Source organism: Cervus canadensis, chromosome 6 (assembly GCF_019320065.1).
Source record: "Cervus canadensis isolate Bull #8, Minnesota chromosome 6, ASM1932006v1, whole genome shotgun sequence".
Lineage (NCBI taxonomy): Eukaryota > Metazoa > Chordata > Mammalia > Artiodactyla > Cervidae > Cervus > Cervus canadensis.
The window spans coordinates 69936034-70442554 of NC_057391.1; the positions used below are offsets into that span (position 1 = coordinate 69936034).

The following is a 506521-nucleotide window of genomic DNA, read 5'->3' on the forward strand; positions in this document are numbered from 1 at the left end:
TTCTAGAACTAAGACCCACAAAAGATGTCCTCTTCATTATAGGGGGATGGATTGCAAAAGTAGGAAGTCAAGAAACACCTGGAGTAACAGGCAAATTTGGCCTTGGAGTACAGAATGAAGCAGGGCAAAGGCTAATAGAGTTTTGCCAAGAGAACGCACTGGTCATAGCAAACAAACACCCTCTTCCAACAACACAAGAGAAGACTCTACACATGGACATCACCAGATGGTCGACACCAAAATCAGATTGATCATATTCTTTGCAGTCAAAGATGGAGAAGCTCTATACAGTCAGCAAAAACAAGACCAGGAGCAGACTGTGGCTCAGATCATGAACTCCTTATTGCCAAATTCAGACTTAAATTGAAGAAAGTAGGGAAAACCACTATACCGTTCAAGGATGACATAAATCAAATCTCTTATGAATGTCAAATAGATTCAAGAAATTAGATCTGATAGAGTGCCTGAAGAATTATGGACAGAGGTTCATGACATTGTGCAGGAGACAGGGAGAAAGATCATCTCCAAGAAAAAGAAATGCAAAAAGGCTAAGTGGTTGTCTGAGGAGGCCTTACACATACCTGTGAAAAGAAGAGACGTGAAAGGCAAAAGAAAAAAGGAAAGACATACCCATTTGAATGTAAAGTTCCAAAAATAGCAAGGAGAGATAAGAAAGCCTTCCTCAGTGATCAATGCAAAGAAATAGAGGAAAACAATAGAATGGGAAAGACTAGAGATCTCTTCAAGAAAATTACAGATACCAAGGGAACATTTCATGCAAAGATGGGCTCAATAAAGGACAGAAATGGTAGGGACTTAACAGAAGCAGAAGATATTAAGAAGAGGTGGCAAGAATACAAAAAAGAACTATACAAAAAAGGTCTTCATGACCCAATAATCACAATTGTATGATCACTCACCTAGAGCCAGATATCCTGGAATGTGAAGTCAAATGGGCCTTAGGAAGCATCACTATGAGCAAAGCTACTGGAGGTGATGTAATTCCAGTTGAGCTATTTCAAATCCTAAAAGATAATGCTGTGAAAGTGCTGCACCCAATATGCCAGCAAATTTGGAAAACTCAGCAGTAGCCACACGACTGGAAAAGGTTAGTTTTCATTCCAATCCCAAAGAAAGGAAATGCCAAAGAATACTCAAACTACCACACAATTGCATTCATCTCACATGCTAGTAAAATCATGCTAAAAATTTTCCAAGCCAGGCTTCAACAGTACATGAACCATGAACTTCCAGATGATCAAGCTGGATTTAGAAGAGGCAGAGGAACTAGAGATCAAATTGCCAACATTCATTGGATCATTGAAAAAGCAAGAGAGTTCCAGAAAAACATCTACTTCTGCTTTATTTCCTACACAAATGCCTTTGTGTGGATAATGACAAAATGAAAAATTCTGAAAGAGATGGGAATACTAGAGCACCTGACTTGCCTCCTGAGAAATCTGTATGCAGGTCAGGAAGCAACAGTTAGAACTAGACATAGAACAACAGACAAGTTCCAAATAGGGAAAGGAGTACGTTAATGCTGCATATTGTCACCCTGCTTATTTAACTTATATGCAGAGTACATCATGAGAAACGCTGGGCTGGAAGAAGCACAAGCTGGAATCAAGATTGCTGGGAGAAATATCAATAACCTCAGATATGGAGATGACACCACCCTTATGGCAGAAAGCAAAGAAGAACTAAAGAGCCTCCTGATGAAAGTGAAAGACGAGAGTGAAAAAGTGGCTTATAACTCAACATTCAGAAAACTAAGATCATGGCATCCAGTCCCATCACTTTATGGCAAATAGATGGGGAAACAGTGGAAACAGTGATAGACTTTATTATTTGGGGCTCCAAACTCAATGCAGATGGTGACTGCAGCCATGAAATTAAAAGATGCTTGCTCTTTGGAAGAAAAGTTATGACGAACCTAGACAAGATATTAAAAAGCAGAGACACTACTTTGCCAACAAAGGTCCATCTAGTCAAGGCTATGCTTTTTCCTGTAGTCATGTATGGATGTGAGAGTTGGACTATAAAGAAAGCTGAGCACCAAAGAATTGATGCTTTTGAACTGTGGTGTTGGAGAAGACTCTTGAGAGTCCCTTGGACTACAAGGAGATCCAACCAGTCCATCCTAAAGAAATCTGTCCTGAATATTCATTGGAGGGACTGATGCTGAAACTGAAACTCCAATACTTTGGCCACCTGATGCGAAGAACTGACTCATTTGAAAAGACCCTGATACTGGGAAAGATTGAAGGTGGGAGGAGAAGCGGACGACAGAGGATGAGATGGTTGGATGGCATCACCAACTTGATGGACATGATTTTGAGTAAGCTCTGGGAGTTTGTGATGGACAGGGAGGCCCGGTGTGGTGCAGTCCATGGGGTCTCAAAGATTAGGACATGACTGAGTGACTGAATTGAACTGAATGAATAGTGTGGAAAGAGAACATTGATAGATTATCATCCATATGTTATTGACAATAAAGATTTAACAACCATCAAGCATATGAAAAACTTCACAAGATTATTATATCTCAATTTGTAAACAATACCCTTGGTTTCTTCTAAAAGGTGATATAGCAAAAAAAAAAAAAAAAGGAAAAAAAAGCAACAACAAACAAACAAAAGCAAAAGTAAGACCTCTGCATGTACATCTAGGTTCTCTCAGATTATCCTGGAAAGCCTTTTAAAAAGCTGTAAGAATAATACACCCTCCTTTGAGAATACAAATTCTCAAAGGAGAAATGTTCACCTCTCTCCCACACACAGAGGCAAACCAATCTCAAAAAGGTTTCTCTTGGGAGTTCCCTGGTGGTCCAGTGGCTAAGACTTTGTCCTCCTAATGCAGGGGATCCAGCTCAGATCCCTGGTCTGGGAACTAGATCCAGCTTGCCACAACTAAGACCTGGCGCAGCCAAATAAGTAAAAGTAAATATTAAAAATCATCAACACAATGGACATTAATTTGAGCAAACTCTAGGAGACAGTGAAAGACAGGGAAGCTTGACCCTGGCATGCTGCAGTCTGTGGGATTGCAAAGAGTCAGACACTACTTAGCGACTGGACAGAAAATTATTTTTAAAAAATTATACCTTTGGCAGAAACCAACACCGTTCTATAAAGCAATTTAGTCCATGGAATTCTCCAGGACACAGTATTGGAGTGGGTAGCCTTTCCCTTCTCCAGGGCTTCTTCCCAAACTAGAGATCAAACTCAGGTCTTCTGCATTGCAGGCAGATCTTTTACCAACCACAAGGGAAGCCTAAGAATACTGGAGTCAGTAGCTTTTCCCTTTTTCAGGGGATATTCCCGACTCAGGGATTGAACCAGGGTCTCCTGCATTGCAGGTGGATTCGTTACCAACTGAGCTATCAAGGAAGCCCTAGAAAGCAATTATCCTTCAATTAAAAAATAAATTTAAAAAATTAGATTCCTAAAATTAAAAAAGAAAATTAAGTTCTCTCTTCTGCTGTCAATTTTGACTACTTAAATTTATTCCTTTCCTTTCCTTAAGTACCAACTATTTTTAAACAAGTAGGATAAGTGTGCTTCCACTTTTTCATTATCTTCTTATTCTTAACCCCTCAAAGTCTGGGATCTGCCATTACCCCTCTACTGAATCTGCTATCTAAATGATTCTACTTTCCAAATATATTGGCATTTTCTGTCTTCTTTCTCTAGGAAGGTTATGAGCCTAGGAACTAAGTTTCCCTCTGCTTATAGACTCTAGGCCATTGGTCTCCTCTGTTGTCCTTCCTCTGTCTTCTTTGCTAGCCTCTATCTTCTCAAATGCTGCAAGCACTAAACAATCAAGAAATAATAATGATTTTCATTATAATAATGACTAACACAAATTACCACCACCCGACGACTGATATTCAAAAATTATATCTTTATAACAACACAGTGAGGCAGGTACTATTTTCATGTGCATGCCGAATCTGTCACAACGAGATTGATTCACCTATCCTTGGTGACAATATGAGTAACTGGCCACGGAGGATTTAAATTCAGAGTTTGACTTTGGTTTATAAACATCGGTAAACCTGGTCTGGATGATCATTTCCAGAACCTTTCCTGACACTCTCATCCAATTCCTGCTTACTTCTCATTGGTACACTTCTGTTAGGGTAAGTGTATATTTACTTTGTGTGAAAAAAGTGAAGGTGTTAGTTGCTCAGTCGTGTCCATATCTTTGCGACCCCATGGACTATAGCCAGTCAGGCTCCTCTGATCATGGAATTCTCCAGGCAAGAATACTGGAGTGGGTAGCCATTCCCTTCGTCAGGGATAGTTACTTTATTTGCCTCCATTCCTTATTGTCTCTAATACACTTTACATACTATAGTGAAATTATTGTCCTAGGATATAACTTTAATCATGTCACTCTCTTGCTTGTACCTTCAATAGCTCACCATTTTCTTAATGAATTCAGAACACATTTGTCATTTAGTAATGCATGTAGGACCTACTTTATTCCAGCCTCCCTAAGCTTTATGTCTTCATCTCTAATACACGGTGTAGTAAAGCCATCCTCCACCCCCCAAATTAATGCCATTATTTCACACATCCATAACTTTGTTTATGCTATACATTTTATTTTCACCTCTCCCTCAGTGCCACCCGTCAACATAATAGCCATTGGAATTCTATTATATTCTAATCCATCCATCAAATTACAGTGTCACTTCTCTTTTCCTTGAGTTCCAAACCTTTATAGATCCTTTATAGCACTTACCATATCATTCTTTAAGCAACGGTTATTTTACCCATCATCCCATTAAAAGTGGTGGGTGTATCTTACTATTACAGCCCTAGCAGCATAAAGCTTAGCCTTTCATAAATAGTAGATTTTGAAAAAAATATCTCTGCACAAACTCATTAAATGAATTAGCTATGTGACTTCGTACACAGAGGAAAAAGATGGTTTACCAAGAACTTTCCTAATTGAAGCATTCAGTCATTTCACAAGTTACTTTGGAATATTAAGTGTAAAGTAGCATCATAAACATTTTACTAGGACTTTGATTTGGAAATCATCTCCCAAAATCCTTTCTGCTGTTTCTATTTCACCAAGTGACCCAGTATATTTGGCCAACCATATTATCACCCTGCTAAAACTCAAAATGTCCCAGTCATTCTTACACCTAAGTAGGGTCTGTAACTAAGTCTTGGCCAATGAATGTAATCAGAAGTGTTGTGTAGTATTTTCAGGAAGTCTCCTTAAAAGTTTGAGGCCCATGTCTTCTTTCTTCTTTCCCCTATATCTACTGCTTGGAACACAGATGGAATGGGCTCTAGGAGCCACCTTTGATAGTGAGAATTAAAGTCCCCCCCTTGAAATGATGAACCTGAAAACTAAAAGGAGTATGAGTTCCAGAAGGCTCTACAATAGTCATACTAGCCCTATTTTGGATAAAATAAAACAAAATGCCTATAGGTGAAAAAAACTAACCTAAGACTGCAGCCTACTAAGAGATAGAGCTAGGGCTAGAATCCAGTGAGGCTTACCCCAGAGACAGCATTCTTAGCCATTGAGCTTTGCAGTCTCAAGTTCTAGCTGCAATAGACTGTATACTATAGATAATACTATAATTAATAAGCTAGAATGATCATAAAATGAACACTTTCAGAATATTAGTATTTTTATCAAGATAGAATGGGGACATATCTGGAATTAGAAAAAACACTCTTAAAGTAATATGAATAAGGAAAAATATGGCACTAAATTTTGGGCCCAGTTCATTGGAAGGACTGATGCTGAAGCTGAAACTCCAATACTTTGGCCATCTCATGCAAAGAGTTGACTCATTGAAAAAGACCCTGATGCTGGGAGGGGTTGCGGGCAGAAGGAGAAGGGGACAACAGAGGATGAGATGGCTGGATGGCATGGCCAACTTGATGGACATGAGTTTGAGTAAACTCCAGGAGTTGGTGATGGACAGGGAGGCCTTGCGTGCTGCGATTCATGGGGTCACAAAGAGTCGGACACGACTGAGCAACTGAACTGAACTGAAGCTGCTGTAATAGTCATATGCTCGGTTCAATGATAATTTGTAAACTTTCAAGAAATTTAAATATTAAAGAAATGCTTTTAAAGAGCACAAAATATTGATTTTTCACCTCTTAACAAACATGCCAAGATACAACTTTATGTGTTGATTATTTGAAAATGATTATCTGTTAATGCATATGGGCTTCCTTGCTGGCTCAGTAGGCAAAGAATCCACTTGCAGTGAGGGAGCCCTGGGTTCAGTCCCTGGGTTGGGAAGACCCTCTGGAGGAGGGCATAGCAACCCATTCCAGTATTCTTGCCTGGAAAATCCCAAGGATAGCAGAGCCTGGCAGGCTACAGTACATGGGGTCACAAAGAGTTGGACACAACTGAGCGACTAAGCACATCTATTAATGCATAGCTAAAGAACACTAAATAGGAGTACACATTTGAAATTAACACAAAGAAAGAGTTCCCATCTTGAAGTTATTTGCAAAAGAGAAACAGGATAACCTGAGAGGTTTTTTTTTTACATTAATGAGATTTTCAAGTAAGATAAAAAATATGTCCAGTGTAGATTACCACCACATACTTCAGTATTTTCATGTTCGACCTATACTTTCAACTATATTATTCTTATTACTACTCATCAAAATTTACCTCTACAAGAAATAGAATACAGCTTCAGTCCTTTCATGTATTAGATGTTGTCATGTCTTATTCATTATAAATTACCTTTCAATCTAACAGCATTTAAACTGAGAAAAATTTGGAGCCTTTTAAACTCATTTTCTCAAGAGAAAAACACTTTATAGTAAAATGACCTTTTTTTGAAAAGGGAAGAAGTATCACATTTAAAAAATTTTCAAGGATATGACTGTGATAAAGCAGATGGCTTTTATCCAGATGTAATATCTAAGACTCACCTGTGTTCATTGTATCAAACCCTTTTTTGTATAATTCTAACTATAGAAGCTGAAAATGGTCTCGTAAAACTTGTTGTCATGACAACAAAATCTTCTAAGAAATGATGCAAGTCTGAATGTGAAGGAAGTATTCATGACATGATTTAATAGAAAAGATGCTTCAACGACCCACTGCAATCCCATTATTCAGCTTGTCTATTGTTTGCTTTTGTTTTTTAACATTTAACAAAATTTACACCCTACCTAGCCTTTACTAAATATGCTAAAAGTAGGAGTTATTTTCAGCTTTCTTCTACCAATGGTTACTTATGGTAAGAAATGGGTATTAAAATTTATCAATCTTTATATGTTATTCAGAAATATTTTTCTTGGTCACTTGGTTTGGTTTGAAAAAGCTCTTCAAACATCCTTTAATAGATTTCTTTATAACAGGAAATTTGATAACTCTGAGCAAGAAGAATTTATAAGGAGTTATGAATTTATTATTTAACAAAGCTGGGAATATAAAAAGTGAAAAATAAAAATAAATTTTAAAAGAAAAGCATAGTTGTTTTTGTCTTACACACACACACACACAAAACCTTCAAAACCAGTGCCAAAAAGAAAACTTGCTACTTCACTTTTAAAAAATCTTAGAATCTAGGCTCTTAAATGGGAATAAATTCTAATAAGCTTCAAAATGTAAAATATGGGTGATATCGTTGTGAGGTAAAAAAGTAAGAAAAAACAACTATGAAAAGCTTTGGTTTGTAGCCTTCATATCCTATGGGTCATGTTACTTTCTATCATTTGTTCTGGCATTTGGCGTCTTTCCCACTGCAAATGTAAAGCACTTCTCTAGTCCCTTCCTCCTCTTACATCAAGAATCTAAAAACAAGAGTTTGATAACCTAGATGTTAACCTTTGTTCTTGCCAAGTTAAACTTCTCGTTGCTTCCTGAAGAAGGTCTTAGCCACCGTTGTTTTTTGTTTTTTATTTAATCTCTCATCAACTGTTTTAGCCAGTGTAATAAGGCAAGAAAACAAATAAATGGTGGACTGATCAATAAAAAGAAGTAAAACTGTCTCAACTTGTAGATTCTGTGTCTACATAGGAAATCCCAAGGACATTATAAAAATACTCCCAGAACTAATGAGTAAGTTCAGCAAGGTCACAGAATACAAGATAAACATACAAAAATAAATTATATTACTGTACAATGGGAGCAAGCTTGTAGAAACCAAATTAAGAATACAACACCACCTACAAACACTCACACACAAATATTTACATGAAAACTTGTACAGGACTTGTATCCTAAAAACTAAAAAATGGTAAAGATATTCAAAATATCTCTAAAAAAATTGAGAAATGCTCTATAGTCACAGATTGGGAGATTAAAAATAGTGAAGATATTAATTCTCCCCAAATTTATATACAGGTTTAATGCAATTTCTATCAAATCTCAATGAAATTTTCTATAGATATAGACAAAATTATTCTATAATTTATACGGAAGACAAAGAAACTAAAATAGTTGAAAGTAATTTTGAAGAGAGAGAATTAACTGGGAGGAAATACTTTATGTAATTTTAGTTCTTATTCTATAGCTCCAAAAAGCAAGATCATGCAGTCCTGGTAGAGTAGCAGACACACAAATAAACAGAACAGATTAGTAAGGCCAGATGATTGTTTACAAAGGTGAAAATACAATTCAACAGAAGAATAAACTTTTTCACAAATGGTTCTAAAATAATTGAGCATCTGTAAACAAAAAAGGCATGAATCTTACACCTTTTACAAACACTAACTCTAAAACAGACCATAGATTGGTGTGAAACATAAAAATCTAAAACTTTCAGAAGACAGCATAGAAGAAAATGTCCCAGACATCATGAAGAATTCTTAGGCATAGTTTGAAAAGCACTATCTATTAAAAACAATCTACAAATTGAAGTTAATTACAGTTAAATACTGTAATTATTATAGTTATTATTACAGTTAAATACTGTCAATTATTGTAATTGACTTTACCAAGAGACTCTGTTAAAAGGATGAAAAGATATGCTATAGACTGTGAGAAAGTATTTGCAAACCACACATCCAACAAAAGATGCATATTTAGAACACATAAAAAATTCAATTTAAAAAAATAGCAGATACATGAAGAGACACTTTCCTGAAAAGGAAATACCAATGGCAAATAAGCACATGAAAAGTTCAACATCACTAGCCATTAGGGAAATGCAATGTAAAGCCACCATAAGAAATCATTATATACCTATTAGAGCAACTCAAGTGAAAAAATACAAGCTGGAATCAAGATTACTGGGATAAATATCAGTGACCTCAGATATGCAGATGACACCACCCTAATGGCAGAAAGTGAAGAGGAGCTAAAGAGCCTCTTGATGAAGGTGAAAGAGGCAAGTGAAAAAGCTGGCTTAAAACTCAACATTCAAAAAACGAAGATCATGGCATGTGGTCCTATCACTTCATGGCAAATAGATGGGAAAATAATGGAAACAGTGACAAACTTTCTTTTCTTGGGCTCCAAAATTACTGCAGATGATGACTAGAGCCATGAAATTAAAAGATGCTTGCTTCTTGAAAGAAAAGCTATGACAAACCTAGACAGCATATTAAAAAGCAGAGACATTACTTTGCCAACAAGGTCCATATAGCCAAAGCTATGGTTTTATCAGCAGTCATGTATGGATGTGAGAGTTGGACCATAACGAAGGCTGAGCACCAAAGAATTGATGTTTTTCAACTGTGGAGTTGGAAAGACTCTTGAGAGTCCCTTGGACTACAAGGAAATTAAACCAGTCAATCCTAAAGGAAATCAATCTTGAATATTCATTGGAAGGACTGATGCTGAAGCTGAAGCTTCAATACTTTAGCCACCTGATGTGAAGTTGATTCATTGAAAAAGACCCTGATGTTGGGAAAGATTGAGGGCAGGAGGTGAAGGGGACAACAGAGGATGAGATGGTTGAATGGCATCATCAACTCAATGGACCTGAGTTTGAGCAAACTCTGAGTGATGGTGAAGGACAGGGAAGCCTGGCTGGCATGCTGCAGTCCATGGGGTCACAAATTGAGCGATCACAAAAACAAGTGAAAAATAGTGACAGTGCCAAATACTGGCAAGAATGTCGAGACACTGGGTCTTTCATGCACTGCTGGTAGGAACATAAAGTGGTACAGTCTCTCCAGAAACACTTGGGCAGTTTCTTAAAATACGATAAAATGAAACATTTGTCTGAAATGAATTATTTTCTGCTAAGCCAGTAAACATGACTTAGTAACGAACACCACCAAAATACCATGTCACAGCTATGTCACAGTCATCAGGGATTCTAGCCTTCCACATGCAAATTTCTGAGCCCAGGTTGTCATCTAGCAGTCATCAGCCACTTCCTAGGCTCCTGAGCTGAAGAGCTCAGGGAGGCAAGAAAATGCAAGAGACAGTCATCTGCCACATACACCACCCCTTAAGGTAAATGATGAATTAATGATGCTGTTGCTCAGTCACTCAGATATGTCTGACTCTTTGTGACCCCATGGACTGTAGCCAAATTAAGGCTGAGAACAATCAAAAAGCACAATTTGGCCCCAGATAGCTGAGATGCATATGAAAAAGATGATTTCCAGATAGCTGAGATGAATATGAAAAAGGTGATTTCAGTAAGCCTGGATGCTTGAATCTCCCCGTACATAAAAGATTGCTAATCATTTAATGAAAGAGATCTGGTTTTCCTTAATTAAAAGTAATCTTTTAATATTCAGATTACCTGCCTCTTGCAGAAAACTTCTAGGTAGCCTTGCTCCTCCCTTCCCCACCTCCTCAGAAACAGTTCTCTCAGGGTCACCTGAGATGCTGTCTCCCGAGCTTGAAGTCCTCACGATTCCCACCAAATAAACCTACTCTCAACTTTTAGGCACGTGTATTTTTTCCAATCAACAATACTAAACATACACTTACCACATGACCCAATAATTTGCATTCTGAGACATTTATCTCAGACAAATGAAACTAATGTTCTCAAGAAAGCCTCTACACAATTGATCACCGCAGCATTGTTTGCAATAGGCTAAAAATGGAAACAATGAAAATGACCCTAAATGGTGAAACAAACATGATGCACTCATATTGTGGAACGCTCTGCCAAAGTTAAAAGGAGTCAACTATTAATACACACAATGAATTGGTTGGACCTCAAGGTTATATGCTAAATGAAAATGTCAGTCTCATAAGATCTCATACTGTGTAAGTTTACTCACAAAATATTTGGAAATGATAATATTATAAAGGTAGAGAACAAATTAGTGGTTGCCAGGGTTGGAGATGAAAATGAGATGGGAGAGTGGAGGTTGTGACTAATAGGCAATAGAACAAGACAGATCTTTGTGGAGGTGTTACAGCAGGCAGATAGCTAGGTAGGAGCAGAGAAACGTGGTCAGGGGCCAGATGGCAGGAAATCAGACATCTTGTTAACAGCAGGGTTCCATAGGCAGACAAAGCAAAGCGAGAAGCTTCAGACTGACAGGAAACCACACATTCTGGGTGATAAGAGTTCATTGTTGTTCAGTAGCTCAGCCCTGTCTGACTCTTTGCGACCCCATGGACTGTAGTACGCCATGCTTCCCTGTCCTTCACCATCTTCCAGAGCTTGCTCAAGCTCATGTCCATTGAGTCAGTTATGCCATCCAACCATCTCATCCTCTGTTGGCCCCTTCTCCTCCTGCCTTTAATCTTTCCCAGGATCAGGATCTTTTCCAGTGAGTCCTCTCTTCACATCAGGTGGCCAATATGAAAAGGCAAAAGGATAAGGGTCCAGGTAGCAGACAAAGAAAGGGAAAGAAAGGCAGGAATCTCCTGCATCCAGATGTAACCCTTTGCTCATTGTACTCTCATTACATAGAAGATTAGCCTTACAGATAAGAAGCACTCATGCACCATCGCTGTGACACCTGATCTTAGCTAAATAAGGACAAAAAGCTCTTCTTCCCTGGGCAAAATGGAGCTGGGATGAAAATCAGGGAAAATAACCCCCAAACTTCACCTTCCCCAGTGAATATTCTGCCCTTTCATTTGTGTGTCCCTTGTAACTGGCTTGCCAAAGTAACCCAGGGCAGCAGCATCACTTCATCTAACTGCCTGCTCTCCCTCTGAGAGTATATCCTTGCTTAAATAAACTTTTACTTTCTTAACCTCTCTGCTTCATCTCCGAGTTCTTTCAAGACAAGAAAAAACCTGAAATTCACCAGGAACAGTGGTAGAACAGTTCTGTGTTTTAATTGCCGTTGTGGTTACCCCACCATACTACTCACGCGGGAAAAGACTTAGAACTATAAACACACACTGTGCCAATGTCAAATTCCTAGTACAAGTGGGTACACAGGACCTCTCCAAACTACCTGACGGCTGCTCATGAATCTGTAAGTATTTCAAAATTATAAATTTAATTAAAAATGTCAGTACTGGATACTAGCCTTCAGAGATGGCCCATATTCTGCCTGTGGAGTGTGTTTCTCACTAAAGAATTCCACTTCTTACCTATCTGTTCATTTCTGAATTGTTTCACGAAGAATCAAGAACTTTAAATCCACCAGCAGCATATTGGCAAATCCAGCCAGGAGAATTGGGTAAGTCTCAGGCTCTCGCTTTCCCTGTGCTTGGGGGGTATTTTCTGTACTTCCCATCACTACCCTCCTACTCTCTCCCTTACCTCACACTTGCTTTCCACTCTAATCTCATGCTTTACTCTGCTGAAAATGGGGCAAAAGAACTATGCCAAGTATTATCCAAACTTGCCTCTAGGTCTTCCATTATTTACTATTACATACGTTCAGGGCATGTCAGGGAAAGTTTCCAGCCGTCCTCACAGGCAGCTAGGGACACAACCCATAGGCTCTTTGCCCTCTGGGTTTGCCTTACCCACATTACATTAACTGTTAGTAAGTCAATTGTGTAAAAATATGAAATACAGCCTTACTTAGAGTTTGTGTCAGGATTATAGTGGTTGTGATCCCTTTGGGAGCTCCCTCACAGAGTAGGTGGTCTGTGCGTGTACCCCCAGGTATTAGGAGATGGGGGATGGTCCTACACCACGTGGTTGGGATGTCTGGGACTCATGGCTGTAAGATTATCATTCACCACCCACATCCTGGTGTTTGTCTGGCCCCCTCCAGGGTTCACCCTGACCCCACCCCTATCCCATCCTGTTAGGGCAGAGCAGGATGCATTTCACAAACCATCTCCCTTAATGGCCAGTGACTGTTTTCCAGAACTTACCACCTTTGTAGAGAAAAAAGCTGGAACTTAAATAGGTCCTAGAACCATGAAGATGCCTTTACCAGGGAAACATATCTACAGAATCTATAGAAAAGCCTTCAGGAAGGCCAGTCATCCTTGGTACTATGGATGCTAGGATAAGACACAGGTCCCAGGACATAGAGACCAACAGGACTGCCATAGGAGTGTAGCTTACTCCCACTGTGGATAAAGTGAACAGGATTAGATAGACGGGGATGCCTGGATCCAGTCCTGATTTAGAGAGTCCCCATGGGACCTCCAAGGAGAAGGAAATGGCAGCCCACTCCAGTATCCTTGCCTGGGAAATCCCATGCTCGATCCCTGGGTTGGGAGGATCCCCTGGAGAAGGAAGTGGCAACCCACTCCAGTATTCTTGCCTGGAGAATTCTGATAGAGGAGCCTGGCGGGCTACAGTGCATGGAGCCGCAAAGAGTCGGACACGACTGAGCGACTTTCACTTCACTTCACTTCATGGGACCTCCAAATGCAAATGCTCCTTTCTGGTATAGGAACATCCTCTCCCTGAAGAAACAATGGGGAACCTCTTCCATTCCCAAGGAGTCACTCCTCAGGCGAATTTTGAGTTATCAGGACAAGTTTCCTCCAGACTTTTTTAAATGAAAAGGCTCATTTTCTTTTGTAATAAAGCTGAATCCCAGTATAAACTTGAAGACAATGAGGCCTGGTAAGAAAACGGAAGTCTCAACTACAATACCATTCTACAGTTAGACATCTTTTGCAAAGGGCAGGGAAAATGGACAGAAGTTCCTTACGTACAGGCTTTTATGGCCCTAAGAGAAAACCCAGAGCTATGAAAGTCCTATGTTAGGGAACTTTGCCAGCTGGGACCCATTTAGGCTACACAGAAGCCCTCTCAAGTGGCAGCCCTAGAAGAACAGGAGCCCCAGACAGAAGACCCAGGCTCCACACTCTTCTACCCTCTTCAGCCTCTCCCCTACCATACAAGCCTCTTTACCCTTCTGTACTCAAAAATGCAAGCAGTCTCTTTGCCCCCATCAGGAATTAGTAGATGGGCCTCAGAGAATTATCAGAGTCCATACCCCTTTTTCCTTGCCTGGCCTTAAGCAATGTCACACCACTTAGACAGATTCTCAGAGGACTCTTAACTGGTTCACCAAAGAATTTGAGGCCGAAAGTTTGCCATGGCACTCTAAACTCCTCTCAGCCTTTTTATTGATACAGTCTTCAGTGTTTTTAACAATAGAGACCAGGCTGAGGATAAAAAGAATGAACAGCCTGACTTAAGGAAGAGATGATGGCAAGCCAGGCTTTTGACAACTGTCCTGACAAGACCTAACCCACCTCTGAAAAGTGAAAGTGAAGTCGCTCAATCATGTCCAGCTCTTTGCAACACCATGGACTGCAGCCTACCACGCTCCTCCAACCATGGGATTTTCCAGGCAAGAGGACTGGAGTGGGGTGCCATTGCCTTCTCCAACCCACCTCTTGGTCATATCAAAAGTACTCCCAGAAGACCTCTCCCAGGAAAAAGAGAAAATTTCAGTTTGGGGTGTCTTGAACACTAGAGTAAGGAATGCTCAGGAAATAGGTCCCAGTCTATGACCAAACACCGTGCTCAGCCTGAAACAATATGGGCCACTGACAGAGGGGAGGCCCCCAGGTCTAAAGGGAACAAGGAAATTCCCCCACGCCAGTCACGGCAGTGACTGACGGGACCTGGAACTTCCTAAGGCTCACAAGAAGACAGTCATCATCACAAGGGAGAAACCACAGATGAGGTGACCATTGATGTGACAGTCTTTTGTCATTTATATTTTTGTACTCTGATGCCGTTACAAAAAGTGCTTCTTTTATTAAGGAGATTCATAGGAAGGTTAAGGAAACAGTTACAACAGTTCCACATCAAGATGACGGCTATGCAAGGATTCCAGCTGATACCAACTTAAAACAAGGAGCTGTCCTGCCCCTGGGCCCACAGATCGGGCATCCAGAGATTTTAACTCCCTGACAGGCAGGGTCAATGGCCCTTCTCAGCCTTGAAGCAGTTATAGGAGATGAACCATGGACCTTCTGCTTCTCATAAAAATATGGGAGTAAAATCTTTGAAGGGAACAAGAAACAAGAGGCAATGGGGCAGGGCACAACCTTTAAAAAAATGACAGAGCCATAGGACATGACAAAACTGGTTAGAAGCAACATGGCAGACAAGTCAACCTCTAATAGACCTTGAGCCTGATCATACACTCATTGTAATACATTAGCATGGTAAATGACACACCCACCAGCACCTTGACAGTTCTGAGGCTAATCATAAAATGCCAAAAAGTGGGCAGTGGCCCAATTCCTGGAAATCTCCACCCCTTCTCTGAAATAATTGGAATAAGCCTCCTACTCATTGGGCTTTCCTGGTGGCTCAGATGGTAAAGAATCTGTCTGCAATGCAGGAGACCTGGGTTTGATTCCTGGGTCAGGAAGATCCCCTGGAGTAGGGAATGGCAACCCACTCCAGTATTCTTGCCTGAAGAATCCCATGGACTGACAAAGAATCAGACATGACTGACTGACTAATACACACTTATTAGCCTATGAAATGACTCACCCTGTAAAAATTAACCACGCCATATTTTGAGGCTCTCTTGCCTTCTGAGATGGCCCACACTGTCTGTAGAAAGTGTTTCTCTCTAAATAAATCCACTTCTAATCTATCGCTTTGTCTCCAAATTTTTTCATGACAAAGCAGGAACACTAAATTCACTGGCAACAAGAAGAGAAATTGAAATACAAATAAGAAGAGTGTTCACTTAAAAGTTCATAAAGCTCAGTATGTCATTTTAATTCAATTTGGAAAGATTTTGGAACATTTCAATAAAGTAAATAAGAGAGCCATAGATTCCCAATACTGCCCACGTGAAGGTGACATTCATTTGTCATCTTTAAATACATTTATTCAAGAACTGAGAGAAATTTCAGGGAAAAAGTCACTGAAAAAAGAAAACTAATGAAATAAATGAAAATTATTCTGACATCAAAGATAGAACTATTACCAAAAAATGTTTTATCCTATCAAAAGAAGTAATTTAGTAAGTGGAAGAGTTAACTTTCCAAAAGAATAATAATGAATAGATTCTGGGATTGTTTAATAATCCAGTCAGTGAAGAGGAGTTAAACTTATGACTGTGTTACAGAAAGACTTACATTCCTCACTGACAAACTGACACCTATGAGGATAATATACAACTCATAATACACCTCTATAAAAGGACATGGATGACCAACTGATTAATCAATCAATGATTATTTCTCAATTCAAAGAGTGTTTAAGATTAGTCACTGCTGAAAAAAACCCAATAGGCCCTGGAGTCTTTAAATCATATACGAAAGAAATCTTGTTGGAAGTTTCCCCCAAATTGACAACAACTGCAAACATTTACATAACATTTCCAATAATGAGTCGTGAAACTGGAAAATTTTTAAACTATCAATAAGAATAAAACATTGAACAAACATGCTACAAATAAGACTGACTTGTCTCCTCTCTGCAGAGCTATTATTAAATTGGTGACATTTGGAGAAGTAATCTAAGTAGATTTTTTTGAATATGTAGCTCAAAAAAGGTAACAAAAGATATTTTAGTCATACATCTAATAAAATATAATTTTTCTGGACTTTCTGATATTTATGGTATTGGTCAGCATCTTTAAGCTTTGAATTTTATGATTTCTTTTCTCATGCTAAGTAAATTATGACTTTCAAATCTCAAAAAAAAATAGTGCTGGAATGTATTGTTAAGAATTTAATGTGGAGTTTGAATTGAAAAAAGTGTCACTAGCCTTTTTAGCAAGGCAGTACTAAATGATGGTGAATTTTATTCCCTCACTGACAATAAAGATGGGGAGGTATCTTCTGCAAAACTTGTGAATATCTAGAATAGTATAACACCCAAATCTGAAAATAAAATAGTACATCTTTGTATCTATAGGACACGCATTTTAATCTAATTTCTATCCAATAAAATAATCTGGTTTCTATAAACTTCAAATCTTAACTCATAATAGACTCTGGGAGAAACTTAGGTAATACGGTAAATTAATACATCTATGCTCAGAAAGGGCTTCCTCGGTAGCTCAGAAGGTAAAGCTTCTGCCTGCAATGCGGGACACCTGGGTTCAATCCCTGGGTTGGGGAGATGCCCTGGAGAAAGAAATGGCAACCCACTCCAGTACTCTTGCCTGGAAAATTTCATGGATGAAGGAGCCTAGTAGGCTACAGTCCATAGGATAGCAAAGGGTCGAACACGACTCAGGCGACTTCACTCACTACTATGCTCAGAAAACTTAGCATGATAGGTCTGGAAGACGGTATAGGTTATTCTAACAACTTTCAGCTCCCTTGAACTGGGGCAGGGCTCACTCTTTGAGCATTATGTACACCTCTGGGACTCAGGAGTAGTGCCTTCTGGCCATCTGCTTTTTAGTTCACAGCTCTATATGCCTCAGAGTGAAAACTAGGGTAGATCTTATCACTGACATTCCCATTTGGAGTTTCAGAGTGATTCTTCCCACAACCATCATTTTCTCTGTTTCCTTTCCTCTTCCTTCCACCTGTGCTAAGTCTTTTGACATTTGTTTATCTCTGTGCCTCCTATGGGGCTTCCCAGGTGGCTCAGTGATAAAGAATCTGCCTGCAATGGTTTGATCCTTGAGTCGGGAAAATCCCCTGGAGAAGAGAATGGCAACCCACTCCAATACTCTTGCCAGGATAATTCCATGGACAGAAGAGAATGGGGTCACAAAGAGTTGGACATGACTGAATGACTAACACTTGTGCCTCCTATACCAATCCTAAACTCATTTGAAAGCAAGTTCTTTCTCTCTGATTTACCTCTGTAACTCTCCATTTCTAGGCACAGAAGTTCTATATAGTAAAAATCTAATGCACGTTTGTAAAATAAAATACCTCTTCAAAATTAAAGGAAAATTAAAATGGCAGAGTTATGCATCAGTAATTCCATATATTCTATAATGTTGTTAGCATTTTATCAGAACATATAACTTTTGTTTCTTCATTTTAATTGTATTGCACTGAAAGGAATAAATTTAAAGAAAACTGAAAACATTGAAGCTGAAGACAGTCTCTCTCGGAGGGAGCCAGTGAGGTATTTAGATAGTCCCTCAACATTTCAGTGTTAACATTTGACAGTGTTAAGGTAACATTCAGTGCTTATTTAGTCAACAAATAACTATTGAATATATTCTAGATGCATGGCCACTTTCCAGGTTCTGAGCTAAAAATGGTGTCCAGGAGATGTGGTCTTAGTCCTCACAGAATCAGGTCACAGTATCAGTCCAATGGAAATGGGATTTATTTTTATAAATTAGTGGAAGCCTAGTTTGAACTTATAAGCTATACTAAATATACTTCAGGACAAATACATTTAGAAGCAGCACAGTCTGAGGTCCCAGGATTGTGAAACAGTTTTCAATAGGCATCTTCTTTCAAAGTTTCACTGTTGCTTGAGACGTGGCAGAGAAAACTGAGCCAAAACACTTGGTTTGGAGCAATACTGAATTCTAACTGTGAGCAAGTCTGTTCTGCTCAGCATATTCCAAGTCCTTTCTCATTAGGTTATTCTGGAAGAACAGATCAAGGCTAACAAGTCAAAAGAAAAATGTCTTTTCTTCATAAATTTCCAAGAATGAGTTTGCAATACAAACCAACATGGGTGGATTGGTATGTTCTATACCCCTACATTTCCTAAGCTTGAGAACTAAAGTAAGATTTTTCTAAAGAGAATATCAGTATGTAACATTGTTATATAGCCAAGTCTACTTGATTTCAGAGCAAGAAGAATCTTTTTCAACTAAAAAAAAAAAAACAAAACACACACCAGCAAAAACTGCAGGCTGCTAAAGAATCTAGTGGATAAAACAAACTAGATGACTCTTCTACCAAATAAAGACTTTAACAAAGAAATTTTTGGACAATGGACATGTTTTAGATCTGAATTGTGGAGATGACTAGACAACTATAGAAATTTACTAAAAGTCATAGAATTGTACACTTATAATAATAAGTGAATTTTCTTCTGTTTAAATTACACTTCCATGGAGGGAGAGCAAATTAGCCAAGATGGCATGTACAGGCTCTCTCACCCCATGCTTTGTAAATGATTGTGTAACAGCTGAGAGCATTGACAGCACTGTGCACGTTGTCATGAGGTACTCACTCGGTCACGAGTCACTTCGTGCTGCAGGGATACACGAGCTCCACCCAAAAAGTGGCGGCATTTACTGCTGTGTCACACTTGTGTCCGTTGGGTCAGCAGCCAGAGGAGAGAATATAGTGTGTCTACTGCTATGGCTGCTGCTTCAGCTAGGAGGCAATACTGTGATGGCTGCTACGCCAGCCAGGAGAGAAATTGTGTGTGTAGGTTATGCTACGGCTGCTCTGTCAGCCAGGAGAGAATAAACACGTCTGCAGTTCCTATGGATCCTTAAGTCTCCTTCCAGCCTCTTAGGTCGCATCTTGCCTCCCCTGGGTTCAATGAACAGTGCACATAGTGAGATACAGCAAGACAATTGGTGTCATGAACAGGATGAAGAGCGATACAACTTCAAAAGAGTTGTTTGTAAAGAGACAATAAACCTTCTCCAAAGAAAGCTTCTCCAATAGATCTTCACCTGGTAATGAATCTCTAATAGCAGAAAAAATTCACTTGTGCAACTTTGTATACTTCGGATACAAAGAAAGGCATATTTGCTGGAGATAATAAATGTTTCTAGGAATCATGATATTCAAAAAGAAATGAGAATGAGGCTATTTGCTAAGATTATGTGTTGTCTTCCAAACTTCTTCCACTCACATGAATGTGACATATGCATGTGCTCATGTAGAAGCCATCACATTTACTCTGAAGTTGTAATAACAGTAACAGAAACATGAACTTATGCAGGGCTCTCAATGTGTTTTCTCATTGACAGGCACAGGCAAGTTCACATCTCTGCCTCTAAGCCCAGACTTTCCTTCCAAAATCATTTCATGAGTTCATCAGAGCTATTACAACTTAGAAGGCAAAGAAGAAGGCGAGGAAGGGAAGAAATCCCAACAAAATTAAGCCAGGTTGCATTTCTTTAAATTGTTCATAATGAGCCCAGAAAATATATTATTGTCAACATTTATTCTCCCGCAATTTAAGCTATAATGTACTGGATACTGTTTTTTTTTTAAAAGGCTAATTTGTAATTTGAGAGATACTTCAAATAATCATTTAATTGTTCAGTGAGTTCTTCTAAAAATGAAAGTTAGGAATTCAAATATTTTTCCATCCACAAATTTCAAGTGAAAGAAGCATATATAAATATATGAAAAAACTTAAATGAAAAAGATAGAAATGTTCTGTAAAAGATATTTGAGCTGAAATTTACAGAATTAGACTGAGATCTGCCATTGTATAATGACAGAATATAGAATGAATTCTGGTTTGTTCAGACAGGTAGGAAGAGATTTTGGGGTATAGAGACTATATACAGACTAAAACGGTTTAAAATTTTTGATGGGTTATACCATAGCCCCCAGTCTTTATTGTGTTTTGGACATTATGGGGCTGTTTTGTGGGTCAAAGCAGTCACAATTATATTCTAGTTTTTTGGTTTGTTTGTTTGTTCTTTTTGTAATTTGAAAAGAGCAAGCAATACACCCTATGGTCATGGTCTAAATAAAAAGTTTCTCAATGAGATCAATTATAATGTGAGTGGGTGTGTTTTTGGAGTGGGAGTGGGTCTTTCGAATATGCAACAATTCTACACCACCAGCCTATGCATGCTTACATGCATAGTTGCTTCAGCCGTACCCAACTCTTTGTGACCCCATGGACTATATGCTCCTCTGTTCATGGGATTCTCCGGGCAAGAATACTGGAGTTGGTTTCCATATCCTCCTCCAAGGGATCTTCCTGACCCATGGATCAAACCCACATCTCTTATGTCTCCTGAATTGGCAGGAGTGTTCTTTACCACTAGTGCCACCCGGGAAGCCTGGGTGCCCTAGGTGCCCTATAATTCAACTCAATTTCAGCACTATCCACCCAGAGACAGCATCAGATTCCACTGGTTAAGGGCACAGTCCCTCAAGTCTGCCTCCACTTCAGCTGCCAATTGCAGGTCCACAATGTAACTTGTGCTTCTGACTGACCAGGTATAAATAAAGCAGAAGTTACCATGACCACCTCCTTGAGTTTAATCTGTTAGAGAGGCTCACAGAACTCAGTGAAACATTTTACTTGCTAGATTTCTGGCTAATTACAAAAAGCTATTAACTCTGGATCAGCCACATGGAAGCAGAGGGCAAGTTATGTAGAAAGAGCATGAAGCTTCTGTACTCTTTCCAGGCATGCCACTCTCCTCAAATCTCTACAGGTACACCAAGCTGCACTCTGAACCTAAACCTTCTGGGTTCAGGTAATACTGGTCTCATTACCTGGGCAGAACTGATTAAACTTTGGCCATTGGTGATTGAATTCAATTTCCAACTCACTCCCCTCCTCAGAAGTCACTGGGTTGGGACTAAAAGATTCCAACCCTCTAATCACATCATTGGTTCCTCTGGCAAACAGAACCCATCTTAAATGCTATCTGAAAGTCACCTCTTTAACAAAAGACATCTCCATCCCTCTTCTCATGTAGGGAATTCTAAGAGTTTTAGGACCTCTGTTCCAAAAACAGGGACAAGGACCAAATATACATTTTTTTCTTATAAATTGCAGTATCACAACTCAAGCTCATAATTATGGATATATTAGGATGGGTAATTTGTTATTATGGCAAGCTATTCTATACGATGCAGAATGCATTGAAGCCTTCTTGTTCTCTATCCAGTAAACACCCATAGCATTTCTGCCCCAACTAGACAACCAAAATGTCGCAGAAACTGACAAATTTCCCCTGGGAGCAAAATTATCCATAGCTAAAAACTAAAGGTCTAAATAATCAGTCCAAATTCTTTAGTCAAGATTGCATATGAATTTGGAAAAAATATAATGTCTCTCTCCAACAAATTATCCAGATAAACTATAAATTTGTTGATACCTAAACAATGCTGAGTGAGTATCTTGGAAAGTTTAGACATTTGCAAGAAGGAAAGTATCATTAGTTATGTTTTATTACATCAGCAAATGGCAGCATCAAGGATAGTGAGTGAGGTAAATGGATCTGTTCTAAACTTTCAAACTACATAAAAAGAGACTGATTTTTACTACATGGCTGATCCCCATTATGCTAAATAAATTGCCTTTATTATGAAATGTTAACAAAGAGTCAAAAGGCAAAATCCAGAATCTATACCCAATCAAATTTTATCACCACATTTGACTACAAAGCCCCACTGTATATAGAGATTGTCACTTAATTAATTAAAATGAGAGGAGATATAATGTGCTTATTTTTGAAGAGCAGTGTTTGTTGATAGACATTAAAATTCTCTTCAGTAAACTGAATTAACACTCTGTTCTAACCACAACCTTTTTGCTTTGTTGGTTATGGAAGAACCCACCATTCCAAATGGTGCAAGATGGTTAAACACACAACACCCAACATTGGAAAGGTGAAATAGCAGTTAGAGTCACATATACTCACAGTCTGGGGGAGAACGAAACTCTGTTCCATGAAGGGCTGCACTGGGGTTGCATTTGAGAGCAGAACAAGCAAGGGCTGTGAGGGGAAGGCTTTGTAATAACAAGAGGGTGGGAGCGGCCCTTGGTTCCCATCTAAGGATGTGATTGGCTTGTTTGAAAAACTCATGGGCTGGCAGGGAAGTGAAATCTGCTTAGTTGAGGACTGAGAGGAACACAGCTGTTCTGGCTGATAGAGAATTAGCCAGGTGGGGAGCTTTTCATGCTAAATGGGGCTGTTCATGCACCTACGGCAAGAACAGGGAACTCATGGTTACCTCTGACAGGTGGAAGTGATGTATGATGCCTTGCTCATCCTGAATGCAAAGAGAAAACCATGTGATAGGTATATTTTTCCTGTGTGAGTTAGCTATGTTAAACCTTTTCAAACTGAAGTGAATCTAAAAATAATAGATCTGTGATATTTCCAGCATCCTTTTAAGACCTGCACTGTGTCCAAAGCATACTTGAGCACTGAGGGAAGCTATAGAGGAAGAAGAAAACACAGATTTTTTTTTTCTTTAAATAGCTTCAGGTCTACATCCTCAGATAATTTTGCGTTGATCTCAATGCTCCTGTGGGGCTTTTCCACACAGATTACTGTGCAAAGGAGAAACCAAGGTGATGCCATGGACTGCAGTATTTCACACCTGTGCACACACAGCCCACATGTGATGGTGAACCCTTACACTGTCTTATGCCCTAGAAACAACAAAAGGTCAAACCCTGAAATCTGGGCATGTGTGTGCGCTCAGTAGCGCCTTACTGGTTTTCAACCCCATGGACTATAGCCTGCCAGGCTCCATTGTCCATGGAATTTTCCAGGCAAAAATACTAGAGTGGGTTACCATTTCTTACTCCAGGGGTTCTTCCCAACTCAGGGATTAAACCCACGTCTTCTGTATCTCCCACATTGGCAGGCAGATTCTTTACCATGGAGCCACCTGGGAAGCTTGAAATTCTGAGATCAGATGATAACTTCCTGTGAGAACCATGAAACACTAAAGAGTCCCCCCCCGAGTAACACTAACATTTATTTTATGCCTTCAAGTGCTTATGTAAAAACCAGGTATCTAATGCAAATCTGAGAAACACTTTGAGGCAAATATAAACTTGGTGTCAGAGCTCTGGCTTTGAAAACTTTCTCTGATACTTTCCAGCGTATGAGCTTAGAAAAGTCTCCTAGTCACCTAGAACCTGTGGTCTTGAGTCTGTAATGGGGTCACTTAGGGCATTACATATGAAAGTAATTAGGACTCTATGGAAAAAATGATAGAAAATTCTATTTATCTATCCATCCATCCATCTATATACAGCATACAAAAGAGTAAGAATCTTGGTTTTACAAAAAAAATCAATTCGAGTAAAACAGTAAAAATAGGGGCAAAAGCACAAAAGATGCAGTTCTGTATAAGCTGCAGATACCCTGTCAGGGCATGGAAGGGAGGCTTATAAAGGAGGATATAGTTGTTGGTATTGAATTTTGGTCCCTGTGTCATGTTCAGTATAAGCACTAAATTGCCACACTCACTTGTAGGTAAAGAAGTTGGATGAGAGTCCTAAACTAACTCAACATCTAGGGGCCTCTCTACTACTTTACCTTCAACTTTGGGAATTTATCTTACAGCTCTGAATCATACATCAGAAAGGATGCTGAAACAGTACTTAACGTCCAGTTGGTGTAACAGAGATTTCATAAGATACTTTCGTTGAAAGTAAAAATGTTGAATGGTACTGTTTCTTGAGAATTTCAAATTACTTAAATTAGGGTTATTATACAGCCCATAAGTTAATGAGGTTTTTAAAAAACATATTTTATTTCCTGAAGTGGGAGGTAGGACAGGAGAGCGTGTGTGGGGTATGTGTTTGCCTTTATGGTCGATAGGGAAGTAATAGCACTCTAGCGGCTAGCCATGCTTGAACAAACTTTGATCTTGTCTGATTTTCTCTATAAAGAAGGTTAGAAAATCTGGAACATCAGTAGAAATTGGGTGTCATGTGTGTTACTGATATTAATGACTCCTCAAATAAATTATAGAATCTACCCTTGAGTACTTGGAAAATTAATAGTAAATATAAAGAACCTCAAGTTTTGTATCAGCTTCCCAGGTGGTGCAGTGGTAAAGAATTCATCTGCCAATGCAAGAGATTCAAGAGAAACGGGCTCGATCCCTGGTCGGGAAGATCCCCTGGAGTAGGAACTGGCAACCCACTCCAGTATTCTTACCTGGAAAATTCCATGGACAAAAGAACCTGGTGGGTTGTAGTCCATGGAGTTGCAAAGAGTCGAACTCAACTGAACACACACACACACACAAAGTTTTGTATAACCCATTAACCTTTTCGAAGTACTTTCACTTATTATCTCATTTGATCATGCCTACCTACTCCAGGCTGCACAAAAAATAAAGTACCGACTCATAGAGGAGAGGAATTTTTATTAGTTGGAGGCTAATTACTTTACAATATTGTAGTGGGTTTTGTCATACATTGACATGAATCAGCCATGGATTTACAGAAGTGTCTTATGTACTGCTGGTGCGCTGAAAAGCAGCTCTCCTCCTTGCACGCCATCCTGCCAGACCCTGTCATTAAGAAGGTTTAATGGTGATTGTCGGATATCTTGCTTTAGTCCTCCCTTTTTTTTTTCCTGAGGCAGGCAGGGAGTCCCAAGGACATCAGCTCAAGGTCACCTGCAGAGTGTTTCTTCTCCTCCCCCTGCTTAGAGCCCAGTGGAAAACTACAGGGAACAGCAGGTCGTGCATATGGGCAGCAGTGAAAGAAACAGGATTCTAAAAATCTGCTCTCTTCTCTCTTTGCCCAGATTGTTCAGAGCGAGAGGAATGGTGAAGAGGGTAGAAATTTAAAGAAGGTATGAGAAAAGAGATGAGATGGTTAGATAGCATTACTGACTCGATGGGCCTGAGTTTGAGCAAGCGCCCGGAGACAGTGAAGGACAGGAAAGCTTGCTGAGCAGCAGTCCATGGGGTCTCAAAGAGTTAGACGAGACTTAGCCACTGAACGACAACAACATGAGAAAGCTGACATTCTTCCTTTTCTCTAAACCTAGGAATCATTCTTGGCACTCCCGCCAATCAGTAAATTAAATAGCTCAAAAGTCATTAGCATAAGCATTTCAACAGAATCTTGCTGTGGGTGTTAGAACAGAACATTCACAGCTCTGGAAGACAGCCAACCCTAAAGTCCTACCTCAGGTGTAGCTGTATTTGATCAATATGGTCATCATATCATACACAGAAGCAATGTTTGTTGATGGGTTCAATGATTCCAGGTGACAAGATGCCAGCATGCCTCTACCAGCCACTGACCATATTGAACACTTTCATTTATAAACTGTTATATAGACATATACTTTCCCTTTCTATTGAAACAGTCCCAGTGAGCTTTAAGAATCAAGGAAGATACCCTCCCTATACACACACATATACATACATACACACATTTAAAGACTTAAGTTTGGGTACCAGGAGAGAGTAGAATCAGGCACGATGGAAAGTGATGTTTGATGCACCCACATGGACTGCGGGAGACAAAAGGTCCAGAAGTTCTAGCTTTTGCTCCTCACACAATGATCTGGGTTGCTCAGCAACCAGCCAAGTTTTTGCATCTTCTTGAACTCTTTCCCAACTTACATCATTAGCCAAACACAACAAACTTGATTTATTTAGTTCTGACTCTAAAATTCGTAGGAATAAAGAGAGTATTATGATTGTAGGACATTAATAATAATATCAGAGGGAGAGTACATTACATCATTTGTGAGATACCATTTTAAGAAAATTGAAATAAAGAACACACAGCTTTAAGTAAATAGCACAGTCAGACAATTGTTATTTCAACAACACTCAGAGATGAGACTAGCAATGTTTTTAGTAGCATTAGCTGAAATGTGTGTGTGGGAGACAGAGTAAACAAGTGTTCATTGTGGAAAATGAACACAGCCATGTGATATAGTGAAAGCAAAATACCTGAATTTCAATCCCAACTCCTATGTAATCACAATAACTATACATATAACTTTAGAGAATCACTTACCCTCTCCAATTATTGGTATCTTCCATTTCTTGAAGTGAGTGTGGTACAGATTCATTTCCAACGTCCATTCCAGCTGTAAAATGTCAGTTCTGGTTTGCTCACATTGGGCACATTTTTATTTAATCCAGTTAAATTATGCTTGTTTACCTAGATTAAGCAAAATGGATATGACTTGCTTTCAACAATGTTATAGAAAGCAAAACCTTCCTTGCTGGTTGGTAATAGAAACGTGCTAATATAAGATGGAGAATCTAAAGGTTCATATAAGCTTTGTTCTTCGCCACACACACTCAGGAGAAAATGTCTCATGGGAGAGAAATTTATGTCTCATCCTCCTCTTTAATCTTATATAAATCCATAATATGTTTTATCACATTTTGAAAAGATGTCTTTCTCTATTAAGGTATTACCACCAAACCTGCATGGAGAGACTGTAATATGTTGCTGACAGTGTGTGTGTAAGGAAAGAGGGAAAAAAAGGGGAAGGAGTGGAGGAAGCATTAATTACTGATATTTTGAGCAGAAAGTATGCAACAACTTTGATGTTCATTTAGTTTCGTGCAATCATTGTATCCTTGGCTTCCATATGAGAGCTGACTCCTCTAGAACCTCTGCCCTCTATAAATATACCCTAATGTATCCATACCAAAGAGAAAGCTTTATTTACTTCTCTCTCAATCAAAATGTTACATTTCAGAGAAAAGAAATAGATATCAACAACTATTCAGTGATGTCATTAATGTTGTAAGTGAACAATACAAAAAATAGAGGAAACAATAGAATGGGAAAGACTAGAGATCTCTTCAAGAAAATTAAAGATATCAAGAGAACATTACATACAAGGATGGGCATGATAAAGGACAGAAATGGTAAGGAACAGAAGCAGAAGAGATTAAGAAGTCACAAGAATACACAGAAGAACTATACAAAAAAGATCTTAATGCCCAGATACCCAGGATGGTGTGGTCACTCACCTACAGCCAGACATCCTGGAGTGTGAAATCAGGTGGGCCTTAGGAAGCAGAGTGGAGGAGATGGAATTCCCACTGAGCTATTTAAAATCACAAAAGATGATGCTGTTAAAGTGATGCACTCAATATGCCAGCAAATTTGGAAAACTCAGCAGTGGCCACAGGACTGGAAAAGGTCAGTTTTCATTCCAATCCCAAAGAAGGGCAATGCCAAAGAATGTTCAAACTACCATGCAATTGCACTCATTTCACACACTAGCAAGGTAACGCTTCAAAGCTTTCAAACTAGGCTTCAGCAGTATGTGAACTGAGAACTTCCAGATGTACAAGCTAGGTTCAGCAAAGGCAGAGGAACCAGAAATAAAATTGCCAACATTCATTGGATTATAGAGAAAGCAAGTGAATTCCAGGAAAACATCTATTTCTGCTTCACTGACTATGCTAAGGCTGTGTAGGTCACAACAGACTGTGGGAAATTCTTAAAGAGATGGAAATAACAGACCAGCTTACCTGTCTCCTGAGAAACTTGTATGCAGGTCAAGAAGCAACATTTAGAACCAGATATGGAATGACTTGTTCAAAATTGGGAAAGGAGTATGCCAAGTCTGTATATTGTCACCCTGCTCATTTAACATATATGCATATTTTAGCTGTTGTTCAGTTGCCAAGTAGTGTCCAACTCTTTGCAAGCCCATGGACTACAGCACGTCAGACTTCTCTGTTTCTCGCCATCTCCTGGAGTTTGCCCAAGTTCATGTCCATTGAATTGGTGATGCAATCCAACAATCTCATCCTCTGTCACCCTCTTATCCTTCTGCTTTCAAACTTTCTCAGCTTCAGGGTCTTTTCCAGTGAGTCAGCTCTTTGCATCCAGTGGCCAAAGTACTGGAGCTTCAGATTCAGCATCAGTCCTTCCAAAGAGTATTGAGGTTTGATTTCCTTTAAGATTGATTGGTTTGATCTCCTTGAATCCCAAAGGACTCTTAGGAGTCTTCTCCAGCACCACAGATCCAAAGCACCAATTCCTTTTTTTTTTCCATTTATTTTTATTCGTTGGAGGCTAATTACTTTACAATATTGTAGTGGTTTTTGCCATACATTGACATGAATCAGCCATGGATTTACATGTGTTCCCCATCCTGATCCCACCTCCCTCTCCATCCCATCCCTCTGGGTCTTCCCAGTGCACCAGCCCTAAGCACCCATCTCATGCATCCAACCTGGGCTGGTGATCTGTTTCACCCTTGATAGTATACTTGTTTCAATTCTGTTCTCTCTGAACATCCCACCCTCGCCTTCTCCCACAGAGTCTAAAAGTCTGTTCTGTACATCTGTGTCTCTTTTTCTGTTTTGCATATGGGGTTATTGTTACCGTCTTTTTAAATTTCATATATATGCCTTAGTATACTGTATTGGTCTTTATCTTTCTGGCTTACTTCACTCTGTATAATGGGCTCCAGTTTCATCCATCTCATTAGAACTGATTCAAATGAATTCTTTTTAATGGCTGAGTAATATTTCATGGTGTATATGTACCACAGCTTCCTTATCCATTCATCTGCTGATAGGCATCTAAGTTGCTTCCATGTCCTGGCTGTTATAAACAGTGCTGCGATGAACACTGGGGTACACGTGTCTCTTTCAGATCTGGTTTCCTCAGTGTGTATGCCCAGAAGTGGGATTGCTGGGTCATATGGCAGTTCTATTTCCAGTTTTTTAAGGAATCTCCACACTGTTTTCCATAGTGGCTGTACTAGTTTGCATTCCCACCAAGAGTGCAAGAGGGTTCCCTTTTCTCCACACCCTCTCCAGCATTTATTGCTTGTAGACATTTGGATAGCAGCCATGCTGACTGGCGTGTAATGGTACCTCATTGAGGTTTTGATTTGCTTTTCTCTGATAATGAGTAATGTTGAGCATCTTTTCATGTGTTTGTTAGCCATTTGTATGTCTTCTTAGGAGAAATGTCTGTTTAGATCTTTGGCCCATTTTTTGATTGGGTCATTTATTTTTCTGGAATTGAGCTGCAGGTGTTGCTTGTATATTTTTGAGATTAATCCTTTGTCTGTTTCTTCATTTGCTATTATTTTCTCCCAATCTGAGGGCTGTCTTTTCACCTTGCTTATAGTTTCCTTTGTTGTGCAAAAGCTTTTAAGTTTCATTAGGTCCCATTTGTTTATTTTTGCTTTTATTTCCAATATTCTGGGAGGTGGGTCATAAGGGATCCTGCGTGAAAGCATCAATTCTTTGGTGCTCTGCTTTCTTTATTGTCCAGCTCTCACATCCGTACATGACTATCGGAAAGACCGTAGCCTCGACTATAGGATCCTTTGTCTGCAAAGTGATGCCCTTGCTTTTAACACACTCTAGATTTGTCATAGCTTTCCTGCCAAGAAGCAAATTGTCTTTTAATTTCATGGCTGCAGTCCCCATCCACAGTGATTTTAGAGACCAAGAAGAGGAAATCAGTCTCTACTTCCACCTTTTTGCCTTCTATTTGCCATGAAATGATAGGACTGGATGCCATGATCTTGGTATTTTTTAATATTTAATTTTAAGCTGGCTTTTTCAATCTCCTTCACCCTCATAAAAAGGCTCTTTAGTTTCTCTTCACTTTGTGCCAGTAGAGTGGTATCATCTACATGTCTGAGGCTGTTGACATTTCTCCCAGCAATCTTGATTCCAGCTTGTAACTCATTCAGCCTGGCCTTTCTCATGAGGTGCTCTGCATATAAGTTAAATAAACAGGGTGACAACACATCATGTGACATGCCAGACTTGATGAATCACAAGCTGGAATCAAGATTGCTGGAGGAAATATCAACAAACTCGTATGTGTATATATGCGTTCTAATGGCAGAAAGTGAAGAGGAACTAAAGAGCCTCTTGATAAAGGTGAAAGAGGAGAGTGAAAAAGCTGGCTTTAAATTCAACACTCAAAAAAATAAAGATCATGGCATCTGGTCCCATCACTTCACGACAAATAGATGGGTAAACAATAGAAACAGTGACAGATTTTATTTTCTGGGCTCCAAAATCACTGTGAATGGTGGCTGCAACCATGAAATTAAAAGATGTTTGCTTCTTGAGAGGAAAGCTATCACAGGCCTAGACAAGGTATTAAGCAGCAGAGACATCACTTTGCCAACAAAGGTCTGTACAGTCAAAGCCATGGTTTTGCCGGTAGTTATGTGTGGGCATGAGAGCTGGAGCATAAAGAGTTCTGAGCACCGAAGAACTGATGCTTTCAAATTGCTGTGCCAGAGAAGATTCTTAAGAAGCCTTGGATTGTAAGGAAATCAAACCAGTCAACCCTAACAGAAATCAACTCTGAATATTCATTGGAAGGACTGATGCTGAAACTGAGGCTCCAATACTTTGGCCATCTGATGCAAACAGCTGACTCATAGGAAAAGATCCTGATGCTGGGAAAGATATAAGGCAAAAGGAGAAGAGGGCAGCAGAGAATGAGATGGTTAGATAGCATCACCAACTCAATGGACATGAGTTTGAGCAAACTCTAGGAGACAGTGGAGGACAGGGAAGCCTGGGGTGCTGCAGTTCGTGGGGTCACAAAGAGTCAGAGACAACTTAACAACTGAACAACAACATTCAGTGACATTCAAAAATGCACCTCTTATACTGGATTTCTTCAATTAGAAAAAAAAATGTTGTATTCTCAAATAACAATCTTTATTATATATTCAACCCTTACCTTTTGATGCTTCAAGGACTAGTGGCAGAACCATTTATGAATGTTTCCAAAAAATAAAAGTACTCTATTTTTCTGTGTATTATACATTCTACCCTTATGCTTCATAGACTGGGATAAACCTATAATGTTAGGGAAATAATAACATTTTATATATTGATAGAATGAAGAAATATTAAGAAATCTCTTAAAAATAAAATTTTCTCCAAAATTCGATCTAGATTTTATTTTCTATCTTTCATAAAACAGATACATCTTCTAATTCAAACACACTTACCACTGGGGTTTAAAAGTCAATTTCAGATATGACTTTAATTTTATTACTTCTCTCATCACTACAGTTTATCGGAGGAAAGGTATTATAGAAGTTTAAAATAACATTTTAAGCTAATATATTAATATCAAAAGATTTTTCTTTGAACCCACTGCTTCATATGTTTGTAATGTGAAACTTTTCATTTACTAAACTAAATTCAAGACAATAGTTTTCAACAAAGACTCAACTCAAACAAGTTCCATAAAATGCACATTTTATTCTGTATCATGAAAAAATATTCACATTTAAATAAAGTGGGAAAAAATGAAAGTTAATCCTCCCTGATGAAATACAGTTTATTGTGCTGAAACCCAGAATTCTTTTGGGTTAGAAACTTCCACCTGCCAATTCGCTTTTTAAAAATGATTTTTTCTTGAGAACAAATCTTAAGTAACGTGATAATCACCACAAACTTCCCAGAAATAATTAAATTTTGATCACAAGCGTTCAAAACATTTTCACACATTCTCTCAGCAATCAGTTATAAGTCAATATAGTACATACAAAATTTCTGTATTACACACTGCAATACCTTTAAGTAGAAAAAATGATCTATTAAACATGAATTAAATTTTGAACAGAACAAACTAGTACTGCTTAGCATAGGTATTAAAAACATCACAAGAAGTTTTTCCATTATTTCCTTGGCCAATACATAAATTAGTTGTTTTCAGTGAATTAACCTTTATAGATACAGACATTTTTAATACCCCAAATTCCCATCAGTATGGTTGCAGTGGCAAAAACATTTACAAATTTGCAAAAGTGAATTTCCATAGTAACATTAGTGTTTTAGTCAGGAATCTGAAGTATAATATACAAAACACTGCAACTAATGTAAACAAAGTCACTAGAGCATAGAATAGAAAGAAATCTATAGTCTCTGATATATCATAAATATGCACATTTTACTTTGTTTTGTCTGAGTACCAAGCACTTCTAGGGATCATTGCTTTTCCCATAAACTACAATGGACATTTTGGGTAGAAATAGATCTAAATTGGCTTCCAATTTCAGTGCAGTAACAATCACATTGCTCTGAACATCAAATTCATGTTCTAGCTCACTTTAACTGTGAATAGAATCTAAGGAGGAAGATGATTGCTCAGTGGAAGATGGCAGTGCTGCCAATAAGACGGGTGGGAACAAGACATCAAGACATTTTTACCCTTTTGCAAAAGAACACTGAGAATCATAACATGAAAACATTTCTGAAGAGATCAAAAACCAATCTTTGCCACTATTTTTTAAATATGGAATATTTTAAATAATCTTAATTTTAAATGAAAGCACAGTGAGTTTTTTTTAATAAACTGGCCATGCATGACTATGATATATTGTTATTAAATACCCAGGTCTATCAAAATGTCTTTGACATGAAATTCAAAATGAATCTTGATCATGATTTTGCATAGTTTGCTAGCTGTTCTTCCTTTTTACTCTATTGTGGTCTCATCGGGAATCTTTCCCATCATACTTTGGTTGGAAAAAGTTGAAGAACAAATGAGGGATTCATGATACAAACATCTCTGTGACCTACAGTAATCTTTATGTTGCCCTAATCACAAAGTCCAGTTTCCCAGTAGAGAGTCTGACTGTGGAAGGAAGAGGTTAAATTTCATGTCATCGAAGAGGATTTAGCAGAGGAAGATAAATTATTTGGTAGTGAATGACTTAATTTGGTTACTATGAATACACAATATGGTTTATTTAGGCATCAGTGTAGATAGATATTTTCAGCTTGATTGGGCTAGTCATTCAACAGTCAGTACATATGCATGAGTGAGAGAGTGATTAGATCCTCTTGGTTTTACTCCATGAAGATAGAACCCAACCAGCTAGGTACTTATGGGCCTCGGCTTCTCAGTAAGAGCTAGAGGTTCTAAATGCAATTGATGGGGGAGCACTCATTTATATATGTATTAAAACTATAGCACTTGACAAACTTTCACATTGCTTCCTGTGTTTCATTAAAGGTTCAACGATGTTTTTTGACAACATATAATCTATAAATAAATAAACATCTAAAAGCATCACACAGAGGAAAACACATTAAGAAGAAGTAACTGTTATTCCCTCTCCTCTTTTTTATTTTCCTCAGTTATAACTCTGGCCCAGTTGCACTTTTAGGTCAACTATTCCTTGAACAAATATATTTAGATGTAGCACAAGTCATGACCTTATTTCTATAGTAAAACAGTGATAATGTAAAAGCCAGGGATGAAAGTGAGCCAACTATAAAAGCTTTATGCAGTGTCATCGGGGTCCTCTCCAGTTGTTATGAAAAAGGTAGACTGATCTTTTCTATGGTTACCTCTCACTGTATTATCATCAAAGTGAAAACAAAATGGTTTGGGCTGAGGGTCCCAGAGTATAATGTAATACCTTACTTTTCCTCCTATACCAAAACATTAGCTTAAAAAAATTTCAAAGGATAGAATAAATAAATCACACTAAGAAAATTAACTTTTTCATTAGAGAAAACTATTTAAACTCTCTGAAGTAAATATACATACAAAAAGTTAATTAAATTTGGAAATAATACAAATTGCTATTCTAAGCTGAAATAGTTCATTTGGATAATGCATTTAGTAGTGGTTTGGCCAAGAAGCCAACAGTGGTATAATTAAAAGAAGAAAAGATCTGCATAATCTACTTAGAGCTCAGTGGGTCAAAATAAATTTTAAAAATAAAATATTTCTATAGTCTCATTCAAACACCAATAATAAAAAGAGAGATTATAGACAAAAAAAAATCTGAATATTTCTTGTTTTTCTTGAATATCATGCATTACCTCTTTATGTTAAAATAAAGTTGGAAAAGGAAATATTAATACTAGTGACCACAACTTGCTTCTTACTTATAACCACATTTGTCAACTTACCTCTACTGATACCTGTCAATTGTTGGGAGAAATAAAGGAAAAGTTCACTATTAGGATGAGGCACTCTGTGCTTGCAACAGTTATGACTTCAATCTCTGTCCTTTATTCTAATCTACTATGGAAAATTTTAAAACTACACTTATATCATAGAGTAAGTTTTAAAAATTATTTTAATTTTAGGAAACTTGTACATGTCTTGAAATATTTGAAATTTGTGATTGGACTAGATAGCCCTTGAAATGACAGTAGTTTGTAAAATAAAGTTTTCTTTCCAGGGTCTGCCTGCCTGTGTTAAAATCTCAAAAGCTATGCTATCCTGACAAGCTTCCTCATCCACTCTCCAACCATATATACATGATGATTAATGAAAGATTCAGACTTAGCTACCACTTCTCATTGAGAAGGCTGCACATATTTACACAGAGCAGTCAATAAAAGTAATGTAAAGCAATGTATACCATTAAAACTAAGGGAAGTCAAAAAAAAAAAAAAGAAAGAAAGAAAAAAATTCTACGTAAACTCACTAAAGTTGATCTGATTGTACCTGTATGCTTTGCCAAAGACCACACTTACATCTCCATGCACTAAACTGCAATCTCCATTACATTCTTTGTAGATTTGTTCCAAATGTGAAAATGCAAATCCTGATTTGGACTCCTGTGAAATCATGCAGTCTGGCATGACTATCCTACTTAAAACCTTACTCTGTTTTTCTTCTGACCCTGTAGTCCCCCATGTATCACTTCTTGGTATGTTTTCTCAGATCAAGGTGAGAAGAATTTTCCTATAATGTCAAATTAATATATATCAACCCTCTAAAAAATAATAAATGTCATGCCATACTTGGAAGAGTCTTTATTACTGAAGCTGCTAACATTTAGGAAGTACCAGTTTACACTGAGAGCAAGCTGATTGAAACCATTTATTCACATATGCAAATACATATGTAGTAAGGCTGTGAGTTGGAATGCCACAGACCCATCACAGTAGATAAAAATATGTTACTGACCACTTAGCAAATAACTCATAAGGCTTACAATGCATAGCAAAAAGTCATGGTCAGTGATGATCTATCTATCTATCCCCTTAAACCTTCTCTAATACTCCTTGAAAGTTTCAGACATTTGTAACTATTCTTCCTTTAACTTGAGATATGTGTGCCTGTTTTCAAAATAACACCTAATTCCTAATTTTTAATAGCAATTTTAAAATTCTGATTTGATGGAAAGATTAGAAAATCCAATAGAGATCTAAATACCTCTTATAGTACATTAAAACTTCCCCTTTATTGCTACATGCTTTTGCTATTTTCTTTGCTCAAAGGGTCATAGCAAATGTAGTACAGCAGGTTTGAGTGTCTCTCTTAGCTTTCAAGACTGTCTTTGCAGAATGAACAATCATTAAGAAAATGAATCTCATTTTTGAAAATAAATTTTTACATACTATAAGTGGCTTCTTTGAGTTATCGATATCACTAATTATAAACTACAACTGTTTAAAATTAAAACACTCTCATTAGGATAAAACATGAGTAATTCTCTAATGTAATTCAAATGGTTTTCCTTTTTTAAACCTGTTCTTTTTCCAGTTCAAGATACACATTGAAACACTGATTGGTCATTGGAAAGGATTCTTTCATAGTTAAAATTTTTGGTGAAAGAGCATCTACCTATGTGGAGCCACTATTTTGAGTAAATCATGATTACTTTCATACAAAAGGTTGAAGATGAAATATACCTTGAATACTCAATTTGTTTTACATTTTCTCACAAAATTGAGAATTTCTGCTGAGCTATATGATTAAATAGAATAAGAAAAATCATAATATTTATATGTGACTTTTTCTCTTATTTCTCTCTTCTTTTCTAAAAGTTCTTCATTCTTCTCATGTTTGATTAGTAGCTCTATATCCCCAGATAATTTTCAAATCTTATGTTCACATGTCAGTGACCAATAATTATTTAGCCACTTATGTCTTTCTCCACCACCCTCTGACCAGAGAAGTCTTCTCTAAAACCTAGAATATTTAGAAAATGCATCTTGGCTGGTTTTCTATGAAAGAAAAAACAAAACAAAATGATAATTTGTCTTTAATGTTATTTTCATCAGAGAGGAAGATGATTTTCCACTGACCTAACATCATCTTGATATAAGAAGAGGACAGTTCTTATCTTATTAATTACTGATTGGGAAACTGAAGCCCAGATACACTAAAAAACAGCTAACTTGCCCATAGTTACTGTGATTATGACAAAGACACAGATTCAGAATCCAAGACAGAGCTCAGATATTCATCCTAGGATTGAATCCTAGTTTTCCAAAAAGTTGTTCTTTCTTCTCTCCCTTTCCATCTAGACCACAAGAGAAATACTCTTATATGTAACAAAGTATGAAACACAACATTCATGTGATTATAAATATTCATATTTTAAAGTTATCCATGTATGGTATGTACACTCTAGACAAATTTTTCTGATTACCTACATGAAATTTTGGAAAGGAGACATAAAATAACTTAAAAGATAAAAATTTTACAAGATAGTGGAATTTATTAGGGACATGACAAATAATTTCACTAGTGTCAGCCACTGCACACTTCATAAACAATCATTGCTCTGAAGACTAATTTAAAAATAAAGCTTTCTAAAAGAATTTAGTTATTTAAAGCAGAACAAGTGAACCAAATCTCCTTAAAGTTAAGGACAGAAAACTGAGATTTTCATTTAGGCTCCAATAAGATTAGCTTTCAAAATGCATTTTAGTTAGCAGTCATAATTAATATTCCTATTAAAGTGCTGGGTACTCTGGGAATATATATTTGTTCTTAGGAACAATTTAAAACTCCAAACTTTCTAAATCTCCTGCTGTGATCTACATGTTTGTTTTTTAAACTGAACACTTCGGACATTTGTGTTGCTGTTGGTATTCAGTTGGTGAGTCATGTCCAACTCTTTGCGACCCCATAGATCAGAGCCAGAGAATTAGAAAGGATATTTGTACTGCTATACTTAATGTAAGATGAAGCCTGTGTCACAACAAAAAAATTTCCATTTTAACAATGAAGTCTGTGTCTCTATTCAACATCTATGCCCAGACCATTCTAAAGACTGCTTATGTCAACGTGGTACATGAACTGCTTTGAAATTGTCATCTGCCTTTTGTGTTCCTATTTGCCTTTATCATAAGCTCCTCTACTAGATCAATGTAGTGCAATAATATCCTAATATAGACTGATAAAACTTATCATCCTGATATGCAGCTCACATTTTTTTTTGTTTGACTTCTGCTATCACATTGCAACCACCTGTCCAGGGTACAGCATCTGATCTTATACATTATCATAGAAGAATATTGAAGATGTGTAAGTTGCTTTGGAAAATGTTCCAATTTTAAATACATATCTATTTACTCCTATTATTACATTGTTCAGAAAGATAATAATAAAAAAAAAATTTATTCTGGATGCACCAAGAGCATCTATACAGCTTAAGAATAAAACATGCAGTCCTCTGGTCCCCCAAAAGAGAACCTACTGTCTATGTGCTGGTTGAGGCAACACAGAACATGATTGTGTCATTATTGGACATATTAAAGTAAGCGCTCACCCTTTACTCAAGTCTGAGTAAGTTTGACTGGAAAGAGTTGTGGATTCTGGGAACCTATAAGATTACTCTATATACAATGTTTGCTGAACACATGCATTCCTGCTGAAAACAGCAGAGCATATTCAGCACCACATAATGTCATGCACACAGGAACAGGGGTGGCTGGAAAAGAATATTGTGATAACCGCACCATAAATAAGCAACTGACACTCTTCCTTCCTTTGCACTAAAGTAGTTCCAAGCCATATGTTTCTTTTCCCAATACATGAACATCAGTATTGTAGGTCAATTAGATGAAGTCAATGTTAGAACACAGTAAATGTTAGCAATACTAATAAGCAAAGGTATGGATTGCCAACTACAAGCCACTCTGATGTTTCAGAGTTACTCATACTTTTACACCAACCATTATTTCTGAAGCATGTGGCTAAAGTTAAACTAACCATTTCTGTACTCAGATTATTTTTTACCACTCACTGTTGAAAGCTTAGGCAAGCTTGTCTCAGATATGGTTATTTAGAAAATACCCTGAATTTCAATAAATATCAGAGGTCAAGGAAAAGTACCATCCTCATCATGAAAGCAGTGGAGTCCCACTTTCAACGTTGATTTCTTACACCATGATTACTTCATTGTCCTGTGCCTATGGTAGGTAGTTATTGTAGCATAGCATGATGACGTGCTACCCTGAAAACTTCCATTATGAGTAATGGAAGTTGTGGGCACAAAAATAGGAAAATGAAACCCATGGCACATAACATCTGTCCTGAAATTCCTAGATTAAAGAGGCACATCTTGTGGACATGTGAAGAAGCTCTAATAGAAATTCTAAAATATCAACTGTTTTTACAAATCACTTTGCTTTATACTTCTCCAGGCAGATGGTCGTAACTTGTCCTTTAGTTGTGTTGTTTTTGTTTGGGGATCCTGGGAGATAGTTTAAAAAGCTCATAAAAATGGGTACAATACATCAAAATATCTATTTTGATTTTGCTGTCACCTCGTGTATGTTAATATATATGTACAGATGGTCCAATAATATACAAATTACTGTTACATATTTTCAACTCAATGCAAACAATAACTGTCCTGCTTCCACTATTAAATGTCATTCATGCACCAATTTAAAAGTATGCCTCTCTGATCAACTTTATAAAATAAACTTTAGTCAAAAGAAATAAACTTTTCTAAGTTCTTACAAATGAATGTGCATTTTATTCTCAATACATAGCATTTGAGAGTCTAGCTATACACGATCTTCTGTTACTTTTTTTTAGTTGATAATAGGCACTTTCTAAGAAGAGGATTTGTGGCCCAAAAGACTCTGAAATTTGGTCTTTAGTACCCTCCTTTCATAAGCAGATCTGCCTGAGCCATAGTAGTCTATTGTATCAACTCAGAAGAAGTCCAGCAGTAGAACTGTGTGCAAAAAAAGCTTTAGAAAATTGTAACTAGAATAATATTATAGAAAAGCAGTTTTCTGAGTTGAGCAACTTAACATCTACTTTTTAGTGTTTTGTCTTTTTTTCTAACCACATTTCATGTAGTACCTCTACAAACAGTAAGAATCAGGTGTGAACAATTCTGTACCTGTGTTTCATTCTTTCTAAGTCACAAATATGCTACAAACCTTATATTTTTATATTCTTTTTTATTTTACATCATTCTAGTTAAATTTTGTATATGTTTGCTTGGTTTTCTTTTGCTAAGAAACTTTCAAGTTCATCTTTGAGCAAGTTTAAAAAAAAAAACAAATTCAGAACATTCATCACCTTTGGAAAATCAGCATCTCTAATGTAAATTGTTAAAAGACCCTTTTACCCTGTGGTGCAGTATTCCTATAATAATATACACTATATTAATAATTCAGTATTTATGGGGTTGAAAAACATGAGCTTATAAGATGGTGGCTGTTATCCAAGATGAAGGGAGTAGGGATATCCTTACATAAGAGTTAATGATTACTATCTAAGTAAACGTTAAACAAGGAGAAGTACAGTTGAGCAAAAATGCAATTCATGCACAAACCCCAGAGTATAAGTTCCATATCCCATGTCGATGTCTGACTGAGGCAACAAAACAGTTATTTCAATGGAGCAAACACTGCCTGTTGTGGAAAATAACCTAACACTATGTTACAGAAAAATATCCTATGGAATGAGACCATAAAATGGCACTAATAGTTTAAAAGGTTGAATGATTCCTTGGCATTAATTATAATTTTAACTTAACAGAAGAGTGAGGAAATGACAGATCAGTATACTCAGCCTGAGATCAAATTTGTCATGGCAACATTGGCAGGTTGGACCCTGATTCTTCAACTATTACACTGTCTTGGTTAACAAAAATCATACTTTTTAAAATTACAGAATAGAGATTATAAATAAATGTAAATTGTGCATGCAGTCAACTGCATAATATACAAGCAATATCTACGTTTTTAATAATTATCTTCTTTGGCAGGCCAGAATCCAGCTGGACATGCAATATTTACACATCAAAATCCATATTGTGTTCATCATATTGAAAGCAAGTGAAAATATATATATATATATGTATATACTGTATATACACACATATGTATATAGATGTATATACTGTTTTTAATATATTAACAAATATATACGTACATATATATTAAAAGTGGATTTCATCTTTGTCAGATTCAGGTGACTCGGGCCTTGAAACACTAAAAATATCCTGACAGGGTATCTGAGGAGGTACTTGGAGAGGCATTTGGGATTTTGGAGAAGAGACTGGGGGTGCGCTTTTCTCTGAGAGTATTTTTAAGATTTCTGCCACCTGCTTCTCCAGGGCAGTCATTCTGCAGCTCAGCAGCTGAATGTCCTCTTTGAGTTCGTGTTTGACTTCCTGCAGTGTGGTCTGTAAGGCCTGCTCGGGGATGGGATAGAAGGGGTGTTTGGCATCAGCCTGGATGGGACTGTGCTCTAATGGACTTCGTGCCTCCCCAGCCTTATCCAAACGAAGGTCACTTTTTGTAATCCCACTGTCACAGGAATCCGTTTTCCTTAATGGGTTTTTGGTGACACTGTTCTCTGAATCACTGCCCTTGGGGTCCTCGGACAGTAGCCCCATCGACTCAGCTTTAGTGACGTTATTCCAGTCTTCCTTCTTCTCCTCATGGGCTCCCATGTTATTCTTGAGTCGCAGCCACCCTTTGCCATTTCCATTCTTCATCCTTACGGGGCTGTTGACTTTGAGGCATTTGGGGTCGGCGCCGCCACCGGGCTTGAGCTCCATGGCGTCGCGGTTGTTTTGCTTGAGGGACTCGGCGGTTTTCACGTAGGCCAGGGACGTCTGAATGGGTGTGATCTGTGACACGGTGACCACACTGGTGCCGGTGATGGGCGCGCCATTCTGTAAGGAGCGGCTTTCTACCTGCAGCTGGTTCCGCTCGGGGTCACTCTGCGTTGACCCCTGATTCCGCAGCTCCTTCTGCTGCTTGAATTTCTGGAAGAGCTTTCTTACCGGATGGTCCACGGGGATGCTGAGGGTGACCTCGTTCTTCTGCCTGAGGCGCTCCTCCTCTTCTTTCTTCACATCACTGATTTTGCGGAAAATGATCTGTGGAGGGGCAGAAAGATTAAAAACTTGACTATAAAAGCAGATGACTTTATACTTGTGTGACAAGATACCCGGTATATTCTGTTTTCCAAAGGAAACTAGTGAAGATAGGGCAAGCAAGACCACTTCTGAAGGGAGAAACAGTCCAGTGGCAGTTAACAGGTACAATACACTTGAAATCAGACATAGAAACACTGACTAAGCTTGCTCAGCTCATTTTGTCCCACTTCCTTGCATATCAGAGGGGGAATGTAGTAAAGAGACAACTAAATAGAGCTATTTGCTTTCTTGTTCACATTCCCATTTCACAGAAAATATACAAATACATAAATATAAACATCTATTAATATGTTAGTATATATGTATATATGTATACATGCATGTGCAAGAAAACATATTTCTCTTTGCAATAGATCACTATTTTCTGTAAGTTTTTCTTTTTTCTTTTTGATCATATTAATATGATTCAAACCCATTCTTAATGTCAAATAATAAGCGTTCTAAGCTATAAAAATACTGAAAAGTTAGGCAGTCTACCAATATAGCACTGTGAGTTGGGTGGAAGGAGGGATTAAATTTATTTATGTGGCTCTGAGGCCAGAACAAGGATTTATATATAGAAGCTTCGGGAAGGTAAATACCAGGTCAGTATGCAAACTTCATTTCAATCTACTACACATTAACTGATTACACTGCCTCAAAAACTCATGAAACTCACACCACTGAAATATTTGAATAGAAATAAGAATGTTGTCCATGTAATACTTTCACTGAGTAGGAGGATGGACTCTTCAAATTCCAATATTTTAAAAATTCAAATGTAAAGTTACATACATAGTACATGCAGGATTAGATGAGCACTCACAAATAAGTAAGCATAGATTTTATTAAAAGTATGTTTTGAAAATAATATTGTGAAGAAGTTACAACCCCATCAAGAAAAATAGAAAAGACTGACTATGTAAGAAATTATTACCACTTATATTATCAGAGTCAGAGGTGAATTTGGAAAGTGCGAGATTTTTTACTCAGTCTTCTAAAGAACAAAATAACTACAGATGAGGGTTATAAGGAATATTCATAAGGGAGTTATATTAATGTGCTTTCAGAATCAGATAATTTTATGATGTTAGCAAAATTACTTGCCTCCATCACCCTCTCTTATTAAGTTGTTGGTTGTATTAGAAATACATGTGAAGTATATAGTCTCTCCCATGTAATAGACTCTCAGAATATGTTGATTATCTCCCTTGAACTCTCATAAAACACTTTCTGTTTGATACCATTTTCATCACCTCTGTCTCCGTATAGGCATTGATCTTATGCTAGAACCAATACTAGTGATGATGACTGTAAACAGAGAAGTCAGGGAGAGGCAATTCTCCCTATAAAAGCACATTTTCTAAATTGATATTGATGCACTAAATATAGCTTATCAAGAAGTAATAATTTATATTTTAAAATAAATATTCTCTAAATTCAGTTACTGTCTATAAAGACCAGCATATTTTCCCTTCTCTACTAGTACATGAAATGGATATTTTTGACAAATGTAATTCTAATCTCTTTAGTCTGACATCAAAGCTCCAGCAGTTTAATAAGAAGTCTCTCAAAGGGTTGACATGTTTCTCATGCTTCCTAGGTAAACAAGGCTTGTGCTAAACTTCAAGATATTAACACTTTTTGAGACCAGACAAATCCAAACATGGAAATGAAGATACTCTATTCCTGGATCATTCCCTTTCATTGTAATTGCAGTTACTTTGATTCCATGCACTGACATAAAGGGATTAATGTAAATGGTAGGTCACATCCTTCTTCCACTGGACTCCAGCCTTGTTTGTTTTTAAATGTAGTTACTTAGCCTTGGAAAGACATATCTGAGATTACCCTTCACATTTAGGGGGTGGGGAAATGCATCTATGTCAAATGAACAGTGGAGGAGGGCTAGTGCTTGGCGCACAGGGATGTCAGATAAAATACAAGACATCCATGCAATATTTAGGACACACTAAAAAATCATACATTATTTATCTGAATGGGATAAATTTATACTGCCATGTGAGGTTCACAGATGAAAGATTTGGGATTCCTGGAGACTGAGAATCTGTGGGCATCTTAACCCATACCTTTGTGCTTTAAATTTTCAATACAATGGCTAATAATTGCTTATAATTATTGAGTGCTTACCAAATTTGGGATGCTTTGTGATTTAAGGATGTAATATGCCCAAGTAAAACATCAGTTAAAAAAAAAAAAGCCTTCTTTCTCCAGTTTCCTTTACCAGCCAGGCCCTCCCCATCAGCCAAAAGCCAACAAAGGCCTTTGACACTGCTCCCACCAAGTGGAGAACAAAGACTCCTAATGCCATGCTACTGAGCACAAGGTGAGTTCTGTGACAGGGCAGGCTGCCACTCTGCAACCAGGGACAAATGAGATAGAACTGGGTTGGCATATTTTGTCACCAAGAAGATGTAAAAGGAAATGAGAAAAAGAAAGAATGAGGTTTTCTATATGAAAAACAGAATCCAAAGAATTCATACCTGGATTTCATCAACTATTTAGCATAAACAGACTTGTAAGTCAGAGGTCACTTAAAAAAAAAAAAGTTTAAATTGAATGGAGTTTGCTGAATGAGACTAAATTTATTTATTTTGACTGTAGAACAGAAATTATGACTTATTCAAAAATACTTATAAAAATACTTATCAAAAATACTTATAAAAAAAGAGGTCACTTCTACAGGTGTATTAGCTCATTTAACTGTCACTACTCCTCTATGAGATAGGTCCTATTGTTGTCATGTTACAGAAAAGTAGACTGAAGCACAAAAAGTTTAAATGGTTTGCAGTAGGTCACACAGCTAGTAAATGGCCAGGAGTCAGATTCATGGAGTCAGATTCCAAACAGTTAACCATTACAGTCTAATGCAGTTCTTCAGGATAACTTTGATATCACCTCCTCTACCTGTACCCAGACAGGTGAATGGATGAAGTAGGGAGTGATACAGCAGTTTAACACCCAAAAGGTAACCCTTCACAGAGCATTTGTCATGATGAACCATCCTTCGAAGTGGTGAAATGAATAAACAACTAAAGCTCTGTGCATGTTGAATAAGTAGAGTTGACAAACACTTGCCGAGTAGAATCAAGTTCAAATTTTTGACCCACAGATCAATCTTTAAAGAACTTGAGAAAGAATCCTTGAACTGTAAGAATAGAATAACATCCATTAAGAATGTATTTTCTAGCTGATGACAAAGCAAAACTTTCCTAATGCAAGGTATGAGAATATAGGCCCTGAAATTAAAAAAAAAATTACAGAGGTGTCACAACCAGTTGGCCCATGTCTTACATGCAAAGCCTGATAGACTTTGCTATGACTTATAAAAAATATGTTATATAACAAATAAGAAAATAAAGTCACCATATTTCTAAAACATTAAATGTAGTAACATTAAATATAATAAATGCTTATAGTTTGAACATAATTTTATGACTCTAAACCCCAGCTTTGAATAACAACATGTTTTTATTATGAAGAAGATATTTCATTATAAAAACTAGGATGGAAATTATTCTACATTACCATTACAAGCATGAACATTCTGATATAAATTATCTGAGTCCATGCTAAATCTTTCCTTCTAAAGAAGTGCTTCTTACCTCCAACGTTTTAATCACGTAGAATAAAATGGTTTAAATTCATAAGGAAGAGAAAGATTGATAATTTTTAGTTAGTTAAACCTTCAAAACAGTGTGTTTTTATTTTAGATTAAAATAGTCTGCAGGCTACTTTTTGGCATTGAAAGAGTCTTCAAACAATAAGAGTTTTCATTATCCAGTTGATTCTTACATTGGCAATGTGTCATACAGAAAGTAATAATTCTATTATATTTATAATATAATAATATAGGAATATAATAATTCCTATAATTCAATAATTCAATACATAATCTATATACATTAATTCTGCCAAATGTTAACATGGAAATTATGATTATTTTTCCTTAGGAAACAAAGATTAAAAAACAAAATCCCCCAAAACATTATTTTAAAAAATAATGAAAGGATCTGAGTAAAGTTCAGAGGAGATCAACTTATATAAGAATTAAATCATGTAAAGAAAAAACTTGGATTAAAATAAATCAGCTTTTAAAAATGAAAATTTGCTCTTTTCTTTAGTGTTAATAACCTACAACCTCTTGCACTTGATATGTCCTGTGTCTCTCTTTTGCTGAATGGCAAGTCAAATTGCTAATAAACACTAAAAAATTTAGGACAAAATTAGAAAAGAAAAATCACAAATCAGACTATGATTAGAGCCACACATTTATTGGTAGACTGCACAATAGCCTGTGCTATTTCTATGAGTAAAGGGGTTTATTTCATTTAAGCTTTTCTTCTCCTTGCTTCATTACGTTCTGTGGAGCCCATGATGGAAGGTTTAATTTATTTGAATGATAAAAGCTTCTTAAACTTGACAGGGAACATGGCCAACTGAGCTTTCCATTTCAAAAGTAGGACATCTGATAATAAAAGGGATATCAAAATTGAATAATTTGAATGTGTACTGAACTTTGAAATCCAATAAAGGCAAGGGGGAAAAAAAGGGTTAGAATCATTTATTTAATGACATGGATTTAGTATTATGTAATTTGGAGGATAGAGGTATACTCTCTGAAATGGCTCATCACTTCCCAGATCTGTGAATCTACAAAATTGACTAGGAATTTATAGCTACTTATACAATCAAACACCAGCTCCAGATTATCTGACTCTCTTTAAGGACCTAGTTGGTTTGGTGCTTTGGTTCCTTTTACTGTTTCTATAAACTTAGTCACTAATTTTAACTCTAGTCTTTCCAACCATTCCAACCTGAACTAATACTACAAAGAAGTACTTATCAATCACTACTGTGTATATACCAGATGCTATAAACTTCTTTTAACAAAGGCCGGGGTGACAGAGCTGTGGCGGGTGACCATGTGTGACTGAAGGATAACAATGATACACCATACTCGGATTTGAAATACAACTGCCTTGCTTCATTCAACCATCCACAGGCTCTTCCAGGGCAAGGAATGTGCTATAGATCTAGTTCAGCCCCTTAGGTCCTAAATGAGCTTCGAGGAATTAATTAATTAAGTGATTAATACAAAGAAAAAGGAAGGAAGGGAGGTGAGTAGAAAGGAAAAAGTAAGGAAATGAGAGAAAAAGAAAATTGTTTGATTTTGTTAATGTGTTGGGAAATGCCTAATGCGAATATGTGTGGTTGCTGCTGCTGCTAAGTCACTTCAGTCGTGTCCGACTCTGTGCGACCCCATAGACGGCAGCCCACCAGGCTGCCCAGTCCCTGGGATTCTCCAGGCAAGAACACTAGAGTGGGTTGCCATTTCCTTCTCCAATGTGTGAAAGTGAAGTCGCTCAATCGTATCTGACTTTTAGCGACCCCATGGACTGCAGCCTACTCCATCCGTGGAGTAGGCTCCTCCATCCATGGGATTTTCCAGGCAACAGCACTGGAGTGGGGTGCCATAGCCTTCTCCATAAGATGCAAATGCAGGACATTCTAGACTTAACTGATATAATTACACATTTCTATTAGTAAAGTTTTTTCATTAAAAAAACATAAAAGAAGGAAGCCAAAGTCTTCAAAGCCAAGAATATAGCTAGTCCAAGGTAAAGCTGGCAAAGTTTAGATTCAGTCTCAAAGATTGCAATAATCCATGATTTGTCTTCCCTGTCTCAATTTCTACCTTTATTTCCCTTTATTCCATTCTTTTCTATCATATATCAAATATGATCGTGTCCCACACACAAAAATCAGAGTAAAATCAAAGCTCTTTAATGCAGTCAGCAAGCCTACAGTGGTTTAGTTCACCTTCCTTTCCAGCTTCTGTTTTCCTTCACTCTCACTTGACCTTCACACACCAGCTACTGAGTCACTTTGAGATCTAGACTCTAACACTGCACATAGTGTTCTCTCTCCCCCTCACCTGCTGGGGAGCTCCTACTTATCCTTTAATCCTCAGCTCACTCTGCTCTTCTTTATGAGGCAGGACCAGCTAAACAATGTGCTTTTTTATTTTTTTTTTCAGTTGCTCAGTCATATCCAACTCTGTGACCCCATCGACTGTAACCCAACAGGCTCCTCTGTCCATGGGGATCCTCCAGGCAAGAATACTGGAGTGGGTTTCCATGCCCTCCTCCAGGGGATCAACTCAGGGATTGAACCCAGGTCTCCTGCATTACAGGCAGATTCTTCACCATCTGAGCCACCAGGGAAGCCCGGCTATACAATATGCAGGGCCAAATACAACATAAAAATTCAGGGCCTCTAATATCATACTTAATGGTAAAATACTGAAAGCTCTTTCAAGAGTTCAGGAAAGAGACAGGTACGTACCATCTTGCCACTCCTATTTATCACTGTGCTGAAGCTAACTGTCAGGGAGATTGTTAAGAAAATGAAATAAAAGACATCCAGAATGAAAAAGAAGAAAAAGAATTAAAACCATCTCTATTTGGAGATGACATGACTAGGTACACAGAAAATCCTAGGAATCCATGTACAACTGTGCATGCATGCACACACACACAAACACACAGACAAAAAAACTAGTAGAGCTAATAAAGGACTTCAGCAAGAATGTAGGATACAAAATCGAAAAAAAAGTTGTATTTCTATGCTAGTAATGAATGATCTAAAAATAAAACTAAGAAAATAATGTCAGAAGACAGCATCAAAGAAAATAGAATATTTAGGAAAAATTTTAACAAAAGAAACACAGGACTTATACACAAAAACTATAAAACATTGCTCAAATAAATTAAAGCCCCAAATTGATAGATATTCATATTTATGAATTGAAAGGCTAAATATTGTTAGCATGACAATATCCCCCAAATTCATCTGTAGATTTAATTCCTAAATGAATTAGGAACTAAAATAAAAACTTTATTTTTCAGGAACTGACAAGCTGACCCTAAAATATAGGTGGAAATGCGAGGGACCCAGAATATCTAAAATTATCAAAATATAAGAATGTAGTTGGAGGATTCATACTTCCCAGCTTAAAAACTTATTCCAAATCTTTAGTAATCAAGACAATGTGGTACTGGCATAAGGACAGACATATACATCAATGGAATAGAACTAAGAGTTTAAAAATAAACCTATGCATTTATGGTCAATTGCTTTTTGACAAGAATGCCCAGAGGATTCAATTAGGAAAGATTAACCTTTTCAACAAATGGTGCTGGAGCAACTGCATGTTCACAAAAAAGAAAAAATATATAGATGTATATAGATACAGATGCCAGCCTCATACCATATAGAAAATTCAACTCAAAAATGTATCAAAGACTTAAATGTAAGAGCTAAAACTCTAAAATTCCTAGAAAGAACCCAAGACATAAATCTTAGTGGCCTTGAATTAGGCAAAGCTTTCTTAGACACCTAAATCTCAAGCTACTAAAAATATTAAATAAATAATTTGGACTTCACTAAAATTCAAAACTTAATCATAAAAAAGAATGAAATAATACCATTTGCAGCAATATGGACGAACCTAGAGATTATCATGCGAAGTAATTCAGAGAGAAAGATGAATATAATAACACTTATATATGAAATCTCAAAAAGCTTTTACAAATGAACTTATATACAAAAGAGAAATAGGCCAATAGAAATAGAGAACAAACTTATGCTTACCAGAGGAAAAACAGTAAGGGGGAGGGATCAATTAATAATGTAAGTCACTTTGCTTTACACTTGAAACTAATACAACATTGTGAATCAACTATACTTCAATAAAAATATATAAAAATAGTCAAAGAATTAGAAAAGATATTCACCTAAGGATGATATACAAATTATCAATTGGCACATGAAAAGGTGCTCAGCATCATTAGTCATTAGGGAAATGCAAGCCAAAACCACAATTTCACATCCTCTAGGATGGCTATAATAAAAAGATAACAAGTATTATTAATAGCAGAAAATACCAAGTGTTGGGAGGATGTAGAGTAACTGGAACCCTCATACACTGCTGGTGCAAATATAAAAATGCCTCTGTGGAAAACAGCTTGTCAGTTTCTCAAAAATTTAACTTAGAGTAGCCATACAACCCAGCAATTCCACTAGTAGGTATATATCCAAGAAAAATAAAAATGTAGTGATGCAAAAACTTGTACATGAATGTTCATAGTGGCATTATTCATGATAGCCAAAAAGTAGAAACAACTCAAATATCTAATAATGAGTGAATCAGCAAACAAAATGTGGTATACTCATATAAAAAATATTACCTAGCCATAAAAGGGAACAAAGTACTGATCCGTGTGACATCTTGAAAATATTACCCTAAGTGCAACAAGCCTGATACAAAGTGTCATGCATTGTATGATTTCACTTATATAAAATGTTTAGAATAGGCAAATAGAAATGATAGTAATGGAGGTAGTAAAAAAAAAAGAAAAGAAATGGAGGTAGTGACAAGTGGTCAAATTCTGAATTTATTTTGCCTGTAAGACTAATGGAGTTTGCAGATACACTGGATAAACAATCTTAGGAAAAAAAAAAATTCAAAGTCTCTCTTTAGGCTACACAAAAGTATAAATAGCAGTACCATTTTCTGATGATGAAACTTGATATGGTATCCTATAAACTAGAAAGACAAGCTATCTGTCCCCCTAGACACACACACACACACACACAGAGATGCATGCATATGTACATACATGCATATATAAACATGTGCACAATGTATCAAAGTGGAACAAAAGCAGTATAACTGACTTAACACTCCCATTAAAAGCTGTAGGGAATCACAGCTGAGAGGCTCAGCCATCACTGGTCCACTGCAATGATGAGATCTGCCAGGCAGGCACTGTGATGGCCCTCTGCCCTGGTAGTGGGGTAAAGTCCTTTATTAGTTTCTCAGTCTGCTCTGTGGGATAAGCTCTATCATCCACTGTTCTCTGTGGCTCATGATTCCATTTCCTTGGATGCTCATTTTTGTCCATTTCCCTCTATGGTTCAAACCTATTATTGGGGTTGGAAAATTTATCCTATCTCAAGACTGTAGAGCTTCCTCAGCTTCTTCCTACCTGCAGTTAGGGGCCTGAGGTTTGGTTTTGAGCCCACATTAAAAAAAAAATGATTTTTTAAGACCAAGTTTAAGATTGAAGGCAGAAGGAGAAGGGGATGACAGAGGATGAGATGGTTAGATGGCACCACCGACTCAATGGACATGAGTTTGGGTTAACTCCAGGAGTTGGTGATGGACAGGGAGGCCTGGAGTGCTGTGGTTCATGGGGTCGCAAAAAATCGGACATGACTGAGCGACTGAACTGAACTGAACTGATGGTTTCTTTGGCCATATGATTATCTTAAAAAAAATTAACTTCTGATCTGTTTATAGTTGATTCCATATTCCTGCAACCTCACAAAAAGTTATTTCCTAGATATAGTTCTCAAGTCTGGTTTAATCCTTTACTTTCTTGGTACCATGTCTCTGTTACTCTCAGTCTCTGCCTCTGTCTCTTTCTCCATGATGGAAACTACATTGAAAGCATCATGTTTGATGGGATGCCACATCTCTGTTATCTGATCTTTGTCATGTGAAAGTCACTCAGCCGTGTCTGATTCTTTGCAACCACATGGACTATACAGTCCAAGGAATTCTCCAGGCCAGAATACTGGAGTGGGTGGCCATTTCCTTTCTCCAGGGGATCTTCCCAATCCAGGTACCGAACCCAGGTCTCCTACATTACAGGCGGATTCCTTATCAGTTGAGCTACCAGGGAAGCCATAAAACTGTCTAAATAGACTTATTTTGTACCAAAAAGTCATTTTTGTACAAAAACTTTTCTGTCTTATTTTTACATTTCATGTTCTAAATCCTTTCCCTATCTGCTTACAGGCCAGCCAATTCTTATCTGTGATCACCTCTTTCTTCTCATGCCTTGCTAAATGTAACCAGTCACAACCCCCACTCACTACTAGTATTCTGCTTTCCAAACTTTTCCAAAAGAACTAGTGCATTGGAACACAATTACAGGTGTCCACTATACCACATGTTTCGTCCCTGGAAAATATTGGTTTCCATCTTTTCATGTCTCAAATATCAATTTCCTTACTTATTTCTACTCCTGTTAAGTTACTGCTTCATATTTTATAATTAATGGTGGCAGAGTCTCACTCTTGGTATCAACTTAAGCTGATACCCAACAGTATTGCAACTTATTTCCAGGAACACAAATATGAGAATATGTTTAACACAGTGGACCATATGACTTAATAAAGCTGGTAAATTTTTATGTTATGTTTTCTCCAACAATTAAGAATTCAAATAACATCTAAAAATAGAATCATAAACTTTTTGAAAAACTACCTTCAATTCAAAAAAGTCCTCTTGCACCAAAAAAATATAAATTCATCAATAAATAGACATGAAATTAAGACTATTTCCATAACTACTGGTCAAGACAAACTAAAACACTGATTATTAACCAAGAAGGAAAATAAATTACATAAGACAAGAACAATGAAGAGGTAATAATTAAACAAATATTCACATAGTTTTACTGGCAACAGATATATGGGAGATTCAAATTTGAATTCAACATCACAGTTTCAAGCATACTGAACAGAAAATTGTCATTTACATACTTGAAAGAAAAAGAAAGTGAAGTCGCCCAGTCGTGTCCGACTCTTTGACAGCCCATGGCCATGGGATTCTCCAGGCAAGAATACTGGAGTGGGTTGCCATTTCCTTCTCCAGAGGATCTTCCTGACACAGGGATAGAACCCAGGTCTCCCGCACTGCAGGTAGACCCTTTACTGTCTGAGCCACCGGGGGCTCTATACTTGATATATAGATAAAAACAAAAATGAAATTAATTTTGGGGAACAAGTCATAAAAAGGAAATAATTGTTAAGGCAGTGCTAAACAAAAATTAGCTAAAATTTATTTTCCCAGAATCTGAACACAATATACATATACTATTAAAAAAAGGATACTTCTTAAAGAGTTATAATTTTCAACTGCAACTATTTGTAAGCATTTAGACATTTAGAAGAAGATTCAGAAGAATAAAGTTATTTTACTTTTAAGTTCTTATAGAATTTTTAGCACACTCAGGTTTAAAGGAACAAAATTGATAAAAAAAAGAAATCACCATTACATGTTGCTTGCTATACAATGTAAGAATAAAGCCACTAGTATTTGCTTAAATCCATAAATGGACCATTAGATCACAATGTTTTTGATAACATAGTTATTCTGATCATGGTAGCAATTGTGTCCACATGTCTTTATCTTGGAATCGCTGCAATAAAAAAACAGATTGGGGGAATTGTACTATTTCCCATGGATTATTTGCTCATCTAAATTGAACAATAATCCATTTTATAGACTAAAACACTGAGGCTTATAGATATTTTAAAATCTTCCCCAAGCCTACACAACTAACGAGAGACAAAACTAGGTTTCTAACCTGATTCTGTTGAACTCAGAAACTAGAGTTCTCTGATTTAAGAATGTCTGATCTAAATTTAGGAGAGATCCAAAAGATCTAAAGGATCAAAGGCCTAGGGGGGAGGAAATTAAATGATAAATGAGGTTAAATCACTTTAGTAATAGCATACACCAAAGTCATGACTGGGCTGAAAGTTTAACACACAGAGGGAGATACAGACATATGAATATGTAATAGGACTCTTCAGTATGCAAGTAGAAAATAACACTGCTTAACATTTGTCAAATGTGATACATTTTATAACACACTTTAGCATATGTTGCCTCATCCCCCTTCTCCAAACTCTACAAGTCAGGCAGGGCAATTATTATTATCCCTACTTGACAGATGAAGGTCAGAGAAGTTACATGACTTGCCTGAATTCATTTAGCTAGCAAATGGCCAAGCTGGGACTGAAATATATTTTCTACTGCCAACTCCAGTGTTCCTTTCACTATTCCATGCTGACACTCCTAATGCTATGTATAATTTTGTTTTATAGTTTACAATGTACTTTCAGCTATATTACTCTACTAGATCTCATTTGATACTATTTCTTTGTCCCCAGAAACACATCTAATATGTGGCTTTAGCATTTGCCTTGTAAGATAATTGCTGTGCCTCAGGAAGAACCATTATTGAAGTAAGGCAGTTAACAATACCTTAAAAAATATTTTCTCAATGAAAGAAAATTTCTACAGTTTTGTCTGAAAAACCAACTCTAGTATATTTAAATATGTGTTAATTTTTGCCTTGATGCTAAAAGAATGTTTCAGCTTTTAGTTACTATGACACATAAATTCTTTGCTGCTAGGAAATATAGATTGATAGGTAAATAATTATCTCTTGAAGTATTATCTTCTAGAAAGATGTAGCAATGTATATCTAGTCTAGATGCTATCTTACTGTTTCAGTCTTTTACATTTGGAATCAAATTTACATAAAATAATTCTTGAATATTTCTTTATTTTGTGGAATTGGACAGCTGAAACTCAAGAGGAATCAAGTGAATGGGCACTTGGATGGATAGCCAACCGTTTAGTTAGATTCAGAACTAAGTCCACTCTCTTGTTTGTAGTTTAAAATGATGCATCAATTTTTTTTTTTTTAAAGATGTCTCTGAGAGTCAGGAGATTAGGGTTTGGATACTATCTCCGACTACCTGTATAAAGTTGACCAAGCCACTCAGTCTTTCTACACATCAGTTCAGTTCAGTTCAGTCGTTCAGTCATGTCTGACTCTTTGCGACCCCATGAATCACAGCACGCCAGGCCTCCCTGTCCATCACTAACTCCCAGAGTTCACTCAAACTCATGTCCATTGAGTCGGTGATGCCATCCAGCCATCTCATCCTCTGTCATCCCCTTCTCTTCCTGCCCCCAATCCCTCCCAGCATCAGGGTCTTTTCCAATAAGTCAACTCTTCACATGAGGTGGCCAAAGTATTGGAGTTTCAGCTTCAGCGTTAGTCCTTCCAATGAACACCCAGGACTAAACATCAGATGTACTTAAATATCTATTTATACAGGTAACTAATTCTCTATTTTATCAGGCTGATTTAGCTATTCTATATCAAACAAACATAAATTGCTTATGTTGAATCTAATGAGTGGTATAAATATAGCATATGTTGACCCAGTTGAATTCAAAATGGTGTCTGTAAGTATTTGTTGATTGCAAAATAACCAAGTTCTTGTGTAGAAATCACTCCTCTTTCATTCACCACTTGGATTATTGAACTTTCCATAAAAGCTAAATTAATTGTGCAAGTAATTTTGCCCTGCCTCTTTGGACCATCTCTATTCCATTTGAATAGCTATATGATACTTTCAATATTTTACATTCTAGTAAAAGGCTGGTAGAAACAGAATTGGTGATAAGTGCCCCCTTCCAACTTAAAAAACCTTTTGCAAGTGACTTGATGTTTAGAGGATCCAGTGGAAAGAACAATGATGGGTCATTTGGAGACTGACGTTCTAGTGCTAGCCAGGGATCTAATTAGCTATGTGACCTTGTGTACAAGTCCCATAATCTTTTTGTGACTTTAGGTTCTTTACTTAAATACTTATCCCTTGGGCTTCCCTGATGGCTCAGCTTGTAGAGAATCCACCTGCAATGAGGGAGAACTGGAATCCATCCCTGGGCTGGGAAGATCCCCTGGAGAAGGGAAAGGCAACCCACTCCAGTATTCTGACCTGGAGAATCGCATGGACTGTGTCATCCATGGTGTCACAAAGAGTCGGACACGACTATCGGCTTTCACTTCACTTATGACAAGGCTGGATTTAGGTCTTTTCAGCTTTAACTATCTTCAGATACATGAAATAAGACAGACAATCTACTTTACTCTCTTTAAATTATTCCTAACATAACTTCTTGCTAGAAGATTGCACCCTTGCCACATTTTCCAAGTGTCAAAATTCTTTTCATCAAACCCTGGCTCTGCTGAGGCTCCTATGACCCTCAGTAACAATTACAGAGCCAGGATACATACATGTGCTGCTTTTATTTTTGTTTTGATTCCGTTTCCTCCACAGGCAACTGCTCACATGCTGTGCTGAGATAAGATGAAAGTTTGCTGCTAATTACCAAGGTTGTGCTTCTAAAGAGTGTGGGCCAGTAATTGAATTGCAGTGTCTAGATTTGGGTAATAGCTAATAACTTTGTTCCCACAGTGCTAAACTGTAATTAGTTATTCTAGTCAAAGACGAGTGAGAAGCTCTGTGGCTGTTTCCTTAGTGCTGCAGTTGTCAGGAGTTGGAAACTACAGTTTTAAAAAGAACAGAGCTGTGGATTGACTGAGTGATTGAGATGTGTCAGTTCAGTTTCCCACCAACATGCATGTGCATACACACACTGCAGAGTCAACAGAGGCTCCTGGAAGTAAAGTTTGAGCTCTCATCATTGTAAGGTCTGGTTAAAAGGATCTAGGCTCTGGGGCACAAATTTTGAAAAACTATATGTGAGTATTAGATGGCATTAGAATATATGATAACCTAACCTGAAGCTTCCAATAATAATATATTCATATATTGGTACCAAATTGCCATTCATTAATTAAAACATATATCTGTGATTTATTCTATTTGGACATATGTTTACAAATATGCTTACAGTCAAGATAGATCTGCCAGTATCATTTTCTATTTATTCTTAGCTATTATTATTATTAGCTATTATTTATTGTTAGCTAGTTGTGTTACCCTTATGTGGAAGGGCATCATATTCCATACATTACTGTGATTGGAAGTATTGTCTCCTAACAACACAGGTAAAATAATATGTAACTTAAGAAGAATCTTTGCCCTGTTTTCTTAGAAAGCACGAACTATAGCTTATCTGAGACTTCAGAGAATTTTGGATCTGAATGAAAGATAATCTCTGAGGAGTAAGCTATTTATTTTTAGTTGAGAATCAATGGGATAAAAGGGAGAAGTATGAGAGATCATAGTTGATTGAGGACATAATCAGGGAAGGAGAGGGAGTATGAGACTTTATGTTTTTGAGGGTCAGCTGGGTTCTGGGAAAATTTTGCATAGAGAATATAAACATAAATGACAAATAAATGCAGAGACAGACCATGTGTATGAATTGGAACACTGACTATTGTTAAAATGGAAGAAGCTCTCCCCTAATTGATTCATAGATTTATTATAATGCAAATCAAAATCCTAGCAGGATCTTTTGAAGATTAACAAGGTAATTTTATAATTTATATGGATATGTAAAATGTATACAATAGCCAAATCACAACTAATTGATAGGAAAAATACTAGAAGACACACTGCCTATATTTTCCTATTAAAACTGATAGTAATTAAGATACTGTGGTATAGCATATGTCTTCTCAGGCTGCCACAACAGAATATTATAGACTGGGTGACTTATCAGTTCAGTTCAGTTCAGTCGCTCAGTCAGTCAAGTCTCTTTGTGACCCCATGGACTGCAGCATGCCAGGCCTCGCTGTCCATTGCCAACTCCCAGAGTTTACTCAAACTCATGTCTGTTGAGTCAGTGATGCCGTCCAACCATCTCGTCCTCTGTCGTCCCCTTCTCCTCCTGCCTTTAATCTTTCCCAGCATCAGGGTCTTTTCAAATGAGTCAGTTCTTTGCATCAGTGGCCAAAGTATTGGAGTTGCAACTTCAACATTAGTCCTTCCAAAGAACACCCAGGACTGATTTCCTTTAGCATGGACTGGTTGGCTCTCCTTGCAGTCCAAGGGACTCTCAAGAGTCTTCTCCAACACCATAGTTTAAAAGCATCAATTCTTTGGTGCTCAGCTTTCTTTATAGTCCAACTCTCACATCCATACATGACTACTGGACAAACTATAGTCTTGACTAGATGGACCTTTGTTGGCAAAGTAATGTCTCTGCTTTTTAATATGCTGTCTAGGTTGGTCATAACTTTTCTTCCAAAGAGCAAGCGTCTTTTAATTTCATGGCTGCGTGAATTTCATGGGTGACTTATAAACACTGGAAATTTATTTCTCACAGTTCTAGAGGTTGGGAAATCCAAGATCAAGATATTGGTAGATTTGGTATCTGGTGAGGCCCACTTCCTGGTTTATATACGTGTGTGTTTAGTCACTCAGTCATGTCCAAATCTTTGAGACCCCATGGACTATAGCCCACAAGGCTCCTCTATCCGTGGGATTCTCCAGGCAAGAACACTGGAGTGAGTAGCCATTCCCTTCTCCAGGGGATCTTCCTGACCCAGGGATAGAACCCAGGTATCCTGCATTGTAGGTAGCTTCTTTACCCTCTGAGCCACCAGGGAAGCCCTGGCTCATCTTTCATTGAAAGGCAAGGGGAGTTCTCTGGGGCCTCTTTAATAAGGATTCTAACGCCATTTATGGCTCTACCAAATGACTTACTCACTTTCCAAAGGCCTCTCTTCCAAATACCATCACATTAGGGAGTAAGTTTCAAGACATGAATTTTGAGGGAACATAATTATTCACTCTATAGTAGCACATGAATAGACAAACAAATGAACAGAATAGACTGTTCAGAAATAGACACATACATATTTGTACACTAAATTATGATTAAAGTAATAGTATAGTAAATAGGGGGAAATAATCTTTTCAATACAGGTATATGATAAATGGAATACCTGAAATACCTTGCCCTTTATCTCACATTATAACACAAAAATAAACTTGAGATAGATTGCAGATCCAAATAAGGAGAACCATACCCATAAAGCTCTTAAAGGAAAATATAGGAGAAAATCTTCAGTACCTTGAGATAAGAAAAGATCTCTTAAACAGCAAGCAGAAAGTGGGAATCAAAAGAGGGGAAAAGAATAAATGAAACTAACTACATTAAAATTAAAGATTTTTGTTCTTTTAGAGACACCATGAAGGGAATCAAAAGACAGAGTGAAATTCAATACCTATACCCTATAGAGGACTCACACGCAACGTTTATGAAGAATTGTTATAAATCATTAAGAATAAAGACAGATAACCCCAATAGAAAAATGAACATTTTACCAAAAAAAGCTATATATAAATTGCTATTAATTATATGGAACAGTACTCATCTTAAATAAGAATCAAGGTAGGGTGAAATTTAAAACCACAATGTGTTTCCCTTGCACACTCAGCAGAATAGCTCAAATGAGAAAGAAAATAAAAAATATTGGTGAGGATGTAGAAAAATTGCATGCTCATAAACAGCTGGTGGGTGTACAAATTCATGCAAACACTTGTAAAATTTGTTTGATGAGTATCTACTAAAGCTAAAGATAAACATATTCTAAGAAATTTCACTTCTAGGTGTATATCTCCTCTCAAAAAATTTATACAAATGTAAATAAAGAGGCATACACAAGATGTCTGTAGCAATATAGTTTATAATAATCCCAACTGGAAACCCAAATGTCCATCGAGAGTAGAACAGACAAGTTGAAGTATATTTATTTAGTAGAAAACTACAGTGGGTATTAGTGAACAACTATAGGGAACATGAATGATTCCAACAAAACAATATTGAATGAAAGAAGCCAGATACAAATGGGTACGAAATATGTATTTCTATTTGTATAACTCTAAAAATCAAAGAGGTGGAACTAATCAAAGTTTTAAAAGTCAGAAGTCAGAACAGTAGTTAACTCTTGACCACAATCTGCCTGCAATGCAGGTGACTTGAGTTTGATCCCTGGATTGAGAAGATCCCCTGGAGAAAGGAATAGCAACTGAGTCCAGTATTCTTGCCTGGGGAATTCCATGGACAGGGAAGTCTGGCGGGGTACAGTCACACAGTGTTATGCTGAGCGACTAACACTTGAGATTTAATTTGAAATGTTACAACCATGAACACCTTAAAAAGGATAATAATAGATTGCTATGAACAATTACATGCCAATAACAAGGACAATCTAAAAGAAATGGAAAAATTCTTTAAAAGGTAAAATCTCCTAAGACTGATCCAGGAAGAAAAAGGAAATATGAATAGACCAAGTACCAGTACTAAAATTGAATCAGTAATTTAAAAAGTCCCAACAAGCAAAAGTCCAGGACCAGACAGTTTCATAGGTAAGTTCTATCAAATATTTAGAGAAGAGTTAACACTTATCCTTCTGAAATTGTTCCACAAAAAATTTACAGAGGTAGTAACACTTCTGAACTCATTCTATGAGGCCAGCATCATCCTGATACCAAAACCAGACACAGATATCACAAAAAGGAAGAAAATTACAAGTCAATATCACCAATTAACATAGATGTAAAAATCCTCAAGAAAATATTAGGAAACTGAATCCAACAATATATTAAAAGGATTGTACCCCATGAACATGTGTGATTTATCCCAGGAGTGCAAGGATTTTTCAATATATGCAAATAGTCAATGTAATACACCACATTAACAAAATGAAGAATAAAAACTATATGATCATCTCAATAGAGGCAAATAAAGTTAAAATTAAGTCGCTCAGTCATGTCCGACTCTTTGCGACCCCATGGACTGTAGCCCACCAGGCTCCTCCATCCATGGGATTCTCCAAGCAAGAATACTGGAGTGGGTTGATAAAGCTGTTGATAAAATTCAACATAGGTTTATAATTAAAAACTCTCCAGAAAATAGGCATAGAAGGAGCATACCTCAACATAATAAAGGCCATATAACAAACTAATAGTCAACATCATACTCAATAGTGAAAAGTTGAATGCATTTTCTCTAAGATCAGCAATAAGACAAAGATGTCCATGTTCATCACTTTTATTCAACATAATTTTGGAAGTCCTAGCCACAGCAATCAGAAAAGAAAAAGAAACAAAAGTAATATAAACTGGAAGGGAAGAAGTAAAACTGTCACTGTTTGCAGATGACATGATGCTATATATAGAAAATCCTAAAGATGCTACCAGAAAACTACTAGAGCTCATCAATGAATCTGGTAAAGTTTAAAGATACAAAATTAATATACAGAAACCTGGTGCATTTCTATATATTAACATCAAACTATCAAGAAAAGAAATTAAGGAAATGATTCCATTTACCATTGCATCCACAAGAATAAAATACCTAGGAAAAAAACTATCTAAGAATGTAATACCTGTACTCAGAAACCTGTAAGACACTGATGAAAGAAACTGAAGATGACACAAACTGATGAAAGGATATAATATATTATTGCATCAGAAGCCCTCTTATTGTTAAAATGACAATATTACCAAAGACAATCAATAGATTCAGTGATATCCCTATCAAAATACCAATGGCATTTTTCACAGATGGAACTAGAACAAATAATTTTAAAAACTGTATGGAAACACAAAAGATCCTGAATGGCCAAAGCAATCTTAAGAAAGAACAAAGCTGGAGGAATCAAGCTCCCCGACTTCAGACTCAACTACAAAACTTCAGTCATCAAAAAAGTATGGTACTAGCACAAAAACAGAGACATAGATCAATGGAGCAGAATCGAGAGCCCAGAAATAAACCCACACACTTATTGTCAATTAATATATGACAAATGAAACAAGAATAAATAATGGAGAAAAAACAGTCTCCTTAATAAATGGTGCTGGAAAAACTGGATAGCTACGTGTAAAAGAATAACGTTAGAATAGTCTGTAACATGGTACACAAAAATAAACTCAAAATGAATTAAAAACCTAAATGGATTAAGACTGACACTATAAAATTCCTAGAGGAAAACATAGGCAGAACACTTTTGGATATAAATTGTAGCAATATATTTTGGCTCTGTCTTTGAAAGAAAAAGAAACAAAGGCAAAAATAAATAAATGGAACCTAATTAAACTAAAAACTTTTCCCCAGCAAATAAAACCATGAACAAAAAAATGTATAACCAACTAAATGGGAGGAGATATTTGCAAATAATATGACCAGTACATACAAGTCAATAGAAAAAGATTAAAAACAGGCAGAAAACTTGAGTAGATATTTTTGCAAATATGGCATGCAACAGGCATCAGGCACATGAAAAGATGTTCAATATCACTAATTATCAGAGAAATACAAATCAGTACAACAATGAAATATCACCTCACACCTGTCAGAAGGACTGTCATTAAAAAGACTACAAATATAAATATTGGAGAGGATGTGAAAAAGGGGGACCTTTTTTATATTGTTGGTAGGAATGCAAATTGGTGCATCCAGTGGAAAAAAGGATAGAATTTATTTTCTTGGGCTCCAAATTCACTTCAGATGGTGACTGCAACCATGAAATTAAAAGACAGTTGCTCCTTGGAAGAAAAGCTATGTCAAACCTAGATAGCATATTAAAAAGCAGAGACATTACTTTGCTGACAGAGGCCCATATAGTCAAAGCTATAGTTTTTCCACTAGTCGTGTATGGATATGAGAGTTGAACAATAAAGAAGACTGAGTGTCAAAGGACTGATGCTTTCAAACTGTAGTACTGAAGAAGAACCATGGACAGCAAGGAGATCAAACCAGTCAATTCTAAAGGGCATGATAGGTTTGTAGGAGCTGAGAATAAAATGATGATTAAAATAAGCTTGTTTAGGTTGGATCTGGGGAGGAAGGAATAACTAAGGATATTTAATTTTGTGAAGTCACTAATGTTGCCTTGGATGTGGACAGGGAGAGCTTCCTAAACTTTTGAGCAGGATCTTTAATCATGAGTAGAATGGAAGGAATTGTAGGCAGAGAGACTCATCTGGTAGAACATGCAGAAGACTAAGATCATGGTGCATAAAAAGAAACTTAGTCAAACTTTGACTTGGAGTCAAAGTTTCTTGGGACTAAAAGATGGAACATTAATCTAAAAATGTAATTTAAATTTACTTTTAAAATTTTTCATTCTTTTTCAGAAGACTGTGAGTTCTATAGGGCTTCTCTGATAGCTCAGTTGGTAAAGAATCTGCCTGCAATGCAAGAGACCTCCGTTCAATTCCTGGGTTGGAAAGATCCACTGGAGACGTGATTTCCATGAGAATAGTCATCATTTCTACCTTTTCTCCAAATCACATGACCTCCACATTCTCCTGGTTCACTTCCTAGTCACTGGCCTTAGTTTCCTTATCTGGATCCTCATCTTCTTCCTGATTTCTAAATGTCAGAGTGCCTGAGGGTCCACCATTTTAAATAACAGCCATACCCCAAAGAATAACCAAAAAATTTCTGTAGTCATAGTCTAAACTTCAAGCTTTCATATTCACATATCATCTAAAATGAATATATTTTAGATAGAGAAGTTCCTATTAACAATTATTCCAAGATAAGAAGCATAAATCAGGACTGTCCTGGGCAAAGTAGAACATATGGACACCACATATATACAGCTACTGACTCAACATCTGCCCTTAGATAGTCAATAGACACCTCAACGTGGCTCAAAACAAATTCTTCATATTCAAATGTGAGAAAGAGGACTGCACACTGTTCAGAGATCCCAGACATTGAACTGGATACAGTGCTTAGATGAGACTTGCTATTGTCTACTCTGTTCTGTAAGACATACAGTCAATATCCATTGCAGATTACTAATTTATCACTAAACATTTTTTCCCCCCTTGCACAAGGCTGGATGACATTTTCTTGTCTCACTTAGAAGTTGCCACATAACAGCTCTAGCTAAAGAAACATGTTCAGAAATTATGTTGTGTCATGTCCATCCCTAATCTAGAATAATTTCCATACAGGATTCACTCTTGTCAGTTGGGAGTGAAAGGCCAGTGCATCTAGGATATGATGGAGTAAAAAGATGGAAAATTCTGGGTCTCTGAATCACTCTATTGAAGACTACACACTAAACATTTTCTTTGGATTTTTATATAAACAACAATCAAAATTTTATTAAAATACTGAAATTTGGGGATTATTGATATTTTGGTGCTAGAATTTCCTTTACAAAGAAACTAATAGACTTTCTGTGAATTTTCAATTTGATTTAAACATTGTCATATAAATATTTTGTTGAAGTCAAAGAGTATGTTAAAATAATCTACAGTTTGCATGCAAAGCAGAATGCAAGAATGCAATTTATCCCAGGAATTTCCTTTTATATTTTGAAATAAAAAATGATCTTTCTGGACTTACTGGACTACATCAAGGACAAGAAATATATGGGTCAAGTATTATCTTCTGATCCTTATTATTAAGAAGCCCAAATAAAATAGCTGATAGGCTATAGCTATTTAACTTCAAGCATTGCTTTAGAATTAATGATTCCTGTTGATAAGATTATATTACCTCCTTTGATGGTTATGGGGAAAATGAGTTGCAAGAGAGCAAAATAAATAACTTTACAGCAAAAATGTTCACTGTGAATCAAGTGCTACAATCATTGGCATAGTAATCAATTTATCTGACACATCACTCCTCTTTATTTTCCTTTGGTTACTCTTCACTATGTGGAAAGAAATCTCTCCAAGTTATTTCACTTTGTTTAATATTAACAGAATTAAGAAACCTCTTTCCATATCTAATCAAGAACAACACATGGAAAGTTTATTTGTTAAATGAATCAGGAAACATAATAGACTCCCAGAAATCTTTATTTTTACTAGGAAGACACTATATACAATTAAAATCTGTCTTTACTGATAGGCAGATTTCATCCCTGACACAAGAACAAATATTTAAAGTTGGTAGAATAAAACTACAAAGGCACAATATCAAACTATGTTATTTAATCATATTCCAAACAATAAGTATAGATTTAGGATGTGTGTAGCTGAAGCATGTGCCACTCTTTTCTAACAATACCATTTTTCCATTGATTTTACTGGCAAAAATTAATGATTTAGAAATTTTGAAATTGTAACAACTGATCATTTTAAAATACTAATCATATTAATTGTTGTGGTTTGTTCACTAAGTTGCGTCCCACTCTTTGCGACCCCATAGACTGTAGCATGCCAGGTTTCTCAGTCCCTTACTATTTCCCAGAGATTACTCAAACTCATGTCCATTGAGTCAGTGATGCCATCCAACCATCTCATCCTCTGTCACTTCCTTCTCCTCCTGCTCTCAATCATTCCTAGCTTCAGAGTCTTCTCCAATGATTCTGTTCTTGGAGGCCAGAGTATTGGAGCCTCCGATTCAGCATCAGTGCTTGCAATGAATATTCAGGGTTGAAATCCTTTATGATTGACTGGTTTTGTCCTAGGGACTCTAAAGAGTCTTCTCCAGCACCACAGTTTGAAAGCTTCAATTCTTTGGTCCTCAGCCTTTTTTATAGTCCAGCTCTCACATCCATACATGATTACTAGAAAAACAATAGTTTTGACTAGATGGACCTTTGTCAGCACAGTGATGTCTCCGCTTTCTGATACATTGTCTATGTTTTTCATAGCTGTTCTTCCAAGGAGCAAGCGTCTTTTAATTTCATGGCTGCAGTCACCATCTGCAGTGATTTTAGAGTCCAAGAAAGTAAAATCTGTCTTACTGTTTCCACTTTTTACCCCCCTATTTGTTGTGAAGAAATGGGACCAAATGCCATGATCTTAGTTTTTTGAATGTTGAGTTTTAAGCCAGTTTTTTCACTCTCCCCTTTCATCTGCTTCAAGGGGCTCTTTAGTTCCTCTTTGCTTTCTGCCATTAGAGTGGTATCATCTGTGTATCTGAGGTTGTTGATATTTCTCCCAGCAAACTTGATTCCAGCTTGTGATTAATCCAGTCTGGTATTTTGCATGATGTACTCTGCATAAAAGTTAAATAAGTAGGGTGACAATATACAACCTGGACGTACTCCTTTTCCAATTTGGAACCAGTATGTTGTTCTATGTCCAGTTCTAACTGTTGTGTCTTGACCTGCATACAGGTTTCTCAGGAGGTAGGTAAGATGGTCTGGTATTCCCATCTCTTTAAGAATTTTCCACAATTTGTTGTGATACACAGTCAACGGCTTTAGCATAGTCAGTAAAGTAGAAGTAGATGTTTTTCTGGAATTTCCTTGCCTTTTCTATGATCCAACAGATGTTGGCAATTTAATCTCTGGTTCCTCTGCCTTTTCTAAGTCTAGCTTGTACATCTGGAAGTTCTCAGTTCAGGTACTGCTGAAGCCTAACTTGAAGGATTTTAAGCATTACCTTCTTAGCATGTGAAATGAGTGCAACTGTATGGTAGTTTGAATATTCTTTGGCATTGCCCTTCTTTGGGGTTGTAATGAAAATTGGCCATTTCCTGTCCTGTAGCCACTGCTGAGTTTTCCAAATTTGCTGGCATACTGAGTGGTTAAAAGATGCTTGCTCCTTGGAAGAAAAGCTATAACTAACCTGAAAGTGTAAGTCACTCAGTCATGTCCGACACTTTGCGACCTCATAGACTTTACAGTCCATGAAATTCTCCAGGCAAGAATACTGGAGTGGGTAGCCTATCCATTCTCCAGCAGATCTTCCCAACCCAGGAATTGAACCAGGGTCTCCTGCATTGCCGGCAGATTCTTTACCAACTGAGTTATTAGGGAAGCCCATAACCAACCTAGACAGCATATTAAAAAGCTGAGACATTACTCTGCTAACAAAGGTCTGTCTAGTCAGAGCTATAATTTTTCTAGTAGTCATGCATATATGTGAGAGTTGCACCTTAAATAAAGCTGAACCCTGAAAAATTGATGTTTTTGAACTGTGGTGTTGGACAAGACTCTTGAGAGTCCCTTGGAATGCAAGGAGATCCAATCAGTCCATCCTAAAGGAAATCAGTCCTGAATCTTCATTGGAAGGGCTGATGCTGAAGCTCCAATACTTTGGCCAGCTTATGCGAAAAACTGACTCATTTGAAAGGACCCTGATGCTGGGAAAGATTGAAGGCAGAAGAAGGGGAAAACAGAGGATGAGATGGTTGGATGTCCATGGGGTCACAAAGAGTCAGACACGACTGAGCAACTGAACAGAACTGAGTGCAGCACTTAACATCATCTTTTAGGATTTGAAATAGCTCAACTGGAATTCCATCACCTCCACTAGCTTTGATTGTAGTGATGCTTCCTAAGGCCCACTTGACTTCACACTCCAGGGTGTCTGGCTCTAGGTGAGTGACCACACCATCGTGGTTGTCTGGGTCAACAAGAGGGCAGACAGTAGAAGAAAGAACCACAACCCCATAGCCTCCAGAATAAAAACCACAATCACAGAAAACTAACCAAAATGATCATATGAATCACAGTCTTGTGTAACTGAATGAAGCTATGACCAATGCTGTATAGGCCTACTCAACATGGACAGGTCATGGTGGAGAGTTCCTACAAAACGTGGTCTACAAGAGAAGGGAATGGCAAACCAGTCCAGTATTCTTGCCTCAAGAACCCTATGAACAGTATGAAAATGCACAAAGATAGGACACCAAAGATGAGCCCCTCAGGTTAATAGGTGTCCAATATGCTCCTGGGGAAGAGCAGAGAAATAGCTCCAGAAAGGATGTAGAGGTTGGGTCAAATCAGAAATGACATTCAATCATATTGACATATTGACAGGAAAAAGAAAAGAAAATACTACAATAATTCAATGTAGTTCTCTATTTTGAGATAGAATATTAATTTGTTAGCTATAAGCTGCATGGAATTAGCAAATACCATTCATGGTTTCCACAGGCAATGTAGAGATATAAATATTATACAGTTGTTTACTAAAATTGAACCTACAGTATATTTATAAGCCCTATGTGACACTTGCTTTAACCTTCAGAAAAAAATGTGTTGCACTGAGAATGAAAATGATAGTCATGATACTGGTAGATATTTTATCTAAAGTTTATGAAATAGTTCCAAGAATGCCACCATTAGCATGGATTTAAATATACATGTTGCCAATATACTTTTAAAATAGCACCCAAAAGAAGATGGAGAAAATAAAATTATTAGAGTTGTGTGAGATGGATATTGAGGGACTATCACCAATGGCCTCATTTCCTTTGGTCTTACTCTGCTACCAAACTAATGTGATAAAACCTGTATCCTGAAGCATCCCTTTAACTGGCCTTGCATTACATAGTCAGGCTGTTGTACATACACCATAATGAGAACAATCCCTCAGTCACACATATAGGGCACATGTGAGAGCTCAGGATCTCCAATATTAACCAGGCTTTCAGTGGGCACATGAGGTCTTGATCACTTCCTGCTTCTGCTCCCCACAGTGTCTGTTTAAAAGATATATAGTTCTCCTCCAATCCACCCAGGTATTCTACCCTCAAGAGACGTGGGTTTGATCCCTGGGTCAGAAAGATCCTCTAGAGAAGGGCACAGCAATCCCCTCTTGTATTCTTGCCTGGAAAATCCCAAGGACAGAAGAGACTGGCAAGGTCCAGTTCACAAGGTCGCAAAGAATTGGACACAACTGAAGTGACTTTACATGCACGTATGCTCAGCAGATGATCATAACCTCTCTATGGAGAATTCCTTCAACTTCTTACCTCTCCCCTTTACTACCTATAGATTCAGTACAACTCTGCTTCTTCCTCTCTTTCTTGCAAAACTGAGAATGAGATGTTCTTCCTTCTTTTTAAAGACTCCCCTTCACTTTGACTCTTTATCACCTAAATTCTCCAAGACTTGTCTCTATCATTTATCCTTAAATATTCCAATAGAATGAACTTTTTTTCTACTGAGTTTTTAACCTCAGCTTTTAGCTCTCTGCATGCTGGTAAAGTGGGAAAACACTTAATAAAACTCAACCCCTCCCTTGGACTCTGTAGCCACTCTAATATTGTATCTTCTTACTGTTCTACTCAAACTAATCTTGTACTGAATATATTCCATGTGTCCCTCAAGATCCACTCCTCACCCTTCTTGACCTTGCTCTGTACATTGTATGTTGGCCTGTATGATGAGGTATCAATGGAACTACTTTTTGCCTTGCTTCCAGTTAGGTTTGGCCAATGGGAAGCACTACAAGGAAGAGTTTGAGGAAGTAAGGAGACTGAGGATTGGGCTTTCTTATCCCAGCTCCTCCTGGAATGTCTCCACGATCTGGCTTAATTCCTTATTTAAATGTCACAGATTCTATCAGGCAACTTTCTTGACACAAGCTGTCTCTCTCTCTCTCTCTTTTTCTCCTTATCCCTCTCTTCCTCCTTTCTCCTACCTCATTTAGGTCAAAAGATAGTAACTGTGTGCTGTAACTTCTCCATGGGTAGCAGTATTCTTTATGTGGAGAAACCATAAGGGCTACCCACATTTTGTATGTAAACCTTTTATTTACCTCATCTCAAATTATCCAATAAGAGTCTGTGATTTTTCTCCTTCTAGGTTCCAGTTGATATAATTTCCTTGAAAGAACAGTTTATATCAATACTACTTGTTATTGTTGTTGTTCAGTTGCTCAGTCATGTCTGATTCTTTGCAACCCTATGAACTGCAGCATGCCCAGCTTCCCTTGTCCTTCACTATATCCCAGAGTTTGCTCAAACTCATGCCCATAGAGTCAATGATGCTATCTCATCCTCTGTTGCCCCCTTCTCCTTTTGCCTTCAATCCTTCCCAGCATCAGGGTCTTTTCTAATGAGTCAGTTCTTTGCATCAGATGGCCAAAGTATTGGAGCTTCAGCATCAGTCCTTCCAATGAATATTCATGGTTGATTTCCTTGAGGATTGACTGGTTCGATCCCCTTGCAGTCCAAGGAACTCTCAAGAGTCTTCTCCAACACCACATTTCAAAAGCATCAATTCTTTGGTGCTAAACCTTTTTTATGGTCCAACTCTCATATCCATACATGACTACTGTAAAAATCATAGCTTTGACTATCTGGACCTTTGTTGGCAAAATGATGTCTCTGCTTTTTAATACACTGTCTAGGTTTGTCATAACATTTTGTCCAAGGAGCAAGGGTCTTTTAATTTCATGGCTTCAGTCATCATCTGCAGTGATTTTGGAGTACAAGAAAATAAAGTCTGTCACTCTTTCCATTGCTTCCCCATCTGTTTGTCATGAAGTGATGGGAATGGATGCCATTATCTTAGTTTTTTGAATGTTGAGTTTTAAACCAGTTTTTCTACTCTCCTCTTTTACCTTCATCAAGGGACTTTTGATATACTACTCACACACACACACATCCTATTCAGTTATCAACCTATGCAACTTAGCTTTTGTCCCATCATCCCTACATCGAATGTATTTTCTTTCTCTCTGATCATTATTACTGGCCTCCACATAGACAAATCCAGTGGTCATCCTTTCAGTCATATTTTACTTGACATTTTTTCTACATTTTATACTGTTGACCACTTCATTCTTCTAGGAAATTAACTTCCTTATACTTAGACCCATCAAACACTTTTTGCTATCCCTCTATTATCTCAATCCTGGGTTCCTCCTCCTATTATCCCTTCCAACATCAGTGTTCCTCATGGTTCAGTTCTTGACCTAGTTTCCTTTTAACATTATATGATTTTCCTAAGTTAAGCCCTTCACTCTCAAGACATTAAGCATTTCCAACACAGTCCAAATTCAGCCATTCACTTAGACACAAGTATCTATACATTCTAATGACACTTTATGTGCAGCATTGCCAATACTACAATCACTGTCTTTACACTACATGCCTCAGAACTTCTCTTTTCCTCAAGGCTAATGGATCCGTTCATTCAACCAGAAGTCTGAGTCATCCTAGTCTCCTCTCTCTTCCCCACTCCTCACCATATCAGCTTCCTCACGATTCACTAAAAATTACTGTTATGCTTCTACCAGAGAGAAATTCTGGAGTGAAACATCTGACCATGCCACTCCATAATATAGGACCCTTAAATGACTATAGCTTGAGCTCTTTCAAGGCAAACAAGTGTTTTCTTCCAAGTTAAACCTTGTATCATCAGTCTCAGCAATTGGAATTATCACGCCTTGTGCTTTCTGTGTTATTAATACCAAACTGCTTATAGTTCCCAGTTCAACCTATTATTTTATGCCTCCATGTCTTTTTTTTTTAACTTTAATTGGAGGCTAATTACTTTGCAATATTGTGGTGGTTTTGCCAAATATTCATATGAATCAGCCATGGGTGTACATGTGTTCCCCATCCTGACCCTCCCTCCTACCTCCCTCCCCATCCCATCTCTCAGGGTCATCCCAATGCACCAGCCCTGAGCACCCTGCCTCATGCATTGAACCTGGACTGGTGATCTATTTCACATATGTTAATATACATGTTTCAATGCTATTCTCTCAAATCATCCCACCCTCACCTTCTCCCACAGAGTCCAACAGTCTGTTCTTTACATCTGTGTCTCTTTTGCTGTCTCGCATATAAGGTCATCATTACCATCTTTCTAAATTCCATATATATGCGTTAATATACTGCATTGGTGTTTTTCTTTCTGACTTACTTCGCTCTGTATAATAGGCTCCGGTTTCATCCACCTCATTAGAACTGATTCAAATGAATTTTTTTAATAGTTGAGTAATGTTCCATTGTATATATGTACCACAGATTTCTTATCCATTCATCTGCTGATGGACGTCTAGGTTGCTTCCATGTCCTAGCTATTGTAAACAGTGTTGCGATGGACATTGGGGTACACGTGTCTCTTTCAATTCTGGTTTCCTCGGTGTGTGTGCCCAGCAGTGGGATTGCTGGGTCATATGGCAGTTCTATTTGCAGCTTTCTAAGGAATCTGCACACTGTTCTCTATAGTGGCTGTACTAGTTTGCATCCCCACCAACAGTATAAGAGGGTTCCTTTTTCTCTGCACCCTCTCCAGCATTTATTGTTTGTAGACTTTTTGATAGCAGCCATTCTGACGGGTGTGAGATGGTACCTCATTGTGGTTTTGATTTGCATTTCTCTTATAATAAGTGATGTTGAGCATCTATTCATGTGTTTTGTTAGCCATTTGTATGTCTTCTTTGGAGAAATGTCTGTTTAGTTCTTTGGCCTATTTTTTTATTGTGTCGCTTATTTTTCTGGAATTGAGCTGCAGGAGCTGCTTGTATATTTTGAGATTAATTCTTCGTCAGTTGCTTCACTTGCCATTATTTTCTCCCATTCTGAAAGCTGTCTTTTCACCTTTCTTATAGTTTCCTTCATTGTGCAAAAGCCTTTAAGTTTAATTAGGTCCCATTTGTTTATTTTTGCTTTTACTTCCATTACTCTGGGAGGTGGGTTATAGAGGATACTGCTGTGATTTATGTCAGAGTGTTTTGCCTGTGTTTTCCTCTAGGAGTTTTATGGTTTCTGGTCTTACATTTAGATCTTTAATCCATTTTGAGTTTATTTTTGTGTATGGTGTTTAAAGTGTTCTAGTTTCATTCCTTTACAAGTGGTTGACCAGTTTTCCCAGCACCACTTGTTAAAGAGATTGTCTTTTTTCCATTGTATATTCTTGCCTCCTCTGTCAAAGATAAGGTGTCCATGGGTACATGGATTTATCTCTGGGCTTTCTATTTTGTTCCAGTGATCTATGTTTCTGTCTTTGTGCCAGTACCATACTGTCTTGATGACTGTTGCTATGTAGGATAGCCTGAAATCAGGTAGGTTGATTCCTTCAGTTCGATTCTTCTTTCTCAAAATTGCTTTGGCTATTCAAGGTTTTTTGTAATTCCATACAAATTGTGAAATTATTTGTTCTAATTCTTTGAAAATTACCATTGGTAGCTTGATAGGGATTGCATTGAACCTATAGATTGCTTTGGGTAGTATACTCACTTTCACTATATTGATTCTTCTGATCTATGAACACGGTATATTTCTCCATCTATTTGTGTTATCTTTTATTTCCTTCATCAGGGTTTTATAGTTTTCTATATATATATATACAGGTCTTTTGTTTCTTTAGGTAGATTTATTCTAAGTATTTTATTCTTTTCGTTGCAATGGTGAATGGAATTGTTTCCTTAATTTCTCTGTTTTCTCATTGTTAGTGTATAGGAATGCAAGGGATTTCTGTGTGTTAATTCTATATTCTGCAACTTTACTATATTCATTGATTAGCTCTAGTAATTTTCTGGTGGAATCTTTAGGGTTTTCTCTATAGAGGATCATTTCCTCTGCAAACAGTGAGAGTTTTACTTCTTCTTTTCCAATCTGGATTCCTTTTATTTCTTTTTCTGCTCTGATTGCTGTGGTCAAAACTTCCAGTGCACCCCAATGTTCATCGCAGCACTGTTTATAATAGCCAGGACATGGAAGCAACCTAGATGCCCATCAGCAGATGAATGGATAAGGAAGCTGTGGTACATATACACCATGGAATATTACTCAGCCGTTAAAAAGAATTCATTTGAATCAGTCCTAATGAGATGGATGAAACTGGAGCCCATTATAAGAGTGAAGTAAGCCAGAAAGATAAAGATCATTACAGCATACTAACACATATATATGGAATTTAGAAAGATGGTAATGATAACCCTATACGCAAAACAGAAAAAGAGACACGGATGTACAGAACAGACTTTTGGACTCGGTGGGAGAAGGTGAGGGTGGGATGTTTCAAAAGAACAGCATGTATACTATCTATGGTGAAACAGATCACCAGCCCAGGTGGGATGCATGAGACAAGTGCTCGGGCCTGGTGCACTGGGAAGACCCAGAGGAATCGGGTGGAGAGGGAGGTGGGAGGGGGGATCGGGATGGGGAATACGTGTAAATCTATGGCTGATTCATATCAATGTATGACAAAACCCACTGAAATGTTGTGAAGTAATTAGCCTCCAACTAATTTTAAAAAAAAATTTCTTTTTTAAATTTAAAAAAAAAAAAAACACTTCCAAAACTATTTTGAATAGTTGTGATGAGAGTGGGCATCCTTGTCTTGTTCCTGACTTTAGGGGAAATGTTTTCAATTTTTCACCATTGAGGATAATGTTTGCTGTGGATTTATCATATATGGCTTTTATTATGTTGAGGTAAGTTCCTTCTATGCCTACTTTCTGGAGGGTTTTTATCATAAATGGATGTTGAATTTTGTCAAAGGCTTTCTCTGCATCTATTGAGATAATCATATGGTTTTTATCTTTTAATTTGTTAATGTGGTATATCACATTGATTGATTTGCAAATATTGAAGAATCCTTGCATCCCTGGGATAAAGCCCACTTGGTCATGATGTATAATCTTTTTAATATGTTGTTGGATTCTGTTTGCTAGAATTTTGTTAAGGATTTTTGCCTCTATGTTCATCAGTGATATTGGCCTGTAGTTTTCTTTTCTTGTGGCATCTTTGTTTGGTTTTGGTATTAGGGTGATAGTGGCCTCATAGAATGAGTTTGGAAGTTGATCTTCCTCTGCAATTTTCTGGAAGAGTTTGAGTAGGATAGGTGTTAGCTCTTCTCTAAATTTTTGGTAGAATTCAGTTGTGAAGCCATCTGGTCCTGGGCTTTTGTTTGTTGGAAGATTTCTGATTACAGTTTCAATTTCTGTGCTTATGATGGGTCTGTTAAGATTTTCTATTTCTTCCTGGTTCAGTTTTGGAAAGTTATACTTTTCTAAGAATTTGTCCATTTCTTCCAAGTTCTTTATTGGCATATAGTTGCTAAGAGTAGTCTCTTATGATCCTTTGTATTTCTGTGTTGTCTGTTGTGATTTCTCCATTTTCATTTCTAATTTTGTTGATTTGATTCTTCTCCCTTTGTTTCTTGATGAGTCTGGCTAATGGTTTCTCTATTTTATTTATTCTCTCAAAGAACCAGCTTTTAGCTTTGTTGTTTTTTGCTATAGTCTCTTTTGTTTCTTTTGCATTTACTTCTGCCCTAATTTTTGTGATTTCTTTCCTTCTACTAACCCTGGGGTTCTTCATTTCTCCTTTCCTAGTTGCTTTAGGTGCAGAGTTGGGTTATTTATTTGATTTCTCTCCTGTTTCTTGAGGTAGGTTTGTATTGCTATGAACCTTCCCCTTAGCACTGCTTTTACTGAATCCCATGGGTTTTGAGTTGTTGTGTTTTCATTTTCATTCATTTCTATGCATATTTGGATTTATTTTTTATTTCTTCTGTGATTTTTTGGTTATTCAGAAGTGTGTTGTTTAGCCTCCATATGTTTGTATTTTTCATAGTTTTTTTTTTTTTTCTTGTAGTTGACATCTAATCTTACCACATTGTGATCAGAAAAGATGCTTGAGATGATTTCAATTTTTTTGAATTTACCAAGGCTAGATTTATGGCCCAGGATGTGATCTATCCTGGAGAAATTTCCATGTGCACTTGAGAAAAAGGTGAAATTCATTATTTTAGGGTGAAATATCCTATATACATCAATTAGGTCTAATGGTCCATTGTATCATTTAATGTTTGTGTTTCTTTGCTAATTTTCTGTTTAGTTGACCTATCCATAGGTGTGGGTGGGGTATTAAAGTCTCCCACTATTATTGTGTTACTGTTAATTTCCCCTTTCATATTCATTAGCATTTGCCTTACATATTGTGATGCTCCTATGTTGGGTGCATATATATTTATAATTATTATATCTTGGACTTGGGTGGCTATTTCCTTCCCCATTTTAGGTAATTTTTCAACTATTATCTCCTCAAGTATTTTCTCATGGCCTTTCTTTTTGTCTTCTTCTTCTGGGACTCCTATGATTTGAATGTTGGGGCATTTGACATTGTCCCAGAGGTCTCTGAGGTTGTTCTCATTTAATTTTTTTTCTTTTTTCCTCTCTGCTTCATTTATTTCCACCATTCTATCTTCCACCTCACTTATCCTATCTTCTGCCTCAGTTATTCTACTATTAGTTCCCTCCAAAGTGCTTTTGATCTCAGCTATTGTACTATTCATTATTGATTGATTCTTTTTTTTCCATTTATTTTTATTAGTTGGAGGTTAATTACTTTACAATATTGTAGTGGTTTTTGCTATACATTGACATGAATCAGCCATGGATTTACATGTGTCCCCCATCCTGATCCTCCCTCCCACCTCCCTCCCCATCCCATCCCTCTGGGTCTTCCCAGTGCACCAGCCCTCAGCACTTGTCTCATGCATCCAACCTGGGCTGGTGATCTGTTTCTCACTTGATAATATACATGTTTCAATGCTATTCTCTCAGATCATCCATCCATTCTTTTTTATTTCTTCTATGTCCTTGTTAAACTTTTCTTTCATCTTCTCAATCCTTGTCTCCAGACTATTTATCTTTAACTCCATTTTGTTTTCAAAATTTTGGATCATTTTTACTGTCATTATTCTGAATTCATTTTCAGTTAGACTCCCTATCCCCTCCCCTTTTGTTTGGTTTGGTGGGCTTTTATCATGTTCCTTTACCTGCCAAATATTTCTCTGCATTTTCATCTTGTTTAGGTTGTTGTGTTTGGGGAGGCCTTTCTGTGTGCGAGAAGTTTGTGGTTCCTTTTTTTTGTGGAGGATCCTCCCTGTGGGTGGGGTTGGATGAGTGGCTTGTTAAGGTTTCCTGGTTAGGTGAGCTTGCATTGGTGTTCTGGTGGGTGGAGCTGGATCTCTTCTCTCTGGAGTGCAATGAAGCATCCAGTAGTGAGTTTTGAGGTGTCTATGGGTTTGGTGTGACTTTTGGCCACCTGTATTTTTGTACTTGGGGTTATGTTCCTACTTTTTTGGAGAATTAGCTCTGAAACGTTGGTTCTTGGGTGCCTCCACATCATTTGAAATCTGTTACTCTTGCCCAAAATGCTCTTGATCATGTTATTTGATTGTGTTCTTAGTGTTCTGGCCTTGGCACTGTTTTTTTTTTTTTTTTTTCTTTCAAGAAACCCCTCCTCCAGCAAATATTTACGCAGCCTCTCATCTGCTGGTAACTGCCTTTCCCACTGTCCTTCTGCTGTCTACAGCTGGGCTCCTATAATACTCATAAAATCTCTCAGAGAATGTAAAATAGTATACCAAAATTATGTGTTAGTATCTCTCTCTACCTTATTAAACCTGAAGTGTTCTAAGCCAGGGACATGACTTGGTCATCTTTAAACACTGAATAGCACACTTACTTAAATTAAACAAATATTTAACAGAAGTTTTTCATAAATTAAGAGTCAGTTCAGCTCAGTCACTCAGTTGTGTCTGACTTTTAGCAACCCCATGAACTGCATAACGCCAGGCTTCCCCTGTCCATCAACAGCTCCCGGAGCCTACTCAAACTCATGCCCATTGCATCAGTTATGCCATCAAATCATCTCATTCTCTGTCATCCCCTTCTCTTCCCACCTTCAATCTTTCCCAGCATCAGGGTCTTTTCCAATGAGTCGCTTCTTAACATCAGGTGGCAAAAGTATTGGCGTTTCAACTTCAACATCAGTCTTTTCAATGAATATTCAGGATTGATTTTCTTTAGGATAGACTGGTTGGATGTCCTTGTAGTCCAAGGGACTCTCAGAAGTCTTCAACACCACAGTTCAAAACCATCAATTCCTCGGTGTTCAGCTTTCTTTAATAGTCCAACTCACATGTCCATACATGACTACTGGAAAAACCATAGCCTTGACTAGATGGACCTTTGTTGGTAAAGTAACGTCTCTGCTTTTTAATATGATGTCTAGGTTGGTCATAGCTTTTCTTCCAAGGAGTGAGCATCTTTTAATTTCATGGCTGCAGTTACCATCTGCAGTGATTTTGGAGCCCAAGAAAATAAAGTCTCTCACTGTTTCCATCGTTCCCCAACTATTCGCCATGAAGTGATGGGACTGGATGCCATGATTTTCATTCTCTGAATGTTCAGTTTTAAGCCAACTTTTTCACTCTCTTCTTTCACTTTCATCAAGAGGCTCTTTAGTTCTTCTTCATTTTCTGCCATAAGGGTGGTGTCATCTGCATATCAGATATTATTGACATTTCTCCTGGCAATCTTCATTTCAGCATGTGCTTCATCCAGCCTGACATTTTGCATGATATACTCTGTCATTAAGGATGACAATATACATCCTTGATGTACTCCTTTCCCAATTTGGTACCAGTCTGTTTTTCCATGCCCAGTTCTAACTGTTGCTTCTTGACCTGCATAGAGATTTCTCAAGAGGCAGGTCAGGTGGTCTGGTATTCCCATCACTTTAAGAATTTTCCAGTTTGTTGCGATTCACACAGTCAAAGGCTTTGGTGTAATCAATAAAGCAGAAGTAGATGTTTTTCTGGAACGATCCAACAGATGTTGGCAGTTTGATCTCTGATTCATCTGCCTTTTCTAAATCCAGCTTGAACATCTGGAAGTTCACAGTTCATGTACTGTTGAAGCCTGGCTTGGAGAATTTTGAGCATTCCTTTACTAGCATGTGAGATGAGTGCAATTGTGCTGTAGTTTGAACATTCTTTGGCATTGCTTTTCTTGGGGATTGGAATGAAAACTGACCTTGTCCAGTTCTGTGGCCACTGCTGAGTTTTCCACATTTGCTGGCATTTTGAGTGCAGCCATTTCACAGCCTCATCTTTTAGGATTTGAAATAGCCCAACTGGAATTCCATCACTTCCACTAGCTTCATTCATAGTGATAAGGCTCACTTGACTTCACATTTCAGGATGTCTGGCCCTAGCTGAGTGATCATACCATCATGATTATCTGGGACATGAAGATATTTTTTATATAGTTCTTCTGTGTATTCTTGCCAGCTTTTCTTAATATCTTCTGCTTCTGTTAGGTCCATACTATTTCTGTCCTTTATTGAGCCTATTTTTGCATGAAATGTTCCCGTGGTATCTCTAATTTTCTTGAAGAGATCTCTAGTCTTTCCCATTCTATTGTTTTCCTCTATTTCTTTGCATTGATCGCTGAGGAAGGCTTTCTTATCTCTTATTGCTATTCTTTGGAACTCTGCATTCAAATGGGTATATCTTCCCTTTTCTCCTTTGCCTTTAGCTTCTCTTCTTTTCTCAGCTGTTTGTAAGACCTCCTCAGACAACCGTTTTGCCTTTTTGCATTTCTTTTTCTTGGGGATGGTCTTGATCCCTGCCTCCTGTACAATGGCAGGAACCTCCATCTATAGTTCTTCAGGCACTCTGTCTATCAGATCTAATCCCTTGAATCTATTTCTCACTTCCACTGTATAATCATAAGGGATTTGATTCAGGTCATACTTGAATGGTCTAGTGGTTTACCCTACTTTCTTCAATTTAAGTCTGAATTTGGCAATAAGGAGTTCATGATCTGAGCCAGTCTGAGCCACAGTCAGCAACCAGTCTTGTTTGTGCTGACTGTATAAAACTTCTCTATCTTTGACTGCAAAGAATATAATCAATTTGATTTTGGTGTTGACCATCTGGTGATTTCCATGTGTAGAGTGTTCTCTTGTGTTGTTGGAAGAGGGTGTTTGCTATGACCAGTGTGTTCTCTTGGCAAAACTCTGTTAGCCTCTGAACTGCTTCATTTTGTACTCCAAAGCCAAATTTGCCTGTTACTCCAAATAGCTCTTGACTTCCTACTTTTCCATTCCAGACCCTTATAATGAAAAGGACATCTTTTTTAAGTGTTAGTTCTAGAAGATCCTATAGATCTTATCTTCACAGAACCCTTCAACGTCACCTTCTTCAGCATTACTGGTCAGGGCATAGACTTGGATTACTGTGATACCAAATAGTTTACCTTGGAAACAAGCAGAGGTCATTCTGTTGTTTTTGAGATTGCACCCAAGTAGTGCATTTTGGACTCTTTTGTTGACTATGATGGCTACTCCATTTCTTCTAAGGGATTCTTGACCACAGTAGTAGATATAATGGTCATCTGAGTTCAATTCACCCATTCCAGTCCATTTTTGTTCACTGATTCCTAAAATGTCAGTGTTCACTCTTGCCATCTCCTGTTTGACCACTTCCAACTTACCTTGATTCAGGGACCTAACATTCCAGGTTCTTATGCAATATTATTCTTTACAGAAATATTAAGAGTGCTGGCTGATGTGCTCAGTTGCTGCTGGACTGTAGCCCGCCAGTTTCCTCTGTCCATGGAATTTTCTAGGCAAGAATACTGTAATTATTAGTAATTGCAAGCTTCTTATTACTACTTAACATCAGTGTCACTACTTAGAAAATGAATATGGAAACATTTTGGATATTGAAACATTTTGGATAGCCATGAAAAACCTCTTTTCTGATACATTATAGGAATGTTTTTCAAAGTCATGAATTGATATATTGTATGCAGTAGCCATATACCAGTATAAGGTTCTACATAATGTATTCACTTGAAATTAAGACAAGTGCAACCAAGTACTTGGTGCAGATCAGGCTGGATTTTTACATCTCAAGACCAAGGAAGGTGTCATGTCAAAACGTGTGAGAGCTGATATAGTCACTATACCTGAGACCCTGTTAGAGACATTGCAGGAAACAAAGCTTAATGATGTTCAGTTTGGAAAGTGGGAGGACAACTCTGTAGCACGCAGACTTTTAGGTTCAACAGGGAGAGTTGATGTCAATTTTGATGACATAAAGAGGTAACAAGAAAGCTGGAGCTGCAGCTGCAGTTAGGAAGTCCCTTGGGTGGCCTCAGGAATGGTAGTTATCCCAGTTACAGAGCAAAGCAAGCAGTGGAACACAGTGAGGCAAGCCAACTTAGGACCATGTGAGCTACCTAGAGACCCCTTGAACTGAAGAGAGGTATTTGATGTCTGATGTTCCTCAGACGCTTTCCTCTTGCATCACCTAAAGAAATATGTATTCATATATACTTTTGAAATATATATCTAAAATAATTGAAAATATCTATTTCAATTAGTCAGTAAATATTGATGCTTACTATTTCCATTAATACCAATACTGTTCTGGTCTAAGCCACTATTACAGGCTCAATTGTGTCCCTCAGAAAAGATCTATTGAAGCTTTAACCTCTAGTACTTCAGAATGTGGCTTCATTTGGAAATAGTCTTTACAGAGGTAATCAAGTTAAAATGAAGTCTTTAGGATTAACCCTAAACCAATATGACTGGTTTTCTCATAAAAAGAGGAAACTCAGAGACAGACATACACAGTGGAAAGATCTGATGACACAGGAAGAAGACCACCACATGACTGAAGTGATATACCTACAAGCCAAGGAATGCCAAGGATTCAACAGAAGCTAAAAAAGGCAAGCAAGCATTCTCCCCTAGAGGCATCGGACAGAGTATAGCTCTGCTGACACCTTGATTTCAGACTTGGGGACTCCAGAACTGTGAGACAATAAATTTTTGTTCTAAGGCGCCCAGATTTTGGTGCTTTTTGAAGGCATCTTTAGCAAACTAATGCAGCCCCAACACTTGAGTAGGTGCAATAGCCTCCTCACTGGTCTCTCATTTTGCAGTTCTACATCTTCCTGTTTCTCTACCCCATAACATATTCTTAGTGTATAAGATGGAAGCAAGAGTCACTCTTTCAAGTATGTATGTCATCATGCCATACTAGCCTTCTACTCCAAATTCTCCCATGGTTTCCCATCTTATTCAGAGTAGAAAACAAAGCCCTTGTAGTAGCTCCTAGACTCTGTACCTTTTGATCTTATCTCTCACTAGCCTCTCTTTTGCTTGTCACAGTTCAGCCTCATTGGCCTCCTTTTTGTCCCTCAGACATGCTAAGGAAACTCCTACTTTAGCCCTCTGCACTTGCTATTTCCTCTGCATAAAGCCCCTCGATATCATAAGACACTCTTCATCTTTTTTAGGTCTTGCCTCAAGAGTCACTTTTTCACAAGGTCTAATTATCCTATGTACAGTTGCAACCCTCTGAAAATGCACCAACCCCCTTCCCTGCTTCATTTTCCTCCACATTATTTATTACTATCTAATATATTATATATTTCCTTTATTGAATTTGCTGTTTTTCCAACCTGAATTTAATCTTAAAAATGACTTGATATTTGTTTTTTTGTTCACTGATGTACACTGAGCACTTAGAACATACAGCACCTGGCACAATGTATGAGGTGTACCTGTTGAGTGAATAAATAGATTTCTAATTCCTTAGAGGTAGCATAAAGTAGAATGATACTGACTGCCACAGGAGTTAGAATTCCTGGGTTCTATACCCCATGGTATACCCCATCGCTTACTGAGGGTAAGTGGACTGGTGTGGGTCATCTCTGACTGTTTATTCATCTGTGAAAATGAGAATAAAATCCACTCTATCCATTTCACAGTGTTGTTTTGAGGATCAACGTGGATGATACATATAAAAGTCCATATGTAATTTATACCATGCTATGTAAATATGAGCTATTAATAAAATAAATCTATTCAGAGTTTTATAGAGTGAAAGTGATTCTCTATATTAAGAGGTAAGTAATAAAAAATGACATTCTTAATTGTGGAGAAGTCAGACTTCCTGAAAATAAGTTCTAAAAAAGAAAAAAATAAAATAAATCCCTGCCAAGCATGACTTAAAGATTTTTTAAAGTGGGAGCTGAGAAATTCAATATTCATTATTATTAACAACTACTACTTACTAAGAGTTATTGAACAGAAGAACCCAGGACATTTACACTTTCTTGAAACCTGAAGAATTCATTGTGAGTGAATGAGATTCAGCACTATTGCCTGAAAGCGTATCACTCCATAAAAAAAGGGAAGAGAAAACACCTTAAAATATCATACTGTGATTTCTTTAATTTACCTTGCCCACTATGATTTACATATGCTAATATATTCCTGCCAAGTAAGTATTCTATAGATAATGTATAGTGCTCCTCTTCCTATCAAATCCTAAAATAGCACTTAGGATATCTGGTATAAACTTAACATTCACTTCGCAGTTAAACAGAAATCACTTCTTAAGTATCTATTGAGGGTCAGGCAGTGACTGATGGAGGGAGCAATGATGAATAAAACATAGCCTCACTCTTATGGCAGTTTGCAATCTACTTAGGAATATACAGCCATATAAACCTCAGTACAAATCAAACTCTAAAAGGCCTTTAATAGAAGGAACTCTCTCATACACACATACAAAGCACATTATGAAAAATGGAAAGTGACTGAAGGGTTCTAAAAGAGATTTTAGAGATGGTACTATTTTAGCTGAGTCTTAAAGGACTTAACAGAAAGAGAAGTAGGGAGGATGTAGGGCATGCCAGGCAGTGGGAGTAGCCTGATCAGGAGAAGTACCAACTTCAGGAAGAATTTAGACAGACTTGTGGTAACTTCGACTGTAAGTAGATTTTAATAGTAATGTGGATATTTAGAGGTCATCCTTGATCTGTGGAAATTAATAATAGCAGCAGTAAACTTTCTGTCCAGTACAAATTATAGTATGGTTCCAGAGTCAAAGGCTGTGGTATTATAGCATGTCTTATTAACTAAACTGAAAGAAGTGTTCAATCTCTTGTGAGGTCATGTGCTTCTTTGTGAATCTAATAAGGCTTATAAAACATCCCTCAAGAATATATATTGCCCAAGACATGAAACATTTAAAATTTTATTTCAAAAATTTAATAGATTTCTTTGAAGTTTGATTTGAACAAAGGTTTAGAAACTTTAGTCCAAATGGCATGGCTCTTTGAGGAATTTTTGTTTCCTTTTTTATGTCAGTGTAAATTTAAGAGTTCTTAGAGGGGGAGTTCTGAGGCAGTGCTAAGGTAACACATCATTTGAAAAACAAAAGCTTATGCATCAACATGCTGGACATCTAAGATATTGTTAGCGTGCTAAGTCGCTCCAGTCATGTCAGACTCTTTGAGACCCCATGTACTGTAGCGTGCCAGGCTCCTCTGTTCATGAGGATTCTCCAGGCAAGGATACTGATATGGGTTGTCATATTCTTCTCTAGGGGATCTTCCAGACCTGGGATCAAACCCAAGTCTCCTGCATTGGCAGGTGGGTTCTTTACTGCTAGCACCACCTGGAAAGCCCAAGATATTGTTTACTAAATATCAATATTTACCATCTTAACAGAGAAAACTGTTAAGGAGAATAGGGAGTTCTGTGACCCATTGAAACTATAAATCCCAAGGGCCGCCAACTTCAATCATGGTACCATTGTGCAGACTGAAATATTATGAGAAAGTTCTGCATGAACATTTTAAGTGGACGAAGATTTATGTTCCTATAGACTCAGGGCATGGGATTTGAGTGTTACTGTTTGTTATATAAACCTGCAAGAAGTTTGAAGAATTGAAGGGAAAGTTTGCTGCATAGCTCAAGGATTGCCAATAGCACATTATCTTTGATTTACAATAGCATTTAATGGTGTTTTATAGATAGGCCATAAACATAAAATATAATCAAATGGGAACCTTTTAGCAAAGTAAGATGGTGTTTTTGGTGGTGTGGGATGGGAATGTTTTAAAATCTGAATCAGCACTGCTAAAAATCCTTTCTCTGACAAAGAGACCATATAAATAGCTAAGCTGCTTTCCATTCCTAAAATCACACATTTAAATAAGTCTGGTTAACAAGCAGAAGAAAGAAAATCAAGTAGGAGTCAGTTTGTAACAGAATCATTACGTGGACTAAGACATCAATGCATGTCTTTAAAACCAAAATGTGGTCACAGTATACAGCAGGTATGTATATGGGCATTTGTGAGGATATATTTGACTACAGAAAGACACATTTCTTTTCATTCCTCACATTTTTCTATTGTTCAACCTTTCTGTGTGTATATGTGTGTGTATTTGTCTTATCTGATCTTATAAATGCAATTATAATAATGACCATCATATCTCTTGCCTAGGTGTTCAGACAGAGGTAGCCTCATTCCATCTACTTTTTCATCTATTGCTCTCCTCTTGTTCATCAGTTCCCTACCCTATGTTTCTCTCCTGCTGATTTTTCCAACATTACACCCAAAATTTCTCCTTGCTTTCATCTCGTTCTGAAAAGTCTTACTATTCTGTGAAGCTAGTTCAAAGAATGTGACTTTTAAGAGATATAATCCCCAAAAGAAAACATTCCTATGCTCTAACCTCATCTGGTTTTCTTCTTCTGTTTATTTTAGTAAGCTCATCTTGCTATTTTGACAAGCTATACATAAATGATATTTAGTAGTGTGGTAGAAATGAAGTTTAGTCAACTCTATATTCACAGCTGATTGTTCAGTGTCAAGAAATAATTTTTGGATAAATCTTAGTAAGAATGAAATTAATATCCACCAACATATAAAGCATTCTCCCTGTCTCTTTAGAGCAATACTGACTGATGAGCTCTATGCAGGAACTTAAAACAAAGAACTCATGGGAAACCTTTAATAGTCTTATTTCTGGCTTCCATTACTTACTTAACTAGATTTAATCTGCTAGTTTCTAGACATGCCTTATTTTTAAGTAGAAGTCACTTAAACATATGCCTTGATTTCACTGTGTGTTAAAAAAAAAGGAAAATGCTTATAAATATAAAAGACATCCTTCTCACATTTTAAGGGCAAGCATTATAATCTTAAATTCTGTAGATCACTATGTGAAGAAGACTTATAATGGAATGGTCCCAGCAAAACAAGTATACTTTCAGATGAAGTGGCTTGGAACCCTTCTTCAGAACTTTTCTAAGGTACTTAATGCTTCAAATGTAGGGAAAAAAAGACTATATTATATTTTCAGATGAGAGGATGATTGATAATACAAGGACCTGTTCTGTCAGTAGATTAAGATGGGAGAAAAGCATTAAGGATAGCGCATGATACTGCAGATAGAATGATCTTCTAACTCTGTACCACAGATTGCCTGTAGATAGTGAACTACTAGCATAGTAGCATACTATAGCTCATTCTTTTAACGAACTGAACATGCCAAACCAACTTTCAGTTAAAATTGATTGAGTTATCCAGATTTTAGATTATAAAAACTCTGTCATCTCTTCCAATATCTTGTAGAACCTCTGAGTCCCCTCTCCCCCACCCAATAATAATACAAGGCTTGGAGAGAAGAATTCATCCACATAAGTGATATTTGGAACTTACTTAGAATGACTTTTTAAAATGTATTACCAGAGAGAGAGAAATGGAATATGATAAAGAAACTTTTGGCTAATAGAAGTTAGTATTATTTTCTAAAAATTCTATTATCTATCTAATCTTCTTCCCTGGCAATACACAGCAATAGAGTTTCATTCTCTGCTTTTATTTTAAAAACATCCTCTACATTTGTGTTCCAGCAATAAAAGAATAGAATTAGTGTTTTAAATGAGAAGTATTACAGATTGTTAATTCTACAAAAATTATCTGTGATTTATTTTTAGCTATAAGAAAAGACCACCAGACTCAAAGTGAGACCCTGGTGCTTAATTCCATCTCTGCTGCTTATCAGGGTTACACTCTTTGGTCTTTACTTCTGTGGATCTCAGTTTTCTGAATTATACAATGGAACCACAATATCTTCCTCAAAGGCCTGGCAGGATTAAATGTAATCACATCTGTAAACGAGTGGCATGAAAAGCATACAAAATATTTAGAAACTTTAGCTTAGCTAATATCACAAAAAGAGAGTATGAGGTACCCTATAATATGTGATTCAACTTACTTTTTTACAGCAAAGTTATTTTATTTTATTATTTTATTTTTTAATTTTTCTTGCCACACAGTGTAACTAAGTGGTTATCTTAGTTTCCCAATCAGGAATGGAACCTGTACCCACTGCAGTAGATATGCAGAGTCTTAACCACTAGACCGCCAGGGAAGTCCCTCAACTTATTTTAGATTTCTGAAAGATCTTCAAATTTTTGTAGGTTTTATTATCAGACTTAAAAATAAGCTAACACAATTATATTTTAATATGTAAAAATACTAAATAAAGTGAATGTGTGTGTCTGTGTGTGTGTGTGTGTCTGTGTGTGTGTGTGTGTATGTGTATGCTCAGCTGATCAGTCATGTCTGGCTCTTTGTGGTCCCATAGTTTATAGCCCAACAGGCTCCTCTGTCCATGGAATTTTCTCGGCAAGAATACTGGAGTGTGTTGCCATTTCCTACTCCAGAGGATCTTCCTGACCCAGGGATCAAACTTGCTTCTCCTGTGTCTCCTGCATTGGCAGATGGATTCTTAACCTCTGGCTCCACCTGGGAAGCCCAAATAAAGTGAATAAAATAATTTAATTACATTGTAATAATAATCCAAAACAGAAAATCTTAAAAGATTTTATGGACTGAGTCTAAGTCCAAAAGGGGAGATACTCTTGCACAACAAACACCTAATTTTATAGATGAGTGGGAAGGGCCAGAAATTCTTAAAAAATTAAGGAAGAAATAACTATACTCTTCTCCCTTAGCTTTCTGAGAAAGCTGATTTTTTTTAGATACTCATTTTAGTGAATTAAAAGATCTAGTCTGGTTTCCACAAAACAACCAACGAGATTGCAAACACTTGAAGCTCAAAAGTGGTATTTCTCAAAGTGTTTTCTAAGAAGCATCCAATTTATAGTCATTTAGGGTAGATTCCTGGGTCCTACTTCAGATGACCTAAATCAAAATCTTTTAGGACAGGCCCCAAGGAATCTAAATTTTAGCCAATATCCCCCAAGTGATTCTTATGCACGGTTTTAAAATCACTGACCTAAAACATGGTTTTCAACACTGGCTTCACATTATAATCACTTAGGGAACATAAAAAATAAAATTAAAAGAAAAAGATATCTATGCATTGTTCCAAACCAATTTAAATTGGAATCTCTAGGGGTGAGGCCCAGCATCACACTTTTATTCAAAGCTCCCAGAATGATGGTGATTCTGAGTGCAGCCTGAGTGGAACTCCACTGCGTTAAAGCACTCCAAGATCCCAGCTTCCTCTGTCAATGCAAGAGTCAGAAATCTGCAGCAAAAGACAAACTTGCCTTTACACACAAACCTCCAACTTGGCCTCACTGCTAAGGCCAGGATCGTCCTTTACCACCCAAATGTATCTTGCCTACATTTATTTCAGAGGAGTAAATATTTGGATTTTTTCCACTGGACTCCATCTCCAACTTGGTTAATTAAATTAAATTAACCAAGTCAGTTCCCAGAATAAAACTGATGCTCAAAAGAGGTTTTTTACTTCATTATTATTTTTCATTCCCTTCAACTTTTTGTCACACAGTAGTCATTCAGCATTTATTTATTGATCCACATATTTGTGGATCTCTGTCTTCGTCTGTTTGGGCTGTTGTAACAAAAATAACATAAACCAAATGGCTTATATAGTTCTCACAGTTCTGGGGGCTTGAGGGGTGCAATGTGGAGATGCTAGCAGCTTCTGTGTCTAGTAAGGACCTCTTCTCTGTTTCATAGTCTCTTCTCTCTATGCCTTCACATGGTGGAATGGGGTGAGGGAGTTTCTTGTGTCTCTTATTGTTATTTTATTTTTTATTTTTTATTTTATTTTTTATTTTTTTTTTATTTTTGTTAATAAAATATTTTTGTTCAATTAGTTAATTAAACATTTATTATTTGCAACACTCTATTTTGCCTTACCAAGTTTGTGTTTGTTTTTCTTTTTTTAATTTTTTAACTGGAGTATAATTGTTTCACACCACTGTGCTAGTTTCTGCTGTACAATAATGTGAATGAACTCTATGTCCACATCTATCCCCCACTCTTGAGCCTCCTGGCATCCCCCCATCCCACCCCTCCAGATCTTCACAGGACACTGAGTTGAGCTGCCTGTGCTATCCAGCAGCTTCCCACTAACTGTCTGTTTTACATATGGTAGTGTACATATGTCAGCATTACTCTCTAAGGCCCCTTTATAAGGGAAATAATCCCATTCACATGGAACGCAGCCTTGTCTAATTCAGTGAAACCAAGAACTATGCCGTGTAGGGCCACGCAAGATGGATGGGTCATGGTGGAGAGTTCTGACAAAAACGTGGTCTACTGGAGAAGGGAATGGCAAACCACTTCAGCATTCTTGCCTTGAGAACCACATAAACAGTATGAAAAGGCAAAAAGATAGGATACTGAAAGATGAACTCCCCAGGTCGACAGGTGCCCAATATGCTACAGAAGAAGAGATGAGACACAGCTCCAGAAGGAATGAAGAGGCTGAGTCAAAGCAGAAACAACATCCAGTTGTAGATGTGTCTGGTGGTGAAAGTAAAGTCTGATGCTATAAAGAACAATGTTGCACAGGAAACTGGAATGTTAGGTCCATGAATCAAGGTAAATTGGAAGTGGTCAAATAGGAGATGGCAAGAGTCAACACTGATATTTTAGGAATCAGTGAACTAAAATGGATTGGAATAGGTGAATTTAATTCAGATGACTGTTATATCTACTACTGTGGGCAAGAATCCCTTAGAAGAAATGGAGTAGCCCTCATAGTCAACAAGAGTCTGTAAATGCAATACTTGGGTGCAGTCTCAAAAATGACAGAATGATCTATGTTAGTTTCCAAGGCAAACCATTCAATATCACAGTAATCCAAGTTTATGCCCCACTAATGCCAAAGAAGCTGAAGTTGGCTGGTTCCATGAAGACCTACAATACCTTCTAGAACTAACACCCAAAAAAGATGTCCTTTTCATCATAGAGGACTGGAATGCAAAAGTAGGAAGTCAAGAGATATTTGGAGTAACAGGCAAATTTGGCCTTGGAGTACAAAATGAAGCAGGGCAAAGGCTAGCAGAGTTTTGCCAAGAGAACGCACTGGTCCTAGCAAACACCCTCTTTCAACAACACAAGAGAAGACTCTACACATGGACATCACCAGATGGTCAATACCAAAATCAGATTGATTATATTCTTTGCAACCAGAGATGGAGAAGCTCTATACAGTCAGCATAGGGAACCTACTATATAGCATACGGAACTCTTCTCAATACTCTGTAATGGTCTATATGGGAAAAGAGTCTAGAAAACAGTGGATACACACACACACACACACACACACACACACACACATATAAATAACTGATTCACTTTTCTGTACAACAGAAACTAACATAATATTTTAAATCAACTACAATGATACAAATTCTTTGTAAGAAACAAATTCTTTAAAAATAATCAAGTCCAAAGGCTAAAAATCAAGTTTAAAAACTGCTATCCCACTACAAAGCTACAGTCATAAAGACAGTATGGTACTGGCACAAAGACAGAAGTATAGATCAGTGGGACAAAATAAAAAGCCCGGAGATAAATCCATGCACCTGTGGACACCTTATCTTTGACAAAGGTGGCAAAAATATACAATGGAGAAAAGACAATCTCTTTAACAAGTGGTGCTGGGAAAACTGGTCAACCACCTGTAAATGAAACTAGAACACTTTATAACACCATAAACAAAAATAAGCTCAAAATGGATTAAAGATCTAAAGGTAAGATCAGAAACTATAAAACTCTTAGAGTAAAACATAGACAAAACACTCTTTGACATAAATCACAGCAGTATCCTCTATAACCCACCTCCCAGAGTAATGGAAATAAAAATAAACAAGTGGGACCTAATTAAACTTAAAAGATTTTTCACAACAAAGGAAACTAAAAGCAAGGTGAAAATTCAGTCTTCAGAATGGGAGAAAATAATAATAAACGAAGCAACTGACAAAGAATTAATCTCTAAAATATACAAGAAGCTCATGCAGCTCAATATCAGAAAAATAAATGTCCCAAATAAAAAAATGGGCCAAAGAACTAGACAGGCATTTCTCCAAAGAAGATATACAGGTGGCTAACAAACACATGAAAAGATGCTCAACATCACTCATTATCAGAGAAATGCAAATCAAAACCACAATTAAATATCATCTTACTCCAGATAGAATGCTGCCATCAAAAAGTCTACAAACAATAAATGTTGGAGAGAGTATGGAGAAAAGGGAACCCTCTTACACTGTTGGTGGGAATGCAAATTGGTACAATCACTATGGAGAATGAACGATGTGAAGATTCCTTAAAAAACTGGAAATAGAACTGCCATAAGACTCAGCAATCCCACTGCTGGGCATACACACCGAGGAAACCAGAATTGAAACAAACATGTGTACCCCAATGTTCTTTGCAGCACTGTTTACAATATCTAGAACATGGAAGCAATCTAGATGTCCACCAGCAGATGAATGGATAAGGAAGTTGTGGTACATATTCACAATGGAATATTACTGAGCTATAAAAAGGAACACATTTGAGTCAGTTCTAATGAGGTGGATGAAAAACTGGAGCCTATGATATAGAGTGAAGTAAGCCAGAAAAAGAAACACCAATACAGTATATTAACACATATATATGGAATTTAGAAAGATGGTAATGATGACCCTATATGCAAGACAGCAAAAGAGACAGAGATGTAAAGAACAGACTTTTGGACTATGTAGGAGAAGACAAGGATGGGACGATATGAGAGAATAGCATTGAAACATGTATATTATCATATGTAAAATAGATGACCAGTGCAAGTTCAGTGCACGAAGCAGGGCACTAAAGCTGGTGTTCTGGGACAACCCAGAAGGATGAGGTGGGAAGGGAGATGGGAGGGGGTTTCAGGATGGTGAGACACATGTATACCCATGGCTGATTCATGTCGACATGTGGCAAAAACTACCACAATATTGTAAAGTAATTAACCTCCAGTTAAAATAAATAAATAGATTTTAAAAACCTGCTATCCAAATGTTTACCTCTATATTAACTTTATTTCGTATGAGCTTTGAATTCTTCTAATCTCAAGGAACTAAAGAGAAAAGTAAGAATCTTAAGGGTTTCATTAGTTAAAAAAACAATCTTGCTTTATTAAATATTAATTTACCCTTGTATAGCTATTGATTTTTTAAAACCCTTTTTGCTCTACCTCACTTAACTTCTCCTAATAATTCCCTGGGTTCTGTAGAACATATTCATATAAGGGAAAAATTAGTAGACTCTCTGAAGATGGGTTTTTGTTCCAGAACTGTTATTTCTCCATTTAATATTGAGAGGTCTTAGTAAGTCATGTTGCTTTTATTTTTTCTTTTTATGTTTTCTGTTTTATTAAATGGAGATATGATCCCTAAAGGATACATAAAATATTGCATTTTAAATAGATTCCTAAACTTCAAGAGCTACAAATGTGTCAGATATTATAACTATTTCAATTTTAAAGATGACCAGATTGAGGCACAACATGTCAAGAGGCCACTCAATATAAAAAGTAAATAAGAAATGTTACCTTGGCTTAAATATAGATTCTCTCATTCTTAGTCAATATATTTTTTTTCATATTACCACAAATACTCTCAGAACATGGCCAAATGGACTTTTTGACATCAAACCAAGTAAAAAAATAAATCTATGTCTATTTATATCTATCTATATCTACATATAGATATAAAGAGAGAGAATCAGAATTTTTGGAAAAAAAAAACTAGTAAAATATCACAGCTTTCAGAATGCCTAATTTAAAATCTAATTTTGAATCTAAAAGACTCTTAGGTGCAGTGAACGGAGAAGGAAGGAAGCTGAGATAAGTAACCAGGAAGAATGTAAAGGGTATGTCCTTCCAAGGACATATTAATATCAACAGACTTACACAATTTAGTCTTCTCCTCTACGTTTTGTTTTGACGTGGAGTTTAGCAGAGAGTTCTTTACCACTTGCTTTCCTATAAGACACTTATATTACACAAATTGACAGCAAGAGTGAAAGTCAAATCATCAGACTTTTAATGTACAAAACTGATCTTGCATGGCAAACCAATTCAGTAGCTGGTTACTCAGTTTGTCTATGTAGATCACAGCTCATAATGTAGAAAGTCTTAAAGAATCACTCACCCCCCACCTTAAGGCCTGTGTTGTTTGAGACGGAGCAGCAGTCATGTTACTTGTCAAGAATAACAAGCTGTCCTCACGCTATGAGTGGTTGTCATTCCAGACAAGGTAACTTTAACCTAAAATCAGTATTGAGTCTGACTTTCCAACAAAAGCAGTATTTCCTCAGAATATCTAACATCATAGGGAATGTTCTAAAGCACCAAGTTGATCAACTCTCTAAACAAATCTATATGATATATAGTTTAAAATGGGCTTCCCAGGTGGCACTAGTGGTAAAGAATCTGCCTGCCAATGGAGGAGATACAGGAGGTGTGGATTCAGTCCCTAGGTTGGAGTAGATCCCCCGGTTGAAGATTCCCTGGAGTATGAAGTGGGAACCCACTCCAGTATTCTTGCCTGGGAAATTCCATGACAGAGGCGCCTGACAGGCTATAGTCCATAGGCCACAAAGAGTTGGACACAACTGAGCGACAGAGCACACAGCACATATAGCTTAAAAGTTTCGGAGAACCAATCACATGTATTTTATCCATCTTTATTTAAGCAATCATTGGAAGAGGGTCTTTGGTTAGAGCCAGTGGCCAGAGAGATATTTATTGAGGATTGGCCAGGGGGCAGGCATTAATCACAGAAGCCCAAAACAAGACAGACAGACTGGATACTAGCCAGTGCCCTGCTTCTCACATGGACCACATGTCCTAGTGTAGACATAAAGTGCCAGAAATCTCTGGGGAGGAAATACTGCACACTTGAACCATCCACAATTCCCTTACAAACCAGCCATTTTCCTGGTTACCCTTAGTGTCAGAAGAGTCTTCATTCAGAATCTAAAGACTTCATCTTCTCCCTCTCTTTTCAATAGGGAACAAGGGATCACAAATGCTGGTCACAACCCTGGGTAGGCAGTTGCCACTTTAGCAATGGCTTTCCAACCATGCTGGGCATGTGAATCACTTGGAGTGAATCTTCTTGATTCAGGGCTAATGTACTAGAAAGTTCACTTGCTGCTGCTGCTGCTGCTAAGTCACTTCAGTCGTGTCCAACTCTGTGCAACCCCATAGACAGCAGCCCATCAGGCTCCCCCGTCCCTGGGATTCTCCAGGCAAGAACACTGGAGTGAGTTGCCATTTCCTTCTCCAATGCATGAAAGTGAAAAGTGAAAGTGAAGACATTCAGTCGTGTCCGACTGTTAGTGACCTCATGGACTGCAGCCTACCAGGCTCCTCCGTCCAAGGGATTTTCCAGGCAAGAGTACTGGAGTGGGGTGCCATTGCCTTCTCCAAGAAAGTCCACTTGATAAAGCTCTAAAGCCACAACCTCCAATCTGCTTTATCAGTAATAATAGCCATATTTTGATCTCTCAATTGATTGCAAATATGAATTAGACAAAGGTCTTTATATCTTAGATCCTTCAGACCTCTACAACACTCCAAAAGATGCTATGGTCAAAAGAACAGTGGGTGTTTCTAAGCTCCAAAAAGCTACATGGAGAATAAACCTTGGGGAGTAAGGGTAGAGGCAAAACTAGAAGTTTTAGAAGGTGGTAGGGAGATATGAATGCATTAAAGGGAAAAATTATAATTTTTTATACAACTTGTCTCTACTGCAGGTTTTTATGACATAAGCTCCTCTTCAAACAATTCTTAAAAAAAATCTAACCTCTTTAAACTTTTCTTAGAGATATTATTATGTTAGGGGAATGTAAATCCATGTACATGATAACTATGTTCAATCCTCTGGCAAATAGGATACACTCCAAATATTGATTCACTCATTTGTCAAACATTATTTGAACAACACAGTATAAAATACTAGTAGATGCTATGATTACACTATTCACAACCTTTGACCTCAAGTAGTTTACAATTCTGTGAGAACAATGGACTAAATGTAAGAAGTATAATAAGTGTACTAAGTACTAAGCTCGAGAAGTTACTTCTTTAAGTTACTTCTTTAAGTTCTTGAAGTTAAAGAAGTTAACTTCTTTAAGTTATGCTTTGATGCAAAAGCATCTCATGCCCAGATGACACAAATACCACCCAGGGTATAAATGAAGTTCACTTCAGTGGCCCAGTCTGCCACGGATCCTAGAGAGAGAACTTCCCTGAGCTGTATTTTTGACTGGGGACTTTCTCTAATTCATGAGTTGCTCTTTTTAAATGACAGTTCTCTCATCCTGCATTTCTTTTAATTAATAACCCTGTGGGATGTTTTTCATTAAAAATGAATTTTACCTTTACTATGAAATGTCAAACATGAATAAAATGAGCAACTTTTTCTTGCAGAGAATATTAAAAAAAAGAAAGATATTAATTCACCTTTACTTTGACAAATTTGACTGGTGGAATGAGCTTGTTAAAGCGATATATCTCATTCTTCCCACACCAGAGGTCTCTCTATTATGTTTTTCACAAGCAGATTAATGGATGCAAATAATTTTTTTTAATTAAGTCCTTCAAAGATGCCAGAATGTTAAGGGCAGTTGAAGCTAAAATTCTTATGAAGCAAAATGAAGTTGACTCTTACTTCTGAAAGTGCAATTCAAATTTAGCTCGAGGTTCTAAATAAGAGTAGACTTAGGTCTTGATTTATAAAACTATGAGGTTAATACTAAGCACAGATTAGAAAAGTTCTTTTCTATTTTTCCCAGTGCTTCCCGAGTGTTTCCCATTAAGTGAAACACATTTATGTAATAACTATTTCTATATCCACAGGGTCATAGTTAATAGGACAGTATTTCAATAGATTGCAGAGTGCTCGGACAATCAAATTTTATAGATAAAATTCAGCATGAGTTTAGAACCGTTAGCTAAAGTACACATTTTAGATCAAGTTAAATTGGTAATACTAATCTTCACACACACAGCAAAACAGAGCGTGGAAGTGTGTTCATTAACCTACATTGGAGAAATGCAATCCATGGGCTAAAAGTGCCAGGAACTATGCTTGGCATCACAACCCCTGCCTGTTCTCTTAATGTGTATCATTAGCAAAATCATTTCCTCAAAGGTTAGGGACCACAGCTGAAATTTTAACCCTAACAGAGGTTATGCATGCTGAATATGTGAAGTTGAGAAAAGGCAGAGCTACATATTGTTTAGTGCTAACAGAAGAAAGTAGGTATTTCTTTTGAGAAAAGCCAACATTATTCTGGGCAAGCATGAAAGTGCTTATTTCCACAATTCTCAGCTTATTCCATTGCTGCATGTGAAATTCATCACCAGTACATATTATATTTGGCTTTAAGAGGGGGATTCTACTTTCTAAAGAGATCAGATCTTGGTGTCTTTCTAACATTGCTCTTACTTTCATATCACCAGTAACTTACAGATTCCAGTAATACTGAGACTAAACATTGACCTTTTCTTCCCATTAGAATTTTGAGAGGGTCTTGCATACCAGCCTGGCACAGACACATGAAATGCATCCCCATCAATACCACTAATCTCCACTAAGACTCCCACGGGATAGTCTCTATGCATTTAACACTCGACAAAAACCCTATGAGGAGGGTACAAGACTCTAAGACCCATGAGGACAGGAAACTATTCATTTTATTCACTCCTAATATTCTTGATTTACAAAAGTATCTGGCACTTAAGAGGCACCTCTTGCATATTTATTTACTATTATCTCATTTCATAGATGTACGAACTGAGATATACTAAGTAGATTCATGTGCCCAAGATCACACTTTTGAACCCAAAGCTGTCTCTCAAGTTCTCACAAAGACAGATCCTGGAACATTCTCTATGAAAGAGCATAGATGTCCCTTGACTATGGGTATAAACAAAACTGTTTTTAGTTCTGAATCGGGTGGAACTGTGGTCCACTTTTCTAGCCTGAGTTCTTTAGGAAAGAAGGAGCCACATGTTTGGGACATATTTTTCCTTTTTCTCCTTTCACCAAAACAACACCTAAAGATTCATCTTAAATTCAGCACCTACTACTGGCAAAGAAAGAATTCAGGTACCTCTTGGAGAGTCCCCAATATTACCATTTTCCCTTAATATTTTTGTACAGATTTTAACCAGTTAAAATATATCTGCTCAGAGTTACCCAATGGCAAGTCTACATTTTTTATCTTTAATTTCCCAAGGAATATTTTTAATTTCTCAAAAATGTAATCTTTGCAAATTCCTATTAAAGATGTATTCAAAATGATCCCAGTAGTTATCAGAATTTTAAAAAATACGAATTTGGATATCACTTTTCCTGCTACTTTACTCTCAGTACTTACTCCCCTATGGGCATTGGGCTCTGCTGCCAGAAAGGGAAGCAGCACACAGTGCTTCAAAGTAATAAACTCTGCAATAGCACTCCTCATTCGATCAGCGAATGTCAGGGGAGTGCTGGAGCACAAAGAACAGTCGGATGTAGGGATAATAGACATTTCTCTGTTTTCAAGAGCTTGACAGTCAATGTATGGGGACACGGCATCTGTTCAGTACATAGAGCCCTCCAAAATAGCATACAGTAAACACTGAATAAATGACACAGTGGTGGGTGGTACAGAAGTAAAGAGCTGGAGTAGGTGGGGAGGCCCATGGAGAAGGTGGGGGCAAAGCTGACCCTTGAGGAGGGAGCGGAAGTCAGAGGATAGGTGATTGATTGCTTTTATAAAATAGCAATTCAAGTGGCACATATCTTTTTCCTTGTAATATATTCTTTTCCCAAGCTCTCCTGTATGTGTCTAAATCTTGATGATTCCATTGTCCCATATTCTAAAGATGTGATCTCAGATTTTTAGTTTTGAGAAAAAAGTCTTTTATAATTCAATAAAGGAATACTTTTGCCCTTGCTCTGTATTTAAAAGAACTACATTTTTGCTGTATGAATTGTTATAATTTGCCTTTATCATAATCCCGGTCATTCTTTTTTTTTTTTTTTTTTTTTTTTTTGGCTACATAGTGTGGCATGCAGAACTTCTCTAGGGATTGAACCTAAACCCACTGTAGTGGAAGCATGAAGTCTTAACCACTGGACCACCAGGGAAGTCCACTCTGGTCATTTATTTTAGCTTGATTTTATTTTGGTGGTATTAACTGCATTTCTGATATCCTTTAATCAAAATTAATCAGCTGCATCTTTGACAAAGTAGAACACATCTGAGTGTTGAATACTTTTACTGTCTGAAATCTACACAAAAGTATCAGTTTTCTAATTTGGACATATTTTTCCAAAGAGAATTTGGACAAAATGAGAAAATGCCTGAATGATTTAGAGCTTTGCGGCAACAATTATGAATTGATTTCTAGTATTTGGATATTTGACCATGAAAAATGCAGAGGTGCCTTTGCTTCCAGAAAAACAGTGATGTGTTTGTTTTATAGAGTTCAAGAGCTGGAGATCCAAATCTCTAATATCTTATTATATAAAGTCAGCCTACCCTTCAAGCATCAGATACACTTTTGTATAATTGCATTTGTTGCAAGTCTTTTCTGTTAACAGACTTGCTCTGATTGATGTTTTGCATTTTTAAAGTCATCTCCCTCTGCATTGTTTGAGCTTCATTACTGTTGCCAACCTCCATAGAATTTCTGGTTCATAATTAAAACATCCATCTAAAAGGAGTATGCCAAGTAGAATGGCCTAGGAATGTAAAACAGAGATTTTTCAGTTTGGCAAAACTACCAAATTCAAATCTACTTTCATAGTTTTCTCACCAGAGCAAAGGTCCACATTAAGTCCCCTTTTTGCAAGCTCTTTGGAAAAGTCAGCTACATTAGAATGAAGACGATGAGGCCTTGTCAGGCGGTTTTCTTTGCTCTCACTCCATACCCATTCCAAAGAGCCTACAGATAAAGTCCTCCTCGTGTGTGATTTCAGTAACAAGCCACTCGGTGACTGCCAGGTGTGAAAATGTTGCTATTAGCAAACCAGCAGTCAGCCTCATTTTATGGGGTCATAAATCCAGCAGGCTGAATCTGATGTTTCCTGCTCGCTTTTTGCTCGCATGACAGACCCTTCCCCATGTAATAGCATGGCCTACAATGGCTAAGTAGGTCATTCCACATGCTGGTGTCTGAAATTCCAAGCATTAGGAAACACTATTTTCTTACTTAGAAGGAGCACAACGCATCTTCTCATCACAGTAAACTACTTTCAAAGGACCTGTGTTACATATCACCCATTTAATGTGCTGGAATTATGATGCAGTCCACAACCATACCCAAGGTAGTTGCTAAGGCATCTGCTGAAGGAGGGAAGCAAATTCCTGGAAAAGGTCCAATGCCCCACACCACCTCTGTTTGCAGCCTGCAGGGAAAACTGAGCGCATTTTACATGCAGATTTAGCAGTTACATTTTTTACTCTGCAGTTTCCTCCATTCCATACTGTGAGCTTCCTAAGGGACAGCACCTCTGCTGAACTTCTACAGATGACATCACTCCCTAAAGGATAAAACTGTGGACAGAGAACGAACCTCTGTAAAATTAAATGCCAGCTTCTCAAAATGCTGGATGAATTAAGTATAACCTGATTCAGAAAGAAGAGGCAGAAAATGAAGGATTTTTTCCAGGAGAACCTAGCCTCTTCGGGTCATCTGAGTGTCTCTGGCTATTTAGTAGAACGACTTGATTTGATTCCTTTGGGAAAAGATAACTTGATTGGAATGTCAAAATCTGTAACATGAACCTCCGAGCTGGGGAAAAAAATGGACATTCCAGGACGGCAGATTCTATTTTGGTCAAAACAATCAACTGTTAAGAAGTAAATCTAACCACAGAGCAGCTCCCTATTTTCTCATTTGCAAAATGTATGCAATGCTTTAAAATTCTTCTTTGTTTTATAAAAATTGTAATGCTTTATTATAATGTTTGTTTTACTTTATTGGAAAAAGTCTGAATTCACAATAAACATCTTGAAACTCCTCTTTGAATAAGCAGACCCTTCTCAAAATATGCCCTGCATTAAACTGTTACAAACCTACTTCTCAAAATCAGTGTGAAAGGCTTTTGAACACATGACTTTTAAGCTATTTCCTCAGTTACTTCAGAGAACAGAAAAGGCTGAGTCAATAGATTTTACTTGAAAAGTGAAGGAAAAAAATCCCTACAATAAAAGCTATATCATCAAGTTCAGGTGTTGTCTTGGGGATTGAGGAGGAAGGAATTCCCACAAAAGAACTCTGCCTAAAAATTCATTAAAATGCAGATCCATAAATAGATCCAGATTTGGTATTTACATTCAACCACATACATTGACATACATTGACTTCTTTTTCCATAAGAGAGAAAGAAAAAGAAAATACAATAGGAGAAATTGCATGCATACCAAATTTAAATCAATACCAAAAGGCATTAGGGAATAAGAAATGTGTGTATTTCAGCCTTAATACTAATAACAATCTTTGCTTTTACATTCAAAAGGAGTATTTTTCTTTAAATGAAGATGGCATGATATAGCACCGGGTTTTCTGTGGTCCCTTGTCAAATATTAATTTCTAAGAATTAAGAATGGTAGACATATTGGAAATGAACAATCTGGCATCCAGTTACGATGCTCCTAGAAAGGCACTACTGTAAGGCAGAATTCAGCTCTAAAATAAAACATATGATTGTTTCAAGTGATTGCTGGCAACTTTCAGAATTCCCAAGAAAAACAACTTATAAAATATCCACCTTCCTTTATTATGTTAGTTAAATACTCCTCTCTACAAGTTTGTTCATTTTGTTCTTGTTTACTACTAAAATACATGCTTTCTTGCAATCAGAATAAATTCCAGTGTTGAGAAAAGTGGTCCAAGGACAGCATACTGGCAAGTATATTGGTAAATTATTCAATCTAGCCCCCACTCTGAAACTTGGGAAACTCTGTCCTTAGCTAATGCTTTGGAGGCATTATTGAAGAGCAATGGATCTGTGAACCTATGTCCTGGTAACTAAATGTGGGGAAAGTTTCTTTTCTGTCTGGAAGCAGACCAACATAGAGCTCTAAATAGAAGCAGCTTAAAGGCTCAGAGGACTGCATAATTAGGTTTCTGCTTCATCTAAATGCACATGACAAACTTCTGGAATTGCTGAAAGTCCGCTCCTTTTTACCAACATCAGTGAAATGAGAGCCAGTTTGGAGTTGGGAAACCAAGGCTGGGGCCTCAGGACAGCTATCAGCTCTGTGGCCCCAAGCGAGTCATCTCATCTCTCTTTGTTCACTTCCCTATAGTGTTGATTTGAAGCTAAAATGAGATAATGCCTGTGGTGTGCAAACTACATCAGTTCAGAGGTGAAAGTTCTACAAACCATAGCATGTAAGCAGAGCAATTGCCAGCAGGGCCAGTAGTTCACAGTGAATTTGCAATTCTGATATTCAATTGAGGTCATGAGAGTTATAACAACACTCTGCTCAGATTCAAGTGTGGTGTGCAGATTCTTCAAAGGAAACTGCAAAATAAAAAAAATGTTTGCTCTTCGAAGTTATTTAGAATGAGATTAAGGGACTGTCCTGGTAAACATAGCCCCTGGCATCAGGTGATCTTAATTCATTCAACAGTGATGTTAAAATTGCTTTACTATCCTGAGAACACTAGCATTATACAGAATCTACAGACATAAATGGTTAGAAACTGCAGCTGGAAGTTAACTGTAATTGTGATTTAACACTAATTAGTAATGGTCATTTTCATTTTCATAATCCTATTTCATAAGGTTCTCTGCCAAAGTTGTCAAGGGTATCATTTGTTTCTCAGAATGACCGAGATTATTCTGTGCTGGGCAGCATGACTGATTCATATTTCACTCCTTCAATTAGCAAGCAGTACAGGTACTATTCTGGTCACTGGCAATAAAGAGATTACAGAAAATATCTTCTTTAGGAAGCTCATTTTTCTGTTGAAAAAACAAAAATGTAGATAGGAAACCAAAATATCACAATCAATGCTGTGAGAGAGTAAACATGGGTATTATATAGAATACTTCAGAGTTTTATATATCTTTTGCTTCAACTGTGGACAATGTTTTCCCAACGTCTTTTTCATGGGATTAAGAAATATGGATTTGTGAAATGAATGTGCTCCCATATTTTATCTAGCTGATATGGGCAGGAGGGGGGCAAAGAAGGTAGTGAAGCTGGAATTCCCATTATCACATTTCTAAACTATTTCTTCAAAGATCCCAGTCTAGACTATTAAAATACCTGTGGGCTACAACACATGTACACCAATAAAACACTTTAGACTTGTTTGATATCCAATTTCAGAATGTTTTCCACCCACAAAAGGTAACTGCTGTAGAGATGCTTCATTGCTCACAGAAAAAAAAGGCATTCTGTGCCACTGAATTTCCCATTTTAAGAATGCGGTCTGGAGAGAAACACCGTTACTTAGTTCTGAGCCTATGATAATGCAAGAGCGAGTCTAAACTATTTCTTATCACTGACACATTAAAATACAGAATTGGTACTATGCTTATCCATGAAATTGCCAGTTGGCTTCAACTGCCCTCTACTTAAAAACAATGCCATCTGTGGAGGACTCTGGCTTTATGGGATGAAAAGAACACTACAGGGACCTCTATTTCTGTTTTTCCAATTGAGAATTTGTGTTGATCATTCTTGGAAATTTTTCTAAATTTAAATGAGAATCCTTTCTCATATTCCTGTATTCCAAGTGCAAGAACATTTATCAAGTATTGATAATTATGCACTTCCCAGGAAAAAAAACAAACAAACCAATGCTGAATATTGATACTGCTCAACATCCCCAGTAATACATATCTATTTCAGCTGTAACTTTTGATTTTAGAGCATTTTTAAAAATTACTCCTTCACATTTAATTTAAAAAAATAGGATTATTATGGACTGAATTTTTCTTACCTGCCTTCCCAATTCACATATTGAAATCCTAACACCTAATGTGACTATACTTAAAGGTGGGACCTCTAAGGAAGCAATGAAGGGTAAAAGAGGTCATAAGAGTAGGCTGCTGCTCCAGGGAATTTTCTTTCTTCTTTTTTGACTGTGGTAAAAGTTATACAGTATAAAATATACTATTTTAACCATATTTAACTGTACAGTTCAGTGGGACTAAGTACATTCACATTATTGTGGAACTCTTCCCAGCATTAGTCTCCTGAATTTTTCCCCTTCCTAAACTAGAACTCTGTCTCCATTAAACACTAACTCCCCACTCACCCTTTCTATCACCCTTCCCCTTTCCCCATCAACCCCTGGCATCTAAAAATGTACTTTCTAACTCTATGAATCTGACTATACTAGGTATCTCATATAAATGAAGTCAAACAATATTTTCTACTTCATATATCATGCATATATACACTGTATAAAGTGGAAGTTGCTTGGTCATGTCCAACTCTTTGCAACCCCATGGACTATACAGTCCATGGAATTCTCAAGGCCCGAATACTGGAGTGGGTAGCCTTTCCCTTCTCCAGAGGAATCTTCCTAAGCCAGGGATTGAACCCAGATCTCCCATATTGCAGGCAGATTCTTTACCAGCTAAGCCACCAGGGAAGCCCATACACAATACATAACAGGATATATACATCAATCCCAATTTCCCATTCCATCCCACCACCCACATCTCCGCTTGGTATCCATATGTTGTTTTCTATGTCTGTGTCTATAATTTTTATAAAAAGAGACATCAGAGAGTCCACTGTCTCTTTCCCCACACTCGAACACAGAGTAATGGCTGGCCATGTGAGAACACAGCAAGAGGGGAGCCATCTGTGACCCAAGAGAGTTCCCACCAGACACCAACCCTGCCAGCACCTCGATCTTGGACTTCTAGCCTCCAGATCCTGTGAGAAAATAAATTTCTGTTTAACCACCCAGTCTGTGTTATTTTGTTATGGCTTTATGAGCAGACTAATACAAGGGTTAAAAAAATATCATTGAGGTGTTTCAGGTTACCCTGTCTTGAACTAAAGGATACAGAAATGTATGGTAAAAAGCAGTATCAACCAGAAGCAAGAGGAGTCCCTGAGACAACACGGAGGCATTTCTTTGCAACTACAACTAAAAGGCAAGCATCTGTTTGGCATCGTTTTTTATCAATGTCCAATGGGCTCCCCTCCATGAACAAGCCTCCAAGGGTCCTCTCTCTAATTCCCCCAGCAATGAGTTATGACAACACCTGTGAAGTGTCGCCACCAGGGATGGTCATTATGGACTCAGTGCCCAAGGATTTTACTGGAGTTTAGCCAATAGGTATCCTCTGTCTGGCACATACTAAAATTCCACAATTCTTGAAGGAAAGCAGATGTCCAGCATGAACCATATTGTTTGAACAAACAGGAGGCATAGTGAGCTACTCTTATTAGTCAAAGTATTAGAAACCATCTTGAAATTCAAGTTCTAAAATGCCAGCCAAGGGCCCACTTTAGAAGCAGGACTTTCAAAGTCTAGCAGTCATGCCTGCTGCATTAACTCTATACACAAACAGTAAACATCAGTGTATAATAGGCAGAATGAGCAGAAGTATGATGGTTACTTTTAAAGTCTGATTAGAATTCTTTAAAATTTAGATATCACCTTCACTGGTTTTGCTGTGTGCCTTCTGGGCCTGTAACTGAGTGCTGGTCCTCAAATTAACAAAAGCATTTAGTCATTCCAGGAAATGGTATCTTAGATTGGTAAAGGAAATAATCTATGAATAAAGTCAGAAAGTGTGACAACCTTCCTCTGCTGCTTTCCTATGCCTTTTCCGATTATGTTTAAATTTATTGGAAACTATAGAACTGCCTTATTATTATTGAAAACTATATACCAATCAGTCCTTTTGCTCAACTTAGTCCAGTTTCTCACTCTCTTATTTGGTGGGGCGGGGGTGGGGGGGCAGCTGGAGTGGGGGTGCTGTCTCCAGAAGTCTGGTAAAGCCTGTGAAATAGGCCTCATTCCAGAAGAGTTGCTTTAAATGCACAAAATAAAATACATAGTGTTGCAAAGGAAATATATTGAAATTCAATTATCAAAATATTAAAAGCAATTTACAAGACTGTAATCTATGTGCTTTGTTATTAACACAATAACACATCTAGCAGCAGGTCTAATAACTATCATAATTATGAAGCACTGATTAGTATAAACATTTCAGGATGTCTTCAACAAAAATAATATGCTATGAGAAACATAATCTCTTTTGGTACCACTAATAAAACTGTAGTTTGGTATCAACCTTCATAATTGAAAGAAAAGCTAAATTTCACTTAGAAAATAATAATGTAATAATTTTTCTCATCCAAATTTATAACATCCAGGTAAAAATTTCAGGCTTCTAGTATCATAAGATCAGAGGTTCACGAAATCATTCCATTCAGTTCACAAATTGTTGACCAAGAGCAGGTAGACCTGTTTTGTTTGACTGGGATTCCAAGGCAAATACAATCAGAGTAAGTAGCAGCTTCCCCTTCCACATCCGGTATGAGTTCTCTGGTCTTCACAGATACATAGTCTTAACTCAGGTGTGTTGTCTACCTGACTCCTATAGCCACCACTTTTTTTTTTTGTTTTGTTTGTTTGGATTTTGTTTTTGTGTGCATCCACCTCTTATATATGGCATTTTCCATTTCATGATAACACTCTACGTGGGTGGCACTTAATAGAGATTTTGTTTTCTAATAAAGGGGAGAATTCTATTTGCATACCTTCTGCCATTCCCATCTAACTTGCAGGCTTCCACTCAGCTATTGACACACTAAGGCCTATCAGAAGCCACCTGTATTTGTAAATAAATTTTCACTGAAACACAACTAACCTCATTTATTTACATACTATCTTTGGCTGCTATGGACTGTATTGGGTCCTCCTAAAATTAACATGGTGAAGTGCCAATCCCCCCAATATGATGATATTTGAAGAGTTTCAGGGAGATAATTAGGATTAGATGAGGCCATGAGGGTCCTCATGATAAAATTTAGTGCCTTTATAATTGGGCTTCCAGGTAGCTCAGATAGTAAAGAATCTGCCTGCAATGCAGGAGACCTGGGTTCAATCCCTGGATCAAGAAGATCCCCTGGAGAAGGGAACGGCTACCCACTCAATATTCTTGCCTGGAAAATCCCCTGGACAGAGAAGCCTGGGGGGCTTCTCTGTCCATGGCAAAGAGTTGGACACCACTGAGTGACTGACACTTTTACTTTCACAAGAAGAGATACTAGAGAAATTGCTTCCAAACTCTCTGTCTACCACATGAGGGCACAGCAAGAATCAGATGTCACCAAACCAGAAATAAGAGTCCTTATTGGGGAACTGAATTGACCAGCACCTTGATCTTGGAGTTAACCTCCAGAACTGTGAGAAATAAATTCCCATTGGTGAAACCACCCAATCTATGGTGTTTTGGAATGGCAACCCAAGTTAAGACAGCTAATATCATGCTACAGTAGGAGGGCTGAGTAGTTGAGACAGGAACTATATGGCCCTCAAATATCTTGTCCTTGCCAGAAAAGTTTGCCAACTCCTCCTCTAGTTTTTGGATGAAAATATTAGTTACAATTCTGGAAATTTTATGTTGAGGGACCTAACGATGGTTAGTGGGAGCTATATTTGCATAACAAGCATCTTGTTTCTCTTTAATGGAGATGGAAACAAGCAGCTAACATGCTATCACATTCCTCCTACTGCAGCCACCGAGAACTACACACTATAAAAAACTCCCCACTGAGACACCTTAAGTGCTTATGTGGCCAGAGCTGTAAATCTATGAAGGCTGAAAATCTGGGTCCCAAATATGCTTCCCCAACTTAGTAGGAGCACACTCTTAATTAATGGTTATGATAGCTAGAAGACATCAATGATATGCTAAGGACATAGACTTGACTCTCTAATTCGCAGTGAATATTCACTTCAAGAATGCTTAAAATAGTAGCAATAAGAACAAAATATTTTTTGTTAATAGTTCAATGGGGAAACTATTAGTGGAAGTGTGTCTGTGGGATATTGTTGTGGGGGAAAAAGTCAGCTATTTGAAAAAGCAACATAGTATAAACTAAAGAATATGGGCTTTAGAACAGGCAGAGATGGATTCAAGTCTAGGCTGTGACCCATAATTTATGTGGCATCAAGCTATCTCACTCTCAGAACTTCAACCTCCTCATCAATGAAATGAAGATTATACTGCCTCATTTGCAGGTTGTCAATATTTAATTCGATTAATTATATGTAAAATATGTTGAAGTACATGGATATAAAGTAGACTTTCAAAATGGTAGCTCTTCTCATGAATCACAGGAAGATATTGTCTCAGTTTCTCTTATTTATGAAAATACTTTTATCTGAGAACAAAGTGACATTGATGAGAAATATACCTGAACCGACATTCAAGTTATTGACACCGTTCATCAATTACAGAAGGGCAGGAAATATTTTTTAAAAACAAGCAAACAAAAAACCTGGCACACATTTTAACAAGGAACAGGTTGTTAAGGGAAGAAGTCATTTGATTTAACTCACACACGGGCACCTACAGAGGGAGGTGCACAATTCCTGGGTCCCATTGAAAAACAGCACAAGTTTTCTGCTCTACTTCTATGCCTGTCAGAGATAGACATGCTGCTACACACACTTGGCTCTCATAACCAATGTGTGTGTGTGTGTGCCCACACATGTGTGATATGCATGTGCTCAGATGTTTGAAAGAGAAAAAAAGATCATAGAGCTTTGTGATGAACACATTTGGAAGAACCAAAGTTTATTTTGTCTTTATTATCCCTCTTTGAGGGATGCAATCATTTGCACTGCAAGTATATCAGTTGGTTATTTAATATTAATCCCTCCCATGTGTTTTGAAGGGAAAACAACTGCCCTTTTTTCCCACAAGAATATTATAAACATCAGATGAGATAATGTATAAACAACAATACTTAGAGGAGGACAGTGACAAATAATATCTGCCCTGAGGACTCTGAGGACAGATCCAGGTTGTGGTAAGTTTGTAGTATGTGGGAAGATTCTAAAACTGGCAAAAATGTATATTGGGAAGATTAATAAGATATGAGTTTCAAATATCTACCAGGCAGCCTTGTAGAAGAGGAATTTGTCACTGGAAAAGTTAGAGCACAGAGTGAAGAGACATATATTTCTGTGTAATAATAGACAGGACTCCAATCTCCCTAATGCAGGAGCAGGTGTTCTGTTTAGTTCATATTTGGCACCAGTCTTCCAGGTTTATCATTACCTTAAATCTCAATTACTTGTACAAAGAGATGTTTCACATATTTGCATTTCACATAACATTCACACTCGCCTGTCAGCTCCTTGAGCATAAAGACTGTGTTATTTAGGCCTCATGCTCTCTGTAGCTCTTTACATTTTATCTTTCAGGTTGTGGAAGCTCAATAACTATTTGTTAACAAAATGTAAACTGAAACTGCTTTTCAAATATAAATCAAGTGTTGTGATACTAGTACGAATATGACTCCTGCAGTCTTATCCTCTCTTAGAACCCTGAGTAGAGAATTATATTGATTTGCTTATGCTCATTTCTATGTTGATGCAGTATAGATGTTAATTTGCCACTTGGATTGATTTTTTTTTTCCTCTATGTTAACTAGCAGGAAGGTTCTATTTAAGGGGTTGGTGGAAGGGAAGGCTTATTATTTCAAAATGCTTCACTGCAGACAGGCAATCATCTTAGATGAAATTCCTTAAGTGCAGTTATCCAAACGTCTATTTCATTCTTGGCAATAAAATAGCCCTCACAAGTGTCCAATGACCTATAAATCAGAGCTAGAAGAATTCTTCATGCAAATTAAATTTGTGCCACACTCATCAATAAAAAAGAAAACTGCAAGAAGATTAAATTTGCAGCAGCCACACAAAGTAAGGGATTCCTGTATCTATTTGTAGGATATGTCAGTATGGCTTTTTATTTTTTGAGATAGTGTGCTTTGAAAGAATTAATGGGGAGTGAGCTTTATAAATTTATTATTAAATGAGAGGGAGGGTGTAAAGAGAGGAATATAAAGTAGGCAACCAATTTGATTAAACTTAGAAGCTTTAAAAGACCCACATAATAAAGTAAGAGACACTGATATTAATTTTACAGCAGTATTATAAACCCCAAGAATTAACTAATTATGTTAATTATAGCACAGTTTGTTTCTCTTCAGGTCCATTTTTCACTTTACATTTAAATAATAGATTTTCAAACCTTTATCCAACTATTCAGGTTTTTATCACTCCTTTAAAAAGTAAGCAAAATAAAAAGAAAGTGGGAAAATTATATCACTTTACATTGATGGGAATGTACTATACCACTCTTTAACTAATAGAATCACTATACCACTATACGACTCTTTAACTAATAGAATATAATGTATTAACCCTCTAGAGGCTAGTAAGTGGAAATGGATCCAGACAACTTACCCGTTTTCTTAGATTGCAAGTAAGAGTGAGATTCCTTGAGAATGAGTTTGCAAAAGCTGTGTAAAAGTCCAGGACTTTAAGCAAGGCTTCTCGCTTGATGATGTGGAGGTCACAGTATGTCAGTGCTCGGACATTGGCACACGCGTGAGCAAGGGTAGTTTCCTTCCAGAAGATGTCTCCAAACACATCCCCTTTCCCTGGAAAATAGTTAAGATACATACATTCAAGTATCTACACTAGTTTTTTTATCCTAGTCATGTTCTTTTTTCTAATTCAGTTTCATATGTTACTGATCATCTAACATAATTTAAAGTCTAAGTATGCAACACCACATATATACATATAACAATGTACAACACTTTCATATAATATGTAAAGTAACATCATCCTAAATTCAGTCTTTGATGGAAATCTAGAATGGCATGAATAAATGAAATCCCACAGAGAAGCCAAGAACCTCATTTTAAGAAATAGTTTCATTACCTTCTGCCACCTTAACTTTTCCCATTCTGCCTAAAAGGAGCAAAGGTGACTTCTTAGTTTCATCTTTTCTTCTGCTCCTTCTGGTAGAAATGACAGTAAAATGCAATATGCAAGAACCTCCTGTTATAGCTTTATAAATCTGGAACTGACTCGACATATATTAAACATAAATTATTCAGCACCTAGGTCTTGTGCTGCAGGCAAACAAAAGCTCACCAAGACTGATTCTCCAAGGATGCCTTTCCCTCTTCACAGAGCTAAACATCATGCACAGCTTCAGAGCCGCTGGAGAAAGCTCCAGTTCACAATTACGGAGCCAAAGAAACTAAGCTGGCTAAAACACAGAGGCCCAGATTCGCTATGCCATAAACAGTTCCTTCAAGAGTGCTGTACTGTAGTCAAATGTGGATGTTAAAATAATAGAACACAGAAATCAACTATTTACTTCAGAGCAACACCCACTGGTGACCTGAAATTAACAGTTCACCATCCTGAGTCAAGAGTACTTAGCTGTCCAAACACAGGGAAATGAGGAAGCTTCAGAGTAAGTGCTAAAAGCTTTCACTGCTGAGGCAGTTCCATTGTGCCCCAGTCTTGTGAAGGGCCATCAACTGTGTTCTACATTCTTCTGCAGGAAAGAGAAGGTTTTTAAGTGGAAAAGATGGGGACTATATCCAGGAGGGGAAAAATTTTTTTTTCTACAGTCCCTCTTCCAAAGATTTATTCTTTATGTACTGTGTGGATCACAATAAACTGTGGAAAATTCTTAAAGAGATGGGAATACCAGACCACCTGACCTGCCTCCTGAGAAATCTGTATGCAAGTCAGGAAGCAACAGTTAGAGCTGGAAATGGAACAACAGACTGGTTCCAAATAGGAAAAGGAGTATGTCAAGGCTGTATATTGTCACCCTGCTTATTTAACTTACATGCAGAGTACATCATGAGAAACGCTGGGCTGGATGAAGCACAAGCTGGAATCAAGATTGCCAGGAGAAATATCAATAACCTCAGATATGCAGATGACACCACCTTTATGGCAGAAAGTGAAGAAGAATTAAAGAGTCGCTTGATGAAAGTGAAAGAGGAGAGTGAAAATGTTGGCTTAAAGCTCAACATTCAGAAAACTAAGATCATGGCATCCAGTCCCATCACTGCATGGCAAATAGATGGGGAAACAGTGGAAACAGTGGCTGACTTAACTTTTCTGGGCTTGAAAATCACTGCAGATGGTGATTGCAGCCATGAAATTAAAAGATACTTACTCCTTGGAAGGAAAGTTATGACCAACCTAGATAGCATAGTAAAAAGCAGAGACATTACTTTGCCAACAAATGTCCGTCTAGTCAGGGCTATGGTTTTTCCAGTGGTCAGGTGTGGATGTAAGAGTTGGACTATAAAGAAAGCTGAGCACTGAAGAATTGATGCTTTCGCACTTTGGTGTTGGGGAAGACTCTTGAGAGTCCCTTGGACTGCAAGGAGATCCAACCAGTCCATCCTAAAGGAGATCAGTCCTGGGTGTTCATTGGAAGGACTGCTGTTGAAGCTGAAACTCCAATACTTTGGCTACCTGATGCAAAGAGCTTACTCATTGGAAAAGACCCTGATGCTGGGAAAGATTGGGGGCAGGAGGAGAAGGGGACGACAGTGGATGAGATGGCTAGATGGCATCACCGACTCGATGCACATGGGTTTGGGTGGACTCTGGGAGTTGGTGATGGACAGGGAGGCCTGGCATGCTGCAGTTCATGGGGTCACAAAGAGTCGGACACGACCGAGCAACTGAACTTAACTGAACTCTAACCACAGAGATGAGTGAAGATTAAAGTGAAGATTAAAACGCTCTTATCATGAAGATTAAAGTCAGAACTGTCAAGAACTAAAGAAGAAGAAAGATCCCTTATAACACTTCAGGAGTCAGACCAACAGAGAGAGAAGATAGCACGCAACCAGAGAAAATGAGAGAAAAAGAGAGAGAGAGAGAACAAGGGAGACAGAAAGAGAGGTTGAGGTTAAGTGAGATTATAGATTCTTTGCCCACTCCACACAGGAAGTTTGGAAATCCTTATAGAACCAAGAGCCACTCTGGAGTGGAGAGAGAAAACACATATATCACTGAGGAGGTGGTTAAAACCACTATGTGATCAAATGATCATCATAAAATAACCCTAATAGATATTTAATAAATATTGAGCAATGAGATTGCTTCCAGATTCTCCCAACATCACTTTTTAGTTAGTGATGATGACCTTTTAAGCTGCTGATGAACAGCTTAACTGTATGACAATCATATATTTGTTCAAGGAAGGATGATCGGGGACCTGAGAGCCAAATAAGGTGTCTGGGGTGATACAGCATCAAAGCAATCCAAGGAGACTTTAACCATAGACATTTCAAAGATAAACTCTACCTCCCCTTAACACAGATGAATTTTAGAGCTCCATTTTCTTTAAACTAGCAATTCCAATTATAGGTATTTATTCCAATTGCATTATCTGAAGGAGCGAGTTCACTGAAGTGATATTTATAATTGCCAGAAGGGTAGAAACAAGATAAATGTGAGTAAAAATAAATAAATAACTGATGGAATATTATGCAGTCACTAAATGTCATAATTTTTTTTAAGTGACAGCGAATTTGCCTCACCACAGGAGTCCGGGTGTCAATCTCATAAAAATGACAGAGAAAGGTTCATATTATGTGAAATAATAAAAGCAGAATATTAAATCATATATATATATATAGTATTATCTCATTTTAGGCACCCTTTTCTTCCCAGAAACACACGCAAAGCAAATGTATCAAATAGTAGGTTTTCTTGTAACAGGATAATTGTTGTTGTTCAGTTTCAAAGTCCTGTCCCACTCTTTGTGACCCCACGAACTGCAGCACGCCAGGCTTCCCTGGCCTTTACTATTTCCCTAAGTTTACTCAGACTAATGTCCACTGAGTCAGTGATGCCATCCAACAATCTCATTCTCTGTGGCTCCCTACTCATTTTACCCTCCATCTTTTCTAGCATCAGGAAAAGAGTTGGCTCTTCACATCAAGATAATGGATCAGTTTTACTACATCTTTTAATTTACATGTGCTATTTTTTAACCAGAAGAAATCAACTATGATATTATTATAGTCCCCAGTGTTATGGAAATAACAGGACTTTTAAAGGGCTGCTTTGAGCCACTATTATGATTCCTTTCCCCCTATTGTCATTGCTACTCTTTCTATACTGGGTTTTACATTGAAGAGAGACAAATCATTACATTTCTTCCTGAATCATTTCTGAAAGCTTTTCTCAAGTTATCACTTATAATACAAGCTCTGACCTATTTATAAATGCTCATTACTTTTCAACTATTCAATTTTCATGTATAGCAACAACAATAATTATTAGTGTCTGACTCAGTAATTTTGCTTCTGGGACTCAATTGAAAGATTTAAAACAAATGCATATAATATTCGCTGGAGTGCTATTAATTATAACCTCAGATTGGCAAAAGTAAATGAATAAAAATATCCAAAGACAACAGAAATCTATAGCAATGTATATATTAATTCATGAGAATTAAAACTAGTTTCAGAAATTCTGGGCAAAAATGTAGATCTCATAATGTTAAGTAAAAAATAAAGATACAATTATGGTTGCAGTATAGTAAAGTACACAAAAATGAAACTGAAACCCTAATAGAATTTTCTATTAAAAGTCTATCTCTTGACACTTCTCCAAAGAAGACATACAGATGGCCAGTAAACACATGAAAAGATCTCAACATTACTCATTATTAGAGAAATGTAAATCAAAACTACAGTGAGGTACACATTACGCCAGTCATAATGGCCATCATCAAAAAATCTACAAACAATAAATTCTAAAGAAAATGTGGAGGAAAGGGCACCCTCTTGCACTGTTGCTGCTGCTGCTAAGTCGCTTCAGTCATTTCCGACCCCGTGTGATCCCACAGACGGCAGCCCACCTGGCTCCCCCATCCCTGGGATTCTCCAGGCAAAAACACTGGAGTGGGTTGCCATTTCCTTCTCCAATGTGTTAGTGGAATGTAAATTAATAAAACCACTATGGAGAACAGATGGAGATTCCTCAAAAAACTAGGACTAAAACTACCGTATGACCCAGGCATCCCACTGCTGAGATATATGCTGGACATATATGCTGAGAAAAACAGCAATTCAAAAAGGCATATGTACCACCATGTTCAATGCAGCACTACTTACAATAACCAGGACATAGAAACAACCCAGATGTCTATCAACAGATGAATAAATAAATGAAGTGTGGTACATATATACAATGGAATATTCCTCAGCCATAAAAAGGAACAAATTTTAGTCAGTTGTAGTGAGATGGATGAACCCAGAGCCTGTTATACAGAGTGAAGTAAGACAGAAAGAGAAAGATAAGTAGAATATATTAAAGCATATATATGGAATCTAGAAAAATAGTACTCATGAAACTATTTGCAGGGAAGAAGGAATAGAGAAACAGATATAGAGGGCAGACTTGTGGACACAGAGGGGGAAGGAAAGGGTGGAATGAATTGAGAAAGTAGCATTGACATATATATCCTACCACGTGTAAAAATAGATAGCTAGTAGGAAGCCGCTATATAACAGAGGGAGCCCAGCCTGGCATTCTGTGATGACCTAGACGGGAGGAATGGGGTGGAGTGGGAGGGAGGCTCAAGAGAGAGGAGATATAAATATATAGTTATGACTGATTCATGATGGTATACAGCAGAAAACAGCACAACATTGTAAAGCAATTATTTTCCAATAAAACATCTACTATTCCTTAATTTCTTAAAGAAGAACAATCTTGATGGACACAAAATTATCATGTTTTATTATTCTATGTTAATCTATATGGTATATTATAGGTTACTATTAATTTATCAATTGATAATAAATTGTGTTAAAAATCAAAAGGGACATAAGACAAAAGAAAATGCACATAACTATTACAGAAATTGGCTTCAAGTGATGTGTTTATTGTTTTCCTTCTCTCTACTTTTTGTTTTCTAAATTTTTTCTAATGAATTTTTTATTTAAAAATAACAAATATTTTCACAGATGTTTTTCCTTATACTTTTTAGTGGGACTGAATTAATAAAGTAGGTACACAGATCTGCAGAACAGTAAATATTCATCAATAATAAGTGTATCATCAATAGATAAAAGATAGTCAATATATACATAAATTTCCCCTTGCCAATACAGATCATTTTAAGTTGTGGAGGCATTCAAATGTCTGTTATATGTTTTATTTTACCTAAACTTATGAAATTAAAATTCTCACCATATTTCTATCAAAATTTTAAACTTTAAATTATTTATATTTTTTAGTATCATGGGGAAATAAAAAGTCTATGGGGCTGAAAAGTAACATGGGAAGTTAACTGACGCAACCAAAGTAAAATTAGTCTCTGCTCCTCTCCCTAAAAAATGTCCAGAGAAGCATAGCAAAATTAACAAACATGGATTATCCTGCTCCAAACATGAGAACTCATGTTACATATAAGCAATACTGATTGTTTTATAATATAGAATTTCCATTAGGATACACAATATATCAATCAGACATTAATCAAACTATTTTTCTTTATCCAGTTTTCCATATCACCTAATAGTCACTCAATTCACAGCTTTTAAAGCACTTGTGGGAAGATGGTTGTCATATAACTCAACTAATAAACTTACAACCTGACTAATGTTCCTCAGGAAATATTATGCACATTTACACTGAGCAACTTGCAGGAATCTCAACAGTGAAGACACAGGTTTATGTATGGACTGTCTAATAGAAAAGCGCCCCCTTTTTTTTTTTTATCACAAAAGGCTTTGTACACTTTTAGAACTGGGAAATCCTGTTCATCCTCTTAACTATACAATGTTTGATGTTAGTTTTTAGGTCAGCTCCCACTGGGTGCAAATAGTTTCATCTATAAACATTTTAGAGTTTGAGAAAACTAACCTTCCCCCAAAGTACTAAAATTAGTAGAAAAGCTCACACTCTACATGAAAGTTGTTGTTTGGTCTATTTATATTTTCTCAGTTCTTTGCATCAAGTCTTATGAAGCATTTCACTTCCAAACCACAGGAAACCGGATTGTAAAATAGAAAAAAATGTTAACAATTCATACAGCAGAAAACTGGAAAATTTAAGACAAAATAGAGACAAATAGTTACAACATAATTAAAGGAGTAATACAGATCGTAGTATGTCAGTCCCCTGAGGTGCTGATTTTACAGTGTTTTTATTTTAATGTGAAACACATCATTTGATGAGTTAATGATATAGATAAAATGAATTCATAAAAATTATCTCAGTTATTCATCAATGAGTACAGTGATCCACTATAGCCAATGAATTCCTAAAAATAGAGTGCTTGAGGCTTACTTAGGTAGTTTTCTGTGACTATATGTGATACAGTGATAGCTCTATTTAACAATTCTTCTATAGAATGGACTTAATTCACCTATTTACTTTTATTTGTCGGCCCTTCACTATAACAGATTGTTGTAGTCGGCTCATAAACTTTATTGTGAATTCATATACACAAAAATTCATTTATAATTTAACAAAGCTAAGAGTTGTTAAATTGTGTGATTTTAAATTGACTTTGACTTTATAAACAGCAAATGTCAGAAAGTAATATTTTGAAGGAAAAGAACATGATGAGCACTAAAACTTAGGTGTGTTAGAATAGAGTTTTTTAAACATTTAGAACTGATGCCTGCCAGTCTTTAGTGATTGATCTTCAAAATCATCTTGTTGAAAAATTATAACAGATGCAAATCTGACACCTTGAGAGAAACAAATAATTCTTATCTACCGAAAAAATTACTGATTTAGCTTATGAAATTTTATTGACATGCACAAAGAATAAGCCAAATAGTTCTCATTAAGTGGATGTATAATAACAGAAAGTATTCTGATGAATAAGTGAAGGACAATGGTGGCTACCTTTATAGAGGTAGAAGATGTGGTAATAAGCAGGCTGATAATCCTGAATTTGGCGTTATTAGTATTAAGAACAAATTGGTTATATACAGAAATCTGAACATGTGTCCAAATCAAGGAAGTTAGTATCATATTATTTTTAAAAAGTCTAAGAAAGAGACTAAATTAAAAAGTAGTTAAATCTTAAAATTCTATTTTCTCTTTCAAAGAAAGCATTCAGAGTTGAAGCTTATTATAATTTCATACTATAACTAAGTCTTATAACTTTTGCATCTGTCAAATGGGAGAAATGAAGGCTGTCCACTTCACCCCATTCAATGAATGCATCCATCCTAACCCTAACTCCATCACTACACTTAAGCTAGAACATGTGTTTTATACTGTGGGGGAAAAGACATGCAGAAAATAGAAATCCTGCTCTCAAGAATTTTTAAGTGTATAATACAAGAGACATGTCCAAAAAATATAGGAAAAGATAAGTACTGTAGGATCAGGAATGGCAAAGTACATAAGTGAAAATGTTTATTTTGAATTCAAGGGAATTTTGTTTAGACCGCACAAGTAAAATAGTGTTTGAGTTGAATCACAGTGGAGTCTTTGAGAGAAGAGCAGTATTTCTTGTGAAAGAGCAACATGAACATGATCTGCCCAGGGCATGATGAGCAGTGTTACCCCAATACTGGAAACCTATGGGATATAGAGAGAAGGCCACGTCTAGAGGGAAAAAAGAGCATCCAAGAGGGAAAAACTTTAGCACTGTGCAACAGTCTGCTTCATCCTGTTTCAAAGAGAGAACCACCAGAAGTGTTTCAAGTAAAGACAGTCATGGCCTATTCAGTGCTTTAGTACCAGAACTAGTGATGGTATGAAGAGTGTCAAAGGAGGTACTGTTACATCACTGTGAGACAACTGTATGATATTTCAGAGATTACAGATACATGACTTCACCTTGCCTCACAATCACCTCATCACAAGTTAAGACAGTGACAAGATTAAAGAGGGGAGAAAGATATAAAGGATATGATAGTAGAAAACAAATGCTCTATGATTTGTCTATTGATTCAAGTGAGATCGAGGGAGTGACATATTTTAAATACTCTAGGAAGAAATATGAACCAAGAATTCCATACCCAGCAAAACTGATTTTCAAGAATAAAGGATGAAAACTATATCACTAATATAAAGGAACTTAGGGATTTTGCTCCCATGGATTTTTCCCAAGATTAGTGAATATCCTTTAGACAACTAAACTACCTAGAGAGACACTGATACAGAATAGTGGTAGCCCTAACTATATAGTTACTTGCAGAATTAAGACTAAATGAAGGTTAAAGGGAAAGGGTACAGTATGCTATGCTATAGGCTCTGAAAATATAGAGCTAGTACAGCTGCTAAAAATAATGGGTAGAGAAGAATGGGAAAACAAGCGTATGCAAAAATCTTTATATGTATTTTCAGTAATTATACTGGTGGTAATGGTATTAGTATTGTTATTCTGAGGTTGCTATATTTGTAATGTCACATAAAGCAACTGAGCATTTATGCAATACTTTAATTCGATCATCCCCAGCATTCTCAATATGGAAGAAGTAGTTGAAGATGTAATATAGAAGTGAATAAATAAAGTCCTAGCATACTGAATTTTATTTAAATATAATCTGTATTAACTCATCAGAAATTTTATTTCTATCTATCTATATCTATATATATGTATATATATATGTAGGTGTATATACCTATATGTATACAGAGAAACAGACACACAAATGTCTTTCTCATTTTATTTATTAAATGGACCAAGAAACCCTGACTGATTCAGTAGCTGTGAATATCTGTAGGACCAAAACTGTGAACTAAATTTCACAAAAATGAATTCAAGCTTCTTGGAGAAATGCTTAATGACTGATTTCAGGTGTGAGGCAGAATTATACAAGATGAGGATCTGCTCTTAGCAATGAAGTCATCAAAGACTACTGTATCAAAAAGACATAGGAGCCAACTTGAAGGGGCTCTAACTGGCAAAGACAGGAAATTGGCACTTCAATAGTGGTCAAAATTGTAATGCACTAAAATCCATCATTTGTTTAAATTCATTAGTCCATAAAGATATTTTTAAGGAACTATCTAGGTACCCTTAAAGGACAAGAAACCAACTGGCTATCTTAAAAGTTGGTAAATAATGGGAAAGTATTAAGTATATGTGCAATCACTCCTATGTGAACTGTATGCTGCTGCTGCTGCTGCTGCTAAGTCGCTTCAGTCTTGTCTGACTCTGCCATAGACGGCGGCCCACCAGGCTCCTCTGTCCCTGGGATTCTCCAGGCAAGAATACTGGAGTGGTTTGCCATTTCCTTCTCCTGTGCATACTGGGTAACCAAATACTAGTTGAGAGGTAACTATCTATAAAAGCATTCCAATCAAAAACAAAAATATAAACTAGAATACTTTCCTTTTGCAACTCCCAATGAATTAATGGAGCTAGGCAGTGAGTATTGACAGTTGCTAACAAAACAAAAATACAGCTAGAGACAAAAATATGTGTCATCTGATGAAAGAACACAGACCCACTTATAGTCTTGCAAAGGGATTGAACCTGAGTCTGACCAGGCCTCTGGATCCAGCTGCCAGTTGACAGGAAATAGAGAGGATGGAGAAACCTGCTAAATGACAGTCAGGATGCAATCAGCAGAGTCCAGACTGTGGTAACTCTCCAGGACAACGGGCTCAGGGTCTTCAGGAAATAATTATAAAGAAAAGAAAGGGGTAAAGGAGGAACTTGGAGCTTTAAATGATAGATCAAATTCAGAAACAGGTGAACTAAACTTGGTGTTTAGAGTGGACCACAAGGTGTAACTTCTCCTAGGTGGATGGAGATTGTAAAAGGTCTTTCACTTGACCTGTGAAACGGTTACAGGATCCTTGAACTAAAGAGATTCATTTGGTTATATGTTTATATTGTTGTACTTTATGGACCTGTTTTTTAGTTTGCAAATTAAAAAATTCTAGTAGTTTTGATGTGCACCTACTCACTAACACCTCCACCTCCATATACCAAAAAGAAGACTGACTTCTCAATGGCATTCACAGAGCAAGTCAACCAACACCTACAATTTACTAGCTTTGATCTTCCTAGTGACAAAACAAAACCAACTTATTAAACTTGTAATTAGTTAAACTTTCAATTTCTTAAAGACAAAAGCACACTTGATACTTTTTGAAAACATATGAAATAATGGGCTGGATTAAGGGAAGGCAGAGTAGAGAAGGATAGTGGGAGCAAGACACTGGTATGTAGGTAGGTATAAGAAATCTAGAAAAATAAAGATGAAGCTTTCTATACATGGATGCCATGACTTCAGGAAAACAGAAGAGCAATGGGAAAAGCAAGACAAGTCTTCCAACTCTATCCAGAAATTGTTAGGACTTATGGGAAGAGTGGAGGATTAAGCATAGGAACTGAGACAAGTCACAAGACCAGTACGAACTCAAGGAGTGGAAAAATAGACTCCATGTCTTCATGGAAGAAACTGAAAAGATTTGTAGCCATTCTTGCAATCGTGATGCATCCTCCACATTAATACCTACCAACTAGATGGACTCTGAAGTTTTCCAATACCCACATGAAAGACAGAATTTAATATCCTCATCTTATGTTCTGAGGGCTCATGTCAGTTCTCCCCAGACCTAAACACCTTTATGGGGTGAACTAGTCACTTGGACGAGGGCCGTATTTGTAGGCATTTAGTAGCTGATTAACCATCTTACACCTGGGTTTAAAAAAAAGTGTAAAGTGAAGTTGCTCAGTCGTGTCTGACTCTGCGACCCCATGGGCTGTAGCCTACCAGGCTCCTCCGTCCATGGGATTCTCCAGGCAAGAGTACTAGAGTGGGTTGCCATTTCCTTCTTCAGGGGATCTTCCTGACCCAGGGATAGAATCCGGCTCTCCTGCATTGCAGGCAGATGCTTTACCCTCTGAGCCACCAGAGAAGCCCTTTACACTTTACTTTTTATGGTACATTTTTTAAGATATGATTTTTTTTTATTGAAGAATAGTTGATTTACAATTTTGTGTTAATTACTGTCATGGTACTTAACAGTGTTGTTAGAAGAAAAGCTTTTTTTTGGCTGTGTGGCATGTGGGATCTTAGTTCCTCAACAATGGCCCCTGAATGGATGAGCAGAGTCTTTACCACTGGACCCTGAGAGAAGTCCCAGAAAAAAATATTTTTAGTAAAAGGAAACAAGTGGTAAAGTTAATATTCAGCACTCTAATTTCTGTCAAGATTAAACCAAAATTTCAAAATTCTATTTTAAAATTCCTGGTAAAGAAAGCATCACATTTGAAATGTGATGGTTAAGAGAATGGACATTGAGTCAGACAAATGTGGGTTCAAATCCTATACCCACTATTTATTTTCTAGGTGGGACCTAAGGTAACTCACTGATACTGCAGAGCCTTGGCTTCTTTATTTGCAAGATGAATTCCCTAGGGCTCAGATGGTAAAGAATCTGCCTGCAATGCAAGAGATGTCCTTGGTATGATACCTGGGTCAGGAAGATTCCCTGGTAAAGGGAATGACAACCCACACCCAGTATTCTTCCCTGGAGAATTCCATGGACAGAAATGCCTGGTGGGCTACCGTCTATGGGGTCACAAAGAATCAGACACAACTGAACAACTAACAAGATGACTATACTAAGCACTTTTTTCACAGATAAATTAGAGAATTTGATGTAATAATATGTATAAGATAGTGAGCATTTAACAACTATTAGTATTTAAACCAATCTTTCAAAGGAATCTAGGGGTCTAGACTGTATTTCCCAAAAATACACTTTAAAAGTTGTGATGCTGCTAAGTCACTTCAGTCGTGTCCAACTCTGTGCGACCCCATAGATGGCAGCCCACCAGGCTCCCCCGTCCCTGGGATTCTCCAGGCAAGAATACTGGAGTGGGTTGCCATTTCCTTCTCCATAAAAGTTGTGATAGGAAACCTTAAAATCCAAACATATGTAGGTATTTAAATTTTACTTAAGCATGGGCATGGGCATGCTCAATTACTAACTAGAGATAAGATGTTTCTTTCTATAAGTCCCTTTTAACTCTAAAGCATTGATATTCCAATAAAAAATTCTAATTTGTAGATCTATCCATTCCAGTTGATGGTTAAAGCAATGCCAATTTCAGGAATTAAAGCCAAATTCCCTTCCATAGAAAAAAAATTTTCTACCATGGCAAACAACCACAGTGTAAATTCAATTCTTTCTTGATACTGGGAGTTGCTAATGGAGAACAAGGAAATAGTGTTTTATTAAAGAGTTTTTAGTGGTCTGAGATATTTCGCATTTATCCCTTCTTATTCTCCATGTTCAAATTGCCCAACCAACAGTAGGAAAGTGTCGTCTCAGTTTGTACTAGATCTATGCTAAAGCTAGGATCTTAGAGAAACGTATTTTACAAAAACCAAGTAGATGAAAGAGAAATAGAGCGTAGTCAGTATCTAAGACAAAACAAAGAAAATGGCAACAGAATACAACACAAGAACTAAAACATCTGTAAAAACAACTTAATGGCAAAACAAAGTGCTAAATAATTTGGCTCATTGAACCTTTACTGAGAACCTATTAGAGGTCCTTACCACAGATGACAGAGAGACAAAAATGAATAAGACCTTTCAAGTACTCACAACACAGTAGAAGAATAAACAAGTAAAAGACAGAGGAAGAACCCTAAATAGGCATGTAATGGAAGCCCAGAATAGAGGTACTTAATCCAGACCAGGGCAAAAAGGGAGAGGGTAAAAGAAGATGAAGAAGCAAGAGACAGACAAAAAGAGGAGAAAAGATGTTTTAAACACAGAAGCAGTGTACACAATAGTTTGCTAGGAAGAGAGAACTTGGTGCTCAAAAAGCTTTCTGTAATTCAATATGGTGAAAAGAGAGTAGGAATAGGGAATGGCACAAATCAGGCTGGAAAGCAGGGCATAGACCAAAACCTAAAAGGCCTCACAGTCCAGGCTAAAAGTCATGTTTTTATCCTGAAGGGGCTAAAAAGCCAATCCTAACAAAGAGACTAAAAAGATATTTTATATTTTAGAAAAATTATCATGATGGCAACATAACATAGAATTGGAGGTTGAAGTTGACAACAAATAGCAAGTAGATAGGCCTTTCAGATGGTAGCCATGACCCAGAACCAAAATTTTAAGAGCAGTGGTCATAAGAAAGGACATTCAGTTCAGTTCAGTCAGTCATGTGCGAATCCGCAATCCCATGGACTGTAGCACGCCAGGCTTCCCTGTTAATCACCAACTACCAGAGCTGAATCAAACTCACATCCATCAAGTCAGTGATGCCATACAACCATCTCATCCTCTGACGTCCCCTATTCCTCCTGCATTCAGTCTTTCCAAGCATCAGGGTCTTTTCAAATGAGTCAGTTCTTCATACCAGGTGGCCAAAGTATTGGGGCTTCAGTTTCTTTTTTTTTTTTTTTCCCATTTATTTTTATTAGTTGGAGGCTAATTACTTTACAATATTGTAGTAGTTTTTGCCATACATTGACATGAATCAGCCATGGATTTACATGTGTTCCCCTTCCCAATCCCCCCTCCTGCCTCCCTCTCCATCCCATCCCTCAGGGCTTCAGTTTCAACATCAGTCTTTCCAATTAATATTCAGGACTGATTTCATTTAAGATTGACTGCTTTGAATTTGCAGTCCAAGGGACCCTCAAGAGTCTTCTCCAAACACCACAGTTCAAAAGCATCAAATCTTCGGTGACAGCTTTATTTACAGTCCAACACTCACATCCATACATGACTACTTGAAAAACCATAGCTTTCACTAGATGGACATTTGTTGGCAAAGTAATGTCTCTGCTCTCTAATATGCTGTCGAGGTTGGTCATAGCTTTTCTTCCAAGGAGCAGTATAGTTCAGTTCAGTCACTCAGTCATGTCCAACTCTTTGCGACCCCATGGACTACAGAATGCCAGGCCTCCCTGTCCAACACCAACTCCCAAAGTTGACTCAAATTCACGTCCATTGAGTCAGTGATGCCATCTAACGATCACATCCTCTGTCGTCCTCTTCTTCTCCCACCTTCAGTCTTTCCCAGCATCAGGGTCTTTTCAAATGAGTCACCTCTTTGCATCAGGTGGCCAAAGTATTAGAGTTTCAGCTTCAACATCAGTCCTTCCAATGAACACTCAGGACTGATGTCTTTTAGCAGGGACTGTTTGGATCTCATTGCAGTCCAAGGGACTCTCAAGAGTCTTTTCCAACACCACAGTTCAAAAGCATCAACTCTTTCTTAGTCCAACTCTCACATCCATACATGACTACTGGAAAAACCATAGCCTTGACTAGATGGACCTTTGTTGGCAAAGTAATGTCTCTGCTTTTTAATATGCTGTCTAGGTTGGTCATAACTTATCTTCCAAGAACTAAGCGTCTTTTAATTTCATGGCTGCAGTCACCATCTGCAGTGATTTTGGAGTCCAAAAAATAAAGGCTGCCACTGTTTCCATGTTTCTCCAACTATTTGCCATGAAGTGATGGGACTGGATGCCATGATCTTTGTTTTCTGAATGTTCAGTTTTAAGCCAATTTTTTCACTCTCCTCTTTCACTTTCATAAGAAACTCTTTAGTTCTTCTTCACTTTCTGCCATAAGGGTGGTGTCATCTGCATATTTGAGGTTATTGATATTTCTCCCAGCAATCTTGATTCCAGCTTGTGCTTCACCCAGCTCAGCATTTCTCATGGTGTACTCTGCATATAAGTTAAATAAGCATGGTGACAATATACAGCCGTGAAGTATTCCTTTTCTTATTTGGAACCAGTCTGTTGTTCCATGTCCAGTTCTAACTGTTGCTTCCTGATCTGCATACAGATTTCTCAGGAGGCAGGTCAGGTGGTCTGGTATTCCCATCTCTTCCAGAATTTTCCACAGTTTGTTGTGATCCACACAGTCAAAGGCTTTGGCATAGTCAATAAAGCAGAAATAGATGTTTTTCTGGAACTCTCATGCTATTTTTTGATGATCCAGAGTATGTTGGCAATTTGATCTCTGGTTCCTCGGCCTTTTCTAAAACCAGCTTGTACATCTGAAATTAATGGGTCACGTATTGTTAAAGTCTGGCTTAGAGAATTTTGAGCATTCCTTTACTAGCACATGAGATGAGTGCAATTGTGTGTTAGTTTGAGCATTCTTTGGCATTGCAATGACAACTGACCTTTTCCAGTCTTATGGCCACTGCTGAGTTTTCCAAATTTGTTGACACATTGAGTGCAGCATGTTCACAGCATCATCTTTCAGGATTTGAAATAGCTCAACTGGAATTCCTTCACCTCCACTAGCTTATTCATAGTAATGCTTCCTAAGGCCCACTTGGCTTCACATTCCAGGATGTCTGGCTCTAGGTGAATGATCACACCACTGTGATTATCTGGGTCATGAAGATCTTTTTTGTATAATTCTTCTGTGTATGCTTGCCACCTCTTCTTAATATCTTCTGCTTCTGTTAGGTCCCTACCATTTCTGTCCTTTATTGAGCCTATCTTTGCATGAAATGTTCCCTTGGTATCTGTAATTTTCTTGAAGAGATCTCTGGTCTTTCCCATTCTATTGTTTTCCTCTATTTCTTTGCATTGATCGCTGAGGAAGGCTTTCTTGTCTCTCTTTGCTATTCTTTGGAACTCTGCATTCAAATGGATATATCTTTTCTTTTCTCCTTTGCTTTTTGCTTCCCTTCTTTTTCATAGTATTTGTAAGCCTCCTCAGACAGCCATTTTGCTTTTTTGCATTTCTTTTTCTTGGGGATGGTCTTGATCCCAGTCTCCTGTACAATGTCACAAGCCTCCATCCATAGTTCATCAGACATTCTGTCTATCAGATCTAGCCCCTTAAATCTATTTCTCACTTCCAAGGTATAATCATTAGGGATTTAATTTAGGTCATACTTGAATGGTCCAGTGGTTTTCTATCATTTCTTCAATTTAAGTCTGAATTTGGCAATAAGGAGTTCATGATCTGAGCCACAGTCAGTTCCCAGTCTTCTTTTTGCTGACTGTATAGAGCTTCTCCATCGTTGGCTGCAACAAATATAATCAATCTGATTTCGGTGTTGACTATCTGGTGATGTCCATATGTAGAGTCTTCTCTCGTGTTGTTGGAAGAGGGTGTTTGCTGTCACCAGTGCGTTCTCTTGGAAAACCTCTATTAGCCTTTGACCTGCTTCATTCTGTACTCCAAGGCCAAATTTGCCTGTTACTCCAGGTATTTCTTGACTTCTTACTTTTGTGTTCCAGTCCCCTATAATGAAAAGGACATCTTTTTTGGGTGTTAGTTCTAGAAGGTCTTGTAGGTCTTCATAGAATCATTCAACTTCGGCTTCTTCAGCATTACTGGTCAGGGCATAGACTTGGATTACCGTGATATTGAATGGTTTGCCTTGGGAAGGAACAGAGATCATTCTGTTGTTTTTGAGATTGCATCCAAGTACTGCATTTACAGACTCTTTTGTTGACTATGATGGCTACTCCATTTCTTCTAAGGGATTCTTGCCCACTGTAGTAGATATAGTGGTCATCTGAGTTAAATTCACCCATTCCAGTCCATTTTAATTCACTGATTCCTAAAATGTCAATGTTCACTCTTGCCATCTCCTGTTTGACCACTTCCAATTTGCCTTGATTCATGGACCTAACATTCCAGGGTCCTATGCAATATTGCTCTTTACAGCACCAGACCTTGCTTCCATCACCAGTCACATCCACACCTGGGTGTTGTTTTTGCTTTGGCTCCATGTCTTCATTCTCTCTGGAGTTATTTCTCCACTGATCTCCAGTAGCATATTGGGCACTTACCAATCTGGGAAGTTCATCTTTCAGTGTCCTATCTTTTTGATTTTTCGTACTGTTCATGGGGTTCTCAAGGGAAGAATACTGAAGTGGTGTGCCATTCCTTTCTCCAGTGGACCTCATTTTTCAAAACTCTCCACCATGACCCATCTAGCTTGAGGGGCCCTCCAAAGAAAGGACATTAAGTATAGGTTAAAGAGACACCAAGAAAATAGAATGAACAAGATCAGTTTTGAAGGATAGTAGGGAGAGGGTGTGAAGTTAAGTCTAAACTTTGTGTTGTTGTTTAGTCACTAACTCGTGTCCAACTCTTTGTGACCCCATGGACTGTAGCCCACCAGGTTCCTCTGTTCATGGGATTTCTTAGGCAAGAATACTGGAGTGAGTTGCCATTTCCTTCTCCTATATATCAACCAACCCAGAGATCAAACCCAGGTATCCAGCACTGGCAGGAGGACTTTTTTCCTTTCTTTTTCTTTTTTATTTTACTACTGAGGCAGCAGGGAACCCCCTAAGTCTAAATTGCCAGTTAATAAAGACTATATTTTACCCTAAAATCTACATACTGTGGAACTCTAAAGTGTATAATTTAAGCCATAGACAAGTAATGTTTTACTCACTACTTAGGAAGTTTACAAGAAGACAGGCATGAGTTTTTTAAAGCAAATAACTGGTATACTTTCATAAAAATGTCTAAATTAACTAAGTTCATCATTATCACAATATGTATAGCAAACTTATCTGGTTCATAGTATAGCATCTCAAAACAGAGAAATGTGGATACAAAAGAAAATAATTTTGTGGAGCTTGGGAAAAGCCCTTTAAAGAATTTAAGTGTGAAACACTTGACTTTCAACAAAAAGTATATGGGAAGAAATTTTAGCCACAAGACTAAAGTAACATTTTCACAGATTCTCAAAATAAAAGAATATTATTTATTCACATGTCAGATTTCTTTTGGGGGGGGGGCGATAAAAATAAGAAGCAGATATTAAGCTCTTATGCTTTTTTTGAGTAAAATTTTCAAATTTTTTGAAGAATATATGTTTTCTTTGATAATAGACAAGTGTTTATAAGAGATGAACTGATTCTAAATAACAATTCTAATTAAAATGGAATCTTTACCCAAGTAATAGAAATTACACTTTTCATATTACTGTGTTGTATTGTGTTGTGTTGTGTGTGTGTGCTCAGTCTTGCCCAACTCTCTGCAGACTCCATGGACTATAGACCACCAGGCTCCTAAGTCCATGGAGTTTTCCAGGCAAGGATACTTCAGTCAGGTTGCCATTTACTACTCCAGGGGATCTTCCTCACCCAGGGATTGAACTTGTGTCTCCTGTATTGGAGGCAGATTCTTTATCACTGTGCTACCTGGGAAGCCATTTTATATTATTAAGTTCATTTAATTCGGTCTCTTTCTTCTTCTCTTATGCCTTCTTCCTTCAACTTAAAAACAACATCTAAGCTTCTGTTCAAACTCTACATAAATAAGCATGGTTCTCTTGGGAACTTAAAGTTACATTTAACAGACTTAGACATAGATTGCCTTAGATTAATAACTCTAACCATATGATTTTAGTAATCAGTGAAAAGAGAAAAGTCAAAATATGAATGCAGCAAATCAACTATTTTAGAAGACAGGTCTAAAGTTAGTGGGGAAATGCCATTTGTATAGTCTCTGTAAGGTACAGTATACTTTGTCAGACACTTAAAAGTAATCTGGTTATTTTAGGCATACCAACAAATCTGTTCACATTAAGTAATTATAGGGTAAAAACTAAAATGCAAGAAGATATTAAAGCACATACAATATTATGTATGCATCATGAACTTAATTTGGAATTCTTTGTGTTTTATAAAAAGCGGGAAGGTCAAAAGAAAAAAAAGTGGAGGTGTAAGAACTGAAAGAACTTCAATTTAGAAAAAGACATGAACTGCAATTATCTTCATGTGCCCTATTTAGAAAACATCTTGAAGCCATCTCTCCATGTTAAAAGAGAAGGTATTTATTGACTATATTTTTATCTTTCCACGAATTAGTTCTGCCTCAGAACTTATTCATTAAACACCTTAACACTTTTGACACATTAAAGAATTATGGAGCTACCAAGAGACGGTTGAGAGGCAAAGATCCAACAGAATGAACTGCACCTGGTTTTTGGATTCAGAGATTTTAATTAATTTTAAAATGACCTCACCTCTACTTTTCAACTGGCAAATAAATCAGCATAAGAGAGAGCAAGGCCTACTTATTTCTCCTATCAGATCAACTTAGACAAATTCTCATTTTTCTGAGGTATATGCAGATGGGGGAGGGGATGCAGTTTCTGTCTGACCCTCAACAAGGGTTGTGATGAAAAATAAAAGAAATCAATGTTAAAAGTCACAATTGAGCTGACGATAAAATAGTTACAAATATCTGTGTACCAAATAACACAGTAATAAACATTATAAATAGCAAACTACAGTAAATACAAAGAGACATAGATACAACACATTAATAATAAAATAACATGTCACGCTCAGTTCCAGGATAGATGAAGAGGAAAAAAAATAAGTAAAGATACAGAAAACCTAATTAACTTACTCAATAAGGTTGAAAATCTTGATATATGCCAAACTTCCTGTGCTGATAACTCTTGCAACTTTTCATTAAGTTTGCATATTTCAAAATTAGACTACCAAAAAATTAGAAATAAGAAAAAATAGGATTATAAAAAGAATGAACAGTCAGCATAGTGTCAGAAGTAATGTGGATGAGTTACTCCTTTTCCCTCTCCCTCCCCTAAAACATTGTTAAACATCTCAAGTGTTAAACAAAAAACAAAAATCCTTTCTAATTATAAAATAAAGTATTGTTGGCTTAGAAAAGTCTGAAAACATGCATCCCCAGTGGAAACCACACTGAGGTTGAAGTCACACAACAAAGCTGGTGAGACAATCTGCAAGTCAAGAAGCTGGTTCATTAAGAAAGACCCTTCTGGCAGGTTCCAGGCCCCTTAGATGAAGCACAGGTGGCAACAGACACAGGCTTCAGCAGGCTCATAGGTGGAACCTATAAGCCATGTGAGCACAAGAGCATGTGTCTGGACCATGGCAGACACACTCCTTGGGGCGTGTGGTGCAAGCATCTCTCACATGTGACATCACACACCGTCTCCTGCAGAAAGTCACTATGAGTCCACACTCCGACGCCACAGTCTCCTCAGACTGCCTTCCTATAAAGCCAGATTGGTAGAAGGTGCAACACCAAGGCAGAGTTCTCAAAGCTTTTCTCCACAACTATCTTGTCACTGATGATCCAAATCACAGACACCATGAGGATGTGACTTTGGCCAGCACTAGGGTACCTAGGTGACCCTTTGAGCCTCTCCAGCATCACACCTTCCCACACCCCTTCCCCCGCACTTATTTCTTCCTTGGAAGATCACTTTCAGGGCAATTTTTGTTTTTAAACATAAACATTTTGATTGCCTTTTGGCTGAGCTAATCTTTGTTAGAGACCCACAGAATAAAGGAAAGAAAGATTGCCAGAGAGGTATACATGTAACTTAATTCATTAAACCAAGAGATGAAAAATCTCTGAAATATCCATATTTTTGAGAAGGATAAACAAAAAGCATTCATTCAAAGAAATAAAATATGACAAATATATGATGAAACTGGACCAATACCCAGAGGCCCTGTGTTCATTTTTACTGTGTCATTGGGCAAAACTAGCTACCATTTTATTTTAAAATGAAAAGAAAATGCATTTTGTCTGTTTCACTGAGCAAATGATTCTAGCTTAGCAGACCTAGCCCAGAGGCACTGCACTCAGGGCTTTCTCAATCCATCTTTTTAGAAAAGAAGCTAGCAAGGTGAAGCTGTGATGAAGAAAATGGGGCAAAACAAATGACAATGAATGCACAGTCTAGGAAATTTATCACAACAGTACTCATTGTAATATATTTGATGTCTGCTATCCCACTTACCATTGACATGAACATGTAGGAAAAAATATACCTGTTTTGGGCTTGTGTTTTATCATCTTCTTTAAGCAAACAAGAATTGTTGTAGTGTGTATATGCTACATTTTACCACGAAGGATTGTTCTGGTGAAAAGTACACTTTTTATGACGTATTATATAACTCCTTTATGCTCCAGGAAACAAAGCAGACCACACACTATGCAACATTAAACACACCCAGAGTACTGATTCTAAGAGCTGCATGCATTTTTCTAACCAAACAAAAAAATAAATAAAAATAAAAATAGCTTCTAAAAGAAGTTTATGCATAAATGTAATATTATTTCTCAACAGTTAAAGAAAGTTTTACAAACAATAGTATTCAGTCATTTGCATACTTGAACTATTTTTTGTAACGCTTACAAATTTATTGAACCTGTTTTCTTAGGAAGAGTCATTGTTTCTCCATTCTCAATTCTGTCTTTTTCAGGTAGTCGTGCTTTTTGAACCAATCCTTCATTTTGGGGGCTGGATTTTGCTTTTGCAGTTTCTAAAATAAACCAGTCAATCTTTTACTTATGAGAATAAGTAGCATTCAAGCTATGGTAGGTTGACCTCAGTAGCTAAAAAATCCAATAGTTTAAAAATTGAGCTCATTTTTCATGAGACAGAAGCCATGAAAAACGTGATCAAAAGAAAGTCAACATCCTACAATTCTGACTTATTTTATTTGAAAAAACACAAGAAATGATTCTCCTCTGGCCTCATTATTGCTTCCTTTTTTATCTATGTGGACTTCATGCTGCAGATATTTGAGCAGATGATCTAAAATATCATTTAGCAATTTTTTACCAAGGTAAAATGTAAAATGGATTACACTGTCCCCAAACATGCAATTTTTAAATTTTTTTTCACTCACATGTACTGTCACTGCCTTTTTTTCATTAGTACAACTATATCAGGTCTCTGAATTTTAGAATAAATTTATTACTAGCCGAATAATTTTTCTCACTCATAAATACAGATGGGTAGAACCAGCTTTAAAAACCTAAGCTTACTTGCATTGTGATCATTTCAATATAACAGGTCAAATTCATCTACCTCCTCATCACTTTCCACTCATTACTTAGGTCCACTGTGAGCAAGCAGAAAGATTTGGGGAAAGGTGATCTGTACTCAAGTACTAATTCTCAGGTAACTAGCTGATGGTTCAGCCACTAAACTGGTTGACTGTTGTTGGATATATAAAGCCTCAGTTTATACATCTCTAAAGGGAAGTGTTGATCTGCAAAGGTTCTGTTGTCCCTCTGAGACAAATACTGTAGGTTACTAACCTGACAATCATTTCACAAGCCATTTTCATGCTTACCAACATGGAAGTTCAGTCACTCTAGGCTGTGATCACCTCTCCTCTAAAAGGCATTGTCGTATTGTTGCCAAAAAAGTTTAATCAAACCCTCATGCAGCCCATTAAGCTATGACCAATACTAATGTTCTTTGCTGAATTGGCATTACTAGTAGTCACTGAGATTCATCATCTCATTAGTGACCCAATTTCCAAAGTCACCCAACAATAGAAATTTCTCAGGAAAACCTGAGAAGTAAAACCTCTGAAACTGTTGCATGTTTGCTACTACATTAGGAAAGTGCACAGTACCTAAAATAGCCACCACCTCATCATCCTGGATGACTTCCAAGGATCCTGACACCACAAAGCAGAGGGCATCCACACTTTCTCCAGCATGGTAAATGAGGTCCCCAGGAGCACAGTGAATAGTTTGGAATTCTACTGCCAAGGCTCGCAGACACCCATCGCTGGCCAATCGAAAAGCAGGATGTTCATTAAAAACCTTCCGGTTTAGATGAACACAGATATCAGCTCTCATGTCCTTGGGACAGATGGAGAGGACCTGAAGAAAGTGAGAGATGAATAAGTAAGAAGAAAAAAGAGAGAAAGACTATTTCCAACAAAAAGGAATCTGACAAATACTTATTGACTACGGCACAGTCTGAAAAATGCTGTATTGAGGAAAAAGGTAACGAGACACAGCTCTACTCTGAAAGATCTAATAGTCCAGTGAGATGGGCTGATGAGCATATGGGCTATTACAACACAGCACCATGTAGGGAATCTCTGAGTGGGTATGGATCACATCATGGAGAGAAGACAGTCTTAAGACAGCTGGGAAGAGTCTCAGAAAAGAATGTATTATAATGTCATCCAAAAAAATAAATAAATAAAATAGGTCATTAACATTCATTTCAGTCTAGTTGCTACTTTATAATTTTTTTCATAACTATCTCAAAATTCAGGATAATGGACCTTACTATACATTGGAGAGGATTCATATTACCCAATTACAAGACAACAAAATCAACAAAAGCATCATTGCAATATGTCATGCAACTTGACGTGGCTGATAACAACTCCACTCTCCATATGTTTTCTTCACTCTGAAATATTTTTATTTTACTAATAAATTTATGTTCAGGGAGTTAAAGGGTATTCACAAGCCTTCTGTAAGGCTTAAAAAACTGGCATTGTCCACACTGACAGAGGTGGGCACTGCAGGCTGCATGGTAGCCCTTGTTCATTCAGGTCTTTGACTCCTAAAGACTGCTGAGAGCAACAGCAGAATTCAAGCTCCGAGCACCATTTAGAAGGGGTGATAACCAGCCCAGGTTGGATGCATGAGACAAGTGCTCAGGCCTGGGGCACTGGGAACACTCAGAGGGATCGGGTAGAGAGGGAGGTGGGAGGGGGGATCGGGATGGGGAATACATGTAAATCCATGGCTGATTCATGTCAGTGTATGGCAAAACCACTACAATATTGTAAAGTAATTAGCCTCCAACTAATAAAAATAAATGAAAAAAATAATAATAAAATAATAACAAGAAAAAAAAAGAAGGGGTGATAAATGGCAGAAACATGCTTAAAGAGACGGAGTTATAGAAATTTTATCCCCTGTAGCTTTCAGACAAGGCAATTAAAGACCCAGATTAAAATGGACATATAATCACATTATCGTCAGAGCATCATTGAGCAAGATATGATTATAGAAGTCAGGACAGTCCCTGTGAAAGGTGTATGTGCAAACTCAGAATCCTCCCCTGACTCCCTTGGTAAACTCTTCCTTATAATCAGAAATGTTTTTCTTTGATAGAATTTGAATCCCTTGAGCTGAAGTCTAAGTTGATTTGTCCTCATTAAATTATACCAAATAATGTTTTCATATGAAATAGTGTTCTTTCCTATGCTAACTGCATTTTAACCTTTAAAAAATGACCTAAGGCCTGGAATATTCCTTTCACTTGGAGCTCACTATCCATGAAAAGCAGGTTGCTTCTGTGTGTAGAAGATGAGCCACCATAAATGTAAAGACCCTTTATTAAATTATACTTTCAATATCCATCCCCTTAACCTTTCCTAATACTGTGATACCACGTCACATCAATTCAGGATCTTTGCGGATTTTTTTCTTATTCTTCTGAATTCCTACATGCAATAGTGATCAGCTCTCCTATCTTTCTGAAAGAGTTCATCTTTGAGAAAAGGAACATCTAACAGAACTATAGAAGCAGTTGGCACTTTCCACATCAGTTAGTTTCCATAACAATACAATGTTTTCTTTACTATATTAACTTTCAGTGACTCCTTAAAATATTAGTCTTTCAGTGGGCACTTACTGAGCTTCTACCGTGAGGCATTTCACTGCATTAAATTTCTGGTACTAGAAGGGTAATAGGCTGTCTTTGCTTTGGCGGAGCTAACGATGAAGTAGGGGGAGGTAGGAGGTAAAAAGACAATTATAACATGGTGAGAAAAGTATGATAGGGGAATGGCCTTGGTGACATGGAAGAGTGCCTAGAGGTATCATGAAAGATCAGCCTCAGGAGGTCATAGGTCTGGTTACAGATCTACCACCTACCTTTGTAACCTAAGGCAACGTATTTATTACTCTGAATCTCATCTGTGAAATGGGATGATAGTGTTTATTTCATAGGTTCATTGTAGGAATTAAATGAAAGGATTTGAGTTTAGCCCAGTTTAGTCTTGCACATGGTAAATGTTAAAGAAAGGCTAGGCTTTGTTTTCCCTACCAAACATTTGAGTATTCCAACAAAATGTAATGCTTTTTTAGCTCTCTTTAAAAGCCGTTTGCTTTTTTTTTCATTCTCCACTCCTGCCTGAATTCTGTTTCTTGACTTTGATGAAGTTCTAGGCAGAATTAAGAAAGTATTTCTGCATGAGCCTGAATATATTTCAAGTTTTAGCTAATGTTAATATTTTCCTCAAGTTGAAAATAGAATTGGTGCTAGGGGAGCAAAAACCATAAAAGCAATTTTAAAATATATACATACATGTATAAATATTATACTGAATGGCTTAATGGTCAAACAGATCAATCTATTTCTATTTTTGTTACCTTACAGAATTTTCATTGTTTTAGATTCATTTTGGTAAGAGTCATTTTACATCCTTTTAATTGTTTCTTTCAAGATTCATGCTGAAAATGAAATCTCCCAGTATTAGCAATATTCTCCATTTAGTAGCATATCAAAAAAGGACTTTTATTACATTTTAAGTGCATCTTTCTTTTCTTCACTTTCCTTAAGACATTGACTTTTTTATTATTTTGATTCACAGTATATACTAAAGTCCAAATGTCATAAAGTGACAAATTAAAACTAAGTGTTAAATAGACCAAAGTCACACCTACAGACAAGCTCCACCCCAATCCCTTATATATAGCATGTGCTCTATCACGGTGTGTCTGTCACCGAAATATGAGCATAATCTTATTTTTTTTCTGTAAATGAAAGCCTTAATAAGAATCTTTGTGCTAATGCTTGTGCTCAGTCATGTCCAACTCTCTGTGATCCCATGGACTGTAGCCCACCAGGCTCCTCTATCCATGGAATTTTCCAGGCAGGAATACTGGAGGGGTTGCCACTTCCTCCTCTAGGGGATCTTCCCGACATAGGGATTGAACCCTCATCTCTTGTGTCTCCTGCATTAGCAAGCAGATTCTTTACAACTACACCACCTGGGAAGCTAATAAACGACTTGCCTGAATGCGTGTGTGCTAAGTCACTGCAGTGGTGCCCAATTCTTTGCGACTCTAAAGACAGTAGCCCGCCAGGCTCCTCTGTCCATGGGATTCTCCATGCAAGAATACTGGAGTGGGTTATCACACCCACCTCCGGTGATCTTCCTGATTCAGGGATTGAAACTGCCTCTCTCATGTCTCCTGCATTGGCAGGCGGTTCCTTACCACTATTGCCAACTGGAAAGCCCAATAAATGTCTTATGCAAGGCAAAATTTAATTTTAAGTTATAAAATAAAACTTTCAAGATAACTGTCACACCTGGTCCATTATTCCCAATTTCAATGTACTCTGCTTTGAATGTCATATCCAATCTCTTGTCAGATAGCTCCCAACTGGGTATCTTATCAGTTCACTTCAGTCACTCAGTCATGTCCAACTCTGTGACCCTATGGAATGCAGCACAGTGGCTTCCCTGTCCATCACCAACTCCCAGAGCTTGCTCAAACACATGTCCATTGAGTCGGTGACGTCAACCAAACATCTCATCCTCTGTAGTCCCTTTCTCTTCCTGCCTTCAATCTTTCCCAGCATCAAAGTCTTTTCCAAGGAGCCACTTCTTTGCAGCAGGTGGCCAAAGTATTGGAGCTTCAGCTTCATCATCAGTCTTTCCAATGAATATTCAGGACTGAATTCCTTTACGATTGACTGGTTGGATCTCCTTGCAGCCCAAGGGACTCTCAAGAGACTTCTCCAACACCACAGTTCAGAAGTGTCAATTTTTCGGTGTTCAGCTTTCTTTATGTGAGAGGTTCAACTGTCACATCTCAACACTCACATCCACACATTACTACTGGAAAAACCATAGCTTTGACTATACAGACCTTTGATGATAAAATAATGTCTATGCTTTTTAATATGCTGTCTAGGTTGGTCATAGCTTTTCTTCCAAGGAGCAAATGTCTTTTAATTTCATGGCTGCAGTCAACATCTGCAGTGCTTTTGGAGCTGTCAAAAATAAAATCTGTCACTATTACCATTGTTTTCCAATCTATTTGCCATGAAGTGATGGGACTGGATCACAACAAACTGTGGAAAATTCTTAAAGAGATGGGAATAGCAGACCACCTGGCCTGCCTCCTGAGGATCTATATGTAGGTCAAGAAGTAACAGTTAGAACTGGACATGAAACAACAGACTGGTTTCCAAATCAGGAAAGGAGTACATCAAGGCTGTATATGTCACCCTGCTTATTTAACTTATATGCAGAGTACATCATGAGAAATGTTGGACTGGATGAAGCACAAGCTAGAATCAAGATTGCTGGAAGAAATATCAATAACCTCATATAGGCAGATGACACCACACTTACAGCAGAAAGTGAAGAGTTAAAGAGTATTTGATGAAAGTGAAACAGCAGAGTAAAAAAGTTGGCTTAAAACTCAAAATTCAGAAAACTAAGATTATGGCATTGGGTCCCAACAGTTCATAGCAAATAGATGGGGAAACAATGGAAACAGTGGCAGACTATTTCTGGGGGGCTCCAAAATCACTGCAGATGGTGACTGCAGCCATGAAATTAAAAGATGCTGGCTCCTTAGAAGAAAAGTTATAACCAACCTAGACAGCATATTAAAAAGCAGACACATTACTTTTTCAACAAAGGTCCATCTAGTCAAAGCTATAGTTTTTCCAGTAGTCATATATGGATGCGAGAGTTGGACTATAAAGAAAGCTGAGCACAGAATTGATGCTTTTGAACTGTGGTGTTGGAAAAGACTCTTTAGAGTCCCTTAGACAGAAAGGAGATACAACCAGTCCATCCTAGAGGAAATCAGTCCTGAATATTCACAGGAAAGACTGATGCTGAAGCTGAAATTCCAATACTTTGGCCACCTGATGCAAAGAACTGATTCATTGGAAAAGACACTGATGCTGGGAAAGATTGAAGGCAGGAGGAGCAGGGGACAACAGAGGATGAGATAGTTGGATGGCACCACTGACTCAATGGACATGAGTTTGAGTAAGCTCCAGGAGTTGGTGATGGACAGGGAAACCTGGCGTGCTGCAGTCCCTGGAGTTGCATAGAGTTGAACATGACTGAGTGACTGAACTGAACTGATGGGACTGGATGCCATGATCTTAGTTTTTGAAAGTTGAGTTTTAAGCCAGCTTTTTCACTCTCCTCTTTCATTTTTAAGAAGCTCTTTTGTTCCTCTTCACTTTTTTCCATAAGGGTGGTGTCATCTGCATATCTGAGTTTATTGATATTTCTCCTGGCAATCTTGATTCTAGCTTTTGCTTCATCCAGCCTAGCATTTCACATGATGTACTCTAATAGTCATAAACAAGTGAAGCTACATTTCAGTAGATGATATCTAATTAGTAGTGACTTCTTTTGTTTGACTCCAGGGTTGGTTTTTTTATCCCCTCTTCATGTCCTGCTGCTGCTGCTAAGTTGATTCAGTCATGTCCAACTCTGTGCAACCCCATAGATTGCAGCCCACAAGGCTCCTCTGTCCACAGGATTCTCTAGGCAAGAATACTGGAGTGGGTTGCCATTTTCTTCTCTGTCTTCATGTCCAGTAATAATAAATCAAAGTGTATTCCTAATTAAGACAGTAAGCTTTGTCTTTGGAAGAGCTCTGGCTATGTATACGGAATCATTTTTAGAATTCTGCAAGTTCAGTTCAGTTCAGTCACTGAGTCATGTCCAACTCTTTGCAACCCCTTGGACTGCAGCATGCCAGGTTTCCCTGTCTATCACCAGCTCCAGAGCTTGCTCAAACTCATGTCCATAGAGTCGGTGATGCCATCCAACCATCTCATCCTCTGTTGTACCCTCTCCTCCTGCCTTCAATCTTTCCCAGCATCAGGGTCTTTTTAAATGTGTCATTTCTTTGCATCAGGTGGCCAAAGTACTGGAGCTTCAGCTTCATCATCAGTCTCTTCAATGAATATTTAGGACTGATTTACTTTAGGGTTGACATATTAGGATTGATATATATAAGGAATCATTTTTAGAATTCTGCAAACCAAGTATGAAAAAAGAGAAAGTATGCCATGGTCTGAAAAAAGATAACATTTTTGAGTATTTATGATACCAGTTTCATTAAACCCAAGATCAAGAGGTATCTTAACAGACAACCCTCAGACTCCAAAGAGCTAATCTCAACACTGAGACTCATATGAGTTTTACTCATAGTAAAACACAAATATCTCACTTTCTTAAAAATCTAAAGACTTGCTTCCCCACAAGATACAGCTCAGGTCCTAAGCAATCATACAAGGCTCTTTATAATGGGAACCTCTTCCAGCCACATCTCTTACTATCTTCCTTTAACCTTGCACCCAAGTCACACATTTCTTGCCTGTCTAAAGTTGGACTTGCCTTGTGGCTCAGCTGGTAAAGAATCATCCTGCAATGCAGAAGACCTGGGTTCAATCCCTGGGTTGGGAAGATCCCCTGGAAAAGCAAAAGGCTACCCACTGCAGTATTCTGGCCTGGAGTCACAGTGTCGGACACGACTGAGTGATTTTCACTTTCATTTTCAAAGTTGCCATGCTCACTTGTGGTTGTTTGCCTTTGTACAAGCTGTTCCTTTGACTGGCATACCCCATCATCTGCCTCTCTGCCTTGTCACCTCCAATCCATCCACCAAAACACATGTCATCCCTTGCTGTTTCACAAATACAATTTACACACAGCTCTATCATAGATTTTAAAATCATATAGAAGGGGAAAATGAGAGTAAGAGGTGTTGTGATCTGCATTTTTAAATAATAGCACAATAGTAACATTAAATTATCACAGAATTGAAAAGACTTAATCCTAAAGCTTTTAAACTTTTATTTACAGCAGTAGAATTATCCTTTACATTTTTAATGCAATCTTACCTTATGTCTACCTGATATATAAAGCAGATACATGTGGCATTATGCTGGCTGAAAATCTGATAGAAAAGCTGACTCCAGGCAGGGCTCCAGAGGACACATTCATTCATTTAACTCAAAGCATAAGCTCTGGTTATATACTAGCCACATGCAGGCTACTATGCAGGCCCTCCAGATCTGTGAGATAAAACTCTCATGGTGCCTATCTTCCTGGAGCTTCCAGTCAGGAACAGTTTGAAAAATCACTGTTTCTAGTCCAGTGCCCCATTTTACAGAAAGGTATCTGATATGCTCAAGGCCTCTCAATAAATTAGCAAAGCCTAAAACTTTTGAGTTCCAGCTCTTAAGCCAATGCTCCCAAGTAAAGCTCAACCAGGATTAAAATGCAACATCTGGCACTTTCTGATGTTCTCTGGTTCTTAGTGTATTACAGAAGTAAAACTGCTGATTTCTGAAAATCAAAGTCCGATTAATCAAACTAGTTTATTAGGAAATCAGTAATGCCACCACCACCATCACTGAACAGCCTCAGTTTCTTTGCAAATTTGTTTCCGATTCTCACTAAACATTTTATTTTAACTCCATTTGTATTGCATACAAAGTGTGTTGGTAAAGACATGAAGATTCACTGACAAATTATTAGTTTATCTTATTACCATTTGCCAAAGGGAAGGCATCTTATTCCATACATAAGTTTTAGCATATGTATTGGAAATATCTGAACTAGATATTAGTATGAAAGTGAAAGTGTTAGTCACTCAGTTGTGTCCCTGTCTGACTCTGCAACACCATGGACCGTAGCCCACAAGTCTCCTCTATCCATGGAATTCTCCAGGTAAGAATACTGGAGCTGGTAGTTATTTTCTTCTCCAGGAGATCTTCCTGACCCAGGTATTGAACCCAATCTCCTGCTTTCTGGCACATTCTTTACCATCTGAGGCACCAGGAGGTCCAGATTATATCATAAAGAGAAAATTTGATAAATGTCATTCAGGTAGGTCCCCTCCCCCAACAATTTCATCCTTTGTGGTATTGGTGTTTAGAAGAAGCTTAGAAGAGAGACCTAAATACTTTCACTAGAAACCAAGAAGTTAAATCAAGATTCTCTGAGGAAATGATTGACTAGAGTCAAAGGAAGAAGGTTGGTTCTCTCTAATACATTCTGTGAATATACTTTAAAATGTATTTTAATACTGATCATACAAAACATGGGAAGTCAAAAAACTATAAAGAACACAGAATTTCTTCATTATTTATACATATTTATGCACATACAGGGGCTTCCATGGTGGCTCAGATGGTAAAGAATCTGCCTGCAATGCAGATCCATGTGGAACTAGTTGAAAAGAATTCACCTGCCAATGTAGGAGATATTCCATCCCTGGGCTAGAAGATGCCCTGGAAGAGGACATGGCAACACACTCCAATATTCTTGCCTGGAGAACCCCAAGGACAGACAAGCCTGGTGGGCTGCAGCCTATGCGGTCACAAAGAGTTGGACACAACAGAGTACACATATACACATGTAGAATATTTTTATAAAACCTGAGTCTCTAAAGTTTTATTTCAGGCTATAATCACTCAGCGTCATATTATAATCACTTCCCACGCCATGAAATACTGATTCCAAAACATAATTTGAATCACTGCAAAATAATTCCTAATATAATTATAACACAATTCACTTAACCATTATATTATAATTGGATGTTGAGATTTTTAGTTTTCCCTTTCATAAATCAAGTCATAACAAATACCCTGTACCTTTTTCTTTTCTAGTCATCAACACTTTATATCAGATTGTCTTAAGGACAGCAATTTTAGAAGTAAAATTACTGAGCAAAGTATAAAAACATTTTTAAGGCTCTTGCCAAATTGTTTCCCAGAAAATTAGTACCAAATTACACTTTGACTGGTAATATATGATTGTATCTTACAGGATTTTAGAATCTGTCTCTAAAATCTCTTACTTGCATTTGAAAGAGAAACAAATGGCAATTTCATCTGAAACAAAAGAACTGTAAAGTTATTGAGACAGGGGCTGGAGAGCTTTAGTTTTAGTGGAGGTATCTCCTACCACTGCTCCTGAATTCAGTGACCACAGATGGACCGCTTCCAATTCATCTTCAACAAATTTTTAATGTGAAAATGGGGATAATAAGTACAATTGCATTTTAAGTGCCTGAAGGTAGTGAACTAAACAAGGCTCCCTCTTGACGTCTCTTAACTTCTTTAAAATATTTTACTGTTTATCTATAAAATCTTATATCTAAGATTTTAAATCTTATTTTAAATCTTATCTTATCTTAAATCTAAATCAGTAATAATATAGTGCTAGTTATTTTTAATAATAGTTGATTACTGAAAATGATCTCCCAGTTTTCTCTTTTAAAACAATGGAATAAATACATTGATGACATTTTGATTGGCATTAAAGTCGTCATTCACATTCTTCAAAATTCCTTCTACCTTTGTTGCAATTAAGTTATGCCCTGCTAATTAATCTCTGTTCACCAGTCCAACTTAATTAGTATTAAGTTAGTGAAAATTAGTTCAAAATGTCAAGCAAATGACATTTGCACTTAAAACATTTTTACAATCCTTCCTGGGAATGAAAAGCTCAAGACTACCAACAAGTGAAGCAGTGGTCTCTACAGGGATTCAATTCTCATTCACTTTATGGGAATAAAAGAAAGCTCACCTTATTTTATTTATTTATTTTTTTACTTTTTGAGTATAGCCAAGCAGCCATGTGGACCAAAGGAGAGCAGCTGACTGGATGTTAGTCTGCCAATTGCTGGGGTATCAAAACCCCTACAGAATTAACTCAGATAAATGTAATAAAATAAAACCAAAGTAAATTAATTTCCATTATTTAAAAGTAAAAGGACATTTTTAGCAACGGAGACTGCTATAACCTTTGAATTATTATAGGTTAAAATGCATAGGTTTCAATTTACAGATAAATTTTCTGTGACGAGACTTCACATACAAAAGTGAGACATAAGGTTTTTGTTTAAAATATACAGAAAAACACTCCCACCAAGCTTTTCCTGGTCTTCGTTTTCCAGCAAAATGAGCAGTGAAAAAAAAAACAAATAGCAATTGTTATCAATTTTTAACTAGTGAAAGCTACTGTTTGGGACTATTAACTTTCCAAATGTAGGGCTCTGACAAAATTTAGAGTTTCTATTGTTCTCTATCTCATCTCTGTACTTTTACATGTGCATAGGAAAAGGAGTACGTCAAAGCTATATGTTGTCACCCTACTTATCTAACTTCTATGCAGAGTACATAATGAGAAACCCTGGGCTAGAGGAAGCACAAGCTGGAATCAAGATTGCCAGGAGAAATATCAATAACCTCAGATGTGCAGATGACACCACCCTTATGGCAGAAAGTGAAGAAGAACTAAAGAGCCTCTTAATGAAAGTGAAAGAGGAAACTGAAAAAGCTGGCTTAAAGCTCAATATTCAGGAAACTAAGATCATGGCATCCAGTCTCATCACTCCATGGCAAATAGAAGGGGAAACAGTGGAAACACTGGCTGACTTTATTTTTATGGGCTCCAAAATCCCTGCAGATGGCAATTGCAGCCATGAAATGAAAAGATGCTTACTCCTTGGAAAGTTATAACCAACCTAGACAGCATATTAAAAAGCAGAGACATTACTTCGTCAACAAATGTCCGTCTAGTCAAGGTTATGGTTTTTCCAGTAGTCATGTATGGATGTGAGAGTTGGACTATAATCAAAGCTGAGCACTGAAGAACTGATGCTTTTGAACTGTGGTTTTGGAGAAGACTCTTGAGAGTCCCTTGGACTGCAAGGAGATCAAACCAGTCCATCCTAAAAGAGATCAGTCCAGGGTGTTCATTAGAAGGACTGATGTTGAAGCTGAAACTCCAATACTTTGGCTACCTGATGCAAAGAGCTGACTCATTTTAAAAGACCCTGATGTTGGGAAAGATTCAAGGCAGGAGGAGAAGGGGATGACAGAGAATGAGATGGTTGGATGACATCACCAACTCAATGAACATGAGTTTGGGTAGGCTCTGGAAGTTGGTGATGGACAGGGAGGCCTGGCGTGCTGCTGTTCATGGGGTTGCAAGGAGTCGGACATGACTGAGTGACTGAACTGAGCTGAACTGAATATAACTAAATAAGAATACTTTTCCACATGTGAAAATATTTTCTAAAATTAGATTTTAGAAGTAATTTGATTAATTATCCAGTGACTAGAAACAATCTGGCCATGATCTTTTTAAAAGTCACCCATGACAAATGATGTTCTTGGTGTCTTTAAAAGAAGGAGTTCCTCTCATATGTTGTGGATGGAAATGAATTACCTGATTATATTGACAAAACTGAATATATATATATATATATGTGTGTGTGTGTGTATATATATATAAAATCAGTCACTAAGTTGTGTCCAACTCTCTGTGACACCATGGACTGTAGCCTGCCAGGTTCCTCTATCATTGGAATTGTCCAGGCAAGAGTACTGGAGTGAGTTGCCATTTCCTACTCCAGGGGATCTTCCCAACCCAGGGATCTAACCCTCATCTCCTGCATTGATAAGGAGATTCTTTACCACTGTGCCACACACACACACACACACACACACACACACACATATATATATACTTTACTCAAGGATTGCAAGATCAGACCAATCAATCCTAAAGAAAATCAACCCTGAATATTCATTGGAATGACTGATACTGAAACTGAAACTCCAAAATTTTGGCCATCTAATGTGAAGAGCCAACTTATCGCAAAGAAGTGGGTGGCGGAGGATGAGATCATTAAGTAGCATCACTGACTCAACAGACATGAATTTGAGCAAACTCGGGAGATAGCGAAGGTCAGGGAAGACTGGAGTGCTACACTCCATGGGGTTGCAAAGAGTCGGACATGACTTTGCAACTCAATAATAACAGTCCATCCTAAAAGAGATCAGTCCAGAGTGTTCATTGGAAGGACTGATGTTGAAGCTGAAACTCCAATACTTTGGCCACCTGATGCAAAGAGCTGACTCATTTGAAAAGACCCTGATGCTGGGAAAGATTGAAGGCAGGAGGAGAAGGGATGACAGAGGATGAGATGGTTGGATGGCATCACGGACTCAATGGATATGAGTGTGGGTAGGTTCCAGGAGTTGGTAATGGACAGGGAGGCCTGGAGTGCTGTGGTCAATGGGGTCACAGAGTCAGACATGACTGAGCAACTGAACTGAATGACAAAAGTACTTCATTCACTAATTTTACTTCTAAAAATGCTGTCCTTAGAAAATCTAATATAGGTAGAGGGTATTTGACATGGCTTTATATATACTTATGGTGACAATTATTTCTAGAATGAAACATTATTTTATAACTCTAACACTTAGATATATAATAAATAGCAATGTATGAATGTGTAAAATGACTCAGTACTATAAAACCAGAAATGTTTCAAAGAACACCAAGCTTTTCCACTCACTCTCCCAATATGCTGACATTTATCAGACTAGACACAGATCAGTATGTTCTTAGTAAATAAAGCCTGCTTTGTTATTATTTATAGTTGAAATGGGATAGCAATACCAGACAGAGCTTCCTTATAATTATACCCTTCACTATTAGTAACATGTCTCAGGTATTTAGCTCTCTGGGACCACTAGAACAAACAAAAAATGTATAGTTACTTGAATATTTACATGCTCAAGTATTCCTCTTAAATTTTCTATGGCAGTATTTCATGCATAAGTAAGCTATAAGAAAAAACATACAGACTATATTAAAAGCAATTTTTAAAAACTTATATAATAAATACTATTTTAAAAGTTAAGAAAATGAAATATAAGCTTAGATTGAAAGAAGATATTTGTCACACAGGTATCTTTCAAAGGAGACATATCCAAGATAAAATGAAAAACTTCTTCAAATCAATAGGAAATAGGCAGAGAACCTAATTTACAAAAAAAGAAAGAAAGAAACTTACGAGTTGGGCAACTACAATAGAGATTACCTAAACAATGTGATTTTTAAAGGTTTTCAAAATCATTAAATATGAGGAAATGCAAATTAAAGCCACAATTAGATGTCAATACACACACACACAGACTACAATGGCTTAAATGTAAAAGGCTGCCAATATACCAAGAATATACCAAGAACATGGAGAACATATGGAGCAACTGGTCTATCAGGTATTCTAGTGGGAATGTCAAATAATATCACTTTCAAGACTCTTTGACAACTTCTTAATAAAACCAAACTCCTACCAATACTACAACTCATCAATTTAATTCCTATGAATATACACTACAGAAGTCTGTAAATATGTTCACTAAAAGAAATTTCATAGTATGTTTATATATAACAGCCCCAACTTAGAACCAACCCTCATCTCCATCAGCCATAGAATGAAGATGGCACCTTTGATATATCCATATAATTAAATACTACATATATACTGTATGATTCCACTTATATGAAGTTTAGCATCAAAATAGTGGTTACAACAAACAACTCAAACGTCCATCAATGGATAAATGAATAATCAAAATGTAGTAAATTCATGCAAGAGAATATTATTTACTCATTAAAAAGAAAGTAAGTACTGATACATATTGTAACATGGATAAAATTGGAAGACATGCTAAATGAAATAAACCAGTCACAAAAGGCCACATATTATATGAATATGATTCCACTTATAAGAAATGTCCAGAATTAGCAAATCCATAGAGACAGAGAGTAGATTAGTCCTTTCCAAGGGCTTGGGGGAGGGGATAATAGAAAGTTATCGCTAAAGGGGCTGAAGTTTATTTTCCAGGTGATGAAAATGTTCTGGAGGGTGGTGATGGGTACACAGCATTGTTAATCTACTAAAAGTTGTACATTTTTAAATGGTGAATTTTATATGTGAATTATATCTCAATTTTTAAAGCTGATTACTTTGGAGTGGGGAAAGTGAAATATGCACATGAAAGTGAAAGTGTTAGTCCCTCAGTTGTGTCCGACATTTGCAACCATATGGACTGTAGCTCCCCAGGCTCAGTCCATGAAATTCTCCAGGGAAAACTACTAGAATGGGTAAACATTCCTTTTACCTGGGCGTGGCATGGGATGAGACTTTCTGAGTGATAAAAATGTTTTTATCTTGATCTAAGTAGCAGTTATATGGTATATACATATATAAAACATATTGATCTCTATGCCTATGATTTGTATGCATTATGTGTGTGTATGTATGGGTGTGTCAGACAAAACACTATATGGAAAATAATTACTGTCACCAGTTTGTAACCACTAAAAATATTAGCATTAGACAAATTTGGATAGAATTAAGTTGTACCACATATGAGATAGAACAGGAGACACGACTAATTTCATTAAATAATTACATAGTATTGGTATAGAGTGTCTTTTATATGTTAGACGTATAGGAGATGGCATTAATAGTTACAGTTTCTGCATGCAAGTTGCTTGCCTATCTCACCAGAAAAGTAAGACACACTCACTACTCAGTCAAAGTTACAGGGAAAGGTAAGCAATTTGCAAAAAATGAAGCCAGCTTTAGAGGAAATAATTGGCAGCAGCTCAGAGGAGGGTATAATTAAGGAATGTTTGAGGGAAAGTGAGCTGGTCCATGAAGGCCAAACCAAAGTGAGACTTGGCTATTTTACAATTAATCAATCTTATGAGTGTGAAACCTCTTTTTCACTTTACATAATTGAAACAACTTTTCTTAAATTATTGGTACAACATAATGAATTTTTTTTTAGAACATAATGAATTTCTATCACTAAATGTAATGTCTACCGTCTTAAGTTTGTATCAATGCTATTCTTAAGACCTGAAAACAGAATAGTAAATACTGCTAGTTATTTGTCTACTTAATAGTATATATGTTGTCATGGTGACTAAACTGTTACAATGTTTTAGGACCAAAAATAAACTGTTCTTACTTACTTTTTTTTCTTACTTACTTTTTTTTCTTACTTACTTTTCTTACTAAATGAGTGCATTTAGTAGCACAGGGGAAATACATGTTTTTTTGTAAGTTTAAGAAATTCTGTCAAAACTCATTAGTATTCTGCAATATTCCAGAAACCAAATTATCATCTCTTTGATATAGCATGTTATATTGACACTATTAAAAGGATTTCGGGGAAATTAACCCAAAATTAATTTTGATTTATGTGTTTATTACTTACATCGATATTTGTCACCAATGTCTTCATTGCTGAGAAACCAGACATGTCAGTAATCAAACTTGCAATTTTCATCATCCAGAAAACAGCCATGAATACAAGAGTAAGTAAAACTGCCCATGAAAAGAAGACTTTCAAGCATATGATATATGACTCAGAGGTCGCTTGATTCTTTTTTTTAACCATATATTGAATTCAACCATTCTTTTTTTTTAACCATTCAATATGGAATGTTTATTGAACACTATTATTTTTGTACATTATGATTTAATTTTCATAGGCACCCCATGAAGTAGGTACCACTATTGTTCATCTCCACTTCACAGATGATTTCACTTGATTGTTCAAGGAACTCTACCAGAGTCCCAGATCTTGCAAACATGATCAAATTTGACAAATCAAAGATAGCAAATTATTAGAAATTTTGCAGGCAGTGCATGCTGACTGTGAGGAAAAGCAATAGACGAGAGCTGAGAGCCAAAGAAATAGTCAAGAAACTAAAACATAATGATGAACAGGTGGAGATGAAAACTTAAATCATAGTATCATCTATAATCTATAAAATAGCAAATCTGTCAAAATATGGACAGGATCTATATTCTGAAAATTACGAGATGTTGATGAAGAAAATCAAAGAACATCTAAAGTAGTGGAGAGATATGCAATATTAGTGAATTAGAGGACTCAACATATTAATAGTAATGAATTGGGTAATTCACCCCAAATTTAGCTATAAGTTTAATGCAATTCCTATCAAAATTCCAGCAAAGTTTCTTGGTAGACATAGACAAGCTTATTCTTAAATGTAAACAGAAAAGTGTAATATCTAGAATAGCTAAGAGCATTGAAAAAGGAACAAGGTAGTAGGAATCACTCTATCCAGTGTTATGGCATATTCTATCACAGCAATGAAGACAGCATGATACTGGCAAATATAGTCTTTTCAACAAATGGTGCTGGAAAAATTGGACATACATTGGGGAAAAAAGCCAACTTCAACCTAAATGTTACATCTTACACAAAACTTAACTCAAATGCATCATGGACTTAAATATAAAATGCAAGACTATAAAACTTGAAGAGACTGAAAAAACAAACTACGAACTGGAAAAAAAAAATACTTGCACATATCCAACAAGAGACAAATATCAAAAATATATAAAAAGTACCAAAACTCAATGTTTAAAAAAAATCCATTTAGAAGAAAGACATGAAAGATGTTTTACTAAAGAGACTATACAGATAAAACCTAAGCACATGAAAGTATGTTCACCATGATTAGCCATTATGAAAATAGAAATGAAACCCACAATGTAGTATCATTGTACACCTAATATAAGAAACATGATGACCCCAAATGATGAGAAGATGCAAAGAAACTAGTTTGTCCATATAATGCTGGTGAGTATACAAAATTGTATATCTACTCTGGCAGTTTCATACAAAACTAAACATGTGCTTAACATATGACCTAACAATTACACTCTAGGCATTTATCCCAGAAAAATGAAAATTAATGTCCACACAAAAACCTGCCCACAAACGTTTATAGTTCTATTTGTAATAACTCCAAATGGAAACAATGTAAATTTTCTTCAGTGAGCAAACAGTTGAACAAACTGTAGTAAATCTATGCCATAGCATCCATTCAGTAATAAAAAGGAACACAACTAGCAATACATGCAAGAATTTAGATAGATCTCAAGGGAATTATGCATAATGAAAGAAGCTAACCTTATAAATTTACATGGTTCTATGTATACAGCATTCTTGAAATGACAATATTAAAGTGCTAGAAAACAGATTAGTGGTTGCCAGGATTTAGGAAGGTGCAGGGGACGGAGGTGACTGTGGAAGTGAAGTGATCCCAGTGATGGAACTGCCCTGTACCTTGACTGTGGCGGTGGTTGCATGAATTTATGCTTGTGATAAAATTGTTTGTTGTAGAACCAATCACACATACACACACTCACACACACACTTACACAAAATTAGTGTGTGTAAACTGGTGAAATTTCAATAAAGTTGATGATTCATATCAACGTCAACTTCCTATTTATATGGTAAACTGGGTGAAAGATAGATTCTCTCTGTTATTTCTTACAACTGCATGTGATCTACAATTATCTCAAAATAAATTTTTTTAAATAAAGTTACGAGTTTTGTATTAACAAAAACTAAAAGCTTTTTTCTCTCCCTTTCCAGGAAGGGACAACTATCCCTTCAAACAACCATTGTCTCTAGAACATCAGCTAATAACAGAGTATTGCATTTGGTGACATTAATACACTTTTATTAAGCATTACTTTTCATGAAGCCAAAAATACTTGAGAATGCCCCTCAGTAGGAGAACTGTCTGTATGCTCTGGATTTACATGAGCCAGCTTGGCTGGAAGATTAGCTTAATCTCATCAGAGACAACTACAGTTTGTCCCTCTGCCCCAGGGTAAACTCAATGCCAAACCTCTGACCTGAGCCATTAGTCTCCAGCACAAAGCCAAAAGCTTTAGCCAAAAGACACTTTGCTCTGGGAAATCAAGCTGTAATTCTGTAATTTATAACAGAGCTCTCTATAATATATTCCAGTTTCACCTTCTTAAATGCCAAGACCCTTCAAAATTGTACTGAAAACTCTCATTTAGACAAAGAATTTATTTGGTATTTAGTGATGTTTTATATCTGAACAAAATCTTTATGCAATTATTTTATTTTCATTTAGTGAATCCTTTAATGATATTAGCTTAGAAAATTGTAACTAATCTAATAAACTGAGAAAGCAGTATCAAAGAAGTAAAGGGAATAACTCCTTCCCTAAATTCACAATTCTATCAGTTTGCTATTTCATTTGCTCATTGGTTGATGGTCACCTATGAATTCTAGAATGAATGATTTGTCTTTCAGATATAGACAAAAATACATATATAGCCACTACCTTCAGAAGGTTCTAATTTTCTGATTAGGATAGTTTAGCAACAACAGTAACTAAAACTAATATATTTTATCAATGAAACATGAGTAAAATTCTGGGAAAGTCCAAAGACCTGAGTGACTCAGAAGTTATCTTACCCTGAATAGTCAGCAGCCTTCAGCCTATTTTTGAAATCGCAGTATCTAGTGAGTAGGAAACAAAATATCCCTCTTCTAAGGTTCAAATATAGCTTTGCGGGGATTTCAATATTGTTTTCTTAGATTCAATTGGTTTGCACTTTGAAAGAAATAGAAAATGACACCACTATTTTAATCCTTATGAAAATGATACAAAGCAGATCTTATTATTTCCATCTTAGAAAGTTGATCATAAATTCACGGTCTGGGTGACTTAAAGCCTCTTTGTTCTTTCTGTAACATAGCATTTTCTTATATCTGTTGGTTATTCGTATGTCTTTTATGGAGAAATGTCTGTTCATGACTTTTGTTTGTTTTTTAATTGGGTTATTTAGTTTTCTCACTACTAAGTTTTGTGAGTTCCTTATATATTTTGAATATTAATCTCTCATCAGATATAGGGTTTGTAAATATTTTTCGCCCATTCTATAAGTTGTCTTTTCACCGGTTATTTTCTTCCTTTGCTGTGCAGAGCCTTTTTAGTTTGGTATAGTCCCATTTACTATGTTTGGTTTTGTTGCCTGTGCTATTGTTTATATCCAAAAAAATCACTGCAAAGATTTAAACATAAGACCCGAAACTTTAAATTTCTTGGAAGAAAACCCAGGGGAAAGCTTCTTGACCTTGGTCTTAGCAATTTCTTAATTCATTTTGAGTTGATTTTTGTGCATGGTATCAGGTAAGAACCTGATTTCATTATTTCGCATGCAAATGTCCAATTTTCCAAACACCAATTATTGAAAAGACTACCCTTTCCTGGTGGCTCAGATGGTAAACCATCTGCCTACAATGCGGGAGACCCAGGTTCAATCCCTGGGTTGGGAAGATCCTCTGGAGAGGGAAATGGCAACCCACTCCTATATTCTTGCCTGGAAAATCCCATGGATGGATGGAGGAGCATGGTAGGCTATAGTCCACAGGGTCACAAAGAGTCGGACACGACTGAGCAACTTCACTATCACTACCCTTTCCTCATTGTGAATTTTTTTAATATAAGTTCATTTATTTTAATTGGAGGCTAATTACTTTACACTATTGTGTTGGTTTTGCCATACACTGACATGAATCCGCCACGGGTGTACATGTGTTCCCCATCCTGAACCCCCCTTCCACCTCCCTCCCCATCTCATCCCTCTGGGTCATCCAAGTGCACCAGCCCTGAGCACCCTGTCTCATGCATTGAACGTGGACTGGTGATTTGTTTCACATATGATAATATACATGTTTCAATGCAATGTTTCAATGTTCAATGTCATTCTCCCAAATCATCCCACCCTCACCCTCTCCCACAGAGTCCAAAAGACTGTTGTATACATCTGTGTCTCTTATGCTGTCTCGCATACAGGGTTATCATTACCATCTTTCTAAATTCCATATATATGCATTATTATACTGTATTGGTGTTTTTCTTTCTGGCTTACTTCACTCTGTATAATAGACTCCAGTTTCATCTACCTCATTAGAACTGATTCAAATGTATTCTTTTTAATGGCTCCATTGTGAATTTTTGGCACCCTTATGAAAGATCAGTTGACTATCTATGTGCCAGTTTAATTCTGGGCTCTGTATTCTGTTCATTGGTCTATATGTCTGTCTTTATGCTTGCACCACATATTCTAACGACTGCATATTTTTAAATTATTTTGTTATCAGTTAAGTGTGATGTCTCCAGTTTTGTTCTTTCTCAAAATTGCTTTGGCTATTTGAAGTCCTTTGTGGTTCCATAATGAAACTGGATAAACAAGGTCAAACTGAACTTTGTTTTCCTATTAAGCCCAATAACATTTATGGTCTTGCCTTTCCCACTTATGTATTAATATGTTGGTCCATCTCTGTCATATATAATGCCTCCTCATATGTTTGGGACTATTTTTTAGATTTATTAACTTGTGCCACTGTGGCGCTAGTGGTAAAGAACCCACCTGCCAATGCAGCAGACAAAGAGAAATGGGTTCGATTCCTGAGTTGGAAAATACCCCTGGAGTAGGAAATGCAACCCACTCCAATATTCTTGCCAGGAGAATCTCCATGGACAGAGGACCTGGCCAGACACAACTGAAGTGACTTAGTATGTACACACACCATTACCATATGTTAATTTGATCATCCCTATGCCAAAATCGCACTCTTAATTACTATACATTACTGCTCCTCACTTCTATGATGCATGTCTCCACTACTCTAATAAATCTGCTTCTATTATATCAAGTTCACCAATATGTTCTATGTTGAAAAATTCAAGCAGAATTTTTCACATTTCATTTACATTTCTGGAGATTTCAAGATAGTTCATTTTCTGACTTCCATGAAATCAAATATTTCTGCTTTTGATCTGATATCATCAACCACTTTTCAATATTCTTTCAGGCCCTTTCTCATCTATTTCACCTAAATGTAGGAGCTTCTCAAAGCTTGATTTTATTCTCTTTTCTCTTTCCTAGCTACAGTGTCATTTTGAGTTATCACAGCAAAGTGCTTATGGCATTTTATATATTAACGACTTCCAAATTTATATGTCCTATAAACATCAGAATTATACCTATTGATAAAATAAGTATTTACTGATCATATAACATGTACCAATCACTAGTCTAGGTGGTAATTATTTAGCAATGAACAAAAGACACAAAACCCCTTGCCGGTGTGAAATGTTTATTCTAATAGTGACACAACAAATAAAGAAATGAACTATATGTATAGTACTTAAGGTTGTGATAAGTTCTGTGAAGAAAATTAAATAATAGAAGGTACCTAAAGACTCTAAGGTTAGAGATGCTGCAATTTTAAATAGGATAGAAATCTGCAATTCGACTAGAGATGTAGTAATCTTAAGCAGAGGTCAGCCAACTAAGACCTGAGGGCCAAATGTGGAAGGCCACCTGTGTTTGAATGGCCAGTGAGCTAAGAATGGGTTTTACATTTTTAAGTGATTAGTGAAAAAAAAAGAGGAAAGTTATGTTTTATGACATGTAAAAATATATGAAATTCAAATTAATGTGACTATAAACAAGATTTTAATGGGAAACAGCAATGTTCATTATTTACATTTTGTCTGTGGCTCTTTTCATGCTACAGTTGCAAAGCTTAGTAGTTGAGACAGAGACCACTTGGCCCACAAACTCTAAACTTTGCACTTTCCTGTCCTTTCCATAAAAACTTTGCTGATTCCTATCTTAATCAATACACCCTATTGTTTGCAAACAAAAAGGTTTGCATAACAAAGTCCTCTTTGGGTCTAATGGCAGCAGAAAGTATTTTAGAGTTTAGGCAAATATGTTTTCTTCCTTTAATAGACATTATTTCTCTTTTCTAATTCAGCTTCCCAGAAAAACAAAATCTCAATAAGAGCAAGTTTAACAAAAATTAGATTTCAGGTGGTTGGACACCTTTATTGTGTTTAATCCTTTCCTTGTAAATGTATGTGGAAGTGTTTATGCATGCCTTACATTGTCTTGTTTTATATTTGTTTTAATTTTATGAGAAGTTTAATTTTGTGTGAAAATGTATGCATATATGAACAAACAAGGATACATTTGATACACTATTTTAAAAGGTTACCCTTAAGATTATAGTAACAAAACTGCCTTACCCTACTATGGAATTTGGAATTAAGGGGTTAAACAAGTACAAGTACGTGTCCAAATTCATGAGGAGGTATATGCTCCTGGCAATGAAAATATTTTCTCAATTTATATAATATATAATATACACTATAAAGAAAATATGTAGTATCATTTGAAAGACTTTTCTCACATTTCTGTTTAAATAATTGTGCAGGAATTATTTATCTGGAAAATACATTTCTGTGAAATAACTCATGCTTTCACACTGACATTTTTATGTATCATTGCCAATAGTGAACAAAAGTATATTAAGATTAAGTGATATCAGGATACATGTTTTCTTAGTTAGAAAGTAAATGTCATATAATTAAGACTTGGGGTTTTCTATCAGCTCTTCTGAATCTTCTATAATATACTTTAAAACTAAGCTATCAAAAAGGAAAACTTAGACTGGGTTTTTTTTCATTTGCTTTTTTATTTTGGTTTTTGTTTTTGAATATCTTGTTGTCTTACTTTTGAACCTTTTACAATAGCCCTCAAAATGTCAGATAAATGAAATTCTTCCTCTGTGAATTTGTAGGAAGATTTTACTACAAGAACTTTCTTAAAACCAATTAAAGATAAATCTATTATCAAATATACTAGCTCTAGTACTCCACTAAATTTTGATTACAGAATCAGGTCTTTTTTATTAAGTGTTATACATAAGTAACAAGTCCGATGATAGTACCACGACTAATATATTCATTCTGTACTTTCTTATTGTGGTACTGTATGTTTCTTAGCTAAAATAAGACCTTATGGCTTTCTGAAATCTGTTCATTAAAACATTAAGTTTTTGTTTGTTTTTTTCAATTATTTTTATTAGTTGGAGGCTAATTACTTCGCAACATTGCAGTGGGTTTTGTCATACATTGATATGAATCAGCCATGGAGTTACATGTATTCCCAATCCCGATCCCCCCTCCCACCTCCCTCTCCACCCGATTCCTCTGGGTCTTCCCAGTGCATCAGGCCGGAGCACTTGTCTCATGCATCCCACCTGGGCTGGTGATCTGTTTCACCATAGATAATATACATGCTGTTCTCTCGAAACATCCCACCCTCGCCTTCTCCCACAGAGTCCAAAAGTCTGTTCTGTACATCTGTGTCTCTTTTTCTGTTTTGCATATAGGGTTATCATTACCATCTTTCTAAATTCCATATATATGTGTTAGTATGCTGTAATGATCTTTATCTTTCTGGCTTACTTCACTCTGTATAACGGGCTCCAGTTTCATCCATCTCATTAGAACTGATTCAAATGAATTCTTTTTAATGGCTGAGTAATATTCCATGGTGTACATGTACCACAGCTTCCTTATCCATTCATCTGCTGATGGGCATCTAGGTTGCTTCCATGTCCTGGCTATTATAAACAGTGCTGCGATGAACATTGGGGTGCACGTGTCTCTTTCAGATCTGGTTTCCTCAGTGTGTATGCCCAGAAGTGGGATTGCTGGGTCATATGGCAGTTCTATTTCCAGTTTTTTAAGAAATCTCCACACTGTTCTCCATAGCGGCTGTACTAGTTTGCATTCCCACCAACAGTGTAAGAGGGTTCCCTTTTCTCCACACCCTCTCCAGCATTTATTGCTTGTAGACTTTTGGATAGCAGCCATCCTGACTGGTGTGTAATGGTACCTCATTGTAGTTTTGATTTGCAAAACATTAAGTTTTTAAGGGAACTGAAGCTCTTAAAGGAATTTAAGAAAATAAAATTTGCATGTTTTTTTTCAAAATGTACATACTAAATATCTGCACAAATGAAAGCAGTTTTTCTTAACCCCAGTACAAACAAGAATACAAGATCTCTTGTTTCAGTATTGAAAACCCTGCTGCCGCTTTTTAGTTGCTAAGTTGTGTTTGGATCTCTGTGACCCAATGGACTGTAGCCCACCAGGCTCCTCTATCCATGGCACTTCCCAGGCAAGAATATTGGAGAAGGCGCCATTTCCTTCTCCAGAGGATCTTCCTGACCCAGAGACTGAACCTGTGTTTCAGTATTAATCTAACACTCATCCCATTTTAAGCAGCATAAGCTCACTAAAATTCCAATTTTCATTGTTCTTTGCTGTAGTTTTACCAATTCAGTCTAATAAAATTACATATCTCCTATTGATAATTAAAAACAACACTGGTCACAATAATGCTATTAGTTTGCTTCAGGGTATTTACAAGGTAGTAGCTGAAAATCACCTCATTATAACACGTATATATGTGGCTCAGAGGGTAAAGAACCCAACTTGAAGGCAGGAGACCTGGGTTGGAAAGATTACTGGGTTGGGAAGATTCCCCTGGAGAAGGGCATGGCAACCCACACAGTATTCTTGCCTGAAGAATCCCCATGGACAGAGGTGCCTGGTGGGGTTGCAAAGAGTTGGACACGACTGAGCAACTACGCACAGCACAGCACAACATGTACATAAGAATTCAGCTAAATCACAGAGCACAGTAGATTTAGGAGTAGCACATTCACTCACCATTCTCAATGCAAGCAGAATCAGCCTTCTCTATGTTAAGAAAGAATACCAAAGATTTTTTTTTTTTAATTTCTTCTTTTACACTGAATGCTAACACTTCAAAATTATTTAGATTTTTATTAGGGATTAGAAAATATTAATAATTCACACAATTATTTTTCTGCCTCCCCCACTAGTCCATAGGTTTTGTAAGGCAGAGACCTTACCTATCTTGTTCAGTTTCATCTCCAGGGCCTGGTATAGTGTCTGGAACACAAATTTAGATTGAGTGGTGCAGGGCAAAGAGCATGAAATTTGGAATTAGAACCCTAAGAAACAGAATCAAATTCTGACTCGCCATTATATTCATAAATGTGTGTTCTGTTACCCTTCAATTCTTAGTCTATACATTCTTCCAGGTTCTCCAGACCTGGGAGCCAAGTGCCACTTGTGTAATTATAAAAGATTGTCAGTAGGTCAAAGAGAGTGAAATTGACTTGATCAGTCTGCTAGACTTGGAGTCCTGTAGGATATGCACTCTCCCACTCACCACTGAAATTCCAGAGAGTAGAACAATGTCTTTATTATAAATAGAGGTTTAATCAACAGTTATTATTAAATACTGGAGCAGGAAACAAATCTTTAATGTATTGATAAATACCAACCTACACATCAATATGTTTCTAAATATTTATGCATTCTTAACTAAACTTCTCAGAATTTCACCTCCATTTAAAAAGAATTTTCCATTTTCCCTCTAACCACACAATATTTTATTACAGTTAATAAGCCATTATTAAATCAAAATCCCTCTAACAGAGCATTTAAATGATAATGAAGTGTTACCATGAACAGTAAAGAGGATTTTGAGTTTGAGGTTTTAGTTTCATTTGCTTCCTTCCTTACCATATGGAAGGATGGTTCTCAATGGTCTTGAGAATGGCTAAATAAATAACTTACTTCTAATCATACTGTGATTTATTGAAGTATATCAACCATTTAAAAATGCTAAAATTATGCAACCATTGATTTAACTACTTTTCAAGGTACTCTGAAGTCAAGTAATAACTGTCAGATTAAATGGGCATGGTTCTCTTGAAGGTTCTTGCATTTAAATTGTGCCATTAAACAAGAGGGATCTTAATGGAAACAATGGGTATAACTGAGTGACTAGGCTGGCTTGTTTCTCCTCTTAGAGTAACTGTTTTTTCCCTCAGAAAACTGCTTTTGCTTTCCATTAATTTCAATTTTGCTTTCCATTAATTTCTCATTTATTGTCAAGCTAAAGTTAGATACAAGGATTACAATATTAAACTATTAACTGAGACCCTATTTTCTGATTTTTCCTGATAAAAAGAAACTACTGATATTTCTCAAAAAATCTTTCCAAAATTTAATTTTGGAAATGGAAAGATCATTAAGCATAATACCCTTTAAGTGTATCCATGTTGTTGCAAATATGTGGAATCTAAAAAAATAAAACCAGTGAATATAACATAAAAGAAACAAACCCACAGATGTAGAGAGCAAACTAGTGGTTACCAGTGGGAAGATGGAAGAGGGGAAGAGGAAAGACAGGGGAAAAGGATTAAGAGGCACAAACTACTATGTATAAAATAATAAAAATATACTACTTTGTATAAAATAAATAAGCTACAAGCATGTATTATATGGCACAGGGAATATAGCCAATATTTAAAATATTATAAATAGAGTATAACCTTTAAAAACTGTGAATCACTAGGTTGTACATCTAAAACTTATACTGAACTTTTACAAATATACCTAAATTTAAAAACAATTTAAAGATCATGAAAGAATATATATTCTGAGACCAAATGTGTTTAAGTGATTGGTCATTCGCTGGAAAATGCAACTTGACTGGAAGGCCAGCTGACTAGAACTCAAGTCTCCTTACTGCTGATCTAGCATTTTGTTCCTCATACTCACCTACACTACCTCCAGTTTGCACCCAAACTACAGAATTTTTATCTTCACATTGGCTTCTAAGAGTGGAACCTCTAACTCTGCAGTAGAAGACCCATTTCCTGTATCTTTAATTGCTTCTCATGAGCTCACCATATCTCATCTGACAACCTGTACAAGTTTTCAGATGGCCTCTGTGGTATGTTTTAACTCTGAGATTATGACAATGCAACTCCAATAAAAAGCTAAGGGGATTTATCTGTGGAAGATGATAAGTAGAAAGGATAGGGAAACACTGCTTGGAAATGTAAACATGTGAAAAAATAGGAACAGATAAGATGTGATAAGGAGATCCTTGTCTACTAGATAACAATATGCAACAAGGGATACAGTGGCTAAAAGCATAGCATCTGTAATACCGATCTGGTCCAAATCCAAGTTTCAACATGTGTGATCTAAAGCACAGCTGCTAAAGAAACTGCCTGCATGCAGGAGACCTGGGTTCGATCCCTGGGTTGGGAAGATTCCCCTGGAGAAGGGAAGGACTATCCAGTATTCTGGCCTGGAGAATTCCATGGGCTGTGTAGTCCATGGGGTTGCAAAGAGTCGGACACGACTGAGTGACTTTCGCTTTCACTTTCAAAGCAGTCATTTACTCTCTTACAGCATAGTTTCCATATTAATAAATGAGAATGATTATGGTATTTACGTGTTGGAAAGAATAAAAATTCACATAATAAAACTGTCTATTAAATTCATGAAGATTAAAAGAAGATCAATGCCTGCTCTTAACAATGCTATTCTGAAAAAGGACACACATAAACTTATGTTGGTTACAGCTCATTTGATCTTTTAGAAGAAATAAACAATAAAAATAATATAAACTTTAAAATGTGCGTACCCTTTGACTGACAAGCTCCATTCTCAGTGTTTACCTTAATATAATTCTTAGCCATCTTAAATATCCAATACTAGAATATTCTTAAAATATGACATATTCTTTAAACAGACTACAAATGGGTAGGTGGCGTATAAGTGAAGTGAAAGTCGCTCAGTCGTGCCTGACTTTTTGCGACCACATGGACTATACAGTCCGTGGAATTCTCCGGGCCAGAAAATTGGAGTGGGTAGACTTTACCTTCTCCACGGGATCTTCCCAACCCAGGTTTCAAACCCAGGTCTCCAACCCAGGTCTCCCACACTGCAGATGGATTCTCTACCAGCTGAGACACAAGGGAAGCTCCAGAATACTGGAATGGGTAGCATATAACATAAAGCGTTTCACAAAATCACACAGAATAAATGTGGCAAGCTATATTCCTGTGAATGATAGGATTATGGGTGATTTATAATAGTTTATCCAGGTGTCAGTGATGGACAGGGAGGCCTGGCCAGCTGCGGTTCATGGGGTCGCAAAGTGTCAGACATGACTGAGCGACTGAACTGAACTGATTCTTTCTCTAGCTCTCATTTCTTATTTTATATAACAGTCATGCATCACTATTAAACATTTGGGGAAAAATGGTTAGAAAAATATTTTTCTTCTAACATTTATTCATTCATGGTAGAAATGATGATAACAGAATGTTTAACGTCTACTCTGGTCATGAATGTATTCTCTAATATTTGTCTACAAAAGCAGCAGGCCTATTTATAAGCAAATATATGCTAATTAATTTAATCAGGATTGGGAAACCAAGGGAGTCAATATGTTCCCATATGCATTGTTACTGCTTTTAGAATAAGATTTATAGTCAATATGAATGTTCAGTTCAAACTATTTGATAGCACATATAATGTACAATCTAGGTGAAGTTAATTATTGATTTGAGTAATTAATGGACTAACTAGATCTTTGCTTTTTCTTCTCTTTTTCCCCCATTTTCTGACCAATCAATTGAAGATAAGCGCAAAGCTAATTTGAGTTTCATTATAAAATTCATGAAGTTTCCTTTTGTAACAAACTTTTATGTCCAAATTTTATTTCTTTCTCTATTGCCTTCTTTAAACCACATCTTCCAATCCAAAGTAGATTTACTCTCTCTCCTTTTATTTTTAAATATTCCATAGCTCCCTGTATTGTATTTCGAGTCCTCACAATTTGGAATCACACACTTATCTCTGTGGTTATTTAAGCCTTTCCTCTCACAATAAACTCAGAGCAACACAAAAGCAGAAACTATGTTTATTTACTACTCCATAGCAATTACAATATCCTACAAAACTATGTTTTCTTTTTCTTTCTTTTTATCAACTTGATTTACAATATCATATTTGTTCCAGGTGTGTAACATAGTGATTCAAAATTTTTATAGATTATACTCAATTTAAAGTTATTATAAAATACTGACTATATTCCCTGTGCTCTATAATACATCCTTGTAGGTTATTTATTTTATGCATAGTAGTTTATACCTCTTAATCTTCTATCGCTATGTTTCCCCTCCAGTCTTCCCTCTCCCCACCAGTAAAAGTAGTTTTCTCTCTATGAGTCTGTTTGTTATATTCATTTGCTTTATTTTTTAGGTTGCATATATAAAGCGAAAACATACAGTACTTGTCTCTTTCTGTCTGACTTACTTCACTAAGTGCAATATCCTCCAGGTACCCCCATGTTGCTGCAAATGGTAAAATTTCAATCTTTTTATGGCTGAGTAGTATTCCATTGTGTGTGTGTGTGTGTGTGTCTGTGGCATGTCATCTTCATTCATTCACATGTTGATGAACATTTAGATTACTTCCATACCTTGGCTGTAGTAAGTAGTGCTGCTATAAACACTGAGGCACATGTATCTTTACAAATTAAGTGTATTTCTTTTCTTTGGATATGTACCCTGGAGAACAATTGCTAAATCATATATTAATAGCAGTTCTATGTTTAGTTTGCTGAGGAACCTCCATACTGTTTTTTATAGTGTCTGTATCAGTTTACATTCCCACCAACAGTCTATTAGGGTTCACTTTTCTCTACAACCTTGCCAACTTCTGTTATTTCTGGTCTTTTTGATAACAGCCATTCTGATGGGTATGAGGTGATATCTCATTGCTGTTTTGATTTGCATTTCTCTAATGATTAGCATTTTTGCATGTGCCTGCTGGTCACCTATACATCTTCTCTGGAAAATGTATATTCAGATCTTCATATACTTTTTAATAAAGTTGTTTTATATTTTTATATTAAACTGTATAGGCTATTAATATATTTTGGGTATATAAATATATATAACAAACATATATATTTGGGTATATATGATATATAACAGTCATATCATTTGCAAATACTTTCTTCCATTCAGTAGATTATTTTTTCACTTTGTTGATGTTTTCCTTTTGTATGTAAAGTTTTTCAGGTTTAATTAGGCCCCATTTGTTAATATTTGCTTGTTTAATTTGCCTTAGGAGACAGATCCAATAAGAATATCGCTACTACCTATATCAAAGAGTTTTCTGCCTATGTTTTATTCTAGGAGTTTTATGGTTTCCAGTCTTATAGATCTTTAAACCGTTTTGAGTACTTTTTAATATGGTGTCAGGAAATGTTCTAATTTCATTCTTTTACATGTGACTGACCAGTTTCCCCAGCATCACTTACTGAAGGCTGCCTTTTCCCCATTATATATTATTTTTAAGCTTTTTACTGCTTAAGAGTTCACTTTATTTTTGTTGGAATATAATTACTTCACAATGCTACATTGGTTTCTGGTGTACAATATTGTGAATTGGATACACATATATATATATATACACACACACACACATATATATATATATATCCTCTTCCTCTTGTGCCTCCCTCCCACCCCCCAACTCCACCCCTCTAGATCATCCACTGTGTGTTCTTGCCTCCTTTGTTGTAGGTTAACCTATTATAGAGGTGTGGGTTTATTTCTAAGCTCTCTATTCCATTCCACTGATTTACGTGTCTGTTTTTGTGCCAGTACAATACTATTTGGATCACTGTAGCTGTCGTATAGTCTGAATTCAAGGAGTGTGATACTTCCAGCTCTGTTTTCCTTTCTCAAGATGGTTTTGTCTACTGGGTCTTCTGCATTTCCATACAAATTTTTGAGATTATTTAGTCTAGTTCTGTGAAAAAAAAAAAAAAACCCTTGGTATTTTGATAGGAACTGCATTGAATCTGTATATTGCTTTGGATGGTATGGTCATATTAGCAACATTAATTCTTTCAATTCATGAACATGGTATGTTTGAGTCATCTTCATTTTCTTTCATCAGTATCTTAAAATTTTCCAAGTACAAATCTTTCATCTCCTTAGTTAGATTTATTCCTAGGTATTTTGTCCTTTTTGATAGGATTGCTTTCTTATTTTCTCTTTCTGATAGTTTGTTGTTGTTGTTCAGTCACCCAGTCATGTCCAACTCTTTGTGACCCCGTGGACTGCAGCATGCCAAGCTTCCCTGTTCTTCACCATTTTCCAAAGATTGCTCAAATTCATTGACCCTGAGTCAGGGATGCCATCCAACCATCTCATCCTCTGTCGTCCACTTCTCCTCCCACCTTCAATCTTTCCCAGCATCAGGGTCTTTTCCAATGAGTCAGTTCTTTGCATCAGGTGGCCAAAGTATTAGAGCTTCAGCTTCAGCTTTAGCATCAGTCCGTCCAGTGAATATTCAGGGCCGATTTCCTTTAGGATTGACTGGTTTGATGACCTTGTTGTCCAAGTTTGTTGTTAGTGAATAGAAATGTAACAGATATTTGTATATCAATTTTGTATTCTGCAACTTTACCAAATTCATTGATGAGGTATAGTAATTTTTTGCAGGTATCTTTAGGATTTTATATATAGTATCATGTCATCTGCAAATAGTGACAATTTTACCTCTTTTCCGATTTGTATTCCTATAATTTCTTTTTCTTGCCTGGTGACCTTGGCCAGAATCTCCAATAGTATATTGAATAAAAGTGGAAAAAGTGAGCACCCTTGTCTTATTCCTGATTTTAGTGTAAATGTTTTCAGCTTTTTACCATTCAGTATGATGTTAGCTGTGGGCTTATCATAATGGCCCTTAATATGTGAGGTGTTCCTTCTGTACCAACTTTTTGGAGTTTTTTCATAAATGGATGTTGAATTTTGTTGAATTCACAAGCTCTTCCTACACCTATAGAGATTATCATCATATGACTTTTTATTCTTTAATTTTTTAATGTGAGAGATCACATTGTTTGATCTGTGAATGCTGAACCATCCTGGCATCTATAGGATAAATCCCACTTGACTGTGGTATATGATCCTTTTTATATATTGTTGAATTTGGTTTAGGGTTGAATTTGATTCATAGGATGAATTCATTGAATTCATTCATAGAATGAATCTGAAAGCATTCCATCCTCTGCAAATTTCTGAAATAGTTTGAGAAGGATAGATTAACACCTGAACATTCTCTAAATATTTGGTAGAATTGAGCAGTGAAGTCATTTAGTCCTGGAATTTTGTTTGCTGGGAATTCTTTTATTACTGATTGTTTCATTACTGGAAATTTGCCTGTTCATATATTCTAGTTCCTCCTGGTTCAGTCTTGGAAGATTGTACGTTTATAGGAAATTGTCCATTTCCTCTAAGGTGTCCACTTTATTGGCATATAAGTATTTGTAGTAACCTCATATGATCCTTTACATTTCTGTGATGCTGGGTGTAACTTCCTTTTCATTACTGACTTTATTGACTCAGGCCCTCTTTCTTTGTTTCTTGCTATGACTGGCTAAAGGTTTATCAGTTTTGCTTATCTTTTCAAAAAATCAGCTTTTCGTTTACTAAAAAATATTTTTTCAGTCTAATTTTTCCTGCTCTAATCTTTATGACTTCTTTTCTTCTACTAACTTTGGAGTTTGTTTTTTCTTCTTTTACCAGTATAAGGTTAGGTTGTTTATTTAATATTTTTCTTGTCTCCTGAAGTAGGCTTGTATTGCTATATACTTCCCCCTTACCACTGCTTTTCCTGTATCCCATAGACTTTAGATTGCTGTGTACTCATTTAATTTGTCTCAGGGTATTTTTTTTTATTTCTTCTTTGAATTCTACATGATTCACTTCTTTAGTAGCATATTGTTTAGACTTCCTGTGTTTGTGTATTTTTTGCAATTTTATCTTATAGTTGATTTCTAGTCTCAAAGTATTATGGTCAGGAAAGATGCTTGAAGTGATTTCAATCCTCTTAAACTTACTGAAAGTTTTGTGAACTATCATATTATCCATCTTGGAGAATGTAAAATCATGTTTCCCTTTGATGCAGATGTAAATTTTAAAAGATAGCCATTTTCCTTTTCGTAAATTCTACCATAGCATCAATGCTTCCTTAATTGATGTCTTCTATGTCTTGGAGATAGACCAGCAGAAATTAGGGAACCAAAAACTTCCACAAGGAAGTTTGAGATATAAATAAATAAGAAAGTATGTTAATATAGGAAAAGAAGAGAATGTTAAAATGTCTCAAAACAGATCAGTACCCAAAAGAAGTAAAATTTAGAGAAAGATGCTAAATTGCACAGCAATACGTCTCGCTCCTTAACTTCCAGGAACATGTGCAGAGGAGGGAATGAAGCAGCATCTCAGGCAATTGTCAGTGAACAACTACAGGAATTTCTTTCTTAAATAACAAATATTCATTTTCTTGTAATGTATTTACTCTATTTGCTCCACCCTCTTGCTGCCTTCTGCTGTGCCAGACAGGGATGATCATGGTTATCCAGCACTACTAATAAAGAAGCTAAAAGTAGCTTTTCATACTTCATAAACTATGAATGATCAAAATAAAAGCTATCAGCCTGAGCCAAAAAATAGGCATTTTTTAAGCCATTATCATAAAAACCAGGAAAGAGATGGGAAAGTGAATGAAGTATAGAAAATCACATGTCCTGAAATAAAAATAAAAAATAAAACAGGTATCCTGGAGTGTGAGGTCAAGTGGGTCTTAGGAAGCATCACAAAGCAAGCAGAGGTGGTGGAATTCCAACTGAGTTATTTCAAATCCTAAAAGATCATGCTGTTAAAGTTCTGCACTCAAAATTCTTAAAGAGATGGGAATATCAGACAACCTTACCTGCCTCCTGAGAAACCTGTATATAGGTCAAGAAGCAACAGTTAGAACCAGACATGGAAATATGGACTGGTTCCAAACTGGAAAAGGAATACATCAAGGCTGTATATTGTCACTCTGCTTATTTAACTTATATGCAGAGCACATCATATAAAATGCTGAGCTGGATGAAACATAAGCTGGAATCAAGATTGCTGAGAGAAATGTCAATAACATCAGATATGCACATGACATCACTCTAATTGCAGACAGCAAAGAGGAAGTAAAGAGCCCCTTGATGAAGGTGAAAGTGGAAAGTCAAAAGCCTGGCTTAAAATTCAGAAAATTAAGATCATGGAATCCGGTCCCATCACTTCATGGCAAATAGATGGGGGAATGATGGAAACAGTGACAGACTATTTTCTTGGGCTCCAAAAGCACTGTGGATAGTGACTACAGCCATGAAATTAAAAGACATTTGCTCCTTGGAAGAAAAGGTCTGACAAACCTAGACAGTATATTGGAAAGACTACTTTTTCGACAAAGGTCAATACAGTCAAAGCTATGGTTTTTCCAGTAGTAATGTATGGATGTGAGAGTTGGACCATAAAGAAGGCTAAAGAATTGATGCTTTTGAACTGTGGTGTTGGAGAAGACTCTTGTGAGTCCCTTGAAATTCAATAAGATCAACCCAGTCCATCCTAAAGGAAATCAACCCTGAATATTCATTGGAAGGACTGATGCTGAAGCTGAAGCTCCAGTACTTTGGCCACCTGATGCAAAGAGCCAACTCGGTAGAAAAGACCCTGTTGCTAGGAAAGATTGAAGGCAAGAGGAGAAGGGGATGACAGAGGATGAGATGGTTGGATGGCATCCTCAACTCAGCTGACATGAATTTGAGCAAGCTCAGTGAATGGTGAAAGACAGGGCAGCCTGGCATGCTGCAGTCCATGGTGTTGCAAATAGCTGGACATGACTGAGCGATTGAACAACAACAGTATCAACAACAGAAATAACAGGAGTGGAAGCTTTTTTTTAAGCTTATTTTATAAAATCCAGCCATTTAAACAATCCTACCTTTATCTAATAGACTGCAAAAATTGTGGGAAACAGTATAATATCATTCATGAAGTAAGTATTTTGATGGCCATTTCTACAGATTTGTTGTAGTAAGTTTAGAGCGTTTAAAAACAGAGCAATCAAGGTGGCTTAGTACAAAATAATAACTTGTTTACAAACACCTACTCATACTGTAACACCACCTACAGCATCCATGGATTCATTCATCATTTAATTTTTTTCACCAAAGTCCAAAATATATTTATTTTCATTAATGGTGTATGTACATAAAAATATTTTATTCATTCAAATTGTCCTCCAACTGAGGTTCTATTTTCATCTATATTTAAAGACAACAGTATGCAGTGAATAACAAGCAAAGACTGCAATTAAAAATGGTGCCATGTATAACCTAATTCTTATAATTTATGATTGGTAAAGGAAGAAATCAAAAGTAACCACAATAAATAAAATTATTTGATATCGTGTATTATTGCTTATCTTATGCAAGCCCTATGTGCACACTTTTCATACTCTAACCAACTAAGTGATGGTAATGTCCATTGTGGATGTGAGTTTCATAAAAGCATCGAAAGCAATTCTCACATCAAGATAAATCCAGGCTACTGAGCAAGTCATCAGTGGTCTTACATGAACAACTCCTCACTCCTGGACTACAGCTATCAAATGATTCCTTAGTCCCTTCCTCAGAGGCTATGACAAGAATGTTGAGAAAATGAAATACAAACTAGCCCACTCTAATGCATTAAGGTAATTTCAACATGATACATAAAAAGTGCACTAAATATTATTCTTAGGGAATGATTTGAGCCACTCTGGTTTTAACCTGTTATACAATGTCTCCCTACCCTTCCTGGAGGAAAATAATACTGCCTACTACTTGACACACACAAAATTTACTACTAATTATATTAGCTAACAATAAAATAAAGCTGGCATTGGAGTACTCTTAAAATATTTCAAAAGCCATGACACATCAAACATAACTTGATGTTTCAAATTACTATCACAGAAAATATTACCTAAAATTCCTATCCACTTACAATGTTTCTAATAAACTCTTGAATGTTATTTTGTTTAACTTCTGATTCATGAAAGGAAAAATATAATTGAGGTTTTAGATAAAGTCTACCTTTTCAGATAATGCCTTCAGGTCAGCTAGAAAAGTGTGAATGCTTACCCTGTAATTTTTCAAAAAGTAACAACTGAGAAGCACATGCACGTATGACAATAATTAAGTTTCCTTGCCATGTTAAGGTATAGATAGAAAAGTCACAGTTTTCAGATATTTGGAGCATGTTACTTTCACACAACAGGCTGAAGTATAGTTTCCTAAAATAACAGACTACCCAAAGTCTCTTCTGCTCAACAAGCTGTTTATTTAAAAACCACAGGAAAAAAATGCTAGCTGTCCCATGGGCTTGGCCTGTCTTAGCCCCATCAGAGATTCTGAATTCTCAAGATTATGTTTAGGATGGTGTTTGTTATGCCACATTGGAAAAGCCAGTTAGTTTCATGTGTAAAACTACAGCCATAGATGTACTAATAAAAATTATTGAGAAATAATTATTGAATCATTATTGTATTTTATTATATAATATTCAATAAAGGATCTCTTGAATATATGTTTTTTAATTGTAAAATGGTTATGATATTTAATGGTACTCTAAATCATTCAGATACAATTAGCATGTAGTTTTAGGGTCAGGACCTCAAAATTCACTTTGCACTATGTTCTGTCTATATCCTTTACTGGCAGGGAGTTAATTTCTGCCTGATGCAGACAGAGCACTGCATCTTTAAATAGTTCAAATATCTCAGGTTACCCATCATACCTCTTTCCAAAATCTTTAATTATCCAAACTAAGTATTCATATTTCTTTCAACTATTCATCTTATAACAAGATTCCCAGAAATTTATGTTATCATGATTATCTCTCATAAGGGTACTGTCATTTGATAATATTTCTTTAAAATATTCAGCTAAACATAATATTTTGCCTATGATATGAATGGCATGGACTATATTGGGATGATTATTACCTCCCTTGACCCAAATGCAAAAGTCCTATTAATTCATGTTAAGATCAATTCAGTTTTGTTTAACTATCTTCACATGTGTATGCTTATATGGCATCTTCAACCACACGAGGCTCTTCTTAGAAAGTTAGTGCCTTCACTTGGGTTCAGCTATGCCTTGCTATAGAAACTTCTTGAAGTATTTAAATAAATTAAATTTTGAACCAAGATAATGACACCATGAATAAATAAGAATGTCATCCCTGTTTTTCACATTTAGGAGTACAAAGAAATATTTAGACAGGCTTTTCTAAATTGAAAAACACATATATATAAGTAAACAAATTAAAAGAAAGTTAGGACTATGAAGAAAGCTGAGCGCCGAAGAATTGATGCTTTTGAACTGTGAGGTTGGAGAAGACTCTTGAGAGTCCCTTGGACTGCAAGGAGATCCAACCAGTCCATCCTAAAGGAGGTCAGTCCTGGGTGTTCATTAGAAGGACTGATGCTGAAGCTGAAACTCCAATACTTTGGCCACCTCATGCGAAGAGTTGACTCATTGGAAAAGACACTGATGCTGGGAGGGATTGGGGGCAGGAGGAGAAGGGGACGACAGAGGATGAGATGGCTGGATGGCATCACTGACTCAATGGACATGAGTTTGGGTAAACTCCGGGAGTTGGTGATGGATAGGGAGGCCTGGTGTGCTGCGATTCATGGGGTCGCAAAGAGTTGGACATGACTGAGCAACTGAACTGAACTGAATTTGTAGAAAAAAAATATATATTGCCTACTATATTTGGAAGAAGTAAAGTGCTTCTGTGATAGGTATGCTTTTAAAATAATCCAAGATTTTAACATATTCAAAATCAATTTCTTTATATTCTAAAGGCATAAATCTGCCTGAATGTTTTGCATAATTCTGCCAGAACTTTTCATATAATGGGATCTGCTTACTGATACTTCATGCTTATTACAAAACACGTGAAACAAGAAATGAAGACCAAAGAACTTTTTTCTTATTAAGATTTTTCAAAGAATATATTAGAAAAAATGTGTTAAGACAGTGGAAAATAAAAAATGGTAAGGTTTTAAACTTTATTCTACAAAACAAGCAGAAAATAAATCCAGTATTATGAGAAATATGTGGTCCCAACATAATACAAGTTATATATTTTTTCATATAGTCCTAAAGCTGAAAATAAACTCTCTAGGCATTTAGATCGTTTAAATCATTTCTCAGAAAAGTTACCTCAAACTGTCGGATAGACTTTTTTTAGGTTTAACTATCATCATTTCTATTTCCCCCCTATGATTTGCTCTTTCCCTTTTAAATCCTCTCATTCCACCCATTTCTCTTGTCTTTTAAGTGCACAGAATGTTACCAAGTAGCAAAGCCCAGAGGATGGATTTTGGTTATTGAATTTTAAAAGAAACTGAAGCAATTATAGTAATTAGTAGTCAATAAAATACTTTCAACCAAATAAAATTAATCTAGATACTGTTCTATATTTTTAAATTTCCTAAGGCAACCTTTCATGATAAAAATGCTACAACTTCACATCAGTACTGATCTTAATGCCACAACTTGTGTTAGAGAAAGCATTATTCACAAAAGACAAGTTAAGACTGAATTAAATCACAAGTGATTAATTTGCTTGTGGGTTTAAAGCTGAATTCAAAAAAAAAAATCTATAAACCAAAATATGTGGAAGTGGTAGAATGAAATCTCAGTAATTGGGGTGAAGGTTTTCTCTAATTAGCTGCAATGCATCATTAAATTCTACAGTACCAGCAGCTTAAAAATAATATAGCTGTTTTAAAACCAACAAGAGAAGCATTAGAACAAAGATTTTGTTTTACACATTATTTTTGTCCCAGAAAATAATACTGAAGTGGGTAGTAGCCATCCCCTTCTCCAGGGGATATCCTGACCCAGGGATCAAACCTGGGTCTCTGCATTGCAGACAGATTTTTTTAAGATCTGAGCCACCAGAGAAGCCCAGTATCAAACAGCATAACTCTTAAAAACCAGATGTTGTTTACTAAAGCTATCTTCAAGTAAATCCATATTTCTAAGATTATTTCTACAACTATAAGATTTTTGTGATTACTGTCATCAAACTTTCATTTTCTTTTATCTATCTTAACAGACTCAAGCAATGTCATTCCTATTATCAAAAGTAAAGATGAATTATATAACAGATAGATACATGGATGGATAAATGGATGGATGGATGGATTAGATAAATAAGATGAAAAGAGATACAACAGAGAAACAGAAAATATAGAAAGCTTGGTTGCTGTTCTGAAAATAATTTATAAAGGGACAGGGGAGGATGCACAGATCAATCACTTGGCTACAAAATAACTCACATAGGACAAAAGAGAGTGACTTTAACAAAGTAATAGGAATGGAGGTGGTGAGAAAGCACATCCATGATTTTGTTTTATCCAACAGCTAATTCATGTAAATATTTTTACTTATTTCTTTAAAAATATTTTCATGTGAATAAAAATTTTATTTCAATTTTAATATTAACTTCATCTTTTTTCCCTAACACTCCATTTTCCATGAATATTCTACCAATCAGAAGTACATTTCTGTGACCACAAATAGTGAATAGCAAACAACCAAAACAATGTCCATACTAAGAACTACATTGTGGATGCCCTTCCATGCACACCCAATGCCAGTGTATTATACCCTAACTGTATCAGGAAGCAGACAGGTAAGTAGGTACTCGAGGGGAGGCTTGCGAGAATCTGTTGATTCCATTATTGAACTAACCCAGCATCTGGGAATTCAGAGAAAGAGAAAGGAACTCAAAGATCAGATCTGTACCAGATCTGTGGCATAGGCTCTGGGTTTATGTAAAGAGCTATCATTCCAACATTTTACTGGTGTTTTCTGTCAGCAACCATAAGACCCCACTGAATTTTCTGGAAAGAAAAGCTTCTGACCAAGATACTGATTGACAAGGTAAATGGTTGCCTCTGAGAGCAGTTTCACTGAGTGTGGACCTCAAAGAATATTCTGCATTTGGCAATTTAAACACTGATTCTCACATGCACCTCTGAGGAAGATTCTTTTCCTTCTTTGGATTCCCTCACTAATATCCTTATATCGGTTCATGCACACATTAATCAAATTCCACAGATGTGCAATCTATCCTTTTCCCCTCTGTGGTCACATATTTCACATTAAGGGACCATTTAATTGCATCTTGTAAACTGTGGGGAAATGAGCAAATCTCACCTGCTTTCATAATTCTTCCACACAGCTATCCTCCAGAATCTCACTTGCACTCTCTGCAGGCTTCCCTTCTTCAACTCTTACTTTTCAAGTCCATTCCCTTCAACTCCCCTCAGCCGTTCTGCCCCTAACAACACCTGTTCTGGCTTAAAACTTCCTATTTGCTTCATGAAATTCCCCTAACTAAACATCTACTTTGTTCGTTGGTTCTTTCACCATGACAGTGACAGAAATACTACGTCAACCTCCTATGATTAAAAACACAAAATTTGTGGGAAATGGCAAGGAAGATTATATGCTGGTTTGTTGTTGTTCAGTTACTCAGTCATGTCCAACTCTTTGCAACCCCATGGACTGCAGCATGCCAGGCCTCTCTGTCCTTCACCGTCTCCTGGAGCTTACTCAAATTCATGTCCATTGAGTTGGTGATGCCATTCAACCATCTCATCCTCTGTCATCCCCTTCTCCTCCTGCCTTCAATCTTTCCCAGCATCAGGGTCTTTTCTAATGAGTCAGTTCTTTGCATCAGCTGGCCAAAGTACTGGAGCTTCAGCTTCAGCATCAGTCCTTCCAATGACCATTCGGAACTAATCTCCTTTAGGATGGACTGGTTGGATCTCCTTGCAGTTCAAGGGACTCACAAGAGTCTTCTCCAGCACCACAGTTCAAAAGCATCAATTCTTTGGCACTCAGCCTTCTTTATGGTCCAACTTTCACATTCATACATGGCTACTGGGAAAACTATAGCTTTGACTATATGGACTTCTGTTGGCCAAGTTATGCGCTGATTACCATATGTCAAAAATGTGCTGATTACCAAATGTACTGATTACCATAGGGCAAAAATCAGTAGCTAAAAATAAAGCCTTCATCAATGCTTATAAAGTGAAATATCTCAAGATCAGTTTTCTCTAAAATTCTTATATGCAAGCCCTACTTGTCATTCTCTACATTAGATGTGAATCAGCTGGGTATAGGATGTGAGGACTTTTTAATTTGACTTTATTTATCATGAGAGAAATTTGATTTCTTCTTTCACCCTGGTATAAGTTAGATGGGAAAAATTTAGAGATTCCATGAAAAGACAAGAAAGAAATTAGGACTGTCAGGTGGATTACAGAGGTGGTATTCATTTCATAAGTTTTGTAAGGAAATGGGGAAAACAAAGAATTTTAAGTTGCATTATAAAACATAGAAGAGAGAGAAGAGGAATTTAAGTAGAGGATAAAATAGAAGACATATAATCTTTTAGTTATAAGCAAGGACGTTTCCAAATTTTAAGTCGGCAAAGTATGAAAAGAGAAATCAGGAATAAAATCTAGCAGGAGAAATGACAACACTGCTAGCATTTTTGAGGAATTTGGAAAATTATTGAGTGGTAATGAGAGTGTTTTAGGCAAATGAAGTAATTAGTTGTTTTCAGGAACCACAATCCCTAAATTAAGTGTGATGACTACTGCTACTAATTGATGATTAATGGTTGACCGCTTTCTATCTTCTAAGTGCTAAATAATATGATTGATTGATATTTGCTTGTGAAATACAGAATAACAATAATATACAAGTAATACATAAGTGACAAAGTTACATGCATCTGAAAATCCTATTGAAACATAAAATAAGTAACAAAATGGTTATAATAATCCATACCTTTTCTGTGTCAATGCCTTTTGACATGGACCATGTCGAGACAATATAATCCATGACTCGTTCACTAAGGCCTTTGGGGACCTGATACAGTTTCAGAAAGTCCCGTACATTATTCAGCATCTCATGGTATCGGTTGGTGTTGGCATACATTTGCTGGAAAATTGTGGTAACATTTCCAAAAATAGTTGCATAAAGAAGAGCTGAAAGAGAAGAAATGATGAAAATAAAACAAATATCCCAAGTGAAAATAAATGATATGAATACTGGCCAGATCAATAAATTATCTGACAGAGATACCTTAACAAACTTTTCAGGATTATGCATGATAACCCCCTGAGAAGAGTGTCTAGAATTTGGTGTTCACTCAGTAAATCTTATCTTGATATGATAAACATGATTTTATGAGTGACCACCAGCTAGTCAATTTAGTAAAACATGATGGTGATTGATAGATTTCATGAAGAATTAGATGATCCAAGTTTATGATTTGCCTCTTAGCCTTATCACTAAAATTATCCTCCAGCCCTGTCTTCCTGAATGAAGCTTAATCAATTTAAAATTTTGAGGAATTGACGATTCATTTTAGAAATATATGCTCATTCTCATTGCATGCTTCTTCCAGCTTTTGGAATATTTTCCTGCTTATCAATATTTTTGACAGAATATCAAAAATATAGGATGAAAAGACAAATCAAGGTGTTTCATTTCTAGAAGATTCTAGGAAGAAACAGGATTGGAATTAACAGCTAAAATAAAACTTTGGGAGTGCCTATAATTTACACTTATTAAATTTATGTCAGAAATCCAGTACTGTAAGGATTTTTCTACTTCATTATTTTAATTAAGAATAAAGTAACTTGTAACCTGCAAACCACTGTTATCTATCTATAAGAGCTAAAGAAAAGTATAAGGTGTTTTAATGCCCCTGATTGCTACTTCCTCCATCAACCAATAATTTACCAACTCCTCTTTCTCCAGATTTATCAGGTTACTAATGTTGACCTGATCTTGAAAAAACTTTTAAAAGCAGATGAGTTCAGAGCCAAATCAACACATCTTCAATCACACACCACTTCTAACCTATCCTGTCCTTTTAGTTTTATCCCTTAACAGTAAGCTCTTTTGAAAAGAAGGCAGTATTTTATTCCCTTTAATATTCAGTAAAACTATGTTTAATAACCATACTCATTCCAAAAGCATTTCACAAACAGGTAGAATATCAGACAATGATCACTTCCATTCTTATTCCTCTAAGCATTTGAAAAAATAATTCCTCTGAACAAAAAGTACAAACTGTTTCATTTCACAGTTTCATCAATCAAATCCCACTTGATGGAAAGAGTATAACATCAAACCAGTGAGGCAACTTAAGATCCTCAATCTATTTTCAGAAAATCACTTGTTTTCTTTAAGAACAGTGGCTCTTTGAGCATAACAAATTAAAATTGCACAATAGGAAGTTATGATTTTACAAGCAGTTACTCAGATTCTTTTTAAATCACTTTTTAGGGGTTTTTTTGTTTGTTTGTTTTTATGGGAGTTTTTGCTATTATTTTGGGATGTTGGTGTCAGCACAGAACAATTTTTAAGATAGACAATATTTTGTTAAATCTAAGTAGGAAGACTATAATGCTGACACTTCTCAACAAGATCTTTAAATTGTTGAATATTTATATTTACAAACAACAAAAAAGTAGAGGTAATCACAGACTTAAAACTCTATTCCTCATTGTTGGTATTAAGAAAGACAAGAGCAGAAATAATGTGAACAAACTAATGGTAGAAGAATCATATAACAAATATGGAATTTTGAATTTCCAAGAAGGTGACATGAAGAGAGTTTATGTTTTTAAAATAATGAGCTTTTCACAGGTTAATTAAATAATGCTACAGTCATGCTTTTTAATAGCCCCCAGCTACTTTAAGATGTCAATGAATATTACAGAACTATTATCTTGACACGTTCAACTTGTTTGGCTCCCTAAGATGCTTGTAATACGCTATATTTGCCAAAGTGTCTTACCACTGCCTTTTAGTTAAACAAATTACTACACATTTCATCTTTTGGGGTACATTAAATATGCATACATTCTAGTCATATGAATAGCTTAAGCACTGAAATATGAATAAAACTGTCAATGTATTTGCAGTTTTCAACATTAATAAATGAAGGATATAATCAGCATCCCATTAAGCTGGATATATTACAAAAATATCTTCTGCCTCTAGCTTTCATGTGAGTGTGGTGTCCTACACTGAGTAAGCCTAATCAAGGTCATAAATTAAGGTAAGACATTCAACTATATACATATAATTATGTGTATACATATATGTATATGTAATATATGTAATTTATATGTATAAATATGCATGCATATTTGTACATACGTATTTGTAATATGTGTAATACATATATGTGTATACATACATAATACATACATAATTATGTATATAATTTTTACTTTGAAATGTTATAAAAATTAGCAGAAAGCTCACATATACCCACATGTAGCTCTTTCAGTTATGACATCCTACAGAGACATTACTTTGCCAACAAAGGTCCATCTAATCAAGGCTATGGTTTTTCCAGTGGTCATGTATGAATGTATGGTCATGTATGGAATATAAAGAAAGCTGAGCGAAGAATTGATGCTTTTGAACTGTGGTGTTGGAGAAGACTCTTGAAGTCCCTTGGACTGCAAGGAGATCCAACCAGTCCATCCTAAAGGAGATCAGTCCTGAGTGCTCACTGGAGGGACTGATATTGAAGCTGAAACTCCAATACTTTGGCCACCTCATGTGGAGAATTGACTCATTGGAAAAGACCCTGATGCTGGGAAAGATTGAGGGCAGGAGCAGAAGGGGACAACAGATGAGATGGTTGGATGGCATCACCAACTCAATGGACATGGGTTTGGGTGGACTCTGGGAGTTGGTGATGGACAGGGGGGCCTGGTGTGCTGTGGTTCATGGGGTCACAAAGAGTCAGACACGACTGAGCAACTGAACTGAACTGAACAGAACTATAAGAATCTGCCTGCCAATGCAGGAGATGTAAGAGATGCAAGTTCAGTCCCTGGGTCGAGAAGATCACCTGGAGGAGGAAATAGCAACCCACTCAATATTCTTGCCTGGAGAATCCCATGAACAGAATTGGAGGGCTACAGTCCATGGGGTCACAAAGAGTCGGACATGACTTAGTGACTGAACAACAAAAACAAATAGACATTATATTTAACTAGTATTTTACATGCAGTCATTTTTGAGGTATACAACTTTATATAAGTTCTATCATCTGTACAAATCTATGTAATATATGTATATTTTTAAAAAGAGAAATCAGTTCTTCTTTAAAAATATTTTCAACATTTAGGACTAGTGCACATTTTATAAAATATGGTGACAGCAAGTATGACATTCCATGGCAAGCAACAATACTGCTTCCCACCACAGTTTGTGTTCACAGGATAAATGAGTACATCCTTAAGGAAAGTGACCCTGGAACATGACACCCGACAAAGAAAGAAATCGATCTCAATAGAAACTAGCTCTATACTGCTAACTCCCAAAGTAATAACCTCTCTCTTGAATTACAGATATACAGATATTCTTGAATGTCTAATGCCATTCAAATCTAATGTGTTCAAAAGAGAATTCATTTAACACTACCTTCTCTTCAACAACCAAGTGCATATTTCATCTCATTAAATTGCAAAGCCATACCTATTTGCTCAGACTAAAGCTACAGAGTCTTTCTTCAATTCACTCCTTGATTCATCTAATCTACTCCATTATCAATTCCTATTGGCTCTACCTTCAAAATAGAGCCTCAATTCAACTTTTTCTCACCACCTCTACCAGCATCCTTGTCTCCTTTAAGACATGCTTTCCCACTGACTAGCGATGTGTCTTTGGACCAGTTCCTAGAGCTCTCGAGAATTCTATTTCCTGTCTTACAGCTTTACAGTTACTCTAGACTCTTTACAAAGGAGTTGTGCTAAGTAAGATAACTCATATAAAATAGTTTTAAGAGTCCAATAGGGAGTAAGCATCCATCAAATGTTATGTATATATCATCATCATCTTCATGGAAATAGCTTCCAAACAATTGACTTTCACTCAGCAGAAAAAACAAACCCTTCCTTCAGCATCAGTCTCCACCCTGTATTACGTCTTTGTTCCTAAACTTATTCATCACTACTTTAATTTATATGACATATTTATCTGTTGATATCTACCTTCCCAATTAGAAATGCAAAATCCGTAAGTACTAGCCTGGCCTTGTCCTTTCTCTTTTGCTCACTGCTGTATTTCCAGAACAAAGATCAGTTCCTGAAACATTATAGGTATTTAAATACTTTCTTTCAGTGAGCTGACACACCAAAAACCTAGGAAACATTTTCTTCAGAAACATTCTTTTTTTCAAGTCAAAGTTTCACTACTGGTGACACAAAAACATAGAAGTACACATTATTAATGCACATGAGAGAATAAAATGTTGAGAAGCTAAGGTGATACATGTCCTGGCCATATTAAGATAGTTAAATGCATTGGGAAGGCCTATTGTCATTCATCAAGCACGAATGCTCTTGCTTGGCCTGGCAAGGTTTGTAGGGAACTATTATATAATTTTACACTTTGAATGGGATGCCACAGAGGTAATTTTCCTACTTTACTACTAATAATTTGATTGACCAGTTAAAATTTGTTAAGCCTCTTTTTATATGCTCTCCTGTAGCCTTTTAAGCTTAAGTCAATTTAAGACAAGCCAGTTTTACTAGCTTATCATATTTAAGTGCCTCCCTCGTGGCTCAGCTGGTAAAGAATCTGCCTACAATATGGAAGACCTGGGTTCGATCCCTGGATTGGGAAAATCCCCTGGAGGAGGGAAAGGCTCCCACTCCAGTATTCTGGCCTGGAGAATTCCATGGACTGTATAGTCCATGAGGTGGCAAAGAGCTGGACGTGAATGAGTAATTTTCACGTCATATTTAAAGACTTGGTAATTCTGACATATATACTGGTAAATGTCTTATCTAAAACGTCTTATAGTTTCCTTATTCACCACAAGGGGATTATTTTAAAGAGAATTATGTTAGATTTAAGATGGCTACAATTCTCTGACATTCCTTCAATAGACAGCCAGGGTCTTTTTTCCTTTCCCCTGAAATTAGGCATACTCTATTAACTATTTTACTAACAGACTATGGTAACTATAATCACATGCTGATATCTGGGCCCATACCTTAAGAAACTAGAAAAAAAAAAAAAGAAACTAGAAATTTCTAATTACTCACTACTAAAATGCCTTCTAAAATAACTAGAATATAGTTTCTGTGTTGTGAGAGAGCCTGAATATTCTTCTGGAAAGGCCCACATGGAGAGAAATCAAGGTCCCTGGCCAAGAGTTTTGGCTGAACTCCCAGCTAAACACTGGCCTTAGGCTGAACAATTTAAAACAGGGATATAAGAAGACATTTCTGATAACACTTAAGGCAGGGTGGATGGTTCAACCATCACTTCCCCTTCTATTTATATTCATAATTAATAATGATAGTTAAGACAGGAAGGAAAATGTCCTATCAATCTATGATTCCATATGCAACACATAGCTTGACAACATCAGCTTACTAGCCACATATCTGGCTGAGCCAACTAAAAAGTGAATTTTTCAGACCCACTCAAGCAAACCCAGTGATAAGATATGTGCCAGAAATAAGTCATGACTTCCTAGCCTTGCACAAATTATAGATTCATGAGTGAAATAAATGGCTATTCTGGTTTTGAGCCACTAATTTTGATTAGTTATGCAACTCTAATATTCTAATAAACAGTTTTATTAATAGTTGATTCTCAACTTATTAGTAAACCTGAGAGAGGAGAGTAGCAAGTTCCTTATGATACACTTCAGTCTAGTAGCATATTTAGGAAAAAGAAATTTTAATATATTTTATTGAATATATTTTAATATTCAAAAACATTCATTATTTTTATAATATAAACATTGAAGTCATGAATTAATGTTTTCAAAAAGAAAAAAGCTTAAATGATTTAATAATATCATATAACTTAATCCCAGATTCCATTCATGCATTGTTTAATTCCATGGATATTTATTGAACATCTATTATATGCCTCCACAACAATAGTCACTAAGGATAAAACATAATCTCTGTTCTCAAGTAGTACTCACTACTTCCAAAGGAGAAGTATTAATCTTTAATTCTCCAAAATCATATCCTTTGAAAGAAAACTAATGATCATCATATCCTTTTCATAGTTTACAAAAATTTACAAACGAACTTATACTGATACCAAGTATATAAATTAAGTATAGTTTATTTCTCAGGGTTAAACAACCAGCAGAGTCAAACAATCTGTATTGAGCTAATTAATTGTAACTTTACCTACACTCTTATAAATTGCACAGAATAACAGATCAGATGATGATATCCAGTTCTCTGAATAAATTATGTTCTCAGTCACTTCATTTTGTTTGCTCCTTAGGTCACGCTGCAGCCATTCACCTTCTTATGAACAATTTATATTTTTTAGACTTTTTGTGCGCATTCATGTTGACATCAAACATTTATTTTTCCTAGTTATCTTTCTTTTACAAATCTTGGCAAGTAATCATTAGCCTTAGACTATGTGGTTTAAAATACTTATGTGAGAATGCATTTCTGGTAAGCATTAAAGCCACATAAGTGGTTCAACCATCATTTCCATTCCTATTTCTATTTACTAAAGTCTACCTTTAACAAATGAAATTTAAGACATGGAAGGAAAATGTTCCACCAAAATATGATTGTATATGTATCACATAGCCTGTTAAAACACTTGAAATCACTCCAAGTGGCTGAACAAAGTGAAGCTGATCATCCGGCTCCAATTTCGAAGTTTTATTCTCCTTCCAGTTGTCTCATGATGGCTTCAGGTTTCCCTGGATGCTGTTTTGCAATGACCCATAAAAGGAAGCACCCTCCAGGCATCAGTTATGAACCAGATGTTTTCTCTTTCCCAGTATTCACTTAATCCATGTCCCTTTCACCTAGTACCTGAACCGTGCCAACTATCTTGCTAGAAATTAATTTCATTAATTACTTGATGTTAAGTACTAAATATTGAAAACTGTTTGATACACTATCTCTCTTAGGGATGTTGGCATTTTGAAGGAGGAATTCCAGGTAATACAATGAATTGACTGAATCATCATTAGAATCAATGTTCAACTAGTAAGATAAGTTGACACAGAGAAGAAAACATTTGTTAACTTTATCAAATTATAGCAAGATATTGGAAAGATTTCAATAGCTTTCAGCGGATACCATGATCATCATGAAAACTGACTACATCAAACTAGTTTCAATAATTACACATGTGCACGCTAAGTTGCTTCAGTTGTGTCTGACTCTTTGCAACCCCATGGACTGTAGCCCTCCAGGCTCCTCTGTCCATGGAATTCTCCAGGCAAGAATGTGGGAATGGGTTGCCTTCCTTTCCTCCAGGTATCTTCTCAACCCAGGGATCAAACCAGTGTCTCTTACATCTCCTGTGCTGGCAGGCAGTTTCTTTATCACTAGAGCCACCTGAGAAGCCTGCAATAATTATACGGCAATGCTTACTATTTTTATTGAAGTGTAACTAATTTACATAATACTCTCAGATATGCAGGCTTCCCTGATATCTCAGTTGGTAAAGAATCCACCTGTAATGCAGGAGACCCTGGTTCAATTCCTGGGTCAGGGAGATCCACTGGAAAATGGATAGGCTACCCACTCAAGTATTCTTGGACTTCCCTTATGACTCAGCTGGTAAAGAATCCGCCTGCAATGCAGGAGACCTGGGTTCAATTCCTGGATTAGGAAGATTTTTCTGGAGAAGGGAAAGGCTACCCACTCCAGTATTCTGGCCTGGAGAATTCCGTGAACTATATAGTCCATGGAGATGCAAAGACTCAGACATGACTGAGCAACTTTCACTGCTCACTACAATGTGAGCTATTTATATATTTTGGATATTAACTCCTTTCCAGCCATATCATCTGTAAATATTTTCTCCCATTGAGTGTGTTGTTGTTTCATTTTGTCAATGGTTTCTTTAGCTGTGTAAAAGCTTTTAAGGTTAATTAGGGTCCATTTGTTTAGCTTTGCTTTTGTTTTCTTTACTTTAGGGGACAGATCCAAAAAAAAATATTATGTCCAAAAGTATTCTGCCTGTTTTCTTCTAGGAGTTTTGTGGTTTCTAGTCTTACATTTAGGTCTTTAGTCCATTTTGAATTTATTTTTGAATATAGCATGAAGAAATGTTCTTATCTCATTCTTTTAACTGTCATGTTTTCCTGGCACCACCTCCTGAAGAGTCTTTTCTGCATTGTATATACTTGCCTTCTTTGTCTAAGATTAATTGACCTTATGTGTGTGGGTTAATTTCTAAGCTTTCTATTTATTCTATTGATCTATGTGTCTGTTTTGTGGCAGAATCATACTGTCTTGATTATTATATCTTTGTAACACAGTCTGGAAACAAAGAATCTATATTACAGGGAAGCTGTAATATAGTTTGAAAACAGTCTGATACTTATAGCTCTGTCCTTGTTTCTCAATATAGCTTTGACAATTAAGAATCTTCTGTGGTTCCATATTAATTTTAGGACTATTCATTCTAATTCTGCGAAATCTGTAGATTGCTTTGGGTAGAATGATCATTTTAACAATATTAATTCTTCCAATCCAAGAGAATGGGCTATCTTTAAATTTACTTCTGTCATCTTCAGTTTCTTCCATTAAGTCTTTTGTTGTTTTCGGAGTTCAGTTCTTTCACCACCTTGGTTAATTTTATTCCTAGTTATTTTACTCTTTTTGATAGAATCTTAAATAGGATAATTTTCTCTTTCTTATAGGTCATTATTGGTATGTAAAAAGATAGCAGACTTCTGCATATTAATCCCATGTCCTGCAACTTGACTGAATTCATTTATTAGTTATATTTTCAGGATCAATGATCTAAATGTAAGATGAGAAACTATAAAACTCTTAGAGGAAAACATAGGCAGAACACTCTCTGACATAAATCACAGCAAGATCCTCTATGAAAAACTGTCAGAGTAATGGAAATAAAAACAAAAATAAACAAATTGGACAAAATTAAACTTAAAAGTTTTACACACTGAAGGAAACCATAAGCAAGGTAAAAAGACAGCCTTCAGAATGGGAAAAAGTAATAGTAAATGAAACAACTGACAAAGTATTAATCTCCAAAATATACAAGCAGCTCAATACCAGAAAAATGAACAACCCAATCAAAAAGAGGGCCAAAGAACTAAACAGACCATTCTCCAAAGAAGACATACAGATGACTAATAAACACGTGAAAAGATGCTCAATATCACTCATTATTCAGTTCAGTTCGATTCAGTCACTCAGTTGTGTCCACTCTTTGTGACCCCATGAACAGCAGCACACCAGGCCTCCCTGTCCATCACTAACTCCCAGAGTCCACCCAAACCCATGATCATTGAGTAAGTGATGCCATCCAACCATATCATCCTCTACTGTCCCCTTCTACTCCTGCCCTCAATCTTTCCCAGCATCAGGGTCTTTTCCAATGAGTCAGCTCTTTGCATCAGGTGGCCAAAGTACTGGAGTTTCAACTTCAACATCAGTCCTTCCAGTGAACACCCAGGACTGATCTCCTCTAGGATGGACTGGTTGGATCTCCTTGCAGTTCAAAGGACTCTTAAGAGTCTTCTCCAACACCACAGTTCAAAAGCATCAATTTTCCAGTGCTCAGCTTTTATCACAGTCCAACTCTCACATCCATACATGACCACTGGAAAAACCATAGCCTTGACTAGATGGACCTTTGTTGGCAAAGTAATGTCTATGCTTTTTAATATGCTGTCTAGGGTGGTCATAACTTTCCTTCCAAAGAGTAAGTGTCTTTTAATTTCATGGCTGCAATCACCATCTGCAATGATTCTGGAGCCCAAAATAATAGTCTGACACTGTTTCCACTGTTTCCCCATCTATTTCCCATGAAGTGACGGGACCAGAAGCCATGATCTTGGTTTTCTGAATGTTGAGCTTAAGCCAACTTTTTCACTCCCCTCTTTCACTTTCATCAAGAGGCTTTTTAGTTCATCTTCACTTTCTGCCTTAAGGGTGGTGTCATCTGCATATCTGAGGTTATTGATATTTCTCTGGGCAATCTTGATTCCAGCTTGTGCTTCATCCAGCCCAGCATTTCTCATGATGTACTCTGCATATAAGTTAAATAAGCAGAGTGACAATATACAGCCTTGACATATATTTGGAACATATATTTTCCTATTTGGAACCAGTCTGTTGTTCCATGTCCAGTTCTAACTGTTGCTTCTTGACCTGCATACAGATTTCTCAAGAGGCAGGTCAGGTGGTCGGGTATTCCCATCTCTTTCAGAATTTTCCAGTTTATTGTAATCCACACAAAGGCTCTGGCATAGTCAATAAAGCAGAAATAGATGTTGTTTTGGAACTCTCTTGCTTTTTCGATGATCCAGCGGATGTTGGCAATTTGACCTCTGGTTTCTCTGCCTTTTCCAACAGCAGCTTGAACATCTGGAAGTTCACAGGTCAGCTTCTCCAAGCTGAAGCCTGGCTCAGAGAATTTGGGGCATTATTTTACTAGCGTGTGAGATGAGTGCAATTGTGTGGTAGTTTAGCATTCTTTGGCATTGCCTTTCTTTGGGACTGGAATGAAAACTGACCTTTTCCAGTCTTGTGGCCACTTCTGAGCTTTCCAAATTTGCTGACATATTGAGTGCAGCACTTTCACAGCATCATCTTTCAGGATGTGAAATAGCTCCACTGGAATTCCATCACCTCCACTAGCTTTGTTCGTAGTGATGCTTTCTAAGGCCCACTTGACTTCATATTCTAGGATCTCTGGCTCTAGGTGAGTGTGAATGATCACACCATCGTGATTATCTAGGTCACAAAGATCTTTTTTTTTTTTTTACAGTTCTGTGTATTCTTGCCATCTCCTCTTAATATCTTCTGCTTTTGTTAAGTCCATACCATTTCTATCCTTTATTGAGTCCATCTTTGCATGAAATTTTCCCTTGATATCTCTCATTTTCTTGATGGGATCTCTAGTCTGTCCCATTAATTGTTTTCCTCTATTTGTTTGCATTGATCACTCAGGAAGGCTTTCTTATCTCCCCTTTCTATTCTTTGGAACTCTGCATTCAAATGGGTATATCTTTCCTTTTCTCCTTTGCTTTTCACTTCTCTTCTTTTCACAGCTATTTCTAAGGCCTCCTCAGACAGTCATTTTGCCTTTTTGCATTTCTTTTTCTTGGGGATGATCTTGATTTCTGTCTCCTGTACAATGTCACAAACATCTGTCCATAGTTCATCAGGCACTCTGTCTATAAGATCTAGTCCCATAAATTTATTTCTCACTTCCACTGTATAGTCATAAGGGCTTTGATTTAGGTCATACCTCAATTAGGTCATACTTTGATTTAGGTCTAGTGGTTTTCTCCACTTTCTTCATTTTCAGTCTGAATTTGGCAATAAGGAGTTCACGATCTGAGCCATAGTCACCTCCCGGTTTTGTTTTTGCTGACTGTATAGACCTTCTCCATCTTTTGCTGCAAAGAATATAATCAATCTGATTTCAGTGTAGACCATCTGGTGATGTCCATGTGTAGAGTCTTCTCTTGTGTTGTTGGAAGAGGGTGTTTGCTATGACCAGTGCATTCTCTTGGCAAAACTGTTAGCCTTTGCCCTGCTTCATTCTGTACTCCAAGGCCAAATTTGCCTGTTACTCCAGGTGTTTCTTGACTTCCTACTTTTGCATTCCAGTCCCCTATAATGCAAAGGACATCTTTTGGGAGTGTTAGTTCTAGAAGGTCTTGTAGGTCTTCTTAGAACCAGTCAACTTCAGCTTCTTCAGCATTACTGGCTGGGGCAGCAGCTGCCACAGCACAGGAGCAACTGAGAGGAGCTACCCCACGTCCAAGGTCAGGAGCAGAGGCTGTGCTTCACTGGAGCAGACGTGAAGAGATACCCCACATCCAAGGTAAGAGAAACCCGAGTAGGATGGTAAGTGCTGACAGAGGGCATCAGAGGGCAGACAAACTGAAACCACAATCACAGACAACTAGCTAATCTGATCACAGGACCACAGCCTTGTCTAACTCAGTGAAACTAAGCCATGCCGTGTGGGGCCAACCAAGACGGACGGGTCATGGTGGAGAGGTCTGACAGAATGTGGTCCACTGGAGAAGGGAATGGCAAACCACTTCAGTATTCTTGCCTTGAGAACCCCATGAACAGTATGAAAGGCAAAAAGATAAGACAAGGAAAGATGAACTCCCCAGGTGGGTAGGTGCCCAATATGCTACTGGAGATGAGTGGAGAAATAACTTCAGAAAGAATGAAGGGATGCAGCCAAAGCAAAAACAACACCCAGTTGTGGATGTGACTGGTGATAGAAGCAAGGTTCGATGCTGTAAAGAGCAATATTGCATAGGAACCTGGAATGCTAGGTCCATGGATCAAAGCAAATTGGAAGTGCTCAAACAGGAGATGGCAAGAGTGAACATCAACATTCTAGGAATCAGCGAACTAAGATAGACTGGAATGGGTGAATTTAACTCAGATGACCATTATATCTACTATTGTGGGCAGGAATCCCTTAGAAGAAATGGAGTAGCCATCATAGTCAACAAAAGAGTCTGAAATGCAGTACTTGGATGCAACCTCAAAAACGACAGAATGATCTCTGTTCGTTTCAAAGGCAAACCATTCAATATCACAGTAATCACTAATTATTAGAGGAATGCAAATAAAAAAACCACAATGAGGTATCATCTCATGCTTGTCAGAATGGCCATCATCAAAAAGTCTACAAACAATAAATTCTGGAGAGGGTGTGGAGAATAGGGAACCCTCTTACACTGTTGGTGCGAATGCAAACTGGTACAACCACTATGGAGAACAGTGTGGAGCTACCTTAAGAAACTGGGAATAGAACTGCCATATGACCCAGAAATCCCACCACTGAGGAAAAACCCTGAGGAAACCAGAATTGAAAGAGACACATGTCCTCCAATGTTCATTGCAGCACTGTTTACAATAGCTAGAACATGGACGCAATCTGGATGTCCACCGGCAGACAAATGGATTAGGAAGTTGTAGTACATACACACAATGGAATATTATTCAGTTATATAAAGGAACGCATTTGAGTCAATTCTAATGAGGTGGATGAAATTGGAGCCCACCATACAGAGTGAAGTAAGTCAGAAAGAGGAACACAAATACTGTATATTAACACATATATAAGGAATTTTACGGAGAAGGCAATGGCACCCCACTCCAGTATTCTTGTCTGGAAAATCCCATGGACAGAGGAGCCTGGTAGGCTGTAGTCCATGGGGTCGCTAAGAGTCGGACACGACCGAGGGACTTCACTTTCACTTTTCATGTATTGGAGAAGGAAATGGCAACCCATTCCAGTATTCTTGCCTGGAGAATCCCAGGGACAGGGGAGCCTGGTGGGCTGCCATCTATGGGGTCGCACAGAATCGGACATGACTGAAGTGACTTAGCAGCAGCAGCAAGGAATTTTCAAAGATGGTAATGACAATCCTATATGCAAGGCAGCGAAAGAGGCACAGATGTAAAGAACAGACTTTTGGACTATGTAGGAGAAGGCAAGGATAGGACAATATGTGAGAATAATATTGAAACATGTGTATTACCATATGTAAAATAGATGACCAGTGCAAGTTCAATGTATGAAGCAGGGCATCCAAAGTCAGTGCTCTGGGACAACCCAGAGGGATGGGGTGGGGAGAGAGGTGTGATAGGAGTTCAGAATGGGGGGACACATGTGTACCTGTGGCTGATTCAAGGTGATATATTGCAAAAACTATCACAATATCATAAAGTAATTATCCTCCAATTAAAATAAATTATTTTTTTAAAGTGGGTTACTGACAAAGGCAGTCAACTAACATGAAAATATTAAAACAGCTAGTCTACACTCTGTACCTTATGGTGAAATGGTAAAATTAGTTTGTGTCTCTACAGAAGACATTAAATTGTATCAGTCAGTTTAGTCACTCAGTCATGTCTTACTCTTTGCGACCCCGTGGACTGCAGCATTCCAGGCTTCCCTGTCCATCACCAACTCCCAGGGCTTACTCAAACTCATGTCCATCGAGTCGGTGATGCCATCCAACCATCTCATTCTCTGCCATCCCCTGCTCCTCCTGTCTTCAATCTTTCCAAGGATCAGGGTCTTTTCACATGAGTCAGCTCTTTGAATCAGGTGGCCAAAGTATTGGAGTTTCAGCTTCAACATCAGTCTTTCCAGTGAATATTCAGGACTGATTTCCTTTAGGATTGACTGGTTGGATCTCCTTGCAGTTCAAGGGACTCTCAAGAGTCTTCTGCAACACCATAGTTCAAAGGCATCAATTCTTTGGCACTCATCTTTCTTTATAGTTCAACTCTCACATCCATACATGACCACTGGAAAAACCATAGCTTCGACTAGATGGACCTTTGTTGACAAAGTAATGTCTCTGCTTTTTAATACGCTGTCTAGGTTGGTCATAACTTCTCTTCCAAGGAGCAAGCATTTTTTAGTTTCATGGCTGCAGTCACAATCTGCAGTGATTTTGGAGCCCAAGAAGATAAAGTCTGACACTGTTTCCACTGTTTCCCCATTTATTTGCCATGACCTGTTGAGACCCAATGCCATGATCTTAGTTTTCTGAATGCTGAGTTTTAAGCAAACTTTTTCACTCTCCTATTTCACTTTCATCAAGAGATCACTTTCTGCCATAAGGGTGGTATCATCTGCACATCTGAGGTTATTGATATTTCTCCCAGCAATCTTGATTCCAGCTTGTGCTTCCTCTAGCCCAGCATTTCTCATGATGTACTATGCATATAAGTTAAATAAGCAGGGTGACAATATACAGCCTTGACAAACCTCTTCCCCGATTTGGAACTAGTCTGTTGTTCCATGTCCTGATCTAACTGTTGCTTCTTGACCTGCATACAGATTTCTCAGGAGGCAGGTCAGGTGATCTGGCATTCCCAGCTCTTGCAGAATTTTCCACAGTTTGTTGTGATCCACACAGTTAAAGGCTTTGGTGTAGTCAATAAAGCAGTAGTCAGAAGTCTTCTGGAACTCTCTTGCTTTTTCAAAAATCCAGCGGATGTTGGCAATTTGATCTCTGGTTCTGCCTTTTCTAAATCCAGCTTGAACATCTGGAAGTTCATGGTTCACTTACTGTTGATTCCTGGCTTGGAGAATTTTGAGCATTCCTTTGCTAGTGTGTGAGATGAGTGCAATTGTGCAGTAGTTTGAACAGTCTGTCCAAATTTAAATTCATTTAAATTGTATGCACATTGTCAAAATTTCTAAAAAGTTGTTTTAGCTATTTTATAATTATATTTATGTCTTTTTGGTATTAGCCAATAATTAGATTATGCATTAACATTCAAGTACACATTTATTAAGTGCTTACTGTGTGTAAATGCAATACTAAGCCCTGTGAAAGATATGAGAAATGCAGTTTTATATATATAATTTTATTTTTTGACTAATACTTAAAGCAGTTTAGTTGCAAAAGTCTATGCTCAAGAATGATTATGAATTTTCTCATATTTCTTAAAAATCTTCCAAACAGTGTATCAGAAATCTGACAAAATATCACAATAAGAGGCTTGATCATTTAATAATAATAGAGTTGGCAAAATGTCCTGAAGGGTCAATAAGGTCAAAACTAAACAGGTAACTTACTTGTTACTGAAACTATTCTACATTAAAATCTTAGGTCAGCCTCATCATCGCTGACTTAACATTGCCCTTAACAACTTTCATTATTCTTTTCCCTTTAAGTAATGTTTATCTCCTTCACATTTAGTACACATTGATTCTTATCTTCTCCCTTATCTTAACTGTCTATAGAATTAATCAATCAAACCAACACTTTTTTGAGAGTGAAAGAGGGCAATCTTATTAGTTATGCTGGGACAACAAGGGTAAGGAGAGGTATCCCAGGTAAACCAGACACATCATGGGTGACTCCATGTTTATTCCAATTCCTTTCTCTATGGCCCCTTCCCTTACTACAAGAGACAAGGTCTGTGAGCTTGTAATAATCCCTTGCATCACAGCTCACTCTATGAAATTCTGTTCATTCATGGGATCTCAACTAACATCTGAACTCATATGTCTTCCCTGATTACATGCCGTATCATCTCATGACTTTAATGGCCTACACAATCACTTTATTTGGATAACTGTATCTATCAAACTGCCTGATGCAATGCCTAAAAGGAATCATGCCATTTCCTCCTAGCCTAGAATACTACTCTTCCCCAAACTGCTCTTTACATTCATTGGAATGGGCATGAAGCATAAAACCAAGGCTCTAGAAGCTAAAACCACTATGCTGCTTTTTTTGCTGAGACTGTATACAGAACTAATATAACTGGCCATGGGAGTTTAAAATGAACAGTGAAATTTTCTTTAATATGAGTGATATCAAAACAATATTTTCTAGAGAAGGAATGATGACTTGGTCAAGGTATAAGGAATTAGATTTGACATGCAGTCCAAAATTTGCAAAATTTATTCTTTGGAACACTATAATTCCCTGTGATGGTGACAGATGTTTGTCTTTAAAAAAAAGTTTCTGGATCAATAAGTTTTATATTAGTTCTCCCTCCTAGAATCCCAATTCACATTAGCATATCACAATGCATATTAGCATATCAAAAGCTTCAAGAAGCCTTGCAGTAAAGACACCATTCTTCATACTTGTTTGTTCTTAGAACCCTTTTTCTTCATTAAAAACCTTGTAACATTTTGCAGATCTCCATGCAAACCATTTCACAATCATTGCAGTAGATAGGAAGAAGCAGATGCAGGCATTGGAGCACAGGAGAAACTGTTGCCACAACCCCAGGATGCTAATGCATGCCAGCAACTGAGGAAGCCATTTTAGCAAATCTAAAAACTGGTGTGCTACATCAACCCATGTCACAGGTTGATGGAGAGAAGGAACTAGTCATGAAAGGTAATACCAATCTGTAGGAAAAGCAAGAGTAGAAGTGCCAGCTGATGAAGTCAAACTCGAAATTGGTCAAAAAATAACCTAGGCAAATGGCAGACAGCAAGGTGAAGAAGAGTATGTGTGAGCAGACTGGGCTCCTTACTTTCTCTAGCCAAAGCTTGTTGAAGTTCTAGGCATAGACTTCCTGAAGTGCCCTGTCACTATGCTATGTGAGTCTTAAAGTGGCATTCCTTAATTGACTCTTGAGTCAATGTTTGATGAATAATGGATAAAAGGCAGAAAAAAGGCACATTTTTTATCATTTTAGACAAGCTTACTAGAGTGGGAAAAGATTACAACAGGCAAACAAGCTACCAGCTTGGATACCATCTCTGTGAAGCGAAAATGATGAGGATTTGGAAGATAAACAAAAAGACACGAAGAAGATTCAGCAATGCAGAGCAACCGAACTTAAGTCAGTGGACTCTGACACAGTTATGCTCTTACAGTCTTGGAGAACCTGAGAAGGACTGGCCATAACTTGACACTAATCAGTCTGTTTTTTCCTTTATGTTGATCTGTATCTTCTAAGTTCATTTTTTTTTTCTTTTTGTAAATCACTTCTGCTGTATATCTTTAGCATCTCCACGTAAGTGTAAATTGATTAGGCATAAGAAAACATATTTTCCATGAATTGAACATTTCCCAGGAGAATCTTGTACACTGATTGGAGCAACAAATTAACTGATGTTAAGCAAGCACTATAAGCATGTATTTTATATATGATAGGGTACTTCCCTAACTTTTTTTAATGATAATATCTCATCCTATATTTAGACAGGATTGGATCTCTTAGTGAGTAATCACCAAGAGATTATAATGTGTAAGACAGTCATATCATCATCAAATTCAAAGAACAAATTCATGTAATAATATATAAAAACATGAAAAAATCCATCAGCTGGAAACTTAAAAAGCAGAATGCATTACTTCACTTATGATTCCTGGGAACTATCATTCCTAGAAACTCTGAGCATTCTATCTACAGAAACTTTGTAACCTCTGTCTTTATATTAGGAGCTGGCTAAAGAGTAACAGTTAACTGCTTATAATGAATGGAGTCAACACAAACCTGTTAGGTCTATAAAAATAACATTGATTTAAAACATTTCAAAGGTTTTAATTCTAGATACTATAAAATTATCTTCATCTTTCTAATTTTCAAGATGGTATAGCCCATGAAACACTGTGTATCCATAAAACAGTGCATGATACATTACTAAACTTCTCTATCTCCCACATGACTAGGTTTCATTTTTTTCTAATAACACTAGGTATGAAACGTTCACTTTTTCAATAAATCATTACTGCCAAAGTCTGACATGTATGGAATAAAGCCATACCAAGTTCATTTTATTGGGCACTTCACTGTGGCAGAAATGTCAGCTATAATAAACATGTGATGAAAAAGATTTTCAGGGTTCCCATCAGGTAGTACATAACCTGACAGTAGGTTAAAACTGAACATTTACATGAAAAGATTGGGTGAATGAGGCTGACAGCTGTCATTAACAATCTGAAGAAGAAATATGCTACCTAAGATTCCCTGGCTTTCACAGTTTACATGTGCTTTCACAATCCCATTTAATCCTTCTAACAAATATGGGCCTGGGCCTTACTCCCCCCATTTACAGATAAGAAATCTGCCTCTTCTCCCCACCCATACTACCACTGCTGTGGTTAAGCACTTATCACCTCTCAGCCCCCTGACTGACAGCCTTGCCAAAGATCATGTTCCAGTTGTAAGAACTGGATGATATTAAGCTTTTCTAGGGGAGAAAAGAATCTGAAAATACAGTTGCTTAACAATAACCAATTTTTACCTGCAGTTCACAACTACAGGGTGGATGTGGATCACAGAGTTCTCTGTGTTGTAACCAGCTTAAAGGCCTATAATGTGGCTCTTTCTGAATGAAATGGATGCCTTTTGTAATTAAGTCATTAGGCAAATTTGTAGAATTTATCTGATAATAAAAATTATAAACAAATCAGAGATTCAAGCACATATTGTATGCTATACAGCCTTGGGCCCTTGATAATGAGTTGTCCAACTGGTTAAATCACAGACTGTATATTTGGGGAGGATGGTTGTCTAATGTCCTGATATTTTGAATTTCATTAACTATTGTTTGGAGGCACTTAAAAAAGTGAACACTAATATTTTCTTTTCTGAGATTTAGAGTAGAAGAAAATACTACAATTTTGTACCTATTTATCATAAATCCAAAAATCCTACTCAATATTTTCTCCCAGTTAAAAGGATCAGGTGGCAGGGTATAGAAGTAATTGGAGATGAGAACAGCCCTTAGACTTTGCAAAGCACATGAGTGATTGTCACTGGTCTGCTTCTGACAGATGCAAAGTGATTTTTCTCTCTGTGGATGTCAACTGACAGCTCACCTCCAAGGGTTGATATATTTCGAGCTTTCTATTTTTAATTTTAAACCCAGAATTCTAACATAAGAGGATATTTTAAGGGGCTAACACCTACTAACTCTTAAGCAAACAGGAAACCTGAAACTCCTAAGGCTAATGATGAAAACAATTTATACCAATATTCTAATTTTTCCATTCCTAAGTCATGTCTGACTGTTTGCAACACTGTGGAATGCAGCACACCAGGCTTCCCTGTCCTTCAGTATCTCCTAGAGCTTGCTCAAATTCATGTCCATTGAGTCGGTGATGCCATCCAACCATCTCGTCCTCTCTTGCCCTCTTCTCCTTCTGCCTTCAATTTTTTCCAGCATCAGTGTCTTTTCCAAGAAGTCAGCTCTTTACATCACGTGATCAAAGTATTGGAGCTTCAGCTTCAGCATCAGTTCTCCCAAAGAATATTCAGGGTTGATTTCCTTTAGGATTGACTGGTTTGATATCCTTGCAGTTCAACAGACTCTCAAGAGTCTTCTCCAACACCACAGTTCAAAAGCATCAATTCTTTGGCTGGCACTCATTGTTCTTTATGGTTCAACTCTCTCATTCCTACATGACTACTGGAAAAACCATAATTAAACTAAAAATATCCTTCCATAGAAGAAGGAGCAGAGTACAGACTAAAGCTTATCTCCTATACTCCATTTCTGAAGACATGAAGTTTTTTTTCTGGAGACTCTGCTTGTGTGTTTGTTACCACAGAAGACCTGAACTTCACAAAGTAGTTCATAATAAAAATTTATAAAAGTGTTGTGTATAAATGTGCTTCTTTCATTTTAAATGGCTGGTAAGATTAAGAGTATGGAATTTTTGAATCAGGTGAATATGGGTACAAGTCCCAAAATTACTACAGACTAGTTTCTAATCTTGTTAAATTTATTTAATTTTTCTAAACTGTTTCCTCAGTTAAAAAATAACAATAATAATAATATGGCCTTGCCTTTTCTATATGGTTTGGGGAGGGAATTGAATGACATGATGTGTATAAAATGGTCTGTACAGAGGTTGCCACATACAAACACTCAAGAAAAGTGAGCTATAGTTCTAAAATAAGAAACAGTAATTTTTTTTAAATATTTACTTATTTTAACTGGAGGATAATTACTTTACAATATTGAGATGATTTTTGCCATACATCTACATGAATCAGCCACAGATGTGTATGTGTACCCCCATCCCGAACCCTCCTCTCTCCTCTCACCTCCCTCCCCACCCTATCCCTCTGGGTTGTGCCAGAGGACTAGTTTTGGGTGCCCTGTTTCATGCATCAAACTTGCACTGCTCATCTATTTTACATATGGTAATGTACATGAGTCAATGCTATTCTCAAATCATCCCACCCTCGCATTCTCCCACTGAGTCCAAAAGTCAGCTCTTTGTATGTTGTTAAATGAGAAAATTGAAATCTGACATTAATATCATATAGACATACATAAAGATTTTGGAAGCCAGAAAAACACTTCTTAAGCATTTTCATGACAAGAACTTGAGTGCAGGTGATCAGCAAAATCCCAAATTCTAAGATTTTCTTGCTATGTGAAATGCATTTTGGATTTTTTATGTATTAGTCTTAAATAGTAACCTATTGTTTTAAAAATCCTATAAAGCAAATAAACAAGATGGCAAGGTATCAAGTCTGCTTTTAAGAGTATTGCCTGATGAAAAGCTAATAAGGCTAATTTAGACTAGAAAGATTTATTTTCTGTAATTCTTCTTGTTTCCCATTAAGTTCATCTCTGAACAAGTTGAAATTATGGTAGATATGTTTTAGGGAAAATTAAATGATTTCCTAAAAATGAAACCTGAACTTCTTCCAACCATTATAAAGTAATTGATAACAGACATATCATCTCATTGTAAATAATGAGAGAACAAAAATAAACGAAACACATGAAACAACTGATTTAAAATTTAGGAAGGAAAAGGACATAACTATTACACTGAGGGACAGGGAGTAATAAGATGAGCCAAACAACTACCTTGAATATGTTTATGGAGACAAAAATTGGGTGGAGGAGAGTGAAGAGAAAATGGATTTCAAGTTGATGAGAGGGATCAAGCTGAGCATGAGACTGAGATCAGAATTTAGGGAAGACTAAGCTAACTAAGAGGTGGTAAGAATATACAGAAGAATCGTACAAAAAAGATCTTCACGACCAAGATAATCATGATGGTGTGATCACTCACCTAGAGCCAGACATCCTGGAATGTGAAGTCAGTGGGCCGTAGGAAGCTTCACTATGAACAAAGCTAGTGGAGGTGATGGAATTCCAGTGGAACTTTTTCAAATCCTGACAGATGATGCTGTGAACATGCTGCACTCAATATGCCAGCAAATTTGGAAAACTCAGCAGTGGCCACAAGACTGGAAAAGGTCAGTTTTCATTCCAATCCCAAAGAAAGGCAATCCCAAAAAATGTTCAAACTACCACACAATTGCACGCATCTCACACGCTAGTAAAGTAATGCTCAAAGTTCTCCAAGCCAGGAATCAGCAACACATGAACTATGAACTTCTGGATGTTCAAGCTGGTTTTAGAAAAGGCAGAAGAACCAGAGATCAAATTGCCAACATCTGCTGGATCATTGAAAAACCAAGAGAGTTCCAGAAAAACATCTACTTCTGCTTCATTGACTATGCCAATGCCTTTGTGTGGATCACAATATACTGTGGAAAATTCTGAAAGACATGGGAATACCAGACCACCTGACCTGCCTCTTGAGAAATTTGTATGCAGGTCAAGAAGCAACAGTTATAACTGGACATGGAACAACAGACTGGTTCCAAATAGGAAAAGGAGTATGTCAAGGCTGTATATTGTCACTCTGCTTATTTAACTTATATGCAGAGTACATCATGAGAAATGCTGGGCTGGAAGAAGCACAAGCTGGAATCAAGATTGCCCAGAGAAATATCAATAACCTCAGATATGCAGATGACACCACCCTTAAGGCAGAAAGTGAAGAAGAACTAAAAAGCCTCTTGATGAAAGTGAAAGAGGAGAGTGAAAAAGTTGGCTTAAAGCTCAACATTCAGAAAACTAAGATCATGGTATCCGGTCCCATCACTGCATGGGAAATAGATACGGGAACAATGGAAACAGTGGCAGACTTAATTTTAGGGGGCTCCAAGGTCACTGCAGATGGTGACTGCAGCCATGAAATTTAAAGATGCTTACTCCTTGGAAGGAAAGTTATGACCAACCTAGATAGCATATTAAAAAGCAGAGACATTACTTTGCCAACAAAGGTCCATCTAGTCAAGGCTATGGTTTTTCCAGTACTCATGTATGGATGTGAGAATTGGACTGTGAAGAAAGCTGAGCACCGAAGAATTGATGCTTTTGAACTATGATGTTGGAGAAGACTCTTGAAAGTCCCTTGGACTGCAAGGGGGTCCAACCAGTCCATCCTAAAGGAGAGCAGTCCTGGGTGTTCATTAGAAGGACTGATGCTGAAGCTGAAACTCCAATACTTTGGCCACCTCATGTGGAGAGTTGACTCATTGGAAAAGACCCTGATGCTAGGAGGGATTGGGGGCAGGAGGAGAAGGGGACGACAGTGAATGAGATGGCTGGATGACATCACAAACTCGATGAACATGACTTTGGGTAAATTCCGGGAGTTGGTGATGGACAGAGAGGCCTGGCGTGCTGCGATTCTTGGGGTTGCAAAGAGTCAGACACGACTGAGCGACTGAACTGAACTGAACTGAAGCTAACTAAGATTTTTGTGATTAAATATGAGAAATGAATATGCAAAACAAAGGAAAAAGCTCCAGAAATATACATATACCCCCACCTTGAGTTTTTGTCTGAATATTATACTGTGTATGGACAAAGAAAAACTCCTAGAGATCAAGTAAAAATAGCTGTTGAATATGTAAGCTGAACCCAGATATCATAAAAAGCTATCACTGAATTACTTCCAAACAGCCAGAATGAAGAGACTTTATTGAATATATAGAACACTCACTAGAGAGCGCGGAAGAGTCATGCCTTGGGAGTAGGGTTAGACTAGTAAAAGAATAAAGGATATTTCATTGTTGTTGTTGTTCAGTCACTCAGTTGTGTCCGACTCTTTGCGACCCCATGGACTGCAGCATGCCAGGCCTCTCTGTCCCTCACCATCTCCCAGAGTTTGCCCAAGGTTCATGTTCATTGCATCGGTGATGCCATACAGCCATCTCATCCTCTGATGCCCTTTCCTCCTTCTGCCCTTGATCTTTCCCAGCATCAGGAACTTTTCCAATGAGTCATCTGTTCACATCAAATGACCAAAATACTGGAGCTTCAGCTTCAGAATCAGTCCTTCCAGTGAATATTTAGGGTTGATATCCACTAAGATTGACTGGTTTGATCTCCTTGCTGTCCAAGGGACTTTCAGGAGTCTTTTCTAGTGCTTCAGTTCAAAGGCATCAATTCTTTGGCATTCTGCTTTCTTTACAGCCCAGGTCTCACAACCACTGGGTTCTTATCATGAAAAAGCTCCGAGTACGTGAGCACTGGGAGGACCATAGCCTTCACTATATGGACCTTTGTCAGCAGAGTGATGTCTCTGCTCTTCAACACACTGTCTAGGTTTGTCATCACTTCCCTGTCAAGAAGCAATCATCTTCTGATTTCATGACTGCAGTCACTGTCTACAGTGATTTTGGAGCCCAAAAAGAGGAAATCTGACATTACTTTGACCTTTCCCCCTTCTGTTTGCCATGCAGTAATGGGACTGGATAACAATAGAATGGGAAAGACTAGAGATCTCTTCAGGAAAATCAGAGATACCAAGGGAACATTTCATGCAAACATAGGCTCAAAATAGGACAGAAATGGTATGGACCTATCAGAAGCAGAAGATATTAAGAAGAGGTGGCAAGAACACACAGAAGAACTATACAAAAAAAAAAGATCTTCATGACCCAGATAATCACAATGGTGTGATCACTCACCTAGAACCAAACATCCTAGAATGTGAAGTCAAGTGGGCCTTAGGAAGCATCACTAAAAACTAGTGGAGGTGAGCTATTTCACATCCTGAAAGATGATGCTGTGAAAGTGCTGCACTCAATATGCCAGCAAATTTGGAAAACTCAGCAGTGGCCACAGACTGGAAAAGGTCTGTTTTCATTCCAATCCCAAAGAAAGGCAATGCCAAAGAATGCTCAAACTACGGCACAATTGCACTCAGCTCACACGCTAGTAAAGTAATGCTCAAAATTCTCCAAGCCAGGCTTCAGCAATACATGACCCGTGAACTTCCAGATGCCCAAGCTGGTTTAAGAAAAGGCAGAGGAACCAGTGGTCAAATTGCCAACATCCGCTGGATAATCGGAAAAGTAAGAGAATTCCAGAAAAACATCGATTTCTGCTTTATTGACTACGCCAAAGCCTTTGACTGTGTGGATCACAAAAAATTTTGGAAAATTCTTCAAGAGATGGGAATACCAGGCCACCTGACCTGCCTCTTGAGAAATCTGTATGCAGGCCAGGAAGCAACAGTTAGAACTGGACTTGGAACAACAGACTGGTTCCAAATAGGAAAAGGAGTACATCAAGGCTGTATATTGTCACTCTGCTTATTTAACTTATATGCAGAGTACATCATGAGAAACGCTGGGCTGGAAGAAGCACAAGCTGGAATCAAGATTGCCCGGTGAAATATCAATAACCTCAGATATGCAGATGACGCCACCCTTAAGGCAGAAAGTGAAGAACTAAAAAGCCTCTTGATGAAAGTTAAAGAGGAGAGTGAAAAGGTTGCCTTAAAGCTCAACATTCAGAAAACTAAGATCATGGCATCCGGTCCCATCACTGCATGGCAAATAGATACGGGAACAATGGAAACAGTGGCAGACTTAATTTTAGGGGGCTCCAAGTCACTGCAGATGGTGATTGCAGCCATAAAATTAAAAGACGCTTGCTCTTTGGAAGAAAAGTTATGACCAACCTAGACAGCATATTAAAAAGCAGAGACATTACTTTGCCAACAAAGGTCAGTCTGGTCAGGGCTATGGTTTTTCCAGTAGTCATGTATGGTTGTGGGAGTTGGACTATAAAGGCTGAGCACTGAAGAATTGATGCTTTTGAACTATGATGTTGGAAAAGATTCTTGAGCATCCCTTGCACTGCAAGGGGATCCAACCAGTCCATCCTAAAGGAAATCAGTCCTTAATATTCATTGGAAGGACTGATGTTGAAGCTGAAACTCCAATATTGGCCACCTGATTCAAAGAACTAACTCATTTGAAAAGATCCTGATGCTGGGAATGATTTAAGGCAGGAGGAGCAGGGGACGACAGAGGATGAGATGGTTAGATGGCATCACCAACTCGATAGACATGAGTTTGGGTAAACTCCGGGAGTTGGTGATGGACAGGGAGGCCTGGCATGCTGTGATTCATGGGGTCGCGAAGAGTCAGACACAACTGAGTGACTGAACTGAACTGAACACAGTCAAAGACTTTAGTGTAGTTGATGAAACAGAGATAGTTGTTTTTCTGAAATTCCCTTGCTTTTTCTATAATCCAACAAATGTCGGCAATTTGATCTCTCATTCCTCTTCCTTTTTAAAGCCAGCTTGGACATCTGCAAGTTCTTAGTTCAGACAATGCTGACGCCTAGCATGCAAGATTTTAAGCATGACCTTACTAGCATGGGAGATGAGTGCATTCGTCCAATGGTTAGCACATTCTTTGGTACTACCCTTCTTGAGAATTGGAATGAGTATTTACCTTTTCTAGTCCTATGGCCACTGCTGGGTCTTCCAGATATGCTGACATAATGAATGGGAAACCCTGTTGACATCCTCCTATAGGAATGTGAATAGTTCTGCTAGAATTTCAGCACATTCACTAGCTCTATCAACAGCAGTGCTTATTAAGGCCCACTTGACTTAGGGCTTCCCTGATAGCTCGGTTGGTAAAGAATATGCCTGCAATGCAGGAGACCCTGATTTGATTCCTGGGTCGGGGAGATCTCCTGGAGAAGGGATAGGCTACCCACTCCAATGTTCTTGGGCTTCTCTTGTGGCTCAGCTGGTAAAGAATCTACCTGCAATGCAGGAGACCTGGGTTCGATCCCTGAGTTGGGAAGATATTCTGGAGAAGGCAAAGGCTACCCACTCCAGTAGTCTGGCCTAGAGAATTCCATGGACAGTCCATGGGGTCCCAAAGAGTCAGAAACAGACTGAGCAACTTTCACTTTCACACTCACTTTACTTCCCATCCCAGAATGTCTGGCTCTGGGAGATTAACCAAACCATTGTAATAATCTGGTTCATAAAGATCTTTTTTATTCATTCTTTCATGTATTCCTTCCATCTCTTCTTGATCTCTTCAGCATCTCTGAGGTCTCTACCATTTTTATCCTATATCACACCCATCATTGGGTGGAAATCTCCCTTGATGTTTCCAATTTTCCTGAAAAGATCTCTAGTCTTTCTGCTGTTGTTGTTTTCTTCTATTATTAAACGCTGTTCGTTGAAGAAAGCCTTGTCTCTTCTAGCTATTCTTTGAAACTCTGCATTTAATTGGTTGTATCTTAGCCTCTCTCCCTTGCTTTTCACTTCTCTTCTTTCTTCCACTATTCAGAAAGCCTCCTCAGATAACCACTTCGCTTTCTTGCTTTTCTTTTTCTTTGGGATGGTTTTGCTCACCACCTCTGGTACAATGTTATGGACCTCTGTCCATAGTTTTTTGGGCACACTGTTATCTAGATCTAGTCCTTTGACTCTATTCTTTACCTCTACTGCAAATTCATACAGGATTTAATTTAAGTCATACCTGACTGGCCTAGTGTTTTTTTTCCAGTTTTCTTTAGTTTAAGCCTGAATTTTGTTATAAGAAGCTGATGATATGAGCCAGTTTCAGGTCTTGTTTTTGCTGAATGTATACAATTCTTGGGCTACAAAGAATGTAATCGATTTGATTTCAGTATTGATCATTTGATGATGTCCATGTGTAAAGTCATCTCTCATGTTGTTGAAAAAGAGTATTTGCTATGACTAGTGCATTCTCTTGGCAGAATTCAGTTAGCCTTTGCCCAGCTTCATTTTGTTCTCCAAGGCCAAATTTTGGTTTTACTCCAGGTATATCTTGACTTCCTACTTTGCATTCCAATTCCCGATGATGAATACAACATCTTTTTTTAGGCACTAGTTCTAGGAGGTCTCCTTGGTCTTCATAGAACTGAACAACTTCAGCTTCTTTGGCATCAGTGGTATGGGCATAGACTTGGAGTACTGTGATGTTAAATGACTTGCCTTGGAAACAAACTGCGATCATACTGTCATTTTTGAGGTGGCCCCCAAGTACTATATTTCAGACTCTTTTTGCTGATTATGAGGGCTACTCCATTTCTTCTATGGGATTCTTGCCCACAAAATGGTGGCAGTAGTAGAAGTATGGTCATCTGAAATAAATTCACCCATTCCCATTCATTTTAGTTCACTGATTCCTAGGATGTCGATGTTTACTCTTAGCATCTCCTGCTTGACACATCCAATTTTCCTTGATTCATGGACATAACATTCCAGGTTCCCATACAGTACTATTCTTTGCAGCATCAGATTTTACTTCTATCAGCGGGCACATCAACAACTGAGTGTTGTATGCACTTTGGCCCAGCCACTTCATTCATTCTGGGGCTATTGATAATTCTCCTCTGCTCTTCCCCAGTGCTATGTTGGAAACCTTCAGACCTGGGGGAATTCATCTTTTGGTGTCATATCTTTTTGGCCCTTTATGCAATTCATGAGGTTCTCATGGCAAGTATACTGGGATGGCTTGCCATTCCCTCATCCAGTGGATCATGTTTTGTCAGAACTTTCTGATATGACCTGTCCATCTTGGGTGTCCCTGAATGGCACGGCTTATAGCTTCAATGAGGTAATGCAAGCCCCTTCATAACAACAAGGCAGTGATCCATGAAGGGGAGTCTGTTAGACTCATCTAAAAGAACTGGCCTTCCAGTGCAGGGAACACGGGTTTGATCCCTAGATCAGGAAGATCCCCAGGAGAAAGAAATGTCAGCCCCATTCCAATATCCTTGCCTGGGAAATCCCATAGAGAGAGGAGCCTGGTGGTTTGTAGTTCATACAGTTGCAAAAGGGTTGGACATGATTTAGCAACTAAACGACAATAAAGCCTTTAAAACAAGCCTTGAAAGAATCAAAATTATCTTCAAATTATCAAGCCATGTATAAAAACAATATTCAAACACTTCAAGTGAAGGCAATAAAATCTAATCAATAACACAAAACTGATAATGCTCAACATTTGTTCAAAAATTACTAGATACATGAAGAACAAAACATGATGTACAGACAGAAAAAAAATAGTCAATATAAATAGATTAAAAGAGATGATATAACTAGCATACAATAACTTTAAATGACTTTTATAAATATGCTTACGGATTTAAATAAAAATATGAACATAAAGTGGAGAGAAAGGGAAGGTATAAAAACAACCAGACAGAACTTCTAGAGAGAAATATACAAAATCTAGAATAAAAAATGTACTGGATAGGGTTTATAGCTGATTAAATACTTTCACAAGAAAGAAACAGTAAGCTCGAAGACATAGCAATAGAAATTATCCAAACTGAAGAATGAGTGAAAAGACTTAAACTCATCAACAGAAAGTTAATAACCCATGAGACATGGCAAATCTTTTTACATGCATTACTTAGAGTCCTGGGAAGACAATGAAGATAGCAAAATATATTTAAGGAAAGGGAGATGAAATGCTCCCAAATTTAATGAAAATTCAAAAGACATAGATTGAAAAAGTACAATAATCCTCATGCAGGATAAAATATCCCCTGATGGAGGGCATGGCAACCCAGTCCAGTATTCTTGCCTGGACAATCCCCATGGACAGAGGAACCTGGTGGGCTACAGTCCATGGCATCGCAAAGAGTCAGACATGACTAAGCAACTAAGCACACGACTCAAGATAAAATACAAAAAAAAAAGTACACCATAATCAAATTGTAAAACCATTGGTAAAAGAAAACTCTGTCAACATATAATTTTATATCCCATGAAAATATTCTTGAAAAATAAAGACAAAAATATCTTCACAAAAATAAAAATTGGGAATATCATCACTAGAAAACTTGCACAACAAGAAATATTAAAGAAAGTTTTCTAGGCAGAAGGAAAATAACTCCAGATGAAAAATCAGACCTATATAAAAGAATGAAGAACACTGGAAAGAATAAATGTATGGATAAGTATAAAAGACATTTTCACATTTTTAAATTCATTTAATGGAAAGTGACTATTTAAAATAAAACAATAATACATTATAGAGTTCACAACATATTTAAAAGTAACGTATGTTATAGCCATAGCAAAAGAATAGTGATAGAATTTAAATTTGAATTTTAAAGTGATAGAATTTGAACATCTTACATTATATGTAAAGGAGCCTTCCCAGATGGCACAATCATAAAGAACCTTCCTGCCAGTGCAGGAGAGAGAAGAGATGTGGGTTCAATCCCAGGGTCAAGAAGATACCCTAGAGTAGGAACTACCAACTTAACTCCAGTATTCTTGCCTGGAAAATTCCATGTACAGAGGAGCCTGACGGCCTACAGTCCATGAGGGAGGATGCAAAGAGTCAGACACAATTGAGCAACTGAACACGTGCATGTGCGCACGCACACACACACACACACACACACACACACACACACAATATGTAAAGTGATAAAGCATCATGTGAAGGTAAAATATGATGATAAATTAAAGTTACATATTGTAAACCATAGAAGAATCATTAAAAATTAGAACAAAGAGGTTTAGCTAATTAACCAACAGAAGCAATAAAATTGAATGTGTAAAAATCCTCACTAAATATCAAGACAAAGGGGAGAAAAAAAGAAAAACAATAAAAACAAATAGCAAAATAGTACATATAAACCCAACCATAGTGACAACACATTAAAAGAGGATATTCTAAGCATTCCAATTAAAAAGCAGAGAAAGTCACATTAAATAAATATGCAAGACCAAACTATAAGAAGTACACTTTTAATATAAAGACACAACTTGACCCTTTAAAATGGCCAAAAATCCAGTAAACATAAGAAAGCTAAGTGGGATAAATTTATCAAAGGATGCTTCAGTACAAGATATACTAACAGAGGAATACTTTATGATAATGAACTCATTACTTCATTAAGAATACACAAAAATTTTAAATGTGTATGCATCTAGAAAAGAGTCTCAACATAAATAAAGTAAAAACTATAAGAATTAAGCTTGGAAAGAGTCAACATTCCAAATAGAGATTTTAATTCTCCTCTCTCAGGAATTCATTGAGCAAGTATGAGAAAATCAATTTTAAAAATGTAAAAGCGAACACTACTATCAAGCAACTTGACCTAACTAACTATAAAACATTACTCCAAACAATGTCACAATATACAAAATTTTCAGGTGTATATGAAATATTCACCTGGCTAGACCATACACCATACGATGAAACTAATCATGACTGACACAAACTAACACACTGCCATGAAAACAGAAAATTTGAATAGCATATTGAAGATACAACATTTGAAATTAAAGGTCTTCCCACAAATAAGACTCTACCCAGATGGCTTTTCTAGGGAATTTCTCAAATATTTAAGGAAAAGATGTTTGGAATCTTAAGCAAGGTTTTTTTCAGAAAATAGATTCTTAAAAAATAATTCTTGACTTATTTGATGAAGGTAGCATTACCCTGACACTGAAACTAGTCAAATGTGCTAGAATACTAATATTACAGAACTGGAGAAGGAAATGGCAACCCACACCAGTATTTTTGCCTGAAAAATCCAATGGACAGAGGAGCCTGGTAGGCCACAATTCTTGGGGTTGCAAACAATTGGACACAACTTTGTGACTGATCAAGCATACACTACAGAATACTACAAACCAATAACTCTCGTAAAGGTTAATACAAAAGTACTTAATAAAATAATTGCAAATTTAATTCAGCAATATTTTTAAAAGATAAGTATCACAACCAAGTGTGATTTATCCTAGGAAGGCAATGTTGATATAACATTTGGAAAATTAATTAACCTAATTCACCATAATAACAGACTAAAGCAGCAAAATCATACAACCATCTCAATAGATTCCAAGAAAGCACTTTATAAAATTTAATACCCATTAATGATGAAAATTCTCAGAAAAGTAGAATGTGGTGGGAATATCTTCAAAGGGATAGAAGTAATTTACAAAAACATTGGTGATATATTTAATATTAAAAGATTTAAGATCTTCCTCTAAGATGGGAAGTAAAGCATATTGACTCTCAACACTTGTATTTTATATTATGTTGAAATCTTAACCAGTGGAATAAGGCAGGAAAAAGAACAGACACAGTAGTTGGAAAGGTGAAGAACAACTGATTTTCAAATAACATGATCATACAAATAGAAAATCTCAAGAAATCTATCAAAAGCTATTAGAACAAAAATTTGTGAATATAGTCATGTGCAAGACACAAAAAGAATAAACAAAAATCTAATTTTATTTCTATATACTACCAATAAATAACACAAAAATTAAATTTGTAAAGCAATAATACTTTAAAATCAAAATCAAATAGTGTAAAACACTTAAAAATAAGTTTAAATATACTCACTGAACAATAAAATTCTACAAACATAGTATATATTACATACTATATAGTGATCTTTATCAAGATAATATTGTATTGCCATATGGGTAAGATATATAGATTAATGGAACAAAATAGGGTCCAGAAAGTTAATTTATATTTGTTCAGGTAATTAAACAGAGAAAAGACAGTAGTCCACAGTAAACAGAGGTGGAAAAATAGCATTTTCACACAAAAGAAAAAAAAAATTTTAACTCATTCCATACATCATGTATTTTTTAAAATTCAAAGTATAATCATAGACTTAAAGGTAAAACTAGAGCTACAAAATTACTAAAAGTAAACATCAGGCAAAATCTTATTGACATTAAGGTTAAGAAAGTATTTCTACAGAACACCAAAAGCACTAAATATTTTCAAAATTGATAAGCTGCACTTCTTACAAATTAAAACCTTCTGCACTCCAAAGTATTTTGATTAGAAAATAAAAATTCACATTACAAACAGGGAGAAAATGTTTCCAATACATATATACAAGTATATGTGGATATATGTATATCCAAAATGTACAAAGAACATGTTTTAAACCAGTATCTTAACTTAAAATGGCCAAAAAGTTCAAAGCCCCTTTGTACTAGTTTGCTATGGTGCCCATAAGAAAGTACCAAAAACTGAATGACTTAAAAATAAGCAGAAATTTATTTTCTCACAAGTCTGGAAGCTAGAATTCTGAGATCAAGGTATTAGCAGTCCTCTCTCCTTGGTCTACACATCATGTATCCCTGTGTCTTCACATGATCTTCCTTCTGTGCATGTCTCTGTTCAAATTTTCTATTCTTACAAGGATATAAGTCATAAGAATTAGAGCCTACCATAATTACCTTATTTTAACTTAATTACCTCCTTAAAGAATCTATATTCAAATAAGGTAACATTCTGAGGTATTAAACACTTCAACTTATGAATTTTGGGGGCACAATTTAGCCTATAAAACTTTCATTAAAAATATATATCTATAGTAATGAATAATAATCATGATCCCTGATTTCAAGCTATATTACAAAACTATAATGACTAAAACAGAATGGTATTGGTATTAAAGCAGACATAGAGCAATGGGAATAGAAGTGAGCCTGAGAAATAAACTCATGCATATATGGTCAGTTAATTTGACAAAGTACCCAAGAAGATAAAATGAGGAAAAGACAGTCTTTTCAATAAACTGTGTTGGGAAAACTAGATGGTCACATGTAAAAGGATGAATCTTCAACACTATTTTAGACCATATGCAAAAATGAGCTTGAAATGGATTAAAGGCTTGAATGTAAGACCTGAAACCATAAAACACCTAGGAAAAAACACAGTTGGTAAGCCCCTTGACATAGATCTTAGCAATGATTTTTTTTATTCTGACACCAAAAGAGAGAATAAATAAGTGGGACTATACGAAACTAAAAAGCTTATGCACATCAAAGGAAACCCTCAGCAAAATGAAAAGGCAACACACTAAATGGGACAAAATATTTGTACATCAATCTGATAAGGGACTAATACCCCAAATATATGAAGACCCCATACAACTCAATAGTAAAAAGCAAACAATTTTTTTAAATGGGCAAAAGATCTGAACAGACATTGTTCCAAAGAAGAAATATGGATGGCCCACAGGTACATGTAAAAAATTGCTCAACATCAGTAATCATCAGGGAAATACAAATTAAACCACAATGAAATATCACCTCACACCTTTTAGAATGGGTATTATCAAAAAGACAGTAAATTACAAGTGTTGGTGGGGACATGGAGAAAAGGGAAACCTGTGCACTATTAGTGAGAGTGCAAAATGGCTCAGTCATGTAGAAAACAGTATGAAGGTTCCTCAAAAAATTAAAAATAGAACTACCATATGATCAGTAAATTTATTCCTAAATATTCACCCAAAGAAAAGAAAAACATTAACTTGAAAAGTTGTATGCACCCCCATGTTCATTGCAGCATTGTTAAAAGAGCCAAGACATGGAAATAACCTAAGTGCCTATCAATGGATGAACTGATAAGAAAATATGGTATGTGTATACAATGGAATATTATTCAATCATAAGAAAGAATCAAATCTTGCCATTTATGACAACATGAATGGACTGGAGGACATTTTGCTAAGAAAATAGGTCACACAGAGAAAGACAAATAACATGTGATCTCTCTTATATGTGGAATCTAAGAAAATAAACAAAAAAAAACAAGTTCATAAAGAGAACAGACTGGTAGTTGCTAGAGATGGGGGTGGGGGGTTAGAATAAATGGGTGAACTGAAACTAAAAGAATGATTAATAAAAACAAAACTAATTCTCAAAACCATTAATAGCTAGGCCAATATAAATTAATCACAATGAGATATTACTACACACCCACCAGAATGGGTAAAATTATAAAGACTAATTACACAACATGTTGAAAAGGACATAAAACAACGAAAACTCTCATACATAGCCAATGGAAATGCAAAGTGGTACAACTACTGGGGAAAAAAGTTTGGCAGTATCATATTTACCATACAACCAGCAACACCATGTAATCCATATGATTAAGCTCTAATATTTTAATCTATAGGTAGTATCAAATCACGTACATGTCATCTGTCCCTAGCAATACCCCCAGAGTCTAGAACAGTGTGTGGCATACAGTGAATATAGACAAAATATTTACTAAATAAATGAAAGCATTTCTTTAACAAGTTCATTATTATTGAACATTTAGTTTATTTTCAGTGTAAAGGTAAACTTTTACCTTCAATCACATTTCTGGTAACTTAAGCACATTTTAAGTTCCTTGAAGTTTCTTAATACTATCCAGGAAACTTGTAGCAATTTATATTCCCATCTCTACTGTGATACAGATGTCTCATTCTGCTCTCTATCCAGTATCAGGCATTAAAATTTATTGCAACTTCACCAATTTGATTTGGAATTTACATTCTATTTTCATACGGTTAATTATCAGAGCATAAAAAATCTTTTCAGAATGTAAAAAACTAGAAAGCAGAATCTGGTTTTCAATGCTGGTATAATGAGAAACTGTTTGATCTCATTCGGCACACATGTTAGGATACGCTCGCATTCTAAAATCAAAAGGAGATTCTCACTCCAAAAAAAAAAAAAATTAGTACTAACTATGGTCCAGAACTACATGCAATTGCAAGGTTTTGGCTGATACTAAAACAATGATGTATAGATGTTCTGGGGGACAAGGGCAAAAGATAAAAGAAACGGTTGTAGGCAGACAGAAAAGAGAAGATTCTGAAGAATTTCATTACATTAGTGGCAATTTTATCACTGTGCACAACTTTCATTTATTACCTCTTTTTTTAAATAAGAAACAGCCATTACAGATCTGGTGTACTATTTGTCCATTTTAAAATATCTGAGAAAGCTAGATCTATTTTTAGGAAAAGATGGAAAATAAGTTCTGGATATGTTTTTTGCCAAGTTGAACTTGGAACTAACAAAGGTTCCGCATACAGATCCAGCCAGCCACTGATATATGGCTCAGTCCTCCCTTTAATTGACATGGAGTGGCAAAAATTGCTACAAACTGCAGTAGCTCAGTTTGGTAAAGAATCTGCGTGTAATGTAGGAGACCCAGGTTCAATCCCTGGGTCAGGAAGATCCCCTGGAGAAGGAAAAGGCAACCCACTCCAGTACTGTACTCTCGCCTGGAGAATTTCCTGGACAGAGGAGCCTAGTGGGCTACAGTCCATGGAATCGCAAAGTCATATGTGACTGTGCGACTATGTTCAATTCAGTTCAGCAGGCACTTTATAAGAGCTGAGTTTAATGAACTTTGTCACCTTTTTATTGAAACAAAACTGCTTTACAATGTTGTGTTAGTTTCTGCTGTAGAGGATTGTGAATCGGCAATATGTAAATGCATATCCCCACACTCTTAAGCCTACTCTCATTCTGTCCCTCCTGGTCATCACAGAGCACCAAGCTGAGCTCCCTGTGTGAATTATACAGAGCGAACTAAATCAGAAAGAGAAAACCAAATATCATATACTACACTGTATATATGGATTAAGAAAAATGGTACTGATGAATCGACTGCAGGGCAGGGACAGAGGTGCAGAAATGGATGTTTTTCTGGAACCCTCTTGCTTTTTCGATGATCCAGCAGATGTTGGCAATTTGATCTCTGGTTCTTCTGCCTTTTCTAAAACCAGCTTGAACATCTGGAAGTTCACGGTTCACGTATTGCTGAAGCCTGGCTTGGAGAATTTTGAGCATTACTTTACTAGCGTGAGAGATGAGTGCAATTGTGCAGTAGTTTGAGCATTCTTTGGCCTTGCCGTTTTTTGGGATTGGAATGAAAACTGACCTTTTCCAGTCCTGTGGCCACTGCTGAGTTTTCCAGATTTGCTGGCATACTGAGTGCAGCACTTTCACAGCATCATCTTTCAGGATTCGAAATAGCTCAACTGGAATTCCATCACCTCCACTACCTTTGTAGTGATGCTTCCTAAGGCCCGCTGACTTCACATTCCAGGATGTCTGGCTCTAGGTGAGTGATCACACCATCATGATTATCTGGGTCATGATGATCCTTTTTGTACAGTTCTTCTGTGTATTCTTGCCACCTCTTCTTAATATCTTCTGCTTTTGTTAGGTCCATACCATTTCTGTCCCTTATTGAGCCCATCTTTGCATGAAATGTTCCCTTGGTATCTGTAATTTTCTTGAAGAGATCTCTGGTCTTTCCCATTCTATTGTTTTCATCTATTTCTTTGCTCACTGAGGAAGGCTTTCTTATCTCCCCTTGCTATTTTTTGGAACTCTGCATTCAAATGGGGATATCTTTCCTTTTCTCCTTTGCTTTTCACTTCTCTTCTTTTCACAGCTATTTCTAAGGCCTTCTCAGACAGCCATTTTCCTTTTTTGCATTTCTTTTTCTTGGGGATAGTCTTGATCCCTGTCTCCTGTACAATGTCACGTCCATAGTTCTTCAGGCACTCTGTCTATCAGATCTAGTCCCTTCCATCTATTTCTCACTTCCACTGTATAATCAGAAGGGATTTGATTTAGGTCATACCTGAATGGTCTAGTGGTTTTCCCCACTTTCTTCAATTTAAGTCTGAATTTGGCCAAAATCACCGCAGATGGTGACTGCAGTCATGAAATTAAAAGATGCTTCCTCCTTGGAAGGAAAGTTATGACCAACCTAGACAGCATATTAAAAAACAGAGACATTACTTTGTCAACAAAGGTCCATCTGGTCAAGGCTATGGTTTTTCCAGTAGTCATGTATGGATGTGAGAGTTGGACTATAAAGAAAGCTGAGCACCGAAGAATTGATGCTTTTGAACTGTGGTGTTGGAGAAGACTCTTGAGAGTTCCTTGGACTGTAAGGAGATCCAACCAGTCCATCCTAAAGGAAATCAGTCTTGGGTGTTCATTGGAAGGACTGCTGTTGAAGCTGAAACTCCAGTATTTTGGCCACCTGATGTGAAGAGCTGACTCATTTGAAAAGACCCTGATTGGGAAAGACTGAAGGCAGGAGGAGAAAGGGATGACAGAGGATGAGATGGTTAGATGGTATCACTGACTCAATGGACATGAGCTTGGGTGGGCTCCGGGAGTTGGTGATGGACAGGGAGGCCTGGTGTGCTGCAGTTCATGGGATTGCAAAGAGTCGGACACAACTGAGCTACTGAACTGAATTGAACTGAACTTAACAGAGGTGTAGATGTAGAGAATGGACTTGTGGACACAGTGGGGGGAGGAGAGGGGGGTGAACTGAAAAAGTAACATTGACATATGTAAATTTGTCACTTTTCAACAGTCAAATTGACACTGCATAGAAATACCATTAAGGCATCATAAAAATTCATATGCATTAGGGGATATTTGTGTTGCCTAATGGGTTTCCACCTGATGTGAAGAACTGACTCATTTGAAAATACCCTGATGCTGGAAAAGATTGAAGGTGGGAGGAGAAGGGGACAACAGAGGATGAGATGGTTGGATGGCATCACCAACTCAATGGACATGAGTTTGAGTAAACTCTGAGAGTTGGTGTGGCCAGGGAGGCCTGGCGTGCTATAGTGAATGGGGTCGCAAAGCACTGGACACAACTAAGTGACTGAACTGAACTGAATGGGTTTCCCAGGTGGTCAGTGGTAAAGAATACACCTGCCAATATAGGAGATGCAAGAGATGTGAGTTTGATCCCTGGGTCAGGAAGATACCCCAGAGGAGGAAATGACAGCCCACTCCAATATGCTTGCCTGAAAAATCCCATGAACATAGGAATCTGGTGGGCTACACTCCATAGGGTCTCAAAGAACTGGACACAACTGAGCATGCACAAATATAAGATGTCCTAACAGAGCACATTTTTCTACCCATATTTGGCAGTACAGGTGATCAGTGCTACACTGACATGGTGCTTAGCTTCCAAGAGCTTATATTCTAAAATAAGCAATAGTGAGGTACACAAGAACAAAAGAAACAAATACATATCACTTGTCTAAAGATGTCCATGGAAGATTACATTAGTTCCACTGTTGATAAATTCTCATGACAAGATGGTCTCACTTCTGAAATCTCTGAAATGCCTTGTGCTGTAATAAATGGAAATAGCTCATTATCACTGTATATATTGCTAGTAATAGTGCCATTTAAGAAGCACTTTGTATCATAATACTCTGTGAAGTTGATATAAATACCCATATTTTACAGATCTAGATGAAGAAGAAGGATATTCACTAGATTAAATAACTTCTCAAAGTTACATTGTTAGCGAGCCCTGAAGGCTGAGTTAAAATTAATTTCAGGCTACTTTCAAAATCCTGCCTCCTGATCAGATATATTCTTCTAAAATAACTCTGATGGTTCACTATATTTTTACCACCCTCAGAAACCTTTTATTTTAGACATTTAAGCATCTTTTAAGGACCTTCTGGAATCCACTGAAAACTCTTCAATCTCATTTTCCAGCCTAGTCAGCTTGGGAGGACCAGACGTTAAAAGTCTTTTTCAGGAAAATAATCATTGCTTCTAAGGGGGGGTGAATGTGAGTTACAGAATCAGTATTGAGCTTCATGCTGTTATTTCTGTGTTCCACGACATGCAGCACCACGTGACTTCAGTCAGGTCTCATAAGCAATGTACTCATTTTAGTTCCATTCAGTCATTTAGTCATATTCGACTCTGAGACCACGTGGACTGCAGCACTCCAGGCTTCGCTGTCCATCACCAACTCCAGGAGCTTGCTCAAACTCATGTCCATCGAGTCAGTGATGTCATCCAGCCATCCCATCCTCTGTCGTCCCCTTCTCCTCCCACCTTCAATCTTTCGCAGCATCAGTGTCTTTTCAAATGAGTCAGCTCTTCACTCATTTGAGTAAGTAATGTCTCTGCTTTTTAATATGCTGTCTAGGTTGGTCCTTTTCTTCCAAGGAGCAAGCATCTTTTAATTTCATGACTGCAGTCACCATCTGCAGTGATTTTGGAGCACAAGAAAATAGTCTCTCACTGTTTCCATTGTTTCCCCATCTATTTGCCATGAAGTGATGGGACTGGATGCCATGATCTTAGTTTTTTTAATGTTGAGTTTTAAGCCAGGTTTTTCACTCTCCTCTTTCACTATCATCAAGAGGCTCTTTAGTTCTTCACTTTCTGCCTTAAGGGTGGTGTCATATGCATGTCTGAGGTTATTGATTTTTCCCCCGGCAATCTTGATTCCAGCTTGTGCTTCATCCAGCCCAGTGTTTCTCATGATGTTCTCTGCATAGAAGTTAAATAAGCAGGGTGACAATATACAGCCTTGACGTCTCCTTTCTGAATTGGAACCAGTTGGTTGTTCCATGTCTGGTTCTAACTGTTGCTTCTTGACCTGCATATAGATCTCTCTGGAGGCAGGTAAGGTGGTTTGGTGTTACCATCTCTAAGAGTTTCCTGCAGTTTATTGTGATCCAACAACAAGCAATGTGCTACACACTCAGCAATCATGCTTCATATGTAACACTAATAACTTGACAGTGTTGACAATATAGCCCTAGACTATAGAGCAGGGCCGCATGCCTTTGTGGTTGTAACTTATAGTGTAATATGTGCCCTGGAGTAACAGTGCCACTGTTCTCACTCACACAACAGTCACTTCAAAGCTGAGTTTGGAATATTCATTTTTTGCCTTTTCTTTCTTCATGAAGCTCAATAAATCTGTTTTACTATTATAATACAAGCTGAACATGCTTCTTGGGTGGATTTTAACTGAGTGGCATTTCAGGCTTCAGGATTGGACACAGATGCAAATTTACAACCAATCAAGGCTTTTATTAATAAAACATGCAACTTCAGCCTCGTATTGGTCAAATGAATTAATATTCAGGAAACTAAGCTAAAGAAAAAATTTAAGGACTTTCTGGACAATAAGAGTTTGTAGCTTTCCATTACTTCCTTTCTACTATTTGGCCTGAGAAATTTTTCTAATGTGCCAAAAATTTTATCAATAGTTTACAGTGATAAGCTTCTGCAGTTAGGTTTTAAGTCTCTGACATCAGATTAGCCTGAAATTACACTGAAGAATCACAGTGGGAACTGTTTAATGAGTTAATTAGTACTCACTCTTCCAATAGAGCTGCACTCATTAATCTGGGAGATAAACAGCAGATGCTTGCTTTCTGCTCTCTGAAGTACGGTTCTTCTCCAACATCCTTTGGTCCATATAACTCTTTGATCCAATCAGGACAACTTTGTGAGTAAGAATTAGATGTATCTCCAAGTTCAATAGAAACAAATTACCGAGGCAATATCTAGGAAAATTTAGCTGCCCAGTTTAGAACACTAGTAAATGAGTTAGTTCCCTAGGTATTCCATGAAATGTAATTATTTCACCTGAAAAAAACAGAAGTTTTTCTCAGTATGGAGTATCATCATTAACTAGAGACTGATTCTAAGTTCAGGACAGTGATAACTCTGCTGCTTCATGTTAAAATAAAAAAACAACTGAAGACAGCCTTGAAACATTCCCCGATCTGACAAAACCAGTCAAATAAGCAAAGCTGAATTTACCTTATTTTGCAAGCTTAACATAGCCTGGGTCATTTCTTGCTTATACTTCTGGAAATCATAAGCTAACCTAAACTGCTTCCCAAAGTTGATAAGAAGTAACCACAAAAAAATTTCCCATCATTTAAGAAAACTCTGGTATTATAACCAATCACTGTGAAGAATTAAACAATGACTGCTTTCTTACTTTATAAACTGTTTTATAACTGTATACCCCTAGCCTCCTTCCATGTTTTGGTTTGAGTGTTCCTGGTTTGCAAGCTGTCCTTTTGGTTTATGCAGAATAAATTTTCACTAATTACTATTTGGTAAATTCATTGGTTTTACCTCTGTTATTTTTAAACTTTTGACATTTTATGGCATCAGAATTGAGATCTAAAGAAGACTCTCAATGACTCTTGAGCAGTGAGCTAACAGGTCCTGATATCCACAGGGCTCCCTGAGTTCACAGCTTTCTCAGTGACTCCAGAATTTGAGAGTAAGTCTCTTGGATGTGAGCTCTCTGCTCTCATTTTGTTTTGAATTCTTAGACTATATTACACACACCTGTATTTTGTTTCTTGGTAAGTCATCCTAATCTGTTCAAAAAGGGAGAAAATATGTGATTCCCTGTGTTTTGGAACTACTGATGGGGGAAAAAAAAAAAAACAACGCCCCTCACAGTTAGACGTTTTAGAAAATCTAAAGACAAAAAAAGGTACCACCTGGTCTATGGGCAAGGCTCTTGTGCCTTTGGTGAAACAAGTGAACTTTCAGGAACTGCTGCTTTGGAACTTTTATCTTAGGTAAATCCACCTTAAAGAGCACCCTTAAAAGAGAGGATTCCAAACTTCTCAGAGCTTTCCTAATGGCACAATCATAAAGAACCTGACTGCCAATGTAGGGAACCTGAAATACATGAGTTCAATCCCAGGGTTCAGAAGATCCCCTGGAGAAGGAACTGGCAACTCATTCCAGTATTCTTGCCCAGAAAATTCCATGGACAGAGGAGCCCAGTAGACAACAGTCCATGGGATCTCAAAGAGTCGGACACAAATGAGCACGTACATGTAGAAGCTTCTAAAAGACAAAATGACACCAAAAACAGCTCAGTATGCAAATAAAAATCTTTACTGAAAAATTCTGGCTGGCTGAGCAGGTAAAATTAACTTTAGTGCATCTGCAAGAAATATAACTTAGATCCAGGTATAATTTGAGTTTTATACCTACGACATGGCTAGAATTTTTAAAACAAAAGCTACAGGACTCCTGATTGCATCTACATGTCTATTTATGTATGTCTATGTCCATGTTTTAGATATGTGATATTGTTCTACCTTCAGATGATGGTGTCAAAATTTATTTCTAAAGAGCTCCATTTAATTGGCTTAAAGAAAAAATTTTATATAAATTTGGTATTCCTAAAACTCTCAGAAATACAGAAAATAACACAAATGTCTTTCAAGTTCACATGATCTGGGGTAATTTTTCATGAATGAAAACTAGTTTGTTTTTTGGCTTAATGAAAGCAGGCATTCCCTCAAATTTGCTCACTACAAAAATAAGATGATAGCTGTTTAATCTCTGATCCAAGCATAATTGTTAAAAACAAGTAACTTACATAAGTGGAAATAAGATAAAAGTTTATATTAAGTTAAACTAAATAATATATATTCATTGAACATCGAAATAATTTCAAATAAGATAAAATACTGAAACATTAATTAGTCATGATAAATTTATCCACCTTTGGCTTCTTAATTTTTATAGAGAGATGAGGATATCTGAGTCTATTAATACATAAGTCTTTTGTTACATTAAAAAAATTACACTATAAAAACATGTCTTTGAAAAATGTTTTTATAATTACATATTTAGAATTTGCTAATCTAATACAGGAGGATAATGATTATTCAAAATTTCCCCCTTCCTTGTTTTCACTGGAAAGAAAAGATTACAAATGTTAAAATTCATAGTCAATATGCAAAAATAAAAGTACTAGATATACTAAGGGTGAAAAAAATGCATTATATAAAAAGTAGGAAAGAAAAATAGAATGTGTTATTTTGATAAGAAAAGGTATGAAGGACAAGGATTTGGGGTTTATTTGTTTCTTTGTCTTTGGTAAGGCAAAATAGAAAATAATTTTGTCCTAAATTAAAATAAGTATTCTAGAATAAGAAAGGAAAAAGAATAAACCTAAATGAATATAGAAAGTGACAGAAGGTTTGTGGAGTAGGAATCTTGAGAAATAAAATCTTATGTGTGGTCAAGCTAAAAAGTGAAATGAATTTAAATTAAAAAAGAGAAATATAGGAAGGGGTGGTATAGGGGTATGCAATTACAAGACAAACTAATTCTGTAAAACAAAAGAGTCCAAAATGCAGTACTTGGATGCAGTCTCAAAAATGACAGAATGATCTCTGTTCATTTCCAAGGCAAACCATTCAATATCACATAATCCAACTCTATACCCAACCAGTAATGCTGAAGAAGCTGAAGTTGAACAGTTCTATGAAGACCTACAAGACCTTTTGGAACTAACACACAAAAAAGATTTCCTTTTCATTATAGGAGACTGGAATGAAAAGTAGGAAGTCAAGAAACACCTGGAGTAACAGGCAAATTTGGCCTTGAAGTACAGAATGAAGCAGGGCAAAGGCTAATAGAGTTAGCCTGAAACTAACTAATAGTCTAGTTAGAGAACACACTAGCCATAGCAAATACCCACTTCCAAAAACACAAGAGAAGACTCTACACATGGACATCACCAGATGGCCAACACCAAAATCAGATAGATTATATTCTTTGCAGCCAAAGATGGAGAAGGTCCATACAGTCAGCAAAAACAAGACCAGGAGGTGACTGTGGCTCAGATCATGAACTCCTTATTGCCAAATTCAGACTTAAACTGATGAAAGTAGGGAAAACCAGTAGACCATTCAAGTATGACCTGAGTCAAATCCCTTATGATTAAACAGTGGAAGAGAGAAACAGATTGAAGGGACTAGATCAGACAGAGTGCCTGATGAACTATGGATGGAGGTTCGTGACATTGTACAGGAGACAGGGATCAAGACTATCCCCAAGAAAAAGAAATGCAAAAAAGGAAAATGGCTGTCTGAGGACACCTTACAAGTAGCTTTGAAAACAAGAAAAGTGAAAAGCAAAGGAGAAAAGGAAAGATGTACCCGTTCGAAGGCAGAGTTCCAAAGAATAGCAAGGAGAGATAAGAAAGTCTTCCTCAGTGATCAGTGCAAAGAAATAGAGGAAAACAATAGAATGGGAAAGACCAGAGATCTCTTCAAGAAAATTACAGATACCAAGGGAACATTTCATGCAAAGATGGGCTCAATAAAGGGCAGAAATGGTATGGACCTAACAAAAGCAGAAGATATTAAGAAGAGATGGCAAGAATACACAAAAGAACTGTACAAAAAAGATCATCACGACCCAGATAATCATGATGGTGTGATCACTCACCTAGAGCCAGACATCCTGGAATGTGAAGTCAGCGGGCCTTAGGAAGCATCACTACGAACAAAGGTAGTGGAGGTGATGGAATTCCAGTTGAGCTATTTCAAATCCTAAAAGATGATGCTATGAAAGTGCTGCACGCACTATGCCAGCAAATCTGGAAAACTCAGCAGTGGCCTCAGGACAGGAAAAGCTTAGTTTTCATTCCAATCCCTAAGAAAGGCAATGTTAAGAATGCTCAAACTACTGCACAATTGCACTCATCTCACACACTAGCAAAGTAATGCTCAAAATTCTCCAAGCCAGGCTTCAGCAATACGTGAACCATGAACTTCCAGATGTACAAGCTGGTTTTAGATAAGGCAGAAGAACCAGAGATCAAATTGCCAACATCCGCTGGATCACTGAAAAAGCAAGAGAGTTCCAGAAAAACATTTCTGCTTTATTGACTATGCCAAAGCTTTTGACTGTGTGGATCACAAAAAACTGTGGAAAATTCTTAAAGAGATGGGAATACCAGGCCACTTGACCTGTCTCTTGAGAAACCTGTGTGCAGGTCAAGAAGCAACAGTTAGAACTGGACATGGAACAACAGACTGGTTCCAAATAGGGAAAGGAGTACGTCAAGGCTGTATATTGTCACCATGCTTATTTAACTTATATGCAAAGTACATCATGAAAAACACTGGGCTGGATGAAGCACAAGCTGGAATCAAGATTGCCGGGAAATATACCAGTAACCTCAGATATGCAGATGACACCACCCTTAAGGGAGAACGTGAAGAACTAAAGGGCTTCTTGATGAAAGTAAAAGAGGAGAGTGAAAAAGTTGCCTTAAAGCTCAACATTCAGAAAACTAAGACCATGGCATCCAGTCCCATCACTTCATGGCAAATAGATGGGGAAACAGTGGAAACAGTGGAAAACTTTGTTTTGGGGGGGCTCCAAAATCACCACAGATGGTGACTGCAGCCATGAAATTAAAAGACGCTTTACTCCTTAGAAGGAAAGTTATGACCAACCTAGACAGTATATTAAAAAGCAGAGATAATTACTTTGCCAACAAAGGTCTATCTGGTCAAGGCTATGGTTTTCCAGTAGTCATGCATGAATGTGGACTATAAGGAAACCTGAGCACCAAAAAATTGATGCTTTTGAACTATGGTGTTGGAGAAGACTCTTGAGAGTCCCTTGGACTGCAAGGAGGTCCGACCAGTCCATTCTAAAGGAAATCAGTCCTGAATACTCATTGGAAGGACTGATGTTGAAGCTTGAAACTCCAATACTTTGGCCACCTGATGAGAAGAACTGACTTATTTGAAAAGACCCTGATGCTGGGAAAGATTGAGGGTGGGAGGAGAAGGTGACGACAGAGGATGAGATGGCTAGATGGCATCACCAATTCGATGGACATGAGTTTGAGTAAACTCGGGAGTTGGTGATAGACAGGGAGGCCTGGCGTGCTACAATCCATGGGGTTGCAAAGAGTCGGACACAACTGAGCGACTGAACTGAATTGAACTCTGTAAAAAATAAATATGTAACAAAGATATATTGTATAGTATAGGGAAATATAGCCATTGTTTTTAATAACTTTAAATTAACTAAAAAGTACAAAAATATTGAATCACTGTGTTGTATACCTGGAACTAATATAATATTGTAAATGAGCTATATTGAATTTTATTTTTTTTCTTTTTTTTTTTTTTTATTAGTTGGAGGCTAATTACTTCACAACATTTCAGTGGGTTTTGTCATACGTTGATATGAATCAGCCATAGATTTACACGTATTCCCCATCCCGATCCCCCCTCTATTGAATTTTAAAAAGTTTTAATATTAAAAGTATGCTGGAGCAAACTAGAATTTTATTTTCTCTGTTATATCCCAGATATTTTTAATTATTGATCTGCTTTTAATAAGAAACTGTAAACAAGAGCTTTCTTCACCTTTAATGTAATCTGCCTAGGAAACAGAAAATTCTGTATATCATGGAAAAAATTTCCTACGCTTCACCTTGTCTATGTCAGGCCTTTGGGTACTTAGGGAAAAAATGGTGTTTTCAATATTAAGAGAACTAAGGTTTTTTTTCAGAACTATGTAACCTTTTTTTTCTTTTTTTTTTTTTTAATTGAAGGATAATGGCTTTACAGAATTTTGTTGTTTTCTGTCAAACCTCAAAATGAATCAGCCATAGGTATACATATATCCCCTCCTTTTTGAACCTCCCTTCTGTCACCCTCCCCATCCCACCCCTCTAAATTGATACAGAGCCCCTGTTTGAGTTTCCTGAGCCATACAGCAAATTCCCGTTGGCTATCTATTTTACATATGGTAATGTAAGTTTCCATGTTACTCTTTCCATACATCTCACCCTCTCCTCCTCTCTCCCCGTGTCCATAAATCTATTCTCTATGTCTGTTTCTCCATCGCTGCCCTATAAATAAATTCAGAAATTACATGAAACACTTAGAATCTGAGATGTTCTAATGTCATATCATAATTCCATCTTAAAATTTAAACTTTATCTTGAAGTATTCTTATATCACAAAAGTAACCAAATGTCCTTGATAATTGCATTATCATGAACTCTTACTAGATCTTTAACCATGGCTAGTCTTAGGTCTGTTGACACTCACAGTTATTGTTTTCTTTTGAAGCATTTGCAAAAGTATCCCTACAAAAATGCTTCATCTTCAAAGAGATCCATAGAGAAAGAGTCTTTAATGGAAAACTGATTCATAAAGCCACTAACCCAAGGTCAAGGAAAATAAGAATTAATTACATAAGACTAAATGAACATATAAAGATGATTATAATTTTTGTGACTTCATTTAAAACATTGCTAGTTAATTTAATGTTTTATTTTCCAGATTTAAGTAACCTCTTTTTCTCTGGTCTTTTAAGTTTTCTATAGCTTACAACAATTTGGTAAAGTATGTCTTTGCAACAAAGATTGAAACACTTATCTTTCTTCTTTACCTGACACTTCTAGAATTCTGAAACTTATTAAATATTCTTATTGTTCATGACAATATAGATATCTACAAGAATTCAATAAGAATCTATTCTCTTATTAAAAAAACTCAATTGGACAAGTCCTCAATGACTTTCTTAGCCTAAAGGGATGCTGAAGGTGTAATCTGAGCTTCCCTATTACCAAGCAATTTTAAAGAGCCAAAATTGACTTTATAGAGTCAATTAAAACTTCTTGTATATTACCAAAACTTTGAAATGTCATATGTGAGAACATGCATAGAATTACTGTTCTGACTCCACTTAGGTATATAATCAAGTCAGTTCAATAAAATGAAGCTTATTTCATAAACAAATCAGTTTCATTACAAGTATTATTTGATTAAAATGGAATTAATATCAAAAAGTGTGTTTTAATAAAAACCTATAGTGTATCCATTATCAAATTCTAATCCTGTCTTTGAGGTTTTATCTACTTGGAAACTTCACAAAAACAAAAACACAACAGGTTACATATGGACAAACTTTATCCCTGTTGCTCTATGGGCCACTCAAATAAACTCTGTAGAACACCTGATGATATCATCAAAGACATTCAAACTGCAAACCAGAAAAATTCATCAGACAGAAACTGTCATCTTTATTCCACCATCTAGAGATGCTTCGAACTTCAATCCAGAAACTTTTTAAACTAACTTCTCTCCAAACTCAGAAGCTAAATTTATAATTTGTTCAAACTACCAAGCTTTGTTTTTCTTTTGTTACCATAGAAACACCTCTCATTAAATTATCTGATTGCTCACATCATACAGAAGCCTGATTAAGGTGGAAGCTTATCTGCATCACCACCTCCTGAAATAAAGTATCTTCACATTCATCCTGTTCTAAGTAATCATGAGTACATGTAACTGCCAATACATCAGGCTGTGCCATGTAAATAACTTTAAGGAATTATAACCCATTTAAGTTATTTAATTGGTTAAATCTTGGCTCCCGGGAATTTCTGCTCCAGGAAATATTTTGATTCTTGGCTATTGTTCTCCTTTTACTCATCATATTAACCTTTTTAGTGTGTTGTATTTGCTCAAAGGTTTAAAAGCTTGTCTCCAGCCACTCACATGCGAAATGGTATCTATTACAATCAGACAACTGGATCAAATCAACAAAAAACACATAAATGATGAAGACAGTGACTAGACAGCCCTCTGGCCTAATGACTCAACCTAATGGAAAAAACAACTATGTGATTCTTGGCCCTGACTACATCCACAGTGGTAACTGAGAGGAAGGCTACACTGGCTGGTCTTACTCTCAGCCTCCTGAGAGAATAACCAAAAGAGGGCGGGATTTTTAAAATCACCAATAGAGACCAGACTTGAATGACTCCCTAAGCAGACAAAACCAGTTTAATCAAACAAGCAAAGCTTAATTTAGCTTTTTTTTGTTTTTGCGAGACTAACTTAGCCTTGCTTATGCCTTGGGAAATCATAAGTAAACAGTTTCCCAAGGTTGATATGAGGTGACCACTAGCCAATTCCCTATCATTTAAGACAATTCTAATATTATAACCAATCACTGGAATAATAAACAGTGACTACTTTCTTATATAAGCTGCTTGATAACCATATATCCCCAAACCTCCTACATTTTGGTTTGAGTGCCCCCAGTTTGCAAATTGTCTCTTTGGTATGTGTACAATATTATGAATAAAATAATAAAACAAAATAAAAGTTTACTAATTACTACTTCAGTAATTCCCTGACTTTACTTTTGCTATTTCTGAGCTTTTGACAAACTTGTGTGTGCATACTGAGTTGCTCAGTTGTGTCTGACTCTTTGTGACCCCACGGACTGTAGCCCACCAGGTTCCTCTATCCATGGGATCTTCCAGCTAAGAATACTGAAGTGAGTTGCCATTTCCTTCCCCAGGGGATCTTCTTGACCCAGGGATCGAACCCATATCTCCTGCTTGGTAGGCGAACTATTTACCACTGAGCCACCAGGGAAGGTCTTTGACATACGGAATGTAAATTTTAAAACATCAAAATTCTAGGATACTTTGAGATGCCTGCTTCATTAAGGTCAGACTTGTAAATGGTATATTCAAAGAGAAAAACTGAGATTGAGATAAGCTAATGAAATGTACTTGTAGGTACATAAAAACTCTATTAAATACACAAGAAAGCTATTAATCACACTAATTGCATTCGTCGACTGGAATGACGGAGGGAAACATTAACATTTCATTTTACACCCTGCTGTTCTTTTTCTACCATAGATACGTATTACAGCAATAATAATTACAACAACTTAAAAATGGGTGTAAAGAGCAAATTTGGTGGAGTAAGCGCTAAGAATCTTTAAGCCATGGAAGATAATGTCCTTTGCTCCCAAGTTAGAATATCTGGATATATACATAGTCATCTGCCTTCTCTTACCCAGACACAGACATTTAACAAGTTTTATCCCAAGAGAATCTACCTGATAACCACAGTCCTTTTTGCCACTTGGAGAGTCACCAATACTGAAGAAAGGGCATTTTATAAAGTTCTGTTTTAGAATTAAAAATATTTTTTCTAATTGAAATTATAATAAAACTGGACAAGAGCTCACAAAATCCCATTTAACTTGTAATATACCTATAACACTAATAACATTCAGAATGTGTTATATTTATACACTTAAAAATCTGATTTCCCTGGGTCTGTAATTTGTATTCCAAACAACTGACTTAGAAATGAAAATTATTACTCTAGGCTTGCCATTCACACAGCTTTAAGGTACAAATATGCAAAGAATATAAATATGCCATGAATATGCCAGATGTTTCTAAAAACACAAATGACAAACACAAAAGAATAGAAAACTAGATCATAAGCTAGTAAGTGAAAAATATCGATGATATAAACATTAAAATTCTGTTTGAATTGTTAGTACAAGTTCACAGTCCATAAAAGGTTTATCTGAATTCTATAACACACAATTATATCAATTCCAGTATGAAGTGAATAAATTTTGAAACAAACTATATGTTTTTATAAAAAGCATTGAAAAAGATACATAATCAATTTATGAATTATTTGTACAGCTTAGTAGGGTGCCAGTATACAAAAAAAAAAAACAAAGATGATCTCAAATCCTTAAAAAATCAAGTATTGTACTTTAATGAATAAAAATGCAAAGACTAGATCTTGAAGAATGAAGTGGATGATGATAGTAATTATATTTCCATGTTTGACCTTAATGCTTAGGAAAAGATTCTTGAAATGCCACCGACTAAATATATATAATACATAAAATCAAGCAATCCACAACTGAAACTAATACCTACCCATAGGGTACTAGACAAATCAGGTCATCCCCATGCACTTTAACTTCATGTTTTTCCCTTGGATGACATGCTGTCTAAAGTTCTTTTAAGTTCAAAGACAATTATGTTAGTTATAATTATTATTATATCCCATATTTCAAGAATATAGTAAGCATATAATGTTACAGGAGACTATATAAGGGGAAAGTATTTTCCCAGACTGTGATGAAAAGATAAAGATTTATAACTAAGAATATCAGTTTCTATCATTGGCCAGGCTCACAAATAATAATTTAAAAATCATAGTTAAAATACTTCTGACAGGAGACAATGACAAAATTACATGGCCTGTGCTTTAGGGAGTGTTAGATTCCAGGGGAAGTAGCAAGTAGTTAAACAAGTTCAAAATATTATGGGTATAAAGTTTGTTGACAAAATGGTGAAGATCACTGTCAAAGTATCCCTTTGTGTTTCAGAGTTGTCATTTATCATCACAGAGTAGAAGGGAGAAATAATTAAATACAAAGTTAGATGGAGAATATATATATATAGTATTTTTATACAAATAAATAAAATGTTGACGTTTCAAAGAAAGACTGTTAGAAGAAAAGGGAAAATGAAGCCCTAAATCCCACAGCACTTCTCTAATGTAATAATTTCTGCTTTGGATTCTGTGCTGCCAACACTTGTCTGTTTGCAGATAAACATCTCACAATTATTAGTCATGTTTGCTCAAGCTGAACATTTCTCTCCTTGAAAATTGAGCACCTGCAGAGAGAACACACACACACACACACACATACACACACACATACACACACACACATACACACACACACACACAGAGATACACAGACACATACACACACACAGACACACACACAGACACACACAGAGACACACAGACACACACACACATACACACACACACACACACACAAGAATATCTCTCTTCTGAACATCCTTAGGCTGAACAACTTAAGTACAGACATGCCAAGACATCTCTAATTATAAGCTGGTTTCCTGTGGAACCCATCAACCCAAAAGATAACATCCAAGCATGAAGCAATTTCATCAAAAACTATGCTTGTTGCATGTAAAATCTGTGCTTTCATTTTTGTATTATGTCACGTGGTCTGCATGAAAAACTAACAAAAAATAAAACAGGATCCTGCTGGATACAGGGTTTTAAGAACATGATCACATGTTATCCTTCATGGTTGTGCTGCACAAAAGCTGTGGCACAGCAAGGCTTCCTGTGGCTTTAACTGGGAGTGGAGTGAGAGTATGTTTGGAAACTCACAATGACTATAATACCAGTTGAAATTTTTAAAAGAATAGTTGGCCATTTGCTCCATGAAATTCTTCAAACTGTCAAACTTGAGTTGAACCTTGAAAGAAACTGATCATGAGCTCTTTGCAAAACTGACTTCTTCAATCATGCTTTTCAGGAAAAAATATGGTTCCTCTCAACATGAGCATTAAGATAATATACACACCTGGTTGAAAATGTATTTGCCTGCAAACACTTGGCTAATGGAATAGGCTTGTGAAGTTTATGGAGCATCTTGAAAAAATATAAAATGGGTAAATTACTACATCTTTGCATTAAAAAAAAAATGTGAGGACTTAAGGCCAGAACTGGAAGTGAGGGACAGGGAAGCCTGCCGTGCAGAGGTTCATGGGGTCACAGAGTCAGACACGACGGAGCAACTGAACTGAATTGAACGCCAGAACAGCTAAGACTGTTAGATGAGACTACTCAATAACAGAACGTTTAGATATGAGTAGAACTGGTATGGTATGGACCTAACAGAAGCAGAAGATATTAAGAAAAGGTAGCAAGAATACACAGAAGAACCATGCAAAAAAGATCATCAAACCAGATAACCATGATTGTGTGATCACTCACCTGCAGCAAGATATCTTGGAATGCAAAGTCAAGTGGGCCTTAAGAAGCATCACTACGAACAAAGCTAGTGGAGGTGATCGAATTCCAGTTGAGCTATTTCAAATCCTTAAAGATAATTCTGTGAAAGTGCTGCACTCGATATGCCAGCAAATCTGGAAAACTCACCAGTGGCCTCAGCACTGAAAAAATTCAGCTTTCATTCCAATCCCTAAGAAAGGCAGTGCCAAAGAATGTTCAAACTACCGCAAAACTGCACTCATATCACACGCTAACAAAGTAATGCTCAAAATTTTCCAAGCCAGGCTTCAGCAGTGCATGAACTGTGAACTTCCAGATGTTCAAACTGGATTTAGAAAAGGCAGAAAAACCAGAGATCAAATTGCCAACATCCTCTGGATCATCGAAAAAGCTAGTTCCAGAAAAACATCTACCTCTGCTTTATTGACTACGCCAAAGCCTTTGACTGTGTGAATCACAAAAAAACTGTGGAAAATTCTTCAAGAGATGGGAATACCAGACCACCTGACCTGCCTCCTGAGAATCTGTATGCAGGTCAAGAAGCAACAGTTAGAACTGGACATGGAACAACAGACTTGTTCCAAATAGGAAAAGGAGTATGTCAAGGCTGTATGTTGTTACTGTGCTTATTTAATTTATATGCAGAGTACATCATGAGAAATGCTGAGCTGGATGAAGCACAAGCTGGAATCAAGATTTATGAGCTGGATGAAGCACAAGCTGGAATCAAGATTTCTGGGAGAAATATCAATAACCACAGATGTGCAGATGACACCACTCTTACGGCAGAAAGCAAAGAAGAACCAGAGAGCCTCTTGATGAAAGTGAAAGAGGAGAGTGAAAAAGTTGGCTTAAAACTCAGCTTTCAGAAAATTAAGACCATGGCATCCGGTACCACCACTTCATGACAAATAGATGGGGAAATAATAGGAACAGTAAGATATTGTATTTTGGGGGAAATACAAAAAACAACAATACAAAAAACACTGCAGATGGTGACTGGAGCCATGAAATTAAAAGACGCTTACTCCTTGGAAGAAAAGTTATGACCAACCTAGTCAGCATATTAAAAATCAGAGACATTATTTCGCCAACAAAGGCCCATCTAGTCAAAGCTATGATTTTTCCAGTAGTCATGCATGGATGTGAGAGTTGGACTGTAAAGAAAGCTGAGCACTGAAGGATTGATGCTTTTGAACTATGGTGTTGGAGAAGACTCTTGAGAGTCCCTTGGACTGCAAGGACATCCAACCAGTAAATCATACAGGAAATCAGTCCTGAATATTCACTGGAAGGAATGATACTGAAGATGAAACTCCAATACTTTGGCCACCTGATGCAAGGAACCAACTCACTGGAAAAGACCCTGATGGTTACAAAGATTGAAGACAGGAGGAGCAGGGGACAACAGAGAATAAGATGGTTGGATGGCGTCACTGACACGATGGATAACGAGTTTGAATAGACTCTGGGAGTTGGTGATGAACAGGGAAGCCTGGCGTGCTGCAGTCCATGGGGTACAAAGAGTTAGACACAACTGAGTGACTGAACTGAACTGAACTGAGAACTGGTAGTGTGAAGATATAGGAAGCTATACTTCTCAGGGGGTTAAAATAATACTTCTAAACCTAAGAAAATGCCACATTTGTCTTACCTAATCCTCCATCTCTGACAATAACAGAAAGGGCATTCTAAAGAAGAATACATAATTAGTCCCTTTGCTCCTATTTCTCCTGATATAAATTGTTATTATGCTATCTTAGTCAAATGAGATGGCTATTTTACTATTATCATTGAAGAAATTGGACAAAATATGGTTCTAATCATTTCCACATACTACACCTGGACTCCAAGTAGACTTCCGAACGATACTACTTGGCTTGTGTGGTCTTTCTGGCAACAGCAGGAAAGGAGTGCAAGCCAACTCGGTTCTCAATTGAGGCAAGAGCAACATAGCAGTATTTAGAGAGTCTGGTGCTACTACACTGTAGTTACAAATAAGGACTGCCCAAGACTTCAAGTCAGGGCTGTATGGCCCACACAATTCAATGTTAGGATTTTAAAGTTCTGTGATGAATATTTCCAAATGTAAGAAGGCAAAACAGAGTATGAGAAAAAAGCAAGACAAAATTGCCTCTTATCAATGCTTCAGAAATCATCTGGATATATTAAAATAAAAAAAAGAACTGTAGAAGTAAGCTTTCAACCTAAAGCTTGGTACTGAAGACATCAGATAAAACAACGCTGAGCATGATAGAAGGTTTGAAGATCCTAGAAGGGAATTGACTTCATTAAAACAGAAAAAGCCTTGGAACTGGGGTCAGAACCACTGTATTCTACCATCAGCTTTGCCTTTGAGGGTCCAGCATAAAACTCTTGGAAGTCCAATGTTTTTTTTCTTTAATTGTGGTCAAATATATAGCCTCATCACTTTCTAGGACCCAATTCTTCCTCTTTAAAATAGGAAGTTGCAGGTGAGATGGCTTTTAGTCTCACTTATCTATGAAATTTTATTAAACCTTTCTACTAATTTTAATGCATGTGCTTCTAAGAGCATTTTACATTTCCTTTACCTAAGAATGATGAAAATTGTTGGCATGAACATTCTCAAGCTAGAGTCTGAGGTTCTGCAGATGATCTTGAATCTTCTGTATTTTACTCAATGCATTGTGTTTTGTCTTACCAAGAGCACAAACCCTCTGCTGTGAAAAAAAGAAGAAAACCTTGGATTTTACTCTCTAATCCCATTTAGCTAAAACTACAAAGACTCAAAAGCCATGTACATGTTGTAGAAAGATGTGCTTATAACACTGCAGATTATTTCAGAAGCTTTCTATGAAAGGAAAATTTAAGCAGAAATTATGAGAACATATATTACCTTTTGGACTATAACCAATGAGTGAGATTTATTTTATTTCAAAGCTTTGCTATGTCACCCTTGGCAGGAAAATCATTCAACCTATTTGGGTCTCAGATGTATGCTTTGTGTGAAATTTGAATTACACCTAACCTGCCTGTAGGCAGGCATCTAAAATAGATGATTTCTTAAGGTGGCTTTCAGCTTTAATATCTATATTTCTGTGGTTTTAAGTTAGAAAATAATTTGATATACATTCCTATAATTCTCCTCAGAGAACTACATTAAATTGTCAGTGGCAGAAATAGAGCCACTAGATATTAGAAGCAAGTGTCAGTGTACATCTTGACCTACACAACAATATTATTACTTGTAGACTTTCTAAGGTTGCAGAACTCCTGTCGCCTATCCACATAATCCATTTGGATCTGTGTCCTTGTTTGCAATATTTACTTTTCATGCCACAGAAAAAAATCACTGACCCCAACCAAATACACAGTATACAAAAATAAGTCCACTTATCTAAGAATTTCCTTAAATTGCTCTTTGATAAAGCCAAAGAACTTAAACTGATCACATGGACCAGGACCACAGCCTTGTCTAACTCAAGGAAACTATGAGCCATGCCCTGTAGGGGCACCCAAGACAGATGGGTTATGGTGGAGAGTTCTAACAAAACATGGTCCACTGGAGAACGGAATGGCAAACCACTTCAGTACTCTTGCCTTGAGAAACCCATGAACAGTATGAAAAGGCAAAAAGATAGGACACTGAAAGATGAACACCCCAAGTCAGTAGGTGCCCAGTATGCTACTGGAGATCAATGAAGAAATAATTCCAGAAAGAATGAAGAGACGGAGCCAAAGCAAAAACAACACCCAGTCGTGTATGTGACTGGTGATGGAAGAAAATTCTGATGCTGTAAAGAGCAGTATTGCATAGGAACCTGTTATGGTTAGTTCCATGAATCAAGGCAAAGTGGAAGTGGTCAAACAGGAGATGGCAAGAATGAACATTGACATTTTAGGAATCAGTGAACTAAAATGGACTGGAATGGGTGAATTTAACTCAGATGACCATTATATCTACTACTGTGGGCAGGAATCCCTTACAAGAAAATGGAGTAGCCATTACAGTCAACAAAAGAGTCCAAAATGCAGTACTTGGATGCAATCTCAAAAATGACAGAATGATCTCTATTCATTTCCAAGGCAAACCATTCAATATCACGGTAATCCAAGTCTATGCCCTGACAGTAATGCTGAAGAAGCTGAAGTTGAACAGTTCTATGAAGACCTACAAGACCTTCTAGAACTAGCACACAAAAAAGATGTCCTTTCCATTATAGGAAACTGAAATGCAAAAGTAGGAAGTCAAGAGCTAACCGAGTTACAAGGTAAATTTGGCCTTGGAGTACAAAACAAAGTAGGGCAAAGGCTAACATAGTTTTGACAACAGAATGCACTGGTCATAGCAAACACCCTCTTCCAACAACACAAGAGAAGACTCTACACATGGACATCACCAGATGATCAACACCGACATCAGATTGATTATATTCTTCGAAGACAAAGATAGAGAAGCACTATACAGTCAGTGAAAACAAGACTGGGAGCTGACGTGGCTCAAATCATGAACTCCTTATTGCCAAATTCAGACTTAAATTGAAGAAAGTGGGGAAAACCACTAGACCATTCAGGTATGACCTAAATCAGATGCCTTATGATTATACAGTGGAAGTGAGAAATAGATTTAAGGGACTAGATCTGATAGACAGAGTGCAGAAGAACTACAGACAGAGGTTGTGACATTGTACCTGAGGCAGGGATCAAGACCATCCCTGAGAAAAAGAAATGCAAAAAGGCAAGATGGCTGTCTGAGGAGCCTTACAAATAGCTGAGAAAAGAAGAGAAGCTAAAGGCAAAGGAGAAAAAGGAAAAGTTATACCCATTTGAATGCAGACCTTCAAAGAATATAAGGAGAGATAAGAAAGTCTTCCTTGGTGATCAATGCAAAGAAAAGAGGAAAATAATAGAATGGGAAAGACTAGAGATCTCTTCAAGAAAATTAGAGATACCAAGGGAACATTTCATGCAAAGATGGGCTTGATAAAAGGCAGAAATGGTATGGACCTAACAGAAGCAGAGATGTTAAGAAGAGGTGGCAAGAACATGCAGAAGAACTATATAAAAAGATCTTCATGACCCAGATAATCATGATGGCGTGATCACTCATCTAGAGCCAGACATCCTGAAATGTAGAGTCAAGTGGGCCTTAGGAAGCATCACTATGAACAGAGCTAGCAGAGGTGATGGAATTCCAGTTGAGCTATTTCAAATCTTAAAAGATGATGCTGTGAAAGTGTTGCACTCAATATGCCAGCAAATTTGGAAGACTCAGCAGTGACTATAGGACTGGAAAAGGTCAGTTTTCATTCCAATCCCCAAAATTGTTCAAACTACAGCACAACTGCTCTCATCTCACATGCTAGCAAAGTAATGCTCAAAATTGTCCAAGCCAGGCTTCAACAGTATGTGAACCATGAACTTCCAGATGTTCAAGATGGACTTAGGAAAGGCAGAGGAACCGGAGATCAAATTGCCAACATCTGCTGGATCATAAAAAATGCAAGAGAATTCAGGAAAACATCTACTTTTGCTTTATTAACAGAAAGGTCAAAGCCTTTGCCTGTGTGGATGACAACAAACTGTGGAAAATTCTGAAAGAGATGGGAATACCAGGCCACCTGACCTGCCTCCTGAGAATCTGTATGCAGGTCAAGAAGCAACATTTAGAACTGGACATGGAACAATAAACTTGTTCCAAAGAGGGAAAGGACTACGTCAAAGCTGTATATTGTCACCATGATTATTTAGCTTACATGCAGAGTACATCATGTGAAATGCCAGGCTGGATGAAGCACAAGCTGAAATCAAGATTGCTGGGAGAAAAATCAATAACCTCAGATATGCAGATGACACCACCCTTATGGCAGAAAGCAAAGAACTAAAGAGCCTCTTGAGGGAAGTGAAAAAGTTGGCTTAAAACTCAGCATTCAGAAAACTAAGACCATGGCATCCAGTCCCATCACTTCATGGAAAATAGATGGGAAAACAATGGAAAGAGTGACAGACTTTATTTTAGGGGGCTCCAAAACCACTGCAGATGCTGACTGCAGCCATGAAATTAAAAGATGCTTGCTCCTTGGAAGAAAAGTTATGATCATCCTAGACAGCATATTAAAAAGCACAGACATTACTTTACCAACAAAGGTCCATCAAGTTAAAGCTATGGTTTTTCCAGTAGTCACGTAGGAATGTGAGAGTTAGACCATAAAGAAAGCTGAGCACCGAAGAATTGATGCTTTTGAACTGTGATATTGGAGAAGACTCTTGAGAGTCCCTTGGACTGCAAGGAGATCCAACCAGTCCATCCTAAAGGAAATCAGTCCTGAATATTCATTGGAAGGACTGATACTGAAGCTGAAACTCCAATACTTTGGCCACCTGATGCAAAGAACTGACTCATTGGAAAAGACCCTAATGCTGGGAAAGATTGAAGGCAGGAAGAGAAGGGGATGACAGAGGATGAGATGTTGAATCAAATCACCGACCTGACTGACATGAGTTTGAGTATGCCCTGGGAGTTGGTGACGGACAGGGAATCGTGGTATGCTGCAGTCCATGAGGTCTCAAAGAGTTGGACACAACCAAGTGACTGAACTAGACTGAACTGAACTGAACTGAAGAACTTCTTAGTCATTAAAACATTTAATTTGGGAGAGGCCAGAGTCTCTTGGAGCCACTAATTTATCCTCAGGTCCCAGTTTCAACAGTCTAATGGGTGACAACACCTTCCATATTAACATCTTTGGTTATATCATGCAGTGTATGGCCATGGCCTAGAAGTTGGCTAGTAGATGTACATAAGCTGTAGGAAAGAGGGGATTTTGTTCAAGTTCCTCTATTACCCCATAGATAACGCAAGTTCAGTACCTGATGTAAAAGATCACTCATGGCAATGCAAAGGTGAGAGAATCGAGGAAAACAAAATTATAGAGACAAAAGAAAGTAAATTTAAATCAATGTGTACTTATTAATTGAAAGTTTTTCCCCTGCCAAGCACTAACATAGACACTGAAGACATAGTATTGAACTAAATAGAGAAATACCCTCCCCTTGTGGAGCTTTCATTCTAGCAGAACATCACACGCGGATCCAGTCAGGGAAGACAGAGATTGCACCAAGGAAACTCAATCACAGGGGAACAGTGTATCAAGAATAGTACAACCGAGTAACAGGAAGTAAAGAGAGGCAAGAACCAAGAGTCAGATACCCAGAATCCGGGGGAGAGATGATACAGTAGTCTAGAGAGCAGCCCATGATCACAGTAACTGACAGGGCAGGGCTGGGTTTTTATGCAGGCGCAGTTCCCATTGCTCTGAGTCTTGAGAATCAAATCTTCACAAGGTGAGAAGCCAGGACAGATTCTGACATTCAGATTACTTCCATACCACAATGTTTTGGATATGAGACAAAATTGGTTCATTAAGTACCAAATTCTGCACAGTAACAATTCTGTGTGGTAATAAATTATCCTGCATAGTTCTTGGTATTTGGGGCTTCCCAGGTGATGCTAGTGGTAAAGAACCCACCTGCCAATGCAGGAGAAATAAGAGATATGGGTTCGATCCCTGGGTCGGAAAGATCCCCTCGAGGAAGGCATGCAACCCACTCCAGTGTTCTTGCCTGGAGAATCCCATGGACAGAGGAGCCTGGCGAGGTACAGTCCATACGGTCGCAAAGAGTCAGACACAACTGAAGCAACTTTGCATGCATATGTGCCTATGTGTTTTAGTTGGGTATATAACTACATAGGAGATAAGCTAGTTATCCACAAGTATTGAAGATAGTTGTTCAAAAAGGCATTAAAAGGTTAAGTGGAAAACCTAGAAGCTGAAGGTTATAAAAATGTCATGGATTAAATGGGCTTCAAATCATCAAGCCAACATGAGTTACCAAAACTTGAAACTAAACATTATGCCCCTAATTCCATAACCCTGTACTCAGAAACACACACACAAACACACACACCACAAAACATGCATGCATACAGAATCTAAGTATCAAACAGAAGGAATCTGTATCTTAGGAGGTGTGGGAGTGGGAAAGGAAGCACTCAGATCCGTAAGTAATAAATGTGCTCATCAACTTAGGGGTATAAGTCATTTTATTGTCCTCTTGCGTGTTTGCAAATGCATTTGTATTCAAATATCTCATAAATTTCCTCCATATCAAGTAGCGACAACACTAAATCAACCTCAGTTTCTTATTCCAGCAAATTTTTCTATCTTTACTTTTATCAGTATATTTAAACTGAATGCTCAAACCACACTCTTCAGAATACCTAAAAGTCAACATTACTAATGATTTCCTCTATATCATAACAAAAGCTGTCTAACATTGGTTAACATCCAGCCAACTCTAGAAAATTTTTGTCTATTTGCTAAATTATAAGCCAAAAGTTCATTGTAAGTCATTTTCCACTCTTAAGCCTCTGCACAGAACAGTTTCTTCCACCTAATGGCCTTAACTAAATGGATCCACCTTTGATTTTCATTAAATGTGCTGAAATTAAACTCACCAAGGCTCAATAAACTTTTCAGATATTTCAAAAGATAACTCCTCAATTTAATTTCTTTAATTCTGAATGAATGCATTCTCCTCATCTTCTACAGCTAGGAATCTATAGATGACCAAGCCTATAATCTACTCTAATTGGTAACTGAGAAACGGAGCAAAATACCTTAAATTCATAATAATGGAAGGAAACTTGACTTCATATAGTTTTAGACTCAGTTTTAGACTCAGTTAACAAAATTACAAATAACATGTAATTCCCATGTGTTCAGTTAATTCTTAAATAAGCCTTTTAATCTTTGGAAATGTGAGACGACAAGGTTCTTTCCTACTTTCTATTTGGGATATTTTAGAGTGCTAATGTTAATTATAAATGTCATTTGATGTTTTATTTACTTCAGTCTCCTAGGAAATTATACAATGATTCTGATAACCTAGCACCCACAAATTTAATCCTTGTGTTACCAGTACAGATGAAGGAACTCATTAGTCAACATTAGCTCATTCAACATAATGATGTGAATAAAGCAAATCATTTTTTTTGAGTCAGGATGGAAGCAAAGAACAAATTGAAATGCACCACTTATGGAACTTATGCTACAAAGAGATGTCTTATAAAGATCCATCAGCATTACTAAAGAATACCTCTGTGTAGCATACATGAATAGCCTACATCAAGTTCTTTCTATGAATTCCTGTAGCAGGTGTAACCCTTACTCCATTTGGGTAAAGACTTAATTCACTCTCCTAGTAGGGAAAAAGATGATGAAGGGTGTGGGCACAGAAAGAAGAAATTGCTTTCACATCACAAGTTATGCCAGTAGGAAGAAATGGTAGAAACATCTGCTGTGTATTCAATCCAACAGTCCATAGGTATATCCAGAAACAGGGAACCTACAACAACAATCTCAAGGATGTTGCTCTCCCTGATGGCAATTCTCTGGAACTATGAGGGGAAGGGCAGAAGTCACGGTCGTTAGTGGCAGCAAGCACATCCTTCTTTTTCACTTGAAATGTCAATAGGTTACTGCAATTATAAACTATGAATCAACCAGAATTACATTCTGTTTTGACTGCAAAGGGCCTCTACAGCAATACAATGAAACAGTTTGATTTACTTTTGCCAGCAAATAGTAGATAACTGACATAAATTTTCACAGGTAAGGAGAGCTCAAAATAGAGGCCTACTCGTGGTAAAGTTACTTCAATTCTTCATCTTGCATTGCCAATGAATATTGGGCATTGTGAGGGAATCTTCCTTCTACCTCCCTCTTACTATGGGGAGTATCCCTAAAGGAAAAATAAAAAGTAGACTGATCCATATGTTTCAAAAATCTTTCTGAGGTATATTCAGAGTTCAATTTTATGATCAATATAGTATATGTTGCACAGTCATCAACAGAATTTACACAAAAAACTTCTTTCTTGACTTAAAGACTATGAAATGAATTCCTTTTTCTTTTATAGGCATTTTGATCAGAATTCAAAGATTTTTTTTGTTTCAAACAAAGATCTTCATGAGTTCTTAAGAAGCCCTCTTTTAATCCATTTCAGTCCCAGTAACTTTGGGCTTCCCTGGGGCTCAGCTGTAAAATATCCACCTAACAATGGAGGAGACGCAGATTCATTCCCTGGATTGGGATGATTCTCAGGAGAAGGAAATGGCAACCCATTCCAGTGTTCTTGCCTGGGAAATGCCACGGACAAAGGAGCTGGCAGGCTACAGTCCATGGGGCCACAAAGAATCAGACATGACTTAGCAACTAAACAACAACGAAACAGCAACAAATAACATCAATGAAAGATTTAAAATTTGTTTAAGATCATATCTAGATAATATCACATGGTCATGTATGAGGAATACATGTAAAAAGCACCTTGCCTCTCTTTAGAAAAAAAAAATTAACAATTGTTGAAACTACTAATGGCATCACCGACTCAATAGACATGAGTCCATCTGCAAACTCTGGGAGATGGTGAAGGGTGGGGAAGCCTGGCATGCTGCAGTCAGTGGGGTCTCAAAGAGTCAGACACAACTTAGCAACTCAACAACAACAACTAATTCTAAATTACTCTGCAGCAACTGAATAAGGGGACAAAAGTCACTTTGAGGCAGTGGTTAGAACTGACAAATTTTGATCACTAACTTGCTATGTGGTGGTGGTACCCTGTCCCCCACTAACAACAGGTGTTTTAAATTCTACTTACACTTTACTGACATCAAAAGCAAATTGAAAATGACTAAAGACAATGAATGAGTCTTCTGAGCAAGCAGTCTGAGAAATAAATAGCAATAACTCCTGATTAGCATGACTTTTAGCCAGAGGTTATAAATAATGAGTAACAGATGTCTGATCTGGAGTCCTTTATTACATTATCTTAAGTGAAATTCAGGTTTATTTTTAAGCTATTCTTGAATCAGATATTGTAAGGCAAGAAAAGTATTTCTATTAGTGGGAAAGAAATGTTTTTCTAGATGAACCAAATAGAAAAGATAAGGCTAAAAAATTAACAAGGGTGTTTATCACATAATGAAGAAAAAGGCTTTTTATCTGAAAGATACTAGAATATTAAAAAAAAAAAGAACATTATGGATAAGAAGAAAACAGATGTACATTTATCTTGGGTCTATCATGGCTTTGATGCAGAAGGAGGCCAAGGAATAAAATGTTATCACTGTCTCATCTACAGCATGGGAACATTAAGAGAACTCATAGAGGTCAATAACTTGAAAGAAAAGAATATAGAAGAATATAGTTCGGAAGAAGAACAGAAAATGAAAAAATGGAACTATATGAGTTTTACTGCTTTTCACATAGTCACAAAATGCAACAATATTTTGTGCATTCCTCATTGTTTCTTTTTATCTCTATTTCTACCCAATACTTTGGATACCAACTTGACCTGGTAACTGAAACATCCAGTTGAATCAGTCCCATGGAAATGGAGCATTAAAAACCAATACTAACCATAGCAGAAAAAAAAAATCTCTAAATGTTTTAACTTGAATGTGAAATTTCTCAGTTAATGAAAACTCATGAGTATAATTGGAAGTTAAGTCAATTAGCCAGTAAATTATTAACTACCTACTAAGTACATGGCATTGTCTCAAGCACTGTGAATTAATAAAAAATAAAGTCAGATACCTGGTCTTAAGGAACAAAGGATATATTAGAGACACATAATGGAGAATATAATCTATCATATAATAAAATAAAGATTAAATTCTAAGGTTACATTTTAGAAATAAGAGAAAAAATAGTCACATTATGCATATTTTAGTGACTATGATACCTAATTTCTGGCATTAAAAAATAGATGGAAATAAAAAACTAGAATAATAGTAAAAATCTCAGAAGGGAATGAGTGAAGTTGATTTTAAATCCCTTACATTGCACTGAAAGAAGGTAAAGATACTCATTAACAGTATACTTTGTTACACATTACACATACACATTAAGATATCTAGAGAAATCACTACAAAAATAGACATGGAAATTATAACTGCCAAAATAATACACAGGGAAAAACTCAATCCAAAAGAAAACAGAAAAGAAGGAAAAGAAATGGAAAAATCAAAAATTGAAAACTCAAAGTAAGATTATAGATATAAATTTTATACAATATTGGTAATTAAAACTAATGCAAGTAAACAAAAATCTTTGATTAAAAGCCAGATTGTTGAAGTGAACTTTTTAAAAATACAACATGAATTGTTTATAAAAGATTCAAAAGAGTGTAAGAACATTGAAAGGTTGAACATTAAAGGCTAAATTTATGTGCCAGATAAAGCATAATTGAAATAATTATGGTATTAATAACAGATAAAGTAGTCATTCATCTAAATATCATTGTTAGAGATAAATGCAAATACTGCTAGAGATCTAATTATTTAAAATTATTGATAGAGATATAAATTATTGCTAGACATACAATGAATACATAATAGACATGAGATGCATAATAGTGATATGTAGAGCAACTACATATTAATCAAAATTTCCATCACCTAGGAAGACATAATTTTAAATGGTATGCACCTTGTAACATAACTTCAAAATATAGAAAGCAAATTGCCAATATACAAAGAGGTTTTGAAAAATTTACAGAGATAATTGGAGTTATTAAAACAGCTGATTTACCAAACAACTGATTTATCAAGAAGATAAAAAAAATCAGTAAAGATATTGAAAAACACAATTCGAAAACCACAAAAACTGGAGAACTTCATTCTTCTCAAACATAAAGATGTTTGACAAAATTGACTATATCAAGGTCATAAACAAGTCTTGACGAATTTCAAAAACACTAACACAATGCAGAATATATTTCTTACTGAAAGCACAAATAAGCAGCCAATACCAAAAATAAAATACTCATGAGTTTGGAAATGTTAAAATAGGCTTTTACATAACCTATTGGTCAAAGAAGAAAGAAGACATCAAAATAGAAATTAGAAAATACTTAGAGCTGAGCACTATCTCATATATAAGGCATGTACATATAAGGCAGGTACATATAAGGCATGTACATATAAGGCATGTACATATCATGTATGTAATCCACATTTTTCATATTTTAATATTTCAGAAATCAAAATGTATCTTATAATCAATGATGACTTTCAGTTTTACTTGAGATGACATAATTGCATTAACTGCATTTAACTGCTATTCCTGGTGACTTAACAAGAAAATTGTACCCTCCATATTTCAGTGTACACAATGTTTAGAACCATTTGAGGAAGAAATAAAAATCCCATTTGTTGACCAAAAATGATCCAGTGACATACTTATGGGAAGATCAAAAAAGCACCAGCATCAAAACTCGTATTTTGGAAGAAAATTCCAGGGAAAATAATAAAAGCTCTTGATAGCACAGAGGATGACATAATGCAAGCAAAAATAAGAGTCCATGATTCTGAATCAACAAATGATTCAGAAGAGCTGTATCTGGATGTGAAGAAGTTTATTAAATATCTTAACCAATTTAGTTTTACATTTTATTTCATATGTAGGGAAGCTTATGTTTTAAAATATTTAAAGACTCTTTCAACAAGTATAAATAAAAATTAGAAATTATGAAAAGCCATTATGTTATCATTGTATTTTTCCAAGTGTTATATAAAATAATGCTTATAACAGGTAATGAACATGGTACCACATATGAAAATTATAAGATAAAGCTAAGAGAACATAAGTATTGAATACTTACAACACAGAAATGAAAAGCTGAAAATGAGCTCAGTATCCAAATGAAGAAGTTTAAAAAAATAAAATGAAATTTAATAAATGAAACAGCTAAGTGCAAAAACTAACAAAGATGAAAACAAAAATTGGATGAAGACAATAAACAAACCAAAAGTTGGTTCTTTGGAAAAAAAAAGAATAAAAATACCTAACATCCTAGTGTCAAAGGAAAAAAAGAAATGAATAAAAATAAAATTAAAAATAAACATAAATGATGATACAGCAGATATTAACAACTTTTTGTCAGGGTTGAAAACTGTATGATAGTAAATTTAAAAATTTATTACAAAATGTAATTTAGCGGAACTTAATATAGCAAAGGGCTTCCCTGATAACTCAGTTCGTAAAGAATCTGCCTGCAATGCAGGAGACCCCGGTTAAATTCCTGGATTGAGAAGATCCACTGGAGAAGGGACAGGCTACCCACTCCAGTATTCTTGGGCTTCCCTTGTGGCTCAGCTGGTAAAGAATCTGCCTGCAATGCGGTAGACCTGAGTTCGATCTCTGGGTTGGGAAGATCCCCTGGAGAAGGCAAAGGCTACCCACTCCAGTATTCTGGCCTGGAGAATTCCATGGACTGTATAGTCCTGGGGTTGCAAAAAGTCAGACACGACTGAGCGACTTTCACTTTCACTTTCAATATAGCAAAGCAGCTCAAAAAAAGAAAATTTTCTTTGATACTATAAATATTATAAATGGTACTATAAATCTAGAAAAAACTGAATTAGAATTAATATCAGAACAAAAAATATCAACGAATATAGATGGTTTTTCAGAAACATTCTATGAAACATTCAAGAAACAGATTAAGTCAGTCGAACATTCAGAAAACTAAAATCATGGCAACCAATCCCATCACTTCATGGTAAATAGATGTGGACAAAGTGGAAACAGTGACATATTTTATTTTCTTGGGCTCCAAAATCACTGTGGACGGTGACTACAGCCATGAAATTAAAAAACTCTTGCTCCTTGGAAGAAAAGCTATGACCAACCTAGATAGCATATTAAAAAGCAGAGACATTACTTTGCCAACAAAGGTCCATCTAGTCAAAGCTATGGTTTTTCCAGTAGTCATGTATGGATGTGACAGTTGGACTATGAAGAAAGCTGAGCACTGAAGAATTGATGCTTTTGAACTGTGGTGTTGGAGAAGACTCTTGAGAGTCCCTTGGACTGCAAGGAAATCCAACCAGTCCATCCTAAAGGAAATCAGTCCTGGGTGTTCATTGGAAGGACTGATGCTGAAGCTGAAGCGCCAGTACTTTGGCCACCTGATGCAAAGAGCTGAGTCATTAGAAAAGAACCTGATGCTGGGAAAGATTGAAGGCAGGAGAAGAAGGGGATGACAGAGGATGAGATGACTGGATGGCATCACCGACTCGATGGACATGAGTTTGAGCAGACTCTGGGAGATAGTGAAGGAGAGGGAAGCCTGGCAGTGCTGCAGTTTATGGGGTCACAAAGAGTCAGACAAAACTTAGTGACTGAACATCAACAACTGTCTATCATTAGCTCCTTCAGAATCTGCAAAAGTTAGGAAAAGTCCTAGTCTTTTCTGAGGCTAGTTTCCTTTAATACAAAAATTAGACACAGGACTTCCCAGGAGGTCCAGTGTTTAAGACTCTACGCTCCAAATGTAGGGGGCCTGGGTTATCCCTGGTCAGGGAAGTAGATTCTACATGCCACTTAAAAGATCCTGCGTGCCACAACTAAGACCCAGCAGAGCCAAATAAAAATAAATATTTTTTAAAGTTAGACAAAAGCAGTACGTAAAAAAAAAACTACTGCCACTCTCACTTTTGAATATAAATGCAAAATTCTCAATAAAGTATTAGCAAAAATAACTCCATAATCTATTAAAAAGTTATGCATCTATATGATAATTATGCATAATAACTAAACAAGTTCATTCTGAAAACACAATATTGAATCATCATTATAAATAGTATTGCTCAAATTCACTATGTTAACAGATTAAAAGAGAAAAAATAATCCTCTTAATAAATACAGATAATGGTTTGATAATATTTGACTATTTGTTACAAGATTATAAGCAGACTAGAGTAAAAGGACCCCTCTTTAACATGACAAAGGTTATTTTAAAAACCCTAGAGCAAAAATAATATTTGATGGTAAAATAGAGAAATATTTCTTTTGGAAGCAAGAACAAGATAGAATATTCACTCTCAATACTGAACTACAGATTCTAGCTGGTTCCAATAAGAAGAGAAAATGAAGTGTTAGGATTTTAAAGAAAAATTATGCTGTATTTAATAACATACAAATCACAAAAGAATATTCAGACAAATATTTAGAAATGATAAAAGTTTGTCATTATAATTGGCTATAAGTTTAATTAAAAAAGATTTAGGGCTTTCGTATTCAATATCTATAAATGGTTGAAGGACACAATTTTAAAGAATACTATTAGAATTTATTAATTCAAGAAGTATTTATAAAGTGACCATTATGTATCATACACTAGTTCATGTACTGGAGTTTTGTAATTAAAAGACAAAAAGTTCTGTCTTTCTGAAGCTCACAAACTAAGTAAATAAGTTAACTATAATATATCATATATTTTATACATGAGTTTTTTTTTAACTTAAAAAGTTTTTATTGAAACAAAGTTGACATATGTTATTCAGGTGTCCTATATAATGACTTTATATTTGCATACATTATGAAATGATCACCACCATAAGTCTAGTAACCATCTGTCCCCATACAAAGTTATAATAATATTATTGACCATGTTCTTTATGCCGTATATTTTATCCTCAAGACTTGTTTATTATGTAACTGGAGGTTTGTACCTCTTAATCCCCTTCAGGGTGGGCCTAATTTATAATAAACACTCAAATCAGTATGACCTGGAAGAAAGTAGTATTCTGTTTTTAGGTAATTGGGTAATTATGCCTGTTCAATACACTTAGGTTTTGGAAAAACCTGGATATGAATTCTGACCTTCACCACCTATATATGTAATATAACTTTGGGAACATTTTCTGAGTTTTCAGTCTCAGTTTTTTAAATGTAAAATGAAAATAATAGCATTTACATTTCAGAATTTCAGAATTAAGTAAGATAGTATAAACAACCTAGCACAGTGTTTGGTACATGGTAGAGTATAAACAGTAGTCACCGTTATTCTCAAAGGTTAGATTCAAATGTGTATGACGAGTGCCAGAAAACGTAATTTGTTTAGACTTTCAGAAAGCATTTATCAGGGCTTGGCAGTAAAACCTATCAAAAGATAGTTGGCATGTGGTAGGGAAGATGTGGGGTGCTTTTTTTTTTTATTGTAGTGGTTTTTGGCATACATTGACATGAATCAGTCATGGATCTACATGTGTTCCCCATCCGGATCCCCCCTCCCGCCTCCCTCTCCATCCCATCCCTCTGGGTCTTCCCAGTGCACCAGCCCTGAGCACTTGTAGAAATAAACAACAATAGACAGGTAAAACTTTTATGGAAAAAATTATAAACACATGGAAAGATAAGCCATGCTCAATATCATGAGATGCCAGTTGTCTACCAATTTATCTACAGTTTCAATGTATCAAATTTATTAATCAAATCTGTTAAATCTTTTTAGATATTGCTGTGGGGGGAGGAGTATAAATTTGCTTGGTGTTTCTAAAACTTATGGAAAGAGAAAAATACCAAGAAAGGTCATAACACTCTGACAATAAGCAGTACCAGATTGGAAGATCTGCCGTACTTAAGGCTAATATGAATCATAAATCTCTAATACTAAAGACAACAAGTAAGTATTGGAGAGGCAGCATAGTGTAGAGAGCCAGACTGCTTGTGCTGGAACCTGGGGTCTGCTACTTTTTGGATGTGACCTTGGATAAGTTAACTTAACCTTTGTACTATGACTGCTAATAAAATGAGGATATTAAGGGTACCTTCCTTATAAAAATTGTATGTTAGCTTAGAACAGTGTCTGGCATGTGGTAAACATATATACATATTTGATACTGTGGTTTATAACACTAAATTATATGGAAAGATAGATGACTCCCAACAATGCCATGCATATATGAAAGCCTGATATATGAAACAAGTAGTACTACAGATGGCTGGGGGAGTGGGAGGTGAACAACTCAGTAAATGGTGCTGGAATCATTGACTAGCCACATGAAGTAAAGTGAAAAGAAGTTTCCTAATAAAAATAAGTTGCAGACTTGTCTAGAATTTAAGCAAAAGTAGAAACAATTTTAGATATGCAGAAGGAAACATAGGAGAATATTTCTATGACCTCAAAAAGATGGCAAAAGCATAAACCATGAACAACTGACTTAACCACACTAAATGAAGATCTATTCATAAGAAGATATCACAATGAAAATGAAAAGATATCTGACATACTGTGAGAAGATTTGCAATACATATACAGGTAAACAATAAAGGATATATTCAGAATATGGAAAGAACGCTTATGAACCAATTAAAAAGACAGGTCAATGAAAATGAACAGAAGACTTGAAGAGATCCATTATAGTAGGAGACATATGAAATGATTCTTCTCTTTTAAACAATTCTTATTAATAGTCAGAGAAATGTAATCTGAAAATGCAACTATTTCATTCCCAGCAATTTGGTGGTAATGGAGTAAAATTTCACATCATGTTATAAAATTGACCAAGTGCATGGCAATTCGACTCACAGGTGTATAAATATTTAGTGCACATGTGCACTGAGAGATGTGTGCAAAAATGTTTATATAAGCATTGTTTATACAAAAAATAGAACTACAGATAATCATGATATCTACCACACGCACTGGTTAAGAAAAGAATTGCAGCAGTCTAACAATGGAATACTTTAGCAGTGGGAAATGTCACATATCAAGATGACGAATCTAAAACACATAGTGTTGAGGCAAATCATCAAGTCATACATGGTGCAGGAATCCATTTACACTAAATGCAAAAAAAAAAAAAACAGGCAAGACTAAAGAATACATTGTATGTGGACATTCTTGCTATGAAAACAAAACCAGGATAGTGGTTTCTAGGGCAGAGGGAGTCTGAAGGATTGGTAGAGTTTTCTTTTTTTTTCTTTAAGCTACATGCTAAGTACATTTACTGCTTTGATACCCTATATATATATTTAATAAATACTCTTTAGATGTATGATGCATCACACAACAAAAAATCTTAATAAAGTACTTATAATCTCTTCCCTCATCCAAATCCATAACACTTGTTAAAAGTATGTATAAACATATGTGTACTTTATAATCCATATACAATTTTTAAATTTTACTGTGGTAAGAATATTTAATATGAGGTCTCCCCTTAATAGCTTCTTAAGTGTACAACACAATTATCGTCATCTGTAGGCACAACATTGCACAGCAGATTTGTAATACTTACTCATTTTGCATAACTGAATCTTGCTAATCAGTGGGTATGAGGTTTCACAATCACTTTATGACTTGCATATTTATCTCCTCATTCTTGGAAACTATGACTTAATTACCTCTCTAAAACCAGCCTAGGTTGGGTCTGATAGAAGCAGTATAGTCTATTTTTTAAGAAAGAGTCCAACTCTGTAGTCAGAGAAACATGGCTTAAATCCTAGCTCTACCACTAGTTAGCAGTAGGACTTAACACAAATCACTTAATTTTTCTTTGCTACAATTTTCTAATCTGAAAAAGGTGTGGATAATAATATCTATTTCATAAAACTGTTATAAATGCATTTATGAAAATTATATGATTTTTCATAAGTTATGAAAATTAAAAACTGTCAGTCTCATTATTAGGCCATAATAAATAGTTGAGCAGAATACTATAGTCCTTCAGTTAATGTTTTACAAGTGGAAAAAAAAGAGCTCCCTTCTTCCTCTTCACTCCACCCTATGTTCCTGTCAAAAGATGGAATCCTCAAACCACCACCATCACCACTGCACACACACACACACACACACACACATATACTTCTATACTACCAATTCTCAATCCATTATTGGTTTCCATTTAGCTAAATTCTCATTCTCATCCTGAGAATATGTCAAATGTTTAATATAATGTTTAATGTTTAATATATAAAGTTCCTCCCAGAGAGATAAGGAATGGGAATCAACTGAGTCTGTTCCTGAATAAATAAGGAGGAACTTTTTTCTGAGGTTAAAGGGAAAGATGGGCTGGAAATGCAGACAGTTAAAATGAATATAGAAATAGTTTAGATATCATCAATTTTATTACTTTGATCTCTAGACCTCAGTCTCATTGACAACACATTATGGTCCCCTTCAATTCTAACACTCTACTAGCCCATGAAGAACTCTGAGTCCCTGTGGACACAGAAAAAATCATCTAGAAGTGACAGGGAAAGTGCCAGGGTTTCAGTGATAAACAAATAAAAGATGGTTTCACAATGACAAAGATGAAACTAGACTGCATCTTCATATGGCCTGAGGAAATAGCTAGAAAAATAATAAATGTGTAGATGGATGGATGATTGGTCCCATTCTTAGGGCTGTCAAGTTATATAAAATGCATGATTACTACTGCTATTTTAATAGTTTAATATTAAAAAGTTTATCAGACTGTATATATTAAAAAGTTCACTATACTGTAAATCATGTTTGTTTACTTTTCAGAAAATATTGTGAGGTGACCACAGTCTTTTTTTCTTGAATGAAAAATATCATTCTTACACCAGTTTCTTAAGGAATTGTAACTTTCATGTGCAATTAAGAGAGTAGGGTTTTCCAATGTGTCAGAATGGTGGCATTCCTATAAAAATACCTTAAGAGGACACCCTGATGAATTTGTTACAGATGCAACTCCCTCAGAAACGCACACCATCTTCATTAATAATGTTCGAAAAAGTAATTGTTTCCACATTGCATATAAATAATTTTAGTCTAAGCAATCTCTATATATCAAGAATGAGATTATCAGAATTTTTTCTCTTAATCACTATACATGTTTTTCCTTCACTGGCAAGAACCTGTTATTCCACACTGTGAAGGTTCTCCACCACATTGAATTCAAGCACATTCTCCCACTTTTATGCTACTGTTATAGAAGGAAAAGAGGAGGAAACCTAGTTAGCAGTTGCCTATTTAATTACAATGGAGAGAGTGTTATGTTTGATTTCTCCCATCCAACCACAGAGATCCTCTCATCTTTAGCAAAATCCCACCCACACACTAATCCACGCAGGTCCCCCATAGTCCTCAAAGGTTTCCTCATAAACTACACCTTCTCTGATCTAGAGAACTTGTCATGCTCACACACACAAGCACATATACACACATACACACTCTACAGAAATTTAGCCCTCATCAAAGGTAGAAAAACAGTTTTCTTTTAGACATGTTTATCATTTCTTATATTTTTATACATTTATCATCTTAGTCATTATAATAATCATCTTAAACTGAGGCTTAAGTGGTAATCTCTAGCCTAGACTTTGACAAAGGTCCTGAATTCCAACTTGGGATGTATTTCTCAGCTCATTTTGCCCCAAACAACAAGCCAAATTGAGGTCTTACATCTGAAATTTGATTAGGCTTGACTTCTGTTAACCCACCGGTGATAATTGTCAGTTCACATGTTCAAATTCTGCTTTTGAGATAAAGGAAGCTTAAAAGGAAATGAAGGGCTTCCCAGGTGGCTCAGTGGTAAAGAATCTGCCTGCCAATGCAGGAGACATGGGTTCTATTCCTGGCCTGGGAACATCCCACATGCCTAGGAGCAAGTGAGCTCATTCACCACAACTACTGAGCCTGTGCTCTGGAGCTCAGAAGCTGCAACTATTCAAGGCTGCAAGCGCTGAGCGCCTGGGCTCCGCAACAAGAGAAGCCACCACAATGACGAGCCCGTGTACAACAATGGCAAGCCCGTGCAGCACAGCGAGAGAGTAGCCCTCACTCTCCACAACCAGAGAAAAACCCGCTCAGCCACGAAGACCCAGCACAGCCAAAAAATTAAAAATTTTAAAAAAGGAAATGAAACAGAGAGTACAATCTAAAGGACATTCATTATAAAATTCATAATTTACCCACCACTGATCTAGATGCACTTCTGAGTGTCAGTTTATTTCTTTAGAGTGTTCACAAAATCAAAGCGATTAAGGAGTCATTGAAAAATCACCAAGCCAGTTACCTGGGTTCAGATGGAATTGAACCCATACTAGACTAAGAAAATATCTCCTTCTAATGAACTCCAAATAAATAACCACAACTTCCCTCCTTATCTCCAAATCTCAAAACCTCACCAGTTCATCAGATCCTTTGAATGACAATCAAGACTCTTTGTTTCAAATGAAAAGGAAAACACTTGGCAACATTTGCATTATAACCTTAATACCAAAAATTGTTAGTGAATATAGAAAATAATGAGTCACAGGGAAAAGGCTGTAGGAGGCTGGAATCATGCATGTCTGCCCTGAAAACCACCATCATTCTGGATTTGATTTCATAGGGACTATAAGATGAAAGTTTGGACTTTTTCCATCTTATTTTCCCCTTTCTTGCTAAGATCTCTTTTCCTTTTTCTCTTTAACTTTAGGAGAAAACAAAATGACAGATGTAAGATACAAGTCCTGGACTTTCCCAACAAAGAGGAAGCCATGAACTCATGAAGTTGCCAAAAGTTAGAAAATTACTCTGCTAAATGTGTTCAGCTGCTGTGAAAACTGCTATTTCCTTTCCTGCTCTCCAGTAAATGAACCACCGTTCTGTTCCGTGAACCAACTGTTAGTGGAGGGGAGTGAAAAAACCAGCCTTCCAGGGTGAGCCAAGGGGGTTTAGTTCTCTTCCGGCTTTGATCACTCTCTCTTGCTATATCAAAAGGACCTGCAGAGTGCTTTTAATGGGGCTTTCAATTGCACGATGAAAGAGAAACATGTTCAGTAACAGTTGTCGAAATTGGGTCGAGACAGAGGCTGGAATAAGACCCACTTCACCTCCATCTGCCACCCACCCAGAACGTAACAGTATGGCCTCCTACCCACCACTCTGCCTCTTCCATGTTTGGAAATTTGCTTCCTTACTCAAAAGGTAACACACTTACTATAAAACTTTTTAAGTGAAAACTCCTTTCATGGGCAATGACCACATTTTTATTCATCCTCATAATTTTTTTTTCTTTTTCAAATTATTTTAGTATCTAGACTATATCCACTTGTTCACTGTCTCACTCATTTACTGAGAGTCTAATAGGTGTCAGATACTAGGCTTCAATTAGAAAACAGTGAGCCAGAACTTGCACATTTCCTAAGTTTAGAGGTGTTTACAGTCTATCTACTGTGGAATATTAAATTAAAAAGTCACAAATAGGACCTCTGTATGCAGATGTGTGTCACACAGAGACTCCTACATATACTCAGTGCTGTGAATATATGAAAGGCGGAGCTAGCCTTGTCCAGAGGTCAAAGAAGACTTCCCTAATGAAACACTGATCGAGCTGAGAGGTAGAGAAAACACCAAAGTTCATTCTGTAACAAAACCACTTTCCTCTCTTTTATACAAATCCATATATTTCAGTTGGATCAACACTGTTCACAGTTTCCACTAAAAATGAGAATAATCCATCTTCCCTTTAAAAGAAAAAGGTTGAATACTGAAAATATAAAACCCATTTATCTCTCTGTTAAACAATAAACAGAACTCAGTCAGGCTTTTACCCTTTGCTTTCCCATTGAAACTGTGAAATCCATAAAGAAAAATTGAATAGACCACCCTTCACATGTAAAAGTCATGTTCCTCATGCACCCCAAGTAGGATACAAATTAGAGAGTCTGTTTTCTTTTTCCTTTAATAACAAAGCATTTGTTCTTGTCTCATCTTCTGGTGACATCTTTATTCTTTATCATTCCAATTTCCCTATGAAAGTACATATGTAAAAATACTGCACTGGATAGAAGAAGGGATCCAAAGCCAGCCCATGCCAAAGCATTCTCAGACACTTTATCTAAAATGTCTCAAAAACAGAAGTTGTATCCTTCACTGAAAAATTTACAACACTCTCTCAATTCTTCCTGGATTCTTTGTTCAAATACACTTTGCATCTTCAAGCCCCAGTGTATTTTCTTAACATTACAATCTCAACCTCTTCCTGCTATTCTAACTACAACTTTCCACATGTAGGAAGCCTCTCATGGTCTTTTCTAGAGTTAGTTTAATTCTTTATTTAGCTCCGTTGCCCTGATTTTTGTTTAGCACAACTTATTCAGCATATTGGCTCAGATGCAGACTCTCAGAAAAACTGGACAGATTAATCAGGCTTGGTGACAAAGATCCTGTTTCTCAACTGTATGTAAACATAAAATATGGCCTGTCATACCTGGAGTGTTTCAGGAGTAATTACAGGGAAGCAACATAGATCTTGTCCATTACTCCGCCTTGTTTATGAGGCCTGTCACTCTATCAGAGAAGAAAATGAAAGAAGTCTACCATGATTTGTCTTCACAGTGCCACGCTGTTTCCTAGTTTATCATACATTCATATTCTCTCCCACAGAATGGTCTTATTGATAATTTCATGCAAGCCTTGAAGTAGAGGGCAACTGCCAAGGTTAGTATGTAACAAGGGGCCTGGAATTCGAGGAGATCAGTGTCTGGGACAAGCAGCAAAGTAGCCTCAATCCAGGAATGCCTACAGAATGTAGAATCTGGGAATTGATAGCTGAACAAGGAGTCTAAGTAACAAGTATTACAAATTAAAAGTAAGCCAAATCTCAATACTAAGTTACATCTCTTTGTCATGTCATGTTTATTCATATGTTTTCTGTAATATAGGAAGCAGTTCTCAAGCTCCAGTGAGCTGTCTGCTGGAGTGGCAAGTGATAGGTCCAAAGCAGAGCAGCATCTGGACCTTACTCTGGACACCTCCCCTATGTAGCAGCATCATAAAAACTCAAGAGATCATCTGATGGTCAGTGCCCTCCTGTGGCTAGATCCACATAAGAGCGTTGTGCAAGGCAGAGTCATCTACCGCAACACTGTCTTCAAAATATTGGGGATACATTCCCAGACATCCCAAGGGTATACCCTTGATCAATACATCAACAAAGTCATCTTTAAATGATTATCAAACATACTTATGTGTGCAGACTAAACAAACTCTTGGGAGTGATAGTGTCTACATGTTTACAACTCGGTATCATATTTACAACTTAGTATCATATTAGTAAAAGTATCATATTTTATTTTATTTAACCTAAAAAGAAATCAATACTTATTAAACACTGAATATGTGGTGATACAAACTTATTTGTCATTCTTCAACTCATTTCATCTTTACAAGACTGCTATGATGTCCATTTTACAGGTCAGGAAACTAAAGCTCATTTGAGTTGACTACTTTTTTAGTAGTCAGGGAAGCAGAGATGAGCAGACATATGACAGACAAGTCTGATTTCCAAACACCTGCCTGCCTCCTATTCACAAGTCTATTTCCTATTCACACAAAAAGTGCCTCCTGAATTGCTGGTCAAGATGGCAGCCTTAGAACACGCCGTGGTCTCTCCTTCCTACCCCAAATTCCTATTACAAAATAGCCTGTTGTAACTTAGATGAGGAAACCTAAGCAAACCCCATATTCAGGGAAACTTTCAGGAATCCATCCAAGATAGGAAACAGCATCTAAACAAAGAAAGAAATGAAACCAGAACATCCAGAGGAATGGACTAGAACTCAACAGTGGTAAATAAGGAGAGATTGCTAATAATAGCTGCAACCATTTGAAATAACTGCAACAGTTTGAAACAAACTCTAGATAATGTCAACATGGTGGTTGACAGGGGATAGGGAAGGAGAGGAGAAAATTAAAAGAATACTATAGGTCTTTTCTTGGGCAAGGTAGAGAAACATAATCAATTCTGAGCTCTGCTAAATATATATGCATATATATTTATATAAATACATGTATATCAATTTATATGTATATATATAAGTCCCTTCAGTCATGTCCGACTCTTTGCAACCCTGTGGACTACAGCCCACCAGGCTCCTCTGTCCATGAGATTCTCCAGGCAAGATTACTGGAGTGGGTTGCTGTTTCCTCTCGCAGGGAATCTTCTTGACCCAGAGATCAAATCGACATCTCTTGCATCTCCTGCATTGGCAGTCAGGTTCTTTACCGTTAGTGCCACCTGGCACTATATATATAAACATATGGCTTCCCAGGTGGCTCAGATGGCAAAGAATCTGCCTGCAATGCAGGAGACTGGGGTTTGATCCCTGGGTTGGGGAGATATTCTAGAGAAGGAAATGGATACCCACTCCTCTACGCATGCCTAAAGAATCCCAAGTACAAAAGAGCGTGGCAGGCTATAGTCCACATAGTTACCCCAGGCAGACACAGCTAAGCAACTAACACTTGAACTTAAATTTGAAAGAAAATATATATTTTTTTTCTAAAAAATAATTGCTGTTGTTGTTTAGTTTCTAAGTTGTATCGGACTCTGCAACTCCATGGACTGTAGCCTTCAAGGCTCCTCTGTTTATGGGATTTTCCAGGCAAGAATACTGGAGTGGGTTCCCATTTCCTACTTCAAGGGATATTCCTGACCCAAGGATCAAACCTGCATTTCCTACATTAGTAGGAATTAGTAGCAGATTCTTTACTGCTGAACCACCAGGGAAGCTGCATACTTAAATATATTATATGTTAAAAATAAATGCATACTTAGTAGGGCTCTAAATTGGTTATATGTCATAAATAAAACTATATTTTTATAAGTCAAATATTTGTGTTTTAAATATATAATTATATATAAATCATATATATTGGAAATATATTTCAAAATATAGAATTTACATTTTAAATATTATATAGTTTATTATTTTTATATTATATATTATTACATATCAATGTATTTCAACAAATTTATTTTAAAAAGAAACCAAATATGTGCATTAAAATTTTAGAATGCCAATCAGATAAACTTTCAAATAATGAAAGGGGACATAAATTTTAAAAACAACTACAACAGCAAACACAACAAGACAGTCAATTCAGCAAAAGGCTGGAAAAAATGTGGGGAAAGAGTGAGAAACATGAGAAACATAAAACAATTCCAATTTTGCATAATTCAAACTAAACAGAACTATATTAAACATAATTTTAAACTACAAGTTTTCATCAATGTTGTTAAATGGAAATACACCTAAAGCAAAATTTCACACAAGTGTAGAAATTAGAAGGGAAAAATAATATACTTAAAAAGTTAATAAAAATCAGGATGCTTGCAATGGTAAAAAAGAAGCAGAGGAAGAGGGAAGAGGGAGGGGAATCTAGCAATATGAAAAGCAGGAAGAACAGAAACCAAAGGGAGTATTTAGAATTAATAAAAGAAACAATCAACAACAAAGAAACATGAAGAAGCAAGCAACATAATATTTTTATAAATGCAATAAAATTAAGAGAAACTGATAAATCTAAACATATATTGGGATTTCAATATACCTCTCTAACAAATCAACATCTTTAAACAGGATTTAGAATATTTGATTAGTATTAATAAGTTATATATATATTTATATATATATATACACACACAACAGAGGATACGCATCATTTTCAAACATACAAGAACCAGCCTCAAAAGCTATTAGAATACATCATACTCCAAAAGAACTTATTTCATAATAGTCACAATCAATAGACAGAATGAAAGAAAATTGCAACTAAAAGAAACATCAAAACGCAAAGCAAAAATTTTGACTTGGAGATAAAGTAATTTAAAATAACTCATGCATTAAGAAATAAATTTAAAGACAAATTGACAATAGAGAATTTAACAATAATGAGAGCATTATATATCAAAACCAGTGGTGTATATCCAAAGAGATTCTCCAAGGAATTTTTCAGAATTAGATATGCTTAAAAGAAAATAAAAATACAAACAAAAAGATGTACATTTTCAATTAAAGATAAAAACAAAGTAAACTCAAAGGAAATACAAAGGTAAAAGTTTAATTAAATCAAGAATAAAATTATCAACTAATTGAAAGAAGTTGCTTTCAAATAAACAGAGAGATGGCAAATAAGCATATAAAAAGTTGTTCAAATTCATTAGTCACCAGCAAAACAAACATTGAAACCAATATATCATCACACACCTATCAGAATGGATAAAATAAGAAAGAGTTAAAGCATCAGAGGCTGGAGAGGGGAAGCTGCCTCATTCATGCAGGGCTAATGGAAAGTTAAAATGGTACCAGTTCAAAGGACAGTCTGGCAGTTTCTTATAAAACTACACACACGATTATCACAAGACCAAACAATTGCACTCTTGAGCATTTATCCCAGAGAAAGGAAAATGTATATTCACACAAAAACTTGTCAACAAAAGCTCATGGCAATTTCATTCATAATAGCCAGGTATCTATATATTCCATGGAATATCATCCAGGAGTAAAAAGAGACACTTTATTGAAAGGCACAACAATTTTGATGAATCTTTGGGAAATGATGCTGAGTGAAAAAAATATTTCGAAATAAAAATTCTTAGGAAAGGAAAAAAGATTAGTGAGTGCTAGGGATAAAAACATCTACTTCTGCTTCATTGACTACCCTGAAGCCTTTACAATGTGGATCATGACAAACTGTGGAAAACTCTTAAAGAGATGAGAATACCAGACCACCTCACCTAACTCCAGAGAAACCTGTATGCAGGTCAAGAAGCAACAGTTAGAACTGGACATAGAACAATGGGCTGGTTCAAAAGAAAGCATCAATTCTTCAGCACTGTTTTCTTTATGGTCCAACTCTCACATCCATACATGACGACTGGAAAAACCATAGTTTTGTCTAGACGGACCTTCGTCAGCAAAGTAATATCTCTGCTTTTTAATAGGCTGTCTAGGTTGATCATAACTTTTCTTCCAAGGAGCAAGCATCTTTTAATTTCAAGGCTGCAGCCCACCTGCAGTGATTTTGGAGCCCAAGAAAAGAAAGTCTGTCATGATTTCCATTGTTTTGCCATCTATTTACCATGAAGAGATGGGACCAGATGCCATGATCTGGGTTTTCTGAATGTTTTGTTTCAAGCCAGTCTTTTCACTCTCCTCTTTCACTTTCATCAAGAGGCTCTTTAGTTCCTCTTCACTTTCGGTCGTAAGAGTGGTGTCATCTGCTTATCTGAGGTTATTGATATTTCTTCTGGCAATCTTGATTCCAGCAGTGCTTCATCCAGCCTGGCATTTCACATGATATACTCTGCATATAAATTAAATAAGCAGGGTGACAATATACAGCCTTGACATACTCCTTTCCCAATTTGGAACTAGTTCATTATTTCATGTTCAGTTCTAACTGTTGCTTCTTGACCTGCATACAGATTTCTCAGAAGGTGGGAAAGGTGGTCTGCTATTCCCACCTATTGAAGAATTTTCCACAGTTTTTTGTGATCCACACAGTCAAAGGCTTTGGCATAGTCAATAAAGCAGAAGAGATGTTTTTCTGGAGCTCTCTTGCTTTTTTGATGATCCACTGGTTGTTGGCAATTTGATCTCTGGTTCCTCTGCCTTTTCTAAATCCAGCTTGAATATCTGGAAGTTCACGGTTCACATACCATTGAAGCCTAACTTGGAGAATTTTGAGCATTAATTTACTAGCATGTGAGATGAGTGCAATTGTGCGGGAGTTTGAACATTCACTGGCATTGCCCTTCCTCAGGATTAGAATGAAAACTGACCTTTTCCAGTCCTGTGGCCACTGCTGAGTTTTCCAAATTTGCTGACATATTGAGTGCAGCACTTTCACAGCATCATCTTTTAAGATTTGAAATAGCTCAGCTGGAATGCCATCAGCTCTACTAGCTTTGTTCATAGGAATGCTTCCTAAGGCCCACTTGACTTCCCTTCCAGAATGTCTGGCTCTAGGTGAGTGATCCTACCATTGTGGTTATCTGGGTCATAAAGGTCTTTTTTGTATAGTTCTTCTGTGTATTCTTGCCACCTCTTCTTCATATCTTCTGCTTCTGCTTCTGTCCTTTATTGTGCCCATCTTTGCATGAAATGTTCCCTTTGTATCTCTAATTTTCTTGAAAAGATCTCTAGACTTTCCCATTCTATTGTTTTCCTCTATTTCTTTCCATTGATCACTGAGGAAGGCTTTCTTATCTCTCCTTGATATTCTCTGGAACTCTGCATTCAAATGAGTATATCTTTCCTTTTCTCCTTTTCCTTTCATTTCTTTTCTCAGCTATTTGTAAGGCCTCCTCAGACAACCATTTGCCTTTTCCATTTATTTTTCTTGGGGATGGTCTTTATCACTGCCTCCTGTACAATGTCACAACCCCCATCCATAGTTCTTCAGGCATTCTGTCTATCAAATCTAATCCCTTGAATCTATTTGTCATTTCCATTGTATAATTATAAGGGATTTGATTTAGGTCATACCTGAATGGTCTAGTGGTTTTCCCTACTTTCTTCATTTACATCTGAATTTAGCTATAAGGAGTTTATAATCTGAGCCACAGTCAGCTCCCAGTCTTGTTTTTGCTGACTGTATAAAGCTTCTCCATCTTCAGCTGCGAAGAATATAATCAATCTGATTTCCTCCAAACTTTGTCCCATGCCATGTGCCTTTGCTCTTTTCTTTTTATAAATTTTTTACTGGAGTATTGCTGATTTACAATGCTGTGTTAGTTTCTACTATACAACAAAGTGAATCTGATACATGTGCATGCATGAGTGCATACTAAGTCATTTCAGTCATGTCTGACTCTTCACAAGTTTATGGACTACAGCCTACCAGGTTCCTTGGTCCATGGGATCTCCAGGCAAGAAAACTGGAATGATTGCCTTTTCCTCCTGCAGGGTTTCTTCCCGACCCAGGAATCCAACCCACATCTCCTCAGGCTCCTGCACTGCAGGGGGATTCTTTACCGCTGAGCCACCAGGGAAGCCCATACATGTACCTACATCTTCTCTTTTCTTGGATTATTTTCCCATATAGGCCATTACAGAGTATTGAGTAGAGTTGCTTGTGCTCTACAGTAGGTCCTTATTATCATATTGAGTGAAGGAAGTCAGAGAAAGACAAGTATCATATGATATCGTTTATATGTGGAACCCTAAAAAAGGGTACAAATGAATTTATCTACAAAATAGAAATAGAGTTCCAGATATAGGAAATAAACTTATGGTTACCAGAAGGTGAGGGCAGATAAGTCGGAAGATTGGGATTGACGCATACACAGTACGATATACCTTTGCTCTTTGTTGGCTGTGCTGTGCACCCTTTGCTGAAGTAAATCTTAGCCACATGAACAACTAAATACTGAATCCTGTGAGTCCCAGCAAATCACCAAACTTGGGGTTGGTCTTGGAGACCCCACACATCTCTCCACTACCTCAAAAAAGACGAAAGTCCAAGTGACTTTTTGAGCATGCTTCACCAAAACTGTAGTTAGAAAACTCATTGCATCCAAACCTCTCCCAAACATGTAAAAAGCTGCCCTATGTATTTTAAAAGGCTAATATAATCAGGCAATTTACTACATTAACAGGTCACAAACACACATACACCCATACACAAACCCATAAGAGGTTCAAAATATATGTTGAAAAGTTTTAGTTAAAAAAAAAAAAAAGTCTTACCAAATTATAAACAGGAAAAAAATCCCCCGACTTCATTAAAGAAATCATAGTAAACATGATTGGAGCAGGAAATAGCAACCCAATCCAGTATTCTTGCCTGGAAAATCCCACGGACAGAGGATCCTGGTGGACTAGAGTCCATGGGGTCATAGTCAAACACGACTTAGCATCTAAACCAAACATGATGTTTTATTGTGAAATTAGAAGCATTTCATTAAAATTAGAGAAAGGAAAAAATGTTCAGTTTCATAGATACTGCCAAGTATTTTATTCAGCATCATAGAAATGTAATAAGACAAGGAAAAATAAATAAAACATATAGTTAGGATGGGCCTTCCCTATAGCTCAGATGGTAGAGAATCTGCCTACAATGCAGGAGACCTAGGTTCAGTCCCTGGATCAGGAAGATCCCCTGGAGAAGGAAATGGCAGCCCATTCCAGTATTCTTGCCTGGAGAATTCCATGGACAGAGGAATCTGGTGGGCTACAGTCCATAGAGTCGCAAAGAGCTGGACATGACTGGGGGACTAACACACACACATAGTTAGGATGGAAGAGACAGTCACTAGGCAGGATTGTCACTTTATAGAAAATTAAGTGAAATCAACTGTTAAAATACAAGGACTAAATTCAGTAATGTGACAGGATATAAAATCAACATACCAGAATCAGAAATTCTCTGATACATCCACAATTACCAATTAGGTAATTTTAGAAAGACCATAAAAAAGATATTCAGAGCAAGACTGTAAAATACCTTGAATAAACTTAACAAGCAGTATTCAAGATCCTCATGGTGACAACTGCAAATGTTTCTCCATCTCTATTCTAACCACACTGGACTCAGTACTGTTTTTCCAGTACAGAGTACAGTCGTATCAGGCCTCTTACCTCACAGCTTTGCATCTTTTGTTCTGGAAAGCAGCTCTTTCTAAAAATATACACATGGCTCACTTACTCTCCTAATTCAGGTCTATTGCTTTATTAGTGAAAATTTCCCTAACTCAACAGGGTATACACACATGTACACACACAAACACATTTCTATGGTTCTTTCTCCTTATACCCTACTTTATTTTTCTTCTGAGTGCCTATCACAATGAAACATACTATATATATATTTGAATCTTATTTGTTGTTTCCTCTCTTCTTCCATTACATTAAGCTATTTAGAAGTAGGGGTGTTTTATATCCCTAATACCTATAACAGTACCCTAAAAGTAGTATGTGTCCAAAAAATATTGTGTGAAGGACATATAATACCTGAATTAATTGAGATATACCATGGAAGGGATGGTTGGTGCATGGAAGGGAAGTGTTGATGCTATAAATATATTAATTATTCCAATTTAACCTATAAGTTTATTGTAATCTTAATCAAGAGTCAAATAGAATGTTTCTATGGAACTTGACAAGATAATTCTGAAATGCATATAAAAGAGACAATGCTCAGGAATAGCCAAAACTTGGTGGTTCAGAAACTGATATCTTGATCAATAAAATAGAAGATAAATAAGTGGGACCATTATCTGTGAAAATTTTGTATGTAAGAGGAATCAGTATTTCAGGTTAGTGGGCAAAGGCTTTTAAATACTTTTTAAAAATTCAGGAAATATAAAGTGCTTTACATACTCCTCTGTTTATTTCACAATATATACCTATTTCAATTCATCACATTATACACCTTAAATTTACACAACATTATATGTCAACAATATCTCAGTGAAGGTAGGGAGAAAAATATACTGAAAAAATATATATGACTAAAGATTATTCATACCTAAGCCTGCCTACCTCTTAGCGCTGTGAGAATCAAATGAAATGGTACTTGTAAAAGAATAATAAAGTATATTAAGATAACTTTCATATAATAACAGCTTGTAAATTAAGTATTAAGAATTATTTTATAATTTTATAATAATAATTGAAAACTGAGTGATGGCAACAATCAAATCTTATCTTTTTAAGTCCTTAGAATGTTTGTTGAATTACATCAGAATCTAGTCCTCTATTTTCTTACCTTGGTCTATTATCTTTTAGTTTCTCTTATATATTGATTTATTTCAATAATTAGCTAGAAAAGCAATCTTCCATGCACAAGTACAGCACAATCAAATCTTGTATTTACCACTCATATAAAGCCATTTTGAGTGTGAAATTAAGAGGGACTAGAAAGCTTCAGCTGTTTTTTGTTTTGTTTTGTTTTTTAGACAAAGAAGCAAGGTATGTTTCCCTTTAAGTTTCATGGTTTGGTACACCTATCTACTTAAATCTAATCCCCTGCTGGGATTATAAATTGCTACAGAGAGCAAAAATGGTTAAGTTTTTCTTCCCTCAAACTGTGGAGAATTACCTAACAAATATACTTATATTTTTTTAATAACATCTATTCGAAAAATGACTTCTAAATTGATACTTAGTTAAAAATTTCTTTCCAAGGGGTAAAAATGTAAGTGAGGAGGGATTACAGCAGTTATTTGTCAAGACAAATGAAGCCACAGGATAAATCAAATGCATCTTTGTGGCTTAGGATATAAAATAAGCCATGAATGATCAATGGTGACATAAATCAAGGACAGACCGCATGTTAAAATAAATCTGAAACTTCTATATATGGCACGGACTGGTGGGCAACTGATTCAATAGGTTCAGCAACGGTTTGTCTCATTTACAGAGACTCTCTAAATTCAATTTATATAACCACCTAGAAAATTACGGTACTCAGGAGAAGTTAAAGAGCACGAACACTATAAAATCTAAGGCAAAATGGTTTTTAATGCATACTGGAAAAAGCTTTGGTTTCTTAATGATTCATAATCATCACCTAAAATAACTTAGTTTGTCAAAGAATTTTATTCATCTTTCAAGTAACCGTAGAGCAGTAACACTTCCCTAAGGCTAAAAAAAATTTACTCTTGGCTTTCCTTTTATGTTAAGCTCCTGGAGTCATAGAGAGAGAAGCAACAATTTTAGCCTCAAACCTCCCCAACTAAAATCCCTCACCCTTGTATAAAAATTAGGCATTAATTCTCACTTCATCCTCACATCTGACCAAAAAACACATTCACAGAAATTCTGGTAATGGAAATAAACAGAGTGAAAATGGATGGATTTTTAGGAGTAGATGAACACTAATTTATTTTCTTAAAATAGAAAAATATATTAGGAGTTATTATAAAAATTAAATTTTCTAATGATGTATAAAGAGCTCTCAGATGTTAACCATATTCCTTCTCCAAAAAATAGAAATCATTAATCACCATCTCAATCGAGTTACTCATTGTGAGTCATCATTTATGTTGACCTAATGTGGTTTGGGAGAGTCTCACTCATGATTATATTTTCTGGAGGCCCCCAAGCCACTCTTTTAAATTGGAAGGGATACAATGAGGGGAAAGAAGTAAAGAATGGCATAGGGATCTGTATCACCATGAAACTCCTAGCTATGAGTTATCCAGAACTTCATGAACAAGTTAAATAAAACTAGCCTCTAACAGAGACACAGTTGAAAACAGAACATTAGAATCAGGATTTTATAGGAAACCTAATTTTAACAGGGTGGTTACAAGGTAGCTTTATAAGTGACTAGAATTATTTGTTTTCTGGGAATTTTTCATTTCAAGAAAAGGAAATAATCTCATTTCTCTCTTCTTACATTTATATGTAATCTTTGTTGTTGTTTAGTTACTAATCCTGTCCAACTCTTTTGCAACCCCATGGACTATAACCTGCCAGGCTCCTCTGTCCATGGGATTTCCCAGGCAAAAATACTAGCTTGGGATGCCATTTCCTTCTCCAGGGGAATCTTCTCAACCCAGGGATCTAACCCAAGTCTCCTGAATTGGCAGGTGTATTATTTATCACTGAGCCACCAGGGAAGCCCTACATATAATCTACATGTACATAAAACATGTTATGTGTCCATTTACACATATTACATGTACATGTTTCTTTGAAGATATGTAAGGGACATGCAGAGTATCAGTGGGGAAAAAAGTAGTAGAATGCCCAACCTTTGGCAATGAAAACTAGAGACTTGGTTTAGATCATGTTACTGGGATGATAAAACAGTTTGGGGTAAAGTCCTAACCTCTTTTTTGTCACGAGGACTAAATAACGAAATTCAGACCAATTTGCATGCTCTGTCTACATTCTATCTGTGCCTTAATTTACATCTTAAATACCACTGATTCCACAAAACCAGTTCAATGCCTACCTCAGATCATGGGCTTCTGCTGCAGTAATATCATTAAAGAGTGCCTGTTATTCGTCAGACACAGTGTGGGGCAGATCACATATATGTAGTTTTCCTTCATCCCACTTACACTGCTATAGTCACATTGGCTTCCTCGTCATTATTCCTCAGACATCAAAACAGCAGCCACAATCCCACCAAAGGGCTTTCCATCTGCTATTGCTTCCATCTCGAAGGTGCTCTCACAAGAAATGCACAGGTAACCTCATCACCTTCACACCTTTCCTTGAACATCACCATTTTAGTGAACATACCTGAAGCTGTCCCTGCCCCCACACTCCCAAACACCCAGGTTCTGCTCTACTTATCCTTTTTCTGCCTAGTAATGATTATCTGCTTGTTGGTGCTCAGTCGCCCAGTCATGTCTGACTCTTTGCAACACCATGGACTGTAGCACACCAGGCCTCCCTGTCTCTTACCACCCTATCTCCCAAAGTTTGCCCAAGTTCATATCAATTGCATGGCCATCCAGCCATCTCATCTTCTGACGCCCTCTTCTTCTGCCCTCAATTCTTTCCAGCATCAGGGACTTTTCCAATGAGTCAGCTATTAGCATCGGGTGAACAAAATACTGGAGTTTCAGTGTTAGCATCAGTCCTTCTAACTAGTATTCAGGATTGAATTCCTTTAAAATGGATTGGTTTGATCTCCTTGCTGTCCAAGGGACTTTCAGGAGTCTTCTCCAGCACTGCAGTTCAAAGGCATCAAATCTTTGGGGCTCTGCCTTCTTTACAGTCCTGCTCTCACAACTGTATGTGACCTCTGGAAGACCAGAGCCATGACTTATATGGACCTTTGTTGACAGAGTATTGTCTCTGTTTTCCAACACACTGTCTAGATTTGTCATTGCTTTCCTGTCAAGAAGCAATCGTCTTCTAATTTCATGGCTGCATTCACCATCCACAGTAATTTTAGAGCCCTAGAAGAGGAAATCTGTCACTATGTCTACCTTTTCCCCTTATATGTGCCATGAAGTTATGGGGCTTGATGCCATAATCTTAGTTTTTTTAATACTTAGTTTTAAGCCAGGCATTTTACTCTCCTCCTTTGCACTCACTGAGAGCCTCTTTAGTTCCTCTTCTCTTTCTGCCATTAGAGTGCTATCATCCACATATCTGAGGTTGTTGATGTTTCTCCTGCCTATCTTGATTCCAGCTTGTGACTCATCCAGCCTGGCATTTAGTATACTATCAATTCCCTTAATTACTGTGTCCATTATTTATTGCCTGTCTTCCCCCTTTAGAATGTAGGCTCCATGAGAGTAGGAATCTTTGTTTAGCTCACTCTTATAATCCAAAAGCCCACAACAGTATCTGATACATGTGTGTGTGTGTGCTAAGTCACTTCAGTCATGTCCAATTCTTTGTGATCCTATGGACCATAATCCCCAGGCTCTTCTGTCCATAGGATTCTCTAGCAAGAATATTGGAGTGGGTTGCCATGCTCTCCTGCAGGTGGTCTTCCCAACCCAGGGATAACACCCATGTCTCTTCTACTACCAGCACCTATGTGACAATAAAATGGAAAACTTAGAAGAAATGGACAAATTATTAGAAAAGTATTATTTTCCAAAACTGAACCAGAAAGAAATAGAAAATCTTAACAGACCCATCACAAGCACAGAAATCAAAAGTGTAATCAAAAATCTTCCAACAAACAAAAACCAAGGACCAGATGGCTTCACAGGTGAATTCTACCAAAAATTCAGAGAAGAGATAACACCTATCCTACTCTTCCAGAAAATTGCAGAGGAAGGTAAACTTCCAAACTCATTCTATGAGGCCACCATCACCCTAATGCCAAAACCAGAAAAAGATACCACAAAAAAAGAAAACTACAGGCCAATATCACTGATGAACATAGATGCAAAAATCCTTAACAAAATTCTAGCAAACAGAATCCAACAACATATTAAAAAGATCATACATCATGACCAAGTGGGCTTTATCCCAGGGATGCAAGGATTCTTCAATATTGACAAATCTATCAATGTGACACACCACATTAACAAATTGAAAGATAAAAAACATATTATTATCTCAACAGATGCAGAGAAAGCCTTTGACAAAATTAAGCATCCATTTAAGATAAAAACCCTTCAGAAAGCAGGCACAGAAGGAACATACCTCAACACAATAAAAGCCATATATGATAAACCCACAGCAAACATTATCCTCAATGCTGAAAAATTGAAAGCATTTCCTCTAAAGTCAGGAACAAGACAAGGAGGCCCACTCTCATCACTACTATTCAACATAGTTTTGGAAGTTTTAACCACAGCAATCAGAGAAGAAAAAGAAATAAAAGGAATCCAGATTGGAAAAGAAGTAAAACTCTCACTGTTTGCAAATGACATGATCCTCTACATAGAAAACCCTAAAGACACCACCAGAAAATTACTAGAGCTAATCAATGAATATTGTAAAGTTGTGGGATATAAAATTCATACACAAAAATCCCGTGCATTCCTATACACTAACAATGAGAAAAAAGAAAGAGAAATTAAGGAAACAATTCCATTCACCATTGAGATGAAAAGAATAAAATACTTAGGAATAAATCTACCTAAAGAAACAAAAGACCTTTATATAGAAAACTATAAAATACTGATGAAAGAAATCAAAGATGACACAAACAGATGAAGAAATATACCATATTCATGGATCGGAAGAATCAATATAGTGAAAATGAGTATACTATCCAAAGTAATCTGTAGATTCAATGCACTCCCTATCAAGCTACCAACTGTATTTTTCACAGAACTAGAACAAATAATTTCAAAATTTGTATGGAAATACACAAAACCTAGAATAGCCAAAGCAACCTTGAGAAAGAAGAATGGAACTGGAGGAATCAACCTGCCTGACTTCAGGCTATACTACAAAGTTACAGTCATTAAGACAGTATGGTACCAGCACAAAGACAGAAACATATATCTATGGAACAAAATAAAAAGCCCAGAGATAAATCCATGCACCTATGGACACCTTATCTTTGACAAAGGAGGCAAGAATATACAATGGAGAAAAGATAATCTCTTTAACAAGGGGTGCTGGGAAAACTGATCAACCACCTATAAAAGAATGAAACTAGAACACTTTCCATAAACAAAAATAAACTCAAAATGGATTAAACATCTAAATGTAAGACCAGAAACTATAAAATTCCTAGAGGAAAACAAGCAAAACACTCTCTGACATAAATCACAGCAGTATCCTCTATGACCCACCTCCCAGAGTAATGGAAATGAAAGCAAAAACAAACTAATGGGACCTAATTAAACTTAAACGCTTTTACACAGCAAAGGAAACTATAAGTAAGGTGAAAAGACAGCCTTCAGAATGGGAGAAAATAATAGCAAATGAAGCAACTGACAAAGAATTAATCTCTAAAATATACAAGCAGTTCATGCAGCTCAATACCAGAAAAATAAACAACCCAATCAAAAAATGGGCAAAAGAACTAAACAGACATTTCTCCAAAGAGGACATACAGATGGCTAACAAACACATGAAAAGATGCTCAATATCAATCATCATAAGAGAATTGCAAATCAAAACCACAATGAGGTACGATCTCATACTGGCCAGAATGGCTGCTATCAAAAAGTCTACAAGCAATAACTGCTGGAAAGGGTGTGGAGAAAGGGGAACCCTTTTACACTGTTGGTGGGAATGCAGCCACTAGTACAGCCACTATGGAGAACAGTGTGCAGATTCCTTAAAAAACTGGAAATAGAACTGCCATATGACCCAGTAATCCCACTGCTAGGCATACACACCCAGGAAACCAGAATTGAAAGAGACACATGTACCCCAATATTCATCACAGCACTGTTTACAATAGCTAGGACATGGAGGCAACCTAGATGTCCCATCAGCAGACAAATGGATAAGAAAGTTGTGGTATATATACACAATGGAATATTACTCAGCTATTAAAAATAACACATTTGAATCAGTTTTAATGAGGTGGATGAAACTGGAGCCTATAATACAGAGTGAAGTAAGCCAGAAAGAAAAACATCAATACAGTATATTAATGCATATATATGGAATTTAGAAAGATGGTAATAATGACCCTATATGCGAGACAGCAAAAGAGACACATATAAAGAACAGACTTTTGGACTCTGTGCGAGAAGGCGAAGGTGGGATGATTTGAGAGAATAGCACTGAAACTTGTATATTATCATATGTGAAATAGATCACCAGTCCAAGTTCGATGCATGAAACAGGGCACTCAAAGTTGGTGCACTGGGGCAACTCTGAGGGATGGGATGGGGAGGGAGATGGGAGGGGGTTTCAGGATGGGGGACACATGTACACCCATGGTTGATTCATGTGAATGTATGGCAAAAACCACTACAATATTGTAAAGTAATTAGCTTCCAATTAAAATAAATAAATTAATTTTTAAAAATCTCTTTTATCTCCTGCATTGGCAGGCAGATTCTTTATCACTAGCACCATCTGAAAATTAGTGTGCAATAAATACTTGGTTAATGAACAAATGAACATGTCTCTGACCCTCACAATGACCCACAAGATAGGTGTCACATTTAATTTAAGATGAGGAACAAACCTCATAAAGACCAATAAGTGATCCAAGGTGACACAACCAGGAAGTACAGAATTATTACTGCATTATTATTACTTACATTATTACACCTGCTACTTTGACCTCAAATATAACATCAGTTCTACACATACCTCATCATTTTCCCCAGGAGTATGGTGTCTGGTGTTCATTAAGTGCTCAGTAAACATAGCAGAGAAAGGAAGAAGAAGGGACAGGTCAAAATCCCTATCCATTATCAGCAGTTCTGATTTTCAAAAAGTAAGCTATGAATGGGAACAATATTGCAAATTAATAGTCAATTTTCCAAGACCACCATCCTTAAGAAAGTCAAGTAGAAGAATAACCCATCTGTCATAATAAGAGCAGCCTACATATTACAAGCTACCTTAATTCTTCTTTTTTTTTTTGAGATGTTTTCACTTTATTGATTTTTTTTTTAATTTTTTATTAGTTGGAGGCTAATTACTTCACAACATTTCAGTGGGTTTTGTCATACATTTATATGAATCAGCCATAGATTACAGTTTAAATTTGATAATCTAGAAATAAATGACATGTTTTTAACCTGACCTTTCTTGATTTGTGTCATTTTTCAGCTTCAGTACAAAGTATGATTCCACTGGGAAAAAAAATCTATTAGAAATTATCATGGAACTAGTTGCTTTGATATTTTCTTTATGTACCCTTCTCTAACTTTTTAAGGAATCCCCTGTCACTGTATTAATATGATGTTTCTAAAAATAGTAGTGTTTATTTGTAGAAGTACACACATGGCCCTCATAATCTGGCGGTCATATGCAATACTGCCATGTGAGATGCTACAAAGAGTGAATACTTTGATAAAATACTTATGAGAATATTCAAACTTTAAATGTGCACATCTTGCCATTTGAGCAGTGAAAAAAGACAGGAAGTGAATTCTTAAGGAAAAATCATCAGGGAAATTCCCACTAGATATTGGATTTTATATTCTTTGAGAACAGGTTCTTTGTCTTATTAACCTTTGAATTTTCAGAGCTGAGTCAGTTCCTGGCACAGAACAAACATTTAAGAAATGTTTATGGAATCAGATCAGTATACCGCAGGTCTCAACCAGAGATCTCCTTGCTTCAATTAAGCAGTATACGAAGAATAACAATTGTTTTATCTAATTGACTCTCTAACTTTGTAACTGGCCAAAATTCTTGAGAGGTGCCCACCAATTATTTGGGTATAACTAGTTGTGCTTTTGTAATTTTTCTGCATTGAATTAATGTCATCAACCCACTATATAAATATGCATATTCTTCTAACTCTCTCCCTATTTCTTGACAGTGGGGACTATATGTTCTGGTGTACACTTCATTTAATAGAATATTTAAGGCTTGTAAAGTTCCAGAACTACTGTCATTTAAAGAAATCTAAAGAAGAAACACCAAAGCAAAATATGGAACTCTTGGGGGTATAGGCTTTTATTCTTTCCCAGTAGACTTTTTAAGGGTTACAAATCCCATAAAAATTTACACATGATAATTAAACAAGTGTAAAGAAAGCTGAGCACTGAAGAATTGATGCTTTTAAACTGTGGTGTTGGAGAAGACTCTTGAGAGTCCCTTGAACTGCAAGGAGATCAAACCAGTCAATCCTAAAGAAATCAATCTTGAATATTCAAGACTGATGGCTGAAACTACAATACTTAGGCCACCTGATGCAAAGAGCTGACTCATTAGAAAAGACCCTGATGCTGGGAAAGATTAAAGGCAGGAAGAGAAGGGGCAACAGAGGATGAAATTGTTGGATGGCATTACTGACTGGATGGACATGAGTTTGAGCAAGCTCCGGGAGTTGGTGATGGACAGGGAGGCCTGGTGTGCTGCAGTCCATGGGGTCGCAAAGAGTCGGACATGACTGAGAGACTGAACTGAACTGATTTAAACAAGTGAAGGCAGTAAAAGTAAACATGGAATTATCTCATAATCTCCTAAGTTTCCAAGAGTCATGTACTATTGTATCTATATCCCAGTGTTAGAAACATAGCAGGTCCTCAACTGATGTTGAAGTGAAAGTATATGTAAATGGGGAAAATATTATCTCAAAAGTCATTTTCTAAAGGTTAGCTATTTATGAAAGTACCACCATTTTGGTAACAATCATACCTAATTGTAGTACTAAATCTTTCTTTATTGAACACTTATTTGATGTCAGGTGCTATGAAAGCATTTTATGTACTTTATCTCATTTAATCTTAAATTGCAACTTCAATAACCGAAAAGCATTATAATGCCCACTTGACAAATGAGGAAATTGTGGTTTAGAAACAAGCAACTTGCCCAAAGTCATTCTTGGCCCAAAGCCAGGTTTTTATTCCAAGTGTGGCTGATGTATACATTCTCTGGAGTGATCAACTGATTGGGGGATCACTACTGAAAGGAAGACATAGCTAAAAAGAAGGTCAGTACATTTCTTAAGCACCCAAATTCTTTAATGCTATTTTTTAAAATATGTCAAAAAATAGACTTCTTCTTAAGGTTACAGTTTTATTATATTAGAAAGAACAACCCTGATGTGAGAAGTAATTAACTTCAGGGGAAAGCCCCTGGTTCAATGAAGCCTTTTTATCAGAACACTGAAACAATTAAGTTTGTTGTACCACTGAGGTGCCTTTTCTGTTTTTCTGATGAGAAAAAAACTCTTTCCCTGTTGCTATATAAACTCTGGATTCTGTTCTGAAAACCTCCAGGCCAGAAAACACAACTAATGGGATTTGAGAACACAGAGATGCTCTGGAACTGAAAGGTTTGATTAGATAGGTGAGAAGCACAACTCAACGGAAGCTCACACCAATATGTTCACAAGGCGGTACAGGTGCAAACACATGCTGAGCCTCAGAAAACAGCTTCTCGTCCTTTCAGGCTCTCACTCCCAACAAGTGACTGACAATTCAGCTGAAAGAGAAGAGGTCCAGATGAAGGTAAAAATAACAGAGCTCACATTGTACAGGGAGGCAATTTTCTATCCACTTAATCACTGAGCAGGATCCTGAAAGACTGAGAAGCAGTTCATATGGGAGGTAATGCGGTTCATTTTCTAGAAATCTGAGAAATTGGGTTTTGAGGATTCATACCAATAAAATAGGAATACAGACTAGCATAAAAACTGGAGCCTACCCTATAGTTTAAAATATGTTTAACTACCAGGAAGGAAGTTATATTTTGTTAAGCTATAATCAGCACAAGATCTGCTTTACTCCTATTATATGGTTTTACATTGTCATATAACTTCTTTTGTTCTGCATTAAATGTCCTAACATTTTTGATGAGACTGAGCTCTGTTCATCTCATTGCAAGAACAGAAACTATTCACTTACTAAATGGCAACCCACTCCAGTGTTCTTGCCTGAAGAATCCCAGGGACGGCAGAGCCTGGTGGGCTGCCGTCTATGGAGTCACATAGAGTCGGACACGACTGAAGTGACTTAGCAGCAGCCGCAGCAGCCTATTTAAATGTATTTTGGGGGGACAAAAGGGCAAAAAAAAATGTTTACTTTTTGCATTGCCTTAAATACAGTGCTTGCTGAAAATATCAGTGCATTCATACATGTACTGATAGTTAATGATGTACTATCAACTGAAATCTATACACCTCTTAAATAGTAAATTTTGATCTGAAGACTGAAAATGTTCTGTGAATGAGAAAATTATCTGCAGCAAAATCCAGTATAATACCAGGGATAAAACCTTTTCTAATTGTACATGTAAAATCCTGCTTAATACTTGCTCTGACTATTTACTGGAAATGAGATGAGGGAAGAGTTTGCTCAATATGCCTGCCTGAAAATGGACCAAGTATTCCACGTGGGGCTCTCTTATTGACCCATTTTTACAAATTCACTTAACTACTTGGACATCATCCTCTTAATTCTTAAAATCCAAAGCATACCCCACATTATTCTTAATCTTAACATTCCTATGGCTCTTTTCTTTTAATGTCTAATTGCTTTTCCACTGAAATTCCTTTCAAATGACTCAAATGGAATCCGATTACTAGAAGAAGCATCATATTAACAGTCAAGGATTCAATTCCTAATCTTTCTATCAAAAGAGGGAAATATTTTTCAGCTGGAGGCTGGCCATTTAACCTTTTTATTCCTCTGCTTTCTTATCTGTGTAAGAGGGCATAGTGAAGGGCCATGGCTGAGAGTATGGCTTTGGCATCAGACTAATAGACATTCTACTGCTTACCAGATGTGTGATTTGAGGTAAGTAATTTATCCCCTTCTTCTGATTTCCCTCATTTGAGAAATGTTAAAAGTAACATTATATTAGGAACTGGAATAAATGAGAAAGTGTTTGTGAAAGCCTAGTAAACTTAAAAGAGATTGACTAATAAATGAGTTACATAGCTTGGTTTTGTGTCCTATTAGAGGAAGTCATTTCTAAGTGTTGGGGTAAAGGAGGTTTTATTAAGAATGCCTAAAAATCCAGAAAAATCCATTAAAAACTTGTTTGAGTGCAAAAAATTTTTTTAAATTTTAATGCAAATAATAAATAGACAAATCATAAACTATAAAATGAGGCTAAAGAAGTGACTCCCAAACTGTAAAAAAATTATTTGTAACACTGAATAAACAGATATCTTTCATATATAAAAGAATTAGTAAAAAAGAAACTACACATGAACAAAAACAATGGATAGATGACATTAGTAGGTACATAACTTGCAAAATACACACATATACAGGTATAAATGATCAATAAGCATAATGCATATATTCAAACCTACTCATCATGAAGGATGGGATGGGGAGGGAGTGGGGAGGGGGTTCAGAATGGGAAACACATGTAAATCCATGGCTGATTCATATCAATGTATGGCAAAAACCACTACAATATTGTAAAGTAATTAGCCTCCAACTAACATAAATAAATGAAAAAAATAAAATTAAAAAAAAAAGAAATAAAAACAAAATTTTTTCAACTCTCAAACAGGCAAAGTTATTTTAAAACTGACAAAATCAACATTGAAAAGAAGCAAAAGAAATGAGACTACTCAAAGTATATTGGTAAATTGTTAAGTTGTTACAGCCTTTCTGGTTTGGCACTATATAGCCAAATAAAAATAAGAAGGCCCTTTGTGCCAGCAATCCCACTTCCAGGAATTTGCTTCCAAAAAAGCAATTGTCCACATACCAAAAGATTTGTGGAAATCATGTTTATTATAATATTGTTTATAATGTATATATTGGAAGTGATTGTTCTTCAAAATGGGACTGCTTAAATATATTATGTTAAAGCCATATAAGGTGAAAGTCGCTCAGTCGTGTCCGACTCTTTGCCAGCCCATGGACTATACAGTCCATGAAATTCTCCAGGCCAGAATACTGAGGTGGGTAGCCTTTCCCTCCTCCAGGAGATCTTCCCAACCCAGGGATTAAATTCAGGTCTCTCGCACTGCAGGCAGATTGTTTACCAGCTGAGCCACAAGGGAAACCCAAATAAAGCAGTACGATATAACCATTATAAAACATGGTATATACTTATTGTCATGGCCACAGAAAAGACATCCCTAATACATTGTGAGCATAGGAATAGGTTACAGAACAATATGTATAGTTTTGTGTTACTTAATAAAAAGCTATACGTACTTCCCTGGTGATTCAGACAGTAAAGCTTCTGCCTGAAATGTGGGAGACCCAGGTTCAATCCCTGAGTCGGGAAGATCCCCTGGAGAAGGATATGGCAACGCACTCCAGTACTCTTGCCTGGAAAATTCTATGGACTGAGGAGCCTGGTAAGCTACAGTCCATGAGGTCCCAAAGAGTCAGATGTTCACTTTCACTTCACTTTCACATGTACAATGGAGAAATTTCAGAAAGTGTATTCACCCAAATACGTCTATGGTTTTTCCAGTGGTCATGTATAGATGTGAGAGTAGGACTGTGAAAAAAGCTGAGCACCAAAGAATTGATGCTTTTGAACTGTGGTCTTGGAGAAGACTCTTGAGAGTCCCTTGGACTGCAAGGAGATCCAACAAGTCCATCCTAAAGGACATCAGTCCTGGGTGTTCATTGGAAGGACTGATGCTGAAGCTGAAACTCCAGTACTTTGGTGAAGAGTTGACTCACTGGAAAAGTCCCTGATGCTGGGAGGGTTTGGGGGCAGGAGGAGAAGGGGACGACAGAGGATGAGATGGCTGGATGGCATCACCGACTCGATGGACATGAGTTTGAGTAAACTCAGGGAGTTGGTGATGGACAGGGAGACCTGGCGTGCTGGGATTCATGGGGTCGCAAAGAGTCAGACACGACTGAGCGACTGAACTGAACTGAACTGAGTGGAACTTCAGGTGATTATGATCTCTCATTTACATTTTCTGTATGGTTTCAATTTTCTTCAAAAGTGTGCATTACTTTTATATTCAGAACAAAATGAAATTATTTTCATCTTATTAGCAAACAAATATTACAGCTAATTCCCTAGAAATGATGTTTTAATAACAACATAACTGCTCTAGGTTTTCTTTTTTTTTTTTTTTCCTGTAAGCTTTATAAGGTTAGAAAAGCATCCTGGGATCCACAGGGATGAAAAAAAAAGAAAAACATAAAAGGAAATTACAGTATTGCTGAGATGATTAAACTGAAAGCATCTTGCATTCTAGACTAGAGTGAAACTTAACCAAGTTCCATAACTTATGAGTTGGGTGGCTTTCAACAAGTGACTCAATCTGTCTGTGCTCAATTTCTCTCCTCTGTGAAACATGGGCAATAATATCACTTAACTCAGAAGATTATTATGGGGATGAAATGAGTCAAATTATGTAAAGCACTTAGATTCATACTTGACATCCTAAAAAAAATTGTCAGCTATTCACTGTAAAATGAGATCCTCTAAAGAATCATTCTTCCCTGTCATGGAAGTACATGAAATATTTACTGTTGTTATCATCTACCTGCTCACAATGCGTCACCCACAGACACTGTGAGAGGATGAATCATTTTCTCTGTCTCAGAATACCAAAGGTCAAACAGTCTTTTGAACGTGATTAAATTTACGTATAATATCACCAAACCAAAGGTAGAAAGAGAGGTCAATGAAGGCTTAGGAAGGCAGACCAGACAGCCAAGGTCCCAGGGTATCTGAGGGTGTCCAGTCTTGGCAAGATGATATCAGTTACTCTGACAAATCAATAAAGTCCTATAAAAAAAAAAATCTGTTACTAATACCTTGCATTTACACAGTGCATGACAGTTTTCAGGGAGCTTGCCCATCTCCATAATGGGTTGGCAGTGTTTCTGATCACTGTGCCAGTCCAACGTGGAAATGGAGACTGACGCTTGACCAGCACTTTAGGACACCATTTCCCACTGGGGCAAATGGTACAGTAGAGCTGGAGGTCTAGGAACAATGGTGGAGAAAAATGTGGAAGAAGAGGCAGATGATTGGAAGCGGAGCCAGGATACTCCTCTGTGTGAGTAGCAGCAATAGGGCAGGACACCCCAGATAATATTTTACATCAACTCTGGAACTCCTCTAGTGAAATCTGGAATGCTTACTCTGAGTGCAATGAAGAAAATGAGAAAAACTGAGCCTCTCAAGCTAAAGCGGGGTTGGAGGGGTGGGGTTTAATTTGTTCATCCATTTATTCTGATGTACAGACATTCTAAGTGTCGGATTACAATGAGATGCAAAAGCCTCATGGGTTATACAGTGTGGTGCCCTGCCAGCTCACCTCTCTTACCCCTCTTCCAGTTCCAGGGTGACCCTAAGAAATCTTCAACCCTCCAGTGCAATTTAAAAACCACTGGACTCAGTGTTGTTATAGCTTTTTTAAAAATTCCTCACAATAAATTTATTTAGGTTATTTTGTTAAGAAATAAAAATTACAGTCTTGAAAATAAAATTCACTAAACATGAAATCTAAAGCACCAATAAATTATTCAAAGCTATTAATTTCTGAAAAATAATTTCTCTTCCCTTTCCCTCATTAACAATTTATAATCATTTATCTCATTAGGGAACTCAGTTCTGAATGTATATCATAAGAAGAAAAATGCTGTCTGAAAATTTAAAAAACATAAATATATTAGCAAGACTCCCCTAAAACGGAGGTCATGTATTCATTTATAAACTTGTGAACATTCTCATTACATAAAAGAAATCCTGCAAACTACAAAAGAGCTTTCTGTTTCAATAAAGCAATTAGATACATTAACTGTTCAGTGTTATCACTTAAAAGCAGCACAATTAATTTGTCATTCTATTAATGCCTGTATGCTTTTGTGTGGCTCTCTTTTAGATATTTCAAGGTGCTTTCCCAAACATTTATTTTATTTTTATCCTTTGTTGCAGAGCTGAAAAACACATTTCATAGCAGACTGGAGAGGTTGACATTAGTTTAGAAACAACAAAAAAAAAAAATGGTCAAATGTGGCTCAGCATGTTCCATAATTAAACACGTTTGCAAGGACACAGGGCTCTGTTTTCACTTTCTTGCTACAAAAAACTCCTTATTAATCCAAAGCAAATCAAAAATAGAATCTTAAAAACCTATCACTTCTCTGAATAAATGGAAGATAAATTAAGCTTGTTCTTTGAAACACAGGAAAGTATGATTTGTGTTTCATGACTTTGTGGATAGAATCTCAAAATCCTAACGAATATGTCATGTCTGAAAGACCATTAGTAAAAAGAAAATGGCTGTGTCTTATACCCAGAAATTGAATGTGGTGGAGAAAGGTTTAGAGACAACTCCATCTGTTCTGATCAAGTTTTGTGTCATCAATATCCCAAGAAATCTCCATGAAGACACATGATTTTTTATGACTACAAATAACTCTCTAAAGCACACACACCATCTGGGGAAAGAATTGCGCCACAGAACCACACGGAAACAGTTCTATACACATCTCACTGGCTGTTCCTGAGGTCTCCAGTGAATCAGGACCCACTTCCCTCTCAGTATCCACTAGGCTGGTTGTGACCTGATTTCAGGATGGGCAAGCACTGATTCTTCCACCTCTCAGCCTTCTGGGCTCAGATGTGATATATAAAATACATCTTGATTTGCCTCATTTTGATAGGAACAGACACACAGGGGCTGGATTTTGAGTATATTGAGAAAATCAACAATAATTTTTGTGCTTAAAAATTTATAACAAAACATGCTCATGATGCATTATTTCGTCTGACCTCATAACAACTCTATGACATACATAGGGCTATATGATTATATCTATAAGCAGACATTTTTTCTGGTTTATTCCAAGAGATAATGATGTAGAGGACATATATTCTGGGTTCCACCTTACATGAGTGCATTCAGATATCTAAATTTTATTTCTTCCATATTCAACTTTATGAGGCAGTTTTTCTTGAATATATCTGAGGTCTGGAGAGCAGGAAAATGACTTTACCTCATTCTGTATCCTTGGGCCTAGATATCTATATCTATAGCTATCTCTATTAGATAGATAGATGGGCTTCGCAGGTAGTGCTAGTGGTAAAGTACCCGCCTGCCAATGCAGGAGACATAAAAGATGTGGGTTTGACCCCTGAGTCAGGAAGATCCCCTGGAGGAGAGCATGGCAACTCACTCCAGTAGTCTTGCCTGGAGAATCCCATGGACAGAGGAGGCTGGCAGGTTACAGTCTATAGGGTTGCAGAGTCAGACATGACTGAAGCAACTTAGGATGCATGCTAATAGATAGATAAAAAGATAGCCAGGCAAAGACATAAGAAATTAAGGCACTGGGGCATACAAATTTGTATTAAATAGTAGATATACATAAATATGAAATTTCTTACATAAGTGTTTGATTAATAGTCAAATGAAGACCTAGAAATTCTTTCTTTTCAGTTAAGCAAAGTATAACGAGAAGAAAAAAGACATATACTAACATAATAAAGATGGGCTGAAACTGGGTCTCTGAACCACACATTTTTTTGTTAACTGGAATTTACACCTAGCACCAATAAGAGAGAGAATACCGTATAAATTACTCTGTGTTTAACTAAAAAACATATGTTTCCCTATCCCACTTCAAGACTAATTAAGGCACAAATTCATTTTAAATTGAAAATAAACCACAAAAGGTTTAAAACAAATTAATGTATGACATTAAACCATATGGCTTTCTTTTGTGTAACTGTAGTTTGCATATTTAACTATTCATCTAAATGTTTCCTCTTCTTTGAAAATTCTCCACAAGTATACTGTTTGTTTCTCCCTTGAGTACCATAACGAATTATGGTACTTCAACATTATATTTGGTGTCAGCCTACAATATATATTTATGCATAATAAGATACATAATGTTACATAGGATATGCATATGTGTGTGTGTGTGTGTTCAGTTCACATCTAACTCTTTGTGACCCCATGGACTGTAGCCCACCAGGCTCTCTGTCCCATGGGATTTTCCATGCAAGAATACAAGAGTGGGGTGCCATTCCTTCTCCAGGGGAATCTTCCCAACCCAGGAATCAAACCTGGGTCTCCCAGATAGCAGACAGATTCGTTACCGTCTGAGCCACTAGGGAAGCTTAGACATTATATATTCATTCTGCATTTCACAGGTAGAAGATAAAGAATTAACCAACCTCTCCATTGCCCCTGGTATCTACCTGGTATCTTTAAACCATAAATTCCCAGTGAGTAGCCATTCTCTTTTGTGCCTATATTACAGAGATGGTCCGTAGCCTGTATCACATAACCACAATGCAGCTTATAATCAACTCTTGTAGACATAATTCTGGAATCTGAAGTTAGATTTCCAATTACGGATTTCCAGAGACTGCATATAATAGTTTAATGTCTTAGTGTTTTCTGAAAAACTATTAAAGAAGAAAGAAATGCCCATATTAAGAAAAATAAAATCTGGAAGAATTACAGAAAAGACCTCACAGGTACTGGCTTTTTTGTTGTTGCTAATACATAAACCAGAGGAACAGATAAAAACAGATTTGCCATTTCAGATTGCAAAGGCTTTAAAAATTACAAAGACTACATATTGATCAAGAACAGATGAATGTTTCATAAATCCTGGAATACCATACAGTAAACATTTCAAAATGCTTCAGGCAGAAAATATTGCAAGTGATTAGTACAGAAGGAAAATAAGAGGGCAAGAGGAAAGAAAAGTATGCAAGGGGAGCAAGAAAGATAGGCTTGCATCAGCAACTCAACCTTTAATTTTAGGAAATTAAAGTATTTCAGTGCAAAGGAGCCTGACAAGCTAGAACTGCACCTTTGTAGCTGCTCTGATAAATGTATGAAACTTTTAGAGGTTCTTTAGCACAAAGTACTATGTTGGATGGAGTTAAAGGAGCCGCCAGTATTTCAAAGCCTAAATGGGGAGTTATTGCTATGCAGACAGTTAACTAGATTGTTAACTAGATTTTTAGGAGATCTAAAGTCCCCAAAGAACTAATGTTTGAAAAAAATGCCAAAAATAAGTAGTAGCAAAAAAAAAAAAACAGAGTCCCACTATCTTAGTCTATCTGGGTTGCCATAACCATTACCACAGACTGGGTATCTCAAACAACAAAAACTTATTTTCTCATAGTTCTGGAGGCTGGTAGTAAGGCTCCAGCATGGGGTTCTGATGAGAGTTTTCTTCCTGGCTTCCAACAGGTCACCTTCTTGCTGTGTCCTCACACAGGGGAGAGAAGCCCTATTGTCCCTTTTTCTTCTTATAAGGGCACCAGTTCCATCAGATCAGGGCTTCGTGCTATGACTTCATTTAACCTCATTTAACCTTAATCATCTCTGTAAGGGCCTTATCTCCAGTACAGTCACATGGAGGTGAGGGCTTCCACATATGTATTTCGGGGAGAAACAATTCTGTCCACAGTGCCTGCTTCTTGGGCTGAAAGATCAGGTCCCACTACCTTTCTAACCTCACCCTACACCATTCCCTCCATTCTCTATTCCAGAAATTCTGGCCACTTGATTTACAATGAGGATACAACCTTTTCATAACATCTTTAAGGCTTCACCAGTAACCATGATGATTTTTATTAGTAAACCTCCTCTTGATGTAAATTTCTCTGTGTTAAAGTTCTATCAGACAACAGAAAAGCTCCATATATCACAATAGGAAAACATTTCATTTTTACTACTGCTCCACTGGTAAGCCTGTACTCTATAAACCTATTTAGGATTTCAGACTCAAGCTCAAGACTTTAAAGGTAGCGCTTGTATAACAATGTTCACAAGATAGAGCTTCACAGGAAGCCCAGTGAGTTTCACGGCAAAGTGGCTTTCATCAAAGGCACATATGTTCCCATCCAACACTGACTGCCTCAGTGAAGTATTCCAGCTGACAGCATTTCAGAGCAAACACAAACTGAGAAACACCTATAATAGGTTTCTCAAAAAATCCAAACATCACTGTGCTAAATTCACTATAGTCTATTTCATGCTATTTATTAAAGGCTGATAGGAGAGGAATTTAGCCCTGATTGACTTAAATTTAGCCCCTCATACTAAGGGTGGTTTTTCCTTTCACCTTTTATTGCTGACCACATCTAGTCCTAAGAATGTAAAAGAATCCTGACATTAAGAAATTGAATATATTTTGGTCTGGCTTCATTCATCACACTGGTAAATTCGATGCCTCCCTTTAACGCTAATGTATAAACCTACATGAAAAGGTTAGACTCCATCCACCTAACTCAATCTAGCTAATGACAAAGTGTTTAATCATTTTTACAGTGTCATTCTATATATTTAAGGGATTGGGAAAAGATATTCTGCTGGAGATGGGCTTGAAGACTGATGTGGTGCAACAGAAAGCTTGGCACCAATGCATGCAGAGGAAAAGAATGCAAAAGAGAATGACTGAGTAGAGACTGTCAACATCACAGGAACGCCAAAGATCAGGGACCATACGGCATAGCTGAGAAGTCAAGCAAACATTGAAGTGGACTTGCAGGTTAAATAAACAGATATTATATCAATGGACTTCTGATGGGTTTAGTAAGGATGTGGTATTCCTTACTAAGTAGGGAATTCCCTACTTAGTTGATTGAGACAAATGGCAAATACTAGTGCAAAATTTTAGATCAAGGGCTGTACAAATCTGGATAATAAACAGAGGAAACAGAAATAAGAACCAGTATAACTGACAGAAGCATGCAAAAAGACAGAAAGGCCCAGCCAATATGGTCAAAATGATTCTTTACATTTATATGCCTCTGCTGCTTCACAAAATTCCACAAAATAACAGTAAATAGATTTTTTAACCATGATCCTACAAGGACAAAGGAAATAGGAGAAAACAGCAAAGAAAACTTTTTAAAGCTGGAAGAACAAGTATTAACTGACTTAGCAGTTAGTTATGATTGAGGATGAGGAACTCGTGAGATTGTGTGTGCCTGTGTATACACACGCACATTCACGCACACACAGCATTTTTGTCCCTCAAATTCTTTGTTCTTCCTAATGGCCCCTCTGCTGTCCTCCCACTGAAAGGGTAGCAGTCACTTTTCAAAGGAAGTGCAAAGACAGCTAAGAACAAAGAAAACAGCATGGCTTTGAGTTTCAAATTAGACATTTTTTAAGCCCATAGCCAAAACAGTAATCTTGAAAGCATAGATTTTCTTGGCGAGTGCCAGGCCCCTGAGATAACAAATAGCTTTTTTTGTTGTTATTCTTATTGCACTTTGTTTTTAAGGTTAAACCTTAGTTCTTTTCCAGAAAACATGGGGTCAGAGGAAGGAGCAGTGAAACACAGGTGGGCAGAACAGAAAGAAATATAGGTGAAAAAAGAAACCTAAAATAGGTAAAAAGGGAAAACTGAAAACAACAGAGAAGTGCATCCTTCTCCCATCCAGAATTCTGGGACTTGCCAGACACATAGAGACAGGAGCAACCACAGGACAGACGCAACCTTAAAGGGTACTTTCAAGGGTAGAAAAGAGTCGGGGTGGCAGGAGTAGGGAGGTCACCAACTTTGTGAGCTCTGTTACAGAAAACTGAATCAGCCACATATATTCATGTATCTATGTTTCAATATCTGTTTAAACCCACCACTAAAAACTCAGGTCTGGAGAACCAGTGCAGTTTTGCTTTGCTCTGAATTTACAACTTTTCACATATGGAGTATCAAAATCCATTCATTTCTGAAGAATTTATTGAGCACCTACTATGTTCCTATTATGCCAGGGATACAGAGTTGAATTAGACAGACAAGATTCCAATCTTCTTGGCTGCCATTTTAGTTGGAGAAACAAGCAATAAGTATAAAAAGAAGGAAAGAGTATAACTACAGACCACAATAAAGGGATAATGAGATATAAATAGAGGACAGGGATACTTTAGACAGGCTTTGGAAGAAAGTTCTCATGGCAGGAAACCAGAGAAAAGGGGCGTGAATCATCAATCCTTGATTATTTTCCCAACTTAAAGCTAGGAAGAAAAAAATGTCCTTCTCGAAGAGTCTTCACTCTTGGCATCATCACTTTAGCTCCTTTCCATGCCTGCCTGCCAAACAGTACCCCATGTTCCAAATGTTTTCTTCACCCTCCTCTGAAATCTCGGCATCTCTTTTCTCTTCATTGTGACAGTGAACTACTTTGAAATTCAGTCTGAGCTGACATGGTGATAGAGGCTAGACTTACACCTTTCAGAGAACAAAATGGCAGTTTCACAGGGGCCTTCTGCAGGGAAGGACATGCAAAGAAAAGATCATCAGGCGAAACAATCAGGAATAGATCTTAAAGTTGGCTGACTCCCTTAAATCACTCCTTGTAAGGAGACACTGCTCAGTCTATCAGGAGAGCTGCCTTTGATCTTTCAATAAATTGTTGCCAGTATCACGGTGTTCAATATTTAAGAGACAGACAGAGTACAACGATCCAACAAAGCAAACAGAGGAGAAATACCCAGAGCAGTGGGAGGGTACCAGGGAGAAATAAACATCAAAGAAGCTGTGAAAGATGACATTAGTAGAGACATTTAAACCAGAGCAGAGAAACCGTTCCATAGAAACAACCTTGCACATCCCATTTCCTATACTTGTGACCTTGACCAATCTGCCACCATTTTAAGAAGGCTGCAAAATAAACCAGAATATTCTTTCTGTTGAAAGGATAGATAAATGAACTTTTACCTAGTGACCATGTCACCTGACCAATCGATGAAGTAGAAATCTAGCTTTATATCATCTTGTACCAATGAATATATCTAAAAAAACAACTTACTTCATCTTCCTCTTTCTCCTGAGAAAAAACCCTGATCCCCTCTCCTTTGATCAGAAGACTGTTTGGGTTTCTACCTATATCTGTATACGCTCAACTGTGATTCCTTGATCCCAAATAAACATTTTGCCTCTTGAACTGGATTCTTGTTTTTCAGGTTGACAAAACCAAGGAAGGTGCTGCTATATGGGTGAAAAGGTGTTTGTGAAATTTAGCAAATGTATTTTGAGAAGTGGTACAGAAGTCCACAGTCAATAGGTAGAAAGTGGAGTTACAAAAGTAAAGACATATGCTTTAGGAAGCCTGCTTAAGGGTAGAACTGATAGATTGTCAATAGTTAAAGAGAGTGCAAAGTCAAGTGTTTTATTTACATATGTATATTTTTTTAGAATTGAAAAGACATGAGCATGTTTATAGGGTGATGAGAAAGAGCCAGTAGAAAGCTAGATGGACAACACAGAAAAAAGAAGGGAAAAAAACTCTGGAGGAAAGAAAACACCAAGAGACAGAGTAAATCTATGTCTACATCCTAGACCACTTCACAGAACCCTAGGTTCATACTGAATACAGGCAATTGCCCACTAGACATGACAAATGCCCATGCACAATTTAGCTTCATAGTTGCTAACACCAAAAGGCTAAAAGTAAATCCTGACCTTCACTTTCTCTCAAACCCTCACATTTTGTTGGTACTAACCAATTGTCCAGAATCTAACCAATTCCAACTACCACGACCATCTTCTCTCACCTTAACTATTAACCTGTCTGCCTGCTTCCATCCTTGACCCTTACAGTCCATTTTCCATGAAGCAGCCAAATTTATCTTTATGAATTATAAGACAAATCATGCCATTCTTTGGCCCCAAACTTTCAAAAGTATTGCCATCTAAGTCAGAAGAAAAGCCACTACATTGGCCTATAACTTAACTGTCTGTGTGTTTTACTCACCTCATCTCACCCCTCCCCCTCCTGTAGCCTGCCTTTGTCAGAAAGGGGTCAGGAATGAAAATAATGTACGTCTGCTATAATTGTCCTTTCTTTTTCAAAGAAATAAAAGGAGGGCCAGCTGCTGAGATGAAAAACACTGGTCATAGGTTTAAAGAAGTGGGAAGAAAACATATTGCAAGTTGCATAAGAATAGCTACTCCGCAAACATGAGCAGGAGATGACCAGAAATAAGTAAAGATTCCTAAGGTTGTGAACCGTGCATTTTAGTGGTGCCTATTCACAGGGATATGTGGTTTATTTCAGCCAGTACTCAGCAATCTTGGAACAGGAGCAAAAGAGACAGACAGATCCAGGTTGGGAATTATTTAGGGATAAAGGAATCTACAGTGTCTGTGTGTGTAATAGCGGGGGAGATGCAGGGAAGTGACGTTATTCTCCAGACTGGCCTCCTCTGGGAAAAGAGTTGGGGAAACTCACCTACTACGAAGGTCTTTTGAAGCCTTTTGTAAGGAATCTGACAAACACATAAGCAGCTTAATATGAGAAAAGTTCCTGAGATTAGCTTCCACCCCAAAGTCTCATTGAAAGAGTTAACACTAGATCTGTCTCCTTTCCTAAAGTCTAACCAGAGGCATGAGTTTAAGCTTCCTTCCTTTAACTCATTTTAAACCTGTAAGGTTCCCAATTTAGACTTCCACAGATTAAGACTTTTGGGGGTTGTTAAACATAAATTCAACTTGAAAGAAGATAGGATCTAAAAGGGTAGTTCCAGAGCTAGCTTCAAAGAGAATTTTTTAAATTCTAGCAGTTGAACTCCAAGGGAGGCCTACCTCAGTCATCACAATTTTTGTAAAAATTAACAATAGCAACAACAAATACAGAGGTAAGAAGCAGCCACTTGGGAACTAATTGGATTAGAAAGTGTCCCAAAGAAAAGTCTCTTGGAGCATTCCAAAGCAATACTTAAATCCATGCATAAAGGTCTTTGACAAACATAGTCAGTATTTAAAAAGCAAAAACATTCCTTTCCCAACAAAGGTCTGTAGTCAAGGTTATGGTCTTTAGAGTAACCATGTATGGTTGTGAGAGCTGGACCATAAAGAAGGCAGGGCACCAAAGAATTGATGCTTTTGAACTGTGATGATGGAAAAGGCTCTTGAGAGACCATCCCCAAGAAAAAGAAAAGCAAAAAGGCAAACAGTTGTCTGAGGAGGCCTTACAAATAGCTGAGAAAAGAGAAGGAAAAAAGGAAAGATATACCCATCTGAATGCAGAGTTCCAAAGAATACCAAGGAGAGATAAGAAAGCCTTCCTCAGTGATCAATGCAAAGAAATAGAGGAAAACAATAGAATGGGAAAGACTAGACATCTCCTCAAGAAAATTAGAGATACAAAGGGAATGTTTCATGCAAAGATGGGAACAATAAAGGACAGAAACAGTATGGGCCTAACAGAAGCAGACAACATTAAGAAGAAGTGGCAAGAATACATAGGAGAACTATACAAAAAAGATCTTCTGACCCAGATAACCATGATGGTATGATCACTCACCTAGAGCCAGACATCCTGGAGTGTGAAGTCAAGAGGACCTTATGAAGCATCACTATGAACAAAGGTAGTGGAAGTGATGGAATTCCAGTTGAGCTATTTCAAATCCTAAAGATGATGCTGTGAAAGTGCTACACTCAATATGCCAGCAAATATGGAAAACTCAGCAGTGGCCACAGGACTGGAAAAGGTCAGTTTTCATTCCAATCCCAAAGAAAGGTAATGCCAAAGAATGCTCAAACTACCACACAATTGCACTTATCTCACATGCTAGCAAAGGAATGCTCAAAATTCTCCAAGCCAGGCTTCAACAGTATGTGAACTGTGAACTTCCAGATGTCCAAGCTGGATTAAGAAAATGCAGAGGAACCAGAGTTCAAAATGCCAACATTAGTTGGATCATAGAAAAAGCAAGAGAGTTCCAGAAAAACATCTACTTTTACTTTATTGACTACACCAAATCCTTTGACTGTGTGGATCACAACAAACTGTGGAAAATTCTGAAAGAGCTGGGAATACCAGACCATCTGACCTGCCTCCTGAGAAATCTGTATACAGGACAAGAAGCAACAGTTAGAACTGATCATGGAACAACAGACTGGTTGCAAATTGGGAAGGAGTACATCAAGGCTGTATATCATCACCATGCTTATTTAACTTATATGCAGAGCAAATTATTCAAAATGACAGGCTGGTTGAAGCACAAGCTGGAATCAAGATTGCTGGGAGAAAAATCAATAACCTCAGATATGCAAATGACACCATATGTGAAGAGAAACTAAAAGCAAAGAGGAACTAAAGAGCCTCTTGATAAAAGTGAGAGAGGAAAGTGAAAAAGCTGGCTTAAAACTCAGCATTCAAAAACCTAAGATCATGGCATCTGGTCCCATTACTTCATGGCAAATAGATGGGGAAACAATGGAAACAGTGACAGACTTTATTTTCTTGGAGTCCAAAATCACTGCAGATGGTGACTTCAGCCATGAAATTAAAAGACACTTGCTCTTTGGAAGAAAAGCTATGACAAACCTAGACAGAGTATTAAAAGCAGACACATTACTTTGCCAACAAAGGTCCATCTAGTCAAAGATACGGTTTTTCCAGTAGTCACATATGGATGTGAGAGTTGGACCATAATGAAATCTGAACACCAAAGAACTGATGCTTTTGAACTGTGGTGTTGAAGAAGATCTTTGAGAGTCCCTTGGACTTCAAGGAGATCAAAGCAATCAATCGTAAAGGAAATTAGGCTTGAATATTCATTAGAAGGACCATTGCTGAAGCTGAAGCTGAAGCTCCAGTACTTTGGCCACCTGATACAAAGAACTGACTTATTGGAAAAGACCCTGAAGTTGGGAAAAATTAAAGGCAGGAGGAGAAGGGGACACCAGAGGATGAGATGGTTGGATGGCATCACCGACTCAATGGACATGAGTTTGAGCATGCTCTGGGTGTTTGTGATGGACAGAGAAGCCTGGCATGCTGCAGTCCATGGGGTCAACAAAGATTTGGACACCACTGAGCAACTGAACTGAACTAAACTGGATAGCAAGAAGATCAAACCAGTCAGTCTTAAATGAAATCAACCCTGAATACTCATTGGAAGCACTGATGCTGAAGCTGAAGCTCCAAAGCTTTGGCCACCTGATGTGACAATCAACTCATTGGAAAAGACCCTGATGCTGGGAAAGATTGAAGGCAGAAGGATAAGAGGGCAACAGGATGAGATGGTTGGATGGCATCACCGATGCAATGGACATGAATTTGGGCAAACTCCAGGAGATAGTGAAGGACAGGGAAGTCTGGCATGCTGCAGTCCATGGGGTGGCAAAGATTCAGACGTGACTTGGTGACTGAACAACAACAAAGGTCTTTGGAATGATTTTTATCTTAACATGTTCTAAATATAGCCATCTATGGATTTGTTAATCTTTCTATATATAGGGGAAAAAATCTAACTATTTTATCTCCATCAAAATTTAAATCATATGTACAATGATCCTTGATACTACATATGTAAGGATCATTAAGTCCTCAATGTTTTTCTATAGCAGAGCACCACTTTCCCTTTAAAGCAACAACCTGCCCCAAGCAATATATACAATCATGGAAATCAAAACTAAATTTATTTAAAGGTCCCAAAGCACCTTGTAGTCATCAGTAAATAAAAATCTCCCTTGACTGGGAAAGGGGAGAACAGCTCCAGAGGGAAGGGATATGACTGATTTGAGTTGTTGTACGGCAGAAACCAACACGACATTGTAAAACAAATATCCTCCAATTAAAAATAAAATAAAATTCTCCCCTGACTAAAATATCTGTTCTTAGAAAGCAGACTTTCATTAAAAATTTCTCTCAAAATCAAGTTTTTGTTTTCTACTTTGTAACATGAAAGGAAATCCCATGCATATATAAACACCAAATAATCTAGTAGAAATATATTTTATTGAACTTGAAAGTGGAATCCAAAGCCACACTTCTAAATTTTACCACTTCTAACCTAGTGGACATTTCTAACAAATGACCTGCAAATCCCTCACACTCAGCATGTCCAAAAACCAACTGCCCTCTTGTCCCAGTATTACCTGCCCCTTCTTTCCCACCTTAGAAAGAGCTTTGTCATTCACTCATTGGAATTAGCCAGAAATCTACAAGTCCTTTTGAACTCTTCCTTCTACTCTCTCACTCATTCATTGATTCAACAAAACAACTTAAATGTTTCAGGAACTTTACATCAGTTCAGTTCAGTGGCTCAGTCCTGTCTGACTCTGCCACGCCATGGACTGCAGCATGCCAGGAATTTTACATACAATCTCTTATTTAGCATTTCAAATGAGTCTGTATGTAGGGCCTATTATCTCCATTTTATAGATGACAGTTTAGATAATTAATGCAAATTCTTAATAAGAAATAAAAAATGAACCTAGATTTGTCTGATTCCAAAGTTCAAGGTCTTTTCATAAGCCAAACTGTCTATGCTAGACCATGGGCAACTAAGGGCCATGTGCCAAGTCTGGCCATCTATATCTGTTTAAAGTTTTATTAGAACATGGCATGCTCATTTGTTTGTGTTCTTTCTATGGCTGCTTTAACACCACAACAGCGGAGATGAGTAGTTGCAAAAGAGACATTATAGCCTGTGAAGCCTAAGACAATTATCTGGCCCTTTATAGAAAAGAAGATTTTGCCAGTTCTAAGCTGTATCATCCATCGTAATCTCTACCAACTCAGTTTATGCCTTCCTGGATTACTCCAAGAGCACCCTAACCAGTTTCTTTGCCCACAGCCTCCATCTCCTTCAATCTATCTTGCACACTAAAGAATAAAATCCTTATTTAGCTCATAACCATTAGCAAAAATGACAAAATCCTTCTAAAACTATACAAGGCCTTTGGCATCTTGGTACCTTTCTTCCCCACCTTCCTCCTGCTTTCTACTCAAGCTAAAGTGAAATACTCAGAGAACAGCAGAAAGGTCAAGTCAGTTCATTCCTGTTTTTTCACATAAGTTCCCTTTCCCTGAAAAGTACCTTAGTCTTGCACATTTACCTACTTGTTTTTGCATCCTAAGCTCAAGAGTCAATTCCTCCTAGAAACCTTCCTGGATTCCTCAGACTGAACTAGGTGAACTTTTTTTATTAATTTTTTTTCAACATATGTTCAATGAGCACATCTACCAACTAGGGCTTCCCTATTGACTCAAACAATAAAGAATCTGACTGCAGTGCAGGAGACCTGGATGCAATACCTGGGATGGGAAGATCCTCTGGAGAAAGGAATTGCTATCCACCCCAGTACTCTTGCCTGGAGAATTCCAAGGACAGAGGAGCCTGGTCAGCTATGGTACATAGTGTTGCAAAGAGTCAGACACAACTGAGCAACAAATACTTTCACTTTCATCAACTAGGCACAATACTTTGTACTAAACACATGACAAATAGGACAGTTTTCAAACAGTTTTCAATCTACTGGACTGTACATCTGAAACTACTAAACCATAAAAAAGATGCCCATAACCCTGAACTTTGGGCTCCACGAAATATGTTTCTTCATGGGATACTAAAGCTCATTAAAGAAAAGGGAAGAAAAAAGTCTTTTTTACAAGCAAGGGTAAAGCAGATACAAAGAACTGACCCAGTTTCCAAAATAAACATTAAGCTTAAAGCTCTCTCCATCTGGCTAAACTAAAACCAGAAATGAAAATCAGCATGTCCACACTCTATGTCCTAACTACAACACAACAGTAAAGAAAAAATTTAACATATAACTTATTATTATATCGGTGTCACCTAAAGTCTCATGTTAAGATTTGTAAACAAATTTTTTAATCTTTTGGAGAAGTGTAACAACTCTTAACCCTTTTAGAAGGTTAACAACTTTTAACCCTGACTAGATATCTATTCAGACCAAATATCCCTCAGAACCCCCATTGGGCATTCTCCCTGGGCCCATTTCTTTACCCTGAGGGAAACGTCTCTCAGTCTTCCAAGCTGCCTACATTCTATAGGGTAAAACGCTGTTCTTTCCAAAAGCTTAATTTCTTTTCTCCATAATATTCCTTGGCAGTCTTCCCTCTCAACTCTTTACTGAATATATTCTGTACAAGACATATCTTACTCTCTGTAAAAAGAAAGTATGCACTGTATATGCAAAGTCCTAAACTTTTAAGTGACACCTCTTCTTTTTCCATATTAACCTCATCTCCAATAACCAGTCCAATTCTAAGAACAGGATCATAACCATACTAACCGAACCTCAGATAAATCGAACGTTAGTATTGAAAAGGACCTTAAAAGTTATTTATTTCAATTTCTGCAATTTACACTTGAAAAAATTAAAATCCAAAGAGATCCAAAGCCATCCAAGGTCACACAGACCTTTGCTCCAGCTTATTCTATTAATATATTTTCACAATCTCTGAGTCTCACCATCTTGCATTTATTTCTGTTTCCTATGGAGCGGGGTAAGTGCAGCGCCACACTCTCAGATTGGCTTTTATCTGAACTCCACTGAGGGTGCTAAATGAGTCCATGTACTAGAGAATATGTGTGGCATCTGTCTCCTCTGCGTGATGTTGAGTGACCAGTGTGTAACTAAGTGCTCACTGGTGACTCTTAACTACCTTCATGGAGATCTGAATTTCCTGTTATAGATATCCCACTGGCAGATGGTCCTGCTATCCTTCTAAAAGTGTTAAACCATTTGCCTGATGCATTATAAACCATACCAGTCAATTATAGAAAGTTCTTAGACTGTTGGAGCTATCATCAATTACAGACCATTTACAAATTACAGTGGCATTGTTATGACTGGGTTTCCTCTCTCCCAATTAAACCCAGGCCGTTTTCACATTTGTAGTTTTTGTTTTCCTTTGTTTTACTTTTAAAGACTTACTTTGCATGGCATCCTACCAGGACAGATTCTGATCATTATAGACCCCATGAGTCAGGCTGCTTCAATTGGCAACTAAGCAGGCAACAATGGAAAAAGTGAAAACTGTTTTTACATAAAATAAATACTCAAGCATTTATAGTTCTTCGAAATAGGCTGTTAACATGTTTATTAACATGTAAAACATTTTATAATATATTAAAACAAAACAAAGCAAATGAAAACAAATTTTTGGTTGAACATAATTTATGGCAAAAAGTTATCTAAAACATTCTTATTTTGTGTTTCTTTTTGATCACTCACCTAGAGCCAGACATCCTGGAATGTGAAGTCAAGTGGGCCTTAGAAAGCATCACTACGAACAAAGCTAGTGGGTGTGATGGAATTCCAGTTGAGCTATTTCAAATCCTGAAACATGACGCTGTGAAAGTGCTGTACTCAATATGCCAGCAAATTTGGAAAACTCAGCAGTGGCCACAGGACTGGAAAAGGTCCATTTTCATTCCAATCCCTAAGAAAAGCAATCCCAAAGAATGCTCAAACTACCACACAATTGCACTCATCTCACATGCTAGTAAAGTAATGCTCAAAATTCTCCAAGCCAGGCTTCAGCAATACATGAACCGTGAACTTCCAGATGTTCAAGCTGGTTTTAGAAAAGGCAGAGGAACCAGAGATCAAATTGCCAATATCTGCTGGATCATCGAAAAAGCAAGAGAGTTCCAAAAAAACATCTATTTCTGCTTTACTGACTACGCCAACGCCTTCGACTGTGTGGATCACAATAAACTGTGGAAAATTCTGAAGGAGATGGGAATACCAGACCACCTGACCTGCCTCTTGAGAAACCTGTATGCAGGTCAGGAAGCAACAGTTAGAACCGGACATGGAACAACAGACCGGTTCCAAACAGGAAAAAGAGTATGTCAAAGCTGTATGTTGTCACCCTGCTTATTTAACTTATATGCAGAGTACATCATGAGAAACGCTGGGCTGGAAGAAGCACAAGCTGGAATTAAGGTTGCCGGGAGAAATATCAATAACCTCAGATATGCAGATGACACCACCCTTATGGCAGAAAGTGAAGAGGAACTAAAAAGCCTCTTGATGAAAGTGAAAGAGGAGAGTGAAAAAGTTGCCTTAAAGCTCAACATTCAGAAAACTAAGATCATGGCATCTGGTCCCATCACTGCATGGGAAATAGATGGGGAGACAGTGGAAACAGTGTCAGACTTTATTTTTTTGCGCTCTAAAATCACTGCAGATGGTGACTGCAGCCATGAAATTAAAAGATGCTTACTCTTTGGAAGGAAAGTTATGACCAACCTAGATAGCATATTAAAAAGCAGAGACATTACTTTGCCAACAAAGGTCCGTCTAGTCAAGGCTATGGTTTTTTCAGTGGTCATGTATGGATGTGAGAGTTGAACTGTGAAGAAAGCTGAGCACCGAAGAATTGATGCTTTTGAACTGTGGTGTTGGAGAAGACTCTTGAGAGTCCCTTGGACTGCAAGGATATCAAAACTGTTAATCTTAAAAGAAATCAGTCCTGAATATTCATTGGAAGGACTGATGCTGAAGCTGAAACTCCAATACTTTGGCCACCTCATGCGAAGAGTTGACTCATTGGAAAAGACCCTGATGCTTGGAGGGATTGGGGGTAGGAGGAGAAGGGGATGACAGAGGATGAGATGGCTGGATGGCATCACTGACTCAATGGGCATGAGTTTGAGTAAACTCTGGGAATTTGTGATGGACAGGGAGGCCTGGCGTGCTGCGATTCATGGGGTCGCAAAGAGTCGGACACGACTGAGCAACTGAACTGAACTGAATGAAAAACACAAGTGTATAGTTTTTTACAATGGTTGTAATAAGCTAAAACACAATTTATGTGATTATTTAGTAATGAAGCAAGAGCTAAGCAATTGTTTTCTTGATACATCTGTCAGGGGAGTGTGTAATTTCCTTGGTTCTGTCTCGCCACAGCAAAAATTTGAAGCGACAGACAGACCAGTGTTACAGCTCCGTGTTATAGCTCAGTTTTATTTGGCAAGCAAAGGAAAATACATCCTTGAGGCCTGTGGGTGGGCTGACCCAAAAGACGCAAAGAGAAGAGAAGCTCTGGCTCAATTTTGGCTCCTCTTTTCATGTTTTTATCCTCCCCCTGAGCCTGCCCTATGTAAATTAGGATGCCAAGAGGGCTGTTTGTTTTACCTGAGGTCCTTACTATGGTCCTCAGACCTTCCTTTGTTCTATTTTCACGGGCTTTTCCCTTCTTTGTCTTTTAGCCACAGCCATTTTGGAGTCCTTTTTTCTATTCTAACTACCTAACACATCTTTAAAAGAGGATCCATAAAAATATTAGGCAAAAAGGATAATTATATCAGAAAATTCTATAACTCATATTTCTTTGTTTTATAGCAATCAAAACAAGTCATTAGCATACGAAGGTGTTTTCTGAATAGAAAAGCAAAATTAGTCTGCTAATCTTCAGAAAAAGAAAGTTAATAGGGGCTCAATAATAAGATTATGTGAATGAAATGGAATAGAAAGCATTTAAGGAAGGCATCATTAAGTATTTACTGAGCAAATTGGCAGAGATTACCCACATCTTGATCTAAAAAAGAAAAGGTATGCTATTCTTCACAACTACTGCAGAACTAAACTTTGAAAATGCTCTTTTCCACAAAAGCCCTTTAGTGGTGATTAGTGAATATTAGCAGAGTAGTTAGGTTCGTTCATGATTAGACAGAGGAATGAGGAGGAGCTGACCATCATGGGGTAGTAATGGCTGCTACCAGAACCAAGGGGTACACTCAAGGCAGACAGCATAGCCGAAAAGATAAACCTGAGAAAAAGAACAAATGGTAGTAGACCTATGTAAGAAACAACCCTTCCAGATCTGGAATCTGAGCAGGAGCAAAGGTAAGAACACTAGATTTAAGCCTAAGAAATCCCTAGGTAGCAGAAAAGAGAAATACCCTGGGACACTGCTGACACAGAAGGTATCAAGAGGAAACAGAAGGTGCCTGGGGTTGAAGGGAGGCCATGGTCATAAACTATGATATCAACAAGGAGAATCTTGAGACTGTGGTCCAGGACAGAGTTCACAAAATTCAGCATCAAGGCGAAAGAACTGAGGAGTCTGAGAAGACAGGCCATTAGAGAAAGAAGAAGGTTCAGAAAGGTTCTAGGAACTGGAATTGCTGCCATTTAAATTTTTAAACTTTGCTGGAAGGCACAAAAGTTTCAGGTGGCTTTCTCCAGAAAAAAAGAATCTATCATTTACAAGTAGTGATTACTTTCTCAACAGAAAATAGGCAGTTGGTATCTCCATCAACCTTCTGAAAAACATCTTTGTCAGTTATTGAGTTATAACGTTACAAGTGGTACTTCTCAAGCAGCCAGCACAGATTGACTGGAATCCTAGCACAACTTAAAGCACAAACCTGTTTTTTATCTCCTTCTTCCCTTCCTCCCCTTGTCCATCACACACACACACACACACACACACACACACACACACACACACACACACGCATACAATCTCTGGATAAGTCTGAGGCTGATAACACTTCTTAGGTTCTAAAAACACTTCCTAGGTTTGTTTTCCTCTGTTTTCCTTGGTGCTGTCACAGGAAAATAATTATATTGGAAAAAACTTATGCTAAGAACACAAACAGCTGCAACAGCCAAATTTGGATTTGGCTGATATTTTGTACACGTGTGTCTAATAAGATTTGGAATTGTGGGAAGTTACTGTAACACTTCATGGCGCTTAACAGTTTTCAATCATCTTCTTGGGTTGTTTCAAAGGAAGCATGCCATGAAATTACCAAAGACCCAAGGACTAAGAAGGAAATTAAAAGGCATCTCCTTGGAACACTCTGGCTACAGAAGATGGATTTTTTTTCAGAGGCACAAAAAGAAAACCAAGCTCAAAAGATATCAGAAATTGGTTTATTCAGGTTTGAAAGGAGATACAGCAGAAACTCAAGAAGGAAAAGAATCCACTTTTTGCCCAGATCTTCATCTTGAAATTAAGACAGGAACTGAAGAGGAGACAGGAGAAAGAAATGTTGACACAGCAATATAATTGGCTATACATGAATTAGGGAAGAAGGAGGCCAACAGTGAACTAAATGAAGTTTTGAAAACTCAACTGAATCTATGTGAAAATTTCTAGAGATGCTAGTTTCAGAAGGTAGTTGGTAGAAAACAAAAACTACGGTGGGAGAAATGGTTCTTGGTGATTCTACTGCCTCACCTCTCAGAACTTATTATCAGGCCACATGAGAAACTTAAGGCTGGGACAACCCATGGACAGAAGAGCCTGGCAGGCTACAGTCCATGAGGTCATGAAAGAATCGGACAGGACTTAACTAAAAAACAAGAGCAGCAATCCAGCTGAAGTAGCTGCCGCCCCACCACGGGCCCACAATGCAGGTGAGCTCAGCAGGCTTTCACAAAGGAGTCATGGCTAAAATTCAGTGCGCATTCTTCTGGCATGTGGGTTCATCAGCGATCCAAATGGGGTGGATTCAAGGACTGGAGGTTTTCATTATGATCATCAGGGACATCTTCAACTTCATTCATCATACAAACAAATTTTGATTGGGCACAGCATTAAGAACTGTTTAGAAGTTGAGTATATAGAGAGTATATGATGTTGAAGCTGAAACTCCAATACTTTGGCCACCTGATGCGAAGAGCTGACTCATTTGAAAAGACCCTGATGCTGGCAAAGATTGAGACAGGAGGAGAAGGGGACCGCGGAGGATGAGATGGTTGGATGGCATCACCAACTTGATGGACATGAGTTTGGGTAAACTCTGGGAGTTGGTGATGGACAGAGAGGCCTGGCGTGCTGCGGTTCATGGGGTCACAGAGTCAGACACGACTGAGTGACTGAAGTGAACTGATATAGAGACCAAAAAAAAAAAAAAACAAAGGCCATACTGTCATGGAGTTTACATTTTGAAGAAAAGGAAAACAGAGTAAACATGGTTTCAGGCCTTGTAGATACAATAAAGAATAGATTAAAGGGAAGAGAATAAGAGTGATTGGCATGGCAGTGGGTAGCACTGAGAAGAATTTCTGGAGAGATGGTTTGAATGGCGACCTGCCTGAATTGGGGCATAAGTCAGGGGAGGGGGTTATAAGCAGTGGGGGAAGCAGTACAGGAGCCTGAGACAGTACTGTTTTCTGACGTGTACAGCAATACGGTTGGCATGGTTTGAGTAGGACAAGCAAGAGTGGGAATGGTAAAAAGTGAGGTGAGAGAAGCAGGTGAGGGCCAGACGATTAAAGCTTTGATTGAAGGGGTGGGGGATCAGGATTTTATTTTACATGCATTGTAAAACACTGGAAGACTCTGAACACAGGAACAATATGTTCTTACTTTCTGAGTTGAGATTATGAATCAAGGGTAAAAATAGGAGCAACATATAGGAGATTACTAGTTGATCTTGGATGGTAAGCTACAGAAGTGGGGAGAAATAATCAAATATACTTTGATGGTAAAGTCAACAAGACTTGTTATGAATAGATGTAATACATAAGAAAAACAGGAATCTAAGATGATTCCCAGGTTTGGGGTCTGAGAAACAAGGTGAATAATAGTGTCCTTCAGCTGTATATAGATTTTATTTTTCTGTTATTGTCTTGTTGAAAAATTAAACTACGTTAATATGTCCACTCTGATAAATAGTTTGACAAGTTATTTTTTAAAAACAGAACACTACTTGTCTAAGAAATCTCTTTTCTGGATTTTTACCCCAGAGAACTGAAAAGTTATGTCCAAACAAAAAACTATACACAAACAAGGTATGCTATTCTCCACAACTGCTTCAGAACTAAACTTTGAAAATGTTCTTTTTCACAAAAGCCCTTTAGCAATGAATTTAGTGAATTTGTTTATTATAATAACCAAAAACTGGAAATTATCAAAATGCCCTTCAATGGATGAATGATTAAGCAGCAATATATCCAAACCATGAAATACTGCTCAGGAATAAGAAGGAACAAACTATTAATACATTCAACCACTTAGATGGATTTCGAGAGACTTATGCTGAGTGGAAAAGACCAATTTCAGAAAACCACATTTTGCATGATTCCACTTATGTAACATTTTCAAAATCACAAAATTATATAGATAAAGAACAGATCAGCAGTTGCCAGGGTTAGGGAGGCTTGGGGGAAGGGGTGAGTGTGACATGAAGGAGATCTTTGAGGTAACAGAAAAATTTTGTGTTTTGATATCAGTGGTGGTTACAGGAATCCACAAATGTGATAATACAACACAGAGCTATCCACACACTGTATCACAGCCAATGTTGATGTTGTACTAGAGCCCTATAAGATATAACTATTGTAGGAAACTAAGGGAAGAGCACAAAAGTCCTCACTATTCTATCTTTTTTTTTGGGGGGGGGGAGTTAAATTTCTTTTTCTTTTTTTTCCCCATTTATTTTTATAAGTTGGAGGCTAATTACTTTACAATATTGTGGTGGTTTTTGCCATACATTGACATGAATCAGCCATGGGTTTACATGTATTCCCCATCCTGACTCCCCCTCCCACCTCCCTCCCCACCCCATCCCTCTGGGTCTTCCCAGTGCACCAGCCCCAAGCACTTGTCTCATGCATCCAACCTGGGCTGGTGATCTGTTTCACCCTTGATAATATATATGTTTCGATGCTGTTCTCTCAAAACATCCCATCCTCGCCTTTTCCCACAGAGTCCAAAAGTCTGTTCTGTACATCTGTGTCTCTTTTTCTGTTTTGCATATAGGGTTATTGTTACCATCTTTCTAAATTCCATATATATGCGTTAGTATATCTGGTCTTTATCTTTCTGGCTTACTTCACTCTGTATAATGGGCTCCAGTTTCACCCATCTCATTAGAACTGATTCAAATGTATTCTTTTTAATGGCTGAGTAATATTCCATGGTGTATATGTACCACAGCTTCCTTATCCATTCATCTGCTGATGGGCATCTAGGTTGCTTCCATGTCCTGGCTATTATAAACAGTGCTTCAGTGAACACTGGGGTGCATGTGTCTCTTTCAGATCTGGTTTCCTTGGTGTGTATGCCCAGAAGGGGTAGGGAGGTGGGAAGGAGGCTCTAACAGAAACAAACACAACATTGTAAAGAAATTTAACTAAAACAAAAAAAGAAAACTGGAGTTAAATTTCTTTACAATGTTGTGTTTGTTTCTGTTATACAAAAAGAACCAGCCGTACGTATACACACATCCCCTCCCTCTTGAGCCTCCTTCCCACCTCCCGACCCCCACATCCCATTCCTCTAGGTTATCACAGAGCACCAAACCGAGCTCCCTGATCTATACAGCAGGTTCCCACCATCTACCTACGTAACACACACAGTGTATAAATGTCACTCTTACTCTCCCAATTTGTCTTATCCTTCCCTTCCACTAGACGATCTTTGCAAATTTCAGTGAATCTATAATTACTTCAAAATGAATTCTTTTTCTACTTAACCATGCTCAAGTATAAGGCAAAATGCATTATATAAATATTAAAAAGTAGTATAATAATAAATACTACATCTGACAAAATGTTGTCTTCTGAATTTATAAAGCACCTCTTCTGCCAATACATCTTATCACTTTCGGTATGTAGGCAGCAGTTCAATTAAGAGATCATCAAGATCTCTTGTGAGAACATTTTCCTCCTAAAAGCCTGTGGAGCAAACATCCCTTGGAACTGACACTCTACCTCTCATACTTTTAAGCAGCAAAGAGAACCTGTGTGTTCTTGTTTCTGTACCCAATTAAAAGAGTATGGAAAACAAAACACTGTTAACATCAGTGTCCAATAACTTGCAGACATTCTGAACTCTGCAAATTACCTTGTTTAGACCCAATATACTGACCTTTCACAAATCAACTGACATTCCTAGACTCTAACATTTTTCCCATTCAGTTCAGTTCAGTTCAGTTGCTCAGTCGTGTCCGACTCTTTACAACCCCATGAACTGCAGCACGCCAGGCCTCCCTGTTCATCACCCATTAATGTCAAAATATAAAATTGTATAACATGGAATCTCAAAAAGGATGGCTTAGACCAAAAACAATTAACATGACCCAGAGGCTACATAGTAACACTAATCATAACTTCAGTCCTGAAGGTCTCAGAACTAGGCTTGGATAAATCATCCAAGTCAATGCGACACATGGTGTATATGGTGGTGAAGTCCCCCTCAAAATCTCCTTTTTCAACAGCTTCTTTTGTATATATTTCCTTAACGTTTTGATCTCCTGTATTGTCCAATCTCAGTCTGATGGTGGTGATAGAATACCTGGTCCTTCACTCCTGTAGAGAAGCATCCTACTCCCAAGAACATCATCAAGTCATTTAGTACTCAGGTCTGCATGCCTCATCCTAGACACATTCATCATTGCCGAATGCACTGACAATTACTAATCCTTTCATTCTCTCATATTGGCATATATTCCACCTAGAATTCTGTAATGAAGACTAGATTTATAAACACTTTTATTAGTCTAAACTGTACAAACCTACATAAGACTATTAACTAAAACATTTTCTAAATAGGCTATCTCACATCACATCCTGTCTACTTTTCAGAATTTAAAGCACTGCCAACAAAACCTATGGAACATGCCAGACACTGTTTTTCTTGATGTTGCTCTTCCTTTAGAAATAGCTATGCTGGGTACAATGCTATAAACAGAATTAAATCAAAGAGATACCATTCTGATTTTTTTATCACTCCATTCATACTGTTTTTCAGGTGCTAATACATCCTAAAGAGTAAAATATATATCAGTTTGCATTTCTCTTTTCTAAGGCTGAATAAAAATTAAAGCAAGGTAAATGAAATGGATTGAATATCCTTCTGAAGACAAAGTAGTTTCATTTTACTTCTATCCAAGATTGGAGCTGGAGAGCTGCCAACAATAATACTTAAAAAAAGAAAAGATACTTACAGCCAACCATCATCATGGCCACTGAAAACATCTTCTCCACATCTGTGGTAGGAGCTATGTTTCCAAATCCTATGGTTGTAAGGCTTGTCATGGTAAAGTAGAGAGAGGATACATACAGGGAATCCTTGCTGGGTCCTCCTTCCCACATCCCTGCACTGGTGTTGTACCGATATGGAGTCCCAATGCTCAAGGCCAGCTGGTAGAGCCAACTGTCTATTTGGATGGTGTTCGTGACTTCGTCGATGACCTCGTAGTCCCCAATGCTGTACCATATGCAGGCCAGCCAGTGAGCAACTAGTCCAAACACACAAACCAGGAGCACAAGGACGGCGGCTCCATACTCCAGGTAGTGGTCCAGTTTCCTGGCAACACGGCCCAGTCTCAAGAGACGCACCACTTTTAAAGAACTGAAGAGACTGCTGATTCCCTGAATCAAAGAAAGGAAATGATACAACGCTTTCAGAAAAGCAAAGGCTGGTGAAAACAAAACAATGGCTCACCTTAATGAACTCAAGCACAATTTATATACTAAGAACATACACATACATAATACAGCTCTGACTTTAAGCCAACAAAAAGGTTTAAATGATAAAGAAAGTTTTTACATGCAGATTCCTTCCCACCAGGAAATAAGATATTTGTGAATTATTAGATTTACAAAAAACTTTCATTAGGTAAGACCCAGTTTATTTTCATAAGGGGAGTATAAATAGCACAGAGAAAAACCAAAGAAGAAAATAGCTCAGATGCAATACACAGAGTATAGAAATAGGGTGATAAATTCAGATCTTTCATTTCTTCTCCTTGTAAAATGTTTCCTCTACTCTAAAAGATTTTATTTTATTTCTTACTTTATAAATGCTACGAACAGCAAAACTTCTGAAAAATGGAATCCTAGTTTTACTGTCAAGAAACAGGAAATATTTCTGCGTATATTAGGAGAATGAGCAAATGTCACTGATGCTTCCACCACCTCCTGCCAGTTATGAAAATCACTACATTTGTAGAGCTGTGAAAAAGTGAAGAGTTGAACCTAGAATGGGATACCTATGAAATCCTATCATCCTCTAGCAATAATCATAGAAAAGAACACTATAAGGGAATAGCAGCAAGAAGATTCATATTTTGTTGAGAAGCTCAAAATACCAAATAGAGAATTATCCAAATGGAAACACAGCATAGACTTTTTTCAGTCCATGAAGTTCCCAAAGTTACTTCTTTTGCAAAGCATGCAATAAGCCACTCAGAGAGGTTAATGTCATTCCTGGTGCAGAAGAGGAAGACAAAACAGTGACCCAGGACCCTCTCATCTGATCATCACCTCAGTTCTCACAGAGTCCATGACTTCCTTAGGCTAATTCTGTCTCCCAGAGGGGAGACAAGGAATCTAACATAACCTGAAAGTGAAGTAAAAGCATCAGCTATTCAGTTGTGTCCAACCCTTTGTGACTCCATGGACTGTAGCCCACCAGGCTCCTCTGTCCCTGGAATTCTCCAGGCAATAACACTGGAATGGGTAGCCATTCCCTTCTCCAGAGGATCTTCCCAACCCAGGGATCAAACCCAGGTCTTCTAAATTGCAGGTAGATTCTTTACCTAATCTGAGCTTAATTCTGACCAATATAGAACAACTTGGTAAAGCAGAACAGATGAAATATTAATAAGACTCTAATTATGGCACTGTATAGTTACAGTGAAAAAGGTTAAGAATGCATTTTATTATACTCTATATGATGGTATATGTTTGAAATTTTGCAAAAGAAAAATGTGAAATAGATTGAGTGAAAACAAAGAGAAGTACAAACAGGAGACCTAGCAGAAGCAAAAGAGGAACAGGAGTATCCTGTCTCAGTTTTCTGTCTCAAGCTCAATATCCTTAGGCCTGGCTCTATTTAGATTCCTACTCTCAAAGGCTGTGGCATATACACAGCCTTAAATCAATTCTTATTTCACTTGAACATTTGGGGGAGGGGAGATATTGAACTTCAAACAGTTCGAGAGGATAGCATTAATAAAATTCAGATAATGAATGGCATCATTCAGTGATATGAGATGTTGAGAGGCAAGAAGATTCAAGAGAGTCTGGAAGCTCTCAAAACAAAGGAACTATGTAATCATGAACAAGAAGACCAAAATAAGTATTTATCAAGCATTTCTATATGTCAGGCTATGAGTTGGGCCCTGGGGACATTTAGACAAATATGCCTTGCTTCTGCTCTAAAGAAACCTATAGTCAAAATGCATGAACTTAAACAGGGTTAAATTAAAAAATAAACACAGTGCTGTAAATGTTTTCTTCCACTTGGCTCCAATTTTTTAAAGAACCGTGGTACTTCTATTTAAATACTACAGAGAAAACTTATTTCTACCATAATTTTTTTTTCTAAAAACAAAGGAAAAAGACACAGAAACTTTATCCCCAAATCAAACTAAAAAATAGTCACAACCTTCAGCTAGACTGTAAAGAATCAGGACCTACCAGAATTAGGGCCAAATGAGGGAAGAACATACTCTCTTGACCTCTGATGCAGGCAGATCTCTACAAGAGGAGGTGATCCACCCTGAGGACCACCTGCTCTAGACTCCAAACAATCAAAAGGCACCATTTTCTGTAACATGTTCAATATCATTTCAATATTACAAAATACTTGGTAAGAATTGTAAAGAGTTCTATGATACCACTTCCTCCTAGATCTTAGTCAGCTCCCCACTGACATCTCTTGCAAAATCATTTTCTGGAGCTAGCTTTATCCCTGTTTCTATTATGCATTAGGATTCTCAATACAATTACCCTCAACCTCTCCGGGTTGATTTACTGCCTATCCATCTTTCAACTGACTTCAATACATGAAGGATTCACAGCACAAAACTTAGCACAAAACTCTTTCCCTAAGTTCCCGATACAGAAGCCAAATGCCTGCTGCACATTTCCATTTAGGTATTCCATAGGTGTTCAACAGGTAAACGTCCCAAAGGGAATCTCGTTTTCCCTGAATCAGTTCTTCATCTGCTTCTCTTGTGAACAATATCACTATGAACCCCACCCCCTTTCCTGCCACACTCAGACAGTTATCAAGCTTTGAGGATCTCAGCATTCAAACTTCTCAAAATAAATCTCAATAAATCTGTCAAAAAATGTCCCTTCTTTCCCATTCCCAAGGTCATGTCTTGGTTATGGCTTCATAGTGTTCCTCCCTGTGTGACAGAAAAAGGCTCTCCATCAGTCACCCCAACTCCATTCTCACTGCTTTTACTTATCTGATCACCCTGGAGAGGCTAGCCTGGTATTGTTTTATATTACATATATATATATATATATATGTATGTATATGTATGTATATATGCATATATATATATATATATATACACAAAATCATGTCCCTCTCTGACCTAAAATCTTTGGTGTTAGCTCATTACATAAAGGATTAAGAGTTTACTCCTTACTCCTTACTGTGACATGAGAAGTTCTTCAGGACCTTGCATCTGTCTATCTGGTCAGCATCTCCGCCAGCAATTCCTCCCCATGCTATCTCGGCTCACGCCATGCTCAGCTATGTATAGCTCCCAGAGTGCCCGTGCTCTTCATGCCACACTATAAGTTGTTCTCTCTGCTTAAAGCACCCTTCCCTCCCACTGTCTTGATAGCCAGGGCCTTACTTAGAGTTTATGACAAAGACTCTCTCCTCCATATGCATTTCTCTGACATGTTCCTCCCCAACCTATCATCTACATGGTCATACCCACTGTGAAAGTCAGGTATTCTTCCTTTGTGTTATTATATATTCTTTGCTCATCTATATTACAATAATTATCACAATAGTACTTTATTACAAGGCTCCGTTTGTGTGACAACATGTCAGGAAATGCTAAATCACTTGAAGGACATACCTAGTATCAATTACAAAGCTTGTTGTTGATGTTATTCAGCTGCTCAGTCGTGTCCGACTATTTGTGACCCCATGGACTACAGCACACCAGGCTTCCCTGCCCTTCACCATCTTCTGGAGTTTGCTCAAACTAATGTCCATTGAGTTGGTGATGCCATCCAACCATCTCAACCTCTGTTGTCCCCTTTTCCTTCCTGCCCTCAATCTTTCCCAGCATCAGGGTCTTTTCCAATGAGTCAGCTCTTTGCATCAGGTGGCCAAAGTATTGGAACTTCAGCTTCAGCATCAGTCCTTCCAATGAATATTCAGGACTGATTTCCTTTATGATTGACTGATTTGATCTCCTTGCATTCCAAGGAATTCTCAAGAGTCTTCTCTAACACCACAGTTCAAAAGCGTCAGTTCTTAGGTACTCAGGCTTCATTATGGTCCAACTCTTACATCTGTACACACCAACAGGAAAAACCATAGCTTTGACTGTATGGACCTTGGTCAGCAAAGTAATGTCTCTGCTTTTTAATACACTGTCTAGATTTTTCATAGCTTTTCTTCCAAGGAGCAAGCATCTTTTAATTTCATGGCTGTAGTCACCGTCCACAGTGATTTTGGAGCCCAAGAAAATAAAGTCTTTTCTATTTATTTCTAAAATAAAGTGTTTCTATTGTTTCCCCATCTATATTGCATGAAGTGATGGGACCGGATGCCATGATCTTTTTTGAATGTTGAGTTTTAAGCCAGCTTTTTCACTCTCTTCTTTTGCTTTCAAGAGGCTCTTTAGTTCCTTTCACTTTCTGCCCTAAGAGTGGTATCATCTGCATATCTGAGGTTACTGATATTTCTCCTGGAAATCTTGATCCCAGCTTGTGATTCAGTCAGCCTGACATTTCACATGATGTACTCTGCATATAAGTAAAATAAGCAGGAAGACAATCTACAGCCTTGAAACATTCCTTTCCCAATTTTGAACCATGTTGTTCCACGTCCAGTTCTAAGTTTTGCTTTTTGACCTGCATGCAGGTTTCTCAGGAGGCAGGTAAGGTGGTCAGTTTACACAGTTTATTCCCATTTTTTTTCATTTATTTTTATTAGTTGGAGGCTAATTACTTTACAGTATTGAAGTGGGTTTTGTCATACATTGACATGAATCAGCCATGGATTTACATGTATTCCCCATCCCGATCCCCCCTCCCACCTCCCTCTCTACCCGATCCCTCTGGGTCTTCCCAGTGCACCAGCTCCGAGCACTTGTCTCATGCATCCAACCTGGGCTGGTGATCTGTTTCACCATGGATAGTATACATGTTTTGATGCTGTTCTCTCAAAACATCCCACCCTTGCCTTCTCCCACAGAGTCCAAAAGTCTGTTCTGTACATCTGTGTCTCTTTTTCTGTTTTGCATATAGGGTTATCATTACCATCTTTCTAAATTCCATATATATGTGTTAGTATACTGTAATGGCCTTTATCTTTCTGGCTTACTTCACTCTGTATAATGGGCTCCAGTTTCATCCATCTCATTAGAACTGATTCAAATGAATTCTTTTTAATGGCTGAGTAATTCCCATTTTTAAGAATATTCCACAGTTTGCCATGATCCACACAGTCAAAGCCTTTAGCATAGTCAATGAGGCAGAAGTAGATGTTTTTCTGGAATCTCTTGCTTTTTCTATGATCCAATGTATTTTGGCAATTTGGTCTCTGGTTCCTCTGCCTTTTTTTAATTAAACCCAGCTTGTACATCTGGAAGTTGTTGGTTCATGTACTGTTGAAGCCTAGCTTGGAGGATTTTGAGCATGACCTTGCTAGCATGTGAAATGAGTGCAATTGTGCATTAGTGCATTAGTTTGAACACTCTTTTGCATGGTCTTTCTTTGGTTTTGGACTGAAAACTGACCTTTTCCAGTCCTGTGGCCACTGCTGAATTTTCCAAATTTGTTAACATATTGTATTCCAAAGCTTGACTTACAGTAATATATTAAGAAATCAATATATCCAGTAATGTATGAAAAACTTTTTTACAACACAAGTATTTGTGAGTGTAATGAATTGAACGTGTCATGGGGCAGGGAGGTAGCATAGTTAACAATCCTATATGATAGGTATCACTACTAAAACATAGCCTAGAAAAATTAAGTACAATAATTTGGCTAAGTTTATGCAGCTAGTAAGAGGAGGAGCCAGGATTCAAATATAGACAGTCTCATCCACACTCCTTGCTCCTAACCACTTCACTATCTGACCTCATTCTAAACCTCACTATATCTAGAGCATAATATATTATTTAACTAATCATATTAGTACCCAAGGTATTGGCTTAAACACAAGCATCCTCTAGAAGACTGAATCAAGAAGATTAAATAGCTTGCTTCCCTCTTATTCCCCTCCAGGCACAGCAGTGACCCCCTTACGGGTCTGTGAAGGCCCTAGAGCCCTGGAGAATCTACAGTTCTCTAACATGGACCAACTCACTTCATCCTCACAATATCAGGACTCCTATCTCCACTGTTCATAGGAGGACACTGAAGCTCAGATAGGTTAAACAACCTGTCAAAAGTCACACAGCTAGCAAGGAATGGAAGCATCACTCAGACCTAGTCCTTCAGATTCTACATGCATTTCCCACAATAGCCAATGGCAGCAGTCTTCCTGTCCTCAACCACAATAATCATTGCAATAATAATCTTCCTAGAAGAGAATATCAAGTGTATCCTCCAGGGGCTCATCATAGACATTAAACACAATCTCTTCTACTGGCCTTCAAGGTCTACAAGCCCATCTCTAATCTGCTGGGTCATTTCCAACCATGATTTTGCTGAACAATAATGTTCCAGTCAAACCAAACTTTTTGCTCTCAAAAACAACCCCAAAATTTCACCTTTTAATTTGTCCACAATAGCCCTTTCATCTACTTATGAAACCAGAAACTGTTATTCAAAATAAGTAATATAGAAAAAAGGAAGTTTGCTTTATTTAGAAAGTTTTTTTTTCCAACTATATCATTCTCCATTGTTTTGTATCCAAAAAAAAATTTACTGAAATCACTATAATCAAAATTCAAAGTTAAATGACTTTCTTTTAAAACTTGACAAAATACTTAAAACTTGAAACAATCCAAATGTCCATCTCTGGTAGAATTGATTTTAAAAATCATTGCATGTTCACTCGACAAAATACTATCCAGAAATAAACATGAACAAACTATAATTATATGAAATAACAAGAATAAATCTAAGAAGTGTCATATTGAACAAGAGTATATACTGCATGATTCCATTTATAAAAGTTTAAAAACAAATGGAACTACTCTTAGGGATTAGAAGTCATTAGAAGTCAAAGTGGCTTTCTTTCTTTGGGGAGGGATTGTGACTATGTAAGGCCTGAATGGGCTCTGTCAATATTCTGTTTCCTAATATGGCATTACTAGGAATTACTAGATGTGTTTGCTTTGTGAAAATCCCTCAAACTCTACTTATGATTGTAAGATTGATGGAATTTTTAACGTATAGTGTATTTATATAGCAGGAAAAAAGTGTTAAGAAAAATCCATTAGTCACTGTTGTGTTGTTAAGGTTAACATTTCACCACAGTACATAATCTGGATTAATGATTTCTTCTGCATCATATGATTTGGAGAGAGGGGAAGAGGAGTCACATTCAACTCAATCCAAAATAAGATTTTACTTATTTTATAACTCACCCTCATAAACTTCAGATTGGGTCTCAAATTATACTTAATCCCCTGTCGGGAATTTTAATTTAATCCATGTGGTAATACTGGATACCTTGATTGTCCAAAATAAAAATTACTTCCTTCTGTACTACCACCTATTTATAACAAGCTCTTGATTCTGTACTTTCCACCAGTTTTGTCTGCTCATTCATTTTCTGCTTAATTTCACTGCACGCTTTCCAATTTTTTCTGTGCCTTCATCTGTACTCCAGTGGCATTCTGCCTCTATCCCAATCTCTGAGCTCTTAGCTCACAAATCCCTGGGGTTCCACTGGTGGAAGAGAATATCAAACACATCAAATGCATAATAGAACACAGCGGGGCTAATGGAGAACTTTCCATCATCTGCCTTCCCTTCTAGCCAATTTCCCTACTTGACAAGCCCCTTAAGCCATGAGAGCACAAAGAACAATATCCTGGAGATATCTCGGTGTTATTTACTCTTCAAGGTATTTTTGTGGATTCCCACATTAAAAGTACATGGGGTGTCATCAGCATAAAAATAATGCCTTGCAATGATAAATCCATTTAAAATACAAATCAATTCTCTCATCTGAGTCAAGGATAATAGATAACTCAGCTAGTATTCTTTCCTACCTTCTTCCCCCACTGCTTCATAAACAGAAAAGGAGTGATCAAAGAACTTGTCCAAGGACATATGACAATTAAGTGGGGGTGAGAGAACAGGAATACAGACATAATATTCAGTTGCTCAGTTTTCCACCTACATCTAACATTCTCTCACATAGGATGTGTAGTAGATTGTTTAAAAAAAAGCAGCTGCAGTCATTTCCTTCCCTGTATCTATACCCTTTCACCACATTGCTTTGCAACCTCTCCCAACAAAAGATAGACTCTATTTCCACATCTTGACTTGAGTCTAGACTGGCTTTATGATTTACTTTGGCCAGTAGAATGTAGTGTAAGTGACATTTGTGCCAGTTCCAAGCCTAGACCTCAAGAAGCATAACCTCTAATCATGGTCTTAGAACCTATGGTCATTCTAAGTTGTCATATGAAGAATGGCAACTAGGTTTGAGGAGGATGAGAGGTCATAAGAACAGTCCTCTGAGTTATCCATATGAGCCATCCCAGATCAGCTAGTAACCAGCCATCCCAGCAATCTACCATGGATGCATGGATGAACGTAGTTGAAATAAGCCAAACCTAGCCAAAGCCAGCAGAATCACTCAGAACACAGACAAACGAGTTAAATAAATGGTGATAGAATTATCCATAAAGTTTTGGAGTAGTTGGTCATGCAGGGAAAAAAAGCTAACTGATACAAATGTGAGGAAAGCATATGTATTTGTGAGCACATTATTTCATACTTGTTTGACATAAAATGGAAGCAAAATAAATACATACTTGGCATCTGATCCCATCACTTCATGGCAAATAGATGGGGAAACAGTGAAAACAGTGACAGATTTTATTTGGCGGGGGGGGCTCCAAAATCACTGCAGATGGTGACTGGAGCCATGAAATTCAAAGACACTTGCTCATTGGAAGAAAAGTTATGACCAACATAGACAGCATATTAAAAAGCAGAGACATTACTTTGCCAACAAAGGTCCATCTAGTCAAAGCTATGGTCTTTCCAGTAGTTATGTGTGGATGTGAGAGTTGGACCATAAAGAAAGTTGAGCGCTGAAGAATTGATGCTTTTGAACTGTGGTGTTGGAGAAGACTCTTGATAGTCCCTTGGACTGCAAGGAAATCCAACCAGTCCAGCCTAAAGGAAATCAGTCCTGAATATTCATTGGAAGGACTGATGCTGAAGCTGAAACTCCAGTACTTTGGCCACCCGATGCGAAGAGCTAACTCATTGGGAAAAGACCCTGATGCTGGGAAAGACTGAAGGTGGGAGGAGAAGGGGATGATAGAGGATAAGATGGTTGGATGGCATCACCAACTCAATGGACGTGAGGTTGAGTAAAGTCCAGGAGTTGGTGATGGACAGGGAGGCCTGGTGTGCTGCAGTCCATGGGGTTGCAGAGTCAGACACGACTGAGTGACTGAACTGATAAAGAAGTTTCATTTTAACAAGACAGTCTCCCAAATAGGTAAGATATGAATGTATAAAATAAACTTTAATATACAATTGGTAGATATTAGTTTACCTTCTGTGTTGGGACATATGTCACTATCTTGCTTTGCAAGAATTTATCATGATTGGTCAACAGAAAAATAATAGAATTCTATATCACCAAAACTACCATTTAATGGAAAAATCTGTAATCACTTTTTAAAATCCAGATGCATATCAGGATTATCTTGGATTTTTTTTGAAAAATACAAAGCTCGGGTATTACTTTTTTTCTCCAAAGTTCCAGATATGTTTCTAATGAGCAGCCATGTTTAAAAACAACTGGACTATATGATGATCTTCTACCTTTACCTAGCTTGTTTCACTTTTTCTATTTCACATTCAATGCTCCTATTTCATTTAGTTTATATTTTCCAACTGCTCCATCTCTTTTTTTTATGTTATTTTGCAAGGCTTTATCAAGCATAATAGAAAAGCTTTCATATACATATATATAAATATTATGTATACTATACATATTTTAGAAAACTTATGAATTTTTGCCTCACTAGAAAACTTATGACATTTTGATTCTACTTGTTTGACTTAGCATGAATAGAATGTTAGATTTCTAATTTAAACAATAGATATGCAACAAGCAACAAAGTTTTACTGTATAGCACATGGAGTTATAGTCAATATTTTATAATAACCTATAATGAAAAATAATCTGAAAAATAACATATGTGTATACGTATAACTGAATCTCCTTGCCATGCACTTGAAATCTGTAAGTCAACTTTACTTCAATAAAATATATATATTAAGAAAAAAATGATATAGGGCAGAAATCACTGCTTATGAGTGGAAGAACACCAGGCATTTTTCCACAGGATCTGACTTCAGAGCAGTCTTTATTGCAGTCCTCAGAGCTATGTTCCTTGTGAACTTCCCACCAGGGGACAAATAAGAAGTGAGCAAATAAGACTTAACTGGCCAGTATTGAATCCATCTTACTCTAAAAACCTTAAGAACTGAAATTGTCTAGCCCCGTACTTTGCTTGGACACAGAGAATTGAAACCATAACTAGCCATCTATATTGACATGACTTAGTACTATTCGTGTCTTCCTTAGCATGATCTTATTCTTCAGGACTTCTGCCCAGGCAAATAGTTTGATTATGCAATATAGGAACTACCCAAAGACCCATTAACTCTTCAGTGGAAAGCATCGACAGTTTAAGCCCTAAGATTCTTTGAACTTTTCGCCTCAAAATCATCACCTTACTGTTTCCACCAATGCTGGACTATGGTATCATGATTCTTAAACCTTACCCAATTCTAACAAAGCCTACTCTCCTAAACCTTTCCCAATTTGAAAGATCCACCTTAAATCAAATTTCCAGTTCCCAATAAATTCTCTCATTTTCTGAGAAGATACTATCAAATGTCTGAGACACTACCAAATCTTTGCAACATAGTGTTCTCCCATCAAATGGTAAGCAATAAACTCAACTCAGCTTTGTCTTATCAATGAATTGTGTTTGTAGTTCTAGCTTTTGATGCTTCATGCCCTACCTAACTTAATACCTATAATGACAATACAAGTATAACTTTCATAGTTCCACAAGAGATAGGCTCAGAATTGTATCAGTCAGGGAAGCCTTAAGCTATGGTGTCCTTGTCAAGTTATTAATAGCTCATTAAAAGTTCTTTACAGTTCAGATGAAATTTATCCATCAGAGATCATTTTTAAATATAAGTAATATTGCCTAGAAACACAGATAGCATATTTCCTTCATCAGAGGAAGAATGGAAGACAGCTGACCAAAGGTAAAGCTGTCATGCAGGAGAAATGGTTTTTTAACCCTTTATCCACAATGTGTAATAAACAAATTTCTTAAGGATAAAAAATTCTGATATAAAATAACCATGTTCCCTGTGAGGCAGCATGTGTTATCTCTGAAAGCAGAGATAAAATCATAGTATAAAATAAAGTAATAAGAAGATTAAATGGAGTAGGAATGGAGGTTTAGAACTTCCTTCAAAGAAGAATGAGGAAATGATGAATTCTCAACATAGTGATAATTATTATACAAATAGTAAAGAGCAATTTCTAAGCAAGTATCCATGGTTAATTAAGGCAAAATTTTTAAGAGTTATAGTATACATATTGTAATATATTTCACCCTTCTTTGCCTTTATTTCTTTTATATATTTATTTTTTTCTTCTTTTGCAACAGCATCTCTTCTTTATTTTTTTTTATTTTTTATTTTTTTTTTTCATTTATTTCCATTAGTTGGAGGCTAATTACTCTACAATACTGCAGTGGGTTTCGTCATACATTGACACGAATCAGCCATGGATTTACATGTGTTCCCCATCCCGATCCCCCCTCCCACCTCCTCTCTACCCGATCCCTCTGGGTCTTCCCAGTGCACCAGGCCCGAGCACTTGTCTCATGCAACCAGCCTGGGCTGGTGATCTGTTTCACCATAGATAATATACATGTTTCGATGCTGTTCTCTCGAAACATCCCACCCTCGCCTTCTCCCACAGAGTCCAAAAGTCTATTCTGTACATCTGTGTCTCTTTTTCTGTTTTGCATATAGGGTTATCATTACCACCTTTCTAAATCCCATATATATGTGTCAGTATGCTGTAATGTTCTTTATATCAGAATAATTTCCTAATGCTTAACAATAGGAAGCATTTACCATGAATGAAGATCAGTACACATAAAAATTTCTATTTATGTAAGCAACAAAATCAAACAAAGGAATCTCACTGCTGTCCTCTTCGCTTATAACTTCCTATCCTCCCAAAGCTAATTTACTTAGTTAAACAGATTGTTTTGTCTCTGTAGAAAATTAATGCAAAAGAATATATTCCTGGAACATCACCAGCTTTTTCAAATTTAAGAAGGATATCTATCTTTAAACCTTCTTATTACCCAAACTTGATAACATTCTGTGCCACCAATCCCCACTTGGAAGAGAATTTAAAAGTTCAACCTACTGCCCCTCTGCTCCAATTTGAAATCTGTGGCTGATTCTCATCCATTTCCCAAATCCTTTCCCCATCTCCTCTTTCACACTGACTTCTCTTTTATTCACACTTTTGAATAGTTTGTGAGAAAGTTTTACTCTCAAGCTAGAAGGTAGGTACATTTGAGTTCAGTGACTAAGGCTTGTACATCTTTGTAGTCACTTGTCCACAATGCTTTGTACTCATAGTGGGAGATTCCAGCTTGGGGATCTAAACCCTTTGGTAACACCTAAACATGTATTGAAAGTTGGTAGGGTAGGACATCTGACTGGAAGATTATTTACATGAAAATTCATGAAAAGAAACTTATGAAAGGAAAGTTGAGCAGAGCAGACAAAGGATAATGCTAGATTTTCTGAGTGGAGGATTTGGAGTCACAGATAAAGTTGTGTCACAAAGATTGCCTTTGTCCCTGTCTTTTTTGTTACTAATAAGAAATGATTTATGCCTCATTCACTTCAATAGAAATACATATAGTGTGACAATTATGTTCCAGGAACTGAAAATCCAAGATATTAGGAAGATAGAGGCTTTGCATTGAAGAGCATAAGGTCTATTGTTGATTCTACCACAAATGAGCACAGGGCCTAACCCCAGTTTTCTAAAGATCTTTGTTGTATTTGACCTCTTAACTTGAAGTAAAATTGAAGCATAAAAAATAGGGTCACCCATAAACCTTACCCTGAGCATACAGATGAAAGATGAGTGTTAGTAAACCACTAATTCAATCCTCAATAAAAATATAAATGTTTTTATTGTTATCAGAAGCTCTAGGATTATTAGTGGGCTTTCTTAAGTAAAGACTTGATAGGTAACTAGGACTTAAAATTGCAGCTAAAATTTTAAAGCAAGCTACTAAGAAACTAAAAAAAAAAAAAACTTAAATGGAGAAAGTCCCATGGAGAAGGTAAAAATCCTCCCAGAAATAATATATTACATCACAGACAATACATGTAATACAATATAGCACATCCAGAAACATCTTACACTTTGCAGTTAAGTAACTTTATCAGAGATAAAGAGAAAAGCTATATAAATGATAAAGGAATAAATTCTCCAAGAAGGTATAACAATTCTTATATGCATGAACCTAACAAAAACTAATAGAACTTCAAGTACAAATGAGATTAATCCACTACTATCTTTACAGACTTCAACATCCCTCTGTCAGAGACGGTCAGATCTAACAGGCAGGAAACCAGTAAGGACAGAGCAGAAGGCAATGGCACCATCAATCAACAGTCTATTATTGACATCTTTGACTACTTTATACAGTAATGGCAAAAAAATAACCTCATGTGAAACATTTACCAATATAGGCCATATCCTGGGTTATAAAACACACCTTAACAAATTTAAGACAATAGAAATCATACAACAGCTGCTTTTGGATCACAGTGAAATTAAACTAGAAATCAATAACAAATATAACTAGAAAAAAACAAAAATATGTAGAAATTAAACAACACATTTATAAATAAAACATGGATCAGAGAAGAAATCTCAATTAAATGAAACTGAAAATACAACTTACCAAAATTTGTGGGATGTAGCAAAGCAGTACTCAGAGGAAAATTTACAATTTAGAATGCACATATTAAAAAGTAATAAAGAAGTAAAATCAATAACCTAAATTTCTAAGCTTAGCAAACTAGAATAAGAAAAGCAAATGAAATCCAAAGTAATAAGAAGAAAAAAACATATTAAAATTAGAGCAAAAATCCATGACATTGAAAACAGGAAGTCAGTAGAGAAGATCAACAAAATTTTAAAAGCTTTTTCTTTGAAAGCATCAATAAAATTGTAAAACCTCTAGCCACACTAGCCAAGAAAAAAAGAGGACATAATTACTAACATGAGAAATGAAAAAGAGGACACCACTACAGATGCTATAGACAATTACAGTATAACAATAGCAACAATAATAACTACAACAATAATAGAACAATATGAACAACTCTGTGCCCATAAATTTGATAATCAAAATAAAATGGATCAATTCCTTGAAAGACACAGTCTACCAAAACTCAAATATACACACAAAAATAATTATTTGAAGGGAACTATATCTATTAAACAAATTGAGTCAATAATTAATAATCTTCCAAAACACAAAGCACCAGAGCCAGATTAACTCATGAGTGAAGTCTACCAAATATTTAAGTAAAAAACTTTACCAATTCTCTACAGTCTCTTCCAGAAAAGAAGCGGAAACAATACTTTCTAACCCAGTTTTGAGGCCAGCTTTACTCAAATACCAATACTCAAATACACAAACACAGTATGAGAAAAGAACACTACAAATGAATATCTCTAATACATAGATGTAGAAATCTCACCAAAACACTAGCAAATCAAATCCAACAATATATAGAAATAATCATACAGTATGGCCAAGTAAGATTTATCCTAGGTATGCATGGCTGGTTCAACAATCAAAAATCAATTAATGTAATCCATAACATCACAGACTAAAGAAGAAAAAGTTATATGTTTACATCAACAGATGCAGAAAAGGCATCTGACAAAATGCAGCACTTATTTATAATAAAAAAGTCTCAAAAAACTAGCTACAGAGAAGAATTTCTCAACTTGAAAAAGAACATCTACAAAACCCTACAGATTATTTCATGTCGTAAAAAAAAAAAAAAGGAAATAACAGGTATACAGATTAGGAAGGGAAAAAAATATCTTTCTTTAGAGATGACATAATAGTCGGACACAGAAAATCCAAACAAACTGACCTGGGGGTGGTGAGAGGGAGGAGGAGTCTGGAACTAATCAGCAATTAAAGGAAGTTTGCAGGATATATAGTCAATATACAAAAGGCAATCACTTTCCTATATACCAACAATGAACAAGTGGAATTTAAAATTAAAAACACGATACCATTTATATTAGCATAAAAAACTTAGGTATAAATCTAACAAAATATGTACATGCTGTGTACTAGGAAACCTATGAAACTGATGAAAGAAATCAAAGAACTCAATAAATGGAGCAATAGGCCTTATTTATGGACAGAAACATTCGATATTGTGAAGATGTAAGTTATTCTAGACTTGATCTAAAGCTACAATGTAATCTCAATCATAATTCCATTAAGTTGTTTTGTATATATCAATAAACTGATTGTAAAGATTATATGGAGGGATAAAAATTGTGCAAAATAGCCAACATAATATTTGAAGGAGAACAAAGTCAGAGGATAGACATTCAACTTCAATACTTGCTATAAAGCTGCAGTAACCAAGACAGTGTGGTACTGGTGGGAAAAAAATAAACAAATGGATCAATGGTACAGAATAGAGAGCCTAGAAACAGAACCCCATAAATAGAGTCAACTCAACTTTGACAAAGGAGCAGAGGAAATACAATAAAGAAAAGACAAGCTTTCAACAAATCTTGATCGAACACATGGACATCAAATGGAAAAAAAAAAATGAATCTAGTCACAGACCTTATACCCTTCAAAAAATAAAATAAAACAGATCATAGACATAAACATAAAACATAAACTGTAAAGCTCTAAGAAGATAACATGGGAGAAAACCTAGGTGACCTTGAGTAATCATTTTTCAGATATACCACCAAAGGTACAATCCATGAAAGAAATAAAAAACTGGAATTCACTAAAATTAAAAATGTTGCTCTGTGAAAGATACTGTCAAAAGAATAAGACAAGCCACAGACTAGAGGAAAATATTTGCAAAAGACATGTGCAAATAATAAAGGAGCATTACCCAAAATATGCAAAGAACTCTTAAAACTCAACAATAGTAAAATTAACAACCCCATTAAAAATGAGCAAAAGATCTCAACAGACACCTGACAAAAGAAGATACTCAGATGGCAAATAAGCATATGAAAATATGTTCATATATCACTGTGCGTGCATGCTAAGTCACTGCAGTCATGTCTGACTCTTTGTGACCCCATGGACCATAGCCCAAGCAGACTCCTCTGCCCATGGGATTCTCCAGGCAAGCATACTGGAATGGGTTGCCATGCCCTCCTCCAGGGGATCTTCCTGACTCAGGGATCGAATCCACGTCTCTTACATCTCCTGCTCTGGCAGACAGGTTCTTTACCACTAGCACCAACTGAGAAGTCCCCTCATCTATCATTAGAAATTTGCAAATTAAAACAAGATATCACAAGTCCTAGAATGGCTAAAATCAAAAACATTAATAATGCCAAAGACTGGTGAGAATGTGAGTCAATAGGAACTGTCATTCATTGTTGGTGGAAACGCAAAATGGTGAAAACCACTTTGGAAGATAGTTTGGCAATTTATAACAAAACTAAACATATTTTTACCACATGATCCAGCAACCATGCTGTTTGATATTCACCCAAATGAGTTGATAACTTACCCAAAAGGTTTTGCCTACACAAAAACCTAAACTCAAACATTTATAGCAGCTTTATTCATAATTACCCAAATTTGGGAGCAACCAAAATATCCTTCAGTAGTAGGTGAATGGAAAAATAAACTTGATATGTCCAGATAATGGAATATTATTCAGCACTCAAATTAGCTATCAGCCATGAAAAAAACATGGAAGAACCTTCATTTCAGTTCAGTTCAGTCGCTCAGTCGTGTCTGACTCTTTGCGACCCCATGAATCGCAGCACGCCAGGCATCCCTGTCCATTACCAACTCCCAGAGTTTACCCAAACTCATGTCCATCGAGTCGGTGATGCCATCCAGCCATCTCATCCTCTGTCGTCCCCTTCTCCTCCTGCCCCCAATCCCTCCCAGCATCAGGGTCTTTTCCAATGAGTCAACTCTTCGCATGAGGTGGCCAAAGTATTGGAGTTTCAGCTTCAGCATCAGTCCTTCCCAATGAACACCCAGGACTGATGTCCTTTAGGATGGACTGGTTGGATCTCCTTGCAGTCCAACCTTAAATGTATGCATATTATTAAGTGAGAAGTCAATCTGAAAAGGCTTTCTACTGTAGATTCCAACTATATGACATTCTGGAAAATGCAAAGTTATAGAGATAGTAAAAGGATCAGTGGTTGCTAGAGGTTAGGAAGGAAGAAGGATGAAGAGGCAGAGCACAGAGTTTTAGGACAGTGACACTACTCTGTATGATACTACACTATGCCCCTATGCATTTGTCAAAATCCATAAAATGCAGAACACCATGAGTGAACCCTACTGTAAACTATGGACTTTGAACAACATGATGTGTCAATGTAGTTTCATTCTGGTGGGGGGTGTTGATAACAGGGGAGGTTATGCGTGTGTGGGGGCAACCTCTGTTATGGGAAGTCTCTGCAGCTCTTTTCAATTTTGCTGTGAACCTAAAATGGCTCTTTAAAACAGTCTTATTATCATACTAATAAGAAAAATCAATAATTATAAGGTGACTTGGCAATGTTTCTATGGATTTAATAAGATTCAAACTAGTAAAACTAAAAACAAATACTATGAAATCCTCTCCTATACCACTCAAACATGATTTTCAATTATCTAAAGGTATTAATGAAAAAGTAATGGTGATCAAATTATATTAAATAGCAATTTCCAATATATCCTTAATGGAGGGTCTGAAATTTCTCAAAAGTGACAAAATAAATATATGAATACAATTAGCTTTGATATCCAATTTTTTGCTTTGATGTCTAGATAAGAGATAAAAACTTTATATATAAACAGATATGCTAAAATGAAATGATGTATGTGCCCATTTGACAAGCATAAATCAAGAAAAATTATAATTTAGAAAATGATTTTCCTAAACTTTTCTGGAAATTAAAAATATTCGTAATACTTCCACCCAGCAGTTTCTGGCTCAATCATTTTGTCTCTTCAAACAGTGCATTAGTGATCACTTTTAAATTTCCAATTTTACCTGGTTTATTGTGTTTACCACTTACTAATACCACTCATTGTCCCCTGAATTCCCCAAGTATCATGTTTCCTAATTCCATTTAGTCTACCAAACTGTTTGTTACCTGTAGCTGCCCCATATTTCTATGACGTCTTATAATTCAGTTCCCCCTTACCTCCCAGAAATCAAGTTCCCTGGACTTCCTAGGGAAGTCAAATACTTACTACAAAGGAGTTTGTTTTTATTCCTTAGATTCCTTGTGATAATGTCTTTTACCCCCATTATATTATCTAGGAAATTGACGTTCTTTCTTTTCAAACAGAATTCTTTCCTTCAATGGACTCTATCTTCACAGCCTCACAGTTATCTTAAAGAATGACATATCCAGTTCGTGAATTCCTAGTAAATCAAGTTGTCTTCAGAAAGCATGTCATCTGAGACACTCTTGAATATGAAAATGTCATTACATCCTAAATTATTTTGCACCATATCATGTTAAAGGAGTAAACTGTGATCTTCAGAGTCATATTCTCCTATTCCCAAGCTACCAGTAGCTCAATTCCTCATTTTTAAATTCTATTTTGTTTTATGTCCTGGTACAATCTACTAAAACCTTACTAACACTTTATTGCTTCAGGTCAGTGAGTCACCAATATGCAGTAAGCAGTGAAGAATTGCCAAGGAGATGGAATGCTTTCCTAACCATCACAGAGCTTGTCACCAAGCTGAGGAAATAGACACACACAAGCGAAACAATAATATCCCTTCAGACATGCACAATTCTACAAATAAAAATCATTCATATCTATTTTTCCTTTGACTCTTTAAAAACATCTTGTGAAGTAAAAAAGTCAAGCATCCCTTCCCTTTTTTTTTTTTTTACAGATATGCAAACTGAAATCTATAGTCACCATCCCAAAGGCTCACAATAAACAAAGTCCTAAAGAAGTCACCCAATAATTAAAAGAGAAACTTTAAAAAAATGTGGAACTGAAATATAAGACAACGCTAGTTTGCAAAATGAGAAAGCAAACAGAGGCCCTTGATTTATTTAGAAGGGCAAAGACACTTATAAGTCAAATACTGAAGATAAAAATATTAAGAGCAATCAATTAATACAAAAACTTCCAATCCATTAGAGGGAATCCAGAAGATTTTAAAAATTCAGTCAATCCAAAAAATGGCAGAAAAGAAGAAAAATAAAGTAAAAAAGAGAGAGAAAAGTGAATAAGACACATTTTAGAGTGGAAAATAAGATGCTGTACCTAAATCAAAAAGTAATTAATCACAATAAATGTAAACAGACTGACCTTCCCAGTCAGAGAAACTCTCAGTATGTATAGACTATTTACAAAAGACACAACTAGAGTATAATGATCTAGAATGATTAAAAGTTAAACGATAGAAATACATATATCGAGTAATATACAAATGCTAGTTTAGCTCTTAGTATCAAGCCAAACAAACTTTAAGGGGAAAACAAAGGCATTATTAGTTACAAGAAAAGCTGGAAAATAATGTTGAGAAAATTTTCCAGAAAGTATAGCAAAAAGATAAAGGATTGGAAAATAAGGAAAGAGAGAAAAAGGAATTAGAAAAGTCTAGTAGGTATTAGAATAAAAGGAGTTTCAACAAGAGAGAGAACAGAGAAGAGCGGGAAAGGAGACGGAGAAAAATTATAAGAAAAAAAATTGAAACAGAAGACATGCTTTTCCAGATTGAAAAAGACTACCCAGACAGTGCCCAGCAAAACTGATGAAAATGGACTCACAATAAAGCATAGTACTGGAAAGATTCAGAACCCTAGACAGAGAAGATATATCAAATTTCCAGAAAGAGAAAATAGGTCACAATGCCTCCAAGTGTCTTATGAGAATTATTAGAAGGTAGACTGTAATGGCACCATGTCCTTCAAAATCTGAGGATAAATTATCAATGGTCTAGAATATTATAGATAGTCAAACTATCCATCAGGTAGGAGGGTAGGATGAAGAGAGATCTGTTTAAGAAAATGATGTTGATAGGATATTGCTTGCATCAATGTAAGGAAGGGAGCTTTAGACAACTGGCAGAGTTTAGTGGTTGAGTGAGTGATGAGTACATAAAAGAAAGCAAATGATAAAACCAGACAATTATCAACTCTCAAGAAAATGGAAAGTGCAGAAGAGGAAAAGTAATCACAATATGTTGAAGGTTCAGTTACAAATGAGCTTCCCTTGTGGCTCATCTGGTAAAGAATCTGCCTGCAATGAGGGAGATGTGGGTTCAATCCCTGGGTTGGGAAGATCCTCTGGAGAAGGGAAAGGTTACCCACGATAGTATTGTGGCCTGGAGAATTCTGTGGACAGTGTAGTCCATGGGGTCACAAAGAGTCGGACACAACTTTTACTTTCACTTTCAGTTATAAATAGCATTATTTGTAGACATGGTGATATAAACACTATTTATGCAACCAAAAGGATGATATATCTATAGTGTGAGAATGAGGTGATGGAAATAAGTGCATGGATACAGTGAGGGCAGGGAGAAAGAGGCTGAAACCTCCAATTTCATAGTGAGACGTCAAAGACAAGTCCCAAAATGGGTAACTACACAGTCTTGCTGTTTGGTGATGGAAGCAAATATTAAAAGATCCCCTAAACAGTCTGAAAGCTGTTGTACACAGTCTTGCTGTTTGGTGATGGGAGCAAATATTAAAAGAATCCCCTAAACAGTCTGAAAGCGGTTGTCTCTAGGGTCTTCTCTTTTAAAAAATTAGATATTGCCAATTATTCTTCATGTAAGTTTTACCAGTATTCCCTTGAGCAATGTATAAGAGACTTCACACCACCACTGCATCAACTCAGATCCCTTACCAAGTGATGCCAAGTCAGGGTTAGATATGCAAGACTTTCACTGAGATAAATGCCTATGAAGGAGAAAGGAGGGAGGAGTCTTCAGACCACAGTGCACATCTGAAACCTTTAAAGATGGAAGGAAGAATTGTGTAGAAAGAGCCTCAACCACAGTACAGGTAAATGGGGAGTTCCAGGGCAAAAGTTGCTCAGCGGAGGAGTTCTTCTTGAGCAGGAGTAACTAATCATAATATTGGTGGTGGTGGTTTAATCACTATGTCATGTCTGACTCTTTGCAACTCCATGTACTGTAGCCAGGCTCTTCTGTTCATTGGATTTTCCAAGCAAGACAACTGGAGTGGATTGCCACTTCCTTCTCCAGGGAATCTTCTCAACCCAGAGATCAAACTCACGTCTCCTGCTTGGCAGGTAGATTCTTTACCACTGAGCCACCTGATAAGCCCAATCATAATATTACCACTATTCCTAGGCATTGGTTGAGTGCAGCCTTGGGGAAACAGCTTTGAACTGTGACCCGCAGCAGATCAGAAAGCCATAGCAAGTGTCAGTCAACTGTATTCAGTGGTATATTGGTAAATGATTAACAACTAATGCCATAGAAAGTTTTTTTTAAGCCCTTATTTATAGCATTTGCCACTTTAAGGGTGTAAATACTCCCACTGTGGCCAATTTCAAAGTACCAGGGTGACAGTGTGATATCACTGAATGCTGAGTTTGAAAGGGATGCTAAAGAAAGTCTTTTCCAAACCAGGAGCCACTTCCAGGAAGCCCCTAACTGTGCTTCATGCAGCAGGCTTCCATGAAGGAAGATCTGAGCAGCACACATTCTCAGACACCATATTCTCCAACCCAGTGTGTGTGATAACTGATGGCATGTCAGTATAGTCTATAAGTTTACTTTGCATTTTCCTTAATAAGTCTGAGGATATTGTCATATATTTATATAGTATTTTAGATGCATTTATTATAATGCAATTTAATTTATTTTCTTTTCTGTAAACTAAACCAATCTTTTGATTATTTGTATTAAAATCTTTATGCCAATGTTCTAAATAATGGAAATCTTAATGCATTGATCTTAATATATTAATCTATTCAGTAAGTGAACATATAAATACTACTTATTATCTTCTTATCATAAGATTAGCATTTTCAAAATTAACCCATATCAATCCTTCCAGAAGGGAAATAGGAAAGAAATATACCTTAAAAGCTTGATGTAGATGGATTTAAAATCAGAAACAAATTACTATGATTCTTTTTTCCTTGAATTTTTAAAGTAACAATTATGTGTATAGGATCAAAATACAATGTCTATACTAAACTTTCTGGAAATACTTTTTAGTATCATTAAAGCTGATTCAATGCAGAAATCTTTATGGGAAAAGATCCTGAAGAAAAGTTGCAATCTACCTCCCTACACACACAGAACGAATGAATGTAGTGGAGAATTTCCTATCTGAACAGTCTATGAGGACAGAGTAGAATCTTTAGGGAAATTAAGTTTGCAATTACTATTATGAACACATTTTAAAAACAGATACATTCTATACTGATTCATTTATATACATCCTTGGTATAGCAAGTTGAAAATCATCCACAACTAAGTTAGAAACTGAGAAGCTTTGGATGAAATGGTCGTTAAGACATTACATATGTTTTAACATTTCTAGTTGTGCAGATGACACTGAATAAGCAAAATCTTGAATTAGACCAGATATCAGAAGTCATCTAATACAGTCTGTAACCACAAATGATTAGGCAAAATTTAAAGAAAAAAGTATAAAAAAGAGAAACCAAAAAGGCAAAACTTCAAGAATTTCTCTACCATAAAGGTTTTCTGGATCTTTTTGTTAACACAAGCACTGCTACCATATGTATCTGGAGGGGAGGAATTAAAACATCTGTGGGTGCACAGAGTTTTAAAATGCTACTGTTTTCCCCAAAAAATACATCTATTTCATTATCTTTCAATCAACTGTCTAGTTCATAAACCATATTTGACTTCAAATGCTGTGGCTTTTCTTCTCCTCCTTCAAACACAACTTTCAACCACAGCCATTTCCTAGTATTTTTAACCAGAAATTTTTTAAAGAGTGAATAAAAATTATAAAGTAATAAAATATGATCATTTATGGAAGGTATTTAGTAGGATGAAGGTTGAAAGTGGTGACTATAAAGAAGTTTAGGCTATTTATAAACTTCTTTTATCCTAATTTTCTCAAAACATGTGATTAAAGTACTAAAAAAAAAAAGAAACTTACCTCATCCACATTTTCAAAGGCATTGATGATGTCATAAGGTAAACAAGACAACAGATCGATCACAAACCAAGTTTTCAGATAATTCATCCTTATCAACTTGGGGTCAGAAATAACCTCTCCACCAGGTCCCACAAAGGTTGTGTGAAAATTTAAAACAATGTCAACCAGAAAAATAACATCCACCACACTGTCCAGCACCAGCCAGGCTATGTTGTTCTGCTTCGTTTTGAAGGAGACGTTGTAAGGAACCATAATGGCGGTGTAGAAGGTAAGAATTAAAATCACCCAATCCCAAGTTGTTTTAAAAGCACAATAGTGTAAAATAATGTGTGGTGGTGTCTTTGGCGCTTCTTGCTTATACTGAGGAAGGATATCTGATCCCAGCTGAAGAACCTAAAAGAGACAAAATGTATTTATAAGTGACCTGTACATCTCTGCAAAGGTAGTAATGAATTCAAATTTTCTGCAGGCAAACCACTGGTTTCAAAGCCAGCCATGCTCTGTAATTATATCTCTTCTCCAGAGTTGTATCAAGGTTCATCCAAAGTCACTACAAGTCCAATCACTCTAAAGAAGTTGATCTGTCTGCCATTCCCTCTAACTTCCTCTCCCGTGGCCAACTCGTTCAGAAACTGATCCCCACACACGGAGGGCAGAAAGAGACCAAAAAAAGGCAGACCACTCCAGATTGGTAGGTGGCAGTTTTCATAGGCAAGGGAACTTACAAGGTTTTATTGGGTAACCATAAAACCAGAGGTCTCAGAACCCACCACCAAATCTTAAAAGTTTATACAGAGGTTTAACTGGCTTCAGTCATATATACAGTCCAGATGGTCTCAACCACAGCTAACTCTCTCAAGATTGTATCCTTGAAAAGCTCTCACAATGGGAATGGTGGGCAGAAAGTACATTTCAAGGACAAGGGAGGGGGTGAGGAGCTTCCAAGTGCCTGGGTCCCGCTCAAGGATCACCTGGCAGTCCCATCCTCTTGATGACCTCCTCCAACACCAACACTGATCCACAGCACGGCTGGACACCCACTACTGGAAGTGCCTTCTACACATTCACTAGGCAAAGGTGCCTAGAATCACACATCTCACAGACTGTCCAGCTATTATTTGCATGGCTCACCATTATCCATTCTTTATATATTTGGGCTTTGAAGGAGCATAACTTTGATTCTAAAGGCTTTGCTGAACCCCAGGGCCCCACTATTCATGATCTTGCTGTTGCATGGGACTCAACCAGGGCCCTACTGATGGGCACAGCAGTATCAGAGTTATAAATGTTATAGCCTGCTTTCCCCCATATCCCTTTCAATCAGATTTAAAGAATACTGGATTTCCTGCCCAGACGCAAATTTCCTTTAGAAAAAAATTCTAGTCAGGTTTGTTTCTCCATACCTTTTGGACAATTTGACAATTTTTTATACAAATTTATACGAACCCTGACTTATACTGATTAGGTCTCATTAAAGAGACAATGAGAAAAAGCAGATGACAGTGCAAGAGCAGAGGTCTGGGCAACCCTGGGAAAAGGTAACAAACAGGACTTGGCACCTCCTTCCAGAACCTGGAACATGGAAATTGTGAAAAGGAGTTGAAGAAGCAGGTTGAAGACCTCTGCTTCATGCCACCAATGAAGCTATAGCTGAGTAAACCTGTGTATTAAGGAGTATATAAGTGGGACTTTGATGAACAATATTTTCAGCAGCTTTACCACTTACACATTCAATTATTCAGTGCCCCTAAGACTAATGGGACCCAGAAAATAGGAGTCAATAAGTTCAAATTATAAAATCATAAATGCACTAAATTTATGTCAATGCACAAATAGATGTAAACAAAAATACCTGTTAGCCTGTAATTTATATGCCACAAAGCAAAATAAGTAAACTAGCATTTTTTGAAATTTGAGACTTACCCTGAAGTCTCTCAGACATAGAACTTATACGGCTGAAAACAGCATATAATATAATCATTGCTATTTTGAAATGTGCAAAAATCACTGATATTCTCTTTAGATGTATATTATAATTATTGTTTTAAGTTTGGGAGCTATAAGAATTATTTATAAAGATTTTTACATATTTATGCTCATTATCAGTACCCCAGTAATACTTTTTCCATGAGATCTTAAATTACTTAGCAACAAATTATCCTACAGGTAAGTTAAGTTTCATGTTGAGACACAGAATTACATGTACAGACTCCTATAGAATCATGGCTTCTCTTTCACCTTTCAACCACAGATCTATTCATTCCAACATCACTGTGTTAAACATGAAAATTTCCTTCATACTCATTGTTAGTATTATACCATATGTATTTATACACTCTGTAGTTTGAGCACAAAGAAACACACTTAAAAAATAAACTCAGTGCCAGATTGCATTAGGACCTTTATGGGCACTTGGTATTTTTGCCTTCCTGGACCCCTTCCTCCTTAAATATAATAAAATAAAAATTCTATTTTATTTAATATTTTTATCTTTATTTAAATATAAATGCAACATAAATGTATAAATTTTATTTAAAATTGCATTTTAAATAAAAATATAGTTTATTTAATATTTATATTTTTATTTAAAATTATATTTTTATTTTAACAGCATTATTACAAAGATGAATATTTAATTATTTATTTTTTTACCTAAAAGTTCATCGTTTCCTTCAACTGCTAGTAGAAATTCAGGCATCGTGGTGGACCCCTGAAAGTGTTATTGGTGCTACACTCTGTGCTAATAGACAAATTGGTCCCACTCAGCACCCTGGATTAATATGAGGTGTCTCCTCTAGAGATGAACTCACTCTTGAGTTCAGTATTTCTTAAATCTGGCTACAAACTAGAATCATCTAGAGAAGTTGTTAAAAATACAGTATACTCATGCCTAGACCCCATGCCAGAAAATAATTAAATTCATTTTGTGTATTAAATTAAATTCAGAGAATCTGTACTTTCAAAATCTTTCCAGGTGATGATAGTGTATAGCTCAAAATAAAAATCCTTGTCTTCTATTTCTTTAAACATTCATAACCCAGTTCTTCAGACGGTGACTTGAATTTTTAAAGCAATCCAAAACTGCTCCAAGAGAAAAAGGAGGAGCAGGAAGAGTAGGAGAAGAAAGGCAACACCAACAAAGAAAGGGACGGGACACACCAGTGCTTCAGTTTTGATGTTTCTCCTAGGTAGAGCACTGCTTTAATCTCAGCCCCGTCACTGGGGCTTTTATAAAGCAGTGAGTAACAACTGTTCACTTTATTTCATTTGTACTTTCAGGAGCAGTAAGCCTTGGATAGACGGGGATGAAATCACATGCCCTGATGTATTTTTGTACTGATACAGACACATTCTTTCTCTCTGAATATCGGGAGAACACTGACTCTAAAGGAATCAGAACCACAAATGCAAGTGGAAGCTGAATTCAATCAGTAGAATGTCAGAGCATGTTGAAAACTGATGAATTGCCTACACAGAGACCAGAATCCTTGAAACCGGGGATCAGCTCTAAATTTAGGAGGCCTAGTGGAAATAAGATAAAATGTATATGCGTTGGAAAAAGTAAAAGGGCTTGAAATTTAACAGCAAATCCAAATACTCAAGCTGAGCAAATTACATGATTCTGACTACAGATGGAAAAAGTCTTTCTGCTAACTTGGTGCCTCTTTTCGGTCAGTCTTTGAAAACCTGAGAGTATACATAGACTATCTGTGTAGAAAAACTTGTTATTTCCACATGTTCTCTGAAATCAAGGCCTAAGATCTGACATAAAGCAGTTTTGTATCTGAATCAGCTTTATAAATTAGGGATGACAGATAAAGAAATGAACAATAACCAAAAGGCAAAGCAAACAAAGAAAAAAATCAGATGGGAAGAAACAGGAATGAAAATTCATCAAGAGTAAAAATGAAAAGTGATGAGCTGTCCAGGGGATAGGAACTCTCCATTTGAGGCAGAGGAAAAAACCATCTTCAGTGATTTGGGGTGCTAAGGTAGAAATTTTTCCTCTCTATAGTCTCTTTCCTCATGTGCTTTCCCAGTTGTATTAACAAAGAAAGAAAAACTGGATAGGGTATAGTTAAGACCTAGAAAGAATCACGACAAAAAAGTCGGTAGTCACAGAAATAAGCTCCTACACTTTACCTTGATTTATAGAAAGAAACAAACAACCAAAGGCAGAAAAGAAAGTAGCTTCAAAGTCAAGTAGTACTTAATAAAAAACATTATATGAAAAAGGAAGTTGTATCTGATTGAGTGCATTAAATCTTGTGCCAACTGCATATTATCTTTTAAAATATTACGATTACTATTATCATTTAACATTTAGGTATGTTAATGTCTTACTTGGGCTTTTAAAAACATTTCTACACATCAAAGTATTACTCTCTCCTCAAAGGTGCCAGAAAATCAGACACATCGCCCTGTTAGCTATATTCCAAGAAAAACTCCAAAACTCTCCCAATTTGAAGAATTTTTGCTCCCCAACTTTCTCCAAATAAGATCTAGTATCTGCAACAAGTTAAGAAGGTTACTTTGGAGAAATTCAGCTAACCTTTCACCAGCAAAACAAACTGAAGAACTTACATATTTAACTGTATCTTTGTCTTCCTTAGTTAGTTACCTCAGAATATTTTGTGAGTGCCCAGTAAGTGCTCAGCACAGTCTTGGTAACTTGATTAGCTATTTTGTCATCTTTTGTACCCATAAGACACAAGATGATTATGTAAAACAAGTCAACAGCAAAATTTCTAGCTGCCTTGGAGTTCTGTCCTCATTCCTTTTCTCTTTGGTTTCAATACACTCTGTATGGGTAACATCACCCAGTCCTCTGACTTTAACAGCCATATCTGTGAGGATGATACCAAGGCCTGCAACTCAAACCCAGATACCCCTTGAGAGGCAGACCCATAAATCCCACTTCCTTTTAAAGATCTCCACTTGAATTTCCTGTCAGTAACTTCAAACTTAGTATGCCCAAGAGTAAATTTACTGTCATTGTTCCCAAACCTCCTTTTCTTCCTCTTCTATCTGAGATTTTATTAACCAACAGTAGCCATCATCTTTTAAAGTGCTGCACTCAATATGCCAGCAAATTTGGAAAACTCAGCAGTGGACACAGGACTGGAAAAGGTCAGTTTTCATTCCAATCCCAAAGAAGGGCAATGCCAAAGAACATTCAAGCTACCATACAAGTGCACTTATTTCATATGCTGGTAAGGTTATGCACAACATCCTTCAAGCTAGGCTTCAGCAACACATGAACTGAGAATTTCCAGATGTACCAGCTGGATTTAGAAAAGGAAGAGGAAACAGAGATCAAATATTTTGCCAATATCCACTGGATCATAGAAAAAGCAAGAGAATTCCAGAAAAACATCTACTTCTGCTTCATTGACTCCGCTAAAGTCTGATTGTGTGGATCACAACAAAATGTGGGAAATTCTTAAAGAGATAGGAATACCAGACCACCTTACCTGTCTCCTGATAAACCTGTATGCAAGTCAAGAAGCAACAGTTAGAACCAGACATGAAACAACTGACTGGTTCAAAATTGGGAAAAGAGTACTACAAGGCTGTATGTTGCCACCCTGCTTATTTAACTTATATGCAGAGTGCATCAGTGAAATGCTGGACTGGATGAGTAATAAGCTGGAATCAAGATTGCCAGGAGAAACATCAACAGCTTCAGATATGCAGATGATACTACCCTAATGGCAGAAAGTAAAGAGGAACTAAAGAGCATCTTGATGAGGGTGAAAGAAGAGAGTGAAAAACCTGGCTTAAAACTCAACATTCAAAAAACTAAGATCTTGGCATCCGGTCCCATCACTTCATGGCAAGTACAAGGGGGAAAAAATGAAAGTAGTCATAGATTTTATCTGGTGGGGGCTCCAAGAATCTACCTGCAATGCAAGAGACCCCAGTTTGATTCCTGGGTTGGGAAGATTCCCTGGAGAAGGGAAAAACTACCCACTCCAGTATTCTGGTCTGGAGAATTCCATGGACTGTTGCAAAGAGCTGGTCACAACTAAGCAACTTTCGCTTTCAAAACCCCTGCAGACGGTGACTGTAGCCATGAAATTAAAAGGCACTTGCTCCTTGGGAGAAGAACTCTGAAAAACCTAGAAAGAATATTAAAATGCAAAGACATCACTTTGCTGACAAAGGTCCACAGAGTCAAATTATGGTTTTTCCAGTAGTCATATACAGATGTGAGAGTTGGACCATAAAGAAGACTGAGCACTGAAGAATTGATGCTTTCAAACTGTGGTGTTGGAAAAGACTTGAGAGTCTCTTGCACTGTAAGGAGATCAAACCAGTCAATCCTCAAGGAAATCAACCCTGAATATTCATTGGAAGTACTGATGCTGAAGCTAGAGCTCCAATACTTTGTCCAACCGATGGGAAGAACAACTCACTGGAGAAGACCCTGATACTGGGAAAGATTGAAGGCAAAAGGAGAAGAGGGAGGCAGAGAATGAGATGGTTAGATACCATCACCAACTCAATAGACATGAATTTGAGCAAACTCTGGGAGTAACGAAGGACAGGAAAACTTGGCGTGCTGCAGTCCATGGGATCGCAGAGTTGGACACAACGTAACAACTGAACAACAACAACAATACTATCTGTCCATCCAGTTGTTCAAGCCAAAAACATAGAGTTGTCCTTGACTCATCCCCTTTCTCACATTCATTTCTAACCCATCAACAAATGTGTTGACTCTAATCTTAGTACATCTGCAATCTGCCCTCTTCTGCTACTGGCTCCCTTGCTTAAGGTCACAGTTGTCCTAGCTGAATTACTACTAGAACCTCTTAACTTGTTTCTCTAGTTACCATTTCAACATAGAGCCACTAGGTCAAACAAGGGTTCTTGACCATTTTTGTGCCATGGGTCTCTCGGGAATCTGGTGACATCTATGGGTGTCAACTTCTTAGAATAATGTTTTCAAATTAATACAGTTAAAACAAGATTACAAATACCATTGAGACCAATCTCCCTTTGAGAGGTTTGTGAAGCACAAATATGACAATGTCATTTCCCTGGCACATGGGACACCAACCACCACTGTTCACTATATACCACCTTAACCTTTCCTTTCCTACCTGACTTCATCCACATTGAATTCACAGTCAAAGGCACCATACTATCGCATCACTGAGTCTTTGGACATGCTGGCCTCTCTTGCATAAATGACCTTCATCTCTTCTTCACTACATTTTTCCTTCAAGATTCACTCAGCCCAATAATTCTGGAGAAAACTCTAATTTGAAAAGATACATGCACCCCAATATAACAGAACTATTTACAATAGCCAAGACATGGAAGTAATCTAAATGTCCTTGGACAGAGGAATAGATGAAGATGTGGTACATATATACAATGGAATATTACTCATCCATTAAAAAGGATGAAATAATGCCATTTTCAGCAACATGGATGGATCTGGAGATTATCAAACTACATGAAGTAAGTCAGACAAAGAAAGACAAATATGATATATTACTTATATATAGAATACAAAATATGATACAAATTAACTTATTTACAGAATAGAAACAGACCCACAGACTTTGAAAACGTACTTAAAGTAACCAAAGGGGAAGGGGGGAATGAAAAATTAGGAGCTTAGAATTAGCAGATACAAACTACTAGGCATAAAATAGATAAACAACAGAATAGAAACAGACCCACAGACTTTGAAAACGAACTTAAAGTAACCAAAGGGGAAGGGGGGAATGAAAAATTAGGAGCTTAGAATTAGCAGATACAAACTACTATGCATAAAATAGATAAACAACATATATTTAAAATCTTATAATAACTACTATATATTCAATGTCTTATAATAACCTATGATTCAAAGAATATCAAAATATATATACTATATTATATATATATATATATATATATATAATCACTTTGCCGTATACCAGAAACCAACAACACAACATTATAAATCAACTATAAACTAAAAAAAAAAATTCACTTAGCCCATGTATCATCTCATTCAGGTACCACCTCCCTTCTCTGCTGGATATTTAACTCCTTGATGATAGGGTCCATGGCCTATTCATCTTTATATCCTTTGCATAGCACCAAGCAAAGAGCAAACCCTCAATAAGTCTATGCTGCACACACAAGTGAATGAATGAACTTTCTATCTCATTTGCTCAAAGAAAACCTCATATTCTACAGACATCACCTGGGATGTTGTAAAGTACCTCCCCATTTTCAAAGCAGGAGAGCATAAAAAGAAATATATGAAATTTCTACAATTTTACAAGGGAAAATCAATTAACACATAAGTATTTGTAAAATAATAGCTAGAAATATCAATATTGAGACATTTGGACAGGGGAAATGTGCCACCACCAGCATGTTGAGAGGTAAAGTTAATCTTGCACTTACTTCAGCTAGTCTTGAATGTTTGTGGACCACCTCTGTTTTATTCATTGGCGTGAGCTGTTGCAAAACACTTCGGCTATTTGTCAAAGCCCGTGTCAATCGAGCAAATTTTGTCCAACCTTAAAAATAAGGAAAGAAACTCTCAGTTTTTCACACATAATGAATATAGAAGTCAATATTCTTGCTCATATTCAAGGGATCTCAGAAATAACATAAGTAATGAAAAGTTAGCACTTCATGCTAACGAAAATGCAGAACTATTGAAAAGTATCAACCTAAAGCGTTTTATTTTTACACAGGCATCATCATATACTTCAAGTGCAGTTATAAAATAATAAGTAACTTTTATGTGTGATCTTTGTGTTTTGTGCAAATCTATTAATATCGTATAGTCCAAGCAGCTAGGTGTCCATAAAATTCTGTCCTCCCCCTTGCACTGTATAGGTTTGTTATTGGGAAACAGTTGCCCAGCCAGGAATGCAGTTTCCAGCATTCTTGTGCCTCTAGGTATGGGCATGTCTCTAGTTCTCACCAATGGAATGGGAGCAAAAGTGATGTGTGTCATTTCCATGCATGCAATAACTTAAGAAGCAAGTGAAACTTCTCCATCCTTTCTCTCTCCTTCTGCTAGCTGTATGAAAATGACAATAAGGCCCCAGGGGATGGCACAGCCACTGAATCAGAGCACAGAAGAATGCCATATGCCAAGGATCAATTGCTTGGATTGTTATATGAGCAAGAAATAGGCTTCTATTGTGTTAAACTACTTAAGCTGGGGGGTATTTATTATAGAAGGTAGCATTACCATAATAAAAACAGTCTTATTGTATACTTATGTGAAGATATACATACATAAGAGAATAAAGTGCAACTTCAACAAATCTCACATACTGTAGTTCATATCACAGACCTCCATCTTCTTTGTAACATAGCAAAATGTTATTTCTCTCTTACTAACAATTTCACTGGTATTTAAAGATTATTTTGGGACTATATAGAATCTTTAATAATGTTTTCTAAAAGTGTAGCAACTTTAACTTCTGAGGGGAAGGAATGTGAATTTAATAAAAAAGAAATTTCTTCCATTATTTCCATTATTAAAATCATTAATTTTTCATTATTAAGCTAATTAACTTTAAGGAAATGTCAATGAGATGTGACCAAGTGGAACAAAACCAACCAGTCTGCTCCTATCTCAATCAGCCTTTCTCTAGCTATCCCCAAAAGCTCTAATCTATTACAAACTCCAGTAAGATCATTTGATAATTTCCACATTATTACCTTTAACTAGGGTATTTACCAAACAACTCCTTAAAAATGAAAACTCATGATGGTCCAATGGAATGACCCTAATGGAACTGATGAAATTTCAGACAATGTGACAAAAAATGAAGGAAGAAATCCTGAGCAGACACAACCAAATGTCTTTCAAGCCACACAAGGTAGATGACATCATACTTTACTGCTATTTTTCAATCTAATTCTGGCTTCATTTAGGCTTTATATTGGCCCATCAATTCAGCTCACTCTATGATATCAACTATTGGATTGGGGAAAAGAGTAAACTGGTACTGGTTGATAGAAGATTTTTATTCTTTTTCCTTAATGGTGCTCATCCTAGTGACTAGAATGTTAGGTTTTGGAAATTGCATGCAACCCTAAAGTTTGCCCTGTGCAATATGCTAGAAAAACAAGGAAGTACCAGATATGCCATCAACTCTAAGAACTAAACATCAACATAAAACACTATCAAGCAATCGATATCACCAACTTAGACTTTTCTTCCAAGTACTAGACCTATGTCTAATTGGCCATTGGTCACCTCTTACTCAGATGACTCTTAACATGTCCAAAACTGATCTTATCATCACCTTCTCCCCACATCTCCAACTCTGCTTTTATCGTGGATTCTTGGTCTCAGTGAATGACTCAACAATATTTCCAGCTGTCCAAATCAGAAACTTGAGATTCACCAGCCTCCTTCACTATCACATCACACACACACACACACACACACACACACATCCAATTCCTTCCATAAATATCCTAAAATTTAATCTCCTTTCTCCATCTCTAATATGTCATGTCATATATATCATCTTTCACCTGAGTTAGACAGTAGCTCCTAAAAACTATAGTCTATATTCTGTTCTCTGACCACATATTTTCCACATTGATGCCAGAGCTCTTTCTAGAGCACAGGTTTTACTATGCCCTTCTCCCATTTTAAATTCTTTAAGAGATCCCTAGAGGCCTTCAGGATAACACTGATTATCCTTGGTATATGTGTCATTTAGTCTCTGACCCTAAAGATTTGCTCTGCATCCATCTCCTTCTACTTCTCATACACACTCTGTACTCAAATCACTACCAAATTAAAATGACAAATTGAAAAACAAAACTAAATCCATTAGGAATTCTTTGTTCACCCTATGACATTCAATGCTTTCATGCTTTCACACGTTATAATCATGCTGCCTGCTCAAAATGCTTTTTCCCTTCCCATCATTCTGGCTAATGCTTACTGGTACCTCCAAACTCAAAGCATCCTGGGATCCACTGGAAGCTTCTTGGATGCACCCATGAGAGATGTACTCTCCTTTGTGCATTCACACTACAGGATACATACCTCACATGGCACTAACAATACTAATGCAGTCATTGATAAGCATGTCAGTCACTCCCATTAAATTGCCATTCATCTCTCCATTCTCAGAACTTGGTAGAGGCTTGCCATAAAATAGACCTTTAATTGACTAACTAATCAAGAGTTATTTGTAACTTTAAAAATAGGATTTAAAAATAAGCTGCATTTTTATTAGCATGAACATTAACATGAAATATTGTCACATATTATTATCACTGGATTTTGGTTTGGTTTTTGATTTATTGGGTTAAAATGATAAGGATGTCCTCAGATGACAGCAACTATATTGGCAGCAGGTATATTAAAATATTTCCTGTTGATCATTTCTCTTTTTACAGCAACTGAGTATTATAATTGCAGTGAATATTTTTAGAAACTTCCAAGTCAACATTGATTCAGTTTCCTTTCTTTTCTTTTTCTCTGGCTGAGCCACAAGTCTTGCAGGATCTTAGCTCCCTGATGAGAGATCAAACTCAGGCCCTCAACAATGAAAGCAGAGAATCCTAGCCACTGGACTGCCAAGAATTACTGCAAGTCAATCTTATACTAACTCAAGGTTCATATTTCTAAGATGAATAATGTTGCACCTATTAGTACATCTGATTATTGGATTAAAACAGAAGATAATTTTTATTCCCTGTGTGTGATAATGGTTTGTTCAGAAAGTATTTTTAAAAAATTAAAGGAGACATCAAAGGAATAAATTCAATAACACATGGAAGAATACAAATCATCAAATACCATGTGTTCACTCCTTTCCTAGGATAGTACAAAGAAGCAAATGCGGAAGGAAGGATAAACATAATAATGAATGTTTATTGTCATCCTCTGGTTTTCTATTTCAAGAATCATGAGTACACACTACAGTTTTTTAATGAGGAAGCAGCAGTTCCTCATTTAAACATAAAACAACTGTGCCTGTGTGTATGTGTATCTCATCATACACATGAAGTCAACGTAATCAAGAACTATTTCATCCCTTTACCTTATTTCAATGTTCTGGAGGAAGACAAAATGTTAAAACTGTGAAAATAAAACATGGTAAACAGTAGAAAGAAACAGAAAGAAAAACGTTAATTCTTCATTCTGAAATTTTCACACAGTGTATTCTGAGTGAGACAACCCTTAAACATAGATGAAAAGGGAGTTTACTGCATGATATGACTTTTAGGTGCCAGATTTTATTCTTTCTATCCCTAGTTGTCTAGTTCCATGACTGTCACATAGTGGGCACTAGACACATTTCTGAATGAATGAGAACATTTTAAAAAGTTAAATAGAAATTAACACGGCATCCAGATTATATGTACTAATAGTTAAAATTAGAATATAAAGAAGCAAATCTTCTGGTTTTCTATGTTCAGCTCTTAGCAGATACTAATACAACTCTGTCTTGTGAAGGAAGGGCTTTGGGTTGGAGAAGCTAGAAAGGGTATGGTAGAGGGTTGAGGAGGAAGTGTGGAGGACTATAATTTTTCTCTCAAAATGAAAACTGGGAAGTTGCTAACAGAAAAAAAAAAAAAAAAAAAGGTGGTGACAATTGTCAAACTGACTCAGACATACTGAGAAAATGTTTAGAAGGAAATATCAATACTTGGTAAGGATTCTTCCTAGAGAAAGCAAAGGCAGTTGTCTAATCATTTAACCATTTAAGCACTTCAATATCAAAATGCTCGCAGAGCTAGAAAACCAATGCAAAGCCGGGGAGTGTTTTGATTCACATTTAAATCAAAGGGAGCACTCAAAGATGCATTCCCTAAATTGCTCAGTGATCTTTTGTCTCTGGTGAGAGCTTTCTGGCAGTCCTCATTTCTAAACAGCATTATTTTCTTTATGCTGTCCTTCTGTTTTCACTCTCAGCAGATTACCTTATCAAATATATTATTGAAAAAACAGAAGAGAGAAGAAACACAACAGCCTTCAACCTCCCTTCTGTTCCCTCCATCTCAAGTTCCACCCAACCATAGTAAATGATTCTTGCCTGTACCTTTATTATCTCAGAGAATTAGGCATTTGCTCTTTTCTGATGATCAATATATATTTTACTTACGAACATTTAAGTGACTTTTAGATTTTTCACTATCACTAACAACGCCACAGTGAATTTCCTTATACCTATATACCTTTGTGCTCTTGGATACATCTGGAATTGCCCGTGTGACTAAATGAATTAGTTTATTTGATCTGTCAGCAGCCCCCACTAAACAGTCAAACTTTGAAAAAGTTAAGCAGTCACACTGTCTAGGTCAGAGGGAAAAAAAGGCATATCAGCAGTTCTAACTTTCCCCAGCGATACATTTACTGATTTCACCTTTACTGAGACCTAACTGGTATGACTGATTATTCAGCACAGTTCGCTGACGTTACTTAGATGTGGTCGATATGGGGTAATGTGAACAGACAGCTGAGTATGAAGAGCCTAATACTTGCTCTATAAGTTGTTCATGGCATTATGAGAACATTTGTTCTCCTAAAAGCTTAGGATGCCAACTCCTTCTTAATAAAACATTAGTTTAGCTCTATTGGGTTGCAATTAACCTCTTTGTCATGGACTGCCTAATCTTAAAAATAAAAGGAAGTCACAGAAGCAGTTCGATCAATCTACTAGATTGCAACACAAGATTCTAATCTATAAGAAAAAAGCTTAGGTAAACAATTATACTCTTGGCCAAAGAGACTGCATGGTATAATTACTCATATTTCATCTGTTGTTTCCTCTCTAAAGAAAACCATTGGCTTCCTACAAGGGGAAGGCTGCTATTTTTGCTGTTATTTTCATTCTACAGAAACTTTTTTTGTCTCAATTATTGGCACAAAGATGCCATAACTATTTGGCACAGGATATTTCACACTGTTAAGTGTCTTGGCAGTTTTTGAATCTGTTTGAAAATACTGTACTGTATAAATGGGCAGAGATTTGAACCATCGCTTTTAGAACACATATGGATAATCAACAGAATGAATTTCTTGGCTGTAATTTTTCCCCACTGTATTATTATAAATGATGTATCAGGTACCACTGACTGGTAATCTGAGCAACAGTCCCAGGACCTCAGTATCAGAAACAAAAGATAACAAAAAAACCTTTCCCTCCTTGAATTATCATCAGTAAATTCTGTTGATTCAAAACAGTACAGCCCTGTCAGAATCAGACTGTTTTCAACCTGTGCTTCATCTTTTAGGGAAAAAGGAGAGCAGAGGGTTTAAGATGGCCAAACTCCAGTAAGTATCCACTGGAAAGGGATAAGGCAGCATGGTCCAATAGAGAGAACACTGGATTGAAAATCAGTCAGACTTTGAGTGTCAGAATCTTCAACAGCAAAATGGAGGTAATAACACTAATTTTCAAAATTATAGGAATGAGCTATAAAGAATACAAAGCTCCTGACACATATTAACTGCTTCATCAAGACTGGTTTCTTCCCCTTCAATAGTTTCTTCTACCACCCATCATGTATATATAAGTTGACATCACTCAGTGCCATTCATTTTAAAGGCAGAAATTCATCTAGAATGAAGTTTTGATGATCATAAGATTCATTATGAGGAAGTACTACTCTCAAGTTAGTTGGCTGCCATAACACTCTAGTTACCATTCCAGATACAACTTAGAAGTACAATTCACAGTTAGCCAATTTACTCATGTTTTTGACCTATATGTCTGAGTTTCTTGGTAAAAATACCAAGATAAGCCAAAGGAGACTGATACCAATTTCAATGAATTTTGACACATTCTTAAAAGATATGGGCCTTTGTTCCAATCACTGCCCTTTTCCACATTAAAAAAGGTAAAATGGCCTTGTTCTAGAAATTTTTTTAAAAGTTATATCCTGGCTTTCCTATGTGTGGATTCACTTGTTTGTTCTGCATTTAAAACACTATTTTCTATATCCCCAGCCAAGCTTTTATTATCGAAGTATTGCTTCCAATTTTTGCAAACACCTTCAACCTACTCTGTTGCAAATATCCTCGGCTCCTTGATCCCTTCTCCCTGATCCTTGAGCTCCCTGATTCTTTTCATCTTGCTCACCTAACCAGATCCCAACTCTGGTTAGATCCAACTCACCTACTTTACCATCTACACACCTTTGACTATACTAGGGTGGAGTAAGCACATAATCACACTCATAGATACGAACAAAATGTATGGTCACAAGTCTCACATGGACCTCAGTGCTGCACTGAAAACCTGCTGAATTTCACCTTAGCCACTCACTGCTCCACTCTCTACACAACTGATTCACACCTCCTCCTCCTCTCCCCTTCAGCCCCTCCTTACTGCCTCACCATCCTTACTCTCAGCTGATAACCATGTTTCCTCTTTTACTGAGGAAATAAGAGTAATCAGAAGAAAGCTTCCATTATATATCTATTTTTTTTTCACACCACCCCTCTCCCCATTAGGATATAATGGAAGGAACTTAGTATCTCCAAGACCTAGTTAACAGTGCCAGCACCATACTGTGTGCTCAGTCAGCATGCTTGGTTGGGGAAAAATACATAAATAAAATAAACAAAAAGAAAAAATACTCCTAGAAGAGTCACAAAAAGGCTCAGGTTAAGTAACTCTGGTGCCCAAGGTTGAATCTAAAGTAACATTACTATATATGTAGAATCTAGAAAAATGGTACAGATGAACCTATTTTCAAGGTGGGAAGAGAGATGCAGACATAGAGAATGGACATGTGGGCATGGTGCAGGGTGGGGCAGGGTGGGGTGAAGAGAGAGAGAGATTAGGATTAACATATATATACACCACTGTGTGTTAAATAGGTAGTTGGTGAGAAGCTTCTATAAGCACAAGTTCAGCAAGGTGTTCTGTGATGATCTAGAGGGGTGAGAGGAGGCTGTGGGAGGGAGAGCTCCAAGAGGGAAGGGATGTATGTATGCACATGACTGATTCACTTGATCAAACAGCAGAAACTAACACAAAATGCAAAGCATTTATATTCCAATAAAAAAATAAGATTGCTGCCTCCATGTTCAATGATCTATACTCGAATCATATTGATACTCTGGTGTTATCATGAAAGCTCATCTGCTCTTTCCCAAAAGTTCTATGGTCCCCTTTGCTCAAAAAGTTGAAAGATGCATTTTTGCACCAAGTTTTCAAAATATACTTTCTGATATGCTAGTTTCATAGGGACAGTAGGATGATTGCTTAATGGCATAAATATTTTAGTTCTATTGAATTTTTCATATTAAATTTACAACTCACATGAATAATAGAAAGTAGCTCATATACACCATTCACAGTTACATTGTGCAATACTTTTTTAGAAATCTGTTATGTATTTGAAAGGTGTGGAGGAGTCTCAAAATAAAAATCTATTTAAAATAAGCTCTTCCACTACAAATTCTGGTTTGGAAAGAGATATTTTACTCTAAGGTTTTCACAATGAAGTTTGATTTTCCCTATAAACTTTAATTTACAGATCTATCAAACAGATTACTCAGAAATCAAGTGGTCTAAGTTGTCTCAAGTTTATTTAAATGGAGTTCATTTTTGTGAGAATAAAATAATGCATTCAAAAGAGAAAGAGCTCTATGAATCTGATGAAAGTATGCAGAGAGATGGATGTAGAGGCAGATAAATGGAGAGCAATTAGCTTGAGAAATAAAGGTCAGTCTTTCAATATGAGCACCCTTTCTCCCAACCTCATTGTAAAATGCTGCCAACTTTTAGTTTCCATAAACAGCTACCACCATTAATGCTCAGCAGGTCAAACCTGTGAGAAAGCACTGTACTTTTCTTGGCCAACTTTAGCTGTGCCATGAAGTCAGTTAAAGTGAATGAGAAAAACAATAACCATTAAATATGAAAGTTAAAAATGTATAAATATTTTTGAGGGGAAAAGTCTGTGGTTTTTTACTCAGTCTGGCTATCATTCATGTATGAAGGCAAGTAAAATTCATCTGAAGAATATGTTGGGTCACAAGTCATATGCCAATCATTTATCTTTTATTTTAGAATATAGCACTTTACCAAAATTTACAAACAATTCACTGAAGCTCAATATTACAAAAACAAATGATCCAATCAAAAAATAGGCAGAAGACAAGAATAGATATTCCTCCAGAGAAGACATACAGATGGCCAAGAGGCACATGAAAAGATGTTCAACATCACTAATTATTATAAGTGAAAAACAAATCAAAACTATAATGATATATCACCTCACACTTGTCAGAATGACCTTCATCAAAGTCTACAAACAATAAATACAAGCAAGGGTGGGGACAAAAGGCAACTCTCCCATTCTGTCAGTGGGAATGTAAATTGGTGCAGCCGCTATGGAAAACAGTATGGAGATTCCTTAAAAAACTAAAGATAGAGCTACCATATAACCCAGCAATCCCATGCCTGAGCATATATCACAAGAAAAACATGGTTCGAAAGGATATGTGCACTGCGATGTTCACTGAAGCACCATTTACAATAGCCAGGACATGAAAGCTATCTAAAAGTCCATCAAGAGATGAATGAATAAAGATGTGGTATAAATATATATATATTATATATATAATATATATATATATATGACTATAACTCAGTCATTAAAAAGAATGAAACAATGCCATCTGCAGCAACATGGATGGACCTGGAGATTATCAAAATAAATGAAGTAAGTCAGACAGAGAAAGACAAATATCATAAGATATCACTTATATGCAGAATGTTTAAAAATGATACAAACAAATATATACAAAACAGAAACAGACTAACAAGCTTATGGTTACCAAGGGGAAAAGGTAGAGAGAGGGACAGATTGGGAGATTGACATGTGCACATTGCTATATTTAAAATGGATACCAATAAGGACCTACTGTATAGCATAGGGAACTCTGCCCAATACTTTGTAATAAATTAAATGGGAGAAGAATTTGAAAAAGAATAGACATGTTTATATATAACTGAATCACTTTGCTGTACGCTTGAAACTATTAATAATACAACATAGTTAATCAACTCTACAAACATATCATATATCATTTTATTTTAGCATAAAATAAAAATTAAATATATATATATGGCACTTTCAGATACAGACAGCTGTGAGCTGCAGGTTTTTCATAAATATTTCTTGTCAAATTAAGGAAGTTCTCTATTCCTACTTTGCTGTGAGTTTTTATCATGAGCAACTATTTGGTGTGGCGAAATGCTTTTTCTATGCCAACTGATATGATCAAATCAAATTTCTTCTTTAACCTGATATCAGTACTACGAATGAGAGTGATAGGTTTTTGAATTTTGAAACATCTTTCCATGTGGAATAAATCTCACTTAGTCATTAAGTGTAATTCTTTTAACACACCCTAGCAATCTATTTTTGTTGAGGACTTTTATATCTACACTCACGAGAAATGCTGGTCTGTAATATCTTTTTCTGGTTTTGGTATGATGGAACAACTGGCTTCATAGAATGAGTAAGGAGAGTTTTCTCTACCACTGTTTTCTGGGAAAGACTATGAATTCACCAATGAAACTATCTGCACTTCTTATTTTGGAACTGTATTAATTATTAACTTATTTAATAGATACAGGACAATTCAGCTTATCTATTCCTCCTATTATGAGTTTAGGTAGTTTGTGTCTTTCAAGGAATTGGTCCATTTTAACTAAGTTATCGATTCAGTGGCTATCAAATCACTCAAAGTATTTCTTTACGTGCTTTTATGCTCATGGGATATGTAGTGATGGCCTTTCTTTAATTTCTGGTAATGGTAATTTGTGCCTTCTCCCTTTTTCTTGGTTATCCTGGCTAGAGGTTTGCTAACTTTAACATTCTTTTCCAAGAATCAGCTTTTGGGTTGCAGTGATTCTCTCTAATTTTTTTCTGTTTCATTGATTTCTACTCTAAGGTTTATTACTTCTTGTCTTCAGCTTGCTTTGGTTTAAATTACTCTTCTTTGTCTAGTTGCCTAAGGTGAAAGCTTAGCTATTTAGTTTCATATCTTTCTTCATTTCAAATATATGCATTTAATGATATACATTTCCCTTTAAGCACTGCTTTTACATCTCAGAAACTTGATATGTCATATTTAAATCTTCATTTAGTTCAAAATATTTTTATAATTTATCTTAAGACTTCTTCCTTGACCCGTGGGGTATTTAGAAATCTGTTAATTTCCAAATATTTGGGGATTTTTCTACCTGTCTTCCTCTCATTGATTCCTGGCTTAACTCCACTGTGATCTGAGAACATACCTTGCAACATTTATACTCTTTTAAAGCTTTTAAAGTGTGTTTTATGGCCAGAATATGATCTGTCTAGTGAATGTTCCACTTAATTTGAGAAAAATATGCATTCTGCTGCTGTTGGATGGAGCACCTTGAATTTCAAAACAAAGGTGAAATAAACCTAAACACTATTAGAAAACTATTCTGTTAAAAATAGTATTACAATTAAACTTCCTAGATACCGGGTCTACAAGTAAAATCAGAGCAACAGATAGTACAAGTTGAAAAGTGAATACTTTTGAAATTCCCATATTGACTCAAAATTTATAATGCTCCATGAAATCTCTTTCCTTATAGTTCATCTCAATTTCTCTTATAATAAGTTAACCACCTAATATTTCAATGTCCTATTTCCATTCAAACCATATGATTGAATAAAATTGATTCTGGACAATTACTAGAATAAATATAAAGCCAAAGAAAGGCCACGTAGTAAAATTTTGTTTTAAAAGTTCAACCCATGGATATTGTTAAAATAATAATACTATATTTAAATGACAGGCTAATCCTTAAGTATGAAGGCGAGGGTGGGATGTTCTGAGAAAATAGCATTGAAACAAGTATACTGTCAAGGGTGAAACAGATCACCAGCCCAGGTTGGATGCATGAGACAAGTGCTCAGGGCTGGTGCACTGGGAAGACCCAGAGGGATGGGATGGGGAGGGAGGTGGGAGGGGGGATCAGGATGGGGAACACATGTAAATCCATGGCTGATTCATGTCAATGTATGGCAAAAACCACTACAATATTGTAAAGTAATTAGCCTCCAACTAGTAAAAGTAAATGGAAAAAAAATAAAAAAGAAAATTACCTTTTGTTGAATCATCCTCTATTGGCTGTTTGAACAACGTAATATCCTTGAAAGTGCATAGGAACAAAACCACCTTTTCATGTTCATTTCTTATTGGTGCAATTTGCATATAAAACCAAACAGGGGTTCCTGTAAAAGAGAGAAAGGACAACAGTGTGATGCAGCCACCACAATGATTTCGTCTCCTGCTTTCCCTCCTCCTTCAGCCACAAACTGCTATGCCAGGAATCAGCACCAAAACAACAGTATTTTAATTACTGAAAAGAATCAGTAAAGTTTTCATTTTATATCAACTACCAGTTGCTCAAAAATTAATGAATATGCTTTTCAACTCAAAATATAAAAATTTGAAAATAAAGCACAGGGCATCATTTCATAATACAGTGGAATATAGGCAGTCTTGCTATTTAAGTATTGTTAATGGGGCTTCCTGGTGGCTCAGATGGTAAAGAATCGGCCTGCAGTGAGGGAGGCCTGGGTCAGGACAATCCCCTGAGTCAGGAAGATCCCCTGCAGAAGGGAATGGCTACCCACTCGTGTGTTCTTGCCTAGAAATTTCCATGGACAGGGGAGCCTGGTGAGCTACAGTCTCTGGGGTCACAAAGAGTTGGACATGACTGAGGGACTAACGTCCACGTTTCTTTCAGTGTCGCCTTTAGATCTGGGTCTCTACACCACTGCTGCTTTCACCAACTCCCTTCCATATTCTCACCAAGTGTGAGCATTCCTATGTGCTTCTCCGTGTTACATCAAGAAGTGTTTCCAGTCGATTTCAACATCAATACCTGATGCTTTGATAAGTATTTCTCTTGTAGGAACTTCCGAATTGCTGTTTCTACCTCAAGGTTCTCTCATCAGTCAAACAGACTTAAACTCTTCAGCTTTGACCACATCCCCACATCAGAGAGATAGGATGTCAGCAACATTACAAGCCTGATGTACAGAAAGTTATACCTGAAGACTTTAAGGCAGTGTTAAAGAAAAAAATGTCCCCAGGCCTTGAAAGTCTCAGACCTCTTCATGAGACACTGCTTCCAACCTCCTTGCTCAAAGCATGAGCCTGGACTCTGTCACAATGATCTTCAAACAATAGCTCCTGCACACTTCAGAACACACAGTGTTTTAAAGTATTCAAGCCTTAGGATTTGGACAAATCAGAAATTGGCATTACATCAAATAATAAATATTTGAAGACACAAGAAATGTCTTCAAAGGAGTAATTACTCACTAAATGATAAAACACTGAGGGAATTTTCCATCAGAATCAAAATGATGCATTTTTCATTACAGTCTTTCCAAGGCACAGTGCAGTAAAGCCTCTCTGAATATTCTGTTTTAAAGACATATGGTCTTTTGTCAGGTTTAGGATTTGGGGAGTGAGATGGGCAGCTGTTAATATTTAATCTTTAGAGGAAAGTCAACAGCCTGTTAGTGACTTTCAATGAAAACCCATAAGAAGCATCTCCATATCTGTGGTCAAAAATTGTCCGGTGATAATATAACCATAAAGGGAAATTTGCCATTTACACAGAATAAGTGACTTGACTACCGGATGCTAGAAGTCAAAGAATTCCAAAGAAGAGGTTTTTATAAATATTCAGTTCTGACAACCAGGTCCTTTGCAACCCCAGGGAGCCTACAGAAGGACACAGTCTTTTCCAAAACGATTACAGGATGAGACAGGGACCTCAAAAACAATCCCACCATCTCCCAGAAAGGTTTGTTCTTTGTTTTCTGCTTCTTATTTTACACAGTGTGTCCACGAACTGTGAGTGATGTGCACAGTTTGACAAATCACCAGACCCAGACGCTCGCAGATACATGGCCTGTGGCTGTTCCAACACAGTGAGCTTGAGGCAGTAGGTCATAAACAGAGAGAAAAGGGCATTAAAAATAAGTCGTTTTCCAAGGTCTGCTAGAAATCTAAACAGAAAGAGATGATGTTACAGCTCAGACCTTCCAAGGAAAACAGCAACTTTTCAAATTTCGGCATTGAGTCAGAGCTGTTGTTAAAATTGCTTTCAGAAATCACAGTATACTTTTTTCAAGTTTAGTCACAGGCTCAGATTTCTCCAAGGAGGCTGAGTTTTGCTGCATGGGTGGTGAATATCTATATTCTGGATTTGAGTTCAAGGTGATGGAAAGTCTGGGAGGGTTAGGTAGAGAGACCTGTAGCTGCTGGAAACTCAATGCAGTGCCCTGGCATTGATTATTTTGAGTTGCCCTAGCTATCGCAGTTCTGCGTTTGTGCAAACAGAAAGATCCATTTTCAGTCATCCTCCCAGAGTCACTGCATTTTTTCCTCAACAGTATAAGCAACCCGCTATAATCAGGGCAATGGACCTAAAGAATTGAGGTTGCAAACTGAAATGTCAATTGTGATACATATTAAACCAGATATCTCAACCTCCCCATTTGCAAATGGTGTTTAGCTAACTATTTAATGGAAATGTTGGGAGGACTTGGCATTCAGGCCAAGATTTTGGCATTCCCAAAACAGTTCTCTACAGACGTGTGAATTTTTCTAACATTAAAAAACATCATAAGAGCACAATTCTTTCAGTTGATGTTCAGAAGCCTTTAGCTAACTATTTACAAGATTTTTTAAAGCTGCTTTTAGGTATAGTAGAACTCCATTATAGTGCATGGACAATATCTATTCTTCATATTAAGGAAAAAACTCAATGCAGATACTATCCAGAAATGACAGGAGTTTTAATATAGAGTGCTATGTGCCATAACTCCTACTGACTCCAAACAGACAACTATGCATATATAAGTTATCTGAAAAGAACCAGATAGGCCTGAACAAGGGCCAGACAATTATTACAAGCTATTAAAGTAAAGCAAACTATCCAAACCACCTTCACAGGAAACTTTTAGAAATGAAATATTAAAGTTATTGCTAACATGATTTAAAGGATATAAACAAAACAAAATTTCCACAAGATATTTTTGAGACAGTCAGAAACTACGGATCTGACTTTGAAGCTTTAAAATCAGAAAGAAAAAAAAAAAGATTATTCTGTTCAAATCTCAGGGTAAAAATGACTTTAATGAAGTAAAAGTCACTCAGTCGTGTCCAACTCTCCTCGAGCCCATGGACTATACAGTCCATGGAATTCTCCAGGTCAGAATACTGGAGTGGGTAGCCTTTCCCTTCTCCAGGGCATCTTCCCAACCCAGGGATCAAACCCAGGTCTCCCACATTGCAGGCGAATTCTTTACCAGATGAGCCACAAGGGAAGCCCAAGAATACTGGAGTGGGTAGCCTATCTCTTCTTCAGTGGATCTTCTCAACCCAGGAATCAAATCAAGGTCTCCTACATTGCAGGCAGACTCTTTACCAACTGAGCTATCAGGGAAGCCCCTAAAATGATCTTAGTAATATGGAATAATATTAAATCATTTGCTAAACTTGAGGTATATTCTGAAGTCATTCAAGGGGTAACAACCCTGTATAAAAATGAAAGGGGGCATTCCCTGGTGGTCCAGAGGTTAGGACTCTACACTTCCACTGCAGGGACATGAGTCAATCCCTGGTGAGGGAATTAAGATCCTCCCTTGTGGTGAGGCAAAAAGAAAGAAAGGGAGTATTGGCATACAAGTTTTGGCTACAAAATATCAGTATGTGTTTGGATCTAGTGAAAAAGCCCAGAAAGCACCTAGAAACTGGCTTTTCTCTTATAGAAGACAGAGCTGATTATTCAGAATGGATTGTTCTCTAGTTGACAAGCCAATAGACATTTGGATATGATGTCAAAGAGAAATATATTTTCAGTCTTGATTCTATAATGAAAAATAAGATGACAGAACATTCCTTATGTAAAACCACTGAAACTAATTCTTCCATTGCCAATAGCACCTGGTAATGGGAACTTCACTACTAATGTGAAGCAATGCCTATGGTTGTCGTTATCCCTATGATGGCCTATTAATAAAAAGAAAACCTAAATATTCAACAGAGAACAAATGTTTAAGGTACAATGGAGAGGATAAACTATGCTTCACAAAACCCAACCAGCACTAAACTTGATACAAGCATTTCCTGTTGAAGCTAGAATGCTTCCTGAACTGGGGAAGAATTTAGTAACCATCAATTTTCACTAAAGATAATAATTGGCTTTGCTATCGTTTAACCATTAACACTAAATAAGCTGACTCATCTTATGCAGTGACTGCTCTTTAGAAGAAAAAAAAAAGGGGGCCCATTTGGAAATGCAGCAAAAAAGAAATAAAGTAAGTGACTATTCATAAAAAACAAATTAGAAAGGAGACTTGGTTGATGAGTGTATTAGTTGGTTTTTTGTTTGTTGTTTGTTTCCTCCAAACTCTATTGGAGAGTCTCATCAAACTCATTCATAATTACCTAAGACCCATATCATGACGTATTATGTGATTATATAATGGACAACTGACCACTCATACCTCCCATCATTAGACAACAGCACATACAATCAATACAAAGTTACCAGATGTGAATGGTACTTTCCGAAAGTAACAACTATTCTCACCAGTCTTCCCACAAAGCAGCCTGGTCTAGCAAACAACCATATTGGTAAAGATTCACCTCAGGTAGATACCATACACTCACATGTCATCTATGTATATGTTGAAAGATAACATACTCACTGATAACAATCCACTTTCCCTTTAACCATAAGAAGAAATGAACGAATTTCTCAGTGATTTTTTTTTTCTTTTTTCTTTTTCATTTATTTTTATTAGTTGGAGGCTAATTACTTTACAATATTGTAGTGGTTTTTCTCAGTCATCTTTAGCTGTTGTCACATAACTATAGGATCTTTACCATGGGTATTAGTCACAAAACAACCTGCCGTCTGACACACAAAAGAAATCACATTCAAAATGCATAATCTTTTTCTTTCATTCCTCAAAAGGTTGTTTTTCATAAGCATTATTTATTAATTTTACTATCTAATTTTTACAAATACCTCCTGCCAAGAGAAGCAATAAATCTTTTATATTCTCTCTACACTATAGCTTAGCTACCACTTACCAATATATAATATTAATAAGGAGTTGACACATCTTATTGATGACTTAGATACCTACTGTTTTTCTTGTACAAAAGAACTTCAAAGCAATTTGACTCGTAGTTGTCAAAAGTCTGCCTGACTTTCTCAATGGTTTTTTTGTCAGTCAATTCTCCATACATAAAACTGGAAGAAAAAAATAAAAAAACACCAAACAATCCATTTCAGTTTGGGGTTGCTTTTCAAATGCTACACAAAATCATACACTTGTCTTTTTTAAATTAAGTATTCAAAGTTAGTTACAAAATAATTGCTTCCACAAAATGAACTAAAATATTTAAACCATGTTTTAATCATGACTATTAAACTCTTGCTAGAAGCTAGCTTTTTAAGTGATTTTGAACATATAGTGAGAAAGAGTAAGAGAGAAAACAGTCCTTACTTTACACAAGTCCAGTATGCATCAATTTTAGTTACTTAAACATTCCTGTTGTTAAATAATACCAGTTTCCCAACAACACAGTTCAAATTTTGGTTTTCATAGTATACTAACTATGATCGATACCATAAAGTATAAACTTTGCTGCTATATCATCAGTCTACAAGTCACGAATAAATAACAGGTACACATAACAATCAGTGATCAATTTCACTACTTGCTTTAAAGCCTGTCAGAATTACAGTGCACCCACCACTCAGCTCATGCATAGACAGCAAAGTGTGCAGTTGTATTGCTTCCTTGTCTCAGTGGTACACTCATGGGCCATTTTACAAAAATGGAGAAATAAAAGCAGGAATTCACCATCAAAGATTAAAGCCCACCAAAGAAATGTAAAGTGATCATGGTGGAGGTGAAATTCAAATTAAACATAAAAGAAGTTATTTCTTCTGAAAGAATGGTGGGATGTTGACACTGCTGTACTTGAAAGACTTGAAATATGCAGCCAGAGGAACCTAGTGAGGACAAACCTATCAACATAAATCAGGAAAAGGACTGTTGTAAAAAAGACTAACATTTCCAAGGGGACGTAATACCATTACAAAAAAAAAAAAAAAAAAACCCTTCACATTAAAGGAGTACTAGGAAGTAATTCATAGTACTGAAAGTAAAAGGATAGTACTGAAAGTTGAAGAGGATTCAAACTTAAAAGAAGTACACTGTTTGCTAAGAGGTAGAAAAAATGCTCTCTTCATATCATAAAATATATTACAAGAATGCAAGAATTGTTCAAATGACTTATGATAGGTTTTTGCAAAGAAATGAAACACTTTAATCTCAATGTTTCTAATGTTATAGATCACTAAGTAATGTACTAAATAAATATTAGTGTTATTACTGTTTTCATTTCCCTGCACTTAAAACCAACAGGAAGAGATTTTATTTATTTAATGCTTTGACCAACATTGTTAAAGGTCATGGAACAATCATACTTTTTCATTGAGTATTAAGATCACACTACATGCTTTCAGCTTATATGGATTTTTCACATTCCTATACTACAATGAAATGTGAAGATTCAGTATTATACGCATTACTGAATTGGCATTCTCGTTACTTATGAGGATTTTTTTGAAATACATACAAGTAGACCTAACGGAAGGAAAATAAAGAAGAGAAATTGAAGGAAACATACACTATTACTGTGGCTAGAGGAGCATAAAAACAGAGATCAAAGAGTAAACTTCCACATCTCACAAACATTTCCTAACATTTGAAATTATCTGTTTTTTTAAGAGAACTTCACCAAAAGTCTGCAAATTAAACAGAACTCAGTCAAAGGAGTACAAGACTCTAAAACTATTCTTGATGCTTTTGCAATCATAAGCTGTGCATATGGTTTCAAATACCTAGTTCTACTAGTTGCTATGATTGTCCATGTCATTTCTTCCACCAGGAAAAATATGTGTGACTTGACAGTTTTTGAAACCTCAAGTATATGTTTGTCATTGTTTTTCTTAGAATTTTCAAGAAATTAACTTATTAGCCAGCAGTAAATCCAAGTGGGGTGGGACCCGAAGCCTATACAGCTCTAGAGGCCCTCTTTAAGGAGCAGAATATTAAATTTATAAAACAAAATTAAGTACAGAGCCTTGAAAGCCATACACTCACGGAAAGGCATAAAGGTTAAGGTCTTTTATCTTCATAGGAAATCTTCTCCTGAATATCTCAATCTAGGAAGTTTACAACATGAAAAGCATAGTTCGTTAGCAAAACCCAGCAAAACTAGCAGGATTCAACAATGATACCATATCACAGCTAAAAATTACAGAGTAACGACCCATCTTATGGTAACACCAACCTGAGCAACTAAAATTCTAGAAACTAAAAAAGTACTGATAGATGAAGCTGAAAGTGTTAGTAGCTCAGTTGTGCCTGACTTTTTGTGATGCCGTGGACTGTAGCCCACCAGGCTCCTCTGTCCATGGAATTCTCCAGGCTAGAATACTGGAGTGGGTAGCCATTCCCTTCTCCAGGGGATCTTCTGGACCCTGGGATCAAATCCTGCATTGCAGGCAGGTTCTTTACTGTCTGAGCCATTAGGAAAGGCCACTGATAGATGTGGCCAACCAAATGTTCTCCAATCTGTATCCTGAATTTTCAATTACTTTTATTTTTTATTAAAAAGGAATAGTTAATTGTCATTATAATATTAAATAAGCAAGAAAATCTTAGAATAGGATGACAGGTTCTAACTCCATAATCTTACAGCCAGACTAGCGCATGATGCTTCAGAGGGCAATGAAAAGCCACTGTTCTGTCAAAGCCTGACATGTGAGTTTTATGAAAATCTCCTGAGGGCGTCACAATTAAATTAGAATTTCTCAGTTAAAGTGAAGAAAGTCACCCTCCTTTCCTCCACCAAAACAAAACACTAGTTTAATACTGCTAATATTTTTTTACAGACAGGTAAACTTTTTATTGACTGATATTTTTAATCTAAAGATTCTACTAAAGAGAAAATATTAAAACACACAAAAACAAAAAGTATGATATCAGTAATTAAGCTACTAAATGCTTGTGGTCTTTAAGAAAAGAAAAAGCATTTACTCCTATTACTAAATGTCGGAGTCTATGATTCAATAAACCAAAACACAATATTCACAATTGGCCAACAAAAAAATACAAAAAAGAAATCAACTAAAATCTAACAAGGAACTAGAATAAAGTTGGTGAAAATTTAACTCTAATAGGATTAAAGATAAATTACAACTCAAAAAAATTAAAAGAAACCATCTTGGAAACTGATGTAACAGTAACACTTAAGAAGAAATACAAGTTTGATTCAGCTAAAATTCTAAAGAGGTGAAAACAGCAGTTTCTCAAATAAACTCTGAAAATTCTATAACCCATTCCTCTTTAGCTCTCCCAGTACTAAAATAGCCTGTTCTAAGAAAAATAGGGGCATTTTAAGAAAAAAATCCCAGATTATTATACTCTGAATAATTTTTCAAAAATAATATTTTATATCTTATATCTCATATTTTTATTTTAAGCTTATTAAACTATGTATTTCCAGTGACAGAACACATATTTTAAGCAGTAAAATGCAACAGTTAAATAGTAAAAGGTATTTCAAAATGACCCAAAAGAATGTCTGAAATGTATTATCCATTCTTCCAAGGCAAGTGTTCTAGAAAGTAATTCAAATTTTGAAAGTATTTCCAACCAGCACTGTCCAAACCAAAATGACTAAACCAGTGCTTCTGCATATACTATGGGTACTCTGGGTATGGCATATTTGCTTACTTGCTCAGTTTTCCTTATGTGTAAATGCTGAATTTCTTTACTGAGGTTTCCTGCAACATGACTCCAGATGACTGAAGCTCAATGCAGTCTTTGAATGGTTAATGGCATTTGAATGGAAACAAGATTTAGAAATGATAATCATCAGACTTTAGAAACCACATATCTATAAAATAACTTTATACAGCTTTTATGTATCTGATTGACTATCCTCCAGGAATATATAATGGGAATACTAAAAAACTATAGAACTTCAAATTACTCTATTGAATCACCAAACTCCCTTCAGTAATGATACATGACTTCCGCAACTGCACTGTTGTCTTATTGGACAGAAAATAAAATTAGGTGCACAGAGCAATCTATCCCTGCTATATTATGGAGCAGCCATGATATAACAGAAGACCACTGCACTTAGAGGACCACTTATAAACTGTATAATCCATGGCCAAGTTGTTTAACTTCTCTTAGTTTTTTCATCCATGAAAAGTGAAAATGTTAATTGCTCAGTCACGTCCAACTCTTTGTGACCCCATGGACTGTAGCCTACCAGACTCCTCTGTCCATGGAATTTGCCAGGCAAGAACACTGGAGTGGGTAGCCATTCCTTTCTCCAGGGGATCTTCCCCATCCAGGAATCAAACTGGGGTCTCCTTCCCTGCAAGCAGATTCTTTACCTTCTGAGCCACCAGAGATGATAATGTTAATATAACTCAGACAGTGAGAATTAAAAAGGATAATGTACATGAAGTTATAAACTATAATGTACTATACAATCACTGAATTATTACTGGAATGCTTCTCATGGGTGGGGTTAGAAGAGGGCCCTTCCAGCCCCAACCCTACTCCCCTGATCCTTTACAATTTGAGGGCAAGAGCTGGTTCATTCCTGCTACTGGGCAGAATCACTGTGTCTGAAAGAGATACACACATCATTTTGTGTGTCTTCTTTCTTCGTGAGCCCATGACATTGAGGTATAAATTCACCCACAGCCTGCTGCTGGATCCTTTGGCCACTTATCTTGCCATACAACTAACTCGAGGGAAGATCTGATCTTGGGAGTAAGGGAGATTTCCTGAAGGCTAGCTTGGGCCATACCCAGCTTGCCTGAGCATTTGACAGTGTATCTTTCATGTACATCCTACCCCGGAAACTTCTAGGGACCACTGGCTTTGCTTTATAGCAAGATTGACTTATTTTTGGATCCCCTGTTCTGCCATCATAATCTCACAAATGAGCCTCATTATGATACCAGAGAGGAAGGATGGCTACCATGCTGACAGACTTCCATGGGAGAAAGCAGAGTGCACATGGAGAAAACATATAAGCTAATCATAAATACTGCCTATCTACCCTAACCTGCTAACGGTCAACAATGTGAACTTACTGTATAGCTCAGGGAACTCTACTCAAGGCTCTGAGGTGACCTAAATGAGAAGGAAATCCACAAAAGAAGGGATATATGTATACATAAGGGCTTCCCTGGTAGCTCAGACGGTAAAGAATCCACTGCGATGCAGAGCTGATTCACTTCACTGTACAGTAGAAACTAACAGAATTGTAAAACAACTATACTCCAATAAAAATTAACTTCAAAGTATCTGCTAAGGGTTAACAATGTTCTTGGACTAAGCACATAAACATTCAGTCCCCACAAGTAAAGGATAATATTACATACAGGCTGTAGTTCACAGCCTAGCAAATGCTTCATCACAGAAACCACACAGAGTGACTTAAAAATATGTGGTCTCCACCTCAGAATCAGCCGCAAAAGTAAAATCATCATGAAAGTTAATCACAGGATGGGCTGAAATCTATAGTCAAAGGATCAAAAAGAAGCCTAAGAGCGAGTGAGGAGAAGGATTTAGAAATAAATAGGAACAACTTTCAAAATCTGAAAGAAGTAATTTCATAATAAATCAAAGCATTACATACTTTCTACAATGGATCATAAAAGGTTTCATAGCCCATTAATTTATATGAGCTTAAAAGGATTTAGATCATGTCATAAAAGGTAAATCCATGACATGCAATTAAGGGAAACCAGGACTAGAATCAGACATCTTTAATGTTCAGAGTGTGACATGATCACTGAGGCACTCTGCCCTCCAGTACTGTTCTCAGTGTGAAGCAGAGCCCTCAGCCAAATGGAAAGGACTGACTGACATCCATCATGTGGAATGTTCTCTTGTTCACTGAGGTAACCCTGTGTTAATAAAACTACTCGTGAAAACAAAGTGTCATTTAACATCTCTGCTTTATTGTCTAATCTGATAGCCTGGTTAAGGATTATTAATGTGTCTTCATGGGGGGAAAAAAATTGTATTCAAATGCATCTGTCTACTCCTATCCTCCCTACCTATATGATTGGTCTTCCCACCCTTCTATCTTAAAAAGTAAAAATAAATAAAAATAATTTTTAAAAAGCAGAACAGGTTTTTAAAAGGCTCAGATTAATCAAAAGTAGAATGCTAAAGTGGTTTTCACCTGAACTATGACAGTATGTCTCTAATGTCAGGGCTTTATAAGGGTCCTGAGATAAGATCAGACGTTTTTAAATGCCATTCCCCCAAAACCTACATACAATCTCTTTCCAACACACAATGTGTTTTATGTCCTTCAGTATAGAGCAACAGTTCAAAAGCTTGGAAACGCAATTATTAAATAATAAAATGAACATTTGAAATTCCTAGGAATCCAGAAATTTCATAAAAAATAGTTTTTGAAATTTTAGCTGAAATAAAAATGAGACAGTACATGCACACAGCAGATTTTTTAAATAGAAATTTAGCTGCTATTATAAAGTATAAGGATGTGAAAGTGAAGTCACTCAGTCATGTCTGAATCTTTGTGACCCCATGGACTATAGCCTACCAGGTTCCTCTGTCCATGGGATTTTCCAGGCAAGCGTACTGGAGTGGATTGCCACTTCCTTCTTCAGGAGATCTTCCTGACCCAGGGATTGAACCCGGGTCTCCCACATTGGAGGCAGACGCTTTACCGTCTGAGCCACCAGGGAAGTCTATAACCCTCCCTCATGGCAGATGAAAGTGGAAACAGAGGGCCATTCTGGACAGCAATCTGACAGCAGTTAATTTACAATTTCTGCATATATTCTACTGTACAGCAATCTTATTTCTGGGCATAGTGACAGACAACTTCTCACATGGGGCCACAAGAAGATGGCTATAAGGATGTTTACCTCCAAGTTGTTGGAGTAGCAAAGTGGCAGAAGTTGGAATTCAAGACTAGTAAAGTGGATGACGAAAATGAAGGCTATGAGAACACTATAAAATGGTCAGACATGATGACACAGATTATGATATAGCAACAAAAAAAAAATCTCAAGAACATAATGGTGAATGAAAAGAGCAAGAAATTGTATATTTTAATGCATGGTATAAATTAGGCAGGACTTAGAAACAAATGCATATAAGGCAACATCATTACAAGAATACACATATTTATTTTACAAATGGAATTGTTAGAAAGACATAAAATATATACACTAAAATGAATAACTATGGAAGATGAAGGAGGATGGAATGAAGGAGAAAAGAAATAAAAGAAGAAATAAAATGAAACAAATAAAATAGAGACTTTATCCAGAGTAATCACAATGATAATATTGGAACAAACTGAGGAATATATTTAACTTTTTACTCTATACACCTGGTCTAATGAGAGAAGGATTGGGAAAGACAAATACTCACTGATGTGTAGTTTCTTATTCTGTCTAAAATTTGTCATTATTAAAATCAGTGAAATTCTTTGATTTGTTTACAAGGCTACCCTCACTATGAAATTATTTGTGTCCATATTTAACTAGACTTCAGTGATTTCAGAACTATATAATAACATTTAATCTAAACCCTGCTGAGACCTAAGGGAGGGAAAATGGTCCATACAAACCTTAGCCTCCCAGAACTTAGAACACACACCTCAATGAGAGTGTTAGGCCAAGAGCTAATATCCACCCAGCAGATCAAAGGCACAAGAGACAATAGTGCTCAAAAGGGGAGTCTCTCAAAGAGGGGCCACCGTTTTTCATTGTTCCCACTTACCAATTTCACGCCTGGAATTGAAGGCTGAATGTGAGAATGACTTTAATAGAGAGAAAATGAGGATCACTGGAAGAGGATAAGTGGAAGAAGAGGATATTTGAACAGATAATTTCTTAAAGTTCACTAAGCATCAGAACCATCTGAGCTGCTGGTTAAAAGTACTGATTCCGGCTCCCACCTACCCACCTGGGGTGATCCTGATTCAATAGGCTTAAGGTGAGGTCTGAGAACCTATGTTTTGCTAAACCTCTCTAAGTGATTTCCATGAAGAGTCAGGTTTAGACTCCATATGAAATCCCTACCCTCCATGAAGATGTAGAATATATATATATTTGTACATGCATATAATGTTTTACAGTATAAATGGGTAGGAAAAAAGGAAAAAAAAAATAGGTAGAAAAAAATCAATCACTGTTTCCCTGGGCAAATCCCTTAACCTAACTCTACCTCAAGTTTTTTCTTCTGAAAAATAAAGAATATGGAATAGAAAATAATTCATATACCCTGCAGTTCTAAAATAACATGATTTTGGTACTTAGTTAAGTGGGAGCGGTAAAGAAAAATTAACTCAAGGAAAAAACATCCCATCTGGTCTTACTGAAATATTGTGAAAAGTTTTCAGTTCTAAATTGGTTCCTTATATAGAGCTTCCTTTTCTTTTTTATGATCTTTTTTGGTAATACTCTCTTTAAGCTCACAGATATAGAATATTTTAAAAGCATTGTTATAAATAATATAAATGCCAGATTCTGTTTTACATAAGTCAAACAAAATAGCAGTGGTACAACATACCAACATGACAAAAGTATGTGTGATTTATTCAAGATGAAAGAACTTTATCTTGATCTCTTTAAATGTTTAAAACCATGTCCTACTTGGTTGAGGGTTGTTGACACTATGTTCAAGACAGTTTCAGCAACTCAAAAAATGTTGATGATACCAGTGGGTCTCTGATATAGGCTACTCCAATGATCACTTTTCATTTTTGCCTTTTCATACAGTTCATGGGGTTCTCAAGGCAAGAATGCTCAAGTGGTTTGCCATTCCCTTCTCCAGTGGACCACATTTTGTCAGAACTGTCCACCATGACCCATCCGTCTTGGGTGGCCCTACATGGCATGGTTCATAGTTTCAAGTTAGACAAGACTGTGATCCACGTGATCAGTTTTGGTTAATTTTCTGTGATGGTGGTTTCATTCTGTCTGCCCTCTGATGAATGAGGATAAGAGGCTTGCGGAAGCTTCCTGATGGGAGGTACTGGCTGTGGGTAAACCTGGGTCTTGCTCTGGTGGGCTGGGCCATGCTCAGTAAATCTTTAATCCAATTTTCTGCTGATAGGCAGGGATGTGTTCCCTCCTTGTAGTTTGGTGTAAGGCCAAACTATGGTAGGGGTAATGGCAATAATGGGCTTCCCTGGTGGCTTAGCTGGTAAAGAATCTGCCTGCAATGCAGAAGACCTGGGTTCAATCCCTGGGTTGGGAAGATCCCCTGCAGAAGAGAAACGCTACCCACTCCAGTATTCTGGCCTGGAGAATTCCATGGACTGTATAGTCCATGGAGTCACAAAGAGTCGGACATGACTGAACAAATTTCACAATGGAGGAGATGGCAACCTCCTTCAAAAGGACCTATGCCATCAATCCACAGGCCCCAGGACTGTTGTATTCAGTGCCCCTGACCCTGCAGCATGCCACTGTCGACCCACACCTCTGCCAGACACTCCTGGGCACTCACAGGCACGTCTGGTTCAGTCTCTTGTAGGTCCTGGTGAGCACAAGGTTTTGTTTGTGCCCTCCATAAGTCTGTTTCTCCAGTCCTGTGGTGTTGGAGAAGACTCTTGAGAGTGCCTTGGACTGCAAGGAGATCAAACCAGTCAATCCTAAAAGAAATCAACCCTGAATATTCATTGAAAGGACTGATGCTGAAGCTCCAATACTTTGGCCATCTGATGCAAAGAGTTGACTCATTAGAAAAGACCCTGATGCTGGGAAAGATTGAAGGCACGAGGAGAAGGCGATGACAGAGGAAGAGATGGCTGAATGACATCACTGACTCAATGGACATGAGTTTGGGCAAGCTCCAGGAGATGGTGAGGGACAGGGAAGCCTGGCGTGTGGCAGTCCACAGGGTCGCAGAGAGTCAGACACGACTGAGCAACTGAACAACAACAACATTGATCACTTGGCACATAGAATAGTTCATGGCCCATAGAGGGTGATCAAAAAATATTTATTGAATGAATTAATACATTCACAGCTATGCAAAAATACTTCTCTTAGCAAAAGCTCTCACCAGTGCCTCTTAAACTATATATTTCTACTGACAATTTAATATCCTTAACATTCTAATATACGTTTTGCCATATAGGTTTTACATGAGTCAATAGGTTCTCAATTCCAATCTGGGGGAGAGGGTAATTGGAATTCCAATTCCAACTATCTATCCAGAGGCAGCATCAGATTTTGCAGGTTGAACATTGAGGGTTCTGTACCACATAACTGCCCTCCTGCTGACTTCAGGCATCAGTACAAGCCTAGGTGTTGGCTGTGCTTCTGATCCACCTATTCAGATTGGTTCCCATGATACCACCCTTAGACTTCAGCACCAGTTATAAATCAGAGGTTCCCAAGACCTCTTCCTTTGGTTTGAATAATTTGCTAGAGCAACTCACAGAGCTCAGAGAAACATTTCACTTACCAGACTTCTGGTTTATCATAAAAGGAAATAACTCAGGAACAGGCACATGGAACAGACGCAGAGGCAAGGTAGGGGACTTCCACGGCCTTCCCAGATATGCCACTCTTGGCTCTTCTACACGTTGTCCACACTGGAAGGTCTCTGAACCTGTCCTCTGAGTTTTTATGGAAGCTTCATTACACAGTCATAACTGATTGAATCATTGCCACTGGTACTGATTCAACCTCCAGCCCCTCTCCAGGAGACTGGGGAAAAGTTGCGCTTCTAATCACATGGTTGATTTCTCTGGCAGTCAACCCCATCCTTAGGTTATCTAAGGGCTTTCCAAAAGTCACCTAATTAACATATCACAAGAAAAGCCAAGAATTGAGGAGCTCTGTGCCAGGAACAGAGCTCTGTGCCAGGGTGGAAGACCAAATATGTATTTCTTATCACAAATCATGATATCACAGTGAGTCTAAATTTGTCTTTTAATCACCTTCAACATTTAGTTAAACTTTAGAAAACATTCCTGAGCTGTTGTTTTACCTACCTGCAAGTGCTACTTTTCTGCATGACGTCAGCTCGATGATACCCAGAGAGTTTGCAAAAACCGTCATTACTATAAACTACAGGCCAATCCACAATCTGGGCATTTCCCAGTAAGAAACTCGATTCTAAAGAAGAAAAAAGAAAAGGGAAGTTTTTGAGCTTCATTTAACAATGTACATCTTTCAAGTAATTAAAAAATACAAATTCATAAAAATAAATAAATGTAACTGTGGTTTTTATAGCATGAATAATAAAATATATCCTTGAAATTATTATTAGCATAGCATAACCAGCAAGTGAGATCTGCAACAAGTACGAGATTTGCATATGAACTAAAAATTCCATTGAAAAGAAGCTAGTTTACAATACTCTTGCATTCAAGTAAATACTATGCTATGAAAATAAAGTATGGTTAATATTAAATAAATGTTAATAACTATAACAATCACAGCTAAAAATAGTTTAATTTAAGACTAAGGCTACAGTCACTTCTTCACAAATTGAGAATATTAAACTTAAAAGCAGAGGCAACTTTGGATGACTCCTCCAAAAAGTGTATTAACATTAATTACATAATTTTAACATGATGGGACAAATTCTTTGTACATCAGTTTGATTTACAGAAGGGCTTCCCTGGAGGCTCAGTTGGGAAGGAATCTGCCTGCAATGTGGGAGAACAGAGTTCGATCCCTGGGTTGGGAAGATCCCCTGGAGAAGGGAATGGCTACCCACTCCAGTATTCTTGCCTGGAGAATCCCATCAACAGAGGAGCCTGGAGGGCTACAGTCGATGGGGTTGCAAAGAATCAGACATGACTGAATGACAAACCTTTCCTTTCCTTTCCTTTATTTCAGTTCAGTTCAGTTGCTCAGTCATGTCCAACTCTTTGCAACCCCATGGACTGCAGCACTCCAGGCCTCCCTGTCCATCGGCAGCTCCCGGAGCCTACCCAGACCCATGTCCATTGAGTTGATGATGCCATCCAACCATCTCATCCTCTGTCATCTCCTTCTCCTCCCGCCTTCAATCTTTCTCAGCTTCAGGGTCTTTTCCAAGGAGTCAGTTGTTCACATCAGGTGGCCAAAGTATTGGAGTTTTAGCTTCAGCATCAGTCCTTCCAATGAATATTCAGGACTGATTTCCTTGATTTACAGAAGTCTAACTTAAAATTTTTAAAGCCTCTTTTTAAAATAAAATTATTCAAAGACATTATTTTCAATCACATGCTACAAGGAGATCAAACCAGTCAATCCTAAAGGAAATCAGTCCTGAATATTCATTGGAAGGACTGATGCTGAAGCTGAAGCTCCAATACATTGGCCACTTGATGTGAACAACTGATTCATTAGAAAAGACCCTGATGCTGGGAAAGACTGAAAGCAGGAGAAAAGGAGACAACAGAGGATGAGATGGTTGGATGACATCACTGACTCGTTGGACATGAGTTTGAACAAGCTCTGGAAGTTTGGTGATAGACAGGGAAATCTGGCATTCTGCATTCCATGGGGACTCAAAGCGTCAGACACGACTGAGCAACTGAACTGATTGATATTTTCTGACCTCAAAGTAATTTAATCAGAAGTCATCTTTTAATTATCTAGAAAAAATCTAAAGCATTTGGATGTTTGGAGGTTATCCAATTCATTTCTAAACCACTGGGTCAAAGTAGAATTAAAAGAAATATAAAAGATATTTTTAACTGGATAATAAGTTTGTGGTATATATTTAAAGCAGTGCTTAGGGAGAAATTTCTCATTTTAAAAGTTTATTTTTAACAAAAAGTTTTAAATCAATGATCTAAACTTTTACATGGAAAAAAAACTAGAAAAATAATAGCTATTAAATTGAAATTAAATAGGAGAAAATAAATAAGCATTGGAATGTTGATGAGTGAAACAAAAAACATTCAAAGGAAAGTGAACTATTAAAGAAAGAATTACTGACCAATAGATGTCATGAATGTATTTGTAAAAATCCATAAGAAAATAATGGCAAATAGAATCTAGCAGTACATAAAAAGAAAATAGATCATAACCAAGTGGGGTTTATCTCATAAACATAATTTGATGTATCATTATAAAATCAATCAAGGTGATCCATCAACCAAATAAAAGAAAAAAGCCATATGATTATATTTCAATAGATGTAGAAAAAAGCATTTGACAAAATTCATACTTATTCATGATTAAAATATCTGAACAAACAGAATAAAATAAAACTTCCTTAAACTGATAGAGGAGACCTACTAAAAACTCCATAGTTAATATCATTTTTAAAGCTGAAACACTGAACATTTTTCCCTCAAAATTAGGAAAAAGTCAATGATATGTACTTAACATTTTATTGGATGTCCAACTAATGAAATAAAAAGGAAAAAAAAGAAAAAGAAAGAAACAGAAAAAATACCAAACATAAAAATGTTAAAAAGGTAAATGCAATTTTTTTCTATTTGCAGATGATATGACTGTTTACATAGAAAATCCTAAGGTATAGTCAAAAGAATATCTAAAATTATTAAGTGAATTTAGCAAGGTTACCAGATATAAAGTCACTATAAAAGTATATTTTATTTCCATTAACTAACATTAAATTGGAAAATGAAAAACAATTTTACTTAGAATGATATCAAAAAATATAAAGTACTTAGTAATAAATTTAACAAGATACATGCAAGACCTCTAGAGTGAAAACTAAAAAAGGCTGCTCTCAAATGACTTCAACAAATGGAGAGTTATGCCATGTGAAAGAACTGAAAGACTAGATATTTTAAGACTTCAATTCTCTTCAAATTAGTCTACAGATGTAAACAATTCCAACAAAATTACCAACAGGCTTTTTTGAAGTAACTGACAAAATAATTATAGAATGTGAAAATACAAATTACCAAAAATAACCCAAAATAAATTCTGAAAAAGAAGAACCAAGTTGTAGAACTATACAGTTAAGGTAATTAATATAGTATGAAATTGGAGTGAGGACAAATAGATCGATGAAACAGATTAAAGAGTTCAGAAATAGACACATATATGGTCGACTGATTTTTGGCAGATGCCAAGGCAATTTCATTAATAAAAACAACTTCAATGAACTATGCTGAAACAACTGGCTATCCACACAAGCAAAACTGAACCATGACCCCTACCTCATGCCACACACACAAAAGTAATTTAAAACAGGTCATAGACCCAAATACAAGAGTGAAAACTAAAAAGAAAACATAGGAGGAGATCTTTGCAATTCTGAGGAGACAGAAATTTCTAAGATTCTTTCACGGGGTGCGTGTGTGTCTGTGTGTGTGTGCATGTGCATACTCCATCACATCCAACTCTTCACAACTCACAACCCCATGGACTGTAGCCCACCAGGCTCCTCTGTCCATGGAATTTTCCAGGTAAGAATACTGGAGCAAGTTGCCATTTCCTACACTAGGGGATCTTCCCAATCCAGGGATCAAACCTGCGCCTCTTGAGTCTTCTGCATTGGCAAGCAGATTCTTTCCCACTTGCGCAACCTAGGAAGCTCAAGACTTTTATAGTAATAACCATAAAATAAAGTGTTGATAAATAAATTGTTGTTTTAGTGGCTAAGTGAAAGTGAAAGTGAAGTCACTCAGTCGTGCCCGACTCTTTGAGACCCCATGGACTGTAGCCTACCAGGCTCCTCCATCCATGGGATTTTCCAGGCAAGAGTATTAGAGTGGGTTGCCATTTCCTTCTCCAGGGGATCTTCCCAACTCAGGGATCGAACTTGGGTCTCCCTCATTGTAGACAGATGCTTTACCCTCTGAGCCACCATGGAAGTCCAGTGGCTAAGTCATGCCCAACCCTTTTGTGATCCCATGGACTGAAGCCCACCAGCCTCTTCTGTGCATGGGATTTCCCAAGCAAGAATACTGGAATGGGTTACCATTTTCTTCTCCAGAGTATCTCCCCAACCCAAGGGTTGAACCCACATCTCCTACATTGCAGGCAGATTCTTTACTGTTGAGCCACCAGAATAAATAAATTAGACATTATCAAAATTAAAATCAACTGCTCATTCAAGGATACTGTCAAGTAAATGAAAAGGAAATCCACAGACTGAGAGAAAATATTCACATGCTGATACCCAAGAAAGAAATTCTATCCAAAACAAGTCCCAGAAATCCTACCAGAGGGCAAATGACCCAACTGACAAAATGGGCAAATGACTTGAACAGACATTTCACAGGAGAAGATACACAATGGCCAATAAGCACAAAAATAAGATGTTCACCATCATCATGGGGGAATACACACTAAAAACACAATGATATATCTCTGCTCAACCACTAGAGTGGTTATAAAGGCTAATGATACAAAATGCTGACAAAAATGTGGAATAACTGAAATTCTTTATAAAATGCTAATGAGAATATAAAATTGTATGATCACTTTGGAAAACGGTTTCAAGTAAAGTTTAAATATTCAACTATGACCCAGAAATTTCACTACGAAGCATTTACTCAAGCGAAATGAAAATATTTGTTAACAAAAAGACTTGAAAATTGTTCACATCAGATTTATTCATAGTAGCCAAAAATCAAAAACAATGCAAACGTCCATCAACAAAAGAATGGATTAAAAGTTATGGTATATTCCTACAGGACACTACCCAGCTGTACAATGGAATGAATTATTGATCACACTTCACTTTAGTCATTCAGTTATGTCCGACTCTTTGCGACCCCATGGACTGCAGCACTCCAGGCCTCCCTGTCCATCACTAACTCCCAGAGTCCACCCAAGCCCATGTCCATTGAGTCAGTGATGCCATCCAACCATCTCATTCTCTGTCATCCTCTTCTCTGCCTGCCCTCAATCTTTCCCAGCATCACGGTCTTTTCAAATGAGTCAGCTCTTCACATCAGGTGGCCAAAGCATTGGAGTTTCAGCTTCAACATCAGTCCTTCCAATGAACAACCAGGACTGATCTCCTTTAGGATGGACTGGTTGGATCTCCTTGCAGTCCAAGGGATTCTCAAGAGTCTTCTCCAACACCACAGTTTAAAAGCATCAATTCTTCTGTGCTCAGCTTTCTTTATGGTCCAACTCTCACATCCATACATGACCACTGGAAAAACCATAGCTTTGACTAGATGGACCTTTGTTGACAAATTAGTGTCTGCTTTTTAATATGCTGTGTAGGTTGGTCATAACTTTCCTTCCAAGGAGTAAGCATCTTTTAATTTCATGGCTGCAATCACCATCTGCAGTGATTTTGGAGCCCAAAAAAATAGTCAGCCACTCTTCCCACTGTTTCCCCATCTATTTGCCATGAAGTGATGGGACCAGATGCCAGGATTTTAGTTTTCTGAGTGTTGAGCTTTAAGCCAACTTTTTCACTCTCCTCTTTCACTTTCATCAAGAGGCTCTTTAGTTCTTCACTTTCTGCACAAGGGTGGTGTCATCTGCCTATCTGAGGTTATTCATATTTCTCCTGACAATCTTAATTCCAGCTTGTGCTTCATCCAGCCCAGCATTTATCATGATGAAATTACTGATAGATTGCAACAATACAAATTAATCTGAAAAACATTATGTGGAGCTAGTGGTAAAGAACCCGCCTGCCAATGCAGGAGACATAAGAAATGTGGGTTTGATCCCTGGGTCAGGAAGATCCCCTGGAGGAGAGCATGGCAAGTCACTCTAGTACTCTTGCCTGGAGGATCCCATGGACAAAGGAACCTGGCAGGCTATGGTCCATGGTGTTGCAAAGAGTTGGACACAACTGAAGTGACTTAATACACACACACACGTGTGTTTTCCCTCCTTCTCCATACTGATAGATTTCAATACTGCAAATTAATCTGAAAAGCATTATGATGACTAAAAGAAGTCAGAAACTATGATTTCATTCAAATGAAGTTTAAATATTGTCAGGTTAATCTACAATGATAGGGATGAGAGCAATGATTTCTGAGGGGGACGGATGGAATAGGGACTGACAGGAAAGATGCAAAAAGAACTTTTTGGAGAAGGTCATTTTCTATCTTTATAGAGATACAAAATATTGAGGTATATACATACATTTGTCCAAACTAATTGAACTGAACCCAAGATCTATATCTTTCACTTCAAATAAAGTAGACCTCAAAGTTCAAAGAAAACACAAGGAGCACAAAGGGCCAGAGGATCACAAATTTTAGGACACCAGTGTCATTTAAGCTGTCCTCTAGCTGTAAGAATGGTAATACTACCTTTCTCTGATACATATAGTGATTAGAGATTAAAATAAGCTTATTTCTATATATATGCTTCATAAAATATAAATTCTTCTATAAATATATAATATTTTCATATATATAAAACATTAATTATAAAGATTTGTAATATGATCACCTAAAATTAACCTCTTTCCCCTTTTAGCCCAGGTCAGTCCTAGCCAATTTACCCTAATTCACATGCTCCCCACTTCATGCCTAGGTAGCTGTGGCAGTGCATACAGCTTGTCATACAAGGTCTCCCTGTCTCAACTCATCCTGACGTTCAGGCTGATTTTCAAACTAACATTCATTTGCCCCCCCTCAAACCCTGCCTCCTTCCTACTACTCTTCATTCAGATCAAATCTCACAACTGCTTATATCGTTGGGTCCTATTCCAGACTTACAAAGTCCTCTGAAATAAGCGTCAGCCTCTCTGCCTGTACAAACATATTTCTCATTATTCCTAAAGTCCATACTTTAAGTCAGTTTTCCTCATTATGTCACCAAAAGACAATCTTCATGATGCCCTCTGTCCACACTTTTTCTCTATCCCTTCGCCTATCAAAATGTTTAAAAACCAGTTCAACTATCCATTCCCTATGGCACATTTAGTGGTTACCAGTCAACCCACATTTTCTGGCTATCAGTATGTGTGTCCAAACCTTCACAGGACAAACTTTCCATAAAAGTTGTCTGTTCTCACAAGCTCTATCTTCTCAGCTCCTATTCACTCAACCCACTCCTATCTGGCTATGTCCTCACCACTCCAAGACAGCCTAGGTCACTAATTACCTCTCACGTCACTGAACCCAAAGGACACTTTTTGCTCTTTCCGCTTAATTCAGAAGCACCGGTAACCACTCCCTCCTTAAAAATGTCTCAATCCTTAGCTTACATAGAAAAACATTTCCCTGATTTTCTATATACTCCTCCTGTTCTTTGCAGGCTCAACATTCTTTATCCAGTGAGTATATATTCAAGTTCTTTCATGTCCGCTTCTCTTATGCTTTCACCGATCTCCATAGATTCAGTAACTTATAATTGTATTATATCACCAGACCAGACCTCTTCTATAAACTCTAGATCTTTATACCCAGGTTGACCTCTCCTCTTAGATAGCTTAAATGCACCTTAGTAACATGTATGTGACCTGTCATTCCCTCAGGTCAGATATCCTCCCAATGTTTCCTGTTTTAGAGGAATTATGCAATTATGAAGCTCCAATACTTTGGCCACCTGATGTGAAGAGCCGACTCATTGGAAAAGACCCTAGTGCTGGGAAAGATTGAGGGAAGGAGGAAAGCGGGTGACAGAGGATGAGATAGTTGGATGGCATTACCAACTCAATTGACATTAGTTTGAGGAGACTCCGTGGGGTTGGTGAAGGACAGGGAAGCCTGGCATGCTGCAATCCACAGGGTCGCAAAGAGTCGGATATGACTCAGCAACTGCACAACAACAACAATGCAATTATGTAAACCAGAAATCTGGGAGCCATCTTTCAACATCCTTCTGATTACCCTTATATGTAATGTATTACTAAATCTTATTAATTCTATCTCCTAAAACCCTTTTAAATCTCGCAATTTCTCTAGATCCTCATCATCATCTTCCTTCCCAGCTTCCATCATCTCTCCCCTAGAGCATGCCAAGATCTATCTAATTGGTTTACTCAGACCCTCTCAATGAAGGAATCACTGGGGACTCTTTCAATGGATTATCCACACTGAAGCCAAGTAGGTCTCTTTAAAATTCAAACCAGACAACGTCCCCTTCCTGCTATAACATCCATCAGTAACTTATCAGAACCCTCCAACGTATCCATGGTCTATAATGACCTCAAAGTCTGTCACGCCTCAGCTCTCAGCATTCTGCCCCTTGCCCTGAGCATGATAGCCACACTGACTTTTCCTTTCTCTTGTAAGTTTTATCCTCTTCCATCACAGGAGGCCTTTTAACTTGACATTCTCGCTGTCTAAACATCATTCATTTCCCTCTGTATCTAGTTGACATCTACATTTATTTTGACCTTAACTCAATTGTCATGACCCTAGTGAACCTTTCCCTGACCTTTGGACCAGGTCATCCCTAATAATGTTAGGCACAATGTACCACTCCATCACAGCCCTTATCAAGGTTGCAATTTTATACCTATCTGTGTCATGACATGATTAACACACACCTGCCTGTTGAGCTGTAAATTCCTATTTGACCCTCCAATACCTAACACAGTGCCTAGCATATAACATATGCTTGCTAATTGAGTGACTGTATCAATGTTTTTTTTGTTGTTTTAGTTGCTAGGTTGTGTCTAACGCTTTTGCAACCCTGTGGACTATAACCCGCCAGGTTCCTCTGTCCGTGGGATTTCCTAGGCAAGAATACTGGAGTGAATTGCCATTTCCTTCTTCAGGGGAACTTCCTGACCCAGGGATTGAGCCTGTATCTCCAGCACTGCAGGCAAATTCTTTACCACTGCTCCACCTGGGAAGCCCTGACTATATCAATAAACAGATACATTCATAGATTCTTACAGGGATCTCTTTATATAATTAATATCATTAAAATTAGTGTGAAGTACCTCCCTAAATACTTCATGTATGCTTTCATCTATGGTAATTTTTGTCTTATCATATGAATGATATAGTCCTCAGAATTATAAATTTTATGCCTACTGTGCATACAAAGTCCCAATACAGTAATTACTTTTTTGATTAGAGGAATTGCCCAGTATCCCAGGAAAGGGAATTTCACAGTTCTAAAATAGAAAGACCATAAACATTAAAGGGCCTTCTTTCCCCCAAAACTATCCAAATCAGTGTTTTTCAATTTTGTTTAATTAAAGCTCATAGTAAGAAATAAATTTTACACAGTGACTCAGTGTGTTTACACACATGTACACATGTACACACAACTGAAAATATTTCTCAGAAAATGCTCTTACTATACAAGATGTACTCCATTTCTGTTCTATTTCAATCTTTTACTGTGCCAGTCAAGACCCATTAAATCGATCTATGCCCTGTGAAGCGTCATATCTCTTGGTTTTAAAAACTATCCTCAAAGGCCTTTCACGTCTGCCTCTCTCATAAATAGACTTGTTTTCAAGACATTTTTTAAGATTTAGATCAGAAGTTCTTACTGTCCCTAGTTAAGTCTGTTATTAAAAACATTAGCCTGCCCCAATATACTACTTTCAATAGTTCCACATGGGAAAATGAAGACTCCAGCTCAGCAGGGCCTAGCTATCATGATCCATTTGCTGTTGATATGTTATTTCACTTGTATCCTAGTATTACTGTGTAATAAAAAAATTAATAACAAAAGCGGCCAGGAGCAGAGCCCTTGCTCTGTGCCAGGTCTTGGACCATATGTCACATGTACAACTCCATCCAGCGATGAGTGAGAGACTCACAAAGCCCCAGTGCCCCAGAAGGTCAGAAGCAGGCAGCACAAAGCTCCTTAAATTACAATTCTTGACTGAGATATTTGCAAATTCAAACATTTTCTATGGGAAATATGACTAGGAATGAAAGGCAAGTCTTAAAACAATTCACGCCAAGGAAGACTAATTCTTATATTAGCTTGAGGGCAGAGTGGTTTGGGAAAAAGAATACAGACATTGGAATCAAAAGCAAGCTGTTTCTCTCTGTTTAACAGGCTTTAGGTTCATCTACCTCACTAGAACTGACTCAAATACATTCCTCTTTATGGCTGAGTAATATTCCACTGTACATATATGTACCACAACTTCTTAAAATATCATATATTGATGCACATTTATGGAGTCCAGAAAAATGGTACTGATGAACCTATTTGCAGGGCAAGAATAGAGATGCAGACATAGAGAACAGACTTTGGACACCGCGGGGGAAGGAGAGGGTAGAATGAATCAAGAGAGTAGTGTGGAAAAATATACATTATCATATGTAAAATGATAGCTAATGGAAAGTTGATGTATAACACAGGGAGCTCAAAGCAGTACTCTGTGATAACCTAAAGGGGTGGGATGGGGTACAGGGGTCTTCAAGAGGGAGAGAACATATGTATACTTATGGCTGATTCACATTGTTGTATGACAGAAGCCAACACAATATTGCAAAGTAATTATCCTCCAATTAAAAATAAATTTTTTTAAAAAGTGAGTTGTTGAAATATTTCCTGACTTAAATCTTATTTTTAAAATAAATATACTTAATTTTAACTAATAATATAGAATATGGATAATCCAGATATATGCTAGGTACATAATAGAATATTTGCTTGTACTAGAGTTTAAAGTATTAAAAAAATAGTCAAATATTCTCTCCATTCATCTTTATGCTTGGAGTTTGATTCCATTAATTTAGACCAACAGAGAGCAAAGTAACTAGACTGTGTGCTCACCAGCCCTTACCTCAAGGTCTTAATGATTACATGTTAGCAATATGTGCTCTGGGTTTAGGAAGGCAAACAAAAGAACTGCTTCTACCATTTCTGAATATTTTATAAAACCTAACTGAGAATTGACTATGCCAAAGCCTTTGACTGTGTGGATCACAATAAACTGTGGAAAACCCTGAAAGAGATGGGAATACCAGACCACCTAACCTGCCTCTTAAGAAACCTGTATGCCGGTCAGGAAGCAACAGTTAGAACTGGACATGGAACAACAGACTGGTTCCAAATAGGAAAAGGAATACGTCAAGGCTATATATTGTCACCATGCTTATTTAACTTATATGTAGAGTACATCATGAGAAACGCTGGGCTGGCTGAAGCACAAGCTGGAATTAAGATTGCCAGGAGAAATATCAATAACCTCAGATATGCAGATGACACCACCCTTATGGCAGAAAGTGAATAAGAACTAAAGAGCCTCTTGATAAAAGTGAAAGAGGAGAGTGAAAAAGTTGGCTTAAAGCTCAACACTCAGAAAACTAATGCCATGGCATGCGGTCCCATCACTTCATGGCAAATAGATGAGGAAACAGTGGGAACAGTAGCTGACTTTATTTTTGGGGGGCTCTAAAATCACTGCAGATGGTGATTGCAGCCATGAAATTAAAAGATGCTTACTCCTTGGAAAGAAAGTTATGACTAACCTAGACAGCATATTAAAAAGCAGAGACATTACTTTGTCAACAAAGGTCCATCTAGTCAAGGCTATGGTTTTTCCAGTGGTCATGTATGGATGTGAGAGTTGGGCTATAAAGAAAGCTGAGCACCGAAGAATTGATGCTTTTGAACTATGGTGCTGGAGAAGACTCTGGAGAGTCCCTTGGACTGCTGGAGATCCTACCAGTCCATCCTAAAGGAGATCAGTCCTGGTTGTTCATTGGAAGGACTGATGTTGAAGCTGAAACTCCAATGCTTTGGCCACCTGATGCAAAGAGCTGACTCATTGGAAAAGACCCTGATGCTGGGAAAGATTGAGGGCAGGAGGAAAAGGGGATGACAGAGGATGAGATAGTTGGATGGCATCACCAACTCAATGGGCATGGGTTTGGGTAGACTCCGGGAGTTGGTGATGGACAGGGAGGCCTGGTGTGCTGCAATTCGTGGGGTCGCAAAGAGTCGGACTCGACTGAGCGACTGAACTGAACTGAACTGGGAAAATTAACCACAGTGCCAGGTCCTTCACATAGCAAGGGGTCAACTAGTAAACTTTCATTACAAATTATCACCAAACTACTCAAAGCTCTGTGGTGACCTAAGCAGGAAGGAAATCTGAAAAAGAGGATGCGTGCATATATACAGCTGATTCACTTTGCTATACAGCAGAAACTAGCACAGCATTGTAAAGCAACTATTCTCCAATAAAAAAAATTGTTTTTTAATTATTCCTAGAAGCCTTTTCCACAAATTTTCTGCCAACACTTGGATTGTCTCAATACAATCAAGGGAGCTACTGTGAAAAACCTGGGGAATTTTAGTTAGGTTATTGGTTTCCTCATAACAATGCCTACCACTCTGGATAGTTTATGGAGATTAGAATAATGTCAGCAAAATCTTTATAAGCTAACCATTGGAGTAAAAATTGCCTATAGACTATTATTGTTTATTGTGTACAAGATTCTTTTACAACTGTATTATATACGCAGAGAGAGCTATATGTAAGCTCTCTCTGTGTGTGTATAAACAAATACCCTAGGAAAAATAAAAATTTAAATGTTGACCCTGCAAACCAAAACCTATAAAATTATACTCAGAGCTAAACTACAAAATAAAATATTAGGAGAAAGTGGGAAAGAAAGATAAAGACAAACTTGTTTTTATTTTAAAGGCTAAATTAAATGGAAATTACTACGTATTAAATAAATAGTCCAGGAGCTTCTTTTGGAAACTGGTCTATTTGTTGAAACTCAGTATGTATATATGAAATATTCACACAACTGCTCCATTTCCCTATAGTCATGAAAATTATTATTGCAATAAATGTGAAATCTGGCATTATTAACAAATATTAAGAACAAGAGAGCAGAGTAATTAAAATTGCTTCCAGAAAATTTTAATTCCCTTCGGCTTTAAAACATGGCAGGGAAAAGCAACCTGGTTACTGAAGGATAATGTCTTTTGCAAAGGAGATAGTTGAAAATCTCAAAAGCAAGACCACCTCAGAAGTTTTGAAAACACAAAGCCATTAAAGAAATTGCCCATAACTCTGAGTGACCATCACAATCCTGATTATTATGGAATGAATGTAAGCATTCTCCCAGAACTGATACGTTGAAACCCTACTCCTCGTGTGATGGTATTAGGAGGTGGGACTTTGGGGATTTGATTAGGATTCAATGAGGTCATGAGGCTGGAGCCCATCATGACTGGGATTAGGACACTTATAATAATGACAAGGGAGCTTGCTCCCTCTGCTTGGCTTCCCATCACATGAGGAAGATATGATGAGAAGTCAGCAGTCTGCAACCAGGAAGAGCATTCTCACCAGAATCTGACCATGCTGGCACCCTGACCATGGCTTTGCAGACCCCAGAACTGTGAGAAATAAATTTTTGTTGGTTATAAGCCATGTGATTTAGCAACAATCATATCCAAATGTTTTAAATACACATATGTTCCTATTTGAGGCATCTAAGAATTGGGTAATTTTCTGTCACGGGTGGTAGTAGTCCGGTAAAACACTTCAGAAGCAATAATCGCACATAAGAATAGATTCTCAAATGGATCTCTGCAAGAGACTGGGGCTCAAAAACATTTCATTGTATTTTTTTCAAGACCATCCAATATCCTCCCAGAGATGGACATGAAGTGAAACACTTTTTTCCTCAAGGGTTGGAAGGTCAAAAACTAAATCACAAGACCACCAAAATCTTTACGAGTGTTTCTCAATTTTGACTATTCATTTGTTTGGGATGGAGGTTGGGGAGAATTGAAAGCGATCACAGGAGTTACTCATTCCGGGCCCCACCTCTCAAAAGAGTGATTTTCATGGATCTGGAGTGAGAAACAGGAATAAGTATCAATATTTAAATCTTCTCATGTGGTCTAACATGCAGCCAGGGTGGAGAAGTCCTGATCTACTTCAATAAATCCTAAATGCTGGCAGCCACACAAAAACACAGCCACAAAGGTCAGCCTAATGCTGTCAGGTTTGGAAAAATTTGCTCTCATATCTTGCTACTCAAAGTGTGGACCAGTATCACCTGGGAGTTTATGAGCAATGCAGAATCTGGGACCCACCCCAGACCGAATGAATCAGAATCTGCTTTTTAGTGAGGTCATCAAGTGATTCCCCAAGCTCATGAATACACTCATCTTGTGCATGCTTTCCTTACTTTTAAGGACAGGAAAGCTGGCCAGGGACGTTAGAAGACTTGGCAAACACAGGTAAAGGGAATTTAATGGGGCAGAAAGATAGAATTCGGTCTCACTGTCTGAGACTTTCTCTTCCGCCATTATATTTCTGAACTGCTGTTTAAACTTTTGTTTTCATGTAATAAAAAGGAAGCCCTTCCTCTTTACAGGGCTATTTCTTCAGACAACAAGGAAAATAACTACATTCAGTTTAACACCACTACACATGAATCCCATTCCTAAAGGAGATCGTGTACAAACCATGAGGTCAATAATTTTGCTGACAGAAGTTTCTGGAAGAAGAAAGGTTATATTCAGTCAATGAAAACAATATAAAAGCATATTAGATGTTTTTCCCCTTCCATAGCAATTCTAGGAAAATGATGCCTTTCCTCTACTGCAACATTAGCTATATCTGGCATGATTAGATGCTTATTGAGGTGTTTGTTTCATTTATTTTGCTTTTAATGAAAACTACACCCTTTTCTGATCCAGAAATTTCATAAACAATAACAAGCATGAAATACCTGTTGGGGGGTTAAACTTCTCTCTCTTCCTCTCATCATTTTTATGCAAATTACCCTAAAGAGAAGTATTTCACCACACAAGCACAGAGAAATTTTCAGCTATTTTAACAAGTGCTACCATAACGCAGGAGACCAGGGTTTGATCCCTGGGTCAGGAAGATCCCCTGGAGAAGGGGATGGCCACCCACTCCAGTATTCTTGCCTGGAGATTCCATAGACAGAGGAGCCTGGTGGGTCCCACTCCATAAGGTTGCAAAGAGTCAGACACAATGGAGAGACTAACACTTCTGCTTTCACAAGACACAAAGGAATTCTATAGAGTCCTGAGGAAAAGAGAAAATAGGCAGTGGAGGTAGGAAAGGAAAGGCCTTCACAAAAAGAAGCCAGAAACACTGACTAAAACTTGCTCACAAATTTATACTTTTTCCAAGGTCTAGAGCTGCTTCTGAGGAAAGTCAACCAGATTCTCCTTCTGATTACATTCATTTAGTCCTAACCTTGGAGAATACATCACCTAGAAGTCATCACTCTTATTCTGAAAGCCCTGGCATAAAGCTCCTCCAACAGAGGTGAAACCCCTAATTTGAGCACTGGAAGGGAAGGACTGGAGTGTAGACTCTCACAACTCCAAGTATTACCCTGCCCTCCACAATCCTCCGATTCAAAGAGCAAGAGAATTCAAATTCCAAAGATCAGTGGCCAAGAAGGGAAATTTGGAGCTTGAAAGCAACAAAATGAAATTCATGAGCCAATTACTAACGTTTTCTAAAAGGGATTGAAAAGGGTATTTCAACACTGAAAAGTGAAATTGAAAGGTTTCCTGCACTGCAGGCAGATTCTCTACCATCTGAGCCACCGGGGAAGCCCAAGAATACTGGATTGGGTAGCCTATCCCTTCTCTAGCAGATCTTCCTACCCCAGGAATTGAACTGGGGTCTCCAGCATTGCAAGGAGATTTTTTACCAGCTGAGCTACTGACTGTCAAATATTCATTATAAAGTTACATTTGATTTAGAATTTTGGTTTTATTTAAAATTTTATTTTGGATAGAGAGAACAACCCAGTGGTTACCACGGGGGAGACAGAAGGGAGTAGGGACAAGATAAGGATAGGAGATTGACCTACAAACTATTGATACTGTATAAAATAAATAAGCTACAAGTTATGTTGTACAGCACAGAGAGTATAGACAATATTTCATCATAATTTTAAATGTAGTGTAATCTAAAAAATTTTTTAATCATTATACTTCTGAAATTAATATAATATTATAAATCAATGATACTTACTTCAATTTAAAAAACCCACTTAAGAAACATACATACATACCCCTCAGAATTTTCTTTCATATGAGCCGGCCTCCTATTAAAATCTGAAGCTACATGTTTCTAATCCACAAGACAACCAGACTGATCAGGTTAATTACCTGACCTGTGATACTCTTTTCTAGACCTCTGAAAGAAGAATACAGAAATCACTTCTGTACACAATCACACTGAACAAAGCTCTCTTCGGCTGCATTATTTTCTTCCAAGGAATGAAAAGGGAGCTAGAAGGCAAAGTGATAATGCAGGTGATATCTAGAGCTTCACACTATACCTGGTAATCTTCCAATTTTCTCCATCTCAGTTTTCCCCATCTCCATCCCTACCTCCATCTATTCCCAGGTGCTCGAGCCAAAATCCCATGCTTCACACCTCTTCATTCATGCTATCCAATTCATCACTATTGCAATTCATCCTTTTGCAAAATTCAGGCTCAAATTGAAGAAAGCCATTTGGGTATGACCTAAATCAAATCCCTTGTGATTACACAGTGGAGGTGATAAACAGATTCAAGGGATTAGATCTGGTAGAGAGCATGCCTGAAGAACTATGGACGGAGGTTCATAACACTGCACTGGAAGTGGTGACCAAAACCATTCCCAAGAAAAAGAAATACAAGAAGGCAAAGTGGTTGTCTGAGGAGGGCTTACAAATAGCTTAGGAAAGAAGAGAAGTGAAAGGCAAAGGAGAAAAGGAAAGATATACCCAACTGAATGCAGAATTCCAGAGAAAAGCAAGGAGAGATAAGAAAGCCTTCTTAAGTGAACAATGCAACAAAACAGAGGAAAACAATAGAATAGGAAAGACTAGAGGTCTCTTTAAGAAAACTGTAGATACCAAAGGAACATTTCATGCAAAGATGAGCACAATAAAGGGCAGAAATGGCAAGGACCTAATAGAAGCAGAAAAGATTAAAAAAAGACAGCAAGAATGCGCAGAACAGTACAAAAAAGGTTTTAATCACCCAGATAATCACAAGGGTGTAGTTGGTCACTCACGTAGAGCCAGATATCCTGGAGTGTGAAGTCAAGTGGGCTTTAGCAAGCATTGCTACAAACAAAGCTAGTGGAGGTGATGGAATTCCAGCTGAGCTATTTCAAATCCTAAAAAAATGATGCTGTGGAAGTGCTACACTCAATATGCCAGCAAATTTGGAAAACTCAGCAGTGGACACAGGACTGGAATAAGTCAGTTTTCGTTCTAATCCCAAAGAAAGGCAATGCCAAAGAATGTTCAAATTACCATAGAATTGTGCTCATTTCACATACTAGCAAGGTAATGCTCAAAATCCTTCAAGCTAGGCTTCAGCAGTACATGAACTGAGAACTTCCAGATGTATAAGCTGGATTTAGAAAAGGCAGAGGAATCAGAGATCAAACTGCCAACAACACTGGATCATAAGGAATTCCAGAAAAATATCTACTTCTGCTTCATTGACTATGCTAAAACCTTTGACTGTGTGGATCACAACAAACTATGGAATATTCTTGAAGAGACTGGACTATCAGACCTCCTTACCTGCCTCCTGAGAAACCTATATGCAAGACAGGAAGTATCAGCTAGAACTGGACATGGAATAATGGACTGGTTCAAACTTCAACACTTAACCCTAATAATTTTACCAGCAGAAGCACCCACTTCCCTTAAACTCTACAGGTACCATCCCAGGCAAAATACTCCATCATTTCTTGCCCGGACTATCACAAGAGTCTCCTGGCTGTTCCCCTACTAGCACTGTTCTTTCCTCCAACACAACTTGCCATTATACAGCAAGTGAACCCTGTAGCCAGAAGATCTGCCCACTGACTTGGAATACAACGCAAAATCCTTTCCCTGAGTAGTCAGGCTTCTGTCTCTCCTCCCTGGTTTTCCACATTTCTCTTTTTTTGTCCACTGCGATGCAACTACACTGGCTTCTAAGCTTCACAAACTCAGCCACTCGTTTTCTCTTTCTTCTTAGGACTGTTCACAAGTTTTCTCTGTCTGAAATATTCTTCTGTCCATTCATCATCTATTTACCTCTTACTTTAGGTCTGAATTCAACACTACTTTCTCAGAAATGTCTTCCCAGACACCATCTCCCGGTCAAAAGTAGTCTCTAATACACCTGACCACAGCATCCTCCCCTTTTCCTTTAAAATGCTTACCACAATTTATAATTTATATTTGGTTTGGATTGGTGAAATGCCTGTTTCCCCACAAGACTGCAAGTTCCATGAGGGCAGAGACCACATCTGTCGGTTCACCACTGTATACCCACAAAAGCTTATTGAATGAGCAAATCAAATAGAAAAATTCTTATTCCTAAAGTCATACAGTCAATAAATAATTATTAGAGTAATGCTAGACATTGTCAAGAATATAGATAAGGATTGTGCTAGGTATTTTTTTTTCAAAGAATGGTTTTGTTTAAAAAAAAAAATTAGGTGTTCCAACACAGATTTCCCTGAACTCTGGAAACTTGTGAATTTAAATCATGCAGCATATATTACTTTTTAAACTTGTCTTCTGGGTGTCTATAGATATATTTAAGTTTCAGAGAACAGAAACAGCAGAACAATCCCTGAGGCACATACAGCACATTTTATTTGGGTTAAATAAAATCCTGGCACAGATGGCTAAACAAAAGCATAAATAATTTATATGTCATGCCCACATCCACAATGTTGATTTCTGGTAGGTGCATTATCCACTTCTATTATGTCAATAATAGAATATAAGACTGGTATGTTTCAGTCCTCACAAATATACCTTTATCTTACAGCTCTGTATCAAAGAAATGTGTGTGTGTGCGAGTATGTGTGTGTGTGTGTGTAGACACATACTCTTTGTACCTTCCACAATGAGACTAATTATTATATAATAATATTGGCAACATTAAGCAGACCATCACTGTGGGAGTTTGAAATATGCAAAAAAAAATCTGTTAATTTATTCAAACTTGTTCAGCTGCCATCAAAGATAAAAAATATGCCTCCACTCTTCATCTCCTTCAAGATCAAAGGTACATTTTTAAGTTTCTGTGTTTCTTTGATGGCATTAAATTCATTTTTCCATCCAGCCAAAGTGGTTCAGGATTCACGAGCTATTTTAACATATATTCCTGAAATTCTAATGGTAGGAAAATAGCAATTTTGTTATAGAAAATATATATGTACACACACATATAAAAGAATGTCCAACAATTCAAGGTTTCTACTTTTAATAATTGGTGTTTTCTTCATGAAAGATATGTTTCTTAAAAGTACACTCGTCAGCATCATTAAAAATAAAAGATAACTGCAATGATGGCCTATGTGATTTGTAGTCTCACAGTACAACAGAAAATCCTCACCCATGTAGATAAAAACAAATTTTTACTGAATTTTATTACAATGATATTTCTTAAAATACACAAGGATGTAAAACATTCACTAGTTATATAATCTTGGATAGAAGCTAAATCAGTCAAGTTAGGTTTATCAGGGGGGAGAAGTATTACATTTTTAATGTTTAAGCATCATTTTCTATCTTGCAAATAAACCTTGTTTTTGCAAATGAACTGCAGCTGTTATGAAGAGATTCTATTTCCTTTAGAGTTTACCTTTTAAGGCTATCAAATACTAATGGCAAGATAACTAATGAAAAATTTCAATTAAAAGACTAGTCTAACCTCCACACCTGATAGAAAAATAGAAGTGAGGCTTTTCTAAATACATTTATAATCCAATTAATTGCTAAAGCTTTGTCCTATATTTTTTTAAAATTTCTACTATCTATGCAATAGAAGCTAATTGTTCAAAGGAAAGATATAGATCACATATTCAACTTTCTCTCCTTTGGCCAGATTTAACTGAGCCGGTTACAAAAAGAGGCTAAATTTCTGCCTTCTTCTTGAGCTTATCCAAGCATTAACAATTACTGAGGTAAAAAGAACTGATGCTTCTTTGACTATAAATAGTAGTTCTTTGTTGTTGTCATTGTAGGGAAGAGTGGTGTTTGTTTGTTTTGGTTTTTTTCTCCAAATAAGTACGTCCTTGGTAAAGTGAAGGCAAATGCCTTTAAGCTAAGATCCACCAGGATAAAACTTAGGAAAGTCTCAGCAATTTAATACTTTGCTTTGTTCAGGTTAAAAACAAAGAAAAATCACCCCTACTTTAGAGAAAAAATAGGAACAGGTGAATATTTTTTAAGCCCTTGATGAGGCACTGTGCCAGAGCCACCACATTTGTGAGTTTGCTGTATCTTTCCAGCAACCCTGCAAGGTAATCATTAATACTGTAATCCTATAGAGTCCTAGATGTCATCTAGAGTGATGGCTAGAGTCAGGATGGAAGTCTGTGTCGAGACAAGATAGAAATGCCTTTTATCTGTTGAGAGCACTGTTTTCTGCCCTACAGAGTTCCAGAAAGATGACGGGTTACCTTGACTATGGTTGCTCTAGTAGAAAATGAGGCTCCTTGGGAATGAACAAGAACATATCACATTCCTTTCATTCCTCACTCTCAGAGATCTTTTGTTTCTGGGCCCAGTTAACTACGCAACTCTTCTTTCAACCTGTAACTCCTACTTTAGTCCATCATACTTGTACACGTTGGCCATACATGACGCCAGTTATGGACACATCTCATACCCTGAGATGGGTCAGTACAGTGAACTATCATGAATTCACTTACTCTGCACCCAGCACTTATAAAGAGTACAGCAGGAATATATGGCAAAATTCTTACCCCTGGAGGTTAATAATCTGGTTAGGAAATAAGACTAGTATTATACTGCATGGGAAGCCAAAAATGACCCTAAAATTTCTAGACTAAAAGATTAAAATATTAAAGACACCTTTGACAGAAATGGGGAAATACCAAAGGAAGTAAGTCTGCTTGACGCCAAAAGCAATGATAAACCAATGCTGTGTCCACACTGAGTTTTAGATAACTTGTGGGGAGTACAGGAGAAATTCTGTAGGCCCCTGGTAACATGTGACTAGAGAACAGAAAGGATAAAGTTTAAATTATGACAGAGGACAAACTTGCTCTGAAAAGAAGGGTATAAATGTAAGGAAGACAGTTCAAAGTTGAACCTGAATGCCCATTCACCCTTGGTGGGGGGGTGGGGGAGGCGGGGAGGAGGGAAGGGATAGGAGGGAAGGGGAGTGGAAAGAGAATAGAAAATGAAAGGGAAAGGGGCAAGAGAAAATACAAAGTCATGAAAGCCAAAAAAAGTGTGGAGAGGATAGGGGAGCAGAGTCTTAAATCCTGCAGAACTAGAAAAATATGGACAAATGAAAGGTTTCTGGATTCACAAGAATGCTCACTTGTAACCTTCTAGGAAGTCTCAACACTACAGTTTAGTCAGAAGTCCACTGAAAGCAGGTTCAAAAGGAAGTGGTGACCAAGAATTAAAGGCATCAACTACAAATGGTGTTGAACATCTAAAGTGTTAAACATCTAAATAATAACAATAACTAGCTACACTAATACTGATATGGAACTTGTTAAGTGCCAGACTCTGTTCTCAGCACTTTGCACATGTCCTCTCATTTAATCCTCACTTCAGCACCGTAAGTCAGGCACTATTATTACTTGCATTTTGCAGAGCAGAAAACTAGGGACAGACAGGTTTGTCACAGAGCTAGTAAGCATCAGAGCTAGGACCTTAATGCAAGCCTCCAGAACCTGTGGTGCCTAACCAGTGTGTACACTGCCCATCACAGAAAAAAAAAAAAAGGCGGGGGGGAACGTTAGTTTTATCATCATGTTCAATGTGCATCCCCAGTGCTTAGTTCAGAGTCTAGCACATGGTAGGCACTCAACAAATTTATGTCAAATTATCAAATTAGTGAATGATTAACTAGAAAGAGTATGAAGGTCAAGCAAAAGGATGGGAGCTATTTTAGGTGAGTTTATTCCCAGACTGTTTAACCCTCATTGAAAAATTTCTCTATTCTCTCAACACCATGAAAGTAAATTCATTGTGCTATAATTTGTCCCAAATTAAAAATATGCCAGGAGACATGAAAAGGCTTACAGAAAAGATGAGGATAAAGATGAACTTTTGCTCTTTCTTAATCTAAGCGAGTTGTTTTCCAGTTAAACTTGGTGACCTGAGGCTGACCCTGCAGGCTCTAACAAGCCAAAATCTATCCTGCCTCTTCTTCTGATTACTGCACAGGACTGCAAGCTGCTTCTCAAGGTGGAACTCACTCGGAAGATACATAAATTGATATAGATCAATTCCCAAGGATAAAACTTACCATCAGTAACTCCTAATGCAAAATCGTTTTACAAAAGGAATTAATTAGAATCAAAAAATTTATAAACAGTTATTTCCTATAGCCTATATTTTAAGCCTTGGAGATCAGAACAAAAAATGATAGGAAATATTTCAGCTGAATATCCAGTTGCAATAAGAGATGAATGTGAGATCACTCACACATTCACCTTTCAAGCTCTCATGACTTGCATCTGATATTCCTCATTCAATGTGATTTCCATGTTCAGATCTACACATTGGTTATCTAAATATTTTGAACTATGCAGTTACTGATACAAGCTTACCTAATAGATTTAATCGGCAGTGTTTTAGAAAAGAATCAATTCTAGACTTGGTTAACTTAGGAGACAAAATTAAAAGCATTTATTCAACTAGTACATAGTGTTATGTGCTCTTCACAGTGGAGGATATAAAAGTATGTGTAAGGTATAACCCATATCCTCAAGAAGCTTAACCCATATACCAACACTTCCCTGACTTCCCAGTTATCTGTCATTATCTCTAGAAACTGCTGATTGTGCACCTAAGCTCAGACCTAAAATCATATATCTTGGGAAATCAATAGGACTCAGTACTTATGTTTCGCTGATGGGACCAGACCCAATAAAGAAAGAAATCCATTTCAATAAGATTTCAAATTGCTTTTCAACCACTCTTCCTTTATAAATTATTTCACTTTTTATTTAATTTTCTTATCTTTTCCCATGTGAAAGCTTAATATATCAAAAAACCATTATCTAGAATGTATCCAAATACTTCTTTGTGTTAGTAATAATATTCATAAACAACCAAATACTAAAATAGTGTCTAAAATGCACTCTGAAATATGTGACAATATTGTCAGTGTTCATTTGATTAACTATCTTTCAAGACCAAGTCTTTCAAATATTAAAATATCTACATTATATAAAATGAGAATATTCAAATGACTCTTTTTAGTCATTCTTCAATGATGAAAAGGAGTTATATCCTACATTATTAAGCTAGCATATTTAGTGAAATACACTGAGGATGTTTTTTCAGGCGTGCTAAGGTATAACTGACAAATAAAAATTGTATATATTTAAAGTATATAACTTGATGATTTGATATCACATGCAATCAAGCTAATCAACATGTCCATCATTTCACATAGTTACTACTTTGCTTTATTGGGTGTGTGGCAAGAATTAGACTGGAGTTTTTAAAATTCTATTATTAAAGAAAAATATTTTACAAATGTCCATTTCTTACAACACATAAAGACTACTTTCTTTGACCTCAATTTCCACAACAATAATTACCACTGGTTTTGTGACTTGTTATTCAGGTTTACTTGCTTTCACACTATGTCTATGTTATTCATAAAAGTACTGTATGACACATTTTAATTTTCCCCACTAAAACTGATTTTCTTTGGGACATTTCAGAGCATCTCTCAAAATATGGTTTCTAACCCTACCAAAAAGAAAACAAAAAATCCCTATAACCAAGATTCAAACTTGATGATGGACAAGAAATAAAACCTCTTAAAGTAGTACTGTACCTCCAATCATATTTTTTGAGTTTAATAAGTTTGGAAAACTTTGAAGAATATTTATTTTAGCTCTGTATTTTATTTTTAAAGTTTGTATAACATTGAACTACTAGAATCATGTAACATCCTAGGTAAGTATCTATAAATCTGTAAAGTATCTTTTAATAAAATCAAAGCACTATCATGAACTGATTCTACTTGATCAAACTTAATCAAAATTATATTAAGACATCTGATGAGAGAATTTTTTGTTGAAACAGAAAATATGTATTCATCCTTCTAATGTGAACATTAATTATACATAATTATTCTGCAAAACCTTATATTTTATATATATTATCACCACACAGAGATGGTTACAATAACATTTTGTTCATCTGCTAAAGTGAAAGTTATACTAACCTAAAATTTGAATTTGTTTCCATAAACTGTTTTTACTAATATCACATTCATTTAATCAGAAAATGTTGGTTATCATCAACCAATATAAGATTGCAGTTCCTTTCTTCTTTTCACTTTCTTATAGGTCTTCTATTTTAGATATTTTCTGCCAAGAGTAACAACTAACTTCATTAATTTTTAACCCCCAAACTTGAGGAAAAGGACAGAAAAGAGAAACAGACATAAATTAGTTTAGCTGTGGCAGAACCTATACTGCCCTCCTGTGGTGAATCTTAACTACAGGCTCTGGAGAACAGGGCAACCTTTTCCTAGACTAAAGGCTGGAGAATGTGGAAGCATTGTTCCTCCATGCTAGCAAGCAGCTGTTATTAACAATGAAAGCAAAAGATAAATATTGACTAAACTAAAAGACTCCTTTACAGAAATTTACTCAGTCACTGTCAAAACAATCATAGCTACTCCCTTCTACTCTATAAAATACTGTGCTATAGGTTTCTTTTAGTAGGGCAGTTGACAGATGGCCAAGGATGTGGATTTCTTATACCCTCTACTTCTTATACACTCTACCACTGCAGTCCATGGGGTCGCAAAGGGTTGGACACAACTGAGCGACTGAACAGAACTACTTCTGGAATCAAGCAAAAGATAGACAAACAGAGCAATTTCTAGTGAACACAAGGATGTCCTGGGATAAGCAACTCCCCAGTCAACAAAGTACTGCATCTGTTATATAAGGCAATGTGGACCCTGAAGGATGGGACAATCCTCTGGCTTACTTATAAATATAATTTAGGAAGTGGTCAGTGTAATTTCAACCTCTATGATATTATAAAAATAGAACTGATACATCATAAGACTTGGATGAACCAAAGCTTCAGAAATTCTAAGTGGTTTTATCAATATGTCCTGAAGAATGTTTTAGATCTTTCAAGAAAAAATATCAAGTACTCTATACCAAAAAAAAATTTGTCCTTCATCATTTTTTTAAATCGGATGATACTTATGAGTCATTATTCCTTTCTTTTGTTTTTAAATCACTAGCTTTCTACTTTCTCTCCTATAGGATCTCATTTAAGGTCTCAGTTTTTACAAATATTAACTATAGCACAAAAATTATTTTAGATTTTCCTATTGGTAAGAGCAAAGAAAGTATTTGGGGAGGTATTTCAAGTAAAATGGAAAACTGAGTTTACTAAGTAGCTTCTCTTGAAGGTTAAGCAGTTCATAAAATACTGCTTTTTCTGTTTTCTTCTTTCCTAAGCCCCTTTTTTATCTCTAAAAAGAAAACACTTCTAGTTTTTCCTATTGTCTAAAAGATTAAAGAACAATAGCTATATTCTAATTTAAAAGAAATTATTTTTATAGTTAAAAATTTCAAAATGGCAACTAGTTTACTGTCACTCAAAGTAATAATGCCTGCCTATTTGCTAAGGAATCAAAGACAACATATACACAAAAATGTACTGCCCAAAGCAATAATCACATTGAAGGCCTTGGAAATATCTCGTTTTGTTTAAATCTAAAGTTCCACCTAAAAGTCCTTAAAAACCTACTTTCTTTCAGGTACCTACCCTCTACCCATAAGGGTACAGCTCCCTACAGCCCAAAATATATGGATGAAGAGCTTGCAAAAATACTGAAATTTAAATAAGGAAAACTAACCTAATAATGTTTCAGACACAGATTCAGTCAGTAAGCACTTTGGATGGAAGCCTTCCATAAGACATTGCATGCCTGTAACGAACTGGCCACATAGTTCCTAAACTTTATCTTCCTAACTACATATTTTGATTTTACTAGCCAAAAATGTATCTAAATCTCGCTACTGCATTTATGCTCTTGACCTTTACAACTTCTTGGAGTAAATAATGTGCACTCTCTACCTATTAGAATCACATGTAATGATTGTAATTCCTTTTATTTGTCTAAAAATGATCTTATCTTTTATCTTAAAACTAAAAAGAGGAATTTCCTACTTCTACCATTTGGGTATTTGGCTATATAGTATGTTTGTATCCATCCTACTCAATGGCCCTCATTACTTTATTTTATAGACTTTGAATCACCAATAACAATTTGAAATGCTTTCCCATAACAGACTGAATCAACTAAATAAGGAAAATAAAAATCCAATCTTGAGAAGTGTAAAATAACAGCAAATAGGCTATAGTACCACTCTAGGGCAAAGAATATAGCACGGTTATTCTAGAAAATTGCAACTGAGGCGTTTGGAACTTTATTAGGAAATCCTCATGTTTAAAAACTATACCCAAATATATCACACTTCTTGCTCTTTTGTTCTTCATCAAGAAGTATTCTGATGGATTTCTAATTGACTGAGATTTCAGCTCATTAGCGATAGCCTAATAAATAAAACCGTGTATCCCTCCTTTTCTCTCTCCCCCACCTCTTGTTCCCTCCCTCTCTGTATTCTGCTACTTTTTACATCTCTCTTTTGCCCCTTGAGGGTGTGAAAGAATTTATTTCCTCTGCATCTATCTTTGTGTCTGAGTGGATACCTGTCTGTATTTTATCTGTGTGCATCTCTACATGTGTTTCTACTCCATCTGATTCTCACTAAAAGATCTGATCTTTTCATAAGAAGAAAATGAGGTTGTGTCAGAAAGACAAAAATTTCATGGAGTACAGGTAAATAGCCGGTCCCAAACCATCTTCCTTCAATTCTTAAATATATTGGGAGTACTGCTTCCTTTTTTTCCCACTAAAGCTCTGCCAATACATCACTTTCAATGTTGTTAAGTTATTGAGTAATGAAATCTTTACTGTGACAAACTCGATCCATCTGTGAGAACCCTGACGGGTATTTTCTGTTAATCTCAATTAAGCAATTTCTCAGAATAAATTTTTTTATTTCTCTGCCAAATCATATAGAAGTGACAACAATTGTGGGATATTCCCACAAAATATAACACTGTAATTTTCAATTTCTGAGGTACTTCCTCTGTAAGTGGCATTGAGACATTCCAGTACTGATTACATACACAAGGACATATACTTACCTCAAACATCTAACACATTTCAAACAAAGCTGAGTTTTGAGTAGCTGTATTGTAAGTTAGCCACAAGCAATTAGAGGTGATATTTAAAATGCGAAAACAGATGAATTTTCATTTGTACTTGGTGCTATGCATGGAAAGAAACATTAAACCAGTGAAGCAATTATAACATGAAGTGTAAAAAAGATAAAACGTTCATTAATTTGGATAGTGGATTTAAAATGGAGGCAATAGAAGCAGCTATTTCTAAGCCACATAAAGTAAGTCATAGTTTCATGGTATATCAGAAATAAAAGATATTCTGCAAACTGGCTCATAGTTTCAGTCTGTATAAGAAGTTTCATCCAAAGATGCTATATGAGTAAACTTCAGTCAATTCTCATCTACTTTCTAGTTACCATGCAGAGCAATAGAGAACCCTCCAAATTTTAAGGCCTTCTCTTAAAAGTCCTCTTGCAGACCAAATTGCATGGTGTTGAAATAACCCAAGAGGATGAGAAAGCTGAAAAAAAGGGCTTTATCTTAAAAGCTATATCTTAAATAGCTAATTCCAATAAACTTTAAATTTCCCAAACTAGTTCTTTTAACAGTAATATCTCTTTGTACTGCAGGTTTCTATACAATATTAATATAGGAAATAATGTATAAACATATAAATTGTCTACCATAATGAGTTCATATTTTATATTATCATAAAAAATCAAACACACATTCGAAATCACATTGGAATGGCTAAAAATATAGTTATTTTTTAAAACTAGACCAGGGGTATTAGTCATTTTTCCAACCCCAAAAAGTCAGTTCAAGATTCGAAACAGGCATTGATAAAATAGGAAGAAATAAAGTCAAAAGTCACAAATTAAAGCCTAATACCATGTCAGAGACTGATGAAAAGTACCTTGGGACACTTACATTACAGTCCCAAAATCAAGGGAAATATTTGCAAACCAGTTTTAGAAGAGATTAAATCCTAAAAATTAACACAACCTAATCTACCAATTCAGAAAAGCACAATTGTGCCTCTCTCTGTCTTGCCCACTAAGCAGGGAGCTTTTCGAAAGCAGAAGTGTCTTAATCATTTTTATCCAAAGGACCCCACAGAGTGTCTCTTGTATAAGGCTTCCAAATAAATATTGTTTAATTGAATGAATGAATGAGTGAATGATTAAACAATGATTATGGAACTGCATAGAGCATTTCCACTGCATTAGTCCAAGATCTACTGTAATTAATATGAAGAAATGTCTTTCTCATAAATCTCCAAGCAAAGGATCTCAAGATAAAATAACTGGCTTCTGAAGGAAAAAAAGGAGCAACTTTAAAGCATTTTTTACATGTCTTGCTTGTAAAATTAAAAATTATATAAAAGATTTGAAAACAAGTAGAAGATGTGTATTTCAGTAAAATGCAAAGTTTACAAGGTCCTAAAAGGTGAAATATATAACCATCCCCATTCAGATATCTTAGAGGAAATGAATGCACAAAAGGACAGAAATTTAAAGTCACTTTAAGGCAAGAAAACCCTAGCCTCGGTAGCAAGGTAGGCCGGCATTTTTAAAATTGTTTCTTTAGTTACTTTAAAAGCACAGTAGCTATCGCTTCCCCTCTACCTTCCTCCTGTTTAAGTCAAATCAAATATATCATATAGATCAACATAGACCAATGCCTCAGAAAAGAGAAAATTCAAATTTGACCAAAATAATCGCCTTTCCCTTTTTCCAGGACGGACTCTTTCTTAGGTTCAACTCCAACCATCCTCCCAAACTCGGCTCCTTTCAAAGGTACCCATTGGGCCTGAAAGCCATTCCAGAGACTTAAATCTTAAGGAGCCACTTTCACAGCCATTCCCGACTTAAGGGAAGCCCTTCCACCAAGATTAAAAATTTGATCAGTCTCTGCAGTCTACTTGATTCAGGGGGGAAAAAAAATGTGGTGGAAAGATGAACGAGAAACACAAGACATCCCTCAACAAACTCAACTCTATTCTCCAGCTGCACCTCCTCCCTACCCGCTGCTCCCCTTCGACTTCCTGTGCTCCCGGCTCTGGACAGGTGGGAGGGGGGTGAGTACTTTTTGGGGAGGGGCTGCAACAAACTTTCCTTCTGCCACCTCTTTCCCACCCCTTCCTCACATCAGGTCCAGCTGGTAACTGAAGCCACTGGGAAGGGCTGTCCGTATCCCCCTCCCCCCTTGGGAGAGGGATGAGATGAGGTGGATGGGGGGCGTGGGTGGGCAGGATGCAGGTGGAGGGGTGTTCTGACTGTAACTCTTCTTACCACTGGAGCGCCTGACGATGTTTTCCAGAAACGTGTTCTGCGGTGCCACCAGCCCTCTCTTGCCCCCCGGCATCCTGGGTCTAAAGAGCAGCGGCCAGGATCCGCGGCGGGGGAGGGGGGGTTGCAGGAAGAGAAGGTGGAGCAAGAGGAGGAAAAGGTGGAAGAGAAGATCGAGCCGAAAGAAGAGGGGGCGCGGCGGCGGCGGCGGGGTCCCCTGACTGTGTCTCCAGCCCGACCCGGATGAGCAGCTCTGGGGAGAAGGACCAGGCAGTTCATGGTAGTAGCACTCCCCCGGCCGCCGCTGCCCAGACTGTGGCGGTGCCGCGCACGGGGCTCGGGAACTGCAGGCTCCGCGGGGCACAATGCGCCTGCGCCGCCCCCGCTGTCGCTGTCCCGCCGGTGCTGATGCTGAAGCTGCCGCTGAGGCTGTTGTCGCGGCGGCGGTCACCTAGGCGCGGGCTCAGCATTTCTCCCCCTGCCCCGACCACCGGGGCCGAGGGAGCAGGAAAAGCCCACTCAAAGCCCTCTCTCCCAGAGCCTTTACTGCCCCTTCCTCTCTCCCTTCGCTAGTCCACCCCTCTGGCGCGGCTGGTTCAGGGCTGCCCGGCTAAGTCCAACTTCTGCCCGGCGGTGCGCCCGGTGGCCGCTCCTCTCTCCCCGGAGATCGAGGCTAACGCTGGCTGCCCAGTGGGTCCCTGGAGAGGGCGAGGAAGTGGGGAGAGGCAGGCAGGATGCCAAAGAGGGCAATGGGCAGTCGGAGGGGGTCACATCTCGGTTTCTCCTGCCAAGGTCCCGAGTCCAGACTGCTCCCGGGAACGCGGCTGCTGGGGCGGAGGTGTTGATCATCTCCCGCTCCAGCCCAGGCTGAGAGCGGAAAGGGGACTGACTGGGCGGCGCGCGGGGACGCAGAGCAGCCACCTGACGCTGCTACCGCCCCCCTCTGGGCTTGGGCGCCTGAAGCTCAACAGAGGAGCTCTCCTCATCCGCCCTGGCCCACGCCTTGGAGCCAGAGCCAGATAAGGTCCGAGCGCAGAGCTGGGGGCGCAGAAATGGCCCCTGCACCCCTGGCTGAGTCTGGTGCGCGGTGGGGCGCGGCGACTACACTGGGATGCTTCCCAGGGCTGCGGAGCGCAGAGGCGAGCGGCGAGCCCCGCCGCTGCTAAGTTGCGGGAAGGGTTGCACTTAGTGAAATGAGTAGAGGAAGAGGGTGACTAATTCACCCTCCGAGAGAAGAGTGCAGCAAGCAGCGTTTGCGGTGGAAAAAGAGTGAAGGCGGTGGGCGCGAAGCTGCCCAGGTCCAGAGACTGCGAGCGGGAATCGTTTCCAACAAAGCTCGGAACCGGCGACAGGAGGGGAACCGTAAAAAACCGAGCCCACAAGCCCACAAGCTCAGAGTCTGCAACGGAGAAGGGAAAATAGCCTAAGTGCGAAAGGACTGGGGAAACAGAGGGAAAGAAATGAGGGAGCTCAGAATAGCAAGGGTACTTCCTTTTATCTAAGGCCGTGGTTCTAAGTGGTCCCGGACTGGAAGCACCTCCTAAGAACTTGTTTAAAATGCAAATTATTCGGCTCTACCCCAGAGCTCGGAAACCAGGAACTCTTGGAGCTGGGGCTAACAATGCTTTAAGAAGCCCTCCAGATAAATATTCTTATTGCTCAAGTTTAAGAAGAACTGATCGAAGGCTTTCGCGCCGGAGGCTTCGCCTGGGCCTGTCTAGAAAGGACGACTGCGTAAACAGGGTCGAGGAGTGAGGACAGAAATTGGCTCCGGCTGGGTCAGAGGTTGGTGGCGAGGCAAAGCATAAAGTAGGAAGGCTAAAGGAGAGTTGGATGGGGGCTTCCCCTTTGCTGAGACTTGTGCTAGATAACCCTTGCTAGAAAGGGTCAAACTGGGCTATACTCAGAAGCAGTAGGATTCTCCCTGGAAGGGGTCAGAGGAAATAACCTCTGCTCCGCCCCTACTCTGGGCAAGGGGATTGGGAAGTGGGGGTGGTGTCTCAACTTCCTTTGGAGACCCCTAGATTACCAGTCACTTGTCTCAAGTTACTGTCCCCCTCTCCAGAGCAGTCTGTGTAAGGGCCGTAGCCTGTAGCCAAAGCGAGTGAAGTGAAGTCGCTCAGTCGTGTCCGACTCTTTGCTACCCCATGGACTGTGGCCTACCAGGCTCCCCCATCCATGGGATTTTCCAGGCGAGAGTACCAGAGTGGGTTGCCATTTCCTTCTCCAGGGGATCTTCCTGACCCAGGGATTGAATCCGAGTCTCCCACACTGCAGGCAGATGCTTTACCCTCTGAGCCAGGAGAGAAGCTAGCCTGTAGCCAAGAGACACATAAATGCACAGCCAATATCCAGGCTTTAGTTTAGGGTCATTTTCTCCCTCTCCTCTGAAATTTCCACCAGTTCCTCCAGAGACTGGGCGACTGAGCAAATCCAGAAGGTTGATGCACTGTAACAAGCAGTTTGCTCTGCTAGGATTCTTTCCACACAAAATCAAGAGACTGGGAATAACACTAGCCTAGCCTTGCTTTCTGGGCTTCCTCCGGTGGTTCAGTGGTAAAGAATCCTCCTGCAATGCAGGAACCACAGGAGACACAGGTTCTATCCCTGGGTGGGGATGATCCCCTAGAAGAAGGCATGGCAACCCTCTCCAGTATTCTTGCCTCAAGAGCCCCATGGACAGAGGAGCCTGGCGGGCTACAGTCCATAGAATCTCCAAGAGTCTGACGTGACTGAAGCAACTTAGTACACTGGCAGCAGCCTTGATTTCTACCCCAAGCACTCCTGGTGGTGCCAGTTCATTTCCCTACAACTAGAATGTCTTATAAACGCATAGGGGTGTTTTTTAGTATAAATGCATTGGGGTGTCTTCAGTTAAATAACAAGGAGCTCAGGTTCAGATTGGATCCTGGTGATTAGCCTGCCAGAGCAGGAGTCGGAGATGTGGCTGAGGTTACAGCTCTCTTTCTGAAGTTTCCTGTGTGTGATTTAAAAGGAAAGTGAAAGTCAAAATCTCTCAGTTGTGTCCAACTCTTTGCGACCCCTAGACTGTAGCCCTCCAGGCTCCATGGAATTCTCCAGACAAGAATACCGGAGTCGGTAGCCATTGTCTTCTCCAGGAGATCTTCCCAACCCCGGGGTTGAACCCAGGTCTCCTGCATTGCAGGCAGATTCTTTCCCGTCTGAGCCATCAGGGAAGTCTGTATAAGCAGAAGAGGAACTGGAAACCTCAGCTTAGACACACAGTTGGATTTTACCCCTCTTCTTCTGTGAATTCTGCTGTGCTTCTTCTGTGACCTCTGCTTATGGCTACTAGGCTACTGTACAGACCACGACTAATCAGCCATTCACAGTCTGAGGTACTGAGGTAATGAACAAGCAGGCTAATTTCATATATATAATAGAAAATATATGAATATCTATAAAATACATATATAATATCAATATATTTCATAGATTGTGATCCTAGACTTCTAACATATGATAAATCTATCATCAACATTTACAGGAAATATCTCAAATCTATATGTTCTTTTGCACATCGTCAGCTGCCCACATCTCGCCTCTGGGTATTGATATAAATCTCAGCTTGCCAGCATTTCCCATCTAGTATAAATATCCCTGTTCCTAATTACTCCTCTGTGGGTGTATTAGCTCACACTTCCCAAAGAGGAAAGTCTTTTGGACTCCATTAAGACACAGTTACACAATTACTGGTAGAATTTCCCCATTTATTTCCAGCTGCAGATTTAATTAAAATGACATCCTTTCTTCTTTGTCCTTCATAATATCATAGCATTATAACCTTGCAATTATTTTGATTATTGCAAAAAAAACATGATCATTAGAAAGTGTCAAATCCTTGGTTTACACACATTTCTTAATCCTCTAGTTTAAATTTTCAATTTACAGAAGAGGAAAACAAGGCCTGGAGAGATAAGGTGCCTAATCCAAGATGCCACAGTGCTTTAGAGGCTACACTGTGACTAGAATCGAGCCTTCTAAACCTGTAGTGAGAGCTTCTTGTAAATAATAGAAAATAACCTGATGTTGGTATAGTGTGCAACATCTGATGATCTCTATTGCCATCGCTGGTTTTGCAGAACTAGAGAGAAGAGAAACCCCTGATAATCACTTGCAACAGCTCCTAATCAACACAGAATTAAGGAAAACAGAGCAGCACTGGCACCGTATGGACTGACTGGCTCTAAGGAATGTGCTGGCAGATTGCAGCAGGTGCCAATGCAGCATTTTAAAAGTGGTTTTCAGACAGAGTCCATATGTTGTAACCAAGCCACAGGATATACAGGTGAGACAGACAGGAATCAGCACGCTTTCAATGTCACACAAAGGGCATTTCACTGCAAAGATTACATTTTAAAGCAGAATCACTGTCCTTTCCTTCTGTCTTGGGGTATTAGAGTGGTGTTGTCTGTGAGAGCCAAGAGTTCCAATACCCAGAGGTGTTCACCAGCTCCTAAGTCACAGCTATGAAATGAAGGGAAAGCTGGCTGAGCTGCAGGTGTGTTTCAGTTTAACAGCAACCAGTACAAGAGTGAAGAGTTAGAAAATGATACATTAGGAAGCAATGGTTTGTAATTACTATAGGTTTGCTGAAGGATTCTTTTATCCCTCCTTTGAGGATTTAAAATATAGTTTATTTGACAGTAGCTGTAATGATGTGTAAACTCTCAGAAATACATTAAAAACAGGTCCAGTCTAACACTGTTCGATCTTTTATTTGAAAATGGCCCACCTACTACTCTCTCTGGGGGTGGTTTTTCTCTCCATCCCTACTGTTTCTGGGCAGAGGTATAAGATGCAACCTGTAGATGCTAAATGGATGGTTCTGATGGATAACCTCAGATATGCAGATGACACCACCCTTATGGCAGAAAGTGAAGAGGAACTAAAAAGCCTCTTGATGAAAGTGAAAGAGGAGAGTGAAAAAGCTGGCTTAAAGCTCAACATTCAGAAAAGCAAAATCATGGCATCTGGTCCCATCACCTCATGGGAAATAGATGGGGAAACAGTGGAAACAGTGTCAGACTTTATTTTGGGGGGGCTCCAAAATCACTGCAGATGGTGATTGCAGCCATGAAATTAAAAGATGCTTACTCCTTGGAAGGAAAGTTATGACCAACCTAGATAGCATATTAAAAAGCAGAGACATTACTTTGCCAACAAAGGTCCATTTAGTCAAGCCTATGGTTTTTCCAGTGGGTCATGTATGGATGTGAGAGTTGGACTGTGAAGAAATCTGAGCACAGAAGAATTGATGCTTTTGAACTGTGGTGTTGGAGAAGACTCTTGAGAGTCCCTTGGACTGCAAGGAGATCCAACCAGTCCATCCTAAAGGAGATATGTCCTAGGTGTTCATTGGAAGGACTGATGCTGAAGCTGAAACTCCAGTACTTTGGCCACCTCATGCAAAGAGTTGACTCATTGGAAAAGACCCTGATGCTGGCAAAGCTTGAGGGCAGGAGGAGAAGGGGACGACAGAGAATGAGATGGCTGGGTGGCATCACCGACTCGATGGGCATGAGTTTGAGTAAGCTCTGGGAGTTGGTGATGGACAGGGAGGCCTGGAGTGCTGCGATTCATGGGGTCGCAAAGAGTCGGACAAGACTGAGTGGCTGAACTCAACTGAACTGATGGAGAAATGGGAGGAAAGAAGAAAACAAAAAGCCAGAAGTTGTTCTCCATCCTGGCCTCCAGGATTGGTGACATTAGCTGCAGTATCAGTGCAAACATTTCTGGTTTACCAATCCATTTTCCAAATCTCACTCTCCACCTCCCCCAGAGCCCCACCTCTGCTCTAGCAATAAAATATCCAAATTATTATTTGATTTCCTTGCTTGCACAAAGTCCCACACTTAAACTTATAACCTTCCTCCTTCTCCCTCCCACCCCAGAATCTAAGAGAAAGCAGAATATTTAGCCTCAATTTCCCCTGCTGTAAAAATGGAAATTTGAAATTCTACTTAAGAGAGTTGTTACGAGGATGAAATAAGATCTTATTTGATAGCTATTAAAATAGTATCTGTCATGTAAGAAGGACCATATAAGTGTTTGTCAATAAGCCTTTTCATCCCTTTCTATTTTCATCTACAGTAATAGCTCTAAGTGGTGGTCACTACTTGTGCTCACCAATAAGCAAGCACCTTCTCCACTTCCTTGAAATTAATTATGGCCATAAACTATTAATAGTTCTGGTCAATGAACTGTGAATAGAGGCAATGTTTATTACTTCCTGGTGAAAGCAGATAAGAGTCAGAACCCAGTGCTTGACGCTCCTCTTCCTCTGCTTCAGTGACTGTGGAATGCCAAACAACACAAGAACAGCTACAGGAAGGATTACCTAGACCTCTGGTAGACATTATATAAGCAGGAAATAAGCTTCTGTTAAGACACTGAGATTCTGGCACTGTTCCTTACTGTACCATACCCTAATCTACCCTGACTCATATGGATTGTGAACTTGCTTTAGCTACAGCAAATTAGGGGAACAATAATTCCCTGACTGTACACTAGAATCACCTGGGGAGCTTATAAAAATCCCAATGTCCTGGCCACAGCCCCCAGACCAAGTACATCAGAATTCCTGAGGGTGAGACTCATACATCAGTAGTTTTTTAAGTTCCCAAGGTGATTTCAATGTGCAGCAAAGTTAAGAGCCATTGTCCTATGTGGAAGCATCTTAAATGTCCATCAACAGAGGAATGGATAAAGAAGATGTGGTACATATACAATCAACTATGCTTTCAACCATAAAAAGGAACGAAATTGTGCAATTTGAAGAAATGTGGGTGGACCTACAGGCTGTCATACAGGATGAGATGTCAGAAAGAGATAAATATTGCACATGAACACATATGTGGAATCTAGAAAAATGGTATGATGAACCTATTTACAAAGCAGAAATAGAGATACAAATGTTGAGAACAAACATATGGCCACCAAAGGGGCAGGAGATAAATTGGGAGACTGGGACTGATATGTGTATATATACACACACTACTATGTGTAAAATAGACAACTACTGAGAATCTACAATCTACTGAGTAGACAATCTACTGAGAGTGTAGCACAGGGAACTCTATTCAATGCTCTGTGACCTAAGTGGGAAGGAAATCCAACAACGAGGGGATAACTGTACCTGTGACTCGTTCACTTCGCTGTACAGCAGAAACTAACACATTGTAAAGCAACAACATGCCAATAATATTTTTTAATAAAATGCATAGTATTTGCATATAAAAAGAACCATTGTCTTAGAGCAATGCTGCACTCTATGGGACTCTCTGGGATTCAGATATTGTGCCAAGATCCTCCAATGGCACCCCACCCCAGTACTCTTGCCTGGAAAATCCCAAGGACAGAGGAGCCTGGTAGGCTGCAGTCCATGGGGTCTCGAAGAGTCGGACATGACTGAGAGACTTCACTTTCACTTTTTACTTCCATGCGTTGGAGAAGGAAATGGCAACCCACTCCAGTGTTCTTGCCTGGAGAATCCCAGGGACGGGGGAGCCTGGCGGGCTGCCGTCTATGGGGTTGCACAGAGTCGGACACGACTGCAGCGACTTAGCAGCAGCAGCAGCAACCTCAGCTGTCAAGCATCAGACCTGTGGTACAACCACCCAGCAAAGACTCCATGCTAATACATCCAACTATAAGTTTCTCTATACTTGTAGCCTCTGTGCTTCTCAAGAGAGAATCACAAAAGCTCCAAGACTGATGCACCAGAAACTCAAGGTCTCCATAATCAATCTGCCTCTCCATTTAATATATTAGACATCTAGGGATGCCTTCTACATCCTTCTACGTCCTTCTACATCCTTCTACATCCCTAGTCAACTGATCTTTCTATTCTCTACAGTAGCTTTCCAACGCTGCTTCTCTCTTTTCACACCTCAGATGTACCCTCTTACCTCTCCATCTCAGAAGATGAGCCACAGAGAACAGGTTATGTTGTCAACCCTTAGACTTCTTGCTTTGGCTCCCTCTTCTTTATCTTCTTTCTTCAGAGTAAGCAGAAAGCAATTCCCCTCACCATCCCTCCACTAGCACTCTGGATCCTATTCACTCATGTCTCTGGAAGGAATTCACTTTACTAGCTGCCCCCTCATTCCTCTTAGGAGAAGGCAATGGTACCCCCACTCCAGTACTCTTGCCTGGAAAATCCCATGGATGGAGGAACCTGGTAGGCTGCAGTCCATGGGGTCACTAAGAGTCAGACACGACTGAACGACTTCTCTTTCACTTTTCACTTTCATGCATTGGAGAAGGAAATGGCAACCCACTCCAGTGTTCTTGCCTGGAGAATCCCAGGGACGGGGGAGCCTGGTGGGCTGACGTCTATGGGGTTGCACAGAGTCGGACACGACTAATGCGACTTAGCAGCAGCAGCCTCATTGCTCTCTCTTCAACATGTAATATGCTTTAAGAATGCTTCCTTTACTCACTGTTCTGTTCAGATTTTTTAATTGCCAAATCCAGTGAGGCAATTTCATTCTTAATTTCACTTTACCTGCCTATGATGGTTGACCCTGTTCCAACTCCTGTCTACTCAAAACGTTCTCCTGCCTTAGACTGCCTGGTTTTGAATATTATTGTGTGACCTCAGCATTTTAATTAACCTATGTGTGTTTGAGTTTCTTTATTAGTAAAAAGAGAATAATAACAGTCCTTATCTCATATAATTGATTGAAGAATTAAATGAGATATAGAGTCAATACTCTGTAATTGCCTATATGAGAAAAGAATCTAAAAAAGGGTGGATATATGTATATGTATAACTGATTCATTTTGCTATGTACCTGAAACTAACACAACATTGTAAATCAACTATACTCCAATAAAAAAAAATTTTTAAGAATAGACAGTCAACAGAGGCCTACTATATAGCACAGGGAAATCTACTCACTATTTTGTAATAACCTATATGGAAATAGAATCTGGAAAGGAATGGATATATGTAGATATATAACTGGATCACTCTGCTATACACCTGAGACTAACATAGCATTGTAAATCCACTATAGTCCAATATAAAATAAAAATTAAATTTAAAAAATAATAAAAATATTGATTTCTCAGCCCAAAAAAAAAGGTGAGAAAAATCATTAAAGAAGAAAAAACAGAATTAAATGAGATCATACATGTGGGCAGTCTTGTATCCACATTTTTTAATGGAAAACTCTAAATCCTAAACTTTTTTTTCATAAATTTGTCACAAACTCATTTGCCAGAAAAGTCTGACCTGAACTGTCATGAAGCTATTTGTATTCTTTCGTTATCCCACTTGCTGTGAATCTTGACGTTTTGCTTCAAAGATACTAATGTGTTTGATAACAGGAAATGTTGTCAATAATCTTTACAGAAGAGATAAAAATATATAGAAATCTACAAATTTCTGAATTCCAAAATACAGATCTCTTCCTGTAACTCTAGACATGTCTACCTATGTGCTGACTGACCCTCTTGATGTGGTGATACCATGGAGATCCCAAAATCAACATATCCAAAACAAATGTATCATCTTGCAGCCTGCCCAATCATTCTTTCCCTCCAGTGTATATCACCTCCATCCACCCAATTGTCAAGTCGATAACTTCAGTTCTTCTCTATCCCTAGCTCTGACAGCCAATCTTGTTTATTCTACCATCCAGAGGTCTCTTAAAAGTTCCCATATACTATCACTGTTGGCACTGCTGGAGATCAGACCTTCTCCTATGCAATCAACATTGAGAATTCTTGTTACCTTAATTTCATGTACCTAGAGCATATTCATAATCTGTATCCATCAGGATAAATACTTCAGGGTCTCATCATCCACTTGGATTACCGTAACAGTGATGTAAATTTATCTCCCTGCCGTACTGCTCTCCGCCTCCATCCCCAAGCTCCACCCAATTCATTCTTTACCCTACACTGTAGCTAAAGCTCTTAAAACATAAATCTATTTACCTCCCACTCCTGAGTTGTTCTTTGCCCTCAGCTAAAAGTCCAATGCCATAAGTTAGCCTTTTTCTAATCCTTCCCTATCAGACTCTTGCTTACTTACCCCAGTGTCAGTGCTCACCATTCCCCTTTGCAACCCACGTCCTCATACTTCCTTGCTCCCCACACTCCTTTTTGTTCCTTGAACTTACTATGCTCTCTCTTTCTTCCTTTGTTATTGTTTAGTTGCTAAGTCGCGTCTGGCTCTTTTGCAACCCCATGAACTGTAGCCCACCAGCCTCCCCGTCCATGGGATTTCCCAACCAAAAATCCTGGAGTGGATTGTCATTTCCTTCTCCAGGGGATCTTCCCAACCCAGGGATCAAACTCATGTCTCCTGCATTGGCAAGCAGATTCTTCACCACTGAGCTACCAGGGAAAGCCCTTTCTTCCTTTACCCATGTCCTATATCACCAGGCATATTCCTTCTGAACCTAGATTAGATAACTTTTCCTCCAAAAGGCCTTCTTTGACTGTCCAAGACTTAGTGAAGAGCCCTTCCTGTGTCTTCTTCCAATGCCACCATATGCTTTTTCTGCTGTAGCATTTGCTTCACTATTATTAAAAAAAAAAAAAAGGTTATAAATACAGTTGAGATCCTAATTATCCTCTCACTAGAGCTGCCACTAACCACTTTGGCATCTTCATGAGAATTAAGAAATCTTCGTTGGACAATCACAGGCCCAAGGCAAGGAAATCAATTGCTGAAATTATTGTGATCTGGATTTCTATTTCTATTTATCCCTCTGATGGGTGCCCTCAGTGGAAAGAAGGAAGAAGTCTTTCTACATGAGAGAACTAGGAAAGGGAAATTCACAGTAATAGGAAAGTTTATGATATGTGACTAAAAGTGAATAATTCAGATTTAACAAAGACAAACAGGAGACAGAATTGTACACACGGATAGGGACTCATTATTAGGGACTTTGGCTTATTTTGTAGACAACGAAAGATATGTTTTGAGTAAAAAAGTAACATGGTTTTTTAGGAGAAGGAATCTATATGTAATGAGTACACAAGATGCTTTGGGGACTCATCACAAAAATTTTTTTGGTAACTATGTATTTTTACAGATGTTCACTAGGCTTATTATGGTGACCATTTTACAGTATATGCAAATATCTAGCCGTTATGTTGTATACCAAAATTAATATAATGTTGTATGTGAGTTATACCTTAATTTTTTTTTTTTTTTTTTTTTTTTTTGCTTTGGGGAAAGAGAAGATCAGGATTAGAGAAACAAAATAAGAGACTCCTGCATATGAAGAGATCATACTTTGAAACAGTAAATGTTTTCCTTCAACTTCTATATTTACTGTTATTCTCTTGCTATCACCCATATATATATTTATTTAGCTTTTATTAAGTGCCTATAACATGCAGAACACAAAATAAATTGATTTGTTAATTATTCAGTGCTATTGAGAAAAATTTTTAGTATAGAATTAAAGATTTTAATTTCCACCCACAATTCACACCACATACCACTATAAATTCCAAATATACTACTGAGTTAAATGCTTTAAAACTTAAAAATGGGTTTCTAAGTTATTTCTGAAACATAGGAAATTATAAATAACAAGATAAGCAGGTTTGATTACATCAAACCATATCACCTGCACACACACACAAAGCATAATGGAGATGAGGAATTTGAAAGAATGAAATATCATTCATGATTAATTTGACTGGGAAATTTTTTCTTCAAAATCTGCTTGGAATGAATACAAATCTATATGTAAAAGATTCCAATGAACAAATAGCCCAATGAATTAATGGATAATAACCATAATTGTAAATTTTTGCATGATTCTCAACCACATCTTGTGAGATTAATAGAACAAGTATAATTATTTCTATTGCTCACATTTTCTAAATGCCCCAAATATATTAAGTGACTTTTAGAAGATCCTCAGCCAGTATGTGGCAAGTCAAAACTCAGCCCAATTCTTTGGATACTGTGTTCAATATCCTTTCCTCTATGTCACATTGAAATATCAACAATATAGGACAAGGGTATAACCCAAATGAGAAAATACATTTATGAAAATTGCTAAAACTAAACTATGCATTATTGTTAATGAACTTAAATGACCCAGATATTTAGATATGATTAAATCAATAAGCAAATCACAGTATGTGAATTTAATTATAAGCAAAATTCCATTAGAATTGACACATTCAAGGACTATGTAGAAATATGGAAAAGATCTTTGAAAACACAGGCCAATGGAAAAACATGTAATGTGAAACATTACATATTCTTTGATTTCTACAATATACATTTTGACTTGTAATCAGGAACATGATAAAAGGCTATAGATTTTATGACTCAATGGTGATTTACAAGATTGGGGTTTTATTTTTCCTTTTCATATAATAATATTTCATGTTACTACTGACTTTGATGTTTCTATTCAATGTTCACTGTCAGTTGTTAATAGATCATTTAAAACCAAAGCCAAAACCTGCCTGAAAGAAATGATACACACACACATAAAATGTCTAGGGAATAAGTATAAAGCAACTTATTTCCAAAAATAAAAAGCTATATTGAGGTATAATTGACATACAATAAACTATACATATTTAAAAAGCTAAATTTAAAAAAAAGCTAAATTTATTGACTTTTGACATTTTGTTGTTCACAGTCACATCTGATTATTTGCAACCCCATAAATGCAGTACACCAGGCTTCCCTGTCCATCACCAAGTCCTGGAGCTTGGTCAAACTCATGTCCATTGAGTTCGTGTTGCCGTCTAACCATCTCATCCTCTGTCATCCCCTTCTCCTCCAGCTTTCAATATTTCCAAACATCAGGGTCTTTTTAATGAGTCAGTTCTTAGCATCAGGTGGCCAAAGCATTGGAACTTCAGTTTCAGTATCAGTCCTTCCAATGAATATTCAGGGTTGATTTCCTTTAGGATGGACTGGTTTGATCTCCTTGCTTGAGAGTCCAAGGGACTCTCAAGAGTCTTCTCCAGCACCACATTTTGAGAGCATCAATTCTTCAGTGCTCAGCCTTCTTTATGGTCCAACTCTCACATCTGTACATGACTACTAGAAAAAATATAGCTTTGACTCTATGGACCTTTTTCAGCGAAGTGATGTCTCTGCTTTTTAATACACTGTCTAGGTTTGTCATTACTTTTCCTCCAAGGAGCAAAGTGAAAGTTGCTTGGTCATGTCCAACTCTTTGCGACCCTATGGACTATACAGTACATGGAATTCTCCAGGCCAGAATAGCCTTTCCCTTCTCCAGGGGATCTTCCCAACCCGGGGATTGAACCCAGCTCTCTCTCATTGCAGGCAGATTCTTTACCAGCTGAACCACAAGGGAAGCCCTCCAAGGAGCAAGTGTCTTTTAATTTCATGGCTGCAGTCACCATCCACAGTGATTTTGGAGCCCAGGAAAATAAAGTCTATCACTGTTTCCATTGTTTCCCCATCTATTTGCCATGAAGTGATAAGACCAGATGCCATGATCTTAGTTTTTGAAAGTTGAGCTTTAAGCCAACTTTTGTTAAACCATCACCAAAACTGAAAAGTTTCCTGATGCCCCTTGGCAATCCATGCCTCCTTCGTGGTCCACAGGCAACCTCTGACCTGCTTTCTTTCACTATAGTTTCCATTTTCTAGAATGGTATGTAAATGAAATGATGCCATAGGTACTCTTTTTTTTGTTGTTTGTCTTCTTTCACTCAGGATAATTACTTTAAAATTCAGGTACATTTTTGTGGATGTGACTAGAAAGATGATTTCCATGTACACTAAAGTTTGATAGCTATTGTCAAAGGGCATTAATAATGACGAAAACATAATTTCCTTCTGGCATTTGCAGAATTTGTTGACGGAGGCACAGTGGTATTTTTCAATTCTTCTCTCACCAAGAGACAGCCAGAGGGAATGATCCCCAGTTGGAAAGTGGGGTGGGGACTCTGGATCCAACGCTGCCTGCAGTTCTTGGGTTCAGCTCAAGTTTTGGTAACGCAGTTTTCTTATCTGTGAAATGAAGTTAGACTGACTCCTTCTGGTGAATAGGAAACACTTTTTTTTCCCCCTAAGCTGTTAACATCTCTAGACTTGAGAGAACAAGAGGATTAAATGGGGAAATATACAGGAAATGCCAAAAAGGCAGACTAGGGAGGGGGCTGAGCAGTGGAAGAAGCCAGTGAACAGATGTTTTCTTTTCTTTAGGTCAGAAGCTTAGTAACCTTACAGACACTGATCTATTTGCTGTTTAGTAACCCTACATTTGCTGAGAAGGCAGGCTGAGGAAGTTGTTTTGCTGTCAGACAGAACTGGACTTGAATTTCACCCAAGCCCATGTCACTTCCCTTCTCATAGCGGATAGGAAAAATGAGAATAAAGAAAAACAGGCATTCAGACATCTGATAGATTGTTCTGAAGATTAAATGAGACAGCATTTAATAAACAAAAAACTTCACCTGTAAAATGAAGACCTATTTAAATGTAAGTAATGAAGTTCAGAGCTCTCAATATTTCAGGAATATTTGGTAGCAACAAAAATCCAGGTCCTTCTAGCTAGAAAACCAAAGGAAATGGAGAGAATCCCTGGGCAGAATCCCTTCTGTAGGTCTCTCCACAGTGCTCCCCTTAAGGAACCTGTATTCTGCAGACAGACTCTCTCTATCTAGTGAAGGAACTGTCCACACCGCAACAGCCTTTTGTTCAGTGATACATTGAAACTAGCTTCTACTGGCTTGTGAGAGCCCACTTTTAAATTTTCAGGAATCTAGTGAGTCAGTGGTTAATCACTAACAAAAAGTAAATTATAGTGATTTGCAATTAAATAACATATTAAAAAGGAAGGCAATCAATATTCAAAACTCCTTGCTTCCTAATTGTGTAACTACATTTTAGTATTATCTCTGCTGTTAAGGCTATTGATTTCTGATAAATCTGTATAGTGGAAATCCACTATACTGGCATGCTACAGAACATTAATTTCCAACCCCCATATTCAGTGATGTCATATTGGAACCTTGAAGTCAGCCATTGATCTCAGCTAATACTACAAATCAGGATTTGATTTACTGTTTGTTGATTATCTAGACTTCAGAAACTGATGGGGAAGATGCAGATTATGAATAACGAGGATTAAATTTAAGTGTTCGTGTCTATAGCTGTTACATTGTAAATACTAATAAGCAAATATTCTTCCAATATTCAAAAACTATTACCCAGTTCAGTAAAGAAGTCACTCACATCATTAACATGAATGTAAATTCTAGCACATATCTTCATTGTTTCATTTATATCACTAAGATAAATGAAAATACCAACTAATGATTATGTTGGAACTACATTATCCTCAATGACAACCACAGGTTGACGACAGACTTAAGAGTCAAGCAAAACTCAGTGAAAGTATCCTGTGAGATTCAATGGACTATATGAAATTCACAATAAACAGTACTGAATATTTTACTATTGCTTAAGATTTGTGCTATACACCTCTTATATCAGTGGACTTTATAATAAATTTAAATATATGCATATATATGCATTTCTTGGAAGTCAGCCAGAGATAGCCATTAAACGTTTCAGTTCAGTTCAGTTCAGTTCAGTCACTCAGTCTTGTCTGACTCTTTGTGACCCCATGAATCGCAGCACGCCAGGCCTCCCTGTCTATCACCAACTCCCAGTATTTACTCAAACTCATGTCCATCAAGTCGGTGATGCCATCCAGCCATCTTATCCTCTGTCGTCCCCTTCTCCTCCTGCCCCCAATCCCTCCCAGCATCAGGGTCTTTTCCAATGAGTCAACTCTACCTGAATGCTAATGTCCAGACTCATCAATTCTGAGTTTAGTAGTCCCAGTTTAAATAGAAAGCTCTCTTTTCGCTATCTAAGCATCTGTCCAACTGGGTCACACATCTACACGTCTGTGCTTGCACCAAGGATGGTTGCACAGTGTACATAGTACAGGAACTGATTTAACATGGGGCAAATGCCAGGCAATACCATGTTTGATAATCTCTCTGACTACAGAGACAGGTACAGTTCCCCAAAAGGAACAAAGATACTGGACAAACAAAACCAGCAGATGCCCATTACAGTAGGTCTTCCTTAAATAGTAACTCACTATCACGTAAAGCAGCTCTGGCCTTTTAATCTCAGGAAAGAAAATTAGTGACAGTTTATTCATGCAGTAGTACATCTGACACTCTAAGATTAAATAACCTGCAACATATTTAAATATTCTCCTTTCCCTAAGTCGCCAATAGGTTTTCAGCCACCAGTTGTTTATGATTTATTCTTTCCTCTAACCAGCATTTCTTGACCTTCTACTTTTTAAGGAACTGGGTTAGGTACTCTAGAACTACTTAAGTTTACTCTAAATTTGATAAATGGCAGTTTAGCTTGATCACAAGCCCATCTGTTGTGTCTCAAACATCCTGTTCTGAATATGGTATCACTTCTTTAAAAAACAGTTTATGCCACCTCAGCTTCAGTAGACTAATTGAACCAAACATGTTCAAAGAGGCAAACTCTAAGAATAAATCCCCAAATGTCAGTGCTGTCTAGGAGGAATGAAGAAACATATGGGATCCCAGTCATTCTTCAAATTATTCCTGCTAAGGTGTCTGAGGGGGCCAGGCTCTAGAGAGAAGCTTTATGCCTTCCAGAAAAGTCATATGGTCATGTAATTCTAATTGTAACCTTGAAAAAAATAATGAATTGTGCACTTGGAAATCATTACAAAAATACTCTTATCACAAAGGGCCATCACATTACATCCTATTTGCAGTTCAAAGCACTGTTAGAGCCTTAAAAATGCACAAGAAATGTCCTCCTATTGTAAGAACATCTTTTGCATGTGAACATAATGAATGCCATCCACCCTATACCTCATCTTTGGGGAGATCAGGCCAATGTCTTCTCTGGAGATGACTATAGTGTTCTTTGAAAATGCATCTTACTTACTTCCAAAAGAGAACAAATGGCTCTTATGCTAGAAAGAAATAGATCAAAGTGGCTCAGATGTGTAAACTAGAGGCAGTTAAAAAAGAGTTTTTGTTTAAAGGATATAGGCCAAAAAGAAAACATAAGCTCAGGAAGGTAAAGCAGTCAACTCAGCTCAAATCAAGAGAGAAAAAACAGCCTGAAACAGTTGACGCAACTCTACACGGACAGAATCTGTGTCTTGGGCTAGTGAAATGGGAGAAAGGAGCTGGGACAGAGGAGCTAGAGCAGGCAGGGTGGGGAGGCTTGAGTGCCAGCTATATGTGAGGCTCTGCTTTAGCTACTTGTCATAGGAAATCAGTAATCTTCTCTTCAAGATAGGTATTATATACCCCCAAATGACAGATGGTGAAACGAAGGCTCAGAGAAGTCAATAACTTGTCTCAGATCACACAGCTAAAAAGTGTTAGAACCAGAATTCAAATTTAGAACTCTGGTTCCAAACCCCTCTTCCTACAGTTTGGTTCCAATGAAACTGGACAGCAAGCAAATGCAAATCCTAATATCCAAAGGGACAGTGATGAGCTTGATTCCAGTGTAGGCTGTAGTTTATACCTGGGAGTGAAGCACAGCAGAAAGCTCTAGACAGTGGCAATATTTTCAGTCAGGTCATGAAACAAGCAGGAAGAGTAGAAGGACAAGTAGAAGAGAATATTCTATCTGATTCAGGATCTTAGATGCAGGATCTTAGCCAATGGCTAGGGATGGACCTGGGAACAAGTCCAGGTCCAGGGAGAGAGCCTGGTATGGCTATACAGGCTTACTTTATTGTGCTTCACAGATATTGCTTTTTTTTTTTTTTTTAACAAATTGAAGGTTTGTGGCAACCCTGCATTGAGCAAGTCCACTGGCATCATTTTTCTAACAGCATTTGCTCACATCATGTCTGTGTGCCACATTCTGGTAATTTGTGCAATATTTCAGACTTTTTCATTATTATTATATTTGTTGCGGTGATCTATGATCAGTGATCTTTGATGTTACTGTTGTAATTGCTTTGAGAAGCCACAAACTATACCCACATAAGACAGTGAACTTAATTGATAAATGTGTGTGCTCTGATTGCTCCACTGACAGACAATACCCCATCTCTCTCCCTCTCCTTGAGCCTCTCTATCCCCTCTTTAAACAACAATGTTTAAATTAGACCAACTAATAACCCTACAATGGCCTCTAAGGGTTCAAATGAAGAGTTGCACATCTCTCACTTTAAATCAAAAGCTAGACATGATTCAGTTTAGTGAGGAAGGCATGTCAAAAGCTAAAACAGGTCAAAAACTAGGCCTCTTGTACTAGTTAGCCAAGAAGTGAATACAAAAGAAAAGTTCTTGAAGGAAATGAGAAGCATTACTCTAGTGGACTCAAATGATAAGAGTGAAATAGCCTTACTGCTAATATGGAGAAGGTTCTCGTGATCTGAACAGAGGCTCAAACCAGCCACAACACGTCCTTAAGTCAAAGCCTAAGACAGAGCAAGGCCTCAACTCTCTCCAATTCTGTGAAAGCTGAGACTGGTGAGGAAGCTGTAGCAGAAAAGTTTGAAGCTAGAAGAGGTTTGTTTTAAAAGGTTTAAGGAAAGCAATCATCTCCATAACATAAAAGTACATAGTAGAGCAGCTGATGTAGAAACCACAGAAAGTTATCCAGAAGATCTTGCTAAGATAATTAATGAAGGTCACTACACTAAACAATAGATTTCGAATGTAGATGAAACAGCATTCTACTGGAAGAAGAGGCCATCAAGGACTTTCACAGATAGAGAGGAGAGCTTAATGCCTGGTTTCAAATCCTCAAAAGACAGCTGACTGTCTTGTTGGGGGCTAATACAGCTGGGGACTTGAAGTTGAAACCAGTGTTCATTTGCTATTCTGAAAATCCTAACACCCCTAAGAATTCTAGGAAATCGACTCTGCCTGTGCCTGTAAAATGGAACAACAAAGTCTAGATAACAGAACATACACTGTTTATAACATGGTTTACTGAATATATGAAGCCCAATTTTGAGACCTACTGCTCAGAAAAAAATATACTCCTTTCAAAACATTGATAATACACTTGATCACCCAAGAACTCTGATGGAGGTGTACAACAAAACTAATGCTATTTTCATGCCTGCTAACACAAATCCATCCTGCACTTTATGGTCTTAGAGTAATTTTGACCTTCAAGTATTCTCATTTAAGAACTACAGTTTGTAAGGCTTTAACTGCCAAACTCTCCAAGCCAGGCTTCAATAATACATGAACCGTGAACTTCCAGATGTTCAAGCTGGTTTTAGAAAAGGCAGAGGAACCAGAGATAAAATTGCCAATATCTGCTGGATCATCAAAAAAGCAAGAGAGTTCCAGAAAGACATCTATTTCTGCTTTATTGACTATGCCAAAGCTTTTGACTGTGTGGATCACAATAAGCTGTGGAAAATTCTGAAAGAGATGGGAATACCAGACCATCTGACCTGCCTCTTGAGAAATCTGTATGCAGGTCAGGAAGCAACAGTTAGAACTGGACATGGAACAACAGACTGGTTCCAAATAGGAAAAGGAGTACGTCAAGGCTGTATATTGTCACCATGCTTATTCAACTTATATGCAGAGTACATCATGAGAAACGCCGGGCTGGATGAAGCACAAGCTGGAATCAAGATTGCCAGGGGAAATATCAATAACCTCAGATATGCAGATGACACCACCCTTATGGCAGAAAGTGAAGAAGAACTAAAGACCTTCTTGATGAAAGTGAAAGAGGAGAGTCAAAAAGTTAGCTTAAAGCTCAACATGCAGAAAACTAAGACCATGGCATGCGGTCCCATCACTTCACGGCAAATAGATGGGGAAACAGTGGAAACAGTGGCAGATTTATTTTTCTGGCCTCCAAAATCACCACAGATGGTTACTGCAGCCATGAAATTAAAAGATGCTTACTCCTTGGAAGAAAAGTTATGACCAACCTAGACAGCATATTAAAAAGCAGAGACATTACTTTGCCCAACAAAGGTCTGTCTAGTCAAGGCTATGGTTTTTCCAGTAGTCATGTATGGATGTGAGAGTTGGACTATAAAGAAAGCTAAGCCCTGATGAATTGATGCTTTTGAACTGTGGTGTTGGAGAAGACTCTTGAGAGTCCCTTGGACTGCAAGGAGATCCAACCAGTCCATCCTAAAGGAAATCAGTCCTGAATGTTCATTGGAAGGACTACTGTTGAGGCTGAAACTTCAATACTTTGGCCACCTGATGCGAAGAGCTGACTCATTTGAAAAGACCCTGATGCTGGGAAAGATTGAAGGCGAGAGAAGAAGGGAACGACAGAGGATGAGATAGTTGGATGGCATCACCGACTCAATGGACATGAGTTTGAGTAAACTCCAGGAGTTGTTGATGGACCGGAAGGCCTGGCATGCTGCAATCCTTGGGGTCGCAAGGAATCAGACACAACTGAGTGACTGAACTGAACTGAACTAAACTGCCATATATGGTGATTTCTCTGATGGATCTGGGCAAAGTACATTGAAAACCTTCTGGAAATGATTCACCATTCTAGATGGAATCAGGAATATTTGTGATTCATGGGAAGAGGTCAAAATATCAACATTAATAGGAGTCTGGAAGAAGTTAATTCTAACCCTCACAGATGACTTTGAAGGGTTCAATACTTCAATAGAAAAAAAAAATGAAGATATGGTATATATATCAAGAGAACTAGAATTAGAAATGAAGTCTGAAATATGACTGACTTGTGGCAATCTTACTATAAAACTTTAATAGATGAAGAGTTACTTCATATGGATGAGCAAAGGAAGTGATTTCTTGAAATGGAATCTACTCTTGGTGAAGATGCTATGAAGAGTTTTTAAATGAATGCAAAGGATTTAGAATACTACATAAACTTTGTCAATAAAGCAGTGTCAGGCTTTGAGAGGATAGACTCTAATTTTGAGAGAAGTTCTGCTGTGGGTGAAGTGCTATCAAATAGTACTGCATGCTGTAGAGAAACCATTCATGAAAGGTAGAGCCAGTCAATGCAGCAAATTTTATTACTGTCATAGTTAAAGAAATTGCCACCGCCACCCCAACATTTAGCAACCTGATCAGTCAGCAGCCATCAACATTGAGACAAAACCCTCCACCAGCAAAAAGATTACAATCTGCTGAAGGCTTAGATGATTATTCAAATTTTAAGAAATGAAGTATTTTTAACTAAGGTATATACTTTTTATACATAATCCTTTTTCATACTTAATAGACTACAGTATAGTGTAAACATAACTTTTATATACCCTGGGAGTTCAAAAAATTCCTGTCGCTGGCTTTATTCTGAGATTCACTTTATTGTAGTGGTCTGAAACCAAACCTACAGTATCTCCAAGGTATGCTTGTCCTCAAGGAACTGTCAATGCTAGTTGGCAACTGAAATTCAAACTCAAACTGGAGGTAGAAGCCCCATCATATGGAACAGCTGCCTGGGGGAAGAGGATGGGATGAAAGTTGCAGCTAAATACACCACAAGATCCTAGCACCCCAGTCACTGAACCTTGGACTTTGGCAGCAAAATCACATCTGATGGGGACATACCTCCTTAGGTCCTGAGATGGGCTCAGTCTCTGAGTGGAGTCAAGCCTGCAGACTGAAGGTCTTCAGCACTGGTATCCGAGCATGGCTCCTAGTAGAGGAGAGACAGATTGAGTAAGAAGACCAAAAAAGAAGTGAAACATTTGTAAATGCCAAAAAAGTTCTAAGAAAGGAAAAAACAAAAGATGGAGATCAAAGAGAGACGTAAAGGGAAAAGGGACATTCTTTAGATTAAATGTTTATAGGAGGTCTCTTTGTGAAGGTCATGTTTAAGCTGCAAACTAAGGGGAAGGAGAGAACATAGGCCAAATGGAGCAGAAAGAAGAGCAGCCCAGGCAGAGGGGAAAGTGCTCGTAACAGGCTGCAAGTGCCGCTAAGGGTGGATGTTAAAGAAACCATAAGAAAGGGAGGCTCCGGTGGGGTAGCGCAGGGGAGAGGAAAGAAAAGTGATGCTGGACATAACAAACGCAATATCATTCAGCTTGTAGACCAAGGTAAGGAGGTAGAACTTTTCCCTGCAAAGTACAAAGGGGAGCCATCAAGGCATTTATAAGTGGGATGCAGCATGATCACTCTGCAGCAGGAAGAAACAGGAGAGAGTGTGGGACCAATGAGAAGGCTGTTACCATCATCTAGGCAAGAGGTGAGTATCCTGCTGCAAAATGGACAGTGGAGATAGGAAGAAGAGGACAGGGTGCAGATAAAACTAGAAGATCAAATCAACAAGGACTCATGGATGAAATGCCTGTGGGAAGAAAGGACAAGGGAAAAGTAAGGGATAAATTTGTTCCTGCCATTGGCAGCTGGGTGAACAATGGCGCTGTTGGCTGAGATGGGAAAGTTCTATTAGTGAAAGACATGTTTCAGAAGAGAAATCAGAAGATGCATTTTGGACACCTTGAATCTGATATATCCAAAGTGGAAATGTCAAGGAAGGCACTTGATAGTTGACTGTGGAGCTCACAGGAAAGGTTTTGACTCCTGGGAGCAGATGATGTTGTTTAATCGCTAAGTCACGTCTGATTCTTTTGTGGCCCCATGGACTGTAGCCCACCAGGCTCCTCTGTCTATGGGATTTCCCAGCCAAGAATACTGAAGTGGGTTGCCATTTCCTGCTCCAGGGGATCTTCCTGAGCTGTGATCAAACCTGCATCGCCTTCATTGTCAGGTGGATTCATTACTGCTGAGCCACCAGAGAAGTTCTGGGAGCAGATGGAACTATCCCAGAAGGAAATTCTACAAGGATTTCCTCTTAAGGTATCTACATTACCTCTGTGTCTACATTACCAGTTCCACAATTGCACACATATGTTACAGAGTATGTTGTTTTATACCTTTCATGTCTTAGTAAATTAAAAAAAGGAAGTAGAAAGAGGTACAATAAGAAAAGAACCACAACAAAAAGACTAAATTCTCACAGCACTAGTCATATTAGGAAAACACTAGAAAAACCTAATTACCATCAGTAGGCACTAGGCTAAATAAGTTATTGCACATTCCTTAAATGAAATATAATTCAGCCACTAGAAATTACTACCATAAATCTATATTTATTTTCTAATATGTAAGATATACTAATTGTGTTATACAGAAAAGGCATATTATAAAAACAAGAGTATATAAGTCATGTCATGTATTTGTTAGAGATAATTTAATAACCACATGGATATGACCGCCCCAAAGCCTTGAGAAATATATGTTCCAAAATTTAAATAGTTACTTTGGGTGTTGAAATTCTGGGTGAGTTCTACTTTCTTCTTCATACTTTGATACATTACCAGGTTATACTTTACAATGAATACACATTTCTATATGTATATGCTTTACATCTTTATAGTCAAAGAACAAAACAGTCATTTTTATTTAGGGAAAATGAAACAAACAACAGTCTGTAAACTTCAGGTGGAAACTGGAAAGAGCCAGACTGGCAGCCAGCTGCTCTGTCACAGCTGTGATCAAAATACAGTTTGTGTTTATTCAACAGACACTTCCCATGCACCTATTCTGAGCCACACTCCACCATATTTTGTGACCTCAATAAACTCACAAGGAAACAACCTGGCTTTAGATACACAGTTGTAGAAGATTGTATCATTTTGCTAGGGTAACAAAATGCCATGGACAGTGTGGCTGAAACAACAGGAATTTACTTGCTCTGAGTTCTGGAGACTGGAAGTCCGAGAGCGAGGGGTCAGTTGGCAGGCTGGGTCTCTCCTGAGGCCTCTCTCCTTGGCTTGCAGACGGCCACCTTCTCTCTGTGCCATCACATAGTTTTTCCTTTGTGCTGGGGCATCCCTTGCATCTCTGTGTGTTCAAATTTCCTCTTCTTATAAGTCAGATCATATTAGGGCCCATGTTTAGGACCCTCATTTTAACTTTATCACCTTTTAAAGACCCTATCTCTAAATGCAATCATATTCTGAGGTATTGGATGTTATGACTTTCACATATGAGTTGTAAAGAATCTACCTGCAGTGCAGGAGACCCCGGTTCAATTCCTGGGTTGGGAAGACCCCTAGAGAAGGGATAGGCTGCCCACTCCAGGGTTCTTGGGCTTTCCTTATGGCTCAGTTAGTAAAAACTTTGCCTGCAATGTGGGAGAGCTGGGTTCGATCCCTGGGTTGGGAAGATCCCCTGGAGAAGGGAACAGATACTCACTCCAGTATTCTGACCTGGAGAATTCCATGGACTGTATAGTCCATGGGGTCTCAAAGAGTCGGACACAACTGAGTGACTTCCACTTGGGGTGATGCAATTCAGCCCATAACAAGGATCCACAAAATTAAAACGTCAGTTGTAAGAATGCTATTTATTTTGTGATTCACTCTGATGTCTTTTAAATTTTCTTTGTAAAATCTGGACCAGATACTTGGAAATATCTTACAAAATAATAATAATCAGCTAAAGAAAATTATTCTGTCTTCTTATAAAATGATTGAAAGTGTGTTAGTCACTCAGTCATGTCTGACTCTCTGTGACCCCATGGACTATAGCCCTCCAGGCTCCTCTGTCCATGGAATTCTCTGGGCAAGAACACTGGAGTGGGTTGCCATTCCCTTCTCCAGGGGATCTTCCCAACCCAGGGATCGAGCCCAGGTCTCCTGCACTGCAAGCAGCTTCTATACCATCTGAGCCACCAGGGAAGACCTATAAAATGATTAGATACTATTAATATATGACACATTCACCTTTATGTTTTAGGTTTAAGATGTATAAAAATTTACAAGACAAAGAAATTTGACAAAAGTGGAGGTTGCCTGGGAAAAGGCATGATATGCTGATAATTTTCTATATTTTGATAGGTATTTGCATCACACAGAGGTTTGCATTTGTCAAGACAATAAATATATACCTAAGATTTGTGCATTTCTTTGTAATATGTATATTTTACTGTAAATGAAAATAACTGTAAATAAATACTACAGACTATATGCTGATGTCTGCAGTTAACTTTGAAAAAAAAGAAATTTGACAAAGAAGCTTTCATTCTGGAACCTATGAAACCTAGAATAGAAGTATTCAGAATAAAATTTCCAGTGAGTGAGATTATGTCTATTAACACAATAGATTTTTATAAACTGTTAATAACTCTTCAATTCACTTTGTTTTATATGCACTGAGGAGAATCAGACTGAAATAAAATCAAGAATTTAAAAGCTAGAACCACCTCTAAGAGTTAAAAAATATTTTTCTATATGTCATGTTCATCAAACCAGTCCATCCTAAAGGAAATCAGTCCTGAATATTCATGGGAAGGACTGATGCTGAAGCTGAAGCTCCAATACTTTGGCCACCTGATGCAAAGAACCAACTCATTGGAAAAGATCCTGATGCTGGGAAAGATTGAGGGCAGGAGAAGAAAGGGGTAAAGAGGATGAGATGGTTGGATGGTGTCACCGACTCAATGGACATGAGTTTAAGCAAAGTCCAGGAGATAGTAAAGGACAAGGAAGCCTAGCCTGCTGCAGTTCCTGGGGTTGCAAAGAGCCAGAAATGACTTAGCAACCAAACAATAGCTAAGTCATGTTCAAAAAATCAACTCACTTTGTTTAGGAATCCTCAAAATCCATTTTGCCTTAAACAATGCCAAATGAAAGGAAAAGAAAGCACCTCTTCATTGGAGAAAAGAGGGTTTCCCAAGAGATTTAACTGAGCAAACACCAAACATATTATAGCTGCCCATGGTAACAAAAATCAAATGAAAGACAAATAAATTACAAGCAAAGTCACACCTTCTCAGCAATATCCAAGTTAATGCTATCAACATATGCAACTGAGAACACTTGAAAAAAAGACTATTCCATTCCTACCTCCTCTGCATTCTCTTTTGTGCAAGATTCTACCCATGAAAAAGGAAGGGAGCAGGGATGCCAAAAAAAATAGCAGCATTTACCACCACAGTGCTAGGTACAGAGTAGATTATCAGTACATGTGTAGGGGATGTTTGTTTGCTCCTTCTGTGAAATATATTCCCCTATTGCCCCCTCTCCCTTCTCAATTGTACCCAAGGTACCTTTGGTAGCATCCATCTCCCAATTTCAGTCATATGGTATAGACTGCACGACCAACTCTGGGAAAGAAGTCTATATTGCTTAGGTCAGTCAGCATTTCCTATCTACCATTACTGTTTTTAAAATGAGCATATTACTTAGTCAGAACCAAAGAGATGTGAAATGACTTTATTGAACACTCCTGGGAAGAAGAAGCTTTCTCTCTCTCTCCTAGTCAGTGGATTATGAAGCCTAGAATTAAAGCGGTGATTGTTGGTACCTAGAAGAGCCTGGGGCTATAATGAGTCAACAAATGGAGCTTCCAACTGACACCCACACGTGCATCCATGCATCTAGATCTGATTATTACGTCAGGGTGACATATAATTCCTTTAATTTTTTAAGCTCTTTTGAATTGTGATTTTTGACATTTGCAACCAAAAGATCTCTAACTTAAGTGGGAAAAAAATGAATGAAAGAAGTGATAAGCCAGGCATCCGGCCCTAGCAGGTATATGGGGAAAGATTGCCGTAGGCATATTCTATATGCGTGCACCATGGACAAGATTGCAATCTGTTACTCAAAAAGGGAAAAATTGCTCACAATTTCCCCCACAAGATAAAATTAAGATAAATCTACCCAATAGTCCTAATTCCCACCTTTACCCTTGGATGGTCAATTTTCAACAACATGTAGGCGATTCAGGTATGACCAATCTAGACAGCATATTAAAAAGCAGAGACATTACTTTGCCAACAGGTCCATCGAGTCAAGGCTATGGTTTTTCCAGTAGTCATGTATGGATGTGAGAGTTGGACTATAAAGAAAGCTGAGCCCTGAAGAATTGATGCTTTTGAACTGTGGTGTTGGAGAAGACTCTTGAGAGTCCCTTGGACTGCAAGAATATCCAACCAGTTCATCCTAAAGGAAATCAGTCCTGAATATTCATTGGAAGGACTGATGTTGAAGCTGAAACTCCAATAGTTTGGCCACCTGATGCGAAGAACTGACTCATTTGAAAAGACCCTGATGCTGGAAATGATTGAAGGTGGGAGGAGAAGGGGACAACAAAGGATGAGATGGTTGGATGGCATCACTGACTCGATGGACATGAGTTTGAGTAAACTCCAGGAGTTGGTGATGGACAGGGAGGCCTGCCATGCTGCAGTCCATAGGATCTCAAAGAGTTGGACACGACTGAACGACTGAACTGAACTGATATGATTCAATTTATAAAATCCCAGTAGCAAATATCCAATTCCAACATAACTTTTTTCTTCACATTTCATCATCAGTTGCTATATTTGATCCTTTTGACATAATCAAGCACATATTTTGGAAATGTTGGGGATGAAACTACTTTATCTATTAGAAGAAAAATACATGCTAAATTCCGTTAGGAACTTTATGTACATAATCTCATTAAATTACACAATAACCCTGTGGGAAAGATTGTAACAGCCTCATTTTAATTAATAAAAAGGAGGTTCAGAGAGGATATGGAGCATGCCTAGGTTTACACACAGGTAAGTCATAGAGCTGAGATTCCAGCCCATGTTTAATGATTAAAATTGCACTTCTGAATTATACATTAAATAAAAATAATTTTTGCATGTCACTGTGATACGCAATGATGGGAATGCAAAAGACAATTTTTACAAGGTTCTGCCTTCAAACAATGCAGTCTCACTGAGGAAAATACACAATACACAAAAACTGCTTTTACAGGGACTTCTCCGGTGGTCCAGTGGTTAAGAATCTGCTTTCCAATGCAGAGAACATGGATTTGATCCCTGGTCAAGGAACTAAGATCCCACATGGCACAGGGCAGCTTAGCCAGTGTCTTCTAGAGCCTGCCTGCTACAGCAAAAGATCCTACAAGCTGCACTAAGACCCGATGCAGGCAAATAAAAAAATATGATTTTTTTTAAACCTGCTTTTTTTTTTCCCCCAGATAAATAAACCAGTCATTTATTCCCCTCTTTTTCTTGTTTAGAAATTCTCATGATCCCTCAGACAGTTCCCTCTGGAATGAGCTTTCCTCTTCTCCCCCAGCCAGCCCCAGTGGGTTCACCTTTACAGGCTCTGGGACTAGGACAGGAAGTAAGACTTGTGAATATTTCTTCACTGGGAATTAAACCTGCTTTTACAGAGCAATGAACAAAGTAGGACAGGAATATAGAAGTTAGAGTGCACGAGTAAAAGAAAAGTTTCATAAAGCAGGTTGATCCTGGGACTCAAAGAATGAATAAGTAAAGAAGAGAAAAAAGAAATGTCAAAGCAAAAGCCACAGCACTGAAAAGAAAGAAAGAGAGAGAGAAAGAAAGGTGGGGTTGGAGGAGGGAGGGAGTAGAGAAGAAGAAAAGGAGAGAAGGAAAGAGGGAAGGAGCGAAATAGAGCCTGGAGTGTTCGAGACACCAAAGACTGGCTATAGCAAAAGACTCAGGGGCAGGGTGTGGTCAGAGAAATAGAGGAATACAAAATGAAACTGGAGAGGTCTGCTATGTAATGGAGAGAAGTGGGGAAAATATTGATATTAATATATATCTTGCCTCTTTTTAAATAGGTATGGGGCCTGGGGTGAGCCAAAATTTGACTTTTAGCAGTGTTATCATTTTTGCTTTTGTTTCTTAAGAGAAATCAGTCTGACAGTGAGATAGGAGCAAGAAACCATGATTTAAGTAAAAACCATGGTGCAATAGAAACCACTAGGCTCTCTATGCTATGGTCTCTACCCTATGGTCTATCTATCTAGCATACTGCCAGTGAAGAGAGAAGGTGCTTGTGTCTGCAGAGAAGAGACGGTCGACGATCACATTATATGTGTAATCTGCTTTAAAACCTGGAAAGCCAATGGCACACTTTTGTGAAATATTGTTGAAGTTGGAAGGTTCAAAGAATATTCAACAATTACTGGAAACTTTCAAATGCAAGGATTTCTGTCAACCATAAAAGTGTCTACCTTCTGATGCATGAGGTAGAAAGATAATGACTCATTTTATTTAATTGAAGTAGAAAGCGTCAGGTGTTAATCCACCCATGTAGGCTAAGCTTTAAAAAATTATAACAGCATAACAGCTGCTGAGTGGAAAGAACCTTCCTGTGTTCTGCACTATCTTTTATATTAAATTCCTTTTTCTTGAGAATGATTAAGTCTGTGCTTCAGTTTACTAATACAGCTAGTGATAATGCTGGGTTTACAGAAAATAAAATTATTATTCTGCTCTGATTGCTGCCTCCACTGTTGAAAGACAACACGGTAATTTCAGTCACCAACATTTAACAGTGTTTACTTTAGTGGGATGTTAAATCTCAGAGATGGTGAAATTAAGTTACTTGACTAATAAATGTCACCGATGCATGTTTTTAAACTAAGACAATGTAGTCCTGGAGAGTAGTTAGATAAGAAAATTACAGCTTAGGAAATAAGTCAAAACTAACGTTTAATATTTCTGAAAGGTAAGGCAGGCTTTTAAAAGTCACAGGCAGCCTGATAGCATTGTGGTCAGAATAGGAAGTCTCTGAGGCAAGTAAGGGTAAGAGCCTTGGAGCAAGATCATCAGGCTTGAGTCCCAGTTCTGGCGCTTGCTGGCTAAGTGGCCACGGATTTAACCTTCATCTGTAAAGTGAAAAGGGTAACAGTGCTTACTACAAAGGGTTTTGTGAGAATTAAATAACATTTTATAAGTAACCACTGTTGCATGAATATACCATTCAATACATATATATTAATCCCTTATTCCATGTATTAGTTGGGATTCTTCAAAGAAACCAGCACCAATAGGAAATTATTTATATCTATATGTATCAAGATTGCTGGAAGAAATATCAATAACCTCAGATATGTAGATGACACCACCCTTATGGCAGAAAGCAAAAAGGAACTAAAAAGCCTCTTGATGGAAGTGAAAAAGGAGAGTGAAAAAGCTGGCTTAAGACTCAACATTCAAAGAGCAAGTATCATGGCATCCAGTTCTTCACTTCACTATGGCAAATAGATGGGGAAACAATGGAAACAGTGACAGGCTTTATTTTCTTGGGCTCCAAAATCACTGCAGATGGTGACTGCAAGTCATGAAATTAAAAGATGCTTGATCCTCAAAAGAAAAGTTATGACAAACCTAGACATCATATCAAAAAGCAGAGATGTTACTTTGCTGACAAAGGTCCATCTAGTCAAAGCTATGGTTTATCCAGTAGTTATGTATGGATGCTGAAGGTGAAGCTCCAATACTTCAGCCACCTGATGTGAAGAGCCGACTCATTGGAAAAGACCCGGATGCTGGGAAAGATTGAGGGCAGGAGGAGAAGGGGGAGATAGAGGACAAGATGGTTGAACAGTATCACAGACTGAATGGACATGAGTTTGAGCAAACTCAGGGAGATAGTGAAGGACAGGGAAGACTGGCATGCCCCAGTACATGGGGTAGCAAAGAGTTAGACATGACTGAGCGGCTGAACAATCTATATCTATATCTATTTGTTGTTGTTGTTTAGTCACTCAGTCATATCTAACTCTTTCATGACCCTCTGGACTGTAGCGCACTAGGTTCTTCTGTCCCTGTGATTTCCAGACAAGAATGCTGTAGTGGGTTGTCATTTCTTTCTCGAGGGGATCTTCCCAACCCAGAGATCGAAGCCGATCTCCTGAATTGGCAGGCGGATTCTTTGCCACTGAGCCACCAGGGATGCTTATAGTTATAGATATCTATAGCCATACCTATAAAGAGATGTATTATAGAAATTGGCTAATGTGATTATGGAATACTCTGTATAATCTGCCATCTGTAAACTGAAGAACCATGAAGTCAATGACACAATTCAGTCCAAGGCTGATGCCTGAGAACTAGGGTTCACTGATATAAGCCCGGAGTCTAGAGGCCCAAGAGCTAGGACCTCTGATGTCCACAGGTAAGAAAAAATGGACATCCCAGCTCAAGAAGAATTTGCCCTTCTGTGTATTTTTGTTGTTCTTCTTCTAGTCAGGCCTGCCACAGACTGGATGATGTCTGCCCACGCTGATGAGGGGGTGCCTCTTCATCAGGCTACTGAATCAAATACTAATCTCTTCCGGAAACACCCTTTTAGTCACATCTAGAAATGATGTTTCTCCCGTTATCCCAGCATTCCTTGGGCTAGTCAAGCTGACACATAAAAATAATTATCACATTTCATGGAAGGCCTTAAACTCTGTGGAAAACAAGTAAATGAACACAAGGTGGCCCCTAATTATCGGGCATTCACCAGGTAGTAGGAACACCAAAGCATGAATAGAGATAACAGTAATTCTTTTCAGTAAACATGTAGCTCCTATCTATTATATGCAAACTTTTGTCCCAGGTGTTGAGAAGAAACACTCTGCACTAGCTTAACTTATAACTGTCTATCACATTACTATGTATTACAATAAGACAAGTTCAATGAAAAGTATTGTTGAAACATATAATGCTGGTAGGAGTTGTTGCCACTCAGTGGAGGAGACAGGATCAGGAAGAGCTTCATGGATAGGTACAAACTAATCTGGATCTCAAAGAATGAGCAGGATTTCAGCATGTCAGATATGGGACGTGTGTGAAAAAGGGTTAACTCAGCAGGCCTGGGTGGTTCAAATCTGCACATTAGAAAGAAATGACTGACTCTTGACTAGTTCCTGGGATATAACCTGGAATATCATACTTGATGAGATCATCTTTGTATACCTGGGCTTTGGGCCAATGACAAGTAGTTTATGCCAACAATCTGAATTATTGGGGATGTGGGACAGAGACTACACTGTATCAGTTTAACCTCTGATGAGCTGGAGACTGAGTAACTAAGGTCAGCTACAAAGGATGATCCATACCTACCTCAGTTCAGTTCAGTTCAGTTCAGTCACTCAGTCATGTCCAACTCTTTGCAACCCCATGAATCGCAGCATGCCAGGCCTCCCTGTCCATCACCAACTCCCTCACCTACAATTAGATCTCTGCAGACCTAGGCTCAGGGAAGCTTTCCTGGCTGACAGGACTCTGTACACACTGTCATACATCATTGATGGAAGAAATAAGCACTGTCCAGACAGCTCCATTGGAAGAGGGCAACTGGAAGTTTGCACCTAGTCGCACCTGGATTCTGCCCTGTGCAACTGGGTACCTTGTTGATTTCAATCTCTATCCTTTCATATAACAAATTGCAACCATGAGTATAACAACTTTTCTGAATTCTATGAGACCTTCTAGTGAATCACTAAATCGTAGTGTGGTCCTGGAGACCCCTGACACTGGATGCAAAATAACCAGGACCTTAAAGGATGGGCAGGATTTCAGCGGTTCAAATAGGTGCAAAAGTCAATTCGGGAAACTTGAGAATTGCACTACAGAGAGAAACTGTAAATATTTCCATGTCAACACAGTCTCAAATTATTTGTAAACATTGAAACACATAGAGCTACAAATACTGTAATTACTATAATTGATTTAACAAATCAATTTCTAGCAGGAACAAATATATTGTATACGAAATGTGTACATGAGTAAATTCCAATGTTGTCATTATTTATGATTCATCCTATGATATTTTTGTATGAGTTTTACAAATAAAGACAGTCATTCTTTTTGTCATTAAATATAAATGAGAGCATACCTGTTCTATATGTAGCTTTCATTTTAAAGCTTATAATTTTCTCCATGACATATAGGATTAGACGTTTATTTTAAATCACCAGATGGCTTTTTTTTAAACTTTGATACATTTGTATTTGGTAATTTCAAGATAGACTGATGTTCAAAAAACATTTTTATACGTATTAAAATACATTTTGCCCAAACTAGGTCATTTACATTGCAAAGGTATATTAAACAGACATTAAAAGGAATGAAATCTTGCCATTTGCAGTGACATAGAAGGACCTAAGTGAAATAAGTCACACAGAGAAAGGAAAATACTGTATGTTTTCACTTATATGTGGAATCCAAAAATAACAAAAACAAAAACAAATGAGCAAATGTAACAAGAGAGAAACAAACCTACAGATACAGAGAACAAGCTAGTGTTTGCCAGAAAGGAGGAGCACGCGCAAAACAAGTGAAGGGGATTAAGAAGTACAATCTCCAGTTACAAAATTAATGTCACAGAATGTATAGCATAGGAAAAATCATCAATAATATTAAAGTAACTTTATATGGTGTATAATCTATAAAACATTGAATCACTGTGTTACACACCTGAAACCAAAATAAGATTGTAAATCAACTATCATTAAATTTTTTAAAAAATATTGATATCTGTTTTTATTTATCAGATTGACTAAGATATTTCTATATTATAAACAAAAAATTTATTCAAGTATGTAGAAATGATCCTTCACTTGTTTCTGGTAGTAGTTACCCTGAGCAATAATTTTCCAATACATCAAAATCACTTTTGTAGACATCTGCTTCCAGCAACAAAGATTATTATTAAAGCTTGAAACATACCCATATATCCCATAATCTACTTCAATCCTCCTTAGATAACCAATTAGCCTTTCCTTTTCTTTGGGTATGAGTTGCTCAGCTTTGCAGCATTTGAAGAATTAGTCACATATCTCATAATCGTCAAGGATAAAGCATTTGGGACTACTGTGACTAAAGAACAGGGCTACCTACTAATACTTTTAAATAAAGATGTAACAATAACAAAGAGCATAAAAAAACTAAAAATCTGCCAGGAAGCTCATGGCAATGAGCGGCTCTTGCAATCTAGGAGTCGGGTGCCATGATCTGGGAAGGAAACAACCTGCTTTACATTGTTGCCTCTTTCTGAACCCAAATAGTTATGGAAATCCTGACTCAGTCACCTGTTGGTGGTGGTGAGGGCAATGATAACTACAAATATTTTCATTTATACTATCTGTTCCACTTACTGCATCTCAGAACAAAAATCAATTCCAGTTACTATAACTGCATAACAAATTATTACAAAATTTAGAGCCTCAGAACAACATTTAATTTGCTCATGGGTCTGTAATCTGAGCGGAGCTTGGTTAAAACAGCTCATCCCTGCCTTACTGGGCACCAGCTGGGATGACTTGAAGGATAGAATTGGAATCACCTGAAATCTTGCCCATTTACTTGACTCATGTCTAATGCTGGCTGTGGGCTGAGACCTTATCTGGCAATGTTGGCCAGAACACTTTTGTATGGCCTGGTTTCCTGGCAATATAGTGACAATTTTCCATGAGTGAGCATCCCAAGAGGAGGGGAAAGAGGGATGGAAAGGGAGAGAGAGACTGTTGCAGTCCTTTACTCAGATTCTTTTAGTGTTGCTTTCAGAAGACACATTCCAGATACTAATCTTACAATCAGAGGACTTTAGGGGAATGAAAAAAAGAAGCAAAAACCCCTGTGAATGATAAAACGAAATGCTCTGTTTAATTTATTGCAACAGCTAGTAATATCAGAATGAAGGAAAATGAAACCTTCTACTGAGCTATAACACATAATCAATTTCATAAAAATGTAGTCACTGATTATTCCAGGAGAAAATTACATTATGAAAAGTGAGAGAACTGCATACCTCTAGGCCTTTAACTTATCCCATAAACTGCATTATAATTGCCCCTGATTGACAAGACTGTTAAAACCAAGAAACAAAACCCTCCTGGAGATAGCCTCAGCCTTTGTACATGAACATGATAATGCTTATTTTAAAATAAAAGATACAATTGAGATCTATTCATATTAACACATTTTATTTATACATCAATACCCTAAGAAGACCAAAATTCTCTTTTGATTTGCTGATTTCATGTATTGTTCTTTTATCTTGTGTTTGGTAAACAAAAGAACCCTCACAATAGTTGTGAATTAATTAAAACGTAGAGAGTGCCCAGCAAGCATAATTATTCCTATATACTTTCTTTTATAAGGATGAAGGAGGAGGAAATCTTTGAGTTTCCTGGTGGCTATTCCAGGAAACCCAAATATAATTTAGACATAAAGTTCATCTTAATAATTTTATTGTTATGAATTTGGGGTTTGAGTTTGGGAAAGGCAAAATCCAAGTGACTTGTCAGGCCAAAGCAGAAGATAAGTCATAAATACCCAAAGACAAACAATTACATGCAACATTTAAAAATATGTAACCATAACTATTAATAATTTTAAGAAAATAATCCTTTTGCAAAGCAATTTAAGAGTATTCAAAAAGCACAGAGTTAGAACAATTTATTAATAAAAGAAATCTCTGTTATCTGGACACAGATTATTATTATTATTTGCTACACAGAAGAAAGCTAAAAAGCCTCAAATTCTAGTTTTATTCTTTGTGAACTTAATCTATTTGACAATTTGCGATAAAGGATTTATATATATACAAATTCATACAAACTCAAAATTTTCAACACTGCTTTTCAAGTCATTAATTGTAGGCATTATAACTAAAAATATGGTCTCAGCTTTGTCTCTTTTAGCTTTATCAAGGCTGACATCTTCCAGAAACAAAGTTGCATAATTCCTTAAGAAAATTCTAGGAAATGAAAAAAATAAAAAGAAAGAAAATTCTAGGAAATGAAATCCAGTAAAATAAAAAGGAACATACCGCATGGCCAAGTGGAGTTTACCCTAGAAATGTAAGTTTAGTTTAACATTCCATAACCAATTGGTATAATTAATCATGTTAAAGAAAAATAAAGGAAGAAAACCATATGATTATTTAAATAGACACAAAATATGCATTTAACAAAACTCGATAGTCATGTATAATAAATCTTAGCAAGTTAAAAACAAAAGGAAACTTTTTTTTAACCTAACAAGGGACAGGCATCCAAAAACTCCTAACACGATACACAATCGTGAAATATTGAATGCTTTCTCTCCAAGATCAAGACAAGGGCAATTGATGAAATTTTAATATGAACATGGATGAATCTTGAAAACATTATGCTAAGTGAAAGAAGCCAGCCACAAAAGACCACAAATCATATTATTCCATTTATATGACATATCCAAATTAGACAAATCTGCAGAAACTGAAAGTAGATTAGTGCTTGCTTAGAGTTGGGGAGGATGGTTGGGGAGAGGGATGATGGCTAAACTGTTTCTTTTTGAGGTGATGAAATATTCTAAAACTGTGGTGATGGCCACACCCATCCATGAATATTCTAGAACCCTTGATCTGATTTCTTTAAAAGGGCCAATAAAATGAATTTTATTCTCAGCAAAGACATAATTTAAAAATTCAATGGTCCTATATGCAGGCTCTGTTTCTCAAAATTCACGTTATCTTAGCTCATCTTCCCTAGCAGCAGAGAGAGTCTGGGATTCTAATGCATATAGTGTACTGAGGGACTGCTCTTGAGGAAAACCTTCAAGAGAGTGAGGACTGCAGTTCTAGAAGAGGAAAGAGTCAGGCATGGACCAAGTTTAGTTCTGGAGCCTAAACTGCCCCTGTAGAATTAGTCCCACTTTGAATCAAGAGGGTTGGTCTTACTTATCCTCATATTAGTCAGGCTTTGGCTTTCAGCCACCACCAGCAGTTGAGGTTGTAACCTTTTAGCAGCAGGTACCCACTAGCTGAGAGCTGCCATCTATCTGGTGAAAGCCAGTAGCTGTGAGTCATTAGCGGTCAAAACACAGCCCCTAAGAGATGAAGGCACTGGTCCAGTACAGGGGATCTGGGCACAGCATCATCCAGTCTACTAGTCATCCCAAAGGAGTTCTCATGAAAGTTGGAAAATATTTAAGGAAAATAATTCATCCTATTATTGTTTGTAATAACAAGAACTACATTTAATTTCCTAAAAATTTAGGAGGTATATATTTTGTTCATACTGCAGGATGCCATTAGCCATTAACGATATACTAAAAGACCATTTACAGAAGTAGAAATAAATTCCAGAAATATCGTGAGGTGGACAGACCACAAAAATATAAACAGTATAATCCCATTTTTATAAATGTAGCAGTATGTTTATCTTGTACACATTCTTTCCCCTTTTGGGGAAGGATGTATTGACATAAAAATATAAATAGCAGTTACTGTTCAGTAGCAGGATTAAAGCTATTTTTATTACCTGTATTTTGTTTATGTTTATTCTGTTTCCCTTATATAAACAGGTAATTTCAAATATTATACACCAACAAATTAATTCTCAAATTTGAAATTAAGGACTGTGGTCATGCCCAAATGCTGTGAGATTAAAGACTCCAAAACCAAATCTGACTCTTGAAGAGGTCACCATCCTAATATGTAGTTCTCCACTTTGCACATTTAGTTTTGTCATTACACCTAAGGTTGGTCAGATGGACGGTCGCTGCCCAACCAGAGGTCTACAGGCCAAATATCCATGTACTAATTTTCAATGGCATGACCACGACATTTCTGCCACCACTGCATTCATAACTTATCCACAGCCCCATGTTCCCAAGGTCAGGTACCTGAGAAGAAATGTGAGTTAACAGAAAGTGTTTTGGTAAGTATATGAAACCAATGGCCTGAGGATATATTCATCCAAGTTTTTTGTAGATTTCTGATGACCCCCACTAAACAACCCAGGACCTCTGTACTCACCCGTTCTCCTGTGGGTTATCTACCAACCCTGGCCACAACTGACAGGATCATGAGTGTGGATCTGAATCAGAAGCAGCATTCCGCTCTGGTCAGGGACTTGGTGTGACTTGGAGAAAAAAGGTGATATGATCCAAGTTGCCTCCCTTAGAAATTTTAATTAGACATTATTAAGATAACGAGGCTGCAAGAGAGCAGAAACTGGCGCAGTCATGAAATCTTGTCAGAGCCATGGTAGATCACAGAAAACCAAAGAGGCAGAAAAGAAACCGCAGAGAGAAACAAGACGCCACGAGCACAGAGACTATGGCAGAGCATGAAGAGACAGTCTCCCCTGGTCTGTAAGATGATCTCAGTTCTCGGCTGCTTTCCTTTACCTGCTCACAGACACCCTCATGATAAACGGGGATGAGCACGACTGTGAGTTTCTTGTATCAAAAGCACTTCACCAAGAACAATACTCTGACACAAACCACAGCAAGATCTTTGTTGACCCACCTCCTAGAATCACAAAAATAAACAATTGCTACCTAATTAAACTCAAAAGCTTTGGCACAGCAAAGGAAACCGTAAATAAGATGAAAGACAACTCTCAGAATGAGAGAGAACATTTGCAAAGGAAGAAACAGAGAAAAGGTTAATCTCCAAGATATATATACAGCTCATGGAGCTCAATATAAAAAAACACAAGCAATACACTCAAAAAATGGACAGAAGACCTAAATAGATATCTCTCCAAAGAAGGCATACGGATGGCCAAAAGGCATGTGAAAGGACACTCAGCATCACTAATTATTAGATAAACGCAAATCAAAACCATAATGAGGTGCACCTCACACTGGCCAGAATGGCCATCATCAAAAAATCTACAAATAATAAATTCCGTAGAGGGTATGGAGAAAAGGGAACCCTCTTACACTGTTTGCAGGAATGTAAATTGATACAGCCACTGTGGAGAACAGTATGGAAGTTCCTTTTAAAGAAAAACTAAACCTAAAACTATCATATGACCCAGCAATCCCACTACTGGGCAAATACCCAGGCAAAAGGCGTAACTCAAAAGGATACATGTACCCCAGTGTTCACTGCAGCACTATTTACAACAGTCAGGACATGGAAGCAACCTAGATGTCCATCAACAGATGAATGGATAAAGAAGATGTGGTATATATAGAAATGTAATGGAATATTACTCAGCCATGAAAAGGAACAAAATTGAGTCGGTGTAGTGATGAACCTAGAGCCTGTCATACAGAGTGAAGTCAGAAAGAGAAAAGCAAATACTGTATATTAATTCATATGTGTGAAATCTAGAAAAATGGTACTGATGAGCCTATTTGCAGGGCAGGAATAGAGATGGAGACATAAATAACAGACTTATGGACATGGTAGGGGAAGGAGAGGGTGGGATGAATTAAGTGAGTAGCACTGACACGTCTACACTATCATGTGTAAAACAGACAGCTAGTGGGAAGCCGCTATATAGCATAGGGAGCTCAGCTGGGTGCTCTGTGATGACCTAGATGGGTAGAATCAGGGGGTGGGTGGGAGGCTCAAGAAGGGAAGGATATATGTATACATATGGCTGATTGACGTTGTTGTACAGTAGAAATTAACACAACATTGTAAAGCAATTATATTTCAATTTTTTTAAAAAGCACTTTACCTGCACTATTTCTGACTTACCACCAAGTAACCATAAGCCTACCATAATCAGTATCTCTTTGGAACCCAGGTAGATTTATTCTCTAAAGAGAAGAGCCTACAGAGTGGTTCTTCAGGGTGCTTGTTTGAATAATGACAGTCTCCACACTCTAGACTCTCAGCTTCCCAAGAGCAGCAACCTCATCTGGTTCTGCACACCCATGTAGACGCAGCATAGTGCCAGCACACAGAGTCCTTCAGTAAACATATTTTGAATGAAAGAAACCACAAGTCATTTTAAAATGTTCAATTTACATGATTTCCACAGCAGCCCTGTGAGACATTTCTCTTAACCACAGCTTTTGCAATGCAATTGTTGTCTATTGGCCCATGCAATATTATACTTTTTACCAGTTTCATCTGAACCATTAAAATAAAGAGCCAGAATAATAGCTAAATTTTAGTATTTTGGTTAGTCTCTATAGTCAAAGAAAGAGAACAAATAATCCCTTGCTTATCTAAAGTGCAGCAAACCATTTTTGTTATTCTAATTTAATATTCCCATCAACCATATGAAAAAATATTACATTCTCACTTTACAGACAAAATTCAAGGCAGAGAGGAGTTATATAACTAGAAAGGAATGAAGCCAGAATTCAAACATAGGTCAGACTTAAAAATTAGTTCTTTCTCTTTATCCTAAGCTGCTCATAGCAATCTTAGAGATCATCAAATTTACCCTCTTGTTTTACATGTGGGAAAAAGTAAAGGTCTTAAAGTAGAACTTCTGATTCCTGACTCTGAGAGTTGAGAAGACATAGACATCATTGTTCTGCTGATGAAGATAGCAACACAAAGCCAGGATAATTCTTGACTGGAGTCACTGAACGTATTGAGGATTTTTTTATCCAGATATTAGTATTGCTGATTCCGTTTTACTGCTGAAGTTGTTCCACTGGTCATAGAAGACAAGTTAAATCTCATAATCTACTGTTAGATTACTAATCTAATATAATCTACTTTCTTATGGTATGCATGCATGCATGCATGCATGGATAGATCAATGGATATATCCCTCTATCTACATATATGCATAGGCAATTTCCCCTTCATAGGAAGTTGTTATACTTTACATGAGCAGTTCCTCCATATTCAAGCAAATGTAGATTTTTTAATAATTTTGTAGAGCCACATATGAGCCAGGTAATTTTATCTATATGCCACTTTACTAATATAGAGTCATAGAGAAGCCTACATTTTCCCAAGTCTCTGTTCATCTGGGGAATTAAAATCTTCTCTATGAAATCTGAGTCATCATGAAAAGATCTAATCTTCCAATTGTTCAGCATTCATGATTCCTATTCCTTCCAAGAGAGATAGAAGTATGAATCACTGCCAGTACTGTGTCCTGAGTGCTAATTTCTAAAACTGTCTATTACCAAACCTCTGGCTTCATCTCATGCTCATTAAATTAACTTTAAGTCTCATAGTGATTCAAAGTCCCACCAGCAGCTTGCACTGAATTTTATAATAATTTAGAGTTTTCTAAGTTTCAGTTTTCTAAATTTATTGCAATTCATTAGCAGTGATACCCTTGCACTAGATGTCATCAGGGAAAAACACCCAAAGGCAAGATCTCTGCTTCCAAAGTGATGTGTTTATGTGTTGTGTCCATGCTGACTAAGCAGTTCAGGCAAATGCTAGACCACGTCCACGTTTAGGCTCTGCAGTTGTGGTCTCTAGATACGCTGGGATTCCAAACTACTTCAAATCTTGATTTGCAAGTTGGTAGACTATCACTGAATATGTGCACACGTGCACACACACAAACACACACATACACATCTACCTATTAAATCTGCACTCTGTGATGATTTACTATACTTGGATGCTTTAAAACATTCTTACCACTACCTGGTACAGTATAAAGATCATAAACTTCAGAGTCTGACCTCTCATCGAAGTTTTGTCATTTACTAGTTTGTTTGCTATTATGCTGGAACAAGTTACTAAACCTCTCTTTTTCTCATTTTTTTTTCATTTGTATAAGGACAGTCCTGAATGTTCATTGGAAGGACTGATGTTGAAGCTGAAACTCCAATATTTTGGCCACCTGATGAGAAGAGCTGACTCATTTGAAAAGACCCTGATGCTGGGAAAGATTGAGGGCAGCAGGAGAAGGGGACGACAAGAGGATGAGATGGTTGGATGGCATCACCGATGCAGTGGACATGAGTTTGAGTACACTCCAGGAGTTGGTGATGGACAGGGAGGCCTGGCGTGCTGCAGTCTGTGGGGTCGCAAAGAATCGGACACAACTGAGTGACTGAACTGAACTGAACTGATAAGGACAATAATACATTTCCTCATAATAACACTCTATGGAATAAATAAAATAATGCAGGTAATTCACCCAGCACAGCACCCAGGAGCTAATATCAATGAAAGTCTCTGTCTAAGAAGAACAGAGGCACCATTAGGTCACAAAGGTAGGCCACCAACTCATATTTCAAAAATTACTGACAATTATATGGAGGGCAAAACATATAAGTGCCTGGAAAACAATATGGAATATTTACAAATTCAGAATGATCTAAAATCAAAATAACCCTAGCTGTCTTATGAAAATGAATTATAAGTTTCAGTTTGAAATGTATTTTTCTTAGGAATTTATCTCTGAGACATTTTGCTTTAAGGCATTGGTTTAAAGAGTTGAAATTTCATCAACTTGAAACTGGTAGCATAAGGACCTCTTAAATCCAAATGGGAACGCATGGACTTTATCTGTAACATAATTTTTACAGAATTATCAAAGAGAGAAGATATTCTACAAAGTCATGACATTGAACATAAATGATAACTATGAAACAGCATATCAAGTTTCATTTTCCAGCTAAGTATGATATTTTGGGGATCATATAATTATTAGGCCAGGTAGTATCTTCAGGCCTCTGTGAATCTTGGGCCTACACTTGGGCCTGGAGTGACTTAAACCTGGTCAGACAGATGGGCCTCCATCATTTCAAAAGAGCCTTGTTATAAGCTCTAGAGGTGCACAGTCAAATCATAGCAATAAAATTCATAGAAAAACCTTTTGAGAACTATCTAAAATGGGTGAGGTCAATTGAATAAAATAAAGTAACTTGTACTGGTATAGACATCTTTTAAAGGCCATTTGTCCTACAAACAAATTACCTAAGGAGTAAACCAAATTTAACCTTCTAAGCTGAGTGACTTAAGTCTTTGGTGCTCTTTCTTTATACAGTGATCACAGATAAGGGCAAATATGCTATGTGGGGAACCACTTGAATCATACAAAGCATGAATGCAGAGTCCAGAAGATAATGGTAAAATGTTGGTTTGTAAATCTATCAGTGGACATAATGGCTTAAGCCCAGCAGGAGTCTTAATGATAGCTCGAGTCAAATAAATTGGATAATTTTCATAAAAGGCAACAAATTATTTGTTTAACAGTTAATGCACACACTGAAGAATGGAAACACCAGAGAGAGGTCATAGGGTATATGGGGTAGGGTCAAAGTTTCTCTTCCCTGAGACCATTCATTGGTGGTATATACTCCTGAGAGATAAAAAGGAAGTTAACTACAGAAGTTCAAACTAGTGGGACTTCCCTGGTTGCTCAGTGGTTAAGAATGCACTTTCCAATGCAGAGCACACAGCTTCCATCCCTGGTTGGGGAACTAAGATTCCACATGCTGCAGGGCAGCTAAGCCTGGGCGCCACAACTATTGAGCCCACATGCCACAGCTAGTGAGAAGTCCACACGACACAACAAAAGACCCCCCATGCTGCAACTAAGACCTGACACAGTCAAATAAAAATAAGTAAATGAATGAAGCTCAAACTAAAAATAAGGACTTTTATCACTTCATCTTGATCCAAAGATTTCATCAAACTGAGGCAGAAACGTTCCAAAAATCAGAATACTCAGTATGTGAAAGGAACCTGTTTATCACACGTTTTCAATAATTAGTAATTGTTATTATGATTAACATTGTTACAATTATAAATAATTAAAGCAACTAATAACAATATTTTGCTTCCCCGGGGGGTGCTATTGGTAAGGAACCTGCCTGCCAATGCAGGAGACATAAGAGACACTGGTTCAATTCCTGGGTCACGAAGATCCCAAGGAGAAAGGAAATGGCAACCCACTCCAGTATTATTGCCTGGAGAATCCCATGGACAGAGGAGCCTGGAGGACTATGGTCCATGGGGTCGCAGAGTCAGACATGACTGAAGCAACTTAAGCACCTACAGAGTTGCTTACTATGTTTAACAACTACATTCAGATTCATAGTCTCTTTTAAGTCTTCAAAAAATACCATATGTTGTGTCATATCATACAGAAGAAAAAATGGAAGTAAAAGAGATTAATTATCCTGACCAAGACAACACAGCTAGTAAATGGTCCAGGTAACATTTAGTGTTGTTTTCTCTAATCTCACAAGTTCACTTAATGGTACAGATACAGCATATGTAATGACCTCATTTTAAAATATCCTAGGATAAAAATAAAATCACAAACATAAACACAAAAGTGTAACAGAAGTACAGAGATCATCAATTCTTTGGAGAAAAGTGGCCTTGGGTAAGCCAGCGCAGAACAATTATTATTACTCATTAAGAGAAAATTATCATTTTCTGAGGATATTCAATTTGCTGTAATATTAATAAAGCTTTAAAAGCCCAAAGGATGGTTTATTGTGTGGAAGCAGTGGGGAGTGTGATTTTTCTTGATTGTATGGTCTTTTTTTTTTTAATTCATTGTCTTTGCTTGGTCCAGTAATTACATTTTGAAGTTCCATAGCACAAAGAAGCTGATGTAGCAAATAAGCCAATTTGAATAGGCTTTTCACTGTTTCTCATAAAGACATGATTTGCAGTTACAATATTTTTCTTCACCCAATGCCTTCAGATGATCAAATCCTCCCTCAGGAAAGGAAACAAAACGAGCCAAATTGCCAACATTCTTCACCCCTTGAGACAGCTTATTTGCATGTTGCAATGAAGGCTCTTATTATCTCTTATTCCATCTTGAATCTAGAATATTTTATTGTGATCTTAAAACAAAAAGACAGCTCTACCTTGATGAGTCTGATGATGTCCCTCCTGCAGAATTCAATGATAAGCTTGACCCTCTGCCATTTTCTCAAATTATATTTTGGGTCAATTTGCAAGTACTTTTAAAAACATGCATTTAACAACTTTTCCAAAACACAGAATGAGCACCTAATAGACTTTCTCCTTATCTGAAATCAATGGCACCCTCCCTTCCTACTTAATCTGTGTAACCAAGGTTTCACAATACTGAATCAACTCATTCAGATTCAAAAGACCTATTATAAAATTAAAGTTTCTAATACACTGAATAACATCTGAGCAGAATCAGAGATGCAAAAAAAAAAAAAAAACATTTCCAAAGGGAGTTGTGGGAAGAGATAACACACACAGAACTGAGCCTTCTCATCCTTGAACTGAGCTTTGGAGATGCTCAGACACCATGAAGAAGCTAACAGAACTCAGAAGACCTGAAACCGTAGGAACCTCTGTGAGGACAGAATTTAGGACCCAGAGGTACAGAAAATGGCTGCTCAGAACAGAAGATGGCCAGGAACCATGGACAGAAAACAGGCTATGGGAAGCTGTTTTACCTCCCGCCATGCTCTGTATAACAAATGAGTGGCACCAACCTGTAATCAGCCAGCTGCAGTAGGCACCAAAGGACAGGATAATCCTTCCTCCCTAGAGTCCAGTAGTGACAACTGTGAGAAGCACCCGTGAGAAAAGGAAGTACCCGAGACAAAGTTACAAAGGGAAGTGGATGGACTGAGATAGGGTCTGGCAGAGGCGGGCATCCCTCTGGGTCAGCCAGGTGAGCGCAGGAAGTGCTGTCCTGACTAGAAGACCAAGGAAATTCTTTTCTGCTAAATACTCATCTTTGTATTTCCTTTCTGCTTTGCTCTCTGCTAGCAATTTCTTCCTCACCTGGAACTACCTCCTGACTTCAATTCTTACATCATTTCACCACCAGTTCAGAGCGGGGAGAACAGATGATGATGAAAATTAAAAAGGAGAGAAGAGAAATCAGTGAGTCACCGCCTTGAGTCCTCCTGCCTCAGCTTTGGTTAATCCTTAAGTTTCAGTATAAAAACCTAATCTGCTGACATTAATATAAGATGCTGTGTAGTGCATGCCTGTCACATACCAGGCTCAGGGCCACTTGCTTGACAAATATTATAGAATTCAGTACAACATCCTGGGGCAAGGATCATTGCCCCTAACTCAGAGGTGATGAAAGTCTTAAAATTCATAAGTCGTAAAATCTATCCATAGTCATACACTTTATACATGTTCAAATCCAAGATTCAAATCCAGATCAGGGTAGCTCCAAAGATCTTATTTAAGTATGCTCTTCACTACCATTTCTAGAATTCCCTTTGAAAATACCAAACAAAGCCAGGTGTAACTCAGATGCCCTTATAGGTCGGGAAGGTGATTCTTGATACCCAGGCAGTGGAAACAGGCAACCTTGCCCATCATCCCCACCAGGGATTCCCTCTAAGTGAGGCAGGATGGAAAGAAAAATGGTTTGTTTTTGTTTTTGTTTTAAAAAGGATGCTTTTGTCTTTTCTAGTCATACTTTTGGAGAAGGAAATGGCAAACCACTCCAGTATCTTGCCTGGAAAATCCCATGGACAGAGGAGCCTGGTAGTCTACAGTCCATGGGTTAGCAAAGAATCGGACAGGACTGAAGTAATTTAGCACACACACACAGAGTCATACTTTCTCTGTCCTCTGAGTTCTGTGTCAGAGAAAGAACACAACACCTATTTGATTCCTACCCAAAACACAAGGCATGAAGTTTGAGCACCATGTATGGCAAGGCAAATGAAATTTGAACACTAGATATTCCCCCAAAAATTCCATGCTTCTCTACTCCCCAAGCTCTCCTCCCTTGGGAATCCTCTTTGCAGAACACTTTGGTGCTCTGCCCACTGTGGCTTGGCTTGGGCATCACTGCTTTTCTAAGATTCATTCATGTGCTTTGCTCAATAACAGACCAGCTTCTCCAAGTTCCCTGATTTATGTGTCCAGAAGAAGAGGACATTTTCCTCTCTTTTCTCTCCCCCTCCCCCATCAGCTCTCAGATAGGGGTTCGTTTTTCTCACCCATGTAAATTATTCTACCTACTTTGAAAGTCAGATGCTTTTCATTGTATTCAGGGTTTTTTTTTAGTGCTCTTACTAACATTAATTAAGAAGTTACTTATAACTTACTAATAATTTAGTTACACAGAAAACATCTGTCTCTTCAAATGGAGTAGCAAGAGGTGCTCTTACTAATTCTCTAAGGTCACTGGCAGACCAGTACAGTGCTTAGACGATAACACTTTAGAGAAAAAGTATTCTATTAATCCCAGACCATGCTATTAAAATGCTCTTTAGTTAATATTTTTCCACAAAATCTTTAGCAATAGCAATTTTGTAACAAAGGGACGGGTCTATGTTTTAGCTACATGGAAGGAGAGGTGTTCCAGAACTTCCAAGGCAGTGGGATGGCCCCAGATGTGAGGAGAGCTCAGAAATGCAGCTGGAAACTGCTCAGACCCTCACTGGTAGGTTACAACGGAAACCAGGAAACAGCAACAAGCTCCCTTGACAGAGAGTGGGGAGAGAAGAGCACAGGGCAGGACTCTGGAGTGCCCCATCTCCCCAGTGCAGAAAGAGCTAAGAATATTTCTACTATTTTTCAGAAGGATTTAAGTGGTTCCTGAAAACTAAGATCAATGTTTTGCATAAGTTTAGCCTTCATGGCTGCTGAAATTTTTTATCTGATTTCTCTTCTCCTCCAAACGATGTTCTGGGAACATGTTCTGAAATCTCAGAGGAAAAAAATAAAGGCAAGCCAGGACCTCCAGCATTTGTTAAAATGTTTTGTGTAATCCATCCCGGTTTATTTGACTCTAGGACAGGCTGATTTTAATCCTCATATGCAGTCCTTTCTGACCCTTTGCCCACAAAGATAAGAGGAGTAAAGCTTTTACAATAATGCAATATTATATCTGGAAAGGATTCCACAAATCCTCCTGTAAGATCGGTATGAAAAAAATCCAATTTAGCAAAAGCTTTAAATACACACACAGGCATGCACAATACAGTGTACCTCTGACCTGGGAAGTTCACAATGAACGGGAACCAAAGGGAAACATAGGTCTGTATTCCAAAAAAGCACACTCCTTCAGCATGCAAGTCTTAATTCAGCAATTTTTTAAATAGATATCAAACTAGTTATTAAATAAATATTAAGATTACTCGGCGTTCTTTTTCTCTTCCTGTTTGCTCTGGATCTCAGACTATAAAAATAAAACTTTTGTTTTACCTTATGAATCTCCCAATTTTTTCTAGCAAAATGTCTAGCTTTGACAGTTTTGCTTTCCCTTCTCCTTTAACATGTATTGCCATGATTTCAGAGTAAAACCCTTTTTTTTTTCTAATTTTAAGCTTGCTGCTTTATGCTTATAGTATTATCCAGATTTAATGGAGAATTAATAAACAAACAAACACGAAAATCAGCCTAATGGTTTCCCAACCAGCAGTAGTGCAGATAAAAGTGGTCTGCTTCCCCTTGGCAGATTTTGACCAACATTACACAATGACCTTATCTTGTAAAGCAAAGTGATCAGCCTCCCCCAGAGCAGCCACCCAAACTACCTGCTTAGGCTATTAGTCTATTTTCATTACCCACATTTTTATTCTACTTTGTGTGTGCCCCTAGTTGTTTTGGGGTTGATACAGTTTAGCCTGGTGGGGTCATATAGAGTCAGACATGACTGAAATAACTTAGCATGCACACACGTACAGTTTACAGGTTCAGGCAATGAGATGTAGCAGTAGAGTCACATGCATTAAAAGAGAAAAAATGCTAGTGGCCTGTGTGAAATTGACAGACCTTGCATTGAGTTAGAGCTGGAAAGATGTATAAAGAAAAAATTTTTAATAAAATTCTCTCTTGTCTTTCCGGAGAACACTGCTGATTTATTCTACAGTGAATTCTTTCATAAAACCAAATATCACTTGGTGACACAGTTAAACTTCCTCTTATTTATCTGTTTTAAATCTGGATCTTTATTTGTTGGGTTTCACTGAATGAATTTCATTTACTCACAAATTCCGTCTTCATCCCTTTCTGATTGTGCCACATGATCTATGACAATCCCAGTCCTTTTTTCTTTTGCACAGACAACAAATGCACTTGCATATGCATGGAAGCTTTGTCTCTGCCCATCATTCTTCACCCACCTTCCCTGGAACATCTTTATTTCCCTTACTTCCTGACTTTAAAGTCCTCAGTCCCCACATTACACCTCTTAATGTAATTAGTTTGCATGTCTCATTTCCCTACCAGATGATCATTTCAAAGGTCAGAACCAAGTCAGGCCTTGTATTATATCAACCAAAGCTTACAAAATAGGTTCTCAATAATTATTTGTTGAATTTGAACCAAAATTCTTCTTTCCTTTTCATCCAAGCCTCCTCTGACACCAGTTCAAGCAAACTGAGTTACAACACAAAATCTAAATACCTTGTGTAGCATACAAGACTGGCCATATACTTGTCCCTTTTTCAGCCCTATCTCTTCCATCCACCCAGAACTATGTGCCAACTCATATATATTTTAAGCTATATTGATTAAATAACAAAGCTGTTGTTTAGCCACTAAGTCATGTCCTACTCTGAGACCTCATGGACTGTAGCCCGCCAAGCTCTTCTGTCTATGGGATTTCCAGGCAAGAATATTGGAGTGGGTTGCCACTTCCTTCTCCAGGATCTTCCCAATCCAGGGATTAAACCTGCAAGTCCTGCAATAGTAGGCAAATTCTTTACCACTGAGCCAACAGCAATCCTCAAAGAAAAATGTACCATGTTATTTTAGGGCTTCCCTGGTGGTTCAGATGGTAAAGAATCTACCTGTGATGTGGGAGATGTGGGGTCGATCCTTGGGTTGGGAAGATTCCCTGGAGGAGGGCATGCAACCCACTCCAGTATTCTTGCCTGGAGAATAGAGGAGCCTGGCAGGCTACAGTCCCTGGAGTCACAAAGAGTCAGAAATGACTGAGCGACTAAGTACATATTATTTTAAAAGAACAAATTGTGTAAGTCTTCAGCATATTACTTATCTTCCCTATAAGTGCTTATTTCAATGAATAATTGGTTCTCTATGTTAATTTTCATTTTTAAAATTTAGTTCCCCCAGCTAATATTACCTTATGCTTCTGTGCTTTGGCACATTATCCTCCTTCTTAAAACACTCCCTGCCCTGACCTGTTGTCTACTAACTCATCCCTCCAATGACTCTGAATTCAAATCTCTACTCCCAGATTCTCTCCTGATTCCCAAAACCATACATATAATTGACTTGTTCATCTCCACCAAGAGATATTAGGAGTCTGTGGCATTGATCCAGTTGAAATACTATACAGATAGCTGTGAAGATGGATGAAAGAAGTAGTCTGGGATATATTTTGAGAGCTGTGTCAGTGGGAATGTCTATGACATATAGATGCAGATTACTTCACGTTATTAGAAGTTTACCACAATGAGGCTGAGAGCATAAGCTCACTTTCCTATTAACTTTGCTCCTCTTCATTGTTAAAGCTCTCTCCTGGCTAAACACCCTAGACGCAGATGTCTTGCAATCACATGAGTTTAGTTGTCAGCCTCCTTTTTGGAGATCCAGACTTAGATTTCCACCTTCCTTCTCAAAATTTCTACTTAAACGTCTCACAGTTATCTCGTATTTAACATATCCCAAACTGAACTCTTGTATCTTATGCTACCTCAAACTGCTCTTTCTCTAGTGTGCCTTACCTAAAAAATTGGGCATTTCTTCACCTAGTGCCAGAAACTTGGGAGTCAACTTTAATGATGATCTCCCTTACTGCTCAGATCTAAATGATCATCATGTCCCAATGATTCTACCACTAAATTATAACTTGAAGTCACATATTTATGTCCATTTCTATAGCAACCACCCTGGTTCAATCCAATTTCATCTCTCACTGGACTAACCTGAATAATTATCCTTTCTGCCTCTACTCTAGACTTTACTCTGTGCTTCTACACAAGCCAGCGTGTTGTTTTAAAACTTCAAATCTAATTATGTCTCCTCCATTTTACATTCTTCAATGCCTTCTAATCCTTTTAAAATAAAATTTTTTAAAATCCTCACCCTGGTTTATAGTACCATGCATAATTTAGTTCCTACCCATCTTTCTAACTGCATCCCACAACATTCTTTCCCCTTACTCACTTGGCTCCAGACACACCAAGTTTCACTCTGTCTCTACAAGCTCATCAGCTCCATACCTGTGATCTCCTCTACTACATACTCAGCACCTAGGCCATGCTTGGCACATACATGTTTAATTAGTTCAATTAATGTTTATTAAATATATAAAATAATTAATGAGTTCTGAGGACCATCACCTTTATGCCAAAAGAATAGTTCAATCTATTATGATCCTTTTAGCTATAAGTAATGGAGGAGCCAACGACCAGAGGTCTATTGAGAACAGAGGTCTATCATTAAGAATTTTATTATGTCACACAACTAGAAAACCAAGGAAAGGACAGTTTTGACTCAGCTTTGACCAATTATTTTAGCTTCAGAATAACATCCTAAAGCCTCCAGTTTCTGTTCTTCTCTCTGCTCTGCATGCTCAGCATGCAGGAGCAGGCCCATCCCCTAATGGTCACAAAAAAACTAGAGAATTTCAAATATCACAGGTAGATGACAACATCCAGCTAACCACGGGAGTGTTTTTCCTCCATTCAGCTCCTTTTATTAATGAAAAAACATCAGATCTCTCTTAAACCAACTCCTTTACACTCTACCCACTGCCCTCTACCCTCATCATTTCTTGGCCAGGTTTTTTGTAATAAATCCCATGGTAGTACATCTTCCCCTTGATAGTCAATCCTCCCTCCTTCAACCACAATGATATTTCTAAAATAAACATTCAAAGTTATTTTCTTTCTTACAATTTTTTCCCACAGCTGTGGAAAGTTCAACACCTCAGCGGACCCTGAAAGTTTCACCATGATTTAGTCCTCACTTTGTCTCTAGCCTGGACTTCCCTGGTGGCTCAGATGGTAAAGAATTTCCCTGCAGTGCAGGAGACCCAGGTTCGATCCCCGGGCTGGGAAGATCCCCTGGAGAAGGGAATGGCTACCCACCGCAGTATTCTTGCCTAGAGAATCCGATGGACAGAGGCTATAGTCCATGGGATAGCAAAGAGCTGGACAGGACAGAGTGACTAACAGTCTCACTTTCACTTGTCTCCAGCCTAATTTCTAAGTCTTTCCTACTCATGAGGAGAAGGAGTCTTACTGAGAGAGTCCAGAACTTTGAAGTTCGACTCCCTGAGTTTGAATCTTGGCTCTGTCACTTCCTTAATTACTTGAACAAGCAATTTAACATTTATATGTCTCTGTTTTCCCATCTATAAAATAATATACCCTGAAAATTAAGTGAGGTAATATATGCAAAGTATGTGAAACACTGCCTAGCCCAACACTAGTTACTGTCTCATGGACAAACCATTCCAAGTTTCTTTGAACCTGATTTTTTGTTCCGTCTCTGTGCATCTTCCTCAAATCCTCTTCCTCATTTTATTTTCGAGGCAAAATCCTCACTGTTCAAAAGTCACTCAAGAGCCCTAGCTTGTGAGGACTCTAAGCTTTCAGATGCATTATCAACTACTTCTTAACATTTGCTCTGGGTTAGAGAAAGTTTAGTTTTTCTATTAGTACCAGTCTTCCCTATCAAGCAGTCTCCTACTCATTCTTTGTGACTTCTACTGGACTCTTAATACTCCAGAAATAAACTCTTGATCCTTCAGTCCAATCTGAAAAATAAAAAGGTTAAACATTTTTAGAAAACTAACCTTAGACTTCAGAAGTGACATAAAGGAATTCTTCATCATTCATTTTATTCAACAAGCACTTACTGAGCACTGATTACAGGCACCATACAAAGAGCAGGGATCACAAAGATTAGTAATATAAGAGTTTATAGTCTAAAGTACAGACCAACATGGTCAGTGGAACTTTCTGTGATTATGTAAATGTCCTACAGTTTCTTTTGCCAAAATAGTGACAATTAGCCAGATGTGGCTATGGAACACTTGGACTATAACTCATGCAACTGATGAAATGAATATTTAATGTTCTTTAATTCTAAGTAATCTAAATAGCCACACGTGACTAGTGATTACCATATTGGACAACATAATATAAACCATTATATAAAGAAATAATTACCAGGCAACCAAGACTGTTGAAGAGATACATATAAAGTAACATAGGAGCAAAGAGAAGTGAGTGACCAATTGTTTATGGTGGTGAGAAAAGCTTCCAATATTTGGTCACAAAGAATGAGTAGAAGACTGCATGATGGGGAAAAGTGGTGCAAATGGAAAAACAAACTTTCTCCAGCTTAGACAGAATCTAAAGAAATAGCTGACAGCTCACCTGAAAGCTTAATGAAGATCTCACAAGCTGGGGCTTTTGTCACTAAATGATTTCTTTAAGATGTATATACCACACCACTTGTTGGTTTTTAATCTTCAGTGAAACTCAAAGAGCACAATTAGAAAGGAATGGAGAGAAATGAATGAAGATGAGTGAATTATGCTGTACATAAAAGTGTGAAATATTATATTTTGAGATAAGTGACCTCACAGGTTATAATGTAGTAGAGAATATTTCTTCATCTGTGAGTTTATACTATATTAAACTAATTTCTGAGAATTTATGTGTCCTTAGGGAGTATGTGTATGTTGTAATGTGATATTTGAGAGGGAACCATTTATCACTCAACAAGGAGTGTAACGAAATATAAAATCTGCACTCTTAATAGAGAGATTTAGGGGAAAGGACTAGGCTCCAGACTGAAGGTTCCATTCCAAAGCCATCCTACACTGTCTTCCTAGAGCCCCTAAGGCATATCTCTACACTACATTACTCCAACTTTGACAAATATACTATTGGGTTAAAAGGAGAGATCCTGAAGTCATACTTGACCCTATGGAAAAGGTTTCCAAAAGATGAGCAGAGATTTACCCTGAGGAAGTTAGGAGAGAAGGTAAACCTGGGGACACAAAAATAAATTTAGAAGAGGGTGGGACACATTGAGAGAGTAGCACTGAAACATATATATTACCATATGTAAATTTAGATAGCAGGAAGAAATTTACTGTATGATGCAAGGAGCTCAAATCCAGTGCTCTGTGACAACCTAGAGGAGTGGGATAGGATGGGAGGCAGGAGGGAGGTTTAAGAGGGAGGGGACATACATATACTTATGGCTAAATCATGTTAATATATGGCAGGAACAAACACAATACTGTTAAGCAATCATCCTTCAATTAAAAAAAGTAAATTATAAAAAATAAAAGTTTAAGTTTTGCTTTTTACATTTAAAAATAAATAAATAAAGTTAGGAAATATTACAGCAGAATGACAACTGCCCACAAAGTGGCTGACAACGGTTTAACCTCTTGGATACATTTCTATTGAGTCATGAGACAGGTAGCGCTTTGAAGAAAGTTTTAAATGTCTTCCTTTAATATAATCCTTGTTGTTCAGACAACTTAGCACATTGAAGTCCTTAAACAAAATGAGGAAGCGCATGAAGAGAAGTGAGCCAAGCCAAATGTTCGATATCTCTACCTCCTCCACAACCCTCTCCACAGTGGCCTTGAGACAGGAACAACACTGTCTTAAAGGTACTATGGACAATTGGTTGTTAGATTTCACTCTTAACAACAACAACCATGTCCAGCAGTAGAATAAATAGTGGTAGGTGGGAAGATGAGACTCAGAAGAGCAGTGATCCAGTGAATGGAGGAGGAGAAGATCCAAGACTTCTCTCCTTGAGCTTGTACACACACACAACTACACAAAGATACTAGAGGGTGATGACTCTCAAGGGATGAAAAATGCTAAAACTTTGATAACAGTGAGAAATGCATTCTAATGAGCTTATATGCAAGTTACTGCATAATATTTGAGAACCGTGCCTAACGCCATACCATTATACCCATTTTAGTCTACTTGAAAAATCTGAATTAGTGAAAAGTCTTAATCATATGTGATTTTTAAGGATATACAATTACATTACTTTTTAGTGAGTTGAACACACCAAGTGATTGATACAACCCAGCCAAACGGAGGTCCACAAGATTGACGTTAATGGTTAGCTAATTAGCAATATCAGCAAATAAAACCATTCACAAATTGAAAATTCTTGCTTCCTTCTTCCTATTTGACTATTCATTTAGTCATCTCTGTTCTTCATGAATGATATACAGGTAAACTCCAAACCAGCCCTCTGTTCAAATAAGCATAACTGAATTTTAAAAAACCACACACAAAGTAAAGAATATTATCAAAGTAAATCAGCAAACCTGGTATAAAGGCAGGTTCTATTTCAGCATAAGAGGCGGGCAGAAGCTAGAGTCAGAGTCTAGTCAAGCTGTGTTGACACCTGCGAGTGAAGCCAGTTCTCTGATGTTTTTTTCCAACAAAAACTAATTCTAGTCTAGAAGTCAAGTAAAGCAAGTACTCTGTTACTTTCCAACATAAAATAACTGTAGAAGTCAAGAACATAACTTCCTTCCCCTTTAAGCTCCAGGCATGGTATGCTACTGCTGCTAAGTCGCTTCAGTTGTGTCCGACTCTATGCGACCCCATAGACAGCAGCCCACCAGGCTCCCCTGTCCCTGGGATTCTCCAGGCAAGAACACTGGAGTGGGTTGCCATTTCCTTCTCCGATGGTATGCTAGTTAACTGCTTAACAACCAGCTCTCTAAGTGTAATTCTCACTTGCATTTTGATTGATGTTTTGGTTTTTGTTAGAGAGAAAGATGAATTTAAAATATTTAAGTTGAAACTTTACCAGTTTGCTGATTATGTGAACACATTCTTTGCTGAACTTCTGATAATTTTCTAACAATGGAAGAATATTTTTTCCTCTTTTGTGCTACTCACAATGAAACAGCTACAAACATCATATATTTATATTTAATCTTCATTATTAGCTTTTCCTTCATTACTTTCTTAGGTCTAGATAGACAATTAACAAAATAATAGCTCAAGCCTTAGTTTTTAGTGTTTGCTGATTTCCATTGTGTAAGTTTTCTCACCATAAATCCCTCCAGCTACCAACAGAATGCCAATGAATGCACACTTGGGAAGAGATACACAGTAGCCTAATATTAACTAATTCTCATCACACAGATAAATACAAATAACCTCAAGAGCATAGGGATAATTACAGTATGAAATAATTAAGAAATAACAAGTTTTTCCTTTGTTTTTAATATAACTCATTTCATTGTAAGTTTACATAATTTAATTGTAAGTTTACACAATTTCATGTTGACAATGCTTAACATCCAGCTTGCAAAATCCCAAAAATTTAATAATCAACTCTCAGGGCACAGTAAAGCAGTTTCTAGCACACAACTGGTCCAGACACAGCCTATATATGTAAAATACAATTCTGAACAGAGTAACATGCAACCTACTAGTATCCTCCAACATGTGAGTTTGTGTGAGCTTCAGAGACTTCAGAGAACAGAGCACTATAGCAAAGAGACACAAGGCTAAAAAAAAATTACACAGACTATTTGTAACAATCAAAAAAATATAGGAGTAGATATAATACAAAGCACTGAGTATGTTAGAAAGGGTTGTTACATTAAAAGTATCACAGATTAGGCTTTTACCTACCCACCCAATACCTATTTTCCCTATAGATTAGTCTGCCAATTGCCTGTCAAATATCCATTCTCCCTTCCCTTTTTGCTAAAAGGACACTGCTATTCTTAGAAGCACCCTGAGCCCAATTAATAAATTATACTTTCCAGCCTCCTTTGCAGCCATGTGGCAGTCTGAGCCAATGAAAGTAAATATAAGTCATGGCTTCCAAGAAGACTTTATTAAAGAATTCACTCCGTCACATGATGTTTGTTCCTCAGTCTTTTTCTCCCCCATCTGGAATTCTGTGTCAAGGCCCTGAGACCTGAAGGCTGAGAAAACATGCTTGAGATATTTGGCAGAAAGATAAAAGTCAGGTCCCTGATGACATCCTTGATCACATTGCCATCCCTACCCTGCCTGCCTCCAGCTTTTCATTATGTGAGGAAAACAGAAAACATAGCTAGATTATATCCAAACTACTCTCACTTTGATTTTTCTGCTCCATGCAGCCAAACTTAAAAAGTCTAATTAATAAGGGATCAACATGAGAAGACCAGGAAAGATTGTCAAACAAGAACATGATAAAGTTTAGTGTCACCAGTCCAGCTTAAAACGCATCTGAAAGAGTCCTTCATTAATTCTCACTCAACCACCCACTAGGCATGCACAAGGACCATAAAGGAAAACTAGGGCTGACTGTTAATGTATCCTAAGAATTTGAAAAGGAATTTCAACCAAGTGTGAGGCCATTAAAGTTGGAATGAAAAATAATTGGTGACCTATGGGTCATCCTTTGCTATCAGAAGCATAAGTAACAAGAAGGTAGACAGACACTCTGTCCCTCTGCCACTATATCAGCCAGTGCTTGTTTTCAAATAATAGAAATTCAACACAAATTAGCATAAAAATTCAGGCAGAGAGCAATCTAGGAGCTTGAACTACATTATTAAGACTCAGCTCCTCTTCATGTTTTGATTCTGTGCTTTCTCACATTGACTGTATTGAATGGATTTCAGGTTCCATGAGGTGGCCTGCACCAGCTACAAATCATATTCTCCTGGGCTCAAATGCAAAGAAAAAGAACATCTCTTTCTTTCTTAGTCTCAGAAAATTATGTCTCATTGGCTCTGCCTGCATTATATCCTATCTTTGAAAGAATCACTGTGACCAAGGAAACATGCAATGCTCCGATTTCCCATCCCAGAGCCACCTGCCTCCTCCCTAGAACCAGAAAAGGAGTCCCTTTGAAAATACCTTGAGAAATGGAGTATTTACTGTCATATCAGTAAACAAGAGTGTAACAGTCATCAGCTATTGAAGCCCTCTGATGTGAACCCTAAGGGCACTCAGGAAGGAGAACAATACCTGAGCTGCCAGCCAACAGGCTACAGCCACTCCCTACAGTGAGTCCCAAGGAAATTCAGTTCAGTTCAGTTCAGTTGCTCAGCCGTGTCTGACTCTTTGAGACCCCAAGTGCTGCAGCAAGCCAGGCTTCCCTGTCCATCACCAACTCCCAGAGCTTGCTCAAACTCATGTCCATCAAATGAGTGATTCAATCCAACCATCTCATCCTCTGTCATCCCCTTCTCCTCCTGCCTTCAATATTTCCCAGCATCAGGGTCTTTCCCAATGAGTCAGTTCTTCACATCAGGTGGCCAAAGTATGGAGTTTCAGCTTCAGCATCAGTCCTTCCAAGGAAGCTCAGGATATGAAAAGCGCAGGATACTGGCCCCAGGATAGCTGAGATGCATGTGAAAGGAATGATTTCAGTGAGCCCAGGCTGTTGCATCTTCCCATACATATGCTAAGTTGCTTCACCCTTCTGACTCTTTGGGACACTATGCACTAAATCCCTTGAGATATCTGGTTTTAATTAACAGTAATCGTTTGATGTTTACACTACCTACCCTTTGTTGCTAAACTTCTATAAAACCTGGCTCCTCCCCTCACCTTCTCAGAGCAGTTCTCTCAGGGTTACTTGAGAGGCTGTCCCCTGGGTTTGAAATCCTAAAAACTCCCACCAAATAAAACAACTCTCAGCTTTCAGGTTGTGACTATTTTTTAAGTCGACAACAAGAACTGAGTGGAATTACATCAGTTATTGTCAGTTTCTACCTACCGGGCAGTGAGGACATACAAAGCTACACCTTGGCCACTTTCTCAAATGATTCAATTTTCTGAGACAGAATCACTTTGGGAAAATGTGCTCGAGTGGAACACTTGCTTCCTTATTCCCATCTCATGTCAGCTCTGGAGAATAGAAAAAGAGCAGTCTCTCAAAAAAATTGAATTTGATACCAAAAGAAGGACGAATACATAAAAGAGGGCAAAAACAAGGTCCATTATACTCTTGGTTTCCCTCAGGATAGAAATTCTGAGTTTGCACTAATGAAAAACTGAGCAAGTCCCTCTCCTGTGGTGGGAATTTATTCGGAAATACCACTCCCCAGATTGCTCAGACAGTACTACACCTGTTTTGACTTTACACACACACCGGGAGGCTACAACTTCAAGGAACCAGCTAAGTAGGCAGGTGGGGGAAGGGGCATGAGGTGCAGTCCTCGGTGTACAACCTCGGAGGGAGGTAGAGAAAGGAAGAGCCCTGGATGAAGTCAATGCTGGGGATAATGACTTTTCACCTGCCACAGTGATTCATAGAGTCAGAAGCAGTGGAAACACAATAAGATCCTACCTCAACCAGGCAGTTACCACACCACATGAATGCCTTCCAGACATTAGGAAGCAAATTGGAAGCCCTTCATAACAAAAATAAGAAGATGGAGATATATTTATCAGGTGGCAAAGAAACAAAAACATAAGAGACACAAACCAATTACAAAGATTTAACCAGCAAAGAGAGGCATTTATGTTAACAAAAAGAACAAGCCACCATAAATGTTTATATCAACTATGCAGAGCAAAAACTATTATAACTTCTAAAAATTGATCAAAACTATCATTTCAGATTGACAATAACAAAAATAAAATCACTACCTGTCAAAATGTATCAGTAACATAATATAATTATTTATACTGGAGAATTGTTCTAGTTATTTATTCAGTGGAGAAAGAAAAACCACCTCAGGATGAAGATTTCAAAATTAGTTCTCTCTCCTACCTTTTATTATCCTAATCAGCAACCTACTTGAAACTGAATAGCCTTGAATGGTTCTATCTTTTCACAATGGTCTTTGTTCTACTTACTGTATTCTCTGTTTTTCTTCTTCACTACACCCAGGCTATACTCTTAACTGTGCATGCTTGCTAAGTCACTTCAGTCGTGTCTGGCTCTTTGCCACTCCATGGACGGTAACCCACCAGGCTCCTCTGTTCATGGGATTCTCCAGGTAAGAATACCATACCAGGTTACCATGTCCTCCTATATTCTACCTACCACCTATCCAATTACGTACTTAATATTACATCTTATTGACCTATTGTTTTGACTCAAATAATATTTTAAAGGGGAACTGGTTAATAAGAAAATATAACATAAGGAGCAAAGGTAGAAAGGATCATCCATGCCCCTGTAGAGTGCAGAAGAGAAATACCACATGGAAAGTACTCTAGTTTGTTAGGACTGCTGCAAGGCAGTGCTATAGGCTGGGTAGCTTAAACAACAGACGACACTATGAGACAACATTTCTATGTTATCTCACAGCTGTGGAAGCCAGAAGTCTGAGATCAAGGAGTCAGCAGGGTTGGTTCCTTCCAAGGGCCATAAGGGAAGGATCTGTTCCAGGCCTCTCTTGGCTTGTAGATGGCCATCTTCTCCCCGTGTGTTTTCGCATCTTCTTCCTTCCGTGCATTACTGACTCTGTATCCAAATTTCCCCTTCTTATAAGGATACCAGTCATACTGGATTAAGGCCCACCCTAATGACTTCATTTTAACTTGATTACCTTTTTAAAGACTCTATTTCCAGAAAGTTCACATTCTGAGGTACTAGGGTTCCAGCATATCTTTTTTTTTTTTCTTTTTGGGGGGTTTGGAGAGAGACACAACTGAACCCGTAACAGGAGGGATGGCCCTTCCTAAGAATGGACCAGCATAGAATTGGTGCCACCTGCTATCCAATGAGTAAAGCTTATATCTCTTTAATAAGTCACTTAAAACTGTCACATGAAGAAATTCTTTCCTTCATATTTTTTGCCTTATCACTACTTAATTCACATTATCCAACTCCTCTCCTCTCATAAATCAACTGGATCTATATTTTCCTATCTAATTGAATATTTTGTCACTTAGTAAATAAAGCACATTCCTTCTTAATAAAGCAAAACCAAAGTTACCATACACAGGCACAAGACTGGCATAAAGCCCTTCATAACTGGTCCCTGAATATCTCTAATCTACAGATGGACCCAATGAGTCAGTCTTAGGCTCTGAATCCAATCTTACTAATACACAGTGAATGTAAGAGTCTGGTCTTGAGCTATACTTCTGGTTCCACACTAATAGAAAGCTTCAGGTTGTCAGTAATTGATTTCCTGATTTGTGATCCAGGCTGTCTGTGACTGAATATCTCCTTCTTGCTAATAGATCAAGACCTATTTTGACAGAATCATTCCAAGAAAGTTCAAGCAGCCTCTACAGAAGGGGGTTAACTCAGGCTGGTTGTTCCAGCCCCAGCATGTTCTAAAGAAAAGTCTGATCTGAGAGGACCTGGCTCTTGGTCAGCTCCTGGGAGACAATCTCAGAGCCTTCACCAGTTCACATTTTACCCTTGCTGGTTTTAATCTGTATCCTTTCACTGTAACAAACAATAACTGTGAATGTAACAGCTTTTCTGAATCCTTGCAAGTCCTTCTAGCAAATCATCAAGTCTGAGTATGATCTTGAGGAACCCTGATTCAGAGCCACTTTGAGTGAATACCAAGGACAAGAAGCCAAGTATTTTAGCTTTTTTTAATCCCTGTTGATTTTTGGTATTAAAAACATTTAGAAATTTTATACAATCTATTTTTCTTGGTTTTCACTTACATATCAAATTCTCAATTGAACTGACTATATCTAGAAACTTTTTTAATACCTAAATGAATTGACCAAGAAAATCAACCTCCACAGATTTAGCAAAAGGAAATACTCACACATGTTCACATACATGGGCATAAAAGATTCGGTCCAGTATGACTTGTAAATTAAAAAAAATCAGAAGTGACATACATCCTTCAGCACAGGAATGTTATAATGCATACTTTGTAATATTATGTAGCTGGCCACTGCTATGAAATGCAATCCAAAAAAGATTCGGGGGGATAAAAATCTAGTATGCAGGGCACAGCTTCATTTTTGTAAAAACAAGATGAAATCCTAGTTCTTTTTGTTTGTATAATGGTAGGAAATGAAGTGGAATCTCATCCAGTGGGGACCATGGAGCAAAGAAGGGAGGATGGAATAAGTGGAAATTTCTTTGGTATTATTTAAATACTTTTCAATCATTTTTTGGCTTGGTTTAGTATCACTTTTGCAATTTTCCCAGATTTCCAAAATACCAGACATTCCAACTTTTAACCATTTTGCCTTTATCTTCAATGCCAAAACACCTGGCACTAATCACAAAAGTCAGCAATGTCTGAGTCGCTGTAGCATTTACCTCTACTTCTCCCTCTGAACAAATCTCACCTGAACTGTGGTTTTGGTTTAGCAGATGCGATCTGGCTCACCAGGTGTGAGAATCGGTAGCTGGAGGGGAGCTGGCAGATAGCCTGAATGAGAATGAGCCTCCATTAAAGGTACTTATTTGACCTTATCTTAAAGATCTTTGAAGTATGAATGCCCTATTTTCTCTGGGTCACAAAACAGCCCAAGCAGGACTTCCTCCCATGAACGCTTGAAGCTGGGGGAGCTCTCCACCAAGGAAGAGGAGTGTGAGTGCTGAGCGACCATTACGATATGATAAAGAGCATTTTTCCTAGCTATATTCCTGCTTAGCCAACTGGTGATGTTATCTCATGCAAATTCACTTCTACTCCAGATACTAGTTTTCATCATCTGTAAGAATCTTGAGTAGATCATCTCTAATGTCTTTTACAGCACTACAATTCTAACTGTATATCACAATAAATTAGCTCCATTTTCCTTCACCTGGACACAGTTTTTCCCCCTCTACCCAGCTACTGCTTTCAATCAAATACCCTTGTCATTTCCATCAAGAGAAGAAAAGGTTAGGCTGCTGTAGGGGAAAAAAAAAAAAAAACAGGGTGATTCTTGTGGGGAAAGAATCACCCACCACACAACTCACCTGAAATGAGAATAAATAAATATATTAAATACTTCTCATATTTAAAATAAAGCTACATATCTCATATTAATTGTATTATATAATTCGAACACAGCAATTTATGCCTTTTGATGTTTATCAAGAAGATGAATTAAAACTTTGATTAATGAAAAGAACATGTTTCATATTTATATATTCTCTTTAATCTTTTGTGTGAATACGGAAGGAACGTTAATCTCTGACAAAACAAAAGGAAGCTTCAGTGTGGGGAGAATAAGGAATAGACCACAATGTTAACAGAAATGTAAGAACTCATGATCATTTTCAATTTCTAGGACCAACTTCTAGCTATTCTGAACATTTATTTTTGTCTTTCAATTTGAAGTCCTATCAGGAAATACAAAAAGAAAAACATTCACTTATGGTCTTCATTTCCAAAATAAATTGAGCCTCATTATAAAATATCCACACTCTTCTACTGCAATTAATCTGTTCACAAGAAAACCAAATACAGAAGATTAATGGATCACAAATGAGGGCTGCTGTACATGATAGAATGACTACCATCATCACCTCAGTCATGACACCGCATGACCTAAGTGTTCAGTTCTTCTACAACAAATTGCAACACATAACTGTGGCACTAATTCTGTTTCCAATACAGCTTGGCATTATGTGTTCCTGAAATTTTATTTATATTCTTTTTCACTTTTGCAATTATAAATCCCTGCAGTTAAGGGTCATGGGAAAATGTTGGTAAAGTCTGTCCTATAGCCCTAAATGGGCAGTGGATATCAACAGTATTTGTGGTGTTCTTGGGACAGCTTTTGTGCTTCAAATTGTTTACTAAAGGAGCTAATTTTAGGTTGAATACCAATAACACCTGAAAAGAATAACCTTGAAAAACTACACAAATAGCAACTAAAAGGCAATGTGATATGATGCTGTAATTTAGCTAGGGAGCACATTTAGAGAACAGCTGTAAATCAACAGATTTTATTAAGATTTGAGGTAGGCACAAAATATATAGATGACAAAGTCCTTTTCTTCAAAAAAAAAAACTAACACTCTACATAGGGCCCAGAGCATAGACGAAAACGCTGTAGTTTGGTAAGGAAAGGTATAAACTCACCTGAAATCAAATTGAGAATGTACATTCTAAGAGTCGATCAAAGGAAGGTATGACACAAACCAGAAAGGGTTAAACGTGTATGGCACATACTCAGGGGAGCTTGTTTAGAAGGAAGATGTAACAAATGAAAATATTTTATGGAATAGTAGAAAAGGCCTCAAGTTTGGATACAAAAATTGGAAAGGGCAATAGAAATATCAGATGGAGATAGGCATTTTGACAGACTCTTTCTGATTAATACTTCTTGAGTACTGCTTGGGGCAAGAAAAGTATAGAGATACTCAAGGTACCTGGACTGGGACTCTCGGGGGAAAGATAAGGGTGGCGACACTAGGCACTCAGGTTATCAAGAGATTCTGGAAAAACCTAGGGAGCTTGGAGTATCATGTGTGCATATTCATACTTTGGGGTTCCATTTTAGAAATTCTAACTATTGTACAATGGTGGGTGTTTGTGTTAGTCAGTCAGTCATGTCTGACTTGTTGCAACCCCATGGATGGTAGCCCACCAGGTTCCTCTGTCCATGGAATTCTGTAGGCAAGAATACTAGAGTTAGTTGCATTCTCTTCTCCAGGGGATCTTCCTGACCCAGGGATCAAATCTGGGTCTCTCACCTTGCAAGCAGATTCTTTACCATCTGAGCCACCACTTTAGAAATTCCAACCATTGTACAACAGTAGCAAACAATATCATTGCTGCATACCTTCTGTGATTAACCTCAAGGCAATTCCTCCTCAATCTGGTTGGTGTTGCATAACACTTTTAAATACCTACACATGAGCCTGACTCATATTTTAAAACTCTGAAAATTACTTGTACAACCAAATCCTTGATATCAGCTTCTTTTTTTGTTGTTGTTTCTTTCACTTAAAGGTATATTTAAAACCTTTCAATAGCAACCATAATGGGATAGCTGGTAATCAAACTAATCACCCCACGAATGAATTACAATATTTTTAAATAACTATGGGCATTGGAGGGAATGGAACTTTGGCACATGTGAGAAGAAAGGAACGGGTGGTGAGATTTATCATATTCATCTGTCTCTTTCCTTGAGGTTGCTTTCTAGTTTCCTGTAAACAGAGGTAAACCCCTAGCAGAAATATGGAGGTCTAAACGGGCTATGGAGAAAGAGTTTGGGGGTTAGGTGGCCAACGCAGCTGGCACTTGAAGATTAAAATCACAGAAGATAAGGAGCCTCAGGAAAGCAACCCCACGATCTGTATAGAAATCCCGCTCTGAAGTCACTGACTAACACCTGAACTTCACATTGAAGAGTTTGAGCATAAAAGAGGTAATTTCTAGCACATTCGGTAAGGCAAGAAAGAAAGAAAAGCCATTGAGTTTGTCATCCAGTCTCAGACAATGTGATCATCTATTAGAACATTCCACTAAATCTATTAAAAAAAAAAAAGCCTTTAGAACCAATAAGTGGGCTTAGCAAGACCATAAGATACAAAAATCAATTGTATTTGAACATACTCAAACAATTAACAATTATAAACAAATTAAAGAAACATACTATTTACAATAGCACCTCAGGAGCAAATCTAACAAAATAAGTATAGTTATTTTATATTGAAAAATATACAACAGTGATTAAAGGAATCACATTTAGGATAAAGCACAGCTAAACAAATGGAGACACACACTTTTCATTGATCAGAAGACTGTCGTCAATTTTTCCCAAATTGATCTTTAGACTCAACATCATCTCAGTGAAGGGCTTCCCTGGTAGTTCAGTGGTAAACAATTCACCTGCCAATGCAGGAGACACAGATTCTATCCCTGAGTTGAGAAGATCCCCTAAAGAAGGAAACAACAAACCACTCCAGTATTCTTGCCTGGGAAATTCCATGGATAGAGGAGCCTGGCAGGTTACAGTCCATGGGGTCACAAAAAGTTTGGACATGATTCAGCCACTAAAAACAAAACAAAATCTCAGTGAAAATCCTAGTATTTTTAGTAAAGAACAACAAACTGTTTCTAACATTTATGTCAAAGGCAAAGGGTTAAGCAGTCAAAACAATTTTTTTAAAGAAGAGCAAAGCTGGAGAACTCCTATTACCTAATTTCAAGAAAATATGAAACTCTAGTATCCAAGACAGCGGAAGTACAAGTGAAAGAATAGACACAGATGAACATAGCAGAGTAAAGGCTCCAAAAATAGGCTCATGGAAACAAGACCAATAGACTTTTGACAAAGATGTTAAGGAAATTCAATGCAGAAGACATAGTCATTTAAACAATTGGACATGTGTATGAAAATAAAATATTCTCAAGAAATGAGAAATAACCAAGCATCCATCAGAAGAGGAATGGATAAACTGTGGTGTACTCATTCAATTGAATATTACACATGACTAGAAAAGAACAAATTTCTAAATACTCAAGAAAATGGATAAATTTCACAGACATTATGTTAGAAGCCAGACATGAAAGACTATATACTCGTGTGATGCCATTTATATGAATGTCTACAATAGGTAAAACTAGCTCATGAAAGCAGACATCAAAATAATGATTTTGTTTGAGGAGTACCGATGGAAGAGAAAGAGAAAGCCTTACTTCCCTGGTGGCTCAGACAGTAATGTGGGAGACCTGCGTTCGATCCCTGGGTTGGGAAGATCCTCTGGAGAAGGAAATGGCCACCCACTCCAGTACTCTTGCCTGGAAAATCCCATGGACAGAGGAGCCTGGTAGGCTACAGTCCATGGGGTTGCAAAGAGTCAGACACGACTGAGCAACTAAACTTTCTTTCTTGATCTGATAGCAGTTACACAGGCATATACACGTGAAAACATTCAATAAAATGAACCCTTAGGATTTGTGCACTTTACTGTATTTATGTTGTATGTCTCAATTTTAAAAGTAGGAAGGAAGGGGGAAAGAAGAGGAAGGGAGAAAGGAAGAGAAGGGGAGAGAAGGGGAGGGAAGGAGAACTTTATATATTGCTGTGGCGTGATGATGTGATCTCCAGGATATGGTGTCAAGTAAAAAATTGAAACTCAGAACAATATTTATGACATGACACTTTTATCTAAGAATGGAGACAGGGAGATACCAATATGTATATTTATCAAAAAGTAACAATTGAGGAATAAACCAAAAATAAATAAACTGCTCCATACAGGGCAGGAAGACAATAGAGTGCAGGCAACAAGGATGAAAGCTACATCTCTGAATGGACCTTGTTTATTGTTTATATTTTGGAGCCATGTAAATGATCTTACATAATTTTTAAGATAGATTTTTTAAAGTGCTCTGTAAAATAAAATTAATAGTATGAATATATAGAGAAGAATTATTTCAAGTGACTCTAAAACATAACATTTGAGTGTATCTCCCCGTGAGAATGTATAAAAGACAAAAGAACTGCCAAGAAATCACAAACTGTATTCATGCTTTAAGTCTTTTGCTAGGATAGCAGGAGAGGGCGCTCTTGAGAGCTGTGAAGCCTAGAAATCTACCCTAGCCGTACACCTCCACAGGAGCTTCCTGCTAACCACAAAACATCTCATCTCATTAAAATATGAGTAACAATAACAAGGAAATATAAAAAGATGAAAAAGAGCATGATAACTTTCTTACAGATAGTGAAAACACCAGAAAAATATTGACACAAAACAGGTTAAGAAGCGCAACTTAACATTTCAGCTGAGAATTTTAAACCTTTATGTACCAACTGAAACTGTAAAGGAGAAATACCAAAGCTCAAAGAAGAGATGATCAGACAAGAGGAAGTAATAGTTGATAACAGGAGGATAGGCAAGATGAACTGACAGTGCTCAGAAAAGAAAAAGAAAAAAAAAATGACAAAGCCATTTCAGAAATAAAGACTAAATTATAAAAAAATACAAGGAAGAACAGACACCATCAGTAAGAATAGAGAGGATAGAAAATCAAACAAAATACAAAGTAAAATAGAAAGAGGCAAAAAGGACTACATTTAAAAAGTCAGGACTTAGATGCCCATCAACAAATGGATAAGGAAGCTGTGGTACATATACACCATGGAATATTACTCAGCCATTAAAAAGAATTCATTTGGATCACTTCTAATGAGATGGATGAAACTGGGGCCCATTATACAGAGTGAAGTAAGCCAGAAAGATAAAGAACATTACAGTATACTAATACATATATATGGAATTTAGAAAGATGGTAATGATAACCCTATACACAAAACAGAAAAAGAGACACAGATGTACAGAACAGACTTTTGGACTCTGTGGGAGAAGGCGAGGGTGGGATGTTTCGAGAGAACAGCATCGAAACATGTATATTATCTATGGTGAAACAGATCACCAGCCCAGGCTGGATGCATGAGACAAGTGCTCGGGCCTGGTGCACTGGGAAGACCCAGAGGGATCGGGTAGAGAGGGAGGTGGGAGGGGGGATTGGGATGGGGAATACATGTAAATCCATGGCTGATTCATGTCAATGTATGACAAAAACCACTACAATATTGTAAAGTAATTAGCTTCCAACTAATAAAAATAAATGGAAAAAAAATTAAAAAATTAAAAGCCAGGACTAAAAGATTATAGATAGATTTATATACCCCTGGTCTTTCCAGGTGGCGCTAGTGGTAAAGAACCTGCATGTCAATGCAGGAGCTATAAGAGATCCAGCTTTGAACCTTGGGTCAGGAAGATCCCCAGAAGAAGGGAATGGCCACCCACTCAAGAATTCTTGCCTGGAGAATCCCATGGCCAGAGGAACCTGGCAGGCTACAGTCCATGGGGTCGCAAAGAGTTGAACGTGACTGAGCACACACGCATTTACTTTTGCCTTTGTTCACACATCATTATTACAGTGTGGTCTTTTTGTCTTACACTACCTTGTGACCTTGTCTGATTTTGGTATCTGTGATGTGTGAGTTCAACAGCAGAATATCATGGGCCAATTCCTATCACTGAATAACACAGGCAAAAGCAGAAATGAATGAGTTAAAACAGAAACTCAATACAACAAATAAACAACCGCAACAGAGGATGAGATGGTTGGATGGCATCACCAACTCAATGGACATGAGCTTGAGCAAACTCCAGGAGACAGTGAAGGACAGGGAAGCCTGGCACGCTGCAGCCCTGGGATCACAAAGAGTCGGACACAACTTAGCGACTAAACAATGTATACAGTCATTTTACTATGTCATGGGGGTGGCGGGAAAAGGTGCAAAGCAGAATGAATAAATAGATGAGAAGAGAAACAAGTCCTTACTTGAGGGAGTTTTGCTAATTCCTCTTCAAAGACACATTTTATAAATATCTAATATTGGTAATTAATAATTGACCATTTTAATAGTCACAAAAGGAATCTCTTTGTGTTTGATTGTCACTGTAGAAGACTACATGAAGTAATTTAACTTTTTATTTTATATTAAAGTATATCTGATTAACAGTGTTGTGATAGTTTCAGATACACAGCAGAGCAACTCAGCCAAGCCTATACATGTATCCACTCTTCCCCAAACTCCCCTTCCATCCAGACTGCCACATGACCTTGAGCAGTTTCCTATGCTATAGAGTAGGACCCTGTTGGTTATTCACTTTGAACATAGCAGCCTGTACCTGTTCAGCCCAAACTCCCTAACCATCCCTTCCCCGCCTCCCCTTCCCCTCTAGTAACCATAAGTTCATTCTCTACATTGGTGGGTCTGTTTCTGTTTTGTAAATAAGTTCATTTGTATCATATCTTTTTAGATTCTTCATGTAAGGGATATCATATGATATTTCTCTTTCTCTAACACTATTGAGATAATTTTTAAAACTTTAACACAAACCTTTCTAGACTAATAGAATCACAGGCTCTAATTTTACAAATCTCTCTTTTTCTAGCATCAACTGCTAAAATTTGCAGAGCAAAAACATTTTCCTAAAAACAAGATGTCAGCTACTACTTATGGGAAAAGTGCTGCTAGTTTTCAATAACATAACATAAGGTAGATAAATGAGAGAAAGAGAGACGGAGATAGAACAGAGTTTGAGGAAAGACATACATTTTCTTTGTATGCTTTTTTCCCTACTGTTATGAGTCAACAATATAATTTTTTAAAGTAAGAGAAAAATATAAGGATTTTAGAAGGCTCTGGAAATGAGTTCAATAATCAAGGAGACAAAGCATCGCCTTCCTACAGGGTTTTTCCCATCAGTCTCTAAGCACACCTATTAATAGAAGTGACTTCAGTGACTCATCACTTTCTTTTGTGAGAAGAACCACGAGTCTCACCAGCAGTGCCATGGGGACCTTTTGCAATGCAGGTATTACAGGGGGTGTAGCCAGAAATAATGTATTCTATAGAGTTTCCAAGTTGGTTACACAGTAAACAGTCTGAATGGAACAAAATGAGAAAGGGAAGCCAAATGAAAAGGAAACCAAGGCAGAAACTACAGTGAGGTGGATCTTCAGTAACAAAAGGAAGGAATAACTCTCTGAGCAAATTCTGGGGCTTCCTATAGCTTTCCAGGCACAATCTTCCCCCTCAAGCATGCCACACTTGAGGTGGGCAAGTTGAAAGCCATTTCTGTTTGGTACATCCAAAGATGACACTCTGATTCTTCCAGAAACTAATACACAACAGGTATCAAAAATAACCTACCTGCTGATCCAGAGCTTGTGGAGCATATCACCTTGGTGACCACACTAGATAGACAGATAGATGGATAGATATTTTTCCCTCCGTGTTTTAAATTGCTAAAATGCTGAGCATGTTTTGCTTTTTCCTACAGTACACCACATACTCAATCCAGATAAAAGACTTAACCATGTAGACAATAGAAAATTGTCACACTTACATAGAGCACAAGTCAGCCTTTCTCTGTAAATGGCTGCCTGGATAGTGTTACCTGAAGGGGAAAGAAATGTTCACCCCGAAAAGTACCTCCCTGATTGTCCTGGCACATTGTAGGCCAGTTTTGATTTCTGAACGTTTGTGGCATAAATGCTACCCAATTGAGCAGGCCATAATAAAGCAGATTTAAACAAGAAGACTGAGGGCCTGGTGTTCTTGGTGGTTAAATTTTTACTAAATAATCAAAACTAGGATTAATAGGATGAACATTATTATAAGATTTCTTAACAAAGAGAACATATTTCAAAGTATTTTATACACCAACAATGTACAAACAACAAACACTGAATTTCCAACATCCAAATGAAACTTACCCCAAATGGTAACAATCTAGAACTTGAAATGCATTTTTTAATTATATCAGGGGTATAAACCTGCTCTGCTATATGATGGGTAGTTCCTCAGACCAGCCCAAAAGAGATATTTTTCCCTCCTGATCAAACTTTTTTCTCTAGTTCATGTCCATCAACATATACCTTGGCTCTCTCCATATATCTAGTTCCCATTCACTTTTCAATCTGAGATGTGCTACCCTCTAGACAACTCTTCTCAAATTGTTTCCAGTACAGTCACTCTTCACTCCCTCCATACTCCCCTCCTTCATATGTCCCAATTTGGGTCCCCTCCATACTAGCCCCCACTCTCAGAACCCAGTCCAGAAATGACACAAAGCAGAACTAATTGCCAACCATGGTCCAACAGCTCACCAGGAAAAGCACGCCCTTTGGGGCAAGTACTGATGGAGAAGGAGGGCTTATTCAGGGACACATCCCATTTACAACTTCTGATCTGTATAATTGGAAAAGTCATGGTAAAGGACTGAGGAAAAATCCAGAGGGGTTCCTGAATCTTACTAGAGGATCTTTCAGATCAATGACTCCACCTGGTTGACATCCAGAGCTTCCTCAAGTTACTCTTAACAGGGAGGAAAGACCAGTCTTTTCAAAAGACCTAGATGAAGCAAAGCAAGAGAACAGAAACAGTGCAGGTCATGCTGTTATCAGAGGGGGAGAACAAGTTGTCCCAGATACCAAACCCAACGTGGACCACTGAGACCATGGAGAAGATGGTAGAAGACAGAGGCTGACCCAGTATAAAAATATGATCCTAAAGGGAGAACAGGCAGCAGGAAAGAAATCTCTCTATTGGAAAGAGATAGTCAACCAGGAGCCAACGGAAAACCCTGCCACATTTCTTCAACACTCAGAGGATGCCTCTGAATCTATACCACCACTGACCCTGAGTCATTGGAAGGGAATGCAATCCTGAGGTCATATTTCATTTCCCGAAGTGCCCCCAACTTTAGGTGTAAACTTCAGAAACTGGAAATAGGACCATATACCCCTACCTCTCACCTGGTTGAGGCTATCTACCAGGTGTTCAATAACTGAGATATAGAGGAGGAAAAGTCAGAGCATTAAAAGGTCCAGAGGTAAGCCCACCTACTTACTGTTGCCCTCCATCCTCAACTGGTTGGCACAGGGAATCTGGACTAACTGCCCACAGAAACCCTCGAGTCTGGTGAGCCACCCTCAGCCCCCACCAAAGGATAGCAAGCCAAGGAACAAGGAACAGTCAGTGCATGCACCTATGTAAACAAGAGGGAACACTGGAAAGGAGAAGGCCCTCATCGCCCCCAAAGGGGAATGGAAATGGCAGATCCCAGCTTCCACTCTTGAAGGCAGATGGTCCAAATAAAGGAAGAAAGATGAAGCCAGGGCCTCCTAAGCTGGCAGTCCAATTGACCCTCAAGGAGACCCAATTGACACTGGATGTAGGGGGGTGCGCCTATTAAATTCTTAGTCAACACTAGTGCCATTTATTTGGTTCTGAATACCAGATCAGGTAAACTCAGTCACAGAGCTGTAAAATTATGGAGGTATCAGGGAAGGCCCAAGAATGGGCATTCATAGAGCCATCAGAATGTAAACTGGATTAACACATGCTTACCCATTCCTTCCTGTATGTCTCCAAATGCCCTATACGCCTACTGGGAAGAGCTATCTTACATACATTGAGGGCTAGTGTTCACATGATGGGAGACAGATTAGAGATTGGTGCCCCCTTAGACAAAGGGTACCAGATAATGTTTAATGGCTGAGGACAGACCTCTGCAGACAGAATGAGTCAACCTCCCTGGAGTCAGAAATAGATAAAACAAGCTATGGGAGCCAGTCCCATGCTAGTCCATCTAAAATCTAACATACATGGCCCAAAAGGAACAGTACCCTCTCCATCAGAACACCTTGCTGGCCTTGCCTCTGTTATACAGGGCTTAACTGACCATGGTCTTATTAGACCTGTGACACCCCCATTCTTTCTGTTAAAAAAACCCAGTGGGGAATACTGGATGATACAGGACCTAGGGCAGTCAGTGAAGCTCCTGAGGATATATATCCAGTAGTTTCTAATCCCCATACCGTGTTGGTTACTCTACTAGCACCAGAATGTGGTATTCTGTGCTAGATTTAAAAGATGCCTTCTTCTGTATTCATTAGCCTCAGTGTCACAAGAAACATTTGCTTCTGAGTTGCAGGACCCAAACATGCAACACAAACAACAATCTTGCTGGACAGTCTTGTCCCAAATGTTCGAAATTTCCCCACCATTTTTGAGGAAACTTTAGCTAAACACCTAAAAGATCTACATCTGGAGGAGGGAACCCTCTGCCAGTATGTGGACAATACTCTGACCACAAGTTCTGCTAAGGGGGCCTCTGACAAAAATACTATTAACACTCTGAATTATCTAGCCAATAAAGGATATAAGAAGCCCAAGAAAGAGGCTCAAATATCACAAGCTAAGGTGACCTACCTAGGCTTCGTTCTCACAGTAGGTAAGAGAACCCTACCCCAGGAAAGGAAAGAAGCTATTTTTGCAACGTCACCTCTCCTAAAACTAGGAGACCACCTAGGGGTTCCCTGGGATGATCAGATTTTGATGCATCTGATACCCAACTATGGTCTAACAGCTAGCCTTCATGTGAAAAATTTAAGGAAAAAGATGATGATCCTTTTGGGTGGAATTCAGAATGTAAAGGGACCTTTCAAGAATTGAAAAAGCAATTACTTCAGGCCCCTGCCTTGGCCCTCACAGATTTAGCTAAACCCTGTGACCTTTACATTCATGAGAAAAGGGGAATCACCTTCAGGGTATTAGCTCAAAAACTGGGACTCCTTACTCTGTTGGTTGCTTATTTCTCTCAACAATTAGATCAAACCACAAAGGGATAGCCTCCTTGCCCACAGGAAGTAGCAGCCACTACAGTCCTAAAGGAAGCCAAAAAGTTAAGCAGTTTGGTAAGCTGGTCATTAAATGGATTTTATACCAGGTCAGGCTGTACTGAGTTCTAAGGAAATGGAATGGCTATCTCCTGGAAGTTTGATTCAAGTTCAGGCTCTGCTTTTAGATAACCCAGTGGTTACCATAAAAGCCTGTTTCACACCAAATCCTCCCACCCTGCTACCCACAGAAATGGAGCCCCTGGTGCATGACTGTACAGAAACCATAGACACAATCTAGTCCAGTCACCTTGACTTGGGAAGTGAGCTTCTGCCAAATGCCAAAGAAAAATGGTTCACAGGCTGAAGCAGTTTTATCAGAGACAGGGAAAGGTTGGCAGGATACACAGTAACCTCATAGACCTACGTCACAGAAACAAGAAATCTACCTCCAGGGACTCCTGCCCAAAAGGCCAAGCTGGCAATACTTGCCAGAGTCTTAATGTTCAGGACAGGGAAGCTCTTAAGTTTTTACACAGACTCTTTGTAGGTGTATGTCACCCAACACACACACGGGGCTATTTGAAAGAAAAGAGAGATGTTTACTGCACAGAATAAACAGGTGAAACGTGGCTTAAGGATATTCACGTTCTCAGAAGCAGTACAGCTTCAAAACTAGGTGGTGGTGATTCATCGTTGGGGGCCGCTAATTGGGGGTACAGAGGTAATAAAGGAAAACAAAACAGCAGACCAAACTACCAACAGGGCAACCCAAGAACCAGCAACTTGGCTACATCCACTCACACCTTGAAAGCCAGATCCATCCAATTATTATCCAATCCACACAAAGGAAGATTAGAAAAAGCCCAAAGAAAGAACTTCAACAGAGACCAAGGAGGCCAAGTGTGGCTAGTTAATGAACATGGCAATACTGCTCTCCTCAAATTGCAGCTTCTCAAGCCATCACGGACGCTCATCAAGGAGCTCACTACGGGAAGGAGGCCCTATGTAACTGGTTAGTTGAGGTCATGGTAACTCCTGGCATTAAAAGTACAGTCAGTCAGATAGTTGAGACATGTCCCATCTACACAATGAACAACCCCAACACTACTGGTGTGACCCTCTCTCTGACCTGAAGCTTCTCTCCTGAAAACCACTAAAAATGTGAACAGGGATACTCAGGCCGGGGCAGTGAGCCCAACAGCAGGGCACAACTGTGCCTTCAGGCAAAAGACCTAGATCCCTTTGTTTTCAGGAAAAATTTGACTTGTGACTATTATTTTCTTGCTAATACATGGGCCAAGCATCTGAAATTGTCTGGTGTCCTTTGTCTCCCAAAGGTTAAATAGTTTCATCTGAAGTAGAAACCACCCAAAGGTGGTCCCTAGGGATAGAGTCTGGACTGAGGCCTGGTGACCATCACACACATCTAAAGGCATTTGGGGAGAAACTCTTTCCCTCCACCTGGGGTTCTGACAACACCCAAACTCATCAGGAAGACAGACCCATGTCCCTTAGTGCCCTCAAGAACAAGGATCAGGACAAAAGACAGAGAAGGGATTTATCACCGGCAAAGCCCATTAATAATTCTCATAAAGATAGGCTCTGGGAAATAAAATAACATCTAACCTTTTTTTTTTTTAATTTCCCTTGGTGCCTTGTCTAGTTTCACTTGCTTGTAGGAGCCCACACTGAGGCCTTACCTGGCCCTTCAGACCAGAGTTCCTGGTGCAAAGCTGCTGTGCCGACACCTCAGTAGCGCAGGCCATTCAAAATGGCGGCAGCGGGCCGTGTGCAGACATTGCATCCAGCACCACCACCTGGAGCCTGAGCAGCTCACCTGCGGCTGCCCCCAGGAGAACGCTGCTCCCCCTCCCCGCCTCTGACAAGAACCCTAGGAGGCAGCCCCACCCACAGCCTGCCTGTCGGGAAGTGTGTGCTCTAGAGCGTGAGGTCGCACCTCTTCATTCTTTGATCAAAAGAAAAGAGTTTTCCTTCACTTCTGACCTGGACTTGGTCTATTCTATTGGCTCTAGTGACACCAAGCAGGAGGATCCTTGCTGAGGATGGACTTGAAAGGGTCAGTAACAACTTTTCCTCTCCATCCCATTCTTGACTCCACAACAGAAACTGAAGTCCATTTTTGGTTCCTTGACCATTCCATGCTTCCTCCTGCCTCAGAACCCTTATCCTCTCTGCTGGACTCCTCTGCCTGAAACTCTCTCCCTCTTTCATTATTTTCTACTCAGAACACCCAATTCCCATACAGGTCCAGCACATATGGTTGTACAGGCTGTGGACTGAACAACTCCAGAACTCCATTCACATCTGAGTCTATATGACCACCATCCTCTGGACCTTTGTAGTGTCTACATGATAGGTCTACACAGTCATACATGATAGCTCTGGTCCACCAGTGTTATCCATACAGTTCTTGCTCTTTCCTTAAGTCTCTGCTTGCTGCTGGTGCTAAGGTGCTTCAGTTGTGTCCAACTCTGTGCAACCCCATAGATGGCAGCCCACCAGGCTCCCCCGTCCCTGGGATTCTCCAGGCAAGAATACTGGAGTGGGTTGCCATTTCCTTCTCCAATGCATGAAAGTGAAAAGTGAAAGTGAAGTCGCTCAGTCGTGTTGCTGGAGTGGGTTGTCATTGCTAGAAGTTCCCTTTCTTCAGAAGTTCTGGACTTCCCCTCTTGATCAAAGTTATGACCTGTCTTCTGTCCTCCTTTGGAACATCATGATATTGAAGACAGCCCTTTTCACAGAATATTGTAACCATCTGTTTTCCTCTGCTAGCCCCTGCTAGACTGTTTATGGTTCAGCATGTCCAAGCCAAGCTCAATAACTTCTCCTCACCCCCACCTCACTCACCCAGTCATTCACTTTCCATCACCCAAACTTCCCTTCTTCTGTATTTTCTGCTTCAGATGAAACTATTTATTCACTCAATTCTTCAACCCATTCTTTGACAATATTCTCATTTTACAACCAAAATTAATTAGTAACCACAGCACTTTTACAAAGACTTCCAAGATAGCACATACCAACCTGAGTTATATTGTAACTTTTGCTTCACATGCTAATTTCTTCACAAACCATGAACTTATTAAAGACACAAGACTTCCTCCCTTTCACCAATACCTCACATAATGCTTGGAACTATTCTGTACTAATATCTTAGCAAACTACAAATCCAAATAAACCATTTTTAGGACCCTGTTCATTCATTCTTATGTCTTGGGACACTGGTTCTTTTAATTATATCTTATTCATTTGAAATTTGGCTTTCATTCAGAGAAATACTAAAAAGGGAATTTTTCTATAATCAAATGAACATTTTCTCATATAAATAAAAATATTTTTAGTGTACATTCACATTTATCACTATTTATGAAATCTACCTCATTGCTGAAAATTTAACTGGCATAAAATAGATATTGGCAGTTACGGTGACAAAAGGATGTTGTTTAGAAGAACACCATATATAGTAAAGCAGTCCAAAAATAAAATCAGAATTCTAAAAACGGTTCTTTTAAGTAAATTTCCATCACTTTGTTGATAACAAAACATTCTTATTTGTTAGAGATATAAAAACATAAATGTTTCCTTTTAACAATAAAAACTCTCCCTACAAAAGAAAATTAAATAGCTACTGTTTGAGTCTGGGCTCTGATGCTTACTGATTTGGGGATCTTGGACAAGTCAATTAATCCTACAAAGCCTCAGTATACTTATCTGTAAACAAAAGAGAAGTAATCATAACATGATCTCACAGAGTTAAATATCAAGATTAAATGTGAATTGGTAAGTAAAGGTGATTTCTAAACTCTAAAGTGTTAGGTCACCATTATAATCACTGTTATTATGATTCCTACAAGGTAAATGGCTTTCCAAAGAATGACCCAGTCCCCATATGGATTTAGCCCTCACTTCCTGTAGTTACTTATTATTGGAGCTGGCTGTGAAAGACAAAGTTTCAGGTAGTGTTATCATGAAATTGGATAAGGAAATATAGTATGTACAAACAAAATGTACATGTACACTAGTATTTTGGCATAGAGTATATTTGCATTGAATATTTTCATGATTTTTAGGAAATTAAGCCGTAGGAAACCAATGATCCAAGTCTTGCTTTCAGCCACCAAATAGTATAGAACAGAGTAAATATTTCAGGCTTTGCAAACCATATGATCTCTGGTATCACAACTACTCAATTCAGATTGCAAAAACAGCTGTAAACAATATGCATATGCATGAGAATGACTGTTTTCCAATAAAACCTTACTTATGCACTTGAAATTTTGAATTTTACATTATTCTTAAATGACCATGAAGTATTATTCTACTTTTGATTTTTGAAACCATTTAATAATGTGAAAACACTTAGCCCATGGAATGTACTAAAAACAGGTGTCAGGCCAGATTTGGTCAATGTGCCAACCCCTAGTATAAAAGACAACATCTCAAATTGAAGATTATACAAATAAATAGAAAGATATTCAGTGTTTGTGGATTGGAAGAATTAATGTTGTTAAAATGGCCATAGTACCCAAAGCAATCTACAGATTTAATGCAGTCCCTATCAAAATACCCATGACATTTTCCACAGAACTAGAACAAATACTCCTAAAATTCATATGAGACTACAAAAGACCGCAAATTGTCAAAGCAATCTTGAGAAAAATGAAAGCTAGAGGAATCAGGCATCCTGACTTCAGACTATCCTGCAAAGCTATAATAATCAAAACAGTATGGTACTGGCACCAAAACAAACACAGATCAATGGGACAGAATAGCCCAGAAATAAACCCACACACCTATGGTCAATTAATCCACAACAAAGGAGGCAAGAATACATAATGGAAACAAAACAGTATTTTTAATAAGTGGTGCTAGGAAAACTGAACAGCTATAGCTGTTCAGAATGAGACTGCAAAAAGAATGAGACTAGAATATATCCTCAGACCATATACAAAACTCAAAATGGACTAAAGACCTAAATTTAAGACCTCGAACCATAAAACTCCTAAAAGAGAATATAGGCAGAATACACTTTGACATAAGTTATAGCAATATCTTTTTGGATCTGTCTACTAAGACAAAAGAAAAAAACAAAAATAAACAAATGGTACCTAATTAAGCTTAAAAGCTTTTGCCCAGCAAGGGAAACCACTGACAAAATGAAAAGGCAAGCTACAAATAGGAAAAAATATTTTTAAATTATATGACCAACAAGGGGTTAATATCCAAAATATATAAACAGCTAGTACAACTTAATTTATTTAAAAAAATATTTTTTAAGTGGGTGTGCATGCTAAGTCACTTCAGTCATGTCCAATTCTTTGTGATCTTATGGACCATAGCCAGGCTTCTCTATCCAAGGGATTCTCTAGGCAAGAGTACTAGAGTGGATTGCTATGTCCTCCTTCAGGGGATCTTTCAGACCCAGGTATCGGACATGTATCTCTTACATCTCCTGCACTGACAGGCAGATTCTTTACCACTTGTGGCAAAGACTTTAATAGACATTTTTCCAAAGAAGACATACAGATGCCAAAAAGGCACATGAAAAGATGCTCAACATCCCTAAATATTAGAGAAATGCAAAGCAAAACAAGAAGATATCACCTCACACCTGCCATAATGGCTATCTATCATCAAAAAGTCTACAAATAACAAATGTTGGAGAGGATGTGGATATAAGGGAACCTTGTACATTGTTGGTGGGAATGTAAATTAAGGCAGTCACTATGGAAAACAGTAGGGAGGTTCCTCAAAAAATTAAAAATAGGACTACCATATGATCTAGCAATTCCATTCCTGGGTATGTATCCAGAAAAAAAAAAAATGAAAACTAATTTGAAAAGATAGATGTACTCCCAATGCCCATAGCAGCATTATTTGCAAAAGCCATGATATGGAAGCAATCCATGTTACCATCAACATATGAATGGATAAACATGTGGTATACATATTCAATAGAATATTACTCAGCCATAAAAAAGAATAAAATTTTGCAACAACATGGATAGACATGGAGGGTATTATGCTTAGTGAAACTTCAGGAAAAGATCAATACTGTACATTATTACTTACCTGTATAATCTTAAAAAAATAAAATAAAACAAATAAATACAACAAAACAGAAACAGATCACAGATGCAATAGAACAACCTAGTGGTTACCAGTGGGAAGAGAGATGAGGGAGGGGTAAAATAGGGGTAGGAAATTAAAAGGTATAAATGACTATGTATAAAATAAATGAGATACAAGGGTATATTGTACAGCACATGGAAAACAGTCAACATTTTATAACTTTAAATGAAGTGTAACCTATAAAAAATATTTAGTCACTATCCTATACAAGTGAAATGAATTCAACATTGTAAACCAAATATATTTTACTTAAAAAATAAGCATATAAGTAAATAAAAGATAACAGCTCACATTGGACAGTTTTCTCATAAAAGCAATGCAGGTTAACTCCTTTTGGTGTAGTAATTCAGCCAAGTTTGGCAGTTTTCTAAATTAGAATACTTTTGAGATTATATTATATATAAAATTCTTGATTGTTTCTATAAACATTGTCAGAGGAAATTGGAAGTAGCTATCCCACAGGAGGTCACTGTCTACTTTAATTTAACGTACAACAAAATATACTTATACATATCCTGTAACACATCATCTGTCTTCAGGAGGCATATCATGTAATCTGGAAAGACTTATATATAGTGATTTCTCATGATACATTTACATCTGCAAAATCTTTTCATCTAGTTTATTTATTCTATTTCCCAGGCAGTGTAATGAGAGTGTGGTACAGACAGCCACTCAAACCATGCTTTAATCCCAGCTTCCCACTTAATACCTGTGTAACTTAAAGAGAATTTGTCAAATTCTTTAAAATTATTTCTTCATTTGCAAGACAAGAAAAATGACAGGAGTATTTACAGAGTTGCTTCGAAGTGAAAGATCATGTATCTTAAATGCCTGGGGCAAAGAATGGCTCCTTTTCATCATTCTGCTTCCAATTTCAAAAAAGTTCCAAAATCCATCTCCTACTCTGAGTTAAGGTGAATTTTCCTCTTTGATTTCTCCTTTGTCTGATTCAGTATGATCATACAAGGAACCATTAATGTTTTTTAAAAGTTTTATCAGCATTTTATCTACATTTTCAAATGCTTTTTTACAATGAAGCTGAGTACTCATTTTATGGAAACATTTAGATGCCTGTTTTTAAAGCACAGAGATTCACAAGAACATCTAAGCATTAAGAGACTATGAAAAGAGGGCAACACTGGAAAGCAAACACAAAATAACTCTGCCAGGGAGGTAGGAGGAAAGCAGGAGAGGCTGGTGTCATGGAAACCAGAGCAGAGAAGAAGAGTAAAGTTTCCAGAAGGAGGGAGTATCCAACAGGGTCAAAAACTGCAGAGATCAACATGAAAACAATCAAAAAATGCTCATTACATACATATTTTAAAATATGTATTTGTTTTTTAATGGAGTATGTTTTTAGCTGGGAAAAATAGAAACAACAGGGCAATTTAAAGACTGAGACACAAGCAGATCTATCAAATTCAATTCAATACAAAAGATTTTTACTACTCACCTACAGTGTGCCCAGAGCGTAACTGAAACTGAGTATCCAAAAATCACGTAAAACTAAAAAAAAAATAAATAAATAAAACTAATAATTTAAGTTTATTTGAATCTCTTATCTTTTTCTGTCCTTGAAAAGTGAGCTTTATAATGTGACTATTTGATATCATGAAATTGGCCTCAAGCTTTAACTCTATTTGTGTGCATTGCTAATCAGCAAGCATTCCCGATTGCTCTTTCCACACTAGAATGCAAAGCATGTCAGATGAACAATGAAAGTTATGCAAGCCAACCTCATTATTAATACGCCTACTGGCTTTTCCAACCATATGCTTAAATATCTTCTTCATTCTAGGATTTGATAGCTTAGTATCTCAAAACAAGAAACCTTGCTGGTTTCGTTGCCGTGATAACCAATCGTCTTTTAGTTTTGTGGTTGGAAGCCATTGGCCACTAGGTGGAGAAAGATACCAAGTGACCCCCTAGCTAAAGGCATGAACTGAATTTTTAGTTTCCCAGATTCACTTAGTGATTTTTCTAAATAGTAGGTCGGATTCAGTTACGAACAAAGGAAATCTCTATGAATGGTGATGCCAAGTATTCCATGCACTTGGGGGTCATTCTTTTCCCTGGAATCTGTGCATTCACTTTGCAAGAATGAGTTCCCTGCCCTTCTCATCAAGATAACCCTCAGAATTTGAATTAATGAGTTATTGTTCTGCCTCTCAGCCTTGAGTGCACTGGTAACATAGTTCTTGCTCCATGGGTGAAATAAAGGGGAGGACACCCCATGAGTCATTTTCCAGGCCCTGTACCACACTCAGATACCACCCTTCCCCTCAAAAACACAACCATACCCTTCAGAAATATTTGAATTTTTACTGGGGACCTCGGAAGGACAAAAGATCTTTAAAATCAAAAGTGAGAAAACTCTCAAGGGTAAAATTTGAGAACCATGACTGGCACACCCATAACTCACCCAGAATCTGTCTTGACCTGAATCATAGTAAATTTGCTGCTATCTTGAATAGCTTATGTGAATAGTATTTTATAAAGAAATTTGTTCCTCTAGTCAAAAGACATTTTTATTCAGGTAAATTTTATTAAAAATTAACTCTATTAAATTCCTTTTTGCTATGTTCTTTGTCTTTCAAACTTTTAAAATCACAATATAATTTTTGTTCTTTTCCTTTCTAAAGTTTTTCTCTAATACATCTCTCCTAATTTTAATGAATTAATCACTTTCACAAAAGACTTTAAATAAAGGTTTTTAACTTTCTCTTCAAGAAAAGTTATATGTTTATTTTCTCACCCCTCATCCAAACATGTCCAAATGTGTGAGTTATTTATTGGAAAATATTTCCCACTTTACAGTTAATCACTGTTTGCAGAGAGGAAAAATAAAAAGTCATTATTGTTTCGTAGATAGGATTTTCTTCTTGTCCAAGAATATTCTAGCTCTGCCAATTTAAATCTTACATAAATTTTAAAAATGTAAGAAGTGAATCCTAAGAGTTCTTTTTATAAGAAAAAAATTTTTATAACTATATGAGATGAGGGATCTTAACTAAACTTATTAAGGTAATCATTTCAAAATAAATATGCCATTATGATTAACTCTTTAAAGTTATTTTGAAAATGAAAAGATAAAGTGGAATAGTGGATGGGCAAAATTAGTTAAAGATTATAAAGCTAAAAAGGAAACACAGTGAGAAAATGAAAGAAGTAAAGACTGAATGGAAAAACATTTAACAGGGTCGTGGGGTTGTATCTAAAGACTTTTTTGCTGATTTGTATCCCAGGCTCATCCCTTTCTAACCATAAGTCTTTTCAGAATTGATTTCTTACTCCTTCCATCTCCAGATTCACTGCTTTCCCTGATGTTTTAGATCTTGTAAAGATGGCAGTAGACTAAAGATAAGCAATAACTTTATTTCAAGGAAAAACTCCTATAGGTAACTTAGTGATTTATTAACTACCAGGTTATTACCTTCTATAACTAACTTAGTTGGCCTGGAAATTGTGAGATCAAATCTTTTATTCTGTTAGATATTTCAACCTTTAAGAAAGCAAGCCCCATGCATATGTGCATACTCCACACATAAACAGGATCACAGAACTCAGAGTGAAGACCTTGGCAAGAGCTAATCTCAGCCCTGTCATTCAAATGACAGGGTATCGAACTCTAAGGAAGGAAAGCACCTTCCCTTGCATCTTCTAGTGCTGATGGATGGATTCAAATCTTAAGGCAGTGCTCCTCGTCCTAGTCCAGTGCTCATTCCACATTACAATTTTCCTGAAATAAAGCCGAGTTCAGCCTGCACTTTGTCTGTTTGTTGCTCTGAACAACAGCAGACACTCTGACTTCCACCAGCAGAAGCAAACAGCATCATCTGTACAGCTCAGATTTCTCTAACTGCTGGAGTTTATCACGTGAAGGGTTCGGAGGGCCATGAGCCCAAGACTCAAATTTAGACTTCACTATTTCACTTTATCTTTGATTAAGATTAACATTCAGTTACAGAAAGACATAAACCGAACTAAAAGACACTTCCCACACAACTTCAAACTTGGATCCCTTCCAGACCACCCTGTAGGGCACCAGGATCCCATGAATAGTACAATCATGTTCCATGATACTTTTTGTGTGTACGTGCATGTGCTACCAGAATTGATTTGTTAGATATAGTTATGTAAACTACATATCTGCTTTTGCATTTCACTTCTTCATATACCAGAAGGTTCAAAAATGAAAATGCTCAGAATTCTTTGGATAGCTGAGAAGCTCTGCTGACAGGAATACCAGATTGTGTTGTAGGAAAATAGGGAATTCCTCCAACACGGAGGCACCATTCACTATGCACACTCATCCTCTGCTGGGTGTTCTATTTGAAGTTTTGTAATATTATACCATGTCATAACATATGTCATCCTCATGACATAGGTACTGTTATAGCACCCAGTTTACAGATGAGGAAAGGAGGTTTAGGTTAAAGGCTCTAGCACAGACGACTAGTAGGTAATTGAGCCAGGACTAGAGAGAGAACCCAGTCCTGGCTGACCCCAAATCCATATTCTTGCCCCTCTGGATCACCACCTTTCAAGATGGGTTAATTTCCATGACAAAACCCTCCTGGTTCAGAAAAAATCCATGGAAAGTCTTCAACCCCCACCTAGTGACCTGTTAAAACTAAACTGTTAGTCACTCAGTCGTGTTTGACTCTTTGCCACCCCAGGAAATGTAGCTCCTCTGTCCACAGAATTCTCCAGGCAAGAATACTGGAGTGGGTAACCATTCCTTTCTCCAGGGGATCTTCCTGACCCAGGGATCAAACCCAGGTCTCCTGTATTGCAGGCAGATTCTTTACCATCTGAGCTATTAACCACATAATAAGCTCTTCCCCTCAGCCCATAGTACTCTTATTAACAAGCAGGAAGTGAGACACTCCAGCCTGTGCCAGAAACAGTCTGTGTGATAGTCTGAGTGTGTACATTACATTCAGAGCTTAATATTGGTGACGTGAGGACTAACTGCTGGTTGACTTACCCGTAATCCTGTACCCTTTCCCTGACCTCTATTTCTAACACATTTCTCACACTAGCCATTTTTTTGGTCCCAGTTTTACATGATAATCTGTTGAATTGGTGCATTTATGGCTCATTCCTCAGCATTTCTGCCTGTTTCCAAATTATAACCAAATCCTGTTTCTGTTTCTTTCTTTATTAACTCCAAAAGACAGTGTTTTTGTCCAATATTGCTCTCAGCCTTCATGATACGCCAAACCACATCAAAGCCTAAAGTTATGTGCACTGCTTACCTAGGACTCACACTCACATGTGTGCTGAGTCGTGTCTGACTCTTTGCGACCCCATGGACTATAGCCCACTATGCTCCTCTGTCCATGGGATTTTCCAGGCAAGAATACTAGAGTGGGTTGCCATGCCCTCCTCCAGGGTATCTTCCCAACCCAGAGATCAAACCCCTGTGACTCTCGTATTGGCAGGCAGGTTCTTTACCACTAGCTCCACCTATGAAGAGCTCACCCAGAACTGGGACCAGGTAAAGACAGAAAAATGGTTAATTTGTCCCAGTGTCTCACGCTATTCACTCCGTGTATAAATCTCTTCTGCTCTGTTCTCCCCAGACCTCTTATGCCCACATACTACTCTGAATTCCTATAGTTAGGAAAGATCATATTACTAACTATACAACTGACTGGTCAATGTTCCTTATCATGCAGAGGACTCCTGGAGGGAACAATGCCCTTGGTAGAATTTCAGACACTGTGAACCCAGTAGGGAGATTTTTTTTGGTAGGAGTATTCATTATAATATTTAAGTGGTTATTTGGTCACATAAAGTTGGCCCTTCTTGGAGCCAAGCACAACTCAGAGGATGGCAAGTTTTCTGCCCCCTTCCCTGAGGCAGGATGAGGCACCCTAGGGAAGAACAGAAAACCAGACCCACCCAGTGAGGACAGCCAGGCTTCAAGGGCAAGTGCAGGCCAAGAAACAGAACACACAGTTTCCAGAGGATTCACAGCAACAGGGAAAGGAAGTGGTCAGTCAAGCTTCATCTTCAGGAACGTCCTGAAACTGAAAGGAGTGTCCCAACAGGCAAGTGGAACAGTAAGGGGAGATTCACCCTGGAGCAGGTCATGCCCTGAGATCCAAGCCAGAAAGAGCCACGGGGAAACTTAGCAGTCAGGTTGAGGAGCAGGAGCGCTGCTTGAATTCCTGGCAAGAGGAATTACCAGACCAACAGAGGTCCCTGACTCTAAAGGGACCAAGATATGAGCCATGTATCTGAGATATCAGCTCAGTTCAGTACAGCCACTCGGTCATGTCCGACTCTTTGCGACCCCATGGACTGCAGCACGCCAGGGCTCCCTGTCCATCACTAACTCCCGAAGTGTACTCAAACTCGGTCCACTGAGTCAGTGATGCCATCCAACCATCTTATCCTCTGTTGTCCCCTTCTCCTCCTGCCATCAATCTTTCCTAGCATCAGGGTCTTTTCAAAAGAGTCAGTTCTTCGCATCAGGTGGCCAGAATATTCAAGTTTCAGCTTCAGCATCAATCCTTCCAATGAATATTCAGGACTGATTTCCTTTAGGATGAACTGGTTGAAACTCCTTGTAGTCCAAGAGACTCTCAAGAGTCTTCTCCAACACCACAGTTCAAAAGCATCAACTCTTCTGAGATATCAATTTGGCTCAAAAAATAAGACAAGAATCTATCTCTTACATATAAATGGGAAGCCAGAGTCTCAGAACAAACTTCCCTAATCAGAATAGGGACACAATTCAGAGCCAGAATCTGTGCTCTGACCCCTGGACAGAGTCCGATAGGTTCTCTGTTTGTTGTCAGAATGAAGACTTGGGGTGCTGCTGGCCTAGCAACTGAAAGAGTGGTGGTCCCAGTTTGGAGATCTGAGGGTTAGATTGGGCCATAAGCCTGTATAACACTTTATGCTAATGAGGAAAAGGCATCCTGTGCACGCCATGGTAAACCTGTCAGCACAGCTCTCGGTAATGGACATCTTTGTGTTCTTTATGAAAAATACCCCTCCCAGTTGGGCACAGACTTGCGCAGGTCACAGCCTGGTGTCTGGAACACAGCTAGATTCTACCCGCCTTCTTATTCCTCAATCAGCCACCCTTGGGCAGTCAACAACCTGTCCAACCATACCCAGCTGACCTGGAAAGTATCATACAATGGCTTAACACTAGGAGAAAGCCTGTTCTGGAAAAGTCTAGAATCAGAGGTAAGGAAAGGATTTTCCTTCTCTCCTCTAAGGTATAACCAAGCCTCATCCACATATCCCATGGAACATAAAAAGGGGAATCAAGAGGAATGTGCATCAGCAGCTGATCAAAAGACTTATTTCCTCTCGGAAAGGACATTTAAATATGAATTCAAGCTAAGTAATCTGAGAAACTCCAAAATAAATGCTTTGGCAAAAACATGCATTTCATGACTTTCTTTTCATAGACCAGTTATGTTCCTTGTTTTTTTTTTTTTTTCCGAGGCCTGCCTAACAAGAGTTTTTATTATCTGTGACCAAGTAGAAGATAAGTTGGACAGATGCACCATTCTGAGGCCAAGATCCTCACAGCAGCTCTTTTTTTTGCTAGAAGCAACATCTGGCTGCATGGCTCTTTTCCCCCTGGAGATGCAGCGGCTGTGGACGTGGCTGGCTGCTCAGTTTGATTGCAGCTGTAGAGCTGCATCCCAAGTTGTTTCTGGCATAAGCTGCAGCTGGGCAACATCTGACTTCGTCCTTCCACAACCTCCCCCATCCTTTTATATAAAGCAGACCCCAGAGGAGTTGGGGCAAGATTCTGGATGATGTCAGCCCTCTGGCCCTATGCCCTCGGTAGACGTTGAAAGTGAGGCCCAGTGGTGTAGGGACCAGCGTTCTGTACCCTGTGAAGGTTTAGGGAAGAGCATAATCACATCAGTCAGGCAGGAGCCGGGGGGGAAAATGAGTTTCTGTTCACAGGGGAGAGGAAATGAAAAATCTTTCTGGAGCATGGGTACTTTCCTGTCAGTGACGCCTGCAGATAAAGAATGAAGAGAGGAACCTATAAAGATACTCAAGAGAGAAAGGAGGCCAACAGTCCCCAAGGGTTCCAGGAATACCTTTGAATTGGAAGGATTCCGGTCTGATAATTTTTTGAAAATCATGTTTTCATTTTCCAAATGATACATAGTCGCTGAGGAAACTATAGAAAAAGAAAGTAAAAAATACACACCTAGAGAGAACCCTATTTCTATCATTCAAACTCAGCTCATTTGGGATATTTCCTTCCTAACTTTTTTTTCTCCCAGTGTATAGAATGAGGAGAGGATCTCCCTAGATTCACTCACACATGATATATGTTTTTATATTTTTTATATGATACTAAATTATAAAAATTTTGCCATGTTGATGTTCTCCTTAACCATTTTTAATGGCTACATAATCAGGCAGTGATGTCAATTTTCTAAATTAACATTATTTAGGTTCAGAGGTCACTGAAGAAACATTTTCAAAAAGGAAACAGAATCAGTAATAAATAAGTAAATAAAAATAAAGATTGGATTTAGACAATGAGAAGTAAGAAAAAGTTGACGTAAACTGAAAGATTTATATAGACTGGGAAACTAGCAGGATGACAATACAAACAGTAGAAATTCTGAAGCTGGACCTTAGAGCTTGTGTAGTTCTGTGCTACTCAAAGTGTGATCCTCAAACCACCAGCATCATCTGGGAGTCTGTTAGGAGTGCAGAATCTCATCCACCCCAGACCTACTGAATCAGAACCTGCATTTTCCGAAAACCTTTGGGGAGTTCATTTGTGCACTAAAGATCAAGGATCATTGGTTTAGAACAATTTCCTCCCCTATCCAGAGAGGTAAAATCTGACCATAGTCACACACTTGTTAGCCACAGACCTGGTTTCTGTCTTTCTACTAAACCAAAATTGGTACTATTCAACTAGTAATAATAATAGATAATAGTTATCGGTAGCTATGTGCCAGGAATTATTCAAATTGTTTTACATTTAATCCTTATCACAACCCTACTAGTGTCCCTATTTTATAAATAATTTTTAAATAACTTGCCCAGGGCCAGATAGTAATTGACAGAGCTGAGACAGAGCTCCATTACTTGAGCTCCTAACCACTGAACTAGATGGGTAGAGGGACCATTTTGCTATACTTTAGCTTAGCTTATCTGACACATATCACACTTGAGTATGTTAGAGTCCTACACAAGGGACAGTGCACAGAGCTACGTGGATCTGAACCAAAAAGTCTAGTTCCAAAGCCCCCACTTGCTGTTAATGAATCACTGGGCCAGCAGAACTGCAAAAGAGAACAGGACATCCTGCTGTCTGAAAATCAGTACAGCCGATGTAAGAAGTCTTAATCTGCAAGAAGTCGCCTGTATGTTAGGCTTCCTTTCTTATTGAGTTTTCTATTATTTTCTATTTACCCGTTATTGATTTCTTCTCCCAATTTATTCATTCACTTTAATCTTTTATCATGCCTATTTTTTCTTTATTAGTTATTATAGCACTGCTCAGAAGACTATGTCAGAAGACAGTCTCTGCCCTCCTAGATTTTGCAGTGCAAAAAGAAAGATAAAGATTAAATAAATAATTATAGGAAATATAAATATATTGATAATATATTACACATTGTTTATATGACTATGTTTAACTTCAAGTAGTGCTATGAAGGAAAATTACAAGTGCTGAGAAAAACCAGCATGGGCTGGTGGCCTCATCTTGGAGTCAACCTTAGTCAGGTCTACCCACTCCCTGCAACTTCACACACACATTACCTTCCTTCATCATTGTCTCTCCACTTAAATATCAAACTCATTTTACAAATAGTCACATTTTTTTCAAATCAGAAAACCTTCTAACATCCCCATTAAATTCAGTACCTGAATTACTTTCCTACTGCTGTTATAACTAATTACCACAAACTAAGTGGCTTAAAACAAATTTATTATCTTAAAGTTCTGGAGGTAAGTATTCCAAAATGGATCTCCTTGGTAGCTAAATGGCTAAAATCAAGATGTGGCAGGGCCTCGTTCCTTTTAGGGGCTCTCAAGGGGATTGATTTCCTGGCCTTTCCTGGTGGTTAGAGGCTCTCCCTTTCAGCCAGCAACTGCATAACCCTGACCTCTACTTCTGTGGTCACATCTCCTCCTCTATGATTCTTCTACCCCCTCTTTCACTTATGGGGACCACTTCCATTGAGCCCATCTGGATAGTTCAGGATAATCTTCCTAACTCAAGATTAATCACTTAATCCCATCTGCAAAGTTCCCTTTGCCATGTGTAATAACACAAGTTCAAGGGATTGGGAGGTGGATGTGTTTGGGGGTCATTATCCTGCTACGACAGCAGGCTCATGCTGTGTCCCTCACCCTGTTCCTAGGCTGTGTGTGCACTTGTAGCTTCATCGTATCACCACTGTCTCCTTCTCATTCTTTCCCCTCATAATACAACCACGTAATGATTCCAGTAACACATCAGCTAAACAGGAAGAAGGAAGCATAATGGGGCAACCCCTGAACCACACTTTTCCACTGGAGCATAGCCTTTCTCCTTTTTTTTTCAAACAAAGCTTTTGTCTTGGACTTGATTTTCTAAAAAAAGCCAAAACAGCACATTTCCTGATTCAGAATGTGCCTACAAAACAACAGAAAGGCTATCATTTTTTCCAGGTAACTTTTATAAAGGAAAAAGTTACACTGAAATAGCTCATTATATTGGTAGAGACATTGGGAAGGTTGATTAGAATGTTTCAAAAGGAACTTTGACTCCAAAAATCTATCCCCAAAACAATTAGAGATGAAGCACAATGATGTACAATCATTTAAAAATGAAGAGGTGAAAACAACCTAATTATTCAAGGTTACAGGATTGAAAAAATAAAGATTGCAGGATTGAATTATTATATGTTTGTGCAGTGGTTCACTCTGTAGCCTTTTAAATAATATTGTGATACATATTAAGTGACATGGAAACAGAGTAGTGATATCAATTTTCAGGATTATGCAGCATGGTTAATTAACATACGTGATTATGTTCAGAATTATATAACTAAGATAACCATAGAGTTCTTTTTTTTAGTTCTTTTGGCTTTATCTGTGATTTTCTAATTGTTGCGCTATAACTTAGATTACTAAGCAATAAAAAAGCAGAGCTTTTCAAGTAGGGTTTACTGATGAAAACATACAGATATTTAATCATTAAAATAATAGCAATAATAACCAGAATGCATTTAGTTATTTTCATTTTGCAAAGCATATTCTTATGCAAATTTTATACCCATTAAATGATTTGGACACTAGCCAGGAATATTTATACCCTAAACAACCAATGAGAATCCACATAGCTATAAATAGCAGACACAAGATCACTTTTACCATCTATCCCTCTCCCCATGATCCCTATGCTCTTGTTACACAGAACTTCCACCGTTCTTTCAAATGTGCCACACTTATTGTCACCATAGGACCTGTACACTGACTGTCCCCTCTGCTTGAAATACTCTTCCCACAGATCTTCACATGGCTGGCTCTTTCTTATCATTTAAGAATCAACTCAAATGTCACCTCCTCCTCCTCAAAGAAGTCTTTCCTCACTACCTCAACTAAAATATTGCCCCCACCCCTTCTCCCAGACAGTTTTTTTCATGGCACCTTTCTGAAATTATTTTCCCCTTTAAGGTGTTTGTTTACAGCGTGCATCTTCTCCCCACTCCCATCCTTTTCTTCCCCTAAAATGCAAAGCATGTGAAAACAAGGCTATTTTTTTCTCTGTTCAGTAATTCCTAGAACATGCCTCATACACAGGAGGTACTCAATACATTTTATGTTAAATAAAAGAATTGCCAGAAAACTGTATCCATTGCCTTATAGAATGTGGGCTACAGGAGAGTTTTATTTTTCTTTGCAGCATTCAGTTCCTTATCATGATTCTGGAAGGTTCTTTACTCTTTTTTTTTTAATAGAATCATCATGTACATAGAGTGAAATACACAGATCTTAAGTGTACAATCTGATGAACTTTGGCAATCATATAAGCTCACTTAACCCCAACCAATATATATAGCTTTTAAATCACTCTAGCAAGTTGACTTTGCAAACCCTTCTAGGTGTCTCCACAGAGGCAATAATTATCCTGCTTTCTATCACTATAGATTAGAACTCCCTGTTCTGGAGCTTCATATAAAAGAAATAATATAGTACTATGCTCTTTTTTTTTGGCTACATGCTTTCATTCATTATACTTCTAAGATTTGCCCATATTGTTGCATTTAGCAATAATTTATTCATTCTCAATACTGTGCAGTATTACACTGTATGAATATTTTTCTATTCTTTTATTTGCAGACATGTGACTTAGTCCCAGTTTGAGGTATTATAAATAAAGCTGGTAGAAACATCCTTGTATAAGTATTTTTGTTAATATCCATTTTCATTTTTCTTGGCGAAATAACCAGGAATAGGATTACTGGGCTATACAGTAATTATATAGTTTAACTTTATACAAAAAACCGTCAAACTGTTTCTCAAAAATAGCTGTGCTGTTTTACATTAACACTAGCAAAGCATGGAAGCTCTGTTGTTTCACATTCTCACTGACAGTTGGTATTGTCAGTCTTTTTAACTTGGAACCTTCTGGCAAGCACGACATGACATACCCCTGTGGTTCTAAATTGCACTCTCCTCATGACAAATGATGTTGAGTACCTTTCATGCATTTGTTGTTCATTTTTATATCTTCTGAATAAAATGCCTGCCTGCTCAGCTATTTTGTCCATTTTCTCACGTGGATGGTGTGGGTTTTGATTTCTTCACTATAGCAGGTGTTCGTTATGTTCTGGTTGTGAGTTCTTTGCAGATGCATAGATTACAGCTATTGTCTCCTAGTCTCTGACTTACCTGTTCATTTCCTTAATGATGCCTTTAGAATAACTGAGGCTTTCAATTGAAGTCCAGCTTATCTTTTCATTTTATAGCAAATGCCTTTTGTATCCCCCTAAGGAAACTTCGTATGCCCCAAAGTCAGGAAAATACTCTCCCATTTTGAATCGATATTATGTATGGTACATAGTAGGAATTGGTACTCATCTTTCTCATACACTTATCTTGTTCTTTCAGTACCATCTGCTGAAAAACCATCATTTTACCTATTGAATTGCTATGGTGTCTTTGTTGAAAATTAATTGACCATAAAAAAAGAATGGATCTATTTCCAAACTACTGTATTCCATAGATCTATTTTTCTATCCTTAGTTTAATATCATGCTAGCTTGACTGCTGTATCTTCATAGTTAATCTTGGGATCAGGTAATGTAATTTCTCCAATTTTGTCCTTTTTTTAAGGACTATTAGTCATTTCTATTTCTTATACCCGTTTTATAAGTTGTATCTTTCAATTAAGTTATTGAATGTCTTGACAGAGTTATTCATAGTATTCTTCTATACTTTCAGTGTCTGAGATTTGTAGTCATGTCTTAACTTTCACTCCTGCTAATAATAATTTGTAAGGTTTTTTTTCCATCTTCATCAGTTTTTCTAGCAGTACATCAATCTTATTAATCCTTTAAGATTCAGTTTGGGCCTTGTTGCTTTTCTCTATTTGGCTGTTGTGTCTGGTTACTTTAAAGATTTTCTCTTGCTTTAACTGATTTTTAACAATTTGACTCGGATTGTCTAAGGATGGTTTTTTTTTTAGAGTTTGTCAAGCCTCGTGGATCTATGAGTTAACGACTTTCATCATATTTGAAAAATTCTTTGCCCCATTTTCTCTCTCTTCTCCTCTTGTATTCCAAATGTGTCATGATTGTGGACTGCTTGAAATTATTCTACAGGTTACTCTTCTGGAACTTTTTCTAATCTCTTCACTTTCATTTGGGTAATTTTTATTGGAGTGGTTTTAAGTGTACTGATCAACAATCAATGTCCTGTCTAGTTTGAACCCATACACTGCTTTTTTTTAGTTCAGAAATTACCTTGCTCTAGTTACAAGTAAGAAACTACCCTTCATCTCTGACCCATAAGTTCTGCGACTTCTGCCAACATCCATGGAATTGTGGCAGGCTCACTTGTTAGCTTGCAGGTACACGGGCATGAATCTGAGCAAACTCTGGGAGATGGTTAAGGACAGGGAAGTAAGGCATGCCGCAGCCCATGGGATCAAAAAGAGTCAGACATGACTTAGCAACTGAACAAAACAACAACAGTAAAATCTCAGACCCTCACAGTCTTTGATAACCGGTATTTAAGCTAAAAAGTGTTTGGAGACTGCAATTAAAGATATTATTTTATTCATCTTTATATTTAACTATGGTAGAATCCTAGAATTCACTCCCACAGGAATATGTGAAGCAATATTTCTCTCTGTTTTTAGCTCTTCATCCGTTGCAGCTTACTCAACAATCTTCAAGGACCCTGGGGATCAAGCAATTTGCTTTGGTCTCTAATCCTCTTCCAGATTCCAGTTCATTCCACCTGCCCATGGAATCATCTAAGGCTTGAGTGATTTCTCCTCATCCCTACAATATTTCTCAATCTATGGCAGGTTTGCAACACCATCTGTCCAAACAAAGACTGACAACTTGATCCAAGGTATAAAAGCTGCCACACGTATCTGTTCATCCATAAAGAGCTCCTTCCTCTCTTATTCTCCTTTTCTTTATTTCTTTCTCTCTTTCAACTAAGATTTAAGTTCTTCACAGGTTCCTGCATTAACCCTTCTCCACTAGCCCCATATAAAAAAATAATTTTTATCTTATCTGGCTTTTTAGTTGTTGTACCATCAGTTCAGTTCAGTCACTCAGCCGTGTCCAATTCTGCAGCCCCGTGAACTGTAGCCTAACTGTAGCACGCCAGGCCTCCCCGTCCATCACCAACTCCAGGAACTTGCTCAAACATGTCCGTTGAGTTGGTGATGCCATCCAACTGTCTCATCCTCTGTTGTCCCCTTCTCCTCCTGCCCTCAATCTTTCCCAGCATCAGGGTCTTTTCCAAGGAGCCAGTTCTTCGCATCAGGTGTCCAAAGTATTGGAGTTTCAGCTTCAGCATCAGTCTCTCCAATGAATATTCAGGACTGATTTCCTTTAGGATGGACTGGTTGGATCTCCTTGCAGTCCAAGGGACTTGAGAGTCTTCTCCAACATCACAGTTCAAAAGCATCAATTCTTCGTCGCTCAGTTTTCTTTATGGTCCAACTCTCATATCCATACATGACTACTGGAAAAACCATAGTTTTGACTATATGGACCTTTGTTGGTAAAGTAATGTCTTTGCTTTTTAATATGATGTCTAGGTTTGTCATAGATTTTCCTTCAAGGAGTAAGTGTCTTTTAATTTAATGGCTGCTGTCACCATCTGCAGTGATTTTGGAGCCCCAAAAAATAAAGTCTCTCACTATTTATTTCTACTCTTTCCCCATCTATCTGCCTTGAAGTAATGGAACTGTTGTTGTACCATATCAGGGAGTAAATATCTTTCCTATTCTTCTATATCACAATCAGATGTTTCAACCCTGATTCTGATAAATACCTTTGCAATGTAATGTATAAGAACTCCAAAGGTATTTTATACAAAAACTCAGGAGCTGTATCATTGTTCTTGGGTATATGCATTTAAGGGCTTCCCTGGTAGTTCAGCTAGTAAAGAATCCACCTGCTATGCAGGAGAATCCAGTTCGATTCCTGGGTTGAGAAGATCTCTTGGAGAAGGGATAGGTTACCCACTCATATTCTTGGGCTTCCCTGGTAGCTCAGATGGTAAAGAATCACCTGCAATGTGGGAGACCTGAGTTCGAACCCTGGGGTGGGAAGATCCCCTGGAAAGGGCATGGCAACTCACTCTAATATTCTTGCCTGGAGAATCCCCATGGACAGAGGAGTCTGGCAAGCTACAGTCCATGGGGTCTAAAAACTCAGACACAACGGAGCAACTAAGCATAGCACAGCACATACGTGTTTAAATTTGGCTCAAGAACAACAACTTTTAGATGTAATCAACAAACTTTAACCACTAGACAAGTGTAGTTAAGTGACAACTGACAGCTGCTGATGCTGGGAAAGATTGAAGCAGGAGGAGAAGAAGACAACAGAGAATGAGATGGTTGGATGACATCACCACCTCGATGGACATGAGTTTGAGCAAACTCCAGGAGTTGGTGATGGACAGGCAAGCCTGGGGTGCTGCAGTCCACGAGGTCGCAAAGAGTCAGACACAACTGAGTGACTGAACTGAACTGAACTAACAGCTGCTAGAAGTGCTGCTCACTAAAACTCACAGGGATTTTACTTTGCTTAGAATGATAATCCTCAGTGACCAAAAAAATGAGAAATTTAAGAGTTAGATTTGATTGCTTGCTTAAAACTAAGGACAGAAAGCAACTATAGAAGTGATGTTAAGAAAAGGTCTTTCTTTTTATATCATCATATTGAAAGAGACATAAAAATGTTGAACTGAAGTTGTTGAAAATCAATAATTTAGCACAACAGGGATCATCCACCTTCAAAATTTGGAAATTTAGCTGTACACTGTAGTAAAACCTCCTTAAAATGCCCCCACTGTTTTATGAGTCTGGTCTTTACTGAGAGTTGAATTTGTCCTAAGAGTACCCATGGGTAAGTAAATAGAGACTTTATTTCCCAACAGATCAGAGACCATAGCAGAGCAAGTCATGGCTCTTTTAAGCACCCCTTCCCACAAAACTGGAAGAGACAGTTTTCATCCACTACCAACTAACCTCCTGGATTTTTAGTTACAATAGCACCCACTACTACTCAACTTTATTGGTTAGGAATTTTCTCACTTCCTCTGTAGTATAAAAGTACTTTATTTAAGTAAACATCTATGAGCATCTACTACATATCTAACATAAATGCAGCACTAAGGATGTGAGAGTAAATGGGATGCACTCACTGCCCTTGAAGATTTCAGGACGATCTTATCTCAGATTACCACCTGAAATTTCAGCTCTTCTCAGTCCCCTCCCCTTCCATGCTCCCCATCCCAATTGATCCCATTGCCTGTCATCCCCAGTGAAGTTTACTTCCCACAGCTGACTGCCTTCCACACCCCTGACTCCGATTTGAAACAATATTGGCCCCCCTACTTTGTGCTGGAAAGCTTGAGCTCACTGCTTCTCACAGACTCTCCCTCTGAATTTTCAGAGGCATCCTAACCCCAAGATCCAGATCTTTTTATTCAAGGAAGATATCCTCTTGGTTATACTCCAGAGGAAGTCATTCCCAACCTCGAATGCCCTCAAGTAAATACAACTAACATATGCTCACTTGTTAAGCCTCCTAGTTCATTGAACACACCCCAAAATGTAACACATTTTACCATAGGAAGCTAATGGTATGTATTACCCACTCAGAACCAGACATTCTTCCTTAGTCTTTCAGTCTAATCCTGCACACTCCCTGTCCTGATCTTCCCTTAGGGTAGAATAAAAATAAGAAGACCACAAATCCCATGTAGTGCCTATGTGAGTTTCATACCTGGATCAGAGGATGTCTCAGACTTTAATTTCCCTAGGTGCTTTCCAATCCTAGATTTTGAGAAATAGAATTGCCTAGTATTTGTGGTAAACTGTTCAGAGAAATGGACACAATAGTAGCTCCCACCTCATCAGTTCAGTCCAGTTCAGTTCAGTCACTCTCGTGTCCGACTCTTTGCAACTCTATGGACTGCAGCACACCAGGCCTCCCTGTCCATCACCAACTCCCAGAATCTACCCAAACACATGTCCCATCTTGTACACCTTCTGCAATTAGGGTTTTCTACTACTCTCATGAAGCTACGGAGCCTCCCGTGAGATATGTACTGGCCCTCTGACTTGATTTTACCTACAGATTGCAGTAGAGGTGAAGGTGTGCCTTCTAATACCAGGCTTTCAGAGACCTTGTACCTTCTAATTCTATGATACTGGAACACTCCCTATTGGAATCCTGTCTTACATGCCTTAAGGAAGCCTAAGCTAATCATATGGTGAAATCACAAGATAAAGAATCATAGTGTCCCAACTGCAACTTCAGCTGAACCCGGACTTGAGCCAATCTGACATCTGAAGGTAGCCATATGAGTGACTCCAGACAACAGAAGAACTGCCCAGCAAATCCACAGAATCATAAAAAATAGGTACATTTTGGGATGGTGGTTACACAGCAATGAAAACTGAAATAATATTTAAGGGCATTATTTAAGGAACAACAGTGTCTGGGTTTGAATCCCACTTAACTCTTTCACTTATTAGCTTTGTAGCCTTACGCAAGTTATCCAACCTTTCTATGGTATTAAATGTCGACCTCTTTTTTTCATAGTAATATAACTTTCACTTGGTACACAACAACTCAGCTAGACCTCATTTTCAAGCCTCCCTTACATTTAGTCACTATGTAGCTAAGGAATGTGAGCAGAATATACATTTACCATTTCTTGGCCTGGACCTTAAGACATTGGACATGCACTTCTTCATACTCTCTTCCCTTTCTGCAGGACAATGGATGTGCCCATAACCTAGCTTCAGCCATGCAACGACAAAGACAACCTCCTAGAAGACAGTGCAGAAACAAGGTGAAAGGAAACTGGTTCCCTGAATGGCTACATGGAACATAAATATCCACCTAGACTACAGCACAAGGAAAATAGGCTTCTATACTCTTTAAACAAAGATCATGACATCTGGTCCCATCACTTCATGGCAAATAAATGGGGAAAAAATGGAAACAGTGAGAGACTTTATTTTCTTGGCCTCCAAAATCACTGCAGACAGTGACTGAAGCCATGATATTAAAAGATGCTTGCTCCTTGGAAGAAAAGTTATGGCCAACCTAGATAGCATATTAAAAAGCAGAGACATTAGTTTGCTGACAAAGGTCCACATAGTCAAATGTATGGTTTTGCCTTGTGAAAGTTGGACCATAAAGAAGGCTGAACACTGAAGAACTGATGCCTTCAAACTGTGGTGTTGAAGAAGACTCTTGAGAGTCATCGAACTGCAAGGAGATGAAACCAGCCAATCCCAAAGGAAATCAACTTTGAATATTCATTGGAAGGACTGATGCTGAAACTGAAGCTCCAATACACCTGATACAAAAAGCCGACTCATTGGAAAAGACCCTGATGCTGGGAAAGATTGGGGGCAGGAGGATAAAGGGACAACAGAAGATGAGATGGTTGGATGGCATCATCAACTCAATGGACATGAGTTTGAGCAAACTCCGGGAGATGGTGAAGGACAGGGAAGCCTGGAATGCTGCAGTCCATGGGGTCTCAAATAGTTGGACATGACTGCGCGACTCAACAGCAATGACTCTAAATTAAAGTAGTATTCAGTTTCCTTGTTACAGTATCTTAGTCTTTACCTAATATAATCTCTGTGCCTTAAGTTTAAATAATGCTTGAGGGCAATTTGAAATTGGTTGGTATTCCTTCCATGAAAGGAAAATAACAGGAACATTATAAAAATTATTAGTGTCTTTCCATATTCCCCCACAGGAAAAGTGTCTTGCTGTAACTGAACACTAGAAGAGAGTCTAAAACCATGTTGTACAAGAAAACATCTTATAATTTACTATAAAGTGCAATGTACTCAAGGCCACAAAATTTTTTTCTGTAGTTTTTAGTTGAAAGGTATTCTAAGAGCACTCAAAGTATTCAACCTATTATTGGGTGAGGATTAGTTGCTGTTGTCAGCAATGTATATTTTTGAAATGTACAATCTCAGTACTTGACCAGATGAGATGAGGTGATGGATGGTAAATATTTTCTAATTTGTTAATAGTATATAAGGCAATTGGTTACCAGATGTGATATATGACTAAAGAGCATAAAATATACTTTTTTATCTTGTAATCCATTTCATTGCTTTGTGGGTGACCCATGATTGTGGGTCAATCATGAAGACAATATGATCAAATGGAATACATTTTCTGTAATTATTTTTAACCCAGTGGAACTCATTTGAGAGTTAAGCAGATAAAAATACAGGACAAGGAGGCCAATTTTTATGGGAGGAGATTAAGCACAAGTACCTTATTTGGATATCCATGCTTTAAAGGAATTCTCTCTAAAATTCTCTGTCATTTAGAGCAGTCCTTATACAGCAGGAATTTTGGTAAACTTGTTACAAGCTTTGAGCAGATACAGAACAAGACAAAATGTGGCCCAATGTTTATCAGAGTCTGAAAAAAATCACAGAACTGTACTACTTTATGTGAGTCTGCCAAAATTTGTACTGGATGACACACTAGAAGTTTATAAAATAAAAATACACAAAAGCCTTATATAAGTATGTTATTTTTCATGTTTTATGGCTGTTATTCAATTTGTATTACAATTGATGATAATAGGTCTAAGAGAATAACCATTTAATGCAAGAATAAAATGAAAACAAACATTGTTGTACATTTATTCATAAATATATGAATAGATTCTTAATGTTTTAAGGTCTGTTTGGCATTCTAAGATTGATAAGTGTTGGAAGTACAACACGAGGTATAAAAGCCAATAACCAATTCCAAGATATTCATGAAAGTGAAAGTCGCTCAGTCATCTCTGACTGTTTGCGACCCCATGGACTATACAGTCCATGGAGTTCTCCAGGCCAGAACACTGGAGTGGGTAGACTTTCCCTTCTCCAGGAGATCTTCCCAACTCAGGGACTGAACCCAGATCTCCTGCATTGCAGGCAGACTCTTTACCAGCTGAGCCAACTTTACCAGCTGAGTCAACAAGGAACTGAGGAATGTTAAAATTCTTACAAAGGGGGAAAATAAGGCAATGATAATTTATATAAAATAGTGTGAATGTATATTGAGTAATACTCAGACAGCCTTTCTTTGGACAGCCTCTCTTTGGTTGTTAGGGAAAGCAGGGGTGGTACAGAGACCAGATGTTATCTTCTGTCTTCCAGAATGGGCTGGAACCACATCAGGAATTTGATCTGGTGCCACCACTCTTCCAGCTTAACCCCATGGTGTGACTGAGAGATTTAGACAAATGCATCTTAGAAGCTGAACAAATTAATGTGGGTTCTGTGCCAGGTTCAGTTAACTTGCTTCTAGATTCCTAGTTCATCTTCCTCCTAAGAATCTGGCACTTAAAAAATCAGGCTTTGAGTTGTAACTTTTAGGGGAAAAACTTTACCTTAAAATTTAACTCTCTCAGATTTACTTTCAGTTCAGTTCAGTCGCTCAGTCATGTCCGACTCTTTGCGACCCCATGAATCCTAGCACGCCAGGCCTCCCTGTCCATCACAAACTCCCGGAGTCTACCCAAACCCACGCCCATTGAGTCGGTGATGCCATCCAGCCATCTCATCCTCTGTCGTCCCCTTCTCCTCCTGCCCCCAATCCCTCCCAGCATCAGGGTCTTTTCCAATGAATCAACTCTTCACATGAGGTGGCCAAAGTATTGGAGTTTCAGCTTCAGAATCAGTCCTTCCAATGAACACCCAGGACTGATCTCTTTTAGGATGAACTGGTTGGATCTCCTTGCAGTCCAAGGGACTCTCAAGAGTCTTCTCCAACACCATAGTCCAAAAGCATCAATTTTTCGGCGCTCAGCTTCCTTCACCATCCAACTCTCACATCCATACATGACCACTGGAAAAACCATAGCCTTGACTAGACGGACCTTTGTTGGGCAAAGTAATGTCTCTGCTTTTTAATATGCTATCTAGGTTGGCCATAACTTTCCTTCCAAGGAGTAAGCGTCTTTTAATTTCATGTCTGCAATCACCATCTGCAGTGATTTTAGAGCCCAAAAAAATAAAGTCTGACACTGTTTCCACTGTCTCCCCATCTATTTCTCATGAGGTGATGGGACCAGGTGCCATGATCTTAGTTTTCTGAATGTTGAGCTTTAAGCCAACTTTGTTACTCTCCTCTTTCACTTTCATCAAGAGGCTTTTGAGTTCCTCTTTACTTTCTGCCATAAGGGTGGTGTCATCTGCATATCTGAGGTTATTGATATTTCTCCTGGCAATCTTGATTCCAGCTTGTGCTTCATCCAACCCCGTGTTTCTCATGATGTACTCTGCATATAAGTTAAATAAGCAGGGTGACAACATACAGCCTTGACGTACTCCTTTTCCTATTTGGAACCAGTCTGTTGTTCCATGTCCAGTTCTAACTGTTGCTTCCTGACCTGCATACAGATTTGCTTTAACTCTTTACAATTACTTAATATTATAAAGGGACAACATATAACTTTATTCTGAGGAGTCCAGCAAGTGTAGTTTAATGAAGTGACCAAAGTTAACATCACCAGTAATCAAGTCAACTGGATCATTTGCCTACTGACATGGTGCACTGGGAATAATACAATTCTAACTGCATAAATGAACTTATCCATAAAACAGAAATAGAGTTATAGGAGTAGAAAACAAACCAATGATTAACAGGGAGTAAGGAGGGGGGGATAAATTGGAAGATTGGGATTGACATATACACACTACTTATACCAAATGAATAACTAAAAGGACCTACCATGTAGGACAGGGAACTCTACCCAGTACTCAGTACTCTCTACTCAGTACTCAGTACTGGCCTATATAGCAAAAGAATTTTAAAAAGAGTTGATAGATTTATATATAAAACTGATTCACTTTGCTGTACCCTGTACCCCTGAAATTAACACAACATTGTAAATCAACTATACTCCAACAAAAATGTTTTTAAATGCAAACCCTAACATATAGTGTTCCTACCAAAAATGCATAACCTGATTCTGATCCTGAGAAAACATCAGCTGAACCTGAAGTGAGGAGCATTTTATAAATACCAACCTATATTCTTCAAAAATGACATCTTAAAATACAAATAAAGAATAAGGAACTGTCCAAAGTAGAAGATTTAAAGATATATGATGGCTAAATGAAATGCATGATCTTAGATTGAATTCTCTACTGAAGGGTTGTGGGGAGGAGAAGGATTGCTATGAAGAAACTTGAATATAGGCTGCAAATTATGAAATGGTATTATAAAGATGCTGTATTTTCTGAATGTAACCATTGTACCATGGCCATGCATGAGAATGAGCTTATTCTTAGGAGATACAATATTTAAGTATCTAGAAGTAAAGGAATATAACATCTGCAACATATTCTCAAAAAGTCCAAGAAATACTATATAAACATAGAGGGAGAAGGCACAATAAAGCAAATGTCACAAAAAGTTAATAATTGATAAACCTGGATTGCCAATGCATGGGAGTTCTTTCTAAAATTCTTTCTTCTTTAAAGTTATCCTAAATTGTATATTGTCTAACCCTATTTTTAAAACACAAAGTTATTAAGACATGAAAGACATGAGAAGTCATTAATTTTAATACCCCCATCTTGGTTAATACTATTAGGGAGTCCTAGCAGTCCAAGGGGTCACAAAGAGTTGGACATGACTGAGAGACTGAACTGACTGAGAACAAAAAAAAGATGTTTATCTCTTAGCAAACCAAGAATACAGATCATTAGAGCTACTCATTAAACAGACAGTTTTAAGTGTTCATCGACACATTCAAAATAGACACTTTTCCAGAGTGTTTTTTTGTTGTTTTCTTTTTTTTTTTTCATGGCCATGTCACATGGCATGTGGGATCTTAATTCCCCAACCAAGGATTGAAACCAAGTACCCTACAGTGGAAGGGCAGAGTCTTAATGACTGGGCCACGAGGAAGTCCCCAGAGTGTTGTTCTTTCACAGTAGTTTCATTGGAAATGTCTGAGGTTTGAGATTGTTTCAAGTGGATGTTGTTAACCACCTAACATCCAGAAAGGTAAACTTCAAACAGCAGGAGTCTGTATTATACATGTTGTTGCTGTTCAGCCACTAAGTCGTGTCTGACTCTTTGTGACCCCAGAGACTGCACTCACTAGGCTTTCCTGTCCTTCACTATCTCCCAGAGTTTGTTCCAACTCATGTACATTGAGTTGGTGATGCTATCTAACCACCTCATCTTTTCACCCCCTTCTCCTCCTGTCCTCAATCTTTCCCAGCATGAGGGTCTTTTCCAGTAAGTCGGCTCTTCACTTCAGGTGGCCAAAGTATTGGAGCTTCCGTTTCAGCATAAGACAGTCCTTCCAATGAATATTCAGAGTTGATTTCCTTTAGGATTGACTGGTTTGATCTTCTTGCAGTCTGAGGGACTCTCCAAAGTCTTCTCCAGCATCACAGTTTGAAAGCATCAATTCTTTGGCACTCAATCTTCACATCTGTACATGACTGCTAGAAAAACCATACCTTTGACTATACGGACCTTTGTTGGCAAAGTGATGTCTTTGTTTTTTAATACACTAAGTTTGTCATGGAGGACAGTGAAAAAGCTGACCTAAAACTCAACATTAAAAAAACTAAGATCATGGTATTCGGTTCCATCATTTCATGGAAAACAGAAGGGGAAAATGTGGAAACAGTGACAGACTTTATTTTCTTGGGCTCCAAAATCACTGCAGATGGAGACTGCAGCCATGAAATTAAAAGCTTGATCCTTAGAAGGAAAGCTATGACAATCCTAGACAGCGTACTATGCATGATGCACTCCAAATCCAAAGATCCATGGCTCCTCTACAAAGTCATTCAGCATCATTGGGCCCCCATTGCATGTCAGGTGCCACACTGTTTGTGGGCTGATTCACAACATAAACATAGTTTCCAATAAGCTGCCAGTTCATAAATAGATCACTTCTAGCCCAGACCTCTCTCCTGAGCTGCAACTCCACATGGGCCACAGCCTACTGTATCTCTTCACTGGATTCCTGACAGGCATCTTAGCCTGCACCTGCCAAACTGCACTCTAAATCTGTATATCCTCCAATCTTTCTCTCTTTCAATAAATATGGAATCCTTCTCGTTGATTTGGGGAGAAACATTGGAGTCACCTCTGCCATCTTCCATTATATCACCACGACAGCCTAACCATTATCAAGTCCTCTTGATCCTATCTCTAAATATATCTTCACCTACTTTTTTCATCTCCATCTAAGAAAGACAAATAATTTAGTGATTAAGATCATGAAGTATGGAATCAGATTACTTGGACTGAAATCCAAGCTCCAATCTCTCAGCTGTGTGTCCCTAGTCATGTTACTTTCCTTCATTGTGCCTCAGTGTCTTTATCCGTAAAATTGGGATCAGTAATAGTATCTATTTCTTTTTAAATTTATTTTATTTTTGACTGCACTGGGTCCTTGTTGCTGCACAGGCTTTTTCTAGTTGCAGCGAGCAGGGGCTACTCTCTAGTTGCTATTTGTAGGCTTCTCATTGCAATGGTTTCTCTGTTGCAAAGCCTGTAGGGCATGCAGGCTTCAGCAGTGGAAGCTCTCAGACTCAGTAGTTGCTCTCACAGGCAGTAAAGTGTGGACTCAGTAGCTGTGGTACGCAGGCTTAGTTGATCCATGGCATGTGGAATCTTCCCAGACCAGGGATCAAATCTTTGTTCCCTGCATTGGCAGGCAGATTCTTAGCCACTAAACCACAGGGCAGTCCTGTTTCATAGGAGTATTAGTGTAACTACTCAGTAAATGCTGAATACTACCATCTCCTCTGCCACCACTCTGATCCAAATAATCATCACCTGTCAGCCTCTTATTTATCTCTGTAATTCCACTGTTGTACCTCTATGATCAATACCAGTGCTGCTGTTGCTGCTAAGTCACTTCAGTCGTGTCTGACTCTGTGCGATCCCATAGACGGCAGCCCACCAGGCTCCTCTGTCCCTGGGATTCTCCAGGCAAGAACGCTGGAGTGGGTTGCCATTTCCTTCTCCAATGCATGCATGCATGCTTAAGTCACTTCAGTCGTATCCGACTCTGTTCGACCCCATAGACAGCAACCCACCAGGCTCCTCCATTCCTGGGATTCTCCAGGCAAGAATACTGGAGTGGGTTGCCATTACCACTGCTGCTGCTGCTGCTAAGTCACTTCAGTCGTGTCCAACTCTGTGCGACCCCATAGATGGCAGCCCACCAGGCTCCCCCGTCCCTTGGATTCTCCAGGCAAGAACACTGGAATGGGTTGCCATTACCACTAGAGGGTCTTTATTTGAAACATTGATAAAAGTATGTTATTTCCCTGCTTGACGTGTTTCAGTGGCTTTCCACTGCCCTTGATTATAATCTGAACACATTTCAAAAGGCTACATGTCCCTGCATGACCAAGCCTAGTGATTCTCCAAATTTTGACAGAAGACCACATCATGGGCGGTCAGTTGACACAGTGCTACAAATTTCAGGTCAAAAAAATAGACAAAACTCATCCCAATATTAAAGAATAAAAATATAGTTTTAAAATTATAACAATTACATGTAAGTGAGAAGTGGAATATTGCTTGCAGCTTTTTACCTAGCCATCCAGCTCCATGCCAACTTTCATCAGTTTCCATCCACATATAGGTGACTTATTTTCTTCTACTTTATCTCTAATAAGCTGTACAATCCTAAATCACAATTGAATCACAATTGTAGATATCAGGAATGGCAATCAAGGATGGACCTGTCAGAGCACTTAAAACTGAATGAAGCAGAGAATCCAAAAATTATATGATAATTTTTTGCTGAAGATCACTTTCAAAGCTCTGTCAGATGCTAAGTGAAGGAGTACATCAGACACGAGAGCAGAAAGGTTAGCAATTTGCACCAATTTCAAATCTGACAGCATCCAATTCTAAAAGCATCTATTCATGTTGTAGTATAGCATTTAGATATGGTTTGAAAATAATACATAATCATTTTTATCTGGGCCCAGTGAAGAACATCATCATGTACTAGGGGGAAAAAAAAACAAAAACAAATTTTCAGCAGTGGACACTTCTTCACTATAGGTCAATCTTTGTAATGAATCCTGCCATTTTACATTTGAAATCTTGAAATGTTGGCTTTCAAATAATGGATCAGGCTGTTTGAGATTCTGATATCACTGAGATACACCACTTGAAAATAGATTTCAATGATAAAGCTGCCATTATCAGATCATCAAGAAGAAATACTTCTATCTCTTTCCTCATTGCAAAAGCTTGTGAACACCTTTCCTCTCACCAACAATTCTCCTTCTGTCTTCTGAATCTTTATCTTCCTATTTATTAGGTCATTATCATTGGCATAAAAAACTATGCTGTTATTCCTTTATTTAAAAGAGTAAGACCTGGGAACTCCCTAGTGGTTCAGTGGTTAAGACTCCATACTTCCCCACAGGGGACACTGGTTCAATCCCTGGTTATGTAAACTTAGATCTGGCATGCTTCACAGAGTGGTCAAATGAAAAGATAAAACATCTTTTTAAAAAAGAATAAGAAGATAAGGTGTCCATAGGTATGTAGATTTATCTCTGGGCTTTCTATTGTGTTCCATTGATCTATATTTCTGTCTTTGTGCCAGTACCACACTCTCTTGATGACTGTGGCTTTGTAGTAGAGCCTGAAGTCAGGCAGGTTGATTCCCCCTGTTCCATTCTTCTTTCTCAAAATTGCTTTGGCTATTCAAGGTTTTTTGTATTTCCATACAAATTGTGAAATTATTTGTTCTAGTTCTGTGAAAAATACCGTTGGTAGCTTGATAGGGATTGCGTTGAATCTATAGACTGCTTTGGGTAGTATAGCCATTTTCACAAATATTGATTCTTCCAATCCATGAACACGGTATATTTCTCCATCTATTTGTGTCCTCTTTGATTTCTTTCATCAGTGTTTTATAGTTTTCTATATATAGGTCTTTTGTTTCTTTAGGTAGATATACTCCTAAGTATTTTATTCTTTTTGTTGCAATGGTGAATGGTATTGTTTCCTTAATTCTCTTTCTGTTTTTTCATTGTTAGTGTATAGGAATGCAAGGGATTTCTGTGTGTTAATTTTATATCCTGCAACTTTACTATATTCACAGCAACCCACTCCTGGGCATACACACCGAGGAAACCAGATCTGAAAGAGACACATGCACCCCAATGTTCATCGCAGCACTGTTTATAATTGCCAGGACATGGAAGCAACCTAGATGCCCATCAGCAGACGAATGAATAAGGAAGCTGTGGTAAATATACACCATGGAATACTACTCAGCCATTAAAAAGAATTCATTTGAATCAGTTCTAATGAGATGGATGAAACTGGAGCCAATTATACAGAGTGAAGTAAGCCAGAAAGATAAAGACCAATACAGTATACTAATGCATATAAATGGAATTTAGAAAGATGGTAACAATAACCCTATATGCAAAACAGAAAAAGAGACACAGATGTATAGAACAGACTTTTGGACTCTATGGGAGAAGGCAAGGGTGGGATGATCTGAGAGAATAGCATTGAAACATATATATTATCAAGTGTGAAACAGATCGCCAGTCCAGGTTGGATGCATGAGAAAAGTGCTCAGGGCTGGTACACTGGGATGACCCAGAGGAATGGGATGGGGAGGGAGGTGGGAGGGGGGTTCAGGATGGGGAACACATGTAAATCCATGGCTGATTCATGTCAATGTATGGCAAAAACCACTACAATATTGTAAAGTAATTAGTCTCCAACTAATAAAAGTAAATGGAAAAAAAGAATAAGAAGTTTTAATTTCTCTGATCTATCTTTTAAACCTCTCCAGTCAGTTTTACATTCCCATAAATTTCACCAAAATCACTCTTGTCAATATTACCAGGGACAATGATATTGCAAAATCCCACAGTCAGTTGTCAGTCCTCCTCTTACTTGAATGTTAGCAGCTTTTGGTGCTGTTGATTACTACATCCTCAGGAAACACCTTCCTCACTTGATCTCCTGGACACCATGTGTTCTTAGGTTCCTCCTTAAGGGGTTCTCCTTGCTCTGCTCAATCTCCTTTGTGCTTCTAACCTCAAGAGGGTTCTCCTTTCTCCAGGGAGGCAAATCTACACCCTAAGCCTCAGTTCTACTTAAAATCCAGGACCATATACATCTCTGTCCAATAGATACACCATTTCCAAAACTGAAATCTTGACCTCAGTTACTCTTAAATCTCCACTCACAGTCCCAGTTAATGGAAGTGTTATCTTTCTGGTTTCTCAGGCCAGAATCATCAGGGTTCATCCTTGATTCATCTTGTTCTTTCACAGCCTGCATACCGTCCTTCAGATCACTACTGTACCCAGAACACAACCTCTTCTCTCATTTTCTCTCTGGCCCAAGCCACCAACATATTTCAACTGGATTATTGCTATTGATCTCCTTGCTTTCATCCTCCAGTAACTTCCAGTCCATGTTCCTCACAGAAGTTAGGGTGATCCTTTTAAAATATGCCCAGTTAGAAGCCACAGAAAGGTATAAGAGCAAATACAGAGTTCCAGAGAATAGCAAGGAGAGATAAGAAAGACTTCTTAAGCGAACAATGCAAAGAAATAGAGGAAAACAGTAGAGTGGGAAAGACTAGACATTTCTTCAAGAAAATTGGAGATACCAAGAGAACATTGCATGAAAAGATGGGCACAACAAAGGACAGAAACTGTAAGGACCTAATAGAAGCAGAAGAGACTAAGAAGAAGTGGCAAGAATACACAGAAGAATGAAAAAGATCTTAATGACCTGGATAACTTACAATGGTGTGATCACTCACTTAGAGCCAGATCCTGGAGTATGAAGTCAGGTGGGCCTTAGGAAATATCACTATGAACAAAACTAGCAGAGATGATGGAATTCCAGCTGAGCTATTTCAAATCCTGAAAGATGATGTTGTGAAAGTGCTATCAGTAAATATGCCAGCAAATTTGGAAAACTCAGCGGTGACCACAGGACTGGAAAAAGTCAGTTTTCATTCCAGTCCCAAAGAAGGGCAATACCAAAGAATGTTCAAACTACTGCACAATTGCACAATTGCACTCATTTCACATGCTAGCAAGGTAACGCTCAAAATCCTTCAAGCTAGGCTTCAACAGTACATGAACCCAGAACTTCCAGATGTACAAGCTGGATTTAGAAAAGGCAGAGGAACCAGAGACCAAATGCCAACATCCATTGGATCACAGAAAAAGCAAGAAAATTCCAGGAAAACACCTGCTTCATTGACTATGCTAAAGCCTTTGATGGTATGGATCACAACAAACTGTGGAAAATTCTAAAAGAGATGGGAATACCAGACCACCTTACCTGCTTCCTGAGAAACCTGTATGCAGATCAAGAAGCAACAGTTAGAACTATACATGGAACAACGGACTAGTACAAAATTGGGAAAGGAGTACATCAAGGCTGTATATTGTCTCGTTGCTTATTTAACTTTTATGAAAGGCCAGGCTGGATGAAGCACAAGCTGGAATCACGATTGCTGGGAGAAATATCAACAACCTCAGATATGCAGATGACACCCCCCTCTTACGGCAGAAAGCAAAGAGGAACTAAAGAGCCTCTTGATGAAAGTGAAAGAGGAGAGTGAAAAAGCTGACTTAAAACTCAACATTCAAAAAACAAAGATCATGGCATCCGGTCCCATCACTTCATGGCAAAAAAATGGGGAAACAATGGAAACAGTGACAAAGTTTATAGGCTTGGACTCCAAAATCACTGTGGATGTTGACTGCAGCCATGAAATTAAAAGACACTTGCTCCTTGGAGGCAAAGCTATGACCAACCTAGACAGTATATTAAAAAGCAGAGACATTACTTTGCTGACAACAGTCCATATAGTCAAAGTTACGGTTTTTCCAGTAGTCATGTATAGTTGTGAGAGTTGGACCATAAAGAAGGCTGAGCCCTGAAGAATTGATGTTTTCAAGTTGTAGTGCTGGGGAAGACTGGAGCGTCCCTTGGACAGCAAGGAGATCCAATGAGTCAATCCTAAAGAATATAAGCTCTGAATATTCATTGGAAGGACTGATGCTGAAGCTGAAACTCCAATACTTTGGCCACCTGATGCAAAGAGCTGACTCATTGGAAAAGACTCTGATGCTGGGTAAGATTGAAGGCAGGAGGAGAAGGGGATGACAGAGGATGAGATGGTTGGATGGCATCACTGACTCGATCGACATGAGTTTGAGCAAACTCTGGGAGGTGGTAAAGGATGGGAAAGCCTGGCATGCTGCAGTCCATGATGTCGCAAAGAGTCAGACACGACTGAGCGACTGAACAAGAACAAGTGCCCCATAGAATAGCCCTCTTCTTCTCCAGTTCCTCATTTGATTTTTCTAGCATAACTGTGAGAGAAGCTATGTCATAGCAGTGTCAATTGTAGAATTATGTCTGAGGTTAAGAAAAGGCTTAAGGAAAGACAGTGGGAAGTCTAAATTTCTGTAAAGTTATATCAAACCAATTGAACTGTCACTTCATTTTATGGAATCTGCTTCTTTCAGTATACTCAGGCCTGCATCTAAAATCACAGAAAGTTTACCTAATCAGGCTTCACAAATCCCATCCCCTCAATCAGATTTTGAAAACTCACATTTACTCTAAGGGAGCTTTCCCTAGTGACATAAAGGGAATTTCAACATTTTTTAAAAAGATCTTCAGTCCAGAATAATTTAAGATTTAAGCACTGTACTGATTCCAGTGGTTTAAGAAATACTAGGAATAACTGTATGAGACAGATGTTAACTGAGGAAAAAAGAACTTTAGAAATGGATATAGTTATTTTCCTGCAATGTTGTTATTCATCCAATTGATTTGGTCTGGTAACAGTATCTCTCGTGTTTTCATGGCATAGAGAATGTGATGGCTTAATTTTCTGAACATATATTGTGTCCAAAATATATTTTGAAGAAAGGAATAGAGTGGGAAAAATTGTATTTAGTTTTTGTTCGCTTTTGTTTAAGTGGTATCAAAGGTAGTCAATATACCTGACAATAAGTTTTTGTACCCAAAGAAGGAGGAAATAGACACTCCCTATTATGTGCCCAATTTACCTACTGGAAAAAACAAAACAAAACAAAAAATTAAGCCAAACAAAAGGTTCAATGATTTCTGTTCCATATCAAATCAAGAAATTGGGGCTATAGTCACACATCTAAGCAATAATGTTGCAGATTACCATTCCAATCCTCTTTTGATTGTGCAATAGATAGCCATGAAAACAAACAAGAGAGAAGAATATTTAATATTCATCCTTGGAATCAGCTGCAGAGATCATATACTAAGAAATATAGTGCTTTATCAACACCTTCAGTAAGAATAAAAATAAATATATAGAAAATGGTCTGAAGTACCAGAGTTCAGTAACTGATAGGTTATCCCAGGTGGTTTATATAATCCCTGCAAACAGAGCAAATGAGGCATGGATTGTAGGGCACAGCACTAAATGTTACTGCATGTTATGGGCTCTTAAAAGGCCAAAGATCAGAATTGGTGGGAAGAATTGAATGTAGGACACTCACTATGACTCAACCATTCATTCTTAACACAGCCAAGAGCATCCTGTAGCCAAAGCACTTGTGGGAATCCTGGCTCTGCTACTTCCTAGGGATGTGAACTTAATCTCTGTGTTTTAGCAATCCTATCTATAAGGTGAGAAGTTTTGGTACCCTTAGCATAGAGTTGTGGTAAGGATTATACATGTTAATATATGCTAACACACAGTCATATTTTTATCATCATAATTATTACTGCTACCACCAGCTATACTCATTATTATTATTCCTTTTTTTTTCCACTTCTTTTCCTAACATCAATATTTAGAGTTTCCTCCCTCATTCCCCTTTTCCATTTTCAGCTCTGTGATTCCATGGGCACAAGTTGTGCAGCTTGATTGGCTTAAATCCATCAGCATATCTCACTTAACCCAAGTCAGAGAGGGACTTGTAAGGAAATACCAAGATACACAGTCTCCTCCCTAACAGGCTGGGTGACTGAGGAAGTGAAACTTACCTCCATCATGTCTGTGGAGTGGCAGAGAGATGCCAGGCGCCATGTTGTAGAGCCTGTTGCTGTTCAGTCACTCAGTCGTATCTGACTCTTCGTGACCCCATGGACTGCAGCACGCCAGGCTACCCTGTCCTTCACCATCTCCTGGACCTTGCTTAAGCTCATGTCCGTTGAGTCAGTGATGCCATCCAAGCATCTCATCCTCTGTCATCCCCTTCTCCTACTGCCTTCAATCTTTCCCAGCATCAGAGTCTTTTCTAAGACAGAGTCTTTTCTTCGCATCAGGTGGTCAAAGTATTGGAGTTTCAGCTTCAGCATCAGTCCTTCCAATGAATATTCAGGGTTGATTTCCTTCAGGATGGACTGGTTGGATCTCCTTGCAGTCCAAGGGACTTGGAGTCCTTCTCCAACACCACAGTTCAAAAGCATCAATTCTTCAGCACTCAGCTTTCTTTATGGTCCAGCTCTCATGTCCGTACATGACTACTTGGAAAAACCATAGCTTTGACTAGATGAACCTTTGTTGGCAAAGTAATGTCTCTGCTTTTTAATATGCTGTCTAGGTTTGTCAAAGCTTTGCTTCCAAGGAGAAAGTATCTTTTCATTTTGTGGCTGCAGTCACCATCTGCAGTGATTTTGGAGCCCAAGAAACTAAAGTCTCACTGTTTCCATTGTTTCCCCCATCTATTTGCATGAAGTGATGGGCCCAGATGCCATGATCTTCTTTTTTTGAGTGTTGAGTTTTAAGTCAGATTTTTCACTCTCCTCTTTCATGTTCATCAACAGCTTGAGGATGGAACTAACCCAGAAGTAGGAGGCCAAGAATGGATCCTACTGACAACATTAATCCTGGATTAGTCAAACCCAGTAATAGTAAATCTCAGTTACATAACTATAAATGGCTTTAGCTTAAGTTAGTTGGAGTCCAACTATGTTCCCTAGATCTTTTTATATATTTATAACTATGTTCTAGAGATGTGATTAGTTTATTTTTATTTAAAAAGCAAAAATTAATTATTTATTGAGGATTTTTTTATAGTCTACCCAAATAGGGGCTCAAGTGACTTTTATCTAGTTCTTAACCACGTGTCTTAGTCTGTTTGGGCTGCTTTAACATAATACTAGACTGTTGTAAACAACAAAAACTTATTTCTCATAGTTCTGAAGGCTAGCAGTCCAAGATCAAGGTTCCAATAGATTTGGTGTCTAGTGGGAGCCCACTTCCTGGTCCATAGACAGCCGTCTCCTTGCTGTGTCCTCAAGTGGTAGGAGAGGCAAGGGAGCCCTCATATAAAAGAGCACTAATAAGGGCACTAACCCCATTCATGAGGGCTTCATCCTCATGATCTAACCACCTTGCAAGACCCTACTTTCAAACCCCATCACATTGGGAATAAGATTTCCACATATAAATCTTGAGGGGACACAAACATTCAGTCTATAGTACCATGTAAAAACAAAAGCATAAGTTTGAACAGAAAATCAACTCATTATAATCACGTGTCCGGAATGCTCCTCCAACATTTCATACTTTTGTTAAGCAGGCATAGACTTATTAAGCAAGTCCTCTGTTTATGCATTGTCTTTTTTTTCCCATTTATTTTTATTAGTTGCAGGCTAATTACTTACAATATTGTAGTGGTTTTTGTCATACATTGACATGAATCAGCCATGCTTAAATACCACATGCAAAGCATAGTTTACCTGAGACTGCCCCTCCATCTTTCAGGCATTAACCAGGGCTCCTTCATGTGCAAATAATAGAAATACATCCCAAATTATTTTCCATCAAAATGGGAATGCACTGACGTATTCAAAAGGGAAATCCAGAGCTGTGTTAAGAATAGCTGGATCCAAGGACTCAAATTGTGTGACCTGGAATCTGTTTTTCTCTCTATGTTTCAGCTGTGTTTCTCTGTAGTATCAATATAATGGTTTAAAATCTTAGCTCTAGAAGAAAGCTGCCAGACTTAGAATCCTGGATCCACTACTTCTTAGCTGTCTGACACTAACAAATCATCTGATTTCACTTAGCCTCAGTTCTTTAATCATAGAAATGGAGATAATAATAATGTTCACCTCATAAGTTTTAGGAGAGGATTAAACAGTTATAAAATAAAAACTACTTTATTGCCCTTACCATTATCAGCATCAGGCAGGATCTTTACATCTGGTGGCAAATAATGGCCCCAACAAAAAGTTGATGTGATCCCTAGAGAAGTTTTAGGGAAGAAGAGCACCTCTTTCCAGATAGAAACAGCTGAAGTTCTAAAGATAATTCTCATCCACCATTCTTGGACCATATGCCCACTCCTGCAGCAGAACATGGGGTTAGCCCCAGATGAGCAGCTTGTACTGAGGATAAAAAAGAGCAGCAGGAAAATTGCTATCATCAAACGAGGAAAGATATCTTACTTAGATAGGAAAAAACAACAAATGTCTACTATAGAGCCAACCACACCTTAATTATTAAAATAGTAAATAATAGCTGTAGCTGTTTTATAGAGTGAACAATAATAGTCACGAAAAGGATGCAGCCTGTGAGCCATGTTGTAAAGAAAGTTCCTTTATTGTTTAGAAAGTTGGATTTAATAAATACAAAAAGTTCCTTCCAGATTCAATGAGATTGAGATTTGGAAAGATTTTGAAACACAATAAAAATGAAAGTCCAACAGAAATAAATCTTTTGGTACTTGGAATTTGCTATGTGTTGGAATCAGACAAGAATGTTTCATCAGTGTGGGCATTTTTAAAGGATTATCTTTCTTTGATATGGAAAAGTGAAATAAAGATAGATAAAAAAGTACACCTGAAATTTACAAAAACAAAACCACTTTAAATATTGAATATATTGTCAATTCTCCCATTATCATCAGTGAAAATAATATGATTTTATCATACAATATTAAAGTAAAAAGAAGTTACTTTTAAACTTCCAGACCAAAGGAGATATGCATTTCACAAAATTAATTATAATTCTTTTAGTTTTCCAAAAAGTGAGGAAAAGTACAAAATAATTACCAAGTATAATATAGTCAAAAACAATAGATGCACACTAGAAACCACTATTTAACATTTTTGAAATACCCACTGCTTTTAATAAATCAGCACAATAAAGAGTGAATAGAAGAACAACCAAAAAAGAAAATTGCATAAAATTGTCTGGAATCTCACTTCACAAGAATTCTCCATCTTAACAACTCTTTCTGTCGGAGACTGATTTTCTAGGGCTCTCAACCTGAAAACCATGTGTCCTTCTACGTAATGACTCCATCCGTACTGTGCCCAGGGTTGCTAGCATTATAATCACAGAAGACTTTCTCTTCTTTCCTCTCTCCTGGGAATTTTGATAGACTAGTTTGAAGGTATTTTCTTTCCCCTAACTCTCTTTCCACTTATCCCACTGGGAGCTGGTTTTCGGACCTTGCCTCTCAGGCCCTGTCATGCACAAGCTCTGAATCGGAGACTCAAGCTGTGATCGCATCTCATGCTTAGTAGTCTTTTTGTCTCCTTTTTTCTGACACATAATTTTTACACACAAACTAATTAGCACATGGATGTTCAAGAAAGACAAACAGATACATTAAGTCTACAGTGTAGAATTGCATTTCCTCTGCATTTAGTGTTTCACCACAAGGAGTTGGCTGGTAACCTGCAGGCTCTCAGAAGGACTCATTTTGAGTTGAATCCAGTCACAAGCAAAATGCCCCCTCGTACATAATATATCTTGTACATATTATGTCTTGTATATATCCCATATCACCTGTTATTGTTGAAAGGAACTTCAAGTCCTCAATCCATGTATATTAATTTTTTATATAACAATAATGCATCCTAAGCAGAGGTCAAATTTCAAGTTTTCTAACAGAGACAAAAAATGTACACCAATCTTTCTCATTCTCCCAACAGACCCCACATGCAAAGCAGGCAACAGAAGGGACAAGGCCCCAGAGCCCACAGAAGTTAAACCTATGGCAGTGACACTGTGATGCTAGTTCACTCAAACAATGACCAATCCAATGACCTTAGGCTTCTTCGGCCCATGTCACTAACCTGTTGAAATAATCATCAAGGATCTTTGTTAGACTCTAAGATGGCTATTTCCAGCAACTATTTCCTGCTCCATGACCCTGATGGATGAACAACCTAATACCACTTCAATCTCAAATTTCTCCCCCTTCCAAAATATACCTTTCCAGTCTGTAAGATCAGGAATCAATGTAAAATTTCTTTCTAAACTGTTCTCTTTCTCTGGATTTTCTGGATAGGGGGAACTTCAAAGTTCTCTAACCTCTTAGTTTCTATGGAGGGAGACCAAAACATTAGATCATCTACTGGACTCTTTCTGGAACAAGGCTTTGTTTTCAAAATTAAGGTATGCAATAGTGAAACACAGAAGATACACACACACACACACACACACACACACACACACCTCAACCATTACTGGTCAAACTGGCCTCTTCTTTCCTAAGACAGAAAGAAGTTTCCACCTATCTTAGATCTGCAAGTAATCTATTTCTATCAGAATTAAGAGACTTGGAAAAGAGAGAAAATTCCTTTAAGCAAGAAAAATGAAAGCCATTTCTGGAACTATAAAAAGATCATATCCACAAAGACGTGGCTGACATATGATTATGATATGATATATGATATGATATGACATGGACACTGTCCAGAGGCCGAGTACAGGTAGCCTGAAAGATTGAAAAACGCAAATCCAGAAGGGTCCCTGGTGGCTCTGGACTTGGGGAGAAGCAGTTCCAGTCCATACTTATCCCAAGATGGCCTGTTAACTTTTAGCAGTTCTCCAATTCATCTTGAGGTTTGGTCCCAGTCGGGGATTTGGGTCAAATCCCCTAAAACTATGCAGCCTTCCTACCTCACACCATACCCTCCACCTCTGGAGGCCTGACTTCCATATTAGCCCCACAGAGGGCTTTCTCTGGGGCTTCCCAGGTGATGCTAGTGGTAAAGAATCCTCCTGCTAATGCAGGAGACATAAGAGATGTGGGTTTGATCCCTGGATGGGGAAGATCCCCTGAAGAAGGACATGGCAACCCACTATAGTATTCTTGCCTGGAGAATCCCCATGGACAGAGGAGCCTGACAAACTACAGTCCACAGGGTCACTACAGTCCATGGGGTCACAAAGAGTTGGATGTGACTGAAGCGACATAGCACGCAGGCACATACAGGCTTTCTCTGGAAAGGGAGTGACTCATGGCTGGGCTGGGCTTGCCAGAATCATGGGAACCACAATACATCCCACATTCCTAAGTCTGGAGTCTTAACAGTCTCCTATGTAGAGGCTAGTCCAGAACCAGAGCATCTGACCAAACTGCATTATTTCCCTGTATAATTTCTAGTTTCAAACACAAAAAGGAAAAAAAAAGGCAAGGGAGAAAGCCTGGGCTCTTTTATTAAAGTCAGACTAAAACTGGAATCAATCAGAGAAATCAGAATTTTATGCAAAAATACTCTGTTGGCATTTGGGAAACCTCATCTGAAGCCAAAGCTCACAGGACAAGAGGAAGTCAGGGAATTAAGGTCTTTTGGAAAAAGCAGGAAATATCGCCCAGCAAGATTTCACCATGTACTGTTAAGTTTGTGTAACTTGGTGCTTGAGGTAAACCAGATAATTAATGGCTACAAAACCACCACTCAGTTGTTGACATGGCCCAAGATCCTAAAGTACAGGCATCTGGTAAGGAATATTTTAGCAAATGGTCTTCAAACTTCTTCTAAACTCATACATATAAACTTTTGAAATTAAAGTATATTCTTGACCACTCTATCTAGACAAGTAGTCACAATTGTATTGACTCATGGACCCATAAGAACAACCCTGAATTTACTTTTTTTATTTACTTTTATTACTTTTTTATTTACTCAAAAATTATTTTTTTAATATTCTAATATTCTGACTCAGATCAGTTTTTAATGTTTAAAAAGATTTATTCTCACATGGACAATATGATCCATATAATCAGCAGGTTAATAAAATTCTAACTTTTTTGACCATTTTTACTAGGATGTCATAAACATTTTCCCCTATAAATATTCACTTTGGCCAGGGAGGGGATGTGGTCGAGGAACATTAAATAGCAATGAAACAAGTTTAACTTGAGAAATATAGCATTGACATGATCCATCTTTGCCTGTAATCCAATCTGTCAGGTTGGATTTCAAGTTAAAGATAAAAGACCCAAAATTGGTTGCTTCAGCTCTCTTAAATGTCTGTTAAACTGCAGCCCACGTGGAAATCAGCTTGGACTTAAATATCTGTGTCTACTGGCACAGTGTTTAGGTTTATACACAGAGACAGCAAAATTTCACCCAATTTGATTTCCTGTTCTTTCCCAGGGTTTATTTGTAATGGAGGAACACAGGCTGAGCAGCCATATGGAGTTTGAGAACTCCATATCTGAATTGAGTATTTACTCCGTGCCACATTTACTGCTGATCTCAGGTTCAAGGTCAAAGGCAGAACCTTCTCAAAGTTCTGCCAGACATATCATCACG

At 37.5% G+C, this 506521-nt stretch overlaps 1 protein-coding gene and 1 non-coding gene across 2 annotated transcripts; both read right to left on the bottom strand.

Annotated features, from left to right (window-relative positions):
* Window positions 1–40127: 40127 nt before the first annotated feature.
* On the bottom strand, window positions 40128–388441 carry KCNH5 (potassium voltage-gated channel subfamily H member 5). Its single transcript, XM_043472246.1, has 11 exons — window positions 387621–388441; window positions 358292–358415; window positions 347332–347438; window positions 342256–342384; window positions 330559–330674; window positions 322144–322536; window positions 298484–298910; window positions 173357–173556; window positions 131728–131980; window positions 108795–108991; window positions 40128–42011 (listed from the first exon to the last, which is right to left on the bottom strand). The coding sequence occupies exons 1-11, from the start codon at window positions 387691–387693 to the stop codon at window positions 41064–41066; spliced, it is 2967 nt and encodes a 988-aa protein (XP_043328181.1). The 5' UTR covers window positions 387694–388441; the 3' UTR covers window positions 40128–41063.
* A 27231-nt stretch (window positions 388442–415672) lies between these two features.
* Window positions 415673–415798, bottom strand: LOC122444441. The gene has a single exon (XR_006270275.1). It is a non-coding gene; the product is annotated as a small nucleolar RNA SNORD22 (small nucleolar RNA).
* Between the last annotated feature and the right edge of the window lie 90723 nt (window positions 415799–506521).

Excerpts from the sequence above, each read along its gene's own strand:
- KCNH5 (XM_043472246.1), bottom strand. The coding sequence starts at position 387,693 with ATGCCGGGGGGCAAGAGAGGGCTGGTGGCACCGCAGAACACGTTTCTG. Across the intron at positions 298,911-322,143 it reads CCTTTGAAAATGTGGATGAG|GGAATCAGCAGTCTCTTCAG; the intron begins GTAAGTTTCTTT and ends TCTTTGATTCAG. Across the intron at positions 42,012-108,794 it reads CTTGCAATCTAAGAAAACGG|ATCATTTTCCGCAAAATCAG; the intron begins GTAAGTTGTCTG and ends GCCCCTCCACAG.